Here is a 531,218-nt window from a genome sequence, read left to right on the forward strand (position 1 = left end):
AGCCATTCTCATAAAGACACGGAGAATCAGCAGTGGAAGAATGAAATGGAGGTAGGAAAGAGGCTGGGGGCGGGGGGGGGGAGAGAATGGCTGGATTTGCAATGATTTAAACTATAATTTGTAACCATAGCTGGTTGAATAAAACAACCCCAGAGCCATTGTGGACCATAATGCCAGGACGCATATAAAACATCTGCAACTAAAGAAAATCTCATTGTAGCTTATAATTTGTATGATTTGTTCAACTTTCACACTTGTCAATTTTATCCCATGCGAATCCCTGCCAGGAGGGCAAAGTGTGAATTGATTCTTTTGTCTAACAACTTCAGGTGAGAAAATATCTCAGTTTATGTTGATTTTAATTCTTGCAAAATTGAGATTGTTTGCAGTGAAAGCAGCAAACAAACCCAGCATAGTCCCTAAGTGTAGGAGACGTATGGCGGGAGAGCTTTGTGCGCGGCTGAAATGTCTGCATAAAATGACTGGAAAACACTGACAAGGGAGGCGCCGCCTCTCCTCCTTCATTCCCGTTCCTGGCTTCTCCGCCGGCGCCGACTATTCCCATCTTCGGGCATCACGTCATTGGCGAAGGGGCTGGTTTCCTCTGTGGAGGAGGAGGAAGAGGAGGCGGAGGACGACCCGGCTTTCCATCAGCACCAAGGAGAGCTCCTCCCGACCTTCCCTCCCCTGTCGCCATTCGTCCGGTTTTTGCTGCTTTTCCCCCCGAACCATCCAAGAAGGGGGCTGGAGCTAATTTGGGGAAGAGAGAGAGGAGGGAGATATTTCAGAGCCATCCGCTCTTGGGGGAGGTTGACCCAACGCCTTGTTTTCTGGGGGAAAATAGGGAGAAGAGGAAGGGGGAGGGGAGGGGGTGGGGAGGAGGAGGAAGAGGAGGAGGAGGAGGTGGAGGAGGAAGAGGTAGCAGTGACACCACCAGGGCTATTGAGAGCATCTTTCCCCTGGATGGAATCACATTGTATCCGGTCCACTATGGCGCTGGGGTTGTCCTCCAAGAAAACCTCTTCCCGGAACATCTCAGTAGAAAGGAAAAATCTGATTACAGTCTGCAGGTAAGAGGCTCTTTCATTGTGGGGGTAGAGGAGGGGGATGTAAGCAGAATGAATAAAAGAGTATTCATTCTTAGGCATGTTCCCTAAGATAAAGGTGGGAGGAAGGCCAGGTTAGTGGGCAAGGTAGAAATGAAAGGTGCCATTTCTCAATATTTTAATTTTATGTTTAAACATTTTTTTAAAAAAAGAAAAAGTCTGGAAATGGCTAAGCTTACACAATGTTTCACATACATTTCACACAGGTAGTATGAATATTCAGTTCTATGGGGATAGAGGTAAAAAAGTTAAAAGGTGAAAATACTATATTGAGTGATGGAAAAAACAATCAGGTAGATTGGAATTCAAGAGATCTAAGAGGACAGACTAAGTTGGGCAGAAAAGCACATTGAAAGTAAAAAAAGACGGGGGAATAACAATGGTGGTGTAGAGTTCCAAGGCAGAAGATGGGCCACACTATACATCACTCCACTCAGCATAATCAATGGACATGCTAATTGGGAATGATGTGAGGTTCCATCCAGCACACCCTCCATTATGTTTGCAGAATCAAATTTTCAGCAATTTATGGATCTGAAGCTCAAAGTAATTGTTATTTCCATAAATGTATCCCTCATTAAATCAGTAGACTCTAACAACCTAAGAGGTTTTCTCACATGGCCAGTAAACTTAAGAAATATACCTTAAACTATATTGATCTTACCCTAAAGCTAGCTATTTTCAGCCTTGAAACCTTATTTTCATTCACAAACTGATCAGTTAGCTGAGACAGTTACAGATTGGCAGCTGGAATTGCAGCTTCCAGTGCAAGGTGGAAAATTATGGGAGGCAAGAGAAAGGCTATCTGTAATTCTTAGCTGTTGTAGTGAATTGTTGCCCTTTAGAATTGAATCCCATGAAGAAGCAAGAAATAGGAAACAGAAAGTCACAGGGGGCCCTTTCAATATTAGAATCCCTCTCATTGCTTCCCATTCTTTTTCTCAAGGAAAGGAATGCTCTCTCTTGGAAACAATATTGACAGAAGAATGCTATAGGCATCCATTTAGGGAGATATGAGATCTGGGAAGTGACATCACTGTAGAGCAGTAGAAGGGACAGCGGGAGAAAAGGAGGACTAGCGGGCAGCTGCTATGGCAACAATCTCCATTTTCCAACAAAGGCATTGAGCAAAAAGTAGGACTACATTTAGTTTCTAGTTTCCTCAACCTATATCAAAATAGCATTGTTAAAGCACGGAGAAGATGGTGCAGCTTTTCTTGGTTATTCAGGTGGACTTGCTTAAAATAATAACAATAGAAAAAACAGTTTGGGAAATAAAAGCAGAAGAGACAAAGGGCCTCTTCTATTAGGAGGAACTCATATATCTGACATCAAAGACTAGGTGACCTCTGCTTGTCTGACAAAGTCAACTGCTCAGAATGACAAATAAATGTAGACAATCCTAGCTTGGAGCCAACCAAAGCTTCGTGTCTCTTCTTTCCTGGGACTGGGCAGAATTGGATGGCCTGCCTCCAAGCAACCTGTATCTTTTATTCAACAAGATGACCATGATATTCTGTACTTTTTGTTTTTCACAATGAAGTGAAGGAAGATGTACTCTTCACTTTAACAGACTTATTTTTAGGATTGAATGTTTTTTTAAAAAAAATACAATTATTCTTTTGTTTTTTGAAAGTTGGGTGCAGTGTTGATCATTCTAACTTTCCGAAAGGAGTTGTGGTGGAGAAGATAGAGAATGGGGAGCTAAAATGATGAGAACAGCTTTTTCCAGTCTACTGTCTTTCCAATATTTCCAGCCAGCACAATTGTTGACTAAAATATAAATCATAACCTATCTTTCTTAGACAAGCAAATATCAATAATCATGGCTTTTAAGCTTAGGAGGAGGAAATAAACTCTGGGTGATGGATGTAAATCAATATTATTCACACTGTTTTTAAATACAAGTATTCATGGTTTCCACGGAAGAAAAAAAATCTACTGCAAACATTTATGTAGACAAGCTTTTTCTGCCCGTTTTCTTTTTCTTAATTTATATAGTGCTTACATAAATTAGAAGAAAGAGTAAAGGGTAAGTAATTTTGACTGATAAGATCCAAACATTATCAGCAAATATTTAAATTGGCCGTAATCCCATTGAACTCAAACAAGGCCATCTTCTAGCTAGTTACACATAAGGCTAGTCTTATGTCTAACTCTCTTTCTATATGTGCACATGACAGACATACTTGATAACAAAAATACCACAGAAAGAATATTGATATACAAAGTGTACTTTGGTGAGGGGGGCAGGCTTTGTGGAGAATCTTGAACATGTGCTAATTATTTTTTCCTGACCTTTGGGAGACAATTCTGTGAAAAGGCAATTGCTTCATTTTTCACTGGGCTACATTTTGAATGCTACATTCAGGAATGAGAAATTGTGATACTCATTAACACTATTCATCCTTCTCTTCATTTTACTTTTAAAAATAGGTGTATATGTTAAGAAACTTGATAAATACTCGATTGATAACATTCAGCAACATACTTTCTGAGCAAATTCAGCCTAACCATTGAAGATAAAATACAGTATTAATGAAGATATTATGCAGTATTACCTACTTGGATATGGTAATAGTATATATTCTGGGTGCCTAGGGGTAGATAGATATTACTATCATCATTTCTCTAAGAGCATCTAATTAACTGCTATCTGAAGAATGACAACATTGACTTTTAAGGAGAATTTGGTCAGATAATTCTGGGTTTATTATTTTCAATCTTCAAGTAGTTCACAGAATGTAGAAGTTTAGAGATAGCTAAAAATACTCATTTCTGTCTGGCTGTACAAATAATTTCATGACAACCTGGGAAAAGATACAGCTTCTTTAATAAGAAAACAGATGCTTCACACGTGCTTCCATATAATGCAAAGCAGCTCATTTTAAAGATTTAAATGGCTCTGATGCTTATTTCGAATCACTTAAATCATATTTTCAATTAGCTTCAATTTCATGTTTTTATGGAACTTTGAAGAATATTTTTTCAGGGATTGCAGCCACAGCATGGGTAGGAGATCATGAAAAACCAATACAAAAACCAAAAAAAAAAAAGAGATTAAATTGCAAAGGCTATGCAAAACAGCCCAAAAAGCAAATATCAAGGGACATTCTGAATGGGTTAAATGCCAAATGTATCACAGGAAGTTAACTGTCAGTAGATCAAGTAATCGTTTATATTGCTTTTAATTTTTTTTAAAAAAAATGAAGATTGAATCAGGAGTCTTGATTGATTGATTGATTGAGTCTTATTAACTGCCAACTTCAATGGATTTTTCAGGCATACTGTTATACACACTTGCTTCTTTCAAGCTGTCCTGAACTAAAATGCTTATATTAGATTTTTAGCCAAATAGGAGATCAAGTTAGCAGCCAAATTGAATCCAAGGAATAATTAAACGTATGAAAATCAAGAAGAATGTTCAGCTTTCCAAAAATTTTGGGATATCAATTGCTATTAGCCTTTATTAGACAGAACTGGCAAATTTCAGGTGCATATTTAATGGCAAAATACATTATAGCATTGTGAGTTCATCTTTGCTTTACAGAGATCTGATTTTTTTTCTGATGTTCACATTATTTTGTGTGAACTTTTGATGAACAGTCTACAACCTAAGTTTGATTTTCCAATTCAAACTTGAATACCTGGCTAGGTAGCTGCAAAATTTGTTTACAGACTATAATGTTTAATGAATTACATAATGCATTTAGTATTGTATAAGCATATGCAGTTTGAGATGCAAACAGAAGCAAAATACATCAACATACAATATACTTTAATTACAACTTACATAAGTTGTAAAATGTTGAACAGTGAAACACTGAGTAAAAGTGTATTTCTCAGACTCCTGAAAGCTAAGGAATTCTCTATTTTTTTGTACACATACTTCAATTTGAATTTAAAAGAGTTTACTTTTAACATATGGAGAAATAGAAATGATCTGCCCTAACAGAATCCTAATTACTACCATTCAATGATATGGAAAGGTTTTCTAATTAGTGGAAAGCCAGCCTGGAGAGGTGATTCATGCAGAAATGCCAATGGCAGCCTCTTCTGAGGATGAGTGATTTTTTAAGAGGGACCAATCCAATCACAGATGCTACACTCTTACTCAGCATCCAGTAAAACTCAGAAGAAATTATGGCCAGAGAAGTGGATCATACAGAAATGCACCAGTTACTCTCAGGAGCTATTTACAATTTAATTTATATATGATATCAATCACCCAATATTAGTTTGCAATGGAGTGCTTAAGGAATATTGATATACTTATTTTTGTGTAAATCTGGTTAGAGATATTGCTATAAGTCTCATTAGATTTATGCCAGAAAGTTTTAAGTATTCCTTAATGCACTGCTGCTTAAAGTCATTACTGGGTATAACAATCTGTTCAATAATTTCCCCAAAGTTGCTTAGAATAAAAATCTGCCACGTTTTTGTTCGTTGCTTGCTTAATAGCCACACTATTGAAACATAATACATTTGCAATAATGTAATAATATATTAGTGTACCAGAACATGTTTAAATGATCATCGTTATGTTTGTTCCAAATAAGGACAGGTAAAAGTTGGGTTAATCCAAATTGCCCTCATTTTACAGGAGGAGAAACAAAGAAGCAGATAAATATAAGAAAGCTTACAATTGTTGTTGTTTTTAGTTGCGAAGTCATGTCCGACCTATTGTGACCCCATGGACAATGTTTCTCCAGGCCTTCCTGTCCTCTACCCTCCTCTGGAGTCCATTTAAGCTCATACCTACTGCTTCCGTGACTCCATCCAGCCACCTCATTCTCTGTCAGCCCATTCTTCTTTTCCCCTCAATCTTTCCCAGCATTAGGCTCTTCTCCAGTGAGTCCTTCCTTCTCATTAGGGGGACAAAGTATTTGAGTTTCATCTTCAGGATCTTGCCTCCTAAAGAGCAGCTAAGGGTGATCTCCTCTAGGACTGACTGGTTTGATTGTCTTGCAGTCCAAGGGACTCAGAGGAGTCTTCTCCAGCACCACAGTTCAAAGGCCTCAATTCTTTGGCACTCATCCTTTCTTATGGTCCAACTTTCACAGCCATACATTGCAACTGGGAAAACCACAGCCTTGACTATACGCACTTTTGTTGGCAGGGTGATGTCTCTGCTTTTTAGTATGCTGTCTAGATTTGCCATAGCTTTCCTCCCCAGGAGCAAATGTCTTTTAATTTCTTGGCTGCAGTCCCCATCTGCGGTGATCTTGGAGCCCAGGAAAATAAAATCTGTTAATACCTCCATTTCTTCCCCAACTATTTGCCAGGAATTGAGAGAGGCGGATGCCATGATCTTAGTTTTTCTAATGTTGAGTTTCAAGCCAACTTTTGCACTCTCCTTCTTCACCCGCATCAAGTGGCTCTTTAGTTCCTCTTCACTTTCTGCCATTAGAGTGGTATCATCTGCATATCTGAGGTTGTTGATATTTCTCCCTGAAAGGATATTATTCCAGTTTGGGAAGAGATGAGCTTCCGGTATCTGAAGCCTGACCCATTGATCTCTCTTTCCCCCACCCCATGTGCTTATGTAGACCAAGTTATTTTTCACTAATTTGAACACTTCTACTACCAGGATTCTCAATAGAAGTCTCAAGCTCTCCATTTCCTAAATAGCAGTATTTTTTAATGACCAGTGATTAAGGCAGATATTTTTAAAATGCAAAACCTACATTTCATCACAGAATTCTGATGGTGGAAGACACAACTGGTGTTCATTGACAGTACCAGGTTTGGCAGGGAAAGCAAAAATGTTTCTAAAAGCTTTTATTTGCTGAGCAAGAAGCATGCGAACAACAGGCTATAATGAGTGTCAGAAGCTACCTCGCTGAGGCTGTGCCCAAGCTTTCTGCTGCTACTTTATGAGCAAAGGCTCAGTCCATTGTTGGAAAAGGAAGAACTTTGTCTTATGCTCTTATTTTACAAAGAATTAAAAAAACTACTGTATATCTGGTGGTTTGGCTTCTTTTTCCTTTTAATTCTGTTTAAACAGCATTTCTGTTTAAATTCTATTCTGTTTCCTTTTTACATTCAATTGTAGATTCTCTGTGAAGACTTTATTGGAAAAATATACGATAGAACCCATTGATGACTCATCCGAAGAGTTTGTCAACTTTGCTGCGATTTTAGAGCATATACTCAGCCATCGTTTCAAAGGGGAACATGGTAGGTCAAATAAACGTATCTTGTGGAAGAAGAGGATGATGATGGTGGTGGTGGTGGTGGTGGTGCTAATCTGCATCACTGCAAATTTTATATGTGGAGCTAAGCAAAAACTGCTGAGCTCATACATTGCTGCTTAGCCTATGCATGACTGATGTCTGCAAATTTTTGAGCTAAAAATAGAGGAATCCCCTTTTAGATTCCTTACGTATCCAACATAAGATTGGATTTTAAAAAAAACCTACATAGAATAGAACCATAAAATGGAATTTTTAATATAAGTCCCACTGATGTCAATATATTGAAATAGAAATGTCCAAGACTGAGCTTAAATATCTTTTAAAAACAATGGTTTGATAAAACAGTGATTGATCTCCATATCCCTCATTATAACTCAGCATACACTTGGTATATGCTTCTCCAGTCTTTCGAGCCTTTCATAAACTTGGATTATGTTTCAGTGCAATATAGTATTTTATCCTTCTGATTGGTAAGCAGATAACTCTGTTTGCTTCAGGGTCACTCTTATCAATCCAATCTGTAATATATAGATCAGAATTATTGCTTTCTGAAAGACTAAAGAAATTATGTTAAGAGATGGTGATTGTCAAGAAATAAACATTGAATAGGATGGATGGATGGAAGGGTCTAAAAATATAAATAAAACTCTTCTGAATCAAACCAAAGGTTTGTATCCATTCATAGCTCTCTGTCATATATTGATATATTGATCTTATACTGATCACCATTAGGAGCAACCAGGAAATGTTGTTGTCTTAGGGCTTCAACAAGTATTTTAGAGCCTAAGCAAACACGCTGTTTCTATTATTTGTGTCTTCCCAAAACACAATTATTTGAATAAGATGCTGAACTAGAAACTAAAAGGCTAAAATCTTGTCCTCTGCAGGCATGAAAGCTGGTTGGGTAACTTTATATACTCTATCCTGAATTGTACAAAATAAAGGCAAGATATAAATATTTACATGTAAATAAAAACAAATAGTTTTATTTTATTTTTTTAAGAACTAAAACTGTTCTGTACACTTCTTTCTGCAAAGGCAGTTGGTGGTGGGAGCCCTGTAAAAAGTGAGAAAAGGATATGTCTGAGTAGGCACCTTATGAAAATTATCACCTGCCTTGTTCTCTTTCTCTTCCCTGGGTCTTCCCAAGGTATGACAGGCAGTATCATGTATAATAATGGATGTGGGACTGATCGTGTTTTCTGATGCAATTTCAAAATCTACCTTCCAAATAATATCTGATATATAATTAGAATTAAGTACATTAAGTAGAATTAAGGATTAAGTAGTGATTTTGACATTGATAAACATTTCCACTCCCATCCATCCCAAATTGTTATGATGCTATATATGTGCTGTATTTTTTTTTAGCCAGCAATGGAATTGTTCTGTGATTCCTGTTGTATATATCACAGAAGTGAGTTCACTCACCCACATTTTGTAAATATTTAAGTATATCTTTTAACGTGACAAAATGGAAAAAATGACACTTGGCTACAATGTAAAGTAGTAAGTATACAGCTTGTATAACAGTGTAAATGTGCTGTCCACTCAAAATAATGCAACACAGAGACATTAATGTCTAAACTGCTGGCAACAAAAGTGAGTACACTCCTAAGTGATAATGTCTAAATGGGGACCAAAGTGTCAATATTTTGTGTGGCCACCATTATTTTTTAGGATTGCTTTAACCCTCTTGGGCATAGAATTCACCAGAGCTTCGCAGGTTGCCATTGGAGACCTCTTCCACTCCTCCATGACAACGTCAAGGAACTGGTGGATATTAGAGACCTTCACCTCCATTTCAGAATGCCCCACAGATGTTTAATAGAGTTTAGGTCTGGAAACATGCTTGGACAGTCCATCATCTTTACCCTCAGCTTCTTTAACAAGGCAGTGGTTGTTTTGGAGGTGTATTTGGGATCGTTGTCATGTTGGAATACTGCCCTGTGGCCCAGTCTCCGAAGGGAGGGGATCATGCTCTGCCTCAGTATGTCACAGTACATGTTGTCATTCATGGTTCCCTCAATGAACTGTAGCTTCCCAGAGCCGGCAGCACTCATGCAGCTCCAGACCATGACATTCGCACCACCACGCTTGACTATAGGCACTCTTGTCTTTGTACTCCTCACCTGGTTGCTGCCACACACGCTTGACAACATCTGAACCAAATAAGTTTATCTTGGTCTCATCGGACCACAGGACATAGTTCCATAAATCCATGTCCTTAGTCTGCTTGTCTGCAGCAAACCGTTTGTGAGCTTTCTTGTGCAACTTCTTTAGAAGAACTTTCCTTCTGGGATGACAGCCCTGCAAACCAATGTGATGCAGTGTTTGGCATATGGCCTGAGCAATGACAGGCTGACCCCCCACCCCCACCCCTCCAACCTCTGCAGCAATGCTGGAAGCACTTTTAAATCTATTTTCCAAAGCCAACCTCTGGATATGACTCTGAGCACAGGTACTCAACTTCTTTGGTCGACCATGATGAGGCCTGTTCTGAGTGGAGCCTGTCCTATTAAACCGTTGTATAGTCTTGGCCACAGTGCTGCAGCTCAGTTTCAGGGTCCTGGCAATCTTCTTTTAGCCTAGCCCTAGGCCATCTTTATGTAGAGCAACAATTCATTTTTTTCAGATCCTCAGAGAGTTCATTGCCATGAGGTGCCATGTTGAACTTCCAGTGACGAGTATGAGAGAGTGAGAGCAATGACACCAAATTTAGCACACCTGCTCCCCCTTCACACCTGAGACCTTGTAACACTAACGAGTCACATGACACCATGGAGAGAAAATGGCTACTTGGGCCCCATTTGGACATTATCACTTAGGAGTGTACTCGCTTTTGTTGCCAGCAATTTAGACATTAATGGCTGTGTGTTGCATTATTTTGAGGGGACAGCACATTTAGACTGTTATACAAGCTGTATACTCACTACTTTACATTGTAGCCAGGTGTCATTTCTTCAGTGTTGTCACATTAAAAGATATACTTAAATATTTACAAAATGTGAGGGGATGTACTCACTTCTGTGATGTACTCTATACACCCTGAGATCTACCATTAGTGAGGGATCTGTTTTCTGGTGAACTTTGATAAAGGAATTTGGTCAAAATACTTTATATTGGTCATTGACTAGACTAGAAATAAAACAGTTTTAATACACTAGGGATGAAGAAGCAATGTGTATACATAAAAATGTTAATATGCATCTATTATAGATTTATGATTAGACTCCTTAGCAAGTAGCAGCTAATAGACAGCCATTCATTATTGATCGGTATTGTCTTCAGTACACTACAAGTCTTTCCCCTCCTTCCCTCCCTGCTTCCTCCTAGGTCCTGCCAGTTGGTTTAGCTCTGATGGACAACGTGGCTTCTGGGATTACATCCGCCTGGCATGCAACAAAGTCCCAAATAACTGCGTCAGTAGTATTGAAAACATGGAAAACATAAGCTCCTCCAGGGCTAAGGTCAGAAGATCTCAGGGACTGAGGGAAGCCCTGTTGGGCCGACACTGCCATTACATATAGCTAAGTGGCCACTTCAGGCAATAGATGCTGGGGGCTGTGAATGACAGCCAGGTGTGTGAAGCTGTTCATGCTATACAGCCTGCCCTACCTCCTAACACATTGCCTTTTGATACTATGGAGGTTGCTAGTCAATTGCCAGTTTATTTCTATATGTGGGATGGTGTTGGAAAGAATCTTGACTTTTACCTCACTTGACAAAATTCTTTGGGCCTGCCCTTAACCCAGCTTACCTTCCCTGTAGCTGTGCATCTGACTATATATGCAGATAGCAGAAGCAGGAAGAAAAGTAATAAGAGTTTTAATAATGGTTTTTAAAAATGCAAGCATTTATCTCTGCTACATTGCTCCAGGATGTAGCAAAATTTGGTAGTCAATATTTTTGGTATACATTTCACAAAATTGAAAGAGCCACATGGTTAATGGAAGTACTCGAAAAGAAAAAGTATCTAATTTCTTTTTAAAGTTGGACACATTACCTTCTCTTGTATTATGTTTGATATTAGTCCTACCTTTCTAAATCATTTGATAATGTTCAGTTTGTGTTAGTTTTCTGTCTGAGACATAGCTATAAATCAAACATTTAGAAAGGAATTCTGTTGTCCACAGTATTTGATATACCTGCATTTGATGTGAATCTGCATTATAGGATAAAGATAGCTGGGAAGAATCTTTAAAAAACAGGTAAAAATCAGGTCAATGGGGTTTCGTCTTTAATTAATTTGTATTGGTGTACTGTACTGCTTTCCAACACATGACATGGAAGCTTTTTATCTCTTATTTAATTTTCCACCACATTTATTTGATACTCCCTATTATTACTAAAGGCAAACTTCAATGATTGAATTGCTCACTCTTTATTACCAATGGAGTTTAAGATTGAGAGTTAAGGAACTCACTTTTCAAATCAGAGAGATAAAACTTTATTTTTTATTAATTTTAGTAACTCATTGTTTTATTTGAATATGTCTGTTATGTCTACAGTGACTTATCAACTACCTTTGAGTTTATTCAGGTAAGTTTCCTGAATTTATATATGTTTCTGTTGGCTACTTGTGGCCAACAGAAACACCACTGTGTGAATTATCTCCTCTTGTTGAAAATCATGGCTTCAGATTTGAACACACATTGCATCTGTTTCCAGATGCAGATGCAGTGAGCAGCATCTTTTCTGAGAATGACGTCTATACTGTGGGATTAACTAGTTGTTTTGCTATGGAGAACTGATGATGAATCTGCTTCCAACCAAGGCAAAAATAATAAGGCAAACATTAATACCTTGTATGGGTTCTTTGTCATTTATATTTATTTATGGCAGAGCTACAATATACTGTTGTAAGAAAATGGGCATAAAAGGTTAAGGCCTAAATGTTCTGTCATAATTGAGATTTCTGCCTAGGCATCATCCAGGATAGCACACTGACACTCATAAACATATGCTGGGAGGTAGGAAAAGTCAACATGATGATTGTCATCCCATACCATGATCAAAACACCACAGTGGTAGAGCCTTAATTGTGCAGCATACACCTTGTGGATATTTTTACTGTTGTTGATATACACATAAATACCACTCCCATCCCACCCTCACTATAGCCTTCGGGAATTTTTAAAAATAGGATAAATTGAGTCTCTTTGTTAGCCAATGCTGAGGTGTGAGAAGTAAACATATTGGCTCTACTGCAACTCAAGAAAAGAAAGATAAAAAGGGCCTATTTGTATGTTGCAGAGTCTCCTGGCCCCATACATCAGGCATAGCATGTGGGAAGAGAACAAAAGGCCAACCAAAAACTTTTTAAAATCACCAGATCAAGAAAGAGGAGCCCATTTGTTCTCTTTTCCTACATTCCGTGGTAAAAGAGTAGGTGGCTGAGAATGGAAAGATCTTGTTTCCCCCCCCCCCCTCAATCCTATTTGTTCTCAGTCTTATTTCTGCGTGGGCATGTAGTGAGATCAAGGGCTGGATTTCCTTCTTCTTCAGCTTTCCAAAACTTTTAGCTCAAAGGGAGTCAATTCTGTGAAACCAAATTCCAGAGGGAGAGAAGTCAGCTGGCTTCATTGTGCAATCATCCTGCATACCAGCATTCTGGGGAAATGATGGAGAGGCGCCATGGCTTTCTGAAATTTCTTTCTGTGGCTGCTGGTCCATTTGAGAAAAAGCTGAGTAGAAGAAGAAGAGAGAGAAGAGGAGAACCTATTACCTTAAATATAACTTGTCAGAAAATCAGTTCTATAAAAACAGGAAAGTTACAACTGAGAACAAAATTTCCTATAGTTGCTAAGCAATATAGTCATTAAATGAGTTGTGCTCAATTTTATGACCGCTTTTGCTGTGGTTATTAAGGGAATCTGGCTTCCGCCATTGACTTTGTTTGTCAGAAACACACACACCCTTGGGAATGTTATAAATGGAATCACATGACTTCAGGACACTGATACGTGTGAGTGTGGGGGTCTGTGTGTGGGTATGTAATGTGTGTACAAGTTGCCAAGTGTTCAAATTTTGATTTTGTGACTGAAGATGCAGACTGTGAGGATGCATGAGAATTGGTTGTAACTCACATCTTTCAGCACCGTCGTAACTTTCAATAGCCATTAAACAAATGGTCATAAGTTGAGGAGTGAGACATACTGACTTTAAAAAAGGTATGTATTTGGAAACAGCAGTGGATTAAGTTACTTAATGTCACAATAGGAACCTTTATTTGGCTGTTATCCCGCTTTCCTTAGATTTTTCCGAGCTATCTTTACTTCGTGTACAGATTCGGTTTGAAATAGATATAAATCTTTTTCAGCATTGGTCAGAATCTCGTGTTGAGTTAGTCCATGTTCATATACAATGAACAATTTTTGTAGTGCTGCCTGTTCTAGCAAACTTTCTGTTTTAGGGCCGGGCATGGATTCGTGTGGCCCTGATGGAGAAGCGCATGTCTGAGTATATTGCAACAGCACTTCGGGATACTAGAACAACCAGGTAAGAACTTCTGTGCTGCTACCAAATAAGGTAAAGGTTCCCCTCACACATATTTGCTAGTTGTTCCTGACTCTAGGGGGCAGTGCTCATCTCTGTTTCAAAGCCAAAGAGCCAGCGCTGTGGTCATGTGGCTGGCGTGACTAAACGCTGAAGGCGCATGGAATGCTGTGTTACCTTCCCACCAAAGGTGCTTCCTATTTTTCTACTTGTATTTTTACATGCTTTTGAACTGTTAGGTTGGCAGAAGCTGGGACAAGCAATAGGAGCTCACTCTGTTTACGGTGCTAGGGATTCAAACCACTGAATTGCCAACTTTCTGATCGACAAGCTCAGCGTCTTAGCCACTGAGCCACCGTGTCCCTATTCCACCAAATAGTCACCCCCTTTTCCTTTGCTCCATTTTCATCTGATCAGGTAGGTCTGTAGCCCAAGTCTCTAGTTACTTTCCCAACCAAAATTGCAACTATACAAAGGAGCTCATATAGGACTACACATCCTATTAAATAGGAAGGAAAAAAACGTCCCAAGCTCATAAATATAAATACAGTGTAAACTTAGATGCATGTAATTAAACATTTCAAAATCTCAAAAAGTGGACACAAGTTTGGAAATCTTGTACTCGGTATAAAACAATTCCGCTGTTATTTTTCTTCTGCAATATATAGTAGTCATAAATGAACTTCTATTCTGCAAGTGCAAGACAATTACTCTCAACTTTTCTGGAAATCTGTGCATCTTAAATTCTAAGCCTAAAAAGGACGCAGTAGCTCAGTGGCTAAGACTCTGAGCTTGTCGATCAGAAAGGTCGGCAGTTCAGTGGTTCAAATCCCTAGTGCCGCATAACGGGTGAGGTCTTGTCCCAGCTTCTGCCAACCTAGCAGTTCAAAAAAACGTAAAAATGCAAGTAGAAAAATAGTGGGAAGGTAACAGAGCTTCTTCCTTTGGTGGGAAGGTAACCGTGCTCCACGCGCCCTCGGCATTTAGTCATGCTGGCCACATGACCACAGAGACATTTTCGGACAGCGCTGGCTCTTTGGCTTAGAAACAGAGATGAGCACCATCCCTGGAGCCGGAAACAACCAGCATGGATGTGCGGGAGAACCTTGACCTTTACCTTTAAAAGGGCAAGAGGCTCTTATAGTGCAATATTTGGCATTAGCCTAGTTTTTGAATTGCTTGATGCTAACATCATATACAGAGAAAGCGATGCCTAATGCTTTGCCTCTATGATGCAAAAATGTCTTATGTTCAAACTGTTGACTAAGTGGGTTTGTTTGGACCTAAATGTGTTATACAGATTTATATACAGTGTATATACAGAATTTTTGGATGACTTTGATGTTTTTAGTTTTTTGATTGCAGATGGCAGGCTGCCCAGGAAAGCGAACTGACCGAGGCTTCCCGAGAGCATAAAGCAAACTCCTGGTCCCGACAAAAACCCCTTTTATTAATTTACTGTAAATTCTGCTGATTCAAATACAGCAAAGTCTTTCAAGGGAGGATTTACAGACAAGAGACTTTATTTGGCATAGAGAGCTGCCAGGCTGATATCTGCAAAACTTGGCAAGGAGTCTCAGAAAGTCACGAGCCAATTAAGCCAACTAATTGTATTCTGCAAACTCCACTCCCCTTTTGCTCCTCTTTTATTTCCGCTGGGAGGGGCCACTCATCTTCCACCTGTGGCCTTGCTCCCAAGTTGATCCCTGTTCTTTAGCTGTTCCCTTCGTCTGGCAACTCTATGCATGTACACACTGGGGACAGGCTACAGCTGATCGTCTGCCTCACTAATGTCTGACTCTGAAAGCAGTGATTACTGCCATATGGCTCTGGCCCCCTGTCTGCCTCTGACACAGAGCCTTAATCAGAGCCTTTCCCAGACTCAAGGACTGGCCCATGTTCCTCCCCAAACTCCTCACTGTCTGAATCAGCTGCCAGCTCTGCTGGCAGGCCACAACAGAAAGCATCTGCTTTTGGCTTAATCTTTAAGAATGTGCCTGGGAACCTATATTGTCCCCATATGTTTTTCTTGAAATATAAAGTAGTGGACTGCTGTGACTAGGGGACTTATTTAAGAAGTGCCCAACTGTCCAGAAAAGAACAAACGTAAATAAGAGTTGTTTCCTGTGAAAAGAATGATAGAGGCAATGGCAGGCCTTATTTCAATAAAGTAATCTTTTATAAATAGTTTTGTCATTGGATGACCTTATTCTATATGTCTATATGCATTGTGTGCATTCCTTTCCATTCTAAAGGAGAAATATGTAAATCTAGCTATATGTTCCATATTTGTAATACAGATAGTTTTCGACTTACAACAGTTCATTTAATGGCCTCTCAAAATTACAAAGGCATTGAAAAAAGCGACTTATGCCCATTTTTCACACTTATAACCATCCACATACTAACATGATCAAAATTCAGATGCTTGGGAACTGACTCAACTTTATGATGGTTGCAGTGTCCTGGGATTGTATCAATCCCTTTTGCAAACTTCCGACAAGCAAAGTCAATGGGGAAGCCATATTCACTTGACAACCATGTTGCTAATTTAACAACGGCAGTGACTCACCTAACCAAAATGGGCCAAAATTCACTTAACATCTGCCACACTTAGCAGCAGAAATTTTGGGCTGTTGTGGTTGTAAGCTGAAGACTACCTGTAATAGCATGGTGGGAGATATGGGATAACAACTCCCATATCTTTTACCACATTTACCCTTATTTATTTAATCAAGAACGTCTCTCTTTCCTCACCCCTTCCTCTGTAGGAGATTTTATGATGATGGAGCAATAATGTTACGAGAAGAATCGACTGTCCTTACAGGAATGCTGATTGGTCTCAGTGCTATAGACTTCAGGTACATTGATGCCCTCAAAAATAAACATTTTTGTCTGGATGAGCACTATTACTTTGGGTAAGCATTGTATTTTCCATGACATACTTATTGAATGAACTACATTTGATTGTCTTTGCACATAAAATCAAATAAACAATATTGTGGCGATATGTGTGCCCAACTGATATTAGGACTGTGATACTGCCCTAAACTATCTGTGGTAGGTACTCGAGAGAGAGAGGGATCTTTAAATAACTAAATCCAATCTTGGTTTGTTTTTCAGTTTCTGCCTCAAAGGAGAAATTATGGATGGTAAGACACCAGTGGTTATCGACTATACTCCCTATCTGAAGTTTACACAGAGGTAATGTGATTTCCTAATGTTGCCTTGTGTGTCATTAGGATTAGGCTACAGAGCAGGATGGCAGAAGGTTCTCCAAGGCTAGAAATGTAAACTTGATTGTTCAGAGTTGAAGAGATGCATGTTTAATTTAAAGAGGAACCTCCCATTTAAAAAAAAACACATTCTAAGCTGGCTCCACATGTAAGACAGATTGGATTGTCATCATTATCATTATTATCATCATAATTGGAGAAGGTACTGAGGTGGCAAAATTAACTATATCCCTTCTGATCATAAATTTGCATAGGATGACAGGGAACAAATTATCCCTGCATATTAACAAAAATAACTGTTCCCCTGAAGATAAATAAATAGCAGAACAGGTAGAACAGAATGCATTAACATTCTTTTTGTAGGTTATTTTTTTTAATTGAAGTTTTCAGAATTCTTGGGACTTGAAATGATTAGATATATCTATGTCGGACAGGTAAACAAGATATTCTATGAAAAAACCTGTAGAAACTCCTCAATCCATTCTTATTAGGATCACTAAAATATAATGCTGCTGTCTGTAAACCTGAGATGGACATGGAAGACTCTAGCAGGCAGTTGTGCATCCCATTTCAGTCGCTTTTTTGCAGTAAACTTCAATCTCTCTAGTTATGATTACCTAAGTGATGAAGAGGACCGGCACAGCCTGGAGAGCAGCACCAGTGAAGAGAGCTCTCCTGACCACCCTTACTTACCATTAGTGACTGCAGAAGACAGCTGGTATATTAAATGGCGCAAGATAGAGCAGAAGTTTCGCATCGTCTATGCACAAAAGGTACCTGGAGTTCAAGCATGAGCATAAGGCTCTGAGGGTCAAATCTACACCTGACATAAAAGCAAGATATCTCAAAGGGCAAAGGAAATGTTCACGGTTGCACAGCTGAGATTGGAGCGAGATTTAGAAATAGTGCTCTAGCCTTAGAGGGAGACAACTGACAAAGGAGTCCCTCCTGTGCTCCACAGGACTTCTAAAATCAGCTTTCTGAAGTAAAAAAGAATCAAGGGAAGATTTTGCAGACGGGGATGAGAATTTAATAGATCTAAATAAAACTTCCTTGGGAAAGAGCTAATGGAAGCAGAGTAGACATGGAGAGGGATTTCTACATGACTGTACCATATGGAAAATTTTTGCTCTCAAGGTGGTATTTGTATTGAGGAAGGAACTTCCCATTCAGAAAAATCAGATGGTGGGGTTCCTCTAAATTGGTGACTTTAAATGTATTGGATTATGGGCAGTGTTTGGTGACATAAAAATTGTAGTCCAATATAATTGGAAGTCACTAGATTACAGGAAATTTTGCAATAGGCTAAGACAGTTATCTGTTCAGAATATGTTACCAGGGGTTAATTAAAGTATATTGATTACCTTACCAGACAGACAATTCTTAATATATGTTTTGTTTCCTATCCCCCTCCCCCTCTTTCTCAAGGAATGCACCCAAGGAACAACAGGTTGGGGAAGGCTGTTCTAAAACTTTGATTATAACTAACTCCACAAAATACTTTTTGCCAGGCTTTAAATTATTTCATATCTCCTATTGCTATGCCCTAAAGACACAAACTTCCCTCAGAAATTCTTCTTTATGCTTCCCTTTGTAAAAAACACAAGGGGGAACAATCTTCTGCATTTGAAATGCAGAACTTTGAAATGTCCTTTTTAAAGATTACCTGGTATAGAAAACATATATTTTGGTGCAATATTTTTAATTTGCTTTCGAAAGGCTTATACTTGCTAAGATTTTTAGCTACCTGTTGGTTCATTGATTTATTACTACTAGTTTTGATATGCTAGAGAGTTCAGTTCTAAAACAACTTTTATTGTTGTTAGCTGCGAAGTCATGTCTGACCCATCGCGACCCCATGGATGATGTTCCTCTAGGTCTTCTTGTCCTCTACCATCCTCTGGAGTCCATTTAAGCTCACCCTGACTGCTTAAGCGACTCCATTCAGCCACCTCATTCTCTGTCAGCCCATTCTTCTTTTGCATTCAATCTTTCCCACAATTAGGCTCTTCTCCAGTGAGTCCTTCCTTCTCATTAGGTGGACAAAGTATTTGAGTTACATCTTCAGGATCTGGCCTTCTCAAGAGCAGACAGGGTTGATATCCTCTGGGACTGATCGGTTTGATCACTTGCAGACAAGGGACTCGCAGGAGTCTTCTCCAGCACCATAGTTCAAAGGCCTCAAGTCTTTGGCGCGCAGCCTTTCTTATGGTCCAACATTCACAGCCATACATTGCAACTGGGAAAACCATAGCCTTGAATATATGCACTTTTGTTGGCAGGGTGATGTCTCTGCTTTTTAGTATGCTGTCTAGATTTGCCATAGCTCTTTAGTTTCTCTTCACTTTCTGCCATTAGAGTGGTGGTATTTGCATATCAGAGATTGTTGATATTTCTCCCAGCAATCCTAATTCCAATTTTTTATTCATCTAGCCCCGCCTTTCTCATGAGTCCTCTGCATATAAGTTAAATAGTGAGTATACAGCCTTGCCAGACTCCATTCCCAAATTTGAACCAATTAATGGTTCTGCATCCAGTTATTACTGTTTCTTCTTGACCCGCAAATAGATTTCTCAAGAGACAAATAAGATGGTGTGGTACTCCCCTCTCTTTAAGAACTTGCCACAATTTGTTGTGATCCACACAATCAAAGGCTTTAGCATAGTCAATGAAGCAGTAGATGTTTTTCTGAAACTCCCTAGCTTTCCCATGATCCAGCATAATACAACTTTTGAAGGTTATTACATCTGTAGTCTAAAAATGGGGTTAGCAATTCATGGACAAGAATCATTTTTTTAAAAAATTCATGCTTATTGGCTGTTTTTGCAGTTTATTCCAATAATCCATTAATTTTGTGGCAATTTCATTGTTTTACTGCATAGGAATTAACTTTTCTCCCTTTCCCCTTCATTTGCTGTGTCTCAGGGCTACCTAGAAGAGCTAGTTCGGTTGAGAGAGTCACAACTCAAGGATCTGGAGGCAGAGAACAAACGCCTGAAGTTAAGGCTGGAAGAGGTGAAAGTGCAGAATCAGTTGGAGAAACGGGAATTGGAAGGCATCATCCTGGAACTGCAAGAGCAGCTGTAAGTAAGACCCAACGCCATATACTCTCCTTGCCAGTAATAAATAGGCCCAAATGGAATCCATTTCCCCTTGTCCTGTGAGGCGGAGGGGGGGGTTCTAAGGTTTGTTAAAACTGGATTCTGAGGGTGGTGTACACATTGCTTTTCCCTGGTTCCTTGCCTTGAGCTGACAGGTTGCATTCCCTCCTCCTCAATCAGATTTCCCTCCTCCTGCTCTGCCCTCAGGACAGGCCTCATTCCTTCAGACAACAGCCAGTTTGCCCAACTCTCCAAGGAGATGTCCGCACCCTTGGTGAACCAGTGGCCCTCTTTGGGTACTCTGAACGGTAATGAAAGCCACGCAGAAGCTAAGATATTCAGGAGGTCAGTGTGTGTCTAAAAGATGTAACCTTTTCTCTAAGATCTCTTGCATTCTTAGCACAATTGCTGAAAATCTGTGTTGTGGGTTTCTTCCATTTCAAGACAAGGAATAAGTTTTACACTTTTCAATAAGTTTAACATTTATGAAAAATAACTTAATCTTTCCCCCCGTTTCCGTTTTCATCACTAACTTGTTTATCACAACTCTTCACAAGCCCCAGAACTTGTGTAGCATCTTTCCACTAAAGAATTGCCTATCTTTGTTCCACATCTATTCTCTATTTGCTTGGTCTAGGTCAACTTAAGCAAATAATTGAACCATAATAAATCCCTTCTAGCTTTACTCTGGTTTCAATTTGCCTTACTAAAATAGCCAATCTGTTTTTAAGAGAAGCAGAAAAATTATTCTTTTTCAGAATGAAAGCATCAAACTTTGATGTTCTTGGAAAAGGAATTAAGGTCACTGCCTAATTTAGAGTGGAACTTCATTATCTAGGAAACATTTTATTCATGCAAACAGGTTTCTTTTGGCAATCCTGCCACATGAAGAAATAGGCACAACACTGACCTACACTGTCTGATTCTGACCAATGATGAAAAAGACATTTGTTTGCCGTCTTGACTTTATATTTGGCAAATTAGTATGAATTATTCCCCATTGAGAAAATTTTGTAACCACTTAATATTAGAATTGGCTGAACAAAAGAAGAGTTCAAGAATAAAAAGAAGGGAATCAATGGAGAACAATAATATTCAAGGATTATCCATAGTGTATAGTATAGCCTTTATTGTCATTGTACATCTATACAACGAAATTGGTTTTAGCCTCACTGGTGCAATCAGTATAGCCCATACACACTCCACTGTGACACGAGGAACTCAAAGCCTACATATGCAGGCATTTTGGATTTTTTTTTAAGGTTAAAAAACTGGTGAAGAAATAAAACATGCCAGAGGTGGGCAATTACAAACCATAGTTGCATTGTTGCTAAAAAGTCACTGAAAGTCTGCCTGAAAAACTGTCTAGCTATCTGACTTCAGTAGCTACCTAGGTTGCCTTGTTTTAAGATGTGCCTCCTGTACACATCAGAATTATATAGTTATGGGATGTTTTTCTGGCAGCTTGCTCAAGTCTTTCTATATCAAATCTTGGCAGGGGTGCCTTTGGAATTATGAAACCAAATTATGAGCTCTTTAAACATGGCTCATGTGATGGGCATGACCAAGGTCAATTATAAACCATCCACTGCCAAAAAAAAAAAAAAACCCAAAGTGAAGATGCTTCCAGGATGCCCTCTGACATTCACCTTCCTTTTTTTTTTCCTGGATAGATGGTCACTTTCAGACAAAGCAGTGGTTTGTAGCCACTCACTATTGCTATCATTTATATATTAAAATGAAGTTAGGTAGGACAGAGGAGCCAGCAAATCTCAACAGTTATCATCATAATACCAGACTGGATATGTACACGTTCTGGGATTTAGTTCAGAGATGTCTCCCAATTCTTATTTTTTTCCCCTTGTTTTCCAGGCACAGCTTCATGAGCACAGATCAACTCTCCACGGAAATAAGCTTGAGTTCTGATTCACAACGGATGGGTGAAGGGAAACATGAAGGGGAGCCTTGGGGGCCACTGGGTAAGAGTATGTATGGTCTTGGGAAATACCTGGGATTGGAGTTGTACATCACTCAAAGCCCTTGGGTCATTTCATTTGGCTTTATGTTTTCCGAACCCAACCATATTGTCCTGTTCAACCATTTGTGGTTTAGTATTTGTTAAACCCCCAAAGGGCTTACTTTTAAAAAAAATAAGACATGCCACAGCTTATCACACCCTTTGCCCTTCATTTTCTTTTCCTTTCTATGTATGTGGATGCTGGCTCCCACAAAGGACATTTATTAAATTTATAGGCCATCCATCTCCCTGATAAGACAATTCTGAAAATTTTTAGAGTCCCATAATTAATATTTTCCAAGGCAAGTATGTTACACAAGAAACAGATTCTTGGTCTTGGCTCAAATCAAGCTGAGACTATGAAATCACACTTCCTGTTTTCTGCATAATGTATGAAAAAGTTATTAGTTTCAAGAAATAAATAATTCCAATAATTAACAACAGTGGTTCCTCACAAACCGGAAGTTCCATTTCCCATTAAGCTTTGTCTACAGATTTGTCAGTGACTTCACAACTAGAAATAAAGCAAAAATAGGCTTTGTTGTTCCATCTCCCTTTGGGTTTCCCTTGTTCCAGTTGACTTTCCAATACATATTATGTAATTCTATTCAAACTACCATAATTTAGTAATTTAGTAATTTAATAGATTTGTATGCCGCCCAATCCCGTAGGACTCTGGGCAGCTTACAGAAACAAGATAAAATTAAAAGTTAAAAATAAAAAGATACAATTTTAAAAACAACACACCATACATTCCGTCTAGGTGGGGCTGGGCCTTGTTCAACAGCCCCAGGCCTGCCGGAACAGCCAGGTTTTAGTGGCCTTACGGAAAGCCGAGAGAGTGGGAAGGGTCCGGATCTCTACGGGTAGATCGTTCCACAGGGCCAGAGCAGCTACAGAGAAGCCCTCCCCCGAGGGGCCGCCAGCCGGCATTGTCCGGCCGACAGCACCTGGAGGAGGTCTAACCTGTGAGATCTTATTGGTCATAGGGAGGTATGTGGCAGGAGGCGGTCTCTCAGATAGCCAGGTCCTAGGCCATGTAGGGCTTTCAAAGTAATGACTAGCACCTTGAAGCGCATTTGGAAACCAATAGGAAGCCAGTGCAGCTCGTGGAGGATGGGTGTAACGGGTGTATCTAGGTACACCCGATATCGCTCACGCGGCTGCATTCTGGACCAACTGTAGTCTCCGAACACTTTTCAGGGGCAGCCCAATGTAGAGCGCATTACAGTAATCGAGCCTAGAGGTGACGAGGGCATGAGTGACCATTCGAAGTGCCTCCTGGTCCAGGTAGAGCCGCAACTGGTGCACCAGGCGAACCTGGGCAAAAGCCCCCCTGGTCACAGCCGATAGGTGATGTTCTAATGTCAGTTGCGAATCCAGGAGGACACCCAAGTTGTGAACCCTCTCTGAGGGGTGTAAGATTTCACCCCCCAGGCTAAGGGATGGAATGTCTGGACTATCCTTGGGAGGCAACATCAATAGCCACTCTGTCTTGTCTGGATTGAGTGCAAGCTTGTTCATTCCCATCCAAACCCGACAGCCTCCAGGCACTGGCACATCACTTCCATCGCTTCGCTGAGTTGGCACGGGGCGGACAGATACAGTTGTGTATCGTCCGCATATTGATGATATTTAATCCCATGCCGGCGTATGATCTCACCCAGTGGCTTCATGTAGATATTAAATAGGAGGGGGGACAGGACCAAGCCCTGTGGCACCCCATATTTGAGGGGCCTAGGGGTTGACCTCTGTCCTCCAACCAACACCGACTGCGACCTGTCCGAGAGGTAGGAGGAGAACCACCGTAAAACGGTGCCCCCCACTCCCACCTCCCTGAATATATTAGAATTCAATACCTTTTATATTTTATGCTTAAAACAATTGTTTGTTGTTTGAATTATTAAGACATTAGAATCATCTTAAATTGATGTTCAGGACAAAACATTGGACATAGCATATATAGTTCCAAATTGATGCCAAGATGAAATTATCTGCAATTATATGCATTTTGTCTTGAAATTTGTCTTCTCAATCAAGAGGCACATTCATGACAATAACATACAGAAGACTGGCTTCTTTGCAGGATCATAATTCTGTTTTGCATTCTCAGTCTTCCAAGTAACATGGACATCCATCTTATGCAATGCCAGCCTTCTGGCTTTCTCTAAAACAAATGTGTAATTAATTTTTCAAGTTACAACTGCTGTTTTTTTGGATTAAGCTCTACATTTTTAATCTTTCAATAAAGTTAATGAACTTTTATTGAGGAGTTATTAATAATGTATTAACAAATTAATGAATGTGGTGCTAGGTGCCTGTCATATGCAGCCTCAGACTCTTCAAAAGTTATCAACAGATTTCTTTTGTAAGCAAAGTAGAAATTCAACACACAGGGGAAGTTTTAGCTTTTAATCTAGCTGTTATGGAGTGATGGAGTATAGGCCAGCCATGTTCTCAGAGGTGGTCTACACTCATTTTAAAACCTTCCCTCTCTTCTTCTCTTTGCAGGAAAGGACCCAACTCCATCAATGTTGGGCCTCTGTGGATCTTTGGCCTCACTGCCTAGCTGCAAATCTTTAGCTAGCTTAAAATCCAATGAGTGTCTGGTGAGCGACAGCACAGAGCCCAGCCCTGCTCATAGCCCCAGCTGAGACATCTTATAAATGTCTATGAAGGAGATTTTGGGCGGACAAAACATCTTGAGTCAAGCCCCTTTGGCTTGATTTCAGCAGGTGGGGAGGGCAACTGAACCATTTATCCAGCTTGATGCAAAAGGGCAATGTGTCTGCTTCCTCATCAAAATATTCTTAGAAACCCAGACTTTCTTCCTTAAATTGGGAGCAGAGAGAAAAAAGAGAAAGCACCCACTTTGTCAAAAAAATGGAAGGATTGGCAACAAAAAGTGCTTTTGTAACATGATGCTGTATATATGTAATGTATATTATATATGGTTGAGATTGCCAAAAGGTGGCTGCCTCTGCAAAACATTTAAGAAAAAACCCTTTAAATGTCTATTTCCAGAGGCAGAAAGAAAGATCCCTTACAAGTTGAAATCTGCCACACATTGTTCAATGTGAAGATTTGCACAATGGAAAAGGAAATTGCCTGATCCTATATCTGTCCCCTTTCATTGAAGTGAATGCTCTGTGGTTGTGTTCCTGAAAACAGCATTTTAAGACTTAATTGTGGGAAGGGAGATAATTTGTTACCTATCTTAAACCCACTGCCACACTTGAAAGACAAATGCAGGATCTGTTTTGGTTAATCGTATTACAGAAAGGGGATTCAAGGCAGCTTCAGATTCCTGGATAACTTTTCAGCACAAGAATCATTTTTGTGTCTTCCTTGGCCCTGCCACTCTTGAATGAGTCTACTTCCAACATGTTTCTCCTGCATGTTGTTACCCCATTGGAATTTTCTGCTTTAGGGATAGAACATTGGAAGTTGAAGAAGAACCAATATTTATATCTTGACTTTTGATCTGTGCCATAGTTCTGAAGCAGCAAGACAAACATTAAGAATCTACTCCGGGATAAATCAAGATCATCACTGACCAGAACTGAGAAACTGACTGATACCACCTAGTGCGATTGTTAGAACAGACATTAAATCAAATTAAGGAGTTGGCAGACAATGCTTACTGATGTTATTTTCTAGTAACAAATTCAGGGTGGGTTTTTAAATTCTGCAGTCACTAACAATTTCAACAGTGACCAACTGTGTCAAGAATGGGACAACTCACTTAGTCGTCCCATTCTTTCCTCCAAGTAGACACATGTTTCAATGGTTATGTGTAACACAAAAGGGAAGAGCTTCTTCCCATAACCTTGTAATAATGACAGTATTGTCAAAATTCAAAAGCCATAGCTGAAAAACTTTGGTATGTCTATGTGGGTGGTGAGGGAATTCATATTTCTCTCATTTAGAGTACTGAGAGATAAACTGGCTATGTTTATGAGCATTGCAAACTTAGCCTATGTTGCTAGTTATGGTTTGTGTATGTTTAGAACACTGGCTCAATTGAACCAGGCAAACTCTACTGTTTTTAGCTTCATACATTTTCTCATGAGCTATTATCTGCATATTGCTGAAAGAATGGGAATTGCTTAAGACCAACTGATAAGCTGATGGTGGATGTACGAAACTCAATAGTTTCCCATTGCTGCCAATGTTGCCAAGGTTATTTAGGAGAATCTTATCCCAGTGCAACATTTCCTAATATTAGACTACCGTGTTTCCGCAAAAATAAGACAGGGTCTTATTTTCTTTTGACTCCCAAAATAAGCACTTGGCCTTATTTTCGGGGAGGTCTTATTATTTTTGAGGTGCAGGAGGTGGCAAGCATGGTCACCTCATGGCTGCAGCTGTGTTGCAATATTTTCAGGGAGGGCTTATTTTAGTGCATGCAGTCAAAAGCCCAATTGGGCTTATTATCCGGGGAGGTCTTATTTTCAAGGAAACAGGGTATGTAAATCTTCTGTGGCTCACTATATACGACAGGAGCAGCAATACAACACCTGCGATCACCATGTCATATAAGATTTCATCTGGCTGTTAAAATAAATTCAACTCATACTAGGGGTTATCTTCTGTGTTTCTGAAGTCCACAGGCTGAGAATCTTTTAGTCTTAGCCAACCAATATACACTACCAGCTCTCAAAACCAAAACTGGATTAAAAGAAATGTTCATGGTGCAGCAGTAATGATCTGCTTGTTGGGTGAGGAGAAGTCATTAAAATGTTTAAGAGTAAAGGAAGCCATAGAGAAGCTAAAAGGAATGTATTGTATCATATCTCAAATTATCCACCATCCGATTCTCCCATATGGAAAATATGAACTATATGAGCAACAGAAAGTTAAGATACATTCAAAATAATTTCTTCCTTATCAACTATATATTTTACATCTTAAAACTTTTCTTATTTGCATTCTCTTTATCTTCTAATATATTAATAATGCTATTGTATCCATTTCTTTGCATTCCTGTCATGCCAGTGGTCTCATCTACTGGCCTCATGTGCAGCAATTATTGTATTTGGGGTGCTCAGAATTTTAACAGCTTGCACGGTGGTCAGGAGGAAGGTTTCAGTTTGCTGAAATAACACTATTAGAGACCTAATGATTTACTGCTGGGATTGCATATGATCTACATACACAAAATACACTAAACTTGTTTACAAATGCCAAAAATAAATCACATCGCCTGGTTTATCCAACACACTGACACAACAGTTGAATTCACATCTTATATTAAACTAAACTCCAATTTAGCCCGGTCTATCATGTTTTGCAAACTCATCCACTGAAACCAAGTTTCCCCTTTTTGTTCGTACAATGAAATATATTTATGGGTAAATCTAGTGAATTAACCTATCAGAGTGAGACAAAACAATAAAAAGAACACTCAGCATTTTATTTAGGAATCAAATGCATTCCTTCAATCATGGCAGTTCTCACTAGATAAAGAGTTTTAAAGATTGAAGACATACTTTTTGTTACCAGATGCCACATGGCAGTGTGCGTGCCATTTTTTTGGTCCTAGAGAGTACAGGGAACATTACTGAATTGAGATGGATGACATTGCCTGATTTTTTTTAAAAAAGTTTTCCAATCATGCTATTCCCTTATGGCAGGGGTCAGCAAACCTAAACTCAAAGAGCCATGTGGGCCCGTTTCCCACAGAAAACACTGGGAGCCACAAAGGTCCTAACTGGAAGCCCCTTATTCAATTTTGGAGCTGACCGGAAGTTCAGTTCCCCCACCAGTTTCCTCCTAGCGTAGCGTACTTTTTCCTCTACCTATCATAACCGAAAACCCTATCAATTGTGAAGACAACTGGGAAACCCTCCCCTTGCCATAGAGTCTTCTGGTGTACTGTGCTTCTCCCCGCACCCCCACTGGAAGCTTCCCTCAAAATTGTGGCGCCGACCGGTGATGGAGCCACAGCAGAGGGAGGAGAGAGCCACATGCGGCTCCAGAGCCGCAGTTTGCTGACCTCTGCCTTATGGGGTAAGAAAACCAAAAAGTATTAAGAAAAATTAAGCGAAAGTAATTAAGTTCTGTAAATAGGGCATTCTCACTAAATTTGATTGTTTCAAAATGATTCACTATATTTTTCTACATCCCATCAAATTGTTTGTAGTTCTATTGTGTTCGTACATCAATTCCAATAATGTATTTTGTTCTTTAAATTTATAATCTGTGTTTTTTTGAGTATGTCATTCCAAGATTTCAGATAGCACCAGAAAATGATACTCTTCAGTGTTCTTCCTAAATTCCAAGAGCACGGTCAAAAGATCCCAAAACAGTCATCTGAGTTTTATAATAAAATGTAAGGGTACCTGATGAGGATGCAAGGAAAGAAAAACTCAACAGAAAGACATGTCAACAATCAAGTAATGTGTACTGTTGTTTTGCTAAAAAAGTGGATTTTATTCAAGAAATAAAAAGCTCAGCTTTTCCCCCTCCACAAATATGTAAGCAACAGGCACATAAATTACAACATAGAAGGGACAAGACTATTAACTGCTAATGATGCTACATGAGATATCTGGCATCAAAGCAAACCTTGGCTGGCTATTCTCAGCTCTCCTTCAATATAGCAAATATTGAACCAGAGAACAGGAGTCTAATTTATTTTCATTCATGCTACTCAGTGTGAAGATTTCAGAGTTCAAACTGTTTGTGACAGCGTGAAGGGAAGAGCTGGGCAAAACCTGAGTGTTCAAAATCAGTGTTTCTATTCAAAGCTGTCAAAAGTCCAATGTAGGATTGCAACTTTAGACAACTATATTCGTCATGCACAGGAAAAGTCAGGTTAAAAAAAAAGCATGCAGGCCAATCGAACCTTTGAAAATTAAGATACATATAGAAACATCTGCTGTCTACCAGCAACTTTTACTCTGAAGACCTACCAAAAATCATAATAGTAATGAAGCAGTGGGCATGACAATGCTAGACTGTTTTCTCCCCCTGCTTTTTTTCCTTTTTCAACTGACCAACAATCCCAACACTCCAGGATCATACTATGCAATTGGTTTAAACACAATATATTCTGGAGCATCTCCTCTTCAAATGAGCCAAAAGTTATAGCATCCAATTTTGACAGTACCTAAAGAGGAGAGGGTCTAAAGCCAAGAGGCTTAGTTGTCCATCAGGAAAAAGAGAAAGGCAGGAGACCAGAAGCTAGCTAAAGGCACCTGGAATTTGCCTGATGAATGAGAAATCCTATAAGGAAAGGAAGCAAGAGATTTATTGGTTATGTGGTCTTCTCAATCTTGATTAATATTATTCACAGCTGGGTCCGCTTTTATATCCAACCCTATTCACAAATTTGGTTTTCTTTCTTTCTTTTTTTTTCTTTTTCATCTACCAAAATGTGTCCTTTCTCTTGCTATCAGCATTTCTTTGGTCCATCTGGAGGCCACCATCCAAAGCTCTGTTTATAGGCTTCTATAGACTACTTAACTGCCGTTCCTGGTTCATTTTCTGGAAGAAGGTCTTGCCAAATTCATATGTGCTAATCATGATAGCACAGGCTGGAGCCACCTTGATAACACGAGGCAGAAAACCTATATGAATTTTGGAAGGAAATTGCAAGAAAGGGAGAAAGAGGACAAGTAAATACATCTTGCCAAATGCAAAGCTATCCTGCCTTTTTGCTGATATAGAGGTGAAGGGTATAATAGTTGATTGCCACTGCGGCCCCCATCATTCTTCCTATCTACATAAGGAAAGGGAGTTCTATAGTGCCAATCATCTTGCGATGACAGCTGCAGAAATGCAAATGAATGTTTATCTTCTTTGAAATGTAATTGTCAGACCATACTGACATTATGCAAACCAATTAGCACTGTCAAAAGCAGAGAAATAATATTGTTTTAATGATTATAGAAAGGCTTAAGAGTACAAGATTATAGAACTTTTAATTTTCACTGCCATAATTTTCACCATCAACAAGCCCATCTTCCCCAAAGGTTAAAGTAGAGATTTTACTATAAAATTAGACAATGTCACCTGTAAAGAGCCCTCGTGTGCCAGATTCTGCCCAAATCTTCTGCATAAGTAGCCAAGTTGATGTGGATTTGGGAGTGGTAACTGAGAAAGAAGAAAAGAACAAGTAGTAAACAAGTCAACTGCTATACAATTGTTAGAGCCAAGGTGGCGCAGTGGTTAAATGCAGCACTGCAGGCTACTGCTAGATCAGCAGGTCAGCGGTTCAAATCTCACCGGCTCAGGGTTGACTCAGCCTTCCATCCTTCCGAGGTGGGTAAAATGAGGACCCAGATTGTTGGGGGCAATATGCTGACTCTCTGTAAACCGCTTAGAGAGGCCTGAAAGGCCTATGAAGCGGTATATAAGTCTACTGCTATTGCTATTGCTATTATATTACATTTTCATATTTGCAGACCTGCATTAATATATGAGTTTCATATGTTAGGTTACACATAATCATGTATTCATGAGTGTGAGTGGGAGCACTATAAGATAATTCTTTTTTTTTCTTTTCGGAAAATTTGTCCTATCAATGTTCCCCATACCAAGTATATCGTAATTTGATAGCATTAATCATGCAACCATCCACTCTAAATTATAAAACAGATTCTACATTGGGCATCCACAGAATGACATGTCTCTTTCTTTTCAATTCACCACATAGCACAGATGTAACGTATTAATGAGACTATTTTAATTACAATCAAGCGAAAGAAGCCTTTTTTCTCATGAGGGCAGACCAGTTTGTTGCTAAATTGTTCCTCCAACTAGATGTTGTTAAACACATTGCAAATACTTTAAAGAAAGTATTTGGGAGAGGCAAAACTTCAAGCAAGCTCTGTCAAATTAGAAGCTGTGTACTAACTGGACCAGAAATAATAATCTTTCTGGAAATTTATTCACTTGGCCAAGATAATTGTGAAAAATCAAACTTGAATATCATTTGAATTGAATTGGATTGGTTCTTACCTGCAACTTTTCACATGTGAATAAGAACCAGAGGTAAACTCTTTTGATCAAAAGTTAAAGTAATATTTCTTGCCAATGAGCTAGGATTGCCTCTTCAGTTCACCATTCTGTGTCTTCTTTTTTCTTTATGACTTTTAAATTCAATCCTTTTCTCCTCTATCAATTGTAAATTCCTCTCACAGTGCTTTACAGCCCTCTCTAAGCAGTTTACCAACCTCAGAAGGATGGAAGGCTCACTCAACCTTGAACTGGTGAGACCCAAACTGCCAAACTGCTGGCAGCCAGCAGTCAGCAGAAGTTGACTGTAATACTGCATTCTCACCACTACACCATCGTAGCTCTTAACAGGGGACTTTCCTGCCTAAGCAGGGGGTTGGACTAGAAGACCACCAAGGTCCCTTCCAACTCTGTTATTCTATAATTCTATAAAGTATATATTCAAAGGTGCTACCTACTGTTTAACAGCTACCTATTACTCTTGGCAGTTGCTCACTTCTTACCTTGGAGCGTCTCCATGTTTCCTAGCTCAATCTGTCGCTGGGTCTTTACAACATCAAAGGGCAAAGTCAAAGTAGCAGCCACCTGGAGAACAGGGACAACATTCTGTTAGCCACTATCTGTACAACATGTACACAGGATGAAAACAAATTTGTTTATCTCATGTTCTTAACTTGAATACTAATTATTGCTGAAAATTAATTTTAAAGACTGAAAACCGAGGACAAAGTATAGCCATTCTGGTAAGAAAGAAGAAAGACGATATGATAAATGTTTACTGCCAAGATTTAAGTTACATATTCCTTTCTAAAACTGATAAAAAAGTATGATGCAAAGGACTCAATTAAGGAGACTATGATGTGCTTAGAAACTTTCTTCTCATAGCGTGCCCAGTTGAACAACTAGCCTTCTGTGCTTTAAACAGAAAGAGGTATTAAGATGTGTAGACTTCCATCTTTCAATGAACAATATAATTTTAAAGTAAGACCATTAGTTTCTGTGGTCCATGGATCATTGAGTTCAAGTGCAGAAATGTCAGGCTCTAACACAACCTAATGGATGTGGAAGGAAATTTTACTAAATAAAACTAGGCCTAGACACCAATGGCTAGGCTGTTTAGTAGAGAAAAGGAAGATTCTACTGATAGGATACACTAAAATTAACTAAAATGGATTTCCATCTGTAAAAGGACCCTTCAAATGTAGTTATAGGTTTGGCCACTGGCTTGATCAACATGGCCAGTGGCTGGGAACTTGTAGAATACAACTTCCAGGAACTCGCTTTTATTTGTTGTGATAACTGAGCCAGTGGGAATTACAGCAGGGCTGTATCTAAACCCTACAGATTCGTCTTCATTGCCCATTATAAAGTTCATGTAACTCCAACGTATTATGGATCATAGGTAGATCTCAAGTTTTCATGTTTATACAAAGGCCTATAAAACTCTGGAACTCACCATGCCAGAAATAGCTCCAGCTGCAAAACTGATCATGAAAGTGGCTTCATCAAGGCAGAACTGCCCACACAGCAGATCTTTCATTAGTTCATAGTTATACCAATACAGAGCTGCGGGGAAGCAACAGGAAGGGAAACATGGGGGAAAGGGAAAGAAGTTGTAGATATCAACTCACCATATTTCTTTGAATAAAAGAGAAGCTTTGGTCATTTGTACAGTTTGTAGCTCTCCCAAAACATTAACACTATGGATAGTTTTGCTCAAATGAAGTTAGCCAGACTAAGTAGACTATTAGATTAGATTAGTAGAAGACTACTGGAAAAGTCAGAAATAACTTTCACTGCCCGGGTAGGAATGGCCTGGAGACCTAGGCAAACTCTTATTTACCACTCTGGAGAGTAACTTTGAAGTGAAAATGGGTTCCTGTGGGGTGTGTAGCAACAGCAATGGCATTTGGGTTTATATACCACCCCATGGCGTTTTACAGTGCTCTCTGGGCAGTTTACAATATTGAAGCATTATTTGCAAACTGCCCCCAACAATGGGAGTTCTCATTTTACTGATCTCGTAAGGATGGAAGGCTAAGTCAATCTTGAGCCCTGTTAGGATCAAACTCCTGCTTGTGGGCAGAGTCTGCCTTCAAACTACTGCGCCACCAGGGCCGTTATTATATATGTAATCGTATAATCCCATTCCTCTGTAATTTTTTAAAGAACGCAAATTTCTTTTTTAAAGAGCTCAAGGTGGCAACTGCACAGCCTCCTTACCTAACAACTAAGAAACTGATAGATCTTCAGCTTTAAAATAATGCCCCTCTCAACTGATACCAGCTCTGTTTGTAATGCATTCTAATCTCCTTAAATCCTTCTTGTTGCTAGTGACCCAGATTCCACTTCTTCAATCCATACCTGAGAAAGGAACATCCCGTAACACTGTAGGACCCCAGCCCCTCCAAAGAGACGTCCATCCATCTTGCGCCACTGAAGACTGGATGCAGACACTAAGTTCCCGGTAGCTCAGCTGACGAGACTGCATTTTTGTTCGTATGAGTTCCAAGGGGCTGATCATAGTTACTGCACCCACTACGGAAGAAAACCCAATCTGGCATGAGAAACCGACTTTTATCCATCAACGCTCCTTCCTTGTGCTTCAGGCCAGGGACCCACTAGAATATCAAAGTGGAAGATTGGTTTCTTTTATAAAAACCACTGGCACAGAAACCAATGTAGTCCTTAAGTGGATAATATGAAGGAAATCAATAGAAGTTCCAGCATTAAATCTTTCCCCTGCTCAGCAGTCTCCTTGGATTGGGGAAGAGAGTCACTGAAACCAGAACTGTTTTCTAAATGCCAGGCTGAAAACTGACTGTGAAGTGGATAACAATGATTAACCTGGGAGAACTGATTGCACACAGTGTTGATTATGGTTATAAAAGGCAATTGATGCTTTGGGGCGGTTAATAGAAATACCCAATTTTACTTAATCTCACAGGAATCCTATCACCATCTTTAAACATAGAAACTACACTTAGACATCAATGTGATTTTAAGGAGTGTATCAAGAGGGTGTTCACTCACATTTCAGATAAAAATTTCAAGAATTGCAGATATACATTATTCATACACGCATGTAGGTGTAGACCAGGGTGTCAAACTCGCGGTATCACAGCGGACTTTTTCCCCCTTCACTAAACTGGCCGTGGTCAGCGCGTGATGCATCCAGTCCGCAGGCCGCGAGTTTGACAGCCCTGGTGTAAACCATTTCCATTCTATGGCCTACGACCAATTTATCAAAGATTAATATCCAGGAAAAGCTTCCTTAGGTTGATGGAAGTCTTCGAAGATTTTCAAAAGGGACCTATGGAAAGCTATAAAAAAATCAACATCAGATGGAACCAATGGAGAACTGGGTCTGGCAAAATCTGGGAAGTATGGAAACCATTGAATAGACTGTGCACCGGTATAACAACATCCAGAGACGCACAAAACAAATGGAGCTATCTGGTGGCTTCTGCCCTTTGTGATTGTGGTGATATGCAGACAACAACACATATGTATACTTGTCCTTTATGTCCTAATCATTGAGGACTTCATGGTACGTGTGACAGAATGCAATTAATGTTGCTATTTTCTGAGCAAGATCTATTTAACTTATATTTATAAATATTAATCTTATATTTTGCATTTTAAATTTTATATTGTTTTAAATTTTGCCTTATTTTAATTGTGATGCTTGATATTAATAAACATTATGCACACACCATTTCCTATAAAGATGTCATTTAGTGAGAAGTCTCTAGCAAGCAATTATGATTATGTTTCTAATACAGATGAATCTGACAGTAATGATACAGAACCTTTGGCACGTTTGAGTATAAAGCAAATCATAAACTAGAAGCTTCTAATATATCTGCTTATGTAACATTACAGAAATATTTCAAATATTCCATCTATTTCATATACTTTGTCTTACACCAATATTTTGTATAATACCCTGCTAAAATAAGCCAATGTAAACACTGTATAACAGATAGGGATGGACAACCAAAGCTCAGGGCCTGGTGAGTCTCAGGCAGAAGTGATCTGAATGCTGGTTCATAACTTGTACTTTTGGTCAGCCTTTTATCAGAGTCCTAAATTACTCTAAAAAAAGATTTTGAAACCTACAGACCTTAATGTTGCAGAACCACAGAGCCCCAGGAGATTATTATAGCTATCCAAAACATTTCACAAAGCACTTCTCCTCAAACCCTGAAGGTGGCCACATCTTCTAGATGACATCTGTGGCCATATTAAAGTCTGATGTCCACTTATGAATATTTATGCACAAACGATGTTTCTGCTGGTACTGCCAGCAAAGTACAATGGGTTTGATTGTGTGCGAACCCATGCCTGAAGGGCTGCGGACTAGCCCTCCAAAGAATCACGTAAGTCCTTTAAAGGATGTGGCTGTTTTAAAACCTCCAAGAGGTTTCTCTTATGCTATCATAATACTTTACAAAATACTTGCTTCAAAGGCACAACCTTAATGGCTATGCGCATTTGAAAGGGCAATTTCCCTCCCCTAGCTTTAAAGCAATTTTCAAGTAACAGCAAACTCTACAGTTCCTGCAAGTATACAAAAATTGATGAAACTCACATCTGGCAACTGCACCAGCCACCAGTGGGATATAGTGTCCTTGGCTGTTCATCTTAACATGCAACAAATCACGTAGTTGATCATAAGAAGTGAAATAGATCACGGTAGCAGGGACAGCCATAACTCTAAAGAAAAGAGAATGTACACACGTATAGAAGCTCTACTAGTTCTGATCTATTATCAATATCTATCTCATGACATCAACTCCAACATTTTGCATCAAAACAAAGAGTGCTGTAATTCAACAAGCAGCACTAAGAGAGAGAGAGAGAGAAAACCTTGTAATTCTGAAGAACCTAATTCTGGTTTCTGATATTCAAAAGTTTGAGTATTATATAGTTTGGGCTGCAATCAATTGAATGGACTTCTCAGAAGCCATGTAGGAATTTTTGGATATAGGTCAAATGGACTTCCATTCATCGGCAAGAATAACTTTGATATTCTCAATAAAGATATCCTCTTAAGACTGCAGATTCAGAATCTGCATTTCCACGGGAAGCCCTTTGATCTAGCTATAGATCCCATCTCAATCCTGGGAATAGAAAATATTCACTCTTTGAAAGAAACAAAGGCAGAACTGGAGAAGGGAATAAAAGGAGAAGTTGCCAGACCAATGTTGAGAAAAGGGAAGACTGACATAATTTCGCAGAGCTTTAGAGTGAAACTGGAATTCCAGGAAAAGGGGAAAGTAAAAGGAAATAGTTGATCTTGCTTCAAAAACAGTCAGTATTTTTGTAAATAGAGATATACAGTACTTGTATGTTCTACTCAGAATTCAGATTGGACTGTTTCTTATGTGATAACTGTGCTAAGTCAAGTCTGTTTCATTTTATTGTGCTTCTAGTCAAGCTGGTAAATTTGATGTAATTTCAGTTTTTTCTCATTCTTTTAGTTGAGCACATGAATATTTACAATGAGTTACTGTATAACGATTACAACTCCATGTAATCTCTCTCTTAAAATTCTGCTATATAAATTCCTATCTGAAGTGCCATCTTATGCTATGCCTGCAGCATTTCTTCTGCATTTTGTTAGTCTCATTCAGGGCAACTATGTAATTTCTGGGCCACAATTTTGAACATTTGCATTTACTTTTTAAAGTTTTAAAAGGGGTTATATTTCATCTCTTCCCTTTTTTGTGATAGCATTTTCTTAGCTCTCTCTCTTAGGAAAGAACTGAAATCCTGTAGCTCTAAACTATTTACCCAGGAAGTTGCATATACATTATTCTCATTTTTGTCTCATTTTGCTTTTTAATTGCCAGATCGACAGTAAAGGTAGAGCCCAGCTTGGACTTAAAGACTAAACTGCAGAATGCTTCTACGGGTAATCAGACAAACGGCTAACACTTGCAAAGACAGTTGGGTAAATTTCTGGAGGTTTTTTCCCCCTCCAATTCAAAGGAAAAAGCTGCAGAAAAATCCCTCCACTCTTCAGCTTTCAGGAATACAGACTGGAGGTAGGGAGTTTAGTTTTTGCAATTAATTGGGACAAAGATGGGAGGATCAACAGTCCCTATGCACTGGGGAGAGCAGGGATGGCTGGTCATTATTTGAAGCAGTTCATTTAATGTTATCCTGACTTCAGGCCCTAATGGGCAGGCTCCATTGCGATTGTCACTTAAGGATTATCTGTACTGGGTGCAACACCTCTCTTTCTCTAGAGGAAAATGCTAGGTGAGATATACTTGGAAGACAGGAGGTGAGAGCTGGAATTACTCCACTGTTACCTAGAGGATGAGTCTATGACTTCTGGATGTAGAGGTTTGAAAATTTTAGCCTTCTATTCTACAAACCCAGTTGATTTTTTATAATTAATAACTGGGGGAAGGAGGGAGAATAAATAAGAATATTTTAAAGCAGTGATAGTGGTTTATGACCCAGACTTCTGTTGCCTGGATTTTTATTTTAATCATTTTTAGACTCACAGAGTAGGTGGCAGGCCACTCCACAAGGATCGAACACCTTCATGCCGTATTATCTTCACAAAAGCATCCTAAAATGAACAAGAACAAGAAAGTATAGACATGAAGAGACAAGTTAGCATGAAAAAAAAACCCATCTGAAGTGTTTTAAAGCATACATAGTTTGTCCATTCCAATTTTGCTAAACACAAAGCTAGGGAACATTTTCAGTAATCAAAAACTTCATGCAGACGAGTGAATAGCTAGACGAGAAAAAAGCATTTTTCTTTAAAGCAGGTCGATTTTTTTCCCCATGTTCTCCTCTGTGGTAAAAATTTCCTCAGATTTTATATACAAGTCCTGTCCTGTGAGCTTAGTCGACATATTCTTTTTAGAAAGGTTGTTGAGAAGATGGTCAGAGATGAAATGGAGATGGAGATGGATTACCTGGATCCATTCTATGAGTGTTCAGACCTATTTATGGGACAGAAACAGCACCCATACAATGCTTGAATGATCTCTGGTGGAAGCAGGATGGGCAGAGTACATCTATTCTTTTTTCTTGACCAACACACACCCCTGAAGCTTTTGATATTAATGACCATGATATCCTTCCGGATCAGCTTTGGGGACTGAGAGTAAGCAGCATGATGTTGCATTGGGTTACTTCCTCCCTCCACAGCTGGTTTCAGTCAGTGTTGATTGGGAGTGAGAGGCTCAATTCTCAGCTCCTACTCTGTGGGGTTCTTCAATGCTTGATGCTCAATCCAGTCCTATTTAACATCTACATAAAGCCACTGAGTGAGATCACCATGGGGCAAAGGTGCCATCAGTATATTGAGCCGAGGTGGCGCAGTGGTTAAATGCAGCACTGCAGGCCACTTCAACTGACTGCAGTCCTGCAGTTCGGCTGTTCAAATCTCACCGGCTCAGGGTTGACTCAGCCTTCCATCCTTCCGAGGTGGGTAAAATGAGGACTGTTGTTGGGGGCAATATGCTGACTCTGTAAACTGCTTAGAGAGGGTTTAAAGCCCTATGAAGCGGTATATAAGTCTAACTGCTATTGCTATTGCTATGATGATGATACCCAGTTATACATTTGCACCCCTTGTAAGTTAAATGAAGCTGTTGATATCCTTCCTTGGAATCTGGAGACTGTGGGAATCTAAATGGGAACAGCAAATTTCAGCAGAACCTTTACAAGACTGAATGCCTTTGAGTTTTGGCCCTTCTGTACCTGAGGTTTTACCATCTATAATGCTGGATGGGGCTGCATTTCTCCAGACACACCTGGTAAGCAATCTGGAGATCGTTCTGGATTCATGACTCCTGCTCAAAGAAAAGGTGGCAATCATGCGCAGAGGGCTCTTGTACAGCTTTGTATGGGATACCAGAAGGACTCTTTCATAGATCAGTGGCTCTACTCTTAATCATTGCTTTTCTGATTTTGTTGTTTATCAGATTATTTGAGTCAGAACTGTCTGATTCTATATTTTAACTGTTTTTTTTCCGCTAGAGATGTATGTCACCCAGAGTCCATTACAGTTCTGCAGCCAATAAATTTAAATAAATAAATAATTTAAAAAAAACTGATTAAAGAGGCCATTCTTCTGCTTTATAGAGCCACTTTTTTCCAACTAGATGCTTCTCAAATAGGCTAGACTACCTCTCCAATGGCATACATCTTTTTAGGGGAATGTGAGTAACCTTAATTCAGCAAATGCAAGAACCTAAATTGACTTGGTTTCTTATTAAGCCTCTTGTTTCCAGGTCTTAAACAATAAATGCTTCCTTTTTAGAGGATTTGGATTAGGTTCCATTTTGTATTTTAATAGGCATGAAATGCTACAACTTCTGAAGCTCCCAGGCAGCCCAGACTTTGCCCATGCTGATTAGATAGGAAAATGCATCTGGTGGTGGAGGATAGCTAGTCTAAACTGTTAAAGCTACCATTCTTTTAGTTACTCCTAAGGAAATGTATATTTATTTATTTTCATAGGCATATAATCACATGCCGATTTTAAAAACAACACTCAACAATTAACTTCAACCAATAACAGTATCTGATAAAATAAATATCAAATAATAAAAGCATAATCGAATACTGTATTTTTTTAAAAAAAGGCAATGAAGCAGATAGCTCCACACCTCAGTGGGAGTAACTCTATCCACTAAGCTTGCAGCTCATAAGTGAGCAGAGGTCCTCCCTCCCTGTGTTGAAAGGAGATAAAAATATTACTTCTACCAGTTTTTACCTTTGAAGGACACTGGCAACACAGGAAGCTTAAGTAATTTGCTTAACTCAAGTGGAAAACACAATCTACTTGATCTCCTTAGCTGGCAGAGGGCTCTGCCCTTTCTCATGTGGAGCCTTACCAGAGTGCCGGTAAAGTGAGTGGGAGCCTTATACCAGGCTGTGCAGCTGTTTCCATTCTGACAAACATAGAGATGGTCCATGAGGCCATTGCAGTAAAGGAAGCATTTCCCTGTTGAAGAGAGGAAGACAAAAACAAAGGTTCTCAGAGGTAGGGAATTTACACATAGTTCGCTGATTTGCTACAAGTAATGTGTTTCTAAATACTCTGCCTCCCATAAGTACAGTTTCTCAATGTTTAAATTTCTCAATATTCTATGTTCCTCAAACACTTTAGCTGCCCTGTTTTCATATGCTCCCAATGCTAGCCATGTAAGCAGAGAACGCAAGCACTCAGTGCAGTTTTGTGATTCTAGCCTTCACAGACGCAGGAAAAAGCTTGCAAATGTGCAGCCGGAAGCTGGGATTCTCTCAAAAGCAGGAAGAAAGAGACAGCAAGGGAGATTTTGGATGCTTAGAAATTATGGCTTCAGCAACATGCATAGCTTTTTCTCTACACGAAGGATCTAGGACTTACCTAGGATGACTAGGGTTCAAAACTAGGTCAGCTATAGCTAAAGCATTGGTCTCAAGTATATCACATTCTCAAGCCTGCAGTATTATAATATAGCATTTTCAAAAATCATCTTTGAATAAAAATCTTTCACCAGCACAGATATAGACAGTCATTGTTACCAGTGACAAGGAAAAGAAACTAACAGCAATAAAAGCTCATATCCCCCCCAAAAATGAGAGCCTGCTTACATGTTGTGATCAGATGACAAAACATAATTTGTATTTCCACTTTGCCCAGATGAATAGAACTCACATCTTGATTTACTTATAATTCAGATGATGATGATGACTCTCCTAAGAAAGGTAGGCTTATATCTACGGGCTATACAAGTCTGCTTGTTCAAAGATAGAAGAATTTATTTTATTTGAAGCAGGGCAGGAAGGATTATTTCTTATGAAGTGCCCTGCTTTGTTATTTTCCAGTTCTACTGTTGTTGCCAGTTGTTCTCAGACATTAGTTTAAGCTGATTATAGACTAAATCAGTGAGTGTCCAGCTTACTCCATGTCTGCATTATCCACAACAAGCATGAAATTCCAGCATTCGTGAGTTCCCTTAAAAAAATTCCTTTGGATTTGTGAGTTGCCCTATTGATACCAAAAGTTATATGGTTCTCATAATTGAGATATTACTCTTTCTTTGTTCATCAAATTTATCAGTGTATATTTCTTAGCTATCATGATCAAGAAGTCATTTATTTTTTAAGTGCTATTTGTGTTTAATAGTGCATAACACACACACACACACACAATTCTCAAAGAATTTAGAGTTTCCACCATAAGAGATTTAAGAGACCCAAGAACAAATCCCAATTCATGTTTAAAAGGCTGTTTTTATGAAAAGGAGACATCATCCATGCAGGATGATATCCTCTAGGTTAGCGGTCCCCAATCTTTTTAGCACTAAGGACCAAGTTTTGTGGAAGACAATTTTTCCACACAACAGGAGGGGGATAGTTTGGGTTTCACTCGCCCGCCTGCTGCTTACCTTCAGCTGTGTGGCATGGTTCCTAACAGGTCACAGACCAATAATGGTCTATGGCCCAGAAACTGGGAAACCCTGCGCTGGACAGTATTCCCTTGAAAAATCACCAAATCCCTGATGTTAACAACACACCAAGCAAGCCAAACCACAGGTTTTTAAAAAAAATTAAGATCCCAGATTGGATATAAATTAACGAGAAAATCATGATTTATTGAAAGAAAAATGAAGAGGAAATATGCATAAGGTGAGTTAAATGTCTGTGAATTTGATTGGTTGAGATGGAAAAGGGAAGAAATAATTACCCATTATCACCACATGCAGTGATGAATGCATTTTGTGCTACCTGATTTTTAGTTCCATCTATACAAGCTTTCCATTAAAGCATTCTAACTCACCTGATTACAAAATAAAATGTAAATATTTCTATAGTGTTTTCCTTTCCTATATTGGCAATAAAGATGAAAGAAGAAAGTGAAAATTAAGCCTCTAAAAATCTTAGATCATGTCTGAGCAAAATCTAACATTTGGGAAGATATTCAGTATAATTATTTCTGATCAGAGAATGAAAATTTGCAGGAAGATATTGTATGCAAAATGCATACTGATCCAGCCACATGTCTCTCACATGAAGGAGTTACGTCAAAGAAGAGAAGAAGTTACAAATCCTCTACTCAGAAGAGATAAGGGAAAATTCTACTCTGAAAAGAGTATGGTGCCTTAGAAATGTCCTAGCCTATGTAGGATTAGAGAATCTATGTCGATTCTACTGCCTAGATTACAGCCAGTAAAATAAGATGATCAACTCTTAAACTACTACAGGGGAAGGAGAATTTTCCTCAGTAACCTATTGGAGGCTGAAGAACAACAGGGCTGAAGTATACATTTTTAATAATCTCTTCTCTGCCAACTAAAGGGATAGATTGCGTCTAGCAGACAGCAGATCTCTTATATCTTAAATTAATATCGGAATTACATACAACCTGACTTGAGGCTGAAAAATACTTTTTCTTAAATTAAGACCTGAAGTAGAAAGGTGAGGAAACAAAGTTTTGGGGTAAAACCTTTCCTTGACTATGGTACCTTACTGCAAGGTTTTCATTTAATGAGAATTTTCAAATAAGCTATTCCCCTTCCTGCCATCTAAAGGGCTATACTGCGTACACTGTGTGTATTGGAGGACTCTTCTCTCCTACTTTCACTCCCTAGAGATCAGGTATGTCTAATCTAAAATGGTGGGCGATGTACGGCCCAGTGCAACTAGTAATGTGACCCCACAAGATCATAAACTACTAACATTGTTATATGATTTATATACCTTTGCTACAGTATGCATCTCGTATGGGGTACCGCACCATTCCTTTCCTCTCAATGTGACCAAGGCAAGCCAAAAGGTTGTTCACCCATGCTACATATATTAATTTATAATAGCTGATTTTGATGAGAGAGGCAAAGCAACCTTCCATTGTGCAGTTACAGCTCTAATTGACACTATGGCTGTCCCAGTTATGTCACTGAGCTTTCTAATTCAGAACTTGCACTCAAGTTTACTTTTCCCTCATTATTTTCTTCAGTTTTGTTTTTGATAATAATAGCAATGGTAATTAGACTTATATACTGCTACATTGTGCTTTATGGCACTCTCTAAGTGGTCTATAGAGTCAGCATATTGCCCACAACAATTTGAGTCATTTTATCACCTCAGAAAGATGGAGGGCTGAGTCAACCTTGAGTCAATCAGGATCGAACTCATGGCAGTGGGCAGAGTCAGACTGCAATACTGCATTCTAACCACTGTGCAACCACAACTCACATAATAATATGTGGATAGTCCTCAACTTATAATCATAATTCAGCCCAAAATTTCTATTGATAAGCAAGACAGTGAATTTTGCCACATTTTCAACCTTTGTGCCTTAATTCTTTAGTGAATCACTGTTGTTAACTTAGCAACAGTTAAGTGAATTTAACTTCCACGTTGACTTTGCTTGTCTGATCACAAAAGGTGATCATATGACCCCAGGGCACTGCCAAGCATCTTAATTTTGATCACGTCCATAAGGATGATGCAACAGTTGAGTGAAAAATAGTAATAATTCACCTTTTTCACTACTGTTGTAAGCTCAGATAGTTACTAAATAAATAATTGTAATTCAAGGACCATCTGTAATATGCCATTTGGAGTTTTTTTTCAGTGGAAGGCTGGGTAAAAACGGCTAAACTAAATTTGGAACCCAGGTATTTTGCTAATTTAACATTATCATAGTTGATCCATATGTGTATGTTGGTATGTATAAACAACTCAGAGTTACTTAGAATAATTCCATTTAATAGGATACTAATAGGATTTAGAATCTAAAATCCTCTAAAATCTTGGAATTATGGGATCCAAGTCTAATAGGCTAGTTCACCTAGGACCACTTATAAATTTTCATTAGAACAAGGGTTCATATCAAGAACTTCTTGATTTCAATCCAGCCAATATGTTACAGCAGTTTCTCTGACCTGATGCCTTCCTATTATCAAACATCAAGCTATCACAGTTAATTACTTCAGTGATTATTGGACTTGTAGTCCTAAATATCAAGAGGCAACAGGATCAGTAAAACTGCATTGTCATTTATTTTCTATTGCAGACCAATGAGTGCTAAATTTCTCAAGGAATAATGGATATGAACATTTTCTCCTACACAAGTCAGGAAGGAGGGGGAAGGACTAAGAGCCTACAACACTCCTTTGGGAGTGAGAACAGGGAAAGAGTTGGAGAGGTGACCATGGCACCTTAGCTGGGAAAGCACCTGAAATACTCACATTTGGGCTGGTGAATGCTCCAGGGCATAGACTGTACTGACAACACTGAAAGAAACAACATGGACACACTTAATGACAATTGGGATTAGGAAGGAGAAACAGTTGCCTAGAGGGAGTTGTTCTTCAGGAGCTTCAGCTGGAGCTGGAGGAGTGAAAAACCACTATGAAAGTTATTAGGTGTTTCTCCTTTTCTTTTTGATAGAAAAAAATACAGATGCCGATGATTCCACCCAAGTAGGTTTCTTCATTTTAAACATATGTCTAAATACTGTGGCTCTTATGGTGATGAGTTTGAAAATGTGTGACTCGTGCCTGATTAAAAAGAACTGAAAACCTATATAAATCTTCCTGATGTCTTCACTTTAAAAAGGTTTTAAACCAGTTTATCCAGGCCTGGATAAAACTATAAACTGGAGATAAATAATAACTATAAATCTTCTCAGCATGATCCCCTGCAATAACGTGGTCCCCAAGTCAGCCCCATTTATGCACTAGCAGTGCCTTTCCTAAAAGTTAGTCTTCAAATCCACCCCCCCCCTCCAAAAGCAGTTAGCACAGTTCTCTTGCGCAGTATGATTTTAGAAGCTAGATGCAAGAAAACGCTGCTCTTTTTTTAAAGCACAGAAAGCTTTTCCAAGCAGAGAGAATAGAGACAGATTTTTTTAAAGGAGAAAATGATAATTAAATCATTTGCTTCAATGATGGTAATCAACTTGGATTAGACAAATTTACAGAGAGAAAATCAGCCAATTACTATTACTGTAGTCATGTGTAATCCCAAAATACTATTCTCAGGATCAGCAGTAATTGCTGAGAGTTTGCTACTGCACTGATGAATCTGCTTATGACTTTTCCAAACATGTCTGCTGATATTCATGCGACAAGCACACTGGACAGGGCAGGATATTCATCTGATTCTATATAGCACTTCTGATGGGTTGAGAGATCATATAAATGTATAATACAACCTAAGCTCCAAATTGCTATAAATGGCTTGCAATGTACTGCGTGTCCGTCTTGAACTTGAGTGAGTCTCAGTAGGTTAGAATACTTCCACAATAACATCAACTTTTCCTTCTGCAATCAAGGAGTAAATTACTTACCTTTAGAGAATGGGGTTCTCTGAGCCTGCAATCGGATTTTCACTACATCCAAAGGTGTGACTGAAAACACAGTATTGAAATGTGTGATTATGTGACACTTAAGCAATATAACATGTCAAAGCACTGAATAAATATATTGTTCAGGACCAAGTGAGGTTTGTATTGGAAAAGGCATTTTAAATGATAGAGTCTTTCACAACACGTTTGTAAAGCCTATGGAGGTAATATGAACTCTTCAGTTCAGTCCTCTTCTGACATACCGTAGAATTTCCAGCTGAAATGGTCAAAGACAAGGAATTCCGCCTTTTGGCAGAAACTAGTTTGGAAAAAGGTGATCTACCACAATGACAACATTGCAAAAATAATCTTTCTTTTCTTTCACTCTCCACAAAATCACAATAGGGGGAGGAGAAAATCAAACAGTACATAGGAAGAATGCTCACACACTATAATGCCACTAATCTTCCATGTGACATTGAAAAGTGTAGCAACTTATCTTCTGAGCTTTGTAAATACTATCCAGTCACACTTCCTCTCAAATAAGTTTACTTAACAGAAAAAGAAGCAACGTATACCTTATTGTCTAAAGGAAGTACCAATCAAATTGACATTTGGCAAAACAGTGAAGATATCATAGCACACAGCAAGATTTATCTTCTAATTCAATTCATAAATAAGAACACTATAGAAACAAATTACATGGGGAGTGGGAAACGATGGCCCCTTTAGGACTTGTGGACACTATGCTGGCTCAGGAATTCTGGGATTTGAAGTTCACAAGTCAGAAAAATGCCATCATTTCCCACTCTTGGCCTAACAGAAGAACTCCACAAAAACATATCAGTCATCAGGCTAGAGAAAAAGTTTCCTTTGTACAGTATCAGGATACAGCAATGAGACATTCATGGTATTCCAAAATACAGTTTGTAGCAAAGTTAAAAACATTAAAAACACTAAATATCTTACAATATCATCAGAATTTTCAGAATGTCAACAATCATAGATATTATGCAAACCAGATTACTCTTGTAAGAGTTTGGGACTTTTGCAATAATTTTAATCACTTGTTTTTATATGGGACTCAAAGCATTGGTTGGCCCAATGTTACATCTGTAGTAAATGAATCCCACTCACTATATAGTCATCTCTCTCTCTTTTTTTTTTTTTTACTTTGTTTAAAATATTGAAAACCAAACAGAGGAAAGAACTTCAGGAATACTGGTTTGGAAAAATACATGTATCACTATTTCAATAGTGTATCAATCTAATTACAAATTTTGACAGTTTTGCTATGTATTTGCAGATTCAATGGAAAATGTTTCACAGGAAATAATATTTACATTTAAGCAAAAAAAAAAACCTACACAATAAATGTACTATTTAAATTGGAGTAAGTAAATAATATAATTGAAAAAAAGCACAAACAGAAGTAGGTTTTCAATAATTGCAGAAGTTATTGTGTTAGTTAGGTGGTCAGCCAGATGTTTAGATTGGAATTGACATTTTTATCTGCCTACCAAATCCTTCACAAGGACCTGGGAGAGTAGATGTTGTTTGATGGTGTTAAAGGTATTGTTGCAAGACGTAAGCTTCCTTTGGCAATAGACTGATATTATTATTAAATAATGTTATCCTAGACAAGATTGCCAGTTTGGTTGATAATAACATTTCAAATTTCATCATTTCAAACTATGAAAAACATTTCATCATTCAGATTAAGAAATGGATCAAAATACTTTTGAGGGAAGAATTAATGTCATGAAATTTATTTTCCACCAAACTGTTGAACATTTTGACAATACCTTTGCTGATTCCATTTAAACATTTTTAAACAACTGATACAGGCAACCCCTAAAAACTGTTCAAAGATACATTCAATCAAAAAAAAAAAATTACGATCTGCCCTTGAAATTTTGATTGCTGCACCATCCCCTCCCCCCCCCCCTTTAATCATGATTCCATTTTGGGAGCTTGGCAACCAGCTTGGGTTTACAGGCAATTGTAGTGTTCCACTGTCACATGACAATTTGCACCATTTTTTGCAAGTGTCCAACTGGGGGAGTGGGGAACCCACCTATTCAGGTGAGCGAATTCACTTAACAGAGTGACTCACTTTACAACTGTCATAAAATCAGTTGTAAAATTGAGTCAGCTCACATGGTGACCTAATAACTGTAATCACCTATGATCAAAATTCCAGAATAAAAATGGTAGTTAAGTGATAAATAGCTATAATTGTTAAATTTTTATGGAGCAAACACATATCCAAGATCTCCCTATACTTTTCTTATGACTATGGTAGTTTTAAATAGAAAAAATACTGAATATGTACCGTGTTTCCTCGAAAATAAGATAGGGCTTTGTTTTTTTTTTGACCCCTGAAATAAACACTTGGCCTTATTTTTGGGGAGGTCTTATTATTTTTGATGTGCAGGAAGTGGCAAGCATAGTCACCTCATGGCTGCTTCTATGTCACAATATTTTCAGGGAGTGCTTATTTAGCGCATGTGCCCAAAAGCCTGATTGAGCTTATTATCCGGGGAGGTCTTATTTTTGGAGAAACGGGGTAATCCTCAGGACACAGCATGAGAGTTATTATCTATTATCCTTGCCATCTAGCAAATTCCTACAGTAGTACTAATTGTAGTAGGTATTTGATTATTTTTCCCATGCTAGAAGTGATTAGATATATCTGGGCCTTCTAAGGCAGGGATCCCCAACCCCCAGACCATTTGCGGGCCGCGGCCTTTTTGAAACCAGGCCATGGGAGAAATGGGAAAGTGCGATGCTTGCGCTCGTAGCTCCATTGCTACAAATGGATCTTATGCATGAGAGTCCTCTCTTTGTGCAAGTGTAGCTTCATGTGTAAGCACAAGTGCCCTCTGCTCCAGCCTCCTCTGCTCACATGAGTGGAGCTTCATGCATGGGCACAAGTGCCAGCCACAGACGTGTGTGGAACTTCATGCCTGAGTGCAAGCACCCTCCACTTACAAGCTCCATTTGCATGAGTGGAAAGTGTGCACACGGGCCGCACACACAAATAGAGCTGTGAGCGCTTGTGCACGCCTGCCACTCATGTTGAAAAGTTTGGGGGCCGATGTGCTTACGTGACAATTAAAAGAATAGTTGGAGCAATGCAACGAAAACAAGACAAGGATACCATTGTTATTCTTTCTGGCTCTTGCAGTTTCTAAACTAAGAGCACTAATCAATCATTTGATTCTAATTTTGGAGAACCTTCTAGGAGAAATAGATGTCTCAATGGAAAAACTAAAAGAATTTGGTTGCAGTGACTGGATTTTAAAACAAGGAAGAAACAAAGATACTGACAAAAATATGAAGGTAGAAGAACAAGTAATCATGACCATAGGACCACAGGAGGCTACAACTGGCCAAGTTCATTTCCAAGCACTCGACATACAATCATGTGCCCTGTTCAATGATTGTTAAAGGCAATATGATTAAATTCTGTCTACATTTAATTCACTATTTAAAATTTGAATTATAATATTGAAAAGAGTTATGTAAATAGTGTTACATATACATAACTATCTCTGTGTATATGCATGTGCGTATGAAATTAACTACACACTTTATTGTTACATAGACATTTAGTTTGATATCACAAAGTACTAAGACATCTTTAAAATAATACTGACTGTAAAGTTTTTGAAATTAAAAAATTAAATGAGAAAATAAATGTTTACATTAATGAAATTCATTCACAGTGGAGAATAAAAGAAGGGAGATCTTCTGGATAGAAAATATGAATAATTTCAGAATTCTGAAATTAGATAATTCTTCCTTGGATTCAAGTATAAATCTCAAATAAGAAATAGGAATGTGCCTGCATTTACACTTTCCCAATTGTAGAAAAGGTACCACTCTCATCCAGACAGATTTTTCACGCATGCCACAAAAACTTTCCACACAATCCTAACCTTTAGTAGATGATACAGTAATCAATTTCCCAAACATCACATGGAAATAGTCTATATTGTTCAGTCTAAAATAGAGGCAAGGAATCAATAGCCTTTCTATTGCTCAGTCGCTACTTCCAATATACTGCACATTAGCCACATTGGTTAAGAAAGATGGGAACTGAAATCCAACAAGCTTCCTATTACCTATATAAAATATTTTAATTGAAAAAGCAGTCCCTAAGCAATAGTCAACTGTATTAATCAATACTAAAGTCCAAATTATGTCACAACACTGATAATTTAGGGTTTGGTGAACAGCAGGGCTGAGATACAGAAATGTGGGCAAATATCATGAGCACTATCAGAATAATTTGATTCTCATACAGAAATTCACCCTGCATATTTTATCACTATAAATAATCCTTAGGTTATATCCATTTGTTCCAACAACCAATCGTAGTTATGACTATGCTGAACTTAAGGTGTGTGTGTGTGTGTGTGTGTGTGTGTGTGTGTGTGTGTGTGTGTGTCCTCAGAGTTATAGTCAGTGCCTGGCTCACAAGTATGATGTTTCAGTGAGCTACAGCTACATGATCACAATTTGCAATGTTTCCTGCTTTACTTCCCACAAGTGAACTCAATAGAAAAGACAGTAGGAAGTTGCAATCACATGAGGTCCTCACTTAACCAGCTGCAGGGTTCTCACTTAACAATAGCAACCAGCACTGTTGAAATTGCCATTGCAAAGCAAGTCATATGACATCACGCTTTACCACTGTGTTGTTTAGCAACAGAGTTCCCAGTCCCAAGGGATATTCTAATCTGAGGACTACCACCATTTTACATGCATGCACACATTTTAAATTAGCTTCAAAAGACACAGCTGTTAACAATGTACCTACCAAAAAGGGAGGTGAAAAGAGCTCCAGTCCCAGATGCCAACATCTGCTGCAGAGGAGTGATGCCCACCAGCTTCACAGACGAATTTTCAGACATTGTGCTGCTCACCTATAGAAAATACAACATCATATTGCACCCTACAGAAGGGGAGGTTGTCTGATGGACTACTGTGAAGTGAGTTTCCAGGACAGATGGCAGGGGAGGCGGGGGGAGAAAAGAGGGAACACAACCCAGAACTAAATTGTAGACAGCGCATTAGGATACCCATTCCCTAGAAATCTCTCAAGGAAAGAACAGCATAGTCTGGCAAGATTCTGTCTATTGGATATAAGCAAAGAAAGAACATTTTGGCTGACATGTTCTACCATGTTTCCTCGAAAATAAGACCAGGTCTTATTTTCAGGGACACATGGTAGAACATGTCAGCCAAAGTGTTCTTTATTTGCTTATATCCAATAGACAGAACCTTTCCAGACCCAGTCTTATTTTCATTTGAGCCGCAAAGTAAGCATTTGGGCTTATTTTTGGGGAGGTCTTATTTTGTTTCATCACAAGGACCGGCCAGGTGCCCTGCCCCCTCCCCCCATTGGCACACAGGAGGCGGCAACAGTACTGAGGTCTACTACAACAGGAAAAAGAGGCACTGAAAGGGCATCGGCCTGTGCACTTCAGATCAGCTGCAGGCCATCACAGAGCATGGTTGGTGCCGCCATGAGGTGTGGTGAGAGTGAGAGAATGATCTCATCAAACCTTTGTCTGTGTTTGTGAGAGGGGGGGGACTACCATCAGTCCTGGTATAACTTTCTGAGGTTGGATCAGATCTCTCTCTCTCTCTCCCACCCCCTCCCTCACATACTCAAACACACACAGAGAGGTTGAATCGGATCGCTCTCTTGCTCTCGCTCAATGTCGCTGTAGCGGCAGTGGTAGCAGTGCCTTGCCAGCAGTGTACTTTTGACTCAACCACTTTCCCTCTTTCTTCTTCCCACTCTGCCTCCTCCTCCAGACAAAAGCTGTGCTTTTCATCTGTCCATTGCAGCACAGTGCCCGGGATTTATTTTGGCAGCGGCAGCACTTGGGGAATGGTCAGTCCACATTAGTGGTGTGGCAGAGAAAGCAACCCCCCCACCAGACCAGACCGGGATGGGAAAACAAGTAGTGCCAAAAGCAGTTGAAGGACTTGAAATAGTTCAGACCTTCCAACTTTGCGAAACCTCTCATTTTGTGAGAAGTTGCGAGAGCTGAACTATTTTTTTATCATATTCCCACAGACTACTTTTGTTGCCCTGCATGTGGTACTGGAGCTGGAAAGCAAGTTAGTGAAGGGATGTGGCTGCCCTGGGGTGGGGTGGGGTGGTGAGAATTTGGCATGGGTGGCCTAGCTAAAGGGCCCTTAGGTAAGCTGGTGCTGGGCGTGTGGGGCAGCTCTGAACCCACTGCCTTGATCTGTCCTCCACCATCACCTCACTTGGTTCTTTGTTCTTTGCCCCTTCTTCTCCTTCCTCGCTGCCGTAATGGAGCAGGAGGCTGAGTGATGCACCAGTACTGCAGCTACAAAGCGAGGTAGTTGGGGTTGGGGGATGAAGTAAGGCAGGGGATGCAGAGCTGCCCCCCTGTTCCACACCGGCTTACTTGAGCACCCCACAGCCAGGCCATCAACATCTCGATAACTGCCTCACTTTGTAGCGACTCCAGAAGCCCCGCCCAGGACCTCACGTGCGTCACTCAGCATCCTGCTCCATTCTGGTGGCAAGGAGAAGCAGGCCGATGACCAAGTGGGATCCTAGACTGGATTTCTGGAGCTGCCGCTGTAAGACAAGGCAGTTGTCATGAAGTTGATGGCCTGGCTGCAGGGCCCTCAGGTAAGCCAGAGTGGGGAGTGTGGGCCAACTCCGCACCCTGCCTTGTTTCGTCCACAACCACCACCACTGCCTTGTTTCATCCTCCCCCCCATCCCCGGCTGTGTCTTGCCCCACCTCATATAACCAGATGGTGGGTGGGCCTTAGCTTATCACAGGTGTGAAAATCGGGCTAGGACTTGTTTTCAGGATAGGTTGTATTTTCAGAAAAACATGGTATACTGTTCTTGGGCTTGACCTGATATTTGGAGATACAAGTATCCAAGCCTTGGAATGCAGGTATTTAAGCCCCTGAGATTCAGAAAATTCTTACATTACCACATCAAACAGATATGATCAATGTTTGAGGATTCAAGATTGCCATTCCATCTTCTGACCGGCCATAGGAAACTATCTAGCAATTTTGCAGTATCATTTGAAAAGGTATAGCTAAACTTTTTTGGCTCTTTTTAGTGGATGCCTATTGAAATTCTGAAAAGCAAAGCTGAAATCATGGAGCTGAAATTTAATTCTTTTGCTGTCACAATATAGAAATGCAATATCAAGGTCCACGGACATGTGGAGTTTGTAAGATTCCCACTTGTGATGGATAATCACAATAATTTATAAGAGAACAAAGAAGCAAAAGCAGGAAAATGATTTATTAAAGATCTTCTACAACCTGTGAAAAAGTTAAAATCATTCTGAAAGAAGATTTTACCATCAAAAGGAAAACCAGGGCATGCAATGAATGTGGGTCTTATTATAAACATATATAAAAATATATGTTGTTTTACCATGTTATGAACATTTGTATTACAATGAAGGTACCGTATTTACTGAAAATAACTTTGAATAAAGGAGAATATTTATAGCTCAGGGTTGAAATGAGGGGTCCTTGGTGACCTCTGAGCTTGGTTGTTTTCCAGCAGATGTTTCATTACCCAAACTAGGTAACATCATCAGTCAGACTAGTCTGGATCTGTAAGAAAACAATCAAGCTCAGAGAGCACCAAGGACCCCTCATTTCAACCCTTAGCTATAAATATTCTCCTTTATTCAAAGTTATTTTCTTTGTGCAAGAATATAAATGAGCTCAGAAAATACTGGTGCACAACAGATTTCAGTGCAGACTTGCAGCAATCCTGCCCAGGAGGTATTCTTTCGCATTCATTCCCAGTTGACATGACTATTATCTGCACAGCTACAGAAATGGGAGAGGCCTCCCTTCTGAGACATTTAGGCTCTCAGAAGATGGCATAATGATGCCAGCTTAACAACGATAAGCAGCAGCGTCTAAGCAACTTGCAGAAAGCACAGGATAAAAGTGTAATACGTCACCTCACTTTGTTTTAAACAGAACTGCTGAGTTTGCCTAGCTTCCAAAAATAATACCGTTAGGTTATTTGGAACATCTGGTCTTTTTATTTTGAATAAAAAAAATAGCTGGATCACAGAATAAGCCATTAAATATCAGAAGTATGCATCAGGTGTCTATGGCTAAAAATGTAAGTAGGAGAGACAGACATGCTTAACAGTAATTCCATATAATAAGCATGAAAGCCATTTCACTAACACAGCCTGAGGTCCTTAAGATAATAAGGCTCTTCCATCTTTAAAGCCATTAAAGCTGAGAAGCAAGTCAGCATGGGGCAGAACACCGAATTTTGAAAAGAAAGAGATCCAGTCACTAATTCCCATCGGTAATTACAAGACTGCATTTACACTTGGTTCTTGTGTTTATTTCTGATAGTGGCAAGGTCATCCAACCTTTGCTTTGTTTTCCTCCACTGCTAGATCATTTGTATGACTTTACAAGGTATTATAATCCTTATCTACTGCTATTCACATAAAGGTAAGGGTTCCCCTCACACATATGTGCTAGCCGTTCCGACTCTAGTGGGCGATGCTCATCTCTGTTTCAAAGCTGAAGACAAAGCGCTGTCTGAAGACGTCTCCATGGTCATATGGCTGGCATGACTAAAACACCAAAGGAGCAAGGAACACTGTTACCTTCCCACCAAAGGTGGTTCCTATTTTTCTGCCTGCATTTTTACATGCTTTCAAACTGCTGGGTTGGCAGAAGCTGGGACAAGTAATGGGATCTCATTCCACTAGACGGCACTAGGGATTTGAACCCCCGAACTGCCGACCTTTCTGATCGACAATCTTAGCATCTTAGCCACTGAGCCACCATGTCCTTTTTGCTATTCACATAATGACTCTTTAAAACAGATTTTGCAACAGTGTGAATAATTTGACTCTCTTACATACTTGTTTTTCTCTCTTTTTGCAAGCATTACTGCTACTGTAACTTGAACTTTACCGCCATATTCATCCATGCTAATGCAGCGTGTGAGATAACTTACTGCCTTGGCATGAATCCTTCCCCCACCCTCATCCTGCATGGTGCACACTTACTGTATTTATGTACTGTTATGCAAAAGAACCATCAACAACACACCATTAAACCAGGTCTCCTTCCATAAAAAGGCAGCAATTCTATGTTCAGTGCAAATAGTCCTCAATTTATGACTGTTTGCTTAATGGCCATTCAAATATATGAGGGACTCAAAAAAAAGTTACTTATAACCAGTCCTCAAACTTATGACTGGTCATCAAGTGATCACATTTCAAGAGCTTGGTAACCCAGCTTCCATCTTGACTCTCCTCAGATGTCAAGACTCATTAGTCCCTATCACTTTCAGTTAGCTGTATGTTTGCACCGAACCTTTAACAGAATCCCATAGATATTAAAGTGGCATCAAGTGGCACAATCCCAACATTGCTTGCCACCCATTTCTATTCCCCACATCTAGGAAGGGGCACATGGCTTTGAGATGTTTCCAGTGAAATCTATCAACAAAATCATGTCAAAACTCAGTCCATGTTAAACCTATGTGAAGTTATAAAGTTTATTTATAATCTATAAAAGGCCTTCACAACAGCGGCCCACAAAACAGACTTGTGTGTCCTGTCAGCTGTTTTGAATCTACTAACAAATCCACTGCCACCAAACCATTGTCTTTGGAAAGGATTTGCTGCTGCCTAATTATTCGCAGCCTTCTCTGCTCTGAAGGACACGCTGCTATGAGCCTCCAAATTCCATTGCTGCAGCTGCACCAAGGCACTACCGGTAGCTACCAAACAGCTGATCAGCACACCAGCTACTCCTCTGTGGCCTGTGATTATTTTTAAGGTATCAATGGACTTTCCCCACCTCTTTTAAGTTGTGCATGCTTGCTCTATACAGGTGTCAAACTCACTGCATCACATTGTCATCACGTGACGTTTTCCCCATTTGCGGAACTGGGGTGGATGTAGCCCGCATGTGACATCCGCCCTGTGGGCTGCCAATTTGACAACCCTGATCTACAATACAGATTTTCAAGTATTATTTTAACCATTTAGTCGTGTTTGAATTTTGATGATTTTATAAGCAAATGCTCTCCATGTTACATTCTCAAACACAGCTTCTTTCAATTCTTGGATATTCAACTTCGGATTTTGAAGTGTAATATACTAATTGCTGATGTTTCAGTAGACAAAGCTTTCATGATGTTTCTTAGTTTAGCATACTATAGAACCCAAAACCCATAGCTATGACAAACAAACATAATTTAACATAAATCATGTTTCGGCAAATAGAAATAGATTCATTGAGAGGTACAGGTTGGACTGACTGTCATATAACTGACAGATAGCTTTAACTTTCATCATTCAATCTCTTTTCATATGTAAAGCTCCTTCTGCTACAATCTGCTAGCAAAAAAACCCACCAAAATTCTTGTTTTTTATTAACTACCGAGGAAAATTGGTTTTCAGCATAGGAATGACAGCTTGCATAAAACACTTGAAATCAGGCAAAAAAAGGTGTGTGTGTACGTGTGTGTGTGTATGTATATGTATGTGTGTGTGTGTGTGTATATATATATATACACACACACACATACATACATACACATACATACATACACACACACACACATAAAGGGGGGGCTCATGGATAACTATCATTGAATGGGTGTGGCTCAGTGGTGGGTTGCTAACCGGTTTATTACTGATTCGCTCGTGCTTACATGTGTGCTCGCTCGTGCAATGCTTCTGTGCATGTGAAAAAGCATCCGGGTGAGTGGGCGGAGCCACTGCCACTACCGGTTCGGCCAAACTGGGCCGAACCAGCAGCAATCCACCCTGGTGTGGCTGTCACAAACTACACTAAATTATGGATTGTTCAATCATAATTGAATAAACTACCACTGATTGGATTCATATAATATGCGAAGTCACACACCATGGTTTATAGCCATAATGACTGGATTTACTCAATGTGATAAAATCACAAATTATGGCTTAGCAGGCTGTATAAAACATGTTCCCTATAGAAGCTACTTGCAACTACACCCCTAATATATTATTTTCCTTTTCTGCATAGTAAGGTAAATTTATATTTTTGGATAAAAGCTCCAATTCAGTTGGTAAAAAATATTTGAATCCAACGTTGATCAACTATGTCAAAGACAATAATTATATTCTACATTACCTGTGCTCCAATTATCCCCTCCTCCCAGAAAAACCTGAAAGAGAAGGTATGAAGGAACTGATAGACCTGATCAAAATCCTCAATATGCTGATCAAAGTCCACTTCTCTAGCTTTTCTAGAAAAAACTATAATTAAAACCACTCAAAAACTAATTTGGCATGACCTAGTGCTTTAATAGCTAAACTTATTTTCATCTGGAATTCCAGATTGCATAAACAAGTAGAGAAAGGGGGAAAGGTAATAGTTCATATTTGCTTTACTTAAAATAAGGCCTCTCTATATCACAATATTCCAAATTTCAGTCAGATTCCTCGAGACTGGGTCAGCAATAAGAGTTTCATGGACTTATCCTAAAGAATAAATAGTTAGGCTTGGAAATTTGCAAACACATATCAACAAAGTTATTTAAAAATGCAACCTGAGTTTGCTTTTCATATAGATTTCCAAATTCTCTCACTCCAATCCCTTCCAATCTGCAAATATACTTTTTCATGCAAGTTTCTCCAGGAAACGTTTTTGTACTACTTTAGTGTCAACTCTACAATCCTTAATAATTGCATGTAGGAAGAAAAACTTTGAAAATCATGTGTAATAAAAGGATATGAATATATTCAAAACAATTTACAGTATGGTTATGGTTGAATGTCTAATTGTGCACAGACTGATCTCTCCCTCCTTTTCTCTTACTGGCATCCTGGGTTCCATTCCAATCAAAGCATTTTTCTGTGGTCTTGACCTCCAAATATCTCGTGATATCATCAGATATATATCAGTTGTCAGCTTTAAGGTCATACATTTCATTCCTGGCTATGAAGCATAAACCAATTCAAATCACAGAGGAGGAATCTATTAATACGTTCTTCCCAATTCTAGGCACTTATATCTTAATATTTACTTTGTGCCTCACATATATACATTTTTTAGATGATATACTTCTCTTTTCCTTTGCATCAGAATAGATGTGGCAAATATATTGTAAATAATCATTTGCTAGCTGGTATCCTCCAGAGTGGTTAACCTACACTTAATTAATGAGTCCACTTCATGTGGAGGGTATTGGTTTGGGAGGGTGAGTTTAATTATGACCACTTCATGCTCATTAGCGTTTGGCCTTCATGCAAAGGATACTGACTATTTTTAAGCAAGAATAACACAATACCAGAGTTGGGTCCTTGGAAGTCTTCTGGTCCAACCTCCTGCTCAAGCAGGAAACTCTATTCCATATCAGACAAAATAAAATATCAAAACGATGTTTAAAAGCCTGCATTACATAGAAAGCCAATGCAATGCTCTATCCTCTCCATCAACAAAGTATCACAGAAATATATTAACCGCTTTGCAGGGAGAGCCAACCAATCTAGAAATAAGGAGAAATTTGATCAGTTGAATTCACAATTCCTTTCATAAGTTGTGGGTGCTCCATCACTGAAGGTTTTTAAGAAGAGACAGGACAATCACAAATGGTATAGGGTCACCTGCTTGAACAGGGGGTTGGAGTAGCATACCTCCAAGGTGCCTTCCAACTGTTATTCTGCTGTTTCCTGGACCTTGTTCAGCAGCTACTTTTTCAAAGGTGGAAAAAATTCCTTCAACCCTTCTTATTCTTTCAGGAGGCAGGGATCCAAAACTGCCAAGGAGACTAATAAAAAAGCAATGTCCTTAACCACTTTTCATAACCTGGCATCTACTATAAAAATTCCCAATAATTCTCATAATTCCAGACAAAATGCTGAGAACACCTGGAGGGGGCATTCAACTGGGAGAAATTGCTTTAAAAGATAGGATATAATTTTAGAAGATACAAGACTTAAAAGGGCATATATATATACATACATACATACATACATACATACATACATACATACATACATACATATATTGTTAACGGTTCAATTAATTACTTCGAATTAGTAACAGCATGTCCTAAATACCAGGTGCTGGAGATGGGACACTGAAGGTAGGTTGTTGACTTTTATGCCTCACCTGCAGACTTCCCGAAGGCATTTTATCTATCACTCTAGAAAACTGGATTAAGAAAACTGTGGTGTAATCCAATCGGGCTCTCCCTCGGTCCCCAGGACAGGAGCAAGGCAAGTATTGTACCCCAATAAAATGCACACAGTGGCCGGCCGTCCCGCTCCGTCCAATTTTTGCATTCCTGTCCTGCCTCGGACGATCTCCGCTTAAGGCCCGGTGACGGGCTCCTTCACGCTCTAGGCCCTGGACCCGCTTGCGCCGCACCACCTACCATCCCCCCCCCCTCACCTCCTCACTCTAGCCATAAGCACGCTTGCTACTCCTGCGCCCGATGCACCCATAAATGCATCCACGAGGGGAAGCGTCCGGATTTCCCCGAGACCCACGCTCGCACGAGCTCGGTCACCCGAATGTCCGGGATTGGAGAAGCAGCGTCGGCGTCATCGAGAAGCGCGCGCGGCGGGGCCAGCGGGCAGGAGCTGCGCAGCCCTTCCCGTGGCAGGCTCTGGCAAAGGCCGTCTGCCGCCTCCTGATTGGTTAGGGGGAAGGCGGGCGCAAGTGGGCCGAGAGCGCCAGTGAGGCTAGCTGATAGCTTTGCTCAAGCGCAGGCGCGCGCGACTTTTTTATCCCCCCCCCGCCAACTTTGGGGGGGCGGGGAGAACTAAGTCTTACGGGGAGACCTTTGATTTCCTAGGACAGTTGATGAATTAGCCGCTGATCTTTTCTTTTTTATTACCACACATGCAACAGACATGCATATGTATATTACATACATTACAAAATGATGTAATTAAATAAATAATTCTTGCATTTATATTTGTGTTTTAATAGTTGTGATATTTTTTTGACTAATGGTTGTATGCCAGCCAGAGTCACGTTCAGTGAGATGGGCAGCTATATAACTGTATTAAATAAATCTAAGGCTTTAGAGAGTGATTAATCCAAAATCATCCAATTGGCTTCATGCCTAAAGCACGCTAAAACTCCTGGTTTCAAGCTAATGTCTTAGTCAATAGATCAAATTGGCTTTTCTGTAGGTACAGTATTGTTCTTATTTCTTGATCACAACTTGCATTTTTTATTGTAGCAAACACTGGTTTCCAAGTGGAGAGATTCCTGATTTGGAAACAAACACTGGGTGCTTCTATCTTAAAACAGGTTTATTTGGAGGATGAAATAAAGGTAAATGTTCCCCTCGCACATATGTGCTAGTCATTCCTGACTCTAGGGGGCAGTGCTCATCTCTGTTTCAAAGCCAAAGAGCCAGCGCTGTCCGAAGATGTCTCCGTGGTCATATGGCCGGCATGACTAAATGCCAAAGGTGCACAGAAGTGGTCCCTATTTTTCTACTTGCATTTTTACTTGCTTTTGAACTGATAGGTTGGCAGAAGTTGGTGCTAGGGATTGGAACCACTGAACTGCCAACCTTTCTGATCAACAAGTTCAGTGTCTTAGCCACTGAGCTACTGTGTCCCAGAGGAAGAAATACTTGAGGTCAAAACACATGGGTTTTTAATAGGAAGTTATTTTCAGACAAAATACCTGTTTATGTGGCAGGGAGTTTCTGCAATAAACTGGTTTATTGACCTGTAGACTGTTGATTCCCTAAGAAACCAGCGGTTCTATGACTCCTTTGTCATCAATTCAGTACCGACTTAGAGAATTCCTTGATTCAGACCCAACCCATATATCAGTGCTGACCCTCTGTATTCCTCTATATGTTTCCCTTTGGCAGATGAGCAGAGTTGGCTCAGTTGTGATAAAGAACAATTTTGAAGCAGAATACCGAGAGAGGGAGAAGGAATGTCCAGAACACTTCAAACCCAACAATAAATTAAGGCAAACACTTGTCCTCTCCAAGGATAAAACAACTAGACTCAAACTGAGCAAAAGACAAAGGCCACTCTTTTGAAGACAGCAAAGCTCATTCAGATAGACAGACTGCTGTTTGAAAGAGGGGTCAAAGAGGCCATCTATATCAAAATTGAACAACCCTCTCTCAAAAGCTTTGTGCTCAAGGTAAGTCTAGAATTCACAGTCTGAAACTCCCCAAAAGAAACCAGCATGGCTGCATAAAGAACTCACTGACAAATTGAAAGACAAAAAAGATAAGTATAAAAAATGGAAAGGGAGGGGGCATAACTAAGGCAGAATATCAGCAAATACCCGAGCCTGTAAAGATGAAGTGAGGAAAGCTAAGGCTCACAATGAAGAAAGGCTTGCCACAAAAGTAAAAAATAACAAAAAAAGCTTCTTCCAACATTTTAAAAACAAAACAATTGGTCCATTGCTGGGAGAAAGTGGTAAGGTGACAAGCAACAGGGAGGAAGCAGAACTATTTAACTCATTTTTGCATCTGTCTTTACATAAAGGGATAAAACAGTCCAACCTATCAAAAACAGCATCACAAAAATCAGATTAGGAACACAAGTTGAAATAGGCAAGAAAAAAGTAAGTGAGCACCTGTTTACGGTAGATGAGTTCAAATCACCAGGACCGGACGGATTACATCCCAGAGTTCTGAAGGAACTGGCAGACGAGATCTCAGAACCACTGAACTATATCTTTCAGAGATCCTGGAGCACTGGGGAATTGCCAGAGGACTGGAAAAGAGCTGATGTGGTTCACATCTTCAAAAAAGAAAAACAATAGATCCAAGAAACCTCAGACCTATCAGCCTGACATCAATACCAGGAAAGAGTTTGGAAAAGATAATCAAGCAACGAATTAGCGAACACCTAGAAGTAAACAAAGTAATAGCCAAAAGCCAACATGGGTTTGTCAATAACAGATCATGCCAGACTAATCTTATTGCATTCTTTGACAAAGTGACAAAATTAGTGGACCAGAGGAATGCCATCGATATTGTTTACTTGGACTTCAGTAAGGCATTTGATAAGGTAGACTATAACCTACTACTAGATAAAGTAGAAGAATGTGAGTTAGACAGCATCACCACCAGATGGATTCGTAACTAGCTGACCAACTGCACTCAACGTGTAGTAGAACGGCATCTACCTGGAGGGAAGAATGCAGTGGAGTACCCCAAGGCTCTGTTTTAGGCCCAGTACTCTTCAACATCTTCATCAATGATTTGGATGAGGGAATAAATGGGGAACTCATCAGATTTGCATATGATACCAAGCTGGCCGGAATAGCCAAAACTCCAGAAGACAGCTTAAGATACAGAAGGATCTTGACAAACTTGAACATGGGGCACTATCTAATAAAATGAAATTAAATAGTGAAAAGAATAAGGTTCTACATTTAGGCAAGAAAAACAAAATGCACAGCTACAGTATAGTTGGTACCTTGCTCAATAGTAGTAAATGTGAGAGGGATCTTGGAGTCCTAGAACAACCATTTAAATATGAGCCAGCAGTGTGCTGCAACTGCCAAAAAAGCCAACACAGTTCTAGGCTACATAAGGAGAGGGATAGAATCAAGATCACGTGAAGTGTTAATACTACTTTATAATGCCTTGGTAAGGCCACACTTGGAATACTGCATTCAGTTTTGGTCACCACGCTGTAGAAAAGATGTGGAGACTCTAGAAAGAGTGCAGAGAAGAGCAATAAAGATGATTAGGGGACTGGAGACTAAAAAATATGAAGAACGGTTGCAGGAACTGGATATGTCTAGTTTAATGAAAAGAAGGACTAGGGGAGACATAATAGCAGTGTTCCAATATCTCAGGGGTTGCCACAGAGAAGGGGGAGTCAAACTATTCTCTGAAAATAGAACAAGAAGCAATGGGTGGAAACTAATCAAGAAGCAACTTAGAACTGAGGAGAAATTTCCTGACAGTTAGAACAATTAATCAATGGAACAGCTTGCCTCCAGAAGTTGTGAATGCCCAACACTGGAAGTCTTTAAGAAGATGCTGGATAGCCATTTGTCTGAAACGGTATAGGGTTTCCTGCCTAGGCAGGGAGTTGGACTAGAAGACCTCCAATTCCCTTCCAACTCTGCTATTGTATTGTATTGTATTGTAAATAACAGCATCTCCCTTTCTAGGAGAGTACAGTGTTGTAATTGACTTTGAGAACCAGTTTAGATTGAAGCACTAAGCTAAAAACTGGTAGACCTTCACAAAACAACTAGATGACCTTGCTAGGAGTAAAAAAAACTGACTTCAAGGCATATTTTTTGTGCTTAGTCTCTCTCAAACTTTGCATGTGGAATTATTTTTAAACTCAGCCCTCCTGTAGCCAAGAGTTGGTCAAGCCAGTCAGAAGTATAAAAAGGAAATCAATTTGTGCAGGAGGATTAATGGGTGTGATATAGTCCTAGTGAAAAAGTATAAGTGCTTCTTTATCAACAGTGGTGAAATTGACTGAAGAGTTAAATATCTGTTTCAGATTGGCAGCAAGGCAAAGAGATCGAATTATTCTATCCTCTCTCAACTTACAACATGGACGATGCAGGGGATACTAGGGGCCAGGTTTGATATGTGATCACCCTAACTATGTTCAGGCTGGACAACTTGTGGCGATTATTTGGTTCCTGGCTAAAATTAGTTTCCAAGGGGCCACTGAACTACACTGGTGGTCCAAGTGACTGGCATTAACAACACTTTCCTGTTGACTTGTGACTGAGTACCAGGCAGGTGTATTGGTTAAGCCGTCCAAACCTGTTTTTAAGTTGTGCTTTTGTGTGTGGATTGTTGTTCATCTTAGACAGTTTTTGCAGAAACATTCCAGCTAATATATGTGCTTCCTATTTCTGTTTCATTATTCAGAATATTTGGTGACAGTTGTCAACCCTCAGAGTTTGCGCCTGAATTTCTTCTTACTCAAGCATAGTTGAATTTAATGTACCTATCCTTTCCTTCCTGAACTACATTTGCAGTGGAAAAAAATAATTTGTCCTGAAATTAAGCTAGTTGTTTGGCTTGCTTAACAGGCTATAGCTGATGGTTTTGGAAGAGGTGTGGATGCCAAATGAAAGCAGCTATGCCTACAGCCAGCTCCAATTTCAACCACATTATTTAGAACAAAAATCAGAGGTTCATATTCAAAAGATATGAGGTATAAATGATTGCCTTTGCCACCATTTGCATTGCATAGGGGATGGTTTTACCCAAGTATTGAAACTGAGGTATTACTGCACAATCTAATGTGTTTAGTGGACTACACCCCTGTATCAGAGGTGGGTTGCTTCTGGTTCGGCCCAGTTCAGCCAAACTGGTAGTGGAATTCAGGCCTAGGTCGGAGAACCAGCAGCTACACAGGCCTCTCATGCTCCCGAATCAGTTTCCTCACCGCTCGTCCACCGCCATTTTGTTTCTAGTGACTGCACATGCGCAGTTCACTGTAAATTGCTCTGTGCATGTGCGTAGAACAATTTACATTGAACAGTGCACGTGCACCCAGCGGGCAGCAACCAACCCCTGTATCCTGGTGTTTTTTAAAAATAAGGGGATAGAAAAGAAGTGACATTGATATAAGAAGTGATTTTTTTCTGGAAGAATACCTGTCATATAAGAAGAAGGTCACCGTTTCCACATTGGGATTTCTTCACTGTCTGTAGTTTTTCTACAAGCAATTTGAAGAGCTGGTCTTCTAGAGGAAAGCACTCAATTTCATAATAGTGTGGCAGATTCAGAAGGCACAAAAGAGATGGAGGTAGATTGACCAACCTTCTTTTTACTCAGAACTGGACTTTTCATCAATGCTGAACCTGTTATGAGAGGGAATGTTCAACAAAAATCATATGGGGTATTCCAGAAATGGAAATTAAATAACTTTACCAGATAAATTTGAGGCTATGAGTTTTCATATAATCAGACAGACCAGATATTAAATAAATACCTTATTTAAATAATTTGATTGGGTATTTTAATTAAAACCTTACAAATAACTACAAGAAGGGATTTGAGGATTGACTAGTCTGTTATATTATGTGTCTAATGCATGATAGTCTTCCTAATATCACATCAATTCTGAGTCTGTAATGAAAATGGTGACCTCCTAGCTGAGGTTTGTTTGCTTATGGCCAAACTAATAGAACTGGAGTTGCTAGGACAGAGTGAGCTTGTTGACAGAGATAATAGCATCTGACCTCAAGTTTTGACTCAACATTCATGGAGAAAGGAACAACATAGGAGGACATTGCTCTGAGATAGAGAGAAAGAATCTCTCAAATAGGATCTGATCCTTGGAGCTGAACAGATATACTAAAATATGCATCTGGGTGAAGAGTATTGTGGATTTGATTATTAGAGGCATATCTGGACAGGTATGGTATATGTTGCAATTGATTACATGGTGCAATTGATGGTTGCCATCCAACATGACTCAGCTTGAGAGGATTTCAAGAAAGAAAGAATGGCAGAAATTTCCCCAATCCAGGTGTGCAAAACTTGTCACTTCATACCCAAAAAGACTCAAGGATGTAATTGCTGACAAAGATGCTTCAACGAAGTACTGAATGAAGGGTCTGAATACTAACGCCAATGTTATATTTCTTTTTTTTTCTTTTTAATAAATTTACACACATTTCTAAAACTCTGTCTTCACTTTGTCATGGGGTGTAGATTAATGAGGGGAAAAATAATTTTAACATGTAGAATCAGGTCAAATTGACAAAAGTGAAGGGATAGGAATACTTTCTAAATGCACTAAATGCTAAAAAGAGTTATTCAATTACGTTTGCCTACAAGAGAATAACATTTTTTAAAGAAAGAAAGAAAGAAAGAAAGAAAGAAAGAAAGAAAGAAAGAAAGAAAGAAAGAAAATAAATAAAGAAAATTGTGAAATAGAAATTAAAATGTATGAGAAAACTAAATTATGCATAATGCTTGGAGATTGTTTGGAACTACAGTAATATATATTTTAGCCACAATGTATAAATTAGGAGAGCTACTACAAATCCAAAAAATACTTTTGGTCCAAGTTGGTCTGGAAAAAAACAGAATCCATGCTTTCAATCATAAAATAATTAAAATTGTATGTAATGCATATCTTCAGGTGTAATAACATATACAGTTATTATAACATATATAATAAATAATGCTGTAACCCTGAATTATATAAGTAGGTGATGAGACCTCAATTAGAATATTGTGTAAAGTGCTGGTTACCACACCACATACATTATAAAGTTTCTACTTCTTTTGTATGTCATAGAACTAGAAAAGTTTGAAAAATGGCCATATAACTACAGTAATTGGGACTTGAGGGTCAAGAGAGAAAAAGTTATAAAATGCATAAAATAGTTAAACTGTGGAAATTGCTGCCACTTTGAATGGTTTAAAAAAGGACTGGACAAATTCAGGTATGGTATAATTAGGTTATCAATGGTTAGTCATATGGAGGATTGTGTATTTTTTCCCTGAGTTACTTAAATAGTGAGTGCTGGCATGTGAAGGTGAAAGGAGAGCTATTATCTTCTTTCCCAGGTTTATGAGCTCCCGAAAGACATCCAGCATTGTAAATACAAAATACTACACCAGATGGGCCTATGATTTAATCCAGCAAAATCTTTCTTATGTATTAAAATGCCCTGTACAAATATCTTATCATGAAAAGCCATAGCTTTGCCATCTTAATGACATACATAGATAAAAGTAAAGGTTCCCCTCGCACATATGTGTTAGTTGTTCCCAACTCTAGGAGGCAGTGCTCATCTCTGTTTCAAAGCCAAAGAACCATCTTTGTCCAAAGACGTCTCTGTGGTCATGTGGCCAACATCACTAAACACTGAAGGCACATGGAAAGCGGTTACCCTCCCACCAAAGTGGTCTCTATTTTTCTACCTGCATTTTTACTTGCTTTTGAACTGCTAGGTAGACAGAAGGTGGGACAAGTAATGGGAACTCACTCCATTACATGGCGTTAGGGATTCAAACCACCAAACTGCCGACCTTTCTGATTGACAAGCTCAGTGTCTCAGCTACTGAGCCACCGCATTCCTGTAATGACATACACACACATTCCTTTTTCTTCGTCAGTTCTTCCTTTAATCCAATCCTATGTCTTTCAACCTTGGAAACTTTTAAGATGTGTGGACGTCACATCTCCCACAAAGCTGGGGATTGTGGAAGCTGAAATCCACACATCCTAAGGCTGCCAACCTTAAGAAACATTGGCTTAATTCACAGATTCTAATATTCCAATAAAGGGTAAAGGAAAACAAATGTGAAAGAAAGGCAAAGAAACAATGCACCCCAGTCATCCCATTCTTTTGAATGAGCTTTTTCTTAAGCAAGTGTAACTTTTTACTACTCTCAGATTCCTAAACTGGAGCTCTCGTCTTCCATATGAAATAGCAAATTCTTTGCTCAAAAGTCCCTTCTTCCATTAATTGCTCATGCCTCTCATGCCTCTTTGCTGTATACATTGTACAGATAGTCCTCAACTTATGACATATTGCTTAGTGACCTTTCAAAGTTATGACCTATCTGAAAAAGTGGATTTATAATCCGGATCTGAAATTCTGACAATTTTGCCCTTCACGGTCAAGTGGCTGCAGTTTGAGCGCTCAGCCACAGGGCTACATTTTATAACCATTTGCAGGATCCTGTGGTTTCATGACCATGTTTATGGATAGTTTTGCTGAAAACTAACACTTACTTCCAGTTTTCATCAAAATGATGCCACAATGAATAACGGTTTTGCTTAACAAACATTGTAAACATCAGACCAGTCATGTGACCAACCCACTTTACAACCATTACAACATAATTATAATGGGTTGGCCCATTATGGTTGTAATTTGAGTACTATCCCTACTATGCATTGGATGATTTATCCAGGCTTTGGGGGAGAATAATTATTACAATAGATGGGATGTTTAATTTGGCTTAACATGTGAATACAAATAAGCCCAACTACAATGGTTCACAAATATTGGCTTATGGCTTAACTTGATGTGTAAAGTCACGGGTTGTAGCTTATTAAACAAATCAAGGCTTACCAGCATGTTTCCACCCAGTCAAGAGTAGAAACAAATGTTGAAGTTATTGTAATAAGTTTCTCTGTTGCCTGCTTTCAGTCTCTTCACTCATCCAGTGCCCCTATTGTTGAGCACTAATAGAAAAGAATTGCTGAGAAAATCTTATTATGCACATGAAATGTTGAGGCAAGAACTTGGACAAGTATTATTTTGAGATTCTTAATTTTTGTTTTTCCTTAATGTTACCCTAGAGCTCCTCCAACACAGGAGGATTATAAACACATCAATTGTGAGGTTAGTTGTCTTGCTGGCTGCTATGGTGACAGGGGGCATACTAATACCTTAGACAGACAATCTGTCAGACTCACTGTGGAACCTTAAGGGAGTCACTTAACCCATTGTTTGTCCATCTGTACAATGGGGGAAGTGTTTTTTTTCTGGACATCAAGTTAGGGTTGTGTTTTATAATGAACAAGTCCTCCTGCTAAACTGAGAGCCATAGGGATGAATGATTTTTCCTACAGATAAAAACAACCAACTGTTACATATCTACAGAGTGGAATCCAAACTTGCCTGCAGATTCAAAGTGCTTTTTGAGAGTTTCCTGCAAACTAACAAGGGGAAAGTGATTTATAGGCCCGTATTCTGTCTTGGAAGAAAATTGTACTTCAAGAGAGTTTAAATGATATCTCCCCGGAAAATTTATCAGAATAACCTTTTGTAAGGTAAGCCAAGTTCCTTCAAACTGAACTCACCTCTGTTGACTTTATGCAGATGCCTATAGTGTTTTCATGATTTCTTTTTCAATGTTAGTATTTGTTCGTTTTCAAATAATGTTTTTCAATGTAGTCTATGGCTTTGGTAATGAATGGCAATCTTCCATCATCCTAAACAGACTTAATTCTGTTTAGCTTTGCCGTTTAAACAAGATAAGTTGGAATAATATTAGTATACGTCCATAACACAGGTCTGCAAAAAAAAAATTTTTGAGAGCTGTTTTGGTTATTCCACATAATCTTTATGTTTTTTGGTGCGCTGAATCCGAAAATGACCTCCATTTTGTCATAGGACATCACGTTTCTTGACAATTTAGGTAACTATGTTAAATAAGGCAATACCTCAAAATAAATGGAAATAGACTTATAAAATTAAAGTTTTATTACAATATTTTGATGAAAATCCTTTTTTGAACTGAGGAGCTCACCTATACACACTAAACTCAATTCTTCTTTCTTGTGAGGCTCCTCTTGGTGCATTTACGCTTGTGAGTAGCATCTGGAATATCTCTCTGAAGCATCCAACAGTAGTCTGCATCATTGTAATGCTCCCTTTTCTTTGGTATCTCCTTTCCATCTCTTTAATGTCTTGGTGGAATCGTTCACCTTGTTCCTCACTCACAGTTCCTAAATTTTCAGGAAAGTAGTCAAGGTGGGACTGGAAGAAATGCACTTTCAAACTCATCAGGCAACCTAAATGCTTTCAGCATTCTTCCAACAATCTTTTTGTAGTGAGGATCTTTGTTATTGCCTAAAAATTTATGTACGACTTCTTTAAATGCAATCCACCCTTCATTTTGAGGATCCGTCATGGTATTGACAAACTCTTTATCAACTATAAGCCTTCTAATGTCTGGTCCAACGAACACACCTTCCTTCAATTTTGCTTCCAACAGGCATGGAAACTTGGTGACCAAGTATTTGAAGCATTCTCCTTCTCTTGGAAGTAATTTTATGAATTGCTTCATCTATCCCAATTTTATGTGAAGAGGTGGTAGAAGAACTTTATGGGAAGGTACCAATTATAATTGTTCAGGCATGCAAATAGCTTAAAGGTAAAGGTTCCCCGTACATGTGTGCTAGTCATTTCTGCCCCTAGGGCAGTGTTTTTCAACCTTTTTTGTGCAAAGACACACTTTTTTCATGAAAAAAATCACGAGGCACACCACCATTAGAAAATGTTAAAATTTTTTAACTCTGTGCCTATATTGACTATATATAAAGTAATTCTCCCATGGCACACCTTACACTATGTCACGGCACACTAGTGTGCCATGGCACAGTGGTTGAAAAACACTGCCCTAGGGGCATGTGCTCAACCCTGTTTCTAAGCCAAGGAGCCAGTGCTGTCCGAAGATGTCTCCGTGGTCATGTGGCCAGCATGACTCCGTGGTTATGTGACTGGCAAAAGTGCATGGAACATTGTTACCTTCCCACCAAAGATGGTTCCTATTTTTCTACTTGCATTTTTACATGCTTTTCAAACTGCTAAGTTGGCAGAAGCTGGGACAAGTAACTGGAGCTCACTCTGTTACACAGTACTAGGGATTCGAACTGCTGAACTACCAACATTCTGATCAATAAGCTCAGCGTCTTAGCCACTGAGCCACCACATCCCTTAAATAGCTACAAATAGCGACACTATAACAAAAGTAGTTAACATCAGAGGTGGGTTCCTACCAGTTCGCACCTATTCGGTAGAACCGGTTAGAAGAGGTTCCACCAGTGGATCCAGAAAGCAGGCCACACCTACAGAAGAGGTTCCAAAAAATTTTGAAACCCACCACTGGTTAACATGCTAATTAATTCATAGCACCTTTTTTTGGCCTCAGAGAAGCATTAAAGGGGTTATTGACTCTAGGAAGGTACAAGAAAGTCCAGCATTTCTCAGCCTTGGTAGCTTTAAAATGGGTGGACTTCAATTATGTGGCTGATTTGGAATTAAAGTCAGCTTGTTAGCTAGGTGCAAGCTGAGTACAGGTAGTGCTCAACTTATGACCACAATTGAGCCCAAAATTTATGTTAAATGAGAAATTTGTTAAGTGAGTCTTGCCCTATTTTACAACTTTTCTTGCCATATTTGTTAATGAATTACTGAAATTGTTAAATTAGTAACAAGGTTGTTAAGTGAATCCATTGATTTTGCTTGTCAGAAAGTTGAAGAAAGTGATCACATGACCCCAGGACACTGCAACTGTCATAAATGTGAATCAGTTGTCAAGCATCTGGATGTAAATCATGTGACGATGGGTTCCACCACAAAAACGCGTAGGACAAAATCGCGCTCGACAAAAGGGCGCTGTGACGTCATCACAGCGCGACGAAAAAGATCGAAAAAATGTAAAAATAAAGCTAAAACCTTCCCCTAACCCCCCCAAACCTAACCCTAAACCTAACCCTAAACCTAACTCTTAACCTAACCCTAAACCTAACCCTAAACCTAACCGTTAAAGTAACGAAAAACGTAACGCTAACCCTTATCCTAACCCTAACGCTAACGCTAACGCTCTAAAGCTAACCCTAACCCTTAACCTAACCCTAACCCTAACCCTAACCCTAACCCTTACCTTTATGTGAATCGGCTTGCTTTAATTTAATTTTTATTAATTTTTATTTGAATTTTTCGATCTTTTTCGTCGCGCTGTGATGACGTCAAAGGCGCGATTTTGTCGATCGCGCTTTTGCCGTCCGCGCTTTTGACGGGTCACGGTGACGATGGGGATGCTGCAATAGTCATAAGTGTGGGAAATGGTCGTAAGTCACTTTTTCAGTGCCGTTGTAACTTTGAATAGTCACTAAGCAAGCTATTGTAAGTCAGGAACTACCTGCATTATGGATTTTATTGACATGTATGTGTGAATATGACATATTTGCCATGTATAGTGAATCAAGATGCTAAGAAAACTAGTATTCACAGAAAAGTATACTTTTAAAGGAGCAGATAAGGAAAAAAAATAGAATTTGCTAATATATATTTTGGAATTATTAGTTTAGCAGTGATCAACCATATTTGTTTCACATGCTAAGATTGCCTTGTGAAGAAGTACTTGCATATTGTCCATAATATCGCAACGGCTCTACTGTACCTGATAAATATTTGCTGCTGAAAACACACAAATTGACAGTGAAAAAAAAAGCATGGTCAATATTTTAGTCAGCCTTTTCTTGCAACTAATGAAAATAATATTCTACTTATCATTTAAGAAACGTAATTTTAAGGTCTATGCTTAAAACTTTAATTTAGCTGAAATTGTTACTTTTGGGTTCTCAACAAATATAGGGATGTTAGTTCTAACTAAATCAGAAGAAATATCTATTGAAAGGGAGGAGAAATTGACCTTTTTTTATTTACAGCTGCTGAAATATATTCTCTGGTGGATGATAAACAAAATAAACCCCATGAAATGCAAAAGAAAAATACAACGATATCTTCAAAGACATTATAGAAGGTATAGGGGATAGATCTAACTGTACCAATATAGCCATTTCATGCAAGGAATTAGAATTACCTTATAAAATATTATGGGCTTACAATTCTAGAATGGTAAGATAAAGAAAAATGTTTAACCTAGTTGGATAACCAGATTTTTTTTGTATTTCTTCTTGGCAATTGTTAAGTTTGGAGTGTTATGTGGCAAGTGTTTGTATTATAATATTTTATTCCACCTTTTTATATATTTTGTTCAACTCAAGGTATTGAACATACTAATTCTATTTTCCCCACAACAGAAATCATGTGAGCAGGTTGGCTAAAAGAGAACTAACCCAAAGTCTCCCAGACAGCTTTCTTGCCAAAGGGATGCCTAGAATTCACCTTGTCCTGGATTCTAGGCCAGCCCTTTCTCCACTACATAAATTGGTTTTTATATTAAATGCATGACATGATATTATTAACATTTGAAGAATTCCTACACATGTTAATCCTATCAAAGGGCTAAAGAAATTGCAATATTCTTTTTCTATTTCTCAGAGTATCAGGCACAAGACTGAACAGGTCTTTGAGGGCATGATTCACTGTGGCAAAGGCCTGAATGTGGCAGACATTCAAAGTTTCTGTAGCAAAATGAAATCGCTGTTCTTCTTCTCATTACTTGCAAGTCTGGAAGGAGACTGAGGCAATGTGAAATGCTTTATTGAGACAAACTGGAGCATTCTGAAGCTTTTTCAGATAGGATTCCAATTATGAATGTATATGAAAAAATAATGTTTACCTCTATTATTTTAAATTATAAAACGATTAATGCCTCAAAGAAAGAGGCATCTGAGTACATTTCTTCATCTGAGTACTTTTCTCTGCTATATTTAAACTTTCTTCCCTTTTTAGGGTTTTTTATTTTAGATTTATGTTGTTATTTCACATAATCTCAAAAGCTCTGCACAGTTGAAATGAATTTTAAATGATGCAACTTGATCTTAATCGAGGCTTTGTGTCATGACATAAAGAATAGTTTTGAAGACACGGGTGGATCAGGTCATTTTAAGCACCAAGGGGCCCTCGCTTCTCCAACTGGGCACTGCCACGCCCTTCCTCTTTCTGCATACAGCCTACTCAATTAATGCATGCATCAGATGGTGGGATAGGCCATCCTGGCCATAGCATGATATTGCTGCACTGGTGAGTGGCAAGCGTCTCCCAGACTAGGCAAGCTGGCTGCCTCATCATGAGTGCCATCTGCATGAAGATGCCATTGCCATACTTCAGTCCCTGGAAATAGCTTCAGTATCTGGCCCTGTACTTTATGCTGTGTCTTTGTCCACATACTTTTGCCACAAATGGAATGATTATTACTTGGTGAGGACAGGATTGTTGTGGCATGATCCCTTCTGTAGAGATGAGGACTGAATTTATATCTTGTTGGTTTCTCAGTCACTCTAAAATGGGCTAGAGCTAGAACCTGTTTGATATTGTGAGATCTACATGCTTTCTACTCTGTGGCAGAATCTATGATGCGTCATAGAATTGTTGCATTGAATTAAACCTGAGAACAGACAGCTGGAGGGAAGAGCCAAGGTGGAATCCAAAAGGACAAAGTGGAGACTTAATGAATTCCTTTCCAGCTTAGTTTAGATTTAGAAGGATCTGCAATGATTCAGCCTGCCAATCATTTCTGATATAATTAACACCTCTTGTAAAGGAGTACAGAAATAGCTTTGAAGAAGATACGTTACAACTATTACAAAAATATTCACTAAGCCTAGAAAAATAGCAAGGGATGAAGAAAAACAGTTCCAGACTGGCCCACCTTGACTCTCTTAAGTGTAAGAGCAGAGGTGGGTTGCTCCCGGTTCGGCCCAGATCAGATGAACCAGTAGTAGCGGCAGAGGGAGGCTCTTCCCCTGTTCTGCCCCCCTGGAAGTTTCTATGCACGCACAGAAGTGTCACACGAGCGTGTGAATGTGCATAGGCACATGCCCAAACCAGTAGTAAAAAAATTGGAAATCCACCACTGTGTAAGAGGTGAGAAACAAAAAATTTATCATTCAAAATTCTATTACTTTAACCATAGAGTTTTAGTATTGCTTGTAATAATGTTTTTTTTTAACTTGGTCTACTTTGAAGTACCAACACCTTTCTTTGGGAAGATTGATAGACTAATTACTATTTGTGCCATCAGGTTGTTTTTAACTGCTAACCACATAACTAGATTTTCTCCATTATGATTTATCCCTAACCTGTTCTTTAGTTTTCCCAATAATACACTGTTAGATACTAGCTTCAGTTATAATGGTTTCCACCAAGGTCCTCTGTTCCAGCGGGAACAGAGGTTTAATCTCATTGCCCTAAGGGTCTGACAGCTCCCTATAAAAGGGCTGCTGTCAGACTCAACCTTCGCTGGATTGTTCATAATGTTCTGTTACAATAAAGAGCTGTTGTTACCGTTAGCCTGTATGTGCCTGTCCATTACCCGATCCAATACTGGCGACGAAGGTGAGATTGAAAGGCAACTAGGCGAACCAAAAAGAGCGTAGCAATCTGGCAAGTATATCCAGCCCGGAGCTCAGCACAACTTCGAGCAGCCATTTTTGAGCGGCAAACTCAAAATGCCCTCAGAACACAAAATAGCCATGCATGCTCTACCGACTCCGTATGACCCAGTCACTGAGCACTGGGACTCATATATGCTGAGGTTCAACTGCTTCTTAGAAGCCAACGACCTCATGGGCCTTTCTGAAGGCCACAAAAAGAACATGTTCCTCGGTTACTGTGGACGGGAAGTGTTCGAAACTGCCAAAGACCTATCAAAGCCAACACTGCTACAATTGGTCACTTGGTCCGTGTCCAGCAGATGCTGAGGACTCACTATGCTCCCAAGCCATCTAAGCTCGTCCACTAGCATGAATTTAATATTTGCAACCAGAAGGAAGACAATCAACGAGTACGTTGCGGCTCTATGAAAGGCCGCAGCATATTGCGAGTTCTGAGACCTAGATGAACTTATTCTTGACCGTATCATATGTGGTGTGCAGGACATTAATTTACAGAGGAGGTTACTTGCCAAATCTAACCTCACTCTACAAATTGCCTTGGACGAAGCCAGGGCATCAGAATCGGCCATCAAGTCAACAGAAACCCTGCAGCGCCAAAGCACCCCACAAGACGCGCGAAAGAACACACACATACATCGTGAGGCTGCAGAGGCTGGGAGCTCAGGTGAAGAAGATGACAGCTGATGCATGTGCAGTAGCCGCACCAAGCTGGCGCACAAATTCAAACAGCATTTCCCACCTTGCGCAAGCTGTGGAGGAGACCATGCCCAATCGGCTTGCCATTTCTGCAACATTATCTGCCAGCGCTGGGAGCGAAAGGGGCACATCGCTAAGGTTTGCAGAAGCGAGTACCCCACAATGACCTGGCAGCCAAGAAATCAACACAATCACCAGCAAAGGCCCAAACAAGGGGCATGGCAGAAGCCACCATGGCGCTCAGAGGGCGACACCAGATTTACCTATCACACCTCAATCGGCCAAGTCCACACTAGGCGGTCAAAAAAGCTGAAGGTCACAGTCCTCATTGAGGACTCTCCATGCGAGATGGAGATCAACACGGGATCATCACTGACCATCATGCCGCGGTCCACACTCAAGCAGGCTATCCCTAGCCTAAAGAAGCAGTATCTACATGCCCCTGACATCCACCTTCGCAATTACCAGGGGAACCGAGTCCCCATCATGGGCCAAGGCACCTTCCGGGTGCAATTCAAGAAATACAGCGGCCAGCTCCCAGTGACGTTGGTCAGCGGTGACCTGCAGAGCCTCCAGGGGTTTGACTGGGTCGAAGCCCTGGGACTAGAAGTGACCAATATCAATATCTTGAAGGATGAGAGTGCTGAAGCAATTTTTTAGGAGTTCAAGGACGTCTTCGGCACTGGTCTGGGTAAGTATGTGGGAACTTCAATCTCTTTTAATTTGGACCCCAACATAGCCCCCATAAGGCTAAAACCCAGGAGAGTACCTTTCGCTCTCCACCCAAATATTGATCTGGAAATTGACAAGCTTGTAGGCCAGGGAATCCTAGAGCCAGTTGATCAGGCATGCTGGGAGACCCCTATAGTGACACATGTCAAATCTGACAGGTCTGTCTGCATCTGTGCGGACTACAAATGCACAATCAATAAAGCTTTAAACAAAGCGCTTATCCTGTACCCATTGTATAGCATTTATTACATTCCTTAGGCCCCGTCAAAGTATTAGCTAAATTGGACATGGTGCAGGCATACCAACAATTGCCTGTAGATTGCGCTATGGCGGAGGCCCAAACCATTGTGATGCACAGTGGTGTATTCTAATGTCACCGCCTGCAATTTGGAGTTAGTTTTTCCCTGGACTGTTCCAAAGCGTCATGGAACGGCTTTTGCAGGGGATTCCAGGAGTCAACCCCTATTTTGGCGACATCTTGGTATCGGCTGCAAATGAGGCGCAACTTTTGAAATGTTTGCAAACTGTTTTGACCAGAATTCGAGACAAAGGCCTCCGTCTCAAAAAAGGAAAATTCCAAATTAACGTGCCAAGGGTTGAATTCTTAGGGTACCTAATCGACGGCTCTGGGATTCACCCGACCACTAAAAATATTCAAGCAATCCAGGACACCCCTACACCTTGCAATCAAACCGAGCTGCAGGCGTTCCTCGGGCTCCTTAATTTCTACAGCATCTTTCTTAAACAGAAAGCCACCATTGCTGAGCCCTTACATCATCTCCTGGCCAAGAACACAAAGTGGTCCTGGGGCAGAGCCAAGGCTGACGCATTAAAAAGACGTCTGTCAGCAGACACGTTCCTGATGCAGTACAGCCAAACCCTGCCACTGGTGTTGACTTGTGACGCTTTCCCATTTGGCATCAGAGCTGTCCTCAGCCATCGCATGCCCAATGAAACCAAGGCTCCCATAGCCTATTACTCAAGGACCTTGTCCGCTGATGAGCGGAACTACAGCCAGCTGGACCATGAGGCTTTGGCTGCAGTGGCCGATGTAAAAAGGTTCCATGACTACCTCTACGGCCATGATTTCGAACTAATTACGGACCACAAACCGCTTTTGGGCTTGCTGGCTGGGGACCGACCTACTTCTGTGTCATTATCACCGTGGATGACCAGATAGACCATTTTCCTAGCTGCCTACTCCTACTGTCTCATCCACTGACCTGGCTCCACTTTGGGGCATGCCAACATTTTGAGTCGCTGGCCGCTGCAGACCCTACCCCTGAGATGCCAGTCCTGCTTATTGACTGTTTAGAGACTGGTCCTGTCTCATCTAGTGATGTTGCCCGCCACTCTGTGAAAGACTCCACCATCAAACAAATTTTGAACTGGGTGTGGAGGGGTGGCCCAATGGGCCTGTTGGGTCTGATTTCAAAATGTACTATTGTAAAAGAGATGAATTGTCTGTTATTAATGGCTGTTTGCTGTGGGGGGACCAGGGTCATTGTTCCACCCAAACTGCACATTGCAGCATTAGAGGCTTTACATGTAGGGCATCCTGGAATTGTCAGGATGAAGTCTTTGGCCAGAGTTACGTGTGGTGGTCTAACATGGAAGGGAGATCGAAGGTGGCTATCTGCACACCATGCCAGGAGTCCAGACCAGCTTCCCCAGAGGTGCCCGCTAAAGAGTGGGAGTGACCTCAAGCACCATTGTCTAGGTTGCACATTGTTTTTGCTGGCCCTGTTCATGGCTAGACATTCCTTGTAGTTGTGGACGCCTACTCGAAATGGCTAGAGGTAGTCCTGATGACCTCCACTACGGCAGAAGTGGTCATCAAGGTACTGCAGAGACTTTTCTCCATGCATGGCCTACCCGACATCCTGGTCTCTGACAACGGGCCCCAATTCATGGCCATGCAATTTGAGACCTTCTTAGCAGCAAAGGGAATCAGGCATGCCTTGGTTGTGCCATTCCATCCGGCCTCCAATGGTCAGGCGGAGAGAATGGTGAGATCTGCAAAAGAGGCCCTATCTAAGATGGGCCCGGGAGATTGGCAAACACGGGTTGACCATTATCTTCTAATTCAACACATCATGCCAAGTGCCACTACAGGGAGAAGCCCCTCTGAGCTTCTCATGGGTTGCCGACTAAGGTCCCATTTAGACCAGCTACACCGAACTATTCTGTCGTATCACCCCCTGACTCCACAAGCAAAATTCGGAACTTTAGTGTAGGGGATTCAGTTTATGCCCACAACTATGCCGGGGGAACTCTGTGGATTCCTGCCACAGTGATAGGCATTACCGGGCCTCGCTCTTATCTCATAGAGCTCGAGGACAGTCAGAATTGGAGAAGGCACATTGACCAACTCCGTGGCCGCCTCTTCAACTCCACTCTTAGGCAGCCAGAGGTAACTCCTGCACAAGTTAGCCAAAGCCCTACCCAAAAGGATCATGAAGTCACTCCTTCCACAGCCAACTCAAACCCGAAGTCACTGGGATACTTAGCTTTTGGTGTTGCAGGCCCACAGCGAGCTCCAAGCAAACGGGCTCTAGAAGCTCCAGCCGTGGCCTGTGAAAGGTTCCAGAAGCTTCCACCAAGCAGAGCTGTGGAGCAAACAGGTCCGTCCGACCTGTCCGAAGAACACCCTCCAACTGAACTGTGCAGGTCAGGCAGAGCTACCAAAAAGCTTGCCTACCTGTGTGACTACGTGACCAGTAGGATTATTCCATCTAAGAGGGGAGTGGTGTTAGATACTAGCTTCAGTTATAATGCTTTCCACCAAGGTCCTCTGTTCCGGCAGGAACAGAGGTTTAATCTCATTGGTCGAAGGGTCTGACAGCTCCCTATAAAAGGGCCGCGTCAGACTCAACCTTCACTGGATTGTTCATACTTGTTCTATTACAATAAAGAGCTTAGCCTGTGTGTGCCTGTCCATTACCTAATCCAACACTCACTGCATCTACTTTGCTTCGGATGCTGCTCTTCTTCTCTTTCTTTCTACCTTTCCCAGCATTACAGCCTTTCCAGAGAATGAAGTCTTTGTAAAATGTGCCCAAAGTATGAACTTAGTCATTTGTGCCTTGAATGAAAATTCTGGGTTGGCCGGTTTGATCATTCATTGATTTCACTATCGGTGGCATTCTTAAGCACTCCTCCAATGCTAAATTCAAAATCATCAATATTCTTCCTATCTTACTTCTTCAAAGCTATAATTTGTGCTTCCATAAAGTATGGTTGCACAAGTCTGATCTTTGTTCATTTAGACACATGATGGTATTTGAAGATCTTTTCCAAAGACTTCAAGTTGCTCCACCAAGTGCTAGTTGCCACTTGGTGGAGCTTGTTCCTTTATTGCTGATGGTTGGTCCTAAAAGGCAGAAGCAATTTAACACTTCAATATTTCATTCTCAATTTTAAAACTGATTGTCCTACTTTTTGTCTTTGCCCAGAGTTTAACTTAAATGCAATGGAAGAGAAATCCCTGCAAGGGACTATTGTTGCTTTTGATAATCTAATGGGAGGTTAATTTCTTTCTGTTAGTTTCAACAGGGAAAAATACCCCACTCCCTTTACACTATAGCAAATGAATGCAGGACACTGAAAGGGCTATAATGAATGGGTATTAATACAATAGTATTATTAGGGGTATGCATAAGCGCACCAATGTGTCTACCGTCCTGTCCTAATGTTCCCTTTTATTTGTATACATTTCATGTATTCAAAATCATGTTTATACGTATTTGTTATCTAATACATGCATGATGAAATAAAAAATAAATAAGTTTTGTCAAGTCAGAGACCAATTTCGAACTTCAGTTACTCAGTTAAAAATGTTAATAGTTCCCATTGATCATCTAAGGTTGTGCTTCCCATTTTTTCTCTTCCTTATCCAAAACTGCTTATCAGAAAGTCCCTACTTAAATGTTCCTGTTGTGATTGGGTAATGGCTTTGAGTGCCTTTACCCATAGAAAAAACACTTTTACACAATTTTGGGTAATTTGCCCAGGTTTGAGAAGAATTGATCTAACCAATTGATTATTCTCTCCGGTGATGAGCAAGAACATTTCAGTTTGACAGTTTTTGTCTACTCTGGAATCCTACTTACCAGCTATTGCTTAATGAATGCAGTTCTGCACTGCCTGACTTGAGCTGTTCTGAGATTTTCAAAATGTGATCTCAGGTCTTGGACTGCAAGGGTCACCTCAAGTGAAGTGGGCAGCAAATAAAGCAAATAAAATAAGTAAACAAACAAACAAATATTCAGTGATCTATCGCAGTATGACAAGTGGTTAAAATTGCTGGGAACCATAAAGCTAAAAACATCTGGGATGGAGACCTAGGCTGGAAGGAAGAGCTGTTTAATTGGACGTAACTGTGCCTTATTCAACCCTGTCAGTAGGTGTCACTGTTGGCTATTAACTGCCTTAGAGACTAATAGTTTTGACAAATGATTTAAAATGGGTTATGTGTCTTCAAATATTGCTTCTCTTCTTCTTAATTAACTTCTGAATTTTGTAATTGAGCTTCATACATCATTTTTATACTTTGCCTCATTGTACTTCTTTGCTGACTGCTCTTTTTCCTTATCTGTGGGCATTCATTACCAGCTCTGATTTATTTTCTTCCTCTTAAAAACAAAACACCAAGAGATTAATAGATTTGACTTGTGGATTACAATGCAGTAGAGCTGATGAATGGAAGATTTAGGTCAAGGTGGTACTTAGTTCCTGCTTTCTTATTCAGCACATTGTCCCTACATTTCAAACTACACTTGCTTGAAAAACTCTGCGACAAAATGACTGTACACTTTCAAATTCTCTAGAATTATGTATGATCAAAAGAACTGTTTTGAATGAATAGTTTAATATGTGATATTGCCATCTGATCAGTTAGGATATTTTTAAAAAATAAGGTGTCCCCTTCTGCCTGAGCTCTAACAGCTACTTATTACCACTCCATACAAAAGAGAGAGAAAATCTAGCACCTATTGTTTTCTCCATATTTTCAGAAGACCTGTGCAACGTCTCTTACCTTTTGAGTGTGCACACATATGCATTGTTTTATTGGCCACTAGTTTGATAATCATTGTGCTAGGAAAGTACCATTTTCTCTGTTTTTATAAAGAATATTAGTTAGCAGTGATGCTGGAAGGATAGAATGGTGGGGTTTGGGGAAGTTAGCTTTCACTCTGGATGTAAATTGCATTGCAGCGTTATGTTTACAAAGTAATGGCGGTAATACCATAATAACATCAGTTTACCTGAACTCAGAGACAGTAGGGCAAAAATACAATGTATATTGCTTATATAAGCAGGTAAAAACTGCTGACCTAACACTTATATAGTGAAAGAAAGTCACCCCTCCCCACCTTTTTTGGCAAGAAAAATTAATACTAAGGTTGCATGTATTCTTTCCTTGGCATAGTTAAGTAAAGCAGATAATAATAAATAATTCCTTGTGACCAGAAGGTGGAATTATGATAAAAGGAGAGTAAAGCTGTTTAACTGAAAACCAGGTTAACTCAAAATCTTGGTGTAACAAAACAATAACAATAAAGCTTAAGGTTTCTTCTACAGTAGGGGTGTCAAACTCATGTCCTCATGGCAGCGTCATGGGACAATATTGTGACTTTTCCCCCTTCGCTAAATCAGGTGTGGACGTGGCCAGCACATTACACATCCAGCCCACGGACTGTGAGTTTGACACCCTTGTTCTACAGTCAACTGATGCAGGACAATAAAAACAATTTAACAATTAAATGATTAAAAAACACTATGTCAGGTAGCTGAGTTGATCCAGAGCCAATATGGATGAGAGTAAAAAAAAAAAGTGCAAAGTGTGTATTGGAAAATGCAAAAGATACCCTACTGAAAATATTTTTGGGGATTGTTAGCTGAGAGAGGCAAACTTTTGGCTGGAGATTGGGAAACTATTTTTTTTATATTTATAGATTGATTCAATGTTACAGACTCTACTATTGATTAATATTTAAGTGGTGAAGCTGTCAGTACATTCACATAACACACTCAGTTATTAATCAGTGATCTGGAGGTAGCCAACCCTATAAACAGGATAGTGCTGATTGTTCGCAGGTTCCATTTGTTGTCCTTATGTATTTACACAGGTATCCGTTAAAATACTCCTTTTTTGGAAAAAACAGCATTATGCAGAAAAGATGTGAAACAGATGAGACAACAAAAAGGAAAAAAAATACAGCTAATTTGAGTTTTTACCAACACCAAATATTATATATATATTTTAATGCAAAGCATCCTTATACCCGTCATTCCCTTGCATCACTTCATATATTGCTCTGTGTTCTCTAAGATTCTCATTGCTCTTTTTGAGGATATTAACTCCATGCAGACATGACTTTCGCAGGTTGCTGTTTTCTTGCCATTCAGTACCTCTTCTTATTGTTTATGATTCAGTCTTCACTACCTGTATCATCATACTGCCTCATCATGTTTTATTTTATAGCAATCACTCATTTTTTATATTCAGTCTATGGTCATATAGCACCAATTCATTCTTTACCTACCTCTTCTTATTTTATTAAACTCCTTATTCCCATTGCATTCAGCTGCTTCTCAGATAGTCCTGGACTTATAACAGTTCATTTAATGATTGTTCAATTACAAGGACTGAAAAAAAATGATTTATGGCAGTTTTTCATCCTTATAACCATTGCAGCATCCCCATGGTCACATGATCAAAATTAAAATGTTTGGCAACTGACTCATACTTATGACAGTTGCAGTGTCTCGGGGGTCATGTGGTCTCCTTTTGTGACCTTCTGACAAGCAAAATCTATGGGGAAGCCAGATTCACTTAACAACCATGTTACGAATTTAAGAACTGTCATTATTTACTTAACAACTGTGGCAAGAAAAGGGCAAAATTCACTGGAGAACTTTCTCTCTTAGCAACAGAAATTTCTTCATTGAGAATATAGTCTTCAATCAGACAGTGCATATATACATAAATATCACAAAATGGAGCAGCCCACCCACCCCGAAAACCCACTTTACTGTATTATTGCATAAGAAGTGAGAAGACCTTAGTTATACAGTATATCACAGAAGTGAGTACACCTCCCCACATTTAGTAAATATTTAAGTATATCTTTTCATGTGACAACACTGAAGAAATGACACTTGGCTACAATGTAAAATAGTATACAGCTTGTATAACAGTGTAAATGTACTGTCCCCTCAAAATAACGCAACGCACAGACATTAATATCTAAACTGTTGGAAACAAAAGTGAGTACACCCCTAAGTGATAATGTCCAAATGTGGCCCAAAGTGTCAATATTTTGTGTGGCCACCATTATTTTCCAGCTCTATCTTAACCCTCTTGAACATAGAGTTCACCAGACCTTCACAGGTTGCCACGGGAGTTCTCTTCCACCCCTCCATGATGATGTCACGGAGCTGGTGGATGTTAGAGACCTTGCACACCTCCACCTTCTGTTTCTGGATGACCCAAAGATGCTCAATAGGGTTTAGGTCTGGAGACATGCTTGGGCAGTTCATCACCTTTACCGTCATTTTCTGTAGCAAGGCAGTCATTGTTGTGGGGGTGGTGATGTTTGGGGTTGTTATCATGTTGGAATACTGCCCTGCGGCCCAGTCTCCGAAGGGAGGGGATCATGCTCTGCTTCAGTATGTCACAGTACATGTGACATACTGCAGCAGTCATGCAGCCCCAGACCATGACAGTCCCACCACCATGCTTGATTGTAGGCAAAACACAATTGTCTTTGTACTTCTCACCTGGTTGTCCCCACACACGCTTGACACCATCTGTTCCTAAAACCAACCTCTGAATATGATTCTGAGCACAGGTACTCAACTTCTTTGGTCGACCATGACGAGGCCTGTTCTGAGTGGAGCCTGTCCTGTTAAACTACTGTATGGTCTTGGCCACAGTGCTGCAGCTCAGTTTCAGGGTCTTGGCAATCTTCTTTTAGGCTAGCCCTAGGCCATCTTTATGTAGAGCAACAATTCATTTTTTTCAGATCCTCAGAATGTTCATAGCCATGAGGTGCCATGTTGAACTTCCAGTGACCAGTATGAGAGAGTGAGAGAGTTAACACCAAATTTAGCACACCTGCTCCCCCTTCACACCTGAGACCTTGTAACACTAACGAGTCACATGACACCATGGAGAGAAAATGGCTACTTGGGCCTTATTTGGAGGGGGTCAGGAGCAAACTGTGAAAGAAATCACAAACTGATGATACAGAAGTTACAAGTAAAGCTAACACAAAATAACAAAACTAACCAGTTTCCACAATATAAACTTCAGCATATACCTACTATTTTCAAGGAGACTACTAGGAGTTGCTTAGAAGTCCTGAGCCTCACTGATAGGGAATTTTAAAAAATGAAGTGGTTAAAAAGGATGAATCTTAAGGAACAAAGAACCAGAAGAAAGGAAACAGAATATGGGAACAGAAGTGAAAATTTTCAAGAAGAAAAGAGAGGCTGAAATCAAATAATATCAGTATCTTAAGAAGGAGCTTAATAAAAATATTCAGAAAGCTTTTGGAAGAGGCATGATATGACATCATCTATAAAGATATTGAAGATGGAAGCAGACATGAAAAAATGAGGAATTTTCCATGTGATTTCTGAACTTAAGACAAAATTGTAATTGATTCACAAAAAATCAGAGATGGAAGAAGTATAATTAAATTCTGGGCAGGAGGAACATTAAAAAAAGGATTTTCTTATTTACTTCTAATGATAGAAGATGAAGTTAGATAAATACTCCAGTCATTACCAAGTTGGAAGGCTACAAAAATCATGGAATTCATGAAATAGCCAAATCTAGAGAATGACATAGTGGCAATGGCCATTGAAAGAGATCCGTTTGTGTTTTGTACCAAAGAAAGGAGGCTTAATTGAGTGCAATTCATCATACAATATTCTTAATTTTATTTGCTAGCAAAATGATGCTTCAGATCATTCAAGTCAGATTACGGTCCTTCCTGGAAAGAGAGATGCCAGATGTTTAAGATAACTTTAGGAATAGCTGAAGGACAATATTCATTATTGCTGAGGCATATTGGATAACAGAAAGCTGAAAAACAAAATCAAAGAACAAAACCAAGAACCACACAATCAATATGTGTTTCATTAAATATGAAGCTGTGGTATATCAAGACAAACTACGGTTAAAACCAAGCTCTTACAGCATTTCTAGATCCCTGCACAAGTGGATAGCTGCATTCTTGTCAAACAGGCAACAAGTAGTCAAAACAGGGAGTGCCCTATCAAACCCTGCGCCAGTTAACAGCGAAGTCCCCCAAGGCAGCATTTTAGGACCCACACTCTTTCTGCTTTACATAAATGACCTTTGCAATCATATTATAAGCAGCTATGTCCTCTTCGCTGATGATGTAAAACTATTTAATACCACCGACAATATTGCTGCCCTACAAAGCGACCTTGACTATGTGTCAGAATGCTCGAACAATTGGCAACTCCAAATCTCAACCAACGAATGTTTTGTCTTACACATTGGCAACAAAAATCAGAACACCAAATACAAGATGGGCGGATTCAACCTCATAGATGACCCTCACTCTATCAAGGACCTTGGAATACTCATCTCAAATGATCTAAGTCACAGAGCTCACTGTAACAGCATTGCCAAAAAGGCATTAAGAGTTGTTAACCTAATTTTACGAAATTTCTTCTCCAGTAACATTGTACTGCAAACTAGGGCATACAAAACCTTTGCCAGACCAATTCTCGAATACAGCTCATCTACCTGGAATGCACACTGTATATCGGACATTAATACAATTAATGTAGTCCAGAAGTATTTCACAAGAAGAGTACTCCACTCCTTTGCTCACAATAGAATACCTGATGCCACCAGGCTTGAAATTTTGGCCTTGGACAACCTAGAACTATGCCGCCTACAGTCTTACCTAAGCATAGTACACAAAATTGTCTGCTACAACATCCTACCTATCAATGATTATTTCAGCTTCAACTGAAATAATAAACGGGCAAACAATAGATACCAACTCAAGGTAAACCGCTTCAAACTCGATTTCAGAAAATATGACTTCAGCAATAGAGTGGTCAATGCCTGGAATACACTACCTGACTCTGGTGTTACATCCTCAAACCCACATAACTTTAACTTTCTACCGTGGATCTCACCCCATTCCCACAAGGACTATGAGAGGGCGTGCATATGTGCAACAGTGGGCCTACTGTCCCTGTCCTACTCTCCCCATTTATTCACACCCATTTCCTGTGTTCATGTCCATGTTTATACTTGTTATCTTGTACATGTTTGACAAAATAAATAAATAAATAAATATTCCTCAATTAACTGGAATTCCAGAATTTCTCATTTTCATAAGAAATCTTTTACAGTGGTTGGGAAGCCACAGTCCAGACAGAACACAATAGACTGATTCTATGCAATAAGGAGGGTAATAAAGTTGTGTATTTGCTTTCCTTATTTATTCATCTGCATGCTGAAAATATTAAGGAAACCTGAATTGGAACAAAATGGGTGTACTTTTAAAATTTGAGAAAGACTACTATTCTGATATTACTCTATTAGTTGAAAATACAAATAATGTAGGAACTAGTATTGAAATCATGAAGGATGGCGAAAAATTGGGACTAAGATTAAATAGAACCCAATCTTAGAATTAACAGAGAATTTACTAAAGTGGTCTTTTGGAAATGATTACTCACAGGAAAGGAACTAGCAATCAAGAGACATGTCATAGAATAGCTTGATAGGGTACTCATATGGCTTTTGGAAAATATACTGAGATATGCCTGTATCTACAACAATCAGAACTGTGCAGACAATGTTTTGCTTTGCTGAAGGGTAAAAAGAACATTGAGGTGTGCAATTCTTGTTTGCTGAAGTTGTTTGCTTGCAGACATTTCATTACCAACTAGGTAACATCATCAATGCAAATGAGTGTGGGGTGTGCTGCCTCTTAGTAGCTGGCCCTGTCAGTTTGGTGGAGGTGTAGTTTCCTCCTTGGTTGTTCCTTGAGTATTGTTTTCTGTCTGGCTGTTTGTCTAATGTTGATCCTTGCTTATCTGAGTATATTGGCTGCTGGAAGGGATATACAGGTACTCCTCAACAACAGTTCATTTATGGACTGTTCAAAGTTACAATGGCATTGAAAAATGTGTCATGAGCATTTTTCACAGTTCTGACTGTTATAGCATCCCCATGATCGTGTGATCAAAATTCAGATGCTTGGCAACAGGTTAATATTTATGAGCATTTGCTCCAAATGTGATCACCTTTTGCAACCATTTCACAAAGTCAATGGGGAAGCCAGCTTCATTTAACAACCAGGTTGCTAACTTATCAACTGCAGTGATTCACTTAAGAACTGTGGCAAGAAAAGTCATAAAATGGGGCAAAACCCCACTTTAAAATGTTTCACTTAACAACATACATTTTGAGCTCAATTGTGGTTGTAAGTCTGAATGTCAGGCTTTCAAGAATTTCTTAGGAAGTTTTTGGATTTGGTGTGGTCTAAGATGTTAATAATTTCCCAGTTGAAACTATTGCTGAGCCTGTCCATTTGTTGTGAGCTTTTATACTACATTGAGAATTTCGAGCTTTGGTGTTGGAGAAGATCCCTAAGAGTACAGGTTAGCAATCACTCATTTAATAATCATCGAAACATGACAGGGCAGAGTAAGTGGTACTTATGACTGGTCCTCAAAATTCAGGCCATTTGCAATGTCCCTGCAGTCACATAATCATGATTTGGGACCTTAACAACTTGCCTAGATCCTAACCATTATAACTTTCTGCAATCACAATCATGTGATAGCTTCCCACAAGTAAAGTCAATAGAGATGCTGGCAGGATATTGGAAATAATGCTCATGCTCTGCTTAACAAAGATAACCAGGATCTACCACAACTGTTGCTAAGCAACATAGCCATGTGATGTCATGCTTTACGACCACATTGCTTAGTGAAGTTCAGGTCCCAATTATAGTTGTTAAATGAGAATTATCTGCCCCATTAAGCCAAGAAAACATGCTATGGTATCATTGAACAGGTCAGAGTTCCCATTGAGGCACATAGGACTAGGCTCAGATTATCATATTTTGGACACATTATGCACAGATAATGGACACAATATCCAGTTCCCACAAGAAGTCCATAACACTGGGAAAGTTGGAAGGAAAGAGAAGAAGAGAACAACCAGCAACAAGGTGAATTATTGCAATGATGGATTCACTGTTGCAAGACCTGAAGAGCCAAATTGAGGAGAAATGCTCCAGAGAAGGTCTTTGTAATAATGTCTATGTAATAATAACAATAAAATCTGAATAGTCTGATCCTATCAAATTGATGCATATAGGTAAGAAAGTGATTTTGATTATGTGTCATCAAATCAGTGTTTACTCTTAATAACACTGATTGGATGACACATAATCAAAACCACTTTCTTACCTATATGCATCAATTTGACAGGATCAGACCATTCAGATTTATTACATTCTTCACTTTCACTTAAGGCTCTTCCTCAAGGCTGTATTAATATGTATTCTTCAATTCCTTGAGCTATCAGAAAGGAATACTGGCATAATTTGTGCTGCCGGATAGCTGTGCTCTGAATAAAATTGCCAATAGGTTTTACATGTAGTAATGTGTTTCTTAACTAGATTACAGGACAAATTAGGATTGATTCCTCCAATTGTATTGCCTCTTCTTCAGAATTCACAAATCAGTATGAAAAATGATAGAATAGAATAGAATTCTTTATTGGCCAAGTGTGTTTGGACGCACAAGGAAATTTGTCTTTGATTCATATGCTCTCAGTGTACATAACAGAATAAAATACATTCATCAAGAATAAAAAGATACAACACTTAGCGATAGTCAAGGTTACTAATACACTATCAAATTGTACTAGGAAACAATAAAAATAATATAAATTTAAAGATACAAGCAACATGGTTATAGTCATAAGTGTGGAGAGATAGATACTAGAAAGGAAGAGAATAGTAATACACTTAATAAATTATTGACAGTGTTGTAGGAATTAGTTGTTAAGCAGAGCGATGGCATTCAGGAAAAAATTGTCCTTGTGTTTAGTTGTTATGATGTGCGGTGTCCTATAGCGTTGTTTTGAGGATAGAAGTTTAAACCATTTATGTTATATATTATAATAATAATTTTATATATAATATTATAATTTATTATAATATAAGAAATATAACTAATCTCTTTAACAAGTGATGAGATGCAGTGGATGAATTGATGGGTATTTGGGGCATAAGCTATTTAATTATTTTTCAAGTTGCCCAAGTGACAGGTCACTAATATGGTGCTGCTCCATGCCAGTGTCCTGTTACATGGGCTATTTCTGAATATATGTCAAGTAGGCTTTTGGCAATACCCCAAAATTGTTGAGCTAACTGGGTGCAGAGATGGAACAGTGCAGGGTTAATTGGAAGGGACCTGTCCAGCAGATTGAGAAAACTGTCTTATGCATCATCCCAAGCTCCTCCTCTATCTCACAACTTGTCAGCTGGGCTATTTCTTAACCAGAGTTTACCATTCTTCCAGAAGCATGCTATTCCCATGTCAGAAATGGCCTGAGTGACACATTTGCAAGAAGTTGCAAAGAGCATTTGAGTGCTCCCTCCCATGTCACCTCATGCCTCTAAGTTGCCCTTGTGACCTCTCGTTCCAAAAAGGAAGGAAGGAAGGAAGGAAGGAAGGAAGGAAGGAAAAGAAAGATGATTTCACACTAACTCATATTTCAAATTAGTAAATTAGGCAAGGGAATAATTTGGATGAAGCTGGCAGCATCTGAAATTAGCATGTGTATGTAAAATGTTATAACCTGTGAGTAACGGAACTAGTAGGAGATGCAGTCATGCAAAAGCTCTTGTTGGCAAAGTAGCAACTCTGTTAATGAACTAGTTGGGGAAAGAAGCAACAACACACATTAGTAGATCCAACTCATATCCCTTGCTTAAATCAACCTTTGCAACCAGTGGTGGGTTTCCATTCTTTTTACTACCGGTTCACTTGTGTGTGCGCGCGTGCATGTGCAGAAGTATCTGGGCGGGTGGGCGGAGCCTCCCGCTGCCACCACTACTGGTTCGCCTGATCTGGACCAAACTGGGGGAACCCACATCTGTTTGCAACATTAGATTGGCAGATTGATAATTTTTCTTTAAAGATGGATCTAGTGCAGTTTTTAAAAAAATATAATTAAAAAAAAAGACATTAGTTTTCCAAAGAGGACTACATATGTACCTAAAGAGCGTGCATAATGCCCAGACAGCATATTTGACAGAGACCAACCAGTGCCTTGGCAGAAATGTGAACAGTAATGTTTGGTCTCTATATGAGCCCAAGTTGAAATGACCATGGACAACATGCCCACTGACTAAGGGTAAAATGACATTGAGGCCAATAGGAACTTGCCAGATCTCAGGTCTTGGTTTTGGGAAATTTCCAATATCATCATAATAAGATGGCAAGGCTTTTGTTGGAAAAAGGAGAAGTAATATAGGAGAAGTAATATATTTTTCCTATATTACTATTGCAACCTAAACAGCTACAGCTAAGCTACTTTCTCAGCTGATTGCCAATTAAAAAAAAGATGATTGCTATGAAAATATGTCCATTAAAAATAGACACTTGCTACATGTGTCTATTTATGCTACAGTTATTGGGATATGAGGATGAGCCCTAAGAATATATATGGGACCAGACACATCCCTGAAAGCAAAGTTGATTAGTTTCACTAACTTTTCAAATAATTTTGAAAAATTAAAATAGTGTAAAAAGATTAGGTGAACCAGGGAGCTTGGTAAACATTAAGAGAGGTGTTTTTCAGCATCTTATTGGCACACCTTATAGTAATTAATAGAAAAGAGATGATTACGAGAACTAAAGTTGCATCACAGCAATTAATAAATGACATTATGGAAAGTTTCAATATTTTTAAATGCTGTTTATCATCTAACTGAATAATTCTTCTTCTGTGTCTAGATTAAACTTTAAACTGCTAGGATGAAGCCACCCTCTTGACTTTGTCATTGGCCCAAAATAAGTCATTATCGGTACATGTTTCTGGTAGTAGCCGGCATATCAGCCATTGGACCAGGCTCTATTTCTCTCCACATTCACATAACATGTTGTTGTCTGCTAAAGCTTCCACTTGAGCATATTGGTTTTACATTTAGGCATTCCAACTCTCAACTTATTCAGGTAGTATAAGAGAGGTGAAATCCTTAGCCATATCCCCCTTTAATGTTATTCCTTGCTCAATGGTCTCCTTCCTCCATCTTTTAATTTGGTTTTGTTCTTGTGTACCTTCAATAATGTTTTTTCTTTCCATAAAGCTGTTCCTAAATTTGAGTTGGTGAGCTTGGAGGATGTGTCGATTCAAAGGATATCAAGGACCATTCTCTTGCTTAGTTCTCTCAACATCATCCTGCTTCTTTTCTCCTGATCTTAGGTGGGGAAATGCCACTGGGAGGATATATTTTCTCATTGGTGTACATTTGAGATAACTTGTAACTAAACGTATTGCTTATTGACAAATTGTGATATCAGTTTGTTACACATGTGCAGATATGCCCCACACTGAAGCAGCATACTCTGTTGCAGAGACGCTCAAGACCAAAGCTGATGTGCACAATGTAGATAGTTGGGCTTCCAATTTGTAGTTATCAATTTCCTGATGATCTTCTTCCTCAAGGTGACTTTACCTTTAGTGTTCAGGCAATGCTTTTTTGAAAGACAGCATCCTGTTGAGTGTCACACTGAGATACTTCATAAAGTATTATAGAAGGAGCTTCCTTGAAGATTGTGGGCCAATATTTCAAACCACAGTCAGGCGTTCCTTATGCAACAGCAACTTTGATTGCCAGCTAATCCCTCTCACATTAAATCAAACCTGGGAAAACCAAGGAATGAATTCACCAAAGGGGACTTTGTCAAGACCAATTTAACAATGATCTCAATAAATATCGAGGGGTTGCCTAGCAATGACCTTATTAGAGTATACCTAACTGAATTTAAAATATCTAAAAATGGTATTTTTATATCTGGACCTAAACTGGTACCCAAATGTTTATGCCAAATAATGGAAACTAATAATAATTAATATGATTGTTCATTTACTTTAAAAGCAAATTATAAATGAACTACAAATAAAATAAGGGATTAAAGAAAAAACAAAAGGGACCCATAGTGTTTAAACTATTCTTTCTATGTTATTTTAGATGTTAATTATGATTTTGCAGAAGGCATAGATATTCAAGCAGAAAAATCTTATTTATCACAGTCAAGTGAGAGATAAGGAATGCCCAGACAATAACAGGCTAGACTGAGACCTTTCTGACACTATCCTTAGCAGAACCCTGCTGAATATAAATAGACTATCCTATTGGGGATTTACAGTTGTGATTTCTGTTGTTGGTTTTATTTTGTGGCTTGCTAACATGTAGGTTTGCCTATATGTTTGGGCAAGTGAATTTACTGAAGCCATTGATTAGTTAATAAATTCTCATTCTCATTACTGTCTGAAATTCCTTTCTAGGTATAAATTGCTCCCTAATATCAATATCACCTGGGAACAGAAATGTACCAAAGTCAAAATTATTCTGGCCAAAGCATATAGTTCTCTGGGATGTGGCTAAAGTACCATTTTAAAGAGGTCTAGATCAGTGTTTTTCAACCACTGTGCCGCGGCACACTAGTGTGCCGTGACATAGTGTAAGGTGTGCCGTGGGAAAAACACTTTATATATAGTCAATATAGGCACAGAGTTAATTTTTTTAAACATTTTCTAATGGTGGTGTGCCTCGTGATTTTTTTTCATGAAAAAAGTGTGCCTTTGCACAAAAAAGGTTGAAAAACACTGCTAGATGATCCATAATCTGTTAGGTCATCTTTTCGGGGATGCTTCCTTACCTAAACCGATAAACTGAATGATCACAGGGAGGCAGAAAGGCAGTGGGAGTGGGTGTGAGTTTCAAATTCCTGCTGTCTTCCCTCCTGACTTTACTTATGGGAAGCTGACAGGGACCACCGGAAATCATGATCATGTGAGTGCAGGATCGTGATGCTGCAGGGTGGTACAGCATTGTTGCATTGGCCATAACTTCGCCAATACAACTGGCGTGAAAATCCTTTTCATTTCAATCCCAGGGGTCACAGATATTGGATGCATTCTTTTAGTTAGCCCATTTGAGGCACCTTAATTTAAAAATTGTTGCCCAATTGAAGGTTACAAACATACAGGAGAGTTTTAATTGTATGTAGATAGCACAGTGGCAGAACTGTGACAGCTTATGTAGGATTGAGTGTTATGTAGGATTGAGTTGCATTACTGAAAGTAGCAAAGTAGGGCTGAACATAAATCATGAGCTGAGGACAGGGCAAAGTGATCACCATGAGGATTGGTAAAAATAGGGTTGCCAGGCCTTTCCAATGATGCTGTAATCTACCTTTTATGAAACTTATTCATAATTCATCCTTTCTAGTGTCTTAATATTTTTTACGATGGAGAAAAACAAAATATAGTAAAATAGTATTTAAATGCTAATGGTTAACGTAAAAAAAGAAAAGCACAACATAACCTATTTCAAAATGAAAATGTTTATAATCAATACATATAAGGAGATCTGTATAGCCCATTTCTATTCTTGCTCTCCTTTCAGGATTTACTTTCCCTTTTAGTTGTTGCTCTTTAACCAGAGGAGTCTCGCTGGCTTCCATTGTTTGCATGGAACATCCTTCGAGGGCCTTTTAGCTGTCACTAAAAGCAGCCTTTCCCCAGCTTGAAAAACCGCAGAAAAGACCCCTGTCTCGGCGTGTTATATCGAAGTATATTGAAGCGGGTTACTATTTTTATTTGATTAATCTCTTCCCAATCCTCACGCTCAACTCGGTTTTTTTGGTGGGGGAATAGCCCTTTTCCTACAGGAGACAAAGAACACGGGCTGGGGAAAAAGCGCAAGGACTCGACACATGCGCACACGCCTGCAGGGTGGTGTCTGATGAAAGAGGACACGGGCGAGCTTTTTGCGCCTGCTTGGTCGAGCCCGCTCGGGCAGCATTGGGTGGGCCTTCGCGAACGCGCGTGTACGGCTTCTTCTAGGGAAGGTTCCGGAGCTTTAGGCGCGTCCCCGGCTTTAGTTAAGCGCGTTCTTCTTCGGTCGCTCCCTCTCTCCTGTCACTCCCCCTCCTCCCAGCTCTAGCGAGCGAGACTTTCCAGCGAGCTCTCCTTGCAGCAGAGTTAGCAGCCGCAGCACCAGGTAGGGTTCCCCACAGGGGTGCCGGCTGCTTCCAGCCGGGGAAGATACACCCGGGGCCTTCAGACTTTCCAAGCGTTGGGGGATCGGGGATGGCCGGGTGGGGTGCGTGGAACGCACAGGTGCGTGCGGTTACGCAGCGATTGCTCCTGCAATGGCTGGAAACGGAGGTGTGGTGCAGATAAAATAGCTCGGGAGTCAACGGGCTTTAGATCCCTGCGTAATTCAAGCGGAGCGGAAGGTCGGCGGATAGACACCTTCGCTCCGTCTTTATCGTTACTGTTACCGCTGCCGCCTCTTAGCCCGTGGCATTTGGAGCAGCTTATCTCTCCTTGCCTCCTTTAACCGCACTCCTTCTTCGGAGTAGAGGAGCCTTATTGCCAATACGCACTCGCCACCTGTCTCTGCTCTGCAAATTAGCGCTTTTCTTTCTTGGTGTATTGTAAGCCCGACACTCAATGGAGATTCTCGCAGTACAAAATGGGGCAGGAGGGGTGTGTCTCCGAGACCCTCAAGGGTAGATGTAGTTGCATGAAAAGCGGCAGAGATTTAGGAAGGGCTTTGAAAAGCATAGCATTGTTTCAATTTCATTCATTTACAGGAATACAGAGTGGGATGTGATTTTCACGTGCGTGTGCCTGTTTTAAACATTTTTTTCTGTTTCCCAAATGAGTCATTTTACATTTTAATGGTGTCTTGGTTTTTGCTTCCTATTCTTTTCTTTCTGGTATTCTTTTCTTTCTCTCCAAAGTCTGGACCATTTGGTTTTCTGTTTGGAAAGCTCATTTTAATTGTCTGAGGGTGATGGCGAATTATATGCTATTGGTACTGCAGTAGGTGTGGATCTTGGAAAGAGAAAAAGGATGGGCTTCCTGCTCTTCATTTCGGTGGTGCCATGTTTTGCAGTCCATGTCACATTTCTAACAATTAGATGGTGAAAATCCTCCAAATACCTATGAAAGGGAAAAAAATATTCTTCCTCTGTTTTCATAAATTTATAAATTAATCAATTTTCATCAAGCATAGAAAGAAAGAATTTTATAAAGACCATCTTTCCTGAGAAATAAACTGCTTTGTTCCAGATATGTAGGTCAGCATTATGAGATTTAAATTTTCAGTTGGTGTGATTGGTGACTTGGGGAAAAATAAAAAAAAATGTAATTCCCCCCCTTTCTCTATCCCCCCTCCCCCCACAAACATCTGTCTATACTCATTTGGCTATAGATGCATTAGTCTTTGGAGAAGTTTTTTTTTTCTAGATTATCTTTCAAAGAATTTCTGCCACCATCCAGTGATTTCACACATGATGGTTGTGTCCCTTCAGTGTCTCCACTGATTTTTCTCAGAGAAAAATGGATCTAGTATCAGCAGCTGGTCACGCCCCTACTCCACCAGAATACATGGATGCAAAGTGCCATTTTCATTGGGTAAAAGCTGTGGTATGTTCTTGTAGCTTGGGTGGGGATGGAAGAGGAAAACTCTTTTGTCTACTGCTAGTGTTAGCATTAACTGTAAGTGTTATTTTTGCTAGGCTTAATATAATAATATATTTTATTAGATATTTTTGCTGTATTTTCTTTTCAAAAGGGGTAACAACTGATTATAATTTGAAAACCTGTACAGTGCTATAAATAAGGGCTGCAAATACATTTTAAACATTTTGATATAATTTTTTGTATGCTTTTCCTTAGGTCTTCAACTAGTTGATATGCAAGGTATAGCATTCATGATTATTTATTTTCATAATGTATGAAAATTATACATTGCCAATTTAATAATAGTGTATTAGGTGATATTATGATGATGATAAATTAGAAACATTATTAAAAACCATCCAGTTGCCATATGACTAAGATTAAACTGAACATGGAGTTTCTGGGACATTTATGTATATAAGATTTGTATGCCACTTGAACCACATGACTTTAAGCAGTTGTACAGACCAACACAATTCAATATATACATAACATTTAATAGAAAATATACACATCAAATCAATACCTGATATTACCCCTAGCACATGAATGAGAATACCCTCCTAATAACCATGAGATGACATCAGCTTTCTTTTATGAAACTGAATGACAGGGAAGCATATGAAACAATGATCCCATTATAGCTGCTGAGGAAATCTTGTTTTATTACAGTAAAACTTGGATTCTGTTTTTGCCTAATCTCAATTTTTTGTTTTATATTGCAAACTATCTTGGAAGTAATTGGAATTCTCCCACCGGCCAAGGTTTTTTTTACAAATATATGGGATTCTTTAAAAAAATTTTTTTAATGCTGCTTACTTTTCTGATCATATAGTTTAATTTTAATTATAGTGAATGTTTTTTTAAAATTATGGCTGGATTCCATTTGTACTTTGTGATCTAGATGGTTGGTTTTGGTCCTTGGCAGATGTGCAGGAGAAGAACTTAGAGAAATGAAGATTTCAAAAATATGATTCCTGATTTTTTAAAAATTATCTTTACTCTTTCTCCCTCTCCCACTCCCCCAAAAGAAGTTTCCCTATTTCTATCCCCATTTCAGGCCCTTACATTGGAAAGGCATTGGAGGCACAGGAAATCTCCAGTTTACTAATACTAATTACTAATATATTTATTTGTACTTTATCTTGTATATTTTAAAATAATGTTTCATAAGGATACCCAATAATAGGGACAATGTTAATTAGGCTTTTCAGGGCATTTGAATGGATGTTTTGTGGTGTGCTTTGATGCAAACAAACAAACAAAATCCTTGAAGTTGCTCCCTTCCTTGTTCTTTGAAAGCATATTTTCTGCACAGCTCAACCAACCAATTGCTTGAGAGGTTTCTCAGGTTGTCTTCTCACATATGTGAACATACAATTTTTTGGCTGATGGTTCCAGCAGAAGTGACCTATGCCTGGGAACCTCTGGGGCCAAATTAGGTAGACCCTTACTACTTGGACTTGTGCTTCTGAAAGAATTGGCAACTGGGTAAATTTTACAGGAAGATTATTGTAATTTTGTAAAATTCAGCATGTAACTGTGATGACATGAGGAATGGCATGGCAGGCTAGGCTGAGGAAGTCAATCAGATGAGTTCCCTTAATTTAATTGTAACTGCAGCTTGTTTACTTGGACTTAGACAAACTTTTTCAAAATAATGCTTATTTGTGGGTTGTTCCGGCATAAAATAAAACATGATGTTTAAGATGAAAAATTATATGTTGCCCGGAGTTGCCATATAAATTTGATAAATAAATAAACATTTACATTCTCTTTCGGCTTTTCAGCCATTACATATTTTTCTGCTGCTTTTAGTGGGTGCTTCATTAAAAGGACGGAAAGGGGTGGGGCTTCTGTTGTAAGAGCTATTTAGTTAATTGCAGTCTTGATTGTGTAATACTTTTCTTTTGAAAGCCTGCATTCATAGACAGCAAACATTGGAGAACAAATTGCTATTGACTTTTAACAGAAATATGCCATGGGCATTTAACTTAGAAGTCTTATTTAGTGAGGTTTCTTTAGAGGACTGGAATCAAAGTAGAGCAATTTGGGTTTTTTCCCCCCTTAAATATAAATGGGAAATTGTTTGTGTCTGTGTTTGCATTTGTGTAGGATAACACACTGTTCTATAGTAAGTTGTCTCCAATCTATTTTGCTGTTTAGCATCTCCAGTCCATTTCATGATCTGTATCTTATATTACAGTGTAATAACTTAAAGGTAATTGCCAAAAATTATTGGGCAAAGGGCATAATTAATATCTCCTTTACTTTTATGGGGTGTAGTGATGGTGGTGTTATATTGCCCTTTAAAAACAAGCTTTTCCTTACCGATACACTTCTGTTTTTCCACTTTTTCTCTTATTTCCTTAGAACATAAATTTACGACGTCCTAGGCCCCTAGGTGGGGCCCAACTAGTAACCAATGCCAAATCCGGCGAAACAACTGGCCACTGTGATACAATTGTATAATAATAATAATAATAATTTGTGGCAAATTTTTAAATGTTCAGTTGACTGAATTTCATGTTTAATGAACAAAGAATAATAATAGTAGTAGCAGTAGTATAATATAATAATATAGTTTCATGTTTAATGAATAAAAGCAACAACAACAACACAATAAACTAACATATCTAATTAAAATTTTATGTAGTTATAAATATATAATTTCACCAGTAGCCCTGAATTCTATTGCCATTTGTCAGACAGTTGAAAGCCCTATCTTGTGGGTTACTTATGCAATTTAACACCAAGCAAATATAGCTGGGCCTTTTCTAGATGCCCTCTCATCAGCTCTACTATATGATTTCTTATTCACAGAGTCTTTGCTTCACTGATAATGTGGATGATCCCTCTGGATATATGGAACAAGTCTGAGTCTTGATATTGAAAATAGGAACTGCTGCTAATCTTTGGATTGGATTTAGATGACATGCTTAACTCTTTATCCTCCAGTTCAGAAGATACAGAATGAGGCCATGTGACTGAGTACTTTTACAGCAATTTTACAGAATTTGAAATTTCAAATATTCATAGCAGAAGCCAAAACATATCTATTGTAGTAGATAAAGTCTTAATACATCTGAAGAAGAATGGCCGGACTTGAGAGAAAGCATGGTATACATGTTTTCTGGAGAGGAAAACTGAGTGAGAGTTAAAGTAGAATATTGGAATCTGAATTTAGAAATAAAATGTAATGGTTAATTCAAGGAATAATAGAAACACAGAATTGGGACTACTGAAGCTTAAATTGACTGAAACAATTTCAGAGATACAGTATTTGTCACTTTTCCAGTCATGGTTAATATTTGAAAAATTAACAATTAAGAGATTATGTAATTTTGTTTAAAAGACGTTGCTGAACTCTTGACCTACCTTTGTCTTTGATTTTGAGTAGAATTGGATGTCTAATTCTAATGAGGCTTATCGGCCTATTCCAGGGGATTTGGTAAATATCCTGCATTTATAAGAGGAGGGATTTGAAGCAATAATTGAATTTAAAGTTTATTCAAGCTGCCATGCTACTGAGTTATGTGATTTCACGGATAGTCATGACTAGATAGATAAGGCTTTAGAGGACTGTTATTTTAGTCTGACACTAAAGAAGGATATGTTTTCATGCACATAGTAGGAATGTGTATTTATAAATGCTCATCCCTAAATATAAAGTATATTTCATAACATCTTCATTTGATAAAGCTAAACTGTGATTGCATTCATTTGTCAACATAATAAATATAGTAGGGCATAATGATGTTTCCTAAGCTACCGAAGGAAAGATTCATCTAACAAAAGCTAGAGCAGTGATTTATATTATGACTTCTTTAAAAAAACTGATTATGTTTTAGTTGTTGTTTGGTATAAGTCAAAATGGGAAGATTTCATCTTTTTGCCAAAAAGTATGCTTATGTAGACAAACTATACCCAAATACAAATGAAAATAGCTGAACGACTTGCTGTATTGTAATCCACCAACATTTGATTTTGTTTAAAATGAGTAAAAGAAATTTACTATTGAAATGCTAACCTTTTTGTAGGCATCCTTCATCAGAAAGCTACAATATGTGGCATTCAGTTGGGAGATTTGCTTTCTATTTTGCTCTTTCGTAGAATTTTCACAATGACTTATGAGGTTGTGATAAAGTAACAGCAATGTGTGGAAGATTTATCAATGGCTTGGAGATATTAGAGAGTTCCATAAGGAACTAGTATGGAAAAGTTGTTTGATAATTGAATGTTTAGATTATAGCTCCCAAAATTACAGTACACATCTGGGTGGGTATAACATTGGGAAAGGTTAGTTAAATACTGAGAAGGTATTAAGCATTCAAATTCTATAATTGGTAGAAGGAGGAATCTTACCATACACATATTAAAAAGTTAGTAAGTGAGGTGGGGTGCTTTTTTTTTGCCCTCCAATGAACCATGGATTGAGCATTCCTCAGTTCCAAATTGAGGCTGTAATGAAGGCCTGTTGAACAGTTAACATTGTTAATGAATCTTTAAAATTCATCCACTGTTCTTTAAATCTAAACAGATTTGCCACTGAATTTGATAAAGATGTTGGCCTAGTTACAAAGGGAGAGAGAAAATACCTCTTACAAAAGGACAAGAAAAGGCAACATAGAATTATAATCTTGACTAGTTTACCTTCCTAGAGCAATAGATTCTTAGCCAGGGCTAAATTGCTGTGTATCTGCACTAAAGTATTTTACCTGCTGTAGCTGAGTTCTTGTCTTCCTGTGGAAATCCCAGAGGAAAAATTATTGCAGGGGCCTGGAGGAAGCCCCTTTGCATAATGATCTATGCTTCTTACCGTGCAAGATACTCATAACTGGCAGAAGAAAGCTAGAGATGTTCTGCCCTGCTTTCTAGTGCTGAACTGTTTCATGAAATAATTATCATCGTCACATAACTCCTTCTTGCTAAAAAGAGACACATACTCTTCAGTTGTAGGAAATATAATACTGAAAATCACAGGAAAACGATTTAATATAAGTCATGATTTTTTACTAATTTTAAAAATCAGCAGTTTGCTTAATAAGAAAACCCAGGGCCATTTTTACCTTTTAAAAAAACGGTCTGTTTTGCTAAGTACCATGTTAGAAGAACAGTTTCTTCTTCCTAGTGAATTAACTAACAAACTAAGTTAAGGAAAAGTCCTGAGTTCTTTTAATCCAGAGGTGGGTTTCTACCATTTTGGACCGTTTCACTGAGTAGGTAGTAACTCGGCCAGCCACGCCCCCCGAACTGGTTCTATCAGCAGCGCCATAGGTGCCGCCATCTTATTTTTTTGTGAAGACGCCCATGTGCCTGCAGCACATCCCTGAGCAAATCGATAGTAGTGGCAGCCGCAACTCACCCTGCTCTGATCCCCAATGCTTTGCTGAGAAGCAGTAGTTGGTCTAGTGGCAAATCCTTCAGAATCTGGCAAACTCCCTTAAAATTTAGTTTTGTAGATTTCTGTAACTGAAAAATAAATACAAGGGGATGCCTGCATGCAACAAAACAAAGTACTGACATCAAACATGATCTGTGTTTGTCACAATGCCTCTTTTTAGGCATCATGTAGACCAGGAGTCTCCAACCTTGGCCCTTTAAGTCTGGCGGACTTCCACTCCCAGAATTTCTGGGAGTGGAAGTCTGCCAGGCTTAAAGTGGCCAAGGTTGGAGAGCCCTGATATTGACCCCATGCACTCTTGGACAATAAATAGGAGAGTGATGGAAACCTTTGTCCATTTTGTTCCATTTTGATATAGAGGTGTTTTGTGATAGGCCACATCATCATAACAACCACTTTGTGATCGTGTCCTTTAGATGGTCTCAAAATTCAGATCTGACCACTGCAATAGCATTGTGTTTGTCCTTAGGTCTTGTCATCACCAGCCAGTACAGTCAGTTGTATGAAATGCTAAAACTTGTAATCTAGCGTGACCCGTCAAAAGCGCGGACGACAAAAGCGCGATCGACAAAATCGCGCCTTTGACGTCATCACAGCGCGACGAAAAAGATCGAAAAATTCAAATAAAAATTAATAAAAATTAAATTAAAGCAAGCCGATTCACATAAAGGTAAGGGTTAGGGTTAGGGTTAGGGTTAGGGTAAGGGTAAGGGTTAGGGTTAGCTTTAGAGCGTTAGCGTTAGCGTTAGGGTTAGGATAAGGGTTAGCGTTACGTTTTTCGTTACTTTAACGGTTAGGTTTAGGGTTAGGTTTAGGGTTAGGTTAAGAGTTAGGGTTAGGGTTAGGTTTAGGGTTAGGTTTGGGGGGGTTAGGGGAAGGTTTTAGCTTTATTTTTACATTTTTTCGATCTTTTTCGTCGCGCTGTGATGACGTCACAGCGCGCTTTTGTCGAGCGCGATTTTGTCCTACGCGCTTTTGTGGTGGAACCGTAATCTAGCTCTTTGAGGGCATCCCAATTGGGAAGGAGGGACTACTATAAGTCATAGAAGGCTTGAGGAATATATATTTGAGTCTCCTCCATTAAAGGATTGTGTGCTAGTTATGAACATAGAGTTAAAGAAACTTATTACAGATTTACTTTACACAGCCTTGAAAAAGGCATGTCCCAAGTACTGTTCAAATTGCTCGTAGAGGTTCATGAGTTAACAGGATTTCTTAAGATGAGCTTCGAGCCTCTCTATAGTTCTTCAAATAATGATCCTAAACCTTAATATCCTTAACCACAAAGCATTTGATGCAGATTGATGTAAATTGGTCAAATTTAATCAGAAGATATAGGAGATCTATTATTCTAATTTCAATGTCCCAAAAGTTCTTTTTCAAGAGGCAACTGGACTTTCTGGTTTTTCTTTGAAGTTATCTTGCTTCTCATCCAAGAAGTTTCTTCAGCTCTGACTGGATGGTGGGGAAGAGCTCCAGTCAGAGCTGAAGAAGCTTCTTGGATGAGAAGTGAAACATCTTCAAAGAAAAACCAGAAAGTCCAGCTGCCTCTTGAAAAAGCACTGTTTAAATTTAGAAGATCTTACTAATGCATGCTTTTGTAATTTTGATTTTTTCCCCACCTTTAATATAACATAAAAGCTGTACAATCCAATTGAAAAACAAACAAAAAATAAAAATAAAACACAGTAAATGTGGTTGCATAAATGTGCATACCCTTAAATTGTTGTTACTTATAAAGCCCTACATGGCATCGGACCTGGGTACCTGAGAGACCGCCTCCTGCCAATTACCTCCCAAAGACCAATTCGATCGCACAGGCTTGGCCTTTTCTGGGGTCCATCTACCAGCCAATGCTGGCTGGCGACCCCCCCGGGGGAGAGCCTTCTCTGTTGCTGCTCCGGCCCTCTGGAACAAGCTCCCCGTGGAGATCCGGACCCTTACTACCCTCCCGGCCTTCCATAAAGCTACTAAGTCCTGGCTGTTCCGGCAGGCTGGGGGCTGTTAAAGCACCCAGCCCTGTCTTAATTGTGACTGTTGTGGATTTTAAAATTGTTTGTATTGTCTTACTTATTCCCTCCCCTGTTTATTCTGAGCCGCCCGGAGTCCTTCGGGAGTGGGCGGCATACAAAACCAATAAACCTAAACCTAAACTTAAACCAAATTAATACTTTGTTGAAGCACCTTTCCCTGCAGTCTTCTGTTGTAGGAACCTAAGAGCATGGCACATCCTGCCTTGGGAGTTTTTGCCCATTCTTCTTTGCAAAAACATTCCAAACATGTTAGAGTGCAAGATCACGCAATTCAGGTCAACCCAGATATTTTCAATTAGGTTCAGATCTGGGCCCGATTGGGTTATTCCAAAACTTTGATCTTCTGGTGAAGCCATTCTTTTTTTGATTTGGAGCAGAGTTGGTATTCAGCCAGTTCTGGCAAGTTCTGGAGAACTGGTAGCGGAAATTTTGAATAGTTCAGAGAACTGACAAATAGGCTGCCCCTGCCCCTGCGGCCTCCCAGCTTCCCAGCTGATCTTCTTTTGTTCCCCTGAACAGGAGAATGGAGCTAGAAAGCAGGTTGAAGAGCATCCGGCGGCTTGAAGAGCATCCGGCGGCTTCAGCTAGTCCAGAATGCGGCCGCGCGAGTGATCGTGGGTGCACCTCGGTTCGCCCACATAACACCTATCCTCCGCGAGCTGCACTGGCTACCTGTTGGCCTCCGTGTGCGCTTCAAGGTGCTTCTTACTACCTATAAAGCCCTTCATGGTAGTGGATCTGCGTACTTGGGAGACCGCCTTCTGCCAATTACCTCCTCTCGACCCATAAGATCCCACAGATTAGGCCTCCTCCGAGTGCCATCTGCCAGCCAGTGTCGGCTGGCAACTACGCGGAGGAGAGCCTTTTCTGTAGCAGCTCCGACCCTCTGGAACGATCTCCCCATGGAGATTCGTACCCTCACCACCCTTCAGACCTTCCGCACAGCCCTCAAGATCTGGCTATCCCGCCAGGCCTGGGGGTAAAGACCATAGTTTGCCCCCGCCCGAATGTTGAATGAATGTTGTTTGATCTTAACTACATATTGTATTTTTATGTTATTGTACGTCTTCCCCTCCCATAAGTTGTTAGCCGCCCTGAGTCCCCTCAGGGAAAAGGGCGGCCTATAAATAAACGCAACTACAACTACAACTACAACTTAGTGGGGAGGGGAGGGAATAGGGATTTTGCAGTAACCTTCCACTGTCACGCCCACAAAGCCATACCACACCCACAAAGGCACGGCCACAGAACTAATAATAAAATTTTTTAAATCCCATCTCTGATTTGGAGGTATGCTTTGGGTCATTATTGTGTTGAAATGTGATATTCCTTTTCATCTTCAACATTTTAGCAGAGGCCTGGATGTTTGGTGCCAAAATTGATTGATATTTGGAATTGTTCATAATTCCCAAACCTTGACTAAAGTCCCATTTACAGCTGAAAAAAAGCTCCAAAGCATAATGCTGTCTCCATCATGTTTCACTTTGGATATGGTACACTTTTGGTGATATTCAGTATTGTTTTTGAACCAACAACAATGTCGTTGGAATTACGGCCAAAAGTTCAACCTTTGTTTCATCAGACTATAATATATTTTCTCACAAGCCTTTGTCATACAGTACTTGATATAGGTTTTAGCAAAATGTTGCTGGGTTTGGATTTTTCTATCTTGCCACCTTACCCACAGCCCTGACTTATGAAGAATACATGAGATTGTTGTCACATATAATACAAAACCAATTCTTGCAGAAATTCCGGCAACTCCTTAAACATTGATGTAGTCCTCTTGGATCAGTTTCCTTCTTGATTTTTCATCAATTTTGGAAAGACATCCAGTTCTTGGTAATATCACTGCTGTGCCATAGTTTCTCTACTTGTTGATGACTGTCTTCACTGTATTCCATGATATTTCCAATGCCTTGGAAATTTTTTGTACCATTCTTCTGACTGATGTCTTCTAACAATGAGATCCCTTTGATGCTTTGTGAGGTGTTTTTTTTTTGGGAGAACTATGGCTCAATTCCTTTATCCCCTGCTTGTTGAAGCAGTCAGTAAGATACTATGGTTCAGATGTCATTTATAGCTTAAGCATGGTAATAGGTTTTAAATCCCTTGGCTTTCTCCCAATAAAAGTAATCTGTTAAGGTGAATCAGTCCCAAAACAGTCCCAAAATAAATTGCAAAGGTAACTGAACATTTTATAATAATATGTTAGGGTTGAAAAGAACCATTGACTATACTTTTCAATGCAAGAAGCCAAATGAAAAGCATTCCCTACAGATAGTTGCTACTTCTACTTGCTCACATCCAGCAATTGAGTTCCATTATTTATTTGGAAATTGTTGTAATATTTTTGTTGATGGGAAAACTAATCTGTAGCTTGAGCGATATAATGGCATGTATGGATCATATCAGTGGCCAGTTATACTGTATGTCAAGCTGTTATTACTTTATAAGGAATTCAGTAGGATTATTAACCCTGATTTCTGTAATCAGCTAAACAGGTTCCCCAAAACAATAAATATTGACCCCAAGGGTTGATGGGATCAGCCAAGGGATGATGATGATGATGATGATGATGATGATGATGATGATGATGATGATGATGATGATTATGTGGTTAATCTTTGGTGAGATTCACAGCCTTTGGGGCTGGATGGCAGCTCAACAGCTGGAGACCTAATCAAGGACCTAGGAATTCTTAAGGTAACATCGGAGGATATAAGCTGTTCCAAGTAGGGTGGTTTTTTGTAGAATCAGAATGTTCAAGTTTGATAAATTTAAAATTTCCAAATAGCAAGGTAGCCCTTTAGGTATTGCTCCAAGGGCTCCAGTTACAATCGGGACAACACACGATTTCTTTTTCCACAGTGGCTCAACTTCAATTTGCAAGTCCCAGTACTTTGTGATTTTTTTCTTGCTGTTTATCTTCAATTTGTGCATCTCCAGGTATTGCAATGTCAATGAACCATACTTTTTTTCTTTTCAACTATTGTTATGTCAGGTGTGTTGTGGGCTGAGTGCCTGTCAGCCTGAATTCTGAAGTTCCACAAGATCTTGACTTCCTCATTCTCTAAAACCTTCTGAACCTGATGTTCCCAGTGGTTTTTGCTGTACTCAAATCCAAACTTTTGGCACAATTTCCAGTAAATGATCTTAGCAACGCGGTCATGGCGTTGTAGGTAGTTAGTTTGTGAAATTTTGCTGCACCCACTGATCAAGTGGTTGACTGTCTCGTCTTTCTCATTACAGAGGCGACATTTGCTGTTGGTGGTAACATGTTGAATTTTTGCCTTCTTGCAGTTTATGACTAAGGCTTGTTCTTGAGCTGCCAAAATAAAGCCTTCTGTTTCTTTTTTCAGTGCTCCTGATCTTAACCAATTCCAAGTTAGCTTTTGGTCAGCTTTGCCTTCAATACTTTTCAAGTATTGGCTATGCATAGCTTTGTTTTTCCAATTTTCAACTTGCTTCTCAATTACTTCTTTCTTATATTCAGCTTTTGACTTAGTTATCTTTAAAAGGCTTCCTTTATTTACTTCCTTAATCATTGGTTTTTCACTTTTCTGGATGTAATCATTCAAGCTGTGTTTTTCTTCTTCCACAGTCTGTTTTACTTGTAGGAGTCCGGGACCACCCTCTGTTCTTGGTAGATATAATTGGTCAACATCACTTTTAGGGTACAAAGCATGATTCATTGTTATAAGCTTCCTTGTTTTTCTGTCCAAATTATCCAACTCCATCTGGGTCCAGTCAATTATTCCTGCAGAGTATCAAATCACATGTATAGCCCAGGTATTTATGGCTTTTATGATGTTTCCTCCATTCAATTTGAACTTTAATATCTTGCGAATTCATTGAATGTACTTGGCTGAAGTTAATTCCTTGACTTTATTATGCATTAAGTCAGAGGCCTCTAAAAACCCCAAGTACTTGTAGCCTTCTTCTGGTTTTACTGCCTTTATCATTTCTTCATTCTCAAGTTCTATTCCATCATCTTCTATGACCTTGCCTGCTTTGGTTGTCATTGTTGCACATTTGTCAATTCCAAACTACATACCAATGTCTTGGCTAAATTCTTTTGTGCTTTCAATTAATAAATTCAGTTCAGCTTTTGTTTTACCAAACAGCTTCAAATCATCCATGTACACCAAGTGCGAAATTTTCAGTCCTTTCTTTGCAAGTTCGTATCCAAAGTTCATCTTCTTCAAAATGATTGTCAGTGGTAGCATTGAGAGTATAAGGTAATCGCCCTGGAAAATGCCTCATTTAATTTCAACTTCACCCAGTACTTCTTCATTAGCTATAAGTTTTGTTTTCCAGAGGTTCATTGAAGTTTCCATGAATTTTTGTATGTTGCTGCTGATGCCAAAGATTTTCAGGCATTTTTTGATCCAGCTATGGGGAACTGAATCAAATGCTTTCTTATAATCTATCCAAGTCATGAACAGGATGATGATGATGATGATGATGATGATGATGATGATGATGATGATGATGATTATTATTATTATTATTATTATTAATACTAATACTAATAATAATAATAATAATAATAGTTCTGTACATAGTGTTCATTAAATTATTTTCATACAATAAATGTTTTGAGGTGTGTATTAATGAACAAATTGATCTAAATAAACATTTAAGAAACCATTGAACTCTGTAAGTCTTGTTTTGTGTGTGTGTGTATTTCTGTTGCTAAGTATAATTCTTAAGTGAATTTCCCCCCCATTTACGACCTTTCCTGCCATAATTGTTATGTTCATTATTACAGTTAAGTTAGTAACATGGTTGTTAAGTGAATTTGGCTTCCCCAATGACTTGTCAGAAGGTCACCAAAGGTGATCATATGACCCTAGGACACTAAAATCATCATAAATATGAATCAGCTGAGCATCTGAATTCTGATAATGTTATCATGGAGTTGCGGCAATCGTCGTGTGTGTCAAAAATTGTTGTCCCCCCATCTACCCTCCATCTGGAATATAAAATGAGAGGAGGTGCTCTGCTTTCTTGATTGATAGTTCTCATACCAAATCATTACAATACTGCCCTATCTTCTTCCTTTTCTCTCATTCTAGCAAAAGAAGGAGATGTTCCTTCTTTCCTTTCTCTCATTCTAGCAAATCTATATATTCTCAAAAGGTAATAGTAAAGACAGTTTCAAGCTGAATGTGACCCATGGTAGCTTCATGAACATGTCCATATGTTTTTCGTGGCAGAAATAGGCAGAGGTTTGTCATTACTTTCTTTCAGGATGTTTTTGGGTTTCCCAATCTAATCTGTAGTCCTGGCTAATTTTGTTTAGCTTCTGAAGCAACAGGGAAGCGGCTACTTTTGCGAGGACAAATAAATCCAAAGTAAGCTGTGGACAACCATACATCACCAAAAACATAAGTATGTACCCACAGTTGCTTAACAATCATAAAAAGAAATTGAGAAAGGACCCACCCTAATGGACCAGGAAGTTAAAACTGGTGGATAGGAAGTTTGTACTTTTAGATTTGCAAGATTCTGGTAATGTAGCTTTACAATAAAGTAAAATTAGTTCATCCAGTCCCATTTCCTGTGTGGTTGACTTTGGAGTGCTGACAACTGGGCAGAAATGTAAGGTCCCTGAAGGATAGTTTTCTTCTAGATATATTCAATTCAAACAAATTGAATTCTTGCTGACTGGGAAATTATCCAAAGAAGAACTTCCAAGACTTTTTGCAGATAACATTGGTCTGGGAGCAATGTGAGAAGGAGGGGGGTTAAAGATAAGCTCTAAAGAATCCTTATCACTTCAAACTGGAAACGTCTGTCTGTGGATGACAAGGTAGAGCACGTTCACCACCCAGACATTTGATAAATAGATTAGGCCGAATATTCTCTTCTGCTACTTGAGTATTTTTAAAGAGTTTTTGTAGTTACTTAAATGTATGCACTGGGAACTTTAATAGGTATAATGCAGGCAGTGACCCAAAGTATTTTTTCCCAAAGATTTTGAGAGGGCAAAAAAATATATGACATTTTAAAAATAAACTGGAGGTGGGGTTAGTGCTTTTGTAGATTATGTGGGAAGTGGGGAAACAGAGCCTCAATAGCTTCTTTGGGAGACGTGAATTTACTATTAGGAGAAGAGGTAGCATATGATTCTTTAATGTTTTAAAAACACAACAAACCAGAACCTTTTAAGTTTACAAAATGGCTCAATGGGGACATGAGGCATCAGTCACATTCAACCAATCCTTATGATATTCAGCAGTTCTTCCTTGTGATGCTCAGCAATTTACAGGCTTCTTCAAGACTTTTCTTTGTGATGAAAGAGAAAATGGAAAAACTGCCTACCATACCTTTTCACAATGATAAATCAGTTTGGAGTATCTATTTACAAGGACCATAAAATACAAAATGTGATGCTATTAATTACTTTCACCATCCCAAAGGTGGCATGTTTTTCTGAATTATAGCCAGATAGCCATAAAAGTTTTGAAACAATTCAAGGAGTAGTGGGGTAAAAGTGGATTAATTCCTAAATTGCCCTCTTGTGGACAAGTTATATGTCACACCTCAGGGTCATACAAGAATCGCAGCTTGTGATGTCCATTAAGTTCATAGTCTGTTTTATACCATGTGCTATTTAATCTCATATAGGGCAAAGTTTTTAGAGATTAGGAAATTCTCTTCTGGGCAGTATATACTGAGGCTTGTTTATTTCCACCTGATAAATTACAAAACTTTTTAAAGGCTCCGATGTCAAATAACGCCCTCTAAACATAGGATAAAGAAGGCCAATTTAAATCTGTGATAAATACTTTTACCCTGGCTTGTTTTAAGTGAAAGTCTATTTCTAATCTACAAATCTTGTTACAGGCTATCCTCTCTTAATGATCATTCAGTGACTGTTGAGAGTTACAATGGTGCTGAAAGAATACTAGTTACAACTGGTCCTTGAAATTATGGCCATTGCAGCACCCCTTAGTCATGGGTGCGCAACTTGACATTTAGCAGCCTACCTATATTGACAACCACAGCATGGTCTCCTCCATGCCTGTCTAACTTCCATCTCTGCCCTTTTGGTCACCTGCAGTCCACTGGCCTTGCCATCTCCTTGCTGGTCTCCCCCATCTTTTTCTTCCCACTGCTGAGGAGTCGTGCCTGGCCAAGGCAGCTGCTGACACTTCACATGGCTCATGCCTTGTACTTTGCTACCCCCACCTCTAGGTGACCTTTGCCATCTTCTTCCTGCTTTTGACAAGACGTGGCCAGCCGAGGGAGCTGCTTGCACTTGGCGATGGTATTGCAAATGTCCAGGAGCAGCAGGAGAAGATGGCGAAGGTCAGATGGAGGTGGCATGGGCATATGGCAGCAGAGGGTGCAGTATGGCTAAAAGGGCAGAGATGGGAAGGAGGTAAGTGGGGAATTGAATCAGAGGAGAGTGCAGTAGGGCAGTGCAGCCTCATTTGCCAAAGGACACTAATCCTTTCCGGATTGGGAGGGGGAAGTGGATGGAGCAGGCAATTTGCACAGGGCAGAAGCAGTGTCGGGTCCTCACCTCATGAGGACTACTGAATTGCCATTGCTGAGCATGGTTTCACATGATTTTTTTACTCTAATGTCTACTTCGTTTAGCAATGGAAATTCTGATCCCAACTAGGATTATTAAGCAAGGAATTTCTATAAATCAAGTGCACTTCTAAGGGGTTTTTTCCCCTGATAAAAGTAAATTAATACAAACCTTAGTAATGTTTAGTGTATTGTCAGGAAGGCAATTTGTATCTAGGATAAATATAACTTAAAAGACAATGTATTCAAATGCAAAGAATTATGTTCAGAATAGAGAAAACAAATGCTGTGCTGCATTGAAGAGTGTTTTAATCTAGATAAATGACAGCCTTTATATTTGTTAAATTTTTATCCTGCCCAATTCTCCTACAAACTGACTCTGGGCAGCTTGGAGCAGCTATTTTTATTTCTGGAATGAATTTATAGATCAGCAATGAGTCTTTAGGCTATTTTCACATTTTTAAAAATCCTTTGCAACAAATCATTTAGATATCCTATGGGAACTATCAGTTCTTTCTCTTCAACATGATGATTGACGGGGTGGGGGGGAAGTGTTAAAGATAATAAAGGAGGTGTCAGAAGGAAAATGGATGATTCCAGTTCAATTGTGTCCACCATGGACCCTACATTCCCTGGGAATCTCTCACCCCTGTTTTGGATTATGGTGATGAAAGGAAATTGTAAAGTTTAAGTTGAATGTTTTAAATTTCTTTCATTCTTTTCATTCTTTCATTTTCTTTACAGTCATCTATTATTTTGGCAACTTTGTTAACAAACTATTTTGTCTTCTATGAGAAGCAGAGGAGTGAGTGGCCTAGCATAAGGGTGGGTGGCAAAGTAGGTGCTGGGCAGTGTGGTACTAGTGCAGGTGGGCCCGGGGCTCCCACGCATCCTGCAGCCTGGGGATTCTTCTGGTGAAAAAAATGGCAGGAGCAACTTTTTGAAGCAACTTGTGACCTTCTCTGCTTCCAACTTGTGGGAAACTGGCAAGGAAGGTTGCAAATGGTGATGTGTGCCTGTGGGATACTGCAACCATCATAAATGCAAGCCTGAATCATGATCATGTGACTGTGGAATATAGTGACAACTGCAACTTCAAGGACCAGTTGTAAGTCTCCCTGCTTAGTGCAAATGAAGCTTGGAACAGTTGTTGAATGAGTGGTCACTAAAAGAGTAATACCTATATTATAAAGCTTAAGATAGATGCTATCCAAGAAAATTAGTGCTTTTGTTTTAAATGTTCCATGTCTCTTTTTTGTTTTGTTTTTCAAGGTGACCTTTCTGATAGGATGGCTGATCAACATCAGGACTTCAGTATGACAGATGATCATTTGGTGAGCCAAGCTAGGTGGAATCCGTCAGGTGAGTCATATGAGTTGGGAAGCAGGAATGTTTTATTCACAAGACTGAAGCCATGATAAAAAAAAAATGAAGAGATATTATCAATAGGAATAAACTTTGAAATCTAAATGAGCTGAGGATAAGGTAATCATAAATACAATTACACACAAATACACAAGCACACACATGCACACACATACACACACATGTCAATTGCTGCCAATCTTTGCCTTAAACCATAAAAAAGGTTTGCTAAGCTTTGTTACTTAAAAACATTTAGAAGTCTATATAGTCAAAAAAGTTACTATAAATATTTGTTCAATTCTAGAAGAGTAATTGTTTGCATCCTACAGCAAAGAAGCACTACATATTCATTTTAAACACTAGTTTAAAATACTTTTATACTTAAAAATTACCTAGTGACTTTTAGAGAGCTGATGGTGTATTATAATATGAGTGTGATCTATATACGGGTGCAGGTTTTCATGGCCAGCATTTATGTTTAGTAGATACATCCAGAACTTCCAATAGGAAGGGTATTTCTCCTTATATAGAGAAGGTAGGTGATATATCTCTGTACCAGGTGAAGTGAATGATGCAGAGGACATTCTTTTGCGGTGCATGGAGACTGTGTGGGCCCAGATGGAGAACCAGAACCACAGACCTTTGCTGCACCCTGGTAAGACGGAGTGCCTGTGGGTGAGCCTCTCTGTATCCAGGAGTTTATCACCTTTGGCCTTGAATGGAGTTGCAGTATCCCAGACTGATCCAATGCATAATCTTGGGGATCCTCCAAACTCATGGCTCCTGCTCGAAAAGCAAATGGCACCCATGGCAAAGAGGGCCTTTATTCAATTTAGTTTTGTGTGTCTGCCAGTTATGCCCTTTCCTGGATAGGGAGGCTCTCCGCTAGGTCACTCATGCTCTGGTCATCTCCCATTTGGACTGCTGCGGTGCTCTCTACATGGGGATACCCTTCAAAAGTATACAGAAACTTCAGCAGGTATGAAATGCTGTTGCAGGGGCAATTTTAGGCATACAGATTTTAAAATAGGGCATGTAACACCTCGGTTCAGCGAGCTGCTTTGGGTGCCGTTTTGCTTCTGGGTCCAATTCAAGGTGTCGATTTTGAGCTATAAAGCCCTACATGGAATGGGGCCAGGTTATCTATGGAGGTGTCTTTATCCTATTATATTAGTCCATTCCACCAGGTAAGGCATGGGAAATATATTGCAGACCCTGTCAGTTAAAGCACTCCAACTGGCAGAGTCTAGGAAGGGAGCCTTTTCTTCTGGCCATCTGAAAAGGAGTTAAGACGTGGCTCTGCAACCTCACATGGGGAGCCCAAGGGAGCATGCAGCCATGGGTCTAGTTACTTCCCTGAAAGCCCTCCCTTTGCTTTTAACCAATTTTTTATCTCTGTCCTTCTCTTAATATTTTTTAACTTTCATATATACTGTTTATATTTTAGCATTTTATTGCGCACTGCCCAGCGACCCTCTTTGAGGGAGATGGGTGGCAGAGCAATGTGAAAGGTAAATTAAAAAAATAAGGTCCTTGACCAAAGAGATAAATTGTTAGAAAAGTACAATCTTAAAACCATCTACAAACCAATTAAGAAAATCAGAGAACTCTTCATAGCATCTTCTAGCTGTGGGCAGATGTACATTGGTACTTCAAAATGCATGAGAGGCACTGCAGACAAGAACAACCAAACAAGAAAACCATCAGTAGGAGAACATGCATTGTGCCATACAGGTAATAAAATTCAGTTCAAAGACATGCAAGGGCTGCCAACAACTCCAGACTATCATATACACTTGTGAGTGAGAGACTTTTTTTTTTTTTTTTTTTTTTTAAGAGAGCTTTTTTATTTTTCTTTAAAAAAAAAACACAAACATGTCATCATTTGTCAATCATTAAGACATTGAAGTACAATTTTTTTTTGTTGTGTATACCCCTCCCTCCCTCCACCCCCCCATCCCCCCTCCTCCTTCCCCCCCCCCCGACTTCCCAGAACCCGTACACGGTATGGATTTTTAACTAGCACAGTCTAAAATCTATTGAGAAAAAAGAAATAAAGAAATTAATGACATTCTAGATTGAACTTAGCTTCTTCTTACTGAACTGACTTTTAACAGTTTAAATCATTTCTGATCTTAAGCATAGGCTAACTGGAATTTCTTAGTCCCGTATTTATTTTGTATATAGTCAATCCATTTTTTCCAGTCTCGTTTATATCTCTCATTTGAATGATCTTTGAGATATGCCGATATTTTAGCCATTTCAGCTAAGTTTGTTACTTTCAATGTCCATTCTTGGATTGTAGGCAAGTCTTCCTTCTTCCAATATTGCGCCACCAACAGTCTTGCTGCAGTTATCAGGTGCAGAATCAAATTGGTCTCTACCACTGTAAAAGCAGTACATATACCTAGTAAAAATAACTGAGGAATAAACTTTATCCTTCTTTTAAAAACATTTTGCATGACCCACCATATTTTTATCCAAAATGCCTTAACCTTTTGGCAGGTCCACCATATATGATAATATGTAGCATCGAGAGAACCACACCTCCAACATTTAGGCTGTACATTCGGATACATAGAAGCCAACTTTTTAGGATCTAAATGCCATCTGTAGAACATCTTGTAAAAATTTTCTCTCAGATTTTGAGCTTGTGTAAATTTCACATTTCTTACCCAAATTCTTTCCCATGTATCCAACATTATTGGTTCCTCAATATTTTGAGCCCATTTTATCATACAATCTTTAACTAATTCTGTTTCCGAATCCATCTGTATTAATACATTATATATCCTCTTTATATGCATTAAGCTTTGATCTCTTATTTGTTTAAACAGATTATCCTCAACTTGAATAAAACCAATTTTTTGATCTATTTTCCACCTAGCCTGTAATTGCCCATACTGGAACCATGTTTGAATTACCTTCTCCTCTTTTAATACCTCTAAAGATTTTAATTGTAATACCCCCCTTTCCGAGGTAAGAAGCTGTCTGTAAGTGAATCTGTCCTGTTTTTGTGCTGTATTCATATTTTCAATTGCATGTCTAGGAATTGCCCACATGGGTATCTTGTCATTTAATTTATATTGGTATTTCTTCCAAACCCGCAATAAAGCATTTCTTAAAATATGACTTTTAAAGTTCTTATCCAATTTTTTGTTGAATAACAGGTAAGCGTGCCAACCAAATACCAGATCGTGTCCCTCAATGTTCAATATTCTATCATTGGTTAAATGAATCCAATCACTAATTACAGATAATACCACTGCATCATAATATAGTTTTAAATTAGGTAGTTTCAGTCCTCCTCTCTCACGTACATCTTGCATTATTTTCATCTTTACCCTCGGCTTCTTTCCTGCCCACACAAATTTGTTGATACCCTTCTGCCATTCTAAAAGGTTCGCATCTTTTTTAAGTATAGGTAACATTTGGAAAAGAAATAAAAATTTTGGTAAAATGTTCATTTTCACTGCCGCTATCCTGCCCAGCAAAGATAAGTGCAATTTCTCCCATTTTTTCATCTCTGTCTGTATGCTATGCCAAAGTGGTTCATAATTATGCTTATATAACTTCCCATTTGAAGTTAAAATGTTGACTCCAAGATATTTGACTTTTTTAACTACCTCACATCCTAGCATCACTCCTAATTCTTCCTTTTGTTTAATATTCATATTTATAGCTAATGTTTTGGTTTTTCCTAAGTTTATTTTAAAGCCAGACACTTGACCATATTGATTAATCGTATTCATTAAAACCATACTGGATTCCTGCGGTTGTTCCAATATTATGACCAAATCATCCGCAAAAGCGCGGACTCTATATTCTTGCTGCCTAATCTTGATCCCTTTTAAACCATCCAAGCCCCGTATTTTATTCAACAATACTTCCAAAGTTATAATAAACAATAATGGGGACAAAGGACAACCCTGTCTTGTACCTTTTCCAATTTGAATAGAGTCTGTTAAACTTCCATTGACTATGATTTGTGCTGTTTGCTGTTGGTATATTGCTTTAATTGACTGTAAAAAATTATCTCCTATCTGCATTTTTTGCAATATCTTCAGCAGAAATTGCCAGTTAACTCGATCAAAGGCCTTCTCAGCATCCAAAAATATAAACGCAGCAGGGATCTGGTTGTTCTTTCCCAAATATTCTAATGCATTAATAATTAATCTGACATTACTTTTCATCTGTCTCCCTTGTATAAAACCTGTTTGGTCCGTATGTATCAATTGTTGAATGACCAACATTAACCTATTTGCTAATATTTTAGTAAAAATTTTATAATCTACATTCAGTAATGAAATGGGTCTATAATTTTTGGGTTGAGTAGTATCTTGATCTTCTTTGGGTATCAAAGATATAAACGCTGTCTTCCAAGATGGAGGGACTTTACCTTCCGTTTGAATCATATTAAATAATTCTCTAAGAGGTTCTACCATTTCTAACTGTAAGTTTTTATAGTAAACCGCTGTCAAGCCATCTGTACCTGGTGCTTTCCCTGGCTTTAATTGCTTAATTACCTGCAGGATTTCCCCCGAGGTTATTGGTTGATTCAATTTTTGCCTGTGTTCTTCTCTAACTGAAGGTATTTTCTCCTTGTCTAAATATTTGTCTATGTCTAAACCATTAATTTTATCCCCTTTATACAGTTCTGTAAAAAATTCCCAAAAAGCCTTTTGAATCTCTTCCTGTTGGAACACCTCCTTCCCTCTGTAAATCAGTTTAGATATATTTCGAGTTTTCCTTTTTTTCCTAATCTGATAAGCTAACCATCTGCCAGGTTTGTTTGCATTACAAAAAGTATTGTGTTTTGCATATAATAAATTAGTAGCTACCTGGTCAGAGATCAACATGTCAAATTGAGATTTTAATATGTTAATAGTTTCCTTAACCTTTGTATCGTCTGGTTTCCTTGTTAACTCGAGCTCTTTTCTCTTAATTTCCTCTTCCAGTTCTGTTCGTTTTAACCCTTGCTTATTTCTATGTGTTTTATTTATATTCATCAAAACTCCTCTCATATACGCTTTGCTTGCATCCCATACAAATTCCATAGATGTACCCTTATTCATATTCAAAACAAAATATTCAGATAGTAATTTTTTACAATCATTAATATAGTTTTCATATCTAAATAAATTTTCATTCAGTCTCCAAAACCTTCTTGCCTGCACTACCCTTCCCAACTCCATCCAAACTGGGTTATGGTCCGAAAGGACTCTAGCTGCAATCTTTGTTTTCTTGACCCTAGAAAGCAAATCATTAGTGGTTAGAATAAAATCAATCCTTGAAAGGGATTGATGCCTGTCCGAGAAGAAAGTGAAGTCGTATTCCTCTGCATTTCTTTCTCGCCAGATATCTCTCAATTCAAAATCATCCATAATGTCAAAGAAGGATTTGGGTAACTTTGCTCGCATCTTGGTATTTAGGCGGGAAATCTTCTTATCTCTCTTAGTGTCTATCACTCCATTCCAGTCACCCAATAGTATACAGGAACTATAGTCCCACTGTACTAATTTAGCATGAAGATTTCTATAGAATCTATCTTGCTGTTGATTGGGTGCATAAATTCCCAAAAGTAATGTCTTTTTCCCTTCTAAGATTAAGTCTAAAGCAATATATCTTCCGAAGGGATCTGCTTCTATTAATTCAGCTTTCATATCTTTTCTTAAGTATACAACTATACCATTCTTCTTTTCCATAGCAGAAGCTGCAAAATGTTGACCAAGTTTTGAGTTGATCAAATATTTTTGATCAGTTGACTTGATATGAGTTTCTTGCAAACAAATTACATCGTTCTTAAACTGTTTAAGATAATGAAATATTTTCTTCCTCTTCTGTGGAGAGTTCAGTCCGTTGACATTCCATGTTAAAATCTTAGTTGTCATCTTTGGTTGGTTGAAGCATTTTTAGAGCTTCCTGCACGGCCTGTTTAACCTTAGGTTTAGCTCCTCCCACTGCTTCCAGATTTGTTGTTGTAGTTCCTTGATCGATGGCCGATGATTGTTGATACTGTTGCTTCTTAGCTTGTTTCTCCATACGTCTAGTAGTCATGCGGCTAGGTCTTGGTTCCATAGCACCTTGCACTTCTAGAGAAGAGAGATGCTCCATCTTGTCTGGTGGTTGTGTAGTTTGCTGTCTATCCTGTCCTTCTTGTGGTCTTTCTCTAGGTCCAGGTGGTGCAGGGTGTCCGGCCTTCAATATATTATAATAAAAATCTCGGGCTTTCCATACAGAGTTGAGGCGGTACCTTTGCTTATCAAATGTAAATATGATGCCGAATGGTGCATCCCATCTATACTGTATCTGACGGTTTCTGAGTTCTTCGGCCAAAAAAGCGTAGTCTCTTCTGGCTCTTAACATTTGAGGTGGTATCTCTTTCAAAACAGCCAGGTCTTGACCGCCAATTTGAAGCTTAGTGTTATAAGACGCTTGCAGTACCATATTTCTGGACTCTCTTGTAGTAAAATATATAACGATGTCTCGAGGAAGCTGCTTCTGCTTTGCCAGCCAGGAGTTAACGCGGTAAGCTTTGTCAATTTGCCAGCCTTGGTTGGTCCCTGGTCTTCCCATCAGGCGGTCAAAAGCTTCCGATAGGGTCTGTTTCAGGTTCTCCTGTTTCTCCTCACGCAGCCCCCTTACTCTTAATGCGAGCTCCATTTGTCGGTACTGTATCATAATAATTTCTTTTTCAGCATTTTCCACTTTTTGTTCCACCACCTCTGTTTTCAATGTCAAGTTAGCATTGGCATCATTAAGAACCTCTAGAGTATCTTCCACTCCAGAAATATGTTCTGTTAATACAGTTACAAGACTCAGCATGTCGTCTCTAATTTTATCAACCTTAGCCTCAAATTTCTCATACAACTCCTGTTTAAGTCCTTTTATTTCACTTTTAATTTCACTTTTAATTTCTTCTTTCATTTCTTTTATTTCCTCTTTTCTCTCCTCTCTATTATCTCTAAATTTATCTTCCATTTTAATTGTCTGTGCATTAAGAGCCTCGCTTAGATTACTCAGAAAAAATTCTTTCGTTAACACATCCCCAGCAGGGGGCGTAGGAGGCGGAGGCTGCAGCTTTGTGCCAGGCACTGAGGATGTGCCCCTGGAAGTAGAGGGTGACGACTTCAAGTTAATATTTGGTTTTGAGGCCATTTCAAAATTTGTCTGCCTGCAGTTAATAAAACTCTATAGCCTAAATATGCAGCTTTAAGTAAAGAGGCTTTTATTTTGAAGTTTAAGGCTTGGCAAAACTTTCAGTGAGTAAACATTGTAACAAGACCGTTCAACAGATTCATCACCATTTAACTTCCAAATAAGCTAAGTTAATAAAGGAGTAAAATTCTTCTATTGTGAAACCAAAACATTTGATAAGCTATCTCTTTTGTTTTGAATTCTTTTGAAGTCTTGTAAGAATTAGCAAAAAGTGTTCGTTATTACCGGAGAAACCAGCCTGCTTGGCGCCATTTTAAAAGCCTCTGAGTAAATAATTTTTCGGAGGAGAAAAAGAGAAGAAGCTAAAATGTTGATAAGCAATTATTGTCCTCGCAGTAAACGGATTCAGCTCGTGATAAGATTAAATCAAACAAAACTTAGAGCAGAGTGGGAGAGACCTACTTTGTCCTGCACAAGGCAGTTTGAAGTTCCCAGCACGGACAGCCGTTCTGCCTTGGGCTAGCCCCCCTTTCCTTGCAAGCACAAAAGCTGCAAAAATCGAAGAGCATTTGCCAGCAAAACAGTTTCTTCTTTCCCTCTTGCCTGAAGGATAAGAAAACCTGATAAGACGTCAGATGGAAGATCCTCTAAACAGGTACGTAGCCAGGAATTCGGAGGCAGCTGATTTTTTGCTACCCCACACCAGTAAGCTCCTCCCAGGAAGTCCTAAGTGAGAGACTTTTGAGATCTATAAACATCCCAACAGGTTCATCAAGAAAGAAGAAAGCCTGAAAGTTAACAAAGACTGTTTACCTGTGCTGTGCCATGGCAAGATCCTCCCCAAAGCAGGACTAAGCAAAAAACAACTCCCAAAAATGTTAAAACTAGAAATTTGCCTGGGCAAGGTCCCACACAGGACTAAGCAACCAGAAGCCAGCACAAACAAAGAACCAATCAGAACTCAGCATTCCAAAAATGACCAGTCAGAAGCTGGTTTAAAGAAAGGACCAGTCAGGCATCAACACCAACAAAACAATCAGGATCAAACACGAAGAACCAATCAGAGATCAGCCCTCATCAACTTGTAGCAGTTGGAAACCAGCTTGGCCAAAGATTAATCAGCAGTCAAGACACGTACAGATAGGATCCCATTTAGCTTCTGTTCAGTTGCCTGTGGTCTGTGTAGCAGAACATTTTATGTTTGAAGATACCAGCCACAGATGCCAATGAATTATCAGGAAATCTAGGCCATGGTCATTAAACCCTGAAGCCAAATACTGTACAGTAATCATTTCATGAGCTCTAGTTAGATAATCTGATGGCAACCAGATTGATTAGATGTAGCCTAATACATCAGAAATGTCAAACAGATTCTCATTATTGGACTGTTAAGCATTTTTTCCTGGTGTATTAAATATATTGATATATTGAAAGTATTGACACATTTTGTACCACATATGGGATAAACATAATTTCTGTTCCAGCTATTGAGAAACAATCAGAATGTATATTTAATGCTGCTACCAGTTCTAGACTAAAAGTACATAAAGCAATTTGTGTCTGAGGTATTTCAGCAGTTTAAACATTTGGCCACTTCTTAATGACTTGGATTAGGTTTAAAATTCTCTTATTGTACTATAATTTTGCAAGCCAGGTCCAAATATTGGGTTTTTCGTAATACCTTCCTTTACTTTCTCTCTCCATGCATCAATAAAATATGGTTCTGTGTTAGATCTGAAATATATCAATGGCAGCACTGAGTCAGGCTTTACTCATTTTGGAAGCTAAGATTATCCTTGAATTCCAGGACTAGACTGGGCACTCAAAATAGATTTTGGAAGAAAGACATGGCAAGCCATTTCTGTAGTGTGTCTGACAAAATACATAGATGTATCCATAAAAATCACTAGTAATCAAGCTTGTTTCAAGAGAACCTGCACTTGTAAGCTAACTTACTATGCTAAAACCCAACAGTTGAAGATCTAGGTAGTATGAACATGAAGAATCATAAAGTGAACCACATTTGAATATGAAGGGTGAAGAGAAGGAGAGGACTTCGAGAATATGAATAGCCTGATACTGGTTTCTGGCTATTAAAATAGGATTACTAAGGTGGGAATTCTGAAACATTATTAAGCTTCTTTTCCTTCTGATGCCAAACATTTCTGTTTTATCAACATTTTTATCATGCTTCAGGTGGCTGGATACTTAATTATGTTTAAAAAACTATTAACACACTTATTTATATTCACATTTTATATTCCAGAAACCCATTGCATATCAGAATAAACATTGGAACCACTGAGTTGCCATATTTACATCTTCCGTAACAAAGTTGCTCCATCATTGTCCACACTGCTTCCTTATTGTCCAAACTGACAAATAAAATTCAGAGTGAATAATAAATTATCATGGATTTGTGAAATAAACAGAATATTGTTGAGCCAAACTGGAAAATGACAAAATCATATAGAAATTAACAGATTTCTTTTCATGCAGTTCTCTTCATCTTTGATTTGGCTTCAAATTTAATATTCATTGGACCAAAACTGCAATTAATGTGTCTGTGTTAAGAATTGTGAGAATGTCTTGTTTCATTCACCCATCTTGTGTTAAGAAGGAGCACTATGATATTGTCTGTATTCAAAAGAGCAAATTATTTTTTCTGATATTCCAGAATGTTTACACTTACATTCCAGTAATTGCATTTTTAAATGTGCACCCATCTGTTTTCTGTTGCTCCCAGAAAACTCCCAGTGTTTTCTCAAATTTTAACATGCTAGAGGTTTCAAATAATATATGAGCTAAGTCATCAGTGAACACCATAACAATTCAAAAGGCATGATCGGATAAATTTGTTGGGGTCAATGCGCTACAGAAATATATGCATATAGGGAAGTAGTTGAGCATTTTGCAAGTAGCCAGATTTGGAATGTCAAAAAAAGCTTTCAGGTGTTCTTTATCTCTTCTATCCTCTTGTGCTTTGGGATACTTGTTTCTACAAGTATTCTGGTCACTTTTTAGGGGATTACTTCTTGGTTTTAGTAGCATGTGAGGTTTTTTTATCTTTATCTGCAGAACATGAAACTGACTTTTATTAAGTCAAGCTGCTTATCTCTAGAGCACAATCTATTCTGCATTGGCAGCTTTATAAAAGATCTTGATATGGACATCTTCAACTGGAACCTATCCATATACTCAGACTTGGAAGTAAGAATTACTTAGGCTGAAAGCTGAATTTCTTTCAGTTGTTTGGAAACCTTTATAGGTTATATTCCTGCCTAGTGTGTATGGTTTTATTTTTTTTAACAATTCTAGACTTTAATTAAAAAAAATTCAGGAAGATTCTTAGTTTTCTATGCCTGAGAGACCAAGTGGAGATACTTCCTCATAATATAATCTGCAAATGACAAGTTGGAACATACAATTATGCAAGAAGGAGTTCCTAGTGTTTGAAAAGATGATGGAATCTCCTCCTCTGAAAATCATATATGAACTTTCATCCTTTCTGCATCTCGAAAACCTAGCAAGTTCCTTTCATGTTAATAGCTAGCACTAAAACTGATTTGATGAACTCTTTTGCTATTTTATTTTTACAAAATCTTTTGGCCATGTTATGTAATGCCAATAACAGGATTTTTATCCATTGACCTGAGTCATTAAACTGTGTCATATACAGTAAACCTAAAATAAGTCTACTTGGAAGTCTTTCTTTTGATTTACAATGGACATTCTTGAGCTTTAGTGGAACTTTGGATCCTAAGACAAAGCAAATAAATATTTGTAGAAACTTCTTTTTATTTTCTTCAGGAGGTTTCTTGTTTGCTTCATGTATTCTCTTTATTTTCCAGGACTTTAGCAAGATTATCCAGGCTCAGTGATTTTTAACTTTCAGTCAAACCAGACTGATACAAGAAGAATCTGAGAAGGGCTTTTGTTCCTATTCCTCCCCCTGGCTCTCCGCGCCTGCCTTCACAGTCCCTTCACCATGGTAACCGATGGAGAATCACAGCTCCTTCACCATGGGCAATGAATTGTAACCTGCTTGATTACTCTTTGCCCCATGCTGAGTACTCAGTTGGATAGTGGCATTTATCCTTGAATCTTTTGAGGACAGCCACTTTATTGGTTTAAGTAAAGTCCTCTTTGCATAGTACAGTAAGGTTCTAGTGCTTGGCTGAGGGTAAGCCTTCAGTATCCAAGACCTGCACTTCTTACAAAGGCATAGAATTTAAGGGCCCGTCATCTGAATGATGAAAAACTTGTTTTGAAGTTTTGAGGACATTGTGGCGCCACTGAGGACACTGTGCCAGCAGTGATTAGTGTTTTATTCAATCCATTTAAGAATATTCTGATCAGATCTTAGTATGGATCCTGGAAAGTTCCAGCACTGATTTGATAAGAATTGCCCTATAAGCTGATTATAATATAGTCTATTTCTCTTATATTTGGTGAAACATTTATCTTTGAGCCATCTGCTAAATATTGTGAAAAATAGGAGAGAGAGCCATGAAAAATAGTGTGTATTCCTCTCAATAAACTGCTTAACAAAGTAGAGAAAGACCTGGATGAACATTTCCAAAGATAATAGTGTTTACAGGAAAAAACCTGACAAATTCAGCAGAGATCTCGGTTATAGGAGAAAAATGTTAGGTGCAGAATAGCAAGCTATATTATGCCTATATTTGGCAAAAGTTGAAGTAAATGGTTGGTCATTTCTTCCCCATCAACTAATAGAATGTGATTAATAGTCACTGCATGAAACCTAATATAAAATCATTATATTTCAGAACTTTGTCAAAGACCTCAGAGAGAAATTAATAATTCTGCAAATTGGTAAAAGGACTTTTTAAAAAAAAAAACGAACAAAATAAAAGCTATCAGAAAAAGCAGTAGTACTTGAGTTATGAATGTAATGGAGCCTGCCCATTTCATTCGTAATTCGAGTATTTGTAGGAGTGAATCCAATACCTTAAATGGGATCACTCCCTCCTTTTGCCCATACATTCACTAATCAGATGCGAGGCTTCTTAAGTGCACATGAGGTATTTCAGGGTGGGGAAGGCCATAGAGGCCTATTCATGGAACAGGTCACCTGCTAAGACCAGTCAAGGTCTCCCCAACCCACTGAAATGCCTCATGCTCCCCACAAATGCTTCCCCGCATAACCTGCTGTGCCAGGTCACTTACCTTGTGAAGATCTAGCAAGTAGTCTCAAACCTCTCAGCTGTGTGCGCCCCTCTGCAGTTCAGTTTAGGCCGGTGCATGCCTCGCCTGGCATGTTGCAGGCCAAAATGGAGCTTCTGAGTGCTGGATCTGCTCCTCAGATTCTCCATTTCAGCCTGCAATGTGTCACGTGAGGCCTCTGGAAGCCAGAACGGGAAGATCCACCCCTGAGAAGCTTCATGTTAACCTGCAACATGCCAGGCGAGGCTTCTGGAGACCCAAACAAAGTGTTGGAGGAGGACATTTTCTGCTCAGAAACTTCATTTCGGCATGCAATGTGCTGGGTGAGGCCTGGGAGGCCCAAATTGGAGGGATGGATGTGCCCCCAGAAGTTCTATTTTGGCTGCTAACGTTCAGGACAAATATTGCAGAGCCTCTGCAGTTGTTCGTAAGGAAGAACAACTGCTGTGATGCTGCAAGATTCATAGTTTTGGAACTTGTTCTGAAATGCTAGGAGGTGCTTATCATGTAACTTCGAACGTTCGCTAAAGGAACGCTTATAACCCGGGCATCACCTGTACTTCTTAGGGTGATTGGGATTGCCTTTCAAGGCTTGAGATTGCTTTTCAGCCATTATCTATCATAATTAGCAATGCTCTACTGTTTTGTCAACTTAGAAAATAAATTGTTTGCTTAGTTCTCAATGAACTTTTAATGGAGCATTCGAAGATATTTTGGATTGTGTGTGACAAATACTTAAAAGTTTCAGTGTTCATGGTGCTGGGTATATAAGCAGGTTGGTTCTGCTATCAATTATCTATGAAGAAGTATCTGCCAAGAATTATCTATGAAGAAACACTTCACATCCTTGTGAAGTAACTGAAGTAATAAAATAGTAAAGCAGAAAATAATATAATTTGCAAAAAGTAGCAATATGTTCTTTAGATAGATGGGCTTTTGTATGTAGCAGCATAGTTTGGTCTAGTGGTTAGTACTGGAAAATCTAATCATCCTCTAGGCGCAGAAATCAGGTGGGTGATTTTGAGCCAATCATCCTATCTCAGCCCTAGAGAGAGGACACTGGTAAAGCACATCTGAAAATGTCATGAAAATTGCAGGGAAATGTTTGTATTGTCATCAGGAATAGGGTGGCTTAATCATGGACTGTAATGACAAGTATAGTGGTGTAGTATAATAGATATTCATTACAACTGTCTCTTCCTTAAGGATAATCATGTAATATACCAGGCACAGATTGATTTAGTTACAACAAATTGCTGCCTGTTTTGCTCTACCCGTAGCAGTAAGACTACTGCTGTCCTTTTACTCAATGAAAGATGCGTTTTGCTTGATTTCAGAAATATTTTTCTAGCAGATGATATGAAAGATGCCTTATTTTGGGTCCACTGATTTTTTTTTTTAATTTGAAAGAAGAGATGTGAAGTATAGGTAACTGAATACTTATGTGTTCCACATGAAGACTTCATCATGGATTTCCTTGATGGAATAATTTGCTCATCATGTGAAAACATTGAGTGTATTCATTTGCAAGAAAAAAAATTTGGGGGTAATGCTGCCAAATCATATGACTTTTTTCTTCCTTCATTAGGACTAAAAGAAATGCAAGAATTAGATGAAAGTTTCCTTTTTCCCCACAAAAGACCTAGCTTCTATTTATAGATTCACTTCTCTGAAGTTATACAAGTTGTTATAATTTGCATGGAGGTTACTCAATAAACAGGACTGGTCGATCACTTTGAAATGATTACTGTCTATTGATAAAGCAGCTTCTCTTTCTTTATTTGGATCACACTGCTTCTCACTTAATTGTATCAGCAGTTTGAATGTCCTGCTGCCTGATTGATAACTACATTTCTGTCCATTTCAAAATTTTAGCTGTTATTGGAGTGGAGAAAATCCATAAATCTTGGAAATTCCTCCAAATATATGTCTGCTTCATATTACACTATCATTCAGGGAGAAAGAATAAAACTTTTCAAAAGCAATCAGCAAGAATACTTCCTCAGATTTTCCTCAGTAGATTATCTTTTATGATATTCAACAAACACCCGAAAATTTATCATGCTCCTATCCTGTTCAGTCAGGTACACCTTTAAAATATCATTTAAGAGACATTAAAAAGACAGGTTGGTGTCTATTGAAATGTTCATTGTCCAGGTTCAATGTTTTTACTTCTTCTGGCCAGTTTGTTTTTCTGAAAAAGCCAGTAGATTCAGGCGTTTTATACATTTTCGGGATGAATAAGTACAGATCTGCTTTTCTTGATCCTTAGAACTATGCATCAGATATCTTCAGCAATGACCAACTTGATACTAAAACACAGCTTAATTCTCTCCATACTGATGTTCTAATATCTTTAAATGCATTATTTGCAACCAAGGCATGAAGCAAAGCATTCTTATGAGGGCTATTATAATCTGCAGTGAAAGAAGATGAAAAAGCTTGCTTTGCATTTGGACTTCTTGACTCTGCTTTCATGTTTGCTACTGATTGATGCATCACCAGCGCAGTTGCTTTTTACCTTGCAGTATCTGTTTTGTTGCTTGGCTCCAAAATTTGTAATGGCTACTTCCATTTCTACTGTTATGTTCTTTAGCTAATGCCTGCCTTCAAGCAATCGCATATGCATGCCCATTTCTTGCTCTGCGGGGATGAGCAGCCTAATTCCAAACCTTATTGCTTAGTTGATGGGCCATAGTCCAAAGCCGAGCTCCTTATTCTGAGTGCTGAATATGTGTGTTTCCAGGCACTCCCCTCCATATACCAGTTGATGATGGATCTGATGAACCAGGGTCTGAAGCTTCTGATGCTAAGAGTACCCCAACTGTGGAAGGTGGGAGCTCTTTGTCTCATTACTTTGAAATTTATAGCAGCCAGCTCTTGAATGTTTCTCTTAAAAGTGCTTCAATACAAGTCCTCCTAACCATAATGAAAACTTTATTACACCTAGTATTAAATGATTTTTCTTCTAGCTTTGATTATTGCTGTAAGTGGAATTGCTGTGAAAAATATTTTGTGGTCTTGTTTGCGCCTTTCACAATTAAATTCAGAGTTGTTGTTAGCCAGATATTGTTTCTCCCCTATAGTGCCTTTCCAAGGATTTTAAATATTCACCTTCTTTTGAAAAAGTTAATGTAGGAATTGACATAGTTTGGTTTCACAATAACATTAAAAGAAATCTTACAATTATAGGGGTGTTCTTTCCAGCCCATAGACGAAAAGGTAATGGGTTAGCTAGGGTTAGAATTAGGTAAATTTAGGTTCTATCTATAACCCTACATCATTACTAAATTAAAATTGATTTTATACCATGGTTATATCACCAATCTACGTTGGAAACCTACCAAATTACTCTAGAGCTTTACAAATAAGTTTAACTACTTTGCTATTTTAAATTGAAAACGAAACAAGCAATCCCTCATTTTTTTTATCTGAAAAAATGCTTTCCTATCTGATGACACAGATGTGATTGCTAAAATTATGCTGTCTCAAATGGAATTACATTTGAACAATTAGCCATGCAGAAAATCATTATTTTTATTTTGTAACTGTGTCATCTTTGTCATCTAGCATTTGTTTGCTTGTTTAAATCAATACATGTAAAAGTTCATGCTTCAGTGAAGTTACTATGTTCTAGAAACCTGTTGCTCTTAAATTAAATAGAGCACTTTTGCTGTATGAAGTTATTTTAGTTTTCAAGCATTTGGAATGCATCAAAGGGCAGTTTTAAGAGGAGGTGACAAACAAATGGCGGAAAAGAACACAGAAAAGCCAACTTGAAGAACTGAAGTGTAGGCATGCAGTGGTGTATTAACCATTAAGAAGATTAAGCTTAGGGCACCAGACCCAAGTTGAGAAAGGGAAAAAAAGAACCAATGAAGATTTGTACAGTATGTGCAAAGGAGGAGCACACTAAGATTTGTCAGTGCTTGGGGCACAAGTGAGTCTACTGTAGGCATGCCTTTATTAATTTAATTAAATCTTTGCTTCAGTAATACATGATTATTACTAGTTCTTTATTCAAGATTCTTTGTTTTTCATCTTTTGGGCTGGAAATTCTCTTGAGTGTTAAAACCATTTTACATCTGTAAATATTTGTTCCGTTGCATCTTAATTTTGGTAACACTGTTCCTATGAAATCTGGCAAATGGAATCTTACAAACATCACTTCTTGAAGCATCACACCGAATCCGAAAGGTAAGCAGTTCTGTAAATGTTCTGCTGTGGACTGCTAAGTATAATAATTATTTTTGGTGAAAAATGCCAAGAGAGTGAACATTATAGAAAATAGAAATACCTTTACTGAAGCTACTTCCAACAGAAATATTTTATGGACAACAGGCATTTTATTCCCTGGTTTTGGAAGCATTAGTGAAGCTAATCCACACTATGAAGACAAACAATGAATCTGTGTACAAGTACTAGGAACAGTATAAAATTGGCATCATGATTCCTATACATTGCGCTGTTAATTGGGCTGTTTTATGCTTCTCATACATAAGCATTTGTGATGGAAAGTCAGACAGTATTACCATAGCTCCTTGTCTGTCTTTCCTTTGTCTGTCTCTTTGACCACCTTGTCTATGGCAATTAAAAAATTATATTGGGAGAAAATGGCACCCCTCTAATATGCTTTTTCCAAACCTTATTTTTTAAAATCTATATTATTTCTTAACTTCTTGGGGTAACTGATCTTGCTATTGCTTGGGGAGAGATCTGATATTTTGTTATTACAACCAGCTTGATGATGAAGATGATGCAGTGGTTTGAATAAGACGTCTATATTTTAGCTGTCAGGCCTGTTAGATTTCTTCCAAAATCTGAACTTGATTTTCTTTTGATTTTATATTCATCAAATTTAAAATTGTGTTGACTTACTAACTGCTTCTCTAGCTTGAGAAATGATTGTTTTTTTGTATTACAGCCTTTTATAGCAGAATAGTCTTCGGTTTTCTTAATGTAGGCAATCTGCAAAAGTTCAACTTGCAGAACTTTTATTTGAAAGTTGCTTCATCTTGGTATTTGTTATAGATATTATGGCTCCATTAGTAGAGGACACAGCATATGAGGATCAAAATTCAGCTCATCAGCATGCAGAAATGCTTGAAGGAACCACAGGTGAGGCAAGTGAAGGTAGCTCAAATGTGACTTGGAGTCTCTCCCTACTTAGTTTTATGATAGGTCATAATTTTGAAGGGCACAGACATTTGTACATTGCAGCATTCTTGACAAGGTGCTGTAGGGGAGTCTGGTGTTGAAGGCAGGGGAACCAAGGCAATAATGTGAACTTTTATATAATTTCTTGGTTCTTATGGAAGTTAAAACCCAGCTTCTCCTTAAAAAATGAAATATTTTAGGATATACTAAAAAGGCAGAATATTTCCCCTAAAAGAAAAGCAGAAACTCAGAGAAACAGAAACTCAGCCCCCACCTTTGTTAATGGGCCATTAAGGCCTGGACCAGATTATTCTACATAGCAAAGTTAAGATTAGCCCTCTACCCACCTCACCGCATGGCACCTGGGAAGATTACATCAACCAGCAAGGCAAACAAGCTTGGGTCTCAGGACAGCCTACAGAGTTAGCTAAGACCCCCCCCCCCCTTCACTCCCTGGGAGTCTGACAACCAATCAGAATACATTTCTTACACAGGAACAGGAAACAGAGAGATGGGGCCCCAGAGAGGGCATAAAACCCAGGGACTCTCAGCATCTCTGCCATTTTCTGATCCGGAACTTAAGCCATGTGATCCTATCCACCATTTAACCATCTTTCTAAACAGCCTCCATAATTCCAGTATCTTTTCCCCCACTTGAAACTGAACCCAGATGAACATTTCTTCCAACAGTTCTATGCCTATTGTAATACATTTGAGGATTCCATTTATCCTCACAGATAAATTTGGTTTCTAGTAAGGGAAGTATTTATTCTTCTTCATGATCTTTGTGCAAACACACACAGAAGTTGAGACTGGATAGGCCCCTTTTATCCCCTTGAATGGGTGGGCCTCATTCACGTAAATAAATTCCTTCCTGTTTTTTTTCTTCCTTCCTTTTATGGTTGTCTAAAGAGATTTGAAGAGACAGTTGTCTCTTGTAGACACAATTCTTGTGAAATTTTGAAAGTTTTATTTTTCTTTCGCAATTCAGTGTGTGTGTGTGTGTGTGTACGTGTGTGTGTGTGATATGACATTGTTTACTGTAATTCTGTTCAGAGATAGTTCAGGTTTCTCCTCACAAATGAGACATGGCTATCATTCTTCTACTAAATAGAAGGTCACAAATGCTGGTAGATATGAGAAGTGTCCTTATTTTATTTTTATTTATTATTTCAATTTCTATAGCCACCCATCATAGAGTCATGATTCTGGCCAGCTAATAGTATTACAAGAAATAAAAAGAAAAACAACAAATATAGAAGAAGCAGCTGCGGTAAAAAGAGACCCACCAATCGTAAGATAATACCTGGCCTTTGCCCCATCTGCTCATCCCCAGTTTCAGAGATAAAACCAAATCTTTAATGCCTTTCAAAAGGCCAATAGGACTGACACAAATTTAATTTCTGGGGGAATGATATTCCAAAGGGTGGACACCGTGACAGAAAAGGCTCTTATGCAGGGATGGGGAATCCGTAGCTCTCTTCATGTTGCTGAATTAAAACTTTTATCACTTCACTGTTAGCATGCTGGATAGGGTAACTGGGGATAATAGCAACTTTCATAGAAACACTGGGGTAGTGATTTGTGTATTAATAAGCTATATAGGAAGAAACTTTGTTGCTAAATCTTTACAGAAACTACATGCCCATTGAGACCCTTTCACTACTTTGTGTCTTGGATTTTTCTAATATCCTTAAACACGTATCTTTTATGCCCTCTGTGAAAAAAAGTTCAAACTTTGCATATGTCCTAGTTATGTGGTCTTCCTCACCTTTTCCTATTTTTGTTTTTTATATTAAAAAATCCTGGAGAGAATTGTTTGTCTCTCATGAATGAAGCCAAGTTGTTTCTCTCCCAACCAAACAATTATTTTGCAAGTTGACATTTGGGATCAACTTCAATTAGGATTTTGATCTGGTCATTCCACTAATGTCTTCAGTGTGGAATAGTATTCTGGTGGACAGATCATACCACTTGTCATCTATCCTAATCCTGCTAGTATCAATCTCATTGTACGTATGTTGTGCACTGACAATAAAGTATTATTATTATTATTAGATTTATTGGCTTCATTTCCTTGAGCATCCTTTAGTCTCTATGTGTCACTTATATAATTCTCTCTTAATTCTTGTCTTCTCATTCTGTTTTTGTTTCTTCATTGTTGAGCTGGTGCAGCCTGACAAAATCTACTCACTGGTCTCTTTGGCATTTTGTTCTTCCTCCTCTTCTAACAAATTTGAATCAGAAACAGAACAGCAAGTTGGAAGGGACCTTGGGAGTCTTCTAGTCAGATTCCCTGTTCAAGCAGGATACTCTATGCCATTCTAGACAGGTGACTTATCTAGTTCTCTTCTTAAAAGCCTCCAGTGATGGGGTACCCACAACTGCTCAAGGCAAGCTATTCCACTGGTTAATTGTTTTCACTATTAGGAATTTTCTCTTTAGTTTTCTAAATTGCTTCTCTCCTTGATTAGTTTCCATCCATTGCTTCTTGTCTTGCTTTTTGGTGCTTTGGAAATTTTGAAGTTGAGAGGCTTTTAAGCAGTTTGGAGAAGGCTCTCTCTTGTTCTTCAGATGGCAGATGATTTTAAAATCTTTAAAAATGAGCTCAAATAGGGATTGTGAACATGGAATTCCTAATCTGGTCTGGTGACAGAATGTTTTAGTTTTATATTGTACCTTCCTTAATTTTAATTGGTTAATAGTTATATATTGCTAGTAGGTTTTACAGGATCTAGTTATTCTTTTTATTGTAAAGTAATTATCTATTTGGTATTTCACTATTCTCTCAGAGATGCCTAGGTTTATAACGCAATTACTCTTTAGTTTGTTATTTTCTAATTTAATTTATACTCCTTCATTTCTGTCTTGTGTTTAATTTTTAACCATGATATTGTTATTATCTGTGCCTAAATGCCTCATTTTATATGTTGCCTATATATAAAATCTAAATTTGGCAATAAGGTTATCTGAGATAATCTGCCAGAATATAATTCTACCTTTCACTGAAACCTTAAGTGAAATCATAAATTGAAAGCTATAGGCCATGAATGGTTTTCCTAAAATATTAAATATCCAGTTGAAACAAAACCCCCTACATATTACCCAGTTAATCTTCTACTAGCATACTATTTTTATTATCTTCATCAAATAAAGGGCTGTTCACTTGTGTCTTCATTTGTGAAAGATGAAGACTCTGCCTACTGGCAGTTGTCTTCATTTTTGCCTTGTGTGATTTTTATCTTGAATTAATATTCTACTTTCAAATCCACATGCAGTTGAGAATCTGTAGATTAGATCAAGTACAAATTGTGGAATTCTCAACAATAAATTTTGCTACAGTTGCTCTACTATTATCTACTAATCTACTATGGGAAACAGGATTAACACAAACAGTTCTATGATTTGTTCTTCCAATTCTTTAGAGAGAATCTGATAGAGTCTCCTCCTCAGGCAGTGCCCTGTATTATAGATGGACTACAATATCCCATTTGTCTTTTGTACATCAATTGCCTTGTATTCCTTTAAAGTACAACAAAAAAGCATTCTTTAAATAACCCAAAGAGATAATGTTAAAGCACTAGAATAGTGCTTTATAGTAATAATGTAATCTAAAAAGTCTAAGAAAGAGAGAAGTGCAGAAGTTAAATATTTTTTTGATCTATGCAATATGTACAACTAGAGTGGCTCTATAAAACATTTATAATAATACACAGCTGTCACATCTGAAAGGTATGTGGATCTTATGTCTACTTCATTCAGAACAATTGTCAACAGGAGGTTTTATAGTGGAAATGTTAAATGTTCAAATGCTTAAGTAGCAAATGAAGATATGCGCCAAAGCCATAAATATGCTTCTAACCTCTTCATTACTTAGGAGGCATCTAGTAATTCTTGATACAAAGCCCAATCAATAGATACATTTCTATTACGTTCTCTTTGATTTGCAATTTTATAAACCTAAATAATTTATATATGACATCTTTTATATGTTAGTGTTACTTGGCTTTAGTGTAATGTGGGTTCTCATTGAGTTATTGAAGATTTTAATTTTAAAAAATATTGCATTATTGTTAGCACTTTTCCCGAGTCAAAATACTGAATATGGGTCCTGTGGGATAATCATCTTAATAAGACTTTACAGGGGCAAAGTGAAGTAATTTATATCCCCAACTTTTCTTTAAACTAATGGTAGTTTGAACATTTGAATCATGACTTGAATCTTCTTCTTTATCTTGTTATCAAGCGTGAAGGAGAACATTGAAAGACCTCTAGGGTTTTGTATTTTGTTTTTTTGCATGATGTCTTTTTAAACTTTGTACATTTCTTTTTATCCTATTGAGAGAACTTTTTTCTTCAATAATTTTTCAAATGTAAACATTTTTGGATTAGGCTATTGTAGAAATCAGTGAGGCTTAAGAGTCATCACTAACATATATCCCATTGATCCTAATGGATGTAAATATAAACTAGTCAAGATCTGTTTATTCTTATCTGGGGTGTATTACTGAACTCAGGAATCAGCCATTAACCCATTTTTTTCTTATAAAAAAAAATCCACATGAGCTGTTTCTTTAGTAGATCCCTGCAGATTTCTTGCTGTTTTGATGTTTTTGCATCCATCATCCTGTAGGTCAGTGTGATAACTTCCTAGCTGAATTAAGCATATAGAGAAAAGGCAGGTTACTTATTTGTATCTTTCTCTAAAATAATCTGTTTAGTCAAACCATCCTATTGCAGGATTTGATAGGAACTTGTAAATTAAACTGAACAGAATAATACTGTTCTGACCTTAACATATAATCCAAGTGGGCCAAATGCCAGTTTTCTGCTGGTCCAAAGGCCTTAGGTAGGTGCAAAATCCATTAGATAAGTTTAACCTTAAGAAGGTTAGATGTTTAAATCTAGGTTCTTGATTTATGAACTCAGTTTAGCTCAAAATTTCTGTTGCTAAGTGAGAGAGTTAAGTGAATTTTATCCCATTTTATGACCTTATTGGCCACTGTTGTTAGGTGAACCAATGCAGTTGTGAATCTAACTTCCATGTAGACTTTGCTTGTCAGAAGGTTGCAAAGGGTGATTACATGAGCTCAGGACACTGCAATCATCATATGAATCACTTGCCAATTGTCTGAATCTTGATCACATAACTATGGAAATGTTGCAATGGTTGTATGAAAAACAATTTAAACAAGGTTGAGGATTATCTGCAATCTATTTTCCCATTTACATTTTTATGCATTTCCCATTGATACATACGAATATGAAATCTCTTAGAAGCCAGAGTATCCTTTGTCAGATAGCAAAAGGACCAATCTTGTATCTGATTCTGAGGCAAAGCATCTTTCAGTATTTACTTTTCTGGTATCTTCCAGTTAAACTTATTCTTTTCATAAGAAGTATAACTTCTCTTTCTCTCTCTCTCTCCCTCTCTCTCTGGAGATTTTCTGATCATCAAAGAAATCATGATCAATTATTAACTTTTTTTTCCCTGCAAATGCCTGCTTTGTCTGGTGACATTCATGAAAAAATATTAGAAACAGTTCTAGTAAAAATTAAATGAACAAGGCTGGATGGTTTCAAGTCTCATCTGGAAGCAATCTACACAGTCTCCTTTATTTATTTTACAGAGGATTCATACAACACCACTTTCACTTTAATACCACCCCTTCCCCCTACACATTTTATTGCTTCTTCCATCAAGGGGAGAAAAAATATTCCAGATGTCAACTGATAAGAAATTGAAGCATTTTAGATGTATTATATTTATAATAATATTGTAAGAAACAATCTCTTGAGATTCAATGCTTAAAGATATGCTTCCTTGGGATCAAACCTTTACTACCTAATACTTTTCACCTGTGAAAGTGGCTTCAAGAAGTGATGTTTCAAGAAAATTACTGCCAAGAATATCTTCCACTAAAACTCCTTTAAAAGGAGAAAGTTCATAGTACTACAGATGCTTAAAGTTGGGGAGTGTGTGGCAAAAGGCCCCAAAAAGGATTTAGTTTTTGTGATGCAACTTTTACTACTGCCATAATGAGAATCTTACAGTCAGAAATAAAATAGACCAGTGTTATTCAACATTAGCAACTTTTAGATGTGTAGACTTCAAGCTCCCAAAATTTTACCCAGCCAGCTTTGGCAATATTATATGATATATAGTATTATATATTATAGAAGTATTATATAGAGTATTACGTTTCATTATATGTATTGCCTCCATATATAATTGAAAATATATTGACAGTTCCTAATCATGCCTTCTGAAATTCCATGAATATCTGGATCAAGACTGTCAATAAATTTAGCAATCAAGGGAAGTTAATTTTATTTTTAAAACTTTCAATTAACACAGCTAAACTATATTGACTCAATTGCAGATGAATGTGACTATGCTATATTGTTCCATGTCTATATAAAAATACAAAAATACCTTTGTTAAAAAAACCTGTCAAAACAAAGTTTGTATCTTCCCGAAATTAAGTGTTTATATATAAGCTCATTAATTTCATCTAGTTTCATCACATTTAACTGTACAAAACAGTGGTATATTCTTAAATGTCAGATTAGTGTCTTTTTAGTTAAATGTTTTCTGTAAACCCTGTCAATTTTGTTATATTTTTCTTCAGGTGTATGTATATCATTGATGAATATAATTCAGGAATTGATGTGATTTATTTCAGCAGAAATGTTTCTCATCAGTTTATTTCATTTTCATTTAAATGTATTGTCATGCATTTTCAAATATTCACCTATCATTTGAAAATACAGAAACATTTGTCTTGTTCTATTTTTAATGTTGAAACCATTTCCCCATCTTTAATTTGGAAAATTTAGCTGAGGAAGCAGGCATAGTTTGTTCTCCTAACCATGAAGACCATGCTTCGGGGGATGCTCAAGGTAAGCATAGTAAAGGTTATTTCCTATCTATATCTATATATCTAAAAGTCCTTTGATCCCTGGAAATTGCTGACCTAGATTAGACTATATATTGGTTTAGTGGTGGGAGAGAGAGTAGAATAAATAAATAAAAATTGGACAAAATTAATCAAAAATAAATGTAGAATGTAAAAATAAAAGCAGCAAAATATTAAAACAGCAGTATAAACCTATATTATGAACAGCATAGCCTCTGCCATTCATTATTTCAACTCACCCATCCAAATTCTTGGCCACTTACAGGTGCATTTGAACTTTGTGTTCTCTAATTGATAGATTTCATTTTCAGTTGGTTCTGTGGAATGAATTGCTTTTTCTGAGGAACAAGATCTGAACTAAAAGCAATCACATCTATAGAATGTACTTGCTTCTTTTTTTATTATTAGCTGCAGTATATGCCTGAACCTGGATAGATGATTAATTCTTAGCTGTGGTTAATTGAAACTCATTAACCTAGTCTAGCTTAAACATTTGTGTTATTTCATTAGAACATAATGGACCTAATATGATATAGCAGGCCCATATTAAACAATGATCAAGTGAAATTGGAAAGAAAAGCATCACACTTTTGCTCACAATCACACTAGGAGAAAAGAAAAAACACACATCTGAAGCTTTTGGACATAGTGTCAAGCCACAGTTGATCATTACTATTTAATTAGTCCATTTTATCCATCCCTTGCTGTCAGTGCTGTACAGAGGTGGTTCCATTTTCGGTTTGGCCCCGTTCGGCCAAATAGGTAGTAACTTGGCCGCCCATGCCTCCTAACTGGTTCACTATAGCACCGCCATCTTGTTTTTTGCTTCTGTGCATGTGCAGAAGCAATTTTTTCACTACTGGGCATGCGTGAAGTGTGTCCACATGCCCAAAGCACAGTCCTGAGCGAACTGGCAGCAAAAGAATCCAGAACTTACCCCTGGTGCTTAGAATTTGGATTATCCATCTTGAAAATGATTGTAGACAATGTGAGGGAAAATAGTACATGATCATTTAAATCATGTCTGAAGCTGTGAATCATGTCATAAAATAAATAAAAAATAAACTATGCTTCATAGAAATAATGGTAAATGCCATAATAGATTAATAATTACAGCTATTAAAAATAAATGTTTCTAATACCGAGTAAATAATCCTGCTGTATTAGTACTACCAACTTTGACTAGTTAATTGTTTAAAAAAAAGAAAAAAGAACCTGATATATCAAATAAAGAGGTGCTTTATGGGCATATTCAAAATTTATCATTTAAAAATATTTGTAATAGTTTTGATTTTGTAATAATGAAAATAACTGTGTTGAGACAATTGTATTAAGATAGATACCTTGACTTGTGTTTTACATCCTACCTTATATTTGAAATATTTTAAATTAATAGGTTCTTAGAACTTTTTTAGGCTCAACAAATTATCTTTTAGATTAAAGAGATATTGGTTAAGTAATATTGTAGCACTCTGTTTTTCTTCATGAAACAATCATTTCCTGTACTTTGCAAATGATTGTAAATACTTCTGCGTATGTGTTATATACAACAATATATTCCACACCTTCTTGTCATGATAAAGCCTTGGGTTATTAGTTGGAGTGAGTGGAAATAATTCATGACGATGATGTCAATGAGACAAAAATCATGACACCTCACCTCATACCCAACCTTATTTAGGAACCAGCTTACATTTAATTGAAAACAGAGCTTTCCACATATTTCTTGCAGATTTTTCTTTTAAGTTGATCCATGGTCTAGACTATTAGGAGATAAAAAAATATTGCACGGAAAGAAACATCAAAAGAGAAAGATGGTATAGAGCTGTCATATATGGCCACAGTGGCATTGACTGAAGAAAAATACATGGAGTTATGCTTACTCAGGCCAGACAGAGGCTGTCAAGAATTAATAAAATATAAACCAATCTTTCTGCCCTGCAGTGTCCATACAGAACTTGAATCCGCGATTTGTCCAGTTTTTTAAAATCAAAGTTGGGGGCTTTATATAGCTGTGTTGTTACGCTGTTTGAGGTCTTGCTCCACAAAGAGAAAGCCAGAAAGATATACAGCAGCAGTAAGCTGATGCAGAAATTCAAAGTCCAAACCCATCCAAGGATTTAAACAGCAAAGAAAAGAGAAGAAGGGTTATGGGTCATGCAACAAAGAGTTGGAACACAGGATACTATTTGGTTCAAGAAGTCAGAGTAGCCAGTTGTATAGGTTCATGGATAATAGAAATTGCATTCAAAAATGAGCCACTGTACCCTCAAGTTGATCTTTCACAATCTGAGCTCTTTGAATTTTCTGGCCAGGTTAGACATTGCTCAGAATTCTGTACTTGTGGGGAAGCACCCAGTTTGAATAAGGATATACTAGAGGCTGTACCTGTACTTGTTTTCTCCTTTCCCAGTTGATATTCATTAATTTTTGTCTACTTGCAAAGTCATTAAAGCATGTAGGGCTTGAGTAAGCCTTCATCCCCGGGGTGTCTCTCTTAAAAGCCAATATTCCTCTCTACTTTCTGATACTCAATAGCAATAGCAATAGCAGTTAGACTTATATACCGCTTCATAGGGCTTTCAGCCCTCTCTAAGCGGTTTACAGAGTCAGCATATTGCCCCCACAGTCTGGGTCCTCATTTCACCCACCTCGGAAGGATGGAAGGCTGAGTCAACCTTGAGCCGGTGTGATTTGAACCGCTGAACTGCAGATAGCAGTCAGCTGAAGTGGCCTGCAGTACTGCACCCTAACCACTGCGCCACCTCGGCTCATAATGAGCCACTGTACCCTCAATGCTGCACTAGTCTTTTGAGGAGGAGATTGTGTGAAATCTACAGCAGAATTCTTAGCACATTATTATAGACAGTGATAAGAAAAGATAAGTGAGGATAAAAATAATATTGTATGGCCTCTGCCTGCACCTGAAAAAATATTTAAATATTTTTTGAAAGCCCAGAGAATATTTTTTTAAGCAATATATCAGAATGCTTACAGGACAGACAAAAATGTCCACCTGATTCAGGCATTAAAGTTTCTCAGAAGTTTATCATTCGAAAACTTCAGTGGGTGCAGAATGTGGCTGCACAAGTAGTAAATGATGCCAGATAAATAGCATACGTAATATCACTTTTGCATGAGTTGCATTGGCTATCAGTGTGTTTTCAGATACAATTCAAGATATTGGTAATTACCTTTAAAGTCCTACTTGGTTTGGGATCAGGGTACCTGAGGGATTACCTTTTCCCAAGAGTCTCTACCTCTCCAATCAGATCTAGCTGGATGGGCATGCTGCAGATCCCGTCAGCAAAAGAGTGTCGGCTGGCAGGGTCCAGAAGATAGTCTTTTTCTGCAGTGGCTCCTGCTCTATGGAACATCCTCCCTTCAGAGATTAAAATGGTCTCAATCCTGTTAGCCTTTTGTAAGGCTCTAAAAACCTGGCTATGTTCTCAGGTCTGAGGCACTAAATGTGCTAAAAGCCTCGTTTCATGATTGTATTGCTAATAGGCCAATAGGCTAATAGGCCATCTTGTCTACTGTGTATGTTGTTTTTATTCTTTTAAAATGTTTTTAATATTTTGGTTGTAATATATTTTTTGAATTGTAAACCACCCAGAGTCATTGACTGAAATAGGTGGATATATAGAAATTGAATAAATAGATGAAATTTGCAGTCATCCTGTAAGTTGTGCTGTTAAGAGAGAAGGTAGGCATCTGCTTTCCAATATAACACTACTAATTTTAATAATTATAATTCTGCATTTTCCAATGCAGTTATATAGTCTTTTCACATTTTCCAAAACAGCTTTGTTTAATTTCTTTATGCCCATCAAAAGCCTATAGGGGGAAAATATGAGAACAAAAATTGCAGCATTTTTGAGACTGAGCAGGAAATGGCATATAAAAAATCTTAAGATGAGGTAGGGTAAAATGCTTTTAGTTTAGTTTAGTGCTGGCAGATGTTTTTCAGCTGAATATGCACAAAACGAATTCTATAACCATTAAAATTACCTTATAAAGGTAAGCAAAACTGTGTTTTATACAACAAACAACTATAAGTCTGCATGTTCCCTTGGCATAATATGGCTTCTTGTAAGTCCTATTTCTTTTAGCCATATAATCCACTCTGCCTCCACCAAGCGCTACCTAATTGTTTTTGGATTGTTAGGGTTTTTTTTTCTCATTTTGAGCCAAATAAAACAAGTATTCTTAAAGGTGGTATTTCTCAATCTGACCATTTTTGTAAAATGCGCTCTCAATCCTCTGAACAACTATTTATTTCACTCAGTAGTAGACTAGGTAAATTGAGATACTGGATCTCAAACTTACTGAGAAGTATTAACAGTATACATAAAGTGTTTGAGCCTTTAAATAATTTAGTTTTTAAAGAAGTGCTGTTTAGTTGTAAGGTGTGTACTGATTTAATTTGGAGAGCAGGATTTTTCTTCCTCAACTTTTCCCAATGTATTAATTTTTCTAAAGAATTGAGAATCTAGTCAAATAACCTCTGTTATTGTAAGGAAATCTTGAATTAAAAGTTTGGACTTGGGCTGGTATTTTACTGATGTTAAATCTAAAGCAAAAATTAATTAAAGAAAACTGAATAAAATGTAGACAGAAATTCCATTCCCTAATATTGAACTGTAAAATATATCAAAACTTTACAGTAATATTATAAATCTATTATTTTATATTATAAAATATTGTATACTAAGGCAGTTCTGCAAAATGCATTATTTTGGATTTATTTTCACTATATTATAATGCATATAATGCAAACAGCTAATGAATCTTGTTTGTTACAGTGGTAGAATTAAATATGTGTACTATTCTCATCCATGAAACATAACTTTGTAAATTTAAACTGAGTTAAATTATTCCTTCAGTAAGCAGCAGTCGGGTTATTTTCTAAGTTGCATAAAAAGCATATTGAATTACAAATGGTCTAAAAATAATCAGTCTGAAGTGGGATTGGCTTAAACATTGTGAAATATTTTGATGTAAAACTACTGGTGGGATTAGATCAGTGGACCACAAAAACTAATATTTTATTTCCTAAAATCCAATTGATTCCTTGAACCAAGCTACAGTATGAAGACAATAACCCTTTTCTAACTATTGCTGCCCTATTAAATGCTTTTCATCATAAGATCCTAACTGGCCCAGAGGAAGCAAAACCGTTGGAAATAATTATGCTTGTGAAACCTCCCGCCCCCAACCTCCTTTATTACCCAAATTATATACTTCTGAAGCTGCACAGGTGTTTTTTTAATACAGAGAAGGCAAACTAACTACTATAATAAAAAATGGAATACCTTCAAACTACTTTGCTCTCTTTTCAGGGAGTTACATGCAGATAGAGCATTACATTCTTAGTCCATTTGTATTCAAAAATGACAGGACATGGATAGGCTTCTTCTCCATTGCTCTAGTCTAGTCATTAAAGACACAAAGTGATCTTGCCAGTTCTTGACATCACTTTGCAAACAGAGCTTCACACAAAAACATTGGAGGAGCTGCCAAAAATGGTTTCAGTTGGTTGGGAACACATAGTATTTTGTGTTCCCAATACAGCTGGCTTGATTTTTGCTGTTTTTTTTAAAAAAAATTTTTTTCCAGAGTATTTAATGTGAGACAAAGCATACTTGCTGTTTGCATTAAAAGGAGAAAGGAGAATTGTATGTGATAGTTGCCCAAATAGTTTGTCATATTCCAAATTTATTTTAGAATCAATTGCTTCATTTATCTATTCCAGAAAGCATACTAAGTATAGGGCTTTCCCCACTTTTATTTCAGCTCACATTGACAGCAGAGATAAAAATGAATTTGGGACTGAAGAGCCAAAACCAAAGGTAAGTTGACAAGTGGATTATCATAGGTATACTTTTTCCTCTTTTGTTCTTCTGTCTTGGAAACATTTTTTTTTCTTCTGAGAGCAGGCTGTTTTCTATCTGATGACAAAAAAACAACAACTTCAAATGTTGTTCTCAGTATCTGACTATCCAGAAAGTTGTTTTGAAATCTGGACACTTTCCCCAACTCTACTATTAACTCATCTGAGTTCCCCTCTCTCCCCCTTTGAAAAGAAGTTTATAACCTAAGACAAGAAATTCTTAAAAACAAATTGCTTTCTTATGCATAAAAATGACCATTTTTATTTTTAAACAACAAAGTGCTGCTTTAATATAACATACCACAATAATTACTATGGATGGGTATAGACCAAGCTGGACAAGATATATAATAAAGGATATTGTACAGCTTTCTTTATGCTATACAGCTGATTTCATGACTTTTCTTGTGATTGAAGTTTGCAAAGGAGTTTTTTTAACTGTAGTGCAATTAGGAATAAAAGAATCTGCTTATAAAGTGCTCAAAAGGAGGACAGATGTGATAGACACACATAATAGCCCAGGCAAGAACTATAACTGGGAGAGCTGCAGTCTTCTATCAGCTGAATTACTTAAGGCTTGTTCTTTTAAATTTTATAGTTCTAAAATGTTCCTATTAAAATTAGTTTTCCTCTTAAACTATCAAACATTTGCTGATCATGTGATTACTAGAATGAACTCAGCCATAATAGGAAATCCTGAATGTATATTTCAGCAACGATGTATATTTCAGCAATGGTTTCCCATGAAAAGAGTTTTCTGAAATTAGCATAAGTACGAAAGGAAAACCATTCAGACACATTATATGGGCCACATTAATAAATGTAAAAAAAATGCTAGCTGTTTATTGGTTTTGTTATGGAATGGAGAGAGATACATTTCGCTTATAATTGTGCAACCTTATAATGATAATTAACAGCATGGAGATAATTAATAGGACATCTGAAAATTTCTCTACTGTAATTTGATAAATACTTGCAGATCCTGAGATACTCATTGTAAAAGTGAGGTGTTCCTTAAATATGGGTAAGAGGCCGGGATATGCCTTTGTTATGTTTTTGCAGTCAGGGGAAAATAATAGTTTCATTTAACTTTTAGCTTGATTCCAGCATGGTTAATTTAGCAGTCATTCTTATTTTACTTTAACCAACTTTTTTTTTAAGTTTATTGCTTTTTCCCCTCTTTTCCATGCTAACCCTTGGTTTAATTTTATTTGTTTTAAAGACATCTATACCTTCCTCTGTCAAAATCCCACAAGGTAGATCTTCCATTACCCCCAAACGCTACACCTCTATTAGCTCTATCCCCTTGAAAAAACCCTCCAATCCTTCCAAGTCCTCATCATCTACCCCTAAATGCATCTCTTCTATCGCATCCCGATCAACCAGTACAGGAATAAAAGGAAAAAACAACAAGGTAAGGAATTACTTAAAAAGAAAAGCAAGGGAGAAGGGTGGGAGCATTATTTCATTCCTATTTGAATTTGGCCCCTTGATTTATACACTTGTGCTCAGTGTTATTTAGTTTGCTGTTGGCTGGAGATTATTTTTTTACTAGATTATGTCACATTAAAGTTACTCATTTAGTAATCTCTTGCAAATGCAAACTCTCTCTGCCCTTTGAGTGACTAGGCTATCATTAGCCACTGACTCTTCATAACTGAATTTAGAAATACTTTCTTGACATAATTAAAAAAAAATGCCTTAAATTCATTTGCAGCCAAGCACACTGCTATTTAGTAACTGCCAGTTATGCTTTTCAATGGGAATTTGCTGTTGGGCTAATTTGCAGTTGCCGAACTTTGCAATAAGGATGGAGAATGAAAAAAAGGCTGATAGATCTTTTTGTAACTAGCTTCTCTGGTTTTGCCCAAATTTGATTTAATGTTGCTCAGGTGTTTCAAAAGTAGAGAAAATAATGTTATCCTCAACTATGGAGAGCCAATAGTGACATTGACGTCTGTTTCTAGGTTTCAGATTTTAGTGTTGCAGGAGAAAAAAAAAGGCCATGGAATTAATGTAGGGAATTAACCCCTGAATAGATATAGTGCAACCTGTTAGACCTTATCACACTGATTTGGTTTAGGTACATTTGATTCATTTTAAAAATGATTAGTGATTATTCTTAATTAAAGAATAAAATACTTTGTACTAAAAGCATACAATGCAAATGTAGTATCAGTAAGTACCTACAACATTAGACATAAGTGAAATTTTATTTATTTAGGAGACTTGGATTGAAAACCATAGAAAGATAGGAGGCATTTTAGCAATTTTTTGTTAGGAATTGTAGGAATTTTGCTAGGAATATAGTAACCCTTCCCTTTCTTAATGTATCTTCAGGGTCCAGATATGAAAAGTACATCGAAGATAGCAACTCCACGCTCTGCTGTGGCACAGAATCAGAAGAGCCCAGCCAGTGCATCTCGAATCCCTTCCAAAACTCCCACTGTTCCTAAAACACCACCGAGCCTCAGTAAGAGAAGAAATTTATGGGTTCCTTTTATTACACATAGAAGAAAAAGGGAAAAAAGACTCTTTAGCTTATTGGAATCATTTTTATATGTAAATAAATATTAATTTTATGGTGGTTTCTCGGGAAAATATACATTCTTCAGGACACCCTTAGCAATTCATGTGGCTGAGAATATGCTGTTGGAAAGACCTTCGAAAATGGGAGGTTATCTTGGAAAGGGTTAAAGGTAACACAGTTGAATCAATATTATAAGGGACTTCCTCATGGCCTGTGTCATTCCCCTCACCCAACTCTCAGAGATTTCTTACATCTTGCACTGCACCCATTGCAGGAACAATCAGAGTTGGATTCCTTCCAACCAACCTACCAAATAGTGAAGTGTAGAAATTAGCCCTTGCTTAGAGCCCCAGCAGCATTTATTCACAGCAAGGAAAGAAACCATGCTCAAACAATAAATACAGATGATATTGTTGGGAAAAGCTTTCCTTAGGTCTTTGTAAGACATCTAATCAAGGAGGGATAAAATTGTCTCATGGAAACTTCTTTAATGACAATTATTTCAAGTGATCTTTATCATGATAAGAAAGATGTTTGTACATTTTGCGGTCTCAGACACTAAATGCTAAGGTCTATTTATATCAGATTTCTGCTTTCCCAATTAAGAAGGAAAAGACAAATTGTTGCATGATCAGTAATGCTAGAAGACATCTCTATAGAAGCATATGTATCATTTTATTTCTACAATTAGAATAAATTTTCAAAATAATTTCTAAGAGCAATCCTGAGAAAAGATGTAGCTGCTTTAAGGAGAAGAGGACAGGTGCTACATTAGTGCCCTTATGTGCACCAATGCATCACTTGTCCTTGAAACTGAAATGTTGCACAGCCCTAATAGGCAATGAAGCTCAGTAATCAGAAGATTTTTCTCAATATAATGCAATCTACAGATCTTAGTGACTTCCATAATGTTTGGCAATCACTTTATTATTTTTACTTATTTCAGTGCCGAGAATGACACCACTAATTTGTAGTAGTTATTCTAATGTATCACTAAGATCTGAAAAGACAATAAAAGGCATGGTTCAGTGAAGGAATATTTTTGTTCTTTCAGTTGCTAAGAAGGAGCAGAGAAGGCCCCCTAGCACAGCAGCAAAATCTGAGAGAGGTAAAAAAAATATTTTTTTAGTTCCTTCTTTATTCCTAAAGAATCCTAAGGTACTTTTCAGGTATTGATCTAAAAGTTCTGTTGATTCTAAATATTGACACTAATATTCCAGATGGTGTATGAAATATTATTATGGAGTGACATATTAATTATTGTGTTCAACCTTTCAGTTGGAAAGACAAGTGGCATCAATGGGAAGACAGTGTAAAATATATTTTGTAGAAGCATAGACACTTGGGCAATATAATAATGTTTAAATATTAAATTGGCTGATCATCATTGGTGAATGCTAGTTCAGCTGGCATTTCCCTACAATTAAAATAGTGAATATTATCATCACTGCTGGAAAAGGAGTACAAATGGAGCCCCAAGGTCATCAGGCGTAGCAATCCGGTGCAAATGACAGGAAAGGGGCATACTGTTGGATGTTCATCTGAGTCTATGGATGGGTCATATAGAAAGAGACAGGCCATTAGGTGCCCTGGCTTAATCTGTCTTACATTTTTTCAGTTTTTATAAATTAAATTAATGTCAATATGTGTACTTCATATAATAAGCTGCAGTTAGTCCCCTGGCAGATGGATTTCAAATAATGGTGATGAATGATTAATAGTAGTTGTACATGATGAACTGAGTTAGGAATAGTTGCAAAATATTTTTTGCTATTTTTAAAAATATCTTATGTATACATTTTTCTATAACATTGGTGCTTAGTAAACAGTGTATTATCTGGGTCAATTTACTTATACATAGTAATAGTGATATTATTTGTTTATACATATTGATAATCTTTCAACTTCTAACTTCTACCTCTATTATCTAACCATTGATAGAACAAATCCCATATTAAAAAACATTCTGTATCTTCTTTGTCTTTTATCTTTAGTGTTAACCTATCCATTTCTGCACATTCTAATATTTTTTAAATTATATTTTCATCTGTAGAAATTTCCTCATTCTTCCAGTGTTGTGCAAATACAATTCTTGTTGATGTTAAGACATGTAATATTAAATATATATTCCCTTTGTTATATTTTTCTGGTAGTACACCTAACAAAAATATTTCTGGCTTTAAATATGCCACTATATGTTGCTTTATCATTTTCTCTAACCATGTATATATTTTTGTCCTTTTTTTTTTTGCCTTTGGACATGTCCATCACATATGATAAGAATCTATTATCTTGTTACATTTCCAACATTTAGCAGACATATTTTTAAACATCTTTGCTAGCCTTGCCAGTGGCAGATGCCATCTGTAAAACATTTTATTCAGGATTTCCTTATAGGTATTGCCATTGTCAATTTATAATTTCTATCTATTGTTGATTTTTTAACAAATCTCACACGTACCTCTCTTGGGAGTTCATGCCTTCTCACATATGTCATATTTATTATGAATATTTCTATTGCTATTTCATTTATCTCTGAGTCCATCTCTTCTTTTCCTATCTTTAGAATGCCTGCCAACAATTCTGTCATCACTTCTGGAAGATCTTTCCCTTTGTCTTTTTTTATATTCTGTAATCTTAAAAAATGGACTGCCTTCTCTATTTCCAAAATTATTACTGTTTCTTTGAGGTCTTTATTGGCCTGTGTTAGTTTTTGAATTACGTCGTCATTTTTTTTCTCAGCTTCTTCTGATTTCTCTATTTTCTGAATTCTTTGTTTCTTTTTTGTTATCATTTGCTGAAAGTTCTCTAGTTTTTTGTTCATATTATGAATCTATTCCTTCATCTCATTGTAGTTTTTTGCCATGGCCTCCTGGATAGTCTGAAACATTTGTATTTCTTTTTGGAATGTATTTGTTTTTTCTTACTGTAGCATAACATCTATTGATCTTTGACTTGATGGACTGGAGACAGCCACTGCTGGTGTAGAGGATGCTTTCTTTCCAATTTTGGTTAAGTTTGGAACACTTGTCATTTTAATATGTAATATTAAATCTATTAAAGAAAGGAAAAACAATAATCCAAGATAGCCCACTGAAATCACAGTACCCGAAATATCCAAAAAGCTGACACATCAATACAAAAATCCAGTTTTCTCAGTCATCAAGCCGGTTCTATTTGTAATCCACAAAATCAGTCTATTAAGCACACTGAGAAAAGACTTATTTAGGTCAACGATTATGTCTTTGTCTGTTGGTTAGTATTTGTAATCCAAATGGCCCACCAAGTTCCCCAATATTCAATAATCCAAAATAATCAACAAACTAAAAAGCCACTTCATTTAGTCTCTAAACAATTCTTGACTATTCCATTGATCCATTCTGCCAAGAGTGTTTATAATCCAAGAAGGAAAAAGAAAGAAAAAAGTAAAAGGACGTAAAACCAATTCTCTCAGTCTTCAAGCTGTTCCTCAAAGCCAACAGTATTTGTAATCCTCCAAGTTCAGCAAGTTTCAAAAAGAAAACATTGCCTATTCCCAAACAGCAAGATAACACCCTTCCAGATGTTGTTTGTCTTTCTTTATTTCCCTTCTTCCTATCAATCATAGCTTCCTCTCAAGGTCTTTTCTATCTGTATAGTAATATGGTATAAGGTAGTGTCTTTTTTCACCTGTAGATGTCGCCACTGCTTTAACTTCCAATGTTGAAGCAGAAGATGTAATAGCTGATTGTCAAATAATAATAAAAAAATTCACCTTTCTTTGTAAACTTTCTTTCATTGTTCAAATGTAAAGCTTTTTTTCTTTTCTTTCTAACGATTTAAGTCATTTTTCACAGTAATACTAATTCAATTCCTGTCTTTCTATATTTTAAATTTTAAAATATAATAATCTCTCTAAAATTTTGTTTCTCTTTTGGGTCTGTAATCTATCTGTTAACTCTGTCAAATCGCAAAGCATCCCTGGCCTGCTCTCAAGTTGCCATAGGCAAGGGGGATGGGTAAATGTGCTTTGCAGCTGCAGAGAGAAAATGCACTTCAGTCAAAACAAAAGCACATTCCAGCCATCTCTCTGTCAAGGTCATCTCTGCGATTATCCACAGTGGGCGGAGGGGAGTGATCTCTATAACTCGCGAAATTGCTTTGTTGGAGAATGTGACTTATGGCAAGCTTGGGGGAAGGGGGGAAACAGGGTCAGAGCTGGCATGTAAATTAAGTGAGGTCAAAGTTGGCTTTACTTGGAACATGCCAACATGAAGCTCCTAATAAATAACTGGATTTCTTTTGAAGCTTGGCTTGAGGCTCATGATTTAATTAGAGCATCGGTTGGAACCCTGACAAACTTGCCGCTTTCTCTACGCTTTGCAAAATCTTCAAAAAAGAAACACTCTTATTTGGGGATAATGTAGAAGTTGAAAATAGTCAATACTCTGTTCACTTAGTGCTCATTAGTGCTTCTTCAGATGCCCCAGCTTCAGTCTGACCGTAATGGCTATCTCTGTCCTTCATTGATTGGGAGGGTACTTTGGATCCAGTGTGAGAGCTGCCACTCCCCCGTGTTCAACACTGGATCTCTCTTTTCTTCGTCACCCTTCTAGGGTGACATTAGCACCTTGGAGCTTCCTAGTGAAGAAGGTTCACCCGGGATTTGCAGAGCCCCGCTACCCTCTACTGTCCCACCGTGATGCCAAACCAGAAGTCTCCAAAATATTTTTTTTCTATTTTAAGAGAATTTTCTTGAACCTGTGAAGGGGGAAAAAGATGATTTATCTTCTATAATAAAATACACCCATATAACACATACATACATCTTCATTTTCTTATTTTTTTTGTTTAGCATTATATATATAAATGGTAAATGTTTGGCTCAGTAGAACTGAGCAAATGTGATTTCTGGCTATTATTACACACAGGAGTGACCCACAACACAATCCAGCATAACTAAAACTTCAAAATCCATATTATTGAACAATTCAGGTGAAAGCAGCATGATGAGCCTGTTGCAAGTCAAATAAAAAAATACAGTGTGTTTCTTGAATACTATTTCACAATATAGTGCAATTTACAACAATAGGGGTAGAATCAATATCAGAAAATGCATACTGAATTAGTGAATTGTAAGATTTTCTGGATATGTATAAAGACAATATTTGCTGTACTAATGATCTGGTTCCACTTAAAACTTCCAAATAGATAAACAATGGGATGCAATTAACAATTAAGTTTATCCATTTATTTTTCACTGTTTCTTTACATTCATAGTTGATAACTATAAACTATGCCAATCTATGTCATAAAAATAATATCATATCATTTATTATAAATAATGTAAAATTAGGGTATGTTACTGCTGAACAGCAGGCAAAATGCAAATGTTAATCGCCAAAGGCTTGTTGGAACAGCAACAATTTAACAATCTTCTGGAAGATGACCAAATCATTTGGACTCAAAATTTTTATTAGTTTACCAGAATATAAAATACAAAGGAAAATAAAAATAATGGAAACTAGGGGAGCGGAAGAGTGTGGGGTAGAAAGGGATAAAGGAAAAAAGGCTGTTGATTTCTGACTCTTTAGCACAGTAGAAGATAACATTACAACCTCAACTTTTTACTTTTATACAATATATATGCTAGCCATTTCTGTAAAACAAACATATCTAATCAGCAAAACAAAAGTCAGAGTTTTATCTTTCCATTACAAGCAGAAAATTCAGAAGCGGTTTCCAAATAAAAACAAAATCAGATATATTATTTTATTTGAATAAAGGAATCAACTTAACCATCACTACTTTGTTTTATTTGCTGTGGAAAATATTATATTTCTATTTGCACATATTAATCTTTATAGACTATCATTGTTTACATTAGCAAAATCACTGTAATATTTTGGATTCTTTACATTAATTTTTCCCCCAATTACATATATCACACTGGTAAAAATTCATCCTAACTCCAATTAACTAATTAAATTTAATTTGCTCCTTCCAGCTTATCTTCATAAAATAAAATCTTTTTCTTCTTTGGATTGTCAGTCAAGTCATTATCTTTTTAAACTTATCTTTTTCTCAAGAAATTCTCAAGCTTGTTAGTATCCATGAAAATAAAGTCCCAAACTCTTTTGAAAGTTTCAGATTTTCTTGGAACTTTTCTTTCAATTGTGCTGGAAGGTTTATATTTAAATCATAATCATAATAAAGATTGGGATCAGATTTACAGTATATTCCATAGTTGGAGTTGGATCCTTTGTATTGTCATCTACTTATGAAATGCATCAATCTCGTTTGATAACTTTCTATACATAATTGCATCTCTGAAGCAGAGGTGAAATCTACTTACCTTTGCTACCTGTTCAGTAGTAATGTGAGTGCGTGCGCATGTGTGGGACCTTCCGCGCATGCACAGAATGCACCTACAAAGGTAAGGGGGAGGATGTGCTATGCCACACAATTTAGATTAGCTAGAAAAGCAGGAAATCCTGCTTTCTCGTTAATATAAATCATGCATCACAGCCGATCGTTGGAAAACCGGTTCGCCCAAACCAGTAGCATTTTTTTTTTACTATGGTTTGGATACATGGATAGCATTTTTACTATCAGTTCAGGTGAACCAGTCCAAATCAGGAGCATTTGACCCCTGCTCTGAAGTAGTTTGAGTAGTTTGAGTAGTGCATCCTTACAACATAATTGAGCTATAAAGTGAAGAATTTTATTTAACAATTTTTCAAACAATGCCTAATAATTTGCTCAAATCCATGTTCCCTCTTGTGGTCAAAGAGTAAACTTTTTGTAAGTCACTTAAGAATTGCTGGCCAGAGTTCCTGAATATTGGAAAGTTTTAGCCACCCAGAACAAAGCAAACTAAGTTATAATTTACTTAAAAATACTAAAATAAAACCATAACTTTCTATTCTTATGTTTTTCCATCAAAGTTAAAACAAAAATACTCCATGCTTCCTTATTTTAGCTTGCCATCAGAAACCAAATCCTCAAAATGGGGCAGATCTTCAAAAAGGAGTAATAGGCTGTGGCTGAAAAGAGTCTCTTTTAACTCAATAAAGTTAATAATCCCTAAAATGATTAAGAAATGAAAGACACAGTTTATTGTCTGTTTGAAAAATAACTTTCAAAATGGCTGCTTTTTTTCAACAATATTGCAGCCCTCTTCCGCCAGCTGAACAGCTCACCAGCTCACGCGGAAGCACAGCTCTTGAAGTTACTTCCAGATTGTTGCTGCATGGAGGATCCTATGGGATGATTCTAGGACTTCCCCTAATCCAGGAGGGCCATATAAACTAACAGAATGCTGGTTCCTTCTGTTAGCAAGTTGAAAAAGCGACAGTCCAGAGAAAACCCTTTCAAGGAGCTCCAAAGACCCTCCCAGGATGTATTGTCAGTTGGCCATCTTCACCGTAAATCTGAAGATTACTAAATTAGAGCCAATCGGAATTTGGGAGAAACTTACTCCAGAGGATTGGGTCATCTACATTTTATTTTGTCATTTGGACTTCACAAGCACTGAAAAAGATGTTTAATATCTAATTCGTATCATTATTACTTCCATATTGGAAATAATTGAATGTAGTTTAATTTCACATATTCTGTGTTTACTGAAAATGCATGATAATCAACTAGCAGTGATGATGTTACCTAATTTGGTAATAAAACTTCTTCAAGAAATCAACCAATCTTGGAGACAACGGAAAACGCCACAATTTTGTTAATTACAATGCAACCAAAACAGAGTTGTGCATTTGCAATGACACAAAGACATAATGAAATTATCACTCAAAAGAATATTGTTTATATTTTGGATGTGGACTATATTCTGCAATGAAATGTTTATGGATGAAAAATAGCTTATTAGAACAATACAGAATTAAATTCTTGATGTTACGTGGATATTTTATGCTTATTGAATAGTAGGAAATAAAATTTAGAATCAGCAACTAAAACTGATTCAATCTCAAACTCCAGGTGAACCAACCAAGTCTGGAGAGAGAAGTGGGTACAGCAGTCCTGGATCTCCAGGAACCCCTGGCAGTCGCTCTCGCACACCATCCTTGCCAACTCCACCAAACAGGGAGCCCAAGAAGGTTGCAGTGGTTCGTACACCACCAAAATCCCCTTCTTCTGCCAAGAGCCGCCTGCAGACAGCTCCGGTCCCCATGCCAGACCTGAAGAATATCAAGTCCAAAATTGGTTCCACTGACAACTTAAAGCATCAACCTGGAGGTGGAAAGGTAAATCTAGCACGGAAACAGATATACAGGCCAACTTTAGTAGAAGAGGTAGCTTTCCCTCTTTGCCATTCCAGCATTGCATTCCCTGCCTGCAAGACTATCTCAGCTTTATGAGCTATCTTCACCCAGCAGAATGCAAACACTGAAAATTGATGATGGTGTAGCCCCTATATAGGTGAGATGATTGATTAGGTAATATTGACGTTACTGAAATGACATGTGTTCATTGCAGTTAAGTATGCTAAGGGCTACTTCCAATTTAGAAAATACATGGGATCTGAGTATGTACAAGGTAGTAAAGTGAATGGAACATATGTTGCTCTGATTAGGTCTTTAAACCTAGGTATGGAAGCACTAATCCACAGCAATAACAAGGCAGCATTATATACATCATATGTGAAGATCCTGCTCCTCTCCAAATTATACTGAAGTAATTCAATTATTCTGTCTGTATCAGTGGTGGGTTGCCGGTGGTACGCCCCAGTACGGGCATACCGGAGCTAGCCTGGAGCACCGGATACCGTTCCGGTACAGTGCTCCAGAGGGCTCACCCGTCTGCCCGCGCTCCTTACCTGTGTTTTAAAGCTCCTGCGGTGCCGTGCACACGCATGGCGCGTACAGTGCCTACGTAACGATCCGCGGAGGAGCTGGAGCATCACGGAGCATCACCAAGGCGCTAGAACGCATGCAAGTGCCGCACGGTTGGAATGGGATTTGAAATCCACCACTGGTCTATATGCGACTGTTTTGGCTGAGGATCTTGAATGGAACAGACTTCTCCTTGCCCATAGTGTGTTCTAGTAAAGAAACCTAATAAGAGAGTGGTTTTTATATAGGAAGATCATTTTATTGCTAGAATATTAAGAACAAATAGTACTTGATTTCAGGTATGTTATAGTCCCGCCCTCTGATTATCTCTCAGGATCTAGAGTTACATTTTGAGGGTGTTGCTAGCAGGAACATTGAAACCTTTCCCCCCTGGTTTTAATAATCAGGCTCATTAATACTTCACTTGAGATGTTCAGCATCATACCATTATGCTAAAAGTGAATGCTGTGGTTTTTTTAAACGTGTTTTTTAAAATCAGGCAATAAAGACAAGGCAACAAATTATTTAGAATTTAAGGGTAGCAGAATTCCCTATTTAATTATTTTTTGTTGTTGACGTTTTTCTTAATATTAGTCTGTGGAAGTTAGTAATTATTGTCCAAGTTTCCTAAGCCATTTTACTGAACAGAATTTCAAATACCAGGATTTTTAATGTTCAGAGGGCACTACATTAAATATGAATAACTTCATTCATAGACTGATAGGATAGCCTGCTGTTTCGGTGCCTCTAGTGGTATTTTCAACTGTCTTATGTTCAGTTGCTGCTGCTCCCTGGATTTTTATTAAGCATAGACAAATTTTAGTGCTTCATTCTTAATGGGTACATAGTACCTATCGATTTACAAGAGCATTTCAACAACTCTCATGCATTTCCTATTTATTTCCATCAGGTGGAGACCCTGAATCATGCATTTAGTGGGTTTTCAGATAGAAGGCATAAAGGAATTTTGGAACATCTGCCAGTATTCTCTTATGCAGCATTTATCTATATTTTCTTAAAACAGCTGACACTGCTTTCTTAAAACAACTAAAAATAAGGGTTTTTTTTCCAGCTATGATTGAAGGATATGAAAACATATAGTTATACTTTGTTTAGATTACTTTTCTACTACTCTTGTTTTAAAAATGCATTATTTTAATTTGTGCAATAATATACTGGATTGGCAAACCATTTCTCATACATTTATACTTTGGTAACGGTTAGTATCCTTCTGATAAGCATTGTTAAATTCTTTTATTGCACTTTTTATTTTAAGGAATTAAAATATTCCTACAACGGGACTTGAATTAAAGAGTACGGTATACATGCATGTTGAAAAATAATTTTAAAAATAAAATGGCATTTGGATCTTTTTAGTTGACAAAATTTTATAATTACTCTTTTTAAATTTTCTTAACACTTTCTTCTATTTTTTTAAGATGTGGTATTAAAGCAATCATATAATAATGGTGAAAAATTAAAAGTATTTTATGCCAATTATATAATGACATGTTAATACATTTTTTTGCATTATTTAAAGTTAGCTTCCAATTGGATAATCCAGTCATGTATATTGCACAATTTTGTTGTTGTTTTTCTTAGCATCTCTTCAACTCTAGGTCATTGAGCCTTTCTACATACAGTCCAAGCAGCTCCTATTCCATAAGACAGAATGGCATAATGTGTGTTTTTTTTAATGGGGAAACATTAAATAGCCTGAACTGTACTTTGATCTTATGGTTTGATCACATAGTATTACAGGAGAAGAAAAGGCAGAGATCAGGGGTGGAGTCAAGAGATGAATCAGTTTGGAGTTGTTACATTGCCATAGCAATCCAAGTTCAGACCCCTTAAATTCTGTTGACTCTTAGTCAGGTATGAAGAATCAGAATCACAAGTTAAGTTCCAGTTAAGATTTATTGCCCACTCTTATTTATTTTTTGCCTATTCTCCTTTGAGGCTACTCTAGGCGGCTTACAACAATAAAAAGGAAGAAATGAAAAGAGTGTAAACAGAATAGAAGTTCTCATACAAATACTCAATTTTGTATTATTGGTAATTCCAGTTTTACAGCATTGTTTCCTGAACACTAACTATACATTTCATCTTTCTATCAGGTTCCCTTCATTCCTACCGGAGTCAGCTTAGGCCAGTTTGCATCACTTTTTCTTTTTTCTTTTGCACATTCACGATTGCTACATCATAGGAGAGTTGGGGAGCTGATTGAAACAGACAGAAATTCCACTCTTAGTAGCCTACTTCCCAGAAGACCTTATACTAAATATTATTTCCCTCAAACTTACTGTATTCATTTATTTTATTTGTATACTCTGTTCTCTCTCAATATGGAAAACTCTTTGTATTTCAAGCCTGATCTATGGAACCAATTGATTCTGAATTTTAATTGAACAGGAAAAGATAAATATGTTTCTCCATGATGTTAGACCTGATTCTAAAAGCTGTAGCTGATATAGCAATAGTACTTAGACTTATTTACCACTTCATAGTGCTTTATAGCTCTCTCTGAGCAGTTTACAGAGTCAGCATATTGCCCTAAACAATTTTACCCACCTTGGAAGGATGGACGGCTCAGTCAACCTTGAGCCAGTGTGATTTGAACTTCCAAACTGCAGGCAGCCAGTGATCAGCAGATGTAGCCTGCAGTACTGCACTCTAACCACTGCGGCACTATAGCTCATCCCTATAAAAAGATTTGCACCTTAAACCACCTTCTCTTACAGTGTTCTACCAGATCTCTGGTCCAGCTACTTTTGAAATGGGCCCTAATGTCAGCCAGATCTATGTCCAGACCTGGATTCTTTTTTCCTATGACCCAGTTTATTTTTTCCAACATTTTTCATCAGAGGTTTAAAGAATCTTAAAATCTCTTTACTCTGGCTTGGCTTTTCTATCTCAGATAATGTTATTAATGTTGTTTGTAATTTTTCCACCTTATCAAATTCAGATTATATTTTTCTGGTTCACTTTTTACTTCTAGGTAGGTCTCACCATTTTCTTCTCAACATTTTTTATAGTTTAACCAATCTGTAATAAAAGCTTGTCATTGTCCTATAGTATCTTCTTTAGGAGTTATTTTCCTGACTTTTGCAGAATAAGCCACACTCAAATCCATTTATAGTTCTATAGTACTGCATCTGATTATTTAGATAGGAGTCTATGCTTCTCGGTGATACTTAGCTTTTTTTCTGTCTTAAGAGATCTATTCTGCCTGAAGATAAGCATAATGCCACGTGTATCTCTACTAGTCAGAGGCCCAAAGTAAGTTGGACAAGTTGAGCTTACCAATAATTGTGGCTCTTTCAATGGTGATTTGTAGATTCACGCAGCTTACCCTCTATTCCTTCTCCATGCTGTTTCAGAGAATTGGGAGGAAAGAGGAAAAAAGGTTATTGTCAACAAAGTAGCAATAGTATGTAGTTTTCTCAATGCTTCTGTTGGCGTTATTTTAAAAAGAAGACCAATATTGGTTATCTGGTCCCCATGGCAGGTGCTGGCTTGATAAATGTCTATGGAGATTTTCAGTCATCCAGGTAATGGTTGTCCCAAAGGTGCTTTTTCAAGAGGCAACCGGACTTTCTAACCTTTTTTGGAAGAGCTTTGCTTCCCATCCAAGAAGGCTACCTGGAGGTTTATCTCTGTCGTCAAGATCACATCTAGTCCTGATGGGTTTGTTCTCCTAAGTTGTGCCATGTATTTATGAAGATTATTTCCCCAATGTACAGATCTCCATATGGCTCACTGCATTGTACTGCATATACCACATTGCTCAATTTGTGTTTGGGAGTTTTATCCTCGGGGTGGACAAAATTCTGCCTTAGTGTATTCTTGTGTTTGAAGCGTGCATGTATGTTGTGTTGGCTAAAGATCCTCCTGAGCTATTCTGATATCCCTGCAATATATGGAATGACAATGTTGCTTCAATTATGTTCATTGTCTGTTATGGAGAAGCACCACCCCCCTCCCTGGAGCACAAAATGGGAGTCATCAGAACCCTACACCACTGAGCTGAAGGCCTGCCAACCAGCAAAGATGGGAAAGAAAAAGAACTAAAACACATCAAAGAAGCCCTCAAAAAGTGTGGCTATCCCAAGTGACCCTTATCAAGTCTCAAAAAAGACACTACAGAGGTTCCTCTATAACAGACAATGAAGAGAACAATAAATGAAGCAACATTGATATTCCATACATTGCAGGAATATCAGAAAAGCTCAGGAGCATCTTCAGGTAACACAACGTACAACACAAACTGAGCAATGTGGATAAGCTATTGAACAAAAGGGAGACGGGAGAACCCCTGCAGGGCAGAGCTGAAGAATATGCCCAATTCTTAGCGGACAAAATTGCTCGGTTTCGGTCGGACTTGGACTCCACACCTGCAGTTCCAGCCGAGGCACAGGGGGACCAAGTAGAACAGCTCTGGGTTGAGTTTCAGGACGTTACCCCCGGGGATGTGGACAAGGCCATGAGAGCTGTAAGTTCCTCCACCTGTGTTTTGGATCTGTGTCCCTCATGGCTGGTTGCTAACTGCAGTGAGGTGACACGAGGCTGGATCCAGGCGGTTGTGACCGCCTCCCTTCGGGAGGGGAACTTCCCCGCCGCACTGAAAGCGGCGGTGGTGAGACCCCTCCTGAAGAAACCATCCTTGGATCCAGCTGTTCTTAACAGCTATCGTCCGGTCTCCAACCTTCCCTTCCTGGGGAAGGTTGTTGAGAAGGTGGTGGCCTTCCAGCTCCAACGGTCCTTGGAGGAAGCAAACTATCTAGACCCCTTCCAGTCAGGCTTCAGACCCGGTTACAGCACTGAAACCGCTTTGGTCGCATTGATGAATGATCTTTGGAGAGCCAGAGATGAAGGACGTTCCTCCATCCTGGTCCTCCTTGACCTCTCAGCGGCTTTCGATACCATCGACCATGGTATCCTTCTGCGACGACTGCGGGAGGTGGGAGTGGGAGGCACCGTGCTACGGTGGTTCTCCTCCTACCTCTCGGACAGGTCGCAGTCGGTGTTAGTGGGAGGGCAGAGATCGTCCCCAAGGCCCCTAAATTATGGGGTGCCGCAGGGTTCGGTCTTATCCCCCCTACTATTTAACATCTACATGAAACCGCTGGGAGAGATCATCCGCAGGCACGGGATTAGATACCATCAATATGCGGACGATACTCAATTGTATCTGTCCGCCCCGTGCCAAATCAATGAAGTGGCAGACGTGATGAGCCGGGGTCTTGAAGCCGTCATGGACTGGATGAGGGTTAACAAGCTTGTGCTCAACCCAGAAAAGACCGAGTGGCTGTTGTGTTTTCCTCCCAAAGATTTGGCCAATATTCCAACACTCAGGCTGGGGGGTCAAATTTTACACCCCTCAGAGAGGGTCCGCAACTTGGGAGTCCTCCTGGACCCACAGCTGTCATTCGACCACCACTTAACGGCTGTGACCAGGGGGGCATTCGCCCAGGTACGCCTGGTGCGCCAGTTGCGACCCTACCTGAATCGGGAGGCCCTCACAACAGTCACTCGGGCCCTTGTGACCTCTAGGCTGGAATACTGCAATGTGCTCTACATGGGGCTGCCCTTGAGGAGCATCCGGCGACTTCAGCTAGTGCAGAACGCAGCCGCGCGAGTGATTGCGGGTGCACCTCGATTCACCCGCATAACACCTATCCTCCGCGAGCTGCGCTGGCTACCTGTCGATCTCCGGATGCGCTTCAAGGTGCTATTAATCACCCATAAAGCCCTACATGGCAGTGGATCTGGATACTTGAGAGACCGCCTTCTGCCAATTACCTCCCTACGACCTATAAGATCCCATAGATTAGGCCTCCTCCGCATTCCATCGGCCAGCCAGTGTCGGCTGGCAACTACAAGGAGGAGGGCCTTCTCAGCAGTAGCCCCGACCCTTTGGAACGAGCTCCCCGTGGAGATTCGTACCCTCTCCACCGTCCAAGCCTTCCGCATAGCCTTGAAGAACTGGCTCGCCCGTCAGGCCTGGGGATAAGGATCGCTACCCCGCCCGAATGATGAATGTATGTTGCTTATTATTTTATTATATGTTGTTATCTTAATGTTGTATTCCCCCTTCCCTGGTTTTCTGTGAGCCGCCCTGAGTCCCCTCAGGGAAAAGGGCGGCCTACAAATGCTAATAAACCACTAAACCACTAAACCACTAAGCAGTACAATGCTGTGAGCCCTGTACATTGAGGAAACAAAACAACCACTTCATAAACGCGTGGCACAACATAGAAGAACTAACCCATCAGGACTAGATTCAGCAGTCCATCTGCATTTAGAAGACAAAGGCCACTCTTTTGAAGACAGCAAAATTCCCATTTTGGACAGAGAGGACCACTGGTTTGAAAGGGGTCAAAGAGGCCATCTATTTCAAATTGAACAGCCCTATTTCAACAGAGGGGGAAGGATATGACATAATCTATCTCCAGTTTACAACATAGTCCTTTAATAGTTCCAAGAAAGCTCCACACTTATTCAGGTGATCTTGACGACACAGATAAACCTCTAGGTGGCCTTTACAAACTCACTAAAACAATGCAAATGGCCAGCTGTCTACAAGGAGCATACATCCTTCCATTTCCCACCATCCAGTCAGAGCTGAAGAAGCTTCTTGGATGAGAATTGAAACATCTTCAAAAAGAGAGAGAGGGAGAGAGAGAGAGAGAGAGAGAGAGAGAGAGAGAAAGTCCCAGTTGCCTCTTTAAAAAGCACCTTTGTTGACTTAATAGTTTCAGTAACTGTATCATGGCCAGGAAACCATGGCATGGATACCAGCAGGATGTGCAACCACTTCAGAGGAAGGAGTAACAATTCAGTTCGCACTCTCAAAGTGCATTGTTTGCTTGCTTCCCCCCACTTCCCTTTCTCATAAATTAAAAAAAAATCACAAGCAATTAAAAAAACTCAAGTTAGCTTATACATAATATATGTGCAATAAACATTATTATCCCACTGTCTTCCTAAAAGTAAGGTGTGAATGGGCCAGTCAATCCTTGGATGGCAAATGTTTGATAAAATAGGGTGGCCCAGGAAAATCGCGTTTCTTCACAACTATTTGTTTCATAAGCCCAAATGTAAGGGAAAAAATAGGAGCATTGCTTTTTAATGTTAGTGGGAGCAAGTGGTCCCAAAAATTACTTTGACCTAAGCTATGTAGAATTTAATTAGCAGTTTGACTTATATAAAGAAACAAATGGGCAGATACTGCAGCACTGATGTAGATTGGCTAAAGTGACTCTCCCTGCAGAGAGATGCAGTGGGTACAACCTCCATATTTTCATCCTGACAAAAGTCATCTACTAGAATAACCAATATTATTTCAGTCCCAAATCCAGACCTGAAACTTGAAAAGATAAAAATGGATAAAATATACTTTGTTTCATCCATAATTCTCTGTAAAAGATGGTCCGTGGATACTTCAAAATTTCCTCCCAACAAGTTGCATATTGGGGGATAGCCAAAATGGCAGGTTCCTGGAATGATTTTTTCAGGATGCTATTCTTCAGTCTGATAAAAACTTTATTTGATTTCAGCTTTCACTCTGCAGACACAAGCTATCTTCATATGGTGGGTATACTTACCCAATTACATTTGTCATGCTAAAATTGTATGTCATATACCAGTTCTGAATATTTTTTAAAGTCCAATAAGCAAGAATGCCCAAACAAACCAAAAACAAGCAATAAAAGTCTTAATTCTTTTTACTTTCATCACTATGTTGCAATGTTGTTTTTCCTTGTGCTGATTAAAGATATATCCAGTGATTCATAGGATATTCAGATATTTTCTTGTGTGGGCAATAGACCTACATTGTTATTAAAAGTATTACTAAATTTGGCATGACAAATTCTTCAACTTATACTTTTCTTCAACTTATACTTTATTGTAGTTTGTATAGCACTAATGCACTCCAGTACAAGTGGAATAGCTTGAGTTGTATGCTATTTTCTTTCTTTTTTAAGTGTTGATTTAAAGCTTGCTTTCCAGATGTTCGCTTCTGCAGAGCTGGAATATGTGGCTTCATTTGTTAAACCAAGTTGCTGAAAAATGCCTTGGAGACATTTTCTGTTTCTTCTTTCTTCTAAGTTTACTATTATATGTAGCGAAACCCTTTGCACTGTGTCATTGGCTGGCAGTAGGTGTTACTTATGTTCTTTTTCTGACTATCAAAGGTGCAGGTGCTTAATAAGAAGCTGAACTTTAGCCATGTCCAATCCAAGTGTGGATCAAAGGATAATATCAAACATATCCCAGGAGGAGGCAGTGTGAGTACCTTCACACCATTCAATGCACTATAATAAAATAACTTATTATTAGTGGCATGAATTCTGCATTAATCCTAAAATGCCAATGCTGCTTGCTCAGTCAGCCAGCCATTGGTAACACACTTAAATACAACATATATAAATTAACCTCCTACTAGGAAAGATATGGCTTGATTAAACCTCCAGCAGAATCTGTGTATGGCAATGTATACAGGATTAATTGGCTATTTTTCAAAAATAATACTGTAAGGTCATTTTTAATTACATAGCTTTCAGGCTTCTGACAATTATGTTGTCCAGTTCAGTTATGGAAAGAGGGAGATGTTAATACAAGATAGAAATCTGGAAATTTGATGAATAGTATGTGCTATTCTGGAGGTCTCATGAAAATGTTACACAGAATCATTGTAAATCAGATGTTCTGCATCTGAAACATATTTTTTTTCTTTTTTTAAAGGATAAATATGTTCCTTAACCCAGAATGTGCAAATTTGGCAATTAAGCAAATTATCATCTACAGCAGCGGTTCTCAACCTGTGGGTCGCGGCCCCTTTGGTGGTCGAACAACCTTTTCACAGGAGTTGCTAAGACCATCGGAACTCTAAACTTTAAACTCCACCTCACATTACTCAAAAACCCCTGGGGATGGGCTCCGCAGTCATCGGCAGCCACACAGAGCATCACTGCGGCTTCACGCCGTAGAAAACATAGGTGCGCGCGCACACCCGTACAATTACAACCTCGGAGACTTCGTAATGGCAGAAAAGTGTTCTCACTTGACAAAGCACCGCCTGCTGTGCCCGCCCCCAGCCCACCCAACGAAGCAGCATCGGCAGCATGTTGCTGGGCGATGGGCAGGGCGGAGGAGGGTGCGGCGCTGCCACCCTTGCCTCTGGGGCTCTTCTTGCAGGACATGCTGGCGCTGCTTCAGGATACCCCGGCCGCCAGCTCCTCTGCACACCGCCCGGCTCCCAGCACCGCCGGCATCCCATCAAGTGCCCATGCTCAGCAGCACGGATGGGCTCTGGACCCCACATCTTTCACAGCCACCTCATTTCCAATTAGGGGGGGGAGAAGAAATCCTTTGCATGGATCCCCCCCCCAATTGGAAATGAGGCGGTACTGGGAGCCGGGCGGTGCGCAGAGGAGTTGGCGGCCGGGGTGTCCTGAAGCAGCGCCAGCCAGCATGTCTCGCAAGAAGAGCCCCGGAGGCAAGGGCGGCAGGGCCGCACCATCCTCTGCCCTGCCCATCACCCAGCAACATGCTGCCGATGCCACTTCATTGGGTGGGCTGGGGCCGAGCGCAGCCTCATTTCCAATAGGGGGGGAGAAATCCTCTACATGGATCCCCCCATTTGGAAACAAGTTGGCTGTAAAAGATGTGTGTGGTCCGGAGCCCATCCGTGGGGGTGGGGTCCCCCTCGCGTTCCTCATCTTCCCGGATGGGCTCCAGAGTCATCGCCAGCCACTCAACGTCTTACTGTGGCTCCACGCCATTGAAAACATAGGCGTGTGGCGTGCTCACACCCCGTAAATTACAGCCTCGGAGATTTTCCCCCAGGGAAAAACAGCACTGCCAGGTACTTTTAATCTGTGATTAAAGGTGACCACGTGTGTCTGTATGTGTGAGAGAGACAGACAGACAGACACACACACAGAGTGACAGAGATGGGGGAGGAAGGGAGAGAGAGACAGAGAGACACAGAAAGAGAGAGAGAGACAGAGTGAGTGATTTAAATGAGAGAGTGAGAGACAGACAGACATACACACACAGTGACAGAGATGGGGGAGGGAGGGGAGGGACAGAGAGACACAGACAGACAAACAGACAGAGGCACAGAGAGAGGGGCAGACAGACACACACACACAGAGTGAGACAGACACACACACACACAGAGAGAAAGAGAAAGATATATTCTCTTAATATATAGATATATTAAGAAATATTTCACAATATATAATTACATATTGTTTTTGTGATTAATCACTATTCTTTAATTATGTTCAATTTATAACAATAAAAACACATCCTGCATATCAGATATTTACATTACGATTCATAACAGTAGCAAAATTATAGCTATAGAGTAGCAACGAAAATAACTTTATGGTTGGGGGTCACCACCACAAGAGGAACTGTATTAAAGGGTCGCGGCATTAGGAAGGTTGAGAACCACTGATCTACAGGTTTTCTTTTATCTTTGTTTTGTTTCTATAATTGGTGATTTTAAAAGCATGAGGAATGTAGAAAAATTAGAATTTAGTATCGGATGCTAGATGGAATCAATAGACTGGATCATTGGTAGATAAATAGATCCAAGTTGGATCTGTGGCAAATAAGGCCTTACCTCTTAAGAATCGTCTTTTCAGTGTAGAAATTCATGTTCTCTAGGACAACATAACTTGTTAGGGGCTCAAGAAAGCCAATTAATTCTTCCTATCTCTTTCCATGATATCCCTTATTTAGTTATACCGAGTATAACATTTCTAGGGACTTTTTAATGGAGTAGTGGAGTCAAAAATCTATCTATCTAAAAAAACATTATTTACCAAATCTCAGACTTTTTCTGGACCATAATAATATTTTTTCTCATTTCTAAATAGCCCTGCTTTATTCATTTCTTAATGAAATGAAGACAGGGATGGCATATGAATCTCATTGGCTAATCCAAAAAGAACTATCCAATATTGAATTTTGAGCTTTCACCAGATGCTAACACTTGTATATTTCTTTATTTCTTTTGCAAACAAAGGTGCTTCCAGATTAGGCTTTAATGGGGACTTTGCCATTGATAGAATTTTATAGGGGATTCAGATATGAATTTAAATGCTCCCACCACTTTTCTCTCTCATACACACACCTCAGTTTTCAATTCTCAAGGGTTGGTTGATAAACACATTTTTATTTGTAGCAATATGCATTGTCTGGAAGCATCTTAAGAATGCCAGGATTTTCTTTTTACAAAATGCAGTGGTTTTGAGTTACCCTGAGATTCCAAATTTAATCTTCAACTCAAAGCTCATGGCACTTGAAATATACATTAAATAGCATGCATTGTCAAAAAAACCCAAATTTAATTTACTAATTAAACTTGCATAGTTTGCATTATTAGTCTGCTAGTTTATAGAAATAGAACACTATTTGCATGATGTTGGACTTGTACAATGTTCTCTGTTTCAGTGCTTATCAACTGACATAACTGTGACATTTGTCTGCAGTGGAGAAAATGATCTTAATAGTTAGCATTTAAAAAAAAACATTAAAAAAATACAAAAACGCAACTCTATTGTCTGAGTAGTGTTATGCTTTTGATGCATGTATTTCACTCTCTAAATCAGAGACTGAAAAGTTTATAAACAAAAGTGTACACTTTCTAAGAGGGATTTTGGTTAAGATTATGTAGTTCATGAATACTGTAAAAGTAGGCTACATAGAGTAACAAAGTACCTTTTTTATAGGTCTCATTTACCAGTCTTCTTTATTCTAGCATAGTGATGTCTGCCTCATTTGTGTGCCAGACACAACTCCAATTCATCCTCAGCCGCTATTTTCCCCCATAGGATTCTATTTTCTCAAATTCATTTTGTGACCTTATTGGCAACTCCACATGTACAGTTACATTCATTATTTGTGGGTATGGTTTTAACATTTTAATTTTTCCTCCTCTTTAATTCACTCTACAACTACAAAGACTACTTCTCCTATAATTATAATAATGTGTAGTCAGTTGATTACGTTATAAACATAGCTGAAACATTTGGTAACATAGGCCACTAAGTATTGATCAAATTTTGAAAAGAAAAATCATGGAGTACTAGTTAAGAAATGGAAGAGGCTTTGTTTTTGTATAGATCTATAATATACACTGTGTGCACAATTATTAGGTAAGCTGTATTTTGGAGGATTAATTTTATTATTGAACAACTACAGTACTCTTGGTCAATCCAAAATGTTAATAAACCTCAGACTTGAATATTTTTTTAATTTTTTTTTAAAATTATAAACAACAGGAACAGACAAACATAAAACATAAAACTATCTTCCAGTTTCGTACGTTGTGTTGATTGGTTACCAAACTTTTGTGCACCCTCACTATAGTTTTAACTTACAATTTATATAGAATCTCATATTATCAATCTGATATATATGTATACAATTATCATTGTTAAACATTTATTTGACTATAACTATTATTACTTCATTTTATGTGGGATATTCTAAATTTTGAATAAATTTATATTATGACATTTCATTACATCATCCTAAAATTCTGTATCATTCCATTATCCTTGTATTGTAAAATTCTTTAGCATATTTCACTTCCATATTTTTTGTCTAACCATTGATAAGATAAGTCCCATATTTTACAGAATTATTTATCTTTGGTTACAAAACTTTTGTCCATTCTCTTCATAATCCTCACTTACAAATTATATAAAATCTCATATTATCAATCTAGCATATATGTATACATTATTATCATTGTTATTTATTTGACTATAACTATTACTACTTTATTTTATGCAAAATATTCTAAATTTAAATAAATTAAATTTTTTATTATAGCATTTCATTACGTCATCCTGTATCCATCCAATAGTAGTACAATCCTTTATCTCTTGCCATTTGTAGTATTTGTGTTCTAATTGCTTTCTTGGTAAATCTTATATGGACATCTCTTGGCAACTTGTATTTCACTGCATATCTTGTAAAGGCTTGAAACGCCTCGTTTGTTCCTCCATCATCTTCCCTTTGGTTATCACCAATGCTTCTTCCAGAATTTCTATCATTACTTCTGCCAAATTTTTTCCCTTTTCTTCTTCTATATTCTGGAATCTGAGGTAAAATTATGGTCTGTCGATCTCCCATCCCAATATTCCACTCTTGTCTTTTTCAACCACACTCAATCTGCTGTCAATATCTCCAATTTTCTTATCTCTTTGTTCATTTTTTTCTTCAATTTTTTGAAATCTTCCCTCATATTTCATCATTGTTTGGTGGATATTCTCAATTTTTTCATCTGTTTTTTTCTGATCTTTGTTCAATATTCTCTGTTACCTTTTCAATGTTCTCTATTCTTATTTGTATTTTTTGAATTTCTTGCATAATCATCTGCAATGTCACTTCCTTTTCTTTTTCCTGCTGCAACATCATCCGTATTGACCTTTTCCTCCAGATAGTAAACACTGCCACTATATAAAATCCAAGGCTCTTTTATTAAGTTTCAAACAAAGTTTACCGTTCTCTTTCCAAGTTCACTGCAATCTTCTTTCTTTCAATTCCAAGCTTTTCACTCCAGTCCCACTACTGATAGTATCCCAGAGGAGCACCTGTATAAACAATCTGTGCTCATCCCACTATCATTTTCAATAAACAAGCTCAGAGTCCTTGAAATGTAACACCAGCTCTTACTTTGCACAAGATTATCAAATGCTCAAACAAAGAAAAGAGAAACAATGTTTTCAAGTCTCCAAGCCTCTAAGTGGCAGTGTTACTTCTTTTCCTCTATTTTCACTTCCCTCTTTATATTCCAGGAAAGAAATTTTTTTTAAAGAGAAAATAATATAGGGGGTTGAAAAAAGAAAAGGAAATAAAGTCTTAAAAAAGGAAAAATAAAATCAGTCCAGTTTAAAAAATAAGAAGCATTTGTAGAAATTGCAGCAGTAAAAGGATTAAAGAAAAATAACACAGTAAGTTTGACTCAGGCTTAATCTTGCCGCTTAACCTCTTCTGTCTTCAATTTAAACTTTGCTTTTAATCTTTTGGGGTGTTCTCTCATCTAATAATAAAAATTATCTCACCAATTCGACACACTTTCTCTCCAGCTTGCTTTCCATTTCTGGAGCTGTCCCAACTTTCAGCAGCTTTAATGGCTGCTTCTCTGTTGCTGGAAAAAAGGGCTTCTCCTGGATCTACCAGGGACTTTGCGATGTCCCTGGGATCAGCAGGATGTGCCCTTCTCTATCACTGTCTCTACAGGACGGTTTAGGTCCAAAAGGACTGTCCAGTGGCAGAGATATCGACGGCGATCTTGGAGCTTCAAGATCGCACGTTGTACCATTGCAATCTCAGCCACGCCTCCTCTCAGACTTGAATATTTAAGAAAGTAAGTGAGGTAATGGATTTCATAGGAGAATATCTATGTGGGCACAATTATTGAGCAACTATTAGTGTGCAGAATTATTATGCAACTAAATGAAAAATCAAAATTTGTCCATCTCACTTATTTATTTTCATCTGTTAAAGTGAGAATAATAAACAAACTCAACATTTACAAAAAAGTGCAAAAAAAGCAGTAACCAATATAGCCACCCTTCTTTTCAATAACAGTCATAAGCCTTCCATTCATGGAGTCTCTCAGTTTCTTGATCTGTTGGCAATAAACTTTTTGTGCAGCCCCAACCACAGCCTCCCAGACACTGTTCAGAAACGTGTGCTGTTTTCCTTCATCGTAAATCTCCCATATAAGAAGGGCCCAAAAGTTCTCAATAGGGTTTAGGTCAGGTGAGGAAGGGGTCATATCATTATTCTTTCATCTTTAAAGCCTTTACTGGCTTGGCATGCAGTGGACTACTTGGATCCATGCGATGGAACATTGTCCTGCATAAAAATCATGGTCTTCTTGAAAGATGCAGACTTTTTCCTGTACCACTGCTTGAAGAAAGTGTTTTTTAAAAACTGGCAGTAGGTTTTGGAGCTGATTTTGAATCCATCTTCAACCTGAAAATGTCCAATTAGCTCACATTTCATAATACCAACCCATACCAGTACCACCTTCACCTTGCTGGCATCTGAGTCGAAGTGGAGCTCTGTGTCTGTTACTGATCCAGCCCATTCATCTCTCTCATCTCATTAGTCATAAAACCTTTGAAAACTCTTGTCTTCAGATATTTCTTGGCCAGTCTTGCTGTTCAACTTATGCATCTTGTTAAGTGGTGGTCGGATTTCAGCATTCCTTACGTTGGCCATGTCTCTTAGCAGTGAACACCTTGTACTTCTGGGCACTCGAGGTAGGTTGCAGTTCTGGAATATGACAACACTGGAGGATAATAGGCTTCTGGTAGCTTCATGTTTGATTCTTCTCAAATCTTTGACACACCCCAATATCTGAACAATTTCAAGAGAGCTCCATCCCTCTGAAAGACTTTTTATAATTTTTGACTTTTCAGAATCAGTTATATCTCTTTGTTAGCCCATTTTGCCTGAAGAAAAGAAGCTGCTAATAATTATGCACACCTTGATAAAGGGTGTTGATATCCTTAGGCCACACCCTCCCACATTATTCCAATACACATCACTTGATCTGCTTCTATTCACTAAGCATTCAAGTTTATACAGCTTGGAGGCGTAAAATATGCATACAAAGGATGATATGGTCAAAATATTCACTTGCCTAATAATTGTGCACATGGTGTATATGGAAACGAATAACTTGTTTTATTAGACAATTATTAGCAACAATTTTTATAAATATCATTCTAAAATATTGCTTTTTAAAAAGCTACTCTTCTTTTCCATTAGCATTCCCTACAAGGTCTTGAAATTTAGCCAATGCTGTTTAGATTATTAGAGTCTGTAAAGGGAATTAAATTGTGACAGTACTGTCATATTCACAGCAGCAGTCCTGTAGCTTACTAAGTTAAAAATGTGTAAATAATGAAAACATTTTTCATTAGATCTCTCTTAAGCATGTCTTGTAAATCAAATTTCATGAAGTAAGTTTTGAAGGAGGTTAATTTCTAAATTCTTGACATAGAACTTGTGGAAAAATGTGAGGCTCACAGATAGTGATTATGAATTTGTTTTCAGTCCTTCCTTGTCCTCTTCCTTCTTTATTTCCCTTTGTCTATCAGGTCAATGTGTGTCACACCCCTACACACTTACACTTGATATATGTACTTTCTATCCTTGCTGTGTGCTACCTCCTTTTCAGTGATATGCAGCCTTTCAACAGGGAAGAGGAGAGAATCCATTGATTTTGGATAGTGAGGTAGGTACCATCCTCTCAAAATAGCCAGGGAGATGAAGGACTTCTTCAGAGAGTAGAGTTGCTAGAGGGAGGCTTGAGAGGATGAGGTACTGTTACTAAGCATCACATTTTACAGAAGAAAACACCTTGTATGATCTATGTAATTGTATTGGGTTTTGAGGAAACTAAGCAAATCAGAAAAGAAGTGCAGCATCTCAGTGCAGAGGTTTTAAAAAAGGAGATGATTAGATTAGCTGACTCAGAATTCTGGGAGTTGAAGTCCACAAGTCATAAAGGGGCCATAGTTCCCTACCTCTAATCTAAGGGGACATGCCGTTTTGCCTTGAGATTTTTTTAGAAAAAACTTCTCCCCCCCCTCCTTTTTTTTGGCAAGCTATAGTTACTCAATGGTAATTTTAAAAATAGAATTGATCTGCGTATTTTCTTAAATGTTTTTTGGGAATGTTTGTGTGAAAAATGAGTAGCAGAGGTAGGTCTTTTGTCTGATTTGAGGAAGGTTATGCTCTTAACACATGGCTTCTATTTGAGTAATGTTATGTAGATCTGACATGAAGAGTACTTCTGAAGGGAGGTCAGATGATTATAGTAAAAGGTAATCCATTCAGATCTCATTGGGTTTTTTTTTGCATATGGGTTTATATGTTCAAATGCATCCGTGTAATATAAGATTTTGAAATGTTCCTCTAGCTGGTCAGCAGCCTGAGAATTTCTTGTATATCCTGTCTAACTCAAGCCATCAATTCCATCATAAGTAAATGGATTGATAAAATGATACTAGTCTAAATTATAAATACTTTAAAAAAATAATCCAAAAAAAATATTGGAAAGAAGTTATGTAAGGGGTCAAGACATTGTTTATCCATCTTTACATCAGTGTGATAAATGTCTGGAAACTGAATAGAAGAGTAACAAAGATGGTGGCAAAAGCTGGCAGAAGAAACACAAGAGTTTGAAAGTGGACTGGATCTAGCTTAGGGCTGCAGAGAAAAACATTCCAGGAAAAAAAAATCCCAATGCATCCCTATAGGAGAAACAGACCAGAGAAGAATTGTAACTTGTAATCACAATTGCTTTGAGTGAGTTCCACATATCATAACATAGCATCAATTTGCTCAGGACTATGGTTACTTCCTGTCATGGGTTGCTCAGTTTCTAATGTCTAGAATCCTTGAGGGCTACAAGGGAATCAGTATCTTGGTACCTGCTCAGCTTTGGAGCAAAATGCACAGCAAAGATGGATTTGGTCACCACCCTTTGGGACTATATTGTATGTCTTTTTTCCAGTTGTATGCTTTCCTGCAGTGTTATTTGTTGTAACCTAATAACTGCTAGTAAGTATTTTTGTTTATAGTTGTGTAGTTTGTGCATGTCTTATTTCTTGATAACTTGACTCTACTGTGATTATAATGCCACATTGTTCCAAATGCTTTTTCAGTTGCATTTTAAAAAGATCCTTTAAAAAATTAATCCCCCCCCCCCGCCAGCCTTTTCAATGCACATTGATTATTTCTGTTCTTTCAGTTTTGTGGACATAAACCTTAAGTTTTACATCAAAAAAGGTATTTAGCTCAGTTTCTGTTGTTGTGCTTTTAAATAATTTCTCTGTGATATAGTTTATTTGATTACACTTCTCTTTCTTTCTCTCCATTTTCTACTTTCATTTAAGCGCCCTCAGTTTCAAATCTCCATCTTCTGGAGGTATAATAGTTTTTGCATGCTGTGAAAATGCAGTGTCACATAAGGGATAATTTTGCAAGAATAGTGAGATCTTCAGAGATGAGTACAAAAATTATTTTTAAAGTATGGCTTTCTCTGTGAAATATTCTAAGAATATGGATAGCCTATAAATGACTGAAATTTTTGGATTCCTATGCTATTAAAAAAACCTGAAACAGCATGAATTTGAAAGGCAAAATAGAACTGAATAGTTAATTCTAAAAACCAAGATAATTATTTTTTAGAATAGATTATTTGAAAACATGGGATCAACTATTTTATGGGTATCTTGCTTTTATGATGGTTCTTATTTTCCCATGAATCTTTAAATGAATCTTCTTAAAGATTAATCTTATCACAAAATGAATCAGTGCTGCATGCTTGGGAGAAAATTTGATAACACATTTTTTTTGACTTCACAGTTTCTTGCAGAAAGCTTTTACTCAAATGATTACTTAAATGATTCTTCCAACTGTATTTCTTTTCCAAACAAGTTCCAATATTTTGTATGTCTCACTTTTTCAGCATATGTTGGGGTTTTTTAAAATTTAAAATAAATTCCAATCCCATAGTGTATAGTGTTTTTTTTCCCAATTTTCTTCTCACAGATACAAATTGTATACAAGCCAGTGGATCTTAGCCATGTAACATCCAAATGTGGGTCTCTGGATAACATTCATCACAAACCAGGTGATATCTATGTACTTTATTTTTGAGGTATCTTTGTAAGATATATTGTGTTGTTTGTCTTTGGGTAAATGTTAGTTTTGTTTTTATTTTGCCTTTAAGAAATACTGAGATGATGAAGATAAAGGTAATTGCAAGGGATATAGAGTTATTTAGAGAATAATGAATAATTATAATTGATAAATGAGATCAGAGAAATTACTCCTTCTATATGTTTATTTCTGCTGTTGTTAAACCAAGTATCTACAAAATGCTGGATGCTGTCATTTACAGAATTCCTATCAACTTATTGCTTCAGAACATCAGAAAGAAAAACTATGTTTAATTAAATGTAAAATTAAATGAACAACAAATTTCTCCAAGTGTTTTTAGTCCCTTTTAAGGGAAACATTTTGGGTGTGGTATTGTTGCAAGATGAAGTCTGGAAGTCCTTCCTCAATGTGCACCAGACTTCTCTGCTGTAACTTAGAACATCAATTTCCAGACTTCTAGTAGGGATGCAGTTTGCTCTGGGAACAAACCTTATCCAGTAGTTCTTTGAGTTTTATGTAAGCCCTGCTTGCTTTTATCTCTTACTTAAATAGGGGTCTAGAAAACAGGAAGCTAGAGAAAAGGTGTAAAAAAATTGGGGTTTAAATCAGGGAAGTCAGTTTAAATCAGGGAAGTCAAACTCAAGGCCTACAGATCAGATCTGGCCCATGATGAGGTCAGATGTCCATGCAGCCATCCTGGAAATGGTAAAGGGCAGGTCCATGTTGCTTGGGCCTGGCCCACGCCATCCTGGCATGCACACACAGGAGGCAAGTGCATACGTGCAAGGGCCCAGTTTACCGTCACCGCGTACAGAGCAACAAAAATAGTCTGTGTGACTCTGGTAAAGAAAATTAGTTCAGACATTCCAATTTTGCAAAATGTTTTTTTTTTTTTTTGGGTGAGAATTTGGAAGGTCTGAACTATTTTTTTTACCGTAGTCCCACAGACTACTTTTGTTGCCCTGCACGGTGGTGAACGGAGCTGGAAAGCAGGGAGAGGGAGGGGAGAGGAAAGAGAGAGACAGAGATACCTGCTTGAGGAAAGAAGCATTCACAAACATACACATAGAAAAGTATTTTCTTCAGAAGTCATCATTATATGTTCCTTTTGATATCTGTTAATCCTGCTCATTTTTCCTTAGGTGGTGGACTGGTAGAGGTGAAATCTGAGAAACTGGATTTCAAAGATAAAGTGCAATCAAAAATTGGATCATTAGATAACATCACCCATATTCCTGGAGGAGGAAATAAGAAGGTAAAAAGGGTTTTCTCTTGCTATTTTTAGTTGTGTAGGTGATGTGGGCTGGTTTGCCTAGGAGGCTATAAGGCAATAATTGCATTAAGTTTTGAGAAATAGTATCTCTGTCAAATCTTCTAATTCTGGAGTGGTGCTAATTTAAGTCTTAACACAATTCTTACTAGGTCCCAATTTTCATAGCACAATATCTGTAAATATCCCCAGTGCCAACTGAAGCATATTAAGACATTGACTAAACCAGCAGCTGTTCTTAATTGTAAAGAAGCAACTAAGAGCTAATAGATGCTACATACAAGCTCACATAAGCTTCTCAGATTGATCTCCCTCAAAAATGGGTGCCCAAGAGGAAAAGGCAATTTTTTTCTTTGTGTGGAATGCCTTTGCTAAAGAAGGTATCCTTCTTCATATATCTTTGGTACATTTTCCAACAAGCACCTTCGGATGTGTACAGACATACCTAAACCACAAGGCTGCCACACTGGAAACATACCCAGCAGGTTATCAGATATACTTGTTCCTTTATAAGAGTGAGTATAGAAGCAACAAGTTTGTGCAGTGAAGTTGAAGATGATACATAGTATTAATCAACTATTAGTTTTTACTTTATGATCCCACTCTTTCTCAAACCAGATTTTAGACGGTATATTGAGACTTTTTAAAGTACACCTCATATTTCCTGTTGGCATTTCCTAATGGCATTTAAATATTTTTCTGGTAGTTTTCACATTTGGAGTTATTTAGAGAGAGTATGCTTATTTAGGAATGGTCTTGAACAATAACTGTATTCTCTTAGAGAATGTGAGAGAAATGATCAGGAAAAAACTAAATATTAAATTCTGCAAGATTTTGAGACATTTGGAACACTGACAAGAATGGATGATTTCCTGTTTTGGATATTATCCCTTTGATACATCTCCATATTCTCTAATCCTTACAAGGATTCCCCCATAGAACAAACATTTTTACCTGCACAGAAAATATTATTACAATAGTGTGGATAAATCACAAAAGCACACCAGATCCAGAAATATACTTGTCATACTACTGTCATCTTGACTTGGCTGTCTTGCCTGGTCTCTTGTCTTACTGAGCATCTGCTGTGTTAAAAGGTTTGGGAGAAGGGCAAACTGAACTTACATTTTTAATCACTGACCCTATCCCACTAGCAAAGAATTCTATAGAAGGCTAGGATAAGGATATTTATCACCAAGTTCCTAAACAAGCTTTTTTTCATTCTTAGATTTTTTTAAATATATTTCTGCCAGCTCTGATACTTGCCAAAATATTAAGAAAAGTCAAATCATGCCCTTGGAAATTATTCTGATTTTTCTATATTAGCTGTGGAAACTCTTCTTCTCCAGCTACAGTGTTTTTTAAGATATAGCAATCTTACCATCTTCTTTTTCACCAAGATCTACTGCTAAAATAGTTCAAAAGAGGAGAACGTTAGGATCATCAGAGAAATAAACATAACATAACCCCTGCTTTTAAGTACATATGTCAAAAGAAATGCAACAGCAATATTTCAGACAGGGCAGAAGGGAGGAGAAATATTTCTTGGCCTCACTGGATAATGAAGTCTACAATGAACGTGGATGTTTTGATGATTTAATACTGTTTTCATATATGAAGATACCACATGGTACCTTTGAAGTTTATCTCAAATTTCACAAATCTTGCTCTGTCTTTGAAAGATCACGCTAAAAAAATCCCTTTTGATCATTACTTGCTCAAATAATTGCTTCTAGGTTGTTGAAAGGGGAAGCGTGCTATCTTCCACAGGGTGTAAATATTACCAATTGCTATCATCTTCATAGGGAAACAGATAACATGATGGAATACAGAGTCTTCCTGTAAGGACAGCTTTCAGGGAAGTTGAAGTCAGTGGAATGTGCTTGGAAGTTAATTACATACTTGTTTTAATTGGACTTTCAACCTGGTTTAGGCTGGTAGATAACCTGGGCTGGATAGGGAGAAATTCAATGGAATTGTTTGACTCCGAGTACTTGCAGTATTGCACTGCTTGATGATGAAACAAGGCAAAATAGAGCAGTTAGTCAATTATGGCTAGGACTTTGTTTTGTTCTGGGTCAAGCTGTTCCTGAAAATCTGGAGCATCTTGTTGCCAAGTACTGGTTCCCATAGGAAGAAGTTTGCCCAAGAATGTTTTGGATTTCAGCTGTAAACATTCCCAAAAAGTCTGTTTCTTGTTTAATCCGATCCTTGATAGCATGACTTTTCTGCAGTGTGCTCTACCTACAAAAGATAGTAATTTAGACTGCTAATCAGAAGCCAATGTTGGAATATCTGCACTGATTAGGAGTTGTCTTAAAGGTATTAACTTTGTATTCCAAAATTTGAGTTGGACTAATCTGGCCAGATTAAAGATATGTTTTGTTAAAAATTTGCCAGTTTAATGCAGTCCACAAAAAAGAGCCTGTTTGAGGACACTTCTGCTCACAGGATAAAGCCTTATCCTGTATCACTTCCTATATTGATGATTCTCAATCATGCTACAGAAGATGATGAGGTGCAATATGGTAATTTTATAGTAAACTCTTATAACTGCTCATTAATTATATACCCAGAAATTACCTTTACAGCAGAAATAATGATTCTGTTTGCAAATAAGAATGCATTCCTATGTGAATGATTGCTGAACTATCTGATGCTTTTGAGGAAATCTGTAATAGTGAATGTGTTTTGAAAGGTTTTGAGGTGAGTGAATTAAAGGAAGATTATCCCAAGGATCAGTGTTTCTCTCCCCCCCCCCAGCTAGTGAATGGGTAGGCATTTACAGAGGTGACATCACAGAGGTTGAAGTTAAAGAAGTTGAACAACATTTGCTATAAGTAGTATAATAACATAACTAAATGTCTATGGAGTTTCTCAGTCATTCAGGCCATGATTGTTTCAAAGGTGCTTTTTTAAAAGGCAGTTGGACTTTGTTGTCCCTTGAAGACTTCCAGAACTGAAGGAACTTCTTGGATGAGAAGGGAAATGTCTTCAAAGTAACACAATCCAGTTGCCTTTTGAAAAGCCCCTTTGGGATATTATAATATTGATTTTAAAAAAAGATTGGCTTTGAGTTGAAAAGACAAAATTGTAAAAATAATGAACTTAGTTAAAAGTAGGTCACTTTAGTTGAGTCTGTATACCAAACTTTGTGAACTGAAACAAGGTTGGTGTCTCCTTCATACAGAATGGTTATCAACAGGAAAAATATTATTACATCAGAAACAGAGTGAGATACGTACTTCCTTTTGGTCTGAGCGAGAAGAATATTATGAGTCACTAGCAGAGTTATCTTACTTAGAAGGTATATGCAAAGATGTGTAAGCAAAGTTCAAAATGTCTTCTTCAAATAAAAACTTTGAGGGAAAAGAAATTGATTTGTGACAAGTAAGAGAAGGCAATATTGTGATGTTCCCAAATATATTCATTATTGCAACACTTACTGTCAAACACATTGAAGTAGTAGGAAAGAAAAATTTGAAAACTTTCAAAGTTTTTAAAAACTTTGATTGGTTAAGGAACTCCTTTACTGAAGCAACATCAACATTACTGATTTGTGTAAATTAAAATTTTCTGTGCTCACAAACATAAAAACTGCAAAATTACAAGCAATTGAGAGAGAAATGAGAATATGTCTGGAATTATATCTGATAACAAAGAGCCATGTAAATCTCATCAATCCCAAGTATCCCACTAGGTGGCAAAAGAGAAGTTAAATCTGGTAAGTTTCTGTTTGGTTGAATCATAGTAATTTAAAATTGGAAATATACTAACAACCATATAACTATAATAATTAAGCAACTTTCAAGGCTACTGTTTTATTTGCAACTACTCTATTTCTGTAACAAGTCTTCAGAAAATAAATACTTTCCTTAGGCATTATTCAGCAATTCAACTTGTGCTTGCAGTATGCATTATTAAGGCAACAGTGTAGTAGAACATGGTATCAACAGAATGCAATGTATGGTTTTTAAGAGTACCATTAGGGAGGAGGGGAAAGGTTAAGAAGTTTTGTTTTTATTTCAGTAGCAGAATAGAAAAGAAATATTATAGCTCTGTAGCTCTGTCTTTCAAATTGTTAATGATGGGTTTTAAACAAAGGTATTGTATAATACTTCCTTTTTATTGATTGTGGTCAGTTTAAAACTGTTACACAATACATTGGTGTTATTATAGAAAGTAGAGCAATAAAGAAATAAAGTAAAGTAAAAAAAAAAAAATTTGGACCATGATGTTCATATATCAGTTTTTCAAGATGCTATCCTAGGTATACCTTCAACAACAGCTGCTAGTAGTTATTATATTTATCTTCGTGCAGTAAAAGATTTAATCTCTTAAGTTTTGTATATCGAGTTGAGATAGAAATCACAAGCTATCTAAACCTAGTTATTTTTCTTGTAAATTGGTATCTCAGTTTAGATTGCTATATTCACATAGTTTCAGGGTTAGCAACAAAAATGTAGCATCAACTTTGAAGCAGCAATCTGAGAGTGAGCCATTAATGCGAGTTATTCTTTTGTTTGTATGTGCCTCATCTGTTGTTCCTCTCTTGGGGAGGGAGGCTCCACTCACATGCATTTCAGTCCTTTCCACTCAGATGCATTTCATTTTAATAACTTATAAAAACTTTTTGTTTTTCATTAGCTCTTTCCAATGAATGTTCTGGCTTCTGATGGGAGGACTTTTCTGCTTCCTTATCCTTCTCTCACTGATATTGACACAACTTTTGCATTTCTTCCTCCTTTTTGCATTGTTTCTTCCTTCTGAATTTTCTGAATCACAGTTGGGATAATTCAGCATATCAATAGATGTACTTGATTATGGCTTTGGTCCCATAGTTCGAGAATACATGAATAGCACTTAAGGAAAATAGCTGCAGTTGGAAAAAGGGTTGCCCATTCATAAAATGGCTGCCACAACGGCTGAATACAGTCATCAAATGGCAGTTGGCTAGAAACATTAGGTGATATTATGTATCAGGTAATATCATGCCTTACAGGTAATCCTCATTTCCCAACGACTTGTTCAGTAACCATTCACACTTAAGATGGTGCTGAACAAGTGGTAGTTAGAGATCCGGTAGTTAGAGATCCTTGCTTAATGATTGCACACGATGTGCTTAACAATGATAACTGGGACTGTGAAAAACTGCTTCCCCCCCACACACACTTATGACTTTGTCATTTAATAATGGAATTTCTGCTTCAAATTACTGGTGTTAAACAGAGATTGTCAGTACCATAGAGCACTTCAGCTTTATATCTCCTTCTGGACAAATGAGAAAGGTTTAATGTAGATACAAGATTATATAGTTCATCCCACCTCCAGGTTTATTTTTAAGGGACTTTGAAATGTGTCCATTGTTACATTCGGCATCTCCTTGTATGTCTATTGAACACCTGGAAGGAAAAAACATTAGTGGGTTGAAAATAAATTATAAATTGATAATGAGTGTGTCCTTCACTTACGTTATCTTTTTAAAGGGCAATAGTTCTCAACTTTTTCTTCACCATGGGCCTACTTTAAACACCTCTTGTGCCCACGGACCATGGGCAGAGACCCCCAAGACTTTAGATTTAAATCATATCATTTCTTCGAGCCTTCACGGTCCCCCTTGTGACAACATTGCAGTCCCTCATGGATCTGTGGACCACAAGTTGAGAACCAGTGGCATAGGGGATAAAGTGTAGAAAGAATTAGAAAAAGAATAAACCCACAGAAAGCGGGTCTTTATTATTAGCCACTACGACATCTAAATTAGGTGTAACTGAAACTGGGTCCGACATCATCTGTTTTAGCAGTATTGCATTGCAGTCCATGTAACTGGGTATGAAGAAAAGCTGGTGAGGGAGGGAGTCCTCCCATTTTGGCCATAGATCTTTCCTTTACTGTTTGCTTCAAAGCGATATCACTCAATTTTTGAAGGGCAAATTAATGATCCTTTCTATAGGCTAGGGCTAGGCTGCAAAAAAAATGCTTGATCTTGCTGGTCTGTTAAGACTGCAGGTTAAGAGCCCTTAATGAACTATTAGTAACAGCCATCCTTTGTAGGATTCAGAGTCAAGTCAGTGGTATGTGATTCTTCTTCTTTAGCTCTTACATTCTTCATCTTCAGTTACTGTGGCTTCTTTTTTCATACTTCCTGCTGCTTTTTCTTCCTTCAGTTCCATATGTCTCTTCCTCCCCATTGAAAAGTTTTGGTTTCATTGTCATCTTATTTGATGATGCTATTTTGCATCCCACTGACCTTCTCCACCCACATGCAGAGAGAGAAGGGCAAGGAAGACAAGAACCGTGTACAAAACTGCCCCAATAAGGCTGGGCTTCCTTCCCCCATCACGGAGCCCTCCATCCCCGAGGAGAGCCCACTCCCCGACTTGCGCCTATGCGATGTCAGTAAGTAGTTACTTGTTGTCATAAGCTTTGTGAGAGCAAGAAGGGAATTAGATGCCCAAAGCTGGATGGGTGGCTGGGTGGCTGGAATAATTTCATTCCTATTCTTTCTTTTTCCAGTTGGAAAAAAAGTTGTCAGTATTAAATGAGTGTTGAGGAATGTTGATGCTAGGCTCCCAGTGTGATAAAAAACAGAGATTCTGCACCTCTTAATGTTGGGTTGGATGAATAGAGAGGTGTGTGCAACTGGGGTGGGAGAGGCAGGTTGTCCTATTTGAAGAAGGCAGGTTGTGTTTGTGGAAGGAGACATTACCTAATTTTTTAGGGCTCCCCCCTCAGTTTCTCTTGTGCTACAATCAATCCTACTCACCACCACCCCTCACATTCATCTGCAAAGTATTTTAAGGAGTTTTTGTGTATTTTGAGTCCAATCATACAGAATTCAGATGAGCATATTTCCTGTGAAATATTTCATTGGGTCTGGAAAGCTGTTTTTGTAAAAAGTTACTATTTTTGCACAAAGCTTTATATCTTATATCCTATATCAGGATAATTTGTAGCTTGGACTTTATATGGTAGTGGTATGTCAGGATATGCTGGTCGAGTAACCATAGATATTCAACACTTTCTGATTGGCAAGAAGGATCCCAGAGTTTATTCTTCGAACCACACATTAAAATATGAGAATATTTCTATAGGCGGAACCATTTTATCTGTACCAACATATGACTGAAGTGAGGAAGGTGTTAATTCCCTGCCTCATTCTGTCCTCACCATTTCACCTTGTCTCATTTCAGATTGAAAGCCATAAATTGACCTTTCGTGAGAATGCCAAAGCCAAGACTGATCATGGAGCTGAAATTGTCTACAAATCACCCACTGCTTCTGGGGAGGCTTCTCCTCGTCGCCTTAGCAATGTCTCTTCAACTGGAAGCATCAACATGGTGGACTCCCCTCAACTGGCCACATTGGCTGATGAAGTTTCTGCTTCCCTGGCCAAGCAAGGCTTGTGATTGTATTGTAGTGGTTGGAGATAATAAGAGAAAAATTAACTCTGTTCCTTCTTTCTGTTCTTTTTTCCCCATCTACATCCCTCATCATTCCTATTTATTTAAAGTTAATATCAACTCTAATCTGTTCCCTCTCCTTCCTTTATTTAAACAGTCATCTGTGGTCTTAGGATTTCATAATAATTAACAACTTGGAAGCAAAGATTTCCATCCTATATGGAATACGCTATTTAAAAAGTCTCCCATCACTTCGCCTCATCTCAAAACAAAAACAAATTTAATTGACTACATATAAATTAGTGATATTTGAAATCTCAAACTTGGGGACGTAAAATGATATATTCTGCTGTACATGCTCATTATTTGGCCAAGTTTTTTCCATTGAAATATAAGGCATAGAAGCCTCATGACCACCTTAACAATCATGGCTGCTTATTTAGTATAGAAGTTAATGCAGGTCCAGAGATTTCTAGTGTACAAGCAGACCTTCTACTTCAAATGTCTCTCCTGCTAGAGCTGGAATCCCAGGCTTTAATATTTGAAGTATATTTCTTCCTTTGAAGGAAAAATTTTGATATAGGAAAGAGAGCTTTTGAAAGGACTGTTATGTTACATATGCACCTATTCTTTTTGGTACTGAGAATTTTTGGGAACCAGGTTTAAGTTCAAGATAAAACTGCATGCTTTGGATAATTAAGACGTAAGCCAAAACTGCCTTGAAAGCCTGCAGAATGCCAGTTCTCTTTAATTGAAATGATGTATTTTAAAGGCGATAGCTTATCTATTTTTTGTTTGTATCTAAAATTAATCTTTTGACTTTAGGCTGTATGGTCATCCTACTAAAATAATTGGACTTAATTTCTTATATGCTAAGTTCTTTTAATTTTATTGGATCAGTTACATTCTTTTTTCTCTTTTTCAGTTAACTATTGCCTCTCTTTTGCCCATCTCACCTTCAACCTCCATGATTTTGTCACACCATAAAAATTTGTCCAGAGTTGCTGGGGAAGAAGCAAATTTGCCTTTGTGTTCAGCCCAATTGGCCTGGTTGTTCCAATGTTTTTTGTAAATGTAGAAATTTGTGAGATAGAGGTATGGCTCTAGGCATATTTAAAAATAAAGGAATTGATGTACTTATTTATGGTGCATGCAGGTGTTTTTTAGGAAGGACAATTGCGTGAAAGGACACCAGTTCAGCAGAAGTGGGAACATGTATATTTTGACCTATATATCATACATCTTTATGTAATATTTGTGTATTTGAAAGAAGCATCACACATCAGAAATCATAGCCAGAAGCAAGTACACTCCTTTCAATAGTTAGCATTCAGTTACTAGTTGTAGATTATTCAGGAGACTCTTTAGCACCTTAGATATTGCAGAATTATGATTTGCACTCAACCACATGAGTCTAATCATCAAACTGTTAGGGATCCTGGGAGTTGTAATTCAGAAATAGCAGAAGAGTTGTCATAAGAACTAGCTGTAAGAATGAGGGATGTGTTTCTGCTATTAAGCTCACTCACTGCATTGCAGCAAGCACTGCTAAAAGACATTTGATTTCTGAAGATCTGTGAACTTTAATTGATCCACTGTGAAAAAAAACATAATTTTCATAAGGCACGTTGCATGAAAGCACTGATTTAACAAGCTTTTCCCCACATGCTGCTCGTTGTCGGGAGAAATTTTTCTATGCTAAGGGGATATACTTGATATTCCACAAAAATATTACTGAATTACAACTCCCATCTTGCATTACCTGTCATAGTGGCAATGAATAAATTTAGAGTCCTCCAAGAATCTGTGTTATATGAAATATGTCTGTGAGGGGCAACAAATTAGACTGAACAGAAATTGTGAATAACTGGTTTGTCCCTTTCTACCAGATTTAGCGATAAGTGTTTGAAATTGCTGAGACATTTTTTTAGGATGATTTAATGAAAATTTCAAAAGAACATAAAAATAAGGAATTTTATAGGCGGAGTAGAACAAGAATGACTGTTGGATCAATTATAGTGGAGTGCTCTAAGAGCACCTAAGAATATCTAGTTGATTTTAGAGATACATTCTTCTTTCCACAAAAACTGAAGCTTGCAGTATATACAATCATTATGGTGTTCATCACTATTGAATTCTGTTTTCTTGCTCACTCTTCTACACTCAGAGCAATGACAGGAAACTTCCTTGGTGATCATCCCTTTCCAACCTAGTTCATGGTATCCCTTTGGACTATAATGAAAATCCCAGCCTGTATCCTTTCTAGGTTGAGCCAACAGTCATAAAAGAGATTGGTTTTTCTCTGCATGCTGTAGTTTCATGCATGTGATCAAAGGTAATCATGCTAACTCAAAGTCTAACTGCATGTGTTTGGTTGACAGCAAAAATTGACAATGATCAAAGTTGAAAGGGCTTTTAAGAAAACTGGTTTGCTCTGGAAACAATCTATTTTTTAACATGTTAATCTGATTTCAAGTCTGAAATTTTGAAATTACCAAAATCAGGATACCTTAATAGGCAACAGATAAAGAATCCTTGGTAAAAAGAAACATTTTGTTTCAAAGCCAATTAAAAGAAGGTCCAGTTATTATCATTTGCTTTATGATCCTTAATACCCATCATATTCTGGGGGAGGGGGAATGGATAGAGGAGCAGCACCAAGTTGAAGAAATCATACAAGTCAATAATTCTTGGTCAGCAGCATTGCCCTTTTGATTTGCTGTAAAAACATGATGTTCATCTGTGGTACCGCCATCCTTTTTCAGTACCAAGATAAAAGTCAAGGGGAAATTACTTGCTCCATTAGTTCAAAGGAGGTTTCCTCTTTTTTTGTATACTAATCAATCATCTGGATCATGTGAAGAAAGTTTTGACAAGCAGAACTTGTGGGATCTGAAGGGGAGAGTGGGTTGGACAGAGCTAAGGAGGTATTTTACTCCTCAAACGCTCAAGTGGAAGAGAAGATTTTGCAGAGGATTCATCTGTACATCAGCAGTCACTTTCCAGTCATTTATAAGCCTGTTGTTACCTCTGTAGTTAAGTTAGGATGGTAGGTTTATTCTTTTTTAAACTAAAAAAATTATCAAAATAAGAAAATCTTTCACTGCGAACCTATACACTATGCCATTGTGATTTCTTTTTGCTTGCGTTTGAGGACTTTGGGCTGGAAAATCTTACAATATCCTTAGCAGCTACTGTAGTAGAATAAGCCTCAAAACACCCCCACATTTGATAACTCTCTTTCTTCAGCATTCAACAGTGAAGAGCAATCATGCTCTACTTCTAGAAAGAGTATTGGTCTTTAAGTCCTTTTTCAGAAAATTATGCCTTGCCTCCATTTATATTTACTAGTGCTTAAATCCTCCTCTTTCCAAAGCATTTCACACATATTTGAGTGTTCTGAATTCTTTCGCCTACCCTCTTTTAGCCATTTTCTTTGATCATAGGTCCCATTTCCCAACTGTATTTTGATTGACTTTGTGTCCTTCTAGGATTCACAGATGTTTTCCCCCAGATGGTGAAGACCCAAGGTGGTTCCAGACCAAAGCCATCTTAAACTGAGTGGCTTCTGTTTTATCTTGGTATATAAATATACATATCTAGGGGTTTAAAAGTGTTAAAACATGACATTGGTTTTGAAGTTCACAAAAAAGGGGCTTTATTACATAAATTTGCAAGTACAAAAAAGGGACAATGGAGTTTGGAAAACACCATCATTCCCTTTTAAAAGTTTTTTCAGAGACGGGGAAACCGGGAGGGGGTGGGAAGGGCATGAGATTTCCATATGGTCATCCTAGCTTAGCTACCTGTCTGTAACTGTCCATGTTGTATTTGTGTGTAACAACTGGTTTACACTGACTGTTGCTGTAAAAGTGAATTTGGAAATAAAAAGTCATTACAACAATAATTCAATGTGTTGTCTTTGTTGAAGAAAACTCCCCAGACAGAAGCAGGGGCAAACTTCTTCCAAACTGCCATTAAGAAAAGCTTCCAGACTCAATGTAATCATCAGAATTAAGCCTGAAAAACTTTCCTTTAATTGAAAGGATGGGATGGTGCTCACACCAAGCTGATTAAGGCAACTGTGATTGTCTTTGCACCTTCCATTTCTTGCAGCATCTCTTGCCCATTCCATAAATGGCATTCACTTTTATTCAGCTGCTTTACCTATCATAAAAAGTAAAATTCTCAAAATCCTGGCTAAATCACCTATCTGAAAAAAGTACTATTTCTTTGAAATATTATCAATAGTTCGTAAAACTCATTTTACAATCCAAAAATGAAAACCACTGTGTTTTCTATTGAAATAGTTTCCTTAATTCTCTAAATCCCCTACAATGTATTTTCCCCATTTTATTCCCCAATAAATTATAGCACTTTCCTTAACTTTTAAATTTTTTTAATTTTTTTTTATAAGCACACATTGGTGCTTTGGCCAACAGAATCAAGACATTAAACAAAGATCAGCTTCTCTGAAGAAAAGCATTTCTATATAACAAGGACATTACACAGCTTGAAGCAGGAAAAGAAATATTTACAAAATACAAGGTGGGTTTTATTTTTATTTTTTGTAGATTTTTTCCTTTTTAACGCTAAGATGGTTATTCAGAATTTTCAACTTTATAAATAGAAAAGCACTTAACGCAGAGGGATATAGTAGCATTGGGTTTTTTCCTTTTTTAAAAAAAAAATAAACAGAACCAAAAACTTTAGGTAATGTTGAAAATTGTGAAAAAACCCCAACCATTAAGCAGTTTAGCTACTATTTTGTTACGATTACAAAATGAGAAAAAAGTTTTTTTTTTCCTTTTTTGGTGATGTGATTAATATAGAAGACAGGCGCAATGCTTAACAACAGGACAGGGACCAACAGCCACACCGCTAAGGTCAGGAAAACATTACAATGGATTGGTGTGCAAAATATGGGAGTGACCAGGGAAGTGAAGTGAGGACAGTGGCCTTAAATTAAATTAAAACTAAAGTAAATTCTGATCTGTTCAACTTGGCAAAAATCAGTCCAAGCCATTTTTAGGAGGGAAAAAAAAAAGACATGAGATTTACTTCTCTCTCAAAACTACTCTTTAAATTGCGAAAAAACAAAACAAAAAAACAGATCTGTTCAGCTTGGCAAAAGTCAGCCCAAACCATTTTCAGGAAAAGAAAAGAAAAAAGATTTTTGAGATTTACTTCTCTCTCAAAACTGCTCTTTAAATAAAATAAAATAAAAAACAGATCTGTTCATCAAGGCAAAGGTCAGCCCAAGCCATTTTCAGGAAAGGAAAAAAAAGATTTGAGATTTACTTCTCTCTCAAAATTGCTCTTTAAATAAAAATAAAAAAATCAGATCTGTTCATCATGGCAAAAATCAGCCCAAGCCGTAGGGGTGGGAGTGTGGGGTGTTTGTGTGATGGGGACATGATTGAGATTTACTTCTCTCTCAAAAGTGCTCTTTCAATTTAAAAAAAAACAAAACAGATCTGTTGAGCTTGGCAAAAGCCAGGCCAAGTCATTTTCAGGGGGGGCGGGGGAACTGTTCCTTAAATAAATAAATAAAAAAATCAGATCTGTTGAGCTTGGCAAGATTCAGTCCAAGCCATTTTAAATGGGGGGGGGGAACCATGACTGAGATTCAGTTCTCTCTCAAATCTGCACTTTAAATTAAACAACAACAACAAAACAGATCTGTTCAGCTTGACAAAAGTCAACCCAAGCCATTTTCGGGGAGGGGGGGGGGAATTTTCATATTCATTTCTTACAACTGCCTCTTTAAATATATAAAAAGTCAGAACTGTTCAGCTTGGCAAGATTCAGCCCAAGCCATTTTAAAAGAGGTGTGTGTGTGGGGGAGAGAACCATGACTCAAATTCAGTTCTCTCTCAAATCTGGGCTTTGAATTAAAAAAACAAAACAAAAACAACCAGATCTGTTCAGTTTGGCAAAAGTCAACCCAAGCCATTTTCAAAGGGGGGGGGGGGGGAAGAAACCATGGCTGAGATTCATTCTCTCTCAAGTCAGCACTTTAAATTAAACAACAACACCAAAAAAAAAAACCAGATTTGTCAGCTTGGCAAGGCTCAGCCCAAGCCATTTTAAAGAAACATGACGTGAGATGACGTGAGATTTGAGAGTTCTTTCTCAAACCTGCTCTTTAAATTATAAAAACAAAACAAAAACTCCAGAAACTGTTCAGCTTGGCAAAAGCCAACCCAAGCCATTTTCAGGAAAAGAAAAACCGAGAGTTTCATTTCTCAAAATTGCTTCTTTAAATATAAAAAAAAAGTCAGATCTGTTCAGCTTGGCACTCAGCTCAAGCCATTTTCTGGGGCAGGGGAGGGGGGGCGCACACATAACTGAGATTCATTTCTGCCTCAAAACTTGTAAGTTGCAGTTGAGATAAGTAAGAGGTAGAGGTGAATAACAACATCCAATCTTTCTCTGGAAAAAAACAAATATTTTGGTACTCAAGACATATGTTCAAATTTAAATGCAATCTCAAACAATGCATAGACTACTTTTTTTAATAGAGGGTGGAAGAAAAGGGAACAATGAGATTATACCACACTCACTATATGGCTTGTGGATCTGGGGTGGCAAATTGTTGAATCCTGTGACATCGCTCCCAGTACTTAAGGCTCAACACTACTGTATTGCAATCTATTAGCTGGAGATGTATAACCTACAGCTTTCAAACTAATGGACAGAATGCAAAATTAAAAGAAAACACAGAAGTGTTAGTAATTAACAGAGAAAGGGAAGAAAGTAACCCTAGATCACATCCAGCAAAAAAAAAAAAAAAGAAAGATGGAAAGAGAGATTCCTCTTGAAATGAATGGCTGTCAGCCTTCTCCCCACTAATAATCCGCCATTAAAAAACAAAACACAATATGAACAAAACATCCAAAACATATCCAGGCTGATTATGGAAAATTGCTTTTTCTCACACAACTGAACTTTTTGTTTAATATGGAGAGACGGTCTCAGAAGCAGCAGAAAACCCCAGAACATATCGAAGGTCACTGGAGAAGAGCTTCTTGTTGATAGTAGGTGCAATGGGTAGCTATCCCTTAAGGAACCAAGTGATCTTGAGTTTGCATTGCAAGTGCTTTCTAGTGCCAGTGGGCAGTGGGAGGGAGGGAAGGTCTCTTTCAGGAAACATCACTTGTTACCACTAATTTCACTTCACTAAACTTTTAAGGGTAAGGGAGGGCACCGTGATGTTGGCAGGTGAGGAAAACAGACACTAAACAGTAAAAGAAAAGAAAAAAAATGAAAAGTATCCTTTTACCAGAGAACTAACTCCAGGGTAAACCAGCCAGCTTCACTCTCCTTTCTGAGGAGTGTACACCTACGATCAAGGAGGGAGTGGCAAGTTTGCTCTCCTCATCAGACCACAGCACTGGATAAGGTATGTGTGAGACAAAGAAACGTGGAAAGAAAGGGGGGGGGGGAGAAGGAGTGAAAGAAAGAAAACAGTTTCTAAACTCCTTAAATTCACTAAAAACTGTGAAAATTCCCGGCAGGATGTTTGAATATCAAACGCAGATTTCAGAAACTTTTAATGCCAAGAGTTAATTTGGTGGATTTTTTTTCCTTTTTGCTCCACTTTCCTGTCCCTCTTTTATCTGTGGGCCGGCCGCTGAACTGTGGCTGTGGCCCCCGGATTCCGGCTCTTGAAGCAAGCAAGGGAAGGTGAGATGGAGGCAGTGTCTGGTTCTCGGGAGGGCTTGCTGCCTGATGTGCGCCGCGTGCAACGTGATGACCGGTCCTGTGGGTCTGTCTCTTCCTCACACTCCGTCTTGGGATTGTAGTTCAGTGGGAAAGTGCGCCGTTCCCAGGGCTGTATAGTCTGGGAAGAAAAGGCAGAGCGGTTGGTAGGCTTCATCGCCTCTGTGTCCCATGGCACTTTATCTGGAAGCCCTTGGAATGAAACACACTGAGCAACTACAGCAATGAAGCACACTGCTGCTGAGTGTAAACACTCAAGACTAATACAAGACATAATCTGGAAACCAGAAATATTCTTTCAGAATAGAACTGCAATTAAAAGTAATTTTCAGTCTATATGCAACTGGTATCCCCCAAATCTGGGGCCAGAAACCAAGAATATTTTCAATCTTTGTAGGTAAAAAGTAACAAATCAAATTAACAAGGGCAATCCTCACCTACAAGGCCAACAGTGTCATAGATTGTTTCATTAAATACCAGAAGAGATTCATTCACTCACCTGTTCATCAAGGCCAGAATCAGGTGTGGAACAACGTGTGTCCTCTGTTGACAGATGTCGCATGGAGTCTCGAGACAAAGGGGTATGAGGACCAGAGAACAGGTCAGGACTGATGGGGCTGCGTGGAGAGTATAGATGGGAGAAATCTGAATGGGAACAGCAGTTTCCAACATCAGGTGAAGCTGGCTGTGGAGTAGATGGGTTCCCCAACTGTGGGGTTGTCCGTCCATCTGTAGACCTGTACGACCTGAAAGTAAAATAAATACTAATATATAAGAATGGCAATTATTAATTGGTACAGTTTTTCTTCAATCTATTATATTCTCCCATCTTAATCCAGACAAGTCATAAATGAAGCGTAGAACCAATAAACGACACGGGGAAAGTGAACGTTTACTTGCCAATGAAAAGTCCCCTATTCTAAAGAATCCTGGCATGGTCCTTATCATTTCCCTCCTCTCTTGCATACATCTCTGCCCATGATGGTCATGCTCTCTTCACACAAGGTCTCCTTCTTTCAGAGAAGGCTTACACTTTTTTACACTTGAAATTCTCTCAAAACATCTTTCTTATGTCCTCCCCGCTTTCTGAATCTATCCTTCATCCAAAAGCTTTTGACACAAACTCTATTTACTATTTCAAGAACTCAATTACAGTGGTGCTTTTAAAGTTTATGAACCTTTTCAAATTCAGTATGTCTATATAAATATGACATAGAAACTGACCTGTTCTCCACACATTCTAAAATTAGATAAAGAGAGCCCAATTAAATGAATCAAAGACATTTTCTGATCCATAGCTACATATCTGAGTATTTGTGTTTACAAGTATGAAAAGTTTTGCTTTCAACAACTGGTGTGCCTCCCTTGGGTAGCAGTAACTGCAGCTAAATGTTTCCATTAACTATTGATCAGCCTGCAATCAGCCTGGATAAATTTTACCCATTCCTGCTTACAGAAAGCATCAATTCAGGGATATTGGTGGGCTTCCTCACATGAACTGCCTGCTTCGAGTCCTTCAGCAACATTCCCAAGGGATCAAGATCAGGACCTTAGACTTGGCGATTCCAAAATGTTCTTCTGTTCTAGTTACTTTGGTCATGCCGCCTGTGTGTTTTGGGTCATCGTCCTGCTGCATGAGGCAGTTGAGCTTTAGGACACAGATGATAGCCTGAAGTTTTTCTATAAAATTTGCTGGTTTAATTCAGAATAGTTCCATCAATAATGGCAAGCTTGACTTTATCCAGAAATAGCAAAGCAAGCTTAAATCATGATCTGCCATGTTTCAAAGATGGGATTTTCACACTGGAAGACAGGATTTGCCTTTTACTAAACATTAACACTTTTTATTTGAGTCAAAATAAATGTAATTTTGGTTTCATCTATCCACAGAACACTCTTCTAACAGCATTCAGGCTCAGCCAGATAGTATTTTTCTCCTGAGGATGGTCTCACAAATACTGACATTCACCTATGAAAGATTGGTCTTGAGGTTCTTTGATCTTATTGTGGTCTTGCTTGGCCAACCTCTCATGTGGAAAATAACAATAGTATACAAATGGAGGCAATTCAACATCATCTGCCTGACAATGGACTGGTGAAGTCCAAACTTTGCTGCAGCTTTTCCAGCCAACAAGCCCAGCATCTTAACCACTGAGCCACTGCACTGTTCCTCACTGACTGAAATACCAACTCCAAATTCTCCTTCAAACGAATTGATAATTTTAGAGATTTATATATTTCCTCCAAGTACAAATATGTGGCTTTAGATTATTTTTCCCTGATTAATAAATTGACAGATATACTGTTTTTGACTTAATGTTTACTTGGGTTCTCTTTCTCTAATTTTAGAACTTGTATGGAGAACTCATCTTGTTTTAGATAGTATTTATGCAGAAATATTGAAAATTCAAAAGGCATAAACTGTTAAAAAGCATCTTGACACATGAAATAAAAGTAGCTGAGAGACCTTTTCTTTAAATTCCTCCAATTTCTCCAAATTCCATTTTCCACCCCCACCCCCCTCCGTTTTTACGTCCCTAAAGTTCAGGCTCTAAACTTCTTGGAACAGGGAGCTCTCCCATTATACTTTGTAGCAGATGTGTTTCCCAAGTCATGTATGACTATAAAGCTTTTGAACTCTTCCTGGAAAATAATGTCCCAGGTATCAGTAATACTCATACAAATGCAGATCAACTTCTTTTACTGAAGGATATATTCTCACTAGTGCAAACTACTTTAGCACCAGGAAATGCTTTTCTGCAACCCCCACCCCCACCCCATTATTCATGCCCAAATAAGCTTTGTATCTCAACAGGGACATGATATTTGCTGCAATGCTGCTAAAAAGCACAGCAGGTGCTTATAACTGAAGTGTTGAGGTTGCTAAGCACTCTGCTTCTGAAGCAGCAGCCAGTCTTACCTGCTACCTCGCCGTTGTGGTGGCAAACTTGTGCTCCACAGCCACCTGGCTCGCTCCATTTCCTCACACTTAGCATGGAGAGTGGCAAAGGCTGTATCAGACATATCCTCTATCTGAAAAAGTCATGAAAGAAGGTTATGATTGGAATAGGACTGAAACTTTGCAAAACTTGTCCTATTGAAGCACTCCATAACGGGGACAGAAAGTTCTCCAAGAATAGTAGTTATTTTTTTCATCACAAGCCTACCTTATTCACTTCTTAAAATAGGTAATTGAAAGACTGTAAATTATCTAACTGAAAGACTCTAAATTATCTAAATTTTAAGAAACTTGAAAGACATAATTTATCTAGCCATAAAGCAAGCTTTCTTTCTTTCTTTCTTTCTTTTTCCTGAGAAATTAATGAAGAACAGGGCAAAAAGACTCCTAGCCATATCCTGTGTCTGCTGATAGGTGACATATGATCACTAGCAAGCCCAAAATTTGGGAGTAATGCCTCATTGCAGTCATTAAGCAAGTGCCTTGCTTATCAACCACAATCCCAGTTTTCCCCATTACACTTGTTAAGCCACTTGCAGAGGTGCTTTAGGGGTGGGGAGGCCCTGGGAAGGCCAATGCTCACTGGTGCATGGAAATTTGTTATTGGCTGGAAGGCCTTCGTCAACAAGACCTGACTACAGACAGGTCTCTCCCTCTGCCACCCAACTACTACTCATGGGTCTACTTATCTTTCCAATTCATGCAATGCTGACAAGACCTCCCAGTCAACAATGAGATACATCTACTACAGGAAGCTATCAAATGCCATGTTTCAAAAGAGCTTCAGAACACTGCAAGATATTCACCAACTCTAGCAATGATTTGAAGCTCTTTCTATCTTTGGAAACATTACACAATTCTACAGTAACTGTGTCTCACTTTGATTAGGAGCATGTGTCAGCAGCTGCACGGAAAGGGAAGGTAAGCAGTGAGGTAGGGAGAGGGCCCAAGCCATCTGGGTTTGGTGAAGCAGAGGCAAAGCTGATGAACTGGTGGACCTAACTAAGAAATGCCTCCTGGTCTCTGATGAAGGGGACTTGCGGTTATTAAGGAAAAATGTGATGTCAAGCAACCCAATTTTTATTGAGACTGCAGGGATGCTGTAACAATGGAAATTTTGGGAGGGGGTAATATGTCCTTTTGTTCAGCACCATCATAAGTTAGAACAAACAGTCGTTAGGTCAAAGATTCTCTATATTACACCCATGAATTTGCAATCCTGCTTTTACCTGGCATAGGTTACAATTACAAAACATTTTTTCAGGGCTGTGTAATCCTTTGGATTCAACCCAATAGGAATGTTTTGCAGCATGCAGAAACATGTGTCTGCAACTTCCTCCAAGCAATTTTGTGATCATAGAAAAAGGCAATGCTGTTTTAAAGAATTTGAAACAGGAGTCACTTTTGTGCTCCGATATACTCTGAAGCATGCTTTTTGGAATTTGGAAGTCTTTAAAGGAAGTGTATATCCTCTATGAATAACCATATCAAGTTTCTTCTACAAATATACTCTTGAGGTAGGATAGGGTAACCAAATTCAGATTTTAGATTTCAATTCTCTACTAGCAGAAGAGAATATTGAAATTTCAATCTGGATAAAATTAAACACCTAAGAGAACCCAAGGAGAAGATATTTTATGCATTTCTGATTCAAACATTTCCATGCAACTAGAGCAGTCTTCTCCAACCTGGCACCATCGACCTATATGGATTTTTACCCTCCACGTATCTCAATAATAACTAGTATCGTTGGGTATCAGTATAATTTCCTGAGGAAGACTAATTTCTTAAGATGTGGATAAAACTGAGTATCTGATGGTATATTCATATGAACTGTCGAAGAAAAATGGCAAAATCCAATGCATTGACAACTTTGTCATCATCCTATAATACAATCAATTGAATCACCTTTTTCTAGATTAAAAACTATCATTGTTTTGAGAGTGGCTACTTCAGTTACAGTCTGAATTCCAATTTTGTTTTTCCTTCCATTCAATTGTGTCTGATTTTTGAAAGCTGCCTGGACAAGTCCCTGCAATTTTCTTGGCAAGCTTTTTGAAAAGTGTTTTGCCACAGTCTCCTTCCTAGGACTGCAAGAAAGTAACCGACCCAAGATCATCCAGCTGGTTTCATACCCAAGACAGGACTAGAACTTAACAGTATTCTGGTTTCTAACTCGATGCTTTAACTCAAGGGTCCCCAATCCCCAGCCCATTACTGGGCCATGGCTGTTCAAAACAGGACATGAGCGATGGGCAAGTGCTCGCAAAGCTGCACTCGGAACACTGGGCAAACATGCCCGGGTGAAACTCTATTTGCACGAGCAGAGGGTGCTTGAGTGGAGGGCACTTGTGTTCATGAGGGAAGCTCCACTTGCGTGAGCACTCTCCACTGATGTAAGTGGAGCTTTGTGTGTGAGCACAAGCATCGTCTGCACGAGTGCAGCGTTGCACATGAGCCAAGTGCCTGCTGTTTGCATAGGTGCCCGCTACTCACATAAGTGCAGCCTTGTGCAAAAGCACCCCTCCCCTCACAAACGAAGCTCTATTTGCGCGGGTGGAGGATGTGTGTGCCCGTCGTTTGGACCAATGGTGCTGAGTGCTCCTGCCACTCACCTACCCTCTCCCCACCCCGGTGTGCTGGGCTGCCAAGGTGGAAAGGTTGGAGATTACTGGCTTAACCCCAACACCAAACTAACTCTCAGAATTCCAACTATCTTCCTAAGTCAGGGGTGGGTAATTAATCTTCCCAATGGGCCACATGAAAAGCTGTGATTGTTGTAAAGGGCCGAACCAATGTAACCTGATTTGATGCCCTCAAAATTCATCATATCCTCAGGTTGTTTCAGTTGAAGGGCAAGTACTGCACAGGAGTAGAAAATCACTTCCTCCTCTTGTCCTCCTGCGGCCAACAGCTGACTAAAGGAGCATACAAGAATTGTGTAGAGTTGGACCTAACTTGGCTTCTTCTTCTCTCCTCTGCAGCGTGCTTATCTACATTTGTTTTCTAATTGCCAACTGTTGGCCCCACCGGTAAAGCCAAAGTATCAATGTGGCCCTGACACCATAAAATGCCTGAGTTTTCTCTAAGTAATTTTGAAACCAGAATTTTTTTAATAGAGAAGAGGCATTAAAATTATGTAGTAGCACAAAAAGGGCAACTGGATAAGCTTCCTGAGATCAAAACACACTACAAAGTCTTCAGTAAAGGATTACAGAAACTTTACATGAAAAGGCTCTGACTACTTTCCTGTTATCTTGATCTAGAGAAGAACTTTCCACAGAATCAGAAGAACATCACAACGCAATTCTTAAGAATAGTCTTCCTCATATGATTTCTATTTGCTGAAATGCGGAGGGTCTTTGCTCTCTAATCTAATAAGCAGGAATCTCCAATGGGCAATGCTAACTAACCTAGCCTTAAAGATACTAAATTCCAAAATTTGGGTCTATCAATCCATCTCATTAGCTACCTAGATACAACTCAGTAACAGGCTGAAAAATCCTTCCAGGGATCATTGGTACAGCAATTTCATACGTTTGCTCATTAACTGGAACAGAAAAATTGCCTGTGACAAGAGGATGGGCAAGGAAAAAGAAAACAGATTTCTTCATTGCTTAGCACAAGTAAGGAATCATTGATACATGATGATCACAGCTTGTTTAGCAAATATCCCCTAATGTCACTGACCCATCAGCCTGGAGAATATAAAGATGCTGCTGGGCTCTAAATAAAGATGATTTCCCCTTCCAAGTGTGAGGCTTTCTCCCACCTTGAGATAGTTACTGAGAGCTGGTAAAGTGTTGCCTAGGAGCCTACTAATACCTATAAAATAGGATGTAGCAGGAAATGAGATATTCATTTAAAAGCACGGTGAGATGTAAAATTAATTAGGCAGCTCTTTTATTCTTGTTAATGCATGAAAAGCAATAGCTTGCTGCCTTTTCCTTTGAAGGTTACTCCTCTCTCTCAACTCTGGCCTTAGCGGAGCAACAGCTAACATAGGTAAACACAGCATTATGCTGATACCACAATATTGCTTTTGCAACTTGTAGTATGCCTCAGCCCATACAACTCTCTCTTTGGACAGTACTTTCCAAGAACACAACCACACTTTCTTCAAGCTAAATATTACAAAATCCCAGGGTTTCTCTGCCCTTCCCTCCCCATTGTCAAGCATTATTTGCTGGGTACTTTGAATGCTGCCTCAGATATTGGGAACTCAAGATGATAGTTGATGTGCCCTTTCAAAAAAAACAAACACCACTGCTATGAAATCTCACCTGGACTTTTTTTTGGGGGGGGGTGCGTGCACACACTATTATATACAGTAGTGGAAAGCTGTATATCTCCAAATAGTTTGTCAGAATCCACAGAAATGGTTATCACCAGATGAATCTTTTCAGTGCATTACTTTTAAGGATAATTTTTTGGTACATTCTTCATAATTGGAGAAATCCCTACTCTGAGAATTGCACTGGTTGCCAGTGAGCAAACACAATTCAAGGCACTGGTAATTATCTACTCCTGGTAACTGGCACGGTTAAGCAATGTGGTCATTAGGCAAAACACCAGATGATCTCATCATCTAGCACTCCACATTGTCGTTCACTGAATTTCACCATTGTTAGGCATTCAACAGCAGCAATAGGGCTTAAATAGAGACCCGGGGACTTCAGGTGGCGGCTTCCACCTCTAGGCCTCAACTTCAGCCACAGCAGTCAGAGTGATGCCTCAGGTTTTGTGCCATAACCAACCACCTAAATGCCACAGAACAAAGCCCCTGCCCAACTGCATTCCATAGACCCTGCCATGCCCTTCCTCCTCCTCTTCCTCCTGCTGTAGAGAATAGAATAGAATAGAATAAGTTTATTTATAGGCCGCCCTTTTCCCTGAGGGGACTCAGGGCGGCTAACAACTTATATGGGAGAGGGTACATACAATGACATATAGCACAATATATAATTAAAAGTAGAACAACATTCATTCAACATTCGGGTGGGGGCGGATTATACTCTTTGCACCTGACCTGGCTCTTATGTGAGGTATTCCAGGCCTTTCCCCCCAAAGCAGTTTGTGCTATTCTCCTCATACAGGTAGTTCTCAACTTACGAGAACAAAATTTTCTGTTCTTAAGTGAGACATTTGTTCAATGAGTTTTGCCGCATTTGATGATCTTTCTTGCCACAGTTGTTAAATGAATCACTGCAGTTATTAACTTAGTAACACGGTTGTTAAGTGAATCTGGCTTCCTCTGATTTTGCTTGTCTGAAGGTCGCAAAAAGTGATCACATGATGCTGGGACATGGCAACCATCGTAAATATGAACCGGTTGCCAAGCATATGTATTTTGATCACGTGAGCATGGCAATTCTGCAACAAGCCTAAGTGTGAAAAATGATCTTAGGTTACTTTTTTCAATGCTGCTGTAGCTTTGAATGGTCACTAAATGAATTGTTCTAAGTCGAAGACTACCAGTAATGCACTCTGCTTTGCGATGGTTTGGAAAATCTTCATAAAACTTCTGAGATTTTCTGAAGGATTATGTGAATGGGGCGTACTAACTGGAGAACAGTACAAGTGGCCTCAGCAAAAAGGACCAGAACAGCCAATGGCAGCCTGATATGGGGCAAGGCTGGGTGCCTCTGGTTAGCAATGGAAGGCAGCTCAGGTCAACTGGGCTTGGCAGGGCCTGTAGAGTACAGGGTGGCAATTTTGCATTGTAGCGCTTGGAGGCTTGAGGCCACAGTGGTGCTGGGACTAAAATAGCAGCCTGGGGGTAACTGGTTGAAATTGCTAGACCTCAGGCCTCTAATTTATCCCCTGTGCTCCTGTGAGGAATGCCGGGCTGTCAAAAGGGCAGAGATTTTGGGTTGGGGAGGGGAAGATAAGCAGAGGGGAGTTGAAGGGCCCCTGCCGCCAGTGCTGCCAATCGCTCAAATCTTGACCATATAACTTAAGGGGCCACTGCAACAGTCCTAACTTCAGAGACCAGATGTAAATTCATTCATTCAGTGCCGCTGTTAACTTTGAACAGTTGCTGGATGAATAGTCGTAACTCAAGGACTGCCAATAAAGCTCTTTATTGACACAAGGCTAGTTTATTTGAAGGACTGCCTCTCTTCCATGACACCTGCATATCCAGTAACATCAGGCAGAAATGATGTGCTATGGTTTCCATACAACACTATCCGGAAGAACCCAGGAAGCATGACTTATCTGCCACGGTACCTGTCTGGCACAGCAGCCACTGGAAATCCCTGCTCTAGAAAGTCTTAAAAACAGAGATCTTTACCCAGGCTCTGAAATAAGGTGATTATTGACCCCAATCAAACAGTTGTGTAATATTTATAATGTCTCTCTCTCTCCCCCTCCCCCCCTCTCTCTATAGTAACAGCACTCACTTTGAATTGTAATTCTATTTTGCCCTCCAAAAATGCTCTGTGAGCAGAGACTGCCATTTGTTTTTCTCAGCCATTCAAGAAAACCTAGAAATGGCCCTGGACTGCTTCAAAAAGAATTCTTCCTTGGAAAAAATCAACACGTGTTGATCATATTGTCATTTTAGAATGGATAGGTTTTGCCATCTTCTTCCAAATATATTTGGAAGTCAAGGTGGCGCAGTGGTTAAATGCAGCACTGCAGGCTACTGCTAGATCAGCAGTTCAGCGGTTCAAATCTCACCGGCTCAGGGTTGACTCAGTCTTCCATCCTTCCGAGGTGGGTAAAATGAGGACCCAGATTGTTGGGGGCAATATGCTGACTCTCTGTAAACCGCTTAGAGAGGGCTGAAAGCCCTATGAAGCGGTATATAAGTCTACTGCTATTGCTATTGCTATATGCTAACATAATATATAGCATCAGAATCTGCTCAGAATTCCATGCATGGAAATTAAGCACAACCAGGGAAAGCCATTACAATTACCTCTTCACTGTCTTCATCTGGATTCATCTTCAGAGCACCATCATCCACAACACGCCAGCTGCAACAAAAAAGAAGGGTCAGTAGGGAAAATACACCTGTTGCCACTTGGATCCATCAGCAAAGGGAATTCAGCTACTTTTGCACTTGGCTTTTCCTTCATGGAGTTTATGGAGAGATTTTCATTGACTGATCAAAGCAACTCAAGAACTTAAGCTGAAGATTGAGCTTTTGGGAAACTCAGAGCCATAATAGAGCCTAACTCTTATGATGGCATTTCAGACTATCTGCCCCTTCTAAACCTCAGTACCACAAAAATTGCCTTTGATTTTCAAGCACAACTTTTGTAACTCTTTCCAGGTAAAGCAAATAAGCTTCAAACATCTTTTTTAGAGATCTCATAAACGCTCTTAGCAGTCATATCTCAATTTGCCCTTTTAACCTGCAGTGGCATAATTTCAAATCGGACCAGTGGTGGGATACGACCCGTACACCCTGGTGCGGGCATACCGGTGCCTGCTGGGAGTACCAGGTACCATTCCGGTATGATGTTCTGTAGGGCCCACCCACCCTCCTTATCTGTATTTGAGCTGTTTGGGGCTTTCACACATGCACATGGAGTGTATGGCGCTTGTGCGACGTTCCGCCAAACAGCCATGCATCGCGGGCAGTAAGAACGCATGTTTGCACTGTGCGTGTGCACATGGTGGACGCCCGGCCCCGTTGCAACGGGATCCAGAACCCACCACTGAATCGGGCATACCAGCTCACACCAACTCATGCCTTCAGGTCTCTGTATGTACTAGGCTGCAATTCCAATCACTGTTTGCAAAATCTCTTCTGAGATTTGCCATTAAAAAAAATATCTTTATTTGGAGAGTATGTGAGCCTTATTGAGGGAAAATGCCTGTTGATTTCTATATAACATATTCTATTAAGTGCAGTAATAACAATAAACATATGTTGCTTTTGCAAGAATCAAATGGAAGTCTGGTGGAGTGCATGGGTGAGGATGATGAAACAGATCCAAGGGACAGAGCCAGAGATAGATAGCTATTCATCTCCACTATGTAATGTTATAGAGCCATTAAAAGAGACTACTGTTGCCATGGCAGCATGGAAAAAAAACACAAAGAAGAAGGGGTGGGAAATATTTCACATTCGCTTTCCATGATTATCACACCCTTGCTCTAATTCAGCTGATTTTTTTTCCTCCTCTTCTAATTTCTAACCAAGCAGTAGAGATCATTTAAATTGGTGACTGACACACTGGATCGTTTAAATTAAAAGCATGATGAGCTATGACTCTTCCTAGAAAAGTATAGAACCATGGCCCTGCAGTCACATGGCTATGATTTATAATGCTTTTGCTGGAAACAGATTAATTACTTTGGGTTTCCAGGAAAAAAAATCCTGCCCATAGCAAAAAAATGGATTTATTCTGCTTAATTTCTATGGTGAACACTTTATAACCACTGCGCGCGCGCGCACACACACACACACACACACAATCATGTGACCCACTTTGCAACTGTCATGACTCACCACAAGCAACAAGGAAATTCCATCCAGGCCACAGCTAAGACCTAGCATTTTTCCTTTCACTAACACTCTTAAAATCTACAATAAATGAAGTATTTTAGATCAAGCTACTAGACCTCATGAAACTTCTTTCTCAATAGAAAGACTTCTGTGATGGGAAAACAAATTTTGTAAGGTGATCAGTGTAAGGAACATACTAACTACATTTTATTTTCCTGGGAAATCCTTATCCTCCCAAATTTGATTACACACCTGTTCTGGAACATATTTAACAAAAGGTTTAACCTGATCTTAAGAGAGTTGTTCTGCTTCTAGATAGTTGGGGGAGAAATAGATACTATTTAACTTGTTTGAAGTATTTTTTAATCACTGGGCATGCTAGCATCCGAAAAATATAGATCAGCAATATCTTGGTGCTCAGAGGTTCACTCACACGTGGATCCTCATCTATGAGATGTTTTCTGTAGTCTAAAAACCACTAGTGGCCTACAAGCTTCACTCAGATGTTCTGTGGAATGAAGAAAAGCAAGCTTCTAAATGCTTGTAGAACATTTATCAAGTAGTTCGCAGTATTTTTCTAGAGGGAAGACTGAAAAAAATTGAGATATTACATCATTCAACTGGTTTAGATGAACAGGAAGTTTGTGGAAGTTTAAGATGCTAACTAAACCTCCGAACATACCTTGGTGTAAGAATTTCTTTGTACTGAAGTTTTTCTACCCTGGTTGTGGCAGCAACAGACATTGGTATGACAATGTTGTTAATGTCAAAAGAGCTTTCCCCTCTCCTCCTCCTTGGCGGTTGCTGCAAAGCAATGTAGAAAACAACAATGAAAATGAGGCAGGGATATGAAGAGGGAACAATTTCAAAATTAACCTATAGTAGAAAGAAAGGACAAATGTTCTGGTGTTTTAGTCTAGCTTGACTTTCGGAGACCAATCCCCCGCTGTAGGGAGGAGGAACCGATTAGGTGGTTCCACCCCAGGCGTCTTATGGATCCTCAGGGTTTCCAGACGGCGCTTGGCGTTATGCCTGATACTCTCACCCGCAGTTCGGTGGAGACCTTAGTTGCTACTTGGAACTCGGTAGCGTCTGAGGCTCTCCACAGAATTGCGCCTTTACGGCCGATCCGCGGCAGTGGATCCAGGAGGGCTCCTTGGTTTACCGAGGACCTCCGGGAGATGAAGCGCTAAAAGAGTCGCCTAGAGCGCCGCTGGAGGGCCAGTAAATCTGAGTCGGACCGAGCACTCCTGAAAACCTGCATTGGAGCATATCTATCGGCAATATGGACAGCTAAGAACAATCACATTGCCACTCTGATAGCGTCCGCTGAGTCTCGCCCTGCCGCCTTATTTAGGGTGACCCTCTCCCTCCTAAATACGAGGGTTGCGGATAACCCTTTACAAGGTAGAGTAGAGGAATATGTCCAGTTCCTCGCGGACAAAGTTGCTCGGCTTCGGATGGACCTGGACTCCAATTGCGCAGAGCCAGCCGGGGTACCGGGGGAAGGTCTTGAACACCACCTCTGGACTGACTTTCAACCTGTTGCTCCTGATGAAGTGGACAAGGCCATGGGAGTGGTGAGTGCTGCCACGTGTGTACTGGACTCGTGCCCCTCCTGGCTGGTCGCGAACAGCAAGGAGGTGACGTGGAGCTGGGTCCAGGCGATGGTGGATGCTTCTCTTCGGGAGGGCTTCTTCCCACCGGCATTGAAGATAGCGGTGGTGAGACCCCTCCTGAAGAAGCCATCGTTGGACCCAGCTAGTTTGAACAACTACCGTCCAGTCTCCAACCTTCCCTTCATTGGGAAGGTTGTTGAGAAAGTGGTAGCCTCTCAACTCCGACGCTCCTTGGATGAAGCCGATTATCTGGACGCCTTTCAGTCTGGATTCAGGCCTGGCTACAGCACGGAAACCGCTTTGGTCGCACTGACCGATGATCTCTGGAGAGCCAGGGATGGAGGTCATTCCTCCATCCTGGTGCTCCTTGACCTCTCAGCAGCCTTCGATACCATCGACCATGGTATCCTTCTGCGACGGTTACGAGAGGTGGGAGTGGGCGGCACCGTTTTTCAGTGGTTCTCCTCCTACCTCTCGGACAGGTCGCAGTCGGTGTTAGTTGGGGGAGAGAGGTCAACCGCTAGGCCCCTGAAATATGGGGTTCCTCAGGGTTTGGTCCTATCCCCCCTTCTGTTTAATATCTACATGAAGCCACTGGGTGAGATCATTCGACGGCACGGGATCAAATACCATCAATATGCGGACGATACTCAGCTGTATCTGTCCGCCCCGTGCCAACTCAGTGAGGCGGTTGACATGATGTGCCAGTGCCTGGAGGCTGTCAGGGTCTGTATGGGGGTTAACAAGCTTGTACTCAATCCAGACAAGACCGAGTGGCTGTTGTGTTTTCCTCCCAAGAATTTGGCTATTATTCCATCACTCAGGTTGGGGGGTGAAAATTTACGCCCCTCAGACAGGGCGCGCAACTTGGGAGTCCTCCTGGATCCACAGCTGACTTTAGAACATCACCTGTCGGCTGTGACCAGGGGGACATTTGCCCAGGTTCGCCTGGTGCACCAGTTGCGCCCCTACCTGAACTGGGAGGCATTCGCAACAGTCACTCACGCCCTCGTGACCTCAAGACTGGACTACTGCAATGCGCTCTACATGGGGCAGCCTTTGAAGAGTATTCGGAGACTTCAACTCGTCCAGAATGCAGCCGTGCGAGCGATTGTGGGTGCACCTCGGTACACCCACGTCACACCTATCCTCCGCGAGCTGCACTGGCTACCGATCGGTCTCCGGATACGCTTCAAAGTGCTAGTCGTAACTTATAAAGCCCTTCATGGTATTGGACCTGGGTACTTGAGAGACCGCCTGCTGCCAATTACCTCCCAAAGACCCGTCAGATCACATAGGGTCGGCCTCCTCCGGGTTCCGTCCACCAGCCAATGCCATCTGGCTACTACCCGGGGGAGGGCCTTCTCTGTAGCAGCTCCGGACCTTCACCTCTCTCTCCAGGCCTTCCGGAAAGCCGTCAAAATCTGGCTGTGCCGGCAGGCCTGGGGTTGATTAGTTCCCCTCCCCTCTCGACTGGTATGGCTGTGTGATTTTCGTGTATTTTAATTATGTGTACTGTTGTTTATGTTCCCTTTCCCCTTTGAGTTGTTCGCCACCCTGAGTCCCTCCTGGAGAAGGGCGGCATACAAATAAACCAAAACTAAACTAAACTAAACTAAACTAAAATAAACTAGTGTTTAAAATCCAATGGAAATGGATTTATTTAAGTTCTAATTTGCTTAAATATTCCAGGGAACCAACAACCAATGGAAAACAAAGATACCCTTATGTAAATTCCAAGTTAAGCAACCTTATAACTGAAACTAAAGCAAAGCTACACTACCCATTGTATAGTGCAACTGGTTTGTAAAATGTATGTTCATTCATTGGAAAACGTTCTTCCTGACAGCCCATTTTCCTAAAAATTGCTAAAATCTGCAGTATGTTGCTAGTTCTAACATTCATAGATACTCTGCATATGTAACCCCACCAATATAACATTAAAACAGGTGCTTGAGGCTACTGGCGTTTGCCTAAGATTCTACCAAGCTCTTCATGAACATTGAATTTTTTTTGACAATATCATCTCTGGCTCAGTGGGTGCCATATTGTGGCAGATCTAACTTTTCCTTTTAGCTATTTTTGTGAACAGGGTTGTACACAATTTCCTAAAGGCAATATTTCTCAAATTTTGTAGCTTGAATATGTGTGGATTCCAACTCCCAGGATTCCAATTCCCAGAATATGGTGGGGAAATTCTGAGAATTGAAGTCCACACATCTTCAAGCTGCTATAGTTGGGAAACCCTATCTTAAAAAGATTCTCAAGCCTCTGGCTCTGTTGACATAGCAATTTATACCAAATTATAATACCTATTTAACACAGATATTCATTACTTCATTTTTATTGCAGCTTTCACAATCAAGCCATCTTCTTTACTGCTTAAAATACTTGGTGAAGAATATACTTAAAACTTTTTTTAGTGTCAACAAGCTTAGAAGAAATATTATAACTTACTTAGAGGCATTTAGAAAAAAAATAGCTTACTTGGGGAAATTTGAAACTAACCTTATTACATTTCAAACTTTTAAAATGGTGGCCAACTTGGGAAACCTTGAAGTAGAGGAAACCAGACATGAAATATACCACAAACAATACTAGCAATAAATGTTTATAAAAAGTGCTTATGATTTACCATTGTCTCAGTGTCCTTCCTTCCCCCCAGTATGAATAGAGGATAAAAACCAAGCACATGCATCTACTGCTGTTAAAACTACACTTTAATCACACTGAGACAAACAATTAGTCAAGAGCATGGCTACAGGGAGACAAAGAGACTCAACAGCCTCACATCAGCTATTAATGTTGGAAAATAGGATTGTTACACATGCACAAATCTTGCCACTGATTGGCTAGCACAAGGCCTCTGCCCTCCATAAATGGGCTTAGTATTATTTAGGTACCTGAGAGATTCAATGAAATTTGAATCAACAGGAGCTACTCAGGGCAGAGATGCAAATTCGTGATTTAATTCTTGCTTGCAAACTCATATAGAGGTACTGATACGGAGACCAAAGTTACATGTGTGAGATTCCGTAAGTATCATAGTAGCGCAAGCCAAAAAAGAAATGGAAAGAAAGACCCTCTTATTTGCCTCTGTCTGAATTAGTGACCTTAAAGTTAAAATATAACACTTTTAGATATTTATACCCTAGACCAGCTTTTCCCAAATTGGTCCTGTGCTGGGTCTGTAGCAGAAGTAGTCAGGGGTGATATTTTCCCCCTACACCATTGATCATTCTAAATAGGATTATATTCTCAGTAAAAGAGGATGACTAGCATTTGGGCTCTTTGACAACTTCTGCTATTCTCGATTTTCAGGTGACATGAGTGGTAAGGAATATGGTCAGGCAATCACATCTAATGTATCTGAGCTGGTTAGATCTAGCAATAATTAACTACTTCTTGGTTATACTGCAATGTCTTCTATGTAGTTTTACTCTTGAGTATGTATAAGTATAAAATGCAAAAACTACGTTGCTAACTGGTAGACAATATTAGAAGTGTACTTTGCCCATTTTGAAAAACCCAACCCATTGTTACTGTCTTAGGTATTGGTTTTCAACTTTAAAACCCTGAATGGCTTAGGACCTCACTATCTGATGGGACAGTTGGATAAATCATAAATCAGTAGGCTCTTTTACAGGTATCTTCACTCGCTGACATCTGTCTACTAGATACCTGAGAGATGGCCTTGTTTCCAAGCTTTGGAGAATGCTCCCTGAAGAACCATAGTCTGTTCCCATTCTTTCTGCTTTCAGAAAACGGATCAATACCACCTTCTAAATTTAGTCCTTTTCTAATTGTGTTAGCTTAATAGTGGTTTTAGCAATACTTAGTAAGATTTTTTTTTGCCATTTTGTAATGACTTTGTAGTAATTGCTTTATATTCAGAAAGACACAAAAATGAATAACTGAAATTTCACTATAACCAGTAAAAGCATAGCTACTGGCATGGCTGATGGGAGATGCAATCCAAAATCATCCAGATAATTTAATCTGGTCCATAACTTCCAACATAACATTCCAATATATTTGGAATTTTCTAGATATATAAATGTTTTTATTGAATGCTTTCTTTCTTTCTGCTCTCATCTGCCCAACAAATAAAATATTCAACTAGATTAATTTATTTGCTATTACTTCTAATTGTAGGACCCTCTTTTTATGAGTGGAACTGGTTGACTAATCATGTTCCATTATGGCCATTATTAACTCATATTATTTGACCTTTTCCAGAGTGAATGAAATGAATTAGCCATTGCTATTCAAATGGTTTGTAAAATATTATTTCACTATTCAACTCAAATTTGGACCAGAAAGAATGCTTCTTAGATTGACATCCAGCTTTTGTACAGGAATTTAAGAAAATATATACTATATCTTTTTCTTAAATTTATCCTTTCAATAACCACTCTATAAAGGAAATTAATGTGGCAGTTGCACTTTTATAGCTGAATATGGATTTCAATCTCTGATTTAGCTACTATCCTGCACTACTAAAATGATATTCAGCTGTCCTGATTGTGTTCAAATGCCAAGAAAATAAACTACAAGGAGCTCCTGAAAAGCGTTTTCTAAATGTTTGACAAGTCTGGAAAACCAAATTCCACCAAATGAAGCTTACCTATCACTAGCAATTACTGAAATGTTTCAAACAAAATTATCTATCCATTACTTTGCTTTTCTAAAGTCTGGGCACAATATGTTTTATTCCAATCACCCTATGTATAGGCTATTCCATATACAGGATGGAAGATTCTGGGCAGTGGTGCCTGGATTAGAATGTGCAGTTTTTGCCTGTGTCCAAATCATGCACTTGCCAAGCAGAAATGTTCTGCAATGGGAGAGTGGGAAAGGAGTTAAGTCAGAGATGGTAACATGATGCAACAGCTAAAAGTATACAGAAGAGGGAGGGAGAGATAAATAATGCTGTTAGTTTATGCACAAGGGGGACAGTGATGTGCAATCAAAGAGAAGGAGAAAGATGGCACAAGGTGGTTATGGAAGGTGGACATATATATTGGCTGAGTTTTGAAGAGTTGCAATATACAGTTAAGGCAAAACAAACCATGGGAAGACTGAAAGTGGAGGTAGAGGAAGCTATAGAGAGAGGAGGAAGTACAGCAATTTTATCCTAATTCTTTGTAAAAATCTTTTCCAATTGTCTCGGTCAAAATAAAAAACAAACTAGCAATTTCAATTTAGCTGGACTGAAAAGCCATAAAGTTCCCTTCCATGCATAAAACTAAGGATACATTTTATTTCTTAACTGCCACCTCTTATCCCCACTCTCTCACCCATTCTCCACCAGGATTCACAACTTCCTTGTCCCCAAGCCCAGAATATATTGATCCCCAACTTTTGAAACCTGCTTTTCTTCACTTTTTTCTTCCTCGGCTGCAGTCTGAGATGCTATAGCTAAATTCAATTGTTTGGATTTGATTGATCAAATCAATCTGACTGACAATGATGAGAATGAAAGCTAGAAATCATCTTTTCTATTGTACCTTTGATGCAATCCCTTGTATCCCATTCTCTATAATTGAAACAAAAGAGCACATATGCATATCCTTCTGTTCAAGTCATTCCTCCTTGCCCCAATTTTTGTTCTAAGTCAAGGTTAGCTCTCAAGCACCTTGAGACATGGAATGACTTGGGTCATGCAAAACACTCCCTCCTGAAGCACTGAAGAACTCAAATTGTTGCTACTGTCAGGTAACCCCCACCCATCCCCTCCAATGTTCCCCCTAAGCTGCGCGCCTTTGCCGCCGCGCAGGTAACAAGAAAACACTGTGCAGAGGTTTCAAATTGCAGCGCAATGTTTTTTAATGTCTTTAAATGTGACTGAAAATATTCCCCCCTCCGTTCCTTCTCTCTCTACACCGAACTCTAGCTTCCATCTGGTGATTGGTGAAATCAAGGAAGACTCCACCCGGAGACCGATGACGCTGCAGAAGGGAGAATTCCCATTAGTCCTCTGGGGCTTCATCGGTTCCTGGGAAAACGGAATTCACTGGTTGTAGCCTGCATTTCTCTGCACATCCGGGATTTCTCAGGCATTGTGTCATATGAAACCCCGTTCTGGACTCGGCAGTGTTTCTGCGATCCCTTCGCTTTGCGGAGAGAGGGAACCAGCGTGGAATTGGACTGCCTGAGCCAAAGGGGTCCACGGGATCTTGAGACTTGATTTTTGAGCAGTACCAATCCATTCCACTCTTTCCTTTCCCATTCTGTCCTTCTTCTATCATCCTTTCCTTTTCCTTTCTCTTTTCCTTTCCTTCTTTCCCATTTCCTTTCCTTTCTCTTTTCCTTTCCTTCTTTTCCATTTCCTTTCTTCTTTCCCATTTCCTTTTCTTTTTCCTTTCCTTCTTTTCCATTTTTTCTTTTTTCCTTTCCTTTTCTTCTTTCTCATTTCCTTTCCCTCCACTTCCTTTATTCCTGGGGGTCTGAGGGAGAGGACCCTTTTCCTCTTTGCCCCCCTCCCCAACGTCTGCTCTGATGGCAATTATGGCTACAAAAAAATTCAGGTGCTCAGGCATGAAAATGTGCCACTCAAACAACATACTTTTCCGCACACACTGAAAAAAACATTAGAGGGAACATTGATCCATGCAAAGTACTTACAGTTGCACTGGAGCTTCCCAAGGAGCTTGTGGTGACAGGAGGGATGGAGTTTTCAGAGGAAGTGGAGAATTGCCTCATGAAGGAACTATGAGCCGTGGAGGCCAAAGCACTCGACAAGTAACTTGGCCCTCCAATCTCTGCATGATGCTTCAACACTATGCAAGGAAGAAAGAGAAGGAATAAGGTACAGAACAATGAGTGAAAACAATGCCTGTATTACACCCACAAGCATTACACCAAACAGGCATCAAACAATTGACACAGAAGAACCAGAGCACACATAAGCAAGAGAAGCTTCCTCTGGCTGGACTGTTTCTCTGGAGGAGGAAGTTGTTAAAGCACACAAGAGAGAGCCCATGGCAAATAACATCACTGCCCCTTTTAATTCCCAGAAACAGGAAGCAACCATCTCTAAAGGGAGATGGGGAGCAGAAAGCAGAGCCCAAGCTCCCCCCAGACAGACCTGGCTGGGGCCAGCCTACCTTCACTTCTCTCGGAGGAGCTGTCCCGCAATCGCTTTCTTTCATGAACTGCCGTCAGGATAAGTGAGCGCTCTGGCGCTCTCTCGGCTTTGGGAGCAGCCCTCACATCGTTTAAGGGCCTGTATGCCTTGTCTTGCTCGGTTTTGTGATGTGAACAAGCTGAGGAGTGGAACAGAAAGAGAGCCATGAAAATGCCCTGCTTTCACCTATCTTTCCTGCCTTTAAGGATCCAGCCTAGACAAGACCCGGGAGCCATACAAGCATGATTGCCAGAACAACAAAGAATCACTGGCAGCATCTACCCTTGGGTGACAACCCTATGAATTTAGCAGTTGCTGTAAAAACCCATCCATCCATCCTGTTTGCAAGACCTACTATAGCGCAGAACTTTTGAGCTGCACCCAGCCCTGCCAAGGCTTCTAACATGCTGGCTTCCATTCTGGCCCACGTTTGTGTGAAATATATTCTGTAAAGAGAGCCAAGAGGCAATTACAGATGGTGCTATTTGACCAATGAAAAACAATCTCAAAAATCAAGACCAGCAAAATCTGCCTTTTGCTTTATTTTATGTATTAAACCTACCTTTGCAGCTTATCAATTATATACTGTACAGTGTTCATGATGATCGAAGCACACAAACCACTCAAAAAGTAGGAATAAACATGTGTGTGCACACGCAAATATATTTTCTCTTGCTTATTTAGGAACACACAATCCATGTTTAATTATTTTCAGTTCCAGAACAACACATACCATAACCATGAAACATTCAAGAATGACTGCATTCTACATATACTCATTGTGGTTTTCCCATAACAGTAGCCAAAACTAAATAATCAGTTCCCTTATGCACCAACACAATTTCAAAATTCCTTGACAAGTGTTCCCTGGTCAAAGAGTCTACAACATCGTATTTCAGAAACTTAATCTGCTTCTATTTTGTAAGGAAAGGGAAAGGGAGGGGAGGTTGGTAACCTCAATAGCTAAACTCATGCTTTGTATGCTCAGAGTCATAGGTCAATCTTTGGCATCTCCAGATAAAAATGGTTATCAAACAGAAGTAGTGTTTTTCAAGCCAGAATACACAAAGCTCTAGGCAAGATGGAGCAATGACTTGACTCAGAATAAGGGACACCCTTACCTCTTTAATATTAAATTTTTATTATTTTATTATTCCTCTTTATGCAACATATTCTTCAAAAAGTTACATGTTTAATTCCTTAAGTTATTCACACTAGATTTTTATTTTCAACTAATATGAAGTTAAGTTCTCCTTATCATTAAATCACATAGGCAAAAATCCGAATGGAAACAAGAGTCTAAGTTTCATTTCAATAAGCATTGGTGGACCATGGATTCTTGCCTATTTTGTTTTCTTCACTGCTTAATTATAATTTGCACAAGGAGTTGACCTGAAGTTCTCTAGCTGGACAGATGTGAGCTCTGAAGAGTCTCACATGAACCCTGTCTGACAAAGTGTCTCCGTGATCTCTTTTTCGATCAGAACCCGTGTGTGTGTGTGTGTGTGTGTGTGTGTGTGTGTGTGTGTAGAAGGGGCAGTGTCTCATAAGACCCAGAGGGAGTACAACAGGTCTCTCATAGGTCAGGATTTGCCCTCTGAATCAGAGCTGGGGCGGCAGTATGGCAACATGGCTGCACAAGAAGTTGGCTCCAGGCCAAAGCAGCTGAACAGGAGCGTGCCGAGGCGAGATGAAAGCCTGGTAAAATCTATTAACCCATAGTTATAAATCAGAATTTGGAAAAGGCAAAGAACCTTGAGAGCATAAATAATATTGATGGACGGATCAGGATTTTTGCGAAAAGAAAGAAGGGGAAAAATGGAGGGTTGAATCACTAGCCCCAAAGAGAGCCATTTACTTGAAATAATTTGGATAGAAAGGATGAAGAAGAGAAGTGACAAACCCACTTAAACACAACCTCTAAATTTGGTTTTGGACTTTAAAAGATTGTGTTTTTAAAGGAGTCTAGGAGCATGAAGATTTGCTTCGTCCGAGTGTCTTTTCACTAACATATCTTAAGCAACTCCAATTAATGAGAACTGGAATGCAACAAGGGAGAAAGATCAAGAAAAAAGCATCATCTCCTTACTGACAACTGATAACCTAATCTTGCCTGTGTGGGAAATTTTAATTAACCAACTGCCATAAATCAGAACTTGGAAAAGCAGGAGGGAAGAGAAACATACATGAATTTGGCTGTATGCAAGTTTGTTCCAAATAATATCTTTTGAGCAATTATAACCAACGAGAAGCTGAAAGTATCAAGGAAAAAATAATAACAAAATCAAGAACTGGGGAAATATGAAGTCTTTTTTGTCTACAAAAGATCAAGATGGCTCATGCTTCTCTTGTTTTCACAGTAGTTGAATTAATTAAATTTAAGGTAGACCAGAATTTCGAAATAAGATTGGTATAGCTAACTGTAATTTTGGAACTGGACGTTAAGGAAGAACAAAAGACCAAGATGACTCCTGTCGCTCTTTCCCACAGCAGCTGAAGTAGATAAATTTAAGGTGGACCAGAACTCTGAAATAAGAATTGTATAACTAACTGTAACTTTGGGACTGGACATTGTGGAAAGGTGGGAATTTGAAGAACTACGTGAAATTATAAAAAATATGCATAAATCATTAAAATGAAGCCTAAATAAAATTCTGAACAGAGAGAAACAGATATCTAAAGAAGAAGGCAAAGAAGAAGGGGGGAAGATAATGAAGGGGTGAAAATGGAGCGAAATAAAAAGCAGACAAAAAACTCCATTAGTCTTGGCAGTGGTATAGGGAAAATTATAAAGAGGGGATCTGTCCCAACAAAAGGGAATAAAAAGCAGACAAAAAATGTTTTGGAAGTTGACAGTGACATAAGGAAAATTGAAATAACAGGTTATGCCCCAACAAAGGGAAATATAAAACATCTTTTTGACGGAGGCTTGGGGAAAATTGAAGAGGGTGGACATGTCAAAATGAAGAAAAGGGAGAAGGCAGGAATAGAGAAGTGGGACAAAAGACTTACTAGGAAAAAAAACCAGACAACTAGAAATTGTTATATGGGAAAATATAAAGCTAAGATAAGTGGTTAATTCCTAAATATGATAATAAAATGGAGTTACTAACTGACTGAATATGATAAAGGAAAGATAATTAAATAAAGGTTAAAACATATGGAATATGGACAAATATGAAACAAATATGGGGAGATGGTAAAGCAGAGGTTTGTGATTCACTTTTATACATGATAATTAAATTGAGTTGCTAATTGATTGAATATGACAATAGAAAGACAATTCTAAGCATGGGTTAAAATATATGAAACATGGACATATATAGAACTTTTAAGATGATGAACAAACTGAGATGTGTACCACTTGTTATTCTATACAGTAGATTAAGGGAATTGTAATGAACATTGAACAGTAAGGATTGCCATTTATAGACAATTAAGGGTAATCTAAACCAAGATATGGAAAAATGGAGAGGGAACATGAAATATTACAATGGGAAACTTTGAGATTTAAAGACAAAATTACAAAGTGAGGGAGTGTAAGGATGTATAATTATATAAACATAATGATGAGAATAGCTGGGAATTGTAACCAGGTCTACATCTCGGCCAAAATTAAGGGGGGGGGGGTTTAAAGTATAATGACTATATATGTATATCTTTTTGTTTTCTCTTTTTAAAAAAGGAGAAAGATTATAAATACCATCAACATAAAATGGAGCTCGCTCAGAAGCCGAAATACACCAAGTAAATGAGATATAGAGTATGAAGTAGAGGAGAGAGGTAAGAGAAGAAGAGAGGGATAGGAGAGAAGGCAGGGGGGGGGGAGAGGAGGAGAGAAAGGAGGAGTGGAAAAGGGAGAGAGGAGGAGAGAGAAAGGGGAAGTAGAGAAGGGTGACAGAGGGAAGAAAGAAGGTAGGGAGGGGGAGTAGAGTGGGAGAAGAAAGTGACAAATATGGTGTATGGAGAGCAGAAGAGCCAATAATTATTTTTGGGAATTGATGGTAAGATGAATTGATTTAAACATTGAATAATACAATACAATGTTGGCTATGTAATAGTATATATGTGGTTATATATTATGGAAATGAAAAATAAAAAAACTTTATATATATAAAAAATAAAACAATATTATTTGCACAAATGAATTTTTACAGGTTTAAATACAAACTTCTTGGTAATTAACTCTCTTTTTCCCCCTCTTAAAAGCTAAAATAAATTACTTATAAAAGAGGGCCTACTGTCAGAAATTATACCTCCAAAGGGAGAAAGTAGAACTGAGCCTCTAAGTGGCCTATAATCCTGGAAGCTCTGCCTAAAGCCAGAGTTTGTGTGCTATTATTATGGGTGGCCCAAATACTAAATTTATTCTCACAGGCAGTCTCTTATTTATTATTTCCTTTTCCAGGCTGGGCACCAGCATTCATCACATTTCATACTGGAATCTGGTTCACTTTAAGCCATACACATAGATGACTCTGCAGGACCAAATGGTTAATTCCTGCCAATTCAAAACTAAAATCAATGAAGGCACTTACTGGCTGCTGCTAAAAAGGTATTAACCAGCTTGTGACGGTCTTTGCGCATTGAGTCAGACAGACTGCTGGGAGGCACGATGGATCGGTGCTTCAACATGAGCTTTTTGGGAGGCTTGGTTTTCTCACAGGACTTGTACTGCAAGTGGGATTTCAACATGCCCTGAAGGTGTAAGCTTACTTGTACATCTGCAGAAAAATGAATACGCACATTCACAAACACGACCAAAATCAGACATTATTCAAACTGAAGATGGCCTGTTGTAAATGCAAAGCAAAGTTCAAAGGGATGCTTAAAAGAATTTCCCATTAGGGACTGAAAGAATAGAAAATAAATACAGATAGTCCTTGACTTACGACTACAATTGAGCCCAAAATTTCTGTGGTTGAGACATTTGTTAAGTGAATTTTGCTCCGTTTTACATCCTTTCCTGCTATAGTTGTTAAGTGAATAAGTGCAGTTAATAATTAGTAACATGGTTATTAAGTGAATCTGGCTTCCCCATTGATTTTGCTTGTCAAAAGGTTGATCAGATGACCCTGAGACATAGCAATGGTCATAAATATGAAGCAGGTGCGAAGCATCTGAATTTTGGTCACATGATCAAGTGGATAGTACAAAGGTCCTAACTTAAAAAAAGCCATAAGTCACTTTTTCAGTGCTATTGTAACTTTGAAAGGTCACTAAGTGAATTGTTGTAAGTCAAGGATTACCTATAGAGAAAGAAAAAACAATCCTCTTTGAGCCAGCTCCACCTCCAGTTAGGACACAACAGTTTTGTTTGTAGAGACCCAACAACAGCAGCAAAAGCAGCTATTCCAGCTCTCCAACTAAAACTGCTTTCTCTGGACAAAATTTAAAAGATTTCTAGATTCCTAGATTTCTATCCCAAGTTGCATTTTACTTGAGAGCAATTAAAATATTTTGTTAAGATCAAAAATAAGATTTGTTTCTTAAAATAAACATTAAGTGCCCCTTAAATTAAAATTAGGATGTTACTAAATAATATAAATAACAGCAAATTTGCCATACAGTAAAAACTTTGAGGATGAATTGACATCTCTGAGGAAATAAGGAGTTAAAAGAGCATTTCCACTTACTTGGAGAATTTGATCATTTCTCAAATACAACACTGATTCATCATCTATCCAAACCAAGATATTTATTTTCACCCAATACACACATAGTCCTAGTCTATCCAGTAGCAACCTGAATATACTTCCAATCAATTTTTCATTAGCACTTTCCTTTTTGTTTGGTAATTTTCTGTAGGTGAAATGGACTGATTATGAACAGGGACAGAAACCATAAACATCACCTATGACCTGGAGAAATGTGGCTGATGGAGGTGCAGGCAACTTGAAAGGCAAGGTACTAGAAAATGTATGGTAAGTATGTAGGCACCCTTCAACAAGGAAAAGAAAGCATGAAAATACCTAGTTAAAAGCAAAATGTGTACCTTTGTTTAGCGCATATACACAACTGAAGGATGCAGGACCACATCCTATCAATAGATAACCCCCAAACAAAAGCATTCTGAGCATTTCTTGCAGATTAGCAAACCGTGCTAATTTTAACATGGTGAAAATTCCATAGTATATGCCTAAACAGTAATTATGTTTAATGCTTCCTTTTTGCAAATGTAAATAATCCATTTTTATTTTTTGCCCTACCACTGCCTACCATGTTTAGAATGCACCCCTGGCATAATACTTTAAAGTCAAGGACAGTCACAGTATAGAAATAGTTGTACCTCTTGGGTTTGGAAAATAAGTTACCTGCCCAGAATATTCCATAAATGGGCAATAGACAAGTAAATAAAATTAGGAGAAGGGCTTAAGATAGGAAAGGTCGTTGGATACTGAGAAACAGCTGATGAAAGAAGATGAATCCAGATATTAATTAAAAAAACAGCCTGGATAACAGGCTAACAAGCTGAAAAGTAAAACACATTCAGCAGAAAAATTTGTATCAGTCTGCCAAGCAAATCTCCTGCCTTTACTCTGGCAATTTCTAATATAATACAAATGATGAAAACCATGAAAATGTATATAAGTGAAGAAGGCTGCACTGTAGTGGTAAAATAATGCTACCTGTGTGCATGTATACCGAAGAGAGAAGTGCATTGTTGAAGAAACACGAGCAATTTTTCCATCTGACCACACCATCCAATTGATTATTCAGTTTACTTTTTCTCCGTCTTACTGCTAGCCAACATCTGACTGCGCCAAAACAGCATCGTGACCTGCCAAGACAGCCTTTTTCCCCCCTGACCAAATGCTTCAGAGCAGCAGCTTTCTCTCAAGAACCCCAGATGGCGCTATATTAGCTGTTTAAAGAACTGATTAACATCCTTTTCACCAAGGTTGTTATGACGTTATTACGTCATCTGGAAATTTCCAGTCACATATCAAATCATTCAGACGAGGGCAGAACATTCATTAACAACCTCACATATGGAAGAGAGAAGCAGGATGAGGGCAGGGAAAAGAAAGGGGGGGGAAGATGCCCATTGTTGTTTAAATTCGGTCTACTAGTCTCTAGCAGTGCATGTCAGGCAGCCTTTAGATAATTAGGTCAGGGATGCCTAACATTAGTGCCAAAGTAGCTCAATAACTTAGGAAAGCCAAAGTAAATGCCTTTCCAGATCCTTTCTTATCCAAAATCATTCAGACTCTATTATCCCCCTGTGGCTGCCTACCTCTCTCTACAGTCTAAGAAAAAAGAAAAAAAAAAGATTGGTTTCTGCTTCCAAAGGATCATCCTAAAGCCAGCATCCTATCTAAGACAGGCTAAAAGTAGAGATCTCACTGTTGCCTAGATATGGCTTCCGAGCTAGCTTGGAATGAGGAGCTGACTTTTGTTTAGCTTTTATTACTCACATCTGCTAATGGGGTCATTCTTACCATCTGGGAATGAAAGTACAGGGTGGATGCAGGAATCCAACTGTGAGAGACGCTCCATCAAAGGGGCTTCATACTGGATTTCTGAAGGCATTGAGCTTCGAGAGCCACAGAGAACACACAAAGAGTTCAGATCACACCGCTGTGGTTTACGATAAACCTAGACATAGGATGAGATAGGGAAAAGGGCTAGAATCCATCAATCTAGAAGAAGGCATCAACTTGCAGTTTGTTTCAAACTGAGCACCTGGTCTTCAACCATTCCCTATTTTCAAGTTTCACGACATGGGCTATCAGGGGTGGTCAGGGACCAATCGTTTTGAAGTGCTCTTGGCTGCCCAAAACATAAAGGGAAAAACACGCTTAATTGCCACTGCTTAGTAAGGAAGGAAACCTCAGGATGGCTCTGGGTAATCAGGAAAGGATTAGTGAAATTATCCAGCGAAATTTGAAATTGGTTTTATTGTAGAATCAATGCGGTAGAAAGAGGAAGTATATGATTTGGGTTATTGTACATAGTGAACTATACAAAGCATTTAACAAGCCTTCAAGATCATCTGATGGGAGTGGAAAAGGAACAGGATGGATGAGTGAGAGACTGACTCTGTGAATTTGCCTAAGAAGGTCAACTACAGGTATAAAGAATGGAGGTTGAGCTTTCTCTGCTGTTTGGGCAAACTATTCATACTTCAGCTTTTGCAATTGCCTCCTTTATTACAGAATTTGTCTAGAACTAGAAAACTACTATTTATATCTAATAACTGAATATTTACTATTCACAAATTCCAAAGTGCCCACCAAAACATAATTATTAACATTGGTACTTCATCCTACTAATGTTCCAATTAAAGCAAACAAAAAACAAGCAAACAAACTTTCTTCAACATCCATAATAAGTAAGATATGTAAAAGTTTTGTTCTTGGGGAAAAACATGCCTTTTTTCTGCATCAGAGAATCTTCAATACTGATGTACAACTGTGTGAAAAAGTCCTGCATGGTTTATGGTTTACAATGTTTTTTGGATAGGCCATTGATTTTATGATATTTTACGTTAACTACTATGCAAAGTTATATTTAAATAAATACTGGTGATTTTTAAGTGAAAAGCATATGTTTTTAGCAATTTGGTGCTGTTTGGATGGGGATTGTGAATTTTTTTGCATGCTTACAATGAGTATGAAAATAGATTAACTGATGCATACCCAATGGCATACATGTTGCAATTACTAAGGCCAATGCTAGTGTTTTGTTAACATTTTTATTGTTTGTGGCCCTGAAAAGGACCGTTTAGGTAACCAAAGACGGTTACTAATATGAAATTGACCAGCCCTTATTGCTTATCACCAGGCAGCATCAGTTTGACATAGTCTTTGCATGTGATCTTTGGTGACAATGTGGTGCTAGGCTGCAATAAATGCATTCAATCAGCTCCTGATTGGTCTTTGGATGCTTATTGCTTATTTCGTAACCAATCTTGGCCCACAAATTCTCAATTGGGTTCAAATCAGGGCTCTGAGCTGGCTAATCCACCATGCTTCTTCATCCACTGTTGGATGATGGACTTGGCTTGATGACAAGGAGCGTTGTCATCCTGGAAGTAAAAGTCCTTCCCTACAAGTTGCTGAGCTGAAGGAAGCATGGTCTTTTCCAGGACTTCAACTTATTGATGATTCCCTGCTCGATTTGTATCCGACCAATACCAGAAGCAGGGATACAGCCCAGATCATCACGTGCAATGGATGCTTCACAGATCCAGGCAGTACAGTCTAAATTCTTCAGCTGGAAATCTTCTGACATACTTATTGCACTCATTCCCAGTGATTTGATTTGGCTCACGCATGTTGACGAGAGTGGTGAGCGTCTGCGAGCAAAGGTTTACTTCGAACCCTGCAGTCTTTGAGCCCTCTGGCAAGCAGTCTGCGACGCACTGTGCTTGTACACACTTTTACATCACATGTTTCACCTCAAATTCTTGTAATCTGAGGTGAGGTGATCTTCCTGTCAGCCATCAAAATGTGTTGCAGAGCCCGATCTTGTCGTTTTGTCCACTTTCTTGGTCTTCCAGAGCGGAGCCTGTCATCAACTGAACCAGTTATTTGGTATTTTTCAACCACTTTGCTCACTGTGGTGCGATGGCATTTCACTCTCTTGGCTATTTCTGTATAGGAGTAATCCTCTTCATGAAGCACAATGATGTGATGCTGCTGCTCAGTACTGGTGAAAGGAAAGGCCTTTATCCTTGCCCGCAGCCAGAGCTAAATTAAATTTCTCGATGCTTTCCACGCCTATTTATAGTCAGAGAGTATGACAACATTGATTGGCTCATAGATTTAGCCTCTGTGCATTTTGATTGGTCAGCCAAAGCTCATTGCTGATTGGCTACTTTCAATCCTAACATTCTTGGAAATTCAAGTTGTGCACATAAATTCACTCAAAGCCTTAAAAACTTAACTTTGGTTATATTAATAAAAATTATGCATCTGCAGAAATTTTCATCAAAGTACTAATTTGACGTGGTTTCTATGAGTGAAAAGTTGATTAAATATGTAAATACAGCTTATAACTGAAAGCGTGCAGGACTTTTTCACACAACTGTAGCTTAGAATTATATTTTTTTTAAAAAAAAAAACAGAAATGTAATTATAATTCTATCCTGCAAATGAATTCAAACACAACATTTAGAACTAATTCTGAATTCAGCATACTGAAAATTGTAGCCATTTAAACATTTTTAAACTAAAGTCTAAAATTAAACTAAACTGAAATTAAAAAGTGTTTAAAAATGTGAATTTTTCCTCCCAAAACAGTATGCATAGTGGAAGGAGAAATTAAACCACCTTCCTTTGCCTACTTCTACAGCCAAATAATCAAGTTTTAAAATACAGTTTTCTCCAAAGATTTAAAATGAAGTTTTCTCAAATCTTTCCTACTCAATGCCAAACTCATTTAACAGGGAGAAAAAGTTCCACTGATGTGAAAACCAATAAACGCACTTCATTTGAATATCAAACAGACTCTAAGCAGATTTTATAATGCTATGGGGCAAAAGAACAATTTGTAAGTTATCTCATATAGGTGCAAGATTTCTCCTCCTCCATTTGTTATTACCTTAACTTATTCATTTACAAACCTTTTTGGATAGTGGAATCAGGTTGCTGGGTCGAATAAGCCTCCGTTTCTTGCAGTTTAGAAGAGGGCGAGTGCGGGCTGCCACACAGGTTCCATCAGGAATTGAAGACATCATATTTAATCTCTGCTTTTTCCGCAACAGCTCCTCAGCATCTGAGCCATCTCCCTGAGTATGCTCTGACAAGCCTGGCTGCAGACTATCCAACAATGGAAATAGGAGCACATTAGGCATTTCTACTTCTCTATTATTAACAGGGGGCAGATTTTCACTTCCTAAAATTGCCAGCCAATTTGTCCAGGCAAACTAATAAATCCATGCATATAATAAAAGATTCAAAACTAAGGCCAATACCCCCAAAATTCTTCTTTGATACCCGGTTAAGTTAGATTGCAATAAACATCTCTTGTCAGCAGCTCCCTAGCTTTTCATTATTTTAAAATGTCAGCTACTGTTTTTCCTTTGTCCACACTTTTTCATTATTATCCTATCTCATTCTTCTGTACACAATGCCTGCTCCAGCTTTCCAGTTAACTTTCCATCACTTTTTCCTTTCTCAATCCAATGGGTTCTCTAGATTAGCTGGTCTACAGCTTCCTGAGCCAGCTTGCTGGGAGTTATAGTCTACTACAGCTAGAGAACCTTAGGTTGGGAAAGGTTCTTTGACTTACTTCTGCTCAGAAGTTTCTACATTTTTTTCAAATTATTTATTTTTAAGACTTCTAGTAAATATACAAGTGACATGCTGAATAGATACTATCAGAGTTGGTTTGATTTATATACACTTATAAGCCTAAGTACCTTCAAGGGCGGCCATTCAGAAGTAACTTTCTAGAGGTTATATTTTCTTAAGAGGTTTAATAAGAACCTTACGTGTTAATGACTCCGTTGACTGGTCTCGGCACTCCACAGGTTTTGGCAGTTAGAGATTCTTGGGTATTACTAATGGATATATCAAGATTCTCTGATGACTGGGATATATGCACATGTACCAATACAAGAAATAGGAAGGGAAAGAAACAGAGGGGAAAGAAAAAAAAATCTTGTTAAATTATATATTTCTCTGATCAATAGCTTCTTTTTCTTTAAAATGACAAACTCTGAAATCACCAGCAGCATTTGGGAACCAAGAGTATTTCATAATAAAAATTGTACGATAGCTGTAACTCAGCAACGAACAGTACAATAGGCTGGAACATAGAGAGATGATTTCAAAGATCCATTAACTCGGAGACAATTAAAGGAACAGCATTTTCACAGATGCTCTTCTGATCATCTACTTTAAAACAGCTTTTCCAACCTAGAAATAATGATGGGCAAGCACATTTCCTTTTAAAATTCGGTTATCCATCATTTTCATATGGAAGCCAGTTTCCACTAGTGATGACTCCTGTCTATGGTAAACCTTCAAATGTACAGACTGGTGCACAAAGGAATACTAGACAATGCAAACATACTTTGTATGTTTTCAAAATAATTTACTAAACTTGATGTAGAGATGCTATATTCTTTTACTGTTACTGTCCTATGATTAAATTTACACCACTGAAAAATTTAGTCTTTCATAATTAATCCTAAACCAAGTTTCTAGTGCTTATATCTGTGAAGAATGTTTAAGAAGGGCCCAATAAAATTGTCAATCATATTAGAAAGGCTATTTGAAATACAACACTGGTTTACACATTTATGATGCATAACATTGTAGCTTATTTTAACTTTGAGTTAGTATTACAACCGTGTTTCCCCCAAAATACGACAGGGTCTTATATTTTTTTGACCCACGAAATATGGCTTTGCACTTATTAGAGGGGGAAGGCTTATGGTTTTGGGGTTGCTGGGTGGCTGCTCCCTTGTGAGCGGGCTCCCGAAGAGCTGGGCACAGCCTCAGGGGCGAAGCAGCCATGAGGTGACCATGCTCACAAGCAGCCACCCTACAAACCCCCTCTCAAGCCGGGCAGAGCACCATTCACTGACCTAGGGAATATCCCTAAGGTGCCAAGCCATGTGGCGCTCTGCCCGCCCCCCAGCTGCCACGGCTTGGCACATTCAGGATATTCTCTACATCAGTGCATGGAGCTCTGCCTAGCTGGAGAGGGGGGGGTTGCACAAGCGCCTGCTCCGCCCCCAGCTCGCATGCCTCCCAGCCTCACCATGCCCTGGGCCAGCTATCCTTCAACTGCCGCCAAACTCCGAGCAAAATTTCTTCTCTGGCTTCCAAACTCCGGAACTCGGCTTCCGATTCTTCCAGTAGCGCCCGCTCTAGGAGTGTTTTCTAAGGTTATGGACAGGCTGTTGGACAAAGTCTTCCGGCAGCCTGCACATAACCATCGAGCAGGGGGTATAGAGCTTTTACTCGTGAGGCTGTGCCCGGCTCTTTTGGGAGTCCGCTCGCAAGGGAGCAGCCGCCCAGCAACTCCTTCCTCCAGCCAGGCAGAACGCCACTCTCCAGCCTAACGGTAACCCGAAGGTGCTAAGCAACGTGAGTGCCTTTCTTCCGTCCCCCTCAGCTCCCGCAGCTTGATGCCTTTGGGATACCGCTAGGTTGGTGAGCGGTACTCTGCCTGGCCGGAGGGGGGGGGGTTGTCCAGGGGGCTTATTTTCAGGGGGGGCTTATATTTTTGCCCACCCATAAAATGTTGCAAGGCTTTAGTTTCAGGAAATGTTGTATTTTCGGGGAAACATGGAAGGATGTGATAAAAACATTTTAAAAATCATAATGAATATGAGAGAAGACGGGGTTTTAAAAGAGACTTTTAGTCCTCCCCTAAAGCATTTTTTAAAGGGGAGAATTTAATTGGACCAAGAAAAAGAGCAAAGATTTAGGTTTTGTACATAACAATTTAGTGAGACTTTAAAGATGAATACATTTATCACAAGCACCCAATACAGTTGGCTTTATTATATGAATACAATACAATAGCAGAGTTGGAAGGGACCTTGGAGGTCTTCTAGTCCAACTCCCTGCCTAGGCAGGAAACCCTATACCGTTTGAGACAAATGGCTATCCAACATCTTCTTAAAGACTTCTAGTGTTGGGGCCTTCACAACTTCTGGAGGCAAGCTGTTCCACTGATTAATTGTTCTAACTGCCAGGAAATTTCTCCTCACTTCTAAGTTGCTTCTCTCCTTGATTAGTTTCCACCCATTGCTTCTTGTTCTACCCTCAGGTGCCTTGGAGAATAGTTTGACTCCCTCTTCTTTGTGGCAACCCCTGAGATATTGGAACACTGCTATCATGTCTCCCCTAGAATAAATGTTACAACCTGATAAACCAGTGATGGTGAATCTTTTTCTTACAGGCTGCCAAAATTGCATTCCCGAACTTTCAGTTGGCCCGTTGGGGCCGTTTATCACCCTCCTCAGCCTCCAGAGGCTTTCCTGAAGCCTGGGAGGGCAAAAATGGCATTGCCCGGCCTTTCGGAAGGGTGAAAAATCAGCTGGCCTGCGCACACATGCACGCCGGAGTTGACAGCTGGCGTGCCAGCAAATATGGCTCTGCATGCCCCCTGTGGTACACATGCCATAGATTTGCCATCATGGTGATAAACCAATATTGATTTTGTGTGTGGGGTGTGTGTGTGTATGTAAAAATCAATGGCGGGCATTTCAAGCAACCGAAAGCTTAAAAGTTTTAACAAAAATAAATCCGAAACATACTAAGATGAGAAAAAACTTTTTCCCAGGAGCAGAAAAACAACCATATGCAATCTACCAACTTATTATCTATGAACTGAATCTGCCATTATTTCCTACACAGTATAATGTTGTACGGGGGCAATAAAATTTTGAATTCTTTGAAAGAGCTTTATCTTTTACAGCAATATTGCCAGTGGTAAATCAAATTATGTGCCAAAGGTAAAAGGGACGAGGGAGAAAGACACAGAATTAAAGGTAAAAGGGATGGACAGACACAATTTTAAGCACAGTTGTCCTGCCCTCTGAGCAGTTTTTATGAACTGCAGACAAGTCTTTTTCCTTTATACCCTGGAATATAAAAATTGATGTCTCGAGAGTTTTCTAATATAGACATCTACTATATGATTCATAAAGTATGTAACACAGAGGTGTACAAAACACCCTCTATATCTATCGGATATAGATTATATCCATCTCTCCTATCAAATATAAGTTTATAGTATTTCTTGTGCAGATTTAGTATCTGCAGTATTTATTCTTCAAATGACAATTAATCTGATTTTAATATTTAGCTTAGAACCTTTAATTTTGTGTTTTCCCTCTTGACCCTTCCACCTTTGGCCCCATAATTTGGTTCACTGCTGGCACAAAAGATAAAGCTTGGTTCACTGCTTGCCACAAAAGATAAAGCTCTCTCAAGGAATTAAAAAATAAAAATTGGCAGTGTTTGATTAAGAGGCCTAGTCTGCTCTAAACAAAAGGTCTTAGAGCAGAAGGTGTTTTGTACACATCCAAGTGACATACCCAGTTAAGATTAAGGAAACTCTTATCTGAAAGTAGCTTTCTGCTTTCCTGTGAAAGAAATTTGTAAACACAATTTTACATGACTGCCATCATGAAACCTGCCTAAATCAGAGGCAACTGACAGACATTATTATACCACCTGAACAATTACTTTTGGGCAAGCAATTGTAAAGCTTTATAGAATCAGACCAACTGGTCTAGTGTGGATTATCTTTATATGATACTTACTTGCTTATTTTACTCAGACAGTATGTTAATATTTATTTACTGTTCACCCTTTCAAGTAAATGTCTGCTACCAAAGTAACCATGACTGAACTTGAGACCTTTTGTATGCAAAGCAAATATAGGCATTCCTTTAAAAATCCATGAAGAATAACTTCTACTGTATTAACTTCCTAAGCTGAGATACCAACTCATGGATAGAAAGGCATCCAGTTCCTAGTCATCAGTAAACCCTAGATGCCAGAACCTAAAAATATTGATATTTCAGTTCAGAGACAGATTAAAGCGCCTGGTGCCCTTGAATCTGAAATGTGGAATGCATTCACCTATATTCCTCCAGAAATTATAGACTGAACAACTGAATCTCATGCCTTTCACAATTATTTACTAGGTTTCTGCCTACTTCTAGATTTGGTATTTTCTCTATTCATCCACTTTTAAATTTAGGTAAGCAGGTGATTTCTGGAAGCATCTGCAGAACAGAAAGCTAACCCTAACTTGGAATTCTTCAAATATTGAGACAAAAGAAAAAAACAGCAACAGCAACTTTTTAAGATACAACTATGAAATCTGTAATATATGGATTAGATAGCTGTATTTTATTTATTTTCTGGTTTCTGTGTACTCTTCCCCACTCCCTACCTACTGTACTTCTCTCTCTCTCTCTCTCCATATATATCCTTTATCTACCTACCTACATACATCTCTCTCTCTCCCTACCTACAGTATTTCTTTCTATCCCTCTACCTACCAACCTACCCACTCTCTCTCTCCTTACCTATCTACTGTATTTCTCTCTTTCTCTATCCCTCTACCTTCTCTCTCTCTCTCTCTCTCCCCCCCTTTCATCTACCTACCTAACTACTCTTTCTCTCCCTACCTACCTACTGTATTTCTCTCTCTTTCTCTCCCTGTCTATCCCTCTAGCTACCTACCTTTTTTTTTTTTAATTTTCCTATTCAAAACCTTGTTGTGTCTTATACTCCGGTTCGTCTGATACTCCGGAAAATACCGTAAGCAGGTGATTTCTGGAAGCATCTGCAGGACAGAAAGCTAACCCAAACTTGGAATTCTTCAAATATTGGGACAAAAGAAAAAAACAGCAACAGTAGCTTTTTAAAATACAAATATGAAATCTGTAATATATGGATTAGATAGCTGTATTTTATTTTTTTCCTGGTTTCTGTGTACACACATAACTAGGAAATAAATAAAATAAAATAAAATACAGCAATATAATATCAGCAGGGAACGAGGCGATGATAAAAGAAAAGTACTCCAAGGAATTCTCCCCCCACTTACCAGTCTGTCAATTCCAGGTTCCATCTTGTGGTCAACACTATGGGTTGAATCACTTAATACAGGGTCAGAAGGAGGCATCTCACCAAGCTGTACCAGTCCCTGGATGGGAAATGGAAAAAGATGATTGCACTTTGTCAGGCCAAATTCTCTTTCAGACTATGCCAAGAATAAAATTCACCATTACATTTCATTCATTATATTTTGTTTCTTTGTACCTAGCCTTCCTTTCTCCTGCAAGATTCATTCTCAGTTTTCTTTTCTACAAATTAGCAACTTTATCTTTACTGTGCTGCATGACTTAAAATTCCTGTTCTGAAAAATTTGAATTAGTGAATTCTAGCATTAATTACATTCTAGAATTATAGCTGTACAATGGAGGACTGGAAAAGGGGAGGAAAGGGAGGGAAAAATATAATACATTTTTATATATCAGATTGAAAATATTAGAAAACTAAAAGTTTTTGCTTTAATAGGCAATGTATTCCTTCAAAATTACGTGCATATATAGAAATGAATTCATCCATAGCATCAACTGTAAAGAACTTTTAAAAGAGGGATTGCGCTATTAATTTTATGAAAAGCTAAGTGATTCTGAAATCACTGAACATAATACTATTTTTACTACTAATAATACAAATTTTAAATAGTTCCTTTGAGTTGAGCTTGACTCCATTACATTGATCCCTTCCTGTCATTTTCTTTCAAACAATATTGTACAGAAGTGGTTTGTCATTACTTTCTTCCAGAATATTTTTTGTCTTCTGAATCCACAGCAGGCAACCTTAAGGTACTCTGATAGTCTCCCATTTAACCGTACATAACTGGGATCAGCCTAATGTACTTAATGCTGACACCTGCTAATAAAGTTAAAAGCCAAAGTCAATGGAGTAAGATAAAGATAACGATAAGCAATGATTTTGGTCCCCTGGACTATACCATTTCTCCACTCTTTTTTCAAGAGAGTTCAGCCTGCAAGGGCTGAAGAGGCGATGCCAAAAAGGACAGGGGTAAAATGTTCCAACTCCCATTTTCCTAAAACCTCTGATAACTTTTCAGAAATTCAATTGCTGCTTTCATGTTGTATGCCTTGGGCTTAAAATGATATTTTACTCCTTCTTTAAAACCCAGAAAAAATGAGAAAAATCTAGTTAATCCCAGATGGATCCAATATCTCATGGGAGAAAAATAATTGCCTCCACCCAAGAAAAAATAGCCCATGCCTGAACAGATCTTTAGTTAATATCTAATTTTCTGAAACCACTTTTGGGTTCTCCCTCACCCCATTTAATCTAGGTACACAGACTTTGTACACATGTATGTACAAAAAAACAAACTATGCACTATTAACAGCAAACAAATTTTAAACTAATCTGCATTAAATATTAATACTACAAATCTGAATATGAGACATATTCTCAAAAATGATCTTGTAACAATTCTAAGCATTCTAACATAGAAAAATCGGTTCTACCACAAAACCGCGGTAGACTAAAGCGCGCTCGACGAAAGGGCGTACGTGACGTCATCACAGCGCGACGAAAACAGCACGCTGTGAGCGGTAAACTTAAAATTAACGCGTAAATCTAAACCTAACTCCCCCAAACCTAACCCTAAACCTAACCCTTAACCTAACCCTAAACCTTAACCTAACGCTAAACCTAACGCTAACCCTTAACCTAACCCTAAACCTAACGCTTAACGTAACCCTAAACCTAACCCTAACCCTTAACCTAACCCTAACCCTTACCTTTATGTGAATCGGCTTGCTTTAAAAGCGCTTTTTAAAGCGCCCTTTTTTCTCCGCGGTCATATTTGTCACGCTGCTGATGACGTCAGGTACGCGCTTTAATCGGGCGCGCTTTAGTGGACCGCGGTTTTGACGAGTCACGGAAAAATCAAGTTATATGTTATGTGGTCGCTTCTCTTTTTATAAATCTACATTAGTAAGTGCAAATTAAAAAGGATTATATACACATATGATAGCTATGGTAAACTGTAGGTTTGTAGAGTGTAAGACTTTTAGATAACATTTGTATCAAAATCAAATGCTTTTGTTATCACAGAATAAAAATACAAAGCTATGGACAGTGGCTTTAAAAAAAGTTTTTGTTTGCTTATTCTCCAAAAACATTCAAGTTACAGATTCTTCTCATTCAACTAAAGAAATCCCATTATTTCTGGAGCACTTTGTAAAAAGTTCTAAACTACCAGGCTTCATTACCACTTCTAGTGCAAGTTTAAGTTTGTATGTTTAAAAGCCAAAAGAATTCAATTATTTATATTATTATTATTATTTATTACATGTATTTATTGATAAATTAATTTATCAATTACATAGTCACTATGGGTAGCTTATAATGTCAAAAGGCAGTCTTTAAATACTTCACATAATATTTATCATTGTCAATGTGCCCATCCCTCAAAGTGAAAGCATAAGGTTGTTCTTTTTGCTTACAAATAGCGACTGCAATTTGGGCTGGCAACTCAGCTGTTAAGTGGAAAATCATGTGACTTTAACCTTAGATTTTAGGTTAGCTTTCTGTATTAACTCTGCTTGTCACAAGTTGGTTGTGAAGCAAGCAAGTGATGACCATGGGACATTGTGATTATCATAAATGCATGCCAGTTGTGAAGTGGCCAAATGGCAATCACATGACCCAAGAACTGTTAAGAGTCGTAAACATATTTTTTTTAAAAAAAGAACACTATTGTTAACTTCAAACCATTGCTAAATGAGACAATCTGTAAGCAAGGACTACCTGTACTTTTATTCTTATATAAACGATACTAACATGCAGTAACAATGGAAGATTGTAAAGCCAGCAGTAGCTGTTTTGTCAAATTATGGGCTTTGCCAATGATGCCAACATCAGGAATCAGCCCTTCCCATTTTATGTATCGGAGGTTAAAAACACTCAGCTTATAAATCTAACTTCTAACTCATTTGCCTATTTGAAGGAATAGAGAAATAGGAAACATACTTTTTTCTCTGTTAATAAGAACAAAACTTTTGCAAGTGTTATTCTTGGCAAAGTTCTTATCTACATAATTAAAATCTGTTTGCATTACATCAGAATGTCACACAAAATGGCAATCAGGCCATATGGTGTATCTCTGTCTATAATAACTCATTATAAAAAAGCTCAAATGCTGTAAAATGTTCAGTAAACATCGGGATTTTTATCAATGACACTACACTAGTAAAAAACTTACAATTTCAAAACAACCATTAATATCTACAATACCTGATGTCTTTGCTTATCCCCATTTAACAATGTCCATACATTTCTTTGAAAATTTTTAGCAGCTCATATCCCACCTTTGACAAATCCTGCTTCTGACCTACGGTACATATTTTAGGCAGGATGTTTTGGATGCAATTGCAAGAGATGCAATTTCCATCAGCCAGGCTAATCTACAATCAAAATTTGAGTTTTGCTTTTCCTGTATGTCTTTTAGTACAACATGTATTAAAATACACTATTGTAGTCTGAAAGGTGTATATCTTGAAAATAAATGGCTAAAATGCATACTGTGATGTACATTCCATATTGATTAAAGATCAACAAAATTATAATTCGTTGTAACATTAGGACATTGCTTAATACATGTCAAACCAGAAATGGACTGATTTGCTCAGGCCCAATTCAATCCTATTCAGTGCAATTACACATTTGTTAATGATAGCTTCTTCCAAGTGTTTGAAGAAATTCTTCAAGATTCAAGTGTAGTCAAATGTAAGCAACCTTTGAAATCTGGCACGTTGGATGCGTTGGATTTCAATTATTTTCATCTCTGGTCTGATCAGTAGCTGTGCTAGCTAAGAAATCTAACCAGACTGAACCATTTAGAAGACATCAAAGTAGGTAAGACCTAGATACAGATTTAACCTTATGCATACACAAAATAAAATAATGCATGTATCTTCTATAATGTATGTAGCAATTCCATTCAGAATAAGACCTTTCTAAAAATTCTACTCTAAGACACATCTCAGAAACTCAACTTCAGACTGTACTATTTGCTTTTGAGTTAAATCTAAATTTCTCTTTCATTCCATGATATTTATGTTGGGGGTTATTATCTGCCTTGATTTTTTTAAATGCTAATTTTCATTAAAAAAAATTTTTTTGCTATCATATGAATTTTAAGAAAGCGGAGTTTGTCTTTGAGATTAACTATCCCAATATTGTTTTACAGGTATTCTAAAGTTAATAAAAATGTAACCTCCACTCCCTCCTATACAGAAACTTTATTCAATACAACTATGATCCGTAATTACCTTCCTTTTAACTTAGCATAAACATTCCAGTTTTACCAAATTAGCTGCTTGCCTGGTGCTGTTTATTTATCTTTAACATATTCAGTCTCACTAATCTATACAATTACACGGAATTCTCAATTTACAGCCATTCATTTAGTGATTGCTCAAAGTGAAAAAGTGACTTATGATCACTATACCTATGGTTATGTGATCAAAATACAGGTGCTTGGCAGTGTCCAATGGTCATGTGATCACCTTTTCTGACAAACAAAATCAATGGAGCTGTTAGATTCATTTAAAAACCAAGTTACTAATTTAATAACTGCACTGATTTAATGACCGTGACAAAAAAGTCTTAAGATGACTGTCTTGCTTAGCAACATACATTTTGGGTCAATTGTGATTTTAAGTTGAGAACTACTGCTCATTTTTGAACATGGATTGTTACTTGTGGGATAATAACTTCTTTGCACATAACTAAAGTTCTTGGTTCAATCCCTACCTTGTCCAGGAAAATATTTGTAAGAGCTTGGAATGAAAAGTGAATGAAGTCACTTTGCTGACTTCAATGGGCAGATGGTTCTTATGGTATAAAAGCAGTTTCAAACAATTATTTGTTCTGACTAATGTATAAAATGGGCACTAAAGCAACTTCTTTAGTGGCTGCAGCAATGGTCTCAAAAAAAAAGTGTCAGAGAGGGTGAAATTTCACAATAAAAATAATTATCATGTTTTTAGAGCCAACATACCGTTTTTGTAATTTGAATAAACAATGCATACATCCAACATCTATGTTTCATGTAAGCATGTGACTATGTAAGCATATATACTCGAGGTATTTAGTTTATTAGCCAAAACACTGGATTACTCCCAAACAACAACCATTAAGAACTAGGTAACATTAGTGTAAGATGCTTATGCCTTCTCAAAGTTTCCCAAAGCTAGATCCATGTGCAAGATTTAAAATGACCGGATTCTAAAAGGAAGAAGATTTGGGAAAGTTTATCTCCAACCACAGGACAAAGAGTCTTTGACAACTGTAAACCAAGGAAAACTTAATCATCTAGACAGATTTACAATGGGCTGAGATTTAATAGCTAACAGTGACAGAGTTAGCTGCATTATATGGAATCAATTTGGTGGACCTATTAAATGCCACTACTGCAGACACTGATGAATAGCTGCTCTCCAGAATTTGAGTCAGAAAATGTTCCAGGCCTATGTGAAAATACGACGACAAAATCTGGAACTTTTTATATGTAAAGCACGTGTTTTATCATTGAGTTCAAACCCTTTTTGCTCTCTGGATTTTATTTACTGTAATATTCATACATTATAATACAATTAAAGCAGGGGTAAAATTCAGCAGGTTCTGTAGAACCAACAGCAGAAATTTTGAGTAGTTCGGAGAACCAGCAAATACCACCTCTGGCTGATCCCAGAGTGGGGTGGGCATGGAGATTTTGCAATATCCTTCCCCTGCCACGCTCACCAAGCCACACCCACAGAACAGGTAGTAAAAAAATATTGAATTTCACCACTTAATCAAAGATTCTGTTTTTCAATAAGAACTCCTCTGCTTAATAATTTTCTTTAAGTTGGAGAAGGATAAATCAGGACTAATGCAAATGAAAGCTACAAAGGTGGCTTAGAAGGCTACTGGTACACCTTCTGGAGTTCTGGAAAACTGAGGGATTTGTAAGAGGTCCCTAGGATTTCCATGAGAAATTGGAATTGAAAATGAACATTGCTTTTTCAACTTTGAATGCCACACAATGCTATTTTTATACATTACAACTCAGCTGCCAGCAGCTGTTGTAAAAAAAATGAATTTCATTATAAACTTTGGAGGGGAGGGTTGACTTTTATGCAGGGATTCAAATTATTTAAAAATTATTTCAAGAGTTCCTCTGAGCTATAAAGATTCAGAATGGTATGTGGGCAGTCATTTTCTGTATTTACTGTTTTTTATGGTACAGATTCATGATAATTTGAACGTATTTCAAGCTTGGTGCTCTGCAGACATATTTGACGTCAACTCCTGTAACTCCATGCCAGAAGAGCAAATAGTATTGGACTTCATCTCCCCAGGGCAACAGGTTGTGCAAGACTGCTACTGCTGAACTGTAATGGAAGATTCAGACAATGGACAAAATTTCTCCTTAACACTTTTTCCTATGAATGGTGTCTGGATCCCATTTATACAGGTCATCAGAGAAACAGGAGAAACACTAATGATAAAGACTAATAAAATATTCTGAAATCACTTTATGACCTATTTGTAGTAGCTATGTCAGCAAATATAAAATAATTCTAATAATAGTCGAAAGGATAGATGTATTTTTGTATTTAATTTATAGAGCTGCCTGACTCAAAACAATGTGATTTTGAGCAACATGCTACAAAAATAAACATTAAACAGAAAAAAAAAACACCTTTGTACAACTTTTAAAAACAATCCAGTATATAAAATGTAAGAGAATAATCAAATATAATAATTAAATAACCAAAACTAACTTTACTGAACTGGATCCAAATGCCTATGGAAAAAGCTACATCTTAAATACTTATTCCAATGATTGCTATACTACATTCTCTGTGCAGTGATGTTTTGCAATACCGTTTTATCTTTTCTGAATAAAATTCTTTGCTTTTACTTTAATTTGGCTGCCTTTTCTGTTAAAATCCACAGAAAAAGTTTAACTTTTTAATTGGTTGTTGTTAGTCAAAGATATGCACAGAGTGCTTGACTATTATGCACCACAATCTTAAATTGTCATTTTATATTATTACATCTGGCAGGGATTAGAAATAAATTAAATCTCAGAATTAATAAATGTAAAAGAAAGTGAACAGTGCTGTTTTTGAAATAACTGACTGTTAAAGAACATTTTCCAACAAACTAAGAATGGTTCCAACTGTCTTATGGGCTAGGTTTAATTATTACATTTAGAAGCAATAGGTTTTGTTAGTTGAACTTGGTTTTTGGCACAAAAACCCTGTTTACACTGAATGTCAACCTGTACCAGGGAAAGCAGCACCTGGTTCTCTTTAAATCAAGGGAGGCAACTTCATTATCACTCACCATCAATCATATGGGCTGTGATAGTCAGGAGCTGTAATTATAATTGTAGAGGAGTACAAGTCCCTTTATCTTATTTAAATCATGCTGCAGCATCAGAAACCAGAAGTGTTATAATTCTCACCTTGAAAACCAGCCCATCTGCTCAGTCTCAAGGCCTTATTTCCAGAAGGAGACTTCATAGACCCTGAAATCCAGGTGTTGTTACTTAATGCTAGATCATACTGTAATAGGGTCACCTCGTCCTTAATCTGATCCTTAACCTTTATCTTATTTAAATCATGCTGCAGCATCAGAAACCAAAAGTGTTATAATTCTCACCTTGAAAACCAGCCCATCTGCTCAGTCTCAAGGCCTTATTTCCAGAAGGAGACTTCATAGACCCTGAAATCCAGGTGTTGTTACTTAATGCTAGATCATACTGTAATAGGGTCACCTCGTCCTTAATCTGATCCTGGATGAGAAGACTGACCTCACATGCATTACCAAAATATGGTCAGGTGTCATGCTCAGCCTCCATGCTTCCTATGTCTGGGTTATTTCTCTGATATGTGCCCTTCTACCTTTCAAGGGCAGATCAGTTACAAGAGGGCTGCTTGTCTCTCTATGGTCCAGCTACTAAGTTTGCAGTGAAACAGACCTAGTTTGATGGTCCTGGAGGATTTCAACTTGCTTTCTCTATGCCCATAATCAGAAACTGCTTGGAGGTTTTTGACCACTATGGTATCCACAGACCTCATCCAGATTCATGATGGGACACCACAACAGAGATCATATTTGGATCTGGTTTTTGTCTTGGAGAAGTAGCAACATGATTGGGGTTGGGGAATATTAATATTAGTCCCCTGCTACTCAGAGTTCTCCCTTTTTACCTTGCAGTGCTAACTGCTTTCTTCTGTAGAGAAAAAGACCCTATTTGATTGGCTGGTCCCAGGTGACTGAGTGCCTGGTGGAATTATAGATTCATTATTAATTATATTATAGTTTATACCCAAAGCTCTGATCATGGTTCAGAGGCCTTAATTATGGCCTGAAACAACATAGAGGAGCCTTGGATCATATTGTACCTGTATTGGGTCTCTATGATCATGGATCCTACAGAGCTGCCTGGTTTAACAAGAGGTCCAGGATATGAAGTGATGAAAAGGATACCTAGAGCACTGATGAAGAAAAACCAAGAACAAATTCAACACAGGCAAAGAACCTTTATCAGGACTTACTTTGTGATGATAAGAGTATTGAAGTGAGCTTATTTCTCTGTTTTTAGTGTACTTGAGGATAGCCAACCAGCAGCCAAAAGGTAGTCACATGACCATGGGAGTCAGTCTTTGAAACTGGGTTATAAGGAACTTTGGGAAGATCCATTGTTACTTGAAATAGACACCAAGTAACCAGTCATAAGCGAAGGACTACCTGTATATGTTAGCCTACACCTATCCTTATTCCTAGTTTTATCTTTCAGCATCCAAAATCTTTCCTGATCCATTCCAATTTAATGCCACAATCAGGAAGAACTGCTGACAGTTAACACAAACGACAGCATCATAACCATAAAAAAATTCAGTACACTTAATACTATTACTCTGCAGCATCAGAACATCACTTTCTAAATGATGGAATATTTTCCCAAGCCGTTAGGGAGATTGTTAACCTGGTTTTAAAAGAGGGAAATTATTCACATACGCTGCCATCAGAAATCATTAGCTCTAACTCTTATTCCTAACACAAAAAAGGGAAACCACTAACCATTTCTGCTAGAATAATTGATAATTAATTCTATAGTACTCTATAGTACCATTCAATTATTCTGCCATTACACTATTCTATTTTAAGCAAACAAAAGCAAACTAAAAAAATTCCTAATTTTATCTTATATATTTCTGTTTAATCATATGAATTATACCCAGTAATAGATTGTGATAGAAAACAAAAGTAAAATGGTTGTACCCAAATGAGTATCTAACAAATACAATGCATATGAATTAAATCTATCCTGATTCATGAGAGGAGAATAATCCAGCATCAACAACTGCAAAGTACATTTTTTAAACAACTGATTTGCCACAGAGTTATGTACTACCTTGAGACTTCTGTAGAATTCTTCATCAAGCAGGAAATGAGATGGAGAGACAATGTGATTGAATTAGTCATTTTTAAATACTATATGTATCAAATTTTAACTAGCATATAGGACAAAGAAGCAAAAATTGAGCTCTGTATTTCTGGATATATATTTAATGACAGCTGTAACTCAAATGTCCTTTTCTCTTGCCTTGGGAAAAGTAATTAACACCTGGAAAGTCAGAGAGCAGAAATAAAGGCACAATGGTCATTATATTAGCAAGGCCAATGGTTCAAAGCTTGGGTACCTGGAAAAAGTCAATTGGAGTCAAATTAATATCTGGTAATTGAAATGAACAGATTAAATTACAAAGTAATCACTCAAATTACATGTTTTTCTAGTAGGAGCAAATTGCTATTTGGCCTAATTTGGGTATATTTATTATTTTCTAAGCTTTAAATGACACTTCAATCATAGATGACGCTAAAAGGTATATACTCCAACATGCTAACAAAAAATTAAATCAATTAAAATGATAAAACAGTAATAACAGTAATAAACCACATTCGTTATCATACTGTGGCATGATACTCTCTGTAGGAACTAATTGCCTACTACGAGGTGGGAATTCAACATTCTATCCATCTTCAATGGCTTTCAAAAAATAGTCAGGATCAAGTAGCCTTACTAAATGCCATCAGGGCTGAGCTGATCTCCTGATTTTACTTCTTTTCCTTTCTGTGCCACATATTCCGGGGAATTTGAAGCCTGGCAAACTAGAACTACTAATGAAAATAAACCATCAAGTAGCTCTGCAAATTCTGCTATAACATACTTCTAACACCATTCATGTTATATCTGGTGATAAAAATGCTAAGACAGATGAAGCCATAAAATCCTGTCATCCTCTATGCAATGCAAAACATATATTAAGGTATTTGCAGTATAGGTAGTTCTCAACTCATGACCAGATTAGGGACCAAAATTTCCATAGTTAAGTAATTGTTAAATGAGACACACCTGTCTTTATGATCTTTCTTGCCACAGTTGTTAAGTGAATCATTACAGTTGCTAAATGAATCATGTGATTGTAAATGGCAACCACCTAACGTCAGAATGTTGCAATTGTCACAAAAATTCATGCCAGTTGCCATGTGCCTACGTTTTGATGAAGTGACCTTGGGGCTTTCTGAGATGGTTGTAATGTTGAGCACTGGTTGGAAGTTCACTGCCATTGTAATTTGAACACTCACTAAACCAACGGTTGTAAGTTGAGGACTACCTGTACTATAATAAATGGTAAAGATCCAAAAGAAGTAACTTTTGCTTTCTTACCTTGTGGGCTCGAATTTGTTTGTATATATCTGTTTGCTGCCGGATTCGGTACTCTAAATCTGAGACATGAGCTTGAAGCCAGTTCCAGCGACTGACAATAGCAGCTCTGTCTGCTGCCCACTGCCATTCTGACCGTCGCCTCCTGGAAGAGAGAAATAAGCATTCTGTATTGATGACTGCACACATGCTGCCCCAATTCAAGAATCACCCACCCTGACTGCTTTTGTCCTTTTCAACAGCCTTTTTTAGAAGGGTGGTGGTATAATTCTACAGATTTGGAATAAAAAATATGCAAAGAGCCATTAGAGATGAGCATCTAGATTTCTGCTTGATTATATCTGACTAAAGTACTTCTGACACATTTGCCTAACCTTTCTCCTCAATCTTTGTTTGGCAACTTATTGACTCCAAAATATTAGACTTTCTTGTTTCATACACATATTCTTAAATAAAATAAAGCTATAGTTCTCAATGGAAATGTGATCATGTTGTCCTTGCCTCCTTTCAGCCTTATCAACCCTGTATCTCTCCTTCAAAATGGAATGGAAATTTCCAAACTAGAAATACAGAAAAAATATTCCAAATAAGGTGTCATAATATCAAAGAGGAATATTTCTACTAGGCAAGTTTTAGAAACTAGCTAATACTGTCCTTGAACTTTTGTGTAGATACTTTTTAAAAAAGACATCGCATTGAAATTAGCTGATAAAAATGATGAGGCAGCTTCTTGTTAATATTTTCCCAAACCGCATAATCATATAGCATTATCAACAGAGCCAAAGAAGTATTCACAACATTTCTCTTCAACTCTACATAAGACTATATTTTATACTCTGGTATTATAAACATAAATCTTATTAGCTACACAAAACCATTACTTGGCTACATAATCAGTAACTGGCTGGAATAAAAACTTAATAAGAGATATGGATGTGAATGTGTTATACATTTAGCAAAAAAAAAAGAGGGGGGCTTGATAGTTAGCAGGCTCAAATATATTTCTTGGGAAAATGAGAAGTTCTCACAGAAGAAATTTATGAACATATCAGAAGCAGTAATCCAAGTTTTAAGTATGCAGAAATTATTTATATTTCAACTTCTTGGTTCTTTTTCTCCAAAAACTCAAAAATTATATTCTCTGACATACCAGTGATATATTGTTCTGATTCCTAAATAAATTAATCAAACTTAATTAATGTCTACTTTAGTATCTCCTACAAAAAAATCCCCTAACAGAACAGTATCAAAAATAATTTATAAGAAAAGAAATTCATATGAAAAATTAAGGAGATTCTAATTTGATTTTTAAAATTAATAAACTTTCTTCCATATATTTTCAATCATCAACAGAAAAATAAGAGACTGAATACCAAGTAAACTTGTTTATATACAAATACTGCAGACCAGCATTAATCTCCGTCTTTTTTATTTTCTACCTAACTATACACATACAGTGGGGCAAAAAAGTATTTAGTCATCCACCAATTATGCAAGTTCTCCCACTTAAAAAGCTGAGAGAGGCCTGTAATTGACATCATAGGTAGACCTCAACTATGAGAGACAAAATGAGAAAACAAATCCAGACAATCACATTGTCTGATGTGGAAAGAATTTTTTTTTTGCAAATTATGGTGGAAAATAAGTATTTGGTCAATATCAAAAGTTCATCTCAATACTTTGTTATATATCCTTTGTTGGCAATGACAGAGGTCAAATGTTTTCTGTAAGTCTTCACAAAGTTGGCACACACTGTTGCTGGTATGTTGGCCCATTCCTCCATGCAGATCTCCTCTAGAGCAGTGATGTTTTGGGGCTGTCGTTGCGCAACACGGACTTTCAACTCCCTCCAAAGGTTTTCTATGGGATTGAGACTGGCTAGGGCACTCCAGGACCTTGACATGCTTCTTACGAAGCCATTCCTTCGTTGCTTGGGCGGTGTGTCTGGGATTATTATCCTGCTAAAGGCCCAGCCATGTTTCATCTTCAATGCCGTTGCTGATGGAAGGAGGTTTGCACTCAAAATCTCACGATACATGGCCCCATTCATTCTTTCCTGTATATGGATCAGTCATCCTAGTCCCTTTGCAGAGAAACAGCTCCAAAGCATGATGTTGCCATCACCATGCTTCACAGTAGGTATGGTGTTCTTTGGATGCAACTCAGCATTCTCTCTCCTCCAAACACGACAAGTTGTGTTTCTACCAAACAGTTCTACTACTTTGGTTTCATCTGACCATATGACATTCTCCCAATCCTCTTCTGGATCATCCAAATGCTCTCTAGTAAACTTCGGATGGACATGTACTGGCTTAAGCAGGGGGGACACGTCTGGCACTTCAGGATCTGAGTCCCTGGCAGCATAGTGTGTTACTGATGGTAGCCTTTGTTTCATTGGTCCCAGCTCTCTGCGGGTCATTCACTAGGTCCCCCATGTGGTTCTGGGATTTTTGCTCACTGTTCTTGTGATCATTTTGACCCCACGGGTGAGACCTTGCGTGGAGCCCCAGATCAAGGGAGATTATCAGTGGTTTTGTATGTCTTCCATTTTCTAATTATTGCTCCCACAGTTGATTTCTTCACACCAAGCTGCTTGCCTATTTCAGATTCAGTCTTCCCAGCCTGGTGCAGGTCTACAATTTTGTTTCTGGTGTCCTTCGACAGCTCTTTGGTCTTCACAATAGTGGAGTTTGGAATGTGACTATTTAAGGTTGTGGACAGGTGTCTTTTATACTGCTAACAAGTTCAAACAGGTGCCATTAATACAGGTAATGAGTGGGGGACAGAGGAGCCTCTTAAAGAAGTTGTTACAGGTCTGTAAGAGCCATAAATCTTGCTTGTTTGTAGGTGACCAAATACTTATTTCCCACCATAATTTGCAAAAAAAAATCTTTCCAAAGCAGTCAATGTGATTGTCTGGATTTGTTTTCTCATTTTGTCTCTCATAGTTGAGGTCTACCTATGATGTCAATTACAGGCCTCTCTCATCTTTTTAAGTGGGAGAACTTGAACAACTGGTGGCAGACTAAATATGGCCAGCTTGATGCCACTCCCCAAACTGCTGGCCCGATGTTTTCTCTTTGCGCTTGGTAGACCAGGCCGTAGACACGCTGGCCCGATGTTTACTCTTTGTGTTGGGTAGACTGGGCCAAAGCAACTCAGGCCAGCTCCTTACATTTTTCCAGGACAGCCCTGTGGGCCAGATCCAACCATATCACTGGCCAGATCCAGCCCACGGGCCTTGTGTTTGACACCCCTACCACTGTTGGACTATCAAGAAATTCTATTGTGAAAATCCCTTTTTAATTGAACCCATTAATTTTTAGTATAACTGAAAATATTAGTCATTTGTATCAATCTTTCAAGTTCTTAACAATATCTGCAATACTCTTAATAATTTCTGTGCTTGATCAAACATCCACATCTTCTCTATGTCGCAACAAAGACCCGTGATGGCGATTCTATAGCACGCATGCCACAGGTGGCATGAGGGGGCCATATCTATCGGCATGCGAGCCGTCAGCTCCAGCGTGCATGCCAGCCAGCTGATTTTCGGCCTTTCAGAGGACTGGAAGAGGCCGTTTTCGTCCTTTCCAGGCATCAGGAAAGCCTCCAGAACCTGGGGAGGGCAAAAAATGGGCCCAATGTGAAATTTGGAAATGATCTGTTTCTGGCTTCCAGAGTTAACCTATTCCTGGATGTTGTCTCCACCAACAATGGAGAATGATAATGCTACAGAACGCAGTGGTAGAATTTGGGGGGGGGGAGGTGCCTTTGAGTGTTTTTACTCCTAGCTACTGCCTGGAGGAGTCCTTGAAGTTTTCTTGGAAAGATTTTCAGAAAGATCTGCTGCTGCCTAGGGACTGAGAAAGAGACTGGCCCAAAGTCATCCAGCTCGATTTGTGCCTAAGAGGGGTCAAGAACTCTCAATCTTCAATTTTCTAGCCTGGTACCTTAACCACTACAGCAAGCTGCTACATCAATCTAATTCCCAGTAGAATGGACATTTCCCCATCTTTAAGAACAAAAAGGAAAGCCTTCTCATTGAAAACCAACTTATCTTCCTAGTATGCTGGGATGATGGCAGCTTTATTTTACACATGTAAAGATTATTTCTCTAAACAAGTATTATAATAATTTAAATTCTATCCGTTCTGCATTTTTAATATGGAAAAAATTAATTCTACTGCATATTGCATATAGAAACTGAACACAAAACTCCCCTATAAGGAAATGATTGGGAGTGCAGGGGATGTAATAGCTTCCTATAATATTACATTATTTAGCGGAAGCATACAGAAACAACACAGAAGAATCTGATGCACTTGGTTTGAAAGTAGAACACTTATGTACATTGTTCAAACTGACTATAATGTTTGAATCCCCCTCAATCACTTCTGAAGGGAGAATTTAAATTATGTAATGCTTGTTATACCATGCATTTCCAGCAATATAAATATAAAGGGAGGGAGAGAGAGAGAGAGAGAGAGAGAGAATGAGAATGAATCAGGATGGTAACAATCCCCTTGAGTGGAGGATTGGACTACAAGACCTTCAAGGTCCTTTCTAACCCTATAGATTCTATGATAAACATGTAAAAGAATTATGCCATAGTGGCCAGAAGTAGTGGATCTGTTAACAGTATTAAGTATAAAATGCCAAAAGAGATATTTCTCCTGATGATTTCTTTTAAAGAAATTCTGAGTCACAATAAATGTCTGATAACTCTTTATTTATATTTTGATATTCTGTTATTTTTAGAACAACCTGAAGAGTATTTTAATGGTTATGGCATTATGTATAATAATACTAAGCTAAACCAAGCTCCAAATTCCTGTCTTCACAGGTACTAAATCTTTACAGGTAGTCCTCCCTTAATGGCTTAATGGATGGTTGCTCAAAGTTACAACAAACTAAAACTCTTTCTCAAAACGATGACTGAGAAACACACATGCACAGAAACAATTTTGGATGCTTTGCAGCTATCAGATATTTATTATCAGTTGCAGAGTTCCAGTCATGTGATTGTGATTTGCAATGTTTTTTGCCAGTTTTAAGCACACAAAAAAACAAAAAGCCTATTGGATATGTTGTTTCTTACTTACTGACCACAATGATTCAGACTAGGACTGTTGTAAAAATGGTCATAAAAATCAAATCAGATCAGATGACCTGCTTAACGACCACAATTTCCAACCCAAATTCCAGGCGCAATATAATCTGTTAAGGTACCTATAAATATCTTCCTAAAGGCAATTGCCCAGGTGGGTCCCTTCCCCTGGAGGGTAGGGGTGTTGTTAGCTAGAAATGATCTTTCCAGAGAATCTTGTCAATCATGATACACTTTTGCTATTAGGGAAAAACTTATTTCCAAGGCTTCAAAATCAGTGATGACTCAATTTTAGGGAACCCTATAGAAATATAGAAATATTTTACTATTTTCCTGAATGTGTTTTTATCCCATTACAATTTCCAACCAATTATTTAAAAATAAAATTATGTTTCCAAGCATTTTCAATTATCATAATTATGTTTTGGCTACCAACCACATTGGAAGTCCTTGTAAATATCCTTGCTTTTAGACCTTTATTGTTGAAATTTTATTTAACCTTTCTCTAAAATCTAAAGAACTATTTTTTAAAGCCCTTGTTTACTTTCCTCTTCAATCTGCACAATTGTAGGAGAAAAAGGGTCATGCTGACAAATCCTTGCAGGTTATGAAAGAAACCTGACATGCCAATCAAGAGTTTGGTGGCTACTGGCAATGCCGGAGCTGCTGCTGGTGAAGCCTGGAAGCAATTTGAATCACTTTGCCACCCCTACCCCCCAAATCTTCTGTTGTGATGGAACAAATTTGACTTTTTTTAAAAATTCATGGATGCTTCACAGATTATATGTGGCCCAGACTGTATGCTATGCAGGCCTAATCTAAAGTAATTGTTCATTTTTCATAACATAGTTCAAGCTTCTTTAATAGGAAAGAGGGGAAAACTTTAAAAAATATTTGCCAACAGCTGGTCAGAAAGAGTATAAAGAAAGCATGAACAAATAAAGAGATTGTAAAATTGCAAACCAACTTTTAGAGCCGAGGTGGCGCAGTGGTTAAATGTAGCACTGCAGGCTACTTCAGCTGACTGCAGTTCTGCAGTTCGGCTGTTCAAATCTCACCGGCTCAGGGTTGACTCAGCCTTCCATCCTTCCGAGGTGGGTAAAATGAGGACCCGGATTGTTGTTGGGGGCAATATGCTGACTCTGTAAACCACTTAAAGAGGGCTGAAAGCCCTATGAAGCGGTATATAAGTCTAACTGCTATTGCTATTGCTTTTCTAATCCTGAATCTTCAAGTCTACTGAACTGTAACTATCATCATCTTGACAGTTGGAGTCTAATCCTGTCAGAAGGCATGTGTCTGTAGAAGACTAGCATCAATCAATTCACTTACCACTGGTGCACTTAGATATGACTGCATCTCTCAAACATGGGAGCCAGGTGTAATCTTTAAAAAGCTATTACAAGATTGTTTCAAGAAAATACAGCATGACATTTTATCAACATTTGAAATAAAGGGTTGATTAAGTAGGCAGGACCAAATCTAATTTGTTTTAAAGATTTCTATGGCAGTCCATCTTAAGAACAAAACGCTGGGCATCTCATAATCATAAAAAACCAATAATGCATCCAGTCTTGTTCTATACTTGTTCATCCCACTTAATTCTCTTTAACAATAATACATATAATAATTTAGAACTCTTGCAATAGCCTTTCCCAAGCTAGATGCACTACAAATATGTTGCTATTATATTTATTCTATTTTAATTCTACCAGACTAAAAAAAAACCTATGGGTAACATACAAAATAAATAACATAAAAATAAGTAAAACTGAAATACAATAAAAAGTAATCCAGAAAAGAGTTCAAAGAGAGACGCAAAATGGCAATACAGGTAACACATAAATCCCAGTTTCTCAAACTGGGTGTGGGGCATCTCCCATCCACCCAATTCTAAGGCCTGGAAACAGTCAGAGGCCACATTTCTGGTCTCAAAAGACGGCATTGTTTAAATAAAAGTATCTGGAGCAGAGTCACTCTTCTGCATCATACAATACTAGGCAGCAACCATGGAAGAAAGATGGTCCCTCAAATAATTAGGCCCTATGTCATAGTAGAAATATTACATGAGTATGCCGAGAGAAACTCATCATTGTTTGTGTCACTGCATTCTGGACAACTTGAAACTTCTGGATGTCCTTCAAGGGCATACCCACATAGAATGCTGCAATAGTTGCGCCTTCAGGTGGTAAAAAATTGTAAAACTTCTGCCAATCTAACTTGTATAGGTGAATTCAAGATTTCTAGTTTCTTTACCAATGTTCATTAAGCAAGGATCTGAATAGTAATTTCTTCTATTGAAGAAAGATGCTTATGTAGATATGTGCACAGTATATAGATCAGTTTTACACCACAATAAGATTAGTTTTGTGCATATAAATAAAGGACAATATCATTTTTTGCCTGGATAATTTAAAATTCTTTCTACAAAAACAGAATTTCTCCTGTAACTTCAGGATAATGGGAGGGGGGGGGGAAGGAGGCAGAGGTGGATATCTTAGAATAAAATTGCCCGCATGATACATATTTGCTGTCAGGGCCTCTGAAGTTTTAAATTTCAGGATGTGGGTGTGCTGCAACATCTATGAAGAAAATGCAGGCAAAACCAAAACAGCGCTAGGGTTTACAAATCTATTGGAGATCTTAATAAAATTAAAAGTAATCCCTGTTTATACTTTCAGTATGGATCATATTCTAAAAAACTGGGTTATTTCTTCAGCCACAAAACATAAGCTTGTTGGCATCTGAATACGGATCAGATTTTATTCAGTGACCTTTTTTCACAACCAGCTTTTTTTTTATCAGACCCAGAGAAAGAACTAATGTAGCTAATACAGCTTAATGTCCTTAGACCACAGACATTAGTGCAAGATAGTAGAAGATCAAGGAAGCAGAATAAAATGTCAGGGACACTTTTATCACATCCACATCTGTGTGCCTTAGACAAGCCAGCACCACAGGCTCTTTGACAAGGACAACCTCCTGTAAATTTAAGCAGATAGCACTTGTAAAAAGGAAACTGAATGCACATAGGTACAGGAGATGGTAGAAGTTTCACTCCACCTTCTTCTGTAGATCAATGTCGCAGTACAGAAAGGAGGAAGGAGGGAAGTAGACAGAGGAAATAAACAAATGCACGCTGGGAAGGTCTCTGTCCTTTATTTATTTAGAAAAAATAAAGGGAATAACTAGACAGAGGAGGAAGAGCCACCAGGATGACTGGAATGTATGAGCTAAGCCTCTGAGTTATAAATACTGCAGCAACTAAGCAAACTAAATAGAATGAACATACATTACTTCCTTTTTTTAAGGGATGGGCGGGTAGGGTAGGTTTCTTCCTTTCTTCCTCTCCTCTGAAGCACCGTTAGATTCATACATATGCCTCTACACAGAAAGGTAGTTATTATGTTTTTAAAACCTCTAGAGGGTTAATATCAGTATGGTAAAGAAAGAAAATGAGGAAGCAACTGTATCTAAGGCTTCTGCCTTAAGCAAATGCTGGAGTAGAATGTCTATACATGCATATTTCCTGCTTCTCCAAATCTTCACATGAAAATGGCCCAATGTGTATGGGGAAGGGAGGAAAGAATGAGTACAAGCACTTGCATTTTTTTTGCTTCCCAGTGGGAGGGGGTTGTGCCCTAGCCTTTTAAAAAGGCTGTGGTCTGCCCTCATTTTAAGAAGCTATTACTAGAAGCTATTACCACTCAGTTAGATAATTTTTGACCTGTTTCCAATCTTCCTTTTGGGGGAAGGTTGTTGATTAGATGGTTGTATGGCAGCTCCATAGGTTCCTGTATGAAATTGATTATCTAGACCCTTTCCAGTCAGGGTTTAGAGCCCTCGATATGGAATTAAAACAAAATTGGTTATAGTTTTTGATGATTTCCGGTGGGGGTGGGAGTGGAATGGTGTCTATCCTTGCTCTATTTCACCTTTCAGCAGCCTTTGATACATGTAACTATGGTATCCTTCTAGAGTGGCTTCTTGGATTGGAAGTGAGAGGTTCTATTCAATTCCTTCCTCAGGCCACTCTTAGTCAGTATTGACAGGAAGCAAGAGGGCTTGGCACTCTCCCTGTTTTTGTTTAACGTTTTCATGAAACTGCTGAGTAAGACCATCTGCTACCAAGCACATAGATATCATCAATATACAGCTATATGTTTCAGCCCATGGCGAGTTAAGGAATGCTGAGAACTCCATTTCATAGTACTTGGAGGCCGTTAAGAGCCATTAAGATAGAGAGCAATGGGCTGAAAATGAACTCTGGCAAGACAAAATAGCTTTTGGGGGGGGGGGTGTCCATGGAAAATTGCCATCTGATCTTGGATGGGGTGGCACTGTCCCAGACAGGCCCATTGCATAATCAGTGGGTTCTCCTGGACTCATGACTTCTGCTCAAGAAGCAAGTGGCAGTCATGGCCAGGAGAGCCTTTGCACAACTGTGGGTTGTTACTGTTTATATATTGGATTTTTATTTTCTGTAAGCAGCCCACAGTCACTAAGAGTGAGTGGGTGGCCATATAAATTCTCTTCATAAATAAATGAACATGATATATTCATTATCTTAATAATTTTTGTCTATTATTTTATTTAAACTCATGTTTTACTTTGAATGAAAAGATCTGATTTGTTTTCTGATAGCTCTGGGTTTTTTTTGAAAAAAAATCTTGAGTTTATTTGGAATTAGGAGCTCTAAATCCACTAACCTGGTTATCTTTGATAGAAGTGCCTTCCGAACTTGGTTAGAATTAGATCATGTGCTAATTAGGAATGATAGACATTAGTGGTGTATACCACAAATAACAACAGGCTGAGGAAAGATGTGTCCACTACTTCTAGATTGAGAATACTGTTAGGTGCACAATACAAGTAGTTCTCGACTTATGACCACAGTTGAGCCCAAAATTTCTGTTGCTAAGTGAAACATTTGTTAAGTGAGTTTAGCACATTTTATTATTTTTCTTGCCACTGTTGTTAAGTGAATCACTGTAATTGTTAAATTAGTCAAATTGTTGTTAAGTGAATTTGGCTTTGCTTGTTAAGAGGTCACAAAAGGGGATCAGATGACTCCAGGACACTGCAACTGTCATAAATATGAGTCAGCTGTCAAGCAGCTGAATTTTGATCATATGACCATGGGGTTGATAAAATAGACATAAGCATGAAAAGTGATCATAACTCACTTTTTTCAGTGCCATTGTAACTTTGAACGGTCACTAATTGAATTGTTGTAAGTTGAGGACTATCTCTAACTGGTTAATTTTATTTTTGTTTCTGAAATAAACTGAAAATAAGCTCTTTTAATGTAGGAGACAAATTTATCTCTATGTCCAAATCACGGTGGAGAAATGGCAGCATCCGTACCAGATGCACCAACACGGGCAAAATGACAATTGTTAACATTGCAATCAAACCTTTGCTCCTTGTTTGCTTTGATGTCCCCTGCAGAAGCCCCTGTGGAGAGGGTGGTCAATTTAGATGAGAGAAAATGCTTTTCTGTAGTTGTATCTTAGTTCAGGGAGGTCCAGCTACTTCCCTTATCTCATGGAGCTAATACCCAATGGCAAAAACTTTCCACTATACAAAATCCCCTTCCCTATTGATTTGTAAGTTTTTCTCACTCTTGGTCTTCTAGTATATAGTCAAAATATAGCTTTTTAGGAAATCATTTATGCTGATTAAATGTCCAAGGGAATCGAACTTGCTTGGATTGAATTTCATTTTTACAATTATATTATCATCATTGTATTACTGCATCCTACCATGGAACTATATATATGGAACTATAACTAAAATAAATGATGGCAGCCATGTCCCCCCCCCAAAAAAAAACAAATGAACCATTACTTCTGGGAAGATGAATACAAGATATGTTAACTACTCAAAGGAGCAAGTATATGTACCTGTGTAAAATACTGAGAGGATGAGAGAGGGCAGAAGAGAAAGATCTGGAAGTTAGAAAATCTCAAACTTCTTAAAATTTATTTTATCTCAACTTTATTATTGCCAATAACTCAAGGCAGTAAACATATCCAACACACTTTCCTCCTTCTACTTTACCCAAAACAACAACCCTGTGAGTTGGGTTGAACTGGGAGAGAGTAATTGGCCCCAAATCACCCATCTGGATTTCATGGCTAAGATGCATCTTGAACTCATAGTCTCCTGCTTTACCCACAACACAGTCTGCAAAAAGTTAACATCTACTTGAAAACGCATTTGATTCCAATTTTCATTATCAGGAGAGGAGACAAGAAGCCATCTTGTACAAATTCAGGTATGAAATCCCCCTTTTCATTATATAAATAAAACTAACGATTTAATACTTGCTGACAAAGAGATAAAGTAGTTTAGGTACTATGAAGTGTCAGGAAAAAAATCATCCATTAGGGTTGGACAAGTTCTAATTGCTTGTGTGAGTTTTCAGTCCAGCCAACACCAATGGAAAAATCATATCTCAAAGAGCTGTTATTGCAACATGATTCTCCCAGCTACTGCAAAAGAATTAACATAGCCATACCAAGTAGCTAGGCAGAGTTTGGCAATCCCACTCTACTTCAGTTGCTCTTAAAACTACAAAAGAAAGGGAAATTTCCAAATAATCCTCTCCTCCCCAAAACATACAATATGAACAACTGACCAAAGGTGATGTGGAAGAGAGGGGTGAGAGTGAGAGGGGGGGGAGAGATGTCATTAATAACCATCCAGACTCCTGTGAAATTTAAGAACAAAAAGAAAATAGTAAAGTTTTAATTCTCATTCTCTCTCTCTCCCTCTCTCTCCCTCCCTCCCTCCCTCTACGTATGTACGTTTGTATCCTCTAGCCTTCCCTAAAAAGCTTTAAAATATTTTCCTCTACTGCTAACCTCAGCCCTAAGATGATTGTAAAGTAACTCAGCATTCCCCTCTGCATGAGCAAATAGTCAAAAGCGATAACATTAAGCAGAAGCAATGGGAGATCTCACTTGCACTTTTGCTAACAGCATCTGATTAGCTTTCAAACTAAGACTTCAGATTTTTAAAAGTAAAGATAAAACCAAATAACCACCTAGGGCAGTGATGGCTAACATTTTACTAAAGGTGTGTCAAAATTGTGTGTGCAAGCACACATGTCCACCCAACTGCGCATGTGTACATGACCCCCCTTTTGCTCACGCATGTGGGGGGTTTCATCCTCCCTAGGCTCCAGAGGCTTTCCTGAAGCTTGGGGAGGGCAAAATTGGCTTCTCCGGCCTTCCAGAAGGATGAAAATCAGCTGGCCGGCGTGCTGCCGGTCAGCAGGGCTGCCATGCTAGCAAATATGGCTCTGCATGCCACATGTGGCACGCGTGCCAGAGGTTCGCCATCACGAATCTACAGAGACAAATGCTTAAGATAACCTCATCCACCCAACAGTGACAGAAACATACAAATTCTAACGACTCATCAGAAAAGCCCACTTCTCAAATCAAAGTCCAAGACATTTCAAGAACTTAGTCCTAATGACTGTTTTAACCAGAAACTACAAGAGTTTTCCTTGCATAATTTTTTAAATACAGCAATACAAATGGGAGAGAGAGATTGGTAAACACCACCAGCACTTTATTACCACATTATACTGGGAAAATAAATTGTTATCTAACTCATCAGGGAGAAACCTACTACCCCATAGATGAAATGAATCATATCTCAATAAATGCCAGTAAGCAAGCAACACCATGCCAGTTACAAATTATTGATACTAGAATACCCCTGAGAACATCAGTTGAGGAAAGCTCTTATAGCCAGTTCTTAGAAATTATTAACACCCTGGGGTTTAGAAGTTATTATTTACTAATTATATGAAAAAAACAGTGAGAATCAATATTAATATCTACTTAAATCATATTAGGCATTCTTGTTATTTGCAGTAGTTGTATTATGTGAAAATGCCAGGAATTCTAAATTAGTAAATGCTGAAACCTCTCGGAGACCACAAGCAATGGATAGACTCCAATGTTTGCCACTCCGCATGTCTGTCTGTGAATAAGCCTGACACCTTGGCTTTACAAATACCAAAATTTGCAGATATGAAATCTCTGACTAATGAGGATTGCTTGTAGTAGACATAATCCAAAGTCACTGATTTATCTCCTCCATTCTCAAGTATAGCAAAATTGAAAAGGGGAAGAAGAAAGGATCCTGTGACCTAAAGAATTGGAGCCTACATCTCTAACATACTTTGCTTTTACTGAGGCCAATGATAATTTGGCTATACTCTCAGCTACCACAACAGAATAATTTGGCCTGCATCCCATGGGTAAACCAAATAAGCAATTATCTCTAGCCAAATTGAAAAAAAATAAAAAATAAAATTAATCATCTTATATCATTATTGCTTGTAAAGGAACTAAGCAATTTGTACTGTCAAGCACCAAAGAAATCAGGAGATCCAGGCAATACATATAGATACAGATTTATTGCAAGCTTAAGCTCCCTACAAGAATCTGAAATACTAAAGGCCCAAGCACACTGGCTGCAGATAAGAGTCACAGGAATTTAAGATGGGCTGGACTTAGATCTCTTGTGCGCACAAAGGACTCATGACTGGTGATGCATTTGAGTCCTCCCTGACTCAGCCTGGTCACTTTCTACATGTACAACTGAATTCCCCATTTTTAAAAATGCCTCTGAAGGCATTATTTGTTCAGTGTTTACCAATGAACAATTAATGCCACATAAAAACTTAACAATATTTGCCCATATTATCTCTCTTATACAAGTCATGGCTTGACTAGAAGGAAGCAATCTAAAACTTTGTAACTCATCAGCTTCTTGCACATTCATTTCTCCACTGAATGATACAGACAAGTCCCACATAATCATATGACTAATTTTGTTCTGCCAATTAAATTATACTTAGTAAATTTTCAAAACAGGCTGATAATACCATGCTGAATCTCCACTACCTGGACAATGATGTTAACTATCTTAGAACCATGAGAATATGAAGTTGACTACTGAAACCAGCATGTGCTATCTATTACAAATAGTCCTAAATTTACAGCCATTCATTTAGTGACTCTTCAATATTACAATAGTATTGAAAAAAATGACTTATACTGTAGCAGATCATATCAACGAGGACTGTCTCCCTACCCCAGGCAGATAGGTGATGAGAGAAAGGAAATGGAGGCAATTGTCCAGCTTCCTAGTCCAAGTGTGGCCCAGGCAGTGCCAATTCCAACTCCCTCTGAGATCTCTGCACCAGCCGAAGTCCCCTGTTCTGAGGAAGATCTGTCTCCAGACAGAGAGGGCTCTGAGACAGGGGATAGAGAAATGGAAGAGGCACTTCAAGCCTCTGCCCCGGAAGGAACAGACAGTCCAGGGCCCACAAGTTCTGCTGTCTCCCCAACGGTACAGTACAGGTATCCGCCAGCCTGCGCAGTAGTGCTCCCCCGCTTGACATGGCTGCCATCATTACTGAGGCTATTAGACAGGGCATTGCAGCACGCCTCCAACAAAAGAAGTCTTCTGCCTCCAAAAAGCATAAAAAGTGTGGTAAGAGAACAACGACTAGGGATCCACCAAGGGCGGCTCCTATCCAGGAGGAACAGTCCCAGGGATCATCAGACAGTTCTTCATCCTCGGGGGATGAGGAGAATGTTCAGGACTCTTGAGCTATCTGATTATGAGGATTCAGATCTAGAGCAATCTCCCTTAACTGGGCTTTTCAAACCTTCTATGTTTAGGTCCTTTCTCATCAAGGCCCAGAAGATAGCTATCTAGAAGCAGCCCAGGCCACTAGGTCCTTGGCGGCCAAGATGAATTCAGTTGGGCTGGTATTCACCAAGCCCATTGTGTAAAAAGAGGTGGTTCCCTCTCCTCCCTTCTTCACAGACATGGTCCAACGTCTGTCCCACTGTTTGTTTCCCAAGACAAATGCTTTTACAATATTGGATCAGATTTGGTCAAGGCCTTGGAGGTCCCTTCGGTGGACGCTCTGATAGCTGCATTGTCCTTGCCTAATGTTGTTCCAAGCAATCCGGAAGATGCCTTAAAGGCGGAGGATAGGAGGATGGAACATGTCCTCATTAAGGGTCACCAGTTGGCAGCATGGGCAGTTAGGTTAGGGCAGCCACAGCCACATCCTTCTTTAACAGAACCGCTCTCCTGTGGCTCCAGCAATTGAGGGACAGGCTCCCGGCTTCGAATTTGAGATCTCACTCTTCAATTTTCGGCGGATGTCTCCATTAACATGGCTAGGTTTGCATCTAAATCAGTTAGGTCCACTATAGCGGCCAGGCGCATTCTGTGGCTGCAGCCTTGGCAGGCCAATGCCAAGGATGAGTGGTACCTGACCTCTGAACCTTTCATGGGAGACAAACTGTTCGGAGGCCTCTTGAACCCAGTCTTATCAAGTCTAATTCTCCCTTCCGTTTTCCACAGGACCGAGAACCGGACCACCCCTTATCGTCGCAGGTCATCCTTTCGGAATATGGACAGGGGATATGGGTTCTCCCGTCTGGCCAGATTCTACTTAGGATGTCAGGGTCCCCAACAGCAGCAGGACAGGACGGGTAGAGGTTGCCAATGATTCCCTTCTTCCAGGAAATCTTAACAAGGTACAGGAAACTCCCGTCCCTTCCGCAGACAAAAGTGACTGCAGGAACCTTCCCATCGGGGGTTGTTTGGCCTTCTTTGCCAAACAATAGGAGGTAATGATGGGCTCCTGGGTCAGCAAGATGGTAAAAACAGGCCTCTCCCTAGAATTTCTCTCCTACTCCCCAAATCATTTCCTCCTCTGTCCCACATTGCAGGACCAGGAAAAGAGAAGTCTGGTAGACCTAGCGATTCGGCATCTCTTGGTCATCCACGCCATTTGGCGGGTGCCAGAGGAACAGCAGGGACCGGGGTTTTACTCCCTTCTGTTCATCGTCCCAAAGGTTTTGCGTGGGCTGGAGGGCGATCCTTGACCTCAAGGCTTTGAACTGTCATATTGTCTACTGCAGTGCAAGATGCACTTGTTAATGACCATCTTGGAGGTTGTCCGCAGAGACAACTTCCTGACCTCAATAGATCTGACGGAGGCCTACCTCCATGTCCCAATCCGTCTAGAACACCAGCAGTTTCTTTGCTTATACTACTGGGGGTACCAATACCAAGTTCAGGCTCTCGTCTGCACCAAAGATATTCATTAAGCTACTAGTAGCCTTAGCGGCTCACCTACAAGTCTGTCCCATATGTGTTACCTGGACGACATTCTCTTGTTGTCCAGGTCCCCAGAACAGGCCCACAGAGATCTGCAGGAGGTCATAGAGGTTCTGGAAACACACGGCTTCTCAATCACCACTCCCAGAACCACCTAGTTACAACCAAGTGCATAATTCACCTGACCGCCCTCATAGACACCTGTCTAGGTCAGGAGGAACGCCAACTGAGCCTCCGGGAATTAGCTTTGGCAATTCAGAGATAGCACAGGGTTCCACTTCTTCAACTGTCCCAACTGCTAGGCAAGATGGTCTCATACTTTGCAATAGTGCCCTTGTCCAGACTTCACAGCAGGCCCCTCCATGGCTGCTCCTGCTGTTCCAGAAGGACAACAGTAGCTGCTCATCAGTTCGGATCATCTTGCCCCACAAGGTCTGCAATTCCCTGACCTGGTGGTCGTCTTGGGCCATAACGAAGGGTTGCTTGTTCCGAGAAGGTGGCTGTGGCTCCCTTCCAAGCTCAGATGTGCCACATTCTCCAATTTATGCAGGACGGCTTGGCTGATGGGTTGGTACCCAACACCCTCCGATACCAGGTTGCGGCCCTATCCTCTGTCCTATGTTCTGGCCTTGACAGATCATTGACCTCCGAACTGCTCATTCGACAGTTCCTGAAAGGTGCTGCTAACTTGCGGCCACCCACTGTGCATCACTAACCTTCTTAGGACCTGCCTCTCGTCCTTCAGACCCTCACCCAGGTCCCATTCGAGCCACTGCATGCCACTTCATTACTCTTCACGTAGCAGAAAGTCTTGTTCCTGGTGGCAATAACTTCTGCATGCCGGATCTTGGAGGTGGCTGCTCTTTCTATGCAACAGGATCTGTGCATCTTCCATGTGGACAGAGTGGTTCTCAAGGTGGACCCAGCATTCGTCCCTAAGGTGAATTCCATCTTTCAGTTCACTCAGGAATTGGTTCTTCCCAACTTCTGTCCTGAGCCAGTCCATCGCCTAGAACGCAACTGGCATACCCTGGACGTTCGAAGAGCTCTGAAGATCTATTTACGCAGGATGTCGACCTTCCGTCACATTGAAGTATTGTTTGTATCTTTTCAGCCAGATTCTATGGGCCTCAAGGCGTCCTCTTCCTCATTAGGAAGGTGGATCAGGGCATGCATTGCAAAGGCATATTCCTCTCAGGATCAGCCAATTCCAGATAACATTACTGCGTGTTCAACATGTAGTGCAGCTGCCACAGCCGCCTGGGGCACACCAGCACCTTTACATGAGGCGTGCAAGATGGCCATGTCTCTGTCCACCTTTATTAGACACTACAGAATTGACAGGTACGCATCGGCTGATGCAGACTTTGGGAGGCGAGTCTTACAGCAGGTCAGGGTTAGTCAGAGGGTTTCGCCCAGATGGTTTCCCACCCGTAACATTGGACAAGCTTTGGTATGTCCAACACAAGAATGCTGTCTCCACTGAGTCAGGAAAATGTAGTATTGGCTTACCTCAGTGTTTTTCAACCACTGTGCCGTGGCACACTAGTGTGCCGTGACATAGTCTAAGGTGTGCCGTGGGAGAATTACTTTATATATAGTCAATATAGGCACAGAGTTAATTTTTTTTAACATTTTCTAAAGGTGGTGTGCCTCGTGATTTTTTTCATGAAAAAAGTGTGCCTTTGCACAAAAAAGGTTGAAAAACACTGGCTTACCTGATACGCTCATTTTCTGAAGAATTGGAGACAGTATTCTGCTCCACCCTAAGGGTCCAGGCTGCTATTTCGGGAGAGATTGTTTCTTTTCACGCACGTCTGTCCGCATGTTCATTCCATAATAAAAGTTGGGGATCTCAGCAGGAAGAGGCGGGACTTAAACTCTGCAGATTCAGTTCTATTGGATGTTACAAGAATAACCCCACAAGGATGCTGTCTCCACTTCTTCAGAAAATGAGCTATCAGGTAAGCCAACACTACATTTTCATCAATTTTAGCTGCTGGTAATTACAGAGAAACCTTTGTTATGTATCTACCAATTTTATGGAAGTAGTTTGTCACTGCTTTCTTCTGAGATGTATTTTCAAACTAATCTTTAGCTCTTGGATTTCTCAGTGATCTTCTATCCAAGTACGAAAAGGACCTATGTTTAGTTTTCTGAGAACAACCAGTTAAAGTGCTTTTACCCACAATGACAGTTTTTCTCTACAATAACAAATTTCTCCCCCCACCACCTCCCACATGCATGCACACACACACTTTAGTATCATCCAGTGATGAAAAGTACAATTTAGGAGTTAGCACGCTAGAATAACCCATCCTGGACTCTTCTTCGATACCATGGAGAAACATCATGCGACAGTTTGACATTTATGTATTATAGGGAACAGATATAATAAATACTTAGGTGTGATGTAACTGCTCGCCCTAATGAACACAGGGTTTTTGTAGGAGGTGGGGAAGAGAAAAAAGCAGCCTGCAGTTGTTTTGGGGGGGGGGGGTGAGAGATAGCTCATTTTTAGAAAACTATAACATATTCCACTTGCTGCCAATTATTCATTATATTTCAAAAGTATCATTTGCATTATGTGGCTTACATTCTAAATGGCTACAAGACAGAAAATTGTAGAGTTACAAACAGTTTGCTCCAAAGCCTGATTATTTCCTTGTACAACTCCATTCTCCCTGAAAGTGCTGAGTCATCTACAGCTAGAAAAAATAAAACAAGCCAAGCACACATGCGCATACACACACAACCACAGCAGACACTAAACATGTCTCCTTTGGGAAAGCATTCCATCAACAGGGCAGCACAATTACATAGAGTTCCTTCAAAGTTACCACCTACTGGGATCACAGAGCAGCTAGAAAAAACTGGAGATCAAGAATATAGGCAGCTCCTACTAGCATAAGCTGTCCTATACCTGCTCGCAAACAGTACATGTCTTTTAAAAGAGCAAGTATCAGGACTTTTTCTGGAGTGCAATTCAAACACATGCAAAGGAGATTTTCACCACATAATCCCACATAACACCTAGCAGCTGTAATTTGAATGTACTGCTGTTCCTAAGCAATCTTTAAATGAATTATATTTAAAAGATACAATAATCTATTGAAGCACAGATAATTGTAACTCTACTATTTTGTTCAGAAATTGATGCAGCTGATGGAAAGCCACACCACAAAGATTAAATTATCAATTACAAAAGCTGAATGAGCATCTGGTAAACAGGATGGTACTTTATTTTTAGAGGGTGTGATCTCACCTACAAGACATTGAATGCAACATCAACATATAATATATATGGATGGATGGATGGATGGATGATAGACAGAGAGGCACACAAACATCCATACACTACATCTTTCTTCAAACCAATTTCTTGAAGCACCAGTTTAGAAACAATGAAACTGAGTTGTAGTCCCACATTAGACAAACAAATTTAAAATCATTCTCTCAGTCAAACTCATTTCACAGGGTTGCTGTTGTGAGAAAAATCAGAACAGGAGGAGGGATATTAGGCATGGTTGCTGCCTTGAATTGTTTATAAAAATAATAAGAGGGGGTATGGTATGTTGTTATAGACCCTTATCGAGTTCTTTACTGATACTAAAAGACTTCTAACACACATAAGAAAAGAATGGATTAATGAAAATTAAATATTTATTTATTAGATTTATATTCCAATTTGCCATCAGAAACTCAAATACTATCTTAAGGTTCATGAGGTAAATGCCAACCATTTATGTTGAACAGCCCAGAGAAACTCTTCATCTGCCCTTCAGGAAAAAAACTAGATAATCTAACCAGAATACCACAGACAACAGCACTCAAAACCACCTAGAGATTATAGAGACATATTTTCCCCATGTATCTCCAAACAAAAGTTAACATCAAGGACGCTCAGGCAGAATTTTATCTTTTATTTTCTTTTTTTTATCAGAGCCAAGCTGGAATAATTATCTGAATAGGAAATCCCATCTAAAAGTGTTTGGAACACCACAACCTTTCCCTTGAGAAAAATCCCCAAATCATATCTTTATAAGGTCAAATAAAGAGACAGCATGACTGCTGCTGTGCTAACAAAATTCCATTCTAACCTATTTCCAATACAAGTATTTATAACTGAATCAAGAATACCGAAAAATCAGCCCAATACTTTCCAAACAATTGATATTTTAGTAGCCAGAATTCCCAACCATAAATGAAGAGGAATGTTTGTATTGAAGATTCCCATCTGTTCTCTTATGCTCGAGAACCAGGACTATATAAACATCTATGCACATTGCTTCCCCAATGCAGATATTATTTATTAAAAGTTTTATGCCACCCATCTCCCCTCAAGTTGAGTCTGGATAGCATACAACATACATATTTGCTACATGATTATATAACTAGAAGATGGTCAGGTCCTTTAGATGAGTACCTGTATTATTTCAGCTATAAATATATTTGATTTGGGAATAAAAATCAATTTACTAAAAATAAACATTACTTTCTTATTGGAAAGGACCATATAGAAGCTTGCTAATCTTTAGGTGCAAAATGTTGAGAAAATGATTGCACTAGCCAGCACTTTGACATGCTAGTTAAAACTCAGGATAGCAACGTTAGAAAACTTGCTAATCATTAGAAATGTTGCTATCCTGAGAAAGTAATGTTAATTATTTAGCAAACATGTATGGTCACCTTTTAGGGGAGATGGAGGGCATGAAATTACAATAAATAATAAAAATTAGAAATGTATGTAATTGTTCAATTTCCTATAACTTTCTGCATATTTATCTGGCTTTTGACCTTAATATCCACCCCAGTTCCAATACTGAATGTACCGTATTTTTGGAGTATAAGACGCACCTTTTTTCCTCAAAAGAGGCTGAAAATCTGGATGCGTTTTATATATCGAATACAGCATTTTTTTTGCCTCCCAAAGACTTGCCCCCTTCATCAAAATGGCTGTGTGCATAGCCTTATGAAGGCAATGGAAGCCGGGGGGCAGGCAGAGCACCACATGGCTGGCGCCTTAGTGATACCCTCTAGGTCAGTGAATGGCGCTCAGGGGTGGGCTTATATTTTTGCCCACGTGAAAATCTGGGTGTGTCTTATACATCTGCCCGGCTGGAGAGGGTATTTGCTGGGCGGCTGCTCATGAGCGTGGTCACCTCATGGCTGCTTTGCCCCTGAGGCTATGCCTGGCTCTTCGGGAGCCTGCTCGCAAGGGAGCACCTGCCCGGCAACTCCTCCCTCTGGCCAGGTAGAACACCATTCCCCAACCTAGTGGTATCCCAAAGACGGCAAGCAACGTAAGCACCTTTTCCCCCCTCCCGGCTCCTGCGGCTTGGTGCCTTTGGGATACCGCTAGGTCGGTGAGCAGTGCTCTGCCTGGCCAGAGAGGTGGTTGTTCAGGGGGCTTATTTTCAGGGGTGGGTTTATATTTTTGCCCACACAAAAAATGTGGCAAGGCGTTAGTTTCGGGACAGGCCATATTTTCGGGAAAACATGGTATATCCCTCTATCTACCTGCCTCCCTCCCTCCCTCCCTCCCTACTCTCTCTCTCCCTATCTACTGTATTTCTATCTCCCTACCTACTTTTTTTAAAAAAAAGTTGCCTCTTCAAAACCTTATACTCCAAAATTTTGGAAGTTTCTTCAAGTCTTTTCACAATTTCAATAAATGAAGGAAACTAGTGTCTAACAAACATTTATTAGTGTTTTGAATTTATTCTGGCCATTGCAAGTGCTTTCATAACAGAAGTGGAATGTACAAAAATATGCTGTTCACATCTGTTCAACCAGTCATACATTCCAGACATTAAAGCCAGTTTGAACAAAGCACTCTTACAAATTTCTGTAGAAACAACCTAGTTTTCAGTGTATCTTCAGATAGAATTTTCATAATAGAAACTACTATTGAAACTTCAAATGATCACAATTAGGAATTTTATGGTAACTTTAAAAAACTTAAGGATATAACAAAAGTGTTGCTGGAGAGGCAATCTAGTTCAGTATCTTGTTTTCTAATGACTAACTGTATTTGGAAAATTCTCAAACCTGGAATGGAGATTTCCCTTCCACACCCCTTCACAACAGACATATAAAGAATCTACTGTCCACGACCCAGAAAGTTACAGTAATGTTTCTCTCCCCTAGTATTCTTATCAATGTGTTTTATATTTTGGGCAGTTTTTAATAAAGTTAAGTTTAGGAGCTGGGCACTCTACAAATAAAAAAACCCAAACTAATAATATTTATAGCCCAGTCCTCATTTACAACTATCCAAACTGGCTCCCATTGCAACAATTACAAACTATGTGAAGCAATAAGACAAAATGAAAGCTAGTATTCTTTCACTTTCTCGTTGCCTGCTCTGCAGGATTTTATATGACTATTACAACCCTTACAATTTCTCATTTCAAGCCAGAGTCTAACTGTCACAGTGGTTTCTTGTAGTAGAGCTGATCCACCAATCAATTTGGTCTTTCTGGCATCTTTTCTATGTCTATAATTTATTTTTTAGGGTGCAATGACCAGAATTGTAAACAATTCTCCAAATAGAGCTTCTACATATATTTGTATCAGGACAGATATTGTAATCGCAGTTCTATTTTCAGCTAATGATTCAAATTATGAATTTGTTTCTTTTACAGAAAGTGTACATTGATGTAACATTTCCATTTCCAAGACCCTTTCTTAATCAATCACTGTATTAATAAAGAGTAGAATTTTTATGCCAATGTATATTATACTGGTTTACAATCAACTGAATATGCCATATTGATGTCCATTCATCAACATAGAAAAATTACCGCTGCAGGTAGTTGCTGATTAACAATCATTCGTTTAAGACAGGTCTAATATACTATGCTTTGGAAAAAATAACTTCAAGTAATCCTTGAAGTTATGCCTCCTGCACCATCCCCATAATCAAATGATGACAACATAGGCACTTGGCAATTAGTTGGCATATCCAACTGCAGCATCATGGGAAGTGATGAAATTCAAAAATTTTTACTACCGGTTCTGTGGGAAAGGCTTGGTGGGCGTGGCAGGGGAAGAATACTGCAAAATCTTTATTCCCTTACCACTCCTGGGGGAAGGATATTGCAAAATCTCCATTCCCACCCCACTCTGAGGCCAGCCAAAGGTGGTATTTTCCAGTTCTCTGGACTATTCAAAATTTCCACTATCAGTTCTCCAGAACTTGCTGAGTTTCACCCCGGATCATGGGGTCATATGATCACAATTTGCAACTTTCCCAGCTAGTTTCCGACAAGTAAAGTCCATTTGGGAAGATGGTTTGCTTAAGGATCACATTATTCGCCTACTGACCATATAATTTGCTTAACATGGTGATTCGCTTGATGACCACAGTAAAATAGTCATAAATCAGGTCTGATTACATGATCACTCGTTTAACAATACTGCTTAGCAAGCAAAAGTATAGTTCCAATTGTCAAGGACTACTTTAGTCCTTGGTTTAAAATGGCAATTGGATCAGCACTGCCATCGCTAAGTAATGCAGTTATAGTGTGGCATCTGTGACTACATTGCTTAGCAACAGCAGTTCCAGCACTCCTGGTTGCCAATCACTTGACTACAATTTCAGAGTTCTGTTAGCTTCCCCACTGACTTTGCTTGTGAAAAGGCAACTGCTATAGTTCGAGCTCTGAGGGAAGGCACGGAAACTAATTGCTGGAACAACTGCTTTTATTAACTGCTAACAGCAAACGAACAACACTTTAACCTGACAGCTCTTACATAGTCAAGCTGTCAAAACAGTTAACCAATGGGGAGCCTGGAATCTTCCCGCCAGACTACAGTTGCGTCTGGACCAATCAGAGCTTGCCAATTACTTGACTGACGTTCCCAGCCATAGTCATGGCGATGTAACACTAACAGGGAGCACTGCATATGATCGCAGCTCACTATGGCATCATGGTTGCAAGCACATGACCATGGGGATACTACAATGGTCAGAACTCTAAACACATAACTATCCCTTTAGTGCCACTGTATGTCTGAATGGTCACTGAATGGTCATTACTCAAAGATCAGCTGTACTTCAAGAAAATATTTTAACTGCATTACATACCCACACCACACACACATGCCAACAAACACTGATCCCTAGAAAAAACTCATCAGTTTGAAAGATGTCCATTTATTTCTATTTCCAGATACTGTTTTTACCATTTTTTAAAATCAAGAACCCCTAGTCCCGTGATACACCTGGTATCCCAAGGTAATTAAGTGTTCTCAGAAATACTTTTTGAGGGACTTTCTCAAAGGCTAAGGGTGCAATATTTATTGGGTCACCCATCTATGTGCTTGTTAACACTCTCATAAAATATTTATTATAGCATGAGTTAAAAACACTATGTGGCAAGATAGTTAAGCCACAGAATGCACCACAGGAACTGAGGACTTAGTTCTTACCTTCCCATTTAAGCAAATATGAAGATGATCATGGGCTGTAGTTTATAGAGAGCACATAGCTCATCTTAAAACAGATACAGGCTCAATCTGCAACCAGACGATAGATAGATAGGTAGGTAGGTAGGTAGGTAGGTAGGTAGGTAGGTAGGTAGGTAGACAAACAGACAGACAGACAGACAGACATAGATAGATAGATACATAGACAGACAGACAGACAGACACTATGTTAAACTTTGAGCAATTGCAACTAAACAGAATAACTAATGTAGATGGAATAATGCTTTGCCTTAGTACAAAACAGTTTCTTTGTTAAGGCTCCCACAGATAATTGGAATGCCTAAAATCCATACTTATACTCGAGTTCCTGTTTTTACTTCTTCAAGAAAAAGTGAGTTTCCCTCTGTTCTAACCTATGATCTGTAACTCTCAAAACAGTTTCACTTTTCTATTTATTTTAACCAATTGGTTATTAGACTGCATGTTATATTAAACCAATGATACTGCCAGTTTACAAATAAAACAATGATAGCATATAGTTTCCAGGATCAATGTAGTTGTACAGTAACTTTAAAACCTTGTACAAGTAGTCCTCAACTTATAACCACAATTGAGCCCAAAATTTTAAACGAGACATTTGTTGAGTTTTGCCCCATATCATGATCTTTCTTGCCACAGTTGCTAAATGAATCACTGCAGTTAAGTTAGTAACATGGTTTTTAAGTGGATCAAGCTTCCCTCATTGCCTTTGCTTGTCAGAAGGTTGCAAAAGATAATCACATGATCCAGGACACTGCAACCATCATAACTATGAGGTAATTACCAAGCTTTTGAATTTTGATCATATGATCATGGCAATGCTGCAATGGTAAGTGTGAAAAATGGTCAGAAGTCACTTTTTTTAGTGACGTTATAACTTCCAATGGTCACTAAACTGTTATTAAGTCAAGGACTACCTGTAGTGCCTTCAACTTAAATGTTAATTCTGACATTTAAAAAATGGTGCCTCAACTGCAGTGGGCAGTGTCAGCTTTTCAGAATATCAATGTCATTAGTTCCTTGTCCCTTTACTTTAGAAGCAAGTCAAATTTACTTTGCCTGTTATCTGATAATGTTCATCTTCATTGTGGTCTAAGAAAGTTCTCCAATATCACTTGAAGAGACTTCCTCAGTAATTGTATATATCATATGCTGTCACTCTGTCTCTAACACCTATTGTTGGGTATAGAAATTATGATCAGTGAAGAGAAATGAGTACAGGGAATTAGTACAAGACTTGTCATTAAATTAGTTCTGAATAAACACTTTCATTAACTTTCAAAGTATAAGCAAAGCAATTTATAGCACTATAAGATTACAGAATATGGCATCCACGCCATTTTCTGCCTGCAGTAACTAACAAGAACTGAAAACTTTACTACAGTAAACTGTGAAGCTATCATTTAGACCTTGCTTGTTCAGTCTGGTGAAGACAAAGTGGCAGAAAAGACAGCTCCAACTGCCACTACATTTATCTACAGGGAACATCTTTCAACGGATTTGTTCTTACCCTAAATAACCTGAAGTCTCTAAAAAAAATGAAGTATTCAATAGGGCGCCAAACAATACTGTTCCTGGAATATTTAAATAAGATCTTTACAAGATCTTATTTCAAAAGCTGTCCATTTTTTATTTTGGAGGAAAAATTAGCAGCTAAAACACAGACTGGAACATGATTTAAATCTGGATCGGAACTGCACAATAAGTTTAGACTGAAATGGTCTCTCTTCTCACACTACTTCCATCCATCAAAAATTCACTTACAAGCGATACCAGCCTAGGGAGACTTCAAAAGGGGTGTTTTGCAGGACAAATCTAATATTGGATCTAGATCCAGACTGGAAACACATCCAAAGCCTAGGGTGCATTTTCCCCTACATAAAAATAGGTTAAACACACTTGTTTAAACTACTGCAAACAGCTTGAGCCCCTAAGCCCACATTTCTACAGGAATATTTTTTGTTTAAAACCTCATAGGAAGATCATATAATCTATCATTCAAAAAAGAGGTTTATATTTTTAAACTCTATCTTGTATGAGTCAATGGTACTCACTCAGCTACTTTACCTGAGCACTTGGAGAGTTTGCAGTGGTTTGTTAGATCAGTAACAGACCACCTGATAGTCTCCAAATGATCTGAACTTCAGCTTCACATTCCTAAGGTAAAATTTCCTTATACACAAAGGATTTATCTTGGCAAATTTGAATGAAAATCATGATAATGAAACAGAGCACTAGAGACAACCATTCACCGAGCTATTCAGTCATGCAAAAATTGCTACCAAGCAATAAAAGATCCCTTCAGTTATCCCTGTAATATCACACTGGCACTTCAAAGCTTAGGTAGGAGCATTCAGCTGCAAAATTCTAGCTTTTTTCCACTGACTGGAAGATGTAAGAACCACTGCATAAAATAAGTCACTCAATGTTCTTTAAACCTGACAGAACAGCTGGTACCATTCTTGCGAGGCAGGCAGATGTTCCTTTCTCCATTTGGATAGAAGGGGCCAACTCCACAAAAGACAATTCCAAGCATGACTGAAAAGTTTGACAATGCTGGCCCATTTAGTATCTCAAACCTCCAATAAAATAGACTGGACAACTCTAGCAATTTAACAATGCAAAAATTGAGATTAAAGTGAATGATTACAAACGGAGTATATTCCTAATAGTTCAAGGAACTATCAGATCATCTCCAAAGGGCCTGACATGCAAGCAGAGCAAAGTGAAATTCTTTATTTAAAAATAAATTTCCAGAAATTAACGCATACATTTAAATGTGTTGAAAACATGAAGAATTTCTTTTTGATTTTGGCACTAGGAACTTGTATGTAGTTCACCTGTTGCTCTAATCATTTTCCTAAAGACTTGAAATAGACACCACAATTTTAGAAACAATACACAACCAGAAATACCTCATGCTAGCACACACTACAAGTAGTGTTCCCTTAAGGTATGGAAGTTTTAAAATTTAGTAGCACAATAGTTTTATAATGCATGAACTGGGCTGGCATCAAGGTCAACCGACATCCTACTCTCATTCTCTTTCAAGGGGCAGATTTTGTTCCTGACTTCTTGCTACATGGCAAAGCATAGATCAAGAACCAACCTTTATGCATATAATTAACTAAGGGCTTTATTAAAGAGGGTGTAAAGCACTGTGAAGTGGTATATAAGTCTAAGTGCTATTGCTATTAGTGGATATAAACTGTTCTTTATCTACTTTCCCAATGATGAGCAAGAAGGCAGGGAACATCTGAAATTTGGAAATTAGAGTAGGACAGCAAACAACATCACTTTCCTATGTACCATATACAAAGATTAATAGGGTCCTTCTGCTTGTTTGATATATAAAGCATTTTAATCAACACAAAATTCAATAAATGTAATTATTTTAAGTTCCAGAACCTTGGCAAAGGGGTATAGTTTGAAAAGATATAAGGATTATCATAATTTTGAGTTTGAGAAGACATGTATATTCCTCCTCTATTCCTCCTCAAGTGTTCTGCTTCACCTTTTATCAACTTGTCTGGCTATAGCTTCCAGAATTTCCAACCATCTGATCTTTGAGTTATGCAGAAAGATTCATCATAATTCTGGGTCAATTATAACAAAGGCTTTTTTACTACCACTGACGCTTTAACCTGCAACTTGTTCCCTTTAACATACAAGAAAAAATGTCACTATGGTATATCATTGGCATACTCCTTACAGCCTATTAATATTGTTAGTGGTAGAATCTTGCATATGATTAAACTGTTAAGTAAACATTAGGGATTACAACCTTAAGAACAAATGTATTGAACTTTCTTTTAAATATATAAAATAATTTAGAAATTGGGAAATTAACATACAAATAAATATATAAAGGTAAGGTAAAGGTTCCCCTGCACGTGCGTGCTAGTCGTTTCTGACTCTAGGGGGTGGTGCTCATCTCTGTTTCAAAGCCAAAGAGCCAGCATTGTCCGAAGACGTCTCCATGGTCATGTAACCGGCATGACTAAACACCAAAGGTGCACAGAGCACTGTTACCTTCCCACCAATTGGTTCCTATTTTTCTACTTCCATTTTTACATGCTTTCAAACTGCTAGGTTAACAGAAGCTGGGATAAGTAACGGGAGCTCACTCCGTTATGTGGTGCTAGGGATTCGAACTGAACTGTCGAATTTCAGATCGACAACCTCAGCATCTTAGCCACTGAGCCACCACATCCCTTAATAAATATATACAGAAGATAAAAAAGTACTTTTTCAGTATTTCATACCAAAACTTGAAACCGAAAATACAAATCACACAGAAGTAAAACTAGTCTCAGTCTCATAGTTTTAGTAATACTGTATAAATGGCTTCTATTAGGAAATATCAGTGGTATATTACAGTGATGAAGAATCTTTTTCGCTTCAGATGCCAAAAGAATGCACATGCGCTATTGCACCTGCCCAACCCCATAATTTAATTCCCCCCACACCATGCCCCCTGCACATGCATGGTTGACCCCCCCCCCCGGCCCGTGCACTGCTTTCTTGGAGCCTGGGGAGGACAAAAATGCCCGCTGCCCCCCCCCAGAAATGGCCCATTTTCCAACTTTCCGCTGGGTCTGGTAGGTCCTTTTTCACTCTCTTTTTAGGAGCTTGCGGAGGGTGAAAACGGCCTCCCCCACACCCCCGGAGGCCACAAACGGTTCATTTTCTGACTTCCAGTGGGCCCATTGGGTCCATTTTTTTGTCCTCCCCAGGCTCCAGAGGCTTTCTAGAAGGCCTGGGGAGGGTGAAAAACAGTCCAACACACAAACCAGAAGTTCAGGACAGATTTCCAGGTTGCCTGAAGTGCAATTTTTCTCCCTCCGGAAGCTTCAGGCGGCTTCCCTAAAGCCTCGGGAGGATGAAAACACCCCAACACACAAACTGGAAGTCTGTTCCCGAACTTCTAGTTTGCACGTTGGGCGGTTTTTCACCCTATGGCGGGTAAAAAATGACAGAAAATCAAGGCCAAAAATCAATTGGCCAGCGCACACATGGAACCAAGTCCAACTTGAATGTATTGTAGATTATCCATAAGGCCCACTGAATACATAGAGACTTGCTTCAGAGTATTCACCCAAGAGCACTATGCTGTAAAACTGGTTCCTTTATGTAGGCTAAACTATTGTTTAAAAAGAGTGTGTACAAATAGTTGTAGTGAGTTATTGCAGACAACCATAGCATGGACAGTCTTTCTGAAAATTTGACACAAACACAATCTCCCAAAATAAAACAATATTGTTGTGCAAAAAATAATTTAGGAGAACCATTCACTTCACGCTCTATTCTTACTACTGTATGCCTCAATGCTCAAAACCTACTGAATCAGAAAGAAGAAAGAAATTAGAAAAGGCATATGGTAATACAGATCTTACTACTGAAAAATCAAGTAATATAGCTTTCTGGTAATACATGTCATGAACTTTTTTCTAGTACTTTTAATGTGACCACTGAAACTAGGTTATAAAGCTATTTATCTGCAACTTTTATCTTAGAACATTCACCACTTACTGCACTATTTTATTTATGAATTCTTACATATACTATTTATCTACATTAAGGACAGATTTTTAAAAGCTGAGAGTAGATAAAACATTAATTCTGAAATCTCATGGAGCGTGGTGCAATTTCTAAGCTAGTTGGGAGAATTCGATCACTGAGTAGATATGCAGTCTTCACTATTTCCAGCAAAAGAGAATGTCAGCATTATTCAGGAAATGCTAAAATATTATTCAGAAGTTAGAGTTCAATAAAAAATGCCAAACAATAACTAGAAGATTGTGGTAAGATAGAAACTAAAGCAATTTACCAGTTTAATGATGAAACAAGTCTGGTTGAATTTTCAGATATATACAGAAGCTTTAAGATTCTAGCTTGCCATGGGAACAAAAATATATCAAATTAACCAAGCAGCTCTTACTGGATGTGAGAAACCCAGTTAGAGTGATTGAATAGAATACTTTCACAAATGTGCTGAAATATGTTATTAGCTTATTCATGAGGGAGGGAGGGAGGGCTTAGTTCAGTATCAATTTCTAAAGTACAATCCTCAGTGACTGAATTGTCAATGAACTTCAGAAATATGGGCCTTGTAATGACAATTCAGTTATTTCTACAAAAGCATAGATTACCCAGTTCAAATTGGACCCTATCTTATAAAAAGTTACATTTTAATACATTTGTTCATCCTTACTGCACAATAGATTTATTACTGTTGTTTTAGCTACACAGGCAGTGATCTCTTTCTGGGCATTCTACCGTGAGATGATCATAAACATGGAAGGACTACAATAAGATTTATGAAGTTATATAGTTGTATACAGCTATCTCATTTTATCCAAATAATAATAATTGGAATCCGTATGGTTAATGGGAAAAAAGCTTCAGAAATGTCTGTCCTAAACAAAAACATGGTGAAAATGATGTGCTACCTTAGCTGTCTTAAAGTTCAAGAGGAGCCCAACCCATATTGAGAAATGCAAAGGAGTGAGATACTCAGTAGCAATGTATTAGGGCACGTCCAGTTAACCCTGGATGGTATTTCTGTTTTTAGGCACTGAAATAAAATGTGTACAAAGGAAAACCTCAATATTACAACCCTAACCAGGAGTTATCTGAACAGTTTTAAGAGGATGAAGAAGTGGAGAAGGGTGCCAATTAAGGCTAAGACTTAGATTAGGCAGAGATAGCCAGAAAACATATATACCTCAAAGCAGTTTCATTAAATCCTGTTAAAAAAGTTTTTAAAAAAAAGTACAATAGAAACCAGTGATATATGTGCTGGATTTCTGGCAAAGGTGAAAAACAAACAGATTCAAATCACCATTGGCTATTGTAGATTCTACAGTAGAACTTCTGCACCTAAATAATTGTTTAATCCTTATGTGGCCTTGGTCTGATTTTTTTTACATCTCAAAAGTCTGGCATTTTAACAGGTGTGTAGACTTTCTTTTTCCACTGTATATAAGTTAACCTCAAATGTACCATATTTTTCAGAGCATAAGACGCATCCCCCCCCCCAAAGTAAGTGGAAATGCCTGTGCATCTTATAATCCAAATATTGTGGTGCAGGGGAAGGAGGTGGGTGCGGTGCCAATCAGCTGTTCTCGAACAGGCCACCGATGCAGCGAATAGGCAGCAGAGGCAATGAACGGGCCACTGTGAAAGGGGGCTGCAGCATCAGCAAACGGACTGTGGTGAATGGTCCACAGCAGCATCATTGGCAAATGGGGCAGCAATAAATGGGTGGTGGGGAACGGGCCATACCGAATGAGCAGTGGTGAATTGGCCGCGGCTACAAATAAGCCGTGGCAGCGAACAGGCCACGGCAAACAGGCCACGTGAATACCGGATGGATGCTGGGAGGCAGAGGCTAATTTCCCCCCCTTCTTATTGCAAAACAAAAATTACAACAATTAGGCACAGAAACAAATGAGATGCATCCTTTCATTCAGAGGTGACTAATGAAGAAGGGAAGGGCCAGTTTAGGTTACACGTATCCAACATTTTATGCAATCTCTGCTTGAAAATTGTCTGCAATAAGGCAGAAAGTTGTAATTACAAAATCAGATACTACAGTTGAATTGTTTGAACTCTCCAGGATTCATGCTAAAACTGAACAACTAAAGAACAAAGAAGAAACAAAAAGACTTCAAGATGCACAGCAGGTGCCATTGTTTACACGCACTTACTGGATATAGCCTAGCTATACAATGCAAAGTATCCAAGAATCAATTTTGAATACTGCCAGGTGTTATCCAGGCTGGGGTTCTTCACAGTTTTATTCATGGTGGCTTGGGATTCTGGCATTGATAATGCAAATATAAATAAAAGACATTGAGTCTGGCTTAGTTTTAATTGATTTTATGATTGTGTAATGCCCAGGGTCACTTGTTTGAAATGGGTACCTATCGTATTTTTCAGAGAATAAGACACCCTTTTCCTCAAAAAAGAGGCTGAAAATCTGGGTGCGTCTTATACATCGAATACAGCATTTTTTGCCTTCACCAAAATGGCTATGCATACCCTTATGGAGGCTGAGTTCCTGGGATTGGGGAGGGTAGAAATGAGCAAAAAAGAGACCATTTTATGCCCACCCAGCCTCCAGCAGCACTCTATAAGCCTCCATAAGGCTATGCATGTTTTTTTTTTTTTTTAACAAAAAACGGGCCCCTCGTGAAAAACGGGCTATTTTTTAGTCATTTTTGCCCCCCCAGGAGCACTCTGCAAGTCCCCCACCCCAGGGTCATTTTTGGGAGGTTTGTGGAGTGCAAAAGTTTTTTTTTTCCTTTTGGAAAGCTCTTTAACTGATTGATGAGAATTACATTGATCAAGTGCTGTGCCAGCAGAAACAAAGTCTTAAGGTGATGCAGATTGTCAGCTATTTCCTTCTCTAGCACATGGATAAATTTACCTGGAAACATCTACCTACTTACCTACTCTCTCTCCATACCTACCTATTGTATTTTTCTCTCTCTCCCCCTCTATCCACCTACCTACCTTCCTACCTACTCTCTCTCTCTCTCTCTCTCTCTCTCTCTCTCTCTCTCTCCCTTCTGTATTTCTCTCTCTTTTTCTATTTTTCTCTCTCTCTATCTCTTTATCTACCTTTCTACCTACCTAACTACACTCTCTCTCCCTACCTACCTACTGTATTTCTCTCTCTTTCTTTCTCTCCCTCTTTCTCCCTTCATCTACCTACCTACTTTTTTTTAAAAAAAAATGCCTCTTCAAAACCTTGGTGCATGTTATATTCCAGTGCATTTATACTCCAAAAAATACGGTACTAAATTCTAAGGATGGATGGATGAATGGACGGACTAACTGAACATTTTGGAACATACACAACACACGTCTCTCTTATATTTACAGTGAAATTAAAGAACACTGTATGACAAGCTTAACTTCTTGATGGAGCATCTGAGGCAATGAGTTCTGAGATGTTAAAAAATAGAATTCCAGATGAGTGTAATAATGGAATTATTCCCCCACAATTCCTTCAAACCTGTGATTCTAATCTTCATTTTTCATGTTATATAATTTACCTCAGCAGAATAGCAGCACATGCTATTTCATAACCATATTCCAATCTGGAATAATGTTTTTAATTTTTAATTAAATTTAATTTTCATGGAGGGACAAATATAAAGATCTCAAATATTGCATATTTATTTATACTCCCAAAGCAGTACTTTCCTTTATTTCACTTAGAAAAGTGGTACAAGTCTTCACTTACATTAACACAGATAGCAAGAACCATTGTCAAGCTTTCATTACCTCAGCAATAGGATTTTTAAAATGTTTGAAATGTTAACTATGTCTCAGAGGCAACTGACTTGAGTACTAAACTGAGTATAAATCCCTCCCAACTCTATTAACCTCTTCCCAGAGTTGGTGTTACCAGCCTCCAACAAAGGGGGGAGGAAGACTGCACACATACCTCACAGTCATGTTTTGGGTGTTTGGCAACCAGTCCAAACCTATGGCCTTATTGGTGAGGGGGAGAATGAGACCCCTTAGATTGTTATGTTTGCCATCTTTCATTGCAGAATTGCATGATCATGTCTGTGATTTGCAATATTGGGGGGGAGGGGGTTACCAGTGTTTAGTTCCTATTTCTGGGGGAGGGGGAAATTACTACTGCAGACAATGGATTTGCTTAGTATCCAGTGATTAACAACTACAGCAAAAAAGTCTACTTAATGATTGGTACAACTCAAACCCATAATTCCAGACTCAATTAAAGTCATAAATTGAGGGCTGCCTGTACAAACCTGGAGATTCAGGCCAAGCCATTTAATTTCTTATTCTTTATCAAATCAAACAAGTCACATACTAGCAGATACAGCTATTCATGTGCTTGAAGGATGGAAACTCAGAAACAGTTACTGAAGACACTCAGAGAGAGACAATGGAGGGAACCGCTTCCGCAAAGAAGCTTAACTATGCCCACTTTAGCATCATTATGATGCCATGGAAGACCTTTCTTTCAGCCTTTTTAATATGTATTCTTTTAAATCTGAATTTCTGCCTTGCCATTGCTAGTTTTTACAATGTTTTCATTATGCATTTTATTGTATTGTAAAAGACAGTTGGACTTACCTGAATGGTTGTTCTCTGTGCACTGCGGGAGAATCCAAGCATGGGTTAACTTCTGTCTACCTGCCCAGAGACCGAGTTTTTTTAGAACCTTTGGCCACACCTCCTCAGCTCGACTGTTTCCAGTTTTTTCACTCAAACTTCCAACTCCAGCAATTCGGCTTTCACAAGGAACAGGCACTTAAAGGGGTTGGCCACCATGTGGCTCATTCCGGCCCCTCGGGGCTGCTGCAGAGAGCTCCCGATTCCCTCATGCGCAGCCAGAACCACCACCACTAGGCCTTTTGCCGGATCAGAGTTTCCGGAGGAGTGCACTGCATTCCAGGCCCAATTCCTTGCCACTCACAGCAGTAGTCGCCTCAGAATGTTCTTATTCACTTAGTATGTTTTAACTGCTAAGCACTCAAAACAGTTCTGAGTACCTTTAAATTTCAAATAAATAAAGCTATTTTGTTTTTTTTTCTATCTAGACCATTAGAATTATTTGTAATGTCAGTCCCGTCCCAAGGCTGGCAACAGTAATGAGCTAGATCAGATGAGCAGGATACAATAGCCACCATCACAAGGAAAGGTCAAATGGAAGGTCCTTGAATTATTAGTGCTGAGGGATTGATTTACTGATATTAGGGCTACATAATGTTTTCTCTCTTTAAGGGTAGTAGCAAAAGTAGAGGCCAGGAAGGCTTCAGGAAGAAAAATGCCGAGAGAGACACTTTAGAAAGAGAGAAATTACTGTTCCTATGATTAAATTCAACCTTTATTGTCAGTGCACAACATGTGTACAATGAGATTGGCTGCGCCTCCCTTAGTGCATACCCCAACATAAATACATATCACCATGAAAGAAAATTCCTTACCCAATAAATCATACTAACAACACATAATCCTCTATGCAGATATATGTAACATTACATTATAATATTCTGCACCAATACGAACATGTGGCACTGGTCCTGCAAGTCTATCGTACTACATACTTCTGATGTTACATTGCGTTCAGGGGTCTGACAGCCCTCAGATAAAAATTATTCTTCAGGCTGTTTGTACGACTGGCTATGCTTCTATATCTCCTACCCGATGGCAGGAGAATAAAGAAGTGCTGACCAGGGTGTGTCGTCGTCCCTGAGGATTTTCCTCGCTTTTTTAAGGCAGCGAGTCCTAGCAATTTCGTCTAGTGAGGTCAGGGGACAGCCCATGTGGTTTTGTGCCGTGCTCATCACCCTCTGTCATATCTTTCTATCCGCGGTTGTCAAGCCAGTATACCATATTGTAATGCAGTAAATGTGGATGATTTCTATTGTAGACTGGTAAAAGGAGGTATCGCAGCATGTAAAAAATGTGCGCCAGAAGGGGGGAGGAGCAGTGCATGAAATTCCTTGAGAAGAGTGAAGCAAATGGCCATTCCTGACAAGCATTGATTGTGTGTTGGACTGACGCTCAATATACTCCCCCACAGACACTGTGTCGTAAGGTTCTGCTTTTAAAGAGTTAGGGGGAAGTTTTCCTTGTAACCCTGGCCAAGGAGTCCGGCATTGAGAGCTTGTTTTCTTTGTCTTTTAGGAAGGCAAACGAGATAGCCTAGCAGCTACCGTGCCCAAAAAGAAGGCTCTGAGTGCCTCCCCTGGCATGTGTGCCATAGATTTGTCATCACTGCAAGACCATCTAGCAGTCAGCAATTATAATAGTTAAGCACATTGGCATGTTAGTAGAAACCAGCCCCCTGGGTTTTGATCTCAGTTAAACTGTCATGGAGGTTAGGTACTATGGCCTATCCCTAGACAATGAATAACAGTCACTATTCTTGCTTATCATGCCATGATTGCAAGAAATCACATAGAAATTTTCAAAAGTTTGTGGTGATTTGCATATTCTCCCTTTTTGAGGATCTTTTTTCTTATGTTTATATTCTTCAAAATTAAGAAATGCCATTCATCCAATGATATTTCTAGCGCAGTGTTTGTCAACACCATCAATTTTAAGATGGGTGGATTCAACTTCCAGAATTCCTCAACTGTGTGCAGGAGGGACTCTGGGAACTGAAGTCCACATATTTTAAAAGTTGCTGAGTCTGATAAATACTGCTTTAGAGAATCTAACTGAATTTGTTACCATTACCAAACTCTTTATTTTAGTTTGGAAACTTTTGTTTTTTCTCCTTTGTATGTCTCTAAGGTAACATGAAACACAGATGATAAAACTAACAGCACAGTCACTTTCTAAAATTCTTTCTTTAGATCAGTTATCCTATCTGGAGTATAACTGGAGAACAATTCCGATTGCCCTCAGCCAACATTCCTTCCAGCTGAGCAAGTATGAATCTCTATTCAGGTTTTCTGAAAAATATAAAATAGGTTGCTTTCTTCCAGAATTTTTTCAACTTCCTAAAAATTCATCAAATTCTAGTACCTAAGATTTGATAGCTCCACAATAAAGGATCAGTCTTGCATGGATTCCAGATATGTTTTCAGAATCCAAATTCTATCATGCTTGACTCCTAGCATTGCTGACTAGGGATAGAAGTTCAGAGCTGAAGAACATTTTAACAGATAGTGGCTCCTACCATTGGGAATAAAAATTACCCCAGGGTGGGGTTGGACACTCCCGCAGCGCCTAGAGAACGACAGTTCAGGTAAGCCAACGGTTATTCTCCTAGGCGCTGATTGGAGTGTCCAAACATGGGACATACTCAAGCTATATAGTCCCAGGGTGGGAAGCGGAGGAATCTCGTTGGTCTGGAGATGCCAGGTCCCGCTGCAGGACTCTCTTCCCAAAGGAGGCCTCCGAAGCTGCAAAGGAGTCCAATTTGTAGTTACGAATAAACGGGGACTGTGAGGTCCAAGTAGCTGCCCTGCACATTTCTTCGATGGGCGCCTGCATTGCCCATGCAGCTGAGGCCGCGGCGCTTCTCATGGAATGGTGATGGGAGGAGGAACTGGCCGAGTTTGATGTTCATAGGCCAGCTTTATGCAGGCGCGCAGCCAACATCCAATAGTTGAGAAGGATACCTTCCTGCCCATCGAAGCAGGCTGGAAGGAAACAAAGAAGCATTCGGACTTATGGAAGGAGGCTGTCCTTTTCCTATATATGCATATTGCCCGTCTTACATCCAGCTTGTGCCAAACTCACTCCCTGGGATGCGGGCAAAAGTCCGGGAGAATCGCCTCCTGCGACCTATGAAACAAGGTGTTAACTTTTGGGAGGAAGGAAGGGTCAAGACGAAGAATGATCCTGTCTGGATGCACAATGCAGAGGTCCTCCCTGACCGATAGGGCCGCCAATTCAGATATTCTGCGAGCTGAAGTGATTGCAATTAGAAAGGCAATCTGAAATGATAAGTGGCGTAAGGTGATGGAACGAAGTGGTTCGAATAGAGCAGAGGTCAATGTCTGCAGAAGAACTGCCAGGTCCCAAGTTGGGTACCGGTGGACTGTCAGGGACGTAAGTTGGTAGCTCCCATCAGGAAACTGCGAACCCTGGGGTGTCTGCTGAGTGGTGTAGAGTCGTCTCTGGACAAGATGGTGGCCAAAGTGGCCATCTGCCTCCAAAGGGTGTTAGAGGCAAGACCCTTGTCCAATCTCTCCTGAAGGAAGTCAAGAATTTGTGGAATAGTTGCTCCAGTGGAGACAATTTGTCACGGTAGACATCAGGATGAAAAGGCAGTCCAGGTCACATCATAGATGCGCACTGTGGAGGGACGTCTAGATGCCTGGATGGTGCGGTTGACCTTGTCTGAGAAATTGTCTTGCCTCAGGAGATCCCCCTCAAGTGCCAGACGGCCAACTGGAACCACTGAAGGTCTGGGTGCTGAATGGCCCCCTAGCTAAGGGAGATCTGCTCCTGAGGAATGCGCCAGCATTTGGTCACTGATAGTTTGACAAGGTCGGCGAACCAGGATGATCTCGGCCAGTGGGGGGCGACCAGCAGCACCTCGGCACCTTCCAGTAGGTTCTTCTTGATCACCTGAGGAATGAGGGTGAGAGGCAGGAAGGCGTAAAAAAGACCTGAATGCCAGCGGCATCGAAGGGAGTCCAGGCCTTCCACTCCAGGACTCTGGAATCATGAAAAGAATTGGGGAAACTGCATGTTCAACGGGTTGGCGAACAGATCTATCGCCGGAATGCCAAATCCCTTTTGGTGAAAAAGAGACGGATGAAGTCGCCATTCCGAGTTGCTGATCATCGATCTGCTCAGCCAGTCTGCAGTTATGTTCTCCTCCCCCTAGATGTGATCCGCCTTCAGTGACCTGATGTGGCGTTTGACTCAATGCCCGAGCGCCTCTGTCTCCAACATCAGGGCCTTTGATCGAGTGCCGCCCTGATGGTTTATGTACGCCTTGGTGGCAATGTTGTCCATCAATATTAGTATGTGTGCGCACTCGACATGCTGGTGGAAATGGCAAAGTGCCAGCCTAGCCGCCCTGAGCTCCAGCCAATTTATATTGTGGGCGAGTTCCAATGGCGACCATCTGCCCTATGCCATGTGAGTCCAAAAATGGGCCCCCCAGCCATACAGGCTGGCATCCGTCGTTATGACAAGACACTCTGGATCCTTGAAGAAGGAGCCTCTTTGCAGAGCTGGCGACTGCCACCACCTGAGCGATATGATGACTCTTGGATGGACTTTCACAATCCTCTTGGAATTGCTGGCTTTGCGATGTTGAATCTGAAGCAAAAACCACTGGAGCTCCCGTGCATGCATTCAAGCCCAGGGAACTACCACAATGCATGAGACCAGTTTCCCCAGAAGCTGGGATAGAGTCACGATGGAGGCTGACCTCGACGTCCTGATGTGTCGTGCAAGGGAGATTATGCTGTCCGCTTGTTGCTGCGTAAGGAAGACCTTGCAAATGTTGGAGTCGATCGCCATGCCCAGATGTTGAATTCTGGAAGTTGGAGTCAGGTGACTTTTCTCCCAGTTGACAGAAAAGCTGTGCCATTCAAGGGTGCGAATAGTGTGATTGAAGTCCCGATGTGCTTATGGGACGGATGACAACAGGAGGAGTATGTCGTCCAGATAGAAGATGCAGCCAGATTTGTGAATGTCGTTGGGGCCGATGAGAGGCTGAAAAGAAGGGCCCTGTACTGGTAATGATGGTCTGCAAACTGGGACCTCCTTCAAGTCAATCAATGTCATGTGATGCAACTCAAGATGGTTTGGAGCGATTGAATCTTGAAGTGCCTGTACGCTAGGTGTACGTTGAGCTTCTTGAGATCCAGGATTGCTCTCACCTCCGTGATGCTTTGGGGACTAGGAAGAGAATTGAGTAAAACCCCCTGCCTTCCTGACCTGGGGGTACCTGCTCGATGGCCGCTATTTCCAGCAAATGTCTGATATCCGCCTGCATCAGCCGGCATTTGAGGGGCGATTTTGGAATGGGACAGCAGATGAAGGTCCGCGGGGGCATCGAAAGGAACTCTAGGTTCAGACCATACCGAACCGTGTTCCAAACCCAAGTGTCCGTCGGTCTCCTCCCATTGGTCAGCATACAACTGTAGATGACCCCCGATGGGAGGGGACCAGCGATGGTCACTTAGTCCTCCAAAAGAAGTGGTTGGAATACCCCCCCGGAAGGCCCTGTGGTTCCCCTGCTGCCTATTCTTGCCCCTGAACGAGGAACTCTCGTGGGAGCGGTCCTGCGACTGGATGTATCCCCCAGAGGTAGAAGAGGCTTCTATAGTACGGAAGGGCTGCCTACAAAAAAGTGACTGTCCTTTCTGGTCCGGCTTTTTGGTAACAGCCGGCAAGACCTTGCGCTTATCCTTGGACTCAATTAAAACAGAGTCTAAGGCCTCCCCCAAAAGCTTGCCTCCCTTGAATGGAGCAGAAGCAAGCTTCCACTCTGCCTTCATGTCCACCTGCCAGTGACGAAGCCACAGCAGGCAACATGTGGTCACATTGGAGGCAAGTGCTCTAGCTCAGAATTTCATGGCGTTAAGCAAAGCGTCGGCTGAGTACTCGACTGCTGCAATTATTTTGTTGACATCTTGGCGCAACCTAATGTCGCCAGCCGGGAGATTTGGAAAGCAATTTGCGCAGCCAAAATAGGGCCGCCCTACTGAAGTAGGAAGAATAGGAGGAAGCCTTCATGGCCCACACAGTGGCCATATGAGTCTTCTGACAGGCCTTCTCTGCCCTCTTATCCTCAGCTTTGAGTCCTTCCAGCATGTCAGCTGGGAGGACTGAATTCGAGGTTAGGGCCACTATGGGGTCATCAACCTGGGGGAGCTTCAGGAAATTCTCCATACCAGCTTCCATAGAATAAAGCTTCTTGTCCACCCCACTACGATTAGCCATGAAGCTTGGCTGGGCCCACTGACATTGTATAATGTCCAGGAATAACTGGGGAGCAGGGACCAACTCCTGAGGAGGGGTGGTTTCCTTGAACAGCCCTGTCCCTAGACCCTGAGCTGTTGGCTTATTGCCCTTATCAGATTGCACAGGAAACCCCATCTGAATAGAGGCTCTAGCCTTGGTGAGAATGGCCCGAAACATAGAGGGCTTGAATAACCCTGAGAAGGCGGAAACGTCAGGTTCTCGTCCTCCGAAAAATCTGGGGCATCCTGACCACCCTCCTCCACGTCAGATGCTTCGCTGACGGCCGAGGAGGCAGGAGGGGAAACCCTACCCTCTTGCTGTGGGGGATCAACAACCTTCACTTTGGCTTTAGTTCGGCCTAAGAGGGATAAGGAAAGGCCCAATTGCTGGATACCATCAGCAATCCTGAGATATAGCCCTTGCAACCACCTCCTTCATGGCTAGGGTTAGCTTAAGAGTGGAATCTTGGTTCTGGGGAAAATCCCTGGCTACAGGGATTTAGATGAAATAACTTCTTTCAATGGTAATAAAACAAAAAACCTATGTCTATCTAAGGCTACAACTGTGGAAGAAAATAAAAAAGGGCTACACTAAGCTAATTAGGATTAAGCAATATCCAGTTTCAGAATGTTTTATATTTTCATTAAAAGATTATTCAATAGAAGGTCAGCATAAGACATTTGACAGAATTAAACATGTCAGCTGTTATAATGATGACTACATCAAGAAATCTCAAAGAGAAACACAGAAGCACAACATACAAGAAAAATAGGCTTTTGAAACAATATTTTAAGGCTTGAAACTGTAAACATTGCCCACCTATTAATAGAACAAAAAGAAATAAACATGTTGCCTTTTATGCTTATAATTGGCTGAAATAGTACTTAGGACTACAGACCTATCTCACAATCACATATTTTAGTCACACAATATTATATGGCCATATATTCTATATATGAGGCATTTTAAGTTGAATACAGTCACCTGGCAATTGTCCAACTAATGTTCAAACTAGCCAGTTATCTTCTGGAAGACAGGCCCTGTTGCTACTCCCTTTGCTATTTCAACTAAATTGTCCCAAAAGTGCTTTTTCAAGAGACAAAGACATTTCACTTCTCATCTAGAAGCTTCTTCACAGCTTCAGAGCTGCCCCCTGAAAAAGCAGACAACCATGACCTGCATGACTGAGAATCTCCAGAGACTTTCAACTAAATTGAATACTGAACTTCAATCACATACTAAAAGTTAAGATTATCACTGCCATACCCATATAGTAAGATTTATTCCACATTAGAAAAGAAGGCCTTGCGCAAAAACACAATAAAAACTTTTGACATTTACTCTCTCCACCTCCTTCAAGGAGTTAATTGTTTGAACTTTTATATTCAAGGCAGTAGCTTCAGATCATTTCAACTGCTTTTGCTCAGCCTTAGTCCAAGCATTATCTTTTTGCCTTATATCAAAGATACCAAAATATTTTCTTTAATTGGCCTCTTTTAACTACTGTCTCTTTTCTATATAGCAACTCCATTTACTAAACTGCTGCTCAGACTGCCATCTTATACTCCTGATCCAGTATCTTTTAACATCTGAATCAATGGGTCTGAAATACTACATTATAATTTTCTCACTAAGCAGCTTCCATGTAGCCTTTTAAATATAGAAGGAAGATCAAAACATTCCTGAGTGAAGAAATCAGTAACAATATGAAGAAACGCTTTCTTAACTAATAAGAGCAAAATACATTTAGATGTGTAGCTTTTACAAATCAAATTTGATGTTAATTCAAGGGATAAATATGAAGACTGGTTTTATTAATGAAAGATTATATCAATTTTGTTACCTGAATGTAGGTTAAGTCAACTTTTTCTAATCTTGCTTTTTACAGATGTATTGGACTATAAATCTTAGAAATCTGGTATAAGGACACTACTTTGGAGAAATAATTTACTCTAAATTCAAAATAGATTAATGGAAGCAAATTCAGAAAATGGAAATAATAAAGCAAGTGTTTCTAAGAATATTTATTTATGTGTTAAATTTATTTGCCATCTATCTCACTATGGGGCTAATTTACCAGCTTTATACAAACAGTAAAATGAACAATTTGCCAATAAAAGTCATTATACAAATATTATTTTACAGGCAAAGAACGGATTCATTTTGGTACAATATCTTATATAACGTAGTAAAATTTTGTGGAAAATGCAAATGAAAGATTCCCTACTATGCTCGCCAATTAAAGAAGAAGTGCTACACAATCTGATACTTTGTTGAATATCAGATTGGAATTTATTTTAGTTTCTGGTACTACTAAAAAAATTAAGTCAGTACCTCTATCAAATAATTACAAATATCGATAACCCTATATCTTAGACCCAAGCAACTAAAACCACTCTTGAATAGTCTCGAACAGAAGCTTTATTATTGGTCACCAAAATTACTGATGTTATCATACTGATTACATTCCCTCAAATAAGACTTCAGGGATTCTGGAGAAGGTCAAGTTTGTGCAGCTTTTAAGTGGAGATTCCACACCACCATGAGACACATAAGGTAGCTATTATTATATATATAACTGTCTTGTATGAGTTACTTTGTAGCAAGATTACTAGCAAATAAATTTAATAAAGAAATAAAAATAACAGAAAAATGAAATTACCTAAGAAATCTACTAGTCCTTCAATGCTCAAATATTGTCCTTTAAAAAAAATCAAAATACAGAAGGCAATCATTCTTTCTCAGAGAAAATAATCCAGTTACATAATCCAGGGGTCGCCAACCTGAGGGCCATGACACTAGTGAGTCGTGAGGGAATTGCAACCGAGGCATGGAAGTGGCTGGCGAAAGTGCACACTCCATCTGAGTGAGCGGCAGGTGCACATGCATGCTGCTCTTATAAATGGAGCTGCCTGACCACACTTCCCGGCCACTCATGGGGAACCATCTTCTCTCTCCTTCACCAGTCCACAAAACTGGAAATATTGGGGAACTCTGCCCTAATTCATATATACTATTCAAGAGACCAGAAGTTTCAGTCTAAATCTTCCAGATAAGAAAAGATTCTGTGAAGAATACCAGAATGATATTACATAATAATCCCCTCCAAAACTACAATTCTATAGTTTGGCAGTACTTTTTAAAAATACTTTCATAGAGTAGCCACCTGGATGGAAATTCTTGAGTTCTCAAAAATATGTTTATCAGACTTTTTTTTTTTTAAAGAAAACAAATACTGTGACTGTGAGGTTAGCATAGATAGGAAAATAACAGATTATCTACTAATGTAGATTTGTATTTAAAATGTATTTAAAAGGTTTGATGGATAAAGATAGTGTAATTGAAAGAAGCAGAGGCAAAAGTGGACTCCCAACAAAAGGTAAGTGGTGGAATGGAAGTATTCAGCTCAATAATGGAGATGTAGTTACAGAAGAATGTAAAGAATCGTCTTCCAGGTTTTAAAAGTTCATATAGCAATAGCCCTCTGGAGTTTGTGTATAGAAATATAGTTACATTCTTAGTAATACTGCTTTGGAGAAGAAAAGATGAAAATTTCATTCACCTTGTCTTTGTTAATATTCATGGATAATTCTGCATTTATTGAACTTGTCTCTTCTTTTTAGAAAAAAAATTAAGGCCCTGCACATTGGGCCTTTACTAGGGCAACATTATATATTTTATACATGGAGGAAGCAGTGAGGCAAGTATAGGTTTGCTCATTAATTTACTTCACTCCTATCAGAATAATTTTTTGTGATGAATTATGTCAATAAAACAATAGTATAACTGCATGTGTTGTTTTAATGTTTTCAAGTGTATGCTACTTGTAAATGCAGTCCTTCTACTTCGGTTGGGTACATTTACTCTTGAAGGTCTCATGAGGATTTGTTTATTGTTGAAAATACTGCTTCATCCAAGAAGGCCAGCAACACAGTAAAATAATGAAACTAGTCAAAGATTTATTCTACAGTAGAAAGTCATAGCACTTATTAGCTTTATATTGAGATATAAAATCTCCTAAAATGTCTTCCTTTTTATTCATTTGCTTTTAATTAAATATTCATTGTTTTGCTCAATCTTGAACATTTCTGTTTGACTGCACCTACTTTGCCTAATCAAACATAGCAAAAAAATTATCTATCTTAAATCCTTAAACTAGCTTCTTAAGTTTATTTTGTAAGTGAAAAAAACTTCATCCCTAACCTTCACATTTCACCATCTCTTCTGTTGCAGTCTTGTGCAGTGCAAAATTCAGTATTGAACTGTGAAGATCTTCTTCCCTTTGTACTACTCTTTCTTTGTTAGATCTCTTTGAATTTCCACATGAAAAATTGAACAATAGTAATTTACTATCCCTTTCTCCAAAGCAAATTTTCTGTGAGATCTTCTGAGCAACGCTTTAGCTATACTCTGTTCCAAAACTTTTAGTGCAACCTTATTTGATCATCCTTAATTTCTCCACTGTGTTGATGAAAGACACTATGGAAGAGTTTATTCCCCAAAATGCCATACCCATTAATGATGGTGTAGCAGGTCTGTGTCCATTACGATCTCACACTGATTGGAAACTCTGTCTTCCATTTTTTATAAATACTTTTTTTTTCTGTCCCTTTTTGTCTAAATATTTTCTCCCCTCTGTTAACCATATTTGATTCTCCAAACTGCCTGGACAAGTTCCTGCAGTTTTCTTGGAAATATTTTTCAGAAATGGTTTGCCATTGTCTCCTTCCTATATGGTTAAGAGGAAGTGACTGGCTCAAGGTCACTCAGCTGGCTTCAGGTGAGAACTGTCTCCCAGTTTCTAGCCTGATGCCTTTACCACCACACCAAATTAGCTGCCTAACTATAAAAATATCTATTTTAAAAGTACTAATAATTCCTCAACTAACTCATTTTCAAATGTAGATGGACTCCATCCTGTCAGACTATTACAACCTTAAAACTTAACATTATCCAAAGGAGACTTTCTCTAAGCTTCATTAACCACGCCAGTCTAAAAAAGGAACAGATAGCAACAGGGTTACAAAATAGCTCTCCATGAAAACACCTGGGATTTCCAGCAGCACTAGATGAAACCCTACTGTTTTCTACTCCTGTTTAACGGTAAGATCAATTAGCCTCCCCCCCCCCTGTACCCTCCAGGGTTATTGAAAAGAAACTTGGAATTCCATGCTTGAATGCAGTTACCATTCTGAGATTTGTATCTCCAGGACACAATCTGGTTGCAAAATGTGGTTATATACTGGCTAGATTCAGATCTCATTGTATTTTAAGCTTCTCATTTTACCTTAAAAACTTTTTTTTTCATCTTCATTTAAGAATAAAACCATTCCTCAAATCCACATTTAGCTTGGGCTAAGTAAATTCATACTTTGATATAAAATTGATTACAGTCAGAGAAAGACCATTGTCTTACCTGAACAGTAGTTCTCTGTGTGCTACAGGAGAATCCAAGAGTGGGTTTAACTTCTGTCTGTCTGCCCGATGACTGAATTAGAAAGTTTTTGCCAGCCTCCCTGGCTCAACTGCTCCCAGTTTCTTAATGAAGGCACAGACTGGAATGATACTCGTAATATTCATAAATTAATTTGCCCTTGGACACTGGACCCAGACCCTGTTTGGGTGGGATTGGGTTCTCCTATAGCACACAGAAAACTACAGTTCAGGTAAAACAACGGTCTTTCTCTTGTATGCTGCTTGGAGAATCCAAGCATAGAATATACCCAAGTTTAGCGTCTCAAGGGCGGGTGACAGCTTGGTCTGGGTTTCTCTCGATCGAATGAACCTTCTGAAGTAGGGTTCGTCCAAATGATGCCTCAGGCGAGGCGAATGAATCCAGCTTGTGATGCCTGACAAAAGGAGATGGTGAAAACCAGGTTGCCGCTCTACAAATTTTCTCCACTGATGCTTGTGTAGCCCAAGTCGCGGTGGTTGTTGCGCTCCTTGTGGAGTGAGCTGTAGTGAGCTGCAATGCGACCTGGTACACTTCTGACTTCTGTTCATAGGTCATCGCTATGCAGGCTTTCAACCATCAACCAACTGTGGACAGAGTCACTTTCTTGCCCATTGGCATGGGCTGGAAAAAACAAGTCCTTCAGTTTGTTGAAAGGAAGCTGTCATTTTAATATATCATTGAATCGCTCTTCTGACACTCAGTTTATGCCATCGTCTTTCAATAGAATGTCTTGTGTCTGGACAAAAGTCCGGTAAAATGACCTCTTGGGCCCTGTGAAACCAAGAGTTCACTTTAGGAATAAAAGATGATCTAGTCTCAGAATGACCCTGTCCGGTTATATGATACACAAGTCATCACGGACAGAAAGTTCCACTAGTTCAGAAACTCCCTTGGTCGAAGTTTGAGATTTTTTGATGTAGTCATCATTATGCTTGGAGGAAAGCAACTTTAAAGGTCAAAAGTTTGAGATTTGTCATTTTCAATGGCTTGAATGGCGGAGAAGTGAGGGTCTGCAAAACAATGGAGAGGTCCCATAAGAGGTATTAGATTGACTGCTCCCTTCAAGCAACTGTGCACCCTTAGATGTAGAGAAAGGGGGTGACTGTGGTCACTCGTCAGAATTGTGGACAAAGCGGCCACCTGTCTCCAAAGTGTGTTGGGAGATAAACCTTGTATAGTCCTTGTTGTAAGAAGTCTAGGATCTGAGGAATCAGTGCTTAAAGAGGGCTGATAATGCCCTTGGAACACAATGTGCAGAATGCAGTCCAGGTTGCATTGTAAGCATGGTTCGTGAATGCCCATCTAGATACTTGGATGGTGTGGATGACTCATCCAGAGAAGTTACCTCTTCTCAGGATGTCCCTCTCAAGTGCCAGACGGTTAACTAGAGCCACTGAGGCTCCGGGTGTACCAGTATCCCCTGGCTGAGAGAGATCCTGTCATGGGATATCCTCCAGGGTCACAACACGGATAAGCTGACCAAATCCATGAACCACGGGCGTCGGGGCCAGTGAGGAGTGACTAGAGGAACCTCTGCTCTCTCCATGAGTATCTCCCTGATCCCCATCAGAAAAAGGGGAAGGGGAGGGAAGGCACACAGGAGACCCCGAGACCAAGGACTGTGGAGGGCGTCGACTCCTCCTGCTCCCGATGCCTGGAAACTGGAGAAAAACCTCAGAAGATAAATATTTTCCGGTCGGTGAATAGATCCACTATTGGTCAGCCAAACTTTTCGGACAGATGGTAGAACAGATCCGGATGCAGGCGCCATTCCAAGTGGTCCATGGTGGTCCTGCTCCACTAGTCTACTTGGACATTGACTATTCTGGAAATGTGTTCCGCTCAAATGGAGAGGATATGGGGTCTGCCCAAAGGTCTAGTCTTTCCACTTCTTGCATCATAGCCTTGGAGTGGGTGCCCCATTTTTAGTTCATGTGTGCCTTGGTGGCCATGTTATCTCTCAACAGGAAAACATGTTGACAGGCTATCCTGACCTGGAACAAAATAGGACCAGATGAGCTGCCCTGGGCTCCAGCCAGTTGATGTTGTTCTCCAGCTCCTCCTGCGAGCATCAACCCTGTGTTATCTGAGACTGGAGATGGGCACCCCAACTGGCATCCAAGGTGCTGGTCACATGGCTGGCCTCCTTGAAGAGAACCCTTCTCTATGGCAGGGAAAGCCCACCAGAGGAGTGACTGACGTATTCTCAGGGGCACCTGTACCTTGGAATTGGAGTTTCTTCTGCTCCATCTTTGATGAGGCAACAGAAGCCATTGCAATGGTCAAGCATGAAATCGCAACCACAGTACTACTGAAATACAGGAAATCATCTTTCCCAATAGGTGGGAAAGAAGGATCAGATACATGGATTGTTGTGACAGGATCGAGGCTACTAGCATCTGTATGCTGGAACAGTGATCCTGGAAGAGCGAGACAGTGCAGGATATTGTGTCTATTACCACCCTCAAGTGAAAAAGACTGGTACTGGGTATCAGATGACTCTTTTCTACATTAATGGAGAATCCGTGTGTTTGTAATGCTCGAATCGTGATGCGTAGGTTCTGCTGAGCTTAAAGGGTGGATGACGACTGGATGAGAATGTCAACCAGGTAACATTGAAAGAGCACTGGTTGTGATCGTAGGTGTGCTGTGACTGCCGCCAGTAGTTTGGTGAAGGTCCTGGGGACCAATTACAGACCAAATAGCAGGGCCCTGTACTTAATAGTGGTGCCCTGTGAAACAAAACGTCAGGAACCTTCTTTGGGATGGGTGGATGGGAACATGCAGGGAGACCTCTTTGAGATTGATGTCAGATGTCCCTCTCAAATGCAACCCAAGATGGATTGTAGGAGCTGTATTTTGAAGTATTCAAATGCCACAAAGGGCATTGAGCCCTTTGAGATCTAAAATGACTCTCCGCCCCATCCCTCTCCCAAGCTCTTTGGGACTAGGAAGAGAATCAAGTAAAACACTCGACCCTCCTGAACTGCCAAGACCAGTTCAATGCCTTGATTTCTATTGGGTCTCAGTAATCATGAGCTCTCCTTTTGAGGAGTCTCTTGGGATTGGGGCAGCTGATGAAATGCTGGGGGGGGGGACACACAAATTCTAGGGCAAGGCTCAGCCTCACTGTCTGCAGAACCCACACATCTGAGGTGATGTTTTCCCACTGACTGATGAAGAATTGCAAATGACTACCAAAGGGCAGGTTGTGTTGGAAGTCATTTAGCCCTACGGAAAGATCTGTTGCCAGAACCTCGGAAAGGTATCTTGGTGTAAGGCTGTTGTCTGCCTCTGTCCCTTAAGTAACGCCTGTCCTGAGACTGGTCAAATCCTTGGCAGTAAGATCGCTGAAGGGGGGGCAGGGAATCCTCAAACTCCAAGCCTGAAGGAGAGCAACTTTGGTGCCTTCCCGGGCATGCACAATCAAAATAGCCACCCTGTTAATGATCCAAAATGGCAGCAGACTGTAGGAAGGGCTTTTGGCACAAACTGGAAATCAACCTAACACTATCCCAACATTGCTGTAGTGCTCTTGCTGCTCTGGGTACAATGATTAGCCCTCGATGAAATCTTCCGGACTCAAATATAGGTCTGACGGCAGTGCTCCTCTCACCATGATGACAAGCGGAGGATGCGATCACTCACCACAATGACAAGCAGACAATACGTTTGTGGAGGGGAGAGAAGCCGCAAGGTGGCTTTGCATCCTCTAAATCACCTGCTCCCTGAAATTTTTGCTGTGCTTGCTTTAAGAATCTAAACGTAGATCATATACACAATTTCTATCTAATCTACTCATCTGACAATGAGAGAAATGTTGGACATGTCTTTCGGGCTCAGACTGAGTTAAGAAACTGGAAGCAGTTGATTAGGGAGGCGTGGTCGAACTTTCTAATTCAGTTACATACAGCCTCTGCATACAGACAGAGGTTAAACTTATGGTTGGATTCTCTCTTGGATTCTGCACAGGAGAATAAAGTTTCTATATTATAATGTAAAGTCCTGTACAAGTACTGGTCCAATTCTGTATTAACTACTAAGTATATACCAGCTACACATTTTCAAGATTTTAAATCTTTAAATCTGAAAGTCTCAGATAACAAAAAGCTAACCTAAAGATGTCAGTTTCAATAATGCACATTTTATCACTATTAACATTACTATTTTATTACTATATTTTATTATACTTCAAGTCATATTAATATTGCTTTAACGTTATTTTTTTTCTACTTATGTTCCATCTTTCAGAACTTTTCCAGCTTATTTTTTCACATTTTCTTTTGCCAGAAAGACACGAGCCAGTACTAGATATGACTCACCAAAATTCTGCTTCTGCAAAATCTGCATCACATCACTGGTGCTTCTTCAAAATGCTCCCTAGCAGGGCCTGAAGTCTACCCAAATAGTCTTCCCAAGAAACTCAAGATAAGTTTCTTCTCAGCCAAAATGAAACGTACTGTTTCCTATGCAACCAATACCAGTATTCTACCAATACTCTAACTTTTCCCTCAGTGCAGAGGTGGTATGCAGCCGGTTCAGTCCTGCCACTGTCACCGCCCTGTTCTTCCAATGTAGCAGGCATGGGGTGCACATGCGCGGCTGGGGCGAAGAATAGGAGGGACTGAAGGTCTTTTTTGGTGCGTTTGAGAAGCGGAGGTCAGTAGTTTTCAGCTCAAGAAGCCTACAGCCACCATTACCAGCTCAGTTCTGGCTGGCAAAGAGGCAACAGCTGGGAGGCTTCTTGCTCCAAAACCTACAGGCTGACAAAAAAGCCTGAAGTCCTGTCGCCGCTGCACTGTTTTTCGCACTGGCCGCGCATGCACACCCTACTGCCTGTCAGTGCACGTGTACAGCCACACTCCATTGCCAGATTTGGCTAAGAGAACAGCCTGCTGCGGCAGAGAGACAGCATCACAGCGGAGTTGCTCGGAAGACAGCCAGACTATGGTATGCCTTTAAAGTACTTTGGGGGGGGAGGGGGACCATAAAGGGACAGAGTACCGGAGCTGCCTTTTCTACGGGTTCTGTGGACACGGTTTGAGTCATGTGACTGAGTGGGCATGGCAAACTCTACATGCCCACCAAGCCACACCCACAGAACCAGTAGTAAAAAAATTGAATCACCCCACAACAGTGATTATGTTTTGCCTAGAGTGTAATAGCTCATCCACTGCAATGAACATTCAGCCCTTAATGAAGTTTTTTTAGAAATATTTTTGACCTATTCCTAGAGTCCATATTTTAAACTAGCCTGCTTGGAGCAACTCTTCTTGTAGTCCTAGTTTTCTGTTCCCAATTTAGATGAATAAGATGTTTTGATTAGCTTTTCAATTTTAATCTTATTAGCAACACAAGCCTGAATGCTCCAAATGTCTTATACAGAACTCCCTGAGAAGCAGTGAAAAACATCTCCATGGCCGATTAAATCTCCACCATCTTTGCCAATTCTAAATAATTAATTTGGACATCTTAGCTTCACTCTGGGATACACATTTTCTAGTCTTGCTTAGCACATACATATCTAACAGCAAAATGTATCTTTTCATTAAGAACTATTGAGAAATCCTTCATATTATTGTGATTGCGTTGATATTCCATTCTGGGTTGGAATGAGAGCAACATTTGTCCTTAACAAAGCCCAGATGTCTTTCCATAGAGAATGAAATTTTCAAAGAGGTCAGGAGTCCTTCAAATACTTTAGAACAACTCTTACTATAAAACTCTCAATCATTGTAGACCTGTAGATTCGAGGAAACTGCCATACACAACACAATTTTATCAAGATGTTCTACAGATGGCATCTCTCCCCAGCATAGCTCTCCAAAATGTTTAAAAATCTGGCCCCAAATTGTTGGAAGTGTTAAAAAAAACACCAGGCACTTTTTATCACACGTGGTGGACGTGCAATGAGGCAAAAAATATTGGAAAATGATTCAATCATGGTTAGAACAAATGGTGGGAGACCAAATCTTGTTTAAACCAGAAATTTTTATCCTAGGTATAATACCAGAAGGGTTTAAGAAAGATACACTTTATCTAACTATACATGTACTAACTGCGGCGTGCATAACATGCGCAATATTGGAAAAAAGAAAATATATCATCAGAGCTAGATATAATCAGAAAAATGTTGGCCTGCACGGAAGCAGATAGGCTCACTCTTGAACTTAAAAATAAAGGGGAATCAGAATATTTTGAAGTCTGGAACAGATTTTATGATTGGTGTAAGACAAGGTGACAAGACTGGAACAAACTGTATATATTGTGATTGGACAGAAGGATAGACAATATATTAAGTAGGCTAATAGTTAATGATTGAGACTAGCTGTACATAATGTGAATGTATGGTCACTTCGACTTCGCAGTACTGCATTGTATTCCCTCCCCCCAAAAAAACTTTATCATAAGAATTACACCAAATATCACCTAAATCTAGATCTATAGAGTGAAATAGCTATTTATATCGTCCATAAAATATTTTGAACATTTGTTTATCAATCTTCTCAATACTGTGCACCATACCAAAAGAACTACATGTAAATCCTTGATTTACAAATACAATTGTAACTTCCACTGCTAAGCAGTGAGTTCTGCCTGATTTTACAGAACCTTTGGTTGCAATTTAGGTAGAATCACAAAGTCGTTAAGTAATCTGACTTTCCCCATTACTTTGCTTCTAAGAAGCTTCCAGGAAAGTCATAAGTGATGGTCATGTGGCCCTAGCCCACTGCAACTATCATTAATACATGCTGGTTGCCAATTGACTGAATTCTGGTTACGAACCAATCATGAGGATGCTTTAATACGGATTAAGGGAGAAGACCAATCACTGTTTTCAGCACTGCTTAATTTTGAATTGTCATTAAACAAAGGATTATAAATTTAGGACCACCTGCAACATCTTGAGAGATGTTTCATTATCATTGCACTTCTCCCTCAATTGATCACCAATATTGTTGCACTATACACCCAGAGTCCCAGAAAGTCTTCTAGATGAAGTCTTACTACTGTGTCATATAATGTGGATTATAAACTGCTATCAAAAATGGGTGGAATTGTATTTTTGCTGTACTTATTCCTTACATTGCAAGTGAATAGAATGATGGTAAATTGCAACTTGGGGAAAGTCTATGCTCCCTTGTAGCTCTCAAATTTCCTGTTTTCCAAACAAATTGCATATATACAATACTACAGTTGATATATTTGGAGGATAAGAGAAGAGGGATTATTATGAGCCCTGGTGATGCAGTGGTTAGACAGGCTAACTCTGGTCACAACCAGGAGTTCTACCCCGAGAAGCTCAAGATTGATATAGTCGTCCTTTGGAGGTCAGTAAAATAAGGACCCAGATATGTAATATGCTGAAGTTGTAAACAGCCCAGAGATTGCTGCAAAGCACCATGGGGTAGTATTTAAATCTAAGTGATATCATCATCATCATCATCATCATCATCATCATCATCTTAAAAGTTCTCGTTTGCATTGTTAGGCAGGTACATATAGCATTTTGAAATTACTCAGTATCCACAATAAAGGTAACTGCTATTTAATGAGATGTCTCATTCCATATTTTGTACAGCATAAAATAAGTCAACTATGAATGTACAAAATTTACTGAAACATGCAGAATTTGATTACCTGAAAACCTTGACATTGTCCCCTCTCCCCAAAAGCCAAGTTTCAATTCTTATTACTACAATTCTTAAGATTGGAAGCATATAAGAACAGAACACTGAAGTATTAAACATTTGATGAGTTGGGAGGGAAAAAATGTGCAAATCCAAGCCCCTCAAAGTGGCCAGAAAAAGTGAATGATTCCAAATATAGAATGATATCGAATTTTATTTGGGGAGAAAGAAGAAATAACCAAAACATACGTTGAAAAGATAACCACTTCAATACAGACATTTTTTTGCCCTAACTGTAATATTTTAAGTTTTTCTAACTTACTTGGCTATGTTCCATCAATCCTACCCATTGTGATCATGTAATAAAATTCTTTATTTTATTTGATATATTCTAAGATATATTCTTTTCTGAACACCAGATATTAAGTATATCCAGAAGAGCAGGAAGATACCTGGATCCAAACAGCAGTTTCTTCAAATAACTCCCCCCGCTTTTGGGTTTTTTTTTGTTTTTTTGCAAAGTGGGGGAGGGAGGGAAGAAATAGTCTGGCCACAAATAATTTCTCTGCACTTTTAGTATTTGCATAAAATAGAGAATATACAATATTATCAAAGTTTCAAGAGGTAAGTGCTTGCAAAGCAAAGTTAGAACTTGATGTGCCTAGAGGCCAGCAACTTTTATATAAAACAATTTTCCACAGAAATATAGATACATAGAAAATTGATAGGAGAAAAAGACCTAGTAGTCCATCAAAAGTCTGCCCTTTGGTTTGATTTGTTTTTTGTCTTCTTTTTAATAAATGTATTAATGTTTAATTATTTTTAATATTTGATTTATTTATTATTTTTTCACTTTAATTTTTGTTGGATGATGGCATATATTTTTCCCAAGCAGTTTAAACTCACATTGATGATTGACCCTCTATCTCTGCTGGAAGTTGGTTCCAAGATTCCACTGCTCTTTCTAATATTATTTTTGAACTTTCCTCCTGTCAATCTAAGGTTATGTCCCAGTGTACTTGATTTTTGCTTAATATTGAAAATACTGTCTTCTATAACCTTATTCGCATCCTTAATATATTTAAAAGCTTCAACCATTATCATCTCTTTACTTTCTGTTTTCCAGTTCTGTACACACTCAGTTCCTCCAATCTATGAGGTTTTGTTCCTCGGATCTTGCACCATTTTGTTGCCACTCTGGACTCGCTTATCAATATCTTTTTTTTAAATGTGGTCTCCAGAACTGGATACAGTGTTCCAAATGGGTCTGAGTAAAGCCATGTATAGTGGGATTAAGGACCTCCTTTTTATCTACAACATATTCTACTTAAAAAAAAAAAACACTCACAACTTTCCAAGTTAATCAATTCAAAAAGATTACTTATCTCCCTTTCTCTGGTAGCAAATTAAAGAGAAGCATTATGGGATGTTTTTTCACTTTCACTCTCTTACACACACAAACTTATTTTTCCTTCTTTTACATGCTTATAATACACCAGTTAAATGCTCCAGGCACTGAATATCACATTAACAAAATTTATTCTTATGCTTCCCTAAAAGGAGAGACAGGTGTATGAAAGCAATCTCTGAAGTAAAAGCAGCAAACAGATTGATATTTGAGACATTTATTTTCCATCTGTTCCTGCTACACTACTAAACAGCATATAACTAGGAGGCTAATTATCAGACTGCCCACATGCGCTAGTTTCTGAGGAACAGAAGTATGATACATGTGCATATCCAAGCACCAAATAATTATACTCCTAAGGCATCTAGATTTTTCCTGTGACTGATCAACATGCTTATTCAGCATTCTTCATTGACATCAAACTAGTATTTGTTATTTTCTGTTCTGATGCCACTTTTTATGCATGATTGAACTGTGCTACAACAGAAATGAAATAGTTCTTGAGAAAACTGTCATTTCAACTGCCTTCATGTGTACAGGACCTGTCCTCTACTACTTGGGCACCTCAAGAGAGTTAGTACAGGTAGTTCCAGGTTATGACCAAACTGGGAATGAAATTGCCATTGCTAAGCAAAGCAATTAAGAAAAAACATCACGTGACTATGCTACTAAATGATGGCAATCCAGATTATGGTCATTAAGCAAGAACTTCACCTTTCTCCTACTCTGAAACAATTGCCTCTGCGCCAGCTTCGTTCTTTTGGCCACCCTGCACTTGGCTGCTTATTCTGGTCTTCTTCCTCTGCTGCTGGCTAGAGATCCAGGTTTTTAGCAATGATGCAGCCCCAGGACATGCACAGCTACTTGTGGAATCTGCCAAAGGAAGCTTGCCAAATCCAGTCAGATAGGAAGATGCAGAATGGAGCCAGTAGAGAAGCCCTGTCTTCTGCTACCAACATGAGGAATGATAGTTTGCAGAGGTAGAAGAGGTAGCGATGATTCCCCAAGTGAAGAAAGCAGCTGTGCAGGAGGTGCTGTTTGGAATGGCAGCAAAACTGGAAAAAGCAGAGCTTCAGTGAGGGGTGGAGGCGACTCCAGCAACAACTGAACCTACTTGCAAGCCTTCTCTTATTTGATCTAGGGCTGCTCTTGCAAAGTCTCCTGAAGAGCCACCAGCTTTTTACAGGAACTGTCCTAAAAGTCTCTTAGAAAACCGGACTTCGGCACACTGGAATCTCCTATTTCTTTGCAGAAGCCTGCAGGCCTATTCTCTAGGTATGGTGGACAGAGGTCAGGGCAGTTTAAAGGATAGAAATTTTGGGAGTAAGAAAGAAGTTGCTGGGCCTTTGGCAGACGGGGCTCTGCCACTCTGTTGCACTTGCCCTTAGTCTGGCCCTTGCCCCACACCTGGATCCCTAACCAGCAGATAGTCACCAAGGAGAAGAGGGGCACGAAGTCAAGAAGGATAGGTGGCCAAAAGAGCAAAGATTGATGTGATATAGGTAGGTGGAGAGACATGAAGAAATGCAGTTTGTACAGGATAGAAGAACCTGACTGGGAGATGCTGTGACTGATCGCAGCAGTGTGGGCTGGTCACCAAGCTCCCCAAAATGGATCACATGACCAAGGGGATACTGCAACAGCCAAAATGTTTATGATTGATCTTAACAACCATTTATTTAACACTAATATAATTTTAAAGTTGTTGAGCAAATTTTGATAACCCAAGAACAATGTTGTACCACGTGCGATATTAAGAATGAAATAGCTACAATGACAAGTTGCATTCTTATGCTCTTTAATGAACCGTATAACATCTGGAACATAAGAAAAACATGTACCCCTTTTACAAGGGTACACTTCAGCTTTTACATGCTTGCTAAGAAAAATAAGAGTAATGTTTATATTTAATGACGTATTGATGAAAAGTACAATTTTTATATATGCAAAATTATGTTCACATAGTAAGAATGCCAATAGCAATAATTAATTCTCAGCTATCAAAAATTATTACAACATGCTGGAAGACAGAAGAATAATTGAGGAAAATGTGCTAGGATAATTAGAAAGACAAAAGCTCCAAGGTGTTTTAATTTTTATGTTTCAAAATTCTACAATTTTAGCCACATAAAAGTAATTGTTTACTACAAGTAATGCTGCAGCATCCTCATAGTCACATGATCAAAATTCTGGCACTTGGCAACAAGCATCTATTTATAATGTTACAACATCCCATAGTCATATGATCACCAATTGCAATGTTCCCAGATGACTTCCAATAAGCAAAACTAATGAGGAAAGTTAGATTCACTAAAATGACTGTCCGATTCACTTAACTGTAATAATTAATTCACTTAACAAAATTCATAATTAGGCACTTAACAACTCTTATCAACAAAAATTCTGATCCCAATTGTGGTCTTAAGATGAGAACTACTCGTATTTTCATAACAAAGTAGCAAAAATACATGAGGCCACATTACAGCAGCAGGGTCTCCTGCACTATGCTGGAATCTGGTGATGATGTTAGGCCAAGGCAATCATTACAATCAGTTCACTCAGGGATTATTTTAAAAAGACAGAATGTAACCATGCTTAACAGCTATCTGGATATACACATTATTGCAAATTAGGTAGTATTCCTTTAACATTAATTAGAATGAGAAATATTTTCGCTAAGCAATGTGATCATAACTCGAAAAAACACTTACTAGTGCTTGCTTAGCAATAAAAGTTCTGGCAATCCTAGGTGATATCATTAAATGAGGGCAAAGAGAAAGTAAAGTGAGGACCTGATGTGGTCAGGATTTGTGACTTCCTGCTGGCTTCCCACTGACGCCATTTATGGGTAGTCAGCAGAAAATGATGCAAATTGCAATGACCATGGGCCCTCAATGGTGATAAATAAGAAGTCTTGTTCAGAAACATTTTAAATTTGAATGGTTGCTGAACATGGGTCATTTAACAAGGTGCACGTAAAATAGATAAACAAAAGTCATACTAAATATAAAACAACCTAATTTAGAAGCTTAGGACAAATATACGATCACCAAAATTCTTACAAAGCTGATGCTGGAGTTTGTCACCTAAAATGTTGGTATCAGTTCCTAATAAATTGAGGGCAGAACAGTTTGAAAATTTTCATCAAGCTCTCATTTAACAGGTTTATTAAATAAAAAAAAAAGATTAAATAGGAAATCAGATATGATAATTTAGGTCCAATCAAATAAAACCAATTCAACAATAAATGAAACAAACTAATAAAAAGCTCGTCCAAAAATTATTTTAAATAATTTTAAATTTCTCCTGGTTCATAAAGGAATTTTTATTATTTCCTTGGCTTCTATAGCCCTTTAATTATAAATTAATTGTCTTCATTAAAAATAATTCAAATACATATCAAAGAAGCTTAAATTATTATATATCTGCAAAAGAAGATGCTAATAAGCTCCAAATAGTTGAGCTTAAATATGGAACAGGAAAAAAATACCGGAAAAATATTTGGATCAACTAAACACACATGAAAGTTGCATCTGGGAATTGGCTTTCGGGGTTTTTTAAGATATGATGGTAACTCTTACCAAAGTTGGAAGGTAAAAGGAAGACTTGCATTTCTTTTAGGATTTTATGTATTGATAGCACCAAGCATCATCCCCCTAGAGCCCCTTTTCCAAGAAGTAATGCCTCACGTTTTATTATTTTTAATTAGATATTTACGCTATCAAAAGATGAATAGATAAATCCCCACAATTTAATGAATATAAGGAATATGGCCACTGCTGTTCAACTCAGCCCAATGACTCAATATTTGCACAAGACACTGAGCTAGACAGTAGTTGCAAGAGCAAGAAAAAGAAATGCAGAATCCTATAATGAAGATATGATGGATTCCAGTTATATAAATTATCTTGTATCATGAATAAGGTAGTATTATGAAAGAGTGGAGATGGGAAGGCTAAAACACCAAAGCTTCACATAATCTGAAGGAAAAAATATATGCAAATTTGCTTGAAAATAATACAACACTATATTATAGTTGTTGATTTATTAGCACAATTGGGACCAGAATTTCCATTATCAATTGGTAAGGTTCAAAGAAAATCATCATAATTGGATCCAATTTTATAATCACTTTTGCCCCAGTCGTTAAACAAATCCTGCTTGTCCAATTGAGTTTACATGTTAGAAGTTGGCTGATGAGATTACAATCGCAACTCTATGACCCCCAAGTCACATTGCAAATGCAAGCTGGCTGTCAAGTGCCTCAATTGTAATCAAAAGACCATGGGACAGTGTGACATTTAGAACAAGATGTAAAACACTTTTTCCAAGGCTATTATAACTTTAAAGTGTGATTCAACAAATGGTCATAAGTCAAGGACTATTTTTTTCTCTACATTTCAAAACACCGAGCAGGGGACCACATTCTTACTACTGGAACTCTGATAGGAAATCAAACAAACACAAGCCAATTTTTCTCTCTATGCCTCCAGACAGATCTAGACACAATTTGTGAAAATTCAACATGATGTTCACAATCATTAGGCGAGTATTTTGACCATATGATCATTTTATGCATATTTTCCACCTCCAAGCTGTATAAATTTGAATGCTTAATGTATATAAACATATTAGATGATGTATATTTGTGTAATGAGGGAGATCAACATCCTGTATCAATGGTGGTGAACCTGTGGCACGCAGAACCCTCTCTCTGGGCACGCATGCCATCGTCCCAGCTCTCAGGTTTGAGGTTTATTAACATTTTGGATTGACAGAGAGCACTGTAGTTGTTCAATAGTAAAATTAATCTTCCAAAATACAACTTACCTAGTAATTGCATAAACTCATCTGAATTTAAAGGCAACACAATACAGGCTTAAATACAACTAGATTGGGAAATTAATCTAAAAATTTTAATATTATTACATTCAAATACTCTACTCTGCCTTTCATATGTTAGGACAGGGATGTCAAACTCAAGGCCCAGGGGTTGTATCTGGCCCACGGGGTGCTTAGATCTGGCCCATTGGGCAGCCCTGGAAACAGCAAAAGACTGCCTCTGCCAATGATAACAGAGCTGGGGAGGGCTGTGTGTGGCCCTCCTGAGCTCTATTTTCGCTGGCAGAGGGTTGTAAGATGCTGTTGCAGCCGAAAATGGAGCTCAGAAGCCCATTTTAGCTGGCAGAGTGGCCATCACAGTGACATCAATCTGGCCGCTTCCACCCTGGCCATGTCCACACCAGCCCCCCAATGTCAAATATTATCCTGATGCAGCCTTCAATGAAAACGATTTTGACACCTCTGAGTTAGAAGTAGAATTTAACAGGAAGAATAGCACAAAATGTCTGTGCAATTGAAGGAGTTAAAATTCTGACTAAAGGAGGAAAGTGCTCATATTACATCTGTGCAAGTGATGGCAATAGAAGCACCACAGATAGTGGGAGGGGCTACAGCTGGGTTTATCAAAGCCCGATTGGTCCAAAGACGGAGGGAAATTTCTTTAAGTATTCTCCTTTCCCCTTTGGCTCCCAGTTTCTCTCAGTCTTTGGTCCAAGCACTGGTTTGGCTCCTACAGGGAAATTGTGAATGTGTTAGCTATTGTTAGTTAGGTAGTTATTATAATTATCGACTTATTTGAATAATTGGCTAATCCAAATTCCAAATTGTTGTCCTGCTGCCACAGAGACAGTTTACTGTTTCATGAGGCGGTATGAGCCTTTGCACTCCTCCTGTTTCCTTAAGGGAGTCTTGTTTGGTCCCTGGGTTCATGGGGGTGACAGGCTCTCTCAGCAGCACCTGGGAGCGATCGGAGCTCTTCAAGGGCTCCAAACTGCTGCAAGTCTTAAAGCCGCGCCTTTAATTGCCTCAGGGCAGCTAACAGAAGAAGCCATGACTTCAAAGAGGATTGCCGCGGCTCTGAAAGACCGCGTTGCAACATTTCAAGTTGTGCTGGGGCTAGAGAAGCGAGCCGCGGCATCGGTAGACGAGCCGCAGCGCGAGAAACAGCTCTGCACGGCGCCAGTCAGACAAGCCTCTCAGCGAAGAGAGGCTCCGGGCGGCCATTCAAAGAGCAGCAGAGACTCAGGCAGCCATTTTGTATAGTGGCAGAGGCTCCAGCTGGCATTTTATCCACCCACGTGGAGGCGGACATTGCGGAGGCCTCGTGAGCAGTTCCTAGCCCTGCTTCATGGTCAGCATCAAGACCGGCAGGACCCGATCTACTCGACAGTTCTGGCAGCTCCCATAAGGCCTAACTGAGACAAGCTTTGTCTACGGCCTTTATCACTGCATGGTGCATATGAGTTTCTGCCATGGCTTCCACAGGGCCTAGATCAGGGTAGGCCATAATGGAGACCAGCACTGAAGCTGGGGCGGTGGTGGCAGGACAGGACCAGGACAGCAGCCTCTAAACCGACTGCTAAGCAACGGCCATCCTGAGCCACTGTAAGGGATGAGCTCAGGAGGCAAAGGCCCTGGAGAAGTGTATAGCTAGGGCGGAGAAACAAGCCCAAACTACCAGGCCCATCTCCACTAGCAGGTCAAGGTCTTCAGTTCGCCCAGACTTTCCCCCTAGAGGCTTTAGTCCTTCCTCTCCTTCTATCTCATCTGCTAGACCTGTTAAGACAGCCCAGACTGGTTTCCCCTTCTCCCCCAATCTCTCCACCTAGAGGAGGGGATAATATGGATCCCTTGGAAGGGGGCTCTCGAGACTTTCTGCCATCTGCTAACCTGGCTCCATGGGGACCTTCAGTAGCAAGGCCCTCTGAGGAGGATCTGGAGGATTTGGATCTCCTACCTGAGAGCATTGGGAGACTCATTTCTTCTGCTATCACCAAGGGGATTGCTTCGGGCCTATCCCAAAGGGAATGCTTGTCCCAAGAGGAAAGGAGACGCCAGGTTGATTCCCAGCATTATAGGTCACCTTCTATCTCGCATAGGCATAACCAAGATAGGGCTCCTTCCCCATCAGTGATTAGCAAAGGTTCGATTCTGGGGAGGATACCCACCAAGAGATGGGGTTGTCTGAGGACGAGGAGGCAGTTCCTCCTGACCCCCGGCCTTTCCTCGCCTTTTTTCGCCATTTCAACATCAATGCATGAACAACTCCCTGAGGAGTTCCATCCTGGCGGGGGATAGAGGGCAGGTCATTCTCCCTAATTTTTGTCCAGCTCCCTCACATGAGAGAGAATGCTTTTGGCATCGGCTAGATGTCCGGCGCACGTTGTGCATTTATCTCAGGTGCACGTCGTCAATCCGCCATTCTGAGGCCCTTTTTATATCGTTCCAGCCTGGCTCCCTAGGGGCCAGGGTTTCTTCCACCACAATTGGTAGATGGCTCCGGCAAGCCATCACTCTTGCTTATCAGGCATCAGGTCAAACTCCCCCGTCGGGGATCACAGCCCACTCCAATTGGAGTACTGCCACTATGGCGGCCTGGGCCACCAGGGCTCCGTTCAAAGATATTTGTCAGGCCTCCCCAACTTCCTTTATCCATCACTATCGACTGGATAGTTTCACATCAGTGGAGGTGTCCTGCAACAAGGGGCGACCGCACCTTCCCTGGATCTTAATTCCCTCCCTGGGACCTAGCTTGGGTACGTACCAGCTGTAGCACTTCCCACCATCTCTGCCAGAAAAGCAACGTTGGTTACCAAAATGTCTCTTTTCTGCAGGATGGTGGGAGGGGCTACAATAAAGTAAAATTTAATGTTTTTACTATTCTCTCAAGTTGGCATCATTAAATCTACAAGGGCAAAAATGGAGAACTGATATATAAAAAAGTAAAAATTCCAGGTATTCTTAAAGAAGTACCGTATTTTTCGGAGAGAGAGAGAGAGAGAGACACAGAGAGAGAGAGAGAGAGAGGGAGGGAGGGAGGGAGGGAGGGAGGGGAGAGAGAGAGAGAGAGAGAGAGAGAGAGAGAGAGAGAGAGAGAGAGAGAGAGAGAGACGTCTTATACTCTAAAAAATATGGGAATTATGAAATCTCTCTTAAGAAAACACCTAAGATTTGAGAAGCATTTAAATATGCAACTCTTGGCACATCAATAAAAAGCCAAGTAAAGTACCTGGGCCAAAAAGAGTGCCCAAATCTACTCAAGTGAGTCTATCAATTAATTCAACTACAAGGTCCATTAGTATGTTTGAATGGAAGACATTCATCTATTCAGTCACCTACATCCCATTCATACTGCTACAATAATCATTTTCACTCTTATTTAAATTGTTTACATTCTTACCTTAAATATTCAACTGGATAGTAATGATAAGAGATCTTTTCCATGAAATTATTTATTGTATAACTGATATTAAAAATACAAAATAAATCCTAACCTTTTAGATCTTAAAGGAATATTAGCTATACCTCACTATTTAAACAAAATCATACTGAATCATTCCTCCCATTAAGCCACTGTTTATTTTAATTATAAGCTGAAACACTATAATGGCTGCTTTACATTAAACCATTACACTTAGTCCTAACTTAGCAAGTGCCTCATATAGCAACCATTCAGTTACAATGGTGATGAAAAAGTAAATTTGCAATCAATCCTTGCATTTATGAACACTATGTCTGTAATAAGTCTGTAATGCAAAGAAAACTCGATCATAACCACAATCAGTTTCACTTAGCAACCCTTTTGCTTAACAAATTGCCAGTCCCAATTGTGGTTGCAAAATGAGGACTACCAGTATAATAACCATACGTATTGAATTGAACAAATACGCTATATCAGAAACAAGACACTTTAACATTGATGCATAATTATAACCACCACCACCCCCAACAGAAGAAAAGAGTTTATTAGTGAAAACAATGATATATAACTTTTGTGGCTTTAAATTAGGATTGGTGGTGAAGTAAACAAAAAAGATTTAAGAACAGAAATGTAAATCAAAACATTTTTCATACTTTCTTCAAATTAGCAGCCAAAAAGTAGTGCTTTAGTGAAGTTGAAAAATAACTTTCCTCCTTAATGTTCAGGAAGTCAACCAGCAATCCTAGCTTGATTTATTAGAAGACAATATGCTTTTATTGTCACCTCAAAATTAGAAAATAAATTAGAAAAATGACCATCCAGCATGGGTAGAGGAAATGATTTGTGCTGCAAGAAAGCTTTTCTGGAAAATTACTTCCTAATAATCAGGATACAATTATTCTATAACTAGACCAGCCAACTCAAAATAGTATATTTCTGCCTGCATCTGCAATTCTACAAAGAAAAAAACAGATGCTCTTTCTGTTCTTATGTATTAATACTTGACAGAATAGTGATTGAACAGTGATTCAAGGGTTAAAGATGGTCCTTGCTTGAAGCTGATGAAATGTACATCTAATAATGAAATATATAGGCCCGGGAGCAGATAAGACAAAAGAGTCAAGCTAAAAACAAGGTTTTCAACAACAGCAAACAATTTTCAATAAACCCTTTAGAATCATTTCCTAACACATCTTACAGCATTATGTTACAAATATAAATTAGGAAAAATATACCTTACCAACTATAGTTTATCAATACTTGAAATAATCTGAGTATGACTTCCATGTTTCAATGTACAGCTAAATCAGAGTTATGGCGAAGGAAAAAGCAATAGTTGGCTTTTTCCAATTTCCAACAACTCAATTCTAACATTCATAACCCCAAGGTCATATGACTGCACATTTAGGGTCATTCTCAGTATCCTGCAGTCACACAATTGTGTTTGTTTTTTTCTGAAAATCAAAACCGTGCTATAGCAAACAATGAGCTCATTTAACTACCATGGCATGTTTTTGTTTTATGACCACCATGTTTATTTAACAATTGCCACATAATAAGTCATACAACTATGTTGACTCCATGAAGCAACCCAATTTGCAACTATCACAAATAGGACTATAGCAAACAAATTACATTATCGTTATTTATTCCGGACTAGCTGTAAGTGAAACCAGCAAAAACCCTCACTTATGACTTGTAATCCAAAATATGAGAATGCCATGATTCTATCCACATTTAAATAAATTCTACTGGACTCAATAATGATTTTGAGACTGTTATTCAGGTACTGTTTTACAAAACAAGACATAGCAAGACAAGCATTGCAAACAAAAATGAAAATTAGCATTATCAGATAAATTTACTGATAGGGATATTGGTCTTACCTGATACACTTCTTCTCGGTGTGGTGAGAGAGAATGGGTTGACCTCATCTGCTAATTGATTGGACTGAGTCTGTCAAGAGTTGTGAGGACACGCATCTGTTGCCAACAGTCCCTAGCTTTTAAGTGATAGACTTGACATGTCTTGTTCTACGTTCTTTACCCTGGACACAGGACCAGACAGTCTCCAGGGTGGAGCTGGATTTTCTCTCAGCACACTGAGAAGGAGCGTATAAGACCAATGTCCTTTCTTCATTGTGCTGATGAGAATCCAAGAATGGGACATAACAAAGCTGGCTTGTCCTATGGATGGGCTGCAGTCTAGTTCTGAGTTCCTGATTCTGTATGTATCCTCTGGAGGACTCGCCTGTCAAAGGCAGCTTCAGGCAAAGCGAAGGCATCCAGCTTATGCCTAATAAAAGAGGACCGAGGACCATATCGCTGCTCGACAAACCTCCTCAATAGAGGCCTGCGTTGCCCATGCTGCTGTTGTGGCTGCGCATCTGGTGGAATGGGCTGTCATCTGCCAAGGCAACAGACATGCCTGGAGTTTACAAGCCTTGGCGATGCACATCCAAATCCATCAGCCCACAGTTGTTGATGTGACCTTCTCACCCAGCATTGAGGGCAGAAAGGACACAAACAGAGACTCATTGTAAATGCAGAGAGCACTCCTAATGTCCAAGATGTGCCACTTTTTTTTCCAGAGTGTAGGTAGGGTCCAGGCAGAAGTTCAGCAGTATTAGACCGTGGGGCCTATGGAATCGGAATTCACCTTGGGAACAAAGGAGGGATCCAACTGCAAGACCACCCTATACAGATTCCTTCCTCAAAGAAAGGGATGCTAGTTCTGAAATTCACCTTGTCAATGTAATGGTCACAAAGAATGGCACTTTACAGGTAAGGAAGCACAGGCTGGCCTATTTTAGTGACTCGAAGGGGATCCCGGTGACAGAGTGCAAGACCTTAGATAGGTCCCAGGTAGGGTACCTATGCACGACCATGGGCGTCAAACTGGTTGTGCCCCTTATGAATCTACGCACATGGAATGTTGCATGAGAGATTGCAGCACCCACACACCAATATCGAGGACAGCCGCTGGATGGTATTGGGGAATAGCCCTTTATCCAGTCCTTCCTGGAGGAATTCCAGGATCTGGGCCACTAACACAGCAGTGGGAGTAAGGTCCGCCCAGGCACACCAACCGCAAAAGGCCTTCCAAGTGGCTTTGTAGATTCAATTGGTGGAAGACCTACTAGAGGCCTTTATTGTCTGAATCACCCAGGAGGAAAAATTGTCCCCACTCAAGTGCCAGGCAGTCAGTTGGAGCCACTGTGGTTCCGGATGGACCAAGGCCCCCTGGCTAAAGGAGATTTTGTTGTGAGGAATCCTCCATGGCTGAGTTACCAACAGGTTGACCGAATCGGCAAAGCATGGTCTTATGGGCCAGCGTGGGGCCAGGAGCAAGATCTCCACCTCCTCCACCAGCACCTTCCTGATCACCTTTGGTATAAGGGGAAGAGGAGGGAAGGCATACAGTAGCCCTGGGAGCCAAGGACTGGGGAGTGCATCGACCCCCTCCATCCTCAGTGCCGCAAACCTAGTGAAGAACATGGGTAGCTGGCTGTTGGCTGGGGTGGCAAACAGGTCCACGACCGGGAGGCCAAATTGGTCCATTAGTTCCCGGAACAGGGTCAGATATAGGCATCACTCCACGCAGTCAATTGAGTCTGTGCTGAGCCAGTCTACCTGCACATTTGTCTCTCCAGAAATATGTTCTGCCCTGATAGACAGAAGGTATTTCTCCGCCAGAGGCCCAGTTGGCAGCCATGTTGTCCATCAATACCAGAATATATCTGCCTGAGACCGCTTCCTGGAACTGCCTGAAGGCCAGGTGGACTGCCCTGAGCTCCAGCCAATTGATATTCTGGCCCCACTGCCCCTGAGCTATCAGGGACTGGAGATCCCTCTCCCCAACCAAAGAGGCTGGCATCAGTCATGATGGTCAGGCTCCCTGAACAGAGCAGCCTCTGGTGATGGCCTGGGACATACACCAATTGAAGGACTGGATCACCTCTTGTGGGACACGGATCTTGGCTGGTGAGTTGCTCCTGCCGGACCTTTGATAAGGAAGGTGAAACCACTGCAGGCATCTGGCATGCAGGCATGCCCAAGGGACGATGGAAATACATGACACCATCCTACGCAGGAGCTGCAATAGAAGGACCAGTGGCACTGTTCATTCCTTCTTGACACGATCTGCCAAAGCCTTTAGGCAGGTCTGTCGCTCCTGGGAGAGATAGACCTTGCATGACACTATGTCTACGACGGCTCCTAAGTGGAGCAGGTGGTTTGTCGGTAACAAGTGGCTCTTGTCGACATTTATTGAAAACCCATGGTGTTGGGAGTTCCTGGATTGTGACCTGCAGGTCCTCTCTTACCTGGAGGCCAGAGGAGGACTGTATCAGAATGTTGTCCAGGTAATACTGGACATGCACGGGAAGAGCCCAGAAATGTGCTGCCAACACAGCCAGCAGTTTCATAAACGCCCTTCACGCTGACAATAGGCCGAATGACAGAGCCTTGTACTGGAAGTGGCAGCCAGCGTACTGGAATCGGAGATATTGCTGATGTGAGGGCAAGATGAACATGCAGATAGACCTCCATCAGATCTATGGATGTGAGGAAGTCGCCCTCTCGAATGCTCCCAGGTATGGACTGGAGAGACTGCATCTTGAACTGCCGGTAGATTAGGTGGTTGTTCAGACTCTTCAGATCCCGAATTGCTCTTTACCCACCCGAAACCTTGGGGATTACAAAAAAATAAAAAATAAATGGAATAGAATCCTTGCCCCTGTTGGGTCCTCTGGAACCTGTCGGATTGCCTGATTGTCCAACAAGTGTTGTATTGCTGCTTATATGAAGACCCTTTTTGATTTGTCTCTTGAGACTGGGCAAAAAATAAAGAACCTCGGGAGTATAGAGAGAAATTTGAGGTAGAGGCCTGACCTCACTGTCTCTATGACTAAGGCTTTCAATGTAATCTCCTCCCATCGATGTGTAAAGAGGGCCAGGTGACCCCTGATAGGAGGGTCACTTGAGAGCAATGAAAATCAATCACAGGCAAATTCTTCTACATTTCAGAACATACAATAGACTAAACAAGATATTTTTAGATGCTGAATTTCAATTCAATCTCTGAACACATCTACTTCACAAATAATCAATCACAGGCAAATTCTTCTACATTTCAGAACATACAATAGAATAAACAAGATAATTTTAGATGCTGAATTTAATTCAATTCAATCTCTGAACACATCTACTTCACAAATAATGTATTATGATTTAACATGTTATGTGATACTAGTCTAGTGCAGAGATTTTGAAAAAAACAGAATGTATGGTTTATTTAATAAATTATACATAGACCATACATTAAGAATATGTATCAACATTAAGCCTTTATAGGGGGCCTGTCTGAAAATATTATATACATTACTATTAAGAACTAGTTTCAGCTAAATGTGACTTAATGTTTACCTTAGGAGAACCACCAAGCGATAGATTTCACTCCTTCACATAACTCTCATGTTAACTTTAATTACACAGTACACCTACTTCATCAAAGATCTATATCCAGGAAAGTGGATGAATGGAAGAGCAGGGCTACACAGGCATGTTAAAGAGTACACACTTTTCCTAGAGAGACTTAACACTTCTACTAGCCCACCACACATTTTCAGAATCTGGAGAGTTTATTTTCTGATCCTGAATTGTCTTGGGACAATTCAGGATCATGGGAGGCTAAATGGTATATGAAGGAGACTAGAGCCAAAATTAGAAGAAAAAAATATATTCTCTCCTTACCATCCATTGTATACTTTTTCTGAAGTGTTAATTCTTCTATCTAAATTAATTACTTGATTGGGGTATTGTTGGACCAGCAGTCACTTGGGAGCGACGAAAGGGCTGACTTTCTCGCCCACGAAAGGGCCACTTGGCCTGAAATTGTGTGTTCCTTCCCAACCGATCCTGCTGCTGCTCCTGCCTGGGGATATAGGGTCTCAGGGAGCATCGAAATCCTACCCCAGCATCTGCTGCCCAAAAGGAGGGATGGTGAAAATAAGGTGAAGGGCGATAATTGCTTCGCCTAGAGAAGGATGGCATGGTTTTTCTTTTGTCTCTAGATTCCCACAAGATGGAGTCCAACGAATCCCCAAATAACGTCTCCCCTCGGAAAGGGACCAAGGCCAGCCTCCACTTGTGCCAAGTGTCCGCCTGCCATTGACGAAGCCAGAGAAGGCGACTCGCTGCCACTGAAGAAGCTATGGCTTTGGAGGCAAATCTAGCTTAAGCATGGCATCAGCAGAGAACGGAGCTGCTGCCATAAGTTTGTTAATGTCTTAGTCTGCGCGTCCCCTGCCGGGATCCTCTCTTACATCTGGCAAAGTCAGAGTAAGGAGGCCCTGTTGAAAAATGAGGCAGCTGTGGATGCCTTGACCATCCAGGCAGCTGCCTGATGGGCCCTCCGAAGCATCTGCTCTACCCTCTTGTCTGCCTTCAAGGTTTCCTCGGGATCGCCAGGCATGGCAGAAGAGGGTTGCTACAGGGACATCCACTGTTGGCATTTCGAGTGCCCTGGTGAGCTCTGGGCCCACGTTATAAAACCTCCTGCCAGAAAAGGACGAGTTGGGGCCTGTCCCAGGTGAGGCCCAAATCTGGAGTCAACCGTTTGGGAGATGATGTCCCTTTGTTCTGCTGTGAAGAATCCAATAATTCTACCTCAACAAATGGGAGTAATTTGTGACACATTTGTCCTACTCTTTCCAAAGTGTTAAGCTTGACTATTTGAATTAATTCCTTGATTGGGGTATTGTTTGTTTCTTGATTGTTAGTGTAAGTATTAGTATTAATCTCTGCTTATCTGGATGTTGATTGCTGCCAGGAAGGCTTTTTTGTTTCCTTTTTGGATTTTTGATTGTCTCTTTTGACTGTAGATGTTGATTACCTCCATGTGCCGGTTGAAGGTTGATTTATCTAAGTACCAGGCTTCCAGAAAATTCTCTGGCATGTTTTGGACTTGGTTTGATTTAGGACGCTCCATTTCCCAACAGAAACTATGATGCAATCTGTCCATGCCTTGTAAAATTAAAGAATTTTCCACGTTTTGTGAAATTATTTTTTAAAATCACATCTTCTAATGGCTAGTTGATGTTTATGGACACAACCCACTACTATTCCACCTATTTTTTTCTATGTAGTGGCTGTTAGTCCTTATAGTGAATATTATAGATGATTCCTGGTTGTTGTTTTTTTAATAGTTTATTGATGTTTTTCTGAGATGTCTCAAGATTCTAACACCTAGTTTGATAATGAAACATTTGCAAGATAACCATCAAGCTCAGAGAGCTCCAAGGATCCCACTTGGGACCCACCTAAGACCCCCAACTGTGTGAAGAGATCCATCTCCTGGCTGTGCTCATGATCGTTGTATTTTTCTCAGTTACTATGCATTTTAATTTTTATAGTTGTTTTCATGTTTTAATATTTTCTGTCCAGAATTACCTTGAGATGAGCAGCTACACAAACTGATTGAATAAATAAAACTTACAACTCTTTTTAAAATGTTCACAATACCAAACTAATTACAAATAATATATATGAATTGTTTATAAAAGTCTTCAATCAAACCAGTCAGATGAAAACAAATCGATAATTGGATGCTTGTGCTAAGAATTTAACAACCCTCCGTTCTAAATGCCAATAAAAATAATTAGTATGTATGCTTAATGCATATATTTCAGTGAAAAAAAAAGGAAAATTAAAATGGAAAGCCCTAATGCTCCTGAGTACTTACCAAAGAAAAGATCCTTTGGTCTCTCCTAGATTCCATGGCCTCTCTTGATATATTTTTTATTCTTGTAAATTAAAATTAAATTAAAATAGGTAGCAAAGCAATCTCAAGCATCATATTTATTAAGAATCCTTCTGAATCCCACATGGTCCACATGCATTCTTTTTCGTTTTGGCAAAAAACAGGCATATTTTTGGGCTCCCTCCACATGTCGTGTTTTTGCCTTCCCCAGCCACCAGAAGCACTCTGCAGGCCAAAGATGGGCACATTTTTGGCAAAAATGGGCCATGTAGAGCACACTGCAGAGTGCTTCTGGGGGCCGAGGAGAGCAAAAACTATTTTGTTTCTAGTTTTCCTCCTATAAATTTAGGTCCATCTTATAGTCTGAAAAAGACATATTTTAAATGTACTTTAAAGACATCTACCATATTTTTCGGAGTGTAAGAGCAACCTTAGTTTTAGGGAAGAAAAATTCTGCCTCTGCCTACCAGCATCCATGGTATTCAGCTGGCTAACCTCCTGTCAAGTGTGTGAGAGTTCATGACTTGATCAGCCAATTAATAGGCATAGCAACTAAGTCAGCCAGTGAGGGCTATTTTGACTCTAAAACAGTATTTGCTATGTGAACAACAAGGAGACATGAAGGAGCCTGGCTTAGCTGAAAACTGAAAGTGAAACTGCTTGTGTTTTGCTTGTATTTCCTGCTACCTTGGAAAACCTGCTTTTGACATTGTATTGTATATTATTATTATTTTGAATCCTGCTGAACCAATTACTTGTGTGTGCTTTCTGAATGTGATTGCTGCAAACTCTGACCAAGCAGGTCAGCTTTATCGCTTATTGCAGCCTGATTCAGCACAACTGACGGATGGATTGGCCTGCTGGAATACCTCCAATCAGCTGTTCCAGGCTGCAGGGATTTTCAGACTGCCTCCATGCCTCTTGCTTTTGGCCTCTGGTGGGGGGGGGTGTTTACGTTTGGTGTATATAATGCCCCCAAATTTTCACCTTTTTTGGGGGGAGGAGAAGGTGCATCTTATACTCCAAAAAATACGGTAACTGGGATCAGGCAGGTACAACTGAAAATAAGTTACATAAAATCAAAATTGTGGCCGAAAATGGGGGGGAAAAAATTCTTTGTAAGAGACATACTCTTTTATTTTAGCCAATTACTGTATTTTAATGCTATGTTTAAAGCAAATTTTGATCTGAAGTGAATCTGGTCTTTGCTCAATGATTCCTGAAAACAAGCATACGGGGAGGCCCATTAATTGAGCACATTAAAAATACAGGGTCACACTCAAATAAAATAAATTAAATTTTTTATCTCAAAGAATAAAAAAGAAAGCACAGTAAAATTATACAACAGTCTATTATTAATTTGGTTATCAAAATGTTTACTTATTAACAGAAAGAGGCACAGATCTCCAGGTTAGACAGGAAATTGACTCTGAGGGCAGTTGAACTATTCCCATATAAATCCTTCCTTTCAGTGTTATACATGGCTCGGAGACAATCATATTGTACCAAATACTGAAAATAAAAGGGTATGCACATGTGAACAATCAAGTTGCATCTCATTTAAATACAATAAGCATATTGCAATTCTACAGGTAGCATGAAATTACGTTCAGTTTGAAAACTAGGATTTAATGTATACCTAAATATGTGCATGTGGACTGAAATTCATGTCAATTAAAATTTTCAACCTAACACTTATGACAGTTTAAATCATATAAGGTGACTTATAATACCATCACATTGTGACTATATTATTCCTTTATAACAATAAGGATTTCTAGATCTCTGTGCATGTATATAGTTTTTCCTACAAGGCACAGCTTGTAGCATCAGAGGCTTCTTTCTGACCAACACTGCATAACTATCTCACTATCTAAGCTGCCCAGGAGCGGGCTGCTGCCGGCATTACTGCCGGTTCAGTGCGCAATTTTTTTTGCTCCGCATGGGTGCACATTTGGATCTGAAAAAAATTGTGCATGCACAAAACATTAAAAGGGGAAAAATATATTTCTGCAATAAAAATTGTTCTGTGCATGCACAGAATCAAGATGGCAGCGCCGTGGGAGAACCGGTTCCAGGGCATGGCAGGCCTGAGTCGCTGCTGGTTCCAGGAACCCAAGCTGCCAAGTTACTATCTATTCAGCCAAACTGGTAGGAACCCACTTCTGAAGCTTCTATATTTTGTTGTTTTAACTGGTGAATTCTGGAGCTACAGCAAATTTTTAAAAAGGAAATGCAGAATCCTATGGGTCTGATGCCACCCATTCCTAATGGAACTGTTTAAGATTTTATTTTTTGCCATCTCTCTTAAAATCACAGAAGAAGGTCTAGATATTTTTCAGTACATAAATAATGCACACCTAAGGGCAGATTAGTTCTCATAGTCCCTGTAACTTTCCACTAGCCACTCCTCCAATTAGGTTGTGACAAGACAAACATAAAAGCAAGAGTACAGCTTTTAAAAATCTATCTGCTGTTCTATTCACATTCAAATGTATTATGGTACTTACTGTGGCTGATCCAGAGCTTTGATATTTACTAACCTGACTGAAGGGTTATAATAATGCTTATCATCAGACATCTTTGAAGCCATTACATGAGATAAGTACCATATGGCCCTCTATTTACAGATTCATTAGTGGGGAGGGAACCCCAAACCTAACTTATTTAACTTCACCTTGTTAATGCAATGGTCTGTACGTTTTGTGTTGGTTTTAGTCCTGCCTCTCGAATTTTTCTTTTACTTTTTTTTTACCAAGGCAATTTATCACGTTTTCTCCCTTTCCTGCATGGCCTATCTTTTCTATTTCCACACAAAAAGTATCGTGAATATTTGAACCTCTTGCTAATTATTTATCAAATACAACAATAGGTCATTAGGACATTATTGAACATTCATGTGTTATTTAACATGCCAAACAATTATCTCAATATTGTATCACCTCAAATGTTTATATATATATATATATATATGTGTGTGTGTGTGTGTGTGTGTGTGTGTGTGTGTGTGTACACACATATACATATACATACATACATACATACATACATACATACATACATACATACAATGTTTAGGAGTCAGATCCTGGTAACCCCCTGCTCACCTCACCCAATCAATCCAAACCATTATCTTCAAATTGTCTTATGTTAACTGACACTATTGCAACCTGAAAATAAAAAAAATATTTGTACAGCATCGCATACCCATCTCTGTTAAGATACTCACAGAAGCTTAGATTTAAAGAGAACAACACTTGATGTTACTCACAGGGGCACATGGTACTGTTCTGTGTCTGCTTTGGTCAGTTCCTCTTCTTCAATATCAGATTCTCCACCTGAGCTGCTGTCTGTGGCATCAGAATCAAATGCTTGCTCACAAGAGCGCAGGTTAGCCACTCCACTGGCAGTAAACCTTTCTAGTTCTTCTGAGATAGAGTTACTTTTTAGGAAGTTGCTCAATCCTTCCGAGGTACTTGTCTCATTTGTAGTTTTTCTTAGAGCTGTGTCTGCCTTGCGGGTCAGCATTAGCTGACTCCGGTGTCTCAAGGAGTCCAAAGCAGGCAACTTGCTTAGCGTTTTCTGTAAAAATCCACCAAGCTGTTGCTGAATGTGTCGCTCTACCTGCTTGGCCTGTACCACCTGCAGCCGCTTTTGCAGTCTGCGAGCACGATTCTCAATGTCTGCCTGCCTCCGCAATAGCACCTTTGTCCTCATAGCTGAATCTAGGGCGCTAAAGGAACTGTTTGGCTGAGAGGTCTTCTGTTCCTCTGGCTTACTGCTTCCCAGCTCAGAACAAACAGGCATTCCTGATACCAAAAGCAATTGGTTCTCCCCACCCCCTTCGAGTCCACATTGCTGCTCTGGGGAACTGTGGCCATGTTTATTTGCCATGCCATTATTGCTAAGTGGGGCACAATGCTCTGCGTCCAGTAGAGTGCAATTGCTCAAACTAGATTTCAGGTCCTCCAAATTAGAACCCTCAGGTCTATCTGAATCTACTTCCTGGAGAGTCATAGAAGAAGGTGCACTCTTCCCACCATTAAGTGAAACAGAACTTTCATGGTCAGAACTATTATTTTTAGCTAATTTTTTAGCCAAACCATTGACAGGTGTTTGTGGCAAAGGTGTCTGATTACTTGTACTCATGGTTTTTAGATTTTCCAAGGAAATCTCCAACACTGGTGGCCGTCCCAACAGATCACTAGTTTTCAAGAAAGGACGAGTCAATAGAGAATGAGATTTAAGGACTGTCTGCTTGTTGAAGACCCCTTGCAGTTTCAAGGACTCCTTTGGAGGAACAGCTGTTACATCTGAACAGAGATAAGATGCAACCAATGGCTGCAGCTTTCCCAGATCTTCTTTTGTAGAATTATTTCGGAAATCTAGACTAGAATCCTCAGCTTTTCTTTTGGTGACGTTACTGGCAATAAGGATGTTGTTGGCGTTGCCGTTTTTCTCAGCACTGCCAGGGGACAGGGAAGAGGATGGGGGAGCCAGTTTGAACCGGATGTGATGAGCTTCAGTTGCTGCGTCAGTGAGAGCGGGCGCCATAGTAGCCATTCAGCACAGAAAGTTGGGACGTCCAGCCTCTCCCGTTGCAGAGGCCAGCTCTGCTGTGTTTTTCTGCCGCACCAAAGGGCAGCCTAATAAAAAAAAAAAGTTATAATTTAGAAATGCTGAATGGGCAAAAGAGAAATAATAAGTTATTTGTATATACATTTTTATCAGATACAGAAGTCTACCAGTATATACATCTGTTCATCAGACACAATGGATAATTTTCTATCCAAATTAGTCAGTATAATATCCAATGAAGAGGTATACAGCAGAACATGAAAATCTTCTGTAATGCCAAAATGGTGAAAAAACCGAAGGATTTGAAGCAGAAACTAAGATGAAATCAAAACAAGGGATAAGCATCAAATGTTGGACAAGTTTAGTAAGAAAGCTTTCTTCACTTGATGGTGCCCTTCAAGTGGCTTTTTCACTTTGTTGCTAGAAAATGTGAAAGGTTAAAGGAAAACTGTGTTTTCCAAACAACTGAAAAATATACAATATGAAAAACAGGTTCTGAATAAAATAGAAAACAAAGCTGCATATGAGAGCCACTGTATTATACAGGTAGTCCTTAACTTACGACCACAAGTGAGCACAAAATTTTGGTTGCTAAGTGAGACATTTGTTAAGTGAGTTTTGCCACATTTTACAACTTTTCTTGCCATAGTTGTTAAGTGGATCACTGCAATTGTTAAGTTAGCAACACGGGTTATTCAGTGAATCTAACTTCCTTCTTGGCTTTGCTTATCAGGCGAAAAGGGATCACATGACCCCATGAGACAGCAACCATCATAAATATGAGTCAGCTGCCAAGCATCCAAATTTTGATCATATAACACAGGGATGCTACAATGGTCTTAAGTGTGAAAAACCAACATAAGCCACATTTTTCAGTGCCATTGCAACTTTGAATAGTCACTAATGAACTGTTGTAAGTCAAGGAATACCTGCAATGGTTAAGATGCTGGAGAAAGGACAGAAAAACAGGGTTCAAGCCTAAGATCAACTATGAAAACTTTCCAGATGACTTCAAGAAATCACTTTCTCTAAGCCCCTATCTTAATCACACAATAGTTACTGTGAGAAAGAACTAGTGGCAATGGTATGTATATCATCTTCAACTATTCCCTGATGATTGGAAAAATATCAAGCTAACAAGTGAAATATATTTCTTTATTAAATATTGTTCAGCTCAGGCATTCCCTAATCATGGAATCTTCAAGTACATTTCAAATCCCACAACTTGCAATAAAGGTTATGTATCATATACAGTGTTCTATGTTCCACAGGCAAAATGCAAAAAGCCAGCACTGCTCTTACCGGGGGTGGCAGAAAGCTAAACTAAATACAAAACCAGTTCAGAAAGATATTTTCCATCAGTGAATCAAAACTGAACTCACCTAAATTCCCTCAACCGTCATGATCATAAAAAAGAGGAATCAATTTTTTAGAAAAAGGGATTTCTTTTGTATTTAGGAAAAGAATCTTCCCTTTCCCACTGCTAAAGGTCAAGAATCTTAATTCTTAGTATTCACAAAAAGGAATTTCCACCTGCACTTAACTTGACCCCAAATACAAACCATTGCTTTCCCCAAATAAACTTTATTTTCTAATTAGATGAATGAATTAATATATTTTAAAGATATTAAAGAATTATGAATTAAAAATATTTTTCTCAACTTAAATCAGAACTGAGCAAGCAGTTGAGACACTGCCCTTTACGCCTTCATTACAATCTCAGAATGCTAAGAAAGATGCAAAATGCTAGAGGTGACTAAAGATGTATTTGTCTAAATCTCAATTGTTTAATCCTAGGCAATAGCAAAATAGTGCCCTTCCCAGTATGTTGAACAACTTTCATTAGCCCCAGTCAGTATAGGCAATGGCAAGATCTGAGAAAACTGTGATCAAACCATGTGCAAAGCACCCAACTGCCTACTTATTCTCTACCATTTTCTCTAATTGTCCCATTAATTAGTAAGCCTGTAAACTGTAAATCTTTTTTTGGGTGAAAAGTTCAACACTCGTCCGCCATCTCAATATCTTTTTCAGTTCTATTGTTTAAATTGGAGACAAGCCTGTAAGCAGTATCCTAAAAATAGTTATACCACAGATTTATATAAGGGCATTACACTTGCTACTCTTCTTTACTAGAGACAAAGTAAGACAAAATAGCATTCTTTGTTCCCATTTCTTTCTTTCTTTTTGTTTCATGTAGAAACAGTAAGCCCAATGCAACTATAGTTTTGAACAAAAGAGTCAAATATAATTCCTTAGGATCAAACAAAACAGCCAACCAGCTCAACCACATTCAAGATGAGCAAAACAGCTTTTGTTCTCATATGCCATTTTTGGCACATATCTTCTTATTGGATTGGGATAAATAATTGGTTATTTTATTCAAGTAAAATATTTTAACAGAAATTATAATTCATTTTTTTCTTCTTCTCTAGAAAATCTATCTTTTAATTTTCAGAACCACCATAGAACCATATTCATCACCTTATATTTATTTACCAAATACAATGCACCATTTTTCCCTGTTTTCACATAAACACTTCTTCCCACACAGGAAAGATCAATCAGTGAGATTATTCAACCTCAGTTCAGCCTCTCTTTTTTTAAGAGAAATTCCTTGATAAAATGTTTGGAGATTTCAGTATCTGTCCAACACATTATGAACACTATAATTATTTTATAGATTAGACAAACACTACTTCACAAGCATATTCTGAGTGAAGTGATTTGTTTTTAAGTTAAACACCATATCATGAGATTAGTTTGATATAGTGATATGGCACTGTTGTCATTGTTAAGGCAGCAGATCAGAAATCCCCAAACCATGAGTTCTAATCTCTCCTTAGGCATGAAGCCTACTGCATGACCTTGGGCCAGTCCCTCTTTTTTCTCAGCCCTATGAATAGGCAATGGCAATCCACTTCCCAAAAAATCTTGCCATCAAAACTGTAGATTTTACTATGGTTCATCGCACAGTCAGCACAAATGTTTAGATTGGATTTGGCATTTTTATCCCCCTATCAAGTCCTTCCCAAGGACCTGGGATAGGCTCTATTATTAAACCAATATATATAGCAGACCAATTCACAAACAAGCAACTCTGAGTGGCATGCAATAGAACTAAAAACAGTTGACAAATTCATTTTAAAAAGTATGAAAATCAAGCAAAACCAAAGAGTAATTAATGATCTCTCTCTGCTGGATCTGAGAGGATAGGCAGGTGAAATCAGGAAGAGGAAATCCCTCAAACAATCCAGCCCCATGCTACTGGTTACCAGGAATCAAAAACTGACTTGAAGGCATATATACAGACACTAGACGTGCACACTTTTACATAGGAAAGCATGATTTCAACAAATATCCTATTTGTTTGGAAGACCAAACAAAATACAAGCAATTAAAATATTTTCTTTGATCAGTTATGAATCTTTTATTGTCAACTGCCATTCCACAATCAAATATAGTGTGCTGACTGAAAAGCATGAAAAGTGTAGTCAACAAATTTAGAGGAACAGAATTTGAAGAAGCATTACGAAGAAATTATGCTTTCCACTTAGCGCATTCAGTTGTTAAAAGCAGATAAAGATAATAAATTTTAATCCTTCCCAGTTTCAAGAGTCCAAATCCTTTTTATTCTTTTCTGTTTCGCATTCCTCATCCACCAATAAATATGATACATTGGTTCAGCAGTATGAATAGAGAGCCAGGCTCAAATCCTCATTCAGTGGACAACTTCAAGCCATCACTTTCCCACAATTTCCCTTACCTATCTGATGATACAATCTATTCAGAAATCAAAGAGGCCTCAAACCATGGCTCTTAGCTCCTACTCTTAGCCACTGTTTTTAAGTTTCCATCTACTTTTAACTTGCTGAATATAAACAGATGCAAAGACTCCAACTGCTAATAAGCAGTTGAAGTAAATGAAGTATTTAATGCAAATATGTTAAAATATGTTAAAATTAAAGACTAATATTGATCTATTTGTTTCATTCATCTCCTACACAGGAATCATGACATAGCATTAATAAGTAGTCATAAGTAAATCATATTTTTTTTCATTCTGAGGCTACAGAAATCTACAATCCTAAGAAACTATTTGCATCATGGTACTTTCTGCATCAAGTATATGATTTTACTCTTATCAATGCACATTTCTCTTCTATGCTTTCCCTAACACCTCCCACAACACAGAAAAAAACCCAATGCATTTGAAAGGTTATTTTATTTTTTATTAGAAAAGGGCTGCTTTTCAAAAACCAAGGATGGTTCATATTGCCTCTTTTAACAGTGGCCTTTTTGCAACAAGACAGCTCTGGCTAAATGCTTCAGCATTAAATATTTCCAGGTACACAGCTGGGGAAAAAATTTCACAGGAAGAAAAACAATTAAAGCTTTAGCCAATTTATTGAGCAGTAAATTATTTGGTAAAGCAAACAAGTCATTTCATTAATTACACAATTTATTTCCCTCTCTTCAAAATAGCTTATTTCAAGGCAGTTTACAAACAGCAGCAAATACTATTGAATCCAAACAAACCCAACTCTCAGTAATATAGTTAAATGAATTTCAAAGAGAGGGGGAGAAAGAATGGTCTACTAAAAAAAATTCATCTGGAATTTAAACAAATAACATAAAAGCATTCCTTCGTTGAACTATGTTTTTTTTTTAACATGCCATAAGCAGTCAGGAGTATTTTGGAAAATTTTTAATCTGGATAGACTTTAAAAGAGAGAACAGCAAAGCTAACCTTGTCCTAACAGAAAGAAAGAAAAATGTAGATGTTTAAGATCTATCTAGTAAGAGATGTGGTTTCCAGTAAGAATAGGTAGGTCTTTTTTGACCTGTGGGCCACATTTGAAATTTTGAGAGCATTTTTTAAGCAGCCCCACAATATTTGTCCAGGCATGTTCCATTGCTCACATAAGCCCTTTTATCAGAAAACAAGACAGTGGACATTGCTTACTACTACAGCTTTCCAGTCTTTTGAGTGACAAAGATACATATTTCCAATTAAATTCCTACAGGCAAACTGGAAAATAAGGATGAACTTCCAATTTCATTTTTAAAATGATATATTTTAAGAAAATAAATTAGATAGCTAAGAAGCATAGCAATATTTAGAAAAAATGTGGTATAACACTGTCCCAGGAATAATTGCTTCCAAAGAGTTTACTAGATCACTGCAATATATTATTCTGAAAAGACTACTGCTGGTGCACCACAGTCTTAAATTTAAACAGTCTATGCCAGAGATTATTAGAAACAAAAGGAAAGTTTAGGAGCACTTCAAATTACATATCTAATGTTTCAGAGTGGGGTACAACTTGGTCATAAGATTTACTCTTTGCTTTCCTAAAGGGAGTTTATTGAACCTGATTATTATTGAATTTTCTTCTTTCAAAGATTACCAGCCAAAAAATAAGGGAGCCTTATCAACATATTGATAAAACCCAACCCAAAAAATCCAATGTCCTGTCTCTGGATTTTGAAAGAGAATTATTTAAAAATGACAAAGGAACCATGCAGAATACTGCAGTATATGTGCAAAAAAAGGAAAATGGATTTCTGAAAATAGCTATTCAGTAGTTGTAAAATGTTTCCAAACCTCATTCAGAAACAAATCTTGATAACACTGAAAACCAAGAAATCCTGAGAACCAAGATCTCACTTTAGATATTTTATCATCATGGCCATAAAGAATTTCTTTTTATATCTGAGCACATATACACACATACACCAAGCATTAATACTACCAAGGTATTTTGTTTACAAAATTAAACCTACTACAGCAATGCAAATAATCAGTCTCATAAACTGTAGAGTTGTAAGGCAATTAATTCAGGAATGGAATCATGATTAGCTGGCCAACTGTAATGATAATCTTCATGATTCAACTACTTTGAGAAGAAGTCAGTTAATGGCAATTTTAAGAAAGTTATATCAGCCTATTCCAGGGCTGTCAAACTCCCGGCCTACAGTTGCGTCACCTGTTGGCCACGGCCCCACCCAGTTTAGCAAGGGGAGGGAATCCCGATACAGCATGTTGCTGTGACATGAGTCTGACCCCCCTGGCCTATCCCATGTAAAATAATTAATATACTGGGAGTCACAAGAAAAAAATAGGACAATCATGAAAATAAATACTGGTCACCACAATTTTATAATTTATTACTTTTATTATCTCTTGCTTATTTTTAAAAAAATTAAAAGTGGTATTTAATTTTTTTTCTGATTTACTCCCAATTTTCACTGATATTTTTTTTTGTGGCACATCCTATGTTAAGGAGCCAAAAACTATTAATACAGGTAATTTATGTATGAAATATCCTTTGTTTGCTGTAACAAAATTTAGTAAATTCTTGCAGGTAAGCTGCTGGTCTAACTATAATGTTATTCCAGTAGCAAAAGACTAAGTTGTATAACAGAAGCTAAAAGCCTGATCCAGATCTAGTCATTCACACTTAAACTGTCGTTATTCAGATCCATTGTTCTGGGAATGCAGATTCTTAGTTTTTCAGACACAAAAGAGTACTTTGTATTAGCTATAGCAGCTGTAAGTATGAAAGCTCTTTGGTTATAAGGCCAACAATCCTAAACTTATAGGATTCCAATAATTACAAAACTATGTTCAAGGTTACTATATCTTCTTGATCTCCCAACTCCCCCAACATAGTAAATTATTGCTTTTCCCCTACTACCATATATGGTTTGAATTCAGTTGCCTTCATTTGGACAAACATGGTTAATGCTGATAGACAGGCGAAACCTGAAAATGATTTCACTTATTTCAAGTAAGATCTATTTTAATAGATACGTTATCAGAGAAATCAATATCCCAGAAGCTGTTTAAAAGTTATGGATTTTTTTTTTCTCAAACATACCTTTTAAACAGATTCTATCATTTCCCATGCAGCAATCTTCAAAAGTCCAGCCCTTAAAAACTTGGCCGCTCCAAATGACACCACTGAATATCAATGGCAAGAGGTCAATATTTAATATTTGTGAAAATAAAGAACATGAATATCCATTAGACATTCAAAAGACTTAACACAGCTATTTTACTTTTAAAATGCCAAGTCCACAAGCAATTTCAAAGGCCCCTAATTTCAGTTTCACCAAGGGATATTTCTAGTGATACAAGCTCTATCACTGTAGCCCATGAAGATAATTTATTTTCAATACAACAATTAGCTGCTAAAAAATTACTTGGTCTATTGAAGTTCACTAGAAGATAAGCTGTTTACAAGGACAACTTCAATAGTCAAAAGATGTCAGAATTCACCAGATCTTTTTTGGTTTTATGACAACTGTAAGGTAACTTAACGAAAACTCAGAATTTTAAAACAATATATGAAAAAGCAAACATGCTGATTATTTTCCCATTTTAATCAAGGCTCTAAACCTGTATTTTATTTTATTTTTAAACCAATCTGCTAACATAACAATAGGAAATTAAATTCATGACACATATGATTAAATCAACTTCTTATAAAATAAGACAAATAAAACCAGCAGTTGAACATCAGAAATAAAAAAATTCATGAATATTTCTGTACAGTTTTGCAGCTATTTTATTCTCCTGCACTTTGACTAACTTTGCTAATGATATAAATTATTAGATAAGTATCTTCAATATGTTTCAAATCCTGATTCAACAAAGGCTCCTTTGAAGTATAGAGCCAAGGTGGCGCAGTGGTTAAATGCAGCACTGCAGGCTACTGCTAGATCAGCAGTTCAGCGGTTCAAATCCCACCGGCTCAGGGTTGACTCAGCCTTCCATCCTTTCGAGGTGGGTAAAATGAGGACCCAGATTGTTGGGGGCAATATGCTGATTCTCTGTAAACCGCTTAGAGGGCTGAAAGCCCTATGAAGCGGTATATAAGTCTACTGCTATTGCTATTGCTATAAGTTAGATATGATTTCTATCTTCCTGTCAATATATTTATCCCCTAGAATTTTCTTTTATAACTTTTCTATAACTTGTTTTTTAATCTATGACCTTAAAAAACTAAAGTTCCCTTTCCTTAATTTGTAAGGACATGAAATATCTTTATACCCAGTAGTAAAGAAATTCACAGTTATCAAGTAAACTATGCCTTAACATTTCCATTTTAAGTATGAGCAAAAATATCTAACATAAAACACATCTAAATGAAATAACCAGCTTCCCTATCTGAAATAGCAGATCCAGCCAAATGTGTTGGGCTACAATTCCCAGCCACCATGGCTAAAAACTAAATATATTCTGTCATATATAGCTTTTAAAGCTTATTTCTACTTTACATCATCAAAATGATTTGTGATAGCTACAGTTACATTCAGAAGAAGCAAAAACAAAAATACCTCAAATACATAATACATCTGGTTTGTTCTATCTAGCATCAATGAATTGGAGTTTCCTTATCCGATAGCAAAACCTCACCTGTGAATATGTGAACTGCAGCCCAAAGCATTTTTAAAAAGGGAAAAGAAGACCAAACTCAAAAGAACACTGAACATTGCACAACTAAGTTGGAAATGATGAGAACCACTGTTTAGAAAACCAGCCTAAACAAAATGCTGATCAGTCTTCCTAGCCTACTGGAAGGGTAGAAGAGACTGCTCCTGATTATTATGAAAAAGCATAATATTTATACTCACTTGCAAATAATGGGTTGGCTGTATTCATAACACTTAGACCAGGGGTGTCAAACTTGCACCATCATGGGAGTGTCACATGACTATCGGGACTTTCCCCCCTTTGCTAAACTGGGGGGGGAGCAGCATGTGATGCATCTGCCCACAATTATGAGATAGGTGATTAGAGAATGACTAGCCCAAAGGCAATCAGTGAGCTTCTGTAACCTATGTTTCCTCTTCCTAGTCCAGCAGCATCTTAATCATGATAGTAACCTGGTTCTAAAAATAAGGATAATTTTACATTTTAGATGTTACTAAAGAGTGATTTCTTAAAAGACAGTATTAAATTTATCTTATTAAATATTGGGCATTAAGTTTTAAATCTCAGGAATATGACATTCAGAAATTCCAGCAATGTCATAACTTTAAAAAAATATTTAAGTTTTGTGAAGAACACATTTGAGAAAATGGGATCTTATTCATAAGTTACCCAATTGCATAACCATTCATATGAATAATGTTTCATTGCTGTTAAGAAACTGACTTCAATATGAGTTATGTTTTACAACTGAATCAAACACACTGGTTTAAATTATATCTAATAAGAATCATCATTCATCAACAGTAGACAGTTATACAGCAGAATCCTATGTAACTTTATTTAGAAGTCACTTCAGTCAATATAGGAACCCAACAAACTATTTTATTCAAGTTAAACATAATTTACTATAAAGTTTAAAGACAAGCAACTTGATTAGCCTTCATGTTTTATCTGCTAGTGCAATAACACTACTGTTCTAAAGATTGTTTTCCATGTTTAGCTTGAACAATTCAAAAAAGTAGTTTCTAGAGTTTTTGACAACCAGAAGTACTTTTTACAACATTTAATAACTGCAGAAAAGCTTTTTACCTGTTTTATTTTTAGAATTATGCATCATAGATAGAGTAAATACTGGTATGAGCCATCATGCAATTGCAAGAGAGAAAGAAACAATTTTCTAGTGCTTAGAATACAAACACCAAGTTAATGTTCTCATATTATTTTAAAGTGGCAGCAAACAATTATGCAACACTGAACAGGTTTTAAATCAAAGGATTGAAAATGTCAATTTCCCTTCCAAACTAAGGTTCATCTTATTTTTAACAACTATCTCATTTCTGAACTGATCTAGAAGGTCAAATAGTGAGACAGAATTTTCAATTTTAAGGAAAAAAAACTGAGTTATATTTGATAGTTTACTTTAAGTACAAAAGCAGTGCCATTAATTCTAAATTATCAGTGATAAATACAGACAGCATAACATGTTTCACTAGGGGAAATTCACTAGGGTAAGCAAGACAAGTCTAATTAAGGAGGAAAACAGCATGCTCATAAGTACAAATGAGTAAATACACTTGATAGTAAGAACCAACTTCCTAGCACACCTTCTATACTGCTTATTACATTGATCCAAGTCTATATTCCAAACAGCAATTTCAAATTCTATTACAATAAAAAGGGAAATCTCACACAATAGACATTAAGCAAACAAGTATAATTTAGGTAAGCCTTCCCCAAAACTATATTAAAAGTTTGGTTGGTTAGAATATATAAATAAGCCCCATAATAACATTGAAGTTGCTTTAAAAAGTACCATGAAAGAAGAGATGGAAAAAGAAGCAAATTCATTGTTGATTGTAAAAGCTACAGCTATAAGGATACAGCATGCAGTCTCCACAAGGCGCACACAAAAATGACTGCCAACCAGCCACGTGACGACAAAATCTCCAATACAGGCGCGCTCACGGGGGCGCGCGCACACACAAGATGTTTGAGAATGGAAATTGGGGGTAGGCTTGGACGGATGTGATGGAACTTTGGGAACGCCGGAGTTCGAATGTTACCGAGAAGTAAATTGGAAAGCAGCGTGTTTATGAAAGGGGGAGGAGACAAGGAAGCAAGCGACTAATACAAAGAAAATAAACATCTTCCAATTGGAAAGCTTTCTGCGTTAACAGAAGAGCAAAGCCTTCAAGTTAAAGTGGCGCCACAAGAAACCAGATTTTCTTCTTCCCCTCCCCCAATTTGCATTGGAACCGCAATACTTCGCATAATCGCGCACATACATGGCTAGTTTTAAATGCCACTTTAACAATAACAATAACAGCGCAATCGATGGACGGGCCCGTTACAGAAGACGTTATCGTGTTGCGTTGAATGAGGGAAGTACTTTACAAGTGCTATTGTAAAATGGACAGCGGGAGTGGTCGCCTTTATTCCAAACATTAAACAAAGTCAATCTTTTCCAATTCCCTCTTCCCCACCCCCTAACATAGACGACCGGCTGCAGTGCTTATTCCCTCCCTCCCCCACTCCCGTCCCACACTTAACTGTTAAGGGAAACTAAAAGCTCTTTTGTAACCCTATAAAAGCGCGATTACTCCAAGCTGCACAGCTTTATGGCTTTCCAAAGGTAATGAGGTAGAGAAGAGATCGCATTGTAGTTGCAGGACAGCGCAAACGCCAGAGAGTGTTGCAAACACATAACAGGTAAGAACGGGAAAGTAGCAAGGAAAAAGGGGAAAAACATATCATGAAGAGTTAAGAACGTGGCAGTACCTTGCACTTCGACTGGAAAATAAATAACTGGACAAGTAAGTTTCATTATAATTTACGGCTTTTTAAAAAAAGAAAAATCTCTCCGCAAAAAAAATGCACACCTTAGAACCAGAAATTAAAAGGCAAACGAATCGCAAATCGAAGACAGGGGGGAGGGGAAGAAATAAGGGTCATAGAAGTTGTTTTCTGGCCGATGCGGGCTCGTGCGGGGTACAGGCAGCCAGTAGCGCTAACAAAGACAGCGACAGAAGGGCCGAGCAAGGGCAACGGGAAAGCCAAGCAATCGAGTAAAGCAGGCAAAAGCAAAGCAAGCAGGCGGCGACACCTACCACGTGACGGAGCTGAGAGCAGAGTCCGGGCGGATCCGGGCCGACGCAAAAAATATATATATGTATGTTGTAATAATAAAAAAGGGCGCAGTTTGCAAACAAGGAGAACGCGAGTAGCAGAATCTTCTTCCTTCACTCCCGCCACCACAAATACTCTTCTCGCCGCTGCTGTTCTCTCTCGGTCGCTCCCCTTTCTCCCCCTTCCTTCCAGCCCCAACTCCCCCTTTCCCTGCCCGCCTGCTCCCTGCTCTTCTGCGGGCAAGGAGGGCGGGCGGGCAGGAAAAGGGCTGGGGAAGGAAGGGACTCGGGGAGGGGGGGGGGCGGGAAGGTTGCCTTCTCTTTTGCAACCGCCCCCACCCCACGCACCGAAGAGGAGGGAGAGAGGCGGCGGCAGCGATGGGGGGGGGGGGAGAAAAAAGGTGCTCCTGGCTTTCTCCCCCCGGCGGCGGCGGCGGCTGTTGCGGTGCCTCCTCCTCCTCCTCCTACTGCAAAGGAGGGTCTCCCGCTCTTCTTCAAAGTGGGGCACAATGTGCAACAGTCTCTGCGGCGTTTCCTCCTCTCCGCCTTCACCCCCCCCTTTTTGCTTTCGTACCCGACCCTCCACCCGCGTAGAACAGAAGGCAGCCGCAGCGATCGCGGAGGTGGCGCTACTGCTGTTTTTCTGCTGCTAGATAATGTTCGGGGGAAAAATGGCGGCTGAGCTCCTTCTCTGCTCTGCCCTCCTCCTCCTCCTCCTCCCTTTAATCGGAGAATGCACCGGGCAGGCAAGGCAGGGGGAAGGGAAAGCAAAAAGAAGTGGGGGGGGGGAATTAAACACAAAAACGGGGGCGCTAGCGCCACCGTCGGTTTCCCGTGCGCACTGCGGGGTTAAACTACAGCTTTGCAGCTAAAAACCTGGTTTGCGCGCGAGCCAGACAGCTACCAAAGCAAGTTAAAAAGGCGCGTGCACCCGGCGCAGACGGAAAAATGAATGGCTCGACGGCTAATAGAAAATGATCAATCAATGCAGGAGGAACAGCAATCAACTGCATACGCCGGAAGATCTGTGGAGCCATGGAAACTATTAAAATATCCAAAGGATTGGTAGGACTGACTAAAGCATATCTTTAGGAACAAAATATGTCTGATATTCACAATATATCGTAAAACTGCGTGCCAAAACATCTACCACCAGTCTTTCTCAGTAATGGGGCATATTACAAGGGTAGAATCTTTTCAGAATCTATTAGTTTTATCTTTTGCAGGGAGGAAAAGAAACCAAACAGAATAAAAAAGATGATAGGATCAAACTGATTGTTGAAAGTTATTTATAGGAAGTACAAATTATTAACTATCAAGTAGTCAAAATTGGGGTTTTATACTGCAATCTTCCAAATCAAGCAAGTTGCTGTTTGGCAATTTGTTAAGTATTACATTGTATACTTTCTCTGAAAACATCTGGCAGACTCAATCACTAACTCTGACCCATTCATTTTAATAATAGAATTCTGTTATTTTAAATTATAATGCATAAAAAGAGGAACATATCTTTCTAACAATGCTGAAGTATGTTGAATTACACTGAAGTAGGCCAATGCACTAAAAACAATGCATAATAGCTATGTAGACATTCAGCCAATTGGGTTCAGCAGGGTTTAACATATGCAAATACAACCAATAAGATACATTGCTTTTTGTTTGTTTTACAGATGGGAGAATTTTCTTTGAGATCTAGAAAATTCCTATAGAAGAGAACTCCATAAATGCAAAGCAGTAACAACAGGTCTTATGCAGCTATGTAGGCCAATACACCTGTTTCCTAAAAAATTCCAGATGCTTTGAACTAAAAATTTTCCTGTGTTGGGAATTGTGGGAAAGGCACTGAATTGAAGCAAATTCAATAGTTTTCCACCTAGCATATTTGTCTGCACAATCTCCTAAATGCTGGAACATCACATGAAAACCAAATGCTTTTGTCTTAACTACCATACATAAATCTTAGATGTTCCTTTGCAATGCCAGTTAAAACACACACACACAACTCCAGGTATGCCACACACAATTATAAATTTAGTGCTGGCTAACCAGCCTACTATAGCATCACAATGCCCCTGTTATACATTTTGGCAGATCCTAACTATTCCGATAAATAAAATTCTACAAACTCAGGTTTTACTTTCAGCCACTAGTCTCTCTATACCTCTGTAATATAATTTTTTAGTAAAGAGTTTAACAATTTTTAAAAACCCTCACTTTTGAAGTGATAAATTTACTATTAGAAATGCTAACAGTTCAGTACACTAATGTAAATGAATTTTAATAAGATTCCTTAAGGAAGGAACTTACATTTCCCACCAGCACCACCAAGTGTCTGATAAGTTTTTTCTCTTCTGTTTTGCTTAATTTGCAGCCTTATAACCTAATGCAATGATTTAGATTACTTTAGGTATTCATGCAATGGCAAATATTCCCTCCATCCTTCCAGATATGAGTCCAAAGAATCATACATTATAGTAAGCCATTGTTTGCATATAAAAACTACAATTGCATACAATAATAAGCTAAAGATTCTCAAATTTTGTGATATTAAGACCCCCTAAAATGTTGAATTGTTTCTTGTTACAAAAAAATCCACCATGAATCAAAATAACAACTTAAAATGAAATAAATATATCATTTATTTTGGGCAGCCATATTTTCATCTTAATATCATATAAAAATGTAATGAAACGGACTCATACAGATTCCAAAGCCTACGAATATATTAAACTGAAGACACAAAAATAAATCCAAGAGAAGCAAACTCAATAACTGATGGTAATGTCAATGGATGACCAACATCCAATAAGTTTGTCACATGATCAATAGGTGTCAGTTGCAGACATGAGATTTTTATTAATCCCAATCCATAAAGAACCCTGTAGTCAAATAGAGACACAATCAACAGCAGACATAAATACATTGAATCAGTTTGTAAATTAGCTATACAATTTTTTTCATTTCAAAATAATATTCTGTAAGAAATAGTAATTTAAATAAATACTGGAAGTTCTTAAAAGAAATTTAATATTTAATCTTAGTAACTTAAGTCTAAACAACTACTAACACCCCCCCCCCATATATCCCCAGATAGTTTGTGACTTTCTGGGGTTCACAATATGCTAAACCATAATCGAAGGACAGATGTTCATATAGTGTCTACATTTAAGGATTAGGAAAAGAAGCAAGTAGCAGTAGGAGTGAGAAATAAGTGATATAAAGTGTATGATACATACAGCTTGGACTGAAATGTTCTATTTTCTGAAAAATTATTGGGCATCATCATCATCATTATCTAATTCAAGCCATGGCTATCAAAATATCAAAAACATCTGCTAGTCCATCCCTTTACATGGAGAGCCTGAAGCTATTTGGAAAAACACCATCTGAATTGCTGCTCAAAACTGTCTGTATGTATGTGTGTGTGTGTGTATATATATATATATATATATATATATATATATATATATATATATATATATATATATATATATATATATATATATATATATATATATACACACATACATACATACATACATACATACATACATACATACATATATATACCCATACACACACACACACACACACACATATATATATATGTGACATCGCAATGGAGCTTTGACTAGACAATTCTGCCACACTCGCCATCAAACAGGAAAAACAGTGAAAACTGAAGGAATCAAAATGTCTTATAATAATAATATCAAGAATCTGGATGAAGATGATCACTACAAATATCTGGATATCCTTCAAGATGACAACATCAAGCACACTGAAGTCAAGAAAAAACATTAGAAATGAATATATCAAAGACAGTGAAAGTCCAAACTCAATGAAGGAAATACCATCATAGAAATAACATCTGGGCAATTCCAGTCACACAACTGGACTCAGGCAGAACTAAAAGCCATGGATAGAAATATCAGAAAACTAATGACAATGAAGCAAGCCTTTCATCCTCACAGCAACATAGGCAGATTCTACCTACCAAGGAAATTAGATGGGCATCTATATTGCAAGTACATCAGATGGTTAAAGAAAAAAAAGCATTGGAAAATATTTGAAGGACAGTAAGCAAATGCACTGAAACCAGTATACCAGGAAGCCTTACTAACTACTGGTAAAACTAAAATTGGCCTACAAGAAGGACCAAATGAGGAAGAGAATGGAGGCATGGATAGACAAAACACTATAAGACCAATACATTAAACAAACAGCAGGGGAAACAGATGATAACAAGACTTGGCAATGACTAAGAGCAGGACATTTGAAGAAAGACAAAGGGCTAATTCTGACTACACAAGTGCAAGCCTTAAGAACAAATGCATATACATGCATACAAAGACAGCAACCGACAGCAAATGTCACCTATGTAAAGAAGCTGAAGAAACAGTGGATCACAGCATAACAATGGTGCATTGGAAGATTTGCAAGAAATATCATTTGCGTGAAAGCAAAAACTGGTGGGATCATAAAATACTGAAAGTCATAGAAAATGAAGAAGTTAAATTGCTCTGGGATTTTAGAATTCAAACAAATGGACACCTACCACATAATAACCCAGATTTAACAATTGTCGATTAAAAAAGAAAAAAAGTCTGGATAGTGGACATGGCAGTATCTGAAGATAGCAGAACAGTAGAGAAAGAACTGAAGAAGATCACAAAATTACAAATGCCTCCAAATAGAAACAGACCAACTATTGCAGAAGCAAGCAAAAGTAGCCCCAATAGTAATAGGTGCCTTGGGTGCAATCCCAAAACAACTGGGGCATCGCTTGAATACCACTGGCATTGACAAATTCACTGTCAATCAATTGCAAAAGACAGCTTTACTCAGAACAGTTAATATTCTGCAATGATATCTGTAACACCATCAAACATTCAGATTTGCTTATCCCAGGTCCTTGGAAAGGATTTCATAGATAGACAAAAATATGCCAAATCCAGTCGGAACATCTGGTTGACTGGTGCAACGAACAACAATACCAATAATAATAGTTAAACTGTGAAAGAGGAAAAAAGGAAGCAAAAGAGCCTCTGCTGAAGGAGAACAAGGTAAATCTCTGGAAAATAATAAGATTGAAAGCAGAATATCAAAAGGAAACAATTGAGCATTGAGTTTCTAACTGGAAAAAGAAATCTATGCACAATCAATACCTGAAGGACATTGAAGGAAAGGTACATACAAAGCAAACATAGAGATGGTTGAAATCAGGGGTGCTGAAGAAAGAAACTGAAGGCTTCATTTTGGCTGTCCAAAACAAGCCCTGCAGACCAATTCCATGAAAGCAACACTCAATGTGTCAGTGGCAACAGCAAATGTTACTTATGCAACACGAAAAATAGTTTCTTATTGCAGCGGATCACCTTATCAATAGCTGCAGCAAAATCTCATGAACTAATTATGTACAATGTCATGATGGAGTTGCCAAAATCATACATTGGAAGCTTTGCTAGAAGTTTGGGTTCAAATTTACTGTAAAAGCAAAAACAAAAATTACTGGGAATACCAAATTGACAAAGTTCTTATAAATGAACAGGTCAGAATCTCGTGGGATTTTTGAATCCAAACAGACAGACATCTGGCCCACAATACGGCTAACATCGCTATATACTCCTATATACTCAGATGTTACATTAATAGCTCTTAGGTTCTTGCTTAGGACTTCAACTGTTAAGTTTTACCAGTCCCAGAGTGTAAATCAAATTGAAGATTAAATCTAATAATAATAACAACAATAACAATAATGACAATAACTATAATAACAACTTTTGTGAAGTCAAAACTATTGTTTCATGATTGAAATAATTCAATTACATTGAAAATATAATTTGAAACAGATGACATATAATTTGAATTCAGAATATTTTGCAAATTGCTACATCACAGCTTTTGTACAACCACGAAGTGCAATAGAGAGATAAAATAATACACATTTCACAGTCACAACAGCCTAGTTTAAAATACTGTTTCCTTCCAAATAAGCCCTATCCTGAAAACAAGCCCTAGCATGTTTTACATGTGCACTTACCATAAGCCCTACTCACAAAATAAGCCCTTTTAAGAGCCTGAGAGCTGCCCGGCCACCCATTTTGTCTGGTTGCTTGCGGTGCTGCAGCCTCAAGTTGATGCAGGGTGGTAGTGAAGCTGCCTCATGCACCCCACAATGGCTTACCTCAGGGGCCCCACAGCTATGCCATCCCGACAACTGCCTCACGGTGGCAGCACTAACACCCACGTGCAGCAGGAGCTCACATGACCGCCTGCTCACTTCTTCTACTCACTTGCAGCCTGAATGGAGCAGGAGGCTGAGTGGTGTGCTGGGTGCTGCAGCCATGGGACGAGGCAGATGTCAGGGAATGGACGGCCTAGCTGCAGGGCCCTGAGGTAAGCTGGTAAGGGCATGTGCGGCAATTCTATCCACCCCCGCTTCATCTCATGGCTGTGACACTGGCATGTCATTCTGCCTCCCACTCAGTTATGGCTACAAGCAAGACGTGGGTCGGTGGCCACCCTGAATGAGGCTGATGGGAGTTGCTGCTGCGAGGCAAGGCACATGTTGAGCATGGGTGGCCTGGCTGAGAGGCCCTGAGGTAAGCTGGTGCAGTGATGTGCATGGAGCAGTTCCATCCCCCTGCATCGCGGAGGCCTCCTACCCCGTCATGAGCAAGCAGAAGAAGAGGACCCTTCCTTACATGGAAAAAAATAAGACACCCCCCCAAAAAAATAATCCGTAGTGCTTATTTTGGGGCTCAAAAGAAAATAAAACCCGGTATTATTTTTGGGGAAACATGGTATATTAAAACCTTTTTATAGTTAAACTACAGTTTGAGCACTTTCCACTTCGAATTGACAGGAAACAAAGTAACCAACTTTCAGCAGCTGTGGATTTCTCAAAATTTCTCTGAGGGTCCCCACTCAGTCCTAAGGTTTCAGGTCGCCATCCAGTGGCTTAATGCAATGTGTGAATCAGAATTATACTATGCATCTCAGAATTTGAAATTTAGGCAAAACCTTCCAAAAGAAATTAACCTAATGTTACCTAGGGTTCATTTCAACTTGTCTTACAGGATGCAAATCACTAGAGGGTATTTTAAATAATTCTGTTTATGTGGGAGAAGTCCACAATTTGCCTCTATTCACCTTCTGTTTTTCCTTACTTTTCAAAACTAAAATTTGCAGCAGCTCCAATGCCAAGAGCAAGAAAGAGGAATGCTAGGAATTGTATTTCAGCAATGCCTAGACCAGTGTTTCTCAACCTTGGCAACTTGAAGATGTCCGGACTTCAACTCCCAGAATTCCCCAGCCAGCGAGTCCAGACATCTTCAAGTTGCCAAGGTTGAGAAACACTAGCCTAGACAGTTCAAGTTTCCCAACTGCTTATCTTGCTCCCACCTTAAGGTGTCAATCTCTTGAACTGAGCAGTTGCATTGTTTGTTTGCATAACGTTCCACCAATATTATACTGGTGGACAGTTTTTATTTGAGTAATATTCTCAATACTATATAAATAATATATTTAAACTATAATGGTATTTTATTGAGTATTATTGAAAAACAACTATGTTTTTTGCTGCTTATCACTTCACATAATACTTTTAATTTGTCAAGCCCATTACAATAGTAAACCTCCAACATATGGACAGTCATGTTTTATTAATCTTGCCATTGCTCTGTCTCATAGAGCACTACTGTTCCAATAGCGAATATATAAGAGATACTAGATATCCATTCTAATTCCCCATCCACTGAAATGTAATATATTGGTTTTCATTCCTTCACCCAAAAGAAAGGGTCAGTACTTTCCCTATATATCCTCAAATGTTACCAGAATATTTCAAAATGTCTACACTTTCTGGAAATTATGTTAATTATCATAATTTCCATTGAATGCTCATAAGCAGATGGTCTTTTACTGTCTCTGCCTAAATTGCATACATACATGCACTTTTCATAAAGGTTCAGGTATTCTATACCTGGGTAACAATAATCCAAGGTACTTTCTCATGTATCTATGGACTACTTTTGAGGATTACAGGTAATTCTTCCTTACCAACCTCTTGTTCAGTGACCATTCAAAGTTATAAAAACATTGAAAAATAACCCATCCTTTGTCGTACCATTCCCACAGTCAGAAAATCGCAATTCAGGCACATGGCAAGCAGCAAACATTTACAATGGTTGCAGTATTTCAAAGTCACATGGTCTTCATTTGCAACATTCACAGCCAGTTTCCAACAAGCAAAGACAATGAGGAAGACAAGTCACGGTCACATGAAGTCATACTTAACAACCACAGATGATTCACTTAATGACCACAGCCAATCAGACAGGCTGGTATCATGTCAGGATAGTCACATGATATTTCTCTTTACAGTCATCCTACAGTGATAGAATTGCTGGTGCCAAATGTGGCCAATAGGTGGAAACTACTTCTATATTAAACTGAAGTTATTCCAAATTGCAATAACATTGATCGGGGTCACCATTTTTTAAAGAATACTCTTATCTTTTAAAGAAGAGATTGGACAACCATTTGTCTGGAATGGTGCAGTTTCTTGCTTGAGCAGTGGTTTGGACTAGAAGATCTCCAAAGTCCCTTCCAACTCTGTTATTCTATACCATGATAAACTATCTGCTTTTAACCAAATATCAAATCAAATATGTAACTTTCCTTCCTTTGCATATGTTCTTAAATATGACTGACACATTAAGGCAGGAGTGTCAAACTCAAGGCCCAGGGATCAGATATGGCCCACGAGGTACTTAGATGTGTTGGACCACCCTAGAAACAGTGAAGGACAGACCTGCTGTGCCCCTACCAATAAAAAGGACGCCCTCCCAAGCTCCGTTTTTGCTGGCAGAGGGTTGCAGGAGGCCATTGCAGGCAAAAATGGAGCTTGGGGGCCTGTTTTCTTTGGTAGAGTGCTTGGACCACCACAGCCACCCCCAACATGAGTGACATTGAACTGGCCATGTCCACCCTGGCCATGCCCACTCTGACCCCCCCCCCCAAGGTCAAACACAACCCTGATGCAGCCCTCAATGAAATCGAGTTTGATACTCCTGCATTAAGGTAATCCTCACAATCTTTATTCTTCCAGAATAGGTAAGAAATTTATGATCAGGAACAGGGACATTTTTATACTGGCACCAAAACATGTTGCAGAAACAGACTCTCGTGGAATCAACTCCTCCCTATTTTTTACAGTAGACAAAGTCTGGTATTTGCCCAGAGCTTTCAGATCTTATAAATGTTTTATCTCTTGCAAAACATAATTTCCTTGATGTGCCGTTAAGTTATATTGTTACAGCATTGCTGTTTTAAAATGAGCTGCTTTGGAATCTGTAGAATAATAGAGTCAAGCAGGATACTGAATAAATAGCACAAAGTTCTATGCAAAACCAGTATATAAACTTTCATTCTATTACAGTAATCCCCAAACTCTGGGCCAAGACCCACTACCAAGCCTTTAGCTTTTCGGAACTGGGCTGCAGAAGTGGCAAGTGAGCAAGCAAGCAAGCATCCCCACGCATGCAAGCAGCAGGCACGCATGGATGTGCACATTTCATTTGTGTAAGTGGCGGGCGTTCATGCCAGCTGCTCACACAAATGGAATTGCACACATTTGCCCACTGCACACATGAAACCACCCCCCCCCCCCAGCCAGTCTGCAAAGCCAAGAAAGTTGGGGGACACTGTTCTATTACATAGGAAGAAGGCTGTGAAAAAGCAAAGAGAATGTGTTCAAAGAAGGTGCAGAATATAGAGAAAAATAGAGGTATATTGTAATGCTGGGGAAAACTTTAGATTCAATGAGAGAAATGTGGTTCAGAGCTTAAATAGGGATGCATATAACACCAGTCAGAAACCCCAGTGAAACACACTCAAGCGTATTTTTCTTGTAATCATGTAGGACTTATAAAGGGCACCAGTTGAAGAAAAATGCAGCCACCTTTTACAACTGTGCATGATTTGAAGCACAATTTTCCCTCTGAATCTCAAGCCCTGCATGTACAGGTTTCATTAGTGCCTTGAAGGAGATATGCTATTTCTAAAAGTGAACAAAGGAAGCAAACTTTCTTAAACAAGGTCCTAGTGGAAAAGTGTGCAGTGGGAAATGAATCACTACCACTAAAATAATGAAGAAATGATGAAAAAAGATCCATAATTCATTGGTTACAACAGCTGTTACACAAATCACAAATACAATAGGAATCATAGGAATCCTAGGTTGCCTCCTACCTGAATTTTGGAAAGCTTACAGCACTCAGTCTTGGCAATACTGACAAAGATGAAGAAATGGTATAATAATTTCATATAATTCAACTTTTCATCTTTAATTTGATGGGAGTGTGTAGAAAATGGCCCCATTCAATTATTTGGCTTGCACAGTATAGTGCCCAATTTCTCAATTGGAATGTAATATTTGCTGATGTTGAAATAAATCTATGTTTTGAGGACCCACCAAACTTATGAAACCAGTAATTGTCTTTTGAATATATAATGATCAACTTCATTATACAACAGATTTAGATGTAATAACAGACACTAATATTTTCCAGACCTTGCTTGTTTTGCATTAAGCAACCAAATAATAGAGAGGGCAGGACGCCACCTAGAGGTTTAATCCAAAGCATCTGCAGAGTATCACGTTCAAAAACGCCAGCCTCAAAGTAATAGCAGTAATAAGCAATGTATTCATGGACTGCCTTTAAATGCTCAGATTAAACAGTTTCAGATAACCACAAGACAGAATACTTTCTCTTGAACTCCTCCCACCCTTCTCCTAAAACATCAGCATTAGTGAATCAATTTAGTAAGCAGCAAGCACTCTGCAACTAAAATGGGGAAAAAAAGCAATGCAGTTCCTGCAAGCCTTCTCAGGCTACAGGACATCACCTATCTGCACAGACAATATCGCCATCAACAGGCCATTACAGTTAGTTACACACATACACAGCAAGGACTCCTAAAATGTCGTCCTGCTTAATTAAATTTAAAAGGCATGGTACTTTCCACCCCCATTTTTTTAAACTGCTGAAAACTGGTAAGACTCTAATTACTAAAGACTTCTTTTTGCCACAGATAAGACAGATACCTAACACATATTCTCCCTTTTTCATATGCAGAAGAGGACATTTCTTTTCTTTAAAAAAAAACGGTATCTATTGAAGCTTTTTCCTCTTGCAACATTAGTCATTTCAGAAACTTTGTCCTACTGTAAATAAACTCATAAAATTACATTAACTCTGCAACTAGGACAATTTTTAAGACAGATTGCTAGTTGGTTTTTTGCAGCAAAAACAGGTAAACAGTCGTGCCATCTTAAAGAACACCCATTTATTATTGCCTGAGCTTTCTGGGATTATAGTCCACTTAATCAGGTACACAGAGCATAGCTTGTCAGAAATGTGTGCAGGCATATGTATGTGTGACACAGTCACAGAGATGATTGGGGACGGAGGGAGGAACTTAGAATGTCAGGTATTGCATAGATATTTATGAGTGTTTTCAATTTTCTTCAGGTATTGTATCCTATGATATCCCTCAGCTAATTATTAATTTTTCATATAGATCATCAAAAGACAGCAGAATATAATTTAAAAAGTCCCAGGAATGATACAAAGAGACTGCATCATGGGTGAACAATAAAACACTCTAAGGGAGTATTTTATTGTTCACCTATTCAACCTTGGCAACTTGAAGACTTGTGGACTTCAACTTCCACAATGGCTGGCTGGGAAATCTGGGAGTTGAAGTCCACAAGTCTTCAGACTGGCAAGCTTAGACATTCTTTACCATATTATAAAGAGGAGGAAATACATTCTTCCAAAAGGCAAAGTGAGCAAAAGACAATTGCTGCCTTAGAAACACATCGCAATTTGAGTAGCACTGTTACTATCAAGAAATGGTCTAAGGTCTGGTTTTGATATCATACATCTTGACTATTAGGAAGTATGTCTGGAGGTGGGGTAGGAGCCTTAAGGCCATAAAGCAGAGGTGGGTTCCGAATTCCGTTGCAACCGGTACGTTGTGACGGGGCTAGGTGACGACCACATGCACGTGTGCTGCGCGCGCCTGCACACCCATTGCCCATGACGTTCCAGCTGCTTAGCGGAGCGCAGGCGCCATATGCACCGTGTGCATGCACAAATGGCCTGGTTGGGTCAAATACAGGTAAGGATGGCTGGGGGTGGGCCCTCCGGAGCACCGTACAGAAATGGTACCTGGTGCTCCCGCAGGCACTGGTACACCTATACCAGGGCATACCAGCCATAACCCACCACTGCCACAAAGTACTTGATTCTGTTTTAGCATCAAGCAATATTTGATAAACTCAGGATATGGGAAGAATTGTAGATCTGTCCTTCAGAATATTATGGGGAAGAAAGTGACCAAATTTGAAAAACATTCAGCCAGTAAAATTCTGGCTTAGATATGACTCTTCTTTATTTTCTCAGGCAGTTTACTGTTCTCACCTAGGCTGCCCAAGAGCATGAAGCAAACTCCCTATCCCAACAAAAAACCCTTTTATTAATTTACTGTGAATTCTGTTCCTTCACATCCAGCAAAGTCTTTCAAGGGAGGTTTTACAGTCACAGACCTTATCTGGCTTGGAGAGCTGCCAGGCCATATCTGCAAAACTTGGCAAGGAGTCTCAGTCACATTCCCTTTCACTCCTCCTTTATTTCCACTGACAGGGGCCATTCATCAACCACTCCCAAGTTGACCCCTGGCAACTCTGCGCATGTGTACACTGGAAACAGGCTCCAGCTGTTTGTCTGCCTCACTGATGTCTGACTCTGAAGGCATCTGATAATTGGCATACAGCTCTGGCCCCCTCTCTGCCTCCGACACAGAGCCTTCATCAGAAACTTTCCCAGATTCAAAGACTGGCCCATGTTCCTCCCCAACTTCCTCACTGTCTGACTCTGCTGCCAGCTCTGCCACACTTACTTTCCACATTTAGGTTTGCAAGTTCTAACAGATTTATACTCTGCACTGCTTTTGTGACCAGGCAACAGATAAACCAACAGCTGGAATTAAACTGAATGGTGTTAAAGTCTACTAAGAAGCAGCTATTTAATAGGTAACTTATACTTCTCTTGAGGCATAACAAACTGCTTTCTAAAATAATCTTAAGCATTGAATTAGCATATACCATATTTCTGGATCTAGAATGATAGATACTCTTTAATGTAGCTAGCTTTTGGTCACTTTCATACAGTCTTGTTCTCTTTTATTCTGTAAATCTGGACTATGCTAGCAAACAAGAGAGGACTTTGGAATATCTATTCCATGTCACTAAAAACTTTTACAATTTACTGGTGCACAGGATTTCATCTTTCACTATAGCACATAAAAACATATGTAACTAGCACCTGAGAACTTACACATTTCATTTGCAAATATGAGTAAAAGCTAAAATCTATTTCAGATGTTAAAATACCATAATCTTACAAGTGCTCTTCATTTATGATATCTTGAATATACAGTGTTTCTCCGAAAATAAGACATATCCTGCTAATAAGCCCAATCAAGCTTTTCAGAGCATGCGCCATAATAAGCCCTCCTCCGAAAATAAGCCTGCCCCCAACTATTTGACTGCATGTGCAACCGGTCCCCGCCATTACCACTGTAAACCTACCGGTACAGCTTGCGGGGGGAAAAGACGGCCTGCCACAAAAACAGGGAGGCCAAGCAAAGTGCTTCCATCCCCACCCTTCCCTCCCACTCAAAAAGAGCCTGCCCCAAAAACAGTGGCAAGCGAAGCAATGTGCTTCCACCCCTGGCCCTTCCCTCCCTTGCAAAGAGCTGCCGCAAAAAGAGCAGCAGGCCAGCAATGCAATCACCCCCTCCCTGCCTGTTCCTTCTCGTGCAAAAAACCACCGCCCATCCAACCCCAATGGTAAAGGCAGCCTGCCTGGTTCCCTTCTCCACTGTCCCTTTAGTGAGGGGTAGCAGGTGTGGGGGGGAGAAGCGAGGCGTGCCTCTTACTTTCCAGGTCATATTTCATGGGGCAAAAGAAAATAAGACTCTGTCTTATTTTGGGGGAAACACAATAGAATGTGGTGAAGAAATATATTAAAATAAGATATTTATATTGTTTTTTACAGAAGCTTCCTGGGTTCAAATTTTTATCAAAATATAGAATGCAGAAATACAAATACAAAATGGAAATCATCAGAAAATAGGGGTGGAGAAGGGAAAGAGCAAAAAGTTAGGGGAAAGGGGAAAAGAAAAGCATTGACTTCTGGGTTTATTTTGGGTTTTTTGGGGGGCAGTAGAGTAAGGCAGTAACATACAACCTCAATGTTTTACTTTTAATAATAATATATACTAGATATTTCTATAACAACAAACCTACCTAATGAGCAAGCTTTTTCCAGAAACTTTAATAGCTTATCTCACTATGCATAGAACCCCAAACCACAGTATTCCATTTGTTAACCTGTCCTAGAGCAACCTCTCCTAATTTTCTAGCAATAAGTGCAATCATAAGTGTATTGCTTTATGAGCTTCCAGTAACTAGATTAATGTTAGAAATGGCTTATTTTTAGATTTTACATAAATATGATTTATGGTACTGTGAATATGCAGACTATCATTACTAAAGAAACCATGATTTTATGTGTTATGTCAACCATGTCTGCTTATAGTACAGAAATAAAAAACTAGGCTAGCTTAATACAACCTGAAAGGATAAAATTATTCAGATTCCATTATTGTTCAATCTGAGATTCTCAAACCAATGGTAACCTTTCACCGGGGTTCAGATTTGGGAAATAAATATACGAGTCATAATAAATACATTTTACTTCATATATCAGTTTTTAAAAGTCTCATAAAGGTGGGTGCCAATAAATTTAGTAGTAAGAGGAACGTTGCAACTTTAAAACACTGGCACCAGAAATAAATACTGAAAAAACTATATAAGAACATCGGGGGAGGAGGGGTTGAGCCAGCAATTTCATTTCTTGCTCCGCATTTACATTTCTATTACTTATAATCAAAACTTTCATATTAGAGCAACAATTATAGAACATTTTGACTTTGCTTTGAGCTTGTTCAATAGAGCAGGAGTATGTTCTGATACCAATTCAGCCTTAGAAATATAGCGTATGTCAAAGCCAGAGCTGTCAACTTGTTGAGCTATATATAGTGAGAGTGAGTTTTAGAAGAATCCTTCTCTGTCAGCACAAACCCACCCAAAACTTCACCCATCGTTAAATTTTCCTTATGACTATTTATCAGGTTGCAAGCTACACTTGGATAATCCCTAGTTTAATCCAATACTGAACAAACATTCTTATTTTTGTGTTCTAAACTAGATGAATGTCTAATTTTTCCTATTCATTGTAATAGAAAAAAAATCAATCATAATCTACAGATCAAAAAATTTATCTCTGAAACATCAGAATCATAAAGACGTATCTCCATCGGATAGATAAATAGTAGCAAAATTAATACAAAACAGCCAAGATTAGAAATGTCTGTGTTCCAAAATCTGAAAAACAATACACAATTCATAATACCCGTGTTACCCTGAAAATAAGACCTGGTTTTATTTATTTATTTTTGCTCCAAAAGATGCATTAAGGCTTATTTTCAGGGAAACTCCCCCCCGGCCTGCCCATTCTGTCCAACCATGTCTTTGCTTGCCTACAGCTGTGCTTCCACCTGCTGCTTGGAGGCCCAGTCCAGCAGTCATAGCACTTAGACTCAGTTGTGATATGTGGGCTGTGCAGCCTCAGAGTCTACAGACCAAGTGGATGGTGGCCTGTGGCTGATGTCGGATGCCATTATCTTACCTGCGCTTGCTGCTTCCAGTACTGGCCCCTGCCCCCCACCAGGACTGATGATCTTAACTGGGGTTTATTTGGGGGGTAGAGCTTGTATTATGAGCATCCTAAAAAATCATGCTAGGGCTTATTTTCTGGTTGGGTATTATTTTAAGGGAAACACAATACCATAATTTTACACAGTCACTAACATATTTCTGCTTAAACCAATATCTGCAAAGAATCTTTTTAAAATGTGAGTAGCTGCAATTTCTGCAACGATTTTCAATTTCTGCCATGGAAATGATCTTCTAATACAATGCCCGTACTTGTAGATATCAACTTGCAATGTCAACATATTTACAAGGGTAAGCAGTCAGTGGCAAGGTGCACTATAACATAAATATTAATTCAAATATACATAAGTATTTTGCCGAATTTTTAATGTAGTAATCGATCTCTAAAATATCTCTAATAAGGATCAGTGAAAATCCAGAGTTTTCAACAGTGACTGAACTAAATTGGAACCACAATTTAGAAGTATTTCTGCTACCTAAACATAAGGAGAAAAGAATTCCCAAAGCACAATCAACTTCTGAAAGTTACATTATATTTCCCTGATTAAAAGATGTAGTTTGGACTGAAATTAAGCACTACTAAGTGTACAGATACTGTTAACCACAAGATTCATTATTTTTAAATAAATTTTCCCTCCAACTGATAATTTAAAACAACTCAGGGACAAAGTCTTAATTCAAATTAACTTTCTGCTAGATAACACGTTAGTTACTAATGAACAAAAGAAGCATTACAAACTTACCTTAGAGAACACTGCTACAAAATCCATTTTGTTCAAAATGTCCAAGCAATTCCAGGGGGGAAAAATTAACTGCTAAAGGTATGTATTTCTCTGTAGATGTTTCCAATTCTGAGAATGAATATTTTTTTCCTCTGTAATAGAAAAAAAACATTTTGTCAGTTGAAATATATGCACTGCACAGAGCATGCATTGCAGTGTTGTTATCTTTTACACAAAATTTTAAAAAGGGCAAAATTTATGAAATGAATTTTCAAATATGCATTTGTTTGGCCAATACATGCTAAATACATGCTAAACCAAAACATAATACATTTGTGGCTTAAGTGTTGTCCAAACTCAGCTAGTGTGGCAATTAAAATCATGTATACAATTTAATGTATTTTGCAAATTCAGTTGTAATTTATTCCCTAAATCAATTATAAGCAAATTGTGGCTTAGTATATTATATAAACACAGCTACCTTTGTTACAACAATCCTTATAGCATACATACATGCATGCATGCATGCATGCATCATTTATACCTGGGAGAGGACAAAGGTAAAGAACAAAATAGCTGCCCCTATATATTTGATAGTAACTAATGAAGTTAGCAGCTGAATCTTCCTTCACAACTGGTAATAGCTTCCACAACTGTGGATAACAGAAATGTTTGTACACTTCATATGGTAACTGTAACTCTAGTCATTTTTGGACTAGGCCACATTACCCAATAGTTTTAATTTTGCCTAATGATAGAGCCAACTCTGATCCCTCAACTTTTACATGTTCTTTCTGCCAACTAATCACTATTGTGTCAGGCACAAAATCCATCCTAATTGTTCAAGATAAAACTTTATACAGCCTTCTTCTTGGAGTTATTTTCATACCCTAGATACATCTTAAATTCACCGTGCATTTAGTACATCTCCCTTTTGATCAAACACACAGAATACAGCTATAACTTGCTAGTGATTTGAGTTTAAAGAACTACTATAAGAAATTGGAGTAAGAAATCAGATACCTGGTTTGCATGCTGTAGTTTGAAAACTGATTTTAACATTAAGCATGTTTTAGGGAAGATTATGTTATCTAACACACATTGAGAAAAACACAGTAGAAATATGAGTAGAAACATGAGTCTGCATCCCTACTTCCACATTGCCCATTCTATTCCTTAAGAGTCTGGAGTGCTTAATAGTATAAAGCACAAAAGATTACACATGGAATATTCACTCTTGGATCCATTGCAAGTTTCTGTATTCATGCAATCTGCATAGAGAAGTCTCAAAACAGTTATATTGTCTTGAAAGAAGAGGCTAAAATTTCAAACAAGAAATCCAGTTAAAATAATTTATATCTATGCTAAACTATAGTTTGCTTTAAGAAATTTGCTCTTTAGCTATTTGTTCCACAAATTCAATTGCATCTTGTTTTTATTTATTAGAGATGAAATGTTTCATAACCTCAGTATCTTAATAAAATTAATCTTTGGGCATCATTTTTCCCTACTATCAATAACTTGACAAAAAGTGACGAGAACATTTTTGGTTCCTAGCCACTTCACACTTCCAACAGTTCCTCCGTTTCTGCAAATTCAAATATTGTATTTCCAAACTGGAAGCTCTCTCAATAATTTGTATTAGAAATTATGGAAGTCAGTCAGGTATATTGAAGTGTTCCAGGTGGGAAAATTGCAACAGATGAGTTTATTTTCCAATTGAATCCAAGATTAGTACATAATTTGCTTGAATAACAAATCTACTGTATGCCTTTCTTCAAACAGTAAAATATATATACAATAGAAAGTATTATTTTTTCAGCAAAATCAATGTCAACATAATCTTTTGCTAATGCATATAATTTATTCTTGATAATTGTTTTATATTTGAAAGTTGTTTTTATTCTAAGATGAAAATGGAATCAGAAATGTTAATGTCCAAATAACTTGGCAAAATAACTTTTCCTAACAGTAGATTATATCAAAATGAACATACTTAATGAAAGTATGAGACCAAAATATTTGAAATACAGTAAAAAAAACCTTAACTAAACTAAGATTATAAAATATATAATGAATGTATGGCCCTGATATTTGTATTTCTTGCATTCCTTGCTTTATTTCATAAATATTTTTAAATGAGAAATAAAATATCTAAGGACATTTATAAGAAGCTTATATAATGTAAACTACATTATCAACATTCCATAAGATTATGCTAACATAATCAAAGATACCATACCCATGTGAGAAAGCTACACCAAGAATTCAATCAAAGTTTACAGTCTTCCTTTAAATGTCTATCCTCTTTATATAATTTTTTTCTAATTGTTATACATGTACATGTAACAATTTGTAAGTATTTAAAAATATTTTGCTACTTTTTTCATCTTCTACTGTTATAGGTCTAGTCATGTATATTTGTTCAAAATGCTTGGGTATTTTTTGCCCTTTTCTCCTAATGTGCAGTAAATTAAAAAAAAATGCACCCAAGGAACAGATCACTTTGACAGTGTAATGAAATTCACTTTCTCTTGTTTATTACTAAATTACTTTCTGTCAGGAGCGGATATGTAATAAAAGAGAAAGGTTTGTTTCTACAAATCAGTACTTTTAAATTGCAATCTTATGCACTTTTATTAAATAGGTTCTATAACACTAGCAACAAATGGATTGTTCTTTTAGCTGTTCTTTTAATGTTAGGGTTAGGGTTATTCTACAGCTGAATTTTTATTTGACTAGTATTTTCATTCTGTTTTCCAACAAATCTCTTTAAAAACATGCATTGTCATTTTCTTTCAAAAATTGTTTACATATACACAACCAGTGACGTAATGCAAATATGAGGGACTGATAAAATACTTAAAGCAATCAGATTTATCTCATTTTAAACATATGAGATATTTCTATTTTTGGTGATACTTCAATGCAGCCCAATTACAACAGAAAGATACCAGCTAATCCCATCTTTTTACAGTCATTCTATACCTTCCCCTATCTGACATTTATCATCTGCAGCCAACTTATGAATGTTAGGAGTCATAAGTCTAATACAAGACCCAAGTTTTCTCCGCTTTCCTTCCTGCTCCTGGCATGAAATCAAGAGTCCAAGCATCCACTTCTCCATATATTAACTTCAGCCAAACTCCTGTTTAAATCCCCACAAATAGGACTTTTTGAAAAGCTTATGTATTCCCAGCAATATCATTAGCAAGAGTCAGGATCCTGAGGCCCTATCCCTACAAAAGGGATGTCTGCACTTGGTCAGTATAGAAAGACATTTACCACAATCCTATATCTTTTAACTAATACCAAGCCCCGCATAACTTATACTTCTGGGAAAATATGTAAAAATGAATGCTGTCACTCTGTATATGGCTCTTATGACAGAAGTGATGGGCACTGCTGTCGCAAGGGGAAACAAATGTGGGCTATAGTCCCGACCCAAACTAGAAACAAGCCCAGTCCAAAAATCCAGGGAGGCAACGGGCAGCATTGCCTTTAGATAATCCTCGCTGCTAGAGATTCCCTGAGGGGGACTGCTGGGCCTTGTTTGACTCGCCATCGTTTTCACTTGCCCGTACCAATATTGTAGACGGTATATGCGGGTGGGCGGAGGGACAGAAGCTGTTCCGATTGTTTTGCTTTTCGCAAATCAACGAGAAGAACTTCCAAAGTTCCGATGCCTTGGATTTTTGACAGCCCAAATTCACTTCTGAGGTGTTCTACGGAGGTATCCTTCAAGCCGTAATAACCTTAATTCTGTCCCCTCCCCAACTCCGATTCTCCTCCCTCCCTCCCTCCCGTTCCTGGCCTGTCCAGACAGTCTCCGCTACAGCAGTTGCAAAAGCTCGGCTGGGCAGCGTCGCCCCTTCTTTCCCCATTTTCCTCCCGCTCAATCAAAGTTGAAGGAACGGGGCTGCCCAGTTAGTCGGCCTGCAATCTACGGCAGGAAAGGAGTGTACATGTGTGTGCGTGGATGGGATACGGTGGGGGGGGGGGGGGGCGCCTCCGTTTTCCAGCCACATTCCTCCTCGGCAGCATGCATCTGCAACGTTACGCCCCCACCCCATTTTCCCCCATTCCCACCTCTTCACCTGCCTCCCCCCTACTCACCCCTTTAATCGCCCCTCTGTTTTTGCTCCCTCCTATTTGCACCAGCTGGGGAAGCTACTCCCATACCCCCAACACCTACCTGCACAGCTCAACCAGCCTTGAAGTGGGTGTGGGAAGTCTTCCGCCCTCCTCCCTCCTCATTGGCTTCGCAGAGGACAGAGTCAGCCGTGGTTGGATGGAACATTGTCGGTCACAGATAAGGGGAGGGGCCGAAGGACGGTTGGATGCTGATACCTCGGGTTTATCCCTCCCTTTGCTTGTATTTCCCGAAGGTTGTGGGGGGGGGGGGAGTGTAAAATTGTGGGAATACCTAGCAAGGCAGGGCCCTTGACCCGATCCACTAGTACAGTATTTCTTAGCCATACACATCACTTAGTCTTTTGATTGTAAGCATTTCAGGAGAGCCACTGAAATGCAACACTGTCAGGAAAGCATTCCAATAGGATACTCCCTCAGATAGATGGGGAAGGGGAAGGGGAAGAAGATGACTTCTGGACAGAAAGAAGAGAGTGCAACGCGATTCACACACATACACAATCCACGACCACATTCTTTTTTTAAGAAAAAAAAGAGGAAAAGGTTGCTTGTTCAACTTTACCAGTCAGACAGAGCTTGCTTGCAGTACAGAAAGAAGGCAGAATAGGGTTTTTATAAGATTTGCAAGATCCAGTGTGGTGAGAGAAGGTGCAGGGACGTGTTAGCTGCTGTCACTGGCAAGGATTTTTTAAACTTATTTTTTCATTTTATTTTATTGTTGTATTTTAATCTGGTGGGTGGTCCTCTCTAATATAGTTCAAAAAGAAAGTAGCCTAAGAAACGTGATGGATATCCCTCCTTTATTTTTGTTGCTACATACATATCCATTGGGCTATTTTTGTTGCTACATACATATCCTTTGAGATAAGCAGCACAATGCAAAGGACAGAAAATAGTTAAAAGTAGAAATTAAAAAAGAAAAAAGAAAAAGAATTGGATAATTTATATCAACATTGTTCATTTTCCATAACTCATTTTTGCATCCAACATATTCATACATTGCTTCATAGTTTCCACTCCTTCCACTCTTCTTTCATACATTTGTTTTGAAATTGGATTGTTTTTTTTCTCTCTATATGGCCAAACTGCCTCAACCTACTTCTTTCTTAGTAGTTTTTCATTTTCAAGCCACATTCTGCCAGAAACCAATAATTTCTGCTTCCATCTCTTTTTTCACACACACTTAAGTATCCCATTCCCACTTCACTCATTTGTAATAATTTGTCAGATTTATGATATCTTGAATATAGAATATGTCAAATTTACAGATATTAAACCAGAATGAAGCAATAGCAGGATACATACATATTGTATGAATAAGTGTCCCCTTGCCTATTCTATACTGCTTGTATAATATTGACAGTCCTTTAAAAATGTAAAGTGTTTAATAAATGTAAAAGTATTTTTGAATTAATCATCATAATAGCATAAGAAACAGATTTCATGTTTTTTCAAACTCTTAACCCATTAATTTGTTAATATGAAAATATTCCAAGCCCCTATTCCAGAATTATTGCATCTAGTAACACTCTTTAAAAGCAGTACTCTCTTTAAAGTACAAGTATAATCTTTAGTGCCATTGTACTTAAATACAATGAAATTGGTTGTATTTATTTATTATTTATATAAGTTATATAATGATTTATTAAAAGAATTGTAAAAACATTCAAAATACATACCATTATTCACAGCAATTCATGAGTTTTAAATGCTAATGTATCTGAATCAAATTGCAAACAACTATTTATACTGTGATATTTTAGTTTGAGCCAATCTACATTCCTCCAGTAGTAACTCAATTTAAAATTTGCTATAAATTAATCTTAGATACTGATACCTGCATTTGCTCATGACTTCTGGGAGAAATATCTGCAGCTTTTAGACTAGGATCATTGAGTGGAAGTTTATCATGTGATATCATGATATAGCAATAGCAATAGCAGTTAGACTTATATACCGCTTCATAGGGCTTTCAGCCCTCTCTAAGCGGTTTACAGAGTCAGCATATCGCACCCACAGTCTGGGTCCTCATTTCACCCACCTCGGAAGGATGGAAGGCTGAGTCAACCTTGAGCCGGTGAGATTAGAACCGCTGAACTGCAGATAACAGTCAGCTGAAGTGGCCTGCAGTACTGCACCCTAACCACTGCGCCACTTCGGCTCTTTTTTCTATCATTTATGATTCTATCCGAAAAAGTATTTAATTCAAAAACTGAATAGTATTTCCAGTTATTTTTGTTAAAACAAGTTTTTAAAAACTTGGCTAAAAAAAGAAAAACCTTTGAATATGGTCTTCTCATATACTTTGATTTGTTTAACTCCTACAGCTGCCTATTTTAGGCAGTCAAGTAGGTATACTGTTTTGCATTTTACATAACAGTTTCAATCAGGGGTGGGTTCTGGCAGGCACTACTGCTGGTTTGCTCGTGTGCACGCTGTGTGGGGAACCTGTTTGAGGGCATGGCAGGCCTGGGTTGTTGCCTGTTCCAGCGACCCAAGCTGCCAAATCACTACCGATTTGGCCAAACCAGTAGGAACCCACCACTGGTTTTAATAAAGAATTGCCATATTTTGTTAGAACCATTCATACGTAATCTATGTAAGTAATATCAGTACTTTAATTCATTTTGATTGTCCAACTATCATTTGTCATCTAATAGATATGTATGTTAAAATAATATGGAAGTCTAACAACAGTAAACCATAAACCATATCTCAATTGAATAATATGTATAGTAATTTGTGTGTTTGTGTGTGTAAACAATTTTAGGACATTGCAAAAACAATGTTTTAACAAAGCATTATTCTTCCTATTATTTTTTATTTTTTTATTTTCATTTTCATACACTCACATGTATACTGTACATAACCAACACCATACAGCATTAAACAATAATTGCATCAATTCCTCTTGTCAACAATGCCCCAGAGAATAGAAACCCAATATATAACTCTTCCACTCTCCATACACCACTTTCTTCCACCACCCTCCAACTTTCTATCTTCCCTCCATCATCCCCCTCTACCCTACTTCCCCTCCCCCTCTACCACTCCTCTCCCCACATCCACTCCCCCCCTTCCTTCTCACCTTTCCCTCCCACCCTCTCTCCCATCCCTCTCTACCCATCTTTCTTCTTTCCCACTCCTCCACTCCTTGGTGTATTTCCGCTACATATCAATATACTTGGCCTATCTTATTTTTAAAGAGAAATTAAAAAAAAAAAAAAAGAACAGTATACATGTGAAGTCACATTACATTGAGATGTAACACATCTTGTCTAACCTAATATAAGTCCGTCCGTCCCCCCACCCTCCCCCCCAACCCCCCACATCCTCCCCCCCGACTTCCAGAACCCATACATGGTATAGATTTTTAACAAACACAGTCTAAAATATATTGAAGAGAAAAGAATAAGAAATTAATAACATCTCTACATTGAGCTTAGCTCCTTCTTGCTAAACTAGCTTTAGACAACTTAAATCATTCCTGGTCTTAAGCATAGGCTATCTGGAATTTCTTAGTCCCGTATTTATTTTGTATATAATCAATCCATTTTTTCCAGTCTCGTTTATATCTCTCATTTGAGTGGTCTTTAAGATATGCAGATATTTTAGCCATCTCGGCTAAATTTGTAACTTTCAATGTCCATTCTTGAATTGTAGGCAAGTCTTCCTTCTTCCAATATTGCGCCACCAACAGTCTTGCTGCTGTTATTAGGTGCAAAATCAAATTAATATCTACCACTGTAAAGTCCGTACTTATACCTAACAAAAATAGCTGAGGAGTAAACTTTATCCTTCTTTTAAAAATATTTTGCATAATCCACCATATTTTTATCCAAAATGCCTTAACCTTTTGGCAAGTCCACCATTTATGGAAATATGTAGCATCGAGAGAACCACATCTTCAACATTTGGGTTGTAAATTCGGATACATAGAAGCCAACTTTTAAGGATCTAGATGCCATCTATAGAACATCTTGTAAAAATTTTCTCTCAGGTTTTGAGCTTGTGTAAATTTTACATTTCTTACCCAAATTCTTTCCCATGTATCCAACATTATGGGTTCTTCAATATTTTGAGCCCATTTTACCATACAATCTTTAACTAATTCTGTTTCCGAATCCATCTGTATTAATACACTATATATCCTCTTTATATGCATTAAACTTTTGTCTCTTATTTGTTTAAGTAGATTATCCTCAACTTGGATAAAACCAATTTTTTGATCTATTTTCCACCTGGCCTGTAATTGCCCATATTGGAACCATGTTTGAACTGCATTCTCCTCTTTCAATACCTCTAATGATTTTAGTTGTAGTGCCCCCATTTCCAAGATGAGGAACTGTCTATAAGTAATTCTATCCTGTTTTTGTGCTGTATTCATATTTTCAATTGCATGTCTAGGAATTGCCCACATGGGTATCTTGTCATTTAGTTTATGTTGATATTTTTTCCAGATCCGCAGTAAAGCATTTCTTAAAATATGACTTTTAAAATTTTTGTCCAATTTTTTGTTGAATAACAGGTAAGCGTGCCAACCATATACCAGATCATATCTCTCAATATTCAATATCCTATCATTGGTTAAATTGATCCAATCACTAATTACGGACAATACCACTGCATCATAATATAGTTTTAGATTGGGTAGTTTCAAACCTCCCCTCTCACGTGTATCTTGCATTATTTTCAGCTTTACTCTCGGCTTCTTTCCTGCCCATACAAATTTATTGATACCTTTCTGCCATTCTAAAAGATTCGCATCCTTTTTAAGTATAGGTAACATTTGGAAAAGAAATAAGAATTTTGGTAAGATATTCATTTTCACTGCCGCCATTCTTCCCAGCAAAGATAAATGTAACTTCTCCCATTTTTTCATCTCTATCTGTATACTATGCCAGAGTGGTTCATAATTATACTTGTATAATTTGCCATTTGAGATTGAAATATTAACTCCAAGATATTTGACCTTTTTGACTATCTCACATCCTAACATTCCTCCAAATTCTTCCTTTTGTTTAGTATTCATATTCATGGCTAATATTTTCATTTTCCCTAAGTTTATTTTAAAGCCAGACCATATTGACCATATTGATTAATCGTATTCATTAAAACCCTACTGGATTCCTGCAGTTGTTCCAATATTATGACCAAATCATCCACGAAAGCCCGCACTCTGTATTCTTGCTGCCTAACCTTAATTCCTTTTAGACCCTCCAGGCCCCATATTTTATTCAATAATACTTCCAAAGTTATAATAAACAATAGTGGGGACAAAGGACAGCCCTGTCTTGTACCCTTTCCAATTTGAAAAGAGTCTGTCAAACTTCCATTGGCTATAATTTGAGCTGTTTGCTGTTGATATATTGCTTTAATTGATTGTAAAAAATTAACTCCTATCTGCATTTTTTGCAATATCTTCAGCAGAAATTGCCAATTAACTCGATCAAAGGCTTTCTCAGCATCCAGAAATATAAACGCAGCAGGAATTTGATTGTTCTTTCCCAAGAATTCTAATGCATTAATAATTAATCTAACATTACTTTTCATCTGTCTCCCTTATATAAAGCCTGTTTGGTCAGCGTGTATCAATTGTTGAATAACCAGCATTAACCTGTTTGCTAGTATTTTAGTAAAAATGTTGTAATCTACATTAAGTAATGAAATAGGTCTATAATTTTTTGGTTGAGTAGTATCTTGATCTTCTTTGGGTATCAAGGATATAAAGGCTGTCTTCCATGAAAGAGGCACCTTACCTTCCGTTTGAATCTTATTAAATAATTCTCTAAGAGGTTCTACCATTTCTAACTGTAGGTTTTTATAGTAAGCCGCTGTCAAGCCATCTGTGCCTGGTGCCTTCCCTGACTTTAGCTGCTTAATTACCTGTAGAATTTCCCCCAAAGTTATTGGTTGGTTCAGTTTTTGCCTGTGCTCTTCTTTAACTAAGGGTATTTTCTCTTTATCTAAATATTTGTCTACATCTAAACCATTAATTTTATCCCCCTTATACAACTCTGTAAAAAATTCCCGAAATGCCTTTTGAATCTCATCCTGTTGAAACACCTCCTTCCCTTTGTAGGTCAATTTAGATATATTTCGAATTTTCCTTTTTTTCCTAATCTGATAAGCTAACCATCTGCCAGGTTTATTTGTGTTACAAAAAGTATTGTGTTTTGCGTATAACAAACTAGTAGCTACCTGGTCAGAGATCAACATATCAAATTGAGATTTTAATATGGCAATTGCTTCCTTGACTTTTGTATTGCCTGGATTCAATGTTAACTCCAGCTCTTTCCCCTTAATTTCCTCTTCCAATTCTATTCGTTTTACCCCTTGCTTATGTCTATGTGCTTTATTTATATTTATCAGTACTCCTCTCATATACGCTTTGCTTGCATCCCATACGAATTCCATAGGTGTACCCTTATTCATATTAAAAACAAAGTATTCGGTTAGCAATTTTTTACAATCATTGATATACTTTTCATATCTAAATAAGTTTTCATTCAATCTCCAAGACCTTCTTCCGTGTACCACCCCTCCCAATTCCATCCAAACTGGGTTATGATCCGAAAGGACCCTAGCCGCAATCTTTGTCTTCTTTACCCTAGAAAGCAAATCATTAGTGATTAGTATGAAATCAATCCTAGAAAGGGATTGATGTCTATCAGAAAAGAAGGTAAAATCATATTCCTCTGCATTTCTTTCTTGCCAGATATCTCTCAGTTCAAAGTCATCCATCATGTCAAAAAAGGATTTAGGTAGTTTTGCTCGCATCTTAGTATTTGGGCGAGAAATCTTCTTGTCTCTCTTGGAATCTATAAAGCCATTCCAGTCACCCAATAGTATACAAGACCTATAATCCCACTGTACTAATTTAGCATGAAGATTTCTATAGAATCCGTCTTGCTGTTGATTAAGAGCATAAATTCCCAGAAGCAATGTCTTTTTCCCTTCTAGGATTAGATCTAACGTGATGTATCTTCCATAGGGATCTGCTTCAATTAATTCAGCTTTCATGTCTTTTCTTAAGTATACAACTATACCATTTTTCTTTTCCATAGCAGAAGCTACAAAATGTTGACCAAGTTTTGGGTTAATCAAATATTTTTGATCGGTTGATTTAATATGAGTTTCTTGCAAACAAATTATATCATTCTTAAATTGTTTAAGATAGTGAAATATTTTCTTTCTCTTCTGTGGAGAATCCATTGACATTCCATGTTAAAATCTTAGTTGTCATCTTTGGTTACCTGAAGCTTTTTTAGAGCCTCCTGCATGGCCTGTTTAACCTTTGGCCTAGCTCCTCCCACTGCTTCTGGACTTGCTCCTTGATCGATGGCCGGTGATTGTTGAGGTTGTTGCCTTTTAGCTTGTTTCTCCATTCGTCTAATAATCTTACGGCTAGGTCTTTGTTCCATAACACCTTGCGCTTCTGGGAGAGAGATATGATCCATCTTATCTGGTAGTTGTGTGGTTTGCTGTCTGTCCTGTCCTTCTTGTGGTCTTTCTCCGGGTCCAGATGGTGCAGGATGTCCAGCCTTCAAAATGTTATGGTAAAAATCTCGGGCTTTCCATACGGAGTTGAGACGATATCTTTGCCTATCAAATGTAAGTATAATGCCAAATGGTGCGTCCCATTCGTACTGTATCTGGCGGTTTCTAAGTTCTTCAACTAAAAAAGCATAATCTCTCCTGGCTCTTAGCATTTGAGGTGGTATCTCTTTCAAAACAGTCAGGTCTTGACCCCCAATTTGGAGCTTAGTGTTATAAGACTCTTGTAATATCGTGTTTCTGAGCTCTCTTGTAGTGAAATACATAACAATGTCTCAAGGGAGCTGCTTCTGCTTTGCAAGCCAAGAGTTAATGTGGTAAACGTTATCGATTTGCCAGTCAAACTTAGCCCCCGGTCTTCCCACCAGACAATGAAAAGCTTCTGAAAGAATCTGTTTCAGGTTCTCCTGTTTTTCTTCACGCAACCCCCTTACTCTTAATGCCAGTTCCATTTGCCTGTACTGAATCATAATAATTTCTTTTTCAGCATTTTCAACTTTTTGTTGCACCACCTCTGTTTTCGATGTCAAGTTGATATTAGCTTCATTAAGATCCTCTAGACTATCTTCAATTCCGGAAACATGTTCTGTCAGTACAGTTACAAGCCCCAGCATTTCATCTTTAATTTTAACAACCCTGGCATCAATTTTATCATAAAACTCCTCTTTTAAGTTCTTTTATTTCCTCTTTTATCTCCTGTTTTATCTCCTGTTTTATCTCCTCTTTAAAGTCTTTAAGTTTGTCTTCCACTTTAATTGTCTGGGTGTTGAGAGCCTCATTTAATTCCCTCAAGAAGAATTCTTTCGTTAGGAAATCTCCAGCAGGGGACATGGAGAGCGGAGGCTGCGACTTTGTGCTAGGTATTGGAGATGTGCTTCTGGGGACTGAGGGGGGGGTTTCAAATTAGGATTTGGTTTTGAGGCCATTCCAAGTTTTATCTTCAAGCAATTAATAAAACTCTACTGGCCCACTCTACAGCTATGGAAAAAGATACTGAATCTCCCCCTTTATTTTGAAGTTTTGAGGCTCGGTAGGACTTTGCAAAAGGTTTCAGAAAATAAGCATTGTAACGAGACAGTTCAGCATATTCATCACCATTTTAAGTGTCTCTAAATTAGCAAAATTAACGGAAGAAAGAAAGTCTTGTAAAAGTGAAACTAATTAGTAAGACTCTGCTGGCTGGCTGTGAGGCAGAGTAATAAATCACTCCTCTCCTTTGAAATTTTAAAGCTCTGTAGAATTTAACAAGGAGATTAAGAAAATAATCATTGTTACGGAAGAATCCAGCAGGCTCGTCGCCATTTTAAATGCCTCTTTAGGTAGGTAAATTTACGGAAGAAGATCTTGTAAAAAATGAAGCTAGGATTTGGATAAATAACTAAAGTCCTCGCATACGAGCTCAGCTCGTGATAAAATCAAATAGTTCAAACTTTGATCTGAGTGGGAGGATTCTTACTTCGTACTGCACAATAGCAGTTGGAGATTCCCAGCACGGATGCTGTTCTGCCTTCAGCTGGCCCCCCTCTCTTCGCAGACACAGAAGCTGCAAAAATCAAAGGACATTTGCACAGCAGAACTAATCTTCTTCCCTTCTTGCCCGAAGAGTAAGAAACCTGTTAGATGTCTCATAGACGATCATCTAAACAGATACGCGACCAGGAACTCGGGAACAGCTATGTTAAGCTGCTTCCATCAGTAAGCTCCGCCCAGGAAGTCATTCTTCCTATTTTTTGATGCAGACTTTTATAGGATATGCACTTAGTAAAATATAGTGGGTTCATCTATTTTGCACAACAGATTGAGACAAACCAAACCAAGTCACAACGTCAATGTGTGAAAGCCAGAATTTAATTGTTAAGACATATTATTAGCACCATGCCATCAAATTAAAACAGATTATTAAAAGGTAAATAAATAAGCTACCAGGTTACAGTTCAAAATACCTGAACTTGCAGGATATGTAAAGTCCAGCCAATCACACTAACTCTTTGCCTAAAACTTGAAAACTAGTTTCATATGCTTAAGATCAGGGAGGCAATGCTGAAGTTGTTAAGAACTGGAACTGCCTAGCCTTGCAGTGACTGTAAGAAGCCATTTAGTGATGTCATTGGAAGGAGAATAAAGACCATTTTCTTGGACCCTTTTCATGGTATAGTGGTTAAAGTGCTGGCCTAGAAACCAAGAGGCTTGTGAGTTCGAGGCATGAAATCAGCTGGGTGACTTTAGGTCATTCACTCTTGCTCAGGCCAACTCACAGCATAGGGTTGTTGTTGGGGAAAGAGGAGGAGGAAGGAATATTACCTATATTCGTCATCTTGTATTACTTATAAAGTAATAAAGGTGGGATAAAAATTTAATGAATAAATGCATCTAGGGAAAAGTTAGGATGGAAACTGGAAACAAGGTGCTTGTAGAAATTCACTGTTCTTAGCCTCATTCTTTACTGCACAATTCCATTACAAAAAAATAGTATTGATTTGAACTTTAACCATTCAGCCATTTAACTTTAGCAATGAAATTAGGGAGGGGGTTGGATAAGGCATATTCATTTAAGACATATTGCCAATTACATTAACATTATTCCATTTACTCAATCATAAGAGGCCTTGACAAATGCAATTATAAAATGTCACTGAGTTTTTCGTTCATTTTGCTTGCCTTTCATTGAGATATTCTTGTCTTGGGAATCTAAATCACAGTAACAAACTTGTCTCTCAGGAAAATCAAAATAAAAGCTCTTATGAAATCTTAAATGAAATCATGCCATAGCTTTCATGAATTGCTACCAATTGATCAAATGCGCATGTATCTTACAAGTATTATTGTGATTATAAATATACTCTTCTGTCTAAATAGCATTGTAGGGAAATTAAAGGAACAGAGTGACCATTATTTTTTAATTCTTTTATCATTCACAAGATATTTGCTACATATAGGAGAAATTCCTGTGCTGGTAAATAATTAAGATGGTTAAATAATGTACACACAGCAATTTACCCTCTATAGCCTGCCAGATGATGGAACAAACCATGGCAGTAATGGTTTGCAGGTCATTTTGGCCAAATTTAGCCATGTTCACAATAATTGGACAGCTAATATTTCTTTTTATTTAAATTCTATAAATATATATTAAAGAAGTAAAAATACATCAGAACTATTATTAATTGGATGGGGGGAAATTAGCCCACCACCCATATGTCTTCCTCCCTACCAGATTTGGGTTGCAATTATCTGGATTGCAGATCTTGTAACCCTACTTTCCAAACTTCTTATATTTATTTCATCTCTGTAGAGATGGGCATGTCAAATTCTTCAACTTTTAATTTCCAGACATTAAAGATGCTCAAAAGTTGTGACATGCAGATTGTAAAGAGATTTTGGTTACTTTAATATAATTTTGATATGCTTGGTAAGTAACTGCATAAATATCCTAACATTTTAATATTTAGTTTCATTTCACAGATTCAGCTGTCTTTCTCTTTTTGTAAAACATTATTTTGTCTGAGAGTGCTAATACTGTTGGCCTCATTTCCTATGTGTGTTATAACTGATCTGAAAGTGGCTTCTAAAAAAAGAACAAGACTGGGAATATTTATTCATATGATTAACCTAAGTGGTATTAGTAGACACTTGTTGCGATGTGACATTCTCCGATATGGCCTACTGTTAAGAGAAAAAAGGAGTGATGACATTAGAAACTACCCAGCAGCCAGTCTTGCAAGAGACATATATCCCAAAGTGCTTGAAAAGTGGGAATGAAAGAACAGTTCTTTTATGACCCTTATTGTAAATTCATAAGTGACAATCTTGAAAAAAATCTGAGAGCTGGGATCAAGCCAAAAACGTATCTCTTGGTAAAGCTAGATATCAGAGTCTTTCTCTATGAAACTTGATAAATTGTTTGTCATCCTCAAGTGCAAGTGTCAAATTGTTTTGTGTGCTGAATTCAGCTGTTCTGCTGGCTGCAAAAAAGCAGCTCACATTAACTGTACCTGCCCTAAGGAGACGAAGATAACATTGAAGGAACTTACTTTCATTAAAGGTCAGAGAGACAAGACTGGTTCTTTTGGATCACACCAGACTGGTTTGCCAGATGTGCCCAAACAGAAGCAACTAGGCAAAAGGCAAAAGTGGCAAGACACTGAGAGACAAAGGCTCCCTAAATATAAGCAAAGAAGTATTCCACACATTTCAATACTGACAAAATTTCACCTTGATGCATAATAAGCTGGTCCTTTCCCTAGGACCTTTCCATGTATAGTAGTTTAATTATACTATTAAACATGATGCAAAAATATTGTCCTAAATTCCATAACTGTATATCACTTTAACTGCTGATTATCTCTAATTTAGGTTGGTAGAAGTTCAAGAAGACTACAGAACAGAAATGGTGATATTAGGAAGAGTAGCTTTTTCTCCCACATTAAACCAAAAATGCATTTTTGCATATTAGTAGCCTGATTCACATATCCTCCCAGATTTCCTTAACAATGTTTTGTTGAATTATATTCTGATTTGCTAGACTCTTATTAGAGGCAGTACATCATCAAAGTTTAATACATTGATGGATTAGTGTCATATATAAGTAGAAATGTGTAGTTATTGTTTCATGAACTGGCACTCCAAGCTATCAAATGCTTTGAATATGATGAAGAATAATACAACAGATGTGTCTATTTGGAAGGAAAAGCCATAAATAACTGAAATTGATGCTACTTAATATTTTGATATGTATCTTAAAATGTTCTATAACTGCTGAGATAAAAAATGATTTAACACTGATTTAAATCAGTGTATTGTCCTATATGTCTTTGTATGTTTCCCCTTCCTATATAAGTTGTAAGCCGCCCTGAGTCCCCTCAGGGAAAAGGGCGGCCTATAAATAAACTTAACCTAACCTAACCTAACCTAAATATATTACCCTCTCTATTTGCTGCTTCTTTAATTTGTTTAAATCTTCAAGCCAATAATCCATGATAATGATAACTGGATGATAATTGTTCCTGCTGAACAATTGTGTGCTAACACACTTTGCAAAATGGTTATGAAAAAAAAGGAAGATTAGTTGTGCCTTCTAAGCTTTTAGAAGTATATCAAGATATGACTACACTAAAGTAGCAGTAAATTCCTTTTCTGTAATCACATCAGAAATGGATGCTTTTTTAATGAAGAGTTGAATAGTCAGCAACAACAGTAGGCACAGTATATCAGAATTTTGTAAGAACCCATAATCTGCTGTGTTATCATTTTGTAGATATTTCCTTACCAGATTCCTCAATGCCTTCAACAATGACAGAATTCTAATGTATTGCTTTCATTGGAAAAATTCTCAAAAATTCAGGGAAATATTCAGAGAGATCTTTGCCTTGAAAGTAGGCCATGTTTACGTGACAAATATTTATTTTATTTCTTTAAAAAAAGACAAATATTTCGTCATTTGTCAATCATTAAGACATTGAAGTACAATTTTTTGTGTGTGTGCCCCTCCCTCCCTCCACCCCCAACCCCCCTCCTCCTTCCCCCCCCCCCCGACTTCCCAGAACCCGTACATGGTATGGATTTTTAACTAACACAGTCTAAAATCTATTGAGAAAAAAGAGATAAAGAAATTAATGACATTCTACATTGACCTTAGCTTCTTCTTACTGAACTAACTTTTAACAGTTTAAATCATTTCTGCTTAACCTTTTGGCAGGTCCACCATATATGATAATATGTAGCTTCGAGAAAACCACACCTCCCTTCCTTAACCTTTGTATCGTCTGGGTTCATTGTTAACTCCAGCTCTTTTCTCTTAATTTCCTCTTCCAGTTCTGTTCGTTTTAACCCTTGCTTATTTCTATGTGTTTTATTTATATTCATCAAGACTCCTCTCATATACGCTTAGCTTGCATCCCATACAAATTCCATAGATGTACCCTTATTCATATTCGAAACAAAATATTCAGATAGTAATTTTTTACAATCATTAATATACTTTTCATATCTAAATAAGTTTTCATTCAATCTCCAAGACCTTCTTGCCTGCACTACCCTTCCCAACTCCATCCAAACTGGGTTATGGTAGCCGCAATCTTTGTCTTCTTGACCCTAGAAAGCAAATCATTAGTGGTTAGAATAAAATCAATCCTTGAAAGGGATTCATAGGAAGTCATATTCCTCTGCATTTCTTTCTCGCCAAATATCTCTCAATTCAAAGTCATCCATAATGTCAAAGAAAGGTTTGGGTAACTTTGCTCGCATCTTAGTATTTAGGCGGGAAATCTTCTTATCTCTCTTAGTATCTATCACTCCATTCCAGTCACCCAATAGTATACAGCTTTCATATCTTTTCTTAAGTATACAACTATACCATTCTTCTTTTCCATAGCGGAAGCTACAAAATGTTGACCAAGTTTTGAGTTGATCAAATATTTTTGATCAGTTGACTTGATATGAATTTCTTGCAAACAAATTACATTGTTCTTAAACTGTTTGAGATAATGAAATATTTTCTTCCTCTTCTGTGGAGAATTCAGTCCATTGACATTCCATGTTAAAATCTTAGTTGTCATCTTTGGTTGGTTGAAGCATTTTTAGAGCTTCCTGCATGGCCTATTTAACCTTAGGTCTAGCTCTTCCCACTGCTTCCAGATTTGTTATTGTAGTTCCTTGATCGATGGCCGATGATTGTTGATGCTGTTGCTTTTTAGCTTGTTTCTCCATACGTCTAGTAGTCATATGGCTAGGTTTTTGTTCCTTGTCTGGTGGTTGTGTAGTTTGCTGTCTATCCTGTCCTTCTTGTGGTCTTTCTCTAGGTCCAGATGGTGCAGGGTATCCGACCTTCAATATATTATAATAAAAATCTCGGGCTTTCCATACAGAGTTGAGGCCGTACCTTTGCTTATCAAATGTAAATATGATGCCAAATGGTGCATCCCATCTATACTGTATCTGACGATTTCTGAGTTCTTCGACCAAAAAAGCGTAGTCTCTCCTGGCTCTTAACATTTGAGGTCGTATCTCTTTCAAAACAATCAGGTCTTGACTGCCAATTTGAAGCTTAGTGGTATAAGACGCTTGCAGTACCATATTTCTAAGCTCTCTTGTAGTAAAATATATAACAATGTCTCGAGGAAGCTGCTTCTGCTTTGCCAGCCAGGAGTTAACGCGGTAAGCTTTGTCGATTTGCCAGTCAAGGTTGGTCCCTGGTCTTCCCATCAAGCGGTCAAAAGCTTCCGATAGGATCTGTTTCAGGTTCTCCTGTTTCTCCTCACGCAGCCCCCTTACTCTTAATGCGAACTCCATTTGTCGGTACTGTATCATAATAATTTCTTTTTCAGCATTTTCCACTTTTTGTTCCACCACCTCTGTTTTCAATGTCAAGTTAGCATTGGCATCATTAAGAACCTCTAGAGTATCTTCCATTCCAGAAATATGTTCTGTTAATACAGTTACAAGTCTCAGCATTTCGTCTCTAATTTTACCAACCTTAGCGTCAATTTTCTCATACAGCTCCTGTTTAAGTCCTTTTATTTCACTTTTGATTTCTTCTTTCATTTCTTTTATTTCCTCTTTTCTCTCCTGCTTTACCACCTCTCTATTATCTCTAAACTTATCTTCCATTTTAATTGTCTGTGCATTAAGAGCCTCGCTTACATTGCTCAGGAAAAATTCTTTCGTTAACACATCCCCAGCAGGGGGCGTAGGAAGCGGAGGCTGCAGCTTTGTGCCAGGCACTGAGGATGTGCCCCTGGAAGTAGAGTGTGACGACTTCGAGTTAATATTTGGTTTTGAAGCCATTTCAAAATTTATCTGCCTGCAGTTAATAAAACTCTATTGCCTGAATATGCAGCTTTAAGTAAAGAGGCTGAGTTCCCCTTTTATTTTGAAGTTTAAGGCTTGGCAAAACTTTCAGTGAGTAAACATTGTAACAGGACCGTTCAGCAGATTCATCACCATTTAACTTCCAGATAAGCAAGATTAATGAAGGAGTGAAATTCTTGTAAAAATGAAACTAATTAAAAAGCTTCTGCTGGCCTATTGTGAAACCAAAACAAATGATAAGCAATCTCTTTTGTTTTGAATTCTTGTGAGAATTAACAAAAAGTGTTTGTTATTACTGGAGAAACCAGCCTGCTCGGCGCCATTTTAAAAGCCTCTAAGTAAATAATTTTTCGGAGGAGAAAAAGAAAAGAAGCTAAAATGTTGATAAACAATTATTGTCCATGCAAACGGATTCAGCTCGTGATAAGATTAAATCAAACAAAACTTTGAACTGAGTGGGGGAGACCTACTTTGTCCCGCACAAGACAGTTTGAAGTTCCCAGCATGGACAGCCGTTCTGCCTTGGGCTAGCCCCCCTTTCCCTGCAAGCACAAAAGCTGCAAAAATCGAAGAGCATTTGCCAGCAAAACAATTTCTTCTTTCCTTCTTGCCTGAAGGATAAGAAAACCTGATAAGACGTCAGATGGAAGATCCTCTAAACAGGTACGTAGCCAGGAATTCGGAGGCAGCTGATTTTTTTTGCTGCCACCACCAGCAGGCTCCTCTCAGGAAGTCCGAAAGTAGGCCATGTTGAATTGTGTAGAACCATCACACGCGAGGAGTTGATCACAGAAAATGTTTTATGACATTTTGTATTATAAAATGCTTTATAAAATTTCCCAAATTTCAATTCTACAGGAATTATGAATTCCAGATTTTTGATGCATTCTGTAAATTACCCCATTTTAGTTATCTTGCTTGACAAGTTTTCCCGTATGATGCATTGTTTCACCCAGTTAAGTTAGTCATAAAAGTGTTAGTATTATATAGGTATTATCTTCACCTTTGAAAAGCTGCTAAAATGCTGGAAGTCAAATTCCCCTATATGTTTTCAAGGACCAAAATGTGAAGTAGCAAATGAATAACACACATAATTTACAATAAATTATGAGTAGGATACCTGTTATCTTGTGTAAAAGTAATCATTGTACTAAATCTCTATGTAGATAATATATCATACTGTGTGTGTGTGTGTGTGTGTGTGTGATCCTAACTCAACAGACTGATCTCCTAGAATTTATACCAAAGGTGTGATGTTTCTAATTTACCAAGTCAAAGTACACAGTAATCAAGATGATGAATCTAACAATCAACATAAGCCAAGTACAGACTTTGTGTGCCCGCGCAAATTTTTAATTGGTATGTTGAGTGTTTGGGACTGCATGTGATAGTGTGAATGACCCACTTTTATTATTATTATTGTTGTATTTTTTGTGTGTTTTAACTAGAACGTGGGGATTGTTTGTGTGAGTGCCTGAGTATGTTTGATTCGGAGGACCTGCCGGGGAATGCGGGAGTCATCGGGGTGGTTGGGGGAACTACGGCTACGGGAAAGGGTCGGAGCATTGCGGTCATAACAGGGAGGGGCAGATACGGCGGGGGCTTTAGGGCTGGCCATTACCGGGGAAGGAGGGCTCGCTACATCACAGAGATCCCTCCTTCCGGCCCTATGAGTCTCACTCCGAGGTCAGATGGTGCGAGGAATCAGGACCCTGGCCTCAGGCTGGTGTCGCTAAATGCCAGGTCTGTTGTTCACAAGGCTCCCCTCATCCGGGACTTAATTTTAGACGAGAGGACAGACCTGGCATGTATTACTGAGACATGGCGGGAGGGAGGAGTCCCCCTCGTTTAGATGTGCCCAGACGGGTTTCAGGTGCTGCATCAGCCGAGAGCCCAGGGAAGGGGTGGCGGTGTGGCTATTGTTATCCGGGAGACTTTAGCACCTCGTAGGATCCCTGCTCCGGAGCTTGTCGGGTGTGAGTCCCTGCTGGTGAAGCTGGACCTCAAGGGTCAAGTGGGTCTGCTGCTAACGTACCTGCCTCCCAACAGCGTTGCAGCAGCCCTCCCCTCGCTCCTCGAGTCAGTAGCCGAGCTCGCAATTGAGTTCCCCAGGCTCATGGTTCTGGGGGACTTCAATTTGCCATCGCTCAGGGAACACTCTGATGGAGCGCAGGAGTTCATGGCTTCCATGACAGCCATGGGCTTGACCCAGGTAATTCGGGGCCCAACCCACTCAGCGGGTCACACGCTCGACCTCGTATTCCTCTCGGAGCAGTGGACTTGTGATCTTGGTCTGAGGGGTAGTGAGATCATACCCCTGTCGTGGTCAGACCACTGCCTACTGAGGCTAGACTTCTGGAGGCCAAACCCCCACTGTAGGGAGGAGGAACCGACCAGGTGGTTCCGCCCCAGGCGTCTCATGGACACCTTAAGGTTCCAGACAGAGCTTGGGGTTATTCCTGATACTCTCACCCACAGTTCGGCGGAGACTCTGGTTGCTGCCTGGCACTCGGCGGCATTGGAGTCCCTTGACCGAATTGCGCCACTACGGCCCCTCCGGGTCAGCGGATCCCGGAGACCTCCTTGGTTCACCGAGGAGCTCCGGGAGAAGAAGCGCCGGAGGAGACGCCTAGAGCACCTATGGAGGTCCGATAAGTCCGATTCGAACCGAGCACTCCTGACAACATGCACCAAGGAATATATCAGGGCATTAAGGACAGCTAAAAGATCACATATTGCCACCTTGGTTGCGTCCGCCGAGTCACGCCCAGCCGCCCTGTTTAGGATAACCTGCTCCCTCCTAAATAGGAGGGACGCGGGCGAACCCCTACAGGGTAAGGCTGAGGAATATGTCCAATTCTTGGCGGACAAAATTGCTTGGTTTCGGTCGGACTTGGACTCCATCTCTGCAGATTCAGCCGAGACACAGGGGGAGAGCTTGGCAGACCATCTCTGGGTTGAGTTTCAGGACGTTGCCTCTGGGGATGTGGACAAGGCCATACGAGCTGTGAGTGCCTCCACCTGTATACTGGACCCGTGTCCCTCCTGGCTGGTTGCCAACAGCAGTGAGGTGACACGAGGCTGGATCCAGGCGGTTGTAACGGCCTCCCTTCAGGAGGGGCACTTCCCCGCCGCACTTAAAGCGGCGGTGGTGAGACCCCTCCTGAAGAAACCATCTTTGGATCCAGCCGTTCTTAACAACTACCGTCCAGTCTCCAACCTCCCCTTTCTTGGGAAGGTTGTTGAGAAGGTGGTGGCCTTCCAGCTCCAACGGACCTTGGAGGAAGCAAGTTATCTTGACCCCTTCCAGTCCGGCTTCAGACCTGGTTACAGCACAGAAACCGCTTTGGTCGCATTGACCGATGATCTCTGGAGAGCCAGGGATGGAGGCCATGCGTCCATCCTGGCTCTCCTTGACCTCTCGGCGGCTTTCGATACCATCGACCATGGTATCCTTCTGCAACGACTGCGGGAGGTGGGAGTGGGAGGCACTGTTCTGCGGTGGTTCTCCTCCTACCTCTCGGACAGGTCGCAGTCGGTGTTGGTTGGGGGGCAGAGATCGTCCCTGAGGCCCCTAACTTGTGGGGTGCCGCAGGGTTCGGTCTTATCCCCCCTACTATTTAACATATACATGAAACCGCTGGGCGAGATCATTCGGAGGCACGGGATAAAATACCATCAATATGCGGACGATACGCAGTTGTATCTGTCCGCCCCGTGCCAACTCAATGAAGCGGTAGACGTGATGAACCAGGGTCTTGAGGCCGTTAAGGACTGGATGAGAGCTAACAAACTGGTACTCAACCCAGACAAGACCGAATGGCTGTTGTGTTTCCCTCCCAATAATTTGGCTAGTGTTCCATCGCTCAGGCTGGGGGGGTCAAATTCTACACCCCTCAGATACGGTTCGCAACTTGGGAGTCCTCCTGGACCCACAGCTGACTTTTGACCACCATCTGTCGGCTGTGACCAGGGGGGCATTTGCCCAGGTTCGCCTGGTACGCCAGTTGCGACCCTACCTGAACCGGGAGGCTCTCACAACAGTCACTCGAGCCCTTGTGATCTCCAGGCTGGAATACTGCAATGTGCTCTACATGGGGCTGCCCTTGAAGAGCATCCGGCGACTTCAGCTAGTCCAGAATGCGGCCGCGCGAGTGGCCGCATTCTGGACTAGCTGACACCCATCCTCCGCGAGCTGCGCTGGCTACCTGTTGATTTCCGGGTGCGCTTCAAGGTGCTACTTACCACCCATAAAGCCCTTCATGGTAGTGGATCTGAGTACTTGAGAGACCGCCTTCTGCCGATTACCTCCCTTCGTCCCATCAGATCGCACAGAGTGGGCCTCCTCCGAGTTCCATCCGCCAGTCAGTGCCGACTGGCGACTACGCGGAGGAGAGCCTTCTCAGTAGCAGCTCCGACCCTTTGGAACGATCTCCCCGTAGAGATTTGCACCCTCACCACAGTCCAGAGCTTCCGCACAGCCCTTAAGATCTGGCTATCCCGTCAGGCCTGGGGATAAGATCTTCATACACCCCACCCGAATGTTGAATGAATGTTGTGTTTTACTGCTATTATTATTTGTACTCACATATTATTTTTACGTTTTGTCTTGCACCCCCTTCCCATGAGTTGTAAGCCGCCCTGAGTCCCCTCAGGGAAAAGGGCGGCCTATAAGTGACAATAAATTACTAAAAAAATACTAAATGAGGAAAACATCAGTTCAGGTATTGTGATAATATAGTCCTAGACTTTTGTACTTGCATTCCAGTAGTAGCTACTTGGTAAGTCAGAAGGTTTATGTCATCACATACATCTCACCACTTCTGCAGCAGATGCTTGGGCATAGTGGAAGTCAGGGATTGGGGGAGCTGAGGCAAAAACATGTCACAAGCATCTCATTCTCTCCCCTGGCTGCAAAATAATTTAAAACAAAACCAACTAAGCAGCCAATTAGTTAATCTTCTTCCAAGCTTTAAAGGACTAAAGGGACTGTCTTATAGTTACACATAGACCTAATAAGAACAAATGGAATAGCTGCATATGACATATTATTGAAACATTATTCTTATCCATTAAAACATTCCTTAAACTGAAGAAATTCAAGGAGTCAGGATGGCATAAATTCTAGATTATTGAATGAAATAAAATTGGCTGAGTATACACAACATCCAACCAAAACTAAACAAACCACATTATGGCCTATGGGTTAGTGAATGGCCTAATTGCTCAGGTTACCAGTGTCTATTCCAATGCTAGCTATATTGTGTCACTAGATTTCTACTGTTAAAAAAACCAATATTGTAAAATTGCACACATTTTCCTTTTATCTAAGATCAAGGGCTCCCAATTATGTTGTTCACAAGAAAATTCTAAGCTATCCTGCACAGCACGTTCTCCAAAATTTTAGTTTGAATAATCGACATGCTTTATAGATCCCCTTTTGAAAACTGTCAAAAGAACATCACTCCCCATTTTTGAAATATTGAGCTTAAATTATAAAAATCTGTTTTGAAGATTACGTATCATAATTTAACTTCAGGAGCTGTGCTGATATTATAAACAGGATAGTTTCCAATTTGATAACATCATATGACATGGCATTTCTTAAGCCAAGATCCTATCCCCTTTCTTGTTTACACTTCTGAGAATTCACATTCTTTCACAAGAACACCTTGGAGCTTCCTGAATACTATAAGAGAGAGAGATAATTCTACCTAGGGAAGGGGCTCTGCTTGTAATGGAGATTTACCTTAATCAGAACTTTCATCCTCTTGAGCCAGGCCTTGACCATGCATTTTCTCTGGAGACATAGGCATTCACAGCTAGCCATGATGCCAAAATGAGGAAAATGTATAGTACTTTTCATGTCACATGCAAATAAATAAGGAGTGCATTTTATGTCATGTCATGGAAGACTCCTAGGCTTGAGGCCTGTAACTATGCAGGGATGTGCTTCTTGGCTGTATTAGTGATTTGTATTTGCTTCTCAACTGCTTTGTAATAATAGAATCTTCCCATCCGGATCTGGATGCCAGATAGCTTCTGAAAAACAGCATCTCAGACTGTCATGTATTCAGTTTTTGTTGTTTCCTCCTATACTGGCCCTAGCAACCTCCAGGCAATGGGTAACAACTCCCTGAGTCAATCCCCAGTGGCTTTATAGATCATCAGCATATTGAATTTACCATCTTACATTCTAAACCAATGAACTATTCCAGCAAGTTCTTGATGATGTTAAATAATAAGAGACAAACCCTGCAATATACCAAATTAGAAACCATTTGGATGATTTTTATTTCCTCCATTATCACCTAACTAGGAGTGCTAATATATGTAGTAGTGAAGACATCCGGCTAGAAATTGGGAAATTGAATTATAGTCACATCTTAGGCATGAAAGTAGTTGGATGACCTTGTTCAGTCAGTTTCTCTCAGTCGTGGGAAGAAGACAATAGCAAATCATTTCTTTAAAATGTGCCAAGAAAACCTTAGGGACTTGTCAAGTCAATTTCCAAGAATTGAACATAATTGAAAGGAAAAATAGTAGCACCATAAAGGAATGAATGGGAGAGTGGGCCAAAAGCAATCTAGAAAAATATAATTATTGAATTACCTGGCAAGCATCAGAAAGGACCAGGAAAGATACATTCCCCAATCTATGTCTCAATGCATGTAATCCATGAAGGAAGCTTCTGTCCTAGCTATTGAGCTTGAATCCTGACTGAAAAGGATATGGTAATCCATTCCACCTAGGATAGTCTATAACTGTAGTTCCACCACATTATCAGGAATCAAAAAGGAAAGGTTGGCTGTAGCTGCCACAATTTGCTGAATCTGAAGAGAGCCTTGTTTCAGGTTAGACATAGCATCCACTTAATACATTTTATGGCATCTTTTTGCTAAAAACAGCAAAAAAAATTGCAAATTGTAGACATGTGACTGCAGACATGGAACTGGTCATAAATTTTGGACACCTGGAATGCAGACACATGACCATTGGAGGGGGAATTTATATTCATAAAATTTTATGGGTCATAAGTAGTTGTTTTTTTAAAAAACTCCATTGTAACTTTTATTTGTAATTTACTAGCTTTATGTTTAATAGTTGAATGGGACTAGAATGTCAGTTAAATAGGGATAGGACAGCGAAGTACAATTACAGTCAAATAAAAGTTTACCCTCAGAATAACAGTGTTGGAAGGGGAGGGGTCTTCTAGTCCAACCTCCTGCTCAATCAGGAAACCTATACCATTTCAAACAATCTCTTCTTGAAAACTTCCAGTGTTGGAGCACCCACAACTTCTAGAGACAAGTTGCTCCACTTATTAGTTGTTCTGTCATGAAATCTCTCCTAGTTGGTTCTCTCCTTGATGAGTTTCCATCCATTGCTTCTTGTCCTGCCTTAAATTGTTTTGGAGAGTAGCTATTGGAACACTGCTGTCATGTTCCCCAGTCCTTCTTTTCATTAAACTAGACATAGACAATTTCTGCAACCAATTTGCTATGTTTTAGTTTCAGTCCCGTAATAATCTTTGTTGCTTTCTGCACTTCTTCTAGACTCTCAACATCTTTTTTATATTATGGTGACCAAAACTGAATACAATATTCCAAGTGCAGTCTTATCAAGACATGATACCATTCACATGATCTTGATTTCTCTGTTAATGCAACCTAGGACTCTATTGGCCTTTGTAGGCTGCATTAACAAAGGGAACAAAAGGTGAAATATTCAGTGTCTAATTTTCAAGTCTTTCCATTCTTTCATACATTACAACTCCTCAGATCGCATCTTAAACTTCCTTAGCCTGGATTTTGGGTAGCTGTAGTGACTCTTAAAAAAAACAACTCTGCTCTTACCCCCTCTAACATGTGACGTTTGCATTTTAGCTATCAAAGAGCCAGTATTTAGACAATCGTGTCTGTATTAATATTTATTAATGAAGGTCTTTTAAAAATAGACTAAAATAAAATATGCAAAAACTTACCACAATACAATTTTATGAAATTTAAACCATTTTATTGTGCATAATTTTCTCTTTAGCACTGTAAGGTTATCATACACTTTCTTGATGGTCTCTGCACAAAAGCCAACCACCTTTGTTGCAGGAATGCTACAAAGGAGGAGAAAACTGGCTTTGGTAATACAGCCTAGCTTCTTTCCTCAGAGAAATAGCCATCTGGGGGTCTATATTCCTACAAGACATTATAGAGGAAGTACTCAAAACTTACAGGATAAAAAAACCCTAACCCAACCGCCCCCTCCCAAAAGACAGATAATTGCACAATTTTTTTTGCATCTGTTCATTCAGACAACACTTTACAAAATAATTTTTGAAGGGGTCACTGCTGTAAATAGATGGGGGATGCACCACCATTGTAAGGTTTGATTGGATTAAGGCTTCCATTGTCATCTTGGCATTCTGTTATTGTGAATTTATTTCATTGCATTTTTCAACACTGCAAATCTACACATTTATTTCTTTTCTAGGAATTGATAATTGCAACAGCATTTTGATTTTTTTTTTTGAACTGTCAGGTGCAATTGCAAGGAGCACATGATGAGCAACATCATGTTACTGAGCTGAATGGTATACAAATACAAACAACTGATGCTTTGGAAGTTAGCCTGATGAAGTTAACTTCTTGGTGGAATACTAATGTATTCTGTGGAAGTCTCTATTCTGGCAAGTTGATAAATCTAAAGGAGGGACATTGGATTTTATATTTTCTGTAAAACGTTCACAAGAGAAAATTTCATTTTAAGGTCATTTATATTTTCTGGCATTTAATTTACACTCGAATAATATTCAGAAATGTCTTCAATACATTCCAGTCCTGTACTTCCACAATTATCTCTGAAGAGTGTGGAATGGAGAAGCGCAGGTCTCTGCTTCTTGGAAAGAGCCAAACTAAGACTCTTCTGGGGACAGAGCAAGTAACTGCTTCATCAGTTACTTTCCCATATCTCCCAGTTCCTGTACAGCAAATTTCATCTTCCATGATAGGTTTGTCAACAAAAAGGAGATTTTAGAAAAAGTATTTCCTCTTTGAAGAATCATGTTTACAAAGATGAAGTCAATAATTCAGACTAAAATTATGACCCCAAATACACTGCCATTAATTCAGAATTAATTAAAATCTGATGAATGATGCGCCTGGGGTATCAGTGGAGCATTAAAACAATGCTGGCTCTGTGGCAGGAAGGGAAAGGAAGAATCCAATAGAATGAGTCAGTCAAACATCCAAACTCAGAATCCACTTGGAAGTTAAAATTCATCACTTTCTACTGCATGGAGCTGTGTGTCATCTGCGTCAGTCATGCTACTGGCCTGAGACTCATCTGTGCCAACTTTTGAAAAGAAAAATACACAAGAATAAGATTTATTTATATTATTTGCATATCTCACAAGCTACAAAAATGACATTCTATAATAGGAAGACTACTTTTCCATTATACTTTTTATATCTTATTTATACATTGTTCCAACCCAGTTTTTGGAGAATTATATATAATTATGCATTCAAAATGTACCCTTTTCTTTCAAATCTCAAATACTATGCAATTCCCAAACTTATGTGCAAAATCTTAGAACCTGAATTGTGTTTGAGTGAGCTGGTCCTATTTGAATTCAGTCTACATAGAGAGCTTCAGGTTCAATTCTATAAAGCAGTTTTTCAAATAGTTTTGATATATGTAGTAATTAGATCAAGCATTTAGCATTTAGGCAGCACAAGAATTGTAAATGATTTTCACCATAAATGATTTTTGCTATAAACTACACAATCAACCTGTAAAGCTGGTTAGATTCATAATCCCCACAAGATAAACCTTGTGGTAGGGGAACTAATAGCTTACTTAAAGCTACCTGGATAGTTAATTTATTACAGTTTTATTCCTTCCTTCTTTCACCTCCTTCCCCATATAACTTCACAGCAGCATATTTAGAAAGTAGTATTAGATTTATATTGGAATTACTCTAAGCTTTTCTTTCCCTAAACCAAGACTCTGAACATTATATTACACCACATCAGAGAAGCCAAATTTTAATTAGTGTTTCTGGATTCATAGCTGGTTTTCTAGTCCCTTTAATGTGCCCGCAACTTTAATGTGCCCAGCAACTTTAGTTTTTTTTTCTATACCTCTTATATGAAGTGAAAAAAAATACAGCCTGGTAGTCACATATGATCTACCATCGTCTCTTTTGTACCACCAGAATCCCTCTTAAGTGGGTAGAGCCAAGCATTGAAAACTATTTTTATTTTCCATTTTTAAAGTCGCGTTTAAACAGCAAAAATGTATTTTAATATTTGCAAACCTTAGGGTACTCATCTCATGCTTTTAAACTCTTCAACCCTCTTTCCAAGTGAATCCTCACCAAGTCCACTTTTAAAATGCCCTCAACAGACCACACAAAATTTTGTGCAGCTATGAGACTGATATAAGTTACATATCCTCATCTTAAATGATCATCTCCCAAATTTTTAAAAATGCCAATTTTTAAAGGATAAGCACTAGTGATTCTAACTTTTCCAAGCTTGGTGGTATTGTGCTTAAATATTGTGTATTATTTAGTAAAGCCTTATGCAAAAACTTAAGATAGGAGATCCTTTTAGGAGATTGATACTTCAGACAGCTCTGGTGCTGCTCTTATATGTTAGGTTTTTATTAAGCAATGATCAGATTGCTTTACTAGTCCGAAGTGTTATAATTTGCATGCCCAGCTACATAGTTATACCCAATCAACCAAAGTTGGCTGATCTCAAAAAGCTAAACAAAGCTGATCCTAGTGAAGAGAAGATCACAGAAAACACCAGGGCTGTAGGCTAGACTGGAAAGTAAAAAAAAATATTCATTCCAATGGAAACCATTTCTGTAACATTCCCAAGATGACCTCATGGATGCATCCATAAAATCAGCAAGAATTCAGCTTTATTCAAGGAACTGTAATTTTTATCACTTGTTTAAATGAGTATTTACTTTACAATTGTTTTAATTAAGAGAGGCAAAGAGATAACAAGAAAAAGAATGTTATGATATTCAAATAAATTTGCCTGCTATAGATAGGATGGGGACACTTAATGTTCAAAACGTCTTTTCAGACTTAGAAAAAAAATAAGGAAGCATTTTCAATTATTTCCAGTCATGAGATAGAGTGACCATAAAAAACCTGCACAAAACTAGGGTCTATGCTATATAAAATAGCTGCAGTGGTAAACTTCAGGATTGTTGCTATGACAGTATTTTCAAATTACCCAAATAGAAGGTATCTCTTTTTACCTCAAGAGAAGAACAAATAAAACAGCCAATATAAAAAAACCACCTGACTCATATGGACAGCATTCACTGATCTGTTCTTCTTGTGTTACAGGCTCTTCATCATCGGGTAGGTACCGCTTGTCAATGGCCTCTTTGATCTGGTTATTGGCGCCTTTTGGATCCAAGTCCATTGCCCAGGAAAAGTTCATCAGTGCAAGATGGGTCTGCCCCAACTTTTTATAAACCTAACCAAAAAAAGGGTATACTTAACTGGGTATGAATTTTTACTTTATATATTTTATATCTGATAGTAGTGCTCTTTGTAGGCAGTTTTTACTTAGATAATTATCTGTCATTCCCCTACGTGGCACTTATTCTCCTCAAAGATTATAAACAATAATAATATTTTTTGAAAATCAAACATGCCAAAAATGGAGAAATTGCTATATCTAGTAAAGAATACTAATACTATACACTAGTACCTAGCAACTGTCAATTCTGGATGAAGTTATACTCCCCACCAATCTACTAAAATAAGGAAGAACACAGTACACATTACATATGGGATTATCTTTAAATATTAATCATAATTCACATTTAATTTGAAAATGGAGTTCTGCATTGCTAAGTAGGGTTGAAGTAGGGAAAATATCTCACTAAAGTAGACCAGACGGGAACACCAAAATCATGAATGTTAAAACTATTTTTATCACAGGGTTATAGTAACAGAATCTTGCAAGTCTGACTATGCCTTTCTCCTTTCTGTCTTTATCCTAAAGAGAATTAGTGAATGTCCAAATTGGGATACTTTCTCAAATTCCATTCCTGCCTGGGCTGAGATTCATCTTATTGATGTCCCAATGTCCTTTGACTTATGATAAAAAACTGGTTGTTTCTCCTCTTCTTCAAGATTATTTTCATAGTTCACTATAGATCCTTGAACAACATTACTATGTTATAGTCTATCTTTGGGTTCCATTTAAAACACAAAGGTTTGTTTTTAAAAGTCTTTCCAACTTGAAAGAATCAGGCTGTCTCAAGAATTGCCCATTATGTGGTCTCAACTGAAAAATCAATGGTGTCAATTTTCCAAACAAACTTCACCTCCTACTCTTTTGTTTTGTAAAGCAATGCCATATCAAGCCTACATAATCAGCCTGCACAATCAGATAGGCAGCATAAATGTTCAACCATTCCCTTACTATCTCCACAACTGTACGTGGGACCGAGAGGTGATTTTAAAGTCAGGAGGTGAACTAATGCTAATCACAGTTGGCAATACTGCTGAAACACAGTACGGTACATTTGGTGAACATTGCATAATATTATTATCAACATTAATCTTGTATGTTTTTACAACAATCATTCAGAAAATAATACTCAAAATTGTTTTTACCTTTCCTATCAAAAAGTAAACAAGAGACTCTTTGGGAACAATTTGCTTCAGTTCTTCAAGTTCTTGCAAAGCATACTGAAAGGAAGAAAAAAAACCTGAGTATCTTTTTCAAGGGACTGCAGTAATATAATTTAAATATATGCATCAATGAAAAGATCTATTCTAGTGATGGAGAACCTTTTTCCCCCTCGGGTTGGGGGAAGCACAAGTGCACGTGCTATTGTGCACGTTTGCGTGCCCAACCCCATAACTTAGTGCCCCCCCTCAGCTGTGTCCCCTGCGCATGCGCACGTGACCACCACCACACCACTGCCCTGCACATGGCTTTCTTGGAGCTTGGGGAGGGTGAAAACAGCCTCCCCCTCCCCAGAGGCCCTCCAGAAGCCAGAAACACTCTGTTTTCCGACTTCTGGTTTGTGTGTTGGGCCTTTTTTCGCCCTCTGGAGGTTTCAGGGAAGCCCCCTGAAGCTTCTAGAGGGCAAAAAATGCCCGAAAATGAAGGCCGAAATCAGCTGGCCAGTGCAGGCCATAGGTTCACCATCACAGGTCTATTCAATACAATAAAGTCAATTTTAATATCAATGTCTGATGCTTTGTTATTGTTTGACAAATATATTTGTTGTGGTACACATATAGACTTCGCTTACTGACTGCCTTGTTTAGTGAAATTACAATGGTGTAAAAAAGAGTTGAGACAATCCACATGTTTATGACCATTACAGTGTCTGTAGTCATGTGACTGCCATTTAGGTGCTTCACTTCGCACATTTACGACCAGCACCACATCCCACAATTATATGATTGCCATTTAGCTGCCTTGCAACTGGTTTGTGGTATCTAAAGTTAATAAGGAATGTGGATTTAAAATAAGGGACAGTTATGTGACGTTTCATTTCATGACTAATGATTCACTTAATGACCAATGAGAAAATGAGATTGTAAGCCCACCATAGTAATGTGATTTTCTGCTTAAAAACTGCAATGCTTAGTGATGGAGTTGCCCGTTCCAATTGTACTTGCTAAGTGAGGACTACCTGTACAATTTGGTTACAATGGACCTAGAAAACCAAGAGTTTAGTCTACTGTTCACTCCCAAATTTGAGATATAATAATGGATCAAGGAATTCAGGAAATTCTTGAATAGAAGATATATTCCATTTCTCTATCATTTAGGTAAATCTAGAAGTTGTAAAAATATTCAAAAAATGAAGTGGCAACAAACAGAAAGTCATCATGATTATAACTAAGATAGAATTAATGAACTGCTGGAAAAGTTTCAGATACTTGGTCAGCTGACTAAAATCCTAATAGATTTTTTTAAAATTCATCTTATTATATTTTGATTGCAGGGATTTAAAATGATTCCTATGAAACTACTTTTTATTTAGGACCATTATAGTAGTATATTCTCTTTCTCAAATTAGGAGTAATGTTTAATCATAAATCAATATGATATCAAACAATATTCTTTTTGACAGAGCAAGTAGCTCTCCTGGAGCAGTGAAACAAATTTTTAATCACCAGCAGAGAAAAAGTGTTCTTATGGTCCTCAAAATCTAAGGCTGCAAAGAATGTTCTGTGGAATAAATCTTACTAAACTATGTGAAATATATTTACGATTGTTCTGTATGCATTTTACAATTGGCTTAAATGTATATGGCTAGTATTCAGTTTTCCCAAAGGAAAAAAAATCATTACTCACTTTGTACTTCTCATTGGCAAATAATACCGAAGCTCTGTGGAATTTGCAGAGGGGGTTCTTGGGATCAATGTTAATGGCTTTGTTCAGTGTATCCAAAGCTTTCTCAGATTTCTTCAGAGCATGCTGAACCTGGAAAAAAAGGAATATATTCATTCATTCATTCGTAGATTCATTCATTCGTAGATTCATTCATTCGTAAATTCATTCATTCGTAGATTCATTCATTCATAGATTTTCACCGGTGTAGGTATGCTGGTCTTGTTGTATTCAGGTCTTTTCCCAGGTAAGATTGAGATTGTCTTGGCAATGTTTCAACAAGGTCTCACTCGCCATCTCAATCACATACATACATACATGCTGGTCAATGTTCATATTATACATCAAACCTGTATTAGATATGATTTACTTACAACTCCAATGTGGCACAACAAGACAGAACTCTGAGGATTAATTTGAAGTGCTTTTTGGAAATGCATTTCTGCAAGGCTGAATTTCTCTTGCTTGTAGTAAATCATCCCCAATCCATACCTAACATTGAAAACAAAAACAAACAACATCAAAAACCAACGATGTATATAATATTACTACTAAAGATCAAAGAGATCAGATTTATAGACAAATTGTCTTATGTTAACATTTAGGAGAGCTTAATGACTTATTTCACAAAATGTCTGCTATGATAGATATGGTTAAAAACATCAATTTAATGAAAGATAAACTGTCAAGGCAAAATTTTAAATACAAAACAAGAATGAATTCTATGTGGATAGTAGTGATACACAAAAGATATATTAAAAACACTACTAATACATCCATAGAACGAATATATCAAGTGAAAATACAAGTATCACAGAGACCTATAATTTTCTAGCCTTCAGGAGACTTTTTCTCCTGATCTCAATTTACTTTTTTCCTGTTTATACAATAATACCGTCACAAGCAATATTATAGTACAACACATGTAACACCAAACTTGCTTGGTTTTTCTAAATTAGAAAAATAAAATAAAATCAGGAGGGACTGCATGCCTTATAATCAAAGAAATTTTTTATGTTGACAGTAGCAAGAATTTTATATGCATAAAAATGAAAAGACACATTAATTTCTACAATGGAGGAGTGAATGGTAATGGTGATAGAATTAGTGAACATGGCAAAACTCTTTTAATTAAAGAGAAGAATTTAGAATTCATTAGAATTTATCTAATTTTGTTTCTACTTGAAAATTTGATTTTAGGTTTTGATGTTTAGAAATATTTTGTTATTATAGAAATGACCTGAAATATGAAATGTAAAGCAAAAGATTGAGGGCAACTTGTTTGTGTGTGTATATGTTTTACTGCACTGAAAAAAAAATCTGAAGCTCCCACTTTTTCTGTTTCTTTGCACTTTTCTCTTAGTTTTCTAACTTTTGTTTTTCTGTATTTTTATTTTATTATGAAACTTAATAAAACTGTATTCAAAAAAGGAATTTTGCAGATGTAGATATATCTTAATAAGATAGTAAAATATGGGGTATATAACACAATTATTTGGATGAAGAAGTTGAAATGACATTTATCACATTTACAAATAACACAAAACTGGGAGGTATGGGTAATATTTCCAAAGTATAAAAGGAAGTATTTTCAAGAAAATCTAGACAGCCTTGAATAGTGCAGGAAAATTAAGAATTTAAAGGAAGTTCTACATTTGGATTGGAAAACTGAGAGGCACAAATATAGAATGGGGGAACAATAATACACATGGAAAGGATTTAGATATCCTTGCTGACCACAAGCTAGAAAAACAAATACCATCTTAAAGTGTCTTAGAATTCTGCCTCTGTTATACAAACAAAGAGGATTGAAACATTGCTTAAATTCTGGAAAAGATAGATAATATTTGGAAAAGACTCAGGCAAGTTCTTCCCTGTTTATTGGGGTATAAGAGAGAGGGAGATAAAACATAAGCAGGCTTGTGAGATTCATGTTAGCCCTCTGGGGCAGATCAGATCAGGAAACAGCTCTATAGGAACTGTTTATTATGTATGTATGTATGTATGTATGTATGTATGTATGTATGTATGTATGTATGTAAAAAGCTATAATAGCAGAAGCATATACATATATTAATATACTACTTCTCTCTTCAAGAATTAAACCTTATTAAATGGTTAACATGGCTGCAGTGCAGACTTTTCTTGATATTATCAGGGTGTCAAAATGTCCAAGATTATATATGAAATGTACCTATAGCAGCATTCCTACATAATTAAGAAATTATTGCCTCACATTAAAAGATAATAAAATGCAACTGCAATGTTATTTACCTATCACCCCTAATTCTTACTGACGGCACTCAGTCTCAACAAACTCTGAGATGGAGTAGTGGAGGCAAGAATGCCCTTTAGAATCTGAAACAATCTTGTGAATCTGCAGATACTTCAAGTGGCATCACCTCCAGAGATGCAATATAGATATAGATATATCTCAAGCAATATTTTTGAAGAAGCTTAATTAAGCTTCTTGGACTAGAAGACCTTTAAGGTCCCTTCCAACTCTGCTATTGTATTGTATTGTATTGTATTGTATTGTATTGTATTGTTCTGATCCCAATATGAGGAAGGGTCACCTAACACTTTAGTAGATGATGCCATCCTTAGTTTACTTCTAGGCTTTAGGAAGAAGGAACTCTACCAGTGTTTTTTCTCTGCATCAAGAATGTTTTTCCTTATCTGATGTGAACTGGTAATCCGTTCTGCCTGCTGTGCTTTATTCCATATTGTGGAATATTATTATTTCAATTAGCTGATATATACTGTATATTGGTTGGCAACCCCCTCCTTCCAGCAGTCCCTCTCCCACACCTCCATTCTTTGATGATCATTTAGTGCTGGGCCACCTGCCATGACTTACTGTATTTTTAATTGTTTTTACTGAATTCAGTATGTCCCTTGTTCAGTCCAATCAACAAGAAGTGAAATGTCTTCAAAAATATCAAGAAAATGTTAGCTGCCATTTGGCAGTTCAAATCTCACCAGCTCAAAGTTGATTCATCCTTCCATCTTTCCGAGGTGGGTAAAATGAGGACACAGATTGTTGGGGGCAATATGCTGACTCTGTAAACCGCTTAGAGTGGGCTGTAAAAGCACTATGAAGCGGTATATAAGTGTGCTATTGGTATTAAACAATGAGGTGGATGAGTGAGAACCTCCATAGACATCTCAGTTCAATAGTAGAATAGTGAAATACAAGCACTGACAATTTGTTTGCATGTTTAATAGGTTCAGTAGAAAAAAGTGAAACACTGATCCTTTGTCTTGACATGAGTTCTGCCATATTTCACCTTCAAAGAGTCATTAGATTATTGGTTTCTATCATCAGAGCTGCTCTGCTGCCTAATACAAGCCTCCGACAATCGCTGACAGGAAAAAAGCCTCTGTCACTCAGCTGCACAGCTAGGTCCGCAGCGAGTGACAATGCTCCTTGCTTAATATAAGCACTCCCCCTGCCTGCAAGATCTTAAGAATGGCATGGGTTGAAATATGAAAGTTTTAGTAAGGAAGAACAATATAATCAGAGAAATACAACTACACGTCCAGCCCAGAACTGGCTGAGTCTAAAAACTGGGGAAGAGCAGCAAGGAGGAAGGCTTTATAATCTGTAGACTCAGCCCTATTGGTTTCTGGACAGAGTGAACCCTATGTGACTGCTGTTGCCACCAATCGTGGAGAAAAGTAAAAAAAATTTTTTACTCCAGAACTAAGTTATATCAGGGAGGGAAATGAGATTGTTAAATACTATGAGGGGTAAATATATTTCCAACCTTCACCCTTTTTATTAATCAAAAATATTTCTCACCAAGCATTGTAGTGCCTTGGATTCATTCGAATTGCATTCCTAAAGCAGGATAATGCTCTCTCAAGTTCCTCTGTCAGCACAAATTCATGTCCCAGGAGTGTATAGGCATAAGCATAATTTGGATCAACTTGAATAGCTCTCTGGAAAAACTTGATAGCAATATCATGTTCCCTTTGCAAACTGAAGCAATTTCCTGCAGCACACCATGCCTAGAAGAATGAAAAAGTAGAAGATATATCACAAAACTATGATTACTCCCTCTTTCTACTTTTAAGTGGTATAATAAGAGGAATAAGAAAATATTAATAAACTATTAATTAATAGTTACCATTTAAGTGCTCAGTCACATAAGAGTTTGCAAAGTAAAATACAGTAATTTCAACCTCAAATTTGTTTATTTAAAATTGAAGGAAAGAATCAGAGGCTAAACTGTAGTAAAAAAAAAATGCCTGCCTCAAAATAGCCAGAAATGATACCTCTGGTGAATTTTTATCCATCTCAGTCAAGTCTTTTGAAAGAACTGAAAGAGCTACATCTTTCTGCAGATGCCACAATGTGGTTGAATAGATTTCCATGCCTTCTACTCTGTAGTTTTCAATCCTTCTTACTTCAGAGAATATTCTCTCAGCCTATGACAGTAATGAACAAATACTATTTAATCAAACATGATCCGTTTTTTGACATAACATGGGTACATTTAGTTATATAGCTTTAAATGAAACAGTTGGTTCTGATACAAGGGTATAATTTGCTTAATAAATTAAATGTTTCATCTTAAGAGGAGTGTGATTCATTCTCAGCAAATTGTATTTAATAAAATGAGACAATATCCATCCCCCCCCCTTTTACATAGAACCACATAGCCAAAAATTGTTTCTGTATTAATTGACCCATTTAGAGAGTATCTAAAAGGAATTCATGGGGTACCCTGAAAGCAGGGCATGGTAGGAAATGAAATAAAATGCAACAACACTTATAAACAGCCATTTAAATTTTTGTTTTTATTTTGCAATGCCACAGCGGTGATATTTTGGTAAATGCTTGTAGGATACTGAAATTGGTGGCCCATCAGTAATAACTAGCTGGCCAACTGTCTAGGCTGTTCTGAATAGCATTGATACTGGATTAGAACGGCACTGTATGAAAGAACTCTTAGTATATTGACCCCCATCAGATATATATATATATACACACACACATACATACATACATACACACACACACATACATACATACATTTGTATGTGTATATGCATGTATGTGTATACACACACACACAAACATCACTCTGATGGGGCTAATATACTAAGAGTTCTTTCAAGCATAAAACTTCTCATTAGAATTACTAAAAGGTACCGTATTTTTCAGAGTATAAGACACACCTTTTTTCCTCAAAAAAGAGGCTGAAAATCTGGGTGTTTCTTATACACCGAATACAGCAATTTTTGCCTCCCGAAGCCCCGCCCCTTCACCAAAATGGCTGTGCAGAGCCTTATGGAGGCTTTCAGAGAGCTCCTGGGGGCTGGGGAGGACAGAAATGAGCAAATGGACTGTTCCCCCCCCCCAGCCCCAGCAGCACTCTATAAGCCTCCGTAAGGCTTTGCATGCAATTTTTTTGATGAAAAAACGGGCCTTTTTTATCATTTTGCCACCCCCCACCCCCTAGGAGCCTCTGCAAGTCCCCCCCCACAGGCTATTCATGCCTTTTTTTTAAAAACGGGCAATTTTTTGGAGGTTTGCAGAGTGAAAAACATTTTTTTCCCTTTTGGAAAGCTCTTTAACTGATTGATGAGAATTAGATTAATCAAGTGCTATGCCACCAGAAACAAAGTCTTAGGTGCTGCAGATTGTCAGTGATTTCCTTCTCCAGCACATGGATAAATACACCTGGAAACATTTACCTACCTACCTACTCTCTCTTTCTCTCTCTCTCCCCTACCTACCTACTGTATTTTTCTATCTGTCTCTATTTCTCTCTCTCTCTCTATCCCTTTATCTACCTATCTACCTACCTACCTACCTACCTACCTACCTACCTACTTCCTTACCTACCTACCTACCTACCTACTCTCTCTCCCTACCTACCTACTGTATTTCTCTCTCTTTCTTTCTCTCCTCTCTATCCCTCTATCTACCTACCTACTTTTTTTAAAAAAAATTGCCTCTTCAAAACCTTGGTATGTCTTATACTCTGGTGCGTCTTATGCTCCAAAAAATACGGTTATAGAGCAAAGAAAATTTGAACTATTTTCAGTTTATGTTTTGGGGTCAATTTTTGTACAATTCACTGCAAATACAGAATGTAGTATCCCCCAAAATTATTCTATGGCCTCTTTACCTGCATATATTCTGCAAGTTCAAAGTAAGCTCTTCCAATATGGCATAGCACCCAGCCTGTGTTGTAGTGATGAGAAGGCAAATGACTCAGTATATGAATGGCTTCTTTACAATTGTAGGAACACAAGGCTAAATATCCTTTCCCCATATCACGAAGAAGGCTCATCAAACCTTCTAGGAAAAAAATGCAATAAATACACAGGAGAACAAAGAGATATACTTGCTTAAAACTGCCACTGGTGATAAATGTGACACATATGCTCAAGAAACCTAGATAAAATGCCAACAGTTTGAGTTAACAGAGCATAACTGTGTTCTTCCAGTGAATAAGGTGCTGAATATAACTAAAGAGATCTGGTCCAAATCCAAACTTTGAGATATAACTTCATACCCAAATATCCTCTGGATCACTCCATGTTATCTGTAAAAATTCATGATTATTACCCACTACTGTTGAATTTTCTTTCAATTAAGAAAGAAATTAAGATTGTGAACATCATGGCAACTTAATTAGAAAGAATAAGAATTTTAGAGGAACTTGCACTGTTCATTTTAACTCGATTCCAACAGGTATTTTCTAGATTTTTCTTGCTTTTGAATTTTACACTATCACTGTCTTTTACTACTACTCTTTACGTTTACTACTCTGAAGGAATTCTCAGAAATATTCTACACACCTGCTGCAGCTTTCTGTAATGTAAATGCCTGGATTTGTGGCGTTACTGAGGTAATCTTTCCTTCTGAAATAATGGACGAATCAAGTTTGGTGATTTCCAAACTGTCATTTATGTTTGGCTGTGTGATCCCTCCTTTACTGGTTTTACATTTTGTCTTTCGGTTTGCAATTTTTGTTGGAAACTTCATTTTTAACTTTTTACTATTTTCCTATGAAAGAAGAAAAAACATTTTAAAGAATCTTTCCTAGCAGCCAAATAGCAAAGTATACCATTTAAAACAGAAATTTGAAAAGCAATTCACGGTAGAAATTTAGAGGAACTTCATTTTGGTTTGGATGGGGAACCTCAGCCCAATTAGGTTTCATTTAATTTCATGTAGTATGGTATTGAAATATGTACTACATAATTAACTGCACTCATTTTGGCTTTTGCCTGATTAATTTTACCAAGGCTTTGTGAGTTTTGATAAAATTTTATGGCTTTGAACTAATTATGTGATTTCATACAACATATATAATGGGACGAGACACCAAAACACATATTACCCACTTTCTATAATAGCATTACTTAAGTTTGTAGAATAAAAGATGCCCATGATATCTTTTCATCCAGTTTTTAATATTATAGACTCTCAATTCCACTCAAGAAAACTGAACTGGAGCTGTTCTACAGTACATCAAGAATATAATTTAGTATGGACTGAGTGATTATACTGATGTGAGAGAGGTGGATGGCTCAAAAGCAGAGGATGAAATGTTACTGAATAAAGTTTCTTCAGAATGTTTGCAATTATAGCTTTACTAGACTTCATTATTGGTTTAATGGATTTTGGTATTTTTACCAGTGATTTCAATATGAAAGATGCTTTGAAAGGATGATAGTTCTTCAATATCTTCAACTGAAATATATCTAAAATACTTACAATTTTTTTTAGAATATTTCTCTACATCTGAAGTAAACGATAATCTATCATATGAAACATTTGTAATGAAGTTGCATTGCCCTCATGTTGAAAGTACTGAGGCACTTTCAGATTGAAAGGATTACTGGTGACATCATCTTTGCCAGGGGGATGCCCAATTAGGGGCTCCTTTCATGTCCCCTGGCAGGAACTGGAGCGAAGGACGGGAGCTCATCCTGTCCCATGGCAGCAGCCGGGTCTCATATGCAGGCTTGCTGCTTGTCAATCCAGTGCCCTAATCACATGAGCCACCATGCTCCATTGTAATAGAGTAAAAATAATGGTTTGTTTTACAATGAAAATTAATAAATTAATTTGTTGTGATATATGTTTTCACAGCCTAAGGCACAGGTGTTGTTTTTCCCATTCGTGGAGCTGGGGTAGCGTGGCCTACACATGATGCGTCTGGCCCACAGACCGCCAGTTTGACATCCCTGGGTTAAGGCAATGTTGCTTTAACATATCTGGACTTCAACTTTCAGAATTCCAAAGTCAGGGAATTCCAGTTCAAGCCACACACCTAAGTTGCTGAGATTGGGAAATACTGTTTTAGAACATACTTGAAATCAATTCTGCTTAGAAAAAATTGATATCAATATGAAAGCGACAGTCCTGTTTTAATTGTGTCTGTAGCCCCATTAAATATTTCTGCTACTGCCTATTTAGGTTCTGAATTTCTTAAAAAATATTAATCAATGAGAGGGCACTGACCTTCCTAACCTTCTGGAAAAGACTAAGGACCTAGCTCTGCCAATTAAGTTGGAGCACCAATTGGGGATGAGAGTATCACAATGGAGATGGTTGATCAATTAACAACAGATCCCACCACCCTACATCTTGCTACCACCCTCTTTTAAATGGGACATGGTCTTCTGGATTTTATATTTTAAGTATATATAGGCTTTATTTTTTACAATTATAAACCACCCAGTGTTACCTTGAGGCAAGATAGGTAGCAAATAAATAAACAAATAAGCAAACAAACAAATAAAGTAAGTAAGTACGTATGTATGTGTATACGTACGTATATACATACTTTGTAGAATTCCAATTTACCTTGGCTGTAGAACTATCACTGGAGAACAAACGTGAACTTCTTCGGGGCAGCACATTAGGGGGAGCAGCAATAGTTGGGCTCAATACCTGAGGAGTTGTACTGGAGAGAGAAATCAAATTTCTTAATATAATTTATGTGGATAGGGTTTCAACTGTGTTTCTTAACCAGAAATACAGGAAACATGACAACAGCAGATGCAGCCTAGGAAGGAAAACATATATCTGGGAATAGGAAGAAAAATTATACACCAGGTTGGGAAAACATTGCATACCTCGTCTGTGCACCTGAACTTTGGGTCTGGGCAACAAGGATTGGTGTTACTTCCCGACTATTACCACTTTGTGAGAAGACCGACTTTGTTCCAGCTTGATTTATTCTGGTAACAGTCTATACAAAAATGTATCATAATGTTAATTATGCATTATATTTATAGCAATTGCAGACTATGACATGACTTTCACTGGCAGAGATAGGGTAAATCTGCTAAATATATTTATTTTATTAGTTCACTATATTACCTAGAGAGAAGAATGTTAAGTAGAAAGTGATATGCATTTATTGCATGGTTAACACCATAAAATAACCCATTAGCTTTGACAAACATCACACTGTTAGAAATGTTCTTTTCTTCGTATAGACCCACAACTATGGCAGACCAATGACAGATAATTGAATTGTGCAGTACACTCATAAGAAGTGGGCAATCCTACATACTGTCAATTTCAGTAAAAATCCTGAGAGAATAACTGTGTGATGGATTATAAGCTTCTAAAATAGAATAATCAATTAATCTATTTTATTAGAAAAATGTTACTTGCTGATGAGCTTGAATTTATAAAGGCCATCTTTACAATTGTGAAAACATAGTGAAGCTGATTTCAATTTGTTATTAACTTCACCAATCTATACATAAAGTAGAAGCATCCATTTTATAGAGCAGGAAAAATTAATTAAGGAGAAAAGACAAAAAAAATGGTTTTACATTAATTCTGCCATTAAATAGTTTTCTCTACCATATTTTGAATACTTGCTATGAATTCCCTTTTATGAGCTAGCATTTTAAAAAAGCAGCGTAAACATGAAAGTTTACAAGATTCTATGATTTGTAAAGATAAGCATCTTAATGTAATTTAAAAATAAAATTCCAGTTTCTACATCTTGGAAAAATGTACATTAAAATATTTCCAGATCATCTTTATAAGGTGTCTGCATATTTCCCCTAATATTATGTTTACTAGGAAATAATAGAGGGGAAATACACAGAAACTAAATATCACAAAATGACTTTGACATTTTTTTTCTTGTAAGGAACAATTAGCCATAATTTTACATTTCCTTCAGCAACCTTAGATGCACATCCATTGAGACAAGATACCTTCTTGGAAGGGGCTCCTTGAGGTGGCACATCAATTACGGAAGAAGAATTTGTGCAGTTTTGTAAATAAGATCCATCTCCGGGGCTAGGAGTTTCCAATGGCAATATTCCAAAACTGAGGAAACAGACAAGAGCATTTCAATATATATATATATGTGTGTTCCTAAAGAAAGAGGGAGCAGGAAAAGAGCATTTTTGAAAATAAGAAAATTTTGCATCCTAAGACTTGTACATGCACTGTGAACTACCTTTCTTTTAAGAATAAAAATTTACAAAGTTCCAGCTATATATGCATTAAAAATATAACTTTAAGATGATAATGTTCAATTATATGAATCAGCTCCATTTTTTGTTTGTTATCAAAAGGGGATTTGTTATTTTTCACTTTTGGATTAATGATTTGAGGCTATAGAATATTTTGTAGGAAAACAACCATTCTAATTAAAATGATGAGAGCCAGTCTGGTGTAGTATAATGGTCAAGGCATTAGGCTAGAAGCCGGGAGACTATGAGTTCTAGTCCTGCCTTAGACAAAAAGCCATCTGGGTGAACTTAAGCTAGTCACTTTCTTTCAGCCTGGGAAGGAGGCAATGACAAACCACTTCTGAAAAATCTGGCCAAGAAAACTGCAGGTACTAGTCTAGACAGGCTCCAAAAAGTTGAACAGATTGAACAGAAGATTGAATAGAAGAAAAAAATGAAAAAGATGTAACTTACTCATTTTAAATAAATGAAATATAGAAAAATAAAAATTATTCCAGCTCTGAATAGAATTCAGATAAATAGCTAATTTATTGTCATTTATCTTCAAAATAATCATATCAAGTAATTTCGCTGTGGGGAAAAGCAAAATCGAAATTTGCAAGTAGTCTCTGGGTGATTATGAAGCTTGTCAGCAAGAGTTTCTGATTTCCACATTTAATCACAGCAACAACAAAAATATTTTCCCACCTAAATTAGGTTGCTGAAATGAAGAAAGCTTGGGGGAATCAGGAATGGGCTATGTGTTCAATTCAGCTCTGGTTCTGAAAACAAATTTGAAGGCTTAGAATATGCTATTTCCAAAAATTAGGTTTCAGTTAATAGGCAAATTCAAATGAATACTTGGAGGTAGTGTATATACCTGGGAAAATTTGAATTGGGTTGCACAACTAATGGGTCATTTATTTTTGTGTACTAGAGCCCACATTAACAAATCATTAAACACATTTATAAAGGTTATTTTCAGACAATGATCTGTTTGTCATATGCAGAAGGAGAACAACAATAATAAATAACTGACTTCAAATTACAATATTTAGAAAGCAACTGAAGTATACACTGCATATTCTAAAATATTAAGGTTAAGTAAGTTCTCTATAAAAGCATATGCCAGTCTATATTAATTAGCACACAGATCTCTCCCTACCAGGTCTCTACTGTTAATTCTTTTAGCAATGCTTCCTAAAAGAAAATGGAGAAACAATTTTCAAATTTTTTACCTTGGTGTTAAAGGGCTCAGGGCAGCTGGTCCACCTAGAAGACTCCTGCCAGTTTTTTGTTTGTTCTGAGCCTGTTTTGTTAAAAAGGCAGTTCCTGATCCAAGTGATACAGCATCTGGTGAAATTACAGCCGAGTCAATATAAGAAATGGAGGAATCTGTGTTGGAGGAATATTTAGAGTTGGAGGACTCCAGGTTGAGTCTGTTTAATTCCTGAAACAGAAAAACATTTTTTAAAGACAATACACATTTTTCTAAAGAATATGAATAGTATGAACTATAAATATGGTGGTGATTAAGTATGACTGGTATAAACATACAAGTGTGTCCTGTGGTGTTTCCATAAGAACGGTTTCTGGCTGTCTGTGAATTATGTTGTGATTAGACACCACTGTTGTGCATGTGTTAGGCAAGCAGCTGCTGAAGTTCTGTATAGAAGTTAACTTGAACGTTTGGTCAGGGTCTGGCTTCTCACCTGTAATGAAAATGAAAGGGATTGGGAGGCACAGCAAGATACAAAAAAGAAAAAAAGGAATGCTTTAGACTGATCCTACTTAATACCATAGCATGGAACATATATTGCTATTAAACATTGTAACAATCAATAGTTAAAATAAGAGAAGGTAATATAGCATCAATCAGACATTTTGGACTATAGTTCATATTACCTCCCCATTTTTGTGCATTCTAGCAAATGAGGACTACAATGAAGGGCACAGTTGCTTACTTTTGCCAGACCTATCCAATTCAGACAAAGGTAATACATTTTTTAGTATAGTTTCTAATGTTTGATCTATGGTAGTTATATCACTGATAAATAGATGTCTAACTAGAAAACTTTTTAACGTAACAGTCTATTACTCAGTAAAGGGAATGGCTAGATTTGCAGCATTTATATTCTGCCCATTCAAATAATAGATAATAGTTAACTACTAATAATATAAGTTAATGTATTCAAAAACTAATATAGTCAAAAATAGTTTAAAACATATACTATCAGCAATATAACATAAAGAAAAATTAAAATAAAATGAAATTAAGCTAACAGGAAAAAAAGTGAAATGCAATTAGAATTAAGATAAAGCAGAGTTAAAACCAGGAGTACTCATCACGTACTCCAAATACCCTGCAGAAGAGCCAAGATTTTTCCTGCCTTTATTATTTTTATAAATAGCTCAGGGCAGTGAACATGTTTAGTAGGCCTTTCTCTTCCTATTTTCTCTACGACAACAACACCGTGAGGTGAATTGCGGAAGCCAGTTGGCTCTTATGCCTAGAATTCACACTTGCCTTGTTTCTAGTTTTGTGCCTTAACTACTACACCAAACTGGCCCTATTTCTATTCGAAAAGTTTTGAAATTTTGTAAAAGTCATTCCCTTTACTAAATAATAGGCCATTATTTTAAAAAGTTCTATTCTAATCTGATATCTACTTATTTTTATGTTCTCAAATAGAAATCTATAAATGATGAAATTTTTTGTAAACCTATGGCTATAGTTGCTTCAAATTCAATTGTGAATACAGTTCTGATGGGAACAACTTTTGCCAAAAGCACCAAAAACTGCTTCAATGGCCATGGGATTACTGTGCTTGATTGGCCTCTCCATTCTTCCTCCATACTCTGGGTCCTTGGTTTCCAAATGAGATGCAAAAGTTGCTCTCATCAGAAAAGAGGACTTTGGACCACTGAGCAACAGGACTTTGGACCACTGTGCTTCATTAAGTCCAGGGTCAACACAGCCATCTACCAGGAGATTTTGCAGCACTTCATGCTTCCTTCTGCAGACGAGATTTATGGGGATGCTGACTTCATTTTCCAGCTGCCCACACTGCCAAAAGCACCAAAACCTGGTTCAATGACTGTTTGATTACTGTGTTTGATTGGCCAGCAAACGCGCCTGATTTGAACCTCATAGAAAATCTATGGGGCATTGCCAAGAGAAAGATGAGAGACATGAGACCGAACAATGCAGAAGAGCTGAAGACTGCTATTGAAGCATCCTGGTCTTCCATAATACCTCAGCAGTGCCACAGCCTGATAGCTTCCATGCCACGCCGCATTGAGGCAGTAATTGCTGCAAAAAGGGCCCAAACCAAGACTGAGTACATATACATGCTTATACTTTTCAGAGGTCCGATATTGTTTTATGTACAATCCTTGTTTTATTGATTGCATGTAATATTCTAATTTTCTGAGATGGGGGATTTGGGGTTTTCATGAGCTGGCCTACAACCATAGAGCGTACGTCCAGAGCAGCCACTGCCGGAAAACTTGGTTTGGAAGCCACAGAGGTGGCGGCAGTGGCGGAGGTGCCCTGGCTCTGCGGAGAGAGCTGGGCCAGGCATTGTGAGGCTGGCAGGTGCGTGAGCGAGAGCAGACCAGCTGCTTGTGCAACCCCCCTCCAGCTGTGCAGAGCGCCATTCACTGCCATTTTGAAGGTGCCAAGCTGCTGGAGCCGGGCGGCGGCGAACAAGCACTCACGTGGCTTGGCAATACCCCTAGGTCAGTGAATGGCGCTGTGCCCGGCTGGAAAGGGGGTTTGCCGGGTGGCTGCTCATGAGTGTGGTTGCTTCCTGGCTGCTGTGTTATGCTACTGCGACAGCACAACACAGCCATTCGCCCATGAGGCTGTGCCCGGCTCTTTGGGAGCCCGCTCGCAAGAGATCAGCTGCCCGGAAACCCCAAAACAATAAATCTTCCCCTCATAATAAGACCCAAGCCATATTTTGTGTGTAAAAAGAAAATAAGACCCTGTCTTATTTTCGGGAAACACGGTATAAATTGTCATAACAATTAAAAGCTTTTTGTTTTTTATTTTGGTCTTTGCCTTGTTTTTTCCTATTTTATTATTTTAAAAAAAGTTTTACTTTATTTTTCTGGTGCTCACGAACATGCACCTTCCCCTCCTTAGTGCAGCATACAAATTGTCTGCAAAATGTTTTCATCTGTCTTTTAAAATATATTGCAGCATACATTTTCTAAAACAATAACTCACATTTTTGTTCAATTTTAGTTTCAAGTAAGGCAAATCTCAAAGAAAAATATTTATAAACATTTGCATTTTTTTCCAGTTCATAACAGAAGACATGAAATTCTCTCTTTCCCATTCCTAATCAGAATAATTAATACAGATGATAAAAAAATTGAATTGAACAATACCTACCTATTTCACATAGTGATTCAAAAGGAGACCAGAGGAAGGGATTTAAACTAAGGCTCTTTTGGTAACATTCAGATCCTTTGGCAAGCCGATCTGTCTTACTGTTAATGAAAAAGAAGACAGAAAACACAGAAGGAAAAGAGTTCAGCAGAAAAGTAAGAAGTACCAACCATTTTCCATAGACTATATATTATTAATTTTAGAATTCTCCGTTGCACTTGGTTAGCTAGATATTGGACAGTTAAATAGATATACAAAAATCTGTACATTTCTTACTTACTAACTTGCATATGTTACATAAACTTTATGCAAACTATATACTCCTAAATATTTGCCACATTTGTTAAGTGAATTGCCGCAGTTGTTAAATTAGTAACACCATTGTTATGAATCTAGCTTCCCCATTGACTATGCTTGTCAGGCCACAAAAGGTGATCACATGATCCCAGGACAATGCAAGCATCATAAATATGAACTGTTGACAAGCAAGTAAATTACAAGTAAATTACATGATCATGATGAAGTTGCAATGGTCATAAGTGTGAAAAATGGTTATAGGTCATTTCTTTGAATGTCAATGTAACTTCAAATGGTCACTAAATGAACTGTGGTAAGTTGAGGACTACCTGTATTCTATATACATTGGTACACATCCACATGTATATATGTTGTTGGTCAACAGTTCTTGTTTTTTGAAGAACTGGAAAGTTCCTACATGAGGAGTGCACGTCCACAGAATTTGGAAAAATCTAAACATAATAATGTTCCAATAAAGGAGAATATTTGTAATTTAGGGTTGAAATGAGGGGTCCTTGGTGCTCTCGGAGCCTGATTGTTTTCTCACAGATATTTCATTACCCAAACTACATACCATAATATCACCAATGCTAGTTTGAGTAATGAAACATCTACAAGAAAACAACCAAGTTCAGATAGCACCAAGAACTGCTCAATAATAAATTTCTAAGAGAAACATTTCTGTATTACTTATATATATATCCAGATCACTGAAAAATATGTTGAATGTTTCTTGCATAAATGGATGGAAGGAAGTGTCTATATCTGGAATTTTACAATAGAGGTAGAGGTGATTATTTATAAGTAAAGATGTTTCTTTTTAGCTAAACAAGCTGTGTAACTACAATCCACAGAATAAAAGTGGGACAAAATGTAATAATAAACACCATTGGCATTGACAATTTAACTGTCAACTGCAAAAGGCCACTTTACTTTGAACACCTTACAACCTATGACAATATCTCTAACACCATTAAATATTAACATCTGTCTATTCCAGATCCTTTGAAGAACTTAATAGGTGGATAAAAAGACCAAATGCAGTCTGAACATCTAACACTGCAACGAAACATAATAAAGCAAAGATTCCACCAATAGTAATAGGCAGCTTGGATGCAATCTCGAAACATCTGGCACATCACTCGAACACACTTGGCACATCAACATTGACAAAATCACCATCAATCAATTGCAAATGGCAGCTTTAAGTAGAACAGCTTACAAAAAACAACGTCTGCCTACCTCAGGTCATTGGGAAGAACTTGGTAGGTGGATAAAAATGCCCAATCCATTCTAATCTGGTTGGCTGACTGTGCAACAAGCCATAATAATAAATCTACACACTTGTAAGTTCTCCATATTGGGTGAGGATAGTGGAACAACAATTTATCCCAAAAAAGTAGAGAAGCCATACCAGTACACATGGCCCAGAAGGGATAGTGTGAAACATGCAGAATCTCCAAACTCAGTTACAATGTCCTCATGACTTTTCTGTTTGTTAAAAACTCCACCAGACAGAATCTGTTCTCCTTCTGCGAGTCTGCGTGAAGAAAATAAAATAGAAATTAAGACAAATAAACAGAAGAACATAATGAAATAAGAGCAATGAAAATGAGATGAATAAAGGTTTACTTCTCAGTTTTCTTATTGACCACATGGAATCCTCAGCTGTTGTTAATGGAAAGGAACAAATCCTCTCTCATGGAGTTATTATGAGTTTATTACTTTACATTTAAATAAATATTTTGTCTATCCTGTATTGAGCTTGCAGAGAGCAACTTCTCGATGCCTTCTTTGTTAAATTGTATCAGTAAGCTATTCTCTATTGCTGCCACATTCATTTCAAGAAGGCAATAAAACAGCCCCGTGGTAACAGAAATTTGCTAATAATTGGATATCAAAACATAATCATTACACTTCTTCTAGGCTTTGGAGCAAGTGGAAGTACTCAGACATATGTCAGCAACTGCTTAGACTAGTTATATTTTTTCTTAGCACTGTGCTGCTACACTTCAAAACTCCACAGAATAGAGCTACTCCTCTTCTCCATGGAGTTGTCAACTGGTGCTGCATGAGTCATCTCATCATTTTTCCTTTAAAATCTGAACCACTTCATAGGCTACTTAATATTTTCAGCTCATCTAAAGCAGCATTGTAGAAATGTGAGATGTATATTTTAAGATTGTACCATACTAATTTTAAAAGAATATTTCTATTTCTTCACTTTTTCTTTTACAAGACTTTTGTACTTTGCTTTTACACCTCAAAGTGAATGCATTCCATAATCTGAGTAACCCACAGCTGAAAAGCCACAAAATGGTGACACATATTTTATAAAGAGAAATGCATATTATACACTGCTAACAAACGTAGGGACAACTTACTTGCCAAGATCAATGCAGCACTTGGCAAGCAAATATTTGCACTGTGGGGTGGTACAACTGTGTCCTTTAAGGAGCCTGTATGCCTTGTAAGCTTTTCCTGAGCGATAATAACAGGTTGCTAATAGGAAGAGTGCATCTTCTGAATGTACTGAAAAAATAAAAAGGAAAGAGAAGAATTATCAGTTCCATGCCCCTGAACTTCTGGATGCAAACAGTTAAGATGCATAGTATTTTGTGGCAACTTTCATTCCAAACTACTTTGACGGTCTACTTAATTTTTTGTTTTACATAATGACAATAATTTTGTTGGCAAGCATCAAGAGTTCTCCATAACTTTGCAATTCATGAGAATAATATAAGAGATAGTAGTATGAACAATCATGAATTTACTCTATTCTGTTTGATGTTAGATATTTCTTCATTGTTCTTGAAATACTAGCCACGCATCTCTGAGTTGCAGAAAACTATGCCAATAGAGGTTGCCTTTTCCATTTTCCCAGCCCTATCCTATAACCTTTGTTTCAAATCACAGCAATTAAATGACTTCTCTCGCGGCTAATGGGCGACAAGAGTCTAACACATTTTAATACTTGGAGGCTGTCTTTAAGCAATAAGAGGAAAAATATTAATACCAGCACAGCTAAAAATGGCAAGTTTGTATCATCCATGAATAACATCATGGGGTCAGGAATAACAGTAACAAAAAATCCTGCTAGGACCTATTTATGCTGTGTATAGATGGAAGTGAGGAAAACTGTACATTAATATTGACCAATGTCATAAGTAAAGAATGAAAATGTTTTCTAGGCCAGCGTCTTTCCCTATGTCTATCAATCATCACCTTTATCTGTGTACATGCTCTATTTTTGATTGTATAAATATGAAATAATGTAACACAAAAAGTATGATTCAGCATCTGTCAGTATTTTCTAGATTTAAAATATTGCCCAGTTTTCACACATTTAGATTACAGAGTATAACCTCCTTCCAGCTAAGAGCTGATCTGTCAAAGGAGCCTATATTTTGGCTTTAAAAATGTCTTTACAATCACTAACTCTATATTTAGAATGCTATCTACTAAAACTATTTTTTCAAGCTTATATACACTACTCTGCTCTATACAGATTGATCTATTGATTAAACCACATTACCATTTAGATTTCATGGATAATACTAGAAAAAAGCTTCAAAGTATTTTAACAATTTTGTAAATAGTGCAAATATTTATATCAGAGCAGGTTCATACCTTCTGCATACAGTCTCTCTGCCAAAAACACAGCATCCCTATAAGCATAGTGGTTAAGTGCTTGCCATATAGCAGCCTATAAGAAAGGAAGAGAGAAGAAAAAATATTATTTGTTGTTACTGGATGCAAGCAAAAGGTGAACAAATGTATTTTCAAATATATTTACATGTCAACATATTTATCTGAAATTATATTTAATTTGATTTTAAAATTAATTCTGTAATTTTTTTGAAATTTATGGTAACTAATTAACTAATTAACCTATTATAATTTTGTTACTTTAAACCACTTTGAAGACTGATTTGGATGACAAGCAGTTTGGAAAGAAAGTAAAGTTAAACTATTTTGTGAAATACAGAAAAACATTTCAACCAATAAACATAATATGAAACACATTTATGTGGATACAACACACGTTATGTGAGTAAGATTAACTGATAAAACCATGGGCTTGTTTTGATTGCAAGCCTTACAAATCTGGCTATATACAGGAAACTTGAACAAAAGCTGTTATTGTTTTGTCCCATTTTTTTTTCCAAGTGGCAGAAAAGTGGCAAGTGAGAATAAGTAATTCTCTAGGACATTGCACCATATTTTTCTGACTCTACAAATAAAATTATAACAAATAGATAAACCCTAACATGCCTGTATTTTCTGAAGCCTATTTTTTGCTCAAGTGGGAGTGCTTTCCTATCTACATATCTCTTGTCTGTCTGTCTGTCTGTCTATCATCTATCTTATATAGATTTGCAACAATATTCATTACATTAATACTATATTAAATAATATTAAATATTTGCTTCTCTCTCTTAACATATCTTCTATATTTCATTAATTTTTTTCTTTCATTTCCATTTCTAACTTCCATTTTTCTTACCTAATCATTGATAAAATAAGTCCCATGTCATATATTTAGTTTGTTCTTTCTCCTTAATTGCTAGCATTAGTCTATTCATTTCTGCACATTCTAATATTTTCCTGATCACATTCTCATGTGTGAGGAGCTCTTCACTTTTCCAATTTTGTGCAAATACAATTCTAGCTGCAGTTAACATATAATTAAATATAAATTCCCCTTACTATATTTTTCGGGTAAAATCCCCAATGCCATATCAATCCCTTGATTGCTCAATTCCTGTTTAGTTTTGAGTTCCCCCTTTTCATTCAGAATATCATTCACTTGGGGTTTTGAAGTATATTTATAAAGATTTTATTACTGAGCTTTAATTTCAATTATTTATATTTTATTTTAAATTTATATTCATCGAGCATAATATAGAAATGCAGGTTATAAATTGAAGTAATTAGTCAAATTACTTGTATGATTACGGGAAAAATGTACATGTATCTAATAAAGCTAGGATAAATAAATATCTGTTAATATAAAACTAGGGAAAAAAGCTTCCTTAGTAGTTTGCTTATCTTCCTTAAAAACAGAATTGTCTTGTTTTCAAATATTCAATACTAATTATAAACCAACATATAGTCAGAAAATATTACATCTTTTTAATAACAACATAAAAGATGACTAAAAAATAAAAATATTAATACAATCGTTTAGTAGTTTTAACCTTTCAGTCGTGTCAGATTCTTAGCAACTTTATAGGCAAGTGGTCTCCATGCTACCCTGTCAAGCACAGCTTCTTTCAGTTGGTGGATATTCATCTTTGATGGTATCAAGCCAGCAAGTTCTTTGCTTGCCCCTTCTTCTTGACCAACTATTCCTAGCATTATTCACTTCTCCAATGAATTTGCATGCATGACATGCCCAAAGTAAATCAGACGTCATCTTGTGATTTTGGCTTCTAGTGAATGTTTCTGGTTTTATATGATTCAGCACATCTCTGTTAGTTGTTCTGGCTGACAGTAGTATATACAATATTTTATGCCAGCATCACAGTTCAAAATAATAATTCTTTTTTGATCAGCTATTTTTAGTGTTGAACTCTCAAACCCATACATCATTATAGGGAAGTCTATGGTTTTAACTAGCCTGCTTTTTGCATTTACATTAATATTTCTGCTTGTCCAAATCTTATTCATGTTAATCATTGCACTGTGGCCTAAGATTATCCTGTATTTGATAGCAGATGTAGAACTACCATCGTGAACTATTTTTGATCCAAGAAAGATAAATTCTCATACTACTTAAACTTCCTCCTTGTTGCTTTTAAACATCTCATGTCTGTTTCAGCTGTTGTCATTATCTTTAATATACTAATATTAATACAGTGCAATATTATAAAACAATACCATAATATTAAACCCTCTCTATAAACGTTCTTAATATTAATGCTAAAACTAAGATTACTTAGTCCTTTAGATTAAGTCTAAACTGGGGTGAGGATAAGGGGGTGGGACTTTGAAGGCCAGAAAAAAGATGCCAGGTTTGGCCCCAAATTGTTAGAAGTGCAAAAAAACACCAGGCACCTTTTTCCATATGTGGTGGACATGCAGTGAGGCAAAAAGATATTGGGGAATGATACAATTATGGCCGGAACAAACGGTAGGAGATCAAATTCTGTTCAAACCAGAATTTTTCCTCCTAGGCATAATACCAGAGGGGTATAAGTAAGAGGTGCTTTATTTAGTTATCCATGTATTGACTGCGGCACAAATAACCTATGCGCATATTGGAAAAAAGAAAGTATCCCATCAGAGACATAACTAGGAATATTTTAGCCTGTGCAGAAGCAGGTATGCTTACCCTAGAATTAAGAAATAAAGGGAAGTTGGAATATTATGAAGTTTGGAATAGATTTTATTACTGGTATAAGACAAGATGACAAGACTGGAACAAATTGTAAATAATGTGATTGGCTAGAAGGATGGATAATGTACTAAGTAGATCGACAACTAATGGATGAGGCTATGTATATATACTGTGTTTGTATGGCCATAACCGCTTTGCTGCGCTGCACGGTATTAAATGCAAAAACAATTTAAAAAATTTAACGGATAAATATTAAAAGATTAAAGAGGGATTCCCTCTACTTAAGGATGAATTCTTAAATTTATTTGTCAACAATACCATTAATTTTCTGTTTACACATTTTAATTTAGATCAAGCAAAATCTATTGACATTGTATATAATAAATGGTTCCTTATCTGAGAGGAGAAAATAAAGAAGAAAACTTTGTGTAACTTTCTGTAACATAAAGAAAGAACAATACTTTTTCAAAATATTAGTAGCCTTTAATTCATGTCAGCATGTTAATTTCTTCTGACTTTAGTATGGACAAAATGGGATAGGATTTAAACTACATATAATCACAATGAGCCTCAGTAAGTCCATTCTTGCTACAATAGTGCCTCTTTAAAAAATCAAGAAACTGCACTTGGAATCTGTGTAAATTTTTAGTTGCAAAACAAAAGTTCACCAAGTTGAAGAATATATAAAGAATAACAGAAACTGGAACACAGACAAGTATTTTATCTTTATTATTTCATGTATATTTCTCCTCTTCTGATAATAAAAATAAATTGGTTTTTTTCTTAATGAGAAATATAGTGTAGGTTCTGCAAGAACTACCATATTTTGTAATTATGTAAATAATAATACAGTAGTTAAAAACAAAAAAGGTTTTAAGAGTTATATTATGGTGCCAAAGTGATATTTCCATAATTCCATTATTATGCAAATACAACTATGCACTCGCATTACAACAGATGACAAAATAACTAAGATATGATATTTGTGCAATGACATCATCAGGCACCTGTCATCATTTGCCATCCCTTATTGCTCCTGAAATACCCATGTTGGGCTGACTTGGCTGGAAATAAATGGGTTACAAAAATGTTAAACAAATAAATATTGCACAAGAACTGTTAATTCAGTGATTGATTACTATAACTATGTTTGCAATATCAGTGGACATTCAGTCAAAACATAAGATAAATTTTAATTAAGAGGATAAAGAGATAGAGTCAAGTCTACTCCCACAAAATAAGGAAGAAAGGTTTGGGGAAAGCTTGTGTAAAACCATATTCATTAATAATATTCTTGCAATATTTTAATAATAATATTGCCCACTTTAAAATGGACCCCTTATTTCCATTTCATTTCTCTTCTTAGTGTAACCAGGTAAATAAAATAGCAATAATTCATTTAGTGTGACTGGAATTGAACTCAATAACAAAAAAATTGGTTTGTAATTGTTCCTACTGATGGATTTCAGTTATTTTGGCTTGTCTGCGGAGTCATATCAGGTATAAGCACCTGGCTCACCTTCCTTCGGCCCCATATTAAATAAGGTTAGATGTGGGTAGAATTTGGATGCAAAACCTATAGTGAATACCACATTAAAGCTAACATTGAAAAGCTAACATTGAAAAAACACCCCAGGAAACCACTTCAGCACTTTTGCCAAATGTGATCTATCACAGAGAGAAAAGAGGGAGGAAAGAGAAGGTATAACTGGAGCTATTAAGAGAAATGGGTAAGACAAACCCAGATAAAAAAGTGAAATTATCTATATCTAGGGAAATTACATTCTTATGTAATAAAGCAGTAAAACTCTTTGCTACAAGCATCAATAAGTAAAGACTGTTCAGTTGTGCCCAACTCCTGGTAGCTACAAGGACATATCTACACAGTTTTTGTGACAGTAATATGGAAATGGTTTGCCATTGCATTCTTCGTGGATATTTTTGGGTTCCTATTCAAAAACAATTTTACGAATATTTTGTCTATTGCTCCACAAGCCTAGAATCTAAAGAGTTTGAAACTGTGTCTTGAACTTTCAGCCTACAGACATTACCTCTGAAAATAATTATTGAGTTTGAAATAAACAGATACAGGTCTCTAAAACTAATAGAGGAAATCTGATTTATTGATAAGAGAAGAAAATCTAGTTCTATTTTATTGCAGAGTCCATCAAATCTTTCTGTACTGGCTCTGCAAATATAATTTAAATGCACGACTATTGGAAAATCACGTAAGTTTGATACAGAAATATACGTACTACCAACCTTTCTAAATATCTAAGGGAAATATATTGTTAGAAGGTGATCCTCTTATTTCAAGAGACATAATATATGTTACAGCCAATCTCCATCTCAACCCAACCTACCTCACAGGGTGGTTATTGTGGGGAAACTAGAAGGAGGATGGTGTACTGAATATATTTGCCATCTTGAGTTATTTATAAAAATAATAAAGGTAGGATAAAAACAAATAAATATACCAACAACAACAATATTAAAGAAGGCCAGACATTTTAACTGTAGTGCACCTGAAATCACAAGAAAAATGCTTATAATTGTAAAAAATAGAATACAGGAAGTTTTTGACTTACAACCAAAACTGAGCCCATAATTTCCATTGCTAACTAAGGCAATTATTAAGTGAATCAGACCCCATTTTTCAACTTTTTTGCCATGGCTGGTAAGAGAAAAACTATTTAAGTGACTCATGGGGTTGTTAAATGTATCTGGCTTTGTCAATTGATTTTCCTTGCCAAAAACTGCAAATGGCAATCCTAAGACTCCAGGAAGCTGCAGCCATTGCAAATACATGCCAGTTGCTAAGCACCCAAAGTATGATAATTTGACTATAGGGATATTGCAACAGTTATAAGTATGAGAACTACTCATAAGACACTTCTTTCAGTGATGTTATAATTAATCAATGTTAATCAAATGGTTGTAAGTCGAGGACTACCTATATATTATTTGGCTCACAAATTGATCTTACTGGATATTCCTGGTCTTGGCATAAATAGCAAATGTATTTTCAACTTTCTTCTGATCAAAAGAGTTTTATTACTTTTTCAATATCCATGATACCTAGGTCCCTTAACCAGTAATTTATGTATGTCTGTCAAATAATACAGTCATTGATAGATAAAATGTCCGTATATATTGCTAGCCATGTATGATATGCCATACATTAAATAAATACAGTCATGTATTTATAATTTGCTACAAAAGTCCAATAAGGTACTGGGGAGGGGAGAAACGAAAGACCTGAGACTGGAAATATCTTGAAAAACATCTACTACTTCTTGCTTTTTCTATCATAGTAGAAAATAGGAAAATTAAGATTTTCTAGAGAGAATTCCACAAAACTTGTATTGGATATTAGCTAATATGAGTTGGAAGTATCAGTCTAGGAACTTATTTGCTACAACCATCTTTTTCAAGGACAAAATATGAGTAATTGCCATGTTATTGTCTAATGTGATGAAATCTGGTTCCTTCAGCAGAGAGCCACTATTTTCTAACTAAATAATATAAGCAATAATCACCTCAATCAATTGGGCAATTTCAATGGTTATTTTAATTAATCAAGAAGGATAAGTTCAAATTCACAACTGTTCAGCCTTATACTTACAAGAATGATGTTCACATTTTCATTCAATACTAAAAACAATCCATAAAATGGAACAATTGCCAACTGTATTAATTAGTTCTTCTAAGGTGAATTCTAAATCAGTATTATTGCAAGCAGTTTATCTCCAAGTGTCTTAAAACTAGCTGGATGTTATAAAGCTAATCCTACAAAAGTTTAAGAATCTCAAAATTAGAAGTAAATTCAGTGAAAATATAACAATTCTGAAAGAAACATGGCATTTAAAAAATCTTCAATGTATCAGTCATGTAAAAATAAGTTGGTTAGTTTTAAAAGATAGCACAACCTGTTAGTTTTTTCCTGCAATACATTAATATAAACATGTACTGGAAACTAATGGAAAAGTAAAATTTATTCACCATTATTTGTACCATAGAATAAATATTACAATTATTTCAAACACACATTGCTTAGGTTCAGTCAGATGCATCACAGGTTTTTCGCCATTGTCATCATAGTTGTCTTCTCCCTTGTTTTGTTGTCCTTCATTTCCTAGAGATCAGAGAGTCATCTGATTCTATGATATGAAAATGGACACCTGGAAATTTGTGTTTACTGCTTTACTCCAGTTGTCAACCAGGATTCAGTTGTCAACTGAATACTGAAACTTTTAGATGGTACTTACAATTCTAAATGGGGAAAAAGAGAACCCTTCAACATAATGTTATGATTTGATTTGCTGGTCCTGGCATTACACATCAACATATTTTCTTTTTGTTTTCAATTTTTAAGAAGCTTTAAGCTTGCCTTTGAGAAAAAGATGACAATGAACTCTAAACAAATGAAAATGGTTGAACAATCAGTAAGCACAGTGGTTGTAGAGCACAAATAAATGATATTGTAAAATACACAAGTTGAGAATATTTAAGAAGCTGAAAATATAAATATGATTTAAAAAGAATTGGATGGACACAGAAAACTGCCTTGTAATACTAAAGAAATAGAAAGCAACAATAACAAATGCTGGGATATTGCAATAGTCTGATCTGCTAGGCCCTTAAAAATATTTGATGACCCTTGTAAATTTTGCAAAACTCGTCGGTTCCATTCAGGGATGGCATTTGAAGAATACTGGTTTCTAGATCTGAATAATGATTCAACGCTAGCCAATCTTTCTACAACAAGGCAGAAACTGAAAATATGGGCTTCCTCAGCTGGAGCCACAAATATAATGGAGAATCAGAAGGACTATAGTGGTAGAGGGCCTTCTTAGCAATTAGAGAAAAATCAGATAGCATATAATGTCTTGAAGTGGCAGAATGGACGATACAAGGCACAATCAGATTACATATAAATAGACAATGCAAATGTAAGTCCTTCATGGAAAAGGAGAAGCTGACAGGAATTGTAATGATTACAGAACATCCAATGCTGCTAAACAGGCATAGATTTATTTAGTACCATGGACTGGATTGAAACCAGCAGACGATCGTTATGCTGTAAAAGCCAGATATTAATTTAAGTGACTATTTGGTTTGGTGTTTGTATATGTGTGTATTTAAGGTAGTAATAAAAGGGAAGCTTTCAATGGGAGAGGTGGGACAGGGATTTAAGAAGCTGAGAGAGGGTTCATGTAGGGAAAGATGCTTACACTACAGGTGTCTAAAAGAGGACGAAAAGCAAAGTATAATCCTTGAGGTCTTTGAGAGTTAAGATAATATGTTTAAGTTAAAAGGAGGGGGGAGGGAGAATTAAAAACACGAAAATGCACAAGGCGATTTTCTTTTATAAAGACACATCGTTCCTTCCAAAGAAGAGAACTGAACTGATTTCCTGGGGCAGGGAGAATCCAGGTGCGAACGCGGCATTCAGAAAAGCAAAATAACATGCTGTAAACTAAGAAAGTGGGGTTACAGAAGATTCTCTTGCACCGCCATCCTCCACCCCCCCCCCCGATCCCCTGTAGGGAGCAAAGGGAGTTTGGTAAAGGAGTCGTGTCTTGTCTTATACCAGGAGAAAAAGGAGAGGAGCAGGAACCCTTCTTTCTCCTTAGGCTCCCTTCCTCTTTCTCCTGCTTTCGTTTCTCCCCTCCCCAGTATAGGCCTTTCGCCACCGGTGTCCGTACCTGGACGGGTTCCTGCAGCACCGTCATCCTGCCCCGGCTCCCCACTCAGGAACAGGACCCGGATGAGAGAGGTGGGAGGGCGCCCCTTTTCTCTTTTCTCTCTCCTCCCTCCTCTTGCTGCTCCTGACAGACTCAGACACCGCCTCAGGGTGTGGCGCGACAACGACCCGGATCCCGTCTCATTTAAACTGGCAGCGACCGTTAACCGGGCCGTGAAGGAGGTAAGGAAAAGGAAAGGAAGGCCCCAGTCCGTCAGGACCCGAGTGTTGCCGAACAGTTGACGGAAAGTGACGAAAAGATCCGAAGGCAAGACCTCTTCCGCTGCTCCTTCCCGAGCGGAGACGGAAAGGACGCGAACGAAGTCGAAGGCCAGGCTTCTTCGTTCTTGACGGAAAGTGCCGAAAGAAAGCGAAAGCGGATCGGACTTGTACTACTCGTTTCATTGAAGTCACTAAAGCGTTGTCCCGTCTCGGATTTATCGTGACGGAAAGAGCCGAAGTGATCCGGAAAACCATATTAATCAAAAGTAAATTGCGTCTCCATCTTATGTGTAGTGTAAGCACTATATATATAAAACCTCATGAAAATAACATGTGTGGGAGATTGTAATATCAGAAATTAACCGATAAGGTTTGCCTCTTATTTCGGAAATAAAGGAATGTTAACCGGAAATACCGAAGCTGCCGAAAAGGGAGGAGGGTTTCGAGAAGTTTTTGCTCCCATTGAGAGAAATGCTCAAATCAGAATAGATCTGGACGGGACCTTGGAGGTCTTCTAGTCGAGCCCTCTGCTCAAGCAGGAGACCCTATATCATTTCAGACAAGTGACTATCCAGTCACTTCTTAAAAACGTCCAGTGATGAAGCACCCACAACTTCTGAATGCCAGTTTTCCACTCATTAATTGTCCTCACTTTTAGGAAGTTTCTCCTTAATTTCAGTTGCTTCTCTCCTTGTGGTGGGGATGTAGAAGAGTAACAGATTTAACATATTAACAGAGTTGGAAGGGATCATCTAATCAACCCCCCTCCCGTCCAAGCAGGAGATCCTACACCCGTGTTGGTGAATCTATGGCATACATGCCACAGGTGGCACACAGCCATTTCTGAGGGCAAATGAGGCATTGCTCTGTCAGCTCTACCTGTGTGCTGGCCAGCTGATTTTCGGCCTTGATTTTTGGCTGTTTTTCACCCTTCTGAGGCTTCCCTGAAGCCGCTGGAGGGAGAAAAACGGGCCAACGGGCAACCCGGAAGTCCATTCCCCAAACTTCTGGTTTGCATGTTGGGCCATTTTTCGGCCTCCCCATGCATCAAGAAGGCCAAGTGCATATGCACAGGGGGCACAGCATGGGGGGCATTAAATTATGGGGGTGGGCATGCACATGCACGCAATAGTGCGCACAGACGTCCTTTTGGCACCCGAGGCAAAAAAGGTTCTCACTACCCTACACCATTTCTGACAAATGAGAGTCCAATCTCTTCTTGAAAGTCTCAAGTGATGAAGCTCCCACAATATCTGAAGGCAAGCTGTTCCAAACTCAGGAACTTTTTTGAGGGAAAAGTATCGGATAAAAGATAACCTGTTACAGGATACCCTGTTTTTTATTCATTAAACTTGAATGAGTGCAGGAAGACATCCAGAACTGAATATGGCATCCCAAACTAAATGGGAAGACTCAGATTAAATTGGGCCAGTTTTACTTAGGTCATTAGGAGAGAGAGGTGTGATCCAGAGGCAATATGTTTGTTTATTTAAAGGATGTACAGAGCCACCCATCTCATAAGATTAAAACCACCATAGCAGTTTAAACTAACAACCGCCTGATTAAACAATAACCCAAAACACATCAATAGCCAACAGAAAATTACATCACTAACACTAATGAGCTCACCTAACTACCTGGCCCAAAAGCCCAGAGCATTGTTTCTCAACCTTGGTAATTTGAAGATATGTGGACTTCCAGAGTTTCTCAATCCTAGGGAATTATAGGAAATTTTTTTAATTAAAAGTTTTTAAAAAGTTTTACAAATATATACCTCCCCCCCCCGAACCCCGCTCCCCCCCAACCTCCTCCCCAACCTCCCAGAGCAAATAGAGGGTATAAACATTAACAACCATATTCTAAAATAAACTAACAGACTTTAGCATCATCCCTCACTTGTACTTTAACTCCCCTTTTATAAAGCTAACTTTAAACAAGTTGTATCATTCCTTGCTCATTCACTCATAAGCTATCTGGAGTTTCTTAGTCCCATATTTATTCTGAATATAATCAATCCATCTTCTCCATTCCATCTTGTATTTCTCATCTGAAGGGTCCTTAAGATATGCTGATATTTTAGCCATCTCTGCTAAGTTTGTTACTTTTAATGTCCATTCTTGAATAGTAGGGAATTCCTCCTTCCAGTACACCAAAAGTCTTGCTGCCGTTGTAAGATTCAAAATCAAATTAGTCTCTATAACTGTACAGTCCATAATTATACCTAAGAATAACTGAGGAGTAAACTTTATCCTCTTTTTAAGAATATTTTGCATAATCCACCATATTTTTATCCAAAATGCTTTAACCTTTTTACAAGTCCACCATAGCATCAACACAATCACATCTCCAGCATTTAGGTTGTAAATTCGGGTACATACAAGCCAATTTTTTAGGATCTAAATGCCATCTATAAAACATCTTGTAAAAGTTCTCTCTCAGGTTTGGGCTTGCGTAAATTTTATGTTTCTTACCCATATCTTTTCCCATGTATCCATCGTTATTGGTTCTTCAAAATTTTGTGCCCACTTTATTATACAGACTTTAACTAATTCAGTTTCAGAATCTATTTCTACCAATATAATGTATAACCTTTTTATATGCATTTCATTTTGATCCCTAATTTGTTTTACTAGATTATCCTCATTTTGCGTAATACCAATTTTCTGGTCTTTTCTCCATCTGGCCTGTAACTGTCCATACTGAAATCATGTTTGGATTACCCTTTCCTCTTTTAATACATTCAGAGGTTTTAGCTGTAATATACCTCTTTCTATGGTAAGAAGCTGTCTGTATGTGGTTACATCTTAGTTTTGTTCTATGCTTATATTCTCTATTGCGTGTCTGGGAATTGCCCGCATAGGTATCTTGTCATTTAATTTATGTTGATATTTTTTCCAGACACGCAATAGAGCATTCCTTAAAATGTGACTTGTAAAAGTTTTATCCACCTTCTTGTCATATATCAAATAAGCATGCCAACCGTATACCAAATCATACCCTTCAATGTTCAGTATTCTATCCTCTGTTGAGTTGATCCAATCACTAATGATTGATAAAACTACTGCTTCATAATATAATTTTACATTTGGCATTTTCAAACCTCCTCTCTCACATGCATCTTGCATTGTTTTAAGTTTTATTCTCTGTTTCTTCCCTGCCCAAACAAATTTATTAATGCCCTTCTGCCATTCTACCAAATTTGCATCTTTTTTTAGTATTGGTTATCATTTGAAAAAGAAATAAAAATTTAGGCAAAACATTCATTTTTACTGCTGCTATCTTTCCCAACAAAGACAGTGGTAATTTTTCCCATTTTTTCATCTCTACCTATATAGCAATAGCAATTAGACTTATATACCGCTTCATAGGGCTTTCAGCCCTCTCTAAGCAGTTTACAGAGTCAGCATATCGCCCCCACAGTCTGGGTCCTCATTTCACCCACCTCGGAAGGATGGAAGGCTGAGTCAACCTTGAGCCGGTGAGATTTGAACCGCTGAAATGCATATAACAGTCAGCTAAAGTGGCCCACAGTACTGCACCCTAACCACTGCGCCATCTCGGCCCTATATTCTATGCCATAATGGGAATTATAGGACTTGAAGTCCCAGGAATTTTTAAATTGCCAAAGTTGAAAACACTAGCGAATAACAATCAGGATTTCAGACCCTTAGGACAGGTTAACAGGCAGGCCTATCCAATTCTCAGGGGTGGGGGGAAATGCTATTCCACAGAGTAGCTGCAGAGAAAGCATATATCCAGGGTAGAAAAAAATGGCATTGTTTAATAGAGAGGTCTCAGAGCATGCCCTCCATGCTAGACCTACAGTAATCCAAGCAGGAAGCAACCAAGTCATCAATCACCATGAGGAATGGGTACAATTGGTTCACAAAATGAACCTATGCAAAGGCAGAAGTTGTGAGCTCAAGAAGACCTCCAAATTGTGTTCCAGTCTGATTAGGCAAGTACATCCCATCATCGTTGTCATCAGCCATTCAGTTGTGTTCAACCCTTGATCACTTTATGGATCAGCACTCTCCATGCTCCTTGCACCACCACCTTCATATTTACCATGGTCATTCTGTCATCCTTTATGGTGTCCAGCCAGCAGGTACTGAGCTGGCTCCTTCTCCTTTTTTCACTGATCACTCCCAGCATGATTGACTTTTGAAATGAGTCAGCTTTCATGACATGGCCAAAGTATGATAGCCTCTGTTTGGTGATCTTGGTTTCAAGTGATATTTTTGGTGATGTGCGATCTATTTGTTATTTTTGAGACTGTGGAGTGCGTAATAGTCGTCTGTAGCACCACAGTTCAAAGACATCCACCGTTCTATCTGCCTTTGTCAGAGTCCACATTTTGCAACCATAAATAGCAACTGGAAAAATTATTACATTAACTGATCTGTATTTGCTTGTGAGGTTGATGTCTTTACTCCTCCAGATGTTATTCATACCAGACAGTTCTTCTAAGTGCTATACTTCTGATCTCAGAGCTGCAGTTATCACTTTGGTCAATTTTAAATTTTACCATCTCCTCCCACTTATGACTATAACTTTGCTGCTTCTATCCTTGGGATTTATATTGATATTGTTTCCTGATTGTTTATTTGTACCCTATGACACATTAAGTGTTGTACCTTATGATTCTTGATGAATGTATCTTGTCTTTTTATGTACACTGAGAGCATATGCATCAAAGACAAAGTCCTTGTGTGTCCAATCATACTTGGCCAATAAAGAATTTTATTCTATTACAGAATATCCTAGTTTCCTACTGAAACTATCCTACATATTCTACAGATCATCCTAGTTTCTAATCATTTCTAATCCCCACGGTCATGAGAGGTGAGATGATGTGCCCCCTTGACATGAGTCAAGTCAAGATGGCCATGCCTACCCAGTCACATGACCACCTAGCCACACCTATCCATTAGGACAGAGTATCAGTTAACTTATTTGAATCCCACCCCTATGTACGAGATATGTATGTTGAATTATTTGTAAAAATAATAAAGATGGGATATAAATAAATAAGAAAATAAATAAATAATTTAAGTGGAAAAAATGGTCTATTGTGTTATTGTCAATACAGTCTGGCAGTGACTCTCTGAAGGGTGCTTTTTTAAAGAAGGGTTTTAACTCTCTTAGTGGTCTATTCCAATCTTCAATAACTTTTACTAATGGGATTTTTTTTCTGATTTTCAATTAAAATTTATTTTCTTGCAGTTTAAAACCATTGTTTTTAATTACACTCTGCTATCTTCTACAACAACTCTGAAAAATGTTTGCCCAAACTTCTGTATGAAATCCTTCACATATTTGGAAATAGCAAATATCTCTCTGTTGCTATCTCAAATTCCAATTTATATCAAGATAACATGTCAAAAGGAAAGGGTTAAAAGCCAACCCAGCTCTGGCTGAGTTGTTTAATAGGCATACAATTTAAATGGAATTTAGCAATATGGATCAATTGATATAGATACTAGTACTGTATTCACAATCCTTTAATCTAGATCACTATTAAAGGATTAGTGAGTTTCAGATGAAAAACAATGTAAAAAGCCTAACTTTAATTGTTGGAAAGACAACATTATGCTGAATCCCTATAATATTGAAACTTCAGTATTTGCTCGCTTGTTTTCTGTCATTTTACACACACATTTCATTTTATTTATTTATTACATTTGTTTGTTGCCCACTGCAGACTGAGCAGCTTACATCAAAATAAAACCATATACATAAAGATACACAACACAACACACACACACACACACACACATATATATTAAAATGTATAAAAATTATCATAAATTCACAATAAAAATACAGGTTAAAATTCAAAGATGTGGGGGAAGAGAGTAGAGTATAGAGAGTGGGAGTAAAGTATAAAGAGTGGGGAGATAGAAGCTACTATTAGTTGATCAACCACATCCAGTGTGGTATTATCCCACTAGGGCTCCAAATTAACTTGCAGAGCCAGGTCTTCAAGCTCTTACAGAATATCTGGAGGATGAGAGAGCCAATCTCACCTCAGGGCAAGATGTTCCAAAGAGCTGGGGATCGCAGAGGAAAAGGCTCTTCTCCTGGATATCATCAGTAAGAATTCCTTGACTGATAGGATTTGCACCTCCTCTGCTGGCCCAGGTGAGGCAGCCCTGTCCCATAGGAGTGAGAGGGTTCCTCAATTAATCTGAATCCATGCTATGCAGAACTTTATATAGATAATAACCAACACCTTGAATTGCACCCAGAAGTAAATCAACAACTAGTGCAGCTCTAGAATAACAGTGTAGAGCCAAGGTGGCGCAGTGGTTAAATGCAGCACTGCAGGCTACTTCAGCTGACTGTAGTTCTACAGTTCGGCTGTTCAAATCTCACTGGCTCAGGGTTGACTCAGCCTTCCATCCTTCTGAGGTGGGTAAAATGAGGACCTGGATTGTTGTTGGGGGCAATATGCTGACTCTGTAAACCACTTAGAGAGGGCTGAAAGCCCTATGAAGCGGTATATAAGCCTAACTGCTATTGCTACTATTGCTATAGTGTAACATGGGTCACTCCAGGGTCTCCAAAGACTGACTGTGCCGTTGCCCTCTGAGCAATTGAACTTCTGGATGCTTTTCAAGAATAGCCCAATTTAGAGTTCATTGCACATGTCAAATGATTGAGCCCTAGACTCACTCTTGATCCAGCAAAGGTAGCAACTAATTGCCACCTGCTCTTTGATTTACACACACACACATACACACTCATATATACTTATTCACAAAATAGTAAAATCAGGGAGTGTTTGAAAGAAAAAGCACACTGTTTAGTGGTTCTTTTTTTATTTACTTGCATTATAACTTCTAAGTGTATGTTATGGATAACCCTAAATGTTTTCTTGGTCCTTGATTACAGGGCAACTTTACAACTTATAGAGTATATAAATTAATTTTCTTTTTATTTAATAATTGAACAATATTTATTCTGAGATGGGGTAAAATTGATTTTACATTTCAGTTTATATTTTAAAAGTTAAAGCTTGATCCTTGGTAATTTCATGCCCTATTCTCTTAGCTTTCTTTGGTCTCTTTTTTAATACTTCTTCATTGACTAATTCATGCTGCCATTATCAAAACCATCTTTGGTATGAATGTTTTTTTAAACTCAAGAAATGCCAGCAAAGGCTCTCCTTGAATAGCTTGCTATTTTTATTTCTTTTCAAGCATCCCTGCCTTCTAAGTCATGTACTATCCTAGGAGCTAAAGAAGAAAATGCTTCCAAACTTTAAAAGGAAACAGCTGAGTGTTGGCTATTGTCCTGGGAGAATTCACTCCTGTTAAGTTTCTATTTATATTGTCCTTCTTCAGTTGTGACAGGAAGTTTTAAAGGAGAGGGAGATTGCTGATGCCAACAAAAATGTGTAATAAAATATACTGTGCGTTATATGGTCACCTTTCCTTTGGAAGAGCCTGTCTGAACAGCGAACTCATTATGAGGTTTAAGGAAGGCATAAAGAATTGAAGTGGGCCAAATTTATATAAGCAAGTAGAGGGTAATCCAAATTAGCCATGATTTTATCCTAGAGAATTTCTAACTATTGATATTCAGGAAGTATAGTTTCAATTTGAAGACATATCATTATCATACTGTGTGTCAATTCTATAAAAACTTGTCTGCCAACAGAAATTACTAGTGATTTTAAATTTTATTTAGAATAAATAAATAATTGAAAATCTCCAGAGTTGATTGAAAACTCCTGTAAGGAAAATCATGTATCTTCCAGTATTACCAAAATAAACGCTGGAATGTTGCTACTGATGATGCAATGCTATGAATTAATCTTAAGTTGTCTTGTATCCATGGAGCAATGATCTAATATTGGCCTGTTATCAGAATCTATCTTAATTTAGCAATTTTTCTCTCATAGTAGCTGACCGATGCTTCAGGGATGTTTGAAGCAACAAGGAGAGCATTATTCTGCTCTGTTATTTTGCTGCAGTTGGTATTTGGAAGTGGGCTGTCCCACTCCTTGGTAGACTTATCTTCCATAAATATATTCAACCCCCTTTTAAGTTTGTCGAAATTGGTGACCATTACTACATTTTATGATAATAAATTCTTTATATTAACCATGCCTTGTAAAGAAGTCATCTTTATTATCTGTTCTAAATCCCTTTTCAGTCATTTTTTGTCTTTTGACCAAAAATGTTGGCATTTTGAAAGGGGAATATCCCCAATTTTATATTCTTTGAGAATTCCTAGATGGATGACATTGTGATTCAGCAATTTGTTAGTGTAGTTGGTTAAATATTTTAAATATCTTTTGTTTCTCCAATATGCTTTAATTGTTCGAATTAGTCCCTTTGAGCTGAGAAAATCAATCCAATCTCTGATGCAAGGAATTCTTTAAATTCCTCTGCAGTCTCCATATCCTTTTAGGAATCTATTTTAACCCTTTGTCATCTAGTTCAAATATATTTCAATAAATATTTTTTGCCATGTGCTTTTGAAAAGTTTTGCTTCATTCCTTAAAATTCCATATTATTTTACACTTTTTATGCCATAGTGCATAAATTTTCATTATTTTTCCATCTATTCTTATTTCTTAAGAGTTTCCTGTATGCTACTAGAATGTAAGTAATGCCGGCCCCTTCCTAGGTTCCTTTGTTTCTTCCTTTTTATTCATTAATATGATTTATATGGCTACCTAACTTGCAATAGTAGTCCTGAGTGCTTACATATGGTTAAAAATTAAACAAAAAGGAATTTAGAAAATGAAATGCAGAAATACTAAATAACCCAGGCCAGCCATATCATATTATCATTTAAATCACTTCATTTCTAGACGAGCTCATCCAGATTCTGTCCAAGACTTAGAGGAAAAGCTAGATTTTCAGGGCCTTACTAAAAGCCAAGGATATGACCATGCAAATCACAAACTGAATGCTTTTCTATATGGAATGCTGTGATAGAGAAAGCCTCTTTGGTCCTGTTAGGTGAACATATAGTACTTTGATAGAAGGAACGTGATGCATGCTTATTGTGCCAGATTTTGTGGGATGAACAAAGAAAGTTGGAGATTGGCAGTCATGCAAATAGCTCTTTACCATGAAAGGTTTTATAAATGAAAACCAGCACTTTAAATTGCATCTAGAAGCCTGCCTACATTTGACAGTCAAAGACCATCACCAAAGCCTATTCCAGCTGGACTTTTGCTAGATTCCCCTGACCAAAGATTGTTATTCTAAACAGTAGGGTATAAATTGCAATAAATATACATGTGTTTGTATTTCTATCCTCATGTTTTTATATTTATGTAGTCTGTAATTATTTTTACTTTATTTTTATGTCTGCCTTGTGTTGGTCATAAATTACCTTAAATTTTTTTTCTTCAATTATGTGGCAGATATTGAGTAACTATACATAGTTGTCATGATAGGGGGCAAAAAATGCATATATTGATTATAAATTGCCTTTTCTACAAAAGCCGAATGGTTGCTGCCTTACATTTTCCTTAGGCTGGTGCTTTCCAGATATCTTGGATTGCAAGAACTGTCACCATTAATCAAGATGGCCAAGTGTCAGCACTAAAACCCCACAAGTGTAAGTGTATATAGCATCAATTTGAGGAGAGTGCTTAACACATAGCAGGAAGAAAATACATTGAAATGTTTGTTACTTTGGCAAACTATTAAATTGCCAATGTAAAATTAATCATTAATTATTAAAAACTAGATTTCTTTTATGTATTTTAATACATATATATATGTGTTTGTGTGTGTGCATGTATATGAATGTATATATATATACACACATACACACATACACACATACACACACACACACACACACACATATATACACAACCCCTGGTATGCCCCAATTATGGGAGGAAGCTAATTGCTTCCATTATCTGTCAATCGGCTCGTCACAAGAGTCCATCACGACAGAAACCCAATATTTTTACTGTTGCCTTTGTTATATTTGTGTTATATTTATAAATAGCTTGAAATAGATCTATACTAGGCTCCCTTTATTTATTTATCAGCACAAATATAACATATATATATGTGTGTGTGTGTGTGTGTGTGTGTGTGTGTGTGTGTGTGTGTGTATATATATATATATATATATATATATATATATATATATATATATATATATATATATATATATATATATATATATATATATATATATATATATATATATTTGTGCTGATAAATAAATAAAGGAAGACTAGTATAGATCTATTTCAAGCTATTTAGCTCTCATCAGCTAGCCATATCCTTACTGGGATTCGAACCTGTGCTCTATTACCTCCCAGGCAGGGAGTTAACCATTTGAGCTACAGAGAACGACTCCTTTATATATATATATATATAAGCACACACACACATATATATATATACATATATACACATACATACATACATACATATATATATATACACACACACACATATATATATATATACACACACACATACATACATACATACATATAATATATATATAGGCATTTAAGCTCAGTCTGCCTTCTATAAATAGTTATTGTACAGTTCCATAACAAAGAGCTCAGAAACTGTATGTTCCTCTTCTAAAGATCTCATAGTTTATTATCCATTACCAAGAATGGAACATTCTGCAGTTGATTGAAAGATAGAAACAAACAAATCTTTATTTTTTCATACAGCAACATTCTCCAATCTGATGTGTTCCATACCTGATTAATTATAACTCCCATTATCCCATATCAAAATAACCAGGAGTAGAAAGATTATGAGCTATCACATGTGTACACTATTTTCCCCTTCTGGCCTTTTTTTTAACCAAATAATTTGTGCATCCTGCACAAATATTCATATTTTAATTTAAATGTACCAGATGCAACAAAAAGAAGGAAGAAACTATTAAAAAAAATAAAATTTGAAATCGATGCAAAGGTGTTTAATGCAGTGGTTTTGTTATTGTAATGGGCGGTCCCTTTAATGTGGCTTGTGGTAGATTCATTTCCTACAGAATTTTAAGGGGGAAATAGTATGAGGAAATTTCTGCCGAATCACTTTTTTACTCATTTGAAGAATCTGGAAAGGAAGAACAAGATAATTGAATGACTTCTTAGTATTTAAAAAAAACATGAAATGTGTGTAACTTAATCATGATATAGCTAGTTATATATTTTAATTCAATGGAGCTAAGATCATTTCCAATAATAATAAAATAGTGCAAATGCTATTATTTATATTTGCAACAAAGCAGAACTTTGTTGAACTCAGTCTTTTGGAAAGGTCCAGTTTGGCATCTCTTCCACTTCAAAAAGTCACAAAAGGAGTGCAGTTTTGAATTTCACAAATAGTTATTAAGTCAATTAGAAGCTCAATTAGTACAATCAATTAGCATCGTTCTATTTAGTTTGTCTCAGTGAGGAATTGCCCAAACGTATTCATTTACTTCTTATGAAAAGAATTGCCCAAATGCTTGTTATCTGTAATATTGTAATTATTAGTTGATATGTGTTTGTGTGCGTGTATGTGCCATGTTGCCCTATTACCAGTACCTATTACCAGTACAATGACTGTATGACGTTTATGAAAATGCAAAAAAAAGAAAAGAAAAGAAAAGCAAAATGTATCTATTAAGGAATCCTTATAATTAATCCCTGTGTCTTTCTGTCTGTTTATCTGTTTATAGCTCAATTGCATTTTTACTCCTTAATTCTCTTCCTAGTTTTGTCAGTCACCATCAGTTTTGCAACATCCTGAAACTTCCACATCATTACTCTCTATTTAACTTCATCTCCCCCAACCTCTTCTCATTGCTATTTTGAGACTTGCTAATGTTAAAATATTTAGGATTAGCATCATCTTCCACACCTACTTTCAGAACTAACGAAAGTGATAATATATGCCAGAAATTTTCCTAATCATACTATACAACAATTCAAATAAGAAATATTGAAAAAGGACTCACTTTAAAGATTCTAGCTTCAGCCAGACATGATATGCTTGACAAAAGCTGAGGAAAATAAAATGAGGAATTTAGAAATAATGCAGGTTAATCTCTAGATTATCAGAAAGGATATTCTAATAATAAAAAATATTTTGCAGATTTAGTCAAGTATTAAGTCTTATTATAGTGCAGAGCCTTAAAAATTCAGTTCACCTAATCTAGATCATTAAGTATAATATTTTTTTTAAAGGATTTGAAAGAGAGTTCCAGATGGTCTGAACTATAACGCAATTCTAGAAAGCATATTTTTTCTTACATTAATTCAACATAAATTGATAATTCATACATTTCTATCAATATACAGTATTTAAATGGGACACTGACAGGGAGCTTGGAAATCAGTCTTCCTCCTCTTCAGCTGACCTGTGAAAATGCCTGCCACTTTGCAGGGGGGGATGGGGAATAAAGAAAGTACCCAATTTCCCATTCTGGCATGTCCCCAGGGAGGAAAAGAACTCATCCATCAAACACCAGCATCCCTCATCCATCTATAACTTTGCTAGCAGGCATCTAAGCCTCTCCTTCCCTTACTGCCTGCTGCAGTTAAGAAATTTCAGTCTTTGTTCCAAAGCAGCCAATCATATCTGTAAGGTCTTGCTACTGGCTTATTTGATACAGGGGCCAGAGAAATGGAAAGAGGTCAGAAAAACAGTTCTCCCTTCTTCCCTTGTGCCATTCAACCTACAGGTTTTTGGAGAGTCTGGAAAACTTAGTAAATGCTGAAGTGGCCACCACTTCCCCAAATTTCATTCTTGGTCATGTGGGTCCTGGCAGTCTGTAAATTATCCTATTTAAATTACTTTGTTTTAACAGTTATTACCCTTCCAGTTTTTCCCAATTGAAGGTTACAAACTGACATAAGATTTTTACACATACGTAGACCACAATTGAATGTTTGCTTTTGTTCTACATTTCTTGCTGTGTTGTATGCTGCCCAGAATATGCAAATTTTTGTAGATAGCAAACATTTTGTAGATAGCAATAACAATACCGTATACTACTTTATAGTGGTTTACAGCCCATTCTAAGCAGTTTACAGAATCAGTATATAGTCCTCAACAATCTGAGTCCTCATTTTACCAACCTTGGAAGGCTGAGTCAACTTTAAGCTGGCCAGGATCGAACTGCTGACAGAGTTAGCCTGCAATACCGTGCCACCATGGCTCTCAAACAGGTATTGACGTCTCTCCCTCCCACCCCAAATTCTATCCTTTGATCACCAAATTGATGACAGCTGTAAAAACAGTGCAGGTAAGTAACTGAAAAAGAAGTTTTGATCCTAATTTTAAGAATTACTTTTTATAGGAAGTTAAATGGCATTCAAATTCTCAGGCCATTCCAACTCTACCACTAACAGGGATAGTCCTTATGTCCCAAACAGAAAGCAGCCAAATGGAGTGGAAAGCCTACTCAATCATATTCATAGAAAGCTAGGTGACTGCAGTACCAATTTTTATTTTAGTGGTAACTTCAACCACCCAAACATTTCAAAATTGTTCCAGTTCTATTTCCTTCAGGGGGCCAATGTTTATTCCTGACTGATTTATACCCAGACTTCTACGAAATAAAATAGCAGTAGAAACTTTGCAGCATTAGGCAATTTTAGCAGCAGCTCTATCTATAAACACAAGAGCAAAGGATTCTTTTAAAGAGACTTTTTAAAGTGGGCTTTATCCACTTAGAATACCTTCATAGTTGATGCAGCCATTGGCATCTTCTTGACCAGCCATCAATTGTTCAACTTCGTTCTCTGTCATCTTCTCACCTGTACAATAGAAATCAAGTGAGTTTAATTTTGCTTCAGTATGGATCTCTGAATGCAGCAGAAATAGGAACTACTTAAATAATAAATCTGGTTGTTAATATTAAATAAAATGTAATAGCCTTTCTTAATCTGGCAATCTCCAAATCTGTTTGATTGTAAATCACAGAATGTCTAGCTAACATGGACAAAAGTATTCTGGAAGTCAGGGACAAGTGATATAGACAGATGCTTAGCACAGCAGACGCCTCCAGTTATGCAATGATATCCTGTGATAAGTAGCTCCTGATGCAGTTGTATGTGCAACAATAATCCCAGAAATAACAGTAGTCACAAAAGAATTGCCAAATGAGAGAATGAATTCTTGCAAGAAATGAATGTTCCACTTGTTTTACATATGAATGAGAGTTGTGACAAAAATGGAGAAAATTAGAAAACCAAGTAATACAGAAATGTCTTCCAGCTCCATATGGGCTGCTCTGCTTCCACAATCATCCAAGTTCAGAGGTTGATGTCTGCGAAGTGAAGTTTATTCTGGATTTTTAGGACCAGGGATGTTTCTTTAGTATAAAATATTACTGATATTCACTTTAACATTTGGGCCTCATTATAGGTATTGATCTTGTACAATCAGCTGGGGGCGGGGGATAAACCCTGAAATGGCAGTTCACAACACATTATTACTATAAAGACTCACACATGGTACTTGTGGAAGCGTCACAAAAAATAGCCTGCTTTAAATTCAAATCCACTGTCTGAACTAATCATAGCAGTGTGCTATATAGTGCATACATGCTGAAGTATGGATGAACATATGGATGATTTGAAAGACTGCAGACAGGTTGATTAAATGCTAATTATTCTGGAAGGTCAAATTTTGCCAAAACATAATTTTTGTCACAAATTCTACAGATGCTCTACTCCCTTCAACACGCTATGGCCTAAATTTCTTCCTGTACCTAAAGTTGCAAGGACATGACGCAGTTCAGCTCCCATGACAGTGCCGTTTCCTTCCTTGTCAAAGACACGCAGTCCTTCCACAAAGTCCTCAAAAGTCCCTTGGTCCTTGGATCGTGCAATATGTTGTAACATTGGGAGAAAGGTCTCAAAATCCAGCATTTTTGAATTCATTTCTGACAAGAAAGAATATGCTGATGGTGACAAATACCAAAAGTAACAATTCTGATACAGCAACAGGCAATTCCAATAATCCACTTAGCCTGCTCCACCCCACTCTCTCTCTCACACACACACATACACACTTTCCCATGTGTTTAGCTACAGTTGCCCCATTTCATCAATATAGCTTTTTGTAACAACAAACTTAGAAACTGATTCAAGCAGATGTGAACTTGGAAAGGATAGATTACAGCTCAGAAGTTTGGCAATTGCTTCTAGATCAGTTATTGGACATGCAGATGTTTAGTTTTATGATAGGCTGGAAATTTCTGAAGTAGGATATGAAAAGGGCTGAATCTCTGTATATATGTACCTTCTGCCTTTGGTTTCCCTAGCACTTTCAAGACCTCTGCATTGGTTGGGTTCTGTCCCAGGGCTCGCATGACATCTCCACACTGACTGTATGTGATTTTCATTTCTCCAGTTGGGGTCTTGTCAAAGAGCATGAATGCTTCCTTGAACTCTGGACAAAAAACAGAATTTCATTAGCTTTTTGCATTAGCAGGAAGTTTTGTAGAAATCGTTCCTAACCAACATGTGAAATAGTTAAAAAAAACAGAAATGGAGGCCTATTTTTATCTATATGTGGGAGTTTTGGAGAGATTATATTTATCTGATCTCAAAAGAAAGGACAACGGCTAGACTAGGTAGCAAACAAATATTATAATTTGTCTCTTTTCACGTGAGAAATTGCAAAGCAGAAAATTATTTGGACTGTTGTTCTATGGACATCAGAATGGCTTTGGCTGCCTGGCCATGCCCATTTCATCCTGGGCCCTCCACCACAGCCGACTTATCGGGGGCATGCATCATTGTCTGCTGCCTTCCAGACATTCCACACTGTTGCAGGGTGCCCCTTGGCTGAATGCTGCAGATTCATGGCAAGGCAGCAAGCAGGCAAGCAGAGATTCATGGTGCTTCTGAAAGGGAGAGATTGGCTAATAATACACTTCCTAGCACATCCAGAATCAGGACCTTATTTCCTTTCCTCTGCCAAACTAAAAAAAAATCCCTTCCTGGTCCAACTATGCAGTTCCTATCTCAGTTCCTCTAGGATACTCTAGTATTGTGAGGAGGAGCTGGGTGCAGAATGGAGCAAGGCAGGATGTTACGGGAGGTGGTGGCCATCTCCTCCTTAAAGGCTGGTAAGGGAAAATCCCTGCCCCTGACTACCCCTCCCCATGGGCCCCTTTGAGAACATTGGATGGCTGAGTATATTAAAAGAGAAACAACTGGGCACAACTGGAAAATAAAAAATATAGTAAAAATGAAATCCACCCAAAGAATGCAGACTTGGGGTGTGTAAATGGTGGGAGATGCCTATAGTTTCCAAGAGAGGCCCACATGAAGTTGGGAGTGAGGCATCCTAGTAATCCTTCCCTGGAGAGAAAATTCACCTGGTCTTTTTATTGGTTGCAATCTGTTACTCCTTTTGCCTGACCTATAGCAGCTGTCAGTAGCCACGCTCTATAGACAAAAACAGGGGATTGCTGACCGGTTTTAATCTCCTGGGAAGGATTCTTCAGTTCTTCTAATCTTCCTCCAATCTTCCTCCTCCCATCACTCACAAGTACTTCAACAGAGTCTCCTCAGCTGACTTTCCTTCCTTCATTTCCCCCACCTCATCACTAGCTGGAGGGGCGGGCTGGGGCTGAAGGGGAGCTGGCTGGCCAAGGTGAATTCAGGCAGGGCCAGGCTAGTTGTGATGATGTGAGGTTTTTTCCACTCACTATGTCAGAGTCTGAGCATAGATCAAATCCAAAACATTTTGAGCAATGTCAAATTCTGGCACTAATCCACCACGATATAAAGAAACTAATTTAGACCTGTGATTGGTAAGCTTATAAAAGATAACAAGAACCCCAATTTTAACAATAGCATTACAGTAGCAGCATTTATTTATTTTTAGTTTGGCACAGGAAAAGAAGAACAAATAGGGTACAGCAAGGTAGAGACTTTCAGCCAACTTCTCCTCCCAACTAATCCAACTGAAATGGATTCAGTTCCATTTAGAAACTGAAAACAAATCCTGATTTCTGGATGTGCTTGGAAGGACTCTATTATTTCAGAAGCATCACAAATCTCCACCTGCCTACCTGCTGCCTTGCCATGAAACCAGCGTTCAGCAAAGGTGCTCCTTGTTCACAGGATGGAACGTCTGGAAGGCAGCAGCTTGCAGGAACCCACTGAATCATTCCTTTAAGTTCCTTTCTCCCGTCCAGTCCACCATGTCTATACATGCTCTCTCAACATCTATATTCATAATGGCCCCAGTCCACATGGCAGCACCAGGGGAGATGGAAGTAGCAGCGGTGACTGTGCAGTGCACAGTGTCACCCATCACAAGGCTGAAAGCCAGGTCTTCCAGCACACTGTGGGCCAATTTTTGAGCTTTATACAGTTTCTCACTTTTCCCAACCAAAATAAAAGTGGCAGAGATGTTGGCTGCTGGCCTAATCCTGCTCATAGTGTTGTTGGTGCTGCCATCACCACCTTTCTGTCACTTGCAGCCTGTTGTGAGCTCACACTTTGTTGCAAATTTACTCCCACTCCCACTTGCACACACACAAAGCGCAGTGGGTCAAGAAGCAATGCTTCTTGCCAGTGGCAAAATTTGCCTCCCCCCCCCCCGACATTTCCAGTTTCCATTTCGGGAAGCTAGGATGCACAGCTAATTGGCTGGGGACAAGTATCCTTTGGCAAATTGACTGGGATGAGGGGCAGGGGAGGAGCAACAGGGACTGGTGGTGGGAGAGGAGGACCGGGCGGAGGGTCAGGAGAGGATGACTTCCCATGGTAGATCGCCTATGATGCGGGGTCCAAAGGTGATGTGGGTGTGGCCAGGTGACCGCAGACAATCTTTCTAGATTAGTGATGGCAAACCTTTTCGACACCGAGTGCCCAAACTGGAACAAACATGCATGTGCACATGCCGGAGTGCCGGAAACCCAAAGGCCAACTGGCCAGGGCACACGTGCCTGTTTTCAAGCCATTTTTCGGGCTGTTTTCCGGCACTCTGGCACCCACAAAGACCAGCTGACATGCATGCCAGAAACCAGAAAAACAGCTGGCGACAGCGCATGTGCCCACAGATAGGGCTCTGCCTGCCACCTCTGGCATGCATGCCATAGGTTTGCCATCATGGTCCTAGACTCTCTGGATGCATACTTGGAACTTCAACATTTCAAAGCTCTTGCAGAATAAAGGGGAGGAAAACAAAGTTAAATATTTTAGCATAAAAATGAATAATGCTATTCAAATATGTTGTATCAATAAAGTTGTAATATAAAAGATGTGCCAGGCATGTTATTTGTTCAACTTATTAATTTGGAATAGATTATAGGAAAAGGTAGAAAGTTGGGAAAACCAAGTGACTTTACACCAGTCACTTTCTCTCAGCCCTAGGAATATGTTAGTGGCAAACTACTTCTGGAAAAACTTGCCAAGACTAGTCCAGGCAGTTTTCAAGAATGGAACACAATTGAACAGAAGAAGAACATTTTTAGTTAAACTTCAAATAAAATTTCTAATACTAAAAAGAGTATAGTCTATTTGCCTCTGAAGAGATATTTAAGCAGAAACAAGAAGCCAGTGTATTCAACATTACATGTTGAACAGATCAGAATCATGATTTCCAATAATTTTTCTATTTTTATACTATTTTACTACTATTCCATTTAAAGGAATTATATTTATTGGCTTTTTGGTTATTAAGTCATTTTAAATCTATTTCTGCTTAGATAATTCCAAAATAAACTATACTATGTTTTGAATCTACTGTTTTATTTAAGTTGCAGAAAGCTTTTGTGTGGCCACCTGAAAACAAAAAAATTGAACTGAAATCTAATTAATAGCATACTCAATGTAAATTCAGAAGTACACTGCACTAAACTGATTTCAAACAGTATACTATAGTACACTAGTATAACTAGTATACACTAGTATAACTATCTGGATCTTCTAAACTGGGTACTACCTGAAATGTTCAATTTTAGTTTCAGCCGATGATATTACCTTCAGGGATGGATATTTCTGAAAAAATCAGAATTATGTTATTTTTGTACGTGATAGTTTTTAGCTTCTTAACTTGCTGCATTATCCTCTCTTTATCCTTTAATTCTGCAAGCTGAGTAAGAACAGTCCTGCTGCATTGTTTTGCATTTGATTTCTCCCTTTTCTGTGGTAGTCGATAGGCTTTTTCCACCACAATGGTAGGGACTCCTAGTTTCACAATATATGGCAACCATTTTTCCATGAAGGCTGCCAAATTGTGGCCCTCTTCTTTCTCAGGCAAGCCATGGATCCTGAGAGTACGCAGTTGCAGCGATTTCTTGATCTGTTTCATGTGGCAACTGAGGTGTTTATTTTGTCTAGCTGAGCCATCCAAATCCTGTCTACATACTTGCTCATGCTCAATTATAGAGCTAGTTGCAGCTATTGACTGGGCCAGGCTGTGAATTTGCTCTTCCAGCATATCCATCCGTGAATTCAAGGCTGAAATTTTACCATCAAAATCCTTCACTACCTCTGAGGCATGGTCTACTTTTTTCTGGATCTCAAACATCATCTTTTTCATGATTGTATCTCTATCATTGAAATATTGCAAGAAGTCAATGACAGTATGCAACCTCAGAGAAGTGGAAGCCCAAGAACCTTAAGCTTCAGAGAAATCCTTGGGCCACAGCAATAGTTGTGTTGACTAGTTATTAGGTCATCAGTGGCATCACAATGGCTAATAATATATCAAAGAATTTATAAACTGGATTGAACTTCAGGACTGAAGTTCAGACTTGCCATGGCAATTTTTCTGCCTTCTTCAAGCTATGGCTTGAGATTTAGCCAATAATTGCCAAAATGTGTAAATAACAATGTATTTTGCCATACTATCAACCCAAATATAATTCAGTATATCCAATCTTAGGTTATGCTTCAATATGTCTCTTCCTCTGAAAGAAGGGGGAATAGCTAGTCCTCAAAAATACAGGTTGAAACTATTGAAATATTAAAAATAGCATAGCTGCTCATGTAATAGCTTTCAGGTAGTACTCAGTTTATGGACAAAAGTTGTTATACAAGGCTATTGTATATTTTCACCTGTCTTCATGCAAAAAAAAAATACATTGCAACCTACCAAAAACATAACCGTAAAAGATAAACTAGGAATACAAATTGAAAATGGTGAAAGAACAGGTTCACTCTAAAGAAGTTCAAATGACCAGGACCTGGCAGATTACATCCCAGAGTTCTGAGGAATCTGGCACATATGATCTCAGAACCACTGAACCATATCTTTCATAGATCCTGGAGTACTGGGGAACTACCAGAGGACTGGAAAAGAGCTGATGTAGTTCTCATCTTCAAAAAAAGGAGAAAAAATAGATCCAGGAAACTAATCAGTCTGACATCGATACCTGGGAAGATCCTGAAAAAGATAATCAAGCAACAGATCTGCAAACACCTGGAAGCAAGTAAGAACCCAACACAGGTGTGTCAAAAGCAGATCATGCCAAACAAATCCTATTTCATTATTTGACAAAGTAATTAAATTAGTGGACCAGCAAAATGCAGTGGACATAATATACATTGATTTAGTGAGGCTGAAAAGTAGTTCACAACCTAGCTAAAAAAATGTGGGATTGAAAGCATCACTACCAGATGGATTTGTAGCTGGCTGATAAACCACACTCAATATACAGTTCTTAATGGAACTTCATGTACATGGAGAGAATGTAGAGTACCCCAAAATTCTGTTTTAGGCCCAGTACTCTGCAACATCTTCACAAAAGATTTAAATGAGGGAATAGAAAGAGAACTTATCAAATTTGCAGATGATACTAAACTGGCAGGAATAGCCAACACCCAGAAGATAGGCTCAAAATCCAGATGGATCTTGACAGATTTGAACACGGCACCCTATTTAACAAATAAAATTTGGTATAGAGAAATGTAAGGTTTTACACTTAAGCAAGAAACGCCAAATATACAGATATAGATTAGGTGAAATGTGGCTGTGAGAGGGATTTTGGAGCCCTAGTGGACAATCACTTAAATGTGACTCAGCAATATGCAGCAGCAACCAAAAAAGCAAATGGAATCTAGGCTGCATTAACAGAGGGGCTGCCACAAAGAAGATGGGTCAACCTATTTTCCAAAGCACCAGATGGCAAAACAAGAAGCAAAGGGTGGAAATTAATCAAGGAGAAAAGCAACTTAGAACTAAGGAGAAAGGTCCTAACAATGAGAACAAATAACCAGTGGTTCAGCTTTCCTTCTGGGTGCTCCATCACTGGAGGCTTTCAAAATGAGGTTCTCTTCAGAAAGAGTGGAATACTGAAAGAGGAATTAAATGGAAGGGAAACCTACCTCAGATGAGAAGATACAGAAGAGGAAAAAAATAAAAGAATTTATGGATTTAAAGAGAGAAATCTTATTAGCAATAGTTTTGATAACACCACTGACAATCAAAGATAAGCAGATTAAGGAAACAGAAAAAGGGCATCGAAATTAGATGAGAGATCTTATAAGCAAAGAGTTGCTAAGAGGAGTCCATACAAAGCTGATTAAGGAGATGATTAGAGGACTGATGCCACAAAGGGCAGAAGATATGACACTTCGTTACTGGAAAGAAACAGGTTGATAGATGGAAGAGTATAATTTAAAACTAGCTAAACTTAGCAAAATTTAGTGATAATAGATATAAAATAAATAATTGATAATGATAATAATGTATACAATGTGTAGTATTATGATAAGTAATAACTGGATATGAATATTGAATGGTACCCATGAAAGGAAGATTAGAAACCCTTTTGGATTATATATAAAGGTTAATAATAATAATAATAAAAAAAGAATTAAGTTAGATTCAGTTAAGTCTTGATTACTAGGGGGGAAATGATATGATGCAGGATATAGTCAAATAAAGGAGGGATGATAATAATTTATATATATATATATATATATATATACACACACACACACACATACATATATATATACACACACACACACACACACACACACACATATAATATAAGGAAATGAGATGTAAATTGTAAACAGTGATTTGGAAAGAAGGATAGAAAACTTTGTTATTAAATATTATGGATGTCTAGTTGGAATAGGATATAAAGATTTAGTGTCATTGGAGGATTTTAGAAATAGTAAATGAAATGCCAGTATGTGGTTATGTATTAAATGTTTGTATATTTTATGATGAAGGACGTTTAAACAACTATAGTCAAATGAAAATGGAGGTATGATGACAGTAACATGTTTAAATATCTGAGTGAAAATACTTGAGTTAAAATGAATTATGTTTGATGACTGTGGAAGAGATGCACGAAAGTCTTTTGTAACCAAGTGATACCCTTTCTACAGTATGTAAAAAGGGAAGATTTTATGTGTTGTGTTTGTTTTGAAAATTAAAAAAAAAAAAACTAAACCCCCCCCCCCAAAACAAAATGAGGTTCTTTTGCTTGAGCAGGGAATTGGACTAGAGGACATCCAAGGTCCATTCAAACTCTGTTATTCTGTTATGGACTTTTATTTTGTTCCGTTATGTTATCTATAATTTTTTTTGCAAAAAAAAGCCACTCTAATTTATTTATAAAACCATCATTAAAAATCTTAGTTAATATGCAGCAAATATATTTGATCTGATACTAACATAATAACTTTTATCATAAATCCTGCTAAATTTAATGGCTTTCATAGTTTATAGTTTAGTGTACTTTGTGAACTCAACTACTTGTGATTTATTCACTAAAATAGAGGGGGGGGTAGCATACATATTAATACAATGGTTTTAAAACAAACCATTACTTACCTTCAATCTGATCAGCACTGAATTCAATCTAAGGGAGAGAAAGGGAAAAGCTATTATTTGCTATTCTCCTTTTACACTGTGACTCAACTTGGGTCAATCCATTTCTTAGCATGTACTGGTATATTAGGTTAGCAATGAATGCACCATTCTAAGACTGAAAGACCAAATTAGGGACAGATCATCATGGAGAAAATCTACAAGGTTACTAAGAGTTGACACTGACATGATAGGACCATGATGGCAAACCTATGGTATGTGCACCGTCGCCGACTGCTGTTCTGGATTTGGGCCATTCAGTCCTCATGTGCACTGGAGTTCTGGAAAACTACCTGAAAACTACCTGAAAACAGCCCAAAAAATGGCCTGAAACTGCCTGAAAAATGGCCAAAAAAGAGGGCATTTTGAGGGTGCTTTTCAGGCAAAAAATGGCCCAAAACTGGCCTGAAAACAGGTATGCACATGTCAGCCAGCTGGTCTTCGGGTTTCCGGCAGTCCAGTGTACGCACCTGCATGCACATGCACATACATTCTGGTTTGGGCACTCGATGCTGAAAAGGTTTGCCATGACTATGATAGGACATACAGTATTTTTCGCACTATAAGACGCACCAGACCACAAGACACATAATTGCTTTAGAGGAGGAAAACAAGAAAAAAAATCTGCCTCTGCCTCCCAGCATCCATCCAGTATTCATCTGGCTAACGTCCTTGCAGCAAGCAGCCTAGTCAGCTTCAGCACATCATCGCAACCCCAGCACGTGGCTCGTCAGGGCTCCACTCCACTGCACCCATTACTGGTCAACTGAGCTGAGCTGTTGCCACCACTGGGGAATACTGGAGCCTTCTCTGCTGAGCAGCTGATTGGTGGTTGGATCAGCCTGCTGAAATATCGCCGATCAGCTGTTCTAGGCAGCAGTGATCACTGCCACCCCCTATTGCTGCTGCTATTCACAACCACCAATTGCTACCACTGCTGAGCGGCAATTGGCAGCAGTGGCGAATGGCAGCAGTGAACAGCGGCAATCCTCATTTCCTAGAACAGCTGTTTGGCGATATTCCGAGAAGCTGATCCAACACCCAATCAGCTGCTCAGCAGCAAAGCTTCCAACATTCCTGGTCGTGGCAAACAGCGGCAGCGGTGACAGGCTGCGGTGACAGGCAGCAGCAGTGAATGCTGCAGCCACACCAACCCCACTCCCCTCTGCCGCAATATTCACTCTATAAGGTGCACAGACATTTCCACCCACTTTGGGGGGGGAGAAGAGTGTCTTATAGTGCAAAAATATGGGTATTTAGTCAAATTATTTGAATAATTTGAGGTATTTACAAGCCTTTTAGTACATCTATAAACAAGACTACAGGTAGTTTCAACTTATGACAATGGATTTCAGAATTTCACAAGTCATTAGGGTTTGAACTTCATGGACTGGGTTGGGCATAGTCAACTCAACATCATTTGTGTCAGGAGCGCTTGTGGTGGCCCGAGTTCTCTGTCAGTGAAAACGGATTCATGAACTCCATTTTTGGCTGCAACGGCATCCTCCAACCCTCTGCCAGCGAAAACGGAACTCAGGAGAGCCACACATGGCCCTCACTAGATTCGTTTTCACTGGCAGAGGCACCACAGGCCGATCCTTTGCTGTTTCCAGGGCAACCCCACAGGCCAAATCTAAGTACCCTGTGGGCCAAATCTAGCCCCCAGAGCTTGAGTTTGGCACTAAATGACTGGACATTTTATGACCATTTTTACAACAATCGTGAAATTTATTCAAGTCGTTAAGCGAATCCAGCATAAGCAATCGAGTTTTTTTCCATGTTCTGGAAAATGGCAAAAAAATATTGCAAATTGCAGTCACATGATAACAGAACACTGTCACCAGTCTTAAATGTGAGTCAGCTGCCAAGTACCCAAAATGTGATCATGTGACCATAGGGGGAGAGGCAGCAATTATAACTGTGAGAATAGGTCGTAAGTAGCTTTTGTAAAGTCTGTCATAGTTTTGAATAATTGTTAAACAATCGGTTATAAGTTAAGGCTTACTGTAGATAATTTCACTTATTATCATTTTTTAAACCTGGTCATATGCTCTAGAGAGGAGAAGTCAATGATAAGAAACTATACTTTTATATTTGGTGCATTTTTCAGGTTGGATTCTGTACATAGGGTCACATAATGCTTATATAATTTGGATTTACATATTGCTCAAACCTAATGAGCTATGATTTTTCAATAAACCATATTTAAGCAATCTATGTTTTAGAATGAGGGGTGAATTCTATTATATGTGTCCAACTGTATACAGAATTGCATGAAATTGCAATGGCATAAAAATATCTTTATGTTAGCTATGCCAGCCAAACACATGTATTCTTCAAACTGAAATGAAAACTTATCCTTTCTTCTCTAGTTTCATCTCTCATTGTTCAGAGTCTATCTGAACTATCCCCCTTCCCTCAGTTGTTTTTTTTTCACTCTGAAACTTAGCTTGTAATTATTGTCAGGCAGCAGAGTTTATTTGTTGCTTTTATAAAGTACCACAAAGTGATGCTAAGCATAATTCTTAATCAGAAATGTTTCTTTAATATAAAATATTCATCTGCTCATAAAGAATTAGACTTTTAAAATTATTGATAGTGTTATTATAGTCAGGATAGCAATACTTGGTTTCTAGTTGTTTTCATAATCTAGTCATGAAATTACAGTCACTCACAACCCTGTACAGTATGTATGTGACCACCCACATCTCTCTGTGTCTTCCAGCTCATATCTTCCAAAGGTGATAAGGCCAGTTAGACATTCTTGAAGCTTGAGCACTCAACCTCAGTGTCCCATTTCAGCTCAATCCTATCCCAGTTAACTCACCATGCACTGGCTTTATGTAGACATTAACACACTCAGTTACAACTATTTACAGGAGCTGTGTGCAAAGTGCATAAAACTGTTCTGACATTACCTTGTACAAAAAACAATCAAAGTACATACACATTTTACATATGAAGACTTTCCCCCCACATGACATGAAAGAATACCAGAAAAAAACTGTAATATGGTTGATTGGATTGAGGTGAGACATTCCCCTCCAATTAGCAAACCAGGATGATTTGACATAATTAAGCACTATTAAGAATATACTGCATTAACATTTGAATTAAGCACTATTAAGAATACACTGCATTAACATTTGATTGAAGGAACATAATCTAAATAAGGACTATTATGTAGAAAATATTCTTAGAATTTTTGTAGAAGGTAATTTTTTCTACAAAATCATCTATTTTATCATTATATGTAGAAGGTTAAATCTCAAGAGAAAGGCGAAATTAAACATTTTCATTAGTACGGAAACACCTGTCAACTGATGAGAGAAGATAAAAATTCAGAAGGACTCTGTTACAAGAGATAGTGATTATTACACTGAAATAGTCCAACAAGAGCCCAACAAGAATGCTGATTTGTGGTGAAAGATAGAAAACTAGATTAAGAAAAGAAAAAGACTGGAGTGTAATATCCTGAAAGAGAATATGGTTGACTGAATGGAAGAATAAAAATGAACACTATTGCAAGTTTTCTTGCAGTCCCACGATTAAAACAACTCCCTATTTTCTGATAATATCTCCTGGTAGCTTCTACTTATTGTCCAGATTCTCCATACTTTCCTGAACTGAAGGAAAATGTAATCAGGTTATCACTGTGAGTGGAGAAATATGTAGAAATATGTCAATTTCATGTTTATTCCTGTACATTTCTACATCAATGTTAAAAGTTCTGTTCATTTTCATGAACATTTCTTATCATTGTATGATCCTTTCTTAGAATATACATTTTTTGCAAATGGTTTTTCTTTCATATTATTTGTAAGATTATTTCCTTCAATTATTCTAGTTTTTTTTTTTTAATTCCCGCAACGTAAATTGGGCTGTGAAATAGTAACTGGTTCAAAAGTACCCAGTGAATATTCAATGCAGACTTAAACTGGATTTCCATGATCCCATTTCAGTCCTTAGCCATCCTGCAGTTTTGGTGCCTTTGTTTGCACACTTTGCAAGTAATATGTGCAAACCCTTAAATGTGTGCTTTGATTTCTACCTGAGACGAATATTTTAAATGGTGAAGATTTCAGTAATTCTGACCTAATTATAGATTAATGTTGATTGGGCAAATTTACAAAAAAAAATAATAATTCATAGCAAGCCCTAACCATAGGAGCCGACGTAGATTGGCAACAATAGGCTGAGTTCACATAATAATATATATTTTAAAAAACCTACAGTGTGGCTTAGGCTAAGCATATAGAGCATATAGAGCATATAGAGCATATACAGCATATACAGCATATACAGCATATATATATATATATTAGCATAAGTCATCTTTCCGAACACAAGGCTCAAATCTTTTCCATTCTGTTCTGAAGCTATTAATAATTCAATTGCAAGAGCTATCTTACAAGAATGTGCCACTATCAAAGGAGAGGAATGCAAAAAGTTTTTCCCTTGCCTGCCTGATAACTTCAGAGACCAATGCTTTGAGTGCCTGTGGAAAGCAAATGATAACAAGAAATACATGACCCACTGCATGTGTTAGACAGCTCAGTGTGTTTCGCTGTTATTAAGTTTTACTGACACTTAAATATTAAGAGAAAATATTAATATTTAAGGCTTAATACCTCTAAATACCAAATATTATGGTCAAACAAAGGAAAACAAGTTGACACATTCCTCATAAGCTTTTTCAGTTATATGATCATTTTTGGAAATTGGATCCAGAATTAGGGGGAATTCTTTAGGATACTTCAGGATAATACACCTTTCTTTTTATACATTCAGAATTTTAATGCCAAATTGAAAGGTGAAAGATCGACTCATTATGTAATGATTTAGATTAATGGCACTTGGGTACTGTAGAGAAATGAACTGAGAATAACAAAACTTTAAATTTTAAATGTCATTTCATTTTTACATGAAATTTAATAGAAACAAATGCAAAAATTTTAATTTAAGAAACAAAGTATGCATCTAGAGGATTTGGTATTAGTATTGTGAAAAATACTTTGGAATACTAATCAATCACAAACTGAATATGGATAAACATGATAATGTGGTTAGGAAAGAGGCACTTTTAAGCTGTGTCAACAGATACATAAATTCCAAATCATCTTCTTTTCTATGCTGATTAGCCCACAGCTTGGTTGAGTTCAGTTTTGGACAACACTCTTTAAGAAGGATTCAAAGAACATGAAACAGGTTCAGAGAAGGGCAAACCGTATGACAAGAGGATTAGGAAAATACTGTAGTTCTATGAAGAAATACTGAAGGAATTAAGAAGGTTTAGCCTTAAAAAGAAAAGGTAGAGGGGGAAAATTGTAGAACTTAACAAAAACCTGAGTAAATGGTACATAGAAAAAAAAGGAAAGATTATTCTTTAGGATTGTAGAATGCTACATTCCTATAAGGACGAGTTTGATAGTGGAACCAATTTTCCACAGGATGATAAGCTGCATTTTTCTTTTGTAATTATTATTTATTATTTTTTCATAAAAATAAAATACAAAACAGTAAAACAAACAAACAAAATAAAACAAAACAAAAGCATACATTACATTCAACCCTAATCACACAAAAAAATAGTGCACAAAAAGTGATCAATTAAATTTAATAGTTAACATGCAGGATCCGCCTTGCCAGGATGCTGAAAGAAAAGCAGTAAATTCTCCTCCCCTTTTACACACACACATACGCACACGCGCGCACACGCACACACATGTTGTTATATTTAGCACATAGAAGGTCCAGCAACAGTTCCAGTCTCTTGTAAAGCTGTCTAATCCATTATCTCTAATCAAAGCAGTTAATTGATAAGCTGCACCTTTCTGAAAGGGTTGAGATACAAGCTAGGCAGCCATCTGTCTGGAATGTTTTACTTTAGATTCTCCTACTGAGGAATCTAAGAAGCTGGCATAAGTGCCCTTCCTGTTGTATAACTTGATGGTTCTGCACAACTTCAGAGAAACCATTAGGCTTTGGGGTATTTTTGGCAGATACATTAACTATTTCATGTATTATCTATCTATCTATCTATCTATCTATCTATCTATCTATCTATCTATCTATCTATCTATCTAGCTAGCTAGCTAGCTAGCTAGCTAGCTAGCTAGCTAGCTAGCTAGCTAGTAAGTATATGGCATATCATCCAAGGACTAGGAATATAAATTACCTAAAGAAGTTGTGATGCAGCTTGTTTAGTTTGGGTTTATAATAAATCCAGTCTGTGGGATCTGGCAAATCCAATCAATTGTGGTTTATTTGATTAATAATTATTAAACATGCTATTGAATCATGTATAAACCTAGTTATTATGTTCAACAGTAAAACAAGTGGATCCAAAAGGATGTTATTTCTTAAAAAAAGAAAGGAAATAAAGAAATTTATAAGTGTCTTGCTTTTTTTATATTGTCTCATATAAACAATATTTATTGTTTATCAGCTGAAATTCTTATCAACTTAAATTCTGAAACCATGCCATAAATTATGATGATATTATTTTCTAATGTGCTTCTGGTATCATGAGTTCAACATGACTATACACACATGTTGAAAACTACATCTTTGATGTTACTTTCTGCCCATTCTTCTACAAATACTATCAAAGGAAGTTTCTACCTGGAAAATGAAAATGGAGTCCATAACCATTAAGAAAGAAATTTAGAAAGTTGTGGTGTCCATCATTTGACACCATTACCCCTGCCATATTTTCTATGCGAAAATTCATAGAGAAAAGAGATAGTGATGTCATCGCAATCTAACATATCAAGAGAACAAGTTTTGGAAAATGTGTTGTACACTAATGATATCTTCTGCTTCTTCAGAATAGTACAATATCATAGAAGGGATTTATACCAAACTTTTAAAAATCCAAATTTTGAAATTTGGGAAGCTTTTGGAAGTCTTTTAAGCTAGATGTAGATGACTTCTTCAAATAGTTGAAAACAATATTAAAAGGCGACAGATATTTATTTTGTGAACATTCATTACATTTTCAACATGACTTTTAAACAAGAAAGAAAATATGTAGAATGTATGTTGTCACAATGACAACAGCAGAAAATAAATAAATAAATAAATAAATATTTTATGGGAAATTAAACATTTTTCAACATTTTCAGGTGGGGGTTTTTTGGAACAAGAAAATTAACATATATATTATAATATTTATTCCTTGGAATCATAATATATTTGATGAAAAGGCATTACAAACGAATGGTTCTACAATTAATTTCAAATTAAATACAAATCTTATCGAAACTTTCAACACCTAAGAATTATTTCTTATTAAGCACCAGAAATATTAAAAGTTACAATTAACTTGAGCTACCCCGTTTCTGCAAAATATATTTATATTCATTGAGCAGAAGCTGATTTCCAAAATATCTATTCACAGTAGATCACATTACTTAATTAAAATAAGTAATGAATATTTAATATTACCTGAAGCTGAATAGGGAAGGAATGCGAGGCTGATAAACTAAATTTCACAACAGCCAAGTGATAAATTCAGAATAAAACTTCCACTATTTAAATTCACTAACTTGGGTAACTCTGTCTGAACATAATCATCTTTTAATGTATCAATGGCAGAATTGTATTCCGTGCTCAATTATCTTCCAAGGAAGATAATGAATAGTTATGCTTCTCAACCTAATGCCTTTTCAGATGTGCTGGATCTTGCTATCCACAATATTTTCTAAGATTGTTATCTGGAAATTATAGGAGTTATCGGACACATCTGAGGGCAGCAGATTGGCAGAGGCTGGAACAGGAAAAACTGAAGCTCCTACTTACAGTCACACTTTTGGGATCAAAAGCAGGTTCTTTAGGTGGTTCTGGAGCTGGAGCTGGAGCTGGAGCTGGAGCTGCTTTGGGGGCTTCTTTCTTGGGGTCAGGCTTTTTAGGAGGCATGAGTCTGGATTTTTTGCCAAAGTGCTTGGTTGAAAAAAACCTTAAGGGCTTCAGGGAACAAAAGGCACTTCTTACATCAATGGCTTATATACTCAGCTGTGGGTCTCAAACCAGGGGGTGGGTAAATTGCAAAGACAACTGTTTACTATAAAAGGAAGAGACTCCAAAAAAGTACCGTGTCTCTCAATCAACAATTCTCCTTTGTCATCCACAAAGGCCTGGCTTGACTCCATGTCCTACGATAGAACATGCAGGCTGGTTTTGCACACCTGAGCTGGGGAAGCTGTAGAAAATATTTATTGAAATGGAAATGCTTTTTTTAGAAGATTATCCAGAAAAAAAAATACAGTTCTTTGCTTCTCAACCTGCCTCTATTCTCAAGGGGGGACAAAGTGTGTCTTTTTATAGGCAAGCCTTACAAGTGCAAATGCCACACATTCCTTTCAAGCTCTGGATTTACTTTCTGACACTTTCCCAGTGGGATAGTTGACTGCAAGCTGTTTTATCAACAGGTGTAGGTGTGTGTGTGTGTGTGTGTGTGTGTGTGTGTGTGTGTGTGTGTGTGTTTCAATAGCTGATCGTGTTGGAGAGCCTTATTTGGCTTTTTGTTTCATTTTATTATCAATCATATCTTTTGCAATCTTGCCTTTTTCCTGGAAAATCAAATTATTTTTCAAAAATTTATTATGCTGCATATTGAATGATGACACCTGGGTTCTTCCACTGTACTAAATTTTGCATTGACTTTTGTTAAACAGGGTGTGCAAGCCTAGCCAGCTGTAATTTATTCAACAAAGCATGTCTACATCATTATAGTTTTTAGCATGGTGGATAAACTAAACCAAGTTTTACAAACCATAATGGCTAGGTTTGGATATCATGCTAAGTCTAAACCAAACAAATCACATTATGGCTTGACACACTAAATATCCATTCAATGGTTTCATTCTGGGGGTGAAATTCAGCAGGCTCTGACAGGTTCTGGAGAACCGATAACGGAAATTTTGAGCAGTTCGGAGAACCGGCAAATACCACCTCCTGGCTGGCCCCAGAGTGGGGTGGGAATGGAGATTTTGCAATATCCTTGCCCTGTCACGCCCACCAAGCCACGCCCACCAAACAGGTAATTTAAAAAATGAATTTTACCACTGTTTAACTATGCTAATTTAAACATAATTTGCTCAATTAACCCAATTCTCTGGGTGTGTATAATATATTATACTAAATCATGAAGTAACAACCCAGACTAAGTCTGAAACATGCTAGGCCTAAATTTAACACGGGTGTCTACAGCAATTTTTATAAGGGTGACTGCAATTTACAATAGATTATTTATTTGCATGCATACATTACTACTAACATTGTACTGTAAAACTGTACCCTTATGGACATTTTGGTTTAGCATCATATTACATGAGACAACTTGTGATCTGTTGAGTCATCTTTTCAGAGATATTTCCTTTCTTAAACAAATAAAACAGAAAGACCAAAAGCAAGCAAAAAAGCAGTGGGAGTGAGCCCACCATTTGCATTCTTGCCAGTTCCCACTGCCCAACTCACCACAAAAAGTGTCCTTCACACAAGTTGCAGCTTTCTTTTGAATCACAAATAACCAGATCTACTTAGACTCAATAAGGAGAAAAAATGGATGATTGGATAGGGTTTTTAAAAAAATTCTTCTTCAATGGCTGGGGCAGACAGAATTTTATTTAACAAAACAGAAAAACATATTACTAAAACTATACTTTAATCACCCATACTACCCCCACCTTGGAGAGGATATTCTTTACAGTTGGATTTCATTGCCTCTTCATATTTGTATGTTTTTGTCCATGTATATATGTATACAGCCTCCTATATATCTATTGTCATTTTCTACAGAACTATACCCCTTTTCCTGAAAACTTCAGTCTCTTTTTTTATCCTTTTCTTTTCAAATTTCAATTTTTGTTTTACCTCCTCTTCTTCTATTCTTCTTCTTTTTTTTCTTGGCTGAAGGCTCATTTTTCCTCTTTGCTCAATCCAAGGGAATCAGCTGGAATAATTTTTCCTTCATGCAAGGTCTGAGGTAAGGAGAAAAAAGCCTTTCTCTTCCTAATTGTTTTAGGTGTGCTTCATTTCCTGTTTCCTTTTTCTCAGCTGGGCTGCCTATCTTTTAATTTTAACCCTTTTGAGCTTTGGCTCTGATTATTTAACCTGATGCCTGTCTGCCAAGTCCCTAGGCAGCCATTTTGTCCTTCTTGCTCTTTCCTGACTGCTCAACATGCCATTTATTGGGAATGCTGGGAGTGAGATGAAAAGAGAGAAGAAGAAGGGAGCAATAGTGCTTATGTTATTATATGCTCTGGAAGTCTGTCCTTCTGCATAGTTCTACAGGTGGCTTTCCTGATGTTGCAATACCTCCAAGCAACTGCATAAGTTCAGGTTACCCACAGTGGTAGGCCCTGAAATAGGCCTCATGACAAACCAGCCCACCATCTTCCTAGTGCATGTCAAATGTAACCAGAGGACCTATGCAAAGGCCTCTCTCTGATGTTATTGGTGTCATTTGCATAATGATGGAAAACAGCTAAAAGGAGACTGGCAATATTATTGGCTTGAATCTAGAATGTAAAATATTGAAACACAATTCAGGCAAGTTGCAATATTGCAACTGCAATATTTAATTTGGGACTTAGACAAATTGATTTTTAAGAAATAAAGAATGATCATTGCTGGCCATCACACATAAAGAAGAGCTCCCAAAATATGAATTGGCATTTCCTGGATCTGGAGATTTGCACTGATAACTCTGGCTATTGTATATTGAAAAATATAAGATAAACTTTCCTCATTTAACATGAATGTTATGTCCTCAAGAATTTTTAATGTTAACAAGGCCATGCCTATACAGGTAATCTTATTCTTTTAAAATGTTCTTACAAGATCATTACCATAGTCTTGATCTTGGAGGAACTTACACAGTGTTTTGTACAACTAAGCATTAAAAAAACTTCTATAGCACTTCTATAGCAGTTTCTTAATGAAAAGAAATTATTCTTTCTATTATGTCAGATTTAACATATTAAAGAAATCAATTTCTGGATTGTAGCATTGGTAGAATTCCTCCTAAACTGAAGTAAGAGTATTCCAGATCATATTGGACAATTTCTATTAAAATGGCTATCTGTGTGCCTCCTCAATGTTTTATGCTGCAATGTATGGATCAGCTTCTCAGAAACCAATCTTTCCCATGCTTCTTGTCCATTACATCCAACACATATACAAACAATGTATTTCTTTTAACTCTTCCCTTAATTGACTGCATGTGAATTTTTTTTTGCATAGGTATAATACTGACAGTTACACATTTTTAATTTCAGTACTCTATGACACTGAATGAAACTATATTTTTTGTAATTTATGTGTTTCTACAAAACAGGGATGACCACCTTTTGACCCCATCCTCCTTGTGCTGATATTTGACTGTAATAAATATTTGATTTGACTTTATGATGCCAAGATTTGAGGAATTTGAGTTGCTGTAGATTGGACAATTATGCTAAATATGTGGGGGATCTATCATAGACAATGTAAAGCTGGGATTATCATAATTTTCCAGGTTGCTGGGTGGTTTTTCATTCTCTCCTTTTTAAAACACTTTTGTTTTAAACATATTTAACTTCAGATTATTTTATTTTTACCATATGAAGCTACTAATTTTCACCACTGAAAGTTGGCAGTATACTATGAAGGGCAGTGCTTGGCATTAGGGCAAAACTAAATGTCTATGGAGCTTTACTGTCATCCAAGTCATAATTGTCCCAAAGGTGCTTTTTCAAGAGATAACTGGACATTCCAGTTTTTCTTTGAAGATGTTTCGCTTCTCATTCAAGAAACTTCAGTTGCCTCTTGAAAAAGCACCTTTGGGATATTAGGGCAAAAGTTATACATCCCTGCCATAACAGATCAGTTCCTTGAAGCATTTCAATTCAAGGGAGAAAAGTCAAAATTTAGAAATGCAAAATCTGTTTCAAAAGTTATTTGTTTAATTATTTTATTTCATATTTATTATTTTTATACATATCTCAAAGTGGTGAATATACATAATGCTGCCTCCTTCTATCCTTATTTTCCTCATAACCACCTTATGAGGTAGATTGGACATAGAGAGAATGACTGGCTCAAAGTTATCCAGCAAGCTTTCATGCTTAAGGCAGGACTAGAACTCCCAGTTTCCTGGTTTCTAACCTGGTACTTTAACCACTGGATCAAACCAACTATAAATTGAATCATTGGAATGGTCTCCTTACCTTAAGTTTGAACATGAGCACTGGTGCGGATTCTTCTTTATTCGTGTCAGAAGCACCTTCAAATTATAAACATACAGCCTTAAATATTGAACAAATAAAATATATATAAAATAGGTCATAAAAGTATAGCACATGTAAAAAGCATATAAAATAAATAGGAACGAAATGACATTTGGCCAGTATCAGGCCACACCAACAGCATTTTTTTTACCAGCATGATGTCTTCCTGCGTACATGTTGAAGAAGGTCATTGTATGCACCATAGCACATGTGAGATGGATTGTTCTCCACATTCACACAGACTATCTTCTAGGGTCTAGGGAAACCCCATTTTTTTAGATTGTCCTTTGATCTCCTTACCTTGGTGCCCAGTCTATTTATTGATTTTCATAGAGGATAAAATTGTTCTTGATCAGGTGACAATTGTGTGGTTATGCTCAGTTTCCTAGTAGCTCCTTACTTGCCTTCCCTAATTCCAAGGTGATATGTGGTGACCGATTGTTAGGAGAGACAGAAGTTTTGAGGAAACTGTTTCTTGATCTCATTCTCGGCCTGGGAAGTTGATGGCCTTATAATAATGTATTTCTTTAAATGTCATTTTAACTCATTCTTTCTGCATAGCACTTTCCTTGTGGAATTTTGAAGGAGGGATATTAGCTAGATAATACACCTTTTGTATTGGAGTCAATATTTTCTGTCTGGTTTTAAAACAGTGGTTCTTAAAGATAAGTGAGCAGACCAGAATTACTGCCAGATACTTTGGAAAAACACAATGTTCTATTCCATTCCATCATACCTAGAGTATTCTTAATGCCCTATGGTTTTTCAAGTGGAAAGCACAAAGTTGTGTCCTTAGGCAGTTTGTCTTCAACTGGTTATCCTTGAAGTATGTGACCAGAGCCTTGGTCATTTTTTTCTTTTTTCTTTTAAAAAGTTTTTATTTTTTCCTTTCAAATACATTCATAAATATACATTCTTATAAGTACTATTAACATTTATCTATTAACATTTACATTTATCAGTATCTTCTTACAAATATAGAAACTATAGTTTGGGTCACTTTCTTGTCACCCCATGTCTCCATCTTATTTTGCAACAACCCTGCATCTTTCGTCTTAACCTCCCTTCTCTGCCTTCTTCTTTCCTCCTCTCTTTCCCTCCCTTCCTCTTTTCTCCTCCTTCTTCCCCTCTCTCCTACTCTTATTTCCCCTCCCTTACTTCCTCTGCTTTACCATTTCTTCCTTTCCCTCCTCATCCTCCCTCCTTTCCGTTGTTGCCCTTGCTTATTTCCTTTCTCTGATGGATTCTCGGGGTGGCATTTCAGCAATCCCAACTTTGTATTTACATTAAAAAAAATCTTAACAACCTTGAAAGTTATGCTCTACACTGTTATTGCCAGTTCATTGATGTAAGCAAACTCCCAATAGCTTCCAGCAGTGGTTGATCATTGGTGTATACATTAAACAGCGTAGGAGCTAACACTCCTGCACTTCTGCCCTGCAGAAGGGTTCTCCATCAATAGTGTTGTTCCTGAAAATTGACATAAATCTGTAGTATCTATGATAATGGCATCCTATAATTTTTGTGAATTTAAAATCCTTCGTAAAGTGAAAGGACTTTCTTCAACAGGGCTGCATAGTTGATTGTATCGTAAGCCATGGTGAAATATATGAATACCATTCCTGTGATTTTCTTCAGTTCAAAGCTATGTATTGTGTTAGGTTGAGAATTTGAGCTGCAAAGTTTTTGCTGGCTCTGAAGCCAACTTGTGTGGTATAAGCAGGCGCTCTACTACTGCAGATAATCAGTTCAGATTAAACATTCAAATACTTTATATATAATAACTGAGAAACAATATGAGCCATGGCTTTTTGGATCGCTTGTCTGGTTAAGTATGGCTATTACTCCATATCTTGGGCATCTGAACAATATTTAAACATCTGTTTTAGAGGTTGAGAAAACTTTTTTTTGTTTTAGGTCAAAAATGTTTAATCCGCTCAACCCAAAATTCATCAATACCAGCTGCTTTGTCATTCTTAAGTTTGTCTTTTGCCACTTCCAGCTCTCCTATAGTAAAGAGGAGTGTCAGATTTCTCATCTTCCATTCTTTGTTCCTGACTATCCTCTGTTTATATTTTTTTGTAGTTTGAAATCCGGTTTTCACAATTTGTGGTAAGCCAGCTGCAGTAATCTCACATTGGATAGGTCGATGTTGGATCTTTGATATTGGCATTCCTATTGACTTTAAGCATTAATGCGTTATATTCTCACATCGGAAAATAAGGTTAGGGGTGTAATGTCTCCTCCATCAACCACTATTAAAGGACACTGGTTGTTTGGTTTCATGGATAAGTGATAGTTGGTCAGATTCCACCCATTCTACTATGGTCTCTTTGTTTTCATTGTTATCTTCATAGCCCCACAGATTATTATGATAATTGAAGTCACCTATTATAAATTTAACTGGTTTGTTACGGATGTTTGGTGGTTCAGTGAATGAAAACTTTATAAGTGGTAGTTTATAGACAGATGTCACTCTGCAGTCACTGAGCTCAGCTATTAATATTTCTACATTATTTTCTTCCATCACTGCCATAACCAACATATGGAGATCGGTTCTAGCAAACTCTGTGCTTCCATATTGCTGGTGACATTGTCAATAAGTAATTGTGTTGGAAGAAATATCAATTTGGTTCAGTTCCAAGCTGGGAGAAAGTCACTGGAAACATGGAGGCTGATTGGAAAAATGGCTTAATGATTAACAGAACCACCAGCGTTTATGGTTCTGGTGCAGCTGACAAAATGGAGTTGAGAGTGGGGGGATTTTATACCTTCTTTGGGCTTTGTATTTGATCTTCCTGTTCCTGTGCAAGAACAAGTCCTTTAATATTCTATTGGCTGTTGTCAGATTCCTATGGGGTCGTGTAGGGGTTATGTAGGGGTCATAGCTGGCTCTAAAGGCAAAAGAGGAAATGCAAATCCTAGATGTTTGTGTGAGCTTATCTTGGTCAACCTCTGGATTATTGTTTATCTGAGTTCCTGAAGACTGGACTGCTTTGGAGTTAGTGCAATAAAGGGGCTTTGGACTCTCCAGGCTGCTTCAAATCCTACCATTCTGCCTTTGCTTCAAAATACCTGTCATGAATGGATTACCAAATCTGTATTTCTAAATAGTGGCCTCCTCAGTTTCTGCTTAGGAGCAGGGAGCCTGGGACTGGTTTCTGAATAGGCTGCCCCAATCTTTCTTAATGGGCACAAAATATCTGCTGGGGCCTATTAACAAAGACTGAGTCTGCTTCCTGTCTTTAAAAAAACACATTTCTCCATTTCTCATCTAGGGAAATATAATATTCTGCCTTTTTAATATTCCTCAAAATATTTCATTCTTCTAGAAGGTATGATGGTGGCTTCCCACAATTGTATTCCAGGAACCACTGGTTTACCTCCCTATGAGTTTCTTGCAAACATAATAGGTCACATTTATGTTTGTCACAAAATTCTTGAAGCAGGATTTCTTTGACTAAAGATATTCCTTTCATGCTAACTGTGATCATGTCAATTTGAGCCCTGAGAAAGGGCATATTTTGAGGTTGCTCTTCTTAGTAGTTATCTCTGACTAAAGAAGCTTCTGAGTTGAAAGGATTTGCCAGTGACAACATTGTTGCCCAGGGGACGCTCAATTGCAAAACGTCTTTGGGGAGGCCCCTATCATGACCGCCATTGGTAGGGATAAGGAACTACTAAAAATATCCTATCACTAAACAATGTGCTTATGTGAAGGGTTTAACTGCCTTGCCTTCATGTACATCTCCCTATTGCTGTAGAGAACATGTACTTGTAAAGTACATCTTTATGAGAGTGCATATAATAGGGCGAGATGAACTTATCTTGTAACTTTAACATACCAGAGGACGAAAGCTCCTATTACTGAACAGGATCAATCTTTTATTTTAATATAAACAACAGATGTACTTCCAATAGTTTCTGAGTCTTCAGCACAGGAAGACAGAAGTTAAAAGCTATTTCTTGGCAGGATTCCTTGCCTTCTATGCCTATTATTTCCCATGAACAAAACCTCCTCTTATTTGACTGTAAAAAGAGCATATATTACAACCAGTGGTGGGATTCAAATAATTTAACAACCAGTTCTCTGCCCTAATCACCAGCTGGGTAGGTGTGGCTCGGCAGTGATGTGACTGGCTGGACGTGACCAATTCAACATCATTCAGGTCGATGGGTGCTTCACCTTAACTGTTACAATGTAACAAGGGTTAACCAGAGAGGCAGTTTCTGTAAGCAGGGCGGTAAAGATTAGGCTAGAAACAACACCAGAATGTTTCCTTCCTGCCTTTCTTACAGGATTAGCCCTGTGAAGTAGAAAAAAACAAAAGGGGATTTCTTCCAACAACCGGTTCTCTGAACTGTTTAGAAAGTTAACAACTGGTTGTCCAGAATAGGTGCAAACTGGTTGAATCCCATCACTTGTTACAATCCCATGATGCCTTATTATTGCTGTGGAGAAAATGGTTTGTGAATCAATCCTGAGCTCTATTTCCAAACCTGCTTCCACGTCTATCCTTTTTTAGATTCACTTTTCCTTCTCAGCTGTCCTTAGCCAGCTAAGTTTATCATAACACATCCTGAAGTGGGAAGAGCTGAACATCAGTCCAGGAGATATTTTGACTTTGCAGCCTCTCAGGGGGATGGTCAGGTTTCTTAAGCAGGTGTTGTGTAGCAAGTACACTGGGATATGTGCAAACCTTAAAGCTCTTGGGGAGGTGGAGTGGAGATGGATGGGCTGAGCAGCTGCTGAAATTGCTGAGTTTGTGTAAAGTCTCCAGATTTGCTCTCCTGCCTTTCTTACATGCTTCACTGCTGAATCTGTTGATCCAAACATAGGAAGAGAAGCCATTTCTGCAGCCTTGAATGATTACTTATTCTCATTAAATATGTTCCTCATCTTCTTTAGTCTATTTCCTTCCAAATATTTTCCCTTTGTCCAAACTATAAACTATACATTGTCCAATATACCTAAAAGGTGCAGAACCACTTAGAAGAGTCTCCTTTAAGCCAGGGGAAAGTTTTTGAATCTAAATTAAAAACAGAAGGAATTGGAGTATGGGTGTGATGACATAATACTCTGCAACACAGGAATGTATAGGAAAAAAATGAGAATAGCATTCCTATTTCTTTTATCTCATTTCTTTAATTTCTTTTGCTTAGTCCTTGAATGTTTTCTTTACTTTGCGTGTTAGTTTCCATGAAGGAAAGCAGAGCCCACTGGAGTTAGGTGGCTAATTAATTAAACAAATAAGTAAATAATAAAAATAAAAGTGTAAAAGAACTGTTTTAGGTTTTGATTGTTTAGTTGTTTCCTTGTTGGTTGGTTTGTTTTTCATATTTCTTCCTCAAAGTGGCATTCTGGTTGTTGTACAATAGAATATTAAAATGTAAAAACAATATATAAAGATTAAGCTGTTACAATTAAAATTTTAGAATTAAAATTTTGGAAAGAGACAAGAATAATTAACCCCATTGAAAAGGTGAAAAGAAGGGTCTTAGGTAAGGTGACCAGATGTCCCGCTTTTGGCGGGACAGTCCCACTTTTGAACAATTTGTCCCGCGTCCCGCAGCGTTTTTAAAAAGTCCTGATTTTTAAAAAAATGTTTAATCATGAACATCCCCCCCCCCCCGGTCAATGGTGTCCGTCTTTATCAATGTTAAAATCTGTTCACCTTAGTCTTAGGGCACCACCCAGCCCTGCAGCTTGCATGCTCTTTTGAGCTTCCCACACGAGGCTGCAGAATTATGTCTTAACTCCTTTTTGGAAGGCCAGAAGGGAGGGGAGGGGCTGCCTCATCTCTAGGGAAAGAATATTCTGTAGTGCAGGAGCAATAGGAGAAAAACAATTCTCCTACATCCTGCCAGTCAGAGTTCTTTAACTGACAGAGTCCACAACATACTTTCCCTGCCTGACTAGGTGGGACAGTCTGATGTAATGGAATGAACCCAGTCCCATAGATAGCCTTCCCCCATGCCATGTAGAGCTTTATAGGTCACAAACCAGAATTGGACCTGGAAATGAACAGGCACCCAACATAATTCGCTTAGCAATGATGTTACATGTGCTCTTCTTTGGCACATGTAGCTCATGTGCCTACATTCTATACCAAGAAGAAGCTTCCAGATAGTTTTCAAAGTAGAGTGCATTGCAGAAATGTAAATGAGAGATGACCAGGGCATGAGTGACCAAGTAGAGAGCCACCCTATCCAGGAAAGGGCATAACTGGTGCACATTGAGCTAGCCATGATTGCCACCTGCTCTTTGGGCAGAAACCATAATTCCAAGAGAACCATAGATTACACATTGTATCTGTCTGAGATGGTACCTCTCCATTCAAGACCAAAGATGACAAAACACCTGGACAGAGAGAAGCCACAGTTACTCCATTTTACCAGGGTTGTCCTGGTAAACCAGCTGAAGTCTATTGTTCCTCATCCAGGCCTACAGGCATTATGAAAGAACATCCACAATATCAACTCATTTCATTCAGGATGGAGATATATAATTGTGTATCCTCAGCATACTGGTGATACCTCATCCCATGGTAATGGATTATCTCACCCAGCAGTTTCATGTACATTTGAAAAAGTAGCAGAGAGAGAACAAAATCCCAAAGTCCCACAAAGCAATGGCAGTGAGCTGAATGTGTCACTTCCTACTAACACCAGTTTGGGATCAGCCTTCGAGGAAGGAAGTGAACCAGCATGAAATTCCGCCACCCACTCCCAACTGGCCCAAAAGGATTCCATGGTCAATAGTACTGAAAGCTGGTGAGAGATCAAGAAGTGAAGGATGGATGCACCACTTCTATACTGCTTTTACCAGTGATCATTCATGAATGAACTAATGCCATGTGGATCCCATACACAGGCTTTAACTTAACTGAAAAGGATCCAGGCAATCCATTTCCTCCAACATCCTCTGGAATTGCATCACCACCTTCTCAACCACCGTTCTTAAATTGGAGAGGTGTGAGACTGGATAAAAATTATCCATAATGGTAGGATCCAATAATGGTTTCTTGAATAGGGGCCACACTAACACCCCTTTAAAAAGAGCCAGTAACATCCCCTCCAACAAGGAAGAATTCACTAATGTTGGACTCATCTATATGACACCTCTCGAGTGGCCTTAACCAGCTAGAAGGGACATGGATCTAATGTGCAGGTGATGGCATTTACAGTTCCCTGCCTCAGGTCCAACAGAATCAAACAGTTCCCAGATATGCACAAAGGTCTGAGTTTCCCTTTCCAAGGAGAGTCTAAGTCCAAAGGCAGCATTCTGGAATAAAAGTACTTCATGGCCTTAACTTGTATTTGGTCAAGTTTATTCTTCAGTGCTCTTGGCTCCCTTAACTCTATGAACCATGTGAATCACTCCTTGATCCGGTAGGGCTGACCTTCCAGGTGCAGGGCCGCGGAGATCTTTGAGCCAGTCATGGTTTGGCTGACATTTACATTTATCAGGCAGGGACACAGCAAAACAGTCTTCAGCCTGCCGCTGTGGCCGGCGATCCTGTTGGCGGCAAGGCTGCGCCAGCGGTGCAACCAGCAGCTGCAGGGCGGTAGGAGCTGGTAGTGTGGCCCAGCAGACCTGAGCAAAGGGCCCTTTTTTATCACAGCAGTGGCAGACGGAGGCTTTAAAGGGGCAAACAGAGTGGCTATGTTTGCCCCCGCAGCCCAGGCAAAGGGAGGCGGCAGGGCCAACAGGCTGAGGTGGCAGGCGCCTTGGCAGGGCATGGAGCAGGTCGACCTGGTCGTAGTCAAGCTCATCCGACGGAACGAGCTTGTCTATGAGGCAGGCACGGGCGGAAGGCGGAAGAGGTGGTTGCACCCTCTGCATGTCAGCCGTGGACTGTTTGGAGAGCTCCGCGGCTCTGGTCTTGTCCACGGCCTGCTGCAGGGTGACCTTCAGCCGTGCCAGTAAACGGCGTCTCAGGCGAGGATCCTTCACGCCGCAGACGAACTGCTCCACTAAATTGTCATCCAAATCAGTAAATTCACATTGGATCGCCGCTGTATGCAGAGGCTGAAGAAATTGGCTGACAGTCTCTGATGGTTTTTGGACACATTGCCGAAATGCGTAATGGCGGGCGATCCGTGAGGGAGTGGGAGCATAATGATTTCGGAGTTTGGTCATTAAGGTCTCCCAGTTCAATTGGTAGACAGGTAAGGGAGAGGTTCTGGCTGAGGCAAACATTGCCGGACCACAGCAGCTGAGGAAAAAGCTACACTTCTCCTGAGGCGGCAGGTTGTGGTTCTTCGAGGTGATGAGATAGCACTTGAAACGCTCCAGGAACCCGGCCCACGACTCGCCGGAGGTTCCAAAAGGGGCGAATGGAGGCAGAGCTTCCATCTCGAATCTCGTGAGGCGTGGAAGTGAAGCGAAAAAATGGAAGGAAATTTTTTTTTCGCGGATCTTCATGGCCTCTCGACTAACAGTCTTTGGCTCGTCCTAGGTGGCCTTTCAGTGGAATCACCGAGATCCCATCCTCGTTGCCAGTTTTGTGAGTTCGGTGAAGGACGAGGCAGGAGACAAGACTGCGGTAGGAACAATTGCTTTATTATTAGCTAGAACGATATATAAGGCGATTGAACACCTTTTCCCTGCTTGACAGGTATTTATATGGAACTGTCAAGCAGGGAAAACCAATAAGCGCGTCCCTAGCGGCCCGTGCTTAACCAAGCCGCATCTTAGCCAATCAGGATGCGGCTTGGCTTGTTGCTGGCCGCTAGGTCGTAAGTCGAGGACTTTCTGAGTCCTCAACAGCTGGCAAGACTAAAAGTATCCCACCCCGGCCTTTCCTTTTACTCCCTGTAAAACCAAAAAGGATCCCTTCTGAAACATTTCTCACAACATCACTCCTTCTGTGGGATAAGACCAGGGGTAAAATTCAATTTTTTTTTACTATCAGTTCTGTGGGTGTGGCTTGGTGGGCATGGCAGGGGAAGGATACTGCAAAATCTCCATGCCCACCCCACTCTAGGGCCAGACAGAGGTGGTATTTGCTGGTTCTCTGAACTACTCAAAATTTCCGCTACTGGTTTTCCAGAACCTGTCAGAATCTCCTGAATTTCACCCTGGATAAGACATTATTTACATGCTGGATTTCCTATCTCCCAAGGTCCTTTCCACATATCATTACATTCACTGAATTAACAGAATAAGACATCCAGATGTCAGACATCGTTAATTTCCATGTGTAACCCTTGTATGTTTTCCTCCTTGCTTCTTTTCCAGCCTTTTTTTTCTCACCATAAAGCATCTCCTAACAAGGGAAAATAGGAATAATTGCAGGAAATCGTTTGACTAGGGAATGTGCATCTTTAAGCACCCTGAAATCTATGCAGAGAAGATTTTTTACACTAAATAAAAATATATAAACAATCAGCTGGTGTAAAACTGCAATACTTAATAGTGAACACCAAGCGGAGCTCAAATCTGTATGGGAGCAGGGATGCTGCTCATGATTCTGAATATTAAATCTGCTTACAGATTTCTATAAACAGCTCAATTGTGAATCTTGAGTTTAAAAGGCTGTGATTAGCGGGGAAAAACCCTGACATTTTCGAGGATGACGGTTGGAAATTATTCAGGGACAGACTAATGCTATGAATGCAGTAAAAAGCAACAAGCAAGTGCATTGCTGTAGGCAATTGGCATTTTAAATATATAGATATAAATATATGTGATCTAAATTAGCATTTAACACTGGCAGAGTTTGCATATACTGTAATTATAGGTAATCCTCAACTTACAACAGTTCATTTAGTGATTGTTCAAAGTTACAACAGCATTAAAAAAAGTGACATAACTATTTTTCAGTTACAACCTTTGCAGCATCTCCATGATCATGTGATTAAAATTCAGGTGCTTGGCAACTGATTCATACTTAGGAATTGCTGTGTCTCAAGGTCATGTGATCACCTGACAAGCAAAGTCAATGGGAACTTTTGCGAACTTCTGACAAGCAGTCAATGGGAAGCCAAATTCATTTAACAACTGGGTTACTAATTTATCAATTACAGTGATTCAGTGAATGTCCCACTTAACAACAGAAATTTCTGGTTCTATTGTGGTCATAAGTCAAGGACTACCTATAAAAAGAAAACAATCTTTGGAAATATGTGCCATTAATGATTTGACTTCCACCTCCTAAAAAAGATAATTTGACCACATCTATAGAATCATTGCAAGGGGTAGAAGAGATGATAAGAGATCATCTAAATCAGTGATGACTAACCTTTTCCGGGCTGAGTGCCCAAAGCATGCACCCCCAACCCCCCAAAATGCAATGAACGTGTGCCCCCAGCACATGCGTCCCCTGCACATGCATGCGTGCCCTCATGCATGCATGTGCCTCCCCCCCATGCATGCATGAGCTTTGCCCCGTGCATGTGCGACAGAGACCTGACAACCAGCTGGAGCTGAACTAAGGCAATGGCTCACATGCTCACAGAGATATGCCATAGGTTCACCATCATGGATCCACACTAATCCAACTTCCAGCAGTCGCAAGAAATCATCGAGCATCATTTTGAAGTCTTTCACTGGAGGAGATTCCATGAGGCTCTCTGTTCTATTATTAAACAGCTTGCTTATTTATTTATTTAGTTACTTACTTACTTACTTACTTACATTTATTTATTTTAAATCTTTACATAGTCGCCAATCTTCCAATCAACCCTGAGCAGTTTCCAAACCAATTATATCCAATCTGCTACCATTTATCCATATTTCCATATCCGTATTTATTCAGTGTAGAAGAAAATGGCTATGAAAGCACAGAAAGGCGGTGGGGGGGGGGAGGTTGGAATCCTCCTTGCCACCTCTCCATTACTAGAATTGAAGAATTGAAGAGAGAGATCCATGACTTCAAATTCTCTTTGGCACTTGATAGTGGTAGTGTTGTTGTTCTTATTGTTGTAATCCTAATAAATTGGACAACCCAGAAAAATCTCTGTGGGAAATTCATTTATTTGGTTAAAATATGAACTTTATTTAGTTTTGAGCCAAGGTGGCGCAGTGGTTAAATGCAGCACTGCAGGCTACTGCTAGATCAGCAGTTCAGCGGTTCAAATCTCACCGGCTCAGGGTTGACTCAGCCTTCCATCCTTCCGAGGTGGGTAAAATGAGGACCCAGATTGTTGGGGGCAATATGCTGACTCTCTGTAAACCGCTTAGAGAGGCCTGAAAGGCCTATGAAGCGGTATATAAGTCTACTGCTATTGCTATTGCTATTGATTTATTGAGGCCAACCATAATGTGTCAATTGTCGTATATCATGTTATATGAACCCCATTGTAGCTTATTCAAAAATCATGGTGAAAAACACGTAGTTGGATGATGTGATCACCTGTATAGATCATCTCCTTGCTGTCCGTCCTGAACATTTTGGTTTGTGCTGTTCAAGTGGCATGCCACTCTGTTTCCACAGCTTGCACAATTCCTGCCTGCTGAAGCCCAAGTTGGATTTTATAAACTTCCTCAGCTTTTGGACCACTTCCAAAATGCATGTCCTTTATTTCTGGAGACAGTGCTAAAGTGCTTTCTTTCTTTTTTAAAAAGAGGAATGGAAAAGCAGCAGCAAAATCAATATGAAGATGGACAATAAGATCTACCATCATTCTAATTAGGTGCAGCAATACTGATTATAGTGATTTTTCTATGTATCTATGCGGCAGTCTGTCAAAAAAGGGCTTCTGTGTAGTGGGTGAAACAGGTGAAATGAAACTCAGCTGGAAATTTCCTTATGCCCCACCCTGTACTGTGCCAACTTATCTATAAGCATTTTTATTTTAGGCAATTTCCTTGTGCCCCACCTCCATACTGTACCAACTTACCTATCAACCTTTTTGTTTTGGGAGATGTGTCTAACACTGCCCCAGAATAGCTCTAGGTATGAGCTCAAAATTAGCTGAAGTGACAGCGCTGCAAGACATTTATTTTCAGTATGCTTGTTAAACTGTCAATGTAACTCTGAGAACTTCGGTTGGAGGAAAGGTGCCAGGTCCTGGATTCCCAGGCTCCCATCTCCCAACTTCATTCTACCACATCAAGAAAGCCATTAAGTGGATGCTTTTCCCAATTAGCATGTGGAAGTGGGACCCCTGCAATGCACTAATATGCTGCACAGTAAGGGTATCATCTTCTGACCTCTTTACTGAATGATAACAGAAATCAGCTGCCAAGACAGAGTAGATTATTGTATATTGACCTACTTTTGTTTTAGTAGAAGAAAGCAGGTTAAAGTAGCTCCCTGGAAGAGGCCATTGTTTTAAATGGTCTCTTTTCACAGCACTGCTTTGCCTCTCATGTTTTGGGTAGAATGTGTGTACCCACCTTGTTCGCGAGGTTCCCAAAGACTAGAATTCAGAGGACAGATTCTTATTACAAATGAATCTATCTGGCTTATAGAAGCTTTGGGTTTCTAGTTATATCCAAGTTTCCACATTTTTAGATCCAAGTTTTTTGCAAGGGTTACTTTTTATGCAATTGCACGCAACAGCATCTCAGTATTTCTCCTTTTAATATTTATGATTTGGGGATATGGTATTTTTCATTGTTCTTCACTGAACACAATAAACACTTCAGAGATAGCATTTTAGAAAATAGTTTTATTCCCATGATAATGATGGGTTTGGATTATTGAAGCATTGAAGAACCAGTTGTATAATGATGAGGCAAAAATGAAATAAAATTTCTATTCTATTGATAATAACCTTTCTCTTTTGCTCCCCACTCAAATTAAGCAACAAAACAACCCAAAGAGGAGTCTAAAACCAAGAGGTACAAATAGGTTGGGGATGAAGATGATCAATCTTAATTATTTGAAAGTTCAATATCATATTCTTAAAAATATCTCCACAGCTACCCCCTTTTCACCCCAGAAACTCCTGTTTGTAAATCTTTTGGTGAAATCATTCATTAAAAATTTGGCCAAATAATTTTATCTCAAGGTACAATAAATAATATAAAATACACTCTCTTAAAATAATCTAATAATTTGATATATTCTTCTTGTTCAAATCCTATTTGTAATCCTTTTGTCTATTGCAAAGAAACAAACTCAGCTAAACAGTTAACTTGTTGGTAGAGAGTTTATGAATCTGCAACTTTTTATCTCCACTGAAGCAGCAGAAAAAATTTAAATCCATCCCAGAACAAACTTGAACATATAGATAGAGTAATAGATCTTCTATTGTCTTTCATATTCAGAATTTTGTAGGCATGGCAAGAAGGGAAAACCTAAAACTAATTTGGATTTAACAGGAATCAAAATAGCCTATTCCTATCTCTAATGTCATTTAATCAATTGACACAAGAAGTCTGGGACTGCTGAAGTTGAAGTTCTCAGAGCAGAAAAATTAAAGCAATATATGGTGGTGTCTAATAGAAAGATTATCCATTAAAGTGCTGTGGGTGTGCAAAGCTCTGGAATAAGAGGGAGCAGCTTAAAATAAGGAATCAGATACCAATAAACCAAAGAGAACTTCAGTTTCAAGCGTAGGTAGGGAAGAATTACATAACTGGATCAAACCAATAGCAAAATTCTGGGGAGATTATCTGTTTTCTTTCCTTTTCCCTACAGCAAAAAGGACCAAAAATCAATCATTCTGCCACTAACCATGAGGTCAAATCCTATCAGGATCAGCCACCCCCAATCATTGCAAGATGTCATAAATAAAAAAAAATGTGCCTCATTTTGCCAACCTTTGTTTCTGGTTAACAGTTATTCTTATGTTTCATTTCAATTCCTTATACTTTCTTGGTAGAGTAAGGTAGGCTGGATTTATATGCCACAATGTCCTCCCTTTTTCCTACTAGTTGAATATGCCAAAATCTTACCAGCTTTAGCAAAGAAAGATGCCAGTCCTTTTTGACTTGGAGACTTTCAGCTATCTTGAGCTATGACTCCCTGAATCCTTAGCCTTTGGCACCATATTGAAAAAGGTTGCCCAAATCCAAGGATCTGATGTCAGCCCATTTTTTATTATTTCTTCCTCCAAATACAACCAAGTTTCCGGTATCTTCTTTTCTTTAATATTTCTATAAACACTATTCTAACAGAGCCTGGGGCATATAATTTATAATCAAAGGCAGAGTAGTCTTCAGAAATGATATGCAAATGCTTCAGTACTCACAAGAGAGTAAGCACAGCACTTCTCCACTATACATCAGTCTCCCTTTTTTCAGGCTTCCATCCAAGTCTTGATGAATCTATTCATTCAAAATTAACATGACACTTAAAGCAGTGGAGCCTTTTTTTTTCTAAGCTCACATAGAAGCCTGAAATATCTATAGGGGAGGGAAGGGAAACTCCTGAGATCCCTGTGTTATTTAGAAATAACAATGGTTACTTACAGTTCCATGCCACGATAATAAATCTTAGTAAAGATCAATCCTTTTAAGTGTAAGTAAGTACAGAATCTAGCTGATTTCAAGAAAAGTTAAGCAAAGTTGATTAAAACTACTTAGAGGGCAACAATAATAAATTACCTCTATATTGTTGCCAAGTAAACCACATGGATCTGTCCATGAAGTCACAATTCTTACCTGTTAAAATCCTTTTAAAGGAAGATCCTGGGGACTAGAGGCAGGAAGTAGTTTGGACCCAAAAATTTACATTCTTTAAACATTGGTCTGGGTAAGAGAGAGTCTATCACAGCGTAACTGATAATGGTATGAGCAAGCAGCTACAAATTTCCCACTATGGATATAGTTAACATGTTTTGCCTTGATGATCATCGCTGGACTTCCCCTAGATCCAGTATGTTTCTGGACCTGCACATGAGTAATTAATAGTAACAGATTAGGACTCCAACTTGACCTATCCCAATTCCTCTTATTTCTGTTTTCTCTCATGGAGGCCTATGTTTGTTTAAACTTATCTAGCACATTATCAGAAGAGGAAGACAAGCTAGTTTCCCAAGTTCTACAAGGAAAAAAAAATCCTCAGGAAGAAAGAAGCAATAGCAGGATGGGTCAACAGGCAGGCTTTCCACAAAAGAAGGCATTTCCTGCAACAAAGGCAAAGGAGAAAGCTAGCATTGCCTCCTTGTGGGCTCTAGGGAGTGAGAGAGCTGGCCTGCCTTTTATCTGCCTAATACCTCAGGCCGGGCTATCACACATGCTAGAAAGAGTTTTCCAAAATCAGTACTAAGAGCCAGACAACAATTTACAGGGATGTCAAAGACTTTCTCTCTGCCAGGCACATGGCACATACCACACGTACATGCATGCATTCTGTATGATCAGAATCTGTTCAGCATGCAAAATACGAACAGAAGGGCCCTGAGCAGAGGCACTGGAGGGCTGAAGTATTTAAGGTAGCCTTCTCCAACATGATAACTTCCAGATGTGCTGGCTGGGAATTATGCAGTTATCGCAACAGGCCTGGAGGTTGCCAAAATGGAGAAGGCTGATTTAAGGTGATTTGTGTTGTAATTCTTTTCTAGGCACTGGAAAAGATCTGGCAATGAACAAATCTTGGGAGAAAAATTGAAAGTTATCTTTTTCTCCCTTTCCCCCACAGTGGTGGGCTGGTTGCAGCACCATAAGATAGCAGGAAGAGATCTATGACAGTTTGAATTGAAAGAGGAAAGGAAGCCATCTTCCTCAAGAAGCTGTTTGGCTTTGGCTGGAGACAGGAACAAAGGACTTTAGAAGATCCAGTCTATAGTCACTGTCCACTCCAGCCATTCCCCCAACATTTGGGGTAATTTGAGGCACCAGCGGAGACCAATCTTCTCCCTGTCCTCAGAGACTCTGTCCCCACCCTTCCAGCCCTGAAGTATAAAGAAGCATTTAAGGACAGTGTGATTCTTCATGATCTTGTGGGAAAGCCCAGGCAGTGCTGCTGGCAGGGAGAGGATGTTAAAGAAGTTGTTGGCACAAATGGCAGAGGGGGGATGGAGGGAGTCCCCAGACAAGGAAGGATGTTGAGTTACAGGCCTGGTCAATAATGGTGTGGCTTTGGGGGTGCAAACACTACAGCCATCAAGCTCTTCCTGTAGAGCTGAAGGCCAATCTTTTAGGAACAGCCTCTGCCCTCAGTGGCTCTCAGCTGCCACACCCAAAGGTCTGAGTGGAAACAAGCTTCTCTCTAGGTGGATAAAAACCCACCCTTGAGGCCTTAACGGATATAAGCATCACGCCCCCAGTCTTCCATATTGTTTTGGTTATGACCTAGAACCTCCACCTCTTCCTCTTCCTGGCAGTAGCGTTCCCTCCCTTTGCCCCGCCCACGCAGAGACCGATTATGGTTTTGTCGGTCAGGCTCCTCGGCTTCCAGGGAGCCTTGGCACTGGAGGGGACGATGACCGCGGCCTTGGAAGTGATGAGGCTCAGGTTCTTCAGCCTCCCAGGCGCCTTGGCGGTGACTCAGGCAAGGAAGCTCCGGCTCCTCATAAGGGTCAGTTTCAATGTCCATGCAGGAATCCGTTGGATCGGTGTAAGCAGAATCACGACTGCCCGGCATCTCTGAATCAAAGGTGTCTTGTCGGGAAAGGCCTCGGGCAGCCAAGTGAGAAGGAGGCACCATTGAACGGATCTGGCCATGCCCCACTGGCTGCCCTGTGTAGCTGTGGAGGCCAGGATGCTCGGGGTCATGAGGCTCCTCCCCATGCACCAAATAGGGTCCCTGATTGAAAGAAGCAGATATCGCACACCATGCAAACGAACAGAAGAAAAAGATAAAACAATGTTAGTGCAGCCACCACATAGCAGCGGTAATATCCTCCAACTGGTTAGAATGAGACATTCTTGAACTCTAGTCTTGTGAATCATCCTAGATTTAAGAAAGCAGTCAGCATTTTATCTCCCCAGGCCAAGACAGACCATTTCCTTTGGCAGCATTTCCTCTTCTTTCTCCCCAAGCAGTTGAACAAGAAAATCCTCATGCATCTTAATGCCAAAGAAACTTGCAAAGAAATAAAGATGGACAATTGAGGGACTGAGAAATTAGGGGTGTCAGAAAAGAGATTTGGAACAGTAGTGCTGCTGGTTAATTATAAAGTCCAGACTTAATGGCGTAAAGTGTACTTTTAGGCAATAATGTATATTACTTCACTTACTTCAACAGAAAACATGCCATGCTGTATTTTGGCTCTCCAAGCTAGGATCTAGAATTTTGTCCCCAAATTCTTCCCTGAATGGCATCACCAGGAAAAAGGGAAATAGCTTCAGAGAAGAATGTTAGTTCTGGCATGTTGTCAGAAATTGCTGTTTAGATGTAGTTTTGGACAGGTTTTGCAGAATCAATGTGAACAAGAACAGGAATGAGAATTTTCTGGCCCTCCAATTGGATTTTTCTCACCACCACTCCTTCTTCCAGATTTGGCTATGTTTCACTCCTTGTGACAAACGTACATACATGCATGCATGCATGCATACATATATACATACATACATACATACATACATACGTACATACATACACACACGCACACATATAGTTATTTAGGGAAAAATGAGACTTTTTTATTGTTTCTATGTTAGAAAGACTTACCATCCAGTTTGATAACCTGCAAGATTTCAGCAGATATAGCTCAAGATCAAACTGACAGCAAAATTGCTCTGCAGGTAGTCCTCAACTTACAACCACAACTGAGCCCAACATTTCTGTTAAGTGAGGCAATTGTTAAGTAAGTTTTCCCCAATTTTTAGGCCTTTCTTGCCACAGTTGCTAAATGATTCACTGCAGTTGTTCGGTTAGTAGCACAGTTGTTTCATGAATCTACTTCCCCATTGATTTTGCTCACCAGAATGTCAAAAAAGGGACTCTTGGACACTGCAACCATCATAAATATGAGGCAGTTGCCAAGTGTCTGAATTTTGATCACATACCCATGGGGAGGCTGCAACAGGTGTAAGTGTGAAAAATGGTCAAAGGTCACTTTTTTCAATGCTGTTGTAACTTCAAATGGTCACTAAATGAATTGATGTAAGTCGAGGACCACTTGTATCTAGATTTCGGTCAAGTTCTGACATAATGCCATTTATATAGATAATTAGTAGATCATTAATCTATTGAGTCTCATCATGCAGACCCATAAAAAAGCAAGGGAGGCCAATTGGGGAAAGGAACAACTTAAGGATGAGCTTCATAAATATGTTTACCACTTTCATCATATACTCAAACATCTATTTGAAACAAGGAAAGCTCAAGTTTCTGAATGATAGGAACAGATTACCTTCATTCCTGAAAAAATATTATAGTCATGGTGCAAATTCATATTTTTAACTAAAGAAAGAAACATATTAGATGAGCCTCATACCAGTTTACTAGGTGCAAAGATGAGGGTCCTAGTAAAAGTAAAAAGATAAGACATTGCATAATGTGATGTGGAAGGTGCTGATTTTGACAAAATGGGGTGCTGATTCTGATAGATTAGTGTTGCTACCTTGTCTACTAATTGCTTAGGAAGCTAGAAGGGACATTGTTTTGATAAGTTGCAACAATGATTAAGTTTTTAGACAGTATATTATTTGGAAAGGCAGTAGTAGTGGGTTTTCTTAGATAATCTCACTCCACTGAAGCTTCCCCAACCTTGGTGTATTCTAGATGTGCTGAAGCTCAACACAGAGAATTTTCAGCGCACTGAAAATTCACTCAGTTGAGTTGATACCAATACATCTGAGGAGTACCAAATTGGAGAATAATAACCTTTTGAGTACAGCCCTTTCTACGTTCTCATATTCTGTTTAGGAATACAATAGGAACAAAGCATGGCAGAAGAGGTGAATGGTAGTGCAAATTGATCCAGAAAAAAATGGCAACCATGGGCACCTTTGTGGCATAGTAACCCAGCTTCTGCATTCATGTACATACATTTGCAAAAAGCTTGGTCAATTCCTGCATGGCTTGACAAGAAAGTGAAGGAAAATGAATGCCTTTATGGCTTCTATGATACTATTTTACCATGATAAAGATAACCTGCAATATCTTCCCTCCATTTTACCATGATTAAGATAAACTGCAATATCAGACCCAACATTCTTAGCTCAGTGTCCTGGCAAGTAATACTTGTTAAGACAAAGGCAGGGGAAGATGTAGACACATAGGAAACCACACAAGGCCATCCTTTCAACAAAATTAGTGTAAATTTTGAAAAGGTGGAAGGATCCTTAGCAGAGAGATTCATCAGAGAAGTGTAAGGCAGAGAGCAGAAGAAGAAACATAGAACGATCACTAACAGTCCTTTGAGGGCAAGTGGGAGCCTTGTTGATGGGTCTCCCTTAATTCTTCTTTCTGGAGCAACATCCCAGTTTTTCCAGAAAGCTATAATTCATGTTCTTCAACCCGGATAGCTCCACTCAGCCCCTCGTCTAGGCTGCCCCTCCCACCCCAGAACCCCAGGTTGCGCTTGAGGGAGGTCAGCACTTGTACCTGGAGGTTGGAGACAGGGGCAGGGCTCGCAGCCAAGGCAGCAGTTGCCATGGTGCGGGTTAGCAATGGATTGGGTGGATTACTGCTAGGAGGATGGGTGGCCTTCCAGTAGGCTTCTAGGTACTCAGACAGGTGTTCACAAGCATCTTCCAATTGGTTTTCATCCAGAATGATGTCAAACATTTCCTGCAGAAAAATAGGATGAAGAGTAGCAGTAAATTGGTCCAATGAGAGAAATAGAGAGATGGTGTAGGTGTGGGAAATGGGAAGGAATATCAGGAGCAGCAGTAAGCAAAGGAGGAAGTAGACAGATTTTATGAATAGAAGTCAGTGGGCTGCAGTAGTAGGTGTTTAAAAACACAATATTCTTCAATTTCCAGAGAGTAAACCTTGGGAGATGACAGGAAAGAGTTGAAGAGGAGACCTACAACATGATCTTTATGTACCACCTAAGTTTACTTAAATCCTTCAGATACAATAAAGGATACTATCCCATTACTGTATTGAAAAATTATTCTAGTGCCATGACCATTGTAACAGAGAAATGGGGAACTATATATTGGTGTCTTTTACTAGTGGTAAAATAGTTTTTGGTCAGCCCTTCCTCTGTATGAACATGCTGGCCAAGCATATTAGGAATTGTAATCCATCATCACTGGAAATCACCAATAAAAAAGACTAGGCTACACATGATACTAAGCACAGAAGAGTCATAATAACTTCCCTATTTGGCTTATTTTGTAAGCATGGGCACAGATACAGATCAATAACTTATCTAAGGAATGGAATATCACAACAGAGGCTGAAATGTGAAGTTTGGTACTACAAAGATAAGGGCAGGGCAAAGTGATGGTGGTAAGAAGAAAGCCAAATGCTTCATTTGCATGGTGTAACTGGGATTGAAAACATAAAAGGAAGGGAGAGAATAGTTGAAGGAGTCCTGACCATTAGGCTGCTGCATCCAATGTGAGAACTTACTGGGGGACATTGTGCCAACTTGTCTGATGCCACCATTTGCACATTCAAGTGCTTGGCCTGGGATTTACCTCTAGATTTCACCAACCTTTGCAGCACCTGTTGGAGAAAGAATGGGAGAAAGATAAGTCAGGGCCCAAAAGAATGGAGACAGGATAAGAACAAACCAATTATTAAAAGAAAGAAAGATATTTCCAAGGAACTTTTGCTGTCATCCTTCTCCTGAAGGAACCCTTGCAATTGTATGAATATTTATTTATAGAGAAGAGATATTCTCCTCAGCACAGAGCCTTTATTCATCAGAGTAAATAGTCCCAGAAAGAAGATTACATTTCACATTGTAGAGATGAAGTAGCAATTTAGAGTGGATAGATTGGAGTGATAATAGAGCAATGTTTTGCCTTCTGCATCCTGTCTTCATTTCCTAGCATTTCATGTAAAAATGATTGTGTCTCTTCTTGACATCTTAAATAACTCATTTGAGCCTGAAGAGTTTCTGAATTAGTTGGGCCAGTGATCTAATTTGTCACAAGTTATTTTCTTATGTGCAGTTGCTTTGAAAAGAAGCAAACAAAAGAAGCTACACATGAATTTGTATGAACCATGTGATGTCTTTACATTTAACAGAGCGTAATTCCACTTATGCATGATCACCCTCAATTTTAAGCAAGCTATGCTCAAAATAAGATCAAGTTTTGAAAAGAGAAAACATGAAACAGAAATAGCCTGGGGTGAAAACTGGAAAACTCTTTGGTCAACAAACAACAAGGAAAAAATATAACTAATGAAAAGTAAGAAAATAAGGTTATGAAACATACAAAAGGTTACACATTTCTGATCATCTGAGGAATATTATATTTTTATTTTCTAAGCTGTTTAACGTCTTCCCCTTTAAGAACAGAACTTCTGCCGGAATAAATCAACAAAAGAAGTACTGTAATTCATTAGAGACAACACAGGATTTTCATGCAAATTTTCACAAATTCAATCCCTGATACCAAAAGGACTGGAAAAGATTCCTTCCTGAAATCATGGAGAACAGTGGCAGTCAATGAAAAATACTGCAAGATAAGTGCACCACTGTTTCAGTTCCACAATTTCTGGCTTCTATGTAACTTGCACATTCTCCTCTACAATTTAGCACTAACCAGTAAACTTTTAAGATATTAAAAGTTTGTGTAAAAAGTATTTATATATCACTTATGCACTCCTTCTGAGATTAAACATTCCTATACACTATTCTCACCTGCACATGCCCCATGAAGTACATAAGAATTTTCTAATTTCTTTTGGCACCAAGTCCCTCTATGATCACCCACCTTTCTTTCCCAAACCATGTGGAAGGTAATTTGTTAGTAGAATCAGGCTGACAAAAAGGAAATTTGTTCACCTTTGGGGAAGATATCTTGATGTAGACAATAATAGGTGCTAATGAGGTCTTGGAGAGTTGAGCTGGATGATTAATGGTGTCTGCATCCAAGGCAACCAGTTGTAATGTTCGAGCCAATTCAAAGATGCGCTCTATCTCGCTCTGCACTTCAGCTGCCAAGGCAGAGAGCAAGCAGCAAAGAAGGAGAAGACAAGGTCAGCACTGCCATGGGAAAAAAATAGCAGCAAGATTCAACTGCCCTGTGATAGTTCTAAAACAATTTTTCTCAACCTTGTTTGCTTCTGAAGAACTGAACATTCCAATTATGGAATTCTGAGAAATGATATCAAACAAAAGGAAAGCAACAGATTTGGGAATATCTTTACTGTTCCCTTTTGTAGCATCTGTTCAATGCATGAAATGTAATCAGTTATAATTACCTCACTATTTTCACCATTATATTTAGGCACCACAGCTATAGCACGCATTATTGTGAGATTGTGGAAGATGCTGCCTTTGAAAAAAGGATACATTTATTAAATCTGCCTATTTTATAGGACAAACATTAATCATTTTCACTTCTGAGTGATCAACAGTGTCTGATCCACTGACAGTTTGATTTAAAGCCATTTCTCAAATGAGGAAAAGTAAAGTAGCTCCTAGCCACAAGAAGCAAGTTTGAAGCATAAATAAGAAAGCTAAGTTTTGATTCAAAAAGTCTGATCCAGGAAGATATTCCCCATGGCATTAATAGGAAGAATCTAGTCCTTCCTCATCGCTTCTAGGGTAATTTTTAGTGGAGTTCATGCCATGTTAGGACAGTAATGTGGGAAATAATACCATGTGGAAATGCTACCTGTAGTCCATTGTGATCTTGTTTTAAATGTTTCTGTTTTTGTTTATTTTTTTCTTTTAAGTTTTCAATTTAAGTCCAATTGTATGGAACTCCCAGAATTTTCCAGGCAGCATGACCATTAGTGAGAATTCTGGGAGTCAAAGTCTACAAACCTGCAGGGTACCAAAATTGGAAATGGCAAAGACAGGAAATAAATAAATAGATAAATAAATAAATTTAAATATAGAATCTGTAACCTTTTACAACCAAGTGATTTCTCTAACAGTGTTAGAGCATTAAGACTACTCACAGATATGTCCCACTGAATTTAACTGGTCTTCTCCCAAGTAAATATAGAGCTGCAACCAAAATATTAAGCATTGTTGCTGTCCTTATGATGGCCATGAACGTGGGGTGGGGGGACACATTCTTTTTTGGATTTGGTTTATTAAGATCTTAGGAAATGAATGAAAGTGAAAAATGAGACTGATATGACTCTGCATTTTTCACTTCCCAAACACAATTAAAAATCCAAAAAAAAATGTTTTAAACATTTTAGCAGGAGTGAAACGTATTTATTGTTCTGGTTTTGAACACCCTCTGCCCCATTATCTTAAATATATCTCCCATGCTGAACTTAAGCAAGTTAAATTGGCACTTGGAAGGAACACTGGAGAGCTTGTGAAGTTAAAGGTTACATACCCAAGACATCTGTATCAGGAGCACAGAAAGGAAGAGGATGCGCAGAAACAAGGGAAGGAAAATTGTGGGAAGGAGGGGGGAAAAAGAGAAGAGTGAGTCGAAGTAATTGGGAAGCAGCAAAAGATGCCTACAAGTCTGATGAGGTCACAACACGGGGAGGGATTAAAAATAGAGAAGGCTGCTGACAAACCCAACTGCTTTCTCCTTTTTCAATTGTTGTTTGAGAAGGAACATTCTTCCTCATGCACAGAAGTGTGTGTGATTTAAAATGCACCCCATTGTCCATGCTCTGCATATTTTAGGTTGCCCCACTTCCATTCCTGAATATAGATAAATTCATGTTGTTGTAGAGACCATCCCAATGCCCTGCTCAAGGATTGGGTCAAAGGGGTTCTGTTAGGGAGAGGGGGAGAAAGAAACAACACTACAAAAAAAATTAAAAAATCAAGTAGCATCCAGGAAAAGATATTCTCAACTGATACAGATTAGAGTTAGACAAGGCTTAGGTACCATGCAAATGTTAGTGTAATGTGACTGACTGCCTTCTCTTCCCTCCCACGATTTCAACAACAACAACAACAAAAAAAAAAAAAACAATCCTGAGAATTTTTTTTAGAAGAAAAAAGATTTGAAGTTTTCTTTCAGGATCTCAACTTAGCCTTACCCAGACTTGAACGGGTACTGGAGCGCTCAATGATGGTGTGTTTGCTAGGATTGTTGAGGACTGAGCGCTTAGCCAAAGAGATATCAGCAGTCACACGTGTGATGGATATTCTGTAGAAGACACAGAGGGATGAATAGCTGAGGAAGCCAACTTCATTCACCAGGTATTCCCATCAGATCACTAAGATGGTATTTCTGGCATTAGAACCAGAAAAATAAATCTAAATGTCTGCCAATGGAAGTTTAACAATTTCAGCCCAACCAAACTGAAACTGGTTTCTCTTCATTAATTAGGAAAGGAGTTTTTAACAAACTACAATATATATATATATATATATATATATATATATATATATATATATATATATATATATATTCTTTCAGTTTTTATTTCAAAAAGAAATGTCTAACCTTCAGCTCCTGGAAGAAAGAAGGGAAAATGTTTTGTAGTCAGTAAAATGCAGGAAAACTTGTAGAAATTCTGGAAGGCAGAAACTCTGTACCAACCCTCCCATATCTTATAACCTCTACCTGGATTTTTTCCTGAAATCACATAGATGTGGCCATAAGATTTCCAGGTTTCCCCCAATACCTCTCTCCCCCCCCACCCCAGGCTCTGTTCATACCTGCCATCAAATCGGCGTTTCAAGAAATCAAACAAGGCTTTCTGCATCATGTCTGTCACCTAGGAAGATAAAAGGGAAGGGGAGAAGAGGTACACAGAAGTTAGTATCCAAAAGTTTGTATATTTGCAAAGTAAGATGGGTGCAAAGTTTTATGCCAGCAGTTGATAAAAAATTGTCCAGTAGACTTTGAATGTAAAACTCTTGGATATGTTGCAGTTTAATTGCCAACTGATACAGTCTATGTTCTCTGCATGAATGGATATCCTTATGGATTCAAAAACTAGGCCTAAAATTAAGGATAAATTTCTTGACAGTTAAAACTATTAATCACTGGAACAACTTGCCTCCATAAGTTGTGGGTGCTCCAACCCTGGGAGATTTAAAGAAGAGATTGGACAATCTTTACCTACCTTTATCTGAAATGGTATGAGGTTTCATGCCTGAGCAGGGGGATGGACTAGAGGACCTCCAAGGTCCCTTCCAACTCTATTATTCTATTATTCTGTAATAGGTTCATATAGCAAAGTGTGATTTGCATAACCATGTACAACTGCATTCATATAGAGCTGAGCCATAATGCTTCCCGAAGTATTTGGAATGGCAATTTATAAATGTGATGGATGATATATGACTGACAGACAGACACACACACACGCACACACACCCAGACTGTAGTTGTATTCATGCAAAATATTATTACAAAATAAAATCCAACATTCCTCTGTAATAATTTGACTTTTTATTTTGATTGATTCTGCTCAAGAAACAGGAAGAGAGAATTATTGATCTAAATAAAAGTATTACAATTTAGTTTTCTGCTTTTTAATTGTTATAAGAATTCTCCTTAACATTTTTGTGGGGAAAGGAAAGTGTAAAACACTAAAAGTGAGTTTAGATTGATAATGTAAAGATCAGAAAAATCAATTATATCAGAAAGGAAATGAGTGTGTTTGGGCAAACAATTGATAGAAACATTCACAATCTATTCTTAACATCTGATTGACAACTTTGAAAGATCTTTTATCTTTCTATTTTAAATGAAGATTTCAAGGTTCAATAGTGTTCTACTTCCCAACCATTTATTCTGGAAAATAGTGTAGCGAGCCAGTGGGAAGAATGGGAAAATCATTTATAGAATCGTGGGTCAAAAGGGGAGCAAAGTTGAGATGAGCTACATTAAGATGAGGCATCAGCTCTCACTCAAATGCATGGAAGGAAGTTGGATTAGAGTGACTTTTTTAGGAGTTAAGATTGTATTCAGCATTTGATGTTCCACATGAAACCATAAGTCAAAAAATGAGCAAAAATTGGATTGGGAGCACATTTGATTTCACTTCGTTTAAAGATTATATCTAATGATTTCCCAGTTCTGTTATAAATTAAACATTAAAATTAAACTTTTGGCGCTGCTCTACAGACTGCACCAAAACTTGTAAAAGCTACATACTATTCAATGGTTTCAGGAGATGTATCTAAAATTTGAACAATGAATTGGCAGATGAAAAAGATGTATGTTGGCCCTTTGGAAATGTTTCCAGCTTCCTGGTAAAGTAACCCAACTCCTCCATATTATTTTCCCCACATCACCATTAATCCCACTCTGCACCTCACATGCTCTATGCCTCACCTCATATCCTTTCAAAGACGGGCCTACAAGAATGATTGGCCGCATAGAAGGAACTACATCATATGGTGGCACATGCTCTGTCTGAGGACAAAGAAGAATAAAATATTAGGTTTGCTCTTGATTATTAACTCATGCTTTCAGATTCTCACAATATCAATCTCTACTTTGTGGGGATCCCAAGAGCTTGGCACTCTCTCCATTCAGTTTAACATCTACATGAAGCTGCTGAATGAAGTAATCTGGTGGCGTGGCATAATGTATTATCAGTATGCCCATAGCTTTATATCTCTACCCTTGGCCAACTCAATAATGATATGGAGGTTCTTGGTATCTGGAGGCTCTTGAAATCTGGATGAGGAAAAATGGGCTTCAACTCAACCCTAGCAAGTAGTTCTGGGTTCAATGGCCACCAAGTCCTGAGGACTTTCCATTGCTTGTCCTGGATGATAGCAGAACAGAAACAGTGTGCAATTTGGGACTGGCAGCTCCTATTCAAAAAATAGGTGGTGGACATAACAGAAGGTCCTTGGGTCCAAAGACCACTTGATGTTGTGCATTACAAGTGGTCCTTGATTTATGACAACAACTGAGCCCAGAATCGAAGTAATTAAATTTCTGGGAAACCTTCACCTGATGTGATATTTTATAAGCTTACTTACCGATTTTTGCTTCTGCTTGGCTATGTCCAGTGATCGCCATTAATGGTTGGGGTGGGGATAGGAATATGGGAATGGGAGAAGGGACAGGCAAGAGAAAAAACAAACAGGGCATGCGTGTTACTGACAGCTCACACTTGCAGAAGCAAAGGTAGGCACAGGAAGGAAAGGGAGAAAAAAACTAGGGCCAAGAAAAACAGGATACTGGCTGTTTTTCAGTATCAGTAAATTTATCCTTGTACCCACTAGTGGTGTGGGGAAAAACCTTCCATCAAGCGTCCAGTTTGATCTCTCTTCTCCTTATTCTTCCTGCTCATGGCAGTCCATGGTACTAAAGAGCAATGGAGGAGTCCTTTTGCTCCTTAAGGCAAAGAAAAACTTTATCCCTCTCCCTCCAGTTCCAGAACCCACACAAACTAGAAGTTAAACTTCAAGTCCGACAATGCGATAAGATTATCATCATCATCTGTAAGGCGAAATAGCTGATATAGGGGCAAAGATGCAGGATAAGGTTTGTCATACATGCAACTCAATCTTCCAAAATTGCCAAGGAGGTGCTTTCTCAAACTATTTATACTTCCATCTGAAAAACTTTGAAAGATATTTCTGGAGAAAGGCAGCTAGTAGAGACAGCTAAGCACCCCCTTTACTCTTCTTCATAGCAAACTATCATTTGGCTATTAATGTGACATGCAATTTAGTCTTCCAATACTTGCCAACCTGTATCTTGAATTGGTTTAACAATTAGGCTCCAGGTTATTTTCTTCCCCTCTTTCTAAGGAAGGCTCTGAATAGGCACATTTCATATTCAGAGGTATCAAAAGAAGAGAATATTTGTGTAGAACTGTACAGAATATTCAGTGTATAGAACAGAATGTATAGAACAGAATATTCATGAATATGGAATACTCCAATAGCTTTTCCTCTCCAGAGAAAAATAACATTCATAGTGCTGAATGTGCTCAAGACCATCACCACATTCAGTGCTACAATGTTTCTCTTTATCTGGAGAGGAAAAAGTATTAGAAATTCCATATTCATGCTTATTATGGAATGGTTATGACCAACATGATGCCTTAATCCCATATCTATGTTACAGGGAACTGCAGAATTATTTCACCCATTTGCTATTAGAATGTTCTATTGATGGAATTTTCCTTGGGTGAGCAAATGGAGAATATGTTCTATTCCTATAATCAGCACAGGGAAAGCCCATCATCTTAGGGAAGAGTGAATGGGACATGTCATTTGCATAGTGAGAAAATGGTTGGAATTTTGAGTTTTCCATTTTCAAGGATTTATACGGGGGGAGGGGATGACTGAGAAAATAATTGGATGACTGAAATATTCCTTTCTCATCCTTCGATTATTTTATTCTCATGATATATAAAGCAGGGGTGGGGGACAGGTTAAAGGACACATAATCTGTTAGATCCATCTTGCAATATGGTCCACGCATGAGTATGAACTAGCTGCCAATGCATTTTTTAGCTCATACACATGAAAAATAGGAACATATCATTCTTACAAGACATATATTCACATGTTTCAAATGTTATGAACAGAACCTCTGCTTTTTTGCTGTCCAAGAGATTGTGCATTTAATATGTTTGACTTACTGTTTGAAAGCCATCACCATATTCATTCCTTTAACTTTTGCTCAGTATTGCCAGTGGATAATCAGTGACAAGATAAGCTCCCCGACATGCTTTGGTCACCTCTATCCTAGTCGCACAAGGACTTGACCTTGACAAAAACAGCCTATACACACAGGCAGGCATCTTATCAGGACATAGCAAGCAGGTGCAAGTAAAGAGAGGCACCATTACCTTCTTAAAGAAGGGGATGCGCTTGGTGGTAGAGGGAGGTGTGGTGACACTGCTAACGCTAGTTTTAGGGGTGCGCTGGCTCTCGTCGACTCCTGCCTCTTCCTCCTCCTCTAAATCAAGGGCATCTGGGTCATAAGCTAAATTAGTCAGTTCCAAGGTACCTGGGACAAGGATGAGGTGAAAAGGTATGAGAGGTTGGGAGGGGCGGGGGAAGAGAGAAAGAAAAAAGGCACCAAAGAACAATAACAAAACTGAGAAAAACTGAAAAATAGTAGAAGGTAAAATAAATGAAAAGGAAAGACAAAATAAAGTAAAATAAAATAATCTAGAGAATGCAAGGAAGAGAAAATGGGGTAGAAATTCCAGCTTCCATAATATGTTGTCCCCTGACAGTGGCTTAAACACAGACAGGGTCTGTTCATAAGCAATGACTTATAGGGAGGAAGTCCTGAAGAGGCAGGGCGACCTATACTATTTCAGACAAGGCAAGGGCAATTGCAATTTTTTGTTACTTGCAAATGCAATTTTTTTATTGTTAATAGAGAGAAAAAGAATACCTAGCATCCTAGAAAGTAGGATGGGCTAGAATATATTTGAAATGTATGTTATTGACTAGCATAAAAGCTTTTGGGCAGAAGGAGAGAGATAAATGTGGGGAATATTTGAATATAGAATACCCATGGAATCTCATTTTGCTGAATGCCTGAATTCACCCATAAAGAGTCGGGTCATCCTGATGCTTCAGACTTTTCTCATTCTCAGTAAGAAGAGATGCAGGATTCTTCAGCTAGGATAAAAGTAGAAAAACAGTGAGAGCCATTGTGTCTGGGAAGGAGAGGCCTTACCACTAGCAGGTGGGGTGGGTCTCCGGGGACCTGTCACCACATCTCCCAGGCTGGAAGTGGAGTTGTCTCCTGATTTACTACAAGAGCAAAAACAAAAACAAACTATTAAAATAAGATATGGAAAGGCAAGATTTTGGAAAAATCAGCTGTGGCATAGGAGAATCACCATAAGATCCAAGCTTGGCAACTTTTCTCAGTAAAAAATTAACTTCTTCATTCAGTTAAATTTTTGGAAATACATTGCTGCAGGATAACATTACTTAATTGGCTATTTATATCACCTGATAAGCTTCCCTTAGAAAACTACTACTTGCAACACAAGTTCATCAGGTTTCTGTCTTTTAAGTATATTCTGAAGTTAAGTGGCTCTCTAAATCTAATAAATGATAATATTTTTACGAAATTTAAGGCATATTTTGAGTATACATATAAAACATTTGGTAACCATATTAAGCTTCCAAGAAAGTTGCTGCCCTAATCATTAAAGTTTGCAGATTGCTAAAAATTCTTCATTACAAAAAGGACTTGCAGGAAAATGAACCCACTAATTAAACTATTAGGAGTCATGAGAATTAAATCAATTTGAAATTAATGTAAGCTGCTTTTATACACATTGTAAGGAGATATTATCTTTTGTATATATTTAAGAAAGGGGTTAGATCACGTGAAAGATTCTGCAGTGTCTCTCAAGTTGTGTTATGGTTGCTGGATATTTTTACTGTTTTAACTTTGGTTGTGAGACGGGCAGAATTACAGCACATATCATGGGCAGCCAAAGAATGGTTGAATGAATGTCCAAGGGATTTTAAGATCCACAATGTACAATGAAGGTTAATGAGGCTAAAGATTAATGAGGTGCGAGGTGCATGACAATTTTATTTCAGTTTCATTTTAGATGCAGTTTCCTGAAATACTTGATGGTAGAAGGAAAGATGAAATTGACACCAACCTTGTACTCTAAAATAGTGATTGACAACATTTGCAGGCACCAGGTGCTACTATACAGTTTTGCATAATGACATGGGTAATGAAACAATTTTTCAAAGATGGCCCCACAAATGAGATTTTAGCAGACTCAGCTGCAAGATCTTGTTTAATTTCATTTGAGAATGAGGAAATCTCATAAGAATACTATATTTAATGAGATTTACCCCTCAGATGATATTGGTTATCAGTGATGCCCAGAAGAGAAGAGATTTAACAAAAGGGGGGGGGGCAACAAGGCAGTTAGACGAGCACAATTTTGTCCTTTTGTGCATACATTGATCTTGCATGCTTCTAAAAAAAGGTGAATTTGACTCCACTGTCTTGATTGCTCTCTTGCCTCTTTTGATCCCTCCCTAAAAATGCCATTATTGAAAAAAAAATTTAAAAAGCATTTCCTTTTTGGGGGGAGTTTTGCAGCTGCTACTCAGAGATGATCCAATTCCTTTTTTTACCCTGTTCTAAGATTATATAAATTATCTTTTTCTTTAAACTGTATGTGTCAATGTAGATTTTTAAATATGATTTAAAGAAATTTATTTCAGAGAAATTTTCCTCAGTTACTCTCCAACATCCTGGGTCAACCTGCCACTAGGACATGGGAGGCCATTTAAAGGGAAACCTAGATGTCTGGGTTGATGCAGAATATTTGCTTGTCCACCTTAGTAGATAGCTAAATGGGACTTTTTTATGGCCAAAACAAAGGTAGTGTAGCCTCTTTCCTGCCCTCAGTAGTTTTCTTTTCCACTGTATTCTTCATTTCTATTTTGTTAAAATTGATTGTTCAAAAATATTTACATCATTTGTTCAATTATGCAGTTATCCAAATTATATAAATTGACACAAATGACATCATATGAATAATTTCATGTTTATATGATGGGTTGGTGTTGTTGGAGTAATAGGTCTTGTGCTATGATTTCAGTGCATATATAACTTGCCCATAGTCACTTGGTGAGGTGGGCAATATAGACATTTGCTAAATAAATTACTACCACATTCATGAATAATGTATATTTTCCCCTCTTTTTACTTCATTAAAACTTTTTACAGTATCCTGATTTTCAGGAACAATAAAATAACTAAATTCTTCAAAGGTCAACTATTGTAAGGTCACCTTTCACATTTGTTTCTATATATCTGCTCAACTAATCCTCAAACAAATCTCTCTATCGCAGTTTTACAAACCTAACAACTTTAACATGTGCGGAAGCAAATATAGGTGTCCCAGGTTAATGTTGCAGGATCCAATATGGGTCAGTCAGCAGGACCAGAGGTTTAGTCTTCTGAGCTTTCAGACCCATACTGGAGCCCATCCTCAAGCAACGTCTCTCACACAGAAGATGTCACACACATTGTGGTGAGAGAGGAGCCCCCTGAGGATGAGTTCCAGCACAAGTCTGAAAGCTTGGAAGACTAAATCTCTGGTCCTCGTGACCGAACCAGGTTGGATCCGACAAAATGTATGGATGTGCCTAAGGAATTCTGGAAGTTCAAGTGCACACACCTTAAAATTGTCAAGTTTGAAAAACACTGATACATGACATGTGTCTGACTGTGGCATCTGTAATACTTTGTTCTCCAAAACCTTTGTCAGGCGATTTGAAATTAGTCTTGTCTACAGATGGAAAAATCTAAAAGTTCAAGTAGCTCATACTCACCTGCAAGAGTAAATAATATGATAAATTAACTAAGATTGTCTCGGCCTTATCTCATTGCTATTTTTTAACCCCAATTCTGAATTCACATGCGTGTGTATATAATCTGCAGTTATAATGATAAAAATCACCTCTGTATTAAGCTAAACCAAGTACCCTTCCAATCTCGTGCTTTCCCACACGATTAGAAGCAGGTAATAGAATAGGTAGAAAAACACTAGTAAAATTCCCAACCTTAATACCTTGAAAAAATTATTCCATTTTAGAATTCTGAATGTCTGGATCGAACCCCGGAGTTCTCTCTTGATGTGAGTTTAGAGGAGGAGAGTGAGTTTGAGTCGGCAGAGGAAAGCTCAGAGCTGAGTGTTAGCTGAGTGTTAGGATTGGGGCTCGGAAAATGCTAGCCTAATGGAGCAGCCTCAGCTATGTCAATCAGATATGTGATAGGCTAGCTGAGCAAGCCAAGCCACAGTTGCAGCAAGTTGGTCAGGAAGCTCCAGGTGAGGACTGGAAGCAGCTAGTAACCCTTACCAATGAGAAGGGGGTGGAGCAGGGGTGGGTTACTGCCAGAATTACTCCTGGTTCAGCGTGCAATCACTGCCGGTTCGGCAGGTGTGCACATTTGCACCTAAAAAGCTTTGCGCATGTGCACAATGTTATAAAAGGGGAAACAAATTAAATTTTTGCAATTTAGATTGTTCTGTGCATGCGCAGAACCAAAAATAAAGATAGTGCCGCCGCCTCAAGAACCGGTTCGGGGGCGTGGCAGGCCGAGTTATTGCCTATTCAACCAAACTGGTCCAAACCGGCAGGAACCCACCTCTGGGGTGGAGTACACGCCTCCTCCTGATCCAAGGACACATATAGCAGAGAGGGTACAGGCACAATGCTGGTCATCTAGACCAGTGTTTTTCAACCACTGTGCCGCGGCACACTAGTGTGCCGTGACATAGTGTAAGGTGTGCCGTGGGAGAATTACTTTATATATAGTCAATATAGGCACAGAGTTAATTTTTTTTAACATTTTCTAATGGTGGTGTGCCTCGTGATTTTTTTCATGAAAAAAGTGTGCCTTTGCACAAAAAAGGTTGAAAAACACTGATCTAGGCTATGCACAAAGAGACAACCTTGCCTCTCATGAGGGGCTGCAACAGTGTTGCCTACTTAATTCTGTCCTGAGGACTTGAGCATTCAACTCATGAATGGCTTTCCTGGATTTTATGTGTGCCCGTTAGACTCAGTTACTCTTGGTTGGTCTGATAAAACACCAAGCATTCAGCTTTTCTAAAAACAAAACTTTTAAAATCAACTATCAGAGCACTGAGTTGCAGGGTAATTCCTCCTTTTCCTCATTCTATCTCACCTGGAACTGAGCCGATGTTGTCTCATCTTCAATTCCTGTTGCATCCTCATGTTCTCTAGTTTGACTGGGCTTGGGATGAAGCCCACTTCACAACCCTCTTTGACCAGACGTCCGATCCACCAATCATTGTTATATTTCTGAAGCAGAGAAGACAAAAACAAATATATAAAACACATAAAATTTATAAGGTGGAAAAGAGAGAGGAGAACCATTCTGAGTTGCTGTTTGTTACCTATTGATAAATACTAATGGTTTTCAAGTTTTCATATCATAAATCCCACTACCGGTAATCACTCTGGGTCTCCCCTTAGCTAAAAACCAAATGCTTACTTTATTCAACAAGGTTATTGTCTGTGTGTGTGTGTGTGTGTGTGTGTGTGTGTGTTTACAGAAGTCTCTTTCTGTATTGATCAAGTACCATAAGTTTTAAGAACATAAAAAATACATTAATACTATTAATTATACTGGTAACTATAAAATGAGAGCTAATGGGGTTAAAGCAGCATTTCTCATTGTGGGAGCAATTTTATATAAGCCCAGATGAAAAATATTTTCAAATAGTGAAAAGGAGGGAGGAAGTGGAAAAGATACATTGGTTATGTTTAATATGTCAAACCCCTTGTAATTTTTTTTAGTCCCATGTACAAGAAGCTCTGCCAAATAATCTTCTCTTTGCCTTAGTATGCTATATGGGAGACTGATGCCTCTGCTTCACTTCACTCTCTTTTTCTATTTTCTGATTTAAGGATGGGAGTCATGCCCCACCCAGATTATTACTACCTTAGATAGGACTAGTAGTAACAGTTCCCTTGGTTAAGAAACATTTTATAACCCTTGGGGACTAGGGTGAGCTCTTACATTTCCCCATCAGATTGTTTCCACGGCCTCATCTGGATGTCTTACCTCTTTGATATGAAGGAAGTCTTTGGGTTCAAAACAAATAGACATGCCTTGGACTGGCACATCATCATTGGGAGAAGGATTATAGCCCACATTTGTCCTCACAGCAAATGCTACTGGCTTGGTCTACAAAACAACAAGCAAAAATACTTTGATGGAGAAGCCTATTTATGACTGGTTACAGCATCCAACTCGCAATCTTCACAGCCAGTTTCTGGCCCAAAAAAGGCAAATTGGAAAAGTTAGATTTGCACAACAACCATATGATTTGTTTACTAACAGTAGTGATTTACCACTATAAAAATGGTTGTAAAGTTGGGCTTGGTTACACGATGACTCAATTAATGACTGTACCAATTTAACAATAGAAATTCCAAGCCCAAGTATGGTTGCAAACCAAGGACTACCTGTAGAAGAGAAAGAATTGGAGAAAAGTCAGAAAATACACCATTGGCATTGATCAAATCACTTAGTGATTTAAATTGCAAAATACAACTTTACTTGTAATAGCTTACATCCCACAATGATACCTCTAACACCATGAAACAATGTCTGCCTATCCCAGGCCCTTGGGAAGAACTTGATGATAGATAAAAATGCCAAATCCAGTCTAAACATCTGGCTGGCTGTCATAATAGCTAATGCATAATAAGCTATATTGGTATGGAATACCCATGGGACAGAACATTTTAGGAACCTTCCCAACTTTCTTGAAGTTGTTTTGATTATGAGATACATTTTCAGACATTTTCCCTCACTTTTTGTTTTGTTATTTGGTGAACTTTGGCAAAGTGTTAACAGGACTGCTAATAATCCTTTTGAAGTGTGGTGGGTGGGGTTTATACATATCGTTACACATTTTAAAACGTAATTGTTTTGCACCTGCTTTTTCATATTGTTAATTAGTTTGATGCTACATAAAAATGAAAAACAACTCTTCAACTCTCCTCATTCCAGAGGCCAACTAGCAAAAGAATCAGATAAAAAAATATGCCATCATTACTAGCACAAAGCACACCTGATACCAAGAGTTTTCAGACCCCTATGGGGGCCCCAGGGTTAATCTGAAACTGTAGTCAACAAAGAGCTACAAAACCTGCTGAGAGAAGCAAAGGATGAAACTTTTGGCTTGAAAGCTAGGAATGTTCTGGGTGCCAACCACTCCTACTCAGTTCTGCCTCTTGGTTCATCCTGGCAGCAAGAAGTCTGGACCAGATCCCAGATGCCTAAATGCTTCTAGACATCCTAATTGCAAGAAGGAAGCAACAGGATCCGCCAAGAGCTGAAACAGAGGGAGACTGAGAGGTTTCATTAGCTAATTGCATTTGTCAAAATCACAAGGCTTCAGCCAAAAGGAGCCTCCTTTTCAGAAATGTCATGGTTTACAATAAGGATACAAGTACCTGCTGTCATGAGCAAGACCCTAGCAGAAGTCTGCTGGAAAGACTGGCATCAGATTGGGGAAGCTATATAGGCAAGTACTGGTACATTTTGCATTGATACTATTTGGCCATCTCTAGTTTCTTTAACATTTCAAAGACTGGATTCCAATAACCACTTCTCCAAAATGGTATATAATAACTTTAACTGGTTTAAAATACAAAGATAAAAAATACAATACAAACCAAGGGAAATATAAACAAGAAATAAAGAAAAAGGGGGGAAATACATGTAAAAAGGAAAGAAAAACAGGAAAAAATAACTTTCCCTTTCAACAAAAAAAAAAGTATAAACATTTTCAATAGCTTAACACTTCTCTAATATTTCAACCAAAACTTTCTTCAACCCACATTTCATCTTTTATCTATTGGCAAATAATAAAATCTCATCTTTCAATACATACATATGCCTGAGTAAATCAATGTTATAATTCTTTTCTGCGCTTTACCCAATAACTTGTCATTTTCTTTAAAAACTCTTCTTTTTGTGTCTTATCTCATATCTATAAACAACTCTTTAAAAACGAATCATTCAAATTTTAAGATAAATTCCATTAAAACAATAAATTTCTAGAAAAAACAAATCAGAAATCTGAATCTTTAATCTTCCCACATCTCCTCCAAATGATAAAAGCACAATTCTTTTAATTAACTTGACTTAATAACCAATGCTATGTAGATTTCTTGGCAGCTGTCTGGAACTTCACCTACTTCCAGGATATTTGTTTGAATTCCCAGGCGACTTTATAGGCTTGACATTCCTTGGAGAGCTCCCATTCTTGCATGGAACAGAAGGTCCCACCCTGCCTAGTTTCTGAGTCCAGGTAAAGTTGGCCAGATGGTTCCTCCACCTTCCCCCACCAAATAATGGCACTGCTTCAATATCACATCAAAAAAATTGTAAGGTCATGCTCATGAAAGTTATTCGTCACTATCTCAAACCCAATAAGAAATCTGAGAAACCATTTTTTTTTTAGATTAGTGTTTTTCAAACTTGGAAACTTTAAGATATGTGGACTTCAACTCCAACAAGCATGTTGGCTTGGGAATTCTGGGAGTTGACGTCCACACACGTTAAAAGTTGCCACCTTGAAAAACATTGTTGTAAATTGTATTTTCCTTTGATCGAATTAATCTGGTTGCTTCTTTCTTTCTTAATATTATTTCACAATTTGTTTGGTTTAAAAATAACAGTACAGTACAGTAACAAATACTAGAGAACAGCAGGGAGGAAAAAAGATGCATGTCAGCTCTTACTCATTGTTTGAGGTTTTTTTTTCCCCAAAAAAATAAGTACTATAAGTACAGACTTCCAATCCCTGTTTTAAGGAATGCTACTGATAGATCGTCTTAATGGTTTTCTTTAATATTTCTCAGGCTACTTTCTGTAGTTATTGTGAGCAGGATATGCTATTCGTGGCTGGTGCTTGGAAAATAGCAACTGGGAAATACCTGTGGTGAACAGGTGCTGAGGCAAGACTTGGGACTGTGCCAATCTGCAGCAAAGGTTCATGTTTTTGTAGCATTGCTTTAGCCAGTTCAATTAATAAGAAATATTACTAAAGCTATTCATCTACCTCCTAAATTGATAAAGCATCACACGCCATTAGCCAAATTAATTTGCAGATGTATAGCCAGCCAGGAATTTGTAGTGATAAATGGGATGACACTAGTTGCAAAAAAATATGGAATCTGCCTAGATTTGGGCCAATCTCTTTGGAGGTAGAAGATCCAGGCATCTAAACAAGATTACAATGAAAATCTGTGACTGAACAGACCTTTTGGAAATTCAAAGTGGCATATCCCTTCACTTTATTTTCATAGCCCTGATAAGTTGGGCTGAGAGAGAATGATTGGTTTCAAAATCAGTAACATCTTTGTTGAGTAAAAGCATGAACTTGGCTTTCCCAAGTTTCAATCCAACATCTTTATCACTACATAACACTCGTTCAATAGTGTTATGTAGTGGAGACGTGATCTAGAGTTGAAGGGCATTAAGACCTTGCCCTTGTCATGGTCTGATCACTTCCTACTGAGGCTTGACTTTCGGAAACCAATCCCCCACTGTAGGGAGTGGGAACCGATTAGGTGGTTCCGCCCCAGGCGCCTGATGGACCCTACGGGATTTCAGACGGCGCTTGGAGAAATACCTGACACTCTTGTCCACAATCCAGTGGAGTCCTTAATTGCTGCGTGGAATACAGTGGGCTCTAAACCAGATTGCACCTTTGCGACCTCTCCGAGGCAGTGGATCCAGGAGGGCCCCTTGGTTCACCAAGGAACTCCGGGAGATGAAGCGCCAAAAGAGACGCCTAGAGCGCCGCTGGAGGGCCAGTAAATCTGAGTCAGACCGAGCACTGATGAGAGCCTTTATCAGAGCCTATCTCGTGGCAATACGGGTGGCGAAATGTTTGCATTTTGCCGCCCTTATTGCATCCGCTGAATCGCGCCCAGCCGCCTTGTTTAGAATAACCCGCTCCCTCTTGAAAGGGAGGGATGTGGATGATCCTTTACAAGGTAGAGCTGAGGAATTTGTTCAGTATTTAACGGATAAAGTCGCTCGGATTCGGACAGAGCTGGACTTCAATTGCACGGTACCAGCCGAGGTACCGCGAGAAGGTCTTGAGCATATTTCATGGATTGAGTTTCAACTTGTCTCTCCTGAGGAAGTGGACAAGGCCATGGGAGCGGTGAGTGCCTCCACCTGTATACTGGACCCGTGCCCCTCCTGGCTGGTCTCGACCAGCAGGGAGGTGACACGCGGCTGGATCCGGACGATAGTTAAATCCTCTCTCCAGGAGGGAATTTTCCCGCTCCTCCTAAAGGATGCGGTGGTGAGACCCCTCCTGAAGAACTATCTCTGGACCCAGCCATTTTGAGCAACTATCGTCCAGTCTCCAACCTGCCCTTTGTTGGGAAGGTTGTTGAGAAAGTGGTGGCCTCTCAACTCCGACTGTCCTTGGATGAAACCAATTATCTGGATCCCTTTCAGTCAGGTTTCAGGCCTGGTTACAGCACGGAAACTGCTATGGTCACGCTGATCAATGATCTCTGGCGAGCCAGGGATAAGGGTCACCCCTTCAGACAGTCACTCACGCCCTTGTGACCTCAAGACTGGAATACTGTAATGCGCTCTACATGGGGCTGCCCTTGAAGAGTGTTCGAAGACTTCAGCTAGTCCAGAATGCAGCCGCGCGAGCGATCGTGGGTGTACCCAGGTACACCCACGTTACACCTATCCTCCGCGAGCTGCACTGGCTACCCATTAGTCTCCGGACTCGCTTCAAGGTGCTAGTCGTTACTTATAAAGCCCTACATGGCATCGGACCTGGGTACCCGAGAGCCCGCCTCCTGCCAATTACCTCCCATAGACCGATCAGACTGCACAGACAAGGCCTCCTCCGGATTCCATCTGCCAGCCAATGTTGGCTGACGACTCCCCAGGGGAGAGCCTTCTCTGTTGCAGCTCCAGCCCTCTGGAACGAGCTCCCCGTGGAGATCCGGACCCTTACTACTCTCCTGGCCTTCCGCAAAGCCACTAAGATCTGGCTGCTCCGGCAGGCTGGGGGGGCTGTTGAAATAGCCAGCCCCACTGTAACTATGAATGTTGTGTATTTTAAATTGTTGTTTGTCTATTTGTCTATTTATCCCCTTCCTTTGTTTATTGTAAGCCGCCCGGAGTCCTTCGGGAGTGGGCGGCATACAAGACCAATAAAATACAAAATACAAAATACAAATGAGATAATAAACAATCTGCAGAAATGTAAGGCTAGGATAAACACGGGAGTTAAAAAGTAAATCAACTGAAGGCAAGGTATCCAAATAGTATCACACTAAAGATAATCTTCATGATCCTTCAATCAGTTACATACAAACTGTAGGTGGTACCTTCATTTTGTTACCTATTGTAATATATTCTGAGCTTGCCTTCAAATGCTGTTTGCAACAACAAAAAAATAAAACCAAATGGCTAAGCATGTGAAAAAGGAAGAGAATGACTGATAAAAGTAAACAAGTGCTAGGAGAGACATTAAAAAAAATTGGCCCATCTACCACTTCCTGCAGTTCTGTGATGCAGCCCTCCTATTTACTCTTTTAGGAACATACATTTTAATGCAAGAAAGTTTGCTTATTTCAGATCAGCAAGATGGTGCCCACCAGAAATGCTTGCAATAAGTCACAAGGTATATGAGAAAGCTAACTTCTTATTAGATTTCAAGGAAAATCACACCATATGTTTTGGAAAATAACGGGCTTACAGGGCTTCATGAGGAAGACCTACAAGCTTTTCTAAATTCTAGGTAATAATATATCAGATCCTTGAGTTGCATGGAATCTTTCATCTGGATGAATCATTTGGATGATTTAGTGCAAGTCATGATGTCATAAGATAAAGTGTCACTATAATTCGGGGGGGGGGGGAATGAATAAGCCCTGAGTAATAAATCCAGATCCTGATGTCCTACTAAAAATCAGGTAATAGGTTCTTTATAAGACAGGCTAGATCTTGTTTACTTGATATCTATATCTATAGATATATAGATATCTATATCTATAGATAGATAGATAGATAGATAGATAGATAGATAGATAGATAGATAGATAGATAGATAGATAGATAGATAGATAGATAGATAATTGCTACAGAGCCCTTTTGGAGTAGTTGGTTTTACAAGAATTACTATGCTTTAACATGGTGTAATGGACAATAATTGTGGGATCATATCCTAAAACAATGGCTGGATCCATACACTGGATACGCCCGGAGGAGGGCCTTCTCTGTGGCTGCTCCGCCCCTCTGGAACGAGCTCCCCGTGGAGATTCGAACCCTCACCACCCTCCACGCCTTCCGCAAAGCCCTTAAAACCTGGCTGTTCTGACAGGCCTGGGGCTAATGAGCTTTTGTCCCCCCTCGAATGGTATGGTTGTTGTGTGCTTTTAAATTGTGGTATTGTTCTGTTCGTCTTTTTTATTCCTTATTTGTACCCACCCCCCTTGACTTGGGTTGTGAGCCGCCCTGAGTCCCCTTCGGGGAAAAGGGCGGCATAGAAATATAATAAATTCAATTCAATTCACTGAACCATGAATGCCTCCAACTATTTTAATTGAATTTAGGGAACTGAGCCAATCCAGCCTTGAGGCATTTTTGTGCCTGCCTCAATTGGTTTGGAACTTTTCTGAAGTCTAAACAAGGAACTGATCCTCCAACCAAGTGGAACTTTGTAGTGATTTTCACATGCCTCAGAGTCCAGAAAGTAACTATTCTTTCAGGTCATCTGCACAATACATTCCAGGGGTAAAAGGTATGATTCCAATTGCATAAAATCAGGGAAGGAGAGAAGACTGCATAATTGTATGGGGGACCATTCCAAAAAAGCACATCACATAAACTTTGTGTCTTTTTTTCCCCTTTATACCTTTATATAGTCCCCATACTTGGGGATCAAGAAACAAGTTAGAAAAACAATCCTGACATTTTGGGCATTCTTTGGATGGATAATATTTGATAAAGTGAAGTATATAACTACCTTGCATTATTCAGAAAGTTGGGTACTCCATACAAAAGCAGAAAAAGTACCCAAAGCCCTGATAGAGTAAATCACAGAATGACAGAATTATGGAGCTGGAAGGGACAATGGAGATAATTTAATCCAACCTACTGTAATTTGCAGGAAACTCTATTAAGACATCATTAAGAAGGAACTGTCCAAACTATTCTTGTTGTCCAGACTTTTCTTAAAAACTTCCAGAGAAGGAGATTCCACAATCTCCATAGGCATATTATGCCACTGCTGTGTAGATATTACCATCAGGAAGTTTCCCATAGTAGTTAAGTAAAATCTAGGTAACTGCAACTTGTACACATTATTTATGACCATAATTTCTGCAGTAATGGGGCTCCATGTCTCCCTTTCATATATTTGCACTTGGCATCTCCCTTCCCTTCTTCTCTTCAGACTGAACCTCCCAAGTTCCTTCAGCCTGTCCTCATATGGCATGTCCTCAAATCCCTGTTTCATATTTCTCACCTTGGAGAGGGTTATTTGATCGTCCCATAGCAGAGACATGAGTTAACTGTTAATGAAAAACAAACAATTCTTCTGAGAACTGCTACAGTAGTGCAGAGATTGAGGAAAGTATTGTTCAGTGTAAATAGAAAAGCAAGGTGCTTCGGGTATTTACAACCTGACAGCTTGTGTCATCTTTTTTCCTCTTTAAAAGATAATAATTTTCTTTAAAAGAAATTTTAAAAACCCAAGAGGAACAATTTAAAGTCACAAATGGTCAACTGTTAAAAACATTTGAAAAATAAGTAAGCCAAAGGTGAGTAAAAAGAACCAGAATGCACCAAGCTATTAAAAATTGTAACAACCATATATGCTTTCTCACAATAAAGAAGACATCTAAACATTTTTAGATGCTTTTTATCTTGCTTTATCAATTATCTATCCATCCATTCATTGTTGTAGAGGGAGATGTGTTGTTCCAAAAGGCAAATGCCACAACAAAAACTAGGTCCCAGTAGATGAATTGTTTGATGAAGAGGACTAGAAGCATGACTAGTCTCCTGGATTTTGTGAAAAGGACAAACATAATCAGAATCTGTCAGGGTTCAATTCAGCTGGCAATAATCTCCCTTGTTCCCTAAAGTACAATAAATGATAAATAAATGATAACCAGCATCTTGAATTGCACCTGGAGGCTTACATAAAGCCAGTGTGGCTTGCAAAATAGTGATGCAACAAGTGGGTCACCCATAACTATTTGTGCTGCTGCACTCTGGAACAATTGTAGTTTCTGAATGGTATTCACAGGTAGTCCCTACATAAAACATGTTGCAATAGTTGAAGCATGAATGATCGAGGCATGAATGATCATACGTGGGGCCTCTTGATCCTGGAGTGGGTGTAATGGATGCACAAAAAGAAAGGCTTTGGGGGAGTAAGTTCCATAACTTAGAAGCTATTGCTGAAAAACTATTTGTCTGTTAGCTACCACCCTGATTTAATTAGATAGGGATAACTAAACTGTGTTCAAATAACATGGAATGTGGTTCATGAATTAATTGAATTTTTGGAATTGCACAATACATTGAACCATCCATTGACCAAAGGGTCTGCATTTATAAAACATGCTAAAAACAAGACAAAATAATCAACAGTGTGTAACTGACTAGATTGAGTATGTTGCATGAACACAGAAGGTTCTCTGAAACTAATTTTTCAAAGCATATTAGTGCTCTTCTACCATAAGGATCAAGTGAGTGAAATAAGTTAAAATATAATAAGTTAATGTGGCTTACAATGGGACAATGTGCATGCCTACCTATCATTCCAGTTCTCTGCAGACATCTGTAAACTAATCTGAGGAGATACCTTGAGCATCTGAAAGTTGAATTGAATCTAAAATACTCCCAAGGTAATGCATATGCTTTAGAAAAGCAGAACTAAAGGGATAAGAATGGAGATTTAATTTGTGAAAGGATATAGCTGCTACAACATATAGCTACTTAAATCTGACATGCCCTTCAATATAATACTCGAATCAAATCATCATCTCTAATGCAGTGACAGATATAGCACGATTTTATTATTGATGCACAAAGTGATTACCACATTTATATTGGTGATCTGAATTACCTTGTATCTTGACAAATGAGACAAGAGCTTTTAATAAACCAAAAACACTACAGCTGCTTGAAGTCCTCCAGATGTTTTGGATTACAATTTCCATCACCTTCATCCAGGAAGACAAAAAGTCAAAGGAAATGGAAGTTATAATCCTAAACATCTGAAGAATGCCACTTGGGAAACTCTTGCTTATATAATGTATGTGACCAAGGATCCTTCCAGTTGGATAGCACTTAAAGCTAACTATTTAATCAGATCCTCTTTACATTCTTTTTGTTAAAAGAGGGCAAAAGCACAGATAGGTTACTTTTATCATATTCCAAACTACACAAGAAAGCTGTTTAGCCAATCCAAGATATCATGTAGATCACTAAAACCTCCTCCTACAGACTGAAATTTCAAGTGCAACAAAAATTAATTTACAATGCAGAGTCTCTGCAAAAATTAATGATATATAAAAAAAGGAATTCTTGCTGAAAATTATTTTGAGTCAGAAGAAACATTGGTCTTTAACAAAGTAAAGAAATACAATTTTCATCTAGTAATCGGGCAACAAGACTGTTTTAGTTAGTAAAGCTTTAATACAAGAAGTTTGATTCACAATATTTCTGGCCCTGGATCAAAGCTGCCATTTTGAACTGCTTCGCTTTTACACTCAGGGCAAAATTGGTCTCCTTTGCTGTAAAGTTTTTCTCTGAGAAAGTTATGTAATATTACATCCCAAATTCTGTTCTGCTCTGTTTGCAAAAACAATTTCCTATCAGATATACAGTATATCAATCCTAGAAAAGGAATATTAAGAATTCAGGAAAAGCAGACTCTCCTTCCATAAAGAAAAGTGGAAAGAAACCCGTTACTTTCTAGAGAAACATTTCTGTTCTGGTATATCTTCTCAAACAGCAGGAGGTGTTCATTTGTGATGACACTTTTGACATGAATATAGCTATCTTTTATAACAAGACTCAGTAGATGTAATAGAAGCTGTCTTGGTTTGTCCATCTGATGCAAAGGGGAAAAAAATCTTCGTTCATTAGGACTAGGCATAACTTTTGTTTTTCTCATTCATAAAGTGAAGGAAGTTTGATCTTCATGGAAATTTCTGCTTTCCTGTTGTTCACATACTGCATTGCAGTCCCTTGGAACGAAAAGATGGTATATTTGCCTCCCAGTCTAAAGCCAGATAAGCAGGTGACTTTGCAACATGACATCTTCTGAATCCTAACTCTCTAACTCTACAGAAAGAAGATACCTACCTTGGCTTTCTCCAGCTGTGCCAATGCTTGACGCTCTGCTTCTTTGCGCAGGGCTTCACGGTCTTCCTCCAGGGACACATCAGAATCAGATGGGCGACTGGTATAGGACTCAGCAGAACCCTAAAAATGGGTGAGGAAGTGAAAAAAAGATGAAGTAAGCCAGAGGTGGAATTCATCCGGTTCTCTCCGGTTCAGGTGTGGGAGGCTCCACTCACTTGCCCTGATGTAATACATGAGCAGTGCACAGAAGGCGATGTGCAGACATGGCACGTGCACTCACATTTGCAAACAGGAAGGGAACGTTGAGTGAATCCCACCACTGAGTCAAGCCCCTGATGCTTGCCTGAGCAAGGAGAAGGCACTAGTGATGTAATAGAGCTATTTTCAATACTAGTCTAGCACAAAAGGACACCAGATGTCGCCTGAAAGAGGTGACTGTCTACTGTATAATACCCAAATAATGGCCCATAACCCAATTAATGTGATTGCATATTTCCAGAACATTGGTAAAGAGCCCTGATTGAGCTCCTAGCTGACTGGATTAAGTATGCTGTATGAAAAACAAAGCATGAAGTTCTACCACAGAGCAATCATGCCTCTGGTCTCCAGGAAATTATTTGTTGACAATAGCAGACGGATGTTGGTATAATTCAAAATGAAAAAAAAAGGTCTAGTTTCTGGGCACCCATCCCCTCCTTTTTCCCATATAATTTTCCCTTCTCAAAAAAGGAGAAAGTGGGGAAAATGTAGATTAGCCAGCTGTGCAAGGATGAGACCACTTCTTTACAACACTGGAAACAACCTGTAACTCCCAAGTCATCCAGAAATTGAGCCGCTACATCTGGAGGGAGGTTCCTGTATCAAAATAAACATGTTTGGAATCACCATTGGAGAAGACAAGGGTGATGGATTAATTATGGATAGATTGAATATGATAGAGTTAATATATTAAAACAAATCTTGTATTTAGTTTTACATTCAGTTTTGCTCTAGGGACAGTTTAACCTACCTCTTATTTAAAGATTTTTTGAAGAGACCACTCAATTGTTACATACCAATTTATTCTGAAGGGCCTAATAAATTTGCCTCTCTTAGAATAACTAAGTACCTTACAGTACTCAATTTTAACAATTGTTTATACTGAGCAATTTCTTTTTACAGTATTACTCTGTCAGAATTGATACTTGTTATTTTATAGACTGGTCATATTTATATGTCATATTTAGATTTTATTGTTTTCCTGCAACTTGTAAAGGTCAGCGGACTATGTTCAGTAAAGGATTTCTTTGATTACTATTGATTTATATTCAAAAAAGTGAGAAAATGTACCATCTTGTCCTGAAAATACCTGATTGGATTCCTCCTTTTCTTATGATTTGATCCTATTCATGTTTCCTTTAAAAGAAGACCATTCAGTTTAGTTATCTCCTTTTTAAAGTTAATTTTATTTCCGTATCTGATCATTTTCTGCAGAAAATGGTAGTCCTCTACTTACAATTACAGTTGATCCAAAATTTACGTTGCAAATGAAACCATTGTTAAGCTTTGCCCTATTTTATGACCTTTCTTGCTACTAACATGGTCGTTAAGTGATATTGACTGATGGTTGCAAAAGGTAATCACATGACCTGACAATCCTACAAACGTCTTAAATATGAGTCAGTTGCCAAGTGTCCATGAGGAGGAGGATGCAGCAGTCATAAGTGTGAAAAATGGTCATAAGTCACTTTGTTCACTGCTATTGTAGCTTTGCAGTTACTAAATGAACTGCTGTAAGTTGAAGATTGCTATATCCCAGATATGATGCACTTAAGTATGTCCATATTCCCATGTTGATTGTCATATGCAAACAAATTATCTTGCTGCTAAAGTCTTTTCTGAACACACAAGTAGTAATTATCCTATCTTTTTTCAGGGCTTTTTGGAAGAAATAATGTTTTTCTCCTGATGAACAGATAATTAATGTTCCTGACAATTCTTGAATAGCGGTCACTTGACTGGAGAGAGTCAGAGGGGCTGAAACACCACCGTTAATTAGCAGCCCCCCCCCCAAGCTTAGTTGAGAAGGCAGAATTTCTGCAAAAGCTGAGATGAGGAAAAGCTCTCAAAGGAGTGAGAACTCTCCAGGCAGTTGCCAATCAAGTAGTAAGAGGGAAGGAATGGGGGTGCTTATTTAAACCCAATTGTATACAGATTTTTTTTTTAGTTCGCCTATTAAGGTAGCTCTGTGGGAATTTGATTGCTTTTGGGAAAATGTTTCCAACGCCAACAGTAAATATTTCCACTATTTAAGCCCAAGGTTTCCTACAGATTGCCCAATATTGTCACTGTTTGCAAACATAAGAGAGGTTCCCACCAAATGCAGTGCTAAGAAAACAGAAGCTAGATGGAGACCAAAGGGCTTCTCTAGCTGATTTGTGCAATTGAAAAAAGCAGGCCATCCTGCAAGCTAAAGGAGTGCAGCCATTTCCTATAACAGGAGACTACACAGCTAAATTTGCCAAAAACTCCAAAAAGCTGGAAGTAAAAAGCTGATGTCCTGCAAAGTGGACACATATGGTGGAATTCACAAAAAGAGAGACATAGGGGAAATGGTCAGAGGAGTTCAGAGTAGGAAAAACTGAGCAAAAAAACCCTTGTCCTTCATTTTGACTCTTCCCAGGTGCACACAGTAAAACTTGATTTCTGCTTTAATTTCAGGACTGAAAATTCACATGGTAGCGGCTTTTTTAATCCCAGAGATACCTAGTAGTTTCTATGCAACAAAATGCACAAACGATACAGTTGCAATTGGCCTACATTCCATATGGGTATTAAGGCAGCATCTCAGCCTGATGTACCAACATCTAGTATATAATAGAAGATAGAGTTGGGCAGATTTAGGCAGAAATAAACAAACACAAAATCATGTTTTAAATAATAAGTATTCTATAAAGACTGGCAATATAGAAACCAAAAACATCCATTTAAAAAATACCAAGCTTGTGATATGTGAAATTTTCTCTTTGTGAAAAGGACATTTGGGGGAAGATGGAGCTATCACCAACCCCTACCACTACAAAAAGGAAAAAAAAAAACCTGAATATTCCTGAGCTGGAAATGAATGTCAAGTAGTATTGATTGATTTCCCCGGGGGTCCTGTCAAGATTTGTCCCAACTCAATAACCTGATATGATTTGAGAATGGGTTTTCAAATTATGTTTCTTTTAGCAACTTTTTGACCTGTTTAAAAATGGACAATTTTCCTGGACAAGGAAGGTTGAAAGAAAAAGATCAGAAAAGAAAGAGATGCAGATTAGAACCTTGACAGAACAGTGGGGAGCAAAAATGATGAAATCTGAGATCTGATGCTTTCAGATGCGCCACAATAATTTGGCAAAGGCAGACATAGGCAATGCAAGGTACCGAAACTGGCATATGCAATTACTCACCGCCTCTGAATCATCATCCCATTCATACAGGTACATCCTGGCAGGTGGCAGCTCAGGCATACAGGGTACAGCACAAATGCTCCTCCCTGCGCTCAAAAGCATGCACAGAGGCACTGGCTTGGAAGCTGAAGCCACAGCCCAATACTTCCAGAAGCACAAAACTGCAAATAGGCAAGAACGGCAAATCCAGCCAGTGGCACTGGCTGTCCTTCTCCCACTTGGAAGAGAGATAAAAAAGAGAAATCTGGGCGAGAGTCTTGCTGGCTCAACAGCTTCTTAGCTTCCAATGCATGAGATCTACAGACTGATGTTCAAAAGAGCCAAGTGCTGATGACGTTTTTCTGAGATGCAAATCACTTATTCATTTATGTGTTGTTCATTAGCAAAGCTGGTGTGTGGTTTAGTTTATCTGTAATATCTATGCGTAAGAGTCTCATTGTTTAAAATCAGTGTAAAAATGAATAACCTGTAATGAAGATGTTTTGGAGCATAAAATTGGCCAATGGCAAAAGTAGCAAAAATGTGGCAAAAGAATTTGTTCACATAAACCATCATTTTGTATTTTTAAAGCAAGCAAAAATGTGAATCCCAATCCTTGTGGTTTATTCAGCAAAATCATGATTAGGCAAATACAGTCCATATTTTTCAGAGTATGACACACCTTTTTTCCTCAAAAAAAGAGGCTGAAAATCTGGGTGCGTCTTATACATCGAATACAGCATTTTTTGCCTCCCAAAGCCCCTCCCCCTTCACAAAAATGGTCGTGTATACCCTTATAGAGGCTTTCAGAGAGCTCCTGGGGGCTGGAGAGGGTAGAAATCAGCAAAAAATGGGGGCTGGGGGGACAAACATTTTTTGTCCCCCAGCCCCCAGCAGCACTCTATAAGCCTCCATAAGGCTATGCATGCAATTTTTTTGACAAAAAATGGGCCCGTGTTTGCGAAAAACAGGACATTTTTTGCTTCTTTTTGCTTCCCCATGGAGCACTCTGCAAGCCTCCCCCAAGGCTATTCATGCCTTTTATTTGAAAAAAAAATGGGCCCGTTTTTGCAAAAAATGGGCCGTTTTGGGGAGGTTTGTAGAGTGCAAAAACTCCCCCCCCCTTTCAGAAAGCTCTTTACTTAAAATGATTGATGAGAATTACATTGTTCAAGTGCTGTGCCAGCAGAAACAAGACTTAGATGCTGCAGGTTGTCAGCGATTTCCTTTTGCAGCACATGGATAAATACACCTGGAAACATCTCCCTACCTACTTACCTACCTACTCTCTCCCTCCCTACCTACTGTATTTCTCTCTCTCTCTTTATCCCTCTGTCTACCTACCTACCTACCTACCTACCTACCTACCTACCTACCTACCTACCTACCTACCTACCTACCTACTGTCTCTCCCCCTATCTACCTGTTGTATCTCTCTCTCTCTCTATCTCTCTCTCCCTCCCTCCCTCCCTCCCTCCATCTACCTACCTACCTACCTACCTACCTACTGTATTCCTCTCTCTCCCCCTCTCTAACCCTCTATTTAACTACCTACTTTTTAAAAAATTTGCCTTTTCAAAACTTGGTGCGTCTTATACTCTGAAAAATATGGTAATTTGATTGCTCAACAAGAATTCCCAATACTGGTTGAATACCCTCATCAATGTATTTGTTTAATCACAGTTTTGCTGAATAAACCACAAGAATTGGGATTTACATAGCATACCAACCCATAGATCATAGTTTAAAACTGCACGTCATACATAATGCCAGAATCAAACAAGCCACATTTTCTTTAGTATATGCTGCATGAACCAGATCTTTGTACCGATATTCACCCATATGATTCTTCTGTTACATCAAACTGGTAGAACATTCTGAAAATTTCCTTTATATGTGTAAAAACCAAGCTCTGTATATTTAAGATTTGTTTCCCATCTAATCTAAAGTCTCAAAGAAGGTTATAGTACATTTCATTTTATTTATTTCCCATAGCCATATCTAAAAGTTGAAAACTTCTCCGAAATGAATTTGTGGTTTTATTTTTGAACTGAATCCTAAATTCTAATTTTCTAATTGTTTTTTAATTCTAAATCCAGTCCAAATTACTGATCCCTCTCCAAAGTCTTATTATCCAACTAATCTTTGGAGAGAAATAAATAGTATGGTAATTTTGATTTAAAGATAGAAGTGGAATTGATTAATCAGACAAATTTCACAATACTTTCTTTAGAGGGTTTTTTCTCTCTTTATGGATGATATTCTTGCAAAATAAAAATGAACATGAATTTTGTCATTTTCCTATCACAGCCTGGTTACATGCAATTCTATTCCCATTTTTCTGGAAATCAGTCCTGCTATACATTTGAGTAGGGATATGTTAAACTGCATTAAAAAACTTCCATTTAGAAAGCTGCTTTATGTTACATCAGGCTATTTGCCTCATTAAGCCCAGTATTGATTTTACCTTAATTGGTCATGTCTCAGTAGCGTTTCAGTTAGCAAGTTTTTTCCACATGGCCTATAATACCAAGAATTAAAGCTGGTGACTTCACATATCGATGTCAAGAATATCCTCTAATCCTGAGATGGACATTGCTGAGAGATTGCTATATATCTCCCTACATGTATTTTATCCTATCCATAGAAAACATCCATTTCCCCTCTACCTAAGTCCACCTTCACCTTAAAAATCAGTTCTGATGTACTGGTCCTGGCAATCTAAGATCAACAGAAAGAAAGAAAGTAGTTTCTAATTATTAATGTGCAAGTTTAAGACTTGCTCTTCGAAAAAAGAGTATCGAGGACTGACTGGATCTGTCCAGAATTAAAGGGACCTCTAACAGTAGATTAGAAAATATTAGTATTATAGTACAATCCAACAGATTCACTTCCTAATCAGAAGGCAGAAGCAGATAACAACCCCACACACACATACACACCAACTTATCCCTCCTTCTCATCAGTTGAGACTATCGGCATTTCCAACTAGTGTAGCCATATCTGGAGAATCAAGTTAGAAAAAGTTGATCTAGCCAAAATCGTCAGGAAAAAAGTGGTTGTGTCATTGGAAAAACAATGAATTGAATATAAAAGGCAGATGACACTTGAATACCATCTCACTCTTTTATTCTAAATTCAATTAATATGAAGCTACCACCTGGCACTCTATTTATAGCTATATGAGTTTACAATCATCACTATATCATCATAACACTCAAATAAAAATGATTCCAATCAATCTAATAAACAATGAAAGAATGAATCCCTTTTGGCATGATGACTGCATATGCAAGAGTTAAAAGCACTGACTTACATGTAGTGAACCATGGATTTTGTAAGATTTCATAAGAATTTATAAGATTACTATTTTATCTTACAATATGGGACAGAACAACAAGCAACTTTCCAGATTAGGACACAATCCTATATAACATATCACAAAAGATTTTTTTTTGGGGGGGGGAAATCCTATTAACCTGAAAACTTCAGAGTTCATTTATTTACTTCAAACCACTATTTTTTTTAAAGCATTTCACACCCCTTCCACAACCAAGCAGAATCATTTCCAAGATGTAAAAAATTAGCAGAAATTTACTTCTAATTCCTAAACAATCAAGATTTAGGGGCTAGCTGACCGAATAGGTACAACTGTAATATTGCAAATTATATTTTGAAAGGCTGGTAAGTAGAAGGAGGAAAATAAAATAAAAGGCTGGTGATGGGTTAGTTTTTCTGGGGGTAAAAGAGAAATGAAAAGATGGGGAAGGAAGGAAAGAATTTGGAATGAACAAGTTTTCTAGTATTGTGGCATTAAAAAGGCTAGGAGGGTACTAGTGGGTCTATTCTGAGCTTAAAAACCCAAAATTAGGTTGGGAGCCACATTAATGACGGGGGGGTGGGGTGGAAAGCTATGGAAAAGGGGTGTTTTCCCATGAGGCCAGGTAAGGCTAAGAGACAGAAGTGCTCACCAAAACGGGTCTGGGGTCTTTGCTGCTGGGCGTCTCCATGCTGCCTAGGCCTGGTGATATGTGGACAAAGGTGCCTCTGCCTGATTCCTGGGATCTCAGGTTACAAACATTCTGCTACATTAGCAAACAGCTGTGGTATATTTAGACCAGGGACTGGACATCCCAGCAAGTGGGTGGGCGTGTGAGGCTAGGCCAAAGTCATTCTAGCTGATGGCCAGGCTAAAATGAGGGGTAATTTAAAAAACAGGAAAGAGCATCATCTTGTGGAGAATATGGCAATCAAGTGGTATATATTACAGGATTAGACTACATGTATGATGTATATATGTATACACACTCTCACACACACAATTATATATATTATAATTATTCCAAGGAATAGGACGATTTGAGACATATTTTCAGGACTGAAGTACAATTGCATTTGCATTTAAGTTAATTAAGAATATCCCTGTTTTTGTCTGCAGTTGTGACCACAGCATTATCTTTTGAGGGATTTTCAGCAATGATGCTACTATGATCACAAAGGAGGAGGCTTGTCATTAAGAAATCATTGAAGAAGTTCTTCTTCCTTGTACAATCTTCCACCAATGTTTTGCCCATAAAACATGAGGCTTCCCTGGAAATGTATGCAGAAAGTTAAGCTGATGTAAAATGCAACAGTGCAAGAAGTTATGTGTGTTTCTGGTAGACCACCTGTTATACCTCTGCTACACAAGCTGCATTTGCTGCCAGTTTGTTTCCAGATGCAATTCAAGGTACTGGGATTGACCTTTAAAACCTTACATGGTATGGGACCGGGTTATTTGAGGGACATGGATGGAGAATGGATATGTTACCAATTTCAACATTGAGAATGCTACGTTTGGTGGACGCAATGTGATGGCCCTTTTTTGCTATGGTGTCTGTATTATAAAATCTTCTCTCCCCTGAGGTAAAGTAGGTCTCATCACTCCTCACCTACCTAAAGGTAAAGGTTCCCCTCGCACATACATGCTATTCATTCCCGACTCTAGAGGGCAGTGCTCATCTCCATTTCAAAGCCAAAGAGCCAGCACTGTCTGAAGACGTCTCCGTTGTCATGTGGCCGGCATGACTAAACACCAAAGGCGCATTGAGTGCTGTTATCTTCCCAACAAAGGTGATCCTTATTTTTCTACTTGCATTTTTTACATGCTTTCGAACTGCTAGGTTGGCAGAAGCTGGGACAAGTAACTGGAGCTCACTCCATTATGCAGCACTAGGGATTCGAACCGCTGAATTGCCGACCTTTCTGATCGACAAGCTCAATGGCTTAGCCACTGAGACATCGCATCCCTCCCTAAGGTCCCTAAAAATCTGGTTATTCCAGCAGCCCTCAAACCTCCAAGAGATGGTGATCTCATGAGGTCACTCCTTTATTATTAACATTCCTCTATGCATTATTTTTTTCCTCAGCATTTTCTGTGAAATGGGCAGCCATACAAATTTGATTAATATATAGAGAAATGTAGTGAAGAATTTGAACAGGTCATTTGAAGCCAGTTCTAGATAGAGGACTTTTATAAATCCATAAAGTTTCCTTTGCTACTGTTCCAGCCACCTAAAAAACAGATTATGCTATAATGTGAATATTTGCTCAGTTATTGAGAATTCTTTCTGAGTAGACTACGATTCCTCCAACGGATCAACAGAGAACACTCATAGGCTGCCAGTACTCCAGCAAGTTTGGTTTTGTAACAAAAGAAGAAGAAAACAAGTCGGTCTGCAAAAAAAAAAAAAGATTCACATAGTGTTCCAGATATTTTCCAGCTACAGGTAGGTTGGAAATTAGGAGAAAATGCTAATGGAAATTACCATTTATGGAGGTAACCTCGATGTTCCATGGAGTTCCATGGAAGAAAATGGACTTCATTCATGATACTACTGTATCATTTCAAATTCCTATATGGAGGACTCCTTAATTGCTTTTAAATCCAGTATTCCAATCTCAGTTCCATCTATTTAAGATCTTTCTCAGATAGCTCACTTTATATAAAGTTGTAATTTATCTATCATGCTCATACCTGGAGGTTTTTTATTAGCCTAAAAAGAATGATTCAAACTACACCAACATAACAGTTCAAGTCAATGTGATCCATCCTCATTCTTCTACTAGTGAATGAAGTCATTTTAACCTCTAAGCTTTCTGAATGCACTATTGGCTGTACTTGAAAGAGGCAAAGAAAAGCTAGCAGGTAGTAATAAAATACTCTAAGAAAAGAGCAGCTTTGGGGGGCGGGGAGGCAGAATAGGTGAAGCTCTGAGATAAGAATATATTTTACACCACACCAACCCCCACTGTAGGAAATACTGGGAAATTAATAAGAAACTAATCAAACAATAGAAGCAATGGGATATTTATTTTCAGTTCTCACTGCTTCTTTCTTGCCTGCCCCCTTGATGGAGAGCTAAAGACTCTTGATGTAGCCAAGAAATGAACTTCTACACTCCACTTCTCCTCTAAAACAGTGGCAGAAACAACCCCTCATTCTTTTTTTTTCTTACAAGTGATGAAGTATATCCAAGTACATCTTCCAGTATATTTACTTACAATGTATTATAGCTGATTGTCTAATTTGCTTCCACGTCGAGCCATTATATTACAAATCATTTTGTTTCCTTAACTTTAGTTTATTGGATAAACTACAAGTCATTAGATTCCACAATTTCTATATTATAAATCATGGTTTACAAATCAAAATGGCTGGGTCCATATAATATACTCATCCAGTGCTCATGCAGTGTTACAACAACTTTACATTTGGGGAGAATTAGAATTTAGTATTACAATGAGTCCTGAAATTTAAGAATTTCTGTTTTCTGAAATAGTGGGACCAAATGTTACAATTACTCAGGCAGGATGTGGTGGGAGCATTTGGGCTTTCCTTAATCTAATCAATTAGCTATGCACTCAGTGAAAGTAATTCAGAATTAGTTCTCTGGATTATGCACAAATACAAGAACAGCACGTCTGTTATTCATTAATTTACACATGTCTTCTTGCAGGCCTAAAATATGATGCAACTTCAAATCTACAATATGACGCAACTGCTTTAACAGTTGTATTGAAAACACCGTTAAAAACAAATGCATTTGAATGAAGAATTAGAAATCTTCTGTACCTCATCTGTGGAAAAAATGAGTTGGTTGCACATCAATATAGAAAATCTGTGCATATTAAGGACCCACATATACAATCCAACAGAGTATTATGCTTTTCTTTATGAGTACAAGCTCTTCTTGTCATCATTGCTCCTTACAAACATTTAAAAATGATTTAACCTTTGTATGATATTTCTTAATGTCATACACTCCCCTAAGATTTTGTTGATACAGGTAATTCCGCATCTTACAAACACTGCTTCCTTGACCCTTTTCCTGTAAATGACTGAATCTCTATTTCAGATTTTTATCCATATAATTATGTGGCATCCAGATTTTCTGACAAGGAGCTAAGGGCAGCACACATTCTTACTGTAGCTATAATTAGTGGTGCTATAGGGAATTTTGCTGAAAAATAAATCCAAATGCAATATACACACAGTGAATATATTCACACATTAAATTATTCTGGGTAGCTCATGGGTACAGGGTGTGGCTGTAAGCTTCAGAATAGATGAAGAGGTATCATGTAAGCAGATAAGATAGTGGGGATACTTTTTAATGTTTTTTTACAATTATATTGCTATGTTTATTTCAGGATTTACATTGTTTTATTTAAAATATTTTTCATGAGTAATAGTGTATGTGCACGCATGTGTGTTTGTGTGCATATTTCTCTCTGTGTGTATATGTACAATTTATTATAATCTTTTTCTATTTCCTACCAGAAATAGGCAGAAACCATCAGTCTGGTTTTTTAGGGCTCTGAGGATACGAAGATTTGAAAAACTGAAATGGGATCCACAGATGTATATCTCTGCATTAAGTTGTGGTTTACTTATTGAACAACCCATGCTTGGCTAAAGTTTAAACAGCATACTAACCATAACTCATAAATAAACCACACTGGTTTGGTTCATTCAATCAATCTACTAGCCTGAGGATATCATGAAGAAGAAAAAATAATGATGTGTCTAAACCCAAATCTCCTTAATATCAAGCAACCCTCATTGGACTCCACACATTGTTCTCCCAATTACTTCCCCACAGTCTACAATCAACAAGATATGGAAGGTAGGGTTGGGATGGGGGAAGAAGAAGCCTTCCCTTTTGCAGAATGTACTGGTGAGCTCTGAATTGCTAATTTGGGATCCAGGTTTACACAGTCTCCCCCCCCCCCCACTCCTCTGACTAAGAGAGGACATTTGGTTTCTCCTGCTGCACGTTTTTCAGACAAGAAATTTGTAATTCTTCTCCAAACAAGCTTGACCTTCACTGTTTCCACTTATTCAAACTGCTCACTCTAAGACTAACAGCCCCTTGCTAAGATTCTAAAATAACTTTTTGCCATGATTTGTGCCCAGTTCTCTAAGCCTGGACTTATTGTGATACTCTGTACCACAAAGTACCTCTGCTGTAAATAAAGGGCTTGCATAGCATGATAGCTTTTAAACATGTGCTGGTGCTGTGCTGAAGGATCGCTTAGGGATCTCCTCCATAGCAACTGCCTCCTTCGTCATCACTATGGCAATGCAAGTCTAGGTCACTGATGCTCTCCCTCTCCCTCTTCTTCCATTTCTTTGTTTTTTTCATTCACACATTCAAAACAAAGTTCATGTGCATGATGTATGTCTATGTGGAGTACAGAGGCTTATAATATCAAATGTACAATGTTGACTTATAGAATACCTAACCCAGTAAAAAACAAACTGAAGAAACAGGATGCTGAAAAATCTACTTCCCTCTATTTTTCTCACTTGACCTCATTTTAAAACAGCTATGTTGGGCTTATCTGAAACACAGCATATTCCTGCTTTCATTCATCAAACAGATGAATGGAGCAAGATTGGAGAATTTGTGGCCCTTTAAAGATTAAAGAATTGGTGGCCCCTTAAAAGAAGGCTGTTGGTCTCCAATCCTTACCAGTCCCAACCAACATAGCCAGGAATATAGGCTGATGGGAGATGAAGTCTGGAGGACTACAGCTGCTCCCCTCTCATGAACCAATGAGACAAAATTCCATTAAAATTGCTGAATTAGTTGCCATCAGCAGCAGAGCTCATTTGATATTTTCCAATAAATTAGTTTTCTTATTCTTTTACTTGTAACCTTTTAAAATAACCATAGGCAGGGTTTAAATTAACTTTTGAGGGTGATCAATTGATTTTTTCAGTACTTGTCCATATTTCCTGATTTTAACATTGCTCTCTGTTCAAAATGTTTAGAATAGGTCAGGTTACAATTTGTTATTATTCTATTTGATTTTAGTCCTACCCACAACGTTGCATTCTTTTATCCCTTGTCTCTGTCTTCATAAACAGAGACCTTCTTAGGGTGACCCAGGCAATTTCTATTCCAGAGCCAGGGCTAAATGTAAATTGAAATATGTTTCTCCTATTTGCTTTATAAATGCTTTGATAGATGCTTCACTTCTGTCCTTCCAGACACTCAGCAGATGGAGAATTGCTATAGCAACCTCATTGCTTCCCTGTGCAATAGAAGGAATGTTTTCTGTTTATTTTTTATTTGCTAAGGCAAGAAACTGACAAAGCAGCTGAAACAGACAAACATGAACAACAAAAATATTGTAGTGGAGAAGTGCAAATGCTGTTTCTTTGATCTCAGAGGGTGAGGGTGTATACAACCATCATCACTTATCAAAAAAAAAAGTGTCTGAATCATACAAAGCAGTACTATAATGCAATTTAACTGGGTTTGACTGAGCATCACTATGGATTGCAAATCCTGATTTACAGTTTTGTGTTACACACAAACAAAACCACAGGCTTGCTTAATGGTTTGCTTAGTGAATTAGGTGAACCAACTTTCTGTGCACATTCATATCTTCTAACAACAAGTAACATTAAACCAAGATGTTAGTATATTTTGACAAGCGGGCATTCTCCAAAATCAGAAATAGATAATTTTGTTCTGCTCTGATTATCATATAGGATATATTTGTTGCTTGTTTAGCAAGTGCTCAAGAAAATATCAATCTCATCTTCCCCATAAGACAACAATGACGTTGGTGAATTTTACAATGGCAACATTATTTTAGATGGGTGAAGAGATAAAAACTATTATAACACTGTAAATATTTTACACTCCAGTTTGGACATGACCGAGAATAAAGTTATCTCAGCTGAAAAAAAAAAAAAAAAGGTAAATCTATAACTAGTTCATTGAAGGCTAATAAGTTACTTCAGAATAAGTTATTGTTTCTGGAAGCACATTCCCATCAGTCCAATGTGTTTGTTATTGGGATTCTGAGCAAGCAAAGAAAAAACAACTAGTTCTTCTTTGTAGAGCTCTAAAATATGAAGTATTAGCTTTGCCCAAAGAGCTAGATAGAAGTTTTTTCTTTCCTTATAGCTGAAGAATCTCTGCCACATAGTGTGAGCTTCCTCATATTTTCGTGTGTGTGTATGCATATGTGTATATATGTATATGTATATGTATATATTAAAAATGTATATACAGTGCAGGAAATATGCTACATACATTTTCTTTAGATATGAATTTACTATTTCCATGTAGGTTAATTCCCTATATCTCATATGTTGTTTTCTTAAGCTGATACATGTAATAAAAATGCTATCACTCTTTTAGATCATGCCCTTGTGATGTTTATAACAAAGTTTGATGAAATTTTTTAAAAAAATCTTTTAATTGGTCCTTAAATACAGCTTCACAGAATGATATATATTAAATAAATACAGGAACTGGGTTATGTCATTTTGTGGGATACTGCCAAAGCATTCACCTAATCGATGACAATAACGTGACCTGGAAATCTAGATGTTCCAGAGCTCAACTGAATGGAGTTCCTCTGCATTAGACAAAATTCTGTAGTAACTTGTGTTATATAAATGACATCACTGGCCTTAAGTTTTATCATCTGAAACACAGAATCCTCACACTTTCAAGAATAACAGGAACCCAATCCTCACAAACATCTTTTAGAGCAAGGTTTCATTCTAAGTATTGATGTGACATCTGGAAATACGAGCATCCTATTTGGATAAACCAATGGAAACTTTTCATAATACATGGGTGGCAAATTTATAATCAACTCACTGAAGCTTCTTCAAGCCACAGAATGCTGCTACTGCTTCAAAATTGTGATATTTTTCACCTTTCTAAGGTAGAAAACACATTAGAATTACAGCATGTCCTATAGCAAGCTTAACAAAGTTTCATCCTGAAAACCTTGAAACGTGTCTCCTCTCCAGCATAGTTTAGGAACTCAGCAGATAACTGTATTTGGCTTATCATCATGAATGACCCAACTCTTTGTTCATCATTTCAACATAGAATACTTTTTCCTCTGCCTCTGTTGCTTCAGTCATTTAGAACCTTCATATACTGAAGGGACAGTTGAGGGTGTGTCAAATCTTTCACCTTTCAATTTCCAGGCATTAGGGGGTCAAAGGTTGTAACATGTCTTGGTGATTATAAATATTTTTTGATTACTTTAATATAATTTAGATGTGCTTGGTAAGTAACTACATAAATATAATAACTTTCTTTTTGTTTGTTTCATTTGAAGGGTTTCATTTCATAGATCCAAATTTTATAGTTATTTAAGAATTATTGCTGTTCAGTCAGAGCGACTTTCTCCCATGTCCATAAATAGAGGATTACAGTCCATATTCCCAACTACCATCTGCTGCTGCTTTATTTTCAGACCACTTTATGAAAAGAGACCTAGGAGTATGTTTTAGGCCAGGGCTGTCAAATTCCTGGCCTGTGGGCCAGATGGGCCACATGCTGGCCACACCCTACACCCAGTTTAGCGAAGGAGGGGAAGTCCCAATACATCAAATGATGTCACCTTGACAATGTGAGTTTGACACCCTTGCTTTAGATAGTGTTCCCAAATACAAAAACCAATTTTTGATTTTCAGTAGGGACTTTTCTCAAGCACATTATTACTTCACATCGGAAAAAGTATGGACTTATAGTTGCAAAAAGAAATATAGTGTATGGGGAAAAACTGATTCCTCTTTAGAAGAAGTGGAAACAAGAGTAGGAAAATAAATTGTAGATTTACATCTTGGAAATGAAAAAGAAAGGATACAATAAATGTCTCATCATTTTATTTTCCCCAGAACTTTAGAGACTTTGACTTTTTGGCAATATTTTAAAAACAGGTGAGAAATAGAAAGGAAACAAATAAAAAGTTCAGCAAATAGATGGAGGAGCATAAAACCTCTACACCAAGGAAGAAATTACTGAAACCCAATTTCTTCCCCACACTGAAATTCCCCTTTTATTTCTTCTTCTTTGAGCTGCACATGTACAAGTGAAGAAAATGGCAACCTGGTAATAAAAAAGTTGTTGATAGGTGGAAAAGAAATCTCAGAAATATGTGAATTCTGAAATTAAAGTACATTATTAAGAAGAGTATTGTTTCCACCAGTGGGAAGTTCCGGGAGACTGGATATCCATACATTCTCAGTAATGGTTATGGTTATGGCTGTGGAATTCTGGGAGTGAAGACTATCCACCTAGAACTCATTGTTGTTGGGAAATGCTTTGAAAATATATTAAGCCATGGCTTTCCACATTTTTGAGTTGAAGGGCTGTTTACCTGTCTTCGAGTCAACAGAAAACTAATCTAGGCTAACATTTTCAATCAGCGTAAAATTTGCTGTCCCGATGGTTGATCCTTTAATTTGGTCATCATTTCCTCTGTTTCAGCCACTGGGTTTGTGTTTGTTTGTTTATTTATTGAATTTATATTGCCGCCTATTCACCCAGAGCAACTTAAGGCAGCTTACAAAATACAAAACCACATTTAAAACAATAAAAACTAACAAAAAGAATCAAATAAATTAATATAGTACAACAAAAGCATCCCCCACCTTCCACCCATCCACTGCCCAGGTGACAGCAGATCACACGAGCCATTTAACGGGTTCCAACCCACTCTGGGTTCCCCAGGCCCACTGGCAGAACTAGGTCTTCAGTGCCTTCCGGAAGAGTGTTAGAGTGGGGCATTCTAATTTCTTGGGAGACGGTGTTCCAGAGAGAGGGAGCCACCACGGAAAAGATCCTTCTTCTGGGTCCCACCAGGTATATCTCCCTCAGGGATGAGGCCCACAACATTCCCTATCTCCCCATTCTGATGGGTCGGGTAGATGTGACTGGCAAGAGATGATCCATTAGATAAACTTACTTCACTTTCCTTGAGGTGTCTTTGGAGAATGCTTGAAAAGGGTGGTGGGGATTAAAAACTATTATAGCTGAAAATAGTCTAAACTTGCTTGCTCAAGTTGGGCTGGGCTGATAGATTTTCAGGGAGTGTGATAAAAAAAGTCAAGGTGGTGGCCATGTTGTGTTGTACATAAAAAGCAGGTGGCTCTTTAATCAGTGTTGTGACTGCCATCTTGACTTTTTTGACCACATCCTGCAGACGGCCCTGGAGGTGGAGCAATCTCATGGGGACATAGCAGAAAAACATTGCTAAGATTTGTTTGTGCCATGGCTAGGTGCAAGTGAGGAAAAGCTCCCCCGACTGAATTTAGAAATACCTTATGGCCAAGCATGAAGTTCATAATTTAAGAATATATATTTAAACAAGAGAACTCTTTAGTGTAATAGTAAAAGCACCAAGGAGTTCTAATATAAGCCGTGGCAAATTATTTCACCAATGCAAGGAACTAGCCCATGCAGTTGACAGGATTCAAAACTGGGTGGAAGGCAAGTCAGAAAGACAGCAAACTGCAGTTTAGTATGACATCAACCCAAGCTTTTAATTTCTAAGTCATGAATTTAGTAGTTGTCCCCTGCCCATCTTCCTTTCAAGCATAATTCATGCTCTCTTTTTTGGTTGCTCTTACCTGCCTAACGAAGCTGTTTGACGTTGTGTCAGAAGAGGTGCTGCCATCAGAGCGTTTGAAGCGGTTCTTCCTTTTGCTATACTTCCCCTAGTTGGAAAAACATACAAAGGTCAATAGTAGCATGAATTCAGAAAAACATACACAAATAGGTAAAGTAGGTTACCAAAAGTGTGGATACAAACAATGCTGCAGTAAAGCTATACTCTAATCCAGCAGAGGGATAATATAGACCCCATCTTCAGATAGTTGAAAAATGTGTTCCATATTCTTTAACTCAATGTTTCTCAACTGTGGTAACTAAGTTGTGTGGATTTCAACTCCAAGAATTCCTCAGCGAGAATGCTAGAGTTCTTCAGAGAATGCATGCTGCAGGTGCCATTACATGCTGCAGAAAACATATTGTTTCACCCAAATTTACTTGTTTTTGAACAAGACACAGTGACCTGATTCACAAATAACACTAAATCATGTCATGATTCACAAACCCCAATAGCATGGCAATCTCCTCACTAAACAAACTGTGCTATGTAAATGCTGTCACAAAGGTCTGTTACAATGCTACTACCTCTCTTGCATGTAAAGCAAAAATGCAAATCAGAAGCGCATTAAAAAAAAAACAAATCAAATTTTTTGAAGTGTAAATACCTTAATGAGGCGTGCCACCATTTCATTGCTTTTGTTTTGATACACACAAGTCAGGTCCCTAAATTCACACAAGTAAGCACTTCAACAAGGCACAAAATTTTGAGCCTAACAGTGTTGTTCCACATGCCAAGGCTTTGCAATAGATTGTAATTTGAAAAAGAACTATTGTAGAAAAACACATGCTTTTTTAGATGCATTATAGCAGGAATTCTACAACGGGAGAACCCTTTATTGGCTTGATTGGACTATAAAATTCTGTCACATATGCAACACATACAAAGGGTGGGACTTTGTTGTAAGGGTTGCAATTGCCATATTTACTTTTGTTGTTGGTGGTCAATAGAGTAGTTTAGGAAAAATTCCACCATGGTGCCTTCTTTAGGAAAAATTAGGAAGAATTGGCCCAATTATCATAACCAACATTCCTCACTTTTTTTTCCAAGCTGAGAGAGAAACATTGATAGTTTATTGTTTTTCAAATTACATCAACCAGATACCTAATCCAGTTAAAGAGCTGTGAATTGTCAAGTGTCCATGCTCCTTAACCATGAGCCTTTTTTAAAATTCAGTCTGGATCATCCAAATCAAAGCTGATTTATCAAGGCTGTGGGAAAGCCTACTGAGAGGATCGTGAATAATTTTCTGAGCATTTGAGGATCAATATTACACTTTAAATGACATAATCCAATCAGAAGATTATTGAGCAGGGGGATTTAGTGCAATTTTCATTAAATTAATTTAATTAATTAATTAAAAATTAAGAAGTTCTACTAAAAGTAAAAAGAAAAAGTGGGCTCCTCTCCCTCCACCCATGTAACCATAAGCAGGAAGACACCTTGCTTAATTCAATATATTTGCTGGTTAGTGAATTCTTACTCCCGCTACAGTTATAACCTGTGGCTTTTTCTTTTCATAGCAAGCTAGCAACACCAAGTTCCTTTTTTAGGAGAGAGGATATCAATTTAAGCTTCTTTCCTTCACCTGCTTCTAAGAATCATGCCTCCGTCCATATCCCGAGAGAGAATGTTCCCTCCCCCATGAACCAACCCTTTGCACTGATCCTGAGAAGGGGGGAGGGGGAGTAGACCAGGAATGAGCCAGACGCTTCACAAGCATGTCTCTAGAGAGAGAGATAGGACAGCTGGTTGAGGAGAAACCCATTGTTATTAGGCCCCCCACAGACATGGTTCTCGTAGTTCTAAGGCCAAGCAGGGCAGGAAAAGAAGGCAGAGATGAGGCTGGTATTTTTAGGCTTTTCCTCTCCCTGTTCTAAATCAGGCACGTGCGTCACTCATAGCTGCAAGATGCAGTCAGGATCCAACACATGGAGGACCATGAAGAGCAGGACAAAAGAATTGCCAGAAGATGTTTTAGCTCCAAAGAGCCCACTACCACCTCACATATACTCAATCTAGCATTGCTTAGTAGGCTACCTGCATGAGGTTCATCTTGCAAAGGACCACACATTCATCCATCACAGAAAAATCTAAAATAGCATCTTACATTCCATTTGATTCTTTAAGTGAGAGCATTGGAGCTGCTACTTCCTTATCAACTTGATCTCTCTCTGTCTCTCTTCCTTCTCCTTCTGCTAAGATCTACCTTTATCTTGAAATGTTTTAAAACTCTTGATGTTCATAAGTGAGCACAAAAAAACTGATATTTTCTATCATTGGGATCATATCAAAGGACACATGAAGCTCAACTTCGTCTTTTAAAACATTCTGCCACTGAGTTCTATTCTCTCATTATCCACATACATCATAATAAGGAGTACATTGGCATCTGCCAGTTCCCACTGCTTGTCTAGATTTATTAATATTCAAAATTTCTCTTCTCTCTTTTGCTCATCAAAACCATAAGGCACAGCAGTTTCTGAGAATCCCTTATTTCTAGTCCGGGCCAATAATTTATCCCTTTAAAAAGTGCTGGCAAATAAAAACACCACCCATTTTCCAATAATCCATCCAGTAAATATTGTTTGGGGAGCTCTTATAGCTAAAATTAGCAGCTAAACAAACATTAAGCAAAGTCAATATGGTGTCATTATGCTGTAACTATTAGGAACTCCTTGCTTGGAAAAGTTAAAACACAGGAGTATAAGATTATGGGAACAGTCTAACATATCGAAAAGGATGAACAGTGCAATCAAATCATTTCCCCCCAAATTAGGATATTTCATCCATGCATCTTGTTCTATCCTGAAAGATCAAAGATATTTCCATCATTCTGTCAATTCTTATCTATCTGAAACTTGTTCTTAGATTCATCAATTTCCTGGCTAAAGTAGCTGAAGAAGCGTAGGAGGGGAGAAAACCTTTATTACAAAGTTCCAGGGTTTTCTCCATAGCTAGATATATAATTAATTATCTTTTTTGAGACCCCTATAAATATTTTCCCACATCAACTGGGGAGATCATTACCAATCCTGAATCCACTAGTCTTGATTTCTATTCGAGTTTCTATTTGAGCCAGAGGAAACATCTGAACTTCAGTAGCAAACAATGGTGGTCATTTAATTCTCAGGTACTTTCCTGATCACAACTGGCTGGAAATTCTGACACATCTGGAAAGATGCACTAGTAATCAAAGGCTGATGCACTTCAAAAAGTCCTTCTTGGAATCAGCCTGAGGAGCTTCTTCTATTACCACCTTACTCTTAACAAATTTGTATGGAGATTGAGTATTGGGGATGGAAGGGAGAGGAAGTGCTAAGAAAGCATGAAAAGGAACAAACACAAGATCATGTATATCTTCCCCTCCTTGTGAAACTCAAGGACCCAGACAGGGCGATTCCCCACTTTCAGTCTGGTCGGAAAGTGCCGCCGCCCGCAGTTGGCTTTGGACAGGATCGCAAGGGAGAAGAAAAAGGGCCTGAAGCTGAGCGACACTTCTCACCGGACCGACTGGCTAGCTAGCCCAAGCCCCCCATACCAGCCGTCCCTGCACCCCCTTTTGTCCTACTCAGTGGATTGCACCTTAGCACCCATCCCAAAGAGCCTGACATTCCTGGGTGGCCGGCAGTTCAAGATCAGAGGCAGTAGAGACGATCAATAGAAACCGACAATGTGCCCTTCCACCCCATCCTCTTCCAGCAAAACATTTCTCTCAGTTACGTGCTAGATTTTTTTGGGGGGTGGGTGGGTTTAGAGGAAATAATTCAGCTCAGAATGTGGGTGCATCAACCCACGTTGGGTCTTGTAAGATTCCCCCCCCCCCCGGTCGCATCCATTGGATCTTTCTATTCCCTCTTTCTCCCGCCGCCGCCGCCGCCGCCGCGGTTCTTCTGATTTTCTCCCCGCCCCTCCTTTCTTTCGGACACGATCTCCACGTCCAAAGTTTCCCACATCACAACCAAGCTGTCCTCCGCCTAATGGACTGCAAGGCGTCCGACCGGTGCAGCCGACTGAAGAGCGAGCTGGCGGTTACGCACCTGGAGGCCAGGGTTGTCTAAGACCTCCATTTGGATGTCTTGGCTGGAGCTGTAAGGTGTGCGTGACATGCCGCTGTCCTGCACCATGGAGACGCCTGTGCTATCGGCTGAGCTCACGCCGGACTCATGGTGAAAGCCAGGGAAGATTGAGGTCGCCTTTCGCCTGCCCAAGGAGCCGACCACCAGCCTCCTCAAACCCGTAGCCTCGGCATGGCCCTCCTGACGGCTAAGATGAGCAAGCAGGCCCCCCTACGCGCGCGCCGCCGCCGCCGCCGCCGTGATGGATGAGCCCAGCGTTCCAATCATAGGGCATCGCCTACGAGCGCTTCCTGGCAACTGGCAAGGGCTGACTGCTGCCTTCAGCTCCCCAGGGGAAGGAAGAAGGGGTGGGTGTGGTTTTAGCCAAAGTGGGGCCGAGCAGATGGCGGGGAGGGGAGGGGAAGATGGAAGCTCCTGTCAATGGTCTCACATCTAGCTTAGCTTCCTGACAAAGATCCTCTAGAGTCCACCTGCTGCTGTCCCATCCTGGAAGCCACGATAGAAAGAAATTTGTCCAGTTTCCCATCCAGTTTATAGCTAGCTACCTTTCTCCTGTTTGTTTTGTCAATTCACCTTTAATATCTCCCTCAGTGATTTAGCATTAGGCTGGAGACGACCATTTTGCTTCCAACTCAGTCCCCCCCCCCCCCACTCTCTCTATCTTCTGATGAAAATCCTGCAGAATTTGGGTCATGCAGGAAGATTTCAGGTTGTAGCTGAGAGCCAAATCTGATTACCAGTCCTTTCTGGTATAGGAAGTTAAAACCCACCCCTCTCCTAGAAAATAAAATATTTTTAGAAATATAAAAAGGCAGAATATTTCCCCTAAAAAGAGAAGTAGAAACTCAGAGAGGCAGAAACTCTGACCTCCATCTTTGTCAATGGGCCCTTAAGGCCTGAGCTAAAGAAACATGTTTTTAGGCAGGAAACTTAATAGCTCCCCCCCCCCCGCCTTTATTAATGGGCCATTAAGGCCTGAGCCAGCCTTTTTTACATAACCAAGATCTACCCCATCTCATTGCCCTTCATTGCACCACCCACCAAGTTTCAACCAAACCTAGCACACAACCTACAAAGTTAGGTAAGACCCCGACCCTGGGAGTCTGACAACCAATCAGAATACATTTCTTACACAGGAACAGGAAACTGAGAGGTAGGGCCCCAGAGAGGGCATAAAACCCAGGGATTCTCAGCATCTCTGCCCTTTTTTGCTCAGGAATACACGCCGTGTGGTTCTGCTCAAGAGCTCAAGCCATGTGATCCTATTCAGGAACTCAAACCATGTTATCCTGTCCACCATTAAATTATCTTTCCAAGCAGCCTCCATGTTTCCAGTCTTTTCCCCCACTTGGAACTGAACCCAGAAGGACATTTCTTCCAACACTAGACTCTGAAATCAAGCAGGGTAAATACTGAATGGGAATACTGGGAAGTCAACCTACTACCTGGCAAAAGGCCACGGCAAAGCACTTCCATACAGTTGCCAAGAAAATGACCAGGAATTAAATTTGGTTCAAATGCATCATTAAACACTGATAATTTCTCTCTCTCACACACACACACACCCCTTAGCTATAAGCATAGAATAGCAAACTTTACAGGCTGGAAAGTGAAAAGTTAGGGCCAATTCAGGGTTGCATTAATAACACAGAACTGCAAATTAATGAACCACAGTTTTGTCTAAATTATTGAGTGAACCCAGACTGTATAGTTAGTTTATGGTATTGTGCAAATCCACAAAATCCATTTGGTTAAAATAGCTATAAGTGATCATGTTGTTCAAACACAATCAGTAGTGTTACATGTATAAGGTTTGTTCCAGGTGAATATTCATATAGATGCAGTCTAGTTGCTCCTATATTTTTTCCCACACTAATGCCTTCCAGAAGTGTTGTGTCTTATTGTCTGGATAGTCAGCAACAGGTTAGCAACATTATCCTATATACAACAAGATCAGAGGTGGTATTCAGCAGGTTATTACCAGTTCTGGAGAACCGGTAGCAGAAATTTGAGTAGTTCGGAGAACCAGTAAATGCCACCTCTGACTGGCCCTGCCCCCATCTTTTCTCTGCCTCCCTAGTCCCAGCTGATCAGGAGGAAATGGGAATTTTGCAGTAACCTTCCCCTGGAGTGGGGAGGGAATGGAGATTTTACAGTATCCCTGCCACACCCACCAAGCCATGCCCACCAAGCCACGCCCAGAACCAGTAATAAAAAGAATTGAATCCCACCACTGAACAAGATGTCACTGTACCTCTCCACTATCTCACTTTATTCTTCTCCCTTGAGAAGCTTTGTAGTGCTTGGTTTAAGAAACATCCTCAAATCACTGAAACTACAAGATACAGGCTGATCAACCAATATACTAAGTCAGGGGTGTCCAAACTTGGGAACTTTAAGACTTGTGGACTTCAGCTCCCAGAATTCCCTAGCCAGCATAGGAGTTGAGGTCCACAAATCTTAAAGTTCCCAAGTTTGGACACCTCTGTACTAAGCCACAGTTTGCTTAACTGAGGCCATTGAATAAGCATACCACATTTTGGCTTTGCAAATTTGCTCATAATATTAGTAAGTGCAACATTTTCTATCTTTTTAAAATCCCATTAGCCTGTTTCCACTATTGCTGCAATTACTTATTTCTTTTGCCAAGAAATATTCCTTGTTTCATTTAGAAACCCCGCTAACTGCATCTTGAAGCTGCCTTCTTAACCATTCTTTAAGGGCATCTCAGAACTCAGCCATGTAACTTTATGTTTATCTTATCCCTAGTTATCTAATGTTTTCCATCTTTTACCAATATGGTTTACTTTATGAACAATTAGTTTTGCTTAAGAATTTGTTGGGGGTGATGATAGAATAGAGGCTAAGATCAGTTCAGTTCCTATAGTTGCTTTGGCCTGCTGTGGTCATCTGATGTGAAGCACCACTTAGACATTATGTGGGTTCTTTATCTGTTTGGCTAAATGAATAGGCAGCTTGTACATTGGCTGAAGCAGGAGAGTCCATCCACCAGAGTTCTTAAATCCCAATCCCTACATACCTGTTGTAGGCAGCAAGAGGCACAGAAAGTGTAAGAGAGTAGCACAGTGAGCAATAGCAAAAAGAAAAACTAAGAGAAGGATGAAGAGAAAGTTAAGTGAGCAAAAGAAAGATCCAGAAAACCAATTGAATGGGGTTGATGGAGCAAGAGAGGATGATGGAATGAATGAGAGCCATGAGATTTTATTTTTTTAGTCATTTATTTGACATTTATAGGCCGCCCTTTTCCCTGAGGGGACTCAGGGCGGCTTACAATTAATGGGAAGGGAGTGTAAGACAAAACACAAGAGAGAAAAAAAATGTGAATAAAAAAAAAATAAACCGATAAAACACAACATTCATTCAGCATTCGGGTGGGGCGAGATTCGGGTCTTATCCCCAGGCCTGACGGGATAGCCAGATCTTGAGGGCTGTGCGGAAGGTCTGGATGGTGGTGAGGGTACGAATCTCCATGGGGAGATCGTTCCAAAGCGTCGGAGCTGCAACTGAGAAGGTTCTCCTCCGCGTAGTCGCCAGTCGGCACTGACTGGCGGATGGAATTCGGAGGAGGCCTACTCTATGCGATCTGATGGGACGAAGGGAGGTAATTGGCAGAAGGCGGTCTCTCAGATAGTCAGATCCACTACCATGGAGGGCTTTATGAATGGTAAGTAGCACCTTGAAGCGCACCCGGAGATCAACAGGTAGCCAGCGCAGCTCACGGAGGATCGGTGTTATGTGGGCGAACCGTGGTGCGCCCACGATCACTCGCGCGGCCGCATTCTGGACTAGCTGAAGTCGCTGGATGCTCTTTAAGGGCAGCCCCATGAGTAACAGAGTGAGAGGACTGGGAATACTGAAGGCGATGGAGCAAAAGCAAGTGATGAAGTGATGATGGCAGCACAGTGAGTGATGGAGTGATGAATGAGAAAGATGAATGAAGAAGACAGTATGAATGACTAACAGGCAAGAGAAAGTGAGGCAGCCTGAGTGTTGAGGAATAATCTTTGGATCACCAACAAAGTGGACCGGAGCTGCAACACCTGATCCACAGAAAGCCCCTTGCACCCTGCAGATCAGAATTCTGACAAATGGCTAAATCAGGAGGTTATGAGTTCAATCCTAAGTAGAGACAGATGTAGGGTCTCCTGCTTGGGCAGGGAGCTGGACTAGATGACATGCAAAGTCCCTTCCAAATCTGTTAATCTATTAAAATTGGTTTCCAGCCCAATTCTCTATTCTCTCGACTCTTCATGTTAGGAAGAGTAATTGCAGGAAATCCACCAATCTTTTTTCTTAACATCTCCCACATCAAAAACTCCAAGGCAGCACTCACTAGCCTTGTAACCGGGGCAGAATAAATTCCAGTATCAGGGCAAAACACTTTTGTATCACCTCACAGGCTAGAAGAAAATGCATTAAGCTAGCTGGACATGTTCCTTAATCCATTTTATCTTCTAATTTTTGGGTATGGAGTACAATAGTACAATAGCAAATACAGTTTTGTTCACTTCTGATTTATATTACAGATATATCAACAGTTATTTGCAATTGCCAACATACTTACTAATATGTTTTCCACATTATAGTAACATGTTTTGTTTCATTGTAGTTTATGGAATCAACCAGTTTTCTGGATGTTACGGCAAGCAATTTGTTCAAATACATCTGGCATGACTTTTAAATAATTTTAGGAGAAACTTTGAAACTCAATCTCCTAAAATTCCAAGATTCAAACTTACACAAAAAGTGTGATGGTGGTAGAAAATAGCTCTCTTGCCAATAAGATAAAAGTAAAGGTTCCCCTTGCACATATGTACTAGTCGTTCCCGACTTTAGGGGGTGGTGCTTATCTGCATTTCAAAGCCAAAGAGCCAGCGCTGTCCAAAGATGTCTCCATGGTCATGTGGCTGGCATGACTAAATGCCGAAGGTGCACAGAACGCTGTTACCTTCCCACCAGTGGTCCCTTATTTTTCTACTTGCATTTTTTACATGCTTTCGAACTGCTAGGTTGGTAAAAGCTGGGACAAGTAACGGGAGCTCAATCTGTTACGCAGCACCAAAGATTCGAACCGACAAACTGCTAACCTTCTGATCGACAAGCTCAGCGTCTTAGCCACTGATAAGAAAGGTAAACGTTTTATTGGAATTCATTGGGAACTTGTTTGGAGTTTTGTAATCCTTTTCATAACTGCTGTTGGCAATGACAGAGAATGAATAAGTGTGAGACTTTCTCTAATAAATATTTAATTCCCAGTTTTATCTGAGGTTTCAATCACTCCATCAGGAGTATAGCTCACCCTTGCTGAATATATGTGGACCGGCTTTGACTCTGGAATTATGTGCAGAAGTTGTTCACAGAGAAGAAATTCAGCCTGCAGCATTTATGAAGACTAATAGAGCAAATAAAGGTGAGAGCATTTTCTAGTTAGAAAGAAGAATAAGGCTTTGAAAGATCTGAGGAGAAATATAAAGGACACATTTAACCCAGAATTCATGTATATTGTCCTGTGCTTTTGAAAATGCTGCAATTTATTTAGCATTGTTATTCTTTTAATTGTTCCTGCTAACTCTTAGAATACACCATAGAACAGTATATCTGAAAGTCATATTTTGCTAGTAGAAATTGATAAATTGGCCATACCTGTTCTGACCTAGGCTTCCCAAGAGCATGAATCAAACTCTTTGTTCCGACAAAAACCCCTTTTATTAATTTGCTGTGAATTCTGCTCATTCACATCCAGCAAAGTCTTTTGAGGGAGGATTTACAGTCACAGACATTATCTGGCTTGCAAAGCTGCCAGGCCGATATCTGCAAAACTTGCCAAGGAGTCTCAGAGAGTCACAAACCAATTAAGCGAACTAATTGTCTCCTGAAAACTCCATTCCCCTTTTGCTCCTCTTTTATTTCCTCTGGGAGGGGCTATTTGGGCCTCACTCCCAAGTCGACCCCTGTTATTTAACTGTTCCCTTTGTCTGCACATGCACACACTGGGAACAGGCTCCAGCTGTTCATCTGTCTCACTGATGTCAGACTTTGAAGACAGCTGATAACTGCCATACGGCTCTGGCCCCTCTCTGCCTCCGATACAGGCCCTCATCAGACTCCAGGACTGGGCCATGTTCCTCCCCAACCTTGCCACTGTCTGAATCTGCTGCTAGATCTGCTGGCTGCTGGTGGGCCACAACTATACCTTTTGCTCTACATGTGACTCCAATATTTCCCTTTTATTTTAAATCCTCTGGAGCCTTCTAAGCCTACACTACTGAAGTAATATAGCAAACTGTTATAGTAATGATGCTGCTATTTCTTGATGATTTTTGAGGGAAAATGAAAATGAGGGAAAGCTATTAAGATAAATTTAATCTGCCACTGATTTATTTTAACTATAACATTAAAATATTTTAAGGGGAAAAAGACGGAAACCATGCTAAAAATTAACTCCTTGCTGCGCCATAATACCGGTATTGTACTTCGCTCTGTAATTCTTCTATGTATCTCTTTCTTTAATTTATTCACTTGGCACAATGACAGTTATGATTATGTACTACTAAAACTTATATCTGTAACCTTAAACTGGGCAAAACAATGCATTATAGAACAACATTGTATGTAACAAAGTACCCCAAATGGGCGTCCCAAAGCATTCTTACATAAAAATATCACAATACCTTTTATGATATAACACAGAATGTCATTAAATATTTCCTGTGGTCAGTTCCTGATGTTTGATGGTGCTATACAGTTCAGTATGGGTTATTTTCAAGGAACATATATTTGAACATTTCCTTTAATTTTTAAGAGCTTTTCCAGTGAAGGCAGCATATTAGAAGCATCAGAATTAATTCTTCTATCCCCACCACCATCCAGTCAGAACTTCTTGGATGAGAAGCAAAATATCTTCTTTCTCAAGGAAAAAACATAGTCCAGTTGCCTTTTGAAAAAGCAGAGACAACTTTGAGACAACTGTGACTGAGAATCTCCATCGACATTCATTACATTAGAACAGGGGTCCTCAAACTGTGGCTCGCGGCCCACCGAAGCCATTAATCCAGCCCGTGCAGAGTGACAAGAAATGTGTTACTTTTGGGGAGACCACAGGATTGCCTTGCCTCCCCGCTGGCCAGCTGGTCTTTGGTGTGCCGCTTGTTGGCCTCTGGACATCAGATTCCCACCACCTAGCATCAGTTCAGGGGTTCATCCCCCTCCCCCGGGGCAGAGAGAGAGGGGAGAGGGAAGAGAGAGAGAAAGAGAGAGCGGGAAAGAGAAAGAGAGAGACAAGAGACACAGAGAAAGTGGGGGGAGAGACTTGTTTATTGTAAGTTTCTTGGGGCTGAGAAGAATTGCTGCAAAACTGAGTTTCCTGAAGTGGACCATTACATTCCTACATAATTTGTGTGTATTGTTTAATGGACTAAATTTAATGCTAAATTGACCACACCCACTCAGTCACATGACCACCTAGCCATGCCCACTCAACCAGTCCGTCTCCCCAAAAGTCTGAGGGACTGTGAATTGGCCCCCAGTTTAAAAGTTTGAGGACCCCTGCATTAGATGTTCTGCCACTGTTGAAGGCATTAAGGAATCTGATAAGGAAATATCTATAAAATGATGACCCAGTGGGTCACAGGATGTCTAGTATTTAATTAAATTTTGAATTATTAAAGGTAAATGCCATATTTATTTCTTGATCAATCCCAATTCCCATACAATAATTAATTTTAATCCGGAAGCTATCATACAAATTAAACATTTTTATAGGTTATAGCCTGTAAAGTTTGAGAATATTTGATTTAAACTGTTGTTAGCCAATGATATAAAATGGACATGGAACAACTCCAATACTTAACAGAACATTTGTGAATCAAATTTAAACACTGTGAACTATGCTACTTTAAATGCTATTTGCAATCTGCTTCATATTCCTAAAGGGATGATGGAATCAGTATACCAGTATATTTTTACATATCAAAAATATATATTTTCCTAGGCAACAAGTAAGCACATGTTTAAATATAAATATTAGTTGTCTAGGTAAAAGTGAAAAACATTAAGCACAATGATTTCCTTTTATGATGGCATGTTCAGTTTATATAAATGCCACAAATTAATACCAATGTACTCAACAAAACAATATCAATATTCTGAAAAAAGCTTAAATAAGAATCAGGCTATGTACCATTAATATGGCTTGTTCACATAGCTTAAATTTTTATTTGATTTAACAAGTTGCATCATGTGCAATATTTCAGGAACCATGATTTAAAAAACATATTTAGAGTGATTGTGGACATGACAAGCTAAAATATAGTTGGCTAATTTGTGGCTCAGTGTGCTATAAAACCCAGACAAAATTATTAGTTTTGGGATTAGTGTCTGTATCTGCATACATTAACCAGCAACGGGTTTTTAAATTTGTATTGAACCAATCAAAATATCTATATAAGTATTTAATTCTAGTTGTAATTTACATTATTTTGTATATCCTCCTAGGAACTCATCTTAAGGCCCAGGGTTTTCCTCTTTCATTTTGAAAATGAAAATGTTATCAAGCATTTGAATGTAAATCATATGACCAGGGAAACGCTGCAATGGTCATTAGTGTGAAAAATCACCATAAGTTTTTTCTGTGCTGTTGTAACCAGGGGTGGGTTCCAGCTTCTGTTACTGCTGGTTTGCTCAGGGATGCACTTCAGGCACGCGCATGCTATCCGTGCTATGCATGCATATGCAGTAGTGAAAAAATTGCTTCTGCGCATGCGCAGAGGTAAAAAACAAGATGGTGGCTCTTAAGGCACTGCTGATAGAATGAGTTTGGGGTGTGTGACTGGCCGAGTTAAGACCGGCTGAACCAGTCTAAACCGGTAGGAACCCACCTCTGGTTGTAACTTTGGTCACTAAATGAAGTGTTGTAAGTAAAAAAAGTACCTGTAGTATCATTCTGTGTATGTAGCCCAGGCACAAACTCCTTGGTGAATTATTGGTGAATATCCAATTTCAGACGTGTCAAAATCAAATTTTTCTAAAAGTATCTCCTTGCCCAAAGGAAATTTACATTCAAAATTGTAGACAATCTATCTTTTCTGTGTTATCTATTATTAAAAGTAAAAAATAAAATGGCGTATTACACTTACTTCAAACTTCGGGCTTGTTATTTTATATTCAATTCCCGATCTTTTCCTTTGGCCTATAAAGCGCATCATCCTCAACAAGCACAGCCAATTGTATGCTAGTATGAGGGGAATTGATGAGAATGATATCTCGAGACAGCTGGATGCTTAACCTGATTTGGAAGTTAGTTTTCTAATATTGATAGCACTTGGGAGGGGAAGTGAAAAATAGATCTCCTGAAGTTCTTAGTAATTTTCTTAGTAAATTTGCATATAATGAGCTGAATCTGTGATTACACAAAGCTTGCCTGGACTCGCCTTTAAATAATGAGCCCTGCAATAAGTTACATGTTGTAACATGCCAAGTGAAATAATTAACTACCGTATTTCACTGGGATTATTTTTGTTGACCATTAGAAAGGAAGGTGAGCATTTAATGGTGAATAAAATTATAGTGTGTGGGCTGAAATTTTTTCTCAAAGTAGGGCAGTATGAGCGAAGTGATTCTGAGTCATTATGTAATGTTACACCTTTCCTTTTTCCTTTTAAAGACTGTAATAAAGTTTTGAATCTACGTGTGTTGGTTGTATTCACATGACCTATTGAACCAATTTAGCCCAGTCTGTTTTCCAAACACGGCCCTTATATTAGTTATAGTGTATTTCAAACCGCACTCACACTTAATTGTTTTGCCAAATTTCATTGTATTAACCTGTATAAATCATAACATGCTAATGGATAAGCAAATTGCATTTTCAATTTCAGGATGAACTTAACCAGCCAAGGTGGCGCAGTGGTTAAATGCAGCACTGCAGGCTACTGCTAGATCAGCAGGTCAGCGGTTCAAATCTCACCGGCTCAGGGTTGACTCAGCCTTCCATCCTTCCGAGGTGGGTAAAATGAGGACCCAGATTGTTGGGGGCAATATGCTGACTCTCTGTAAACCGCTTAGAGAGGCCTGAAAGGCCTATGAAGCGGTATATAAGTCTACTGCTATTGCTATTAACCAGGAACTTTAAATCTAAAACCATTAAATTGAAATTTATTTAATAAATAAAAGCCAATTGCTAGGTTCATGTAACAGCTAAACCAAGTAAGACACATCCCATATTTGCAGTAAATATTAAGAAAACTAGATTCCATGCCTGACACCGTATGACAATTAGAGAGTCTGTCATGTGATGCCCTTTTCTGATAAGCAAAGTCACAGGGGAAGCAAGATTCACTTAACATATTGCTAATTTAACCACAGCAGCGATTCACTTAACAAACTTGGCAAGGAAAGTGGTAAAATGGGCAAAACTCACTTAACAAATTTCTCATTTAGCAGCATACATTCTGGGCTTGATTGTGATCATAAGTCAAGGAAATAGAGAATGTTTGAGGAAGAATTCAACCCAATTCTTCAGCCCATCTTCTGATCAGAGAATCAGAATGCCCTATCGTAGGTCTGTCTCTGTTTTCTCAGTCGCAGTACCCGCTGCCCCCATTAAGATGTGGGGAAACCTATCGCTTTTGTAAACCCAAGCTTTCAATCAATTTAGACATTTTAAAAAACTCTAATTTAGAAAAAACACAAAATCTTTCTCCTTTATTAAGAAGACTTCTGGAAATGAGGTCCCTGGCGGCTAATAAAGGCTACGAAAAAAATCACTTTGCTTTTACACATGCGCCGATACAGCATCAATTACTAAATGTGAGCATGCGCAAAGCGCTTCACGCACGTTCGTTGTACGAACCCAAAATCTTTCCCAACTCCGCCCCGTGCTAACATACCAAGAGATGTGCGCAAGCGTAGTAATATTTTGGAGGATACCATATGCCCCTCTTTTGAGGGGAGAAAATATTTTTATTTACACGTAATATCACCTGTCTTCCTCGATATATCCTTTAAGGTCAGACTTAAGGGTGTAATAGCAAATAAACAGCATTTTAAGAAGGCGTGGGGAAGACAACGCGAGACAGGATCGGGGTGAAAGCGAGTGGTACAGCCCATTACGTGAGATGGATTGGCCCCTCCTTCGTCACCTTTCTTTCTTTTCAGTGCCGTCGGCCTTGCCGCCATGAGGTAAGATGTTCGCTATGATGGGACTTAAGGACCTGGGGTGAGCTTTAAGTAGGGAAACTCAAGAGTTACGGTTGGCGAAATGGGTCCGAAAGGCAGCTGGAAAGCCTTCCGTGGGGAATGGAGGGGCGAGGGGTTTAGGAGAACGAGGAGGGCGGCCTAGAGGCCTACGAAGCATGGAGAAGCCTGGCGGCGGAAACGTGACTCGTGGCAATCGAGAATTGGGGAAGCCTCGGGATTTCCTACCAAGTATCCCCTTTTGGGGGGATAAGAGAGGCCCTTTTTGTCGGAACAGCCGACGGGGAGAGACTGCGAGGCGCCAGGGTAGCTTTGCGGGAGGAAAGCGGCGGCGTGGGGGGGGGGGGCATTGGTAGCAGACACCGTCGATGGAGGCGGCCTGGCGGTGTTTGGCGCCGCCTGTTTCCAAAGACTTCCTTCCACATGATTCGGTTTCCACTGCGGTCTTTTCGCGTGTCCCTTTTCTTCACGACTAACTTCCATTCTTTAACTGAGATGCAAGAAGGAGACTGGAGGCCTTGTGGAGTTTACCGAACATGTGGTTCTCAAGCGCACGGACACTTTGCGCGTTGCTGTATTTTATAATTCAAACCATTTAGTCCCACCTTACTATTTTCAGCTGAATCTTGCTGTACCATTGCAGAGTAAAAATAGGAGGCCTAATGTTTATTCCAAAAAAAGTCGTCCCCTCGCCTGAGAGGATCTTTTTAATGAAAGTTATTGTTTAAATATGCCTCATGCGATTATATTAAATTAACTAGATACAATATTTAGGGGTTCAAATAATTTTGTCTTGTCTTGGTCATGTTACATACAGTATACTACAGAAGTGAGTACACCCCCTCACATTTTGTAAATATTTAAGTATATTTTTTCATGTGACAACACTAAAGAAATGACACTTGACTACAATGTAAAGTGAGTATACATTGTATAACAGTGTAAATGTGCTGTCCCCTCAAAATAATGCAACACACAACCATTAATGTCTTAAATATTAATGAGTAAATGTTTAAATATTTACAAAATATGAGGGGGTGTACTCATCTCTGAATTACTGTATATCTTCAGAATAATTTTTAATACCAGGCCTGGGTTTTTTATTTATTGAATTTGTTTGTTGTCCATCTCTCTTCAAAGTGGCTCTGGGTAGCTTGCAACATTAAATAATAAAACCATAAAGATAATTTTTTCTAAAAACAAAATTAGAATTTTTTAAAGAATTAGAATTACAATCTCCCAGTAATGTTGCACAAATGCTTTTCTGTGTCTTGAAGATTTTTGGACTATAAATCTATTCTTGCAATTCAGAGAGATCTGAAAATGAGTTCCTGGTTTGAAGAAAAACCCTTGCATAGAGCAAAATGCATATTATACAGATTCTTATGACAGAAGACCTCCATCATTATATAAGGCATAGTTTTTAGTTGAACACAGACTACTGAAATAGATGTATTAAGTTGGTAAATTTAGAATAATATTGTTTCCTAAACTTATAGCCATTTCTTCCCAAATACCTACATTCTTGTTCCTACAAGTCATCTGAACAAAATTATCCAAATGTAAGGTATCTTTGCTAATTTGATACCCTTCATTTTGGTTTTGATAATGGGAATTGTAGCCCAGTACATTATGATTCCTGTAAAGAAAACAAAGGAGTAACGGTTGTTTTGTAGAAAAGACCAGTTAAATAACATGTTTGGTTTTTTTTGTTAATGTTTTTTACCTTGACATTCTCGAATTACAAATCAGATTTAGATAGTGGAATTTCATGATCTCTGTTTAATAAAAGTTGCCCTGTAAGCAAGATTTATCAGACAAAATATGTTAACTCCTTAGTGTTTACATTTAAAAGTTTAATATGTATGTAGTGATTTTCACAGGTCCTGATTATTTAATCAGCATACAGGCTGTTGCCTAGAATTCCCACATAAATGCAGGTAATCCTTGACTTACAACAGTTCGATTGGTGGCCAGTCAAAAGTTACAAAGTCACTGAAGAAATATGATTTATGATTGTTTCTCGCAATTACGACCTTTTCAGCATTCCCCATGATTATCAAAATTTAGATGCTTGGCAACTGGTTCATATTTATGACTGTAGCCATGTCCCACTGTCACATCTTTTGCAATCTGACAGTCAATGGGAAATCCAGATTTACTTAACAAACGATTACTAAATTATCAACTATAAGTGATTCACTTAACAACTGGCAAGAAAGGTGATAAAATTTTGACAAAACTCACTTAACAAATATCTCACCTAACAAAATAAATTTTGGGCTCAATTGTGGATATAAGTGGAGGACTACCTGTATATTATTTTGTCTACTCAAATTAGTTATATTTAAAGACAGAATAATTTTCCATGTCATCTTCAGAAATCAGGTTTTTCCCTGGATGACTTCCAACTTACATGTAATGTTTCTTTTCCTTAGTATGTTAAGGCTGCAGAAGAGGCTGGCTTCCAGTGTTTTGCGATGTGGAAAGAAAAAAGTATGGTTGGATCCCAACGAGACCAATGAAATTGCTAATGCCAACTCTCGTAAGTATCAATGAATAGGAAGCCTACGTTGTAGCATTTAGAGGCATGTAAAGCATTTTCAAATATAACCATTCCTTTCCAGCTTCAGAATGGATTGCTTATACTTCTATTTTGAAGTCAGTGTTCTGTTTTGAAGTTGAATACCTACTAGCAAGATCAAAACAGGTTTTCCAGTATTGGAACATGTTTGATAAGGCTGCAGAGATTTGTTCTGACCTCAAAATAGTTGATTGGATTATTTTATATACCTCAAATAATGCCTGCTTATGTTTAACAGCATTTCTGATTGTAATGTGAAATAGATTCACATACTTAAAGGTTATGGTTCAAAAATAAGTATCTACCCATATTTCACTTTTATAAGCAGTGTGTTTGACAGTAGCACAATCTCATTTTTCAACTAATTTCTTTTAGACTAAAAATAGATGAGTTCATGAGAAAAATGATATCAAAACCCAACTAACTAATGTTTTAACTTGATTTGGAAACTGAAAATTTAGAGCAGGAAGTAAGCATACTTGCATATATTTAGGCAAAGTTATAAAGTACTTCATGTGATGTCTACCTTAGTACCATCTGTTAGTAATTGATTTTCTGCTACTCTAGGTCAGCAGATCAGAAAACTAATAAAAGATGGCCTGATTATCCGTAAGCCTGTGACTGTTCACTCAAGAGCTCGATGCAGGAAAAACACCTTGGCTCGTCGAAAGGGCAGGCACATGGGCATTGGTAAGTATTGGTTGCCCCTGCTGTATATCAAATTGTAATTTATTCATTTATAGATACTTGTATGATAATATATTCAGCTTACAATTCTGAAATGATAGAAAACTAGTTTTATGTAGACTACTGTAATGATAAGGCACAGAAAAGCTTTAAGGTTATAGAGAAATGCAAATATTCAAAGTACAAATATTAAATATCAAAAATTGATTAACACCGACCTCCTTTTGCTCTCCAGGGAAGAGAAAGGGTACAGCTAATGCTCGTATGCCAGAAAAAGTCACATGGATGAGGAGGATGAGGATTTTGAGGCGTCTTTTACGCAGATACAGGGAGTCCAAGAAGATTGACAGGCATATGTAAGTCTAGAAGAGAGTGCACTTACAGGTCCTGCCATTTAAAAGATGTCACTTTATTTTTGTTTACTTATGGGACCTTTTTTCCCCACAACAGAACGTTCTAGATAAATCTCCTTAGCAATGTTGATTCACAGTCAATTTCTTAAATGAGAGTTCACAACTTCTGCTGCACAGCAAATTGGAGAAAGCATATAAAAAGAACAAGGACCACATTTCAAGTGCCATGGCAGAACATCTAGACAAATACTCCTATTAAGATAGCGTGTTTACTCAGTATTGTGAGATGTATATTCAATTCTTTTTCTCTGCTTTACAGGTACCATAGCTTGTATTTGAAGGTGAAAGGTAATGTGTTCAAGAACAAGCGGATTCTGATGGAGCACATCCATAAGCTAAAGGCAGACAAGGCTCGCAAGAAGCTTCTGGCGTAAGTATCTTACTAAGTCATTAGACAGATTTATTTACTCAATAATGCTCCTTTTTTCTTTTCATATGAAGAACTACATATGATAGTATTAACAGTTTTGAATATAACACTACTGAAAAGATGTTACACATTAAGAACTGAAAAGTGGAAAATAAGGTTCAATGTGTAGATTTTCTGCTTTGGAAGTGATTCAAAAGAATCTGGTTACAGCATTTATAGAAAGAATTTTATTAGAATGCAGTAAGTAGACAATATGTCATATAAATTCATCAAAAAACCTGCAAATTCTGAATATTTTTTGACATGAAAAACTCAAGTAAGTATAATGATTAGCAAGAATTCTTAATATGATTATTTGGTTATTTACATACCTCCAGTGTGGGAATTGATCAAATTAAAGTGTATCTGTTAATTTGCAGCAGAAAGTGAAAATTAGTAATGAGGGTTTTAGAACCCTAGGAAAATATTTTCTGCAAGGAATCAATGCTTAAGTAAACATCGGGAGGGAGTTAGTTAACTTTAGTTTGTATTAGAGAGATGAATAAATCTTTAGGGTACTCTTCATAAATAGCAAGATGGCTATATTTTAGTTGAAGAAAAAGAAAAACCATTCCGACCTCTTGTAAATGGTAAGAATATTTCTGTGGGAAAAGATTAGAATTTAATCTGGGAAGAGAAGTATGTTTGTTAAACTAATAATGTTGGGGAAACACTTGATGCAGCTGAAACAGATAATCACTGGATGTCTCAAAGGTAATATTTCATTGCTAAACTATCTGAGCGCTCCTTTATTCTTCAGTGACCAGGCTGAAGCCCGCAGGTCTAAGACCAAAGAGGCCCGTAAGCGTCGGGAAGAACGTCTCCAAGCAAAAAAGGAGGAAATTATCAAAACCTTGTCTAAGGAAGAAGAAACTAAGAAATAACTTCTGCCTTTTTGTGTACATAGTGCTCAAAGGGTGTCTAATAAACTTCTTCAACAATAGCAGTGACCAGTACCTTTTTCTATGTAGGAGGGGGTCAATTGAGAATAAAGTAGGTTTTACTTTCTGGAATAACATGTTTTAGCTAAATGTTTGTCTTTTAATGCTTTGGTTCAAGCCTGTATAATATAACTACTTACTTGATTTTAAATACTTTCTGTATTTAATTTCTACTTTCTTAGTTAATATATGTATGAAGATTTAAGCTTTTAATCAAAAACGTACTTAGATTGCATGGAAGCTAGCCAGAATATTACATGCTAGTAAAAAAAAAGTGTGAGGAAGGAATACATTTGAATAGAAGGATTTCATTCTGTGATATGGAAAGTAAACCCCCATTCTGTTTTCAGTCTGCAAATCATTAATATTTAAAATACTTTTTTAACTTGAAGAATTAGTATACATTGTTTAGATACCACTTAAGTTTTATATATTCCGATAATGACAGCAGAAGCTACATGAGAAGAGGACTTGGGATCCACTAGGGCAGCCAGGGGTCGCTAGTTTAGTTTAGGGCAGATGCAGCCCCAACTAAGAATCAGGTGGAGGATCTGGAATGAGTATCCTCCCCCGGCTAGCCAGTGAGAGGGACTAGCTGAGATAGGAGGTTGTGTGTGGTGGTGGGAAATGGAATGGTGGTAGCCCTGTTGGTGCTGAGAGCTTAAGCTATAGCATTGGGAGGGGGGGTTCCCTCCCTCACCTTCACCCACCCACCCACCCACCCCATGTCTGCAGGAGTGAATAGAGCGGATGGCGGAATCTTTGGCTCTAGAAAGAGGGAGGTAGGGAAATCACCTTGGGGAACGAAGGATGGAACAATACATTTGAGTGGTGACAGGCATGGCATGTTGGATGGGAGCCAGAAATAGGCTGTTACAGGGAAGATGACTCCAATGTCAAACTGGCATGATCCAGCCCCCTGGGCTCATTCCCAGTACCCGAACAACATCCCTTCAGAGGCCTTTGGGTTCGGTTGCTACTGGTTAATGCCAGGCTCCCCTTATCTAAAATCTTATTGAAGAACCAGCCAACCTGGCATTCATTGGCAAGATTTGGCTGATTGCAGAAGTGGAGATTTCCCTCTTGGAATCTGCCAAGTCCAGTTTAGGGTTGCCAAAGCCCCAACTTAAGTGGAGATGATGTGGCAGTGATCAAGAGTCATTTGCTATTCAGTGGTTTCCCCCACCCCAGTTCCTGGTTGTGTTTCTGAAGCTGGACTGAAAAGATCAGTTGGGAGTGTTGCTATTGTATAAGCCTTCCTGCTGCATAACAACCTCCTGCCTGCTTTGGCATTGGGAGCGGCCAAGGAATTTATGGTTACCATGACAGTCACAGGCCTATCCCAAATCGCCTCAAGTCAACTCAGAACAGTGGTCACACAACATACTTTTTCTTGTCAGAATAATGGTAAGGTGACTTGGTAGAGACCCTAACATCTCTACTGTCATGCAGACATCATGCCCTGGTATCCTTGAGATACTCTTGTGCCGCCACCTCTGCAGGGAGGCTGGACCATGAGTGGTCCATCCTTGATGACTAATGGCCTCAAATGAGTTCCAGAGGGAGTTGGGGGACATCTTAGGGACTTTGTCCATGGCCCTGCCGAAACCTTAGTAATGGCCTGTAACCAAAGGGCAGCCAGGAATTGAGATGATCAAGCACATGGCAACCTCTTAACCCATTGTTCCTAGTGATGTTGGAAGAATGAGGCTTGGGTGATCATCTCCAGGACCATATAGAGGCATGTTATGGGACAGAGATGGCATTGGTCACACTTGTGGATGATCTCTGGCAAGAGCGAGATGAGCTAATGTATCCATCTTCTCTTGATCTCGGTGTCCCTCAATACCGCTGGCTGTGATATCTTTTTGGGTGGTTATAGGGTTTAGAGCTGAGCAGCACAATCTTGCACTGGTTCAGCTCCTTTCTCCAGGTCCCTAGTCCCAATCGATGTTGACAGATCCCTCATCCACTCCTTTGCGTTATGCCAGAAGGCTTGGTGCTCTCCATTGTTTTTCAACTATGGGAAACCTGGGTGAGATTGTGAGTTTGTCACCATGTGTTGAGATATCATCAGCCTAATGATACTTAACTTTATATCTTCAACCCTGGTGATCCAAATGATGCTGCAGTTGCCTCTTGTGCTTGGAGGTAGTGGAGGTTTGGATGGGGGACAACAGACATTGGCTGAATCCGTGGGAAGACCAGGTGGCTTTGGATGCATGGAATTTCGGAATCTTTAACATCCTCGGATCTGGATGAGGTAGCACCATCCCAGACAGATTTGGTTGGCAATTTGGCAGTTCCCCTGGATTTGCAAATTCTGCTGTATAGGTGGTAGGTTGTGGCTAGGAGAGCCTTGTTCAATTTTGTCTTGTGTGTCAGTTGTAGTTTTTTCTGGATCATGAGTACCTGTGCTCACTCAAGTCCTGATCATCTTCCCATTTGGACTACTGCAGTGCATATTATATGGGGCTATCCTTATAGAGCTTTTGGAAGCTGGCATAGAGGACAGTGGTGTGGGCAATTCTTAGGGTCCCCAAAGTGGTCCAGGTTAATACCATTGCTCTGCAAACTGCACTGGTTGCTGGTTTGCTTCCAGGTGCAGTCAAGGTGTTGGTTTTTTAAAGCCCTGCATGGCATGAGTCCAGGCTATCCTCTCACCCCAATGGGATTGACCTGTCCCACCTACATTGGCAGAGCGGGCATATTGTAGTTCCTGTCAGTTAAGTAATTTCAGTTGTGGGGAAAGGTGGTCCAAGAAGACCCTTCTCTGTATGGCTCCTCCCCTTTTGAATATCTTTCCACTTGAGGCGAGATCAGCTTCTACTCTTTTGACTTTCACTATTAGCCTTAAGATCTGTTTCTACAAGATGGCTTTGGGCCCCAATGGGGAGCTTCACATTGAAATTGGTTGATTAAATGCTAATCCCAGCTCCCCCCCACCATGTATCCAGCTACTCCTTCATCTTGTGCTAATTGTGTTGTTTTTGTATTGTCATTTTATTGGGTGAATATTCATACTTCATGATTTTAATGTTTTTTAAGCTGTAAGCTGCCCAAATTTGCTTCAAAATGAGAAGGATGGCAAATACATTTAATAAATAAATGAATAAATTTAATAAATAAATACATGCTCACTATAGGGTTTCCTTTGGTCATTTTTTTTGTATATATTAACCCTTTTATAAGGAGTGCGGGGATTGCTGCTGCCCGCCGGCTTCCCCCATCGGCGCTGTTACCTATTGCCTCCGTGCACCCCATTCTCTGTCTCCACATGCTGTTTTTGGCTCATTCCAGGTGGCGGGGATCACCATCTCCTATCCCCCCCCAGCCTTGAACTGGCAAAAAATGGGACACGTAGAGGCCAAAAATGGTGTACACGAAGGGCAAAAATGGGGCGCACAGAGGCAACAATAGGTGGCAACAAGGAATAGGTGGTGCTGACGCCGATGGGTGGCAGTGATCTGCGCTACTTCGAACAGCTAATCGGTATTTCAGAAGGCAGATCCAACCACCAATCAGCTGCTTGTGCTAAATCAGGCTGTGCTGAAGGTGATCTTGCTATTTGCTGGAAGGAGGCAAATTGCTGAGGCAGAGGTCAAAGGGTGGGGGCTGGAGGTGGACAGGGCTTTGGCAACATTCACTCTAAGACAGATATTTCCACCCACTTTTGGAAGGGGGGAGTGCATTTTATAGTCTGAAAAATGTGGTATATCACAGGAAGTGAACTAGAACGGACAAAATGGAATGTGTATGTAACAGCCTTGTTTAAATTGGATCTTCTGAAAGTATAGTAAGAGCTAAATGTAATAATTTAAACTTGACGAGGCATAAAACTCATTAGCTGTGAGTATCACTATAGTGTTCTTAGCGAATTATAGTAATAATGAATGAAAGGTAAACTGGTAAAAAAATGCATCTTCATTTCCAGAAACTGAACAGGTATTTTTAGACATGTTGATTTTCTAAGAGGGAATGCATAGAAATCTTCAGATACGTAACCAGGACCAAAAAACCCTAACAAGTTAATCAATTTAATCAGCTGGATTACATATTGCAAGGTAGGGGTAACATATTCTTACATAGGGATTTCAAAGATGCATTCAAAGTTTAGATTTAGTTCTATGGTTTGTACTCTTACAATGTTAGTTTTTAAGCTAATTTTATGAGTCTCAAAAATAATATTGGGTTTCATTGGGAGTCAAACTCCAGGATTGTTATTTATGTACACATCTTAATTGACATTCAGTCTGCTGACCTTCCTCCCCTCAATTACATGCATTACTTAAAGTCATGTGCAGGCAAATAATGAACTGATGTGCTCCCAGATGCCTGCTTTTTAATTACCTAATTAATCCCAATGTAGGCAGAAACTCAAAACATTTGGCCTTTAATATGAACAGGAGAATAAGGATGTATTTTCGCTAACCTTTGTGATGAGGAAAGAAGGCTTCGTTACTGCTAAATTAGTCATTATGCAGATTACATTTCTGTGTATTGCACCATGTTCAAATTATAAACAAATAGATAAAAAAATCTGAACATAAGAAATGACAGACTTGTAGTGATCCACATTACAATGTCAAAACCAAGTTTTTACAAAGCCAGCCAATAATACAGCAAACCACATACAACTTTAAAGGGAAAAAAATCAATATTTGACGCCTTTCTCCAGAAGTTTTTAAACTACAGAATTCTGAAGCTTCTCTACTGTGTTTTCAAAAAGCATAAACAAATGACATTTTTCATGAGGTTTTCCCACAGTATGCCCAAACAACAAACCTGTCAAGGTCTCAAGTAACACGGCCAATCGAATCAAAACTACAAGAGAAACATTTTCCTCAAAGTACGAATTTATTAAGAGATGTCATATTGGCACATCTGGGCAAAACCCGAATCTGAGGTCCCCGTGTTTTCCTTACTCCAAATCAAACTCAAATCCTTGTATGAACTTCGTCAGAAATCTTTTTAGGCTTTCAGTAATTATTGAGGCAAATATTTTATAATCTGTATTTAATAGAGATATTGGCCTCTAGTTCTTCATTTGTGTTGCGCCGGAGTCTTTTGGGATCAGAGTGATGTAGGCTTCTGTCCACGTATCTGATATCGGCTTCTAGTAGGATCTCATCATACAACTCTTAACATTGACAAACTCAATGCATCTTGCAAATCTTTATTGATTTCTGCTAGTGGACCATCTAGACTTGGTATTTTATTATTATTATTGTTTTTTTATTGCTTCTGCTACTTCTGCCATTGTTATTCTTCCGTTCAACATATTCCTCAGCACTTCTGAAGCTTTTGATAACTTAGCTTTTTCCAAGTATTGTATTATTTTTTCCTCTGGTATTTTTTTTTTTTTTGTCATACAGCCTCTTGTAGAACTCCTGTATTATATTATATTTTTTCTTTTCCATTTTGTATTGTAATGTGCCTTTCTTATCCTGTAATTTACTTATCTATTTCTTCCCTTTTTCCTTTTTCAGTTTATTGGCTAACCATCTCCTGGGTTTATTAGCATTTTCAAAAAAAAAAAATCTTTTGCTCCATTTATTTGTTGCACCAGTCCGTCTTTTTGCACTATGTTTAACTTATGTTTAATCATCTCCATTTGATTTTTTAAGCACACCTTATGTGGTTCTTTTTGTAACTCTTTCTAATCCTTTATATTCTTCCAAGATCTTTTGATACTGTTTTTCTTTCTTTCTTCTCTTTAGAGCTAATCCTCTAATATATGCTTGGCTGTGTTCCACATGTTCTGTAGTGAGGTCTCCTCTTTTTTGTTCTCTTTCAAGAAGAACCCCAATGAATAACTGAATTATTAATTAGCTCCACAGAATAGTTATATCTCATAATAAATGAGTAATTTCTCTCCTTTACAGGTGGTCCTTGAGATATAACCATAATGGAGCCCATTATGGTCTCATAACAAAGCAGTCTTTAGATGAAATGTCTCACCTAACAAATCTCCCCCCCTCCCCCACATCCCTGCTCTCTCCAATAAAACATTAAATAACTATGCAGGTCATTAGGTAGAGTGGGGCTACTTCTGGGTAGGGAAGATCACTGAAGACTTAGCACAGGTCCTGGCCCATCTTTCAGTGACCATATGGCTGAAAGTGGCTGCCATTTTGTCGCATCCACAAAATGGCAGCTGCATTGAGGTGGTCATAGTCTGGGGACAAACTGCTTCATTTTTTTTTTTTTTTGCTTAACAAAGTACACAGTGCTGCAGAAGCTTTCTGCAGTGTTCAGAAGTTCTATGGTACTGTGCCTGACGTGCAAAGGCAGCAAAATGAAGCATAATGTTTGGTGGCAGCCATTTTATCCCTACCCATAAGAGGGTTGGACAAAATGGCTGCATTTTGATTGCCACTGCATGGGCTAGTGGTGGGTTTCAAAATTTTTTAGAACCACTTCTGTAGGTGTAGCCTGCTTTGTGGGGGTGGCTTGCCAGCCATGCAACAGTGGGAGTGGCTTGCCAGCCATGTGACCGGGTGGGAATGGCTTGGCAGTCATGTGACTGGGTGGGCATGGCCAACTTGTAAAATGTGGTGAAACTCACTTAATAAAAGCTTTAAGACTTGTGCACTTCAACTCCCAGAATTCCTCCTCTCAATCATGTGTGGACGGGTGGGGGGAGGGAGCTGGAACCGGTTCTAAACGGCACTGTAGATTTGTGGAACCTCTTCTATAGAAGAGGTTAGAATTGGCAGGAACCCATGGGCTAGGGACACATGGCCTGTTATCCTGCCACAACATAAATAGGCTTATCATATTTGGACTTCTGAACAGCCACTAGATGGCAGCAACCAAATTCAGTTTGGGGCCTTCAGATCAGTGGTGGTGAACCTATGGCATGTGTGACAGAGTGGCACGCAGAGCCCTCTCTGGGGGCACGTGTGCCATCATCTGGGGATGTTTGCTTTCTCAGTAGCTGGCAAACCACACTGAGGAATGCAACGTCAGCACAATGATCATTAACCTGATCCTTCCTTAATAAGTGTGAGACATGAGATTTGGCATGTAGGCACATCACATCGCTTGCAGCAGGAAACCATGAGCTATTCATTAACCTTCTCACATGGATAACATAACATGGGCTTTGTCTAGCTAATCCGTAACAAGTGTACTTTGATCAATGAATCAGCTTCTGCCACGGAGACTGTGTATGACAATAAAAGGGAGCTCCCATGAGCTGTTCGGGATGCCTTCCCATTAACCTTCTTCCTGCCTGTGCGTTTTTCTTCATCACAACAACACCATCACCTCAGCCCAGCTCCATGATGTTTCTTTCCATCGTTTGCAGGGAAACAAACGTTTGTGGAACTAAAAAAAAAAGTTCACTTCTCCAACTTCTCGCAAAACATCTTGCGAAGTTGGAATTGATTGAGTGAACTCAAACTTTTGTTTCCCTGCACACAATGGCAAGAAACGTGACAAAACTGGAAATCAGGTAAACAAAGAAATGATTGGGGGAAGTGAAGGCCTGGGCGGTGATGGGAGGGAAAAGCTCCATGGGGTGGCATTGCAATAGCAAAATGGGCAACAGAGCAGCCAGAGGAGGCCGCTTTCCCTCTCTTCTCTCTGCTCCTCCTCGTGCCGGATGCTCTATTTCCTGTTTCTACATTGCAGTGCAGTGCCCTTTGATAGTGTGTGTGTGGGATAATTAGCCTGGCCAAACTAGCCCTGCAGTCTTCCCTACATTGGGCTCAGCTTTGATTGGGTTGGTCAGTCTTGTCAGTGGCTCCGTCAGCAGCGAACAAAACATCCCTGTCGTGCCATGCCTCATCCTGTCGCCAAGCGCGCCTAGCGGTGCATGTTCTTTCCTCCCCATTTCTTTTCCTCATGGATCACAGTGGACAGAAAAACAACAAAGCTGCCCACTATAGCCAAGGCCACCCCTGCTAAACAAGCAGCAGCTGTGGTGTTGACGGTAGCGGAGCTTAGGGCGGAGAAGCGAAGAGTATAAATTGGTAACTACCCATGTTGTACTTTTCAGCTCTAGACAATCATAGAATTTGCAGAGTCCTTGGGAGAAATGTATTGGGGGAGGCGGGAAATAAGCATATTTCTTTATTGGAACCACTCATCAGATAAAGGAGCAGAACAAAAAAAGCTATCCGGTTTCCATATAGTGGATTCAAAGCATTCCTAACCTTGTCTTTTCCTGCAAGATACAAGCCATGTGCCCTCTTTGCCCTCCCCCCTTTCTTGTTTTGAATATCCTGTCCAAAGGTAATTAGAGTTTTTGGCTTGTAACCAAAGGTATCTAGGTTCAGATATCCCTACTTCTGTCCTGGATAGGACATTTTACGGTATTACAGTTTTCTTCCAGATAAATAATTGATGGGTATTCAGTTATGAGGAAGGTAATTTCTGTTTCAATAATAGAAATTAAAACTTTTATTCTAACAAGAAAAAAAATAAAAATGTACAGAGAAAATTGGGATAAGAATATAAAGAGAAAAACCAAGAAATGATATTACAAAAGTTTTTATTTTTTATTGTTGCTAAACGTAATATTTCAAAAGCAGGGGGAAAAATGAAGGGGCATAAAAGTGCATTTATCACAGGTTTTTTTAGAGCAATTAGCTGAACTCTGCCTTGTTTTTCATTATTTTAGGTAGTAAAACCTCAGTATTAAATTGCTGTGTTGGCACTTTACTATAAATAAGTGGGTTTTGGGTTGCAGTTTGGGCACTCGGTCTCTTAAAAGGTTTGCCATCACTTCTTTAGATGGTCTGACATAGCAGTCCCCAACTTTTCTGGCTTTGTGAGCCAGTGGTGGTGAGGAGGAGGAGGGGATGGTTTCACACACAAGCAGTAGGTGGGCATGCTTGCTCACCTGCCACTCGCACAAGTAGAACTGCATGCTGTTGTACACTCACCCATCACTTCTGCGGCTGGTTCCGAATGGGACCAGCCCAGACTGATTTCTTGTCTGAACTACATCAACTAGCATATTCAAGCAACCAAAATGAAAGGGGGAAAAAACATACGGTAGAAAAGAGATTACTAATATTTAGTGCCATCCTGCATTACTTATTTAAAAAATGACTCATTTAATATAAAGCAGTTTACACTGGAAATATATATCTAAAGGCAGAAAATAAATTAAAAGGCAAAGGTTTCCCTCTCCCATCGTGTCCACCTCTAGAACATACTTATCTCCATTTCTTGGTCCTAGAGAAAATAAATGTAGCAACATAAATTGAGTTCTAGAAGGTATTTTTTTGTCATTGTTCTTCTTCTTGAAAACAGCAGAGGGCAGTAGAAGCCCATACGTAAGCTTTTTAAACTATATCATATATTTGGCTATTGGCTAATGGCTAATTTTTATAGCTGAATTCTCAACTGTTAATCCAACTACTGTCTTGTTTATATCGAACAGATGGACAGGTACAGTAGGTAAAATCCATTCCAGAAAGGATTTATGGGAGCCCTGAAAATGATGCCTATCAGAATGGTTAACCTACAACTCCATTAATCTCTAGACAGAAAGATATTTGAATTTATATTTGAGGATTATTGCCAACAGAAGTGCAGAGGGTAAAAAATCTGAGTGAAAGTAATTTGCACTTTTACAGATTTAAAGATCTTCACTTGCTTTGCTTACTTCATGGCTAATACATACGTTGGGCTATAATTTTTTTGAGACTAAATATTTAAAATCTAAAATTAAGATTTGATGTCTGTTCAGGTCCTTGCTTAATTTGATTATATATTATCATTTTTACTATATTTCTCTCTTTTTGAATAACTAGCAGAGTTGTCCAAGGCTTTTTGGCATAAGGCCCCACAGAAAATGATCTTAGCACAAATTTGGACTGCTGTTATCTAACTCTCTGACCTGCTATATGAAGCAGGACAATCTGTAGAAAAAAAGGGGGGGTAATTTATCCTACTGAAGCATACAGGTGAGTTCAGACATATCCCATCCTTGTTTTCCATCCTATTTAAAAAAGGCCAAGTGGGAGAAATAAAACAAACAAAAATATGCTTTTCTGTCAGCAGAAAAAACTGCTTTTCTCCCCTTCACTCCTCTTTGCTCCTTAAATCTCATTCCTGTGGAATCAAAAACTGACTTGCCACTGACAATTTGATGTGATTACTTGTTTTCCACAAGATCTCCTTTATTCCCCCAAGGAAGCAGTGAGGGGCTGACATGAATCAGAATAATTTGCATAACAAACGGCAAAGAGAAGAATACTGTCACCTTGATTTCTTTCAGAGCATTTATTATTAGCCTTAAAATGTCTGGTTAAATGTATGACTGTACACAGAGGATTGCATACCACAAACGAATGTGGTTTTCGAAGTCCAGAATGGTATATAATTTAGAATAAGATTTAGACCTACTCAGTTTGGTTTGGTCTTCAACGATGAATGCACAGCCTGTGGAAAGGGATTATCAGAACTACTGTATAGTGCAAAACTTTAATGGGGGCTTCTAGTTGTACTTGGTCAAGTAGAACATGTATATATCATAGTTTGTTGTCTTTACTGGATGATTTTAATGTGTGCCTGAGTATCTACCGTATTTTTCAGAGTATAAGACACACCTTTTTTCCTCAAAAAGGAGGCTGAAAATCTTGGTGCATCTTATACATTGAATACAGCATTTTTTTTGCTCCTGAATCCCCACCCCTTCACCAAAATGGCTGTACCCTTATAGAAGTTTTCAAAGAGCTCCTATGGGCTGGGGAGGGCAGAAATTGGCTGTTTTTGCCCCCCCAGCCCCCAGCAACACTCTATAAGCCTCCATAAGGCTATGCATGCAATTTTTTTTGACAAAAAATGGGCCCGTTTTTGCTGCCGGTTCAGCCTGGGTTGGTCGAACCGGTAGTAGCACCCGTGGGAGGCTCCGCCCACCCACCCAGATGATTCCATGCATGCGCCCGAAGAGGGAATGAAAAACATTGGAAATCCATCTCTATACTAATGGCAATGTTTAAGTTTTAGGAGCAAATGCTGGAATTAAAAATTATCTGGGAACTGTGTACTCTGTCTAATACAGGTCCTTTAATAATATAAGGGTAACCCCTCCAACCCCACACATCCCCAGGGATGAAGACTGACCAAAGAGATGACCTCACCATTCCACCAGTATACATGGACTGGTCATTTTTATATTTTTATACCCTTTAGCAGATATCACTACCAAAATGTTTTTGCCATAATATCTCAGCATCCTAGTTATATAATCCTCTCTCCAGAAACACTGTGAGGTACATTGGGCTGAGAGAGAGTGACTGGCTCAAAATCCCCTAGCAGTTTTCATGATTAAGGCAGGACTTGAACTCACACTCTCCTTCTCCCTACCTGGAGCCTTAACCACTAGACCAAACTGATTCTTTTCTTCTTACCATTTATGTTCCAAGTTACAAGATTTTAATGAACAATTTTGCAGTTCATTGTTGTTGGAAGTTATGCTGTTAAGTTATGCTATTATTCCATCTGTGTGTGCTTTTCTTAGTTAATTATTTTAACCTATGCGATTCTATTTAAAATGATGTTCATTGTGAGTGTAAAATCTTGGACATGTTTGCATGAATGCAGCTGCCATCAATATTTATTTACACAATATACCTTCAAACCACCCACTCACAGTTTATTTTCAAGTAAGAATAAAATGAAATCTAAAAACAAAGGTAAAAGCCAAAGATAACAGTTATTCTGGCTAAATCATGTTTAGGGTGGCCTTGTCATATGAACATGCCTTAGATCCGTGATGGTGAACCTATGGCATGCGTGCCAGAAGTGACACAGATTTATCGTTCCGGGC

At 38.6% G+C, this 531,218-nt stretch overlaps 8 protein-coding genes across 42 annotated transcripts; 3 read left to right on the forward strand and 5 right to left on the reverse strand.

Annotated features, from left to right (window-relative positions):
- Window positions 1-865: 865 nt before the first annotated feature.
- RUNDC3A (RUN domain containing 3A) lies at window positions 866-25,783 on the forward strand. 6 transcript variants are annotated; one of them, XM_087713422.1, is made up of 11 exons: window positions 866-1,070; window positions 7,162-7,286; window positions 10,640-10,773; window positions 13,719-13,804; window positions 16,573-16,719; window positions 16,925-17,005; window positions 17,660-17,810; window positions 19,963-20,120; window positions 20,319-20,483; window positions 22,011-22,117; window positions 24,667-25,783. In XM_087713422.1, the coding sequence occupies exons 1-11, from the start codon at window positions 964-966 to the stop codon at window positions 24,807-24,809; spliced, it is 1,404 nt and encodes a 467-aa protein (XP_087569548.1). In that variant the 5' UTR covers window positions 866-963; the 3' UTR covers window positions 24,810-25,783. The 6 variants fall into 6 exon arrangements, with proteins under 6 accessions (XP_087569548.1, XP_013918224.1, XP_087569549.1 ...); XM_014062749.2 differs by having other exon boundaries at window positions 867-1,070; window positions 17,645-17,810; XM_087713423.1 differs by having other exon boundaries at window positions 867-1,070; window positions 16,573-16,662.
- Window positions 25,784-28,554: 2,771 nt separating this feature from the next.
- Window positions 28,555-59,044, reverse strand: SLC25A39 (solute carrier family 25 member 39). 4 transcript variants are annotated; one of them, XM_087713425.1, is made up of 13 exons: window positions 58,909-59,018; window positions 58,149-58,282; window positions 50,265-50,370; window positions 45,440-45,499; window positions 44,337-44,381; window positions 39,993-40,102; window positions 37,641-37,708; window positions 35,714-35,838; window positions 33,484-33,657; window positions 32,576-32,685; window positions 31,623-31,704; window positions 30,175-30,255; window positions 28,555-29,729 (listed from the first exon to the last, which is right to left on the reverse strand). In XM_087713425.1, the coding sequence occupies exons 3-13, from the start codon at window positions 50,356-50,358 to the stop codon at window positions 29,611-29,613; spliced, it is 1,068 nt and encodes a 355-aa protein (XP_087569551.1). In that variant the 5' UTR covers window positions 50,359-50,370; window positions 58,149-58,282; window positions 58,909-59,018; the 3' UTR covers window positions 28,555-29,610. The 4 variants fall into 4 exon arrangements, with proteins under 4 accessions (XP_087569551.1, XP_013918219.1, XP_013918218.2 ...); XM_014062744.2 differs by lacking the exon at window positions 58,149-58,282 and having other exon boundaries at window positions 58,909-59,044; XM_014062743.2 differs by lacking the exons at window positions 58,149-58,282; window positions 58,909-59,018 and adding an exon at window positions 58,627-58,889.
- Window positions 59,045-67,883: 8,839 nt separating this feature from the next.
- Window positions 67,884-184,816, forward strand: MAPT (microtubule associated protein tau). 22 transcript variants are annotated; one of them, XM_087713433.1, is made up of 15 exons: window positions 93,783-94,027; window positions 95,716-95,739; window positions 111,757-111,846; window positions 126,941-127,027; window positions 136,192-136,254; window positions 142,068-142,123; window positions 143,387-143,578; window positions 144,505-144,637; window positions 145,749-145,802; window positions 152,666-152,931; window positions 161,718-161,810; window positions 172,126-172,207; window positions 173,379-173,491; window positions 179,776-179,905; window positions 180,700-180,841. In XM_087713433.1, the coding sequence occupies exons 2-15, from the start codon at window positions 95,733-95,735 to the stop codon at window positions 180,702-180,704; spliced, it is 1,371 nt and encodes a 456-aa protein (XP_087569559.1). In that variant the 5' UTR covers window positions 93,783-94,027; window positions 95,716-95,732; the 3' UTR covers window positions 180,705-180,841. The 22 variants fall into 22 exon arrangements, with proteins under 22 accessions (XP_087569556.1, XP_087569564.1, XP_087569555.1 ...); XM_087713430.1 differs by lacking the exons at window positions 93,783-94,027; window positions 95,716-95,739; window positions 179,776-179,905 and adding exons at window positions 67,884-68,243; window positions 71,649-71,743 and having other exon boundaries at window positions 180,700-184,816; XM_087713426.1 differs by lacking the exon at window positions 179,776-179,905 and having other exon boundaries at window positions 93,789-94,027; window positions 180,700-184,816.
- Window positions 184,817-186,878: 2,062 nt separating this feature from the next.
- On the reverse strand, window positions 186,879-341,011 carry KANSL1 (KAT8 regulatory NSL complex subunit 1). Of its 5 annotated transcripts, none has more exons than XM_014062727.2 (16): window positions 340,548-341,011; window positions 311,056-312,430; window positions 236,082-236,223; window positions 225,339-225,437; window positions 220,246-220,343; window positions 219,376-219,571; window positions 216,248-216,404; window positions 213,344-213,529; window positions 208,786-208,944; window positions 208,304-208,458; window positions 204,185-204,229; window positions 200,740-200,861; window positions 198,519-198,576; window positions 191,555-191,667; window positions 189,134-189,380; window positions 186,879-188,755 (listed from the first exon to the last, which is right to left on the reverse strand). In XM_014062727.2, the coding sequence occupies exons 2-16, from the start codon at window positions 312,345-312,347 to the stop codon at window positions 188,528-188,530; spliced, it is 3,297 nt and encodes a 1,098-aa protein (XP_013918202.2). In that variant the 5' UTR covers window positions 312,348-312,430; window positions 340,548-341,011; the 3' UTR covers window positions 186,879-188,527. The 5 variants fall into 5 exon arrangements, with proteins under 5 accessions (XP_013918202.2, XP_013918201.2, XP_013918206.2 ...); XM_014062726.2 differs by lacking the exon at window positions 340,548-341,011 and adding an exon at window positions 323,913-324,052; XM_014062731.2 differs by lacking the exons at window positions 208,786-208,944; window positions 340,548-341,011 and adding an exon at window positions 323,913-324,052.
- Window positions 341,012-368,035: 27,024 nt separating this feature from the next.
- CDC27 (cell division cycle 27) lies at window positions 368,036-401,893 on the reverse strand. 2 transcript variants are annotated; one of them, XM_014075950.2, is made up of 19 exons: window positions 401,634-401,893; window positions 393,213-393,288; window positions 391,967-392,114; window positions 390,997-391,122; window positions 389,289-389,386; window positions 386,444-386,598; window positions 386,125-386,336; window positions 384,644-384,758; window positions 383,540-383,655; window positions 383,268-383,367; window positions 381,251-381,458; window positions 380,575-380,744; window positions 378,713-378,865; window positions 378,237-378,445; window positions 374,806-374,923; window positions 374,396-374,524; window positions 372,694-372,768; window positions 371,362-371,542; window positions 368,036-369,389 (listed from the first exon to the last, which is right to left on the reverse strand). In XM_014075950.2, exons 1-19 carry the CDS (start codon window positions 401,658-401,660, stop codon window positions 369,307-369,309), a joined length of 2,499 nt encoding a protein of 832 aa, XP_013931425.1. In that variant the 5' UTR covers window positions 401,661-401,893; the 3' UTR covers window positions 368,036-369,306. The 2 variants fall into 2 exon arrangements, with proteins under 2 accessions (XP_013931425.1, XP_013931424.1); XM_014075949.2 differs by having other exon boundaries at window positions 380,575-380,747.
- A 10,574-nt stretch (window positions 401,894-412,467) lies between these two features.
- MYL4 (myosin light chain 4) lies at window positions 412,468-432,684 on the reverse strand. The gene is made up of 7 exons (XM_087713443.1): window positions 432,496-432,684; window positions 424,657-424,684; window positions 417,142-417,291; window positions 416,609-416,782; window positions 415,575-415,652; window positions 413,849-413,893; window positions 412,468-412,962 (listed from the first exon to the last, which is right to left on the reverse strand). Exons 1-6 carry the CDS (start codon window positions 432,610-432,612, stop codon window positions 413,865-413,867), a joined length of 576 nt encoding a protein of 191 aa, XP_087569569.1. The 5' UTR covers window positions 432,613-432,684; the 3' UTR covers window positions 412,468-412,962; window positions 413,849-413,864.
- Window positions 432,685-449,567: 16,883 nt separating this feature from the next.
- CACNB1 (calcium voltage-gated channel auxiliary subunit beta 1) lies at window positions 449,568-503,377 on the reverse strand. The gene is made up of 14 exons (XM_014069187.2): window positions 503,141-503,377; window positions 499,063-499,149; window positions 481,714-481,833; window positions 471,394-471,516; window positions 470,491-470,627; window positions 466,486-466,562; window positions 465,641-465,801; window positions 463,156-463,236; window positions 461,529-461,587; window positions 460,904-461,013; window positions 458,724-458,875; window positions 457,337-457,432; window positions 456,359-456,544; window positions 449,568-453,610 (listed from the first exon to the last, which is right to left on the reverse strand). The coding sequence occupies exons 1-14, from the start codon at window positions 503,225-503,227 to the stop codon at window positions 453,104-453,106; spliced, it is 1,983 nt and encodes a 660-aa protein (XP_013924662.2). The 5' UTR covers window positions 503,228-503,377; the 3' UTR covers window positions 449,568-453,103.
- A 10,897-nt stretch (window positions 503,378-514,274) lies between these two features.
- RPL19 (ribosomal protein L19) lies at window positions 514,275-519,429 on the forward strand. The gene is made up of 6 exons (XM_014069189.2): window positions 514,275-514,378; window positions 516,832-516,938; window positions 517,545-517,667; window positions 517,900-518,020; window positions 518,337-518,447; window positions 519,247-519,429. The coding sequence occupies exons 1-6, from the start codon at window positions 514,374-514,376 to the stop codon at window positions 519,368-519,370; spliced, it is 591 nt and encodes a 196-aa protein (XP_013924664.1). The 5' UTR covers window positions 514,275-514,373; the 3' UTR covers window positions 519,371-519,429.
- Window positions 519,430-531,218: the final 11,789 nt, after the last annotated feature.

The sequence above is a fragment of the Thamnophis sirtalis genome, unplaced genomic scaffold (assembly GCF_051295495.1).
Source record: "Thamnophis sirtalis isolate CommonGarterSnake01/CBP01778 unplaced genomic scaffold, rThaSir2_p1.2 scaffold_4, whole genome shotgun sequence".
NCBI classification, from domain to species: Eukaryota; Metazoa; Chordata; class Lepidosauria; order Squamata; family Natricidae; genus Thamnophis; species Thamnophis sirtalis.

Coding starts and splice junctions, on each gene's coding strand:
- RUNDC3A (XM_014062749.2), top strand. CDS start 964: ATGGAATCACATTGTATCCGGTCCACTATGGCGCTGGGGTTGTCCTCC. Junction 16,720..16,924: donor GATGAGCACTATTACTTTGG/GTAAGCATTGTA, acceptor TTTGTTTTTCAG/TTTCTGCCTCAAAGGAGAAA. Junction 22,118..24,666: donor GGAGCCTTGGGGGCCACTGG/GTAAGAGTATGT, acceptor TTCTCTTTGCAG/GAAAGGACCCAACTCCATCA.
- SLC25A39 (XM_014062743.2), bottom strand. CDS start 58,647: ATGCCTTCGGGAAGTCTGCAG. Junction 37,709..39,992: donor CTCACTTTACCGGCACTCTG/GTAAGGCTCCAC, acceptor TGTTCATTTTAG/GATGCTTTTGTGAAGATAAT. Junction 35,839..37,640: donor AGTGGCCTGCCACCTACTCT/GTGAGTCTAAAA, acceptor TCTTTTCTTTAG/AGTTATGGCTGTCCCTGCTA.
- MAPT (XM_087713426.1), top strand. Junction 127,028..136,191: donor GAGTACCCCAACTGTGGAAG/GTGGGAGCTCTT, acceptor TGGAAAATTTAG/CTGAGGAAGCAGGCATAGTT. Junction 143,579..144,504: donor TAAAAGGAAAAAACAACAAG/GTAAGGAATTAC, acceptor ATGTATCTTCAG/GGTCCAGATATGAAAAGTAC.
- KANSL1 (XM_014062727.2), bottom strand. CDS start 312,347: ATGGCTACTATGGCGCCCGCTCTCACTGACGCAGCAACTGAAGCTCAT. Junction 204,230..208,303: donor TGGGAAGCTCCAGTGCAACT/GTAAGTACTTTG, acceptor CTCTACTTCAAG/GTTTCCCAAGTTGGCCACCA. Junction 189,381..191,554: donor CCACAACGGCGAGGTAGCAG/GTAAGACTGGCT, acceptor TTTTACTTTCAG/GTCGTACAGGTCTACAGATG.
- CDC27 (XM_014075949.2), bottom strand. CDS start 401,660: ATGACGGTGCTGCAGGAACCCGTCCAG. Junction 386,337..386,443: donor AAACACCACAGGACACACTT/GTATGTTTATAC, acceptor TTTCTGTTTCAG/GAATTAAACAGACTCAACCT. Junction 372,769..374,395: donor TTGCCAATGAGAAGTACAAA/GTGAGTAATGAT, acceptor TCTTCCTTTCAG/TATGCTTTGCAAGAACTTGA.
- MYL4 (XM_087713443.1), bottom strand. CDS start 432,612: ATGCCTCCTAAAAAGCCTGACCCCAAGAAAGAAGCCCCCAAAGCAGCT. Junction 417,292..424,656: donor CAGTGCTGATCAGATTGAAG/GTAAGTAATGGT, acceptor TTTTTTGTCCAG/AGTTCAAGGAAGCATTCATG. Junction 415,653..416,608: donor TCATGTCCTTGCAACTTTAG/GTACAGGAAGAA, acceptor TCTATTGTACAG/GTGAGAAGATGACAGAGAAC.
- CACNB1 (XM_014069187.2), bottom strand. CDS start 503,227: ATGGTGCAGGACAGCGGCATGTCACGCACACCTTACAGCTCCAGCCAA. Junction 471,517..481,713: donor CACAGCTGGAGAAAGCCAAG/GTAGGTATCTTC, acceptor GTTGTTTTGTAG/ACCAAGCCAGTAGCATTTGC. Junction 461,588..463,155: donor CGTCTTTGAAAGGATATGAG/GTGAGGCATAGA, acceptor TTATCTTCCTAG/GTGACAGACATGATGCAGAA.
- RPL19 (XM_014069189.2), top strand. Junction 516,939..517,544: donor AATTGCTAATGCCAACTCTC/GTAAGTATCAAT, acceptor CTGCTACTCTAG/GTCAGCAGATCAGAAAACTA. Junction 518,448..519,246: donor GCTCGCAAGAAGCTTCTGGC/GTAAGTATCTTA, acceptor TTTATTCTTCAG/TGACCAGGCTGAAGCCCGCA.